Raw genomic sequence first — 460917 nt, 5'->3', positions numbered from 1 at the left:
TGTTAATCTTCAGCTGTGTCACGAATCGAACTCCCCAAAACCACTGCGTTATCTGCCCTCTTTCTTTGCTAGTCTGTCCTTTGCCCTGGAAGCGTCGTTGTGTCCACCGAGGAGACTCACAGTTAGGGATGGGGAAAGATTTCTTTGCAGACTGAACAAACTAAAGGGGTTCTGTTGCCTCATTTAGAAGAATAATAAGACCACAATTGTCTAGTGACAGTCATCTTTTAAAATAGACCTTCTCGGGGCACCTTGGTGGCTCAGTCATTAAGCGTCTGCCTTCGGCTCAGGTCATGATTCCAGGGTCCTGGGATTGAGCCCCACATCGGTCTCCTTGCTCAGCGGGAAACCTGCTTCTCCCTCTCCCACTCCCCCTGCTTGTGTTCCTGCTCTCGCTATCTCTCTCTCTGTCAAATAAATAAAATCTTTTAAAAATAAATTAATTAATTAAAATAAAATAGACCTCTCTAAGGAATAGGGGATTGTTTTGAGAAAGTAGCTTTTTGTGGTGTCAAGGGACAGTCACTGTTGGAGGGAAAATTTTATCTGATGTGTTTCAGCTGGGAAGGGTGCCCTAGAGCTTGTTAATTCCAGCAGTGTAAAAAGTACCCTTTTGCCCTACTATAGTAGGAAACATAGAGGTAGTGCTTACTAAAAATGAAGGTCACCTTTTTGTGACCTCATTCTTGTATTTAAGATCCCTTCTCACAGTTCTTTCTTTTATGAAAGCAAATAAACAGTTTGTGTATCCTCCACAGGATTTGTAGCTATAAGTAGAAGGATGCTGTCCTATCTTCCAAAAAGCAACTTATACGAGAAATCAGAAACCCAACCCTTTCTCAGATTTAATTTCATTTAAGTAAATTTTTGAGTTTGAATTTCACTTAAAATTTGCATTTTTTTCTTGCACACATGGTCGTCTAATAGTTAAATCCATATAGCCAGGCACCGTGCTATAGGGCTATAAGTAATCAAGACAAGCGCACTCTTTTCCCTTAGGAAATTTGCACCTAAATTACAAAGTCATCAATAAATAAAGACTAAATATATATCAAGTGAAGGTCTGTAATGGTACAAAACTGTAATCAACTTGAGTTTCAAACAAGAGGCCTTGGTTAAATAAATTATGGTATATATAAACAAGCCATTAAAAACGATGTATAGCAGACCTTGGAAAGGTTGAAACACTATAGTAAGTAAAAACAAAAAGATTCCAATGTAATATTCTCTGTGTAGTGTACCAGTACTAAAAGGAGGTATAAATAATTGTAGGTCCCCAGAGGTTATCTCCAAATGGTATGCAGTTTTCTTCTTCTTCCTTTTCCTTTTTGTAGTTTTTAGGTTTTTCATAATAAATGTGCATTATTTTGTAATTTGAGAAACTACTAACCATTACCCCTTAAGTGAAGGGAAATGCATCCTTAATGTTATTTATGATATGAAAATCTGACACTAATCAATTCTTTTCTTTAAGAATGTGTATACATGATTGCTTGTCTGTGCCTGAGCTATCTCTGGAAGGAGACTCAAGATTGCAATATTGGTTGCCCCCCCAGAAAGGGGAAATGAGTGGTTTGGAACACAGGCAAGAAGGATTTTTCACTGAACATTGTTTTCTGTGTTCTAATTTGTATACCATGAAAATGTGTAGCCTATTCAAAAAATTAATTTAAAGGGGCACCTGGGTGGCTCAGTCAGTTAAGTGTCTGCCTTTGGCTCAGATCATGATCTCAGGATCCAGGAATCGAGCCCTTTTATCGGGCTCCCTGCTCAGTGGGGAGCCTGCTTCTCCCTCTCCCTCTGCCCCTCTCCCTGCTTCTGCTCTCTCTCTCTCTCAAATAAATAAATAAAATCTTTAAAAATTTTTAATTTAAAGCTTGAAAATTAAAAAGTCAATCAGTATCAAGTGAAAGTTATCTTTGGCAGGCCTTCACCAATCATCACCTTAATGTCATTGGCAAGCCTTTGGTGTCTGAGATCTCAACCAACATATTTGGTCAAGGCTTTTCCTAGCTAACTCACTACGTGGAATGCCTAAGGAATCTGCACATCCCTAAAGCACTGTCATGGTTACTCTTTCCAGGAACCCGATTGTTGTGGGTGTAATATTTAATCGAATGTGCTCTGAAGTCATATATTTTTAAAGAAAATTAATAATGGAAATGAAAACACAAAATTAACACATTTTCATAGAGCATTCATGGATATCCATGCCATGTAAAGGCCAAATGACTGTTAAAGCTACCTCTATCAGCGAAGGTTTCACAACAGTTTGATAAAGACCAGAGGTGGGAAAATGGAGTCATCATGTCACATACAGTAACAGAGACTGCATTAGAAACAATCAGAGTGTATACTCATTGCAAGTTCAGGTGTGGGCTCAGCAGAATAGCAGCATATCCAATATGTCAACTTGAATTGTATTAGGGTTTTGGGCCTTTTTGTGTTTATTTTATAAATCTCTTCTGGTTTAAAATTTTTATAGGTGTTAAATGCATAAGGATTTTATTATTAGCTTTATGTTGGTGAATTTAAGAAATATTATAATAGGGGCACCTGGGTGGCTCAGTCACTTGAGCGTCAGACTCGTGATTTGGTCTCAGGTCATGATATAAGGGTGGTGGGATTGAGCCCCATGTTGGGCTCCATGCTCATGGGGAGTCTGCTGGAGACTATCTCCCTCTCCATTTGCCCCTCGCCCCACTCACTGTGCTCACATGGGTGCAAGTGCGCATGCTCTCTCTCGCTCTCTCAAATAACAAATCTTTTTTTAAAAAGAAATATTGTAATGAAAAATAATGTAAGACAACAGTGGCTATCTTCTTTTCCTTCAAGAAACTCCACATATTCCTCAAGATAAAGAAACCCTGGCTTTTAGGGATGCCTGGGTGGCTCAGTCAGTTGGGCATCTGCCTTCAGCTCAGGTCATGATCCCAGGGTCCTGGGATTGAGCCCCACATTGGCCTCCCTGCTCAGTGAGGGTCTGCCTCTTCCTCTCTGTGCTCTCTCTCTCTCTCTCAAGTAAATAAATAAAATCTTAAAAGAAAGAAAGAAACCCTGGCTTTTAAAAGTTTGTCTTTGGACTTATCTACTACATGCATTAAGGCTCTAAAAGTCAGAGACTCTATCTAGTTTGCTTGCTACATGTACCACCTACTACAGAATTTACCAAATGTCTAGGAGCGCCTGGATGGCACAGTCAGTTAAGTGACTGATTCTTGGTTTCAGATCAAGTCATGATCTCAGGGTTGTGGGATCGAGCCCCACAGATGCAGTGTGGAGTCTGCTTAGGTTTTCCCTCTCCCTCTACCCCCGCCATTCTCTCCTTCTCTCTCACACACAAATAAATCTTTAAAAGAGAAAGAACTTGCCGAATGTCTTTAACAATCAGTACTATAATTATGATAACAGATAAGTGCTATATTTATATTGCCCTTTCCCAACATTTTGGACACAACTGCAAGTTTAATGTTGATGTTTCTCAATGAACCCACCTTTAAGTCTCACCTCCTCAAAACAATTCCAAAGCCACATTATTCTTTGAAAAATTTATTGTGTTGGTTTAAAAAGCCTTAACTGGTGTCTTGGCCCTTAGTGATAATTACTACATACTCTCTGAGAAAAAATTTTGTGGCATATGGCCCACTGACAGACATGTGTATAGGCAGATGGGCCCATTCATCCCCTGTTCTCAGCACATGCATTATTTCAGTAAGGGAATCAAGTCATCCATTGCCTGCTGCCAGCCAGCACATGGTTCTGAGGCTGGCAACCCAATAGACAAAACCAAAGAAAAACCAAGTAATGGTTTAGGGAAAGAAGAAGAATAACCTAGGAAACTCCCTAAACAGATGTGTTAACTGGTCTTTTAATAGGTAATTATATTCCTCACCTTAGCAGGTAAAGAAAAGAATGTTCATGATTTTGATAAGAGTTTGATGATTTGATTGTATGTGATAGCTTAGAATATGTCTTCTTAGATGTTCTACTGCTCAAAGAGGTGTGGTCAAGGTGGTATTCTTTTGCACATAGCAATTTTCATCTCCTTCTTAGACTTGTCATTATCATTCTTGATGATATTATCATCACCATTACATAAGTATGGACTACAGGCTCATATGTTCTAAGTTCTAGCCAGATAGAAAAAAACATAACTCTTTACACTTTTCCTCAAGACAAGAAGGAGTATGCAGTTGAAATCTCCTGAATCTTAGATTCAGTACCATTTGGGATGGACCCAAGGAAAGGGGGATTACAATGAACACTTCTCATGTCCAAAAGAACTTATGTACATTTGCCCTCATCGCTAAAGTCTTGGAAAAGATAAGTGAGCTCCTAAAATTTCTCTATTTAGGCAATCTGGCTTACTTCTCTGTGTTTGTGTCTCTTCATCCAAAAAACTGTTATACTCAAGAAAGCTATAACTTAAGTAAAGCACTGAAAATTAAAACTAACTTGAAGCCATGTACGGTCAGCAAAGTTGTGTGAAAACATGGCAATATTAGATTTACAGGACCAGGATAAAACTTTAGAAATTATTGATTCTCCCAATCAAACTGGTACTTCAGAGTGGTATGGATTTTTAAGGTAGAGAAGTGACAGCTGAACAATCTTAGGAGAAGGAAACAGTTGGTACTATAGAGGTCATTTACAACATTTACTTACAACTGCCCTAGGGAGAACTTCTGGGGAGTCTAGAAGTTCAAAATTATGTTTATAATAATACTAAGATATTATTTGTCTTTTTCACTGTGTTGACATTTGTATTGATGTCACAAAGCAGTGGTAGGTAAAACTACTGGAATGTTATCATGGAGTCTTGTGGTGGCACCACACTGTACTGGTAGTCATCGTACTCTTCATTACATATGAAAGGAAAAAAGCAATTTCCCTTAAGAATGTCCTTGATGAGGGCGCCTGGGTGGCTCAGTTGGTTAAGCGACTGCCTTCGGCTCAGGTCATGATCCTGGAGTCCCAGGATCGAGTCCTGCATCGGGCTCCCTGCTCGGCAGGGAGTCTGCTTCTCCCTCTGACCCTCCTCCCTCTCATGCTCTCTGTCTCTCATTCTCTCTGTCTCAAATAAATAAATAAAATCTTAAAAAAAAAAAAAAAAGAATGTCCTTGATGAATCAGCAAATATACTAATTGTATTAAATATCAACTCTTGAGTTATTTTAAAATTAAAATTATTAATTTTATTAAATCTCAACCCTCTTTAAACATTTGCTGTGACAAAATGGGAAGTACACACTGTATACGAAAGTATATGGTTGTCTCAAGGATAACAGTTATGAGATTATTTGAGCTGTGAGCTGGACTAGCCACTTTTCTCATATAATAACATTTTTAGAAAGATTTATTTATTTTAGAGAGAGAGAAATTGCACACAGGGGAGGGGCAGAGAGAGAATATTAAGCAGACTCTGTGCTGAGCACGGAACCCAATGCAGAGCTTGATCTCACCACCCTGAGATCATGACCTGAGCTGAAACCAAGAGTCAGATGCTTAACCAACTGTGCCACCCAGATGCCCCTCATATAATATCATTTTTACTTGAAAGAATAACTAACAGACATATTATGATGGTTCAGAAAAAAATTTCAAAGAAATAATGGCTGAAAATGTCCCAAATTTTATTTTAAAAACGCATTAATCAACACATTCAGGAAGCCTGATGAACTCCAATTAGAACCACATACGCACAAAACCCACACCCAGGGCGCCTGGGTGGCTCAGTTGGTTAAGCGACTGCCTTCAGCTCAGGTCATGATCCTGGAGTCCCAGGATCCAGTCCCAGATCGGGCTCCCTGCTCGGCAGGGAGCTTGCTTCTCCCTCTGACCCTCCCCCCTCTCATATGCTCTCTGTCTCTCTCATTCTCTCTGTCTCAAATAAATAAATAAAATCTTAAAAAAAAAAAAAAAACAACCCACACCCAGACACATCATAGGAAAGATGCTAAAAGCCAAAGGAAAAAGAAAACCTTGAAAGCAGCAAGAGAAAAATGACTCATCACATAGAAAAGACCTCCAATAAGATTAACAGCTAACTTTTCATCAGAAAGAATGAAGGCCAGAAGGCAGTACAATGACATATTCAAAGTGCTAAAGGAAAAGTACTATCAACAAATAATCTTATATCCAGCAAAATAACTTTTAAAAATTAAGGCAAAATAAAGTCATTTCCAGATCGATAAACAATAAGAGAATCCAAGGCTAGTAGGTCCACCTTGTGAGAAAGATGAAGGGAAGTTCTTTGAGCTGAATGCAGGTGACTTCATTTGGAAATTCAAACACACATACACACACACATACACACACACAGCTCCAGTAGAGGTGATTAGGTATTGATAAAAGACAGTACAAATGTTGAAAGTGCAGTATAAATTAGTAACAGAAAGAAATTTATGAAATTCACAAATATGTGGAAAGGAAACAACACACTTTTAAAAAAACCAATGAGTCAAAAAAGACATTACAAGGGAAATTAGAAAATACTTTGAGATGAATAAAAGTGAAAATACCACTTAACAAAATTCCAGGATTCAGTGAAAGCATTGCTGAGAGGAAAATTTATAGCTCTAAACACCTATGTTAAAAAAAAGAAGAAATATCTAAAAATCAATAACCTAACTTTCCATCTTACTACACTGGGGGACAAAAAACAACAACAACAACAGCTAATCACCAAAGCAAGTGGAAGAAAGAAAATTATACATAGTAGAGTGAAAATTGATGACATAAATAATAGAAAAATAGGGGCATCTGGGTGGCTCAGTCAGTTAAGCATCTGCCTTCAGCTCAGGTTGTGATCTCAGGGTCCTGGGATCAAGTCCTGCATTGGTCTCCCTGCTCAGTGGGGAACCTGCTTCTCCCTCTCCCTCTGTCTGCTACTCTCCCTGCTTGTCCTCACTCTCTCTCTGTCAAATAAATAAAATCTTTAAAAAAAATAGAAAAATAATTAATGAAATTAAACTTGGTTCTTTGAAAAGGTCAACAAAATTGACAAACCTTTATGTAGATTAACCAAAGAAAGAGAGAAGACTAAAATAAATAATGAAAGAAGGGACATTACTACCAATCTTACAGAAATAAGGATTATAGTGCAGCATAAATCCTGACAGTTTTTTTTTCTTATTTGTAATGCAAGTACCTGATTTAAGCTTTGACTGCAAAGGCAACCACTTCAAAGATGGCTGTCTTGAATAAACACATTGCCAGACACACAAATAGATAAAGAGCCATTCAGACTCCTTTGTTTTAGAGATCCTTGTTGTTTCCCACTGTTATGTTTTAAATTCACTAATAAAGAGTAAGCCTGTGAAATCCTAGGCCCCCGCTGTTGACCCCAATAAAAGCAGAACCCCAGGCCCATGTGCTCACTCTCTCTCTCTTTCTCCCTACTCCCTACTTCTGTATGTGCCCCTCCTCCCCTGTGTGCTCTGTAATTTCCAGGTCTTGTAAGGAATAAACCTTTATTTTCCTAAAGTTTCCTGATGGTTATTGCTGAAGGGCTTCTTGCAATCATAATAAGAATCACAAGAGCTGGTCCAACCACAACACTGATGATCAGTAGGCTGAGACCAGCACACAACTATGAATAGCAGTAGGCCAACAAACTAGATAACTTAGATGAAATGGAAAAATTCCAAGAAGTACACAATCTATTGAAACTGACTTGAGAAGAACTAGAAGATCTGAATAGACCTATAACAATTAGAAATATTAAATTAGTAGTAAAAAACTACTGACAAAGACAAGTCCAGACCCAGAATGCTTCACGGGTGAATTCTAACATTTATAGAAGAACTCATACCAATTCTTTTTTTTTTTTAAAGATTTATTTATTCATTTGAGAGAGCGAGAATGAGAGAGAGTACATGAGAGGGGGGAGGGTCAGAGGGAGAAGCAGGCTCCCCGCCGAGCAGGGAGCCCGATGCGGGACTCGATCCCCGGACTCCAGGATCATGACCCGAGCCGAAGGCAGTTGCCCAACCAACTGAGCCACCCAGGCGCCCACTCATACCAATTCTTTACAAATTCTTCCAAAAAATTAATGAGAAGGAAAACCTTCACAACTTGTTATGAGGCCAGCATCATCTTGATATCTAAATTAAAAAAAAAAAACATCTCAAAGAAAACTGCAAACCAAGATCTGTTATGAATATAGATATAAAAATCATCAATAAAATATTAATAACCTGAATCTGGCAATGTATAAAAAGTATACACCATAATCAAGTGGGATTCATCCAGGGAATGCAATATTAGTTCAATGTAACTTATTAATAGAATAAAAGACAAAACCCACATGAATATCTCAATAGATGCAGAAAAGCATTTGACAAAATCTAACACCCTTTCATGATGAAAACACAACAAACTAGGAATAGAAAGGAATTTTCTCAACTTGATAAATGGTATCTATGAAAAACCCACAGCTAACATCAAACTTAACAGTAAAAGACTGGATACTTTCCCCCCAACATCAGGAATAAGACAAAAATACCTACTTTGGCACTTATATTCAACATTGTACTGGTAATTCTAGCCAGGTCAATTAGGCAAGAAAGTGAAATAAAAGGCATTCAGGTTCGCAAGGAAGAAGTAAAACTCCATTTTCAGATGACATGATCTTTTAAGAAAAATTAGAAATAAAAAAAAAACAAGTTCAGCTATAGTGCAGGGCTCAAGATCAGTACACAAAAATCATTTGCATTTTTGTATTTAGGACTAAAATTAAGAAAAGAAATGCAAAACTTGTAATTTGAAAATTACATAACATTGTTGAAAGAAATTAAAGAGCCCTAATTAAGTGCAAAGACATCCCTTATTCAAGGATTAGGAGACTTAAAATTAAGAGGGTAATAGTCCACAGATTGAGCTGTAGATTCAATGCAATCCCTATCAAAATTGTAGCTGGTTTTTGCAGATATTAACAAGCTGATCCTAAAATTCCTACAGAAATGCAAGGGACTGGGAATAGCCAAACAATGTTGAAAAAGAACAAAGTTGAAGGAATCACATGTTCTGATTTCAGACGTTGATACAAAACTACAATGATCAACCCAGTATGATACCGGCATAAGGATAAACATATAGAGCAATAAAATAGAATTGAGAGTACAGAAATAAGTCCTCACATTCACTGTCAATTGATTCTCATAAAGTGTGCCAAGACCACTCAGTGGGGAAAGAAAATTATTTCCAGAAAATGCTGTTGGGACAACTGAATATCATCATTCAAAAGAATGAAGTTGGGCTCCTTCCTCACGCTATACATAAAATTAATTCAAAATGGATCAAAAACCTAAATGCATGTGAATGCTATCAATGAAAAATCTCAGAAGAAAATATAGGCTTAAACTTCGTGACCCTGGATTAAACAATGGTTTCTTAGATTTGGCACCAAATATACAAGCAAATAAATAAATAAATAAATCATCATTAAAATTAAAAACTTTTGTGCTGAAAAGGATATAATCAGAAAAGTAAAATGGCAATTCACAGAATGAGAGAACATATTTGCAGATCATATATCTGAGAAAGGACTTGTATCTAGAAAATAAAGACCCTTACAATTCAACAACAACAAAATAACCCAATTAAAAATTGGACAAAGGATCTGAGTAGATATTCCTCCAAAGAAGATATACAAGCACATAAAAAGTTGTTTAACATCATAATCATTAGGGAAATATAAATCAAAACCATAATGAAATAATCCTTTACACTCACTAGGATAGCAAAAATTTTTTAAAAGATAATTAGAAGTGTTGGACAGGATGTGGAGAAATTGGAACCCCCCTATGCTGCTGGTGGTATATAAAATAGAGTGTGGAAAACAATCTGGCAGTTCCTCAAAATGTTAAACACAGAGTTACCATATGATCTAGCAATTTCACTCCTAAGCATACACCCAAGAGAAAAGAAAATACATGTCTATAAAAAACTTGTACACATGTCTAAATAAATCTTGAACCAGATGCAAACTTTAAAGCAGCATTATTCATAATAGTCAAAAAGTGAAAATATGGCCAAACATTTATCAACTGATAAATGGATAAACAAAATCTGGTATATACATACAATGGGATATCATTCAGCAGTAAAAATAAATGAATTATAAAACATGCTACAATGTCGATGAACCTTAAAAACACTATGCTAAGTGAAAAAAAAAAAACAGTCACAAAGGGCCACATACTGTTTAATTCCGTTTATATGAAACGTCCAGAATAAGCAAATCCATACAGACAGAAAATAGATTGGTGGTTGCCTAGAGCAAGACCATGGTGGCAGGGGTGGGGCAGGTATGCATAAGGGGAAATAAGGAGTGACTGATAATGGATACAAGGTTTCTTTGGGGAATAATAAAACTGTTCTAAAATTAATTGTGGTGATGGTTGCACAACTCTGTGAATATATTAAAAACCATTGAATTGTACACTTTAAATGAATGAATGGTATGGTATGTGAATTATATCCCAATAAAGCTGTTATTTTTGAAATTAGATAAGAGAATCTAGCTGTTCCCTATTCAGTCATTAAAAATATTAGCAAAAATATAAAACAATGCCACTCCTTCCCATTAAATTTTTTAGAAAATATACTTACTTTTCTTTAAAATATGTTGTTTATGTTAACACATAATGGGTTTGCTGGTATTTTTTAGTGAGCTAAATAGTTTTTGAAGTTTGTAGTTTTAACTTCTAATATGGTAAATATTGATAAATATAAATACATAAATTGTTATAAGAGATTATAAATGAGGACATGATACGAAAATATATAAAGGAAATGAAATGAATTGAATAAAAAAATACCAAGGTAAAAATATTTACCATTTACATACTAGTAGTAAATACTACCAAAAGAGAAAAGCACTGCTGAAAATTGTTTGGAACCTTATTTAAAAACAATAAATAAATGTCCTTTTATAGTATTATCTGAAGATGCATGATACTCTACTTTCAAAATTAAAAGTATACTTAGAATTACTATTGATTCATTTAAAAACAAATCCTAACAAAATGGATATGCCTATTTACATATTTCAAGGCTAAGTTGTATTCTCCAAAGGTATCTTTAAAATTATTCTCATCATGTAGAACTTTAGTTAGCTGGTGATATAATAATGGCCTTGCCATGGAGAAGGGCATAGATGATGTCAATTGGGCAATGCCAGATCCAACAAATGGTTGCTGTGAGGACAAATGGGGCCCAAGTGGACTGTGTCCAAGAGAATCAAGTTTCCAGTCATTCAATGGACATTTCAGTTTGTTTCTGTTTGCATTGAAAGCTAGCAACCACCTACAACAACACTCCAGGAATCACAAAGATTCCTGAACTTGTTCTACATTCTCCATGGTTATCAAAGCCTTGTTGCTAATGAAGCATGTGTGGCTAAAGTTTACAAAGTCAGAGTGCTGGGTGTTCTTCACACTTGCTGCTACCATACCTCCTTAACCCCTGACTCCCAGGCTCTCCTGGGAATCGATACAGCCACCTGCCCCTCTTTATTTGTGTTATGTATAAAGAGAATTTAATAGAGTTGGCTTTTCAAAGTCAAATAACAGTCTCCTGCACAGTAGGGGAGAGGATAATGAGAAGTGACTGCTAATGGGCGCAAGGTTTCTTTTTGGCATGGTGAAAATGTTCTGGAATTAGATGGTGGTGATGGTTGTATAATTCTATGACTATAATACAAACCACTTGATTGTGCACTTCAAATGAATGAATTTTATGGTATGTAAATTATATCTCCATCAGTAAATGGGAGCTAGTTCACTGGCTAAAATTAGCCCGGAAGCTGAGTAGTTTAGTAACATGAAGGGCTCGTTCACAGACATTTTGAGCAACAGCTTTTTCTTTAACTGAAAACTTAATTTGGGGGGCAGGACTAGACATTTTGAAGAAGGTGTTGTGTGAAAACAAAGGAGCTGCATAGTTTCCCTCTCTGGAATGGAGGAGAAGGTCGAAGACTATTTTTCTGACATTTGAAGATTAGATTACATGAGTGTAAATTTATGCAGGTCAATGTTTGACTTTGCATTGTGGTTTGGGAGAAATATTGAAAGATTGGATGGCTCTTATGAATTCTCTGGTATATTTAAGGAACAAAAAACATATATATGCACACAGACATACATACCTATTGAGAGCAGGAGTGTATTTTAAAGGGTGTGTGTGTGTGTGTGTGTACATATATATACATCATATATACATATTGGGAGCAGGAGTAGATTTTAGAATATATTTCTAGGCAAGAGGAGAGGGCAGAGGAAATGGAAAAAGGATCTTGGACATAGGGAGATTTGGAGCCAAACATGAAGGAAATAGGGACTTAAGATGGAAGCAGTGGAGCTACAAGCAATAAGATATCCCTGACCTGATTCTCAATCTTCCACCATCCTTTCCTTGAGCATCAAAACCAGGAAGGTAAGAAGTTCTAGGCCCAGAACACTTCTGCCTGAGAGCTCAAAGGGTCTTCTAAAACGGGGGTCTGAACTGGTACCCTAATATAGTTTGACTTCTTGGGTAAACAAGACTATTGTGTTGATAGAGAGGAGGGTCCCAATGCAGGTAAAACCCTGCCACTCCTGGGAAGTAGACAAGGTAGAACACTAGCAAACCCACTGGGTAGACTTGCATATGTCTGTGTGTAAAGGACTGAACTCTCCCTGGGAGGAAACTCATCCAAAGAAAGAGGGTGACAGAATTATGTGGAACCAGTATAGATTTTGCCAGTGAGTTTGGTTTCCGCCCAACCTTCCCTGGACTTCTGTTTGAATCCCAGGGAAAGAAGGGGCAATGTGTAAAGATGTAAGGAGATGGTTTCACTGCAAGTGTTTGTGAAATGGGGGCAGCTTAGTTGAGTTTAATACAAAAGGGGAGAGAGGCATTCTGTTTTCAACTAAGTGAAGCTAATCCCTAGGTCCAACAATTGTGCTACTATTTTGGGTATCTCTAGGCTCTGCCAGTTGGAAGTGGGTGGCTGCTATATATTTCCTTCCCCACAACCTAACAACCAGATGGCATGTAATAATCAGTGTTAGGCTCAGACCAGATTCTGCCACATGGAGTAGCCTTATTATCAACAAGGCCCTGAAAGTCACACAACCAGTTTTGTGACCTCAGTGAGGTTCCCACAGTTTCTTTATTAGGCACTTTGAAACATAGTGGACTCATTTCTTAGGGCTACACTAACAAAGCACCACAATCTTGGTAGTTTAAAACAACAGGAATCTATTCTCTCATAGTTCTAGAGGCTAGAAGTCTAAAAGCAGGGTGTCAGGAGGGCCTTGCTCCCTCTGAGACACTGAGTAGAATCACTCCTTCCCTCTCCCTCACTACTTGGTCTCCTTGCCTTGCAACTGCCTGGTTCCAATTTCTGCCTCTGTTGTCACATGCATTCTCCCTGTGTGTCTCATTCTCCCCGTGTGTCTCTTCTACTCTTCTCAAATGGACATCAGTCAAACTGGATTAGGTTCCAGCACACTCTGTTAAAAACAAGACAATAGGCCCAAAATGGAGTCACTTATGCTAAGTCCCACCTCACCAAACTGAATCTTAATACTTAATTACAATTTCAGACTTTCCCAGGAATGAAATATCAAACTGATCAATCTGGAATTATTGGGTCAACACTAGTCAGGAAATTAAAACTAGTTAGGTCAACACCAGCCAGGTAGACTCCTGCTGTCCCCTAAAGGAAGGTGATTTTGACACAACCAATCCACTTTTTGCTAGTATAATGTCTTTGTCCTGCTCCCTTCTACCTGTCAAAGTCTCTCATTTTGTACAACTCCTCAGAGCTCCTTTCTATCTGCTAGATGGGATATTGCCCGATTCCTGAATCACTGAATAAAGCCAAGAAGATCTTTAAAATTTTCTCAGTTGAATTTTGTTTTTTAATGGACCTCTTCTTAACTTGGTTATATCTGCAAAGACCCTATTTCCGAAAAGGTCACATTCACAAGTACCAGGGGTTAGGACCTCAACATATTATTCTGGAGGACACAGTTCAACTGATGGCATACACCTCACCAAAAAGTTACTCTAAAGCCAACACAGCAATATCCTAACCACAGGATCAGCCAACCTTCTGGTTGAGCCAGGTGAAAAGGTCCTTTGCAAAGTGAAGACCAAGTGGAGTCCAAGGTCTTGGTCCAGTTGGACCAAGCTGACCAAATGGTTAGCTGCCAGGTCTTCTTATTCTTGTGCCCCAGCTATGCAAGAGCCAGACTCATAACCTGAACAGCTCTGATGACATAGGAGAAAAATAATTTCTAACATCTCTTGTGTTAATTAATCCTCTAGAGCAGGGTTTCTTGAGCATTTTGTGCCACAACTTTGGCAGTCTAGGAAGCCCATCGACCCCTCCTTGGGGTGACAGAGGGTGGGGAGATTTTAAATAAATAAAATAAAATATATAGGATTGTAAAGGAAACCAAATATATTGAAATATAGTTCTCAAAATATTTTTTAAATTTGTGCTATAAAAATATATGTGTTTTTATTAACTTTAAATAACAAGATCTAGTGGCAAGTCTAATAATTATTATGATTCTAAAACAATAACGAGTAAAAATAACATTTGGAGATGTCTGCCACAACTGCAACATCCATGAAAATACCTGAGATTTCTTCTGTGGCAGAATCGTTAGTACTTTCCTTCTTAAACTGTGGTTTGCTGCCTACTTTCATAATGGAGGGAAATGCAATTTTTCAGTTTGCAGGATAGTGAAAACAGAGATGTAATTTTTTTCCCCATCCAAATGGACAGACTTCCTGAATTCTATTTTTAGCTTCCTGGGAGATCAACAGACTCCAGATGAAGAAGTCCTGCCACCAGTGGACACAGAGAGTGTACTCCGGCTCAGGTAATTTCAAAAGGTAACTAATGGCCCTGGAAGAAAGAAAAAGTTCATTCTGTTACACTGTCTGCACTGAATCACCTTGAAGTAGGTTATAGATCCTTTACCTGTAGAATTCTGGGAAGCCAGGGCAGCATGGAGGAGGCTGCAGATGCAGGGGTTCTGGCCAAAAAGGGAAGAGTGGCGGTCTTAGAGAAATAGTAGCACTATAAGCAGGAAGCTGGGCTGGAGTAGTCTTAAGAAACAGGAAATGGAGATAATGGAACTGTCCAGTAGACAGGGAAAGCACAGGGGAAATTAAACGGTAGAAATGGCCAACACCATTCGGTAATTGACTAGATGTGTTAGTAAGCACTTGGAAGGTACCCCTGGGCGCTCCTAGAAATTACCTGAGGACATTCCTGTATCATTTGCTAGGTAGCTAGAACCAATGAAACATATATTGTGTCAGAATATTTCAGATGGTTGTCATCTATAAGCAGCACAAGTTCAAAGCTTGCGAATCTATCATTTCACTATCTACTCATGGTTAAAAAATATCATCTTAAATTTCAGAATGTTTCAGCCTGCTTTAGTGACGATGCCCTCAAAGAAGTGGGGTGGGTTTTTTTGTTTGTTTGTTTTTTTAGCAGAAGAGAACTATTGGGTAACACATTTTCTAACACCTACTGTCTGAGAAATTCAGAAATGTTAAAAATGGCACTTCAGCACGTTATGTGTCATCTTCTGCTCTTATTCAAATATGATAAAGGTATAGTAGATGGTAATGCAGGCCCTGGTGGGGTTGCTGGGGGTGGGTGGGGAAGGATGCTCCATCTTGTCTCCAAACTTCTCTTTTTGTTTTTCAATTGTGTCTGGCCCACAGTTGATATATCCCGTGAGTCAACAGCCTGAAAAAGAAAAAGCAAAGCTCCCAACCTCTGTTTTAGAAAGGACATCTCTGTCCAATCCTTTGGGGCTGAATAAGCCACCTTCCTGGATCACTCTCTTGAACAGCCGTGCCTTGGAAGGGGGCCTAAGCTGGACACCAGGACCTGGTGCTGTCACAACCCTGCTGAGGATTAGTTGTCTGACCTTGCAAAGTCCTTTAATCTCTTGAGGCTTCAGTTTCTCCTCTACTAAAGCTCTGAGGAAATTTCCAGTTTGAAAATTATTCTATGACAGCATAATGCTTAAAGAAAAAGCATTCTTGTGGACTTCCAGAACTGTGTTTGATTATTATAATTAAAATATTATTTAAATATATAAACTTAGAGCTAGATCTAAATTTTTTGTGCAAATAATTTTAGAGACTTGAAACAAGCAAAACAATGGATCCAATAAAAATTGTAATCTGTACTTTATTCTTAAATTTCTATTACTTTTATTCATTAATAGTTGACATTATTAATTCAATGGGATGGATAATACTGGCTAGCAGCACCTAAATTGCTGCTCCCAACTGCAATCAAATTTTCCAGAGCTTTGTCTCTACCACTATGTTCTATCTGATGACAGTTCTCCCACTATCTTCTCCTTTTGAACTCTTGCGAAATTTTAGTCAAGCCATGGCATCATTTGGCCTTTACTTTGGAAGAATGCCTTGTTTACATATTATGTCCTCCTTTGCTTTTTTCTCCTGAGCCTGCAATTATTAAAGTAAAATTACATCACATTAAAAAGTGCTCCACATCGCTCAGCATCAGGGAAATCCAAATCAAAACCTCAATGAGATACCACCTCACACCAGTAAGAATGGCTAAAATTAACAAGTCAGGAAATGACAGATGTTGACGAGGATGCAGAGAAAGGGGAACCCTCCTACACTGTTGGTGAGAATGCAAACTGGTGCAGCCACTCTGGAAAACAGTATGGAGGTTCCTCAAAAAGTTGAAAATAGAGCTACCCTATGACCCAGCAATTGCACTACTGGGTATTTACACCAAAGATACAAATGTAGTGATCCAAAGTGGTATGTGCACCCCAATGTTTATAGCAGCAATGTCCACAATAGCCAAACTATGGAAAGAGCCAAGATGTCCATCAACAGATGAATGGATAAAGAAGATGTGGTATATATATACAATGGAATATTATGCAGCCATCAAAAAAAACCCCCGAAATCTTGCCATTTACAGCAACGTGGATGGAACTAGAGGGTATTATGCTAAGCGAAATAAGTCAATCAGAGAAAGACATGTATCATATAATCTCACTGATATGAGGAATTCTTAATCTCAGGAAACAAACTGAGGGTTGCTGGAGTGGTGGGAGGTGGGAGGGATGGGGTGGCTGGGTGATAGACATTGGGGAGGGTATGTGCTATGGTGAGCGCTGTGAATTGTGTGAGACTGATGAATCACAGACCTGTACCTCTGAAACAAATAATACATTACATGTTAAAAAAAGAGAGAGAGAGAGAGAAGATAGTAGGAAGGGAAAAATGAAGGGGGGGAATCAGAGGGGGAGACGAACCATGAGAGACTATGGACCCTGAGAAACAAACCCAGGGGTCTAGAGGGGAGGGCGGTAGGGGGATGGGTTAGCCTGGTGATGGGTATTAAAGAGAGAACATACTGAATGGAGCACTGGGTGTTATACACAATGAATCATGGAACACTACATCAAAAACTAATGATGTAATGTATGGTGATTAACATAACATAATAAAATAAAATTTTTAAAAAAGACAGACTCTGAAGGTACAGGAGTTTTATGAATATCTTATCAAAACAAAAAAAGTGAAATTACATGACACCAAATGACATTGCAATCAATGGCCATATCTTCATAAGGGTCATCCAGATGACCCCCAAAGTTTACATTAATATTTTTGTTAGGTTATCATTGTAATAAAAACACAAGAAATTTAAATTTCTCATAAATTGACAATTTCCTGGGATTTCAGTCTGAGAAATGCTATTTTATGACCTCACAATGGCCTTGGCAGAAACATCCGCTAGTGTCTGCATATAACACATACATTAGGTCCTCACTTCTTCTAGTGTTTTTGCAGATCAGAATGTAGAGCACAAGATCCAATATGTTTCCAAATGTCACAAAACACAAGGTGATGCCCAAAAAAGGAAAATCATGCTCTATCTTACGGAAATCCAATTCCCATTCCCTGCTTTCCAAGAGTTATTTAAATAAAGAAATAGGGGGCACCTGGGTGGCTCTGTTGTTAAGCATCTGCCTTTGGTTCAGGTCATGGTCCTGGGGTCCTGGGATTAAGCCCGGCATCGGGCTCCCTCCTTGGCAGGAAGTCTGCTTCTCCCTCTCCCACTCCCCCTGCTTGTGTTCCTGCTCCCGCTATCTCTCTTTCTCTCTCTCGTGTCAAATAAATAAATAAAATAAATAAAAAATAAATAAAGACATAGGTCTATAAGGTCCAAAGACCAAAAGGAATATTACTACAATGAAAAAAAAAACCCCACAGCCTGAGACTTCCTGGCTCAGATGTGTGGTCTATTTGATTTTATGCAGGCTACTGCTGAAGTAGCCTGATATTCAAAGGCACAAAGAGAAGTTCATGGTAGCTATTTTGAAGTTTGCTCCTAGGAGAGTGGATAGCCTTCATAACAGAGTTCAAGTTCTGTAATCTCTAGTAACATAAATGAGAAGCCTACCATACACAAGAAAGCCATCAGTACACATGAGACAAGGCTGACCTTCATACTGCGGCCCAAATCCTGACACCTCATGGTCAGAATATGCAAAGGTAGTGCTCTCATGATGACACACAGCAAGGTGAACTTGGCATAGAAATTGGTCATGACACAGAAGCCAACCACCAACAGGAAGCCCAGAGTCCACTGGTGGCCTGGCATTGTATAATGGATCCAGAATGAAACTGTCAGGTTCTGTGGGAGTTTGGCCACTGTCACAGAGAAGCAGAGAATGTTTTTCACCCTGAACTGGTGGAGGAGAACTGAGGCCCAGCCCATTCAGTGGCAAAGCAGCTGCCAAGCATCAGGGATAACACACACTGACAAGGTCTTGTAAACTCTCAAATTTTATGAGAGAGTTGAATACCTGGGAAGCATTCATTTTTACAAATATTAGATAATTTTTCTTATCAAGAATAGACTTCTTTTTTTAAGGTCTACTTCTTACCTCTTTCCTATCAAAATCCTGTCCAGGAAGGCACAGATCAATTATAGTAATTGCTGCAAAGGTGAAAAAAGGAAAAAAAAAAATCAAGGATAGTTAAAGCCTAGAATGGAGGATGATTAGAAAGCCTTTGGTGCATCTTTTCCTTTTTTAAATTAAACTTTTTTACTTTCAGATCATTGTAGATTCACATGCAGGTGTAAGAAATAAAATAGTCAGATCCCATGTCCCCATTACCCAGTTTCCCATCAAAAACGTCTTGTAAAACTATAGTATGATGTAAAAACTAGAATATTGACGTGGATACAGTCAAGATGCAGAACATCTCCATCACCACAAGGATCCTTCGTGTTGCACTTATATGGCCACACTTAACTTCCCTCCCACAGCCACTCACTCTTTAAGCCCAGGTCAACCACTATTTTGTTCTCCATGTCTAAATTTTGTCATTTCAAGAATGTTATATAAATGGAACGGTGCAGCTGGTAACCTTTTGGAATTGGCTTTTTTCACACAGCTAACTCCCTGAAGATTTATCCAAGTTGTTGAATGTATCCATGGTTTTTTCCTTCTTATTTTGGGGTAGAATTCCATGGATGTACCACAGTTTACTTAATCTTTCCTCTGTTGGAGGACATCTGGATTGTTTCCAGTTTGGGGCTACTATGAATAAAGTTGCTATAAACATGCCTGTACATACTTTTGTGTGAATGTAAGTTTTCATTCCCCTAGGAAAAATACCTATGATACAATTGCTAGGTTGCATGGTGGTTACGTGCTTAGCCTTTTAAGAAACTGCCACACTGTTTTTCTGCTATAATATTTTATATCCCTACCAGCAATATATGAGTGTTTATTCTAAAATGTATATGAAAGGAAAGGAACTGAGTACCTAAGACAATTTGAAAAAAGAATAAACTAGGAACATTTTGTAGTTTCAGTATACAAGTCCTGAACATGTCGTGTTGGATTTACACCTAAGTATTTCTTTTTTAAAATGATTTTCTTGGGGGGGGGAAGATGGTGGAGGAGTAGGGGACCCTATTTCAACTGGTCCCCAGAATTGAGCTGGATATCTACCAGACCACTCTGAGCACCCACGAAACCAGCCTCAGATGTAAGAAGATCTGGAACTCTACAAACAGAATATCACAGGAGGTTGGTTTTGATGTATGAAGCAGAGAGACGTGGTTCCGCGGGCAGATATCGGAGGATAAATGGCAGCGGGAGGGTGCCTGGCCGTGGGGATCCTACACCACCGGTGAGTGACAGCCTCACACGCTGTGGATGGGGCACAGACTCGCAGACCAGTAGCCTCGGGAAAGTACTTTAGGGCAGCCCCCGGAGTGGAGGGCCAGACTGGCAGGGTCGCGTGCACACGAACTGCCGCCCCCCCGGACAGAAACCCGGAGTGACGGTCGTGTGCACATGAACTGCAGCCTCCGAGGTAGAAACCGGGTGCGCCGGGTGCGCCGGTGAACTGCAACCCCGGGGGTGGAAACCCCGAGTGGCAGAGTCACACACATGCGAACTGCGGTCCCCGGGACAGGACCCCAAGTGGCAGAGTTGTGCACGCGAACTGGGAGCAGCTGGCAGTTTTAGAAGCACAAAGGGCAGAGACCTGCTGACCTGGAGGCAGGACTGGGGGCGCTGCGGAGGGGCACACAACTCAGGCCACTGCAGTTTATAGCAGCACGGACAGAAACAGAGACAGTGTGGCCGGGAGAGCTCACTGAAGAACAGACTGAGGTCTCTCTGCTCGGAGGCACAGGGTTAGGAACGGTCTCTTCTGCTCTGACTCACGGAAGAGACGCGGAAAGCCGCCAGGGAAAGGCGCCAGAGAACAAAAGCCCCAAACACTGATTCCCGCTGGGCCCATCCCCCACGACAGTGGCGCAGGGCAACTCCGCCCAAACAGGGTTGCCTGAGTAACAGCGCGGCAGGCCCCTCACGCAGAAGACAGGCTGGGAAAACAAGAGGCCAGCAACCCTAAGGTCCCAAGAAAACAGGTGTATCTTGCTTGGGTTCTGGTCAATAATTTGGACTCTATACATTCCCTCAAACACCCATCAACAGAATGACTAGGAGGAAGAGCCCCCAAAACAGAAAAGACTCAGAGATTATGACTTATGCTGCGGATTTACAAATGGATGCAGATATAACCAAGATGTCGGAGATGGAATTCAGGCTAGCAACTGTGAAGACAATGGCTAGAAGGGAGAAATCAATTAATGGCAACATAGAGTCTCTAAGGGCAGAAATGAAAACTGAATTGGCAGAACTTAAAAATGCTATCAATGAGATCCAATCCAATCTAGATAATCTAACAGCTAGGGTAACTGAGACAGAAGAGAAAATAAGCGATCTGGAAGACAATATAATAGATAAAAAGGGAAAAGAGGAGGCCAGGGAAAAACAACTCAGAATCCATGAAAATAGAATCAGAGAAATAAGTGACACCGTGAGGCGTTCCAATGTAAGAATCATTGGAATCCCGGAGGGAGTGGAGAGAGAGAGAGGACTAGAAGATGTATTTGAGCAAATCATAGCTGAGAACTTCCCTAATCTGGGGAATGAAACAAACATTCGAGTCCTAGAGGCAGAGAGGACCCCTCCCAAGATCAAGGAAAACAGGCCAATGCCCCGGCATGTAATAGTAAAACTTGCAAATCTTAGAACCAAGGAAACCATCTTAAGGGCAGTTAGGGGGAAAAGATTCCTTACGTACAGAGGGAGGAACATCAGAATAACGTCGGACCTATCCACAGAGACCTGGCAAGCAAGAAAGACCTGGCAAGACATATTCAGGGTACTAAATGAGAAGAACATGCAGCCAAGAATACTTTATCTGGCAAGGCTTTCATTTAGAATGGATGGAGAGATGCAGAGCTTCCACGACGGGCAGAAGTTGAAAGGATATGTGACCACTAAGCCGGCCCTGCAAGAAATATTAAGGGGGGTTCTATAAAAGGAGAAAGACCCCAAGAGTGATCTACAACAGAAATTTACAGGGACAATCTATAAAAACAATGTCTTCACAGGCAACATGATGACAATTAATTCATATCTTTCAATAATCACTCTCAATGTGAATGGCCTAAACGCTCCCATAAAACGGCACAGGGTTGCAGATTGGATAAAAAGACAGGACCCATCCATATGCTGTCTATAAGAGACTCATTTTGAACCTAAAGATACATCCAGACTGAAAGTGAAGGGATGGAGATCCATCTTCCATGCCAGCAGACCTCAAAAGAAAGCTGGGGTAGCAATTCTTATATAAGACAAATTAGATTTTAAACTAAAGTCTGTAATAAGAGACACAGAAGGACACTATATCATTCTTAAAGGGTCTATCCAACAAAAAGATCTAACATTTGTAAATATCTATGCCCCCAACATGGGAGCAGCCATCTATATAAGCCAACTGTTAACCAAAATAAAGAGTCATATTGATAACAATATGTTAATTGTAGGAGACCTCAGTACTCCACTCTCAGCAATGGACAGATCATCTAAGCAGAAAATCAACAAGGAAACAAGAGCTTTGAATGATACATTGGACCACATGGACCTCAGAGATATTTACAGAACATTCCACCCTAAAACAACAGAATACTCATTCTTCTCGAGCGCACATGGAACTTTCTCCAGAATAGACCACATACTGGGTCACAAATCAGGTCTCACCCGATACCAAAAGATTGAGATTATTCCCTGCATGTTCTCAGACCACAGTGCTCTAAAACTGGAACTCAATCACAAGAAAAAATTTGGCAGAAATTCAAACACTTGAAAGCTAAAGACCACTCTGCTCAAGAATGTTTGGGTCAACCAAGAAATCAAAGAAGAACTTCAACAATTCATGGAAATCAATGAGAATGAAAACACATCGGTCCAAAACCTATGGGATACTGCAAAGGCGTCCTAAGGGGCACATAGATAGCCATCCAAGCCTCACTCAAAAAAATAGAAAAATCCCAAATTCACCAACTAACTCTACACCTTAAAGAACTAGAGAAAAAGCAACAAACGACGCCTAAGCCATGCATTAAAAGAGAAATAATTAAAATTAGAGCAGAAATTAATGAATTAGAAACCAGAAACACAGTAGATCAGATCAATGAAACTGGAAGTTGGTTCTTTGAAAGAATTAATAAGATCGATAAACCACTGGCCAGACTTATCCAAAAGAAGAGAGAAAGGACCCAATTTAATAAAACTATGAATGAAAGGGGACAGATCATGACCAACACCAAGGAAATAGAAACAATTATTAGAAATTATTATCAACAACTATATGCCAAGAAACTGAGCAATCTGGATGAAATGGAGGCCTTCCTGGAAACCTATAAGCTGCCAAGACTGAAACAGGAAGAAATTGACAACCTGAATAGGCCAATAACCAGTAACAAGATTGAAGCAGTGATCAAAAACCTCCCAAAAAACAAGAGTCCAGGGCCTGATGGATTCCCTGGGGAATTCTACCAAACATTCAAAGAAGAAATAATACCTATTCTACTGAAGCTGTTTCAAAAAATAGAAACAGAAGGAAAACTTCCAAACTCATTGTATGAGACCAGCATTACCTTAATCCCCAAACCAGGCAAAGACCCCATCAAAAAGGAGAATTTCAGACTGATATCCCTGATGAATATGGATTCCAAAATCCTCAACAAAATCCTAGCTAATAGGATCCAACAATACATTAAAAGGATCATCCACCACGACAAGTGGGATTTATCCTTGGGATGCAAGGGTGTTTCAACATTCGCAAATCAATCAATGTGATAGAACACATTAATAAGAGGAGGGAGAAGAACCATATGGTCCTCTCAATTGATGCAGAAAAAGCATTTGACAAAACACAACATCCTTTCCTGATTAAAACTCTCCAGAGTATAGAGATAGAGCGAACATTCCTCAAGCTCATAAAATCCATGTATGAAAAACCCACAGCGAATATCATCCTCAATGGGGAAAAGCTGAGAGCCTTTCCCTTAAGATCAGGAACACGTTAAGGGTGCCCACTCTCACCACTGTTGTTCAACATAGTACTAGAAGTCCTAGCAACAGCAATCAGACAACAAAAAGAAATAAAAGGTATTCAAATTGGCAAAGAAGAAGTCAAACTCTCTCTTTTTGCAGACGACATGATACTTTATGTGGAAAACCCAAAAGACTCCACCCCCAAATTACTAGAACTCATACAGCAATTCAGTAATGTGGCAGGATACAAAATCAATGCACAGAAATCAGTTGCTTCCTTATACACTAATAACGCAACTGTTGAAAGAGAAATTAAAGAAACAATTCCATTTACAATAGCACCAAAAACCATAAGATACCTCGGAATAAACCTAACCAAAGAGGTAAAGGATCTATACTTTAGGAACTACAAAACACTCATGAAAGAAATTGAAGAAGACACAAAAAGATGGAAAAATATTCCATGCTCATGGATCGGAAGAATAAACATTGTTAAAATGTCTATGCTACCCAGAGCAATCTATACCTTCAATGACATCCCGATCAAAATTCCAATGATATTTTTCAAAATGCTGGAACAAACAATCCTAAAATTATGGAATCAGAAAAGACTCCAAATCACCAAGGAGATGTTGAAAAAGAAAAACAAAGCTGGGGGCATCACGTTGCCCGATTTCAAGCTATATTACAAAGCTGTGATCACCAAGACAGCATGGTCCTGGCACAAAAACAGACATACAGACCAATGGAACAGAATAGAGAACCCAGATATGGACCCTCAACTCTATGGTCAAATAATCTTTGACAAAGCAGGAAAAAAACATGCAATGGAAAAAAGACAGTCTCTTCAATAAATGGTGCTGGGAAAATTGGACAGCCACATGCAGAAGAATGAAACTCGACCATTCTCTAACACCATTCACAAAGATAAACTCAAAGTCGATGAAAGACCTCAGTGTGAGACAGGAATCCATCAAAATCCTAGAGGAGAACATAGGCAGCAACCTCTTTGACATCGGCCACAGCAACTTCTTTCAAGATACATCTCCAAAAGCTAGTGAAACAAAAGCAAAAATGAACTTTTGGGACTTCATCAAGATAAAAAGCTTCTGCACAGCAAAGGAAACAGTCAACAAAACTAAGAGGCAACCCACAGAATGGGAGAAGATATTTGCAAAGGACACTACAGATAAAGGGCTGGTATCCAAAATCTATAAAGAACTTCTCAAACTCAACACCCAAAAAACAAATAATCATGTCAAAAAGTGGGCAGAAGAGATGAACAGACACTTCTCTGAAGAAGACATACACATGAAAAAATGTTCATCGTCATTAGCCATCAGGGAAATCCAAATCAAAACCACACTGAGATGCCACCTTACACCAGTTAGAATGGCAAAAATGGACAGGGAAGGAAACAACAAATGTTGGAGAGGTTGTGGAGAAAGGGGAACCCTCTTACACTGTTGGTGGGAATGCAAGTTGGTACAGCCACTTTGGAAAACAGTGTGGAGGTTCCTCAAAAATTTAAAAATAGAGCTACCCTATGACCCAGCAGTTGCACTACTGGGTATCTACCCCAAAGACACAGATGTAGTGAAAAGAAGGGTCATATGCACCCCAATGTTCATAGCAGCAATGTCCGCAATAGCCAAACTGTGGAAAGAGCCAAGATGCCCTTCAACAGATGAATGGATAAAGAAGATGTGGTCCATATATCCAAGGGAATATTACTCAGCCATCAGAAAGGATGAATACCCAACTTTTACATCAGCATGGATGGGACTGGAGGAGATTATGCTAAGTGAAGTAATTCAAGCAGAGAAAGTCAATTATCATATGGTTTCACTTATTTGTGGAACATAAGGAATAGCATGGAGGACATTAGGAGAAGGAAGGGAAAAATAGGCAGGGGGGAATTGAAGGGAGAGATGAACCATGAGAGACTATGGACCTGAGAAACAAACAGGGTTTTAGAGGGGAGGGGGGAGGGGGGATTGGTTAGCCCAGTGATGGGTATTAAGGAGGGCACGTACTGCATGGAGCACTGGGTGTTATACGAAAACAGTGGATCGTGGATCACTACATCAAAAACTAATGATGTATTGTATGGTGACTAACATAACATAATAAAATTTTAAAAATAATAAAATAAAATAAATAATAATAAAAAAATAAAATGATTTTCTTTTTTTTTTTTTCTATTTTAATTTCATTGATTTCTGCTCTGATCTTTACTGTTTCTTTCCTTCTACTTGCTTAGGGTTTATTCTGTTCTTCTTTTTCTAGGTTCTTGAGGTAGGAGCTCAGACTGTTGATTTGAGGCATTTTATCTTTTCTAATGTTTGCATTTAGCACCATAAATTTCCCTCTCAGCATGGCTTTAGCTGTGTCCCACAAACTTTGAGTCGTATTTTCATTCAATCCAATGTACTTTTAAATTTATCTTGAGAGTTCCTTTTTAACCTATGGGTTATTCAAAAGCATGTTGTTAGGTTTCCAATTGTATTACCTATTATTAATTTCCAGTTTGATTCTATTGTTGAAGAACACACTCTCTATTGTTTTAATTCCCTTAAGTTTGTGAAGGTTTTTTCAAGCCAAGGATGTGGTCTATCTTGGTGTATGTATTGTGGGCACTTGAAAAGAATGTGTATTCTGCTGTTGTTCTGTGGGGTTTTCTATGAATGTTAATAAGATCTTCTTAGTTGATGGTGTTGAGTACTTCTAAATATTTGCTGATTTTCTATCTAGTTGCTCTATCAATTGTTGACTAGAAGTTATTAATGTTCCCAACTATAATTATGGATTTATTTATTTCTCCTTCATTTATGTCAGTTTTTCTTCACATATTTTGCAGCTTTGTTTTTTTGTTACAAACATACTTAAGATTAGTATGTCTTCTTGGTGAATTGACCCCTTTATGATACAATAAAGAGACTATAGACCTGAGAAACCTGTAGCCTCTGGTTCTGCTTGTGCTCGGCCCCACATGTGCTGCTTCTGTCTTAGAGTTGATTGTTACTGGGCCTGCTCAACCTTAGGACAGCACCCAGAGAGGCCCACCAGACATTGGGCTTCTTTTCTTGTGATAAGAGGTGCAAAATGCTAATAATTTTCTTTGCTCTCAAATCCCTTGGATTATAAATTCTAGATCTTTCTTCTCTTCTAATATATGCACTCAGTGCTATAAATTTCCTTCTAAACACTGCTTTTGCTACATACCACAAATTTTGATGAGTTGTATTTCATTTTTATTTAGTTCAAGGTATTTTTAAATTTCTCTTGAGACTTCTTCTCTAACCCATGTGTTATTTAGAAGTGTGTTGTTTATCTTCAAATATTTGGGGATTTTTCCAGTTATCTTTCTGTTGTTGATTTCTAATCTGGTTCCATTGTGATCTAAGACCATACTTTGTATATCTATTCTTTTATGTTTGTTAAGGCATGTTTTATAGCCCAGAATGTGGTCTATCTTAGTGAATGCTCTAACTGAGCTTCAGACAAATGTGTATTCTGTTGTTGCTGGATGAAGTATTCTATAAATGTCAAATAGATCCAGTTGATTGATGGTGTTGTTTGGTTCAACTCTATCCTTACTGATTTTCTGCCTGCTGGATCTGTCAGTTACTGACAGGGTACTGAAATCTCCAACTATAATAACGGATATGTCTCATTTTCCTTGCAGTTCTACCAATTTTGGCCTCACATATGTTTTTATTTTAATTCCAGTATAGTTAACACACAATGTTGTATTAGTTTCAGATGTACAATATAGCAATTGATTCATCAGTTCCATACATCACCTGGTGCTCATCACAAGTGCACTCCTTAATCCCCATAACCTATTTCACCAATCCCTCCATCCACTACCTCACATATTTTGAGGCTCCATTTTTAGGTGCATACCCATTAAGGATTGTTATGCCTTCTTGGAGAATGGACCCTTTTATCATTATGTAATGTTCCTCTTTATCCCTGATAATTTTCCTGGCTCTGTAGTTTGCTTTATCTGAAATTAATATGGATTGGAATTATTTTATTAAAATTAATATATTAATCATTGGATTTTATTTTATTGAAATTAATATATTAATTTTTATTGAAAATAATATTTTATTGAAATTAATATATTAATCATTGGATTAATATATCCAATGATATGGGTTGAATTGTGTCCCTCCCCCACCAAAATCATGTTGAAGTCCTAATCCCCAGTACCTCAGAATATGACCTTATTTGTAAATAGGGCTGTGGCAGATGTAATTAGGTAAGATGAAGTCATACTAGAGTAGGGTAGGACTCTAACCCAATATGACTGATGTCCATATAGAAAGGAGAAATTTAAAGACAGATATGTACATAAGGAAAACACCATATGAAGATTGGGTTATGCTGCTATGAACCAAGGACCTATTAGAAGCTAGGAGAGAGTCCTAGGATAGATTCTTCCCTTCACCTTCAGAGAGGGTGTGGCCCTTAATCTTGGACCTTTGGCCCCCAGAACTATAAGACAATAAATTCCTGTTGTTTAAGCCACCTACCTTATGGCATTTTGTTACAGTGGTCCTAGTTAACTAATTGATCCAGGTTTCTTTTGATTAGTGTTAGCATGTTATGTCTTAGGGCTTAAGTCTGCCATTTATTTTTTGTTTCCTGGATTTTTTTTCTGTTTTTCTTTTCTATGTTTTCATTTTTCCTGATTTCTTTTGGGTTACTTATACATTTTGTCAGAATTCTGTTTTATCTGTAGTGTTTTTGAGTGTATCTCTTTGTGTAGCTTTTTTTTTTTTAAGATTTTTATTTACTTGAGAGAGAGAGAGCAAGAGAGAGCATGAGCAGGGAGGATAGGGAGAAGCAGGCTCACCACTGAGCAGGGAGCCCGACACAGGGCTCAATCCCTGAACCCTGGGATCATGACCTGGGGCAGACACTTAACCGACCGAGCCACCCAGGCACCCCTTTGTGTAGCTTTTTCAGTGGTTGCTCTTAGTATTGCATTATATATAACATGAATTATCACAGTGTTCTGTCCTCATTTTACCAGTTGAGTGAGTGTAGAAATTTATTTTCCTTGATTGCCCTTTACTCTCTCCCACTAATACTATAATTTTCTTAAATATTGCCTCTACATACATTTAGAACGACATCAGATAGTGTTATAATTTTTGTTTCCGTCATCAAACACAGTTTGAGAAAATCAAGAGAATATATTGTATTTTTGCTGTGTTCTTTCTTCCTTCTTTTCCAAGGTTCCTTTTTTATCATTTCTATTCTGTTTAGAGAACTTCTTTTATTCACTTTTTAAAATTAGGTCTACTGGCAACAAATTGTTTATTTTTCCTTCATCTGAAAAATGTCTTGATCTCTTTTTTTTAAAAAAGATTTTTTTTTTTATTTATTTGAGAGAGAGAGAGCATGAGTGTGGGCGGGGGGGGGGGGGGCGCAGAGGGAGAGAGAGAAGCAGACTCTACTGAGCAGGAAGCCTGATCATGGGACTGGATCTCAGGACCCCAGAATCATTACCTGAGCCTAAGGCAGACACTTAACTGACTGAGACACCCAGGCACACCTGAAAATGTCTTGATTTCTTCTTCATTCCTTAAGAATATTTTCCTGGATATAGGATTCTGGGTTAACAGGCCTTTTCTTTCAGTACTTGAAAAATATTGTGCACTTTCTTCTGGTCTCCATGGTTTCTGATGAGAAATCTATCGTCATTCAGATTGCTTATTCCCCATAGATAAGATGTTATTTTTCTGGCTGCTTTCAAGTTTTTTTTATTTTTCTCTTTAGTTTTCAGACTTTGACTATAATGTGTATTGGTGTGGATTTCTTTGTATTAATTCTATTTGGGATTTACTAAACTTCTTCAATCTGTAGTTTTATATCTCTTGCCAAATTTGGGAAGTTTTTTAGCCATTACTTCTTTCAGGACTTTTTAAACCCTGCTCCCTTTCATTTCTTTCTCTTCATTCTGGATGAGTAGATAATAGATAAGTATTAAATATTTTGTTATAGTCAGTTTCCAGAGCCTCTGCTGATTTTTTCAGCCTATTCTCTCTCTGATGTCTAAATTGAGTAATTTCTATTATTCTATATTCAAGTTCACATATTCTTTCCTCCATACCATCCAATTTGCTGTTGAGTCTATTACATTTTTGCTTATTGTAATTTTCAATTGTAAAATTTCCATTGGTTCTTTCTTATATCTTATTTATTTGCTGAAACTATCTGCTGAGAATTTCTAGTTTTCCACTTGTTTCAAGCATATTCATAATTGCTCATGGAAGCATTTTTATCGTGGCTGCTTTAAAAAGCTTATCAGATGGGGATTAACATAAGAATAAAAAAATACAATAAAAAAATAAGGAAATGAAAAAAAAAGCTTATCAGATAACTCTAATGTCTGTCATCTTGGTGTTGGCATATGTTGTCTTTTTTCATTCATTTGAGATCTTTCTCGTTCTTGATAAGTGATTTTTTTTTTATTAAATCCTGGACATTTGGGTTATTATGTTATGAGACTCTGTATTTTATTTAAAACTTCTGTTTTGGTTGGCTTCTTTCGACACCACTTCAACAGAAGTGAGGTTGCCACCTTGTTACTGCCAGATGAGAAAGAGCTCAGGTTTCCCACTTGCCACCTTTAAACACTCAGGGGTGATGGGGCTCCTCATTATTACCAGGTAGGGGTGGAAATTCTGGCTCCCCACTAGCCTGTACCTCCTTTGGTGGGAGGAGTAAGAGTTTGTCATTTACTTATCCCCACAGGGCCTCCACTGATACCATTTGGGGTAGGTAGCCTTGTTATTGCTGGGCAATATGAACCTCCTGCTCTCCACTAGACTTCTCTAACATTGGCTGGAAAAAGGTATTGGGGCACTTCTTTACAACTGATGAAGGTGAAAATCTAGGCTTCCCACTCAGGTTTTGCTGGAATAGGTGGGAGTGGGGACATGTGTTTGTTTGTAGTATTTAGCTGGAGTATAGCAGTTATTATCTAAAAGATTCCTGTTATAGGCTGTCCCTTTTCTGGTCCTGTGGCTAGAAAGAACAGCCTTTGGCAAGGTTTTCTTTCTTTTTCTTTTCTTTCTTTCTTTCTTTTTTTTTTTTTTTTCTGTACCATTGGCATTTCCAGGTTTTCAGCTGCTTCTGCTCTAAGCCTGGAATGTATGAGGCAGAAAGAGAGAAAGAAGAAAGAAAAGAAAAAGAAAGAAAGAAAGAAAGAAAGAAAGAAAGAAAGAAAGAAAGAAAGAAAGAATCCAAAGAACTCACCACCATGTCATTCCTCAAATCCTAAATCCCAAGCTAGTCTGCCTTCTCTTCTCCATCTCTCAGTCTTCTTATGTTTGTTTTGTACATAATGTCAATGGTTTTTAGTTGTACTTAATGAGAAGAATAAGTAAAGTGCATATACTCTATCTTCCCAGAAGTCCCCTGGTATATCTTGAAGATTTACTTTGGAAGTTTATCTTTAGATGGAGAAAAGAAATAGAGCTCTAGCCTTTCCTACAGTAAGACCATGCTGCCTCAACAATGGTCTTTTCAAAGGTCATCCAATTAGAGCAGAGCAATCTCTGTCAGTCTGACGTTCAGTTCCCAGAAGTAGACCTGAGATGGAAATTTGGATGAAAGGGATCTATTAGGAAGTAAATAACCAATAGGCAAGTGAGGAAGTGAGACTGGAAAGTGAGAGAAGCCAAACTAGGGTACCTTATCAAAGAAAGTAACTTTGGCTTGAGCCTTCAGGGGACAGTGGAGACAGCACAAGTGTCCTCTCTGAGTTGTCCTGATCAGAAGCAAGGGCAGGGACAGCTTCATGGGAGTCTGCAGTCATACAAGACCTTTCATTCAGAAGGACCTGAGCTTGGTTTAGTGCTCTATTCTCAAAATTTTTAATAAGGACCCTACATTTTCATTTTCCACTGGCCCTACAAACTGTGTAGCTAGAGGGTACCTCCCTCCCTGAAAAGGAGTTGGAGGGATGTAAGTTCCTAGGCATTCTGGGTTCTTTTTTAGCTCAGGGGTACTGGATTGCACAGTACCCCCCCAAAATTCACATCTACTAGAACTTCAGAATGTAGCCTTTTTTGGAAATAGAGTCATTGCAGATAGATATAATCAGTTAAGATGAGGGTACTGGATTAGGGTGGGCCCTAATCCAATGATGGGTATCTTTATTAAGAAGAGAAAACACACACGCACACACACACACACACACACACACACGCTCAGGAGAATGCCATGTGAAGAGGCAGAAGTTGGAGTGAAACATGTACAAGCCAAGACAAGAATTACCAGCTGTCCACCAGAAGCTAGGAGAGGCATGGAACAGTTTCTCCCTCATAGCCTCCTAAAGGAACCAACCATACTGACACTTTGATTTTGGACTTCCAGCCTCCTTAACTGTAAGAAAATAAATTTCTGTTGTTTTAAGAGCCTCCCAGTTTACAACAGTCCCAACTAATGCACTAGGCCAGATAGACTCCAGGTACTGACTGTTGGGAATGAAGGCACACCTGGGCCAATGTGCAAAGGATTGACAAAGGAACTCAAGTGGAAAGGCAGAGTCCTGTTGGGGCCAGGCCCTCTTGTCTTGGCCTGCCACTTAACCAATCCAACTTCTCTTCTTTAAAATGAGGATGTGGACTAATGATCCAGCCAAGAGGGAGGTAGGTATTCAGACAATAAGGAAGGTGGGGCATCCAGTGAACAAGAGAGGCTGACCCCAGTTAATTGCATTTGCATTCAAGTAATAAAAAAAAAAAAAAGAAAAAAACAAGCAATGCCAACCCAACAAGTCCTGTCAGAGGGCCAAATTCAGCTTCTCGGCCTGGAAATTATATTTCTGGCTGGGAAGCTTTCCAGGTACTCAGCCAACTCATGCTGATCCTCATGTTACAGCTGTTCTCTGGGATAAAGGCTCTTCTACCCTAAAATCAGGCTGGCTTTATTCACAGTTCTGTTATTCAGTAGCCTCGGCTATTCACAGATCTCCACCACTGGCTCTAAGAGTTCTGAAATTCCTAGCTGACTTACTTCTTGGATTAAGACATTAAAGTTATCTGCTTAAATGCGAATATCATCAATGTCTATAGTCCACTAGAGAGGTGGAAATTTAGCTTAAATTACATCATCACATTATCTCTCTGAAGAATTTGCGGAGCCTTAAGCAGATGGGACACCAAACAGGTACATTTTGGTACGAATCAGGAGAATGTGAACCATAGGTCCCACCTGGGGAGTGCAGTCCAGGTAAAATAACACTGAATGAGATAGCAGGCAGCAGGGAAAAGAGTGTGGAATGAGTCCGAAGGAAGGTTATTTAAAAAAGGAGTCCTGGAAGATAAACATCATTGAGTCAAAATATTGCACATGGCTGGCACTGCCCACAAAAATGGCTTAAGGAATGTGGGCACAAAGAATTTTTCTCCCAATTTGAGGCATATTGCTTAATGCCAGAGACTCAAAATTTTAAAAACCATCAATTTAAACATACGTGTTTTCTTATTTTATTGGCCCTCACACCTCTGAAAAGAAGCTATTTACATGTCCACTGTGTAGATAAGGATAATGAGATTCATAAAAGTTAAGTGAGTTTTCCAAGGAGCTAGTAGGAAAGTCATTATCAGCCCAGCTCCTTTCTAGAACATTATGCTTGCCATTCAGGGGAGGGGCTCCTGGCACATTTGGGTGCAAATTCTACCAGTGAGAGGTTGGACAAAAGTGATAAAGGATGAATAGCAATCAAGACCATCTGCATAGACTCACAAACAGTATGTGACCACACAGGCCTAAGTGCTCAAAAGGGGGTTGCTTGGGGCTTAGTGCTCTGTGGTAGCCATCTTGAAATCTTTAATAATTTTATCTTTGGGGGGACCTGAGTGGCTCAGTCAGTTAAGCATCTCTGACTCTTGATTTTGGCTCAGGTCATGATCTCAGGGTCATAAAATCAAGCCCCATGTCAGGCTCCAGGCTTGGCACAGAGCCTGCTTGAGATTCTCTCTCCCATTCTCCCTGCCCCTCCCCCTGCATTCTCTCTCTCTTTCTCAAATAAATAAATAGAATCTTTAATAATAATAATTAGATCTTTGAATTTGTGTTTTGTAAGTGAAGTCTAATGGCAAAATGGAACATGCGCCAGAGGCTGGAACTTCAGCTCATGTGCAGTCCCACCTCCTGCTGCCTCCCAGCTACCCCAGCTCTGTTGTCCATTCCCCCACCCCTACCCAGCAGCCATTGCTGCTCTCCAGTCCTTCTGAGGGCTGGGCATTGGCTCAGGGAGGGTCAAGGTCGAGCATACTTGCCTTATGCAGCTAAATATGCGTTGGGGCCCTGGATGTCTGTGAGGGTTTGCACTTGCCCTATGAGAATCATTATGGTCAAAGGAGAACCACATTAAATATAAAATAAAAAATAAAAAATACCTTATCAGGTCAAGAGAGATGAAAACCAAAAAAACAATCAACCAAACAAATAAAAAAAACCTCAAAAAACAAAACAAAAACAAAAAGCCATTTTCCTCCTTTATAAACAAAAGGACCCATATTTTCATCTTGCACTGGGCCCTGCCAATGATGTAGCCAGTCATTAGAGCAGTGACCCAACATATAGTGTGTATATACAAGTAACTTATTAAACCAAGGAGTCCCTGTGCAATAGTGTATATATAAGTAACTTATTAAGCCAAGGAGCCCCTGTGAAACTTGTTTGCACACCTAACACAGTCCCAAAACAGACATATCTGTAATACTAAAAGTGGTGACCAGGGATGACCAGGTTGTCACACTGCTCTCACACTCCAGTCCTATGGCCTGATGTGCAGCTCAAAAAAATGCAAACCAGCTACAGACACCCTCAGCTCACCCTCTCCTGTGAAGAAGCTGTAACACATACTCTTAGATTTGTGATAGTCTGTGTATGAATGAATTATGTTTATTTTGTTCATTGCTAAATTCCATCAGTAGAGTCCTAGGGAAGCACATAAAAAGTAATCCTGAGCTCTTCCCTTAACTTTGGCTTTGTATGTAAGCATGGAGGAGAGAGAGGCTCAAGTTGTTTTCCACCCTCCTGCTTTTTACTTTTTATCCTTGATTTCCACAGACTATGGTTGCAGTGTTACCACATATTTCTGAATGTGCATCATCATTTTCAGATAAAACATAATTGTTGTCCAAAAAGGTGCTAATTTTTATTCCAAGTCTACCATGATCATTCCTGCGACCTCTCCACTTATTTGTGTTGCTCTTAGGATATTAAGTCCTAGTCTTGTCACTGCTTCCAGCAATAGACGACTAGCAGGATAGGCTCCTCCTGGTCCTGCTCCTGGACAACAGGTAGGAGCAGAGGGTATACACTTGAGTCCTCTCTAACAGCAGCCTGGGCACAGAAGAGAAGCAGATGGGCCAGGCAGGGGCAGCTGGAGTAAAGGACAGAGCTCAGGGCTCAGAGGGCAGCAGGATGCTCCTGAAAAAAATCATAGGCTTTCTTCTGCCCATCCATTTGAGGTCCATGGAGGAACATAGAGAATATGAGCCTGGGACTGTATTTGCAAAAAGAACTAAAGCATACAGAGGGGAAGATAGTGGCAGAATAGGAAGACCCTAGGCTCATCTCATCCCTCAAATACAACTAGATAACTATGAAATCATCCTAAATACCCCAGAAATTGACCCAAAGACTGGCAGAACAAACTCCACAACTAAAGGGAGAGAAGAGACCACATTGAAGAAGGTAAGAAGGGTGGGCACATGGCTTAGGAGAGAGGGAGCTGCAACTGTGGAGAAGTATCAGAGACAGATTACCACACAGAGGAGCCCACACAGGGAAAATGCAAGAGGGGCAGAATTTCATGAGTTATTGGAGCTTGGCATTTTAAAGGTCAGTGTGTTTGGCTCTGAGAGGGCTTAGAGGACATTGGAGCTGCTCTTGTACAGAAGGCAGGCAAACAGCCCAGGACTATACAGTGTGGAAACAGCAATCTGAAGAGTGCCTGGGGCACACAGAGGGGCAGTTAGTTGCTCATCTTGGAGTGTGTCCCAGAGAAGCAGTGTTCACAAACAGACCCCTCCAGAAACAAAGGAACTGGCCAGCACCATTTCTTTCCCTTGCCCCTCAGCATAAGCACAGGGCCATCTACGGGAAACAGCACAGCACTGACACTATCTAACTTGCTTACACTAAACCCCCCTCCCTATGCTCCAGTGGAACCACCCCTACCAGTTACACTTATGTCAGCCCCAGTGCTGCAGGCCCCCTCCTTCAGAAGAGCAGCCCAAACCCCTGTTAACACCTCATCTCCTGACTTGGGAGTTCTGTGAAGCCTCAGTTCCAGTGGTGGTGTCAACAGGTCTCATTTCACAAGCAGACTAGAACACACCTAGGCAAAACGTGCCACATGCAATAGGGAAAGAGCCTCTGCAGACAACTGGCCTGAAACATAAAGCAGCCAGGACAAAACAGCAGAGCACATGCAGCACACATTGGAGACACTCCCAGAAGCCTCTGGCTCTGGGGAACAGGTGACACCACACAGCAGGGTACTATAGGACCTCTTCTTCATATGCCATTACCCTCAAGAACAGGAGACATAGCTGACTTTTATAACAGAGAGAAACAGTCACAGAGACTTAGACAAAATGAGAAGACAGAGAAATTCATCCAAAATGAAAGAACAGGACAAGGCCACTGCCAGAGATCTAAGCAAAACAGATATAAGTGACATGCTTAATAGAGAATTGAAAGTAATGATCATAAGGATACTCACTGGCCTTGAGAAAAGTGGAAAACATGAGTGAGACCCTTAACACATGGATAATGAACAACTTAACAGAAATAAAGAGTTCAATAAACAAAATGAGAAACACACTTGTGGAATGAACAGCAGGATGGAAAAGCAGAGGAACAAATTAGTGACCTAGAGGACAGAGTAATGGAAATTAGTCAAGATGAACAAAAGAGAGAAAAAAGTATTATACAAAACAAGAATAGATTTAGGGAACTCAATGACTCCATCAAATGTAATAACATTCCTATTATAGGAGTCCCAGAAGAAGAAAAGAGAAAAGGGGGCAGAAAATTTGAGGCAATAATAATGGAAAACTTTCCTAATCTGAGAAAGGAAAGAGATGTCCAGATCCAGTAGGCACAGAGAACACCTATCAAAATCAACAAAAGCAGATCCACATAAAGACATATTTAATTAAATTAGCAAAATATAAAGAAAAAAATTTTTAAAGCAGCAAGACAAAAGAAGGCAGTAACTTACAAGGGAAAACCCATAAGACTAGGAGAGGATTTTTTTTTTTTTTGGTTCTCATTTTTTTTTTATTCTTATGTTAATCCCCATACATTACATCATTAGTTTTAGATGAAGTGTTCCATGATCCATTGTTTGTGCATAACACCCAGTGCTCCATGCAGAATGTGCCCTAGGAGAGGATTTTTTTTATCAAAAACTTTTCAAGCCAGAGGGAGTGGCATGATGTATTCAAAGTACTGAATGGGAAAAATCTGCAGCCAAGAATATCCAATCCAGAAAGGCTATCATTCAGAAGAGAAGGAGGGATAAAGGCTTTCCCCAACAAACAAAAACTAAAGGAATTTATGACCAATAAACCAGCCCTGCAAGAAATATTAAAGGGGATTCTGAGGGGAAAGGAGAAACCAAAAGTGGCAGTATAAAGGTAAGAAACACAAAAGCAATAAAAATGAATGTTTCTGTAAAAAAAAAAAAAAATCGGGGCGCCTGGGTGGCTCAGTCGTTGAGTGTCTGCCTTCGGCTCAGGTCATGATCCCAGGGTCCTGGGATCGAGCTCCGCATCGGGCTCCCTGCTCTGCCAGGAGCCGGCTTCTCCCTCTCCCACTCTCTCTGTGTGTCTCTCTCTGTCAAGTAAATGAATAAAATCTTAAAAAAAAAAAATCAATCAAGGAACTCACAAAATAAAAGGATGTAAAATATAGAAACATATACCTAAGACATGAGGAGGAGAGGAGTAAAGAATGGGTTCAAACCTAAATGACCATCAACTTAATATAGACTGCTATATGCAGAAGAGGTTATATACAAACCTAATGGTAACCATATGTAAAAAACCACTAATAAATATGCAAAGAATAAAGAGGAAGAAATCCAAATATAATGTCTAAGGAAAATCAGCAAACCATGAAAGGAGGACAAGGAAGGATCAGAGAAAATCTTCAGAAAAAAACACAAAACAAATACTAAATGACAATAACTACAAATCTATCAACAATTACTTTGAATGTAAACAGACTAAATGCTCCAAACAAAAGACATAAGGTGACAGAATAGATTAAAAAAAAAAACCCAAGACCAATCTATATGCTGCCAGAAGAGACTTATTTTATTTATTTTTATTTATTTGAGAGAGAGAGAGCATGAGTGGGTGTGGAGGGACAGAGGGAGGAGAAGCAGGCTCCCCACCAAGCAGGGAGCCTGACATGGGGCTTGGTCCCAGGACCCTGGGATCATGACCTGAGCTAAAGGCAGACATTTAACTGACTGAGCCACCCAGGTGCCCCAAGGGGCTCATTTTAGACCTAAAGACACCTGCAGAGCTAAAGTGAGGGGATGGAGAAACATTTATCATGCAAATGGATGTCAAAGAAAGCTAGAGTAGCAATATTTATATCAAAGAAAATAGACTTTTTTAAAAAAGACTGTAACAAGAGATAAAGAAGGACACTATAATAATAAAGGGGACAATCCAACAAGAATATTTATAAATATTTATGCAGCCAATGTGGGAGCACTGAAATACATAAAAGAGTTAATAACAAACATAAAGGAACTAATAGATAATAACACAATAATAGTAGGGAAATTTCACACCCCACTTACATCAATGGACAGATAATCTAAACAGAAAATCAACAAGAAACAATGGCTTTGAATGACACACTGGAGCATTCCATCTTAAAACAGCAGGATACACATTCTTTTCAAGTGCACATGGAACAGACTTCAGAATAGATCACATGTTAGCCCACAAAACAAGCCTCAACAAATTCAAGATTAAAGTCATACCATCTATATTTTCTGACCACAACACTATGCAACTAGAAGTCAACCACAAGAAAAAAATCTGAAAAGGCCACAAATACATGGAAGTTAAATAACATGCTACTAAACAATGAATGGGTCAGTAAGGAAACAAAAGAAGACATAAAGAAGTACAAGGAAACAAATGAAAAAGAAAACACAATGGTCCAAAACCTTTTGAATGCAGCAAAACTGGTTCTAAGAAGGAAGTTTCATAGCAATTATGTCCCAGCAATTCCACTCCTAGGTATATACTCAAGGGAATTGAGAACATATGTTCACAATATTTTCCAGACTAGATCACATGTTAGGCCACAAAATAATTGACAAATTCAAGAAGACTGAAATCATATGCATCTTTTCCAACCACAGTGGTATGAAAATAGAAATCGATCTCAAGAGAAAAATCTGCAAAGAACCAAATACATGGAGACAAAAATAACATGTTACTAAACAATAAGTGGGTCAGCCAAGAAATCAATGGGGAAATAAAAAAAACTACATGAGACAAATGAAAATGAAGACACAATGGTCCAAAATCTTTGGGATGCAGCAAAAGCTATTCTAAGAGGGAAGATTACAGCAATACAGGCCTGCCTCAAGAAGCAAGAAAAGTCTCAAATAAACAATCTAGCCTTACACCCAAAGGAACTAAAAAGGAACAACAAACAAAACCTAAAACCCACAGAAGGAAGGAAATAATAAAGATTAGAGCAGAAATAAATGATATAGAAACTTAAAAAAACAATAGAACAGATCAATGAAACCAGGAGCTGGTTCTATGGGAAAAAAAAATCAATAAAATTGATAAACCTCTAGCCAGACTTGTCAAGAAAAAAAAGAGAAAGGACTCAAATAAATAAAATCACAAATGAAAGAGGAGAAATAACAACCAACACCACAGAAACACAAATAATTATAAGAGAATATTATGAAAACCTATATGCCAATGAATTGGACAATCTAGAAGAAATGGGTAAGTTCCTAGAAACACATAATCTATCAAAACTGAAACAGAAAGAAATAGAAAAATTGAACAGACCAATTACCAGCAAAGAAATTGAATCAGTAACAAAAAACTCCCAATAAACAAGAGTCCAGGACCAGATGGCTTCATAAGCAAATTCTACAAAACATATAATAACATAATATAATAATAATAAAAAGAATTAACAACTATTCTTCTCAAATTATTCCAAAAAATAGAAAAGGAAGGAAAACTTCCAAATTCATTCTATGAGGCCTGCATGACCCTGCTACCACAACCAGATAAAGACACCATAAAAAAGGAGAACTGCAGGTCAATATCTCTGATGAACATAGATGCAAAAATCCTTGACAAAATACTAGCAAACCAAATCCAACAATACATTAAAAAAAATTAGTCACCACACTCAAGTGGAATTTATTCCTGGGCTGCAAGGGTGGTTGAATATTTGCAAATCCATCAACATGATACATCACATCAATAAGAGAAAGGATAAGAACCATATGATTATTTTGGATAGACACAGAAAAAGCATTTGACAAAGTACCACATCCATGCATGATAAAAACTCTCAACAAAATAAGTTTAGAGGAAACATACCTCACTATATAAAAGGCCATATATGAAAAACCCATGAATATCATCTTTAATGGGGTAAAACTGAGAGCTTTTCCCCTAAGGTCTAGAACAAGACAAGGATGTCCATTCTCACCATTTTTATTCAAGATAGTACTGGAAGTCTTAGCCACAGCAATCAGAAAACAGGAAGAAATAATAGGCATCTAAATCAGTAAAGAAGAAGTAAAACTTTCACTATTTGTAGATGACATGATACTATACATAGAAAACCCAAAAGACTCCCCCAAAATACTCCTAGAACTGATAAACAAATGCAGTAAAGTTGCAGGATACAAAATCAGTGTACAGAAATCTGTTGCATTTCTATACACCAATAATGAAGCAGCAGAAAGAGAAATTAAGAAAACAATCCCATTTACAATTGTACCAAAAATAATAAGATACCTAGGAATCAACCTAACCAAAGAGGTGAAAGACCTGTACTCTGAAAATTATAGAACACTGATGAAAGAAATTGAAGATGACACAAAGAAATGGAAAGAATTCCATGCTTGGGGCACCTGGGTGGCTCAGTCAGTTAAGCATCTACCTTCAGCTCAGGTCATGATCTCAGGGTCCTAGGATCGAGCCCTGTGTCGGGTTCCCTGCTCAATGGGGAGTCTGTTTTTCCCTCTCCATCTCTCTCCCCCTCTCCCTGCTTGTGTTCTGTGCTCTCTCTCTTGCTCGCTCTCTCTCAAATAAATAAATAAAATCTTAAAAAAAAAAAAAAAAAGAATTCCATGCTCATGGGTTGGGAGAACAAATATTGTTAAAATATCTATACTACTCAAAACAATCTACATATTTAATGCAATCCCTATCAAAATATCAACAACATTCTTCACAGAACTAGAACAAACAGTTCTAAAATTTGTATGGAATCACAGAAGACCCTGATCAACCAAAACAACTTGAAAAAGAAAAGCAAAGCTGGAGGTATCACAATTCCAGACTTCAAATTATATTACAAAGCTATAGTAATCAAAACAGTATTGTCCTGGGGCAAAAACAAACTGTAGATCAATAGAACAGAATAGAAAACCCAGAAATAAACCCACAACTATATGATCAATTAATCTTTGACAAAGCAGGAAAGAATATCCAATGGTAAAAGGAATATCTCTTCAACAAATGGTATTGGGAAAACTGGACGGCAACATGCAAAAGAGTGAAACTGGACCACTTTATTACACCATATGCAAAAATAAATTCAAGATGGATGAAAAACCTAAATGTGAGACATGAAACCATAAAAATCTTGGAGAAGAACACAGGCAGTAACCTCTTTGACATCAGTTGTGGCATATTTTTTCTAGATATGTCTCCTGAGGCAAGATAATAAAAGTAAAAATAAACCATTGGGACTATGTCAAAATAAAAAGCTTCTGCACGTTGAAGGAAACAATCAAGAAAACTAAAAAGCAACCTGGGGAATTGGGAGAAGATATTTGCAAATGACATATCCAATGACATATCTTTAGTATCCAATATCTATAAAGAATTTCTAAAACTCAACACCCCAAAAAATAAATAATCCAATTAAAAAATAGGCAGAAGACATGAACAGACATTTCCTCTAAGAAGACATCCAGATGGCTAACACACACATGAAAAGATGTTCAACATCACTCATCATCAGGGAAATGCAAAACAAAACTACAATGAGATATCACCTCACACCTGTCAGAATGGCTAAAATCAACACAAGAAACAAAAGGTGTTGGTGATGATGTAGAGAAAAGGAATCCTTGTGCACTGTTGGTAGGAATGCAAACTGGTGCAGCCAACTGTGGAAAACAGTATGGAGGCTCCTCAAAATTTAAATATAGATCTACCCTATGATCCAGCAATTGCACCCCTGTGTATCTACCCATAGAATACAAAAACACTAATTCAAAGGGATACATGCACTCTGATGTTTATAGCAGCATTATTTACAATAGCCAAGATATGGAAGCAACCCAAGTGCCCATTGATTAATGAATTGATAAATGGATAAAGAAAATGTGGTGTGTGTGTGTGTGTGTGTAATATTCTAATTCATATATACATTCATTACATATACATAATATATACATGTATATAAATTAGAATATTTTATATTATATATATGTAATGGGATATTATTCAGCCATAAAAAGAATGAAATCTTGCCATTTGCAATGACATGAATGGAGCTAAAGAGTATAACACTAATTGAAATAAGTCAGAGAAAGACAAACACCATATGATTTCACTCATATGTAGAGTTTAAGAAACAGAACAAACAAGACAAGGGGAAGAGAGCCAGAGAGGAAGAGACAAACCAAAAAAACAGACTCTTAACTATAGAGAACAAACTGAGGGTTACCAGAGCAGAGATGGGTGGGGCCATGGGTTAAATAGGTGATAGGGATTAAGGAATGCACTTGTAATGAGCATTGGGTTTTGTATTGAAGTATTAAATCACTATATTGTACACCTGAAACTAATATAACTTTGTATGTTAACTAACTGGAATTAAAATAAAAACTTAAAAAAAAAAAAAAAAAGCACAGATGAAGAGCTTTCCTCCAGGGGGCCCCTGAGACACCATTAGTGAGGCCACTCCCAAAGCCAAGCCTACTAAGGCTGAAGTTTTCTATGCAGTCTCTGGCAAATGCGCTCAGCCAACTTAAGGTACTCCTTTAGTCCACTTTCCGAAAAGTCACAATAAAATATATGCTCTAAGGCGGACTGACTGCAGATGGGTATGAGGGCTTCTACTGGGGTGCTGGAATTGTTCTAAAATTGGATTCTGGTGGTGACGGTACAACTCTATACACTTACTAAAAGTTATTGAATTACACCATTCCCGTGAGAATTCCTGTACACTCAGATCCTAGCTCCATATTGCATTTATGTTCTTGCTTTTAAATCAGTTTTACTGAGGTATAATTTACATATAAATAAAGGTATAGTTTGATGAGTTTTGACAAATGTATATATCAGTGTAACCACTGCCAGTCATGATACAGAACATTTCCATTCTCACAAAACGTCCCCCCACCCACAAATTCTCTGTACTCAGTTCTTTCCCAAACCCTGCCCCAGGCTACCACTGGTCTGCCTTTTGTCACTGTAGATTAGTTTTAAGTCTTCTACAATTTCATATAAATGTACTCTTTTGTGTCTGGCTTCTTTCGCTCGACATAATGTTTTTGAGATTCATCTTATGCCCCTCTTTAAAAATAAAACAAAGCAAACTTGTGTTGGTGGTTTCTCCAAAGTGAGAAAGCCATTTCTATGATAAGAACAAGTTCTCTGAACCAGAAACAGATTTTCTTCATTAGTCTAAGTCCCTGCCTGATAATATTTTTCTCAGCAATGAGTTTAGAAGAGGAAATTTTACTTCTAATGTAGACTGAATCTTTATATTATCTCTGCTAATTTTTTTTATTTTTTTATAAAGATTTTATTTATTTATTTGACAGAGAGACAGTGAGAGAGGGAACACAAGCAGGGGGAGTTGGAGAGAGAGAAGCAGGTATCCCGCTGAGCAAGGAGCCCGATGTGGGGCTCTATCCCAGGACCCTGGGATCATGACCTGAACCGAAAGCAGACACTTAACGACTGAGTCACCCAGGCGCCCCTCTGCTAAATTTTTTAAAAAGATAATAAAAGGGTTAGGTCGAGGTTAAAGAAACGCTGACAAAAATATTTTAAATGAAAACACTCAGAGATGTCACATATTTAAATTTTCTAAGCCAGATGACTAATTCCTTAGGAAAGTCAGAATATTTAATCTTAAGACATGTAGTAGACACTCAAGAAATTATTGAAAGATTGAATGAATTTGAAAGTACCTATTATACTCACAGAACAGACATTATCTCTCAACCTTGCCCAAAGTTCTATATGAAGCAGTCAGTGTGAAATCCGCCTTTAGTCATGGGCAAGTTTCGCTCACAAGATAGCAAGCAGTCACTTAGAAAGTGTGGAGTGACTTTTTAAAATAGCTAAACCAAATGGAACAAAATGTGGGTGTTTGCTAACAAAGAAGTATGCTAAGTCAAAAGTAGGGTCTGAGAGCCATTATTGAAGCCAAACAGTAGACTTCAAATGGTTTAAGCCACTTGAGCAAGAAGCTGAGAGCACAAGAATTAGCAGAGGAGGATTCCATGCAGAGCACGTAGGCACCAGTCTTTGCCTTCCACCATAGAAAAAAAAATTGTTCCATTAATACTTTCCAGGAAGGTTAGATGTTTCTCTGCACCATTCCCTGACAACACAACTCATCTCCAGAAGTTCCTAGGAGCACATTCCAGGAAATCTGTTTCCATAACTAGCATATACACAAACAACACAAAGTGTCTACTTGGGCTTCCTTTTTCCTGCCATTCTAACTGATTATATCACTTTTCAAGTATTTCAATTTAGAAGCATACACACACTAATTTCTTTTCATTCTTGTTTCCTGCTTGTCCCAGCTTCCATTAGGGATCATCTTCTTTATCTTTCTTTTTTTTTTAATTTATTTATTTGACAGAGAGATGCAGCGAGAGAGGGAACACAAGCAGGGGGAGTGGGAGAGGGAGAAGCAGGCTTCCCGCTGAGCAGGGAGCCCGATGTGGGGCTCGATCCCAGGACCCTGGGATCATGACCTGAGCCAAAGGCAGACGCTTAACGACTGAGCCACCCAGGCGCTCCGGGATCATCTTCTTTTTCACAGTCTAACAATTGTCTTTGATTCACTTTGTATCACCCAGATCCCACAGCCTCCTATCCCTTTTCCCATGATACCTTGGGGCTACCCACCCCACTGGCTCATCCCATGCCATCCCTAGGCAATCCCTGTTGGCAGCAGAGGAGAAATGTTTTATAACTACATGAGTTTATACATGTGCATTCTACCCAAGGACCCCTTACCCCATCCAGGGCCTCCCCTGTCCCTCCCCAGATGTTATGGATTGAATTATGTCCTTTCAAAAAAATTTGTTGAAGTCTTAACCCCCAGCACTTCAGAATGTGACTTTATTTGGAAATGGTGTCATTGCCAATGTAATTAATTAAGATGAGGTCATACTGAAGTAGCATGGGCTCCTAATCCAATATGACTGGTATCCTTATAAGAAAACAGTCATGAGATACACACAGGCAGAATTCCATGTTATGATGAAGGCAGCCTTCAGGGCTATTCAGCTATAAGCCAAGGAACACCAAAAATTTCCAGCAAACTACCAGAAGGTGGGAAGATATAAGGAAGAACTGACCACAAGCTTAGAGGGAGTATGGCCCTGCTGACACTTTCATTTTAGACGTCTAGCCTCTAGAACAGTGAGACAATAACTTTCTGTTCTCTTAGGCTATTCAATCTGTGGTACTTTGTTAGGACAGCCCTAGGAAACTAACACAATGGAGAATCCTCATTTGCATTTGGCTATCATCTGCTCCAGGAAGCTAGTCAGGGTTAGGAGCCACTCCTCCAAAGCCCTATTTTATCATCTATTTAACTCCCTGGTAAAATAAAATGTCTTAAATATTCATTCATTCATTCATTCATTCATTCATTCATTCATTCATTCATTCATCCATTCTGCTTTCCTGGTGTTTCCCCCAAGCAAATGATCAGGGATATGATATGGTAGGGGGAAGAAAAAAAAAAACCTTAAATACTCTTCCTGTTTTTTGGATTTCAAAGCTTGGGTCCCTAGGGTTTGTGGAGGACTGAAGCCTAAATACTATGTTTAGGAGAATCGCTCACTCCCATCCCTGCCAGTTAGAAAATCCACCCCTCCACCCCTTGGTGTGGAGGAAGGAGGATGGAGAGGAGATGAGATAGAGCAGAGGATTGGAGGAATTCAAAGAGAGAGTCTATAACTGACTTACTAGAAGAGTCCTGGATAATAGTGGGGGCAAGGGTAGGTGGTAAAGTAGATCCTGAACAGTTAGAAGCGGTTCAGAAGCATTTAATCCTTACAAATCCCCATGAGGTAAGGATTATTATTTTTTGTAAAGGAACAGAGGCTTAGAGAGATTAGGTAACTTGCATGAAGACATACCCCAAGTAAGTAGGTGTGCTAGGCCAGTCTCCAAGATGGCCTCCAGTGGGAGCCTGCTTCCTTCTAGTCCCAGCCTCCCACACTGAATCAGAATAGGTCTGTGGAACCAAGAGAATATGACAGAAATGTTGGCATATCATTTCCAAGTCTAGGTCATAAAAGATGTGTGGCTTCTGACTTTTCTCTCTTGGATTGCTTGCTCTTGGAGAAGTTAGCTGCCATGTCATGAGGACATCCAAGATGAAGAATTTCACATAACAAGGAATTCCTGCCAATAGCCATGTGGATGTAACATCTTAGAGGTGAACCCTTTAGCCCCAGTCAAACCTTTAGATGACTGCAGCTCTAACTGAATCTTGACTGCAAGTATGTGAGAGATTCTGAGCTGGAAACACCCATTTAAGTCACTCCCAAATTCCCACTTCACTGAAAGTGTGGAATAAGAAATACTTATTGCTTTTAGTCACTTTGGAATTATTGGTTATGTAGTAATAGATAACTAACATAGCAGGATTCAAACAGAAAATTGTCTGGCCCTGAGCCATGCCATCAATCCCTTCACAGGCCCTCCTGTCTTCTATCCTTTCTCTAATCAACAATAAAAGGAAAATACATTAACAATATTAAAAATGCAAATGTCATTAAATGCTCTGGCAGAAGTTTAAAGAAGAGAAAGGAAAGATTCTGATAGCCACAGAAGGCAAGCATGGCAAGAATGGAAGGCACAATTAGCACAAATTCAATGAGTACAAACTCTGGGTCAGGCATGGGCTTGACCTTGATGAGATACAAAACACAAAAAGGCCTAGTGCCTGTCCTCAGCAAGCTTATAGACTAGCTTGGGGAGTCTGGTGTGACTAATGGTTAAGTAAGTAGAAGCTGGAGAGGCAGGCAAGGAGACTGGGGGAGGCACACCTGGGAGGTACATCCAGAAAAAGTACATTCACCATTCCAATGGGACACCTTTGGTCCAAAAGTGTCAAGCTGTCAACATTTTCAAGCAGTGGGGACTTGAACCTGGATACATGTGGACAGTACCCCAAGATGTGTCCAATGCTGGGGCACAATGGTACCCAAGTCACCTTAAAGTGCCCATATTCAAACAACACTGAGTAAATATCCTCTGAGTTCTTCTGCATGCAGGCACTGTGCTTAGCATTGCAAGATCCACTCTCAAGGAGTCAAGAATGTGAGAGAAGCACTCAGAGAATTAAAATCCAAGAAAAATATTCAGTGTCCATGAAGTAGATGACATAACCCAAAGGCTAAAGACTAGCCAGTAATGTTCAGTGGGCAGCTGGGGGATGGTGCCCAGGGCAGCAGTGATGGCCACAGGAATGAAATGCTCTGGAAATTGGGAGCTTATTGACAGGCTTGTCAGTGCAATAATATCAAGGGAATTTATATATATTTTCAGCCAGGAGCTAGAAAAAACAAGACATAGTTGGGGACAGAATCTGAAAGTTCCAGCAAGAAAACAAGAAATATATAAGAACAAAGTTGAGAATCCCATTGAGCATGGAAATTTTGCTTAGACACAGGGAATCAGGGGAGCAGGAGTTTGAAGGCTGGTTTTAGAGACCATTTCCCAAAGGCAGAGGGATGAGTGTAGGTATCAGAGTAATAGTCCTTGCCTCCCTGGGGAGTAATACCTGGTCTGAAAAGATTTTGAAAAATGCAGTCAAGAGGAAAGCAAGTTCATATCTGGTTGGAGAATCAGGAAAGACCTGTTGGGATTTTGAAGGATAAGCAGGATTTTTATCAGCAGAGTTGATTATCTAGGAAAAGAAGAATTACAAATTGAGGAATCATGAGTAATGCATAGATATGGCAAAGTACAAGGCATGCCTGACACACCGGTCATATGTAGTAGGTAAGGAGGGGAGAGAATGCTGTCAAATAATAGAATTAAAGGTAACTATTTTCCTTCACAGTTGGGCTATTTGCTCTTGATTTGTAAATCCATTCTAACATTTCAACCTTTTCAAAAGTTGATGCTGCTCCATGGAAGGAACTCACCTTCCTCCTCAACCTGTTGGATTCTAACCATTATTCAGGTCTAGCTGAAATGACATAAACCATTTTTCCATATTTTTACATTTTTACCAGCTGTACCATTGTGATGGGGTTTTCACTGCCTGAAAATATGCATGTTTAGCCATGTGTGACAGTTTCTGATGATTTGATTGTCATTTCAATTGAGTTATTTTCATTGGTAGACCAGGCAAGATTGAATTGAAACTTGAATTTAGTTCTCTATCACCACTTAATATGACTCTTGAAAGATTATATGTGATGCAGAACTGAAACTAAAAATAATGTTGTATGCAAAAGACACCCTCGGGGTGAAACTTCTGATTTTAAAAAACATTGCAAAGAGGACAATTTCCCTCTTCTCTGAAAAATCAAAAAGTAAAAAGGAAAATAAGAAACAGGAACAAAACTCTACCTTAAAAGAAATTAAGTGACACCTATAACCCAGAACCAAAATAGATGAGGAAGGGCTTCCAAATGCAGTGAAGGTCAAGTAGTCACATGGGAAGATAATGAGAGAGGATATCCACAGTTGGAAACATCAGTCAAATGCAGGAAAGCCTAGTTCCTCAAAGTAAATGACACACCCTAAGGGACAAAAACAGAAATCTCTTTTTGGAACAATGGGCACAGTGTACAGGTTTGTAGCTGGAGATTCTGTAGAGTGGTTAAATCCAAAGTCTTGATAAATACGAAAGATGGAACTGAATGATTAAACAGGTGGTGGGGGGAAAAAAGCAAAAATGTTTACAGAAACAAAGACTAAATAAAATAGATGAAGCACACAAGAAGAGAGACTTAGTTGAAAACACAGTAAGATAAAAGGAAGAGAGAATTGAGAAAAGGAAGCAAATGAAATTAAAGTGACAAAAGAATTTTAAATGATTTAGACATCTCTCCAGTTATGAGGCAGTCGTTTGTATCAGATCAACCTTCCCTATGAGAACAACAGCAGATTAGACACAGAAGAGGGAATTAAGAAACTGGAAAATAGATGGGTTGGAAATATCCGAATTGAAATCCTGAAACAAAAAACAAAGGATAGCATATACAGAAAACAGCATTAGAGACATCTGGGACATGGTGAAAAAGTCTGATGTACGTAGAATTCAAGTACCAGAAATAGAGGAGAGTGAGAATGGGACAGCAGAGAATCTGGCTTATAATTTTCTAACCATGATGGTAAACATCAAGTCACAGATTGAAAAAGTTTAGTGGGATAAATACAAAGTAAACCACACCTAGGCACATCATCAAAGGCTGAAGACCAAAGGGAAAGGGAAGGTCTTAAAAGCATTTCTTAGTTAGAAAAAGAATAAAACACCTTACATTCAAAGATACAATAACACTTCTAGGATGACTTTCAACAGAAATTAGGGAAGCTCAAAGAAATTCATTGTTATCTTTCAAGTACTGAAACAATATAACTGCCAATCTAGAATTCTCTCTCCAGGGGAAATAGCATTCAAAAATGAAGAGGAAATAAAGTCATTTTCAAATCAAAAATAAAAAAAACTATAATATCCAAAAAACTTAGAGTCTGTATTTACCAGGAGACTACCTAATTGAGAACTAAGAGAAGTTTTTCCATCTACCTTTTACAAGCCAAATGGAAATTGATGTCAGCTGGAGGTGCAGGAAGGCATGAAGAAAACCAGAAAAGTAAAAATGAGGATAAATCTAAATCAATATTGGGCACCTGGGTGGCTCAGCTGGTTAAGCGACTGCCTTTGGCTCAGGTCATGATCCTGGAGTCCTGGGATAGAGTCCTATATTGGGCTCCCTGCTCAGCAGGGAGTCTGCTTCTCCCTCTGAACCTCCCACCTCTCATGCTTTCTGTCTCTCATTTTCTCTCTCTCAAATAAATAAATAAAATCTTTTAAAAAAAAATCTAAATCAATATTGAGTTGAAAAAAGTTTTTTTTTTCCTTGAGGAGTTTAAAATATATGTTTAATTAAAATACATGACAACAATAGTACAAAAGTTAAGTAGAAGGTAACAGAATGGAAGTGTCCTAAGGTCCTTGCACTGTCTGAGAAAGTGGTTAAAATATTAATTTAAGGGAGACTTGAAAAAGTCAAAGAAGTATGTTGCAATCTCTAAGGTAAACAAATAATAGAAGATGGTATAACTAAAAATAAAAGACAGGGCATGGAATGATATAACAAAAACAAAAACAAAAACAAAAAAGGTTGTTAATCTTGGGAAGCCAAGAAAGGATAAATATAAACAAACAAATAAAATATAGAAAAAATAAATACTAATTCAGTTGATTTAAAGCCAAGTACATCAGTAATTACATTAAATGTAAAGGGACTAAATACTTTCATTAAAAGATAAAAAGACTGCCAGGATTGACTAAAGTGAATCAAATTCTATACTGCTTAGAAGAGACATTTTAAAGATTTTATTTATTTATTTGAGAAAGAGAGAATGAGAGACAGAGAGCACGAGAGGGAAGAGGGTCAGAGGGAAAAGCAGACTCCCTGCTGAGCAGGGAGCCCGATGTGGGACTTGATCCCAGGACTCCAGGATCATGACCTGAGCTGTAGGCAGTCGTTTAACCAACTGAGCCACCCAGGCACCCTAAAAGAGACATTTTAAATATAGGGACCCAGAAAGATTAAATTATAAGGATAGAAAAAATATGATACAAACAGTAACCAAAGCAAGCTGTGGTAGCGATCCCAATATCAGAAAAGTAGAGTTTAAGACAAGAAATATTATTACAGTTAAAGAAGAACATTTCATAATAGTAAAAGGATCAGTTTAATAGGAAAATGTGATTATTCTAAAAAACCTAGAGGCCAAAGTAGAAATCACAATGGAAAATATGAAATATTTAAAATTAAAATTAAATGACAATGAAAATAAACAATGGGACACTCAGCTAAAACTGTGCTTAGAGGGAAATTTATAATTTTAAATCCATATATTATGAGAGAAAAAAAGGCTCAGAGTCAATTATGTAAGCATCCATTTTGTTAAATTAAATAAACAAGGAGGCCTTTAGATGGAGGTGCCTCTAATTCCTTAGCACCCTACTAAAGCAAACCAAAACCTTAAGCCTGGAACAGCCTCAATGTTGAGAAATCAAAGCCTACAAACAACCAATCACAAACAGCCACTAGGTTTTTCCAAACAAGGCAAATGCTTAAGCTATAGCCAATCAAAATTTCCTTGCCTGGCTTCTGACTCTGTTCTATGAAAGTCTTCCCTAACTCCTGTCAGTGAAGCACTTCTAACCACTTCAAGTTTGGCACAGTCTTATTGCAATCAATTTTTACTCAAACTCTTAAGATTTTCATATGCCCCAATGTATCTCCTAATAATTTCAAAAAATCTAGGAAAAGTTCGTCAAAATAAAAGGCACAGAAACAAGAAACTAATCAATATACTAAGACTAATTTACAATACAGGAAAAAAATTAAAAGCCTAAAATTAGTTTTTAGACTAATAAAATTAGTAATCTCCTATAAGGACTAATGAGAAAAAAATAGAGAAAAAGCATAAAAACACAAACATAAAGATTTTGTAGATGTTAAACAGATAATGAGAATATATTTTTAAAAAAATAATGAGAATCTATTAAAAATAACTTTACAACAATAAACTTAAACATGTAGATGAAATGGGAAAATTCTTTGAAAAACACAATTTTTCAAAACACAACTGTTTCAAGAAAGAATGGAAAATATAAATACTTCTTTAATAAATATATTTATTAAATAAACTATATTTAAATATTTACATATTAAAACATATTAAATATAACTAATATTATTAACATATTGCTATTAATTATTGAATTGATATTAATTAATATTTAATTTATTAAATAAACTTGGACATGCAATTAAAACTCTTTTCACAAAAATTCCAAGCTCTGATGGCTTCAATGGGAAATTTATCCAAGCACCAACACAAAAGCTTTTCCAGAGAAAAGACAAAAAGTTAAGAGGCCAGCATAGGGCGCCTGGGTGGCTCAGTTGGTTAAGCGACTGCCTTCGGCTCAGGTCATGATCCTGGAGTCCCTGGATCGAGTCCCACATCGGGCTCCCTGCTCGGCAGGGAGCCTGCTTCTCCCTCTGACCCTCCCCCCTCTCATGTGCTCTCTCTCTCTCATTCTCTCTGTCTCAAATAAATAAATAAAACCTTTAAAAAAAAAAAAAGAGGCCAGCATAAACTAGATCACAACATGACACTTCAATTAAAAAGTTTACTTTAGGGGCACCTGGGTGGCTCAGTCGTTAAGCGTCTGCCTTTGGCTCAGGTCATGATCCCAGGGTCCTGGGATCAAGCCCTGCATCCGGCTCCCTGCTCGGTAGGAAGCCTGCTTCTCCCCTCCCACTCCCCTTGCTTGTGTTCCTTCTCTCACTGTGTCTCTTTCTGTCAAATAAATACATAAAATCTTAAAAAAAAAAAAAGTTTACTTTAAAAAGAATCCACCAGGACAAAATATGTATCTTCTAATTATTTGAAACACACACATACACATAAAAACACACATAAAAAGTCAAACAGAATAGTGAAAGATTTTTATAAAGTGATTAAAACAAGAAGCATAGCCTAAAATGATGGAACTGAGGCTGAAGATATTAGTTGAATTAAAAAATATAGCACCTGGGTGGCTCAGTCAGTTGAACATCCAACTCTTGATTTTGGCTCAGGTAATGATCTCAGGGTGGTGAGATCAAGTCCCTTGTCAGGCTCCACACTGGGCATGGAGGCTCCTCTGCCCCTCCCCATGCCCCCGCTCATAAATAAATAAATAAATAAATAAATAAATAAATAAATAAATAAATAAATAAATATTATTAACACAAAACAATTAACACAAAAACAATATCAGATTATCAAAAAACCCATGGTTCTAATGTACAGAAGTACACCCACAGATAAGAGATACACTTAGAACAAAGTGCTCAGGAAGGTTAAAAATTAGGGGGAAAAAAATGTGCAAGGGCCACAGGCAAAGGTAAACAAACAAACAAACAAAAAAGCAAAAACAAAGGGATAACAATCTTTATAGGAGACAAGTTGAAAATTGAGGACAAAAAGCATTTACAAGGTAGAAAAATGTACTTCATGATAGCAAAATTGTGCAAATTTTCACAAACTGTTGTGAATATCTGTGCCTCAAATAATGTAATATAGTCAACCTTTCAAATTGACTCACTCAGCACAGTCTTAGTCAACTTCCAGCCCAAAAAGCTAGAAAGTATGTGGCTTAAGTTTTTTGTTTTGTTTTTGTTTTTTAACTAGACTCATCAGTAGAAAACTAGAACACAAAAGTGAACAGCATGAGGTGATCAAGCCTATACAGGGATTGGAATAAACTGGGAATCAGTAGTGGAGGCATTTGGTTCTTCAGGGACAGTATGGTGGACATCTGTATGGTCCCGGGCATCTTACACACTGAGTATCAAGGGGCAGCAGCTGTGGAGGTTAGGACAGTGGTACAGTTGGGCATGCTCCTGTCTGTCCTCTGCCTGTCCCATCACTGTATTTTGGAAGCAGACAACTTATTTTCTAGGTTTCACAGATCTACAGAGAGAGGGGAATTTCACCCCAGGATGGACCATACCCAGAGTCTCACTCATACTTGATTGAGAACTTTTAGAAGATAAAATTTCATGAGAATTGGGATGTAAAGTTAATACCAGAATGGGGTAAGACTTTGTGAGTCTTAGGATGGAATGAATGTATTTTGCATGTGGGGCCGACTTGAATTTTTAGGTGTCGGAGGGCAGACTATACTAGGTTGAATAGTGTCTCCCAAAATTCATGTTCATTTGGAACCTCAGAATGTGACCTTATTTGCAAATAGAGTGTTTGCAGATGACTCGGTTCACTTAAGATGAAGTCATACTGGATGGGCCCTAATCCAATGACTGGTGTCCTTATAAGAAGAGAGAACAGAGACACAGAAACAGACACACAGGGGAGAAGGCCACATGGAGGTGGAGGCAGAGACTGAGGTGATGCATCTATAAGCCAAGAGCACCAACGACTGCTGGCAACCACCAGAAGCTGGAAGAGACAAGGAAATTTCCTTGCTAGAGCCTTCAGAGAGAGCATGAGTTCAGCCTTCTGGCCTCCAGATAATTGTGAGAGAATAAGTCTCCATTGTTATAAGCCACTGAATTTGTGATCATTTGTTATAATAAGTCTAGGAAATGATTGTAGTGGCCCTCCAGTCCTTTGTCTATGCATGCATTATTCTTCTATAGTGTGTGTATTTGGGGGGGTGGGGGAGTAAAATTAGGGCGTGTACACACTGCTTTTAGATCCAAAGCATCTTCCTATGTGACAAAGTAAATCCTATGGCAGCATACTTAACAGCCATGTATGAATTTTATGAATCCCACAGAATTTATTTAACCTTTTCCCCATGGCTGGACATTAGTATGCTCCTTATTTTCCCCATAGGACAACCTTTTTAAAGTTCATTTGGCTCTGTGTGAGAGGAAGTAGATGAATGTTTTTAGATCTCAGAAACTGGAGCCAGACTGGGTTCAAATCTCAACTCTACCTCATACTAACCAGCCGCAAGTGAGTTATGTAACCCCTTTCTGCTTGCACTTTTCCCGTGTGAGATGGGAATGATGTTTATGCACTCCTCATGTTGTGAGGATTGCTTAGTTACATGGCAAGGCCTTAGAACAAACAGTGCTGGCAACACAGGACATGCTCACCAGTGCTCCTGCCCCTCCTCCGCCATAGTAAGGACCTCGCCTGCCTCCATGCAGAGCTTTCTATTGTGAATGAGTGAGAACGCCCATTGGGGCAGAAAATGTGTTGCATATCTCCAATGCCCTTAAGTTCTCAGGAGACTTGAAAACCCAAGCCCTCTCCTACTTCCTCTGAGCTGAGACTGGTGTCTGAAGGAGTGGGAATGACACTGTTCAGTGGAAACATCATCTGGGAAGGGCAGCAGGCAGGTAGCCAATATCTTCTCCAACTCCTCAAAGAGTTGCATTCAGGGGGGGCGGAGCAAGATGGCGGAGGAGTAGGAGACCTGGATTTCGTTTCCTCTCAGGAATTCAGCTGGATAGGGATCAAACCATTCTGAACACCTACAAACTCAACAGGAGATCAAAGAAAAGAATAGCAACAACTCTCTGAACAGAAAAGCAACCACTTTCTGGATGGTAGGACGTGCGGAGAAGTGAATCTGAGGCGATATTCGGGAGGATAGACGGCGGGGGAGGGGCCTCCGTCGGCGCTTCTGGCAAGTGATAGAGCCGCGGAGCACAAAATCGGAACTTTTAAAAGTCTGCTCCGCCGAGGGACGTCACTCGGGTGGCTAAGCGGGGGGTGGAACCCTCCGGGACAGTGTGGTCTCAGGACCCTCGGGGTCACAGAAAGACCAGGGGTGCCTGAGTGTGGCAGAGCTCCCAGGTAACGGAGCAGGGAAGCCGGCTGCAGAGACGGAGCCCAGGCGCGGGCTCTCAGCTCAGGGTGGCCATAAACCGTGATCCGTGGCACAGTGGGGCCCCTGCTCCTCCAGCAGGGACCCGACAAGCGGCAGATCCAGGGAGACTCACCTTCCTCCCCCGGGAGGAGCCGCGCGGGAGTGCACCGCAGGGATCTGCTGGGTTTGGAGACTCCACCCGGGGTCGAGTGCCGGAGATAGAAACGCGTGGTCACAGGCCGGGTGAGCACAGAGTGCGGCCGGAGACCGGGGAGACGGGAGTGACTGACGGCTTTTCTCTGGGGGCTCACTAAGGAGCAGGCCCGAGTTCTCGGCTCCTCTGGGGCAGAGATTGGGAGGCCGCCATTTTCACTCTCTGCCTCCAAAGCTGTACGGAAAGCTCGCAGGGAACAAAAGCTCCAGAGAGCAAACCCGAGCAGATCACTTAGCCAGAGGGGGCAAGGGCGGGGCAATTCCGCCTCCGGCAGAGACATTTGGAAACCACGGCAACAGGCCCCTCCCCAGAAGATCAGCGAGAACAGCCAGCCAAGACCAAGTTTACCGATCAATGAGAACGGCAGAACTCCAGCGCTAGGGGAACACTGCACATAGAATTCATGGCTTTTTTACCATGATTCTTTAGTCTTTCAAAGTTAATTTTTTTTAACTGTCTTTTTTTCTATTTTTTTCTTTTTGAACTTTTCATTTTCCCTTTTTAAACCAACATCTTATCAATCCCTTTTTAAAAAAAAAATTTTATTTTTCATTTTTAGAGTCATATTCTATCCCTTCATAGTAGTTACCCGTATTTTTGGCTTATATATATAAGTTGTTCTCTCTTTAAAATTTTGAGATAGTTTCTTCTAACAGATTAAAATATACCCTAAATCTCTAGTATATGGTGTTTTCTATTCCCCTGCCTGATCACATCCTCTCCCTTTTTTTTTTCTTTTTTCTTTTTTTATCCTCTTCTTTCTTTTTTTAAACAACTTCTTATCCTTTTATAAAATTGTTTATAATTTCCATCTTTACAGTCATATTCCATCCCTTCATCATATCAACCCTTATTTTTGTACATATATAAGTTTTTCTTTCTTTAAAATTTTGGGAGGCACTTTCTTCTAAAAGACCAAAATACACCCCAAATCTAGTGTGTGGCACTGATCTATATACCAGCCTGATCATATTTGATCACATTCTGTTCTTTTTGTTGTTGTTGTTGTTTTGTTTTGTTTTGTTTGTTTTTGTTTTTATCTTTATCTTTTTCTTTTTTTTCTTTCTCTTTTTTCTCTCTTTCCGTTTCTTGTTCCACTGCTTCAGGTCTTTTCTGAGTTGTTTAGAGTATATTTTCTGGGGACGTTGTTACTCTGCTAGCATTTTGTTCCCTCATTAATCTATTCTCCTCTGCACAAAATGACAAGACGGAAAAAATCACCTCAACAAAAAGAACAAGAGGTAGTACCGACTGCCAGGGACCTACTCAATACGGACATTAGTACAATGTCAGGTCTAGAGTTCAGAATCATCACTTTAAAGATACTAGCTGGGCTTGAAAAAAATATGGAAGTTATTAGAGAAACCCTTTCTGGAGAAGTAAAAGAACTAAAATCCAACCAAGTAGAAATCAAAAAGGCTATTAATGAGGTGCAGTCAAAAATGGGGGTGCTAACTGCTAGAATAAATGAGGCAGAAGAGAGAATCAGTAATATAGAAGATGAAATGATGGAAAATAAAGAAACTGAGAAAAAGAGAGATAAACAACTACTGGATCACGAGGGCAGAATTCGAGAGATAAGCGATACCATAAGACGAAACAACATTAGAATAATTGGGATCCCAGAAGAAGAAGAAAGAGAGAGAGGGGCAGAAGGTATAATGGAGCAAATTATAGCAGAGAACTTACCTAATTTGGGTAAGGAAACAGGCATCAAAATCCAGGAAGCACAGAGAACCCCTCTCAAAATCAATAAAAATAGGTCAACACCCCGACATCTAATAGTAAAACTTATGACTCTCATAGACAAAGAGAAAATCCTGAAAGCAGCTCAGGAGAAGAGATATGTAACCTACAAGGGTAGAAACATTAGATTGGCAACAGACCTATCCACAGAGACCTGGCAGGCCAGAAAGGACTGGCAGGATATATGCAGAGCACTAAATGAGAAAAATATGCAGCCAAGAATACTATATCCAGCTAGGCTGTCATTGAAAATTGAAGGAGAGATAAAAAACTTCCAGGACAAACAAAAACTAAAGGAATTTGCAAACACAAAACCAGCCCTACAGGAAATCTTGAAAGGGGTCCTCTAAGCAAAGAGAGAGCCTAAAAGCAACATAGACCAGAAAGGAAAACAGACCATATACAGTAACAGTCACCTTACAGGCAATACAATGTCACTAAATTCCTATCTTTCAATAGTTACCCTGAATATAAATGGGCTAAATGCCCCAATCAAAAGACACAGGCTATCAGACTGGATTAAAAAACAAGACCCATCGATATGCTGTCTGTAAGAGACTCATTTTAGAACCAAAGACACCCCCAGATTGAAAGTGAGGGGGTGGAAAACCATTTACCATGCTAATGGACACCAAAAGAAAGCTGGGGTGGCAAACCTTATATCAGACAAATTAGATTTTAAACCAAAGACTGTAATAAGAGATGAGGAAGGACATTATATCCTACTTAAAGGATCTATCCAACAAGAAGATCTAACAATTGTAAATATCTATGCCCCTAACATGGGACAGCCAATTATATAAGGCAATTAATAACAAAAGCAAAGAAACACATCAACAACAATACAATAATAGTGGGGGACTTTAACACCCCCCTCACTGAAATGGACAGATTGTCTAAGCAAAAGATCAACAAGGAAATAAAGACTTTAAATGACACACTGGACCAAATGGACTTCACAGACATATTCAGAACATTCCACCCCAAAGCAATGGAATACACATTCTTCTCTAGTGCCCATGGAACATTCTCCAGAATAGATCACATCCTAGGTCATAAATCAGGTCTCAACCGGTACCAAAAGATTGGGATCATTCCCTGCCTATTTTCAGACCACAATGCTTTGAAACTAGAACTCAATCACAGGAGGAAAGTCGGAAAGAACTCAAATACATGGAGGCTAAAGAGCATCCTACTGAAGAAGGAATGGGTCAACCAGGAAATTAAAGAAGAATTTAAAAAATTCATGGAAACCAATGAAAATGAAAACACAACTATTCAAAATCTTTGGGACGCAGCAAAGGCAGTCCTAAGAGGAAAGTATATAGCAATACAAGCCTTTCTCAAGAAACAAGAAAGGTCTCAAATACACAACCTAACCCTACACCTAAAGGAGCTGGAGAAAGAACAGCAAATAAAGCCTAAACCCAGCAGGAGAAGGGAAATAATAAAGATCAGAGCAGAAATCAATGAAATAGAAACTAAAAGAACAGTAGAACAGATCAACGAAACTAGGAGTTGGTTCTTTGAAAGAATTAAGAAGATTGATAAACCCCTGGCCAGACTTATCAAAAAGAGAAGAGAAATGACCCAAATCAACAAAATCATGAAAGAAAGAGGAGAGATCACAACCAACACCAAAGAAATACAAACAATTATAAGAACATATTATGAGCAACTCTATGGCAGCAAATTAGATAACCTGGAAGACATGGATGCATTCCTAGAGATGTATCAACTACCAAAACTGAACCAGGATGAAATAGAAAACCTGAACAGACCTATAACCACTAAGGAAATTGAAGCAGTCATCAAAAATCTCCCAAAAAACAAAAGCCCAGGGCCAGATGGCTTCCCAGGGGAATTCTACCAAACATTTCAAGAAGAATTAATACCTATTCTTCTGAAACTGTTCCAAAAAATAGAAACGGAAGGAAAACTTCCAAACTCATTTTATGAGGCCAGCATTACCTTGATCCCAAAACCAGACAAAGACCCCATCAAAAAGGAGAATTACAGACCAATATCCCTGATGAACATGGATGCAAAAATTCTCACCAAAATACTAGCCAATAGGATCCAACAGTACATTAAAAGGATTATTCACCATGACCAAGTGGGATTTATCCCTGGGCTGCAAGGTTGGTTCAACATCCGCAAATCAATCAATGTGATACAATACATTAACAAAAGAAAGAACAAGAATCATATGATCCTCTCAATAGATGCAGAAAAAGCTTTTGACATGGTACAGCATCCTTTCTTGATCAAAACTCTTCAGAGTATAGGGATAGAGGGTACATACCTCAATATCATAAAAGCCATCTATGAAAAACCTACAGCAAATATTATTCTCAATGGGGAAAAACTGAGAGCTTTCTCCCTAAGGTCAGGAACGTGGCAGGGATGTCCACTATCACCACTGCTATTCAACATAGTATTGGAAGTCTAGCCACAGCAATCAGACAACAAAAAGAAATCAAAGGCATCCAAATTGGCAAAGAAGAAGTCATACTCTCACTCTTTGCAGATGATATGATACTTTATGTGGAAAACCCAAAAGACTCCACCCCAAAACTGCTAGAACTCATACAGGAATTCAGTAAAGTGGCAGGATATAAAATCAATGCACAGAAGTCAGTGGCATTCCTATACACCAACGACAAGACAGAAGAAAGAGAAATTAAGGAGTCGATCCCATTTACAATTGCACCCAAAACCATAAGATACCTAGGAATAAATCTAACCAAAGAGACAAAGGATCTGTACTCAGAAAACTATAAAATACTCATGAAAGAAATTGAGGAAGACACAAAGAAATGGAAAAACGTTCCATGCTCATGGATTGGAAGAACAAATATTGTGAAGATGTCAATGCTACCTAGAGCAATCTACACATTCAATGCAATCCCTATCAAAATACCATCCACTTTTTTCAAAGAAATGGAACAAATAATCCTAAAATTTGTATGGAACCAGAAAAGACCCTGAATAGCCAGAGGAATGTTGAAAAAGAAAAGCAAAGCCGGCGGCATCACAATTCCGGACTTCCAGCTCTATTACAAAGCTGTCATCATCAAGACAGCATGGTACTGGCAGAAAAACAGACACATAGATCAATGGAACAGAATAGAGAGCCCAGAAATGGACCTTCAACTCAATGGTCAACTCATCTTTGACAAAGCAGGAAAGAATGTCCAATGGAAGAAAGACAGTCTCTTCAACAAATGGTGTTCGGAAAATTGGATAGCCACATGCAGAAGAATGAAACTGGACCATTTCCTTACACCACACACAAAAATAGACTCCAAATGGTTGAAAGACCTCAATGTGAGACAGGAGTCCATCCAAATCCTAAAGGAGAACACAGGCAGCAACCTCTTCGACCTCAGCCAAAGCAACTTCTTCCTAGAAACATCGCCAAAGGCAAGGGAAGCAAGGGCAAAAATGAACTATTGGGACTTCATCAAGATAAAAAGCTTTTGCAAAGCAAAGGAAACAGTCAACAAAACCAAAAGACAACCGACAGAATGGGAGAAGATATTTGCAAATGACATATCAGATAAAGGGCTAGTATCCAAAATCTATAAAGAACTCATCAAACTCAACACCCAAAGAACAAAGAATCCAATCAAGAAATGGGCAGAAGACATGAACAGACATTTTTCCAAAGAAGACATCCAAATGGCCAACAGACACATGAAAAAGTGCTCAATATCGCTCGGCATCAGGGAAATCCAAATCAAAACCTCAATGAGATACCACCTCACACCAGTCAGAATGGCTAAAATTAACAAGTCAGGAAACGACAGATGTTGGCAGGGTTGTGGAGAAAGGGGAACCCTCCTACACTGTTGGTGGGAATGCAAGCTGGTGCAGCCACTCTGGAAAACTGTATGGAGGTTCCTCAAAAAGTTGAAAATAGAGCTACCATATGATCCAGCATTTGCACTACTGGGTATTTACCCCAAAGATACAAAAGTAGGGATCCGAAGGGGTACGTGCACCCCGATGTTTATAGCAGCAATGTCCACAATAGCCAAAGTGTGGAAAGAGCCAAGATGTCCATCGACAGATGAATGGATAAAGAAGAGGTGGTATATACATACAATGGAATATTATGCAGCCATCAAAAGGAATGAGATCTTGCCATTTGCAAGGACGTGAATGGAACTGGAGGGTATTATGTTGAGTGAAATATGTCAAACAGAGAAAGACTTGTATCATATGATCTCACTGATATGAGGAATTCTTAATTGTAGGAAACAAACTGAGGGTTGCTGGAGTGGGGGGTGCGGTGGGAGGGATGGGGTGACTGGGTGATAGATACTGGGGAGGGTATGTGCTCTGGTAAGCGCTGTGAATTGTGCAAGACTGTTGAATCTCAGATCTGTACCTCTGAAACAAATAATGCAATATATGTTAAGAAAAAAAAAAAAGAAGAAGGTAGCGGGAAGGGAAGAATGAAGCGGGGGAAATCGGAGGGGTAAACGAACCATGAGAGACGATGGACTCTGAAAAACAAACAGGGTTCTAGAGGGGAGGGGGGTGGGAGGATGGGTTAGCCTGGTGGTGGGTATTGAGGAGGGCACATTCTGCATGGAGCACTGGGTGTTATGCACAAACAATGAATCATGGAACACTTCATCTAAAACTAATGATGTAATGTATGGGGATTAACATAAGAATATAAATAAATAAATAAATAAATAAATAAATAAATAAATAAATAAATAAATAAATAAAAGAGTTGCATTCAAAGAATACAACACTCAGATTGTGCAGATTACAATTCAGCAAAAATGTATGGGGGGCCCACTACATGCTAGGCCCTGAGCTGGGTGCTTTCACAGTTCAGGGCCTGGCATATTTCATCCTCACCGTAGTATCATGCTCACATAGCAAACAAATCTACCAAACTATACTAAGCTACAGAGGCTGAACGTTAGAGCCATAGGGAGTAAACCAGTTGTTCTCAAATTTAACCCGCAGCAGAACCACCTGGAGATTTGATTAGAGTTTCTGATCAAGTAGATCTGGGCTGGGGCCCAAAAACGTGTATTTCTAACAAGTTCCCAGGTGATGCCGACGCTGCTGGCCCCTGCAGAGCATATTTTGAGGGAATGATTTGTCCATCAGGGGGAATCTAGACTGTCCCTGCCCTGCCAGGGATGTTGTGGATGTCTTAAAGGGCAGGTGGTTTTTGTGCCTGCATATCTGTTTATGGATCTTCTTTCTATTTCTTCCCCCTTAGTCTGTCTCAGTCATATTTACAATTCAGTGTCCCTAAGAATTTCTGTATGGGGTTGTAAAAAGGAAACCAAGAATGCGTGTTCAATGGCAGATTTAAGAGAATTTTTTTTAAAGATTTTATTTATTTATTTGATAGAAAGAGAGAACAAGCAGGGGGAGTGGCAGGCAGAGAGAGAGGGAGAAGCAGACTCCTCGACGAGCAGGGAGCCTGAGATCATGACCTGAGCCGAAGCAGACACTTAACTGACTGAGCCACGCAGGCTCCCCAGATTTAAGAGAATTTCAAGGGCAGTTTTGGTTCTACTTGATTTTCGCTCTCTGTGCTAATTATAGAACATAATCTGCTCATAGATTCTGACGCCACTACATAATAACATACAGGATGTAATGTGAGAAGGAAGATTTCATACACACCCCCACACACACACTACTGAAGGGAGGGCATGGAGAGAAGGGATTTATGCAGGTGAAGGCATATACACTTATATTACAGCTGAAGAATGAATAAGACATCAGGAGTTCTTGTTGGGGTGGACATTCTAGGCAGAGGAACAGCATGTGCAAAAACATAGAGGCAGAAGGGTCCAGGCTTGTTTAGGGATTGGTGGGGAAATGTGTCCTGCCACTCATGTTGATCTCTTTGGTGAGGGAACATTAGCTCATGATCCTAACAGAGGGATACACTGCTTACATTTTCCTTTTTTTTCCAAGGCTAAAACTAGTTGGCATAGCTCTGATGGATTAGGAGTGCAATGGGAAAACACCAAAAGTTTCCCCAGGGGGCACTGGTTATGGGCTCCTTTAGACCAGCACTGTCCAGGAGAACTTTCTGTCATGATGGAAATGCTCTACAGCTGTGTTGTCCCATGTGGTAGTTGCTAGCCATATGTAGCTTATTAAGCACTTGAAATGAGACTAGTGGGACTGAGTTTTGCTTTTAATTAATTTAATTTTAGTTAATTTAAATTCAATTTTAAATTTCATAGACACACCTGGCCACATGTGATGGCAGCTCTGAGGCAGGCCTTCAGGAGTCCTAAATGCTCATGTTCCACCTACTGCTATGGCAAGTCCCGGAGGCAAAGTTCTGAATTAGGTGCTTGTAGAAATAAATGATGAAGTGATCCCTGTCCTTGAGAAGCCTACTGTCCAGAGAAAGAGACAGAATTAAACAGGCAACTGGAATTCCACAAGGTGAGTAGAGCAACAGAGGGAGACCAGGATTCTGAGGAGGACACGCGGAGAACCCTATAGTTCTGTCTGTTGCTCAGAGATGGTTTCTCAGAAGGGTGGAGGCTGGGCTGAGACTGGAGGGTGAGCTGGACTTAGTAATGGAGGCTGGGGAAGGGCCAAGTGGAGGAGGCAACACCCTGTGGTTGTCATAGCAACACGGAGTCCTTAGAAATCACAGCCTGCCCCTGTGATGCTATTTAACTAAGCCACCAAACTGTGGCAGGGAATTGCCATTCATTTAATTTATTTTTATACTTAATTTCATCCCAAAAAGAATTAAGGAAGATTGTAAGAACAAGTATAGGACACGACAGGATAAAAATAGAAAGCCCTCAGGCTGAAGGGAAAGTAAAAACAACTAGGAAGATGAGCCCGGAGGTCTGCTGGGTTGTCTCCATCCACGGTGAGCCATCAGATGCATTAGTTACATGGAGGAGCCCCTGCCTGCTGTGACATCTGGGATCTGAGGCACTTGATATCCTAACAGCAGAGTACTGGGCAGGCTTCCCCAGGTAGCACCCAACCAAACAAATGCCAAAGATGGAGGTGCTTTTGAGGAAGGCAGTACCATGGAGTCCTCCCAGCTCCATAAGTGCAGGAAACCTTGGACCTAACACCCTATTACGGATTGAATTATTTCCCCCACAAAAAAAGTTATGTTGAAGTCCTCACCCACAGTACCTCAGAATGTGACCTTATTTGGAAATAGGGTCTTTGCAGATGTGATCAAGTTAACATGTGGTCAGTAAGGTGGCCCTAATCCAATATGACTGGTGACCTTATAAAAGGGGGAAATTTCGACCCAGAGACAAACACAGAGGAAAGGGGATCATGTGAAGACAGAAGATTGAAGTAATGCACCTACAAGTCAAGAAACTAGATTGCCCACAAACCACCAGAAGCTTAGCAAGAGACAAGGAAGGATCCCTCCCCAACAGGTTCCAGAGGGAGCACAGTTCTGCCAACACCTTGATTTTGGACTTCCAGCCTCAAGAACTATGAGGCAATACATTTCTGTTGTTCTAAGCCACCCAGTTTGTGGTGCTTTGTTATGGCAGCCCTAGGATATGAGTACACACCTCAACTCAAAACATGCTACCTGAAAGGCTGTTGGAGTCAAAGCTAGCTTGGAGATGTGTGAGACGAGCAGCCTGTGCAGTAAAGGGGTAAGGTTCTCAGGGAAACTGTGGATCAAGAGCGCCTGGGTAGGAGGTTGAGTGCTCCAGTGACAATGATTGTCTGCAATTCTAGAAACGTGTACCATTAATTTAATCATTACTGTGCCACAGGAATGGGAGCAGACCACATACACACACGCATGTGTGCACACACACACACACACACACAATTCATACAGAATCTTAGAAAGACTTCCCACTCCTGATCAGTGCATTACTTGTTCCTATTTTCAGTCTTTTTTTTAATGCCTAATGTCTTTTATTAACCATTTTTCTACATAATCTACACCATTTTAAAATACAAATAGCCAATTATAACTAATGCACATTTCATCCCGTCAGCATTACAGTGTTACTTGTCACACCTGACAAAGAATTTAGACATGCCCCCTAAGTGACTAAAGTCACTGAAAATGAAAAATGATACAAAGGAATAATAAAAAATCTTTAAAAGTGGGGATAAGCCCAAATAGTTGGTTTGCCTTAATGTATAACAAAGCTTCAACATTCATTGTGCAATTTTTCATTTCTAAAATTTGATTTGGAGGCGCCTGGGTGGCTCAGTCACTGGGCGTCTGCCTTCAGCTCAGGTCACAATCCCAGGGTCCTGGGATCGATCCCCACGTCAGGCTCTCTGCTCAGTGAGGAGCCTGCTTCTCCCTCTCCCTCTGCCTGCCGCTCTGCCTACTTGTGCTCTCTCTGTGTCAAATAAATAAATAAAATCTTAAAAAAAATAAAAATTAAAAATAAAATAAAATTTGATTTGATTTGATAACAGCCTCCCAGTGTAAGTTGGCCTTTGATTTTTTGAGTGCTTTCTGTGCCTCAATTTCCTTATCTCTAACATATCAATGATGATAATAACACTACCTCCTGGGTTGTTGAAGGTTTCACAGTAAACTTGGAGCCATGCCTGGCAGACGGTTAGTGCTCCAGGCTGTCAGATTTAAAGGTCTTCCAGGCCCGGACCCTGCCCTCAAGGAGCTTACAGTCAACTTTGGGATACCAGCATGTGAGGCAATACTGGATTTTCCTCTCCTCTCCCGTACCTCCCGCTACCCCCTTCCTTGACCTGGGAGAAAGTCTTTTCTAGAAGGTTAAAAAAGAAGCTGTGATAGCAAGTAAGTGTTAAAAATGGGCTAGCATCTTTCATGCCTTTCCTTAGCTTATTCTGACTATAGTGTGAAGGGTCTATCAGTGGAAATCTATAGAGCAGCAGGGGGAAGGCAGAGACCCACAGGCTAAAAGACAGGCCAGATGTAACATGGCAGCCAGGAAGGAGAGGAGCACCAGAGGTGAGAAATGTTTGGGGGGCTACAGTTCCAAGTACCTGGTGACTGCTAGGGGCAGGAACAGGATAAATGAATCTATGGTGAGTCCCTATGAGCATTGCAATTGTAATGTCATCTGCTGAGGCAGAGAATCTAGGAGGAAGAGCAGGTTTGAGGAGAAGAGTGATGAATTCAGTTTTATCATCATTGCATAGGGCTGCCTGTGACACGGTCCATACTGGATGCTGAGTTATACATGAACCTCAGAGGCTACCTGGTCCAACTAACATGGGCATCTCCTCTACAGCATTCCTAACAGGTGACCACACTGCCAGTACTTGACATTCACCAATGATAATGCTCCAACTAGCTCCCAGGATAGCCCATCCCAGTCTGAACAGCTCAAATGTTAAAATGTTCTTCCTTACTCTAAGACTATGAAATTCCACTAACTGGAAGTTCCAAATTAAGAAAAGGTCAAAACATGAACAAGATTTGTACACAAAGATGTATCCTTACAAATGTTTTTACTAGTGGTGACTGAAACAGCTTAAATGCCCAAAATTTGAAGCTTGTGGAATACACCTATTGAAAAATTTTAATCTATTTTTTAACCTCACCCAGTAGAGCTACACACACACACACACACACACACACACACGAATGAATATAGAAATGGTGAAATCTGAATATTTCCTGGCTTCTGGCTTCAATAATACTAGTTATGCAAGACATTACCACTGGGGGAGACATGTAGATTCATGTAACTCCACCACAATCAAGATACAGAATTGCTCCATCGCCACAAAGTTCTCCCTCATGCTACCCTTTTATGATAACAAGCACCCTCATCTCCTTATTTCTTTCTGAACCCCTGGCAACCACAAATCTGTTCCCTATCACTATTATTTTGTCACTTCAAGAATAATTGTGTTAATGGAATGATATAACGTGTAGCCTTTTGAGGTTGGCTTTTTTCAATCAGCATGTTGCCCTTGAGGACCATTCAGGTTGTTACATGTATCAATAATTCATTCTTTCTAATAGCTGAGTAGTAGTATTCCATAGTATGGATGTACCACAGTTTGTTTAACCAGCTGAAGTACATCTGGGTTGATTCTAGTGTTGAATTATTACAAATAAAGCTGCTATGCACAGATTTTTGTGTAAATATAAGTTTTATTTCGCTAGACTACATATGTAATTGCTGGGTATATAGTAGTTGCGTGTTTCGTTTTATAAAAAATTGCCAAATTGTTTTCCAGAATGATTGTACCATTTTAGATTCCTACCAGCAATGTATTAATATCCACTTATCTGGGAATCCTTACCAGAATTTGATGTTGTCACTGTTTTTCATCTTAGCCATTCTGATAGGTAGGTGGTGGTATCCCATTATGGTTTTAATTTCCATTTCCATAGTGGCTAATGACATGGTTAGTTGCCACTGTGTGTCTTTTTTGGTGAAATGTCTCTTCATTCTTTTGTCCATATTCTAGTTGGGTTTTTGTTTGTTTGTTTGCTTTGGTTGATTTTGTTTTGTTTTTCCTGGTGAGTTTTGAGAGGTTTTTTTAATATATTCTAGATGCAAAGCTTTTGTTAGATATGTGGTTTGCAAATATTTCTCCTAGATTTTAATCCTCTTCTTATACTTATCCTGTTGAAGAGCAAAATGTTTAACTGTGATGAGGCCTAATGTATCCATTTTTCCTTTTATGGATCATATTTTTGGTGCTAAGCCTAAAAACTCTTCGTCAGGATCAAGGGCCTAAAGATTTTCTCTAGTGTTTTATTCTATAAATTTTGTAGCTTTAAGTCTGTGATCCATTTGGAGTTAATTTTTTAAAAGATTTTATTTATTTATTTGACAGAGAGAGAGAGAGAGAGAGCACGGAGCCCAACATGGGGCTCGATCCCAGGACCCTGGGATCATGACCTGACCCAAAGGCAGATTCTTAACTGACTGAGCTACCCAGACACTCCTGGAATTAATGTTTTTATAAGGTACAAGTTTTAAATCAAGATTTATTTTTTGGCCCATGGATGTCCAATTGCTCCAATACCATTTGTAGAAAAGATACTGAATTTCTCCACTAAATTTCTTTTGCAATTTTGTCAAAAAATCATTTGGGCATGTTGGTGTAGATCACTTTCTAGATTATCTATTTTATTCCATTAATCTATGTGTGCATCTTTCCATCAGTACCATATTGCCTTGATTAATATAGCTTTATAATATGTTAAACTAACTGGAATTTAAATTAAAACTTGAAGGAAAAAAATATAGGTATATAGTAAACCCTAATATCAGATAGAGCGATTTCTTCAACTTTACTCTTCTTTTTCAAAATTGATTTATCTATTCTAATTCCTTTACATTTTCATACAAATTTAATCAGTTTGTCTTAGAAAAAACCTTGCTGTGATTTTGATAGGAATTATGTTATATCTAAATCATTTGGGGAGAACTGACATCTTTACTATGTTGAGGATGACAATCTATGAATAAGGTGTATCTCTCCACTTACTTGTTTTTTTTGACCAGCATTTTGTAATTTTCAGCATGCAGTTTCTGTACATGCTTATTTGATTTATACCTAATTATTTAATCTTCTTTGGAATTATTATAAATGTGGCAAATTTTTTTCAAAAATTGGATTCCCACTGTTTTTGTTGGCATACAGAACTGCAACTGAATTATGTGTGTATTGATGTTGCATCCTGTGATCTTGCTAAAATTACTTATTAGTTCCAGAAATTATTTTATGGATCCCTTTGGATTTTCTAAGTAGATAATCATATCACCTGTAAATAGGGGCAGTTTTATTTCTTCTTTTACAACCTGTGCATATTTTAATTATTTTTCTTTACTTATTGCACTGGCTAGAACTTCCAGTGTTCTGTTGAATAAAAGTGGTAAGAGCAGACATCTTTGCCTTTTTCCCAGTTAGGAAACATTGAGGCTTTCATTATTAAGTATGATGTTAGTGGTAGGTTTCCTGTAGATGCTCCTTATCAAGTTTAGGAACTTCCTGTCTTTTCCTAGTCTGCTAAGAGTTTTTAGCAAAAATGGCTTTGAAACATCCAATGGAAAAAAAAAAAAAAACAGTCTCTTTAACAAATGGTGTTGGAAAATTAGACAGCTATATGGAGAAGAATGAAACTGGACAACTTCCTTACACCATACATAAAAATAAACTCTAAATGGAGGAGAGACCTAAATGTGAGAAAGGAATACATCAAAATCCTAGAGGAGAACAGAGGCAGCAACCTCTTTGACAGCAGGTGCAGCAACTTCTTCCTAGAAACATCACCAAAGGCAAGGGAAGCAAGGGCAAACATGAAATATTGGGACTTCATCAAGATAAAAAGCTTTTGCACAGCAAAAGAAACACTCAACGGAACCAAAAGACAACCAACAGAATGGGAGAAGATATTTGCAAATGACATATCAGATAAAGAGCTAGTATCCGAAATCTATAAAGAACTTCTCAAACTCAATACCCAGAGAACAAATGATCCAATCAAGAAATGGACAGAAGACATGAACAGACATTTTTCCAAAGAAGACATCCAAACGGCCAACAGACACATGAAAAAGTGCTCAAAATCGTTGGGCATCAGGGAAATCCAAATCAAAACCTCAATGAGATACCACCTCACACCAGTCAGAATGGCTAAAATTAACAAGTCAGGAAACGACAGATGTTGGCGGGGATGCAGAGAAAGGGGAACCGTCCTACACTGTTGGTGGGAATGCAAGCTGGTGCAGCCACTTTGGAAAACAGTATGGAGGTTCCTCAACAAGTTGAAAATAGAGCTACCATACGATCCAGCAATTGCACTACTGGGTATTTACACCAAAGATACAAATGCAGGGATCCGAAGGGGTACGTGCACCCCGATGTTTATAGCAGCAATGTCCACAATAGCCGAACTATGAAAAGAGCCAAGATGTCCATCGACAGATTAATGGATAAAGAAGAGGTGGTATATATACACGATGGAATATTATGCAGCCATCAAAAGGAATGAAATCTTGCCATTTGCAATGACATGGATAGAACTGGAGAGTGTTATGCTGAGCGAAATAAGTCAATCAGAGAAAGACATGTATCATATGACCTCATGGATATGAGAAATTGTTCATCTCAGGAAACAAACTGAGGGTTGCTGGAGTGGTGGGGGGTGGGAGGGATGGGGTGGCTGGGTGATAGACATTGGGGAGGGTATGTGCTATGGTGAGCACTGTGAATTGTGCAAGACTATTGAATCACAGATCTGTACCTCTGAAACAAATAATACATTATATGTTTAAAAAAAAAAAGAAGATAGCAGGAGGGGAAGAATGAAGAGGGGGAAATTGGAGGGGGAGATGAAGCATGAGAGACGATGGACTCTGGAAAACAAACTGAGGGTTCTAGAGGGGAGGGGGAATGGGAGGATGGGTTAGCCTGGTGATGGGAATTAAGGAGGGCACATTCTGCATGGAAAAATAAAAAAATAAAAAAAATAAAATCTCATAAATTCAAAATTTTTATGTAACATATCTGGAGCATCAACTATCATGACGAAAATTAAGTTTCTCATATGTAGCTGAAATTCTTCTTTGATAGTTAAAAATTCAAAAATATCTATTCCAATACCTTGATTCTTGCAGTCCATAAACTGAATCTGTAAATTTGGAAGTCTTTTGAGTAGAAAATATCCAAGAAATTAATTGGATGGTGCCTCTCATACTGTATGACTCACATAAAGTTAAAAAAAAGTATTTTGTGATTTTTTTCAAATTTTGAGTCAGTTGATATTTAATACTGCTATAAAGTTCTTAAATACCACAGGCAATTGCTTGGTGGCAATGAATATCTTTCATTTTTTATGAAAAAGTCCTTTTAATCTTCATAATTTTCTAACAAAATTTCCATAATTGAAATAATTGGGTTTTTGTTTTGTTTTGTTTTCACAATTTTCCCATCAAGGTGGTTTTCTTTTTTGTGCTAGAATCTAAGCCATTTTATAGCCATACAAAATTATAAGCTCAGAACCTGTTAAATATTATTTTAAAATTTTTACTGGACATTTAATTCTTATGTCAGCAACTAACCTCATTGATCTTTTGTTACTGTTGAGAGAAAACTACTTTTAAATTCACTGTGTATTTTCTGAGAATGTCTCTTAATGATGACCAATTTATTATATCTAAAAATCATTTTATGAAACAAACACCTTTTCCATTTTGCTCTGCCTTGACAAATTGTAATTGTCATTCATAATAAAATATGTAACATAAAAAAAACAAAATCTATTAAGAACTTATCAAACTCAACACCCAAGAACTAAAATATCCAGTCAAGAAATGGGCAGAAGACATGAACAGACATTTTTCCAGAGAAGCCATACAAATGGCTAACAGACACATGAAAAAGTGCTCAACATCGCTTGGCATCAGAGAAATCCAAATCAGAACCTCAATGAGATACCACCTCACACCAGTCAGAATGGCTAAAATTAACAAGTCAGGAAAAAACAGGTGTTGGCAAGGATGCAGAGAAAGGGGAACCCTCTTTCACTGCTAGTGGGAATGCAAACTGGTGCAGCCACTCTGGAAAACAGTATGGAAGTTCCTCAAAAAGTTAAAAATAGAACTACCCTATGAGCCAGCAATTGCACTACTAGGTATTTATCCAAAGGATACAAACATAGTGATTCAAAGGGGTACATGCACCCCAATGTTTATAGCAGCAATATCCACAATAGCCAAACTATGGAAAGAGCCTAGATGTCCATCAACAGATGAATGGATAAAGAAGATGTGGATAAAGAAGATTAGATATAGATATAGATATAGATATAGATATAGATATAGATATAGACATAGACATAGACATAGACATAGACATAGACATAGATATAGATATAGATAGATATAAAATGGAATATTAAGTATATGGAATATTATTCATCATATATGGAATATTACTCAGCCATCAAAAAGAATGAAATCTTGCCATTTGCAATGACATGGATGGAACTAGAGGGTATTATGCTAAATGAAGTAAGTCAGAGAAAGACAAATACCATATGATTTCACTCATATGTGAAATTTAAGAAACAAAACAGATGAACATAGGGGAAGAGAAGGAAAAATAAAATAAAAACCCAGAGGGAGGCAAACCATAAGAGACTCAACTATAGGGAACAAGCTGAGGGTTGCTGGAAGGACTATATGTTAACTAAATTGAATTTAAATTAAAAAATTTTAAAGAAAAGGGCGCCTGGGTGGCTCAGTTGGTTAAGCGACTGCCTTCGGCTCAGGTCATGATCCCGGAGTCCTGGGATCGAGTCCCGCATCAGGCTCCCTGCTCAGCGAGGAGCCTGCTTCTCCCTCTGACCCTCCCCCCTCTCATGTACTCTCTCTCTCTCTCATTCTCGCTCTCTCAAATAAATAAATCTTTAAAAAAAATTTTTAAAGAAAGAATGACTATGGGTTTTTTAATGCTTTTTCTCCATCAGTTGATATGATCATTTGATTTTTCTATTTGAGCCTGTTAGTGTATTTCATTTATTGACATTTTAGGTCCAAATGAGACTTGCATACCAAATGGAATAAATTCTATTTTATTGTATTGTATAATTTTTAAATATATTACTGGATTTTATTTGCCTAATATTTTATGAAGGATTTTTTTTTAAGATTTTAACTACTAATCCACTTTTGTTTCTATGGATTTGCCTATTCTGGACATTTCATATAAATAGAATTATACAATGTGTGTCCACTGCATCTGGTTTATTTCACTCAGTAGAATGTCTTTAAGTTCATCCATATTGTAGCATGAATCAGTACTTCATTCTCTTTTATAGTGGAATAATATTCCATTGTATGGATATGCCACGTTCTATTTATCCATTTGTTGGTTGATGGAAATTTGGATTGTTCTCACTTTTTGGTTATTGTAAATAATGCTACTATGAACATTCATGTGCACATTCGGTTTCAATTCTTTTGAATATATACCTAGAAGTGGAATTGCTGGGTCATATGGTAACTCTATATTTAAGTATTTAAGGAACTGTCAAATTGTTCTCCAAAGAGGTTGGATAATTTTACATTCCCACCACCGATGTATGAGAGTTCCAATTTCTCCACATCCTTGCCAACATTTGTTGTTGTTTGCCTTTTTTAAATTATAGATATTCTAGTGGGTATGAAAACTATCTCATTGTGCTTTTGATTTTCATTTCATCAATGACCAATGATGTGGAACACTTTTTTATGTGCTTCTTGGCCATTTGTACATATTCTTTGAGGAAATGTTTCTTCAAATCATTTGCCTATTTTAAAGTTGAGTTATTTGCCCTTTCTTGTTAAATTGTAATAGTTCTTTTTTTAGTATATGTGCTGCCGAAGCAAGCACTGTAATAGTTCTTTATATCTTCTGGATACTAGACCCTGATAATATAATGATTTGCAAGAATTTTCTCCCATTCAGCGGGTTGTCCTTTTACATATTTTCCCACAGCTTTTTTTGAAATAGAATCGACTTAGAGCTTTGTATAAGTTTGAGGTATACTACAAAATCATTTGACAGACATATATTGCAAAATAATTGCCACAATAAGTTTAGCTAGCATCCGTCTCCTCATATAATTACAAAGAAAAGATAAAAATTTCCTTGGTATAAGAACTTTTAAAATCCACTCTCTTAGCAACTTTCAAATATACCATATAATACTGTTAACTGTAGTCATCATGTTGTACATTACATCCTGAGTATTTATCTTATAAATGGAAGTTTATATCTTTTGACCGCTTTATCCAATCCCCCAACTCCTACCCACCCTGCCTTTGATAACCACAAATATGATCTTTTTTTCTGTGTATTTGGTTTTGGTTGTTGGGGCTTTTTTTCAGGTTCCATATGTAAGTGACACAATACAGTATTTGTCTTTCTTTGTCTGACATTTTAGTCAGCATGATGCCCTCAAGGCCATCCATGTTGTTGCAAATGAATGTTTCATGGTTCAGTAGTATTACATTATATAGATAGATACAGATATAGATATAGGTACATACTGATTTTATATATAGATATATATACTGATATATAGATATATATCATGTTTTCTTTTTTTTTCTTTTTTCCTTTTTATTTTTTATATTTAAAAAGCTAGTCTTTTTTTTTATTTTATTATGTTATGTTAATCATCATGCATTATATCATTAGTTTTTGATGTAGTGTTCCATGATTCATTGTTTGCGTATAACACCCAGTGCTCCATTCCATACGTGGCATCTTTAATACCCATCACCAGGCTAACCCATCCCCCCACCCCCCTCTCCTCCAGAACCCTCAGTTTGTTTCTCAGAGTCCATAGTCTCTCATGGTTTGTCTCCCCCTCCAACTCCCCCCCCCTTCATTTTTCCCATCCTGCTATTTTTTTTTAACATATAATGTATTATTTGTTTCAGAGGTACAGGTCTGTGATCCAACAGTCTTACACAATTCACAGCACTCACCAAAGCACATACCCTCCCCAATGTCCATCACCCACCCACCCCATCCCTCCCACCCCCCACCACTCCAGCATCCCTCCCACTCCCCACCACTCCAGCAACCCTTGTTTCCTGAGATTAAGAATTCCTCATATCAGTGACATCATATGATACATGTCTTTCTCTGATTGACTTATTTCACTCAGCATATACCCTTCAGTTCCATCCACTTCGTTGCAAATGGCAAGATTTCATTCCTTTTGATGGCTGCATAATATTCCATCGTGTATATATACCACCTCTTCTTTATCCATTAATCTGTCGATGGACATCTTGGCTCTTTCCATAGTTTGGCTATCGTGGACATTGCTGCTATAAACATCGGGGTGCACATACCCCTTCAGATCCCTGCATTTGTATCTTTGGGGTAAATACCCAGTAGTGCAATTGCTGGATCGTATGGTAGCTCTATTTTCAACTTGTTGAGGAACCTCCATACTGTTTTCCAAAGTGGCTGCACCAGCTTGCATTCCCAACAACAGTGTAGGAGGGTTCCCCTTTCTCTGCATCCCCGCCAACATCTGTCATTTCCTGACTTGTTAATTTTAGCCATTCTGACTGGTGTGAGGTGGTATCTCATTGAGGTTTTGATTTGGATTTCCCTGATGCCCAACGATTTTGAGCACTTTTTCATGTGTCTGTTGGCCGTTTGGATGTCTTCTTTGGAAAAATGTCTGTTCATGTCTTCTGTCCATTTCTTGATTGGATCATTTGTTCTCTGAGTGTTGAGTTTGAGAAGTTCTTTATAGATTTTGGATACTAGCTCTTTATCTGATATGTCATTTGCAAATATCTTCTCCCATTCTGTTGGTTGTCTTTTGGTTCCATTGAGTGTTTCTTTTGCTGTGCAAAAGCTTTTTATCTTGATGAAGTCCCAATATTTCATGTTTGCCCTTGCTTCCCTTGCCTTTGGCGATGTTTCTAGGAAGAAGTTGCTGCGCCTGCCGTCAAAGAGGTTGCTGCCTCTGTTCTCCTCTAGGATTTTGATGGACCCCTGTCTCACATTTAGGTCTTTGAACCATTTTTAGTCTATTTTTGTGTGTGGTGTAAGGAAATGGTCCAGTTTCATTCTTCTGCATGTGGCTGTCCAATTTTCCGAACACCATTTGTTGAAGAGACTGTCTTTTCTCCATTGGACATTCTTTCCTGCTTTGTCAAAGATTAGTTGACCATTGAGTTGAGGGTCCATTTCTGGGCTCTGTATTTTATTCTACTGATCCATGTGTCTGTTTTTGTGCCAAAACCCTACTGTCTTGATGATGACAGCTTTGTAATAGAGCTTGAAGTCCAGAATTGTGATGCCACCAGCTTTGCTTTTCTTTTTCAACATTCCTCTGGCTATTCGGGGTCTTTTCTGGTTCCATACAAATTTTAGGATTATTTGTTCCATTTCTTTGAAAAAAGTGGATGGTATTTTGATAGGGATTGCATTGAATGTGTAGATTGCTCTAGGTAGCATTGACATCTTCACAATATTTGTTCTTCCAATTCATGAGCATGGAATGATCTTCCTCAATTTCTTTCATGAGTATATTATAGGTTTCTGAGTACAAATTCTTTGCCTCTTTGGTTAGATTTATTCCTAGGTATCTTATGGTTTTGGGTGCAATTGTAAATGGGATCAACTCCCTCATTTCTCTTCATGTGTCTTGTTGTTGGTGTAAAGGAATGCCACTGACTTCTGTGCATTGATTTTATATCCTGCCACTTTACTAAATTCCTGTATGAGTTCTAGCAGTTTTGGGGTGGAGTCTTTTGGGTTTTCCACATAAAGTATCATATCACCTGCAAAGAGTGAAAGTTTGACTTCTTTGCCGATTTGGATGCCTTTTATTTCTTTTTGCTGTCTGATTGTTGTGGCTAGGACTTCTAGTACTATGTTGAATAGCAGTGGTGATAGTGGACATCCCTGCCATGTTCCTGACCTTAGGGGGAAAGCTCTGAGATTTTCCCCATTGAAAATGATATTCGCGGGTGCCTGGGTGGCTCAGTTGGTTAAGCGACTGCCTTTGGCTCAGGTCATGATCCTGGAGTCCCGGGATCGAGTCCCGCATCGGGCTCCCTGCTCGGCAGGGAGTCTGCTTCTCCCTCTGACCCTCCCCCCTCTCATGTGCTCTCTCTCTCATTCTGTCAAATAAATAAATAAATAAAATCTTTAAAAAAAAAAAAAAGAAAGAAAATGATATTCGCTGTGGGTTTTTCATAGATGGCTTTTATGATACTGAGGTATGTACCCTCTATCCCTTGATCAAGAAAGGACACTATACTTTGTCAAATGCTTTTTCTGCATCTATTGAGAGGATCATATGGCTCTTGTTCTTTCTTTTATTAATGTATTGTATCACATTGATTGATTTGTGGATGTTGAACCAACCTTGCAGCCCAGGGATAAATCCCACTTGGTCGTGGTGAATAATCCTTTTAATGTACTGTTGGATCCTGTTGGCTAGTATTTTGGTGAGAGTTTTTGCATCCATGTTGATCAGGGATATTGGTCTATACTTCTCCTTTTTGATGGAGTTTTTGTCTGGTTTGGGGATCAAGGTAATGGTGGCCTCATAAAATGAGTTTGGAAGTTTTCCTTCCATTTCTATTTATTGGAACAGTTTCAGAAGAATAGGTATTAATTCTTCTTGAAATGTTTGGTAGAATTCCCCTGGGAAACCATCTGGCCCTGGGCTTTTGTTTTTTGGGAGATTTTTGATGACTGTTTCAATTTCCTTAGTGGTTATAGGTCCATTCAGGTTTTCTATTTCTTCCTGGTTCAGTTTTGGTAGTTAATACATCTCTAGGAATGCATCCATTTCTTGCAGATTATCTGATTTGCTGGCATATAGTTGCTCATAGTATGTCCTTATAACTGTTTGTATTTCTTTGGTGTTGGTTGTGATCTCTCCTCTTTCACTCATGATTTTATTTATTTGGGTCATTTCTCTTTTCTTTGTGATAAGTCTGGCCAGGGGTTTATCAATCTTCTTAATTCTTTCAAAGAACCAACTCCTAGTTTTGTTGATCTGTTCTACTGTTCTTTTGGTTTCTATTTCATTGATTTCTGCTCTGATCTTTATTATTTCTCTTCTCCTACTGGGTTTAGGCTTTATTTGCTGTTCTTTCTCCAGCTCCTTTAGGTGTAGGGTTAGGTTGTGTATTTGAGACCTTTCTTGTTTCTTGAGAAAGGCTTGTATTGCTATATACTTTCCTCTTAGGACTGCCTTTGCTGCATCCCAAAGATTTTGAACAGTTGTGTATTCATTTTAATTTGTTTCCATGAATTTTTTAATCTTCTTTAATTTCCTGGTTGACCCATTCATTCTTTAGTAAAATGCTCTTTAGCCTCCATTTATTTGAGTTCTTTCCGACTTTCCTCTTGTGATTGAGTTCTAGTTTCAAAGCATTGTGGTCTGAAAATAGGCAGGGAATGATCCCAGTCTTTTGGTACCAGTTGAGACCTGATTTGTGACCTAGGATGTGATCTATTCTGGAGAATGTTCCATGGGCACTAGAGAAGAATGTGTATTCTGTTGCTTTGGGATGGAATGTTCTGAATATATCTGTGAAGTCCATTTGGTCCAGTGTGTCATTTAAAATCTCTATTTCCTTGTTCATCTTTTGCTTAGATGATCTGTCCATTTCAGTGAGGGGGGTGTTAAAGTCCCCCACTATTATTGTATTGTTGTTGATGTGTTTCTTTGCTTTTGTTATTAATTGGCTTATATACTTGCCTGCTCCCATGTTAGGGGCATTTACAATTGTTAGATCTTCTTGTTGGATAGACCCTTTAAGTAGGATATAGTGTCTATCCTCATCTCTTATTACAGTCTTTGGTTTAAAATCTAATTTGTCTGATATAAGGATTGCCACCCCAGCTTTCTTTTAGTGTCCATTAGCATGGTAAATGGTTTTCCACCCCTTCACTTTCAATCTGGGGGTGTCTTTGGTTCTTAAATGAGTTTCTTGCAGACAGCATATTGATGGGTCTTGTTTTTTAATCCAGTCTGATAGCCTGTGTCTTTTGATTGGGGCATTTAGCCCATTTACATTCAGGGTAACTATTGAAAGATAGGAATTTAGTGCCATTGTATTGCAGTATATTGTCTGTGTTCCTTTCTGGTCTATGTTGCTTTTAGGCTCTCTCTTTGCTTAGAGGACTCCTTTCAATATTTCTTGTAGGGCTGGTTTTGTGTTTGCAAATTCCTTTAGTTTTTTTGTCCTGGAAGCTTTTTATCTCTCCTTCTATTTTCAATGACAGCCTAGCTGGATATAGTATTCTTGGCTGCATTTTTTTTCTCATTTAGTGCTCTGAGTATATCATGCCCGTCCTTTCTGGCCTGCCAGGTCTCTGTGGATAGGTCTGTCGCCAATCTAATGTTTCTACCATTGTAGGTTACAAATCTCTTCTCTCTGAGCTGCTTTTACTATTAGATGTCAGGGTGTTGACCTATTTTTACTGATTTTGAGGGGGGTTCTCTGTGCCTCCTGGATTTTGATGCCTGCTTCCTTACCCAAATTAGGGAAGTTCTCTGCTATAATTTGCTCCAATATACCTTCTGCCCCTCTCTCTCTTTCTTCTTCTTCGGGATCCCAATTCTTCTAATACTGTTTCATCTTATGGTATCACTTATCTCTTGAATTCTGCCCTCATGATCCAGTAGTTATTTATCTCTCTTTTTCTCAGCTTCTTTATTTTCCATCATTTGGTCTTCTATATCACTAATTCTCTTTTCTGCCTCATTTATCCTAGCAGTTAGAGCCTCCATGTTTGATTGCACCTCATTAATAGCCTTTTTGATTTCGACTTGGTTAGATTTTAGTTCTTTTATTTCTCCAGAAAGGGTTTCTCTAGTATCTTCAATGCTTTTTTCAAGCCCAGCTAGTATCTTTAAAATCGTCATTCTGAACTCTAGTTCCAACATCTTACTAATGTCCGTATTGATTAGATGCCTGGCAGTCAGTACTGCCTCTTGTTCTTTTTTTTTGAGGTGATTTTTTCCATCTTGTCATTTTGTCCAGAGAAGAATAGATGAATGAGAGAACAAAATGCTAACAGGGTAACAACAACCCCAGAAAAATATACACTAAACAAATCAGAGGAGACCTGAAACCAGGGGAAAAGAAAGGGAAAGGAAGAAAAAGAAAAAGATTTAAAAAAAAAAAACAGAATATGATCAAATATGATCATGCTGGTGCATAGATAAGTGCCACACACTATATTTTGGGTGTATTTTGTTAGAAGAAAGTGCCTCCCAAAATTTTAAAGAAAGTAAAACTTATATATGTACAAAAATAAGGTTAAATACAATAATGGGATGGAATATGACTTTAAAGATGAAAATTATCAAAGATTTTATAAAAAGAATTGATAAGAAGTTGGTTGAAAAAAGGAAGAGGATAAAAAAAAGGAGAGAATGTGATCAGGCAGGAGACTAGAACAAAGCCATACACTAGAGATTTAGGGTACATTTTGGTCTGTTAGAAGAAACTGTATCCCAAAATTTTAAAGAGAGAACAACTTATATATATATACCAAAAATAAGGTTAACTACTATGAAGGGATAGAATATGACTCTAAAAATGAAAAATAAAAAAGAGTTTTTAAAAAAGGATTGATAAGATGTTGGTTGAAAAAAGGGAAAAAGAAAAATTAAAAAAAAAGGAAAAACAAAAACAAAAATTAAAAAAATTAGCTTTGAAAGACTAAAGAATCAGGGGGGAAAAGCCATGAATTCTATGTGCAGTATTCCCCAGTTGGAGTTCTGCCGCTCTCACTGATGGGTAAACTTGGTCTTGGCTGGCTGTTCTTGCTGATCTTCTTGGGGAGGGGCCTGTTGCCGTGGTTCCCAAATGTCTTTGTCGGAGGCGGAATTGCCCTGCCCTTGCTGGGTCTGGGCTAAGTAATCTGCTTGGGTTTGCTCTTGGGAGCCTTTGTTCCCTGCAAGCTTTCCGTACAGGTTCGGAGGAGGAGAGTGAAAATGGCAGCCTCCCAATCTCCGCCTCGGAGGAGCCAAGAACTCAGGGCCCTACTCCTCAGTGTGCCCCCAGAGAAAGGCAGTCAGTCACTCACATCTCCCCGGTCTCCAGCCGCACTCCATGCTCACCGGTCTGTGACCGAGCATTTCTATCTCTGGCACCCAACCCCGTGTGGAATCTCCAAACCCAGCAGATCCCTGTGGTGAGCTCTCGTGCCGCTTCTCCCAGGGGAGGAAGGGGAGTCTCCCCGGATCTACTGCTTCTTGGGTCCCTGCTGGAGGAGCAGTGGCCCGACTGTGCCCAAGATCATGGTTTATGGCAACCCCAAGCTGAGAGCCCGTACCTCGGCTCCGTCTCTGCAGCCGGCTTTCCCGCTCCAATACCTGGGAGCTCTGCCGCACTCAGGCACCCCCAGTCTTTCTGTGACCCCAAGGGTCCTGAGACCACACTGTCCTGGGAGGGTTCCACCCCCCACTTAGCCACTGGAGCGATGTCCCTCAGCGGAGCCGACTTCTAAAAGTTCCGATTTTGTGCTCTGCTGCTCTATCACTTACTGGTAGTGGCTGACGGAGGGCCCCTCCCCCACCCTCTATCCTCCCGAATATTGCCTCGGATTCACTTCTCAGCACATCCTACCTTCCAGAAAGTTGTCGCTTTTCTGTTCAGAGAGTTGCTGCTATTCTTTTCTTCAATCTCCTGTTGAGTTCGTAGGTGTTCATAATGGTTTGATTCCTATCCAGCTGAATTCCTGGGACCAGACAACATTTAGGTCTCCTACTCCTCCGCCATCTTGCTCCTCCTCCTATATCATGTTTTCTTTATGCATTCACCTGATAGTGTCTTTTGAGGAACCAAAATTTTTTATTTTGATTAAAGGCAATTTATTTGTTAATTCTTTGGTTGCTTGTACTTTTAGTGTCATAACTAAGAAACCATTCTTGAATCAAGTTTGCAAAGATATACTCATGTTTCCTTCTAAGAGTTTTATAGTTTTAGCCCTTAGATTTACGTCTTTGATCCTGTTTTGAGTTAATTTTTGTAAATAGGATGAAATAAGGGTCCAGTTTTATTCTTTTTTTTAAAAAAAAAAGACTATTTGAGAGAGCAAGAGAGAGGATGTGAGTTGGGGAGAGGAAGGGGAGAGGAGAGAGGTAGAAGGAGAAGCAGACACCCAATTGAGCAGGGGGCCTGATGTTGGGCTTGATCCCAGGACCCTGGGATCATGACCTGAACTGAAGGCAGATGCTTAACTAACTGAGCCACCCAGGAGCCCCCAGTTTTATTGTTTTTGAATGTGATTATCTAGTTGTTCTGGCACCACTTATTGAAAAGACTCTTCTTTCCACCTTTGAATTGTCTTGGCACTTTTGTCAAAAATCGATTGACCTTAGGTATATGGGTTTATTTCTGAACACTCAATGTTATTTTATGATCTACATGTTTATCTTTATGCCAGTGCTACACTGTCTTGATTATTGTAGCTTTGTAGTAAATCTTGAAAAAGGAAGTGTGAGTCCTCCAACTTCGTCCTTTTTCAAGATTTCATGTGAATTATATCTTTATATATTGTGTGCCTGTCAACACAGGTTTGCTATTATTGCTTTGTGTAATTATCTTTTAGTTCAAATAGGAGAAAAGAAGTGTTAAGAACAAAAAGTATGTTTATATTTTCTTTAAATTTACCTATGTAGTAAACTTTACTGGTGTTCTTCATATCTTTAAATGGATCAAGTTACTGTCTAGTGTCCTCTCATTTCTGTCTGAAGGACTTCTTTTAGTATTTCTTGTAAGGCAGGTTTGCAAGTGATGAATTTTATCAGTTTTTGTTTATGTGCGAGTGTCTTAGTTTCTCCTTCTTTTTTGAAAGACTTCACTGGATATAAGATTTCTGGTCAACAGTCTTTTTATTTCAGGGCTTTGAATGTTTCATCCTATTCATCCTATTACCTTCTAGCTCTATGGTTTCTGATAAGAAATCATCAGTTAATCTTATTGAAGATCTCATGTGTATGAGTTGCTTCTTTCTTGCTGCTTTCAAGATTCATTTTTTACGTTCAGCTATCAAGAGTTTGATCATGATGTTTCTAGGTGGAGATCTTTTGGACTTTATCCTACTTGAAATATATTGAGTTTCTTGGATGTATAAATGAATGGTTTTCATCAAATTTTGGAAGTTATGAGCCATGATTTCTTAAAATATTATTTCTGCACCTTTCTCTCTCTCTCCTCTTTTGGGATGCCAAAGGACTCTAGGAGTCTCTGTTCATTTTCCTTCATTCTTTTTTCTTTCTATACTTTAAGCTAGATAATTACATTTGACCTGTATTTAAGTTCACTGATTTTTTTCTTCTGCCTGCTCAAATTTGTTGAGCTCTTCTACTGAATTTTCATTTTAGTTTTTGTAGTTTTCTGTTTGGTTCTTTTCTTAGTTTCTGTCTCTTTATTAATATTCTTTATTGGTGGAACATCACTGTCATGCTTTTCTTTAGTTGTTTGGACATGGTTTCCTTGAGTTCTTTTTGAACATATTTAAAGTAGCTGATTTAAAATCATTATCTTCATGATTCTGGGTAGTTGATTTTCAAGGCTGCCACAGAGCTGGGGATAGGGTGTGGGAAAAAGGCAAGTTAAAATACTATCACTGATCATACTCTAATTCAGCTTTTTTTTTTTAATTGAGTAAACACTACCCCTGACTGCTAAAAGCCTTTAGTTTATGTCCAAAGTTCTGCAAAGCAATAATTCTGAAAAGTTTGCCATTTTTCTTATTGCTTTTATGGAGTTTTGCTGATCCTTACTCTTCCATTTTTGATGGAACTACTTAATTTCATTGATTTCTTGGCTTATTTTTATTCTTTCTCTTCTCAGCACTCCTTTAGATGCATCCCTCAAATATTGATATGCTATATTTTATTTTCATTCAGTTACATGTATCTTTTTTCCTTTGAGACTTCCTTTTTAGCCTGTGGATAATTTAAAATTCTGTTGTATTATATCCAAGTGTTTAGAGATTTTCCTATTGACTTTCTGTTATTGATTCCACCCTTGATTCCCTTATATTCAAGGAACTCACTTTGTATGATTTCAAGTCTTTTAAATGTGTTGATGTTTGTTTTATGACCCAGGATATGTATGGTCTTTGTGAATGTTCTGTGGGCACTTGAAAAGGATGTGTACTTTGCTGTTCTTGGTGTTCTATAAACGTCAATTAGATCTTGTTGATTGGTGTTCAGATCTTCTTTATCTTTGCTGATTTTCTGTCTAATAGTTCTATCAATTGCTAAGAATGAGGTGTTAACATCCCCAAGTATATTTGTGGATTTATACAGTCTCCTGTTAGTGACATTTAATTTTTAATTAAGTACCTTTTTATTGTGGTAAGAATACTTAACATGAGAACTACCCTCTAACAGATTTTTACATGTATAATGCTGTATTGTTATCTATAAGCATGCTGTATATCAGATCTCTAGGACTTATTCATCTTGCATAACTGAAATTTTGGAGCCATTGGTTAGCAATTCCTCCTCTCCTCTCTCACCAGCCCCTGGAAACCACTATTCTATTCTTTGTTTCTATGAGTTTGACTATTTTAGATACTTCATATAAGTGGAATCATGTAGTATTTGTCCTTCTGTGACTGGCTTATTTCACTTAGCATAATGTCCTCAAGGTTTATCTGTATTGTTGCATATTGCAGGATTTTCTTCTTTTTAAAGGCTGAATAATATTCCATTGTATGTATATACCACATTTTCTTTATCCATTCAAACATCAGTGAACATTTAGCCTGTTTTAACATCTTGACTATTGTGAATAGTGCTGTAATGAACATGAGAGTGCTAATATCTCTTCCAATCCTGATTTCAATTCTTTTGGATAAATACCCAGAAGTGGAATTGTTGGATCATATGTTAGTTCTATTTTTTTATTTTTTGAGGAACCTCCATATTGTTTTCTATAGCAACTGCATTATTTTGTACCCACCAACAGTGTACCAGGGTTCCGATTTCTCCACATCCTTGCCAACACCTATAACCATCCTAACAGATGTGAAGTGACATCTCATTATGGTTTGATTTCCATTTCCCTGATGATTGTAATGTTGAGCATCTTTTTATATACCTGTTGATCATTTGTATGTCTTCTTTGTTTTACCACTTTAAGCAAAGGGCAGAAATCTTTCTTCATTTATCCACTTTAAAAATATAATTCTTTGATATTTCCTCTACATAAATGGATTAAATCAGATACTGTTATGATTTTTCTTCAACTGTTGTATTTTATTTAAGAAACATGTGAGGAAAGAAAGAGTCTATTATATTTACACACACACTCCTTCTTTTTTTTTAAACCCATTTTATCATTCTTTCCCTTCTGTAGTTCCAAGCCTTATTCTGTGATCTTTTCCTTAGAAAATTTCCTTTGGCCTTTCTTTAAGGTTAGATCTGCCAGCAAAAAAGTTTTCTTAGTTTTCCTTTGTTTGAAAATGTCTTTATTTCACCCTCAATCTTTTCTTTTTTTTTTAAAGATTTTATTTATTTCACAGAGAGAGACACAGCGAGAGAGGGAATACAAGCAGGGGGAGTCGGAGAGGGAGAAGCAGGCTTCCCATGGAGCAGGGAGCCTGATGCAGGGCTCATCCCAGGACCCTGGAATCATGACCTGAGCCAAAGGCAGATGCTTAACGACTGAGCCACCCAGGCGCCCCTTTCCCCCTCAATATTAAAGGAGAGTTTTTCCAGATATAGAATTCATGGTTAACAGTTCTTATTCTCAACACTTAAAAAAATATTGTGCCACTTCCTTTTGGCCTCTTTGGTTCTTCATAAGAAATCTGCTGTCAATCAAATTGTTTTTCCCATATAGGTAAAATGTCATTTCATTCTGGTTGCTTCAAGATTTTTTAAAATCTGTCCTTAGGTTTAACTATGATGTGTCTTGTTGTGAATTCCTTTGGGTTTATCCTGTTTGAGGTTCACTCAGATTTTTGTATGTGTTGTTTTATATGTTTTGCCAAAGTTGGGAAATTGTCGGTCATTATTGTTTCAAATATTTTTCATCTCCACTTTCTTTCACCTCTCCTTCTAGGACTCTAATAATATAAATGTTCCATCTTTTTCATCATGGTTCCACAGGTCCCTGAAATTCTGTTCTTTTTCTTTTCCGTGTATTTTATTTCACTGTTCAGATTGTAGTTTCTATTGTTCTATTCTCAATATCATTGATTCATTTCTCTGTCACATTTTTCTCTGTCATTTGAGTCTACTCTGAGTTTTTTTGTGTTTGGGAGGGGAGTATTGTATTTTTAGTTTTATAATTTGATTTCCCTTTGGTTCTTTTAAAAATGTTTTTGACTTGTTTTCTAATACTGTCAATTTTTTTATGTGTTTCAAACATGTTTGTAATTTCTTGTTGAATTGTTTGTGTTGCTTGTTGAATGATGCTTTAAATTCCTCATCAGATACTTCCAACATCTGAGCCATCTCAGTGTTGACATCTGTTGGTTGTCTCACTCAAATTGTGATTTTCTTGTTCATTGGTATGATGAGTGATTTTTAGCTGTATTCTGAACATTTTGATTATTATATCATGAGACTGAATTCTGTTTAATATTTTTTTAGCAGACCATCACCCATTTTGGCATACAGATGTGGTATACAAGTCGTGGTGTTTTGGGCATTCAGCTCCCTTCTGGATCCCCACTGACACCATCCTGACAAAGGTTGAGCAGTTATTCATACAGCCTGTGACTGCAGATGAGTGGGGTGGAAACTCAGCAACCTTGTTAGCACTGACTCACGCTGTCCTATTGTCTCCAAGTTGGGTGTAAGCTCATATCCCTGCTAGGCCTAGTTGACACATCCATCCCTAGGTGGGGATGTGAAGGACTGACTAGCCCTACCACAAACTGCCTCCTTCAGTTTCATTGCTGTCAGGTGGGGATAGATGCTCCATTATCCACTGGACCTTACTCAGTACCAAAGCAGGAAACTCAGAGCACTGGCTGCTTCTGCTGGGTGGCAGGTAGAGGATTAGCTCCCTCTTCGACCCTGCCAACACCACTGGGTGGATAAATCAGAACTCCATTCCTGCTTCCTTGGGGCTGTAAGAGAAAATGGAAGGTTAGCTCTGCATTGGCATGGCAGAAACCTTAGGTGGGGATATTTGCCCATTGATGTTTGGCTGGACTAGGGCAGATATTATCAAAAAGGTTTTCTGTTCTTTTATGCATCTCTCTCTCTCTCTCTCTCTTTTTTTTTTTTTTTTTTTGTCCTTCATTAAGGGGGAATAGGATTTTCTTGGACATTTTTTCCCCTTTGCTGTGCTTATTGGTGGTTCCAGATTGCATGTTTTTCCAACAGTCCATTCAAGATACATGGGAAGCAGAAAGGAAACCCAGGAAACTGATCACCATATTGTTCCTCAAGTCGTTACATCCTTAAACAGTCTGCCTTTTTTCCACTTTTCAGAGTCTTCCTTTACTTGCTTGTTGTTTTATATCCAGGGTTTTATTTATTTGTAAGGGGAAAATCCTGGGAAGAATATAGCTATTTTATTTTGGTTGGAACCAGAATTCAAATTACTTTTTGTGAAAATCTGTAATGACATGGGAAATGCTTAATGTTAAGTTAAAAAAGATAGATAGAATTTACATATATTACATAGTCTTGACCATGTGGTGCATCTCAAAGCTGGATGGAAATATACCACTTTGTCAACAATGATTATGACTGAGTTGGGAGATTAAGTATAATTTTAATTATCTTCATGTTAATACTTTACTTGTGTATTCCAACTTTTCTACAGGGTATATACACAACTTTTACAATACAATACTTTTACTTTATATACTGAGCTATAATCTCCCTTCCTCTTTCTTTTTTCTATTGATCCTAGTTTTGCCCCCTGGAAATACACAGGATAAATAGAACCTCTTTCCCTTGGAGACTCTGTAAAATACAAAAAAAATCCAAATTCATTTAGAATAGGTAAATATGAGTCCCTCCCTCATTTTCCTCTCAAATCTTGGTCTTCAGTTTCTTCTTACCAATATTCTATTATTTATAGCTCCAAGAGCATTCTTCTTGAAAGATAAAATGGAAGCAAATTAGGAATTGGGTCATAGCACTTGTTCATCTTCCCAGGGTAAGTTAGCTGTCTGTCCTCTCTGCACTAGAGCAATCTGTTCATGGCTGTGAGGGCACTCACAACCTGGGTTGTCATTGTAGGTTCTGTTTCCACCCCAAACCAGAATGTGTTCTTTTTCTTTTCTTTCTTTTCTTTTCTTTTTTTTTTTTTAATTTTAGGTAGGCTCCATGCCCAATGTGGGGCTTGAACTCATGACCTGGAGATCAAGAGTCACATGTGCTATAGACTGAGCCAGCCAGCTGCCCCAGAATGAGTTATTTGAATGACTATCCTATTCTCTGTACCAGCCACACTTGGCATAGTGTAGGCACATAAGTAGGCACTCTAAATATTGAATTGGATTCGTGAGTGGATGAATAAATGGATGTAGGAGTAATTAACATTTGTTGGATAGATGGATGAATTAAATAACATCCTTAGTCAATGCCACACCACCTGATTCCCCCCAGTTTGATCACTTTCATGCTCCATGACTTCACATTTTCCACAAGCCTCTCATGTACACAACTATGGTCTCACTGAGGTTTACCTTACAAATTTTGAACACCCTTTGAAATGTCATTTTTGTAAGTCCTACTTTTAATCTTTTGTCTACTATTAAACAATAGGTAGTGAGATTTTAGGAACAGATTTTTTAATAAATTGGTTGGAATATTTCAGCCATTTTCCTGACTGATTAATTTGTCAAATGATTAATTTTTCCTACCCACCTAGAACAGCCTCATCACATTGAGGCATCTATTTATCCATCAAATTTCAATGAAGCAAGTGAGAATTAAAGAGACTTAGCTTGTAACACTCAGAACCATTGGCTGAGCAGTGGAAGACCTTAGCAACATCCAGGGGGTGGTCAGGAGGTCAGGTTTAGACCTTTGATATTATCACCAAATAAGGGTCTCTATACAGTCACAGAGATATTCCAAACAACATAATGACACCACATTGTATATTCTTGCTTTAAAAGCATTGATTTGTTAAATGGAAGCATGTAAAATATACCACAATTTTTGGTGGCCCTGTTGTGGAATTTCATCCTTTTTTAACATAACAGGAACTTAAAAAAATCAAAGTACCTAAGGACTTTCTTGATCTTTAAGAAGTTGTGGGAATTGGAACCAATATTCTTTGAGCAGCTGATCATGATGGCTTGGAATAATATGTCCACCACTATCATGGTTTGTTCTTCTGGAATAGTGAGCAAATGGAACAATCCCAGGTGAGAATTCATTCCAAAGAAGGTGTAAAAAAATTGCATTTGCTTCTTTGGCCCTACTTCTGTTTCAGGAGATGCTCTTTGGCCTTACATGAGCCCCAGTATATAGGGGGATCAACATATCTTGACAGATTTTCATCAGTTAATCTCTTCCGGTAAGGGTCATAGTTATTTGCTCATTTTATGTGAATGCAAATACAAAAGGCTTTTTTCCTCTACAGACATATTTTCTCATACTCCAGAGCAAACCTATGCGTAACAAACCTTCCATGTAATGAAGGCTTTTTAGGGCTCTGAATGCCATTGTTTCTGTTTAAGAAGTGGGGGAAATAGTTTCTTCTGGAAGACACAGATGGTGTAATAGCATTGTCCCAGGGTGCTGCATTTTTTTCTTATTTTTATATGTTCTTCTCTTTGGACTTTTATTAAAATTAACCTGTTAGGAGATAACAGGATAATTTTCCCACTATGAGATACATAGCAACCTACAAGTACTTTTGCATTGATGGCCTTTGTTTATGAGTCAACAAAATATTCAGATTTTTCCAATGTATTTGAAATTATGGTGCCTTTTTAAATCTTTCCTTATCACTATGAACTGCCTCACAAAAATTACATTAAAATACATTTATTGTAATTTATATAATTCATTCAACTTCATTTATTGAGAGTTTACTAAGTGCCACCCACTGTTTTAGGTGCCTGGGATATAACGATGAACAAAACAGACAAAGGTCCCTGTTCTTGTGGAGCTTACTTTAAGTGGGAAGGAAAAGTAAATGAAGAGATATAACATATGTCAGGCAGTGATAAATGCTATGAAGAAAATGAAGCACTGTAAGGCACTAGAGAATAACGAGTAGAATCTTACATAGGACAGTCAGGGAAGCCTTGTCTTAGTATATAATATAAGGAGTGAGGGAGTGAGCCCTGTGGGTGTTGGGAGGAAGAGCATTCTAGGAAGAGGAATCAGCAGATACAAAGGCTCTTTGACAGTAGCATGCCTGGCATATTCAAGAGACATCATCAAGAAGGTTAGTATAGCTGAAGAGCCATGATGGAGGGGGAGAAGAGGAAGAAGAGATATTCAGAGCTCAAAACAATGCAGGTTTTCTAGGTTATGGGAGGTATTTTGAATTTCATTCTAAGTGTGTTGAGAAGCCAGTGGAAGGGTTTGAGTAGGGGAATGACATGAGCTGACTTACATCTTAAGAGAGTCACTTTGGTTGCCAAATAAAAAATAGCCTGATGGGGCCAAGAAAGAAGCACAGACACCAGTTTTTGAGCTATTGCAATAGTGCAGGGGAAAGATGATGGTCATTTGATGTAAGATAGTATGTAGAGGTGGTGAAAAGTGATCAGATTCTGCATGTATTTTGAATATAGAACAACAGGATCTGCTGATGTAGTGAATGTAGGATATGAGAAAAGAACACAGTCTAGAATAACACCAGCACTAAGGATTTTGACCTGAGAAACTGAATGTGTGAAGTTACCATTTACTGAAATGGGGAATACTGGGGTAAGAGCAGGTATGGAAGAAAGTCTTTGAAAATTAAGACTTGCTTTAGACATTTAAAATTAAGAGGCCTATTGGACATCCAAATGGAGTTATAAAGCAAGCTGCTAGAATACATGAGTCCTTATTACTAAAAATGGGACTAACAATAGGAATAAACTTATCTCAGTATTTCTCAAAGTAAATTTTGCAGTTTGCCAGTCTTATGTGCTATTTAATAATATTATATTGGACTTCCATTTCTGACTATGGTAGGGTAAATGGTACCAGAGTAAACCTCATCCCCCATAAACAACTATGAAACTGGGCAAAATATATAGACAATTGTTTTAGGCAATGTACAAAAAGCAGCACAAGACTGTAATTCCTGAAAGAAAGGAAACTTATAAGGTGAAGGTCTTTATTGCCCAAATAAATCTTGGGGAAAGTTTTGGGGGTTTTTTGTTTGTTTTTTGGGTTTTTTGGGGAGGAGGTTTCTAACTGACCACAGCAGAGCATTGGAGTCTAAGCAGAACACTGGTCTATCTGAGCTGAGGAGGTAGAAATAATAGTTCAGGTCAGCTGAAATAACTGGAATCTGTGGTGTGGGACATAGCAGAGGAGGGAATTATAAAGAGAGGGGACCTTAGAAGCCCATATGGGGAACCCCCATGAATCCAATGATGAAGGATGAGCTGTCAATGTGCAGGGAAAGACCTCTTGAAGCTTAGAAGACAGCAAGTGCTATAATGTTGAGAATAGAATACTAGAGGCTGAACAGTACTTGAGGACATTGGAGGATAGCCCTGCCAGAGTAGAGATCTTGTTTATACCTCATTAACATCCCGTCATCCAGCTGAGACACTGGAAATCCTGAACTTAGGAGTAAGAATGTACTCCAAACCTAGTAGCAACATCTACTTCAAATTCACCCTAATCAATTTTAAAGCCAAGTCCCAAAAATGTTCACATGGGATAAGAAGAGATTGGAGGCTGAGTTCTGCCAAGTTAGAATGGGTTGGGAAACATCTTAACTTTCCACATATTGGCATTAACCAGGTATAAACCTAAGACTTTATAAGTTCCTAGTAATAATCCATTAATTAATCAACCTGTTAAAACAAGAATTAGTACCCTTCAGAGAAAGAGAACAGAAACCAGAGTCTCTAAAATGTGCTCTCAAAATGTCTAGTAAATAATCAAAAATTGCTAGACATTCAAAGAAACAAAATAATGTGATCCACAATAAACATTTTTTTTTAAGATTTTATTTATTTATTTGAGAGAGAGTGAGAGCGAGCATGAGAGGAGAGAGGGTCAGAGGGAGAAGCAGACTCCCCACCAAGCAGGGAGCCCGATGTGGGCCTCAATCCTAGGACTCTGGGATCATGACCTGAGCCAAAGGCAGTCGCTTAACCACCTGAGCCACCCAGGCACCCCACAATAAAAAACTTTTAAGGCAATCAGTTGAAACCAAATCTAAGATGGACCAAGTTTTAGAAATAGCAAAAAAGACTTTAAAGAAAATGTAAAACTTCTGTTCCAAGAATTAGAGAAAAATATGATCTGAGTGAGTGAACAGATAAAGAATCTCAAAAGAAAAAAGAAAACTATGTAAAATCAAAATTCTTGAAGAGAAAAGTAGAAATGCTATTTTGGGGCCAAAAAAAAGACTCAGTGGATGATTAAAATGGGAGAGTTTTGCAAAAGAGTTTGACAGGTTTGTTTATCGCAGTACTTCATAATGACTTTAATATGCTTGTATGCATTATGAATATCCAAAAGAAATTATAGGACGCAGCAGTTTCCAAACATATTTGACTGGTGAACTCATGTCACCTAGGAATATGGTCTGAAGAACATATTTGAAGATTACCCTTAGCTTTGTACTTCTATCTCCTCTAACTGTGCTCATTCCCTAAGCTGCCATGCACTCCCATGCCTCTATGCCCTTGAACACTACCTCCTTTGCTTTAAAACTATTCACACACCCATATGCCTATGATTAACTGTTCATCCTTTAAAAATTATTTTAAATATTCTCTTCTTAAGTCTTCCCAAACTCACTCTCATAGAATTAGCCACTCCATCTTCTGAGAATCCCTAGCACCTAGAAACATCCACTGAATTATCATTTGCCATATTGCATTATAATTGTGTGTTTGCATGACTCTCCTTCTTGTGACCTCCTTATGGGGATTGTCACCTTCTTGAGGGCAGTGATCAATCTGACTCATCTTGATATCCTCAGCATACAATATAAGGCTAGGGATTGGCAGCATCATAAGTATTTGTTGAGTGAGCAGTGTCTTACTTCATATTACAATCAATGGAAAACAATGATCAAGATAATGCATGCTCCAATTTTTAGTAGCATTAAGGCAAATCACTATAATCCTCTGAAGCATAGTATTTCCTAGTGATTAGAAACACAAACTCTGGGGCAAAACTGCTAGGGTTCAAATCTATACCACTTTCTACCTGTATAACCTAGGGCAACTTAATTAACTTCCTTTAGCCTCAGAAACTTCATCTGGAAAATGGGGATACTAGCACCCTCTACCTCATAGGGTATGTGAGGATTAAATGAGAAAATTCATATAACATAGTTATCACAAAGTCCTACATATAAGAAGTACTCAGTGAGCAGTGGCTATTTATATTATTACATTTTTCTGCTTGTCATCTGCCTGCCAACACCTCCCCTCCTAAGCATCAGTCAGTTATCAGTGTTTTCCTCTCCAGCTTCCTTACCCACCCAACACCCTGCCTTTTACTACCTCCCCCTACCAATGCCTATCTACCTACTTATACCCAAAGGACAGCATGAGCAGTCAGCATGTTCCAGAGTGCATTTATCCTCACATACACCTGCAGTGTTTTATGCACAGACCCAACTCAACCCTCAAGGCCAGAGTAGATCTGAGTCTGCCCATGAAGCTTTACCAACTCTTATTCTTTCCCTTCCCTTCTGCAGCATTTGTCTGGTCCACATGATTTGGCCTTTGGCTGTGTACTCCCTTTGTTTCATATATGCCAGTGCTCTTTCCTCAGAAACTCTGTGGTCCTTCCGGGCAGGGACCTAAGCTCATATTATTTCCTTCTGTGATGGCCTCCTTGACTCTAGACCCAGGAAAGGGCCATTGTAGGATATTTGGAGTGCAGCAGGGCATGAAACCATCTCTATCAATGTCCTTTGGTGTTGCAGTGATCATACCACAGAAGTCACAAGAACAAGTTGCCTTCAGAGTCCAGGCAGCAGGTTTGTGTGTGAGACACTTAATGTTTTAAATAACTGATCATTATAACTCAGTGATGTAATGTGTTACCTAAAAAGTCTTAATGGCCTTGAGCTGCATGAGTAGAAGACAGGTTAGGGACAAGAGCAAGAGCTCCATATTCTCTCAGCTGGTGAGACATTGTTCCATCCTTGCATGCTGAGGGATGGTAATGGCATTCCCAAGCACATATGAAGGAGGGAAGCAAGGACGTTTAGTAGTCTAGAAATGGCACCAGAGGGTAAAGGGCTGGAAGACTTGAAGATATTTAGTTAAGAAAACATTTGACTTAGGGGCGCCTGGGTGGCTCAGTTGGTTAAGCGACTGCCTTCGGCTTAGGTCATGATCCTGGAGTCCCTGGATTGAGTCCCGCATCAGGCTCCCTGCTTGGCAGGGAGTCTGCTTCGCCCTCTGACCCTATCCCCTCTCATGTGTTCTTTCTCTCTCATTCTCTCTCTCTCAAATAAATAAAATCTTTAAAAAAAAAAAAAAGCACTTTAAAAAATTTTTTTAAAAAAGAAAACATATGGCTTAGTGTGAGGTCCTTTGACAAAGACTGTTAGACTTCTTTCAAATCCTTAAAATCTAACCTTGATAGTGACATAGCTATAACAACTTAGCAAGAGGCTTTTTATTTCATTACTTCTATTAAGCCTGTAGACCAAGTGATTTGGAAAGATACTTTCTCCTTCATTTTCCCCATCCCAATCTTAATTATAGAAAAAGCAAACTACTCCTCAGAACATTCTCCTCAGATCAGGGCTTTAAAGTGACATAAACTATTTCATACAAAATGTGAGGTCTGGACATCAGTGAGAACAATACACTCTAAACTGACCATTCAAGGGCACCTGGGTGGCTCAGTTGGTTAGGCGTCTGCCTTCGGCTCAGGTCATGATCCCAGGGTCCTGGGATCGAGCCCCACATTGGGCTCCCTGCTCCGCGGGGAGCCTGCTTCTCCCTCTCCCACTTCCCCTGCTTGTGTTCCTGCTCTTGGTCTCTCTCTCTGTCAAATAAATAAATAAAATCTTTTTAAAAAAAATAAATAAACTGACTACTCATTGTAGGAAGACAGTGAGTATTACCTTGCAGTATTTGGATTATGTTACCACATATGTTAGGTTACTACATGTGTCCATAGAAAATCATAAGGAAGAGACTGAGCAGACACAACCAATGGTGGGATTTACACTCCAAGAACTAATGATAATAAAACAATCAGAGATTTAAAATATCCAAAAATATAAAAGAATGAATAAAGCCCATAAGGCAGGAAAAAAAGGAAGCAAAAAAATTTGGAAATGGAATATATAGTCATTAAAATTTTAAATACTCAATAGACAAGTTAAACAGACTAGATGAGTAGAGAGAGAACTATTGGTTTGGAAGATGGGTCAGAGGAAATCACACCAAAGTACAGAGAGGAAAGGACAGAAATTATTAAAGTAAAATCAGTACAATGTGGAGAATGGCAGAACCTCATAGAAATCTACTAGGAGATCTAAAGGAGGCGAGAATTAGGGAGATGCAACCTATTTCAGAGATAATGGCAGAGAATTTACCAGAATTGAAGGAGGATGAGTGCTCAAATGGAAAAAGCACAGTGGATTATGAGCAGGAGAGAAATAAATCCACCTACGGTCACATCATAGTGAAACTGGGGGCATCAAACACAAAGGCAAAATATTAAGATTCTCTTCAGAAAAGGAACTGAAGTAAGTTACTGAGAAGCCACATCCTGTCTTGCCTGGTGGTCTGGTGGTCTTCTTAAGCTTCCAGCCAGAAAAAAGGAGCAAGAACTGAGAAATAGCCGGTTATTCCCCAGGTAAAGGGTAGGAGATTTGAGAGAGGCACTAGGCCCAAAAGGTGAGAGTTTCATCAAAACCACTTTGCAGGGCCTTATTGTTAAGATTTATTGATAATATGGGCTTGGGCTTTCACCCATTAATTGTGTTTTGGGAAGTGGTGGTGTCAGGAGTCTTAAATTATTATGAGGTAAGAACTACGTCTTTTATGCTCACCCTGAGCCTAGGCACAAATTCAGCACTTTATAAATATTAATTGGATGAATGAAAGAACAGTGTTATTTTGCAGAAACAGATAGTGGGATGTGGACCAACTAGACTAACAGGTATTGAGGAGGCTAAGATGGCAAGTTTGCACTGTTCTTTTGAGAAAATTGATGGTAAAGGAGTATAATAAAGTAAGTTCTTGGAAAGGGGCTACAGGGTCAAAGCAACTTTTTTGTTTTACACTCTCTGGAGAGTGACATCCATGATGTGGATGAGTCCTAGGTCATCAGGCCTTCTCTATCCATGTCCTGAAGGAACGCAGCCAGTGAGGATATGTCAAGGGCCATCCCAAATGTCAGGTCATGTTAGGATGGACCCATCTATGACAGAGTTGCTAAGTCTCTCAACCAACTTCTAACCGTGGTTGTGTCCACTGCCCACCACCCACCCCTGTTGTAAACTCAGCCCCGCCCTGGGTAGGACTGCAAGACGTTTTCTTTTTAGACAACTGACTCTGGCAAAATGTAAATATGACCTCTGAGAACAGCTAACCTGAATACTTGAGGGTTGATCCCAGTAGGAACTAAGAATTTCTTCATAATTTTTGTTTACAGAATTATAAGGTCATGACAAAAGTTGAGTTTTGTGATGAGTTTTAAATATCACCACCCAGAAAAGCTTAGAGTCCCCGCCTATTGGAATATACTTGAGGAAACTGCTTCTTTCGTGTGTGTGAGTTTGGACAACCATTTTCCCAAACTTCCGTTTCTTCATCAGTAAAATAAATGAGGGAGCTGGATTACACTTTGGGCTTGCAATCAAGGATACACTCATGTTCAGACTTCACCTTGACCCTCAAAATCAGGGTGTTTGAGGGTGGAACCCAGGCCTCCAGAGTGGATTCTGCCATACACTGCTGGTTACTGGCTTAGATTCTTTGAATTCCTAACATTTGATACTAATACCCCCAGTTTTCTTAAAGTAAAACCTGTCTAATAATAGTGCTAAAATTTCCCTCATGAAATTTTGGTATTATGATTGCATTTAAATTGTTTTTTTAAGACACTTTATTCAGATGAATAATTCATTTATAATAAAAGAAACCCAAGTACTAATGCCTTATTAATCTATATAGCTGTAATATAATACCCATCATTTAAATGAAACTAAGTACTTGATTTAGGAAGAATGCCTACTGAAATAAATGAGATGTTTTAATTAGGAAATGTTCTATAACATTCATGATGAGAAAGGGCACTGTAGGAGTCTCCGGGCAAAATTACCTCATTTTATTACCAAACCTTTAGACTTGAGAATAAGAGAAAAAGTCTTATGCAGGGATGAGAACAAAGAACTAAAACTTACCATGGAATTGAGAACAGAAATTACGGGCATGGCTAAAAAGGAGAACATAGCTGGGAAATGACCTTCTTGTAACAGAGCCCAGGCGGTGAGTCAGAAATAGCCGGTGAAGGGGAAGTCCTGGTGAGATAGGCTCCGAACATGGATGGGTCTCCGTCTCTCCAGTCTACACAGACAGGCAGCAGTATGGTCTCAGCCATCTTCGGATGATGTCAACACGCTGCCCCATCACAGGGCAGAGGTGGGACAGGGCAGTGACTCTGCTGTTACTAAGTGCCTCCATCATGTCAACGTCAAGACTCAAAATAGGAATTGGGTTCAGTTATAGAAAAATAAAGTTGCTTTCCTTGCACTTCCAAGTTTGTGGGCCGGGATCCATCCCTGCCACAGAGTTGCTATTCTCATGACCTTTGTTATTGCTGTCCCTGCCTTCATTCTGAGAGCCCTTTCACCTCTGCCCTGTGGCTCAAGTGGAGGTCCCTGACATACCCCACATCCTTGCTGCTCAAGTTACCATCTGTCCTTCCATTTCTCCAGGGATAGACTGTCCCATCCCTCCCTCCATTACCAGTGGGAGAACTCACTCATTCTCTCCTGCATTTCATTCATTCATCCTAAAAATGTCATGTGTCAGAGACCACTTTAGGCAACAGAAATATAGCAGGGAACAGACAAGTTCCTTCTCTCCTGAAGATCGCGTTCTGAAGGTGACAGACAGACAGTAAACAAATAAATTTATCATGTGTCAAGTGGTGGCAAGTGCTCTGAAGATAAATATAGTAGGGTGAAGGAATGAAGAGAGACAGGAGGCAGATGCTATTTTAGAGGTGGTCAGGGAGGCCTCTCTGTAGAGCTGACATTTGAGCAGAGAGCTCTGTGAACCTATAAAAATGGTTTATACACATATAACCACAGATAATCAGCCAACTGGCACAGTAGGGGGACTGTTCCCTTGGCAGCATACCCAGAGCCATGTCACAATCTAAGGCTGTATCAAGTGACTTTTTAAAAACAGGTAAATGCTACCTGGATGCACATCTTCACTGATGAAGGAGAAACTGACCAAAAATAAAAACTGGCGGCAGCAGAAATGGGCTTCCATTCAAAACAATGTTCCTTTAAACATATATAAAATTATTTAGTGAAAGAGGAAGATTATGAAAAAATGTAAATACCTAAAACCATCCAGTTGGCATTTCCAAATAGTGTTTTCCCTTACCCTGTACTGGTTTGAAAATGTTGAGAGAAGGTTTAGAACTCCATGGTCTCAGTCACGTTCCAAGATTCCATAGGGAAACACATGCTATAGCCAACAAAAGATCTCCTCTCAACTGCATGTAAGAGGTAAGATGGTGTGGCTGGACTCAGTGAGGCTTTGGAATCAGGGAGGTGTTGGTTTGAACAGAAATTGAGACAGAGAAGTTAAGTAACTTGCCCAAGATCACACAGCCAGTAAGACATGAAGCCAGGATTAAAACCTGGGCAGATCTCAAGGGAATTCTGCTGAGGGGGAAAAGGTCAATCTCAAAAATGATCCCATTTGCATAACATTCTTGAAATAATAAAGTTATAGAGATAGAGAAACAGATTAATGGTCGCCAGAGCTTAGGGAGAGAGAGGACTGTAGCGATATAAGAGCAATATGGAAGATCCTTGTGATAGTGGAACAGAATCTTGATTGGGATGGTAATTATACATATCTTCACTTGATAAAATTGGATGGAACTACACACACACACACACACACACATGCACACATGAATGCATTAAAATGGGTGAAATCTGAAAAAACTGTGGATTGTCCCAGTGTCAATTTCCAAATTTTTGACAGTATACTATACTTGCGCAAGATGTTACTATTGGTGGAAACTGAGTGAAGGGTACACAGGATTTCTCCTGTTTTTATTTCTTACATTTGTATGTGAATACAATTATTTCAAAGTTAAAAAGTAAACAAACCAAAAAATGCTGGCAATCTGAGTCCTGAGCTGAGGCCTTAACCACGATGTAGGACCATTTTATCAAGGGATTCTTTAATTAAACAATATATTCTACAATATCTATTATTCTGAGATGTTTCGTTTACCTCTTTAACGGACAAGAAGAATAAATCAAATTTAAAATAGTTTTAGAATATATTTATTAAATATTTTAATTAAATCCTTACTCTCTCATGACAATAATCCACACAAAACATTCAAATTCAGTGTAGGGGGAAAAACAGATGCTAAAATATTTACAATCCTTCCACAAGTTCCCACTAAAATAAAAATTTCTAGAGATAGAAAAGTTATCAAGAGGCAAAAAAAAGCTTTTTTTTTTTTTTAAGATTTTATTTATTTATTTGACAGAGAGAGACACAGCGAGAGAGGAAACACAAGCAGGGGGAGTGGGAGAGGGAGAAGCAGGCTTCCCGCTGAGCAGGGAGCCCAATGCGGGGCTCGATCCCAGGACCCTGGGATCATGACCTGAGCCTAAGGCAGACGCTTACAGACTAAGCCACCCAGGTGCCCCAAGAGGCAAAAAAAAAAAGCTTTGAAATGATTCTCAATGTCTAGCAACATAGATTGAACTCCCTATGCTTGCTCTTGTTCTGTATTCCTGGAAGTTTGTAGGAAGAAAGGAAAACCTTTGCTCAGTATTCTGAGAGCTTCACTCCAAATCCATAGGAAATGTAACTTCCCTTTTGTTCCTTTAGCTGTTGGACTTATCTGAAATTTACATTATAGGCACTGCAGGGTACTGTATCACATTTTTTGTTTTCACTTTTATTGGTTAATAATCTACCCAAACAGTTATACTTAATTGTGGGGAAACGGATTTTTGAAAACTAGCTTTTAAAAAGCAGATTTGGGATAGCCCAAGATGAGGCTCTGCAGGGACCATGGGCATGGGGGCAGGGTGGGTCTGCTAGATTGTGTCTGGAAACTGCAAACCTGGGTCTGAGGAGCACGAAAGGAAATTCCCAGGAAAGCATCACAGCCTGAAGGAACCCGAGGGCAGGGAAAGGGTGAGCCTGACCTCAGAAATCACAGGAAGAGCTGAGCCCAGGTGAGGATCCTCTCTCTGCCGCTGAGCATGGCTGGCCTAGGAACATCATACCTGCGCTAGACTCCTACCACTGTGTAGCCTGTGTCCTTAGAAGGGCTGCACAGTGCTCCCCTGAAGACCTGCTTTTCCTTCACCTCCTCTGCCCGACTCTTCCCTCTTTCTATGATAGAAATGGTCTGTTTGAGAACAAATATAAAGGATTTTTTATAGTACACCATTAGTTTCTGATATAATGTTCAATGATTCATTAGTTGCATATAACACCCAGTGCTCATCACATCATGCGCCCTCCTTAATGCCCAGCAAAAAAAAAAAAAAAAAAAAGGATATTTTAATGGTAACTTTAAAAAATTATGGATTTCCAAGCCCAAGATTTTATTATTATTTTTAATCAATGAAAAACATTTTACTCGAGGGCGCCTGGGTGGCTCAGTCGTTAAGCGTCTGCCTCCGGCTCAGGTCATGATCCCAGCGTCCTGGGATGGAGCCCCACATCGGGCTCTCTGCTCCGCGGGAAGCCTGCTTCTCCCTCTCCCACTCCCCCTGCTTGTGTTCCCTCTCTCACTGTGTCTCTCTTTGTCAAATAAATAAAATCTTTAAAAAAAAAAAAATTTTACTCAAGCATTCTTACATGCCCTCGGAACCCTGGTGGCTGCAGGGTGTCAGTCCCAGGAGCTGGGCGCCAGGTGACAATGACAATCGCTTTGATGGTGGTAGCGTATCAGAGCACAGGAGAGGACACTAGAGCAAAGATCTGAGTCACAGCTAAATTACCTTTGCTGCTTTTAGCATTTGTCTTTGATTCCAGATTTTTCCATGAAGTTATGATGAACCCAAGTCAGGGCGTATGTCCATTATTTTACAGCCTCCGTCAATAAGTGCAAACACTATCACATTCCTACTTGTGCAACTTGGGGGAACTGGTATAATATTTGGGAGTATCAGCCCAACTTCTAGTGATCCTTTTACTGCCCCTCTTACCAGGAGTGGAGAGCCCCCCAGTAGCCTTGAATATCTTGAAATATTACACCTGCCCCCAACCCCACCCACCCAAACACATCTAATGGGCCCCACTTCTCCTTCCTGTGAATTGACAATTAGTCTGAAATTCTGGTTCTGTCTGTTCTGTGTTTTGAACAGACACTACAGCCTACATGTTTTATGCTATGGGAATGGAATGATAGAGAACACACATCTTCAGGGATAGGAATGAGACAGATGAGAGGTACATAGAGGGAAGTGTTCTCAGAGATGTTCTTTCTGAAACACTTTCTGAAACCTGCCCCTAGTCCTGTCCTTGGGAGTCTGGGAGACACTTTATTTTTTAATAATAATATCTACCTTTCTGGCTATCTGGCTTGTATCAGTTTATCTTACCTTCCATGGAAGTGTCCTAATGAATACTGATAGAGTCTACAAGGTCATAAACTGAGCTGATTGCTCGGCACTATGTCTTCAGTGCCCACCGCAGTGCCTGGAATGTAGTAGGGGCTCAATAATAGACATTGAATTAATGCATGAACAAGACCCTGGGCAAGTATACCATATATGGGAGGAAACAGTGGGAAAGAAGTGTGCCAGAAGAGAGTTCCCTGCTCAGCAGTTATGATGGTGGAGGTAGACAACAGAACGTCTTAGATGGGAAGCCTAATGTGTTGGGAACACATAATCCAAAGTTAAGGTATTCATCTGTTTTTTAGTGCCTATCCAAAATCTTTCAAATGCCCTCTCTATATTTTAATGATTTCCTAGAGTGTGAAGATACTTTCAGATATAGAAGCCAGATCCTATCTTTCCTAACCCACCTTTCCACTTGAGTATGGATATTTGACTGGATTCCATAAATCAGATGAAATCAGTGTGAGAGATCATTTGAAAGCCAACTGCAAGAGGAAACAGACAAGGCTCAGGGCATCGGTGTGGCTGGTGTGGTGGAGACAGGCAATGTGGTTCTGGGGTCAGGTCTCCCCTACTGGGTTGCTTCTGTGAAGAGGTTGTAAACAATGTCCCTAAAGTTTTATCCCTTCTAAGGACAGTGTGATTTTTCTAATACCTCTTAACAAGTTCTTCCAGTTTAAACTAATTAGAGTGGACACAGGATATAGAAGCTAAAGTCTTAGTCATGAGGACAGAGCTGAACGTCATGTCTAATAGTTAAGATGAGCTCTAAAATGAAAGAAAGAGTGAGTGAAGCAGGAGGCCAAGAGAATGATCCCTCAACAACCAATTTTTGGACAATTTGATTTTTCTCTATTGTTTGTCTATTTTCTATTTTATTAATTTTCACTCCTATTTTTATTATTTCTTTCTATTTATATGAGCTTAATTTTTTGGTTTTGTAAGCAGAAACTTACATCATTTATTTTAGACTTTCCTTTTTTTCTAGTGTAAGCATTACAGTTATCCTTTTCCCCCCATAAGCGATGCTTATGCTTCATCCCACACATTTTGTTATGTCAGGCCTTCTTTATCCTTGAGTCATAAATATGTTCTCATTTCTCCTGTGATTTCTTCTTTGACACGTGCATTATTTAAACTGTTTAACATCCAGGGGTGCCTGGATAGCTCAGTTGGTTAAGTGTCTGCCTTCAGCTCAGGTCATGATGCCTGCTTCTCCCTCTGCCTGCCGCTCCCCTTGCTTGTGCTCTCTCTCTCTGCCAAACAAATAAATAAAATATTTAAAATAAATAAATAAATAAAGTGTTTAATGTCCAAACATGAGGATTTTCCTTTTCTTGATATCTTTCTAATATTGATTTCTGTTTTAATTCCAGTGTGGTTAAAGAACATATTCAATGATTTGAGTCCTGATAAATTTATCAAGGATTGTTTCCCAGCCCAGCAGATGGTGTATCTTAATGAACTCACACACACTTGAAAAGATTGTGTGTTCTGCTCACAGGTGGAGTGTTCCATAAACACCAATTAGGTCAAATTGGTAGAAAGTGTTACATAAGTCCTCTCTTTATGATTTCTGTCTACCTTTTTTATTAAATACTGACAGAGGATTATTAAAATCAGCATTGTAATTCTGGGTTAGGCTAGTCCTCCTTTCATTTTCATCAGTTTTTTTAAGATTTCCTTTTTATTTTAAATTTTCATAATCCCTTGTATTAGTTACCTGTTGCTGTGTAACAAATTACCCCCAAACTAAGCAGCTTAAAACAACAAACATTTGTTATCAGTAATCTGGGGATAGCTTATCTGGGTTCTTTTGGCTCAGTTTCTCACAAGTCTATAATCAAAGTGTCAGTCGGGCCTGCAGTCTTGGTCATCACAAGGCTCCCAGTTATTCTCCAAGCGCATTCATGTGGCTGATGGCTGGCCTCAGGTCCCTGCTGGTTGTGGGTTATAGCCTTGCCTAGTGGGCTTTTCCATATGGATATTCACAGCAGAACTGCTCTCTTCCCCCAGAGGGAACAGAGAGATTTTTGTAACCTAATCTTAAAGTAAAATCACATCACTCTTGCCATATTCTATTCATTAGAAGTGTCATTAGATTCAGCCCACACTCCAGGTGGGGAGGGTGTGGTTTACAGAAAGCTGTGAATAACAATGTGGAGATAATTGGAGGCCATCTTAGAGCCTTCCCACCACACCCTCAAGGCACTCAACAAAGAAAGGGAACTTAGTCCTACATACAGACATATTTAGTGATACTGGATTATTTCATGGCATCCATGCAAATGCTAAGCAACCAGTCCTCTGGAGAGTAGGACTCAAGGCAGTTCTAAGGACTCTGCAGCAAAAGTTTGTAGATGGTCATGTGTAAGCTCTGCCATTTTCATAACTCAGAATTCACCCTCAATATTCATATCTCTTAGTAAAAAATTTCAAGAGAATCTGATTGGACCAGCCTGGATAGGAGTCCATAGCCAATCAACTCTGGCAGGGAAAGCAAGATCATGAAGAATAAATTCATGTGACAGAGATGCACAAACTGTGGGCAAGGGAGCAGTGCAGACAGAGAGGGAAGGTCCTATGTGCCAGGTGTCAGCCTGATGATGCTTACAACCAGCACCTCTATTAGGAACAAGGAGGCAGTGACTGGAGCTGAGAGTGGGCTGGCTCATGGGAGAAGAGCTTTGATGAAGTCCAGCGGCCTTAGGAAGCAGGGAGGAGCATTTATAGTAGCTCTGTCTGTTTGTGGCCCAGACTCATGTCCCACACATTTCTACATACCTCAGAGATATCAGTGGTCTCTCTGCACTGTGTTAATGATCAAAGAAACTTTAGTGTCCTGTCTTTACTTGAAGAGTAATCTGAGAAGAGGAGTTTAGCTCAGAGCTGGACTTGAGTCTTACATGTTGAACTGGACAAGCAACCATGGCATCAGGAGGCTCTGAGCACTCAGCTTCTTCAGTAGGCAAGAGTAGGTGGTTCTGAGGCCCTGCCAGATGCAGCAAGGTGTGGGCATTATCTGCTGCCACCTTGGGCCAAGTTTGGTTGTTTCAAATGTTTGGCAAGTGCACAAGTACTTTGGATGAAGCTTGATGATTTGATCTTCCAGGCCAGGCCCCACCAGCACCAGTGATGGTCTAGGGTCCCTTGTTAGCCGTATCTAGAGAAGCTAGCTCTGGTGCTGAAATAGCTGAGGCCTATTATTGCTTTTTTAAAACTTTTTATTATGGAAAATTCCAAGCATACCTAAAAGTAGAAAGACTGGCATAATGAACCTCCATGTACTGGTCGCCTGGCTTCAATAATAATCAACTCATGGCTAATATTCTTTCATCTGTAACCCTACCTTCTGCCCCCACTTATCCTGTAGAGTACTCACACCGATGTTTATGGCAACATTATCTACAATAGCCAAATTATGGAAAGAACCCAAATGTCCATCAACTGATGAAGGAATAAAGAAGATATAGTATATATAACCATGAAATATTACTCAGCCATAAAAAGAATGAAATCTTGCCATTTGCAATGATGTGGATGGAGCTAGAGAATATAATGCTAAGCAAAATGTCAGAGAAAAACAAATGCCATATGATTTCACTCTTATGTGGAATTTAAGAAACAAAACAAACAATCCTGGGGAAAAAAGAGAGAGGCAAACCAAAAACAGACTCTTAACTATAGAAAACAAACTGATGGTTACTGGAGGAGAGGTATGTGGGGGAATGGGAGAAATAGGGCACTTGTCATGATGAGCCCTGGTGGTGTATGGAAGTGTTGAGTCACTATATTGTACACCTAAAACTAATATTACACTATATTAATTGGAATTTAAGTAAAAACTTAAAAACATATTAAACCAACCAACAAAGTATAAATGTTAGAAAGTTAAGGCTAGTCTGTACAACTTTATAACTCATGAGAAATTGAAACCAGTTTCCACCATCTTTTCTCAGGCTGCTGTTTCTTATTTTCCAAGGAGAAGAGAAAATAATTTAAAGCCTGTGGTAGCCATTAGGGCTATTAAATTGTCCTGCCCTCTCTCCTTACAGCCATAGGCAGGATTACACTTCCCCGTCCTTTGAAGTGAGGTGCAGCCATATGACTTGCTTGGACCAATGTGTTGTGAGTAGACGGGAGGAAAATCAATTCCATCGGGTCATTTAATTGCCATCATCAGACCCTCAAGAGCATTCTTCACTCTGCTACAGAGACCCACTTTACTCCATCAGCTGTGGTCCTGGGCGCACACGTGTAGCGGAAGAGAGAAACAAGTCTGTTTTTTTAAGTCATTGAAATTTGGAGGTTGTTTGTTATCACAGCATAATCTGGCCTACCTTGGCTTGAATAAAGTGCTCAGGCTTGAGTTGGTAATTTCAGGGAAGTTCAAGCTCTGGCTTTTAAGGGAGAGTTTTCATAAAGGGAGAGCCCTCTTGAGGAATCATTTGATTTGCCTCTTATGATATTACTGGCTTGATCTGTGCGGTCACTTAGGTAGAGCAGTAGAGTTTTAATTCCTCAGCCTTTGGCATTATTATAAGATGAATACAAAAATTATAAGAACACTGCTAAATAAAACACTGTAGACATATAAAATATTAAATTAAATGGACCTAAAGATGAAACACAGAATGAAATTCTGCCATTATCTTGGACAGGCCCCTTCACTCCTGGGCCTCAGTTTTCTTTTCTGGAATGATAATCATTATTACAACAGGAACATTAGTGAGCACTTGCCAGGTGCAAGATAGCTCCAAGTTAGCTCATTCAATCCTTACAACTAGCCTTCAGCAGTTATTTTTTGCCATTTTTTAGAATATGAAACTGTGGAAACAGATTTAGAAAGGCTGAGTAATTTGCCAAACAATAGCTGGACGTGGAGGGGATACTTCCAAAGCCTTAACTAAATATTTATAGTCATTTCTTGTTCTAAAATCCTATGGATTTTTGGTGTGAGGCTATTCACAAGTGAAACCACATTGCTAAAAAGAAAACAGTATTTTCTCCAACAGCAACAAAAGTTCTTGTATTTTCCATTGTGTGACAAAACGCATATTTTATGAAGATCAAGGAGTCTGCTATTAATATCCCCTGGCCTGTGTACTATGAAAGGCATTCAAAGCATCAAACCTTAATGATAGAATACAGATGTTAACCATAATGTAGACTAACTCTGAAACACAAATATTACTCTTGAGAACTTGCACTATTTCTTTGATGACACTTTTCTTTTAAGAGTAATTCAGACTTGTTAATTTGTGGTCAGAAAAACATTTAACAGCCATGTTGCATGGTTTGAAAATACCAGACTTAAAATACAAAATTTAGGGGCATCTGGCTGGCTCAGTCAGTTAGGTGCCCGACTCTTGAATTCCGGCTCAGGTCAGGATCTCAGGGTGGTGGGATCGAGCCCCAAGTGGGGCTCTGCACTGCGCATGGAACCTGCTTAAGATTCTTTCTCCCTCCCCCTCCTCCCCTATCCCACCCCACCCTCCCCCTCCTCGTGTGTGCACTTTCTCTCTCTCTCTCAAAAAAAAAAATTTAACTTGTGGTTAAGATACCAGAAATTAACATAATGATGTTTAGAGAAAGTAGAATTCGCTTTAGAGAAAACACTGCACAAGCATGTGTGTGTTTTAGCTGCGATAACTGCTCTCAGACTGCTATTGCAGGATGCACACATAATGGCCAATTCTTAATTCCTCATTTGTGGAACTCACACTGGACTTGGCAGAGAAAATTGTGTCTTTCCTATAGCACATCTTAGCAGATGTCATTTTACTCTCATACATTATTAACGTCTTAATTCTGTTTTTCGCCATTTCTGATCTCCATCTGAGCATCTTGAATATGTTGGTCCTCGCCTTTACTGAACGTTCCTGGAAATTTTAGTTGCAAACAGTTAAATAATAGGGAGAGGTAGGAACAAAAAAATCCCTCAACACATTGTTCAGTGTCTTTTTTCCCCCTGAATGGTTTTCGAGGCTGCTAATTACCACCAAACGGTGACACCTTAAGCGTAATTGAATGATGGTTGAAGTAGGTCTTTTTAATAATGGTGTTTAGAGGGGCGCCTGGGTGGCTCAGTCGTTAAGCTTCTGCCTTCAGCTCAGGTCATGATCCCAGGTCCTGGGATCGAGCCCTGCATCAGGCTCCCTGCTTGGCGGGAAGCCTGCTTCTCCCTCTCCCACTCCCCCTGCTTGTATTCCCTCTCTCGCTGTGTTTCTCTCTGTCAAATAAATAAATAAAATCTTTAAAAATAATAATAATAATGGTGTTTAGGACAGTTCAGAAACTCAGGGCAGCCTAAAATCCTATTTCAAAGTACTTATTGAGGACCAGAGAGGACAATGGCAGGGGAGGTGGGAGGAAGAGGAAAAATACTGAGGCATCGTCTGTCCTCAAGAATATTATCTCCTTCCTTTTACTGGAAAGAACACCAAACCACATAAAACATTTCAAAAAGTCGTAAGATTAATGATAAGTCTTCTAGAAGAGAAAAAGGTAGATATCGGAGCATGTATGTGTGGAGAATTTGAATGGCAGGCTGAAAATTTTGGTTTATTTCGAATTAGGATGTTTACCACAAAAATATTTCTTACAAATGCTAGAAAGATGCGGGCGCCTGGGTGGCTCAGTTGGTTAAGCAACTGCCTTCGACAAATGCTAGAAAGATTACTATAGGCTTATAAAATGTGTCAGTCAGCTTGAAAGAAACATATTAAATAAAACTGTAGTAAATTCTAGCATTGAAATCAAGATGCTTATGAGCAGAGATATATATGTGGTAGCGGTTATTGTCTTTGATGAGGCCTTAGTTCACTTGAATTTGGAAACTGCAAAGGAATCGGGTCTTGAGGAACATACAGTAAAGAGCTTCAAATAGGATAGGGTCCACCTAGTGAGCTCAGCTCACCACCTCATAAACCACTATCCTCATCCTACAGCATAAACCTCTGTGTTTACTTGCCCTACCCTAGGCTGCAGCGATTTACATAGTAAGTGGAGCAGACTTAAACCTGGGGCTTTGTGAGTTGATTCTTTTTTAAAAGAACACCACCAAAAGAAACCTAACAAGGAATAAGACACACAGCAGACAAAATGAAGAGATCACTCTGTATATTGAAGAAGACTTTTTTTTTTTTTTTTTTAGATTTTATTTATTTGACAGAGAGAAACACAGCAAGAGAGGAAACAGAAGCAGGGGGAGTGGGAGAAGGAGAAGCAGGCTTCCCGCGAAGCAGGGAGCCCAAAGCGGGGCTCGATCCCAGGACTGTGGGATCATGACCTGAGCTGAAGGCAGACGCTTAATGACTGAGCCACCCAGGCACCCCTGAAGAAGACTCTTAATATGCTATCTTTCGGGGCGCCTGGGTGGCTCAGTTGGTTAAACGACTGCCTTCGGCTCAGGTCATGATCCCACAGTTCTGGGATCGAGTCCCACATCGGGCTCCCTGCTCAGCGGGGAGTCTGCTGCTCCCTCTGACCCTCTTCCCTCTCATGCTATCTCTCATTCCCTCTCACTCAAATAAATAAATGAAATCTTTAAAAAAATATATGTTATCTTTCTTCTTATTCACCTGATTGCTGTGGGCTTTATGCATATCTGAACTAGATGAAAGAGACATGCAACTGAAAACAAGGAAAAATCAGTTGAAGATGTTGAAAAGGTGGATACATAAAGGAATTGGCAGAACCCAGATTGCCGTCATATTCCCTCTCCTCTTCTCTCCTTTAGTTCCCTCCCACCTATTATAGTGTGTACATTTCGATCTTATCCACTGGATTTTAAGTTCCGTGGAGTGGAAGGAGTATGTCTTACTGCTCTTTATCTTTTGGTTCTATTCATTAATTATTTCATCCTTCCATCCACTCATTCATTCATTCACTCTATAAGTGTTAGTAAGTGCTTAGTACATTCTCGAAGCTTGGGATACACGAGTAAACAAAACAGATGGGGGTGAAAGGTAATGGCGATACATAATGAATAAATATATAGTATTAGGGAAAGTAATAAGTTTTATGGGAAAAAGAGAAAATGAGCAAAGAGTAAGGAGGATTGGACTTGGGAGTGGGCATACTGAACTGCAGTATTAACAATGGTTATCAGAGTATGCTTCACGGAGAAGGTGATAACTGAGTCAAGCCTGAAAAGAAGTGAGAGGGTGAGCCAAGCAGAGAAGTGGAGAAGAAAGCATTTCAGACAGAAGGAAGAGCTAGGGCATAGACCCTGGAGCAGAAGCGTCCGTGGTATGTTTGAGGAACAAAACGGTGGTGATTGAGCTGAAACAGACTAAGCCTGGAAGTCAAGGATCACAGGGAGCCAGATCACGTACAGCCATGTGGGTCATCATCATAAGAGATTTGGCTTTTACCCTGAGATGAGAGCCACTGCAGGAGGGATGAGATGCCTTATGTTTTAAATGGGTCATTCTGGCTGCTGTGTTGACAATAAGTGTGCAAATTTATGTCAAAATATCAAGCAAAGAGCACCAGAACTAAAAGAAAGAAAAATCAAAGCTGAGTCTATATACTTGTCAAGCAAGGAAATACACCAGTGAAAAAATTCACTGAGTAAATAATTCATGAAGTGGGAAAAGCCAGGGTTTTTTAAGTGTTAGAGAGAGGGAAAGGGGTTTGAGGTGGTTATGCTCATTAAGGATGGAAAACCAGGACTCTGGGTAGGAAAGAACAGCATTGGATAAAACAAGGCCCTTTGTTCACTGGACAGGAACAAGTCTTCAGTCAGGTCTAATAAGGGTCTGGTCTAGGGGTCACTTGAAGTTCACAGTCCTTTATCAGCTTCAGTTGGCTTGAACCCGTTGAAGTATAACACAGCATTCCATTAGGCAGGTGCTGTGAGTAAAAACTTTTCACTGTAAAAGTAGCTGGAAACGGGAAACTGTTAAGAAGTTCTTGCAGAATTCCTGGCAGAAGATGATGCGACTCATACCAGAGTGTGCCATGAAGGTGGTGAGAAATGGCTAGATTCTGGATATACACAGAGACGAGTAAAGAATAACTCTTAGGTTTATGGCCTATGCAACTGGATAGTCGGAGTTGCTCTGGAGATAGGAAAAGCTGTGGATAAAGCAAGCTGGGGGCGATTAGGAGTTCATGTGAGTTTCAGACATCTATGAGATGCTGGGGTGGGATCAGCAATAGACACAGCAAGGTCTGGCTAGTGACTTGAAGTTGGGACTTGAAAAAGCATAGTGTCCCACACCAGGAGACCACATGCAGTCAACTAGGGAGCCAGGGAGGTAGAGCCATGGGGCTTCCAACAGTGTTTTCTCCTCTTGGTCCCAAATTTTAATTCAAATGTATTTTTATTAAATGCAAGTATTCTTGTAAGCCTCTTCAAATATTTTGTGAGTGAAGTGGGAGTATAAATCAATCAATGATCTTTGAAACTGTCACTGTGCCTAATATGGTGTTTTGAAAAAATAAGTACTTAATAGCTACCTCTGACAATCTCCTACTATGTGCCAGACATAGCCTATACATTTACAAACATCTTGCTTCATCTTCCCAAATTTATTAGGTATCATTTTACATAAAAGGAAAGTGAGGCCAGAAAAGTTGAGCAATTTGCCTATCATCATATAGCTAATAAAGGCAGGGCTGGGATTTAAGCCCAAATTCATCTGAGTTCCTTTTAACTCTGCTTCTAATAGTAGTTTATTAATCTGGCTAGAGAGCAAAGCAAGTAGAAGATGAGAAGTCCCAACAACCTATAGTTCCTGGCTTATGTCAACAGTTTTCAAACTTGAGCATGTACTAGAATCACTCAGGTGGCTTGTTAAAACGGATTGCTGGATCTCAAGCTCCCAGGTGATGCCGACGCTGCTGGTCTAGCACTTTGAGAACCGCTGGTTTAGCAGGTTTTCCCTAATTTCCCAGCTGAAGAGCCTGCCTCCACCTGCCAAATGCCCAGGTCTCTCTAATTCCTCAAAGGGGAGAAGGGAGGTCTGGAGCTAATCAAGAACTTCAGAAGGGTCCTTGGTGATCGTTTCTTCTGTTTTAACTCCTAGTTCTCTCCTTCCCGAGGAACACAAGTGTTGGGGGAGAGGGGATAATGGGGTGATGGTGGCTCAACCCCGGGTGCTCAACACAGTTTACCAAGCTGTCTAGTAAGTCCTTCTTCTTTTATTATTATTCTCCCAGCAGTCTCCTTTTCCTTTCTGGGAAACAAACTTCCATTATCATCCCTCTGGCTCCCAATGTCCATTAGGTACAGGGAAGGTTCGGATACAGTGGGCTCTAAAAGCTTCTACAACTATTGCGGAGTGCCCATTAAGAACAAGATTAAAGCTTTATAAATACACAGTTAGGTGGAAGGCCTTGGAAGGAACTTATGCAGGAGAGGAGCCCTAAAACTTAAGCTTCACTAGCTTCATGGGAAATTGGCCTCTGATCAAACATGTCTGTATATGTCTAAGCTCCAATTATAGACATATGCAAGTTATTTCCCATGTGGCTCTTGAGCCTCAGGCTAATCAGGGGATGTAGTTGATTCCTGTGTAAGAGAACCTGAGCATTTCATAGTCGGAGAGACTTGTCTGCCCTGAACCTGGTAATGGGGGGAGGGTTGCCAACTCTTTGTGCTGCACATTGGAAAGTACTCTTTGCCCCAGCTAAGGCACATAGTTACTTTTCCTTGGGCTTGATTTCTTTAGTGAGTTAAAAGCCTTCTAGAAATCTCTTTCCTTACAAACACAAATACAGAAAATCCAACTTAGAGATAATTGTTCCTACATTACATCGAGAACAAAATCTGATTATTCAATTTTAACACTAATATTCAGGAAAAGAACATTGCTTTTCACAATCATTAGGGTAAGGCTATTATATTAATTTATAAATAAAAAACTTAAGTGCTTGCTTGACAAAGAAGACTACTGCATAGGGTAGCACTTTTGAGTTTCTTTCGTAAGCCTTTCTGAAGTCTTATTTTCCTTGGAAAGAGGCATGAGAAGGCTTCCTGAAGGATACTAAAGAAGGCGTTTGATTTGGGCCTTGCGGGAACTAGCTGTATAAAACGTCTTAAGAATTTCCAAGACGGACAAAGCCAGCACGGCCACTGGGCACTTTCTAAAGAACGATCTGCCCTCCCCGTCCAGGGTCACTGCTGCTTTATATACACACAGCAAAGGATTTTCCCGCAGCAAAGCAGGCACAATTCCAAGAGCAAGATGATTCCATCAAGCGCTTCTGGGAAGTGTGTCTTGAGGATATAACGATGAATGGAGTGGGTCCCTGTCCTCAAGGAAGCGCCAGGAACTGAACCAGGCCAGGAGTATTCTCAGGCGGCCCGAAAGGTGGAGGTGAGACGAGGAGTCACTGGAATGGATTTTCCGCGCTGGGCCTCGAGGTCCGGAGGCGCACCCAGTCCTCTGGAAGGCTCTCCCATTGCAGTACCAGAGATGCAAGGGATTAGTTCCCGCCTTGGAGCAGCGGGCGAACCTCCCCCAGTGCCCCGCAGTTCCCCCGGCCCCGCCCACACCCCAAGGCGGCTGCGCGGCAAGGCCTCCTTGTCTCCACGTGATTGCCGTCACTGCCTCCGCGAAGCGTGAACCGCCATCATAAGTCCTGGCGGCTGGGCCCGGGCCTGCCTCCATCCTCCTCCTCCTCCTCCTCCTCCTCCTCCTCCTCCTCCTCCTCCTCCGCGGGGCAGCGGTGACAGGTTGGGGTTGTACTGCCTGTGTCCTGTCCGGCCGTGAAGGCGTGGGCCTCCGAGACCGGGACAAGAAATTCGGAACCACGGACTCCGGGGCAGACAGACTGACCTGCTGGCCCCCTAGGTGACGGTACGGCGGGGCGGTGCCCAGGGCCGCGCCCCGCCCCTCGCAGGCCAGCGCCCAGAGCCCGCGGCCCGTGCCCGTTTCCAGTATGGCCGCCCGCCGTGTTTGACCCGTGGCCTCTCCGCTTCGACTCTTCGTAGGCGATGCCGAGGCCGAGGCCGTGACTGACACTCTTGCTCACACGCACGCACGGACCCGGACCCACGCCCGGAGCCCGAGCCCTGGGCCCGGAACCGCTCTCGCACCCGGCGCCGCGGCCAAAACCCGGACCACGGCTCCCGCGCCGCCGCTGCCGCCGCCTCGCCGAGAAGGGCCGCGCCGGACTTCGAGCGCGGCGGCCCCCGGCCGGCAGGGATGGGGAAGCGGGCTGGAGGAGGAGCAGCAGGAGCCGCCGCCGCCTCCACGTCCGCAGGGGCCGGTGTGGAGCCCGCGGCCAGCCGCGGCGGGGGCCCGCGGAGCGCGGCCGCCGGCCTACTGGGAGCGCTGCACCTGGTGATGACCCTCGTAGTGGCCGCGGCGCGGGCGGAGAAGGAAGGTGGGTGTCAGCCGGCCGGCAGCTCCCAGGCCCGGCCCCGCGGCTGTCAGCGCGCCCTCCCGGAGGCGGCCGCGGGGCTGCGAGCGGGGAGGAAGGGCTGCGGCTCGGGGCTCGGAGGGCGGCCGAGCGCGCAGCTCCGTCCGGCGCGAAGTTGCTCGGTCGAGTCCCGTCCCGAGCCGGGAACTTGCAGTTCCAGTGCCAGCTCGCGGCGTTGGCTGCACGGAGTTGTTCTTGTTCTCCGTGATTCCTTCCCCTTGTCTTTCCTCTGGACTGCTGTCACTGCCTTTTCAAAACTTCCTGAGTTCTCGTATCTTCTTGCCACTTGGCCCATTGTGTAGGAGGGGCATATTTTTAGACTTGATTGCTGTTAATACTCAAATTTTAGGACACTTTCCCCCCTTTGGTTGTGGTTTTGATAACGGCGTGCACATAGAAAATGTCGTAGTAAAAATAGCAAGACTGGTGGAAAGGGTTCAAAACATAGCTTACAAAATTTTACTTTGAATTTGTTCAAACATTTCTTGAAGAGGAATCTTGTTTTCTTCAGCTTCCCTCTCCTTTATCGCTTTGCAGTATTGGTTGTTTAGCTGGCAGTTCGGTATATATAATACAATTCTGTTTAGTTCTCTAGTAAGCTATTAGAAGTCTGTTTACATTTTTAATTTATTTTAAGATTGGGTGTCATCTTTAATGTGGCAGAGTTTAAAAACAAATATCGTTTCTAGTTTGCAAACCTTTATTGTAATTTAGTTAAGAACTGACCCCTATTTAAAAAAAAAAAAAAAACCCATTAGTATCGAATGATACTAATGTAAAACTGGTACTTCTACAGGGTTAAAAATTATTTTGTAACCTAGAGGACCAAATCTGTAGTTGTGTCGGCACTACCTTTTTTTGACCCTAGGGAAATGAGTGGTCACAGAGTTTTCACAAATAAATCACCAAAAGTGAATGGTTTTTAAAAAGCTAAGCAGAACTTGTTAGTTTAGCTTCCACTTTACACTAAACTGCCACTACAAGAAAATAATGTTTTGCCACAGTAACTTTCCAGTTGGTGTTCTGCTTTATGATTTAAGTCACTTGTTATCGTTATTGAAGGCAATAACTAGATGCAAACCAAATTAATGTTAAAGTACTAATGTGTTTCTACTGTTCAAAACATTCCATTCTCTCATTTAACTCTGTAAGCAACCTTAGTCTGGGTTAACATAGGTGGAAATTATTAAGAGAATTGCTATCTATTGAAAGAATTAATTGACAGAGGCAAGATTATTTCCAGAATAAAATATTGCTGCTTTAGGACTAGTCAGGCCTGTTACTGTCATAGTTCATTGATTGGTTACAGATCTGCAGTTAGATGATTGTTACTATTGTGTGTCCAGTACGGTCTGGCATGTAGTTGGTGTCCAATAAAGCTAAAACAGTACAATAATTTAATGGGCATGTCTCCTTTTGTTCCAAGTAGTCCTTGTGTCCTTGCTTCTCTGTTCTTTTGCTTACCTTATACAGTGCCAGGCACACAGTAAGGACTTAACATATGTTGAGTGAATGACTATCTTCATGGGCCATTAGCACAGGGAAATAAAATAATGATTGAGTCTCATAAAACATTAAGTTGTACTTAATTCTGCTGCTTTTCCCCCCACAGCCATATATATGCTAATTTTCTGTGTATAGTTAACAAATCCCTTGTTTGAGAAATGTCAGCCTAAATTATATTTGCTAATTTCCTGTTTGTTTAGTTTATAAGTTTGAGTGAATATCTCTAATACCCCTAAGTGTAAGGCTCAGATGAGAAGAATTTCTTGCCAGGGTGTAAAGTATGAAAAGATGTGGTTGATTCAGTCAGTGGTCCTGGCAGAATCAAACAGCTTTTGTGGCCCATGTTGTGTCTGTACGAACAGTTTGAATGTACAAACCAGCTAGTCAAGATACTGATGGTAATTATACTATTATAGAACATAAGCCTCTGCCCATCATAGATACAATCTGGTTCTAATCAAGTATTCTGTGAAGGTTGCTCCAAAAATGGCCTGTGCTTTCGGCCCCTTCTTGCTGATCAAACTATAGTATTGTTGTTTGAGTTAGTAGAAGAAAGGAGATTGATTTTTACATGATGGTGATACCATGAGTTTGGCATCTGATAGGTCACAAATACAGCATTTGCCCTAAAAAAGTGCTGTTGAGTTTTTTCAGGAAGCTGGGCAGATTTCTGAAGGTAGCTGAGTTCAGTTTGTCAATTCATACCCTGAGGATTTTTTGTGTTTATGCTAGTAGTATAAACTAGTGATTTTTCAAAGTTAAGATTTTCCTGCAATATTAATGATGGTTCTCTGGGTGTTTTGTATTTTCTATATTTTTCGTCAGTTGCAGCAGAATTTCACTAGAAAATGTTCACAACAAAATAAAACTCATTGTCTCTTGAAGAAAAACAGCAGAAATAGCTAAGTGCATTATCTAATGCAGTTTTTCATGTTTGGACTAGATGTTAATTTCCTTAAGTCAGAAGCATGAGCCATTCCTTGTCTTAACATCCTGGATGTTTTAACATTTCTGTATCTTAACATCCAATTTTACTGATCAGTGGGGGTGTATAATTATTTCAGAGAAAAGGGACCTTTCAGAATATTTTGGCTGTGCTCTACAGTTTGTAAGGATTTTGAAAGAGTTGGGAGAGGAAGAAGTTACTATGATTACTACAGATAACTCACTTATTCTGGATTGGTGTCAAAATTTTTCTTGAAGCTAAGATCTAGATATTGAGAATAGTGAAAATAGATATGTGTAGTAAAAATATAAAAATATGTATGAAAATATGTGTATGTATGTTAAACACATAACTTTTAGTAGTATTTTGATTTTTTAAAAAGTATTTTTATTTATTTATTTGAGAGAGAGAGAGAGAGAGGAGCTGAAGGAGAGGGGCAAGCAGACTCCACGCTGAGCACCGAACCCAGTGCGGGACTTGATTACACGACCCTGAGATCAAGACCTGAGCCAAAACCAAGAGTCGGATGTCTAACCGACTGAGCCACCCAGGCACCCCAGTAGTATTTTGATTTATTAATTTGCCCATTGTGGCCAGCAGATAGGAGCTTTTGAAAAGAGCATCTTATATCCGGTAATAAAGTTTCACTGTCAAGTGGGTTTTGGAAGGAATGGTTGTCTTTTAATTTATTATAAATAAAAAGCTACATTTTATGTATCTAGTAGATATAAACTTGGATAGATTTTCAGGAATATGGTTGTTTTAGTCTGTGACAAATTTCAATGTCACATGTATTATTAATTGGCTATTAATGGCAAGGCAAAGTTTGGTATTCTTTATTAAGGGTTTTAAACTTGTTTGCTGGGTACATTTTTTCTTTTAAGATTTTTTTGTTTTTTATTTGACAGAGAGTACAAGCAGGGGGAGTGGCAGGCAGAGGGAGAGGGAGAAGCAGGCTCCGCCGATGTGGGGGTCAATCCCAGGACCTCGGGATCATGACCTGAGCCGAAGGCAGATGCTTAACCATCTGAGCCACCCAGGATACTTTAGTTTTGTGTAGAAATTTTTGTTTTTAAGTTTGTATTTGTGACAGACACAGGAGGAGGGTCCAAAAATGTTTTATCTACAAAGCATATGAACAAAATACTTAGTAATAAAGGCCACAAGAAAAGAAATTAAAATGTAATTAGGGGATTTGTTTTAGGATGGTAGAATTGATTAGGAGTGGTATTTTTTTCTAATCAAATTATTACTTTATAATGTAAAAATATTTTTAGAAGTGATTTTCTTTTTTTTAAGATTTTATTTATTTGCGAGAGAGAGAATGAGAGACAGAGAGCATGACAGGGAGGAGGGTCAGAGGGAGAAGCAGACTCCCTGCTGAGCAGGGAGCCCGATGCGGGACTCGATCCCGGGACTCCAGGATCATGACCTGAGCCGAAGGCAGTTGCTTAACCAACTGAGCCACCCAGGCGCCCTAGAAGTGATTTTCTTAAGAGTGAGTTGTTTTAATCTTTTGTATGGTGGTAGAATGGCTACTCTTTAATTTGAGCCTAGTAAGTAGAACGTTACTTTGTTAAAACTGCTTCACTAATGAACTTTTGTTGGCTTACTTTTACTAAAAGCTGTTTGCTACTGCCAGAAACTTTGGAATCCTGTAGTTGGAAAAAGTGTGTCCTCTCTTTCTCTTGTTAATGACTATTTTCCTTCTCTTTATAATCCTTTCAGTGGGTCCTCATAGACTCTTGCCAAAAAAGATCAGCTTTGAGAGTAGATGTAAAATCATCTAATTTGTTATCATCCGGAGTAGTAATAAGCCAAACTACTCTTGGGGAAAAATTAAATCATTGCTGAGTGCTTGATATTTTAGAAACTCTTTTTCATTCTAAACGTGGCTTGAGCTTTCTGACCGGCCTTGGCAGATGGAGAGGCCTTTTTTTCTGGGGCTGAATTTTTCCTCACTATCTGTTTTAAGCAGCATCAGACACTGTTGATAGCTGCTTCTTGGAACTTTTCTCCTTTCATTTCCATGACTTTGTACTTCTTGTTTATCATACTGCCTTAGTCGTCAGTCACTGCTTTCTAGTCGCCCATGGGATGTCTTTCTTCACACGTGTGTGCAGACACCCCTACATGCACTGCGCATGTCCAGGTCAGAATTATCTCACACCATCCTGGTTTCCCAGTTTTTATTAATGCTGTGATTATTCTCTCTGCCACTTGGTCTTGTTTTTGACCCCTTAGCAAGTGGTGTCAGTGTCTGTTCCCCATCTTGGTCAGCTCTCCCACAGCCTCCAGCCCGGAGGCATTGCGGTGGGCTCTCCCCTCCGGACTTTCTCCATTTCTGTGTGCATTGTCTTTGTTACTCATTCTGACACATTTAGCAACTTAAAATTTTATGGGTGACATTTCTTCACCCAGACTGGAATTTTTGAACCTTGGTCAATAGCTATGTATGCACATAGCAGGCATTCAGTTTTAAATGAAGGTTTACCTAAAATGACCTTATCTTCCCCCTTATACCTGAGACTGGGCTGAGAGTCAAGAGTACAGGTGAAACTTGGACCTTGGTTGCTGGTGTCATTAGGAATTCTGCTATAATAAGACAAAGGGTGACACCACTTTTTTCTTTGCATGTTGCTTCTGCCTGTAACTGAGCGATATACACTTATGTAAACCACACTTCTGTAACTTTTGGATTTTAAGGTTTCAGATTCTATTATACACTAATGTATGGATCATGAAACAGGCACAGAGAAATTAAGTAGTATTCTGAAGGTAACAGAGTTGGTAGGTGGTTGAGCCATGTTCATCCCAAGCCGTCTGTTCCTAGAACCAACTATATAATCCTGGATGAGTACTTAACGGTAGTAGATTTTTATATATACCAGTTGGAGAAAGAGCAGGACTGCCAGTTCCTGCAGAGGCAGTATATTAAGTATTCCACTGAAGTGCACTTTTTTTTTTAACCAGCTGTAAACATCCATATCATCCATATCGTTAACCATTAAAATGATCACAGGCCATTCTGGATCATGTACATTCTTAACAGGAAACCAAGGAAACCCATGAATAAATAACCTAGGGAACAGATACTTGGTAATGAAAGCTGCTGACCCTGTTCTCAATGATTTAAGTACCTGATAGATTCTCAGGTCAAGATTAAGACTAAAATCTGTGAACATTCCTTAGTTCTAGATTGGTATGACAGGTTAGCCTAGACATGTGGAATATTCTCAGAAACTAGCCCTGATTAAAAGGAACTGGAGATAATCCAAAGGCTGGTAGTGGCATCAGCTTTTGACAATGGGGAAATCTCTCTGAGACTTTCATTAGAGGTCCAGGAGCTCCCAAAGAAGTTCATTTCTAATACTTTGTTCATTCTTATGAAGGCATTTTTGAGTTAGATGGTCATTAGTTTCATTCATAGTACTAGATGAGTTTTTCTTTCATTCCTGTGTGATTGCCTTAGAAAGATTCTTAGAAAGCCATAACTCTTTGTCTGATTCATTTTGTTACATAGAGCACTTAGAGCAACGGTCTGAAAAATGCCTAAAGTCTAAGAGGATCCTTGACATGTCTGTCACAATCAAGTGTCAAACCTGCTTTATTTGTTTGTTTCTATATAATTATAAAAAAAACACATAAAATTTACCATCTTAACCATCTTAAGAGTACTGTTCAGTAGTATTAAGTGTATTCACATTGTTGTGGAACAGATCTCCAGAACTTTTTCATATTGTACAACTGAAACTCTATCCATATCTATTGAACAACAACTCCCCATCTCTCTTCCCTGCTCCAGCCCCATCATTCTACTTTCCGTTTTTATGAATTTGAATATTTTAGATACCTCATATAAGTGGAATCATGCAGGGTCTTTTTGTGGCTGGCTTATTTCACTTAGCATAATGTCCTGAAGGTTCATCATATTGTAGCATGTGACAGGATTTCCTTCCTTTTTAAGGCTCAGTAATATTTTGCTGTATTTATATACCATTTTTTTCCATTTCATTTATCCATTTACTCACCAATGGACATTTGGATTGCTTTGACTTTTTGGCTGTTGTAAATAATTCTGCTATGGACATGGGTGTGCAAATGTCTCTTTGAGATCCTGCTTTTAATTCTTTTGGGATATATACCCACAAGTGGGATTACTGGGTCATATGGTAGTCCTATTTTATTTATTTATTTATTTATTTATTTATTTATTTATTTATTTATTTATTTATTTATTTATTAAGATTTTATCTATTTATTTGACAGAGAGAGACATAGCGAGAGAGGGAACACAAGCAGGGGGAGTGGGAGAGGGAGAAGCAGGCTTCCCGCAGAGCAGGGAGCCGACGCGGGGCTCAATCCCAGGACCCTGGGATCATGACCTGAGCCGAAGGCAGACGCTTAACGACTGAGCCACCCAGGCGCCCAGGTAGTCCTATTTTTATTTTTTATTTTTTTTTAAGATTTTATTTGACAGAGAGAGCACAAGCAGAGGGAGAGAGAGGGAGAAGCAGGTTCCCTGCTGAGCAAGGAGCCTGGGATCATGACCTGGGCCGAAGGCAGCCGCTTAACCGACTGAGCCACCAGGCGTCCCCTATTTTTAATTTTTTAAGCAACTGCCATACTATTTTCCATAGTAGCTGCACCATTTTGCAATTCTACCAACAGTTTACAAAGGTTCAGTTTCTCCACATTCTTGTTATCTTCTGTTGTTATCTTCTGTTTTTGTTTGTTTGTTTATGGTGGCTATCCTAATGAATGTAAGGTTATATCTCATTGTGGTTTTCATTTGTATTTTTGTAACTGATATTGAGCATCTTTTTATAGGCTTGTTGGCCATTCATATATATATATTTTATTTTTATTTTTTTGAGAAGTATCTATCAAGCCCTTTGACCACTTTTAAATTGGGTTATTTCTGTTGTTGAGTTGCAGGAGTTCTTTATATATACTGGTTATTAACTCCTCATCAGATGGATGATTTGCAGATACTTTTCTCCCATTCCATAGGTTGCCCTTTTACTCTTTTGATTGTAACCTTTGATACACAGAAGTTTTTAAGTCTGATATAGTCCCATTTGTCTGTTTTTTGCTTTTGTTGCCTGCACTTTTAATGTCCTACCTGAGAAAACATTGTCAAATCCGATGTCATGAAGCTTTTCCCCTGTTTTCTCTAGGAATTTTAGATTTAGATCTTTCATTTTATTCTTTGATCTGTTTACAGTTAATTTTTGTATGAGTGCCCACATTCATTCTTTTGCTTGTGAATACCCTGTTTCCCAGCACCATTTGTTGAAGAGATGTCCTTTCCCCAGTGAGTGGTCTTGGAACCCTTGTATGACGATCATGTGACCATATATGAGAATTTATTTCTGGGCTCTCTATTCCATTGGTCTGTTTGTCTCTTTATGCAAGGACCACACTTTCCGTTACTGTAGCTTTGTTACATGTTTCAAAATCAGGAAGTGTAAATCCTCATTTTGTTTTGGCTGTTTGGGGTCCCTTGAAATCCCATATGGATTTTAGGATGGTATTTTCTGTTTATGCAAAAAATGCTCTTGTCATTTTAATAGGGATTGCATGGAATCTGTAAATTGCTTTGGGTAGTTTGGACATCTAAACAGTATTGTCTTCCAGTTCCTGAACATGGGATGTCATTCCATTTATCTGTGTTGTCTTTAATTTCTTTCAGCAGTGTTTGTAGTTTTCAATATGTACAAGCCTTTCTCCTCTTGGTTATTATATTTATTCTTAGGTATTTTATTTTTTATGCTACTATAAATCAAACCTGCATTTTTTAACAAATTATCTCAATTATTGTATGAGTAAGTGTTGTGAACTTGTAGTGTTTGAGAAAAGAAACATGCTCTGTATTTGAAACAAAATATTCTACATGTTTAAAGTATTTCCTTAGATTGCTTACCTATAAACTGAAACATATTTTAAGTCTTCTTAAGTTCTAAGAAATTTGTGATTATTTTCTAAATCAGTTACGATTGCAAAATGTTATGACAGTCTAACTTTGTTTCTTAACTAATTCTGTTTTATATAGTTACAGTATTACATTTGGATCAAAACATGTGATAGTAAAAAACTGTCGCAGCAGTAAAGTTTGAGAAATAGCCCAAGACAACTCTACTGATAGAAATTAATTAGCAGTTTGTATTCATGGTATGGCAAGGGCCCTACCTGGGTATTCTTTTTTGGGGAATGATTAAATTGGAAGCAGAAGATTTTCTAAGGAATTATTTATAGTAGAAAGGTGTGTCTAGAACTTAAGCCTTATCTCAGAGCTCTTTATAAATAAAGTTTGTCATTCCAAAAGTTATTTGGTAGAGCAGTGCATAAGAGAGGGCAGTGTGCTTTTCAAACTGGATCACTTTAAGAAATGCTTGGTGAATTGGTGACTTCATGTGAAGTATTGCTTCTTGATTTGCAAATAGGGAATGAAGTAGTGGTTAGCACTACGAAGAGTCAATTTCTCTTTTCAGATCTTTCACATGTAGGGGAATTATTTCATATTTAAAGGTTTATCTCACCATACCGGGGGCTTCTCTTAGGTTCTGTCTGGATGTGAAAAAAGGTTACTTGAGACTCATGTTGACGAGAAGAAGATGCAAGAAAGAAGCAGGCTGGAGTTAGACTGAATTTTAATAGGATCTTAGACAGTCTTGTAAATAGAAAATTTCTGAATATTGTCAGTTCCTTCCCAACCGCATTTGGGTTTATTTGTGCTCGTATAGGAGCATGAGCTTTTGGAGGGTAAGGACTGGGTCATGTTCTTCCTGGACCAAGCATTTTAAGTGTTTGAATACCTTCAGTCCTGTCTTGGTAGAAGAAGCAGTGAACCATAACCAATTAAAGATGAACCAGAATGAAGAAAAGGTATTTCTGAAATGGTAGTATTTATACAAGTTTGATTTTTCACCATTTCGGGACTATAGTATGTTTGCAATTATTGCCTCTAATTGGTAATGCCTATAATTACTTAATGACGATGGTTAATGTTTATCACGTACTTTCTTTGTGCAAACACTGTGTTAATTGCTTTGCATACCTTATCTAATTTAATCCTTATATTAGCCCTATGTGGGGTGCCAGTCCTTCTTCCTTAACTCTTCAGATAAATTCTTGGTTACAATTCCTCTGTGGCTGTCAGTACTCCTGGGGGGGTGCTTGCTTGTGATAGTATAATACATGATTCTAATCTCCAGTAAAATGAGACAGTATAATATATAATAAGTCCTCCTATGCGTACAGTTTGGAGGTCAGTTTTGGAAAAACTTTTTTCACTTTCACAAAAAATTCATGTTGATTGTAAAAATGAAACAAGTTATAAAATATGGATGAGTAAATGGAGAACAGTTTCTATAATCTATCAAGTACAAAGAACGAGGGCACCTGAGTGGCTCAGTTGGTTAAGTGTCCGACTCTTGGTTTCGGCTCAGGTCCTGATATCGCGGTTGTGGGATCGAGCCTCGCATCAGGCTCTGTGCTCAGTGCGGAGTCAGCTTCAGTTTCTCTCTCTCCCTCTCACACACACTCTGGCTCTCTCTCTCAAATAGATAAATAAAATCTTAAAAAAAAAAAAAAAAACCAACATCAGTCATCAATTTTCTAGTCTCTGTTCCTTCTCTTGCTTTTTCTCCCCCTGCTCCCCATTTGAAAAATAGATATTTGCCACATGGCCTTTGAAAAAAACTATCAGTTCACATTTCAACAATATTTTGTGAGGGTGCCTGCTTTCCCTCATTAGCTGTTACTCTTCTTTTAAGTCCTCACCAATCTGGCAAGAAAAGTTGCCACTTTGTTTTAATTGACTTTTTAAAAATTGCTCCTGTTTCTTAACCACGGTTTTGTACCACTGAGTGATGAGACAGTCAGGTGTAAGAAGTACCTCAGGTTCAGAGAGGAGGGCTCAAGAGCTCTAGCTGGTATTCTGAGACTCATAACCTTGGGAGATTCTGAGTGATCCAAGTAGTATTCTGCATATGGACCTAAGTCAAAATGTGTGTCCACGAAGAAAGAATTCCGGACACCACCGTTCTGTGTATGGCAAGGAGTTGGAGGAGGAAGAACATATCAGAACTGCTTTGTGAGTTACCTCAGTCAGTGAGAGAACTCATGGCCTTGCCTAGGACTCTAAGAGGTAATATTGGGAAGTGGAAATAGTGACTCACAGTGTGGCTCTGGTCTCTGGCCATCTGCTTTCTGGCTGTGTGACTTTGGTAAGTATGACTGACCACTTTATGTCAAAGTTTCGTTATCCATAGAGTAGGGATAATAACAGCATCTTTCTCATTGAGTTGTTGCAAAGATTTACTGAGGTGGTGGGTAAAAAGCTCTCAACAGTGTCTGACACATTTAAAAAATTACTAGTAAGACTGAATACTGTTATACATTTGCTAGCCATTTGTATTTCTTTTGTATTGTTTGATTCTGTCTTTTGTCAATTTTTCTGTTGGGGTTTGGATTTTTCTTTTTGACTTAAGTGAACAATTAAGGATTTCACTTTTCCAAATTTCCATTTGCATTTCAATTTCTACATTTCAATTTTATGTTTATATCATTATTTTAAGACTTATTGGCCAAATCTGTCACTCTTTTCCTTTATGGTTTCTGCCTTTGTTGTTATGTGTAAAAAGCCCTATGCATGAAATATATTCAATATTTTTTTCTCTATGATTCTATTTGTAAATGAAAACCTTTAATTCATCAGTCTGTTGGTATCTGGTAGGGAATCTATTTTTCTCAAATGGTTAGTTGCCTTAACACCAGTTATTGAGTTATACACAATATTTCCTTTTCATGCAAATTCTCTCTCATACTTGGATGAGTTACTTGATTTTGCTTTTTTCCTAACTGATGTATATTTTTGTTTTAAATTTATTTTAAGTATTCCATCTTTGTCTTTATTTTATTCATTTGTCCATTTTATTAGCTGGCTTGGCAGGTCATTCCTTCCCCCTAAATTGCTGTTCTTCCAAAAATATTTTCTTGTCTGTCTTGTTTTTATTCTCTACAAACCCTAAAATCATTTTGAAGAAAATATAAAATTTTTTATTTGCTTTTTTTAAAAAAGATTTTATTTATTTGACAGAGAGCGAGCACAAGCAGCGGGAGGGGCTGAGGGAGAGGGAGAAGCGGACTCCCCACTGAGCAGGGAGCCTGATGCTGGGCTTGATCCCAGAACCCTGGGATTATGACCTGAGCCAAAGGCAGTCGCTTAACTGACTGTGCCATCCAGGCGCCCCTCTCTTTGCTTTTTGATTAGGATTACATTAAAATATTAGACAAATTTGGAACTTGTTGACATCTTTTTTAATATTTTCTATTTTCCTTTCACACACACACACACACACACATTAAATTGAGCCATTTGAAATTGCCGTTTTTGTAGGCCCCAAATGATTGAATAACAGCTTATTCAATAATATTAATATGTATGTTTATATGTATTGTCGCATTGGCTAGAGTATTAGAACACCGTTAAATAAAAATAGTGAAAAAGCAGGCCTTATCTTTTTTCATCTTTGTAGGGAAATACTTCTTCAGTGTCTCATTGTGAAGTATGATTGTGGCAGTTGGTTGAAATTAGATGTTTTTGATAATAGAAAATTTCTTACATTTTTAAGAGTCTTAGTCTTAAGAGTTATTAGGGGTAGATGTTAATGCTGTATCAAATGAAATTTTCTTATGGTTTTTACTTTAAGCTACTGATTTTGGCTGTTTGCATTACAGCAGCAATTATCTTAAAATCCTTCCACTGAACTCTCATGGTGAATTAACCCACATCTCTGTTCCCTCTAGAAAACCTGTCCATGATGCCCATTGAACTTAGGCTGCTAACTGCTAACAGGCTACTCTCACATTCACACATTTGCTCCCTCTAGATGATGTGTGCATTTCATTTATTGTTTTATTTTTTCTCTTTCTTTGTTTCCTCCTTTTTACCAAACTCTTTTAAAAGCTTTTGAAATAGGGGCGCCTGGGTGGCTCGGTTGGTTGGGCAACTGCCTTCGGCTCAGGTCATGATCCTGGAGTCCCTGGATCGAGTCCCACAGCGGGCTCCCTGCTCAGCGGGGAGTCTGCTTCTCCCTCTGACCCTCCCTCCTCTCATGTGCTCTCTCTCTCATTCTCTCTCTCTCAAATAAATAAATAAAATCTTAAAAAAAAAAAGCTTTTGAAATATTTCAGACATTGCCAAAAAGTTATCAATAGTAATAGCAACAACAGAAAATAGTTTGTTTGTTTGTTTTTTGGTGGTGTGCCTTTTTTTTTTTATGTTATGTTAATCACCATGCATTACATCATTAGTTTTTAATGTAGTGTTCCATGATTCATTGTTTGCATATAACACCCAGTGCTCCATGCAGAACGTGCCCTCTTTAATACCCATCCCCATGCTAACCCATCCTCCCACCCCCCTCCCCTCTAGAACCCTCAGTTTGTGTTTCAGAGTCCATCGTCTCTCATGGTTCATCTCCCCCTCCGATTTCCCCCCCTTCATTCTTCCCCTCCTCCTATCTTCTTTTTTTTTTTTTCTAAACATATAATGTATTATTTGCTTCAGATGTACAGATCTGTGATTCAACAGTCTTGCACACTTCACAGCGTTCACCATAGCACATACCCTCCCCAATGTCCATCACCCAGCCACCCCATCCCTCCCACCCCCCACCACTCCAGCAACCCTTAGCCTGTTTCCTGAGATTAAGAATTCCTCATATCCATGAGGTCATAGGATACATGTCTTTCTCTGATTGACTTATTTCGCTTAGCATAATACCCTCCAGTTCCATCCACTTCGTTGCAAATGGCAAGATTTCGTTCCTTTTGATGGCTGCATAATATTCCATCATATATCACATCTTTTTTATCCATTCATCTGTCAACGGACATCTTGGCTCTTTCCACAGTTTGGCTATTGTGGACATTGCTGCTATAAACATCGGGGTGCACGTACCCCTTCAGATCCCTGCATTTGTATCTTTGGGGTAAATACCCAGTAGTGCAATTGTTGGATCATATGGTAGCTCTATTTTTGACTTTTTGAAGAACCTCCATACTGTTTTCCAGAGTGGCTGCACCAGCTTGCATTCCCACCAATAGTGTAGGAGGGTTCCCCTTTCTCTACATCCCCGCCACCATCTGTCATTTCCTGACTTGTTAATTCTAGCCATTCTGACTGGTGTGAGGTGATACTCATTGAGGTTTTGATTTGGATTTCCCTGATGCCGCACGATGTTGAGCACTTTTTCATGTGTCTGTTGGCGGTTTGGATGTCTTCTTTGGAAAAATGTCTGTTCATGTCTTCTGCCCATTTCTTGATTGGATCATTTGTTTTTGGGTGTTGAGTTTAAGAAGTTCTTTATAGATTTTGGATACTAGCCTTTTAACAGCAGAAAGTAGTTTTAAGAATAACAAGAAATGTGCAGAATCTGAGGAAAACTTTAACACATTCTTGAAGCCAGAGAAGTACATTTGAATATTGGAAAGACATTCCTTGCACTTGGATAGGAGAACTCAACATCATAAAGATGTCAGTTCTCCCTATGTTAACATTAATTTGACACAGATGCAATTAAAAAATACCGACACAACTTGGATATAGTTAGAAAAGTTGATGTTAAAGTTCATATGGAAAAATATACATGTAGGAATGCTGGGAAAATGCTGAAAAAGAAAAGTTATGAGGTGTGAGTAGCACAAGCAGTTAGTTAAAACATGTACTGTAAAGCCATTATTTACTTGGAAAATGTAAGGTATTGGTATATACATAGATAAGTGGAATAGAATAGAAATTCTGTAAGTAGATCCTAAGTCCATGTGGTTTATGCTACATACCTGCTTTCCTTCAGGGAGTCTGGAATGTGCGAGGCAGAGAGTGCCTATATGGCCAGTCCCGCAATTAAAACCTTGCACCCTGTATTAATTTCCTATTGCTGCTGTAGCAGGTTACCATGATTTTAGTGTCCTAAAACTATGCAGATTTATTCTCTTATAGTTCTGAAGGCAGAATTCTAAAATCAAGATGTTGGCAGGTGTGTGTTCCTTCTAGATGCATAAGTGGAGAATTTTTTTCCTCTCCTTTATGGGCTTCTAGAGGCTGCCTGCATTCCTTGGCTCATGGCCCTTTCCTCATATCACTCTACTGTCTTGCTTCATTCATTCAAGCTTCTTTCTTTAATTGTCACATTGCCTTCTGATCCTCTGATCTGCTTCCCTCTTGTAAAGACCAATATGATTACACTGGACTCCTGTAGGTAATCCAAGATGATCCCCCCGTCACAAATCCTTAACTTAATCATATCCACAAAATTCCATTTGCCATATAAAGTAACATTCACAGATTCTGGGGATTGGGATGTGGACGTCTTGAGGAGCCGTTATTTAGCCTGTCAAAAATATTGAGTCTGTACTTTAGTTTCCCTGGTAGATAAGACACCAAAAGCACAAACAGTGAAAGAAAAAATAGATAAATTGGACGTCATCAAAATGAAAAAATTTTGTGTTTCGAAGGACAATGTCAAGAAAGGGAGGGCGCCTGGGTGGCTCAGTTGGTTGGGCGACTGCCTTCGGCTCAGGTCATGATCCTGGAGTCCCTGGATTGAGTCCCGCATCGGGCTCCCTGCTTGGCAGGGAGTCTGCTTCTCCCTCTGACCCTCCCCCCTCTCATGTACTCGCTCTCTCTCATTCTCTTTCTCTCAAATAAATAAATAAAATCTTTAAAAAAAAAAAAAGGGAATGGGCGAAAATTTTTGTAAATTACATACCTGATATGGAACATGTATCTAGAACATATAAAGAACTCTTACAACTCAATAGAAAAAGGAACCCAATTAAAAATGGACAAAGGATCTGAATGGGCATTTCTCCAAACAATATAAGCACATGAAAAGATGGCCAGTATCACTAGCCATCAGAGAAATACAAATCAAAACCAAAATGAGATACCATTTCACACCCACCGATACACTTGTAATAAAAATGACAGGTAGTAACAAGTATTGGTGAAGATGTAAAAAAATTAAAATGTCATACGTTGCTATTGAGAATATAAGATGGTACAGTTTCTTTGGAAAACAGGCTGGCAGTTCCTCAAAATGCTAAGTACAGAGTTACTGTATGTTCCAGCAGTTGTCTTGGGTCTATTCCCAAAAGAAATGAAAACATATGTGCACACAAAAACTCATATAGGAATGTTCATAGAAGTATTTTTCATAATAGCCAAAAAGTAGGAATAACTTAAATGTCCCATCAACTCATGAATGGATAATAAAATGAAATATTATTCAGCCATAAGAGAGAATAAAGTATGGATACAGACTATAAATACAAATAAACCTTGAAAATATGCTAAGTGAATGAAGCCAGTCACAAAAGACCATGTGTGACCACAAAAAAAAAAAAGTCCAAAATAGGCAAATCCTTAGAGCCAGAAAGTATATCAGTAGAGACAGAAAGCTTAGGACTAGGGGAGGAAGGAATTGGGAGTGCCTGCTAAAAGGTTTGGGGTTTCTTTTTTGGGCAGATGAAAATGTTCTGGAATTAGTGGTGGTGATTGAACAATTCTGTGAATACACTAAAAACTATGCATTGTGTATTTTAAATGGGAAATTCCATAGTATGTGAATTATATCTCCATAAAGCTGTTATTTAAAAATTAACAAATGTCCTTTTTGTCTAAGGAAAAAAAAACCAAATAAGCTACCACTTCTCGCTTATCTGACTGGCAAAAGTTTAAAAGCTTGATGAATACCTCTGGTGAGCCTGTGGGAAAGCACGACTTTGATGGTGGGAATGCAAAAAAAGGTACAGCCTTAGGGCACCTAGGTGGCTCAGTCCTTAAGCGTCTGCCTTCTGCTCAGGTCATGATCCCAGGGTGCTGGGATCGAGCCCCACATTGGGCTCCTTGCCTGCTTCTCCCTCTCCCACTCCCCCTACTTGTGCTCTCTCTCTCTCTCGCTGTCTCTCTCTGTCAAATAAATAAAAAATCTTTAAAAAAAAAATTGGTTAAAATAATGGTATTATTATTTCAGAACTCATCATTATTAATGTATTATCGCTTATAGTTACACTTGCTCAGGATTTTATTTCAACAAATGATCACTAACAACAACAAAAAAAGGTACAGCCTTAATGGTATGAAATTTGGCACATGATCTGACACAACTACATACATGTTTAGTGTTTTAACCCAGCAATCACAATCCTAGAAATTAGCCCAGAAGGTAAACTTCTGACCTACAAATACATATGCACAAGGTTATTCGTAACATTATTTGTAATTGAAAAATACTGGAAACTGCCTAAAGGTACATATGCAGTTGAATAAATTACATTACATACAGTAGTGCATTCTTATTATATACTTATAAAACAGAATGCAGAAGATCTCTGGAGTCTGATATTCATGATTACCTGATACACTGCAAAATGAAAGCAGAAGAAAACCAAAGAGAAAGGAAGGGAGGGAAAGAGGGATGGAGGGAATATGTCTGTGTTGTGTATGTGTGTGATGTTCTATAAATACATGTATAGATTTGTGTAACTCCCACCACAGGATACAGAACAGTTGCATTACCCCCCAAAACTCTCTTGTGCTTTGCCATTATAGTCACACCCTCTGTCCACACTTGTAAACCCTGGCAAGTGATGTGTTCTCCATCACTGTAGTTTTCTCTTTTTGAGAATGTCATGTAAATGAAATTATGGTATATATAGTTTTGAGACTATGATGTTGAGGTTGGCTTCTTTTTTTTTTTTTATTCTTATGTTAATCCCCATACATTACATCATTAGTTTTAGATGTAGTGTTCCATGATTCATTGTTTGTGCATAACACCCAGTGCTCCATGCAGAATGTGCCCTCCTCAATACCCACCACCAGGCTAACCCATCCTCCCACCCCCCTCCCCTCTAGAACCCTCAGTTTGTTTTTCAGAGTCCATCGTCTCTCATGGTTCGTCTACCCCTCCGATTTCCCCCGCTTCATTCTTCCCCTCCTGCTACCTTCTTCTTCTTTTTTTTTTTTTTTCTTAACATATATTGCATTATTTGTTTCAGAGGTACAGATCTGAGAGTCAACAGTCTTGCGCAATTCACAGCACTTACCAGAGCACATACCCTCCCCAGTCACCCCATCCCTCCCACCCCCCCCGCTCCAGCAACCCTCAGTTTGTTTCCTGCGATTAAGAATTCCTCATATCAGTGAGATCATAGGATACATGTCTATTCTCTGTTTGACTTATTTCGCTCAACATAATACCCTCCACTTCCATCCACGTCGTTGCAAATGGCAGGATCTCATTCCTTTTGATGGCTGCATAATATTCCATTGTATATATATACCACCTCTTCTTTATCCATTCATCTGTCGATGGACATCTTGGCTCTTTCCACAGTTTGGCTATTGTGGACATTGCTGCTATAAACATTGGGGTGCACGTACCCTTTCGGATCCCTACTTTTGTATCTTTGGGGTAAATACCCAGTAGTGCAATTGCTGGATCATATGGTAGCTCTATTTTCAACTTTTTGAGGAACGTCCATACTGTTTTCCAGAGTGGCTGCACCAGCTTGCATTCCCACCAACAGTGTAGGAGGGTTCCCCTTTCTCCGCATCCCCGCCAAAATCTGTCCTTTCCTAACTTGTTAATTTTAGCCATTCTGACTGGTGTGAGGTGGTATCTCATTGAGGTTTTGATTTGGATTTCCCTGATGCCGAGCGATATTGAGCACTTTTTCATGTGTCTGTTGGCCATTTGGATGTCTTCTTTGGAAAAATGTCTGTTCATGTCTTCTGCCCATTTCTTGATTGGATTCTTTGTTCTTTGGGTGTTGAGTTTGATGAGTTCTTTATAGATTTTGGATACTAGCCCTTTATCTGATATGTCATTTGCAAATATCTTCTCCCATTCTGTCGGTTGTCTTTTGGTTTTGTTGACTGTTTCCTTTGCTTTGCAAAAGCTTTTTATCTTGATGAAGTCCCAATAGTTCCTTTTTGCCCTTGCTTCCCTTGCCTTTGGCGATGTTTCTAGGAAGAAGTTGCTGCGGCTGAGGTCGAAGAGGTTGCTGCCTGTGTTCTCCTTTAGGATTTGGATGGACTCCTGTCTCACATTGAGGTCTTTCAACCATTTGGAGTCTATTTTTGTGTGTGGTGTAAGGAAATGGTCCAGTTTCATTCTTCTGCATGTGGCTATCCAATTTTCCCAACACCATTTGTTGAAGAGACTGTCTTTGTTCCATTGGACATTCTTTCCTTGCTTTGTCAAAGATGAGTTGACCATAGAGTTGAGGGTCCATTTCTGGGCTCTCTATTCTGTTCCATTGATCCATGTGCCTGTTTTTGTGCCAGTACCATACTGTCTTGATGATGACAGTTTGTAATAGAGCTGGAAGTCCGGAATTGTGAAGCCACCAGCTTTGCTTTTCTTTTTCAACATTCCTCTGGCTATTCGAGGTCTTTTCTGGTTCCATACAAATTTTAGGATTATTTGTTCCATTTCTTTGAAAAAAGTGGATGGTATTTTGATGGGGATTGCATTGAATGTGTAGATTGCTCTAGGTAGCATTGACATCTTCACAATATTTGTTCTTCCAATCCATGAGCATGGAACGTTTTTCCATTTCTTTGTGTCTTCCTCAATTTCTTTCATGAGTATTTTATAGTTTTCTGAGTACAGATCCTTTGTCTCTTTGGTTAGATTTATTCCTAGGTATCTTATGGTTTTGGGTGCAATTGTAAATGGGATCGACTCCTTAATTTCTCTTTCTTCTGTCTTGTTGTTGGTGTATAGGAATGCCACTGACTTCTGTGCATTGATTTTATATCCTGCCACTTTACTGAATTCCTGTATGAGTTCTAGCAGTTTTGGGGTGGAGTCTTTGGGTTTTCCACATAAAGTATCATATCATCTGCCAAGAGTGAGAGTTTGACTTCTTTGCCGATTTGGATGCCTTTGATTTCTTTTTGTTGTCTGATTGCTGTGACTAGGACTTCCAATACTATGTTCAATAGCAGTGGTGATAATGGGCATCCCTGCCACGTTCCTGACCTTAGGGGGAAAGCTCTCAGTTTTTCCCCATTGAGAATGATATTCGCTGTAGGTTTTTCATAGATGGCTTTTATGATATTGAGGTGTGTACCCTCTATGCCTATACTCTGAAGAGTTTTGATCAAGAAAGGATGCTGTACTTTGTCAAAAGCTTTTTCTGCATCTATTGAGAGGATCATATGATTCTTGTTCTTTCTTTTGTTAATGTATTGTATCACATTGATTGATTTGCGGATGTTGAACCAACCTTGCAGCCCAGGGATAAATCCCACTTGGTCGTGGTGAATAATCCTTTTAATGTACTGTTGTATCCTATTGGCTAGTATTTTGGTGAGAATTTTTGCATCCATGTTCATCAGGGATATTGGTCTGTAATTCTCCTTTTTGATGGGGTCTTTGTGTGGTTTGGGGATCAAGGTAATGCTGGCCTCATAAAATGAGTTTGGAAGTTTTCCTTCCATTTCTATTTTTTGGAACAGTTTCAAAAGAATAGGTATTAATTCTTCTTGAAATGTTTGGTAGAATTCCCCTGGGAAGCCATCTGGCCCTGGGCTTTTGTTTTTTGGGAGATTTTTGATGACTGCTTCAATTTCCTTAGTGGTTATAGGTCTGTTCAGGTTTTCTATTTCTTCCTGGTTCAGTTTTGGTAGTTGATACATCTCTAGGAATGCATCCATGTCTTCCAGGTTATCTAATTTGCTGGCATAGAGTTGCTCATATGTTCTTATAATTGTTTGTATTTCTTTGGTGTTGGTTGTGATCTCTCCTCTTTCATTCATGATTTTGTTGATTTGGGTCCTTTCTCTTTTCTTTGTGATAAGTCTGGCCAGGGGTTTATCAATCTTCTTAATTCTTTCAAAGAACCAGCTCCTAGTTTCGTTGATCTGTTCTACTGTTCTTTTACTTTCTATTTCATTGATTTCTGCTCTGATCTTTATTATTTCTCTTCTCCTGCTGGGCTTAGGCTTTATTTGCTGTTCTTTCTCCAGCTCCTTTAGGTGCAGGGTTAGGTTGTGTCCTTGAGACCTTTCTTGTTTCTTGAGAAAGGCTTGTATTGCTATATACTTTCCTCTTAGGACGGCCTTTGCTGCATCCCAAAGATTTTGAATAGTTGTGTTTTCATTTTCATTGGTTTCCATGTATTTTTTTAATTCTTCTTTAATTTCCTGGTTGACCCATTCCTTCTTCAGTAGGATGCTCTTTAGCCTCCATGTATTTGAGTTCTTTCCAACTTTCCTCTTGTGATTGAGTTCCAGTTTCAAAGCACTGTGGTCTGAAAATAGGCAGGGAATGATCCCAGTCTTTTGGTACCAGTTGAGACCTGATTTATGACCTAGGATGTGATCTGTTTTGGAGAATGTTCCATGGGCACTAGAGAAGATTGTGTATTCCGTTGCTTTGGGATGGAATGTTCTGAATATGTCTGTGAAATCCATTTGGTCCAGTGTGTCATTTAAAGTCTTTATTTCCTTGTTGATCTTTTGCTTAGACGATCTGTCCATTTCAGTGAGGGGGGTGTTAAAGTCCCCCACTATTATTGTATTGTTGTTGATGTGTTTCTTTGCTTTTGTTATTAATTGCCTTATATAATTGGCTGCTCCCATGTTAGGGGCATAGATATTTACAGTTGTTAGATCTTCTTGTTGGATAGACCCTTTAAGTAGGATATAATGTCCTTCCTCATCTCTTATTACAGTCTTTGGTTTAAAATCTAATTTGTCTGATATAAGGATTGCCACCCCAGCTTTCTTTTAGTGTCCATTAGCATGGTAAATGGTTTTTCACCCCCTCACTTTCAATTTGGGGGTGTCTTTGGTTCTTAAATGAGTTTCTTGCAGACAGCATATTGATGGGTCTTGTTTTTTAATCCAATCTGATAGCCTTTGTCTTTTGATTGGGGCATTTAGCCCATTTACATTCAGGGTAACTATTGAAAGATAGGAATTTAGTGCCATTGTATTGCCTGTAAGGTGACTGTTACCATATATTGTCTGTGTTCCTTTCTGGTCTATGTTGCTTTTAGGCTCTCTCTTTGCTTAGAGGACCCCTTTCAAGATTTCTTGTAGGGCTGGTTTCGTGTTTGCAAATTCCTTTAGTTTTTGTTTGTCCTGGAAGCTTTTTATCTCTCCTTCAATTTTCAATGACAGCCTAGCTGGTTAGAGTATTCTTGGCTGCATATTTTTCTCATTTAGTGCTCTGAATATATCCTGCCAGTCCTTTCTGGCCTGCCAGGTCCCTGTGGATAGGTCTGTTGCCAGTCTAATGTTTCTACCCTTGTAGGTTACATATCTCTTCTCCCGAGCTGCTTTCAGGATTTTCTCTTTGTCTATGAGACTCGTAAGTTTTACTATTAGATGTCGGGGTGTTGACCTATTTTTATTGATTTTGAGAGGGGTTCTCTGTGCTTTCTGGATTTTGATGCCTGTTTCCTTCCCCAAATTAGGGAAGTTCTCTGCTATAATTTGCTCCATTATACCTTCTGCCCCTCTCTCTCTTTCTTCTTCTTCTGGGATCCCAATTATTCTAATGTTGTTTCGTCTTATGGTATTGCTTATCTCTCAAATTCTGCCCTCATGATCCAGTAGTTGTTTATCTCTCTTTTTCTCAGCTTCTTTATTTTCCATCATTTGGTCTTCTATATTACTGATTCTCTCTTCTGCCTCTTTTATCCTAGCAGTTAGTTCCCCCATTTTTGATTGCACCTCATTAATAGCCTTTTTGATTTCTACTTGGTTGGATTTTAGCTCTTTTACTTCTCCAGAAAGGGTTTCTCTAATAACTTCCATATTTTTTTCAAGCCCAGCTAGTATCTTTAAAGTGATGATTCTGAACTCTAGATCTGACATCGTACTAATGTCCGTATTGAGTAGGTCCCTGGCAGTCGGTACTATCTCTTGTTCTTTTTGTTGCGGTGATTTTTTCCGTCTTGTCATTTTGTGCAGGGGAGAATAGATTAATGAGAAAACAAAATGCTAGCAGAGTAACAACGTCCCCAGAAAATATACTCTAAACAACTCAGAAAAGACCTGAAGCAGTGGAACAAGAAACGGAAAGAGAGAAAAAAGAAAAAGAAAAAAAAGAAAAAAAGATAAAGATAAAAACAAACAAAAACAAAACAAAACAACAACAACAAAAAAAACCAGAATGTGATCAAATATGATCAGGCTGGTATATAGATCAGTGCCACACACTAGATTTGGGGTGTATTTTGGTCTTTTAGAAGAAAGTGCCTCCCAAAATTTTAAAGAAAAACTTATATATGTACAAAAATAAGGGTTGATATGATGAAGGGATGGAATATGTCTGTAAAGATGGAAATTATAAAAAATTTTATAAAAGGAATTGATAAGTTTTTTGAAAAAAGAAAGAAGAGGATTTTAAAAAAGAAAAAAGGGAGAGAATGTGATCAGGCAGGGGAGTAGAAAAAACCATATACTAGAGATTTAAGGTATATTTTAATCTGTTAGAAGAAACTATCTCAAAATTTTAAAGAGAGAACAACTTATGTATATATGCCAAAAATAAGGGTAACTACTATGAAGGGATAGAATATGACTCTAAAAATGAAAAATAAAAATGTTTTTTTAAAACAAGGGATTGATAAGGGGTGCCTGGGTGGCTTAGTCGGTTGAGCGGCTGCCTTCAGCTCAGGTCCTGATCCCGGGGTCCTGGGGTCGAGCCCCGCATCGGGCTCCCTGCTCCACGGGAAGCCTGCTTCTCGCTCTGCCACTCCCCCTGCTTGTGTTCCCTCTCTCGCTGTGTCTCTCTCTGTCAAATAAATAAAATCTTAAAAAAAAAAAAAGGGATTGATAAGATGTTGGTTGAAAAAGGGAAAAAGAAAAATTCAAAAAAAAAAAAATAGAAAAAGACAGTTAAAAAAAAATTAACTTTGAAAGACTGAAGAATCATGGTAAAAAAGCCATGAATTCTATGTGCAGTATTCCCCTAGCGCTGGAGTTCTGTCGTTCTCATTGATTGGTAAACTTGGTCTTGGCCGGCTGTTCTCGCTGATCTTCTGGGGAGGGGCCTGTTGCCGTGGTTTCCAAATGTCTTTTCCGGAGGCAGATTGCCCCGCCCTTGCCCCCTCCCGGTTAAGTAATCTGCTCGGGTTTGCTCTCTGGGGCTTTTGTTCCTTGCGAGCTTTCCGTACAGCTTTGGAGGCGGAGAGCGAAAATGGCGGCCTCCCAATCTCCGCCCCAGAGGAGCCGAGAACTCGGGGCCCCGCTCCTCAGCGAGTCCCCAGAGAAAAGCTGTCAGTCACTCCCGTCTCCCCGGTCTCCGGCCGCACTCTGTGCTCACCCGGCCTGTGACCACGTGTTTCTATCTCCGGCACCCGACCCCAGGTGGAGTCCCCAAACCCAGCAGATCCCTGCGGTGCACTCCTGCGCGGCTCCTCCCCGGGGAGGAAGGTGAGTCTCCCCGGATCTGCCGCTTGTTGGGTCCCTGCTGGAGGAGCAGTGGCCTGACTGTGCTGTGGATCACGGTTTATGGCCACCCCGAGCTGAGAGCCCGCGCCTGGGCTCTGCCTCTGCAGCCGGCTTCCCTGCTCTGATACCTGGGAGCTCTGCCGCACTCAGGCACCCCCGGTCTTTCTGTGACCCTGACGGTCCTGAGACCACACTGTCCCACGAGGGTTCCACCTCCCACTTAGCCACCAGAGTGACGTCCCTCAGCGGAGCTGACTTTTAAAAGTTCCAATTTTGTGCTCCATGGTTCTATCACTTGCCAGAAGCGGCCGACGGAGGCCCCTCCCCCGCCGTCTATCCTCCTGAATATCGCCTCGGATTCACTTCTCTGCACGTCCTACCTTCCAGAAAGTGGTCGCTTTTCTGATGAGAGAGTTGTTGCTCTTCTTTTCTTCGATCTCCTGTTGAGTTTGTAAGTGTTCAGAATGGTTTGATCCCTATGCAGCTGAATTCCTGAGAGGAGACGAAATCCAGGTCTCCTACTCCTCCTCCATCTTGCTCCACCCCCGAGGTTCACTTCTTTTACTTACCACCATGCCTTTGAAATTCATGCAAGTTCTTGTGCATATCAATAGTGTATTCCTTTTAATTGCTGACTAGTATTCCATTGTGTGAATATACCATGATTTATCATATTTTAATGAAAATATGGGCTATTTCCAGTTTTTGGCTATTACAAATAAAGCTTCTATGAAATTCATGGACAAGTCTTTGTATGCACATGTTTCTTTTTCTCACCTGCCAGTGGAAAGTCTGGATCATATGGTGGGTGTATGTTCAACTTAAATGGCTAATTTGTTTTCCAAAGTAGTTATTGCTCAGTGAATAATGATAATGAGCATCTTTTCATGTGCTTATTTGACATCCATATATCTTTTTTGGTAAAGTGGCTCTAGGACATCTTTGCCCATGTCTATATTGCATTATTTGTTTTCTAATTGAGATTTGAGAATTCCTATATAGTCTGGCTCTAAGTCATCTGGAGATATATGTTTGCAAAGACTTCCTCCAGTCTGGCTCGTATTTTCATTCTCTTAACAGATGTCTTTTGAAGAGAAGTTCTTAAGTTCCAATTTATCAAGTTATTCTTTAATAGATCATGTTCTTGGTATTGCATCTAAATCTTTGCCTCATTTAAGGTATCAAATATTTTCTCCTATGTTCTCTTCTAAAAGTTTTATAGTTTTAAGTCTTCCATTTAGATCTATGCTCCATTTTGAGTTATTTTTACATATGGAACAAAGTATGTATCCAAGTTCTTTTTTTTTTTTTTTGCATGTGCATATCCAGTTCTAGTGCCATTTCTTTGAAAGGGCTGTTCTTTTCCTATTGCATCGTCAGTGCACTTGTTGAAAGTCAGTTGTCTATGCATGTATTGGTTTATATCAGGTCTCTTGTTCCAATAATCTCTTTGTTTATCTGGATGCCAGAACCACACTATCTTGACTACTGTAGCTTTGTAATAATTACTGAAACAGTGTTAGTCCTCCAACTTTGTTCTTATTCAGAGTTGTCTTGCCTGTTCTTGGTCCTTCACATTTCCTTAAGAATTTGCGAGTCCTATTATCAATTTCTGTAATGAAGACTGCTGGGATATTAATGGGATTGTGTTAAATATATAGATCAGTTGCGGGGAGAATGGACATATTAATATTTTGTCTTTTGAAGAGGGACATTTTCTCTATTTAGGTCTTTAAGTTCTTTTAGTAATATTTTGTAGTTTTCACTATAAAAATCTTTTATATCTTTTGTCAGATTTATCTCCAGTATTTCATATATTTTTTAAAGATTTTATCTATTTGAGAGAGAGAGAGTGCGAGCGAGAGAGCACAAGCAGGGGGAGCAGCAGAAGGAAAGGAAGAAGCAGACTCCCCACTGAGCAGGGAGCCAGATGTGGGGCTCCATCTCAGGATGCTGAGATCATAACCTGAGCCGAAGGCAGACGCTTAACCTACTGAGCCACCCACGTGCCCCCCGGCATTTCATATTTTTGATACTATTCTAAATGGTATTTTTTAAAAATTCAGTTGTTATTGTTCATTGCTAATATATAGAAATGAATTGATATTTGTATATTGGTCTTGTATTCTGTAATCTTCCTAAACTGGCTTACTAGTTCTAATAGTTTTTCTGTAAATTCCATTGTATTTTCTGTGTAGATAATTATGTTTGTAAATAAAGCCAGTTTTACTTCCCCTTTTCCAGTCTGGATGCATTTTATTTTTGTTGCCTGATTGTACTGGCTATAACCTCTAGGACAGTGTTTAACAGGAGTAGTTAAGAGTGAACATTCCTGTCTTGTTCATAATCTTAGGGGGAAAGCAGTGAGTCTTTCACTATTAAGTGTGATTTTAGCTATACATTTTTCATAGATACCCTTCCTCAGGTTGAGGAAGTTCTCTTTTACTTCTGGTTTGTTGAGGGTTTTTGACAGGAATAGATGTTGAATTTATTAAATGGTTTTTCTGTGTCTCTTGAGGGTTATTGTTGTTGTTGTTGTTTTAGGTTGTTAATATGGTGAGTTACCAACCTGGAGTTTCTTACTTGATCATGATGTATTATCCTTGTAATGTATTATTGGATTTTTTATTTTTGCTAAAATTTTGTTTAGAATTTTTATGTCTGTGGTCATGAGGGAGGGAGAGTGTTAAGTTTTCATATAATGTATTTGCTTTTGGTATTAGGGTAATACTGGCCTCGTAGAATCAGTTGAGGGGTATTTTTTCCTTTTTAATTTTTTGGAAGAGTCTATATAGAATTGGCATTATTTTTCCTGTAGTGTGTGATAAGAATTAAGAATTAAAGCCATTTGGGCCTGGAATTTCTTTGTGGGGAGATTTTTAACTACAATGTCAAGTTTTAAGATGCAAGGCTATTCAAGTTATCTCTTTCTGAGTGAGCTTTGGTAATTAAAGTCTTTCAGAGAATTCGTTCATTTAAGTTGTCAGATTTATTGACAAGAGTGTTCATAATGTTCTAGTATCTTTTGAATATTTGTAGATGTGTAGAGGTGACACCTCTCTTTCTTGATGTAATTTGTGTCTTCTCTTTTTTTTTTTTATCAATCTGTTCAAAGGTTTATCAGTTTTAATATTCTGTTCAAAAACAGCTTTTGGTTGTTGTTTTTTTTCTTCTTCTCCCATCTCTATTGATTTCCACTAAGATTTTTATTATTTCCTTTCTTCTGCTTACTTAGCGCTTAATTTGCTCTTCATTTTCTAGTTTCTGGTGGGAACTGCGCTCTTTGATTTTGAGGCCCTTGGGGATTTACCAAGGATCTTTTTATTATTGAGTTATAATTTAATGCCATTTGTCAGAGAGTGTTACTTTGTATGATTTGAATCCTTTTGAATTTAAGATTTGTTTTATGGCCTAGACTATGGGCTTATTTTGGTAAGTGTTCTACATGTGTGTGAGCAGAATGTGGATTCTGCTGTTGTTGGAGTTTTCTGTAAATATCAGTCAGACAGATTGGTCACTGGTGTTGTTCAAGTTTACCATTTCCTTGCTAACTTTCTGCCTACTTGTTCTAGCAAGTATTGAGAGAGGAGTAGTAATACCTCTGACCATATTGTGTATTTATCTATTTTTCCTTATGATTTAATCAGTTTTTGCTTCATGTATTTTGAGGCTCTCTTATTAGGTGTATAATGTTTAGAATTGTTTTTTTTTTTTTTTTGATTAATTAACCACTTTATCATTGTAAAATGACCTTCTTTATCCCTGATAATATTCTTTGCTCTGAAATCTACTAATTAATTTAGCCACTCCAGCATTCTCTGGACTAGTGTAAATATAGTATGTATTTTTTCATCTGTTTAATTTTAACCTAGTTGTGTCTTTTGTGTTTTTATATTTAAAATATGATGCTTATAGAGTTGTCTGGCTTTTACCCAGTATGATAATCTCTGCTTTTTAGTTGTCATCACTTATAATAGTTTACTTACATTTTTTTTCTCTTTGCTCCTTTATGCTGCTGTTATGTTTTTTATTTTATATGGTTTATGCCCCACAATACATCATTATGGTTTTTAAGTATTTACATTTAGGTTGTATAGTTAACATTTAGTTACCATTTCCAGGAATTTTCATTACTTTTTTTAATGCTCATAATTCTACTACCTAAGGATTTGCTTAAACATTTCTTGTAGTGTGTATGAATTCTTTCAGCTTTTATGTCTGAAAATGTATTTATTTTGTCTTTGCTTTTAAAAGCTATTTTTGCTGGGTATAGAATTACAGATTGACAAGTTTTTATTTATTTTAGTACTTTAAAAATGTTATTTCCACTGTCTTCTCCCTTGTATTGTTTCCCATGAGAAATTTGTTGTCATCTCTTTGTTTCTCTCTATGTAACATATCTTTTTTCCCTTGATGCTTTTAAGATTTTTCTTTGCCCCTTGTTTTGAGCAATTTGATATCTCCTGGTATAGTTTTCTCATGTTTCTTGTATTTAAGATTTATTGAGTTTCTTGGATCTGTGTATTTATAGCTTTCATTTGGTTTGGAAAATTTTCAGCTGTTATTTCTTTAAATATTTTCCCTGTCCTCCTCTCCCCAACCTCAGTTTTGGGACTCTAGTTATCCATGTATTAGGTAGCTTGAAGTTGATTCCACAACTCAGTATACTATTCAGTTTTTGCGGTTTTTTTCTGTGTATTGCATTTTGGATAGGTTCTGTTGCTGTGCTTTGAGTTCATTAGTTTTTTCTTTTGCAATGTCTAACTGCCTTTAATCCCATCCAGTGTATTTTTCATCTCACACATTGTGGTTTTCATCTCTAGAAGTGTAAGTTCAGTCTTATTTATATCTTTTTTAAGATTTTATTTATTTATTTGACAGAGAGAGACACAGTGAGAGAGGGAACTCAAGCAGGGGGAGTGGGAGAGGGAGAAGCAGGCTTCCCGCCGAGCAGGGAGCCCAATGCAGGGCTCGATCCCAGGACCCTGGGATCATGACCTGAGGAGAAGGCTTAACGACTGAGCCATCCAGGCACCCCTTATTTATATCTTTTATTTCTCTACTTTTAGAGCATATGGAACACATTTATAAAACCTTTTTTACTGTTAGCTAGTTCTAACTTTTGTGCCAATTCTAGGTTAGTTCCAACTGATTATTCTCCTGCTGTTGGTTCATGTTTTCTTATTTCATTGCTTAGTAATCTGTAATTGAATGCCAGATGTTGTGCATTTTACTTTGTTGGGTACTATATTTTTGAATTCCTAGGGCTTTTGAATTCTTGAGCTTTGTTCTAAGATGCAGTTAAGTTACTTAAAACAGTGTGATCTTTTTTGGGGTCTTGTTTTTAAGATTTGTTAGATGGATCTGGAGCAGTGCTAATTATTATCCACAGCTAAGGCAAGACCTAACTGAGTATCCAAAATCTCATGAATTTTGGGTTTTTCCAGTTTGTCTGGTGGGAACAGGCACTGTAAGTGGCTCTGTGTGAGAACCAGGCATTGGTCCTTCTAATCCTTTTGGATGTTTTTTTCCATCCTTAGGTATTTACTTCGTATGCATATGCTGATCAGGATTTTGCTGAGTACTCAGTGGAGACCCTCTGTGATTCTCCAGGGTTCTCTGTGCATTGCTTTTCTTTCTGGTACTCTGTCCTGTGGACTCTCACTACCTTGGTTTCCTTAGACTCTCAGCTCTGTTTCAACTACTAAGACAGTCCACCAGGCTCTATCACAGTTTCCTCTATCTGCACTGTGTCCTTACTCTCTCAAGGTAGTAAGTTGGGGCAATCATAAGGCTCACCCTGTTTGTTTCCCATCTCTTAGGGATTGTTGTTCATTGACTGATATGTAAGGTCTGAAAACGGTCATTTCATTTATTTTGTCTGATTGGTTGGTTGTTTCTGGTGGGGAGGGTACATATGGTCCCTGTTATTCCATCATGCCCAGAAGCAGAAGTCCAGACATCTGTATTAGTTATTATTCTCCAGTATAGCCAACATTGTTATTTTCAGGTGTTCCTGAACCATACAGAAAACATTTTTGTAATTATTATCAGATAGGATGGTGTATTAGTTTCCTGTTGCTAGTCTCATAAATAACCATAAGCTTAGTGGCTTAAAACAATACTAGTTTATCTTACACTTGTAGATATCAGAAGTCTGAAATGGATCCCATGGGCTAAAATCATGGTGTTGGTAGAGCTGTGTCCTTTTTGGAGGCCCTTGGGGAAAATCTATTTGCTTGACTTTTTAAGCTTCCAGAGGCCGCCCACATTCCTTGGCTTGTAGCCCCTTTCTCTGTCTTCAAAGCCAGCAACATTTGGCTAAGTCTTTCTTTCTTTCCTTTTTTTAATTTTAATTTTATTTTATCTTAATTCCAGTGTAGCTAACATACAGTGTTATGTTAGATTCAGGTGGCCAAGTGTTTCTTATGCTGCCATCTCTCTGGTCCTCCGTTTTCTGTTTCCTTATTCCACTTTTAAGGATATTGGGCCTACCTGGATAATCCAGAGTAATCTTGTTATTTTAAAGTCAGCTGATTGCAACCTTAATTCCATCTGCAACCTTAAGTAAATCGCCTTTGCCTTGTGACCTAACATATTCACAGGGACCTGAGATTAGGATGTCTGAAAATGGGAGAACGTTATTCTGCCTGCCACTGATAAATGGCTTTCAGCATCCTTCTCCTTTCAGTGAAGAAAAATTATATATTAAGGACTTTCTTCTCAACCTACACATATTAAAAATATTATTAGAAACAATGAAACTGTACATCTACCCTTTTTAAAAAGTGTTGTGTATAGTTTGTCATACAGAATATTTAGAGGTAGTTTAGTTTCAGATATAATTCAGATCCTAATTTTTATGGATTACTTCACAAGGTTGTAATTTGAGAATTTTTCAGACCATTGTATCTGGCAATCTATAGAAACTTCCCAAGTTGGTGAACTTGAATTGTTGCCACAAATGCAATTTTAAACCCATGTTAACCTACCTTGTATTTCAATATTTTCTTCTCTTAAAATCATATAATACCCCACCCCCTCCCATCACAGTTAACTTCTTGTGCTCTGTTGTAGTTTATCACGCAGAGCAGCTGGGAAGTCCTTGTGTGTGTTCTTTTCCTATTAGGCCTTTAGCAGTGTCATCTCCCGCATGTCAACAGTTTCAGTGCTCTTTGACAAATGTCAGTGTTCCAGACCCATGCTTTTCTCCCAAGGTTCTGTGGGTAGGGTTATGTATACTTAATATTGACAGAGTAATTTATGTACAGCAGCTCTGAGTGATTAAGTTTCACTTTTCCTTCCATAGCTGTCTTTGTGTTGTGGCTCCCATATTTCTTATAGGTCTAAATAATTATCGATGAAATTCTAAAATAGCTGTTTAATACAATATTTCTTTATAGTATTTAAGCCAGAAGTCAAGGCTCAAAACAAATAATAGTGCTGAATGGTAAAGCACATTTTAATCATGATTTATTACCCCCCTCCCCCATTAAAAACAAACTAGGCTTCTATGGCCGAGCACAGTTGAAGGTCAGTAGGGCCAGTTTTTAGACCACACAGTGAAGTCAGTCACATTTGTTTATGAAGCCTTCTGCTGCTGCTTTTTTCTGTTTTGCTTTGCTGCCACTGGCATGCCCCCAGGGGGAGGTGAGTTAGATGTACCCAGCATGGCAGACGAATAAGAAGTTGGCCAAAGAACTCAGCACTTTGTCCTTGTTGTGGGAGAAGACTCAGGTTGTCATCCTCTTCTGGCCACAGTTCTGGGGCCTATGGACCCAGATTGGCTGAGCACCACTTCTTCCATTGGTTTCTGACTGGGGTCTGGTGCCTGGTAAATAGACAAGGTCAAGGCTTTGCAGATGGCTGACTTTTCTTCGCATACTGGTTTATCATTTACTAGCTGTATGTGTCCATGGGACAAATTATTTAATTCTGGACTTTTCTCAGCTATAAAATGGGCATATACATGCTTAATAGAGTTATTAGGCACTTAACATAGGTACTCAAATGTTAGTTCTTGGTATCTTTAGAGAATACTTCCTACCTTTAAAAAAAAAAAGTGTTTCTTTTTCTGTGCTATTTGTTTTGGCCTGTGGCTCTGTTTACACCTTCCTGCCCCTTTCACCTGGGAGAAGAAACTGTGCCTGGAGCTTTTTCTCTTGCATCAGCTCTTAACACCCTCATGCTCCTTTCTAAGCAGTTCCTTGGGGGGCATAGTAAGTCTAAGGACAAAATCCAGAGAGGTAGCCATTTCTTTAAGGTTGTTACATTTTAGTTTAATCATATAGGCAAATTTTGCATCCCATTCCATGCTGATTTCAATAGAAGAACAATTTTTCCTAAGAGGATACTCCTGGAAGATGTCTCATGTTTCCTACCTCTAGTTCAAAGCAGCACGCTCCTGGAAACATTTCTTTACTGGCTAAAGCAGCACTATTAAAGCAATTCTCAGTCAACAATGAGAATGGAATGGAATGTTACCAGGGTCTTGGTTTGTGGAGGTAGACTACTAACCTGGGGTCCCTACACTGGTCAGCATCAGACAAGTTGTTGTGAAAGGCACTGAGTAAAACATAGAGAAGTAGATGATTCTGTATTACTTGCAGTTAACCGGGTTGTCCAGTGTTGTACTTTCGAGGTGAAAGCCCATGGTGGATACCAGCTGCTTGTGGGAGAAGGTGTTTGGCTTTGGCTTTCAGCTTAGTGGTTCTGTTCCTCTAGATTCTTAGTGCATCAGTTTTTTCTTTTTTAAACTGGAGCAGGTTGTATACAGTGATATATGGATAATCTTCACCAGATGGGTGTGTAGATAGGTTTCTCAATCTCTGCAGAAGGAGTGCTCCAAGATCTTGGGATAACAGCCTACGTTGAGGAACATCAGCACAGAAAGATACATTGGAAGATAAACAGAGAAGGCCTAAAAGTGTCATTAACTAGATTCTGAAAAGGAAAAGTTTTCGAAACATGAGGTAGGCATTGGGTGTCTGCAGACACAGTTAGGGCAGGAAAGAGGTAACACTAGCAGAGAGAAGTTTGGAAGGAGGTGTTGGGGGTAGGCTGAAAGACCTAAACAAGGGAGGTTGGCCTGGGGCCTGGAAGAAATTAGTGATAAAACAGTGGTCTGTCTAAGCCTCCACCCCACCACCCACCCCCAGTGTATCTTTAGGGGGCTTAAGATATGCACCACGTACAGGGTGATTTCTCTTCAGAGCAGTTGAAAGTAAAAGTCTTTATTTTTTTTTTTTAAGGTTTTATTCATCTGACTGAGAGATAGAGAGAGCGCAAGCAGGCAGAGTGGCAGGCAGAGGGAGAGGGAGAAGCAGACTCCCCGCTGAGCAGGGAGCCCGATGTGGGACTCGATCCCAGGACTCTGAGATCATGACCTGAGCCAAAGGCAGACGCTTAACGACTGAGCCACCCAGGCACCCTGAAAATAAAAGTCTTACACACGCTTGGTAGTTATAACATATCAACAAATTCTGCTTTAGTGAGTTAAGTCAACTACTTAACATAACTTGTCATATTCCTTCTTGTTCTGATGGGAAGGCTGTGCCTCCGAAAACTAGCTTGGGTGGTGAGTTGGAGAAGGGGTCCCCGTTATGATGGCAGCTGAGGAGCTTGCTATGGTCAGGTCTCTGTCTTTACCACACAGACAAGTAGAAGCTGTTGGAAGTCACTCTTGCTTTGTGCAGTCTTCCCTGTGGGCATATGCCAACATTGCTTGGCATACCTTCTGAAGATTTATGTTTTTATCTGAACATCTTCCTTCTGAGGGTGGAACTGGTTCTTAGAGGCCTCATTATAGAGAGATAGGAGCCCACTGTTATCTGCATTGTGCACGGTACACAGCAAGTGTTCAGAAAATCTTGACTCAGTTGAAAGTCTTCTGTTGAACTATATATACTTTGTGGGCTAGTTCCTAACCATCCCTATGTTTACCTCAGAACTTCATGCTGTTTTCTCAAAATGTTAATACTTAAAACATTAAAACACAACATTGTTTTGTTTTGTTTTGTTTTTTTAACACAGACGCTCTGAGCCCTTATCTGGTAGTCACACCTCAGTTCTTATTTGGTCACCAGGCTAGGCTGAGTACTGGCAAATTAATTCATTAACTTTTATTTAGTGGGTGCTATATCCTAGCCTATGTCTAAAAGATAAAGACACAGTTCTGGCCCTATAAAAGCCTCCAGAACAGTGGGCTGAGCAGGCCTGCAGACAGACACTTGAGTTACATACAGCAGGTTCTAAGTGGTTGCCCAAGACAGGTCAGTTGCTATGGGCAGGAATAAGTGGAGTCGGGTTATTGTGGGAGGCAGAAGACCTTACTTGGGAACCATGAGAAAAGACATTTCAGTGTGATCCAGTTTGCATGTTTCTTATCAGGACCATTTCTTCCTTATAAGCAAAAGATTTGGCTTTGAATAAAGCTTTTGGGCTCTATAAGTAAGCAAACACACTGTGAACTGATCTGCTTAGAATAGGTAACCCATTTTTGGGTCTTAGGCTTGACACTGTAGCTTTGTCATAATGTGTCTATGTCTCAAAGAGGGAGTTTGGGGTTTCCTTTTTCCTCTTCCCTTCCTCCCACCTTAAAAAAATAAAAAATTGTTTAAGACTTCTCATCAGGATGTTTTACGTGGGAAGACAGCATGGTTTGATGAAAAGCTTTGAGGCTCTAGTACTTACTAGCTGTGTGACCTTGGACGAGTTACTTGCTCTGAGTCTTTTTCTTCTTAGATTAAATTTAAAAAATTTCATGAAGTGTTGAGGAGTTTAAACTTTTGGTTTGAGGATGCTTAATAAATCTACCGTCACCGTCTCTTCTTCAGTATCAACCCTCTTGAAAAATCCCCCATTGTAAGCTTCAGATTAGTGAGTATATAATTTTTAATTGTAGATAACTTAATTATCTATTAAAATTCCTTATTTCCATGTGATCTTCATATTTTGATTTTTTATTCCCTTTCTTTCTGCCAGTTGGTCTGTACCCAGGGAATTTAAATAAATGGAACCCTCTCAAACATTCCATTCTGTAGTCACATGTGAATAAGTTTACACACTGTACTAAGTTAGTTACACTTCCTGTGCTCTATTACTTTGCCTTTCTCATGCAACCAGTATTTACTGAGTGTACATTGCTGGGCTCTGGGAATATGTTTATGAGTAAGACTTAGTCATTAGCTTCCAAGAATTTCTTGCTAGAGAGGCAGGCATAAACAAATAATTACAATGTGGAATTAAAGATATGTATCAAGGTTGTGTGCCCACAGGAAGGACTTAGGCTGATTGTATAAATAAAGTTATGTTGGTCAGTTTATATAATGCTAGAGAACAATACTAGTAAGGATGTTAGGTCTGGAGCCACGTAACCCAGTTTTACAATGAGTCAAAACACTGCTTCATAGTTCCATTCGACTCACCCCTGCCACCCATCTAACACGTGTGCCTTTTTTTTTGTTTCATGTAGTGAGTGGGTGTGGCTGAATTTAGACCTTTGAACACTCCTGGAAAACGTTTGGTCAGAGCAAGCTCGTGTCTTCCTGATAAATGATCAGTCTTGCATGGAGCTTGGCTTCCTATCTACCTCCCTGTAGAGACCAGATGTAAAGGTCACTTGGAATACCACTTCGATTGTGACCAGGAGGAGGTTATCTAGCCCTCATGCCTCAGCCTCCTCATATGTTTTGATGGGGATGGTAGGAGTACCTGCCTTCTAGGGTTGGTGTGAGAACTGAATGAGATCATCTTTAGGGCTTGGCATGTGAGAAGTGCTAGATGAGTGCTACCTCTTCTTGTCCTTACCTATTCATACTGTGTTTCAATCTGGACTGCTTGTGTAATACCAAGCTAGCCAGATTGCAGTTATTTTCAACTGGACCAGGCTGACTCCTTGGTCTGAAGGTATTCCATGTATTCAGCTCAGCAAACATTTATTGAAGGCCAAGTAGTATGTCAGACCCTGGGTTGGTCATTGAGGCCTCAGAGCTGAATAAGAGGTGATTCCTGTCCTGAAGTAGTTTGTATTTTTTATTTGTATTGTACTCTGCTTTCCGGGAGTACTTTTAAGATCAGGACATTTAAATAGTTAGCTTTGAAAAGTGGAAAAAATAAGAAAACTTAAAAAGGGTTCTCTGAAAGTTGCCCTTCTTAAGACCTTATTAACTACCCCCGAAAGACTGCAGCTGAGTTGAATGCCAGACACTGCACAGGCTTAGCATCTGCTGAATTATGTTGCAGTGAGCAACCACTCTACTTACTCTACCAGGTTTGCATGTTTGGTGTATGCATTGCGCCAGCCTTAGTAATCAGACAGTTTAACATATGAGATATCCATGGTAGAAACTTGTTTTATAACAAGGGAAAAAAATATAGCTAGCCCTGTTAAATTAATGATGGCAATTTAAATGTAAAAATTTGCTAGTCTCGGGGTGCCTGGGTGGCTCAGTTGGTTAAGCAGCTGTCTCTTGATTATGGCTCAGGTCATGATCTCAGGGTCCTGGGATCGAGCTCCACCTTGGGCTCCGCACTCAGCGGGGAGTCTGCTTATCCCTCTCCCTGCCCCTCCTCCTGCTTGCACGGGCGTGCACACTTGCTTATGCGCTCTCTCTCTAAAATAAATAAATAAAATCTTTAAAAAATTTGCTAGTCTCATATGTAAAATTTTTCTTTAATTTATAATTTTGCTTCTGATTAATTTTTTTCTTTAGGTTCTGCTTATTCTGTTACTTGATCATCCTTGTATTACCGTTCTTTCTCTACTCATTTACATTTTTAGATCTAGTTGAAAGAGCCACACCAGGAAACTTGGCCAGTGCCATCTTTTGCTACCTTTATGTGAATTTCAGAAGTAGATCATTTCTCCATGGTGGACTAAAGAAAGGTAGAAGCTAGCTTTCAAAGTTAGCCTGTCTAGGAGTAGACCAGTTTACAAATCAAAAGTCACTAAAGAATTTCTTTGTGTTTCTGGAAGCAGTAATTTTCATTACACTAGGGAATTTTTAAATAATCTGTGCTGTTTGGGAGATCATATGAGTTGGTACCCAGTCACAGGATTTGTCACACCAGCCACATTCATTATTCCTGGTTTCCATTTGGTGCATAGCTGAGTAGCCCCATAAATAATCTTGATAGTAGGTGCTTAGTAAGTGGTGGTTATTGTATGCCAGCTACTCTCCAGTACTGCCTGTTGTAACAGGAAATACATATGTATTTTATAGGTGAGGGGACTGGGGATTAAAGATGATGTGGAGGGCGCCTGGGTGGCTCAGTTGGTTGGGCGACTGCCTTCGGCTCAGGTCATGATCCTGGAGTCCCTGGATCGAGTCCCGCATTGGGCTTCCTGCTCGGCAGGGAGTCTGCTTCGTCCTCTGACCCTATCCCCTCTCAGGTGTTCTCTCTTTCTCAAATAAATAAAATCTTTAAAAAAAAAAAAAAAAAAGATTATGTGGAGTCAGTGTTTTCCCAAATTTTCCTGAGAGGAGTTAACAGTATATTTTTCATCTTAATCATTTGATAATGTCTCCCTATTTTAGAGATTAATATCTTCCTTCCCAGGATTTATTGGGATTAAATAAGAATAGTGCATGCAGATTGTCTAGTTCAGGGCTTAGTAGGTAGAAGGCATTCAGTAGATGTCGTTTTATTTTGATGTGTTTTTCTGTCTGGAAGTGAAGGTGTAGTATAAGGATAAAAGAACCTGATTGTAGTAGGATTGACTTTGTCAAGGACATTATATCTTTTTTTTTTTTTTTTAAGATTTTATTTATTTATTTGACAGAGAGAGACACAGCGAGAGAGGGAACACAAGCAGGGGGAGTGGGAGCAGGAGAAGCAGGCTTCCTGCGGAGCAGGGAGCCCGATGCTGAGCTCGAGCCCAGGACTCTGGGATCATGACCTGAGCTGAAGGCAGATGCTTAACGACTGAGCCACCCAGGCGCCCCAAGGACATTATATCTTAACTATGTATTTAACAAGCTCCATTCTCAGCTACATGTGATTTTTGCTTTCCTCAGCAAGAATTATTTGACTATTTTAAGGAAATTATGGAAAATATTAACTTCTTCCCTAACTATATTCCCCCAGACTGTAATTGTTTGCAGTAGGACTGAATTTACTCTAAAGGGGAGGTGTGTGACTTGCATACCAATTTCAGTAATAGAAAGTGACATGAGCATAATTGTGAAAGGTCAAAGGTCAGCCTTGAATAAACCCAGTAGAATGCCATAACAATTCTCCCAATTCCTGTCAGAGCAGTATTTTAGAACTTTTAGATGGTGGTCTCCTTTATTGTCTTTTGTCCAGGGACATAGGAGTTCTGATTGAAAAAGAGAGAGCTGTGTTTGCCTGAGCTGTGTTACAGTAATGGGTGTGTAGGGATTGCTACTGTCCTATTGGCAGAACATGCAGGAATGTGAAAGCTTGGTTTGCCAGTTTTCCTGGAGGTGGGTTACTTTTATGTACACCTGTAGGTCAGAAAACCAGATTGGGGAAAATATTGTTTATATTTGAAAAGATATTTGAAAAGATAACATTCTTTCAAATATTAGTTCATTCCATATCGAGGTATTTTGAACTTTTAACAGAAATTAACTATAATACATTTGCATAGATGTAAAACCTTTTTAAATACATGATGTAGGGGCGCCTGGGTGGCTCAGATGGTTAAGCATCTGCCTTCGGCTCAGGTCATGATCCCAGGGTCCTGGGATGGAGCCCCGCATCCGGCTCCTGGCTCAGCGGGGAGCCTGCTTCTCCTTCTCCCTCCGCCTCTCTCCCTGCTCATGCTCTCTCTCTCTGTATCTCAAATGAATAAATAAAATCTTAGAAAAAAAATACATGATGTAGTACAAACACTATTTGGTGTTTAAAGTGGAAAATCAAATTGTTCTAGCAATCTTGAAGAAATTTTTTTAATCTACTTCCGGAGACCTTGAAAAAAATTAGGCAACGTAATAACTCTTTTCCTCTCCCCTCACTACATAGGAGATAATAAGAGACAAAAACTAAGTGACAGTTGTATGCCTTAGGGGTATTTAGAGTATATATGGCTATAGAGCACTGTGTACCTAAAACATCCCTGTAAGATAAGTGAACTTTATTGAACTTGTGCCAACCTTTTTTTTTTTCCTGTTTTAACCCGCTTTATTAAAGTAATTTGCATACAATAAAATTCACCAGTTTTAAGTACTTTGATTAGTTTCACAAACATACCCAGTTACGAAACCACCACCATTGTAATACAGGACACTTTCATCATCTCAGAACATTCCATCGCGCCTCTTTGCAGTCAATGCCTTCCTCTCGTTCCTGGCCCCAGACAGCCACTGATCTGCTTCCTGTCACTATAGTTTTGCCTTCTATAGAACTCAAAATAAATGGAATCATAGTGGAATCATACTGCAGTCATTCGCTTGACTTGTTTGACTTTGCATAGTGATTTTAAGATTTGTTCATGTTGCATGTACAGTCGTTTACTTCTTTTTATTGCCTGGGAGTGATCCATTATATGGATGTACTACAACTTATTTATTCACCTATTAATGGGCATTTGGTCTAGTATGATTAAAGTTTTTATGAACATCCAAGTAAAAAAATTTTTTTTTAACAAGTATTTTCCTTTCTTGTAAGTAAATACCTTAGGAGTGGGATTGTTGAGTGTTTGGTAAGATTACTTTACCTTTGGAGGAAACCGCCAAACTGTCATCACCAGTAGTGCATGAGGTTTCCAGCTGTTCTTGCCATACGTCCTTGCCCACTTGGTGGTGTCAGTCATTTTAGTAAATGTGTGGTGGTATTTCATTATGGTTTTAATTAGCTTTTGCCTCAGAGCTAATGACACGATCATCTTTTCATGTGGTTCTAGGCTATTTATGGATCTCCTTTTATAAAGTTTCTAGTTAAATCTTTTACCTCATTTTTATTGAGTTGTCTTATTAACTTTGATAAATTCTTTAATATTCTACATGTGATTCTTTTATCAGATATACAGCTAATATTTTATTATTTATTTTATTTATTACTTATTATCATGTATTTAATTTCTTCCTGAGTGTATTATTTGCCTTTTCGTTTTTTAAGTTTTTTGAGAGCAAATATTTTAAGCTAAGTGAAGTCTAATATTTTTTCATGTGTCTGTTAGCCATTTGTATGTCTTCTTCAGAGAAGTGTCTGTTCATCTCTTCTGCCCACTTTTTGACTTGATTATTTGTTTTTTGGGTGTTGAGTTTGAGAAGTTCTTTATAGATCTTGGATACCAGCCCTTTATCTGTAGTGTCATTTGCAAATATCTTCTCCCATTCTGTGGGTTGACTCTGTTTTGTTGACTGTTTCCTTTGCTGTGCAGAAGCTTTTTATCTTAATGAAGTCCCAAAAGTTCATTTTTGCTTTTGTTTCACTAGCTTTTGGAGATGTATCTTGAAAGAAGTTGCTGTGGCTGATGTCAGAGAGGTTACTGCCTATGTTCTCCTCTAGGATTTTGATGGATTCCTGTCTCACATTGAGGTCTTTCATCCACTTTGAGTTTATCTTTGTGAATGGTGTTAGAGAGTGGTCGAGTTTCATTCTTCTGCATGTGGCCAATTTTCCCAGCACCATTTATTGAAGAGACTGTCTTTTTTCCATTGCATGTTTTTTCCTGCTTTGTCAAAGATTATTTGACCATAGAGTTGAGGGTCCATATCTGGGTTCTCTATTCTGTTCCATTGGTCTGTAAGTCTGTTTTTGTGCCAGGACCATGCTGTCTTGGTGATCACAGCTTTGTAATATAGCTTGAAATCGGGCAACGTGATGCCCCCAGCTTTGTTTTTCTTTTTCAACATCTCCTTGGCGATTCGGGGTCTTTTCTGATTCCATACAAATTTTAGGATTGTTTGTTCCAGCACTTTGAAAAATGTCATTGGAATTTTGATCGGGATGGCATTGAAGATATAGATTGCTCTGGGTAGCATAGACATTTTAACAATGTTTATTCTTCCGATCCATGAGCATGGAATATTTTTCCATCTTTTTGTGTCTTCTTCAGTTTCTTTCATGAGTGTTTTGTGGTTCCTAGAGTATAGATCCTTTACCTCTTTGGTTAGGTTTATTCCGAGGTATCTTATGGTTTTTGGTGCTATTGTAAATGGAATCATTTCTCTAATTTCTCTTTCTACAGTTGCATTGTTAGTGTATAAGAAAGCAACTGATTTCTGTGCACTGATTTTGTATCCTGCCACATTACTGAATTGCTGTATGAGTTCTAGTAATTTGGGGGTGGAGTCTTTTGGGTTTTCCACATAAAGTATCATGTCATCTGCGAAAAGAGAGAGTTTGACTTCTTCTTTGCCAATTTGAATATCTTTTATTTCTTTTTGTTGTCTGATTGCTGTTGCTAGGACTTCTAGTACTATGTTGAACAACAGTGGTGAGAGTGGGCATCCTTGACGTGTTCCTGATCTTAAGGGAAAGGCTCTCAGCTTTTCCCCATTGAGGATGATATTCGCTGTGGGTTTTTCATAGATGGATTTTATGAACTTGAGGAATGTTCCCTATATCCCTATACTCTGGAGAGCGTTAATCAGGAAAGGATGTTGTATTTTGTCAAATGCTTTTTCTGCATCAATTGAGAAGACCATATGGTTCTTCTCCCTCCTCTTATTAATGTGTTCTATCACATTGATTGATTTGTGAATGTTGAGCCACCCTTGCATCCCGGGGATAAATCCCACTTGGTCGTGGTGGATGATCCTTTTAATGTATTGTTGGATCCTATTAGCTAGGATTTTGTTGAGGATTTTGGAATCCATATTCATCAGGGATATCAATCTGAAGTTCTCCTTTTTGATGGGTTCTTTGCCTGGTTTGGGGATTAAGGTAATGCTGGCCTCATACAATGAGTTTGGAAGTTTTCCTTCTGTTTCTATTTTTTGAAACAGCTTCAGTAGAATAGGTATTATTTCTTCTTTGAATGTTTGGTAGAATTCCCCAGGGAATCCATCAGGCCCTGGACTCTTGTGTTTTGGGAGGTTTTTGATCACTGCTTCAATCTCGTTACTGGTTATTGGCCTATTCAGGTTGTCAATTTCTTCCTGTTTCAGTCTTGGCAGCTTATAGGTTTCCAGGAAGGCCTCCATTTCATCCAGATTGCTCAGTTTCTTGGCATATAGTTGTTGATAATAATTTCTAATAATTGTTTCTATTTCCTTGGTGTTAGTCGTGCTCTCTCTCCTTTCATTCATAATTTTATTAATTTGGGTCCTTTCTCTTTTCTTTTGGATAAGTCTGAGTGTGGCCAGCGGTTTATTGATCTTATTAATTCTTTCAAAGAACCAACTTCTAGTTTCGTTGATCTGATCTACTGTGTTTCTGGTTTCTAATTCATTGATTTTTGCTCTAATTTTAATTATTTCTCTTCTAATGCGTGGCTTGGGCATCGTTTGTTGCTTTTTCTCTAGTTCTTTAAGGTGTGAAGTTAGTTGGTGAATTCGGGATTTTTCTATTTTTTTGAGTGAGGCTTGGATGGCTATGTATTTCCCCCTTAGGACCGCCTTTGCAGTATCCCGTAGGTTTTGGACCGATTTGTTTTCGTTCTCATTGATTTCCATGAATTGTTGAAGTTCTTCTTTGATTTCCTGGTTGACCCAAACATTCTTGAGCAGAGTGACCTTTAGCTTCCAAGTGTTTGAATTTCTGCCAGATTTTTTCTTGTGATTGAGTTCCAGTTTTGGAGCCTATTGGTCTGAGAGTATGCAGGGAATAATCTCAATCTTTTGGTATCGGTTGAGACCTGATTTGTGACCCAGTATGTGGTCCTTTCTGGAGAAAGTTCTGTGTGCGCTCGAGAAGAATGAATATTCTGTTGTTTTAGGGTGGAATGTTCTGTAAATATCTCTGAGGTCCATCTGGTCCAATGTATCATTCAAAGCTCTTGTTTCCTTGTTGATTTTCTGCTTAGATGATCTGTCCATTGCTGAGAGTGGAGTATTGAGGTCTCATACAATTAACGTATTGTTATCAATATGACTATTTTGGTTAACAGTTGGCTTATATAGATGGCTGCTCCCATGTTGGGGGAATAGATATTTACAGTTGTTAGATTTTCTTGTTGGATAGACCCTTTAAGAATGAAATAGTGTCCTTCTGTGTCTCTTATTACAGACTTTAGTTTAAAATCTAATTTGTCTGATATAAGAATTGCTACCCCAGCTTTCTTTTGAGGTCCGCTGGCATGGAAGATGGATCTCCATCCCTTCACTTTCAGTCTGGATGTATCTTTAGGTTCAAAATGAGTCTCTTGTAGACAGCATATGGATGGGTCCTGTCTTTTTATCCAATCTGCAACCCTGTGCCGTTTTATGGGAGCGTTTAGGCCATTCACGTTGAGAGTGATTATTGAAAGATATGAATTAATTGTCATCATGTTTCCTGTGAAGACGTTGTTTTTATAGATTGTCCCTGTAAATTTCTGTTGTAGATCACTCTTGGGGTCTTTCTCCTTTTATAGAACCCCCTTAATATTTCTTGCAGGGCCGGCTTAGTGGTCACATATTCTTTCAACTTCTGCCCGTCCTGGAAGCTCTGCATCTCTCCATCCATTCTAAATGAAAGCCTTGCCACATAAAGTATTCTTGGCTGCCTTTTCTTCTCATTTAGTACCCTGAATATGTCTTGCCAGGCCTGTCTGGCTTGCCAGGTCTCTGTGGCTAGGTCTGACATTATTCTGATGTTCCTTCCTCTGTACGTAAGGAATCTCTTCCCCCAAACTGCCCTTAAGATGGTTTCCTTGGTTCTAAGATTTGCAAGTTTTACTATTACATGCTGGGGTGTTGGCCTGTTTTCCTTGATCTTGGGAGGGGTCCTCTCTGCCTCTAGGACTCGAATGTTTGTTTCATTCCCCAGATTAGGGAAGTTCTCAGCTACGATTTGCTCAAATACGTCTTCTAGTCCTCTCTCTCTCTCCACTCCCTCCGGGATTCCAATGATTCTGACATTGGAACGCCTCATGGTGTCACTTATTTCTTTGATTCTATTTTCATGGAATCTGAGTTGTTTTTCCCTGGCCTCCTCTTTTCCCTTTTTACCTATTATATTGTCTTTCAGGTCGCTTATTCATTCTTCTGCCTCACTTACCCTAGCTGTTAGATTATCTAGATTGGATTGGATCTCATTGATAGCATTTTTAAGTTCTGCCAATTCACCTTTTATTTCTGCCCTTAGAGACTCCATGTTGCCATTAATTGATTTCTACATTCTAGCCATTGTCTTCACAATTGCTAGCCTGAATTCCATCTCCGACATCTTGGTTATATCTGCATCCATTTGTAAATCCGCAGCATAAGTCATAATCTCTGAGTCTTTTCTGTTTTGGGGGCTCTTCCTCCTAGTCATTCTGTTGATGGGTGTTTGAGGGAATGTATAGAGTCCAAATTATTGACCAGAACCCAAGCAAGATGCACCTGTTTTCTTGGGACCTTAGGGTTGCTGGCCTCTTGTTTTCCCAGCCTGTCTTCTGCGTGAGGGGCCTGCCTCGCTGTTACTCAGGCAACCCTGTTTGGGCGGAGTTGCCCTGCCCCCCTGTGGCGGGGGATGGGTTCAGCGGGAATCAGTTTTGGGGGCTTTTTTTCTCTGGTGGCTTTCCCTGGTGGCTTTCCGTGTCTCTTCCGCGAGTCAGAGCAGAAGAGACCGTTTCCAACCCTCTGCCTCAGAGCAGAGAGACCACAGTCTGCTCTTCAGTGAGCTCTCCAGGCCACACTGTCTCTGTTTCTGTCTGTGCTGCTATAAACTGCAGCGTCCTGGGTTGTGCACCCCTCCGCAGCGCTCCCAGTCCTGCCTCCAGGTCAGCAGGTCTCTGCCCTTTGTGCTTCTAAAACTGCCAGTCGCTCCCAGTTCACCTGCGCGACCCCGGCACTCCGGGTTTCTGACCTGGGGGCTGCCCTAAAGTCCTTTCTCCGCCGCTACCAGTCTGCGAGTCTGTGTCCCATCCCCAGCGAGCGAGGCTGTCGCTCACCAGCGGTGTAGGATCCCCACGGCCAGGCACCCCCCCCGCTGCCATTTATCCTCCAATACCTGCCCGCAGAATCAGGGCTCCCCACTTTGTACCTCAAAACCAACCGCCTGTGATATTCTGTTTGTAGATCCAGATCTTCTTACATCTCAGGCTCATTTCGTGGGTGCTCAGAGTGGTCTGGTAGATATCCAGCTCAATTCCAGGGACCAGTTGAAATAGGGTCCCCTACTCCTCCACCATCTTTCCCCCCTCCTATAAAAATCTTTTAAGACTTTTAGAAGAGGCAGTGAAAGTTCTCCAACTTTGTTATTTTAAAAAATTGCTTTAGTTGTTTTAGTTTATTTGCATTTCTATATATATTTCAGACTTAAGTTGTCAATTTCCTAAAAAAAAGAAAAAAGGCTGTTGGGACTTTGAATCTTTGTGTCAGTTTGGAGAGAACTTACATCATAACCGTGTTCAATCTTCGGTCCTTGAACACGGTGCATCTCTGTTTATTTAGATCTTTAATTTCGTTAAGTGGTATTTTTCAGTGTACAACTATTGAATGTATTTTGTTAAATTTATTCCTCATTTATGTATTTGAATGCTATTGTAATAGGATTGTATTTTTATTTTTCATTTGTTCATTGTTAGTATATAGAGATGTAATTCATTTGTGTATGTTGACTTTGTATCCTACAGCCTTAATTAATTTACTTATTAATTCTAATAATGCCTTTCTTAGGGCAGATTCATATGTAGATTCATCTACTTTGGGTAGATTCATACGTGATCATGTCTGTGAATAAGAACAGTTTTACAGCTTACTTTCCAATCTATATGCCTTTTTCTTTTCTTTTCCTTTATTTATATATTTATTTTTTATTTATTTATTTTTAAAGATTTTATTTATTTATTTGACACACAGAGAACACTATTAGGGGGAGCAGCAGAAGGAGAGAGAGAAACAGGCTCCCCACTGAGCAGGGAGCCCGATGTGGGGCTCGGTCCCAGGACCCTGGGATCATGACCTGAGCTGAAGGCAGACACTTAACCAACTGAGCCACCCAGGCGTCCCCCCCTTTTTTTTTAATTTTAAGCAAGCTCCATGCTAGGCGTGGGCTTGAACTCATGACCCTGAAATCAAGACGTGAGCCAAGATCAAGAGTTGGATGCTTAACTGACCGAGCCACCCAGTCGCCCCAGATCTGTATTTTGCACTTTTTTGCTTCTTTTTTTTTTGCCTCAGTGCAATGGCTAAGACTTCCAGAACAGTGTTGAATAAAAGTGGCAAGAATGGACATCCTTGCCTTGTTCTCAGTTTTAGGGGGAAGGTGTTGTTCAGTCTTTCGCCATTGTGTATGTTAATAGCAGGTTTTTCATAGGTGCTCATAATCAGGTTGGAGAAGTTCCTTTCTATTCTTAGTTCATTGATAGTTTCCATTACAATTTGGTGAATTTGTCAAATGCCTTTTCCTTATCTGTTGAGATGATTATAGATAGGTCTTTTTTTAAGTATGTTATAATGTAACATTTTTTAAAAATGTTAAGCCAACATTGCATTCTTTGTATTATTCTCATTTGGTCCTTATGTTACTTATTTTTTAAATATTGCTGGACTCAACTTGGGAAAACACGGTTAAGCATTTTTGTATCAGTGTTAATGGGGGATATTGGTTTTAGTTTTTTGAAATATTTTTTGTCTATTTCTGATGGCAGGTTAATGTTGACCTCATAAAATTAATTAGGATATATTTCCCCTCTAATGTGGAAATATTTATATAGAATTGGTTTTTTCTTTCTTTCTTTTTTCTTTTTTTTTTGTAAAGCTGTTTCAGGAAACCATCCATAGCTCAGACAGGAAAACTACAAGGTGATCCTGCAACATTTTTTGTGTGTGTGCCAGCAAGCAAAGATGTGCTCAAGGACTAATGGGAACACATCATAAGGGCGTAAGAGCTGACTTGAAGGGACTCTACCTGACCAAATTTGGGACATTTTGAGCGTCAAAAAAGAATAATAACAATAATTATACTGGGAGAAAAATCCATGAGTCTATAGTGATACTCAGAAATGAAAAGGGTGGAGGGAAATGAAAATGGCATTACCAAAAAATGTCATGTAGCAAATGTACAAGGAATGATTGAACTAGAAAATCACCATTTTACAACCACCAGGGTAGTAATTGATTCAAGCAAGAATCATCAGTGGGTGCTAAAATCATTGGTGAAAGGTTATTGGTTAGATAGATGCCTTTTAGCTCAATGTTCTCCCTATGGATTACTTGTTTTTTTACAAAAGGAAAACAGCCTCTTTCTGATGGAAGGATCTGGTGGATACTATATTAACCAAATGATCCAGTTTAGCATTACCGGTAATATCAGACAAATCAATATTATCTGCCTGATGATGAGATGCACAGTGTCATCTATATAATGTTCAATCTGAATCTAATCATGAGGCGGGTAGGAAAGTAAATCAGGATTGCGGGATACTCTGTAAAACATTAGGTTTGGATTCTTTAAAAATATGTCGTCAAAGATAAAAAATATTTGAGACTGTTCTGATTGAAAGGAGACTAAAGAAACATTACAGCCATTTGTAATGCATAATCTTGATAGGATTCTGAACTGCAAAAATATCAGACACTTGGGTGGACAACTGAGGTAAACTGAAATATGTGATACATATTTTTTTATTGTTGGATCAACATGAAACTAGTTGTCTTGCTCTGCCACTCAGAAACCTGTCTCAAGACTTACTAGTGGTTTCCAATTGGCCATATCTGGTGGCTTGTTTTAGTCTTTGCTTCCCTTTCCTTCTATCCTCTCTGTATGATAGCTTTTGACATTGTTGAATCTTCCTCTCTTGGCCTCCGTGAAACATGCTCTGCTTTTCTGTTCCTCTTTCTCAGACACCTCTACTCTCAGTAACTCCACTGCTGCCTGAGGAAAGTTCTGCCCTGTATTGAACTATATAGGCTTGTCTATACTTATCCTGTATATGAGCTGTATAGATTAGGGTTCTCTGCCGTTTCTTCCTTGGGGACTTTTTAAAGCTTAGGAGCTTCAGTTTTCATCTGTTCCTGGAGTGTCTCCAGTTCTGACCTCTTTCCCCAAGTTCAAATACTGTCCTCGGATTGCCTGCATCAGCATTTTCACTTGCATATTCCATTGTCATCTCAAATCTTATAGTCTGAGGTTGAATTAAGCCTTTTCCTTTCTTCATACTCCTCTTCAAATCTGGTCATCCACCTAGCTTCAGTTGAAAAGGCCTTTAAATCACTAGTCTTCAAAGCTTATGTATATCATTGTAAAATGCAAAGTCCCAGGCTCAGTCCCAGAGAACAGGATTCAGTGGGTTTAGAAGTAGACCCAGAATCTCCATTTTACTGAGCACCAGAGGGATTTGATGCAGGGATCCAAAGACCCACCCTTTGAGAACTGCTGTTTTAATGATCAATTTAAGGGTTAGTTATTGTACTGGTTCACCATGGGATTCCTCTACTTTCAAGAAGCCAATGTTGAGACACCCCCTCCCTCTTAGTAAGGAATATCGTTGAGAGGCAGCCTGAGCTTGAATTTTGTCGAAAAACAGACCTGAGCTCTCATCCTGACCTTGCTGTTTACGTGCTGTGTGGCTTTGGGCAAGTTACTAGAAAAATGGGAAAAATAACACATAACTTCCAGGGCTTAGCATGGGGTGTGACTCAGCCTCTGCCTCCCTAGCCAGCTTTATCTCTAATTCCTCCAATGCTTCTTAAATTTCAGACCTAATAAATGTTATTTTCTGAGAGTACCATAATTGCTCATACCTCTGATTCCTTTGGCCTATTGTGCTTTTTGGAAGGAAAGCACAGCTATCTGACTCTCGCTTGTGTTTCACATTTAATCACTTCTTTGAGGCATCTGAAGACTTGTGGCTTAATTAGGTGATGGTGCACCGGGAGCCCCCAGTACTTGATTTACTTGTTTGGGTTTATCCATCTTAGTCTGGGAGCTCCTTGAAGACAGGCAATATCTAGCTGTAGCCCCTAGCCTCCGCGTAGTATCTCCCTGTCAAAAGTTTTCTTGTTTGCTTTTTAAAAATAAATTATCAGAGTACCTACTATGGCATTAACTAATTGTATCTTGGAGGCCTAATTATGAAATTTTCTTCCTTGTTTGTCAACATACTTGACAGCTGTGACAACAGGTAGGAAACTTTCCAGCACATTTTCAAAATGTCCTTTTGGAATAGAAATTTTAGCACTTGAACACATTTTTTCCCCTAATGTCTGAAGAGGTAACTTGTTTCTTTTTTTAATTTTAGGTTTGTAATTGACCCACCCCACAATGAGGTCATAAAGTAACCTTACCCCTTCCTATCCTGTGAGTTAGCTGGTACCTTCTGTTTATAGCCAGTGGTTAGTGCCAAAAATGGCATCCCTAGAGCTTTGAAGCAAACCGGGACAGACTAGAGGTAAATTAAGATTTGTGCCTCATTGCTAGAGGGGAAAAATATGTATAATGACACTTTTATATTCAGATAGTCACATGATAATATGAAAATATATGAATAAATTTTAAAAACAAGTAACAAAATTAGAATTCATAATATTGTTAAAATTTATATTTAATTAAAACATTAAGTACCTGGGGATAGTAGGATTTTTGTTTATTTTTTGTTGTTTTGGAACCTACCAAATTGGTGTCTTCAACTTTATTTTTCTCTTTGTAAAACATCTCACATTTGTTTAGACATCTGATTTCATTTTTAAGTTAATGCATTGAATAACTTTTTAAACTTAAAATTTATGTCAGAGGTGGGGAATAAGCTATTAAAGACTGAGAGTGAATAAAAATATTAAATAATGCATTTACAAAAATCATGTTTAATAAAAATCTAGCTTCCACTGCTTACTGAAAAAGGAAATATTCTTTTACTCTTTATTTCTAATTATAACACATTCTCATTTTGACATTTATCTGTTTCCCCCCATTTACCCCCCAAGAAAATTTTCCTAACTTTAAGTCTTTTATTCTTTTACCACTTGTGGAGTATGACTTGTCATTTATAAGAATTCCTTGAAAGGAACTTGAATTTAATTTGCACCCAAAACTAATCAGAGTATAGGAGATCAGCACCACATGAGTTAAAAAAGGAATGCAATTAAAAAAAGAGAGAGTGTGTTATCTGTATAATCAAGTTATCTGATGGGACATTGTAATTATTTTATAACTTTCACATTTCTGTTTAGCACAAGCAAAATAAATTGGTTCTAAGATACTGTTCATTTCTTATAGGTGTCCCAATTGCCATAGCACCATTTGTTGAAAAGGCTATCCTTCCTGTGAATTACTTCTGCATGCACCTTTGTGAGAATCATTAAGGATTTGTGTGGGTCTGTTTCTGGGTTCTGTGTGGTATCCCATTGATCTATGTGTATATCCCTCCAGTTCCACTCTGCCTTGAGTGCTTTTAGCTTTATAATAAGCCTTAATATTGGGTGGAGTAATTCCTTCCACTTTATTCTTATATCTCACGATTATTTTAGCTACTTTCAGGAATGTGCCTTTCTGTGTATATTTTAGAATAAGGTTGTCTGTGTCTATAAAATACCTTGCTGAGATACTGGTAGGAATTGCGTTAAATCCGTATACTAATTTGGGAGAATTGACAGTTATACTACATTGAAAACTCTAATCCATCAATACAGTATGTACGTTCATTTACTTAAGTCTTCTTAAAAAAAAGAAAAATAGGGGCACCTGGGTGGCTCAGTCGGTGACGCATTTGCCTTCGGCTCGGGTCATGATCCCAGGGTCCTGGGATTGAGTCCCACATCAGGCTCCCTGCTCGGCGGGAAGTCTGCTTCTCCCTCTCCCCTCTGCTCATGCTGTCTCTCTCGCTATCTCTTTCTCTCAAATAAACAAATAAAATCTTAAAAAAAAAATTAAATTTTTTTTTTGTTAAGTGTATACCTAAATATTTTTTTGGATTGATTGTAAATGGTGTTTTGTTTTTAATTTTGGTTTCCACATGTTCATTGTTATATATAGAAATGTTATTGATTTTGTGGTGTTATATCTTACTACCTTACTGAACTCACTTATTCTAGGAGTTTTGGTGTTTTTTATAGATGCCTTTGGATTTTCTACATAAACCATCATGCTCTCTGCAAATAGGGAGGTTTTTTTTCTTCCTTTCTTCTCCGTGCATTTTATTTATTTTTCTTACTGCAGCAGCTAGAATTTCTAATACTATGGTGAATAAGAGTTGTGAAAGCAATAGCCTCACCTTTTTCCCCGTTTTAGGGGGAAATCATTCTTTCACTATTAATGACGATGTTAGCAGATGCTCTTTTATTGAGTGAAGGAAATTCCATTTTGTTCTTTGTTGAGAATTTGTGTCATGAATGGGTGTTGGATTTTGTCAAAAGCTTTTTCTGCATCATTTGTTTAGATCATGCAGTTTTCTTATTTAACTGTCTATAGTAGATTTCATTGATTGATTTTCAAATATTTGAGCCGCTCTTTCATATGCTGAATAAATCCTAATGAGTCATGGTGTATAGTTCCTTTTATGCATTACTAGATTCAGTTTGCTAGTTTTTTGTTGAGGGTTTTTGTATCTAAGTTAGTGAGGCATATTGGCCTGTAGTTCTAAAAAAATTTTTGTCATGTTTTTGTCTGGCTTTGGTATCAGGGTAATAATTAGCTTCATAGAGTTGAGAAGTATTCCCATCTTCTGTTTTCTGGAATAGTTTAAGTAAAAGTGGTGCTGTTTCTTCTTTAAATGTTTGATAAAGATCTTCAGTTAAAGTCCTATGTGCCTAAGGATTTCTTTTGGGGGGAATCTTCCAAATTCAGTTTTTTAATGGCTATAAATGTATGCTGGCCATCTATTTCTTCTTGGTTGAGCTTTGGTATTTTGTGGCTTTCAGGAATTGGTGAGTTTTTTTAAGTTGTCAAATTTCTCAGGGTGAAGTTGTTCACTGTATTCTCTTATTAATCTTTCAATGGTTGTAGCAGTTATAGTGCTATTCCCTGCTTCATTCCTGGTATTGGTGATTTCTGTCTTTTCTTTTTAGTGTGTTAGTCTTGTTGGAGGTTTGTCAATTTTGTTGATTTTTTTATTTTCAAAGAACCAACTTTGGTGTTATTTTTGTTTTCAGTTTCAATTATTTTTGCTTTTATATTATTTCCTTTCTTCTACTTGCTTTGGTTTTATTTTGCTCTTTTTCAAAAGAATTCTTTTATTGTTGTTGTTAATACAGTTGTAATCCCTGTTTTGTGGGGTTTTTTTTAGATTTTTTATTCATTTGAGAGAAAGAACAAGCGAGAGCATGAGAGAGGGTAAGAGGGAGAGGGAGAAGGAGAAGCAGACTCCCTGCCAAGCAGGGAGTCCAATGCAGGGCTCAATCCCAGGACACCGGGATCATGACCTGAGCTGAAGGCAGACAATTAACCAACTGAGGCATTCAGGCACCACTAAAAGAATCCTTTTTAAAGGATTCCATCTTATTTTATTTATGTTGTTTTTGAGTGTACTGTTTTTGTATATTTTTCTTAGTAGTTGTGCTCATTACACTACCATTTGTAACTCATCACAGCCTACTCATATCAGTGTTTTACCATTTTGACTGTAGTATTAAAACCTTGCCTTCATTTTTTAAAATTTTATTTTAAATAGGCTCATGCCCAGTGTGGGGCTTGAACTCATGACCCTGAGATCAAGTTGCACACTGTACGACTGAGCCAGCGAGGCACCCCAAAACCTTGCTTTCATTAAGATTCCATTGCCCTCCTTACCTTTTAAAATATAATTTCTGCTGGCATCTGGGTGGCTCAGTTGGTTAAGCATCTGACTCTTGATCTCAGCTCAAGTCTTGATCTCAGGGTCATGAGTTCAAGCCCCGCATTGGGCTCCATGCTGGGCCTGGAGCCTACTCTAAATAAATAAATAGATAGATAGATAGATAGATAGATAGATAGATAGATAGATAGATAGATAGATATAATATAATGCAATATAATGTAATTTCTGAAGCATTTCCTCTCCATACATTGAACTCAACAGATGTCGTTATAATTTTGCCTCACCCATCAAGTATGATTTAAGAAACTCATGAGGAAGGGGCGCCTGGGTGGCTCAGTTGGTTAAGCGACTGCCTTCGGCTCAGGTCATGATCCCGGAGTCCCTGGATCGAGTCCCTGGATCGAGTCCCGCATCGGGCTCCCTGCTCGGCAGGGAGTCTGCTTCTCCCTCTGACCCTCCCCCCTCTCATGTGCTCTCTCTCATTCTCTCTCTCACAAATAAATAAATAAATAAAATCTTTAAAAAAAAAAAAAAGAAAAGAAACTCATGAGGAAGGATAGTCTATTATATTTATCCCTATTTTAAAAATCTCTCTTTATTCTTGTTTCCAAGTCTACTTTTATCATTTCCTTTCTTTTGGGGAGAGCTTTCCTTAGCCATCTTTAGGGGTAGGCATGGTAATGACAAAGTTTTTAGGTTCCTTTCATCTGATAATATTTTAATTTTTCCTCCTTTCCTGAAGGATGGTTTGCTGGATGTAGAATTCACAATTGACAGTTCTTACATTTCGGCACTTAAGAAATGTGCTACTTCCTTCAGGCCTTCATGGTTTCAGATGAGAAATCCACTGCCCTAGGAATTGCTGTTCTGCTGTAGGTAATATGTCATTTCTCTTAGGTTGCTTTTAAGACTTTTTGTCTAGTTTTTGGCAGTTTACTTTTGACATGTCCTGGCATGAGCTTCTTTGGGTTTATCCTGCCTGGGATTTGTTTTGTAGGTTTATATCTTTCACTAAATTTAGGGAGTTTTTGATCTTATAGAATTTTATTTTTAATTCCTTAATCTTCAGTTAAGAACCTTCAGTTCTGTAATTGACATATTTTTTGTAACTTATGTTTCTTTTTAAATTATTATTATTTAAATGCATTTAGCCAACATATAGCACATCTTTAGTTTCAGATGTAGTGTTCACTAATTCATCAGTTGGGTATAATACTCAGTGCTCATCACATCACGTGCCATACTTAATGCCCATCACCCAGTTACCCCATCCCCCATCTTATAACTTATGTTTCTTTTTTTCATTTTTCTCAAAGGAATTTGTAACTACTTATTGAAACAATATTATGCATCTTTATTTTTTTAATATTATGCAGCTTTAAAATCTTTGTCAGTTCCAACATTGGATTTATCTTGGCTTTGGCTTCAGTTGATTGTCTTTTCTCATTTACATTGTGTAGTCTTGTGTAATGAGTGATTTCCTCTTGTATTTGAACATGTTGTCTTTTAGGAAACTGGGTCAATTTAAATCTTTATTTTAACAAGCATTTACTTTTTTAGGTTTAGTGGGATGGCATAGGCTTACTTTTCCCTGTTCCTCACCTCTAAATTAAATATCTTGGAAACAACTTAATAGACAATCACTAAAAGATTCTGAAAGATGGAAAGAAGGTGGACTGGCTAGGGACTTCAGGACTTGAAGGATGACACTATGGAGGATTCCCTGTATTTTCTTTTTATTTCCCATATATCCCATAGTGGAGGAGCCTAAAATTTGGAATTGCCAACAGACGTAGACGAACAGAAAAACCTGCTGTCTCTGGCCAAAGGACCACAAAAGGTGGACCTAGCAGTGAGATATTTACCTAGTGGCATCGATGGGCCTGGTCTACCACAGCAATAGCCCCAGTAGAGAGAGAGTGGGGTGACCAAAAGAACAAGCCACAGTAAATGCTGTCCACCCATGGGCCTGGCATTCCTCCACCCAGTCATGTAATCATACCATGGGGCCGGAGGAAGTGCCTTCCACCCCTTTGTGTGGCCTCCGAAGGTATCCACTGAGAGCTCAGGCAGGGCTAGAAGAATGAAACAGATAAGCCATAGCATTACAAAGGCTTGTTACAAAAACAAATTGTCTTTGGAACTTTAGACCACAAAAGTAGACTAGAATCTACATGCCAAATTTAAATGAGACCATGTTTTTCTAACCACTTTAGATCAATTTCACATAATCAAAGGGAATTTTGCCATTTAAAATATGTTGGGTAGTGTTAATGTGAGTCTCCACCATCACTTGAGTTGTTGGTTTATTTGGATCTCTCTGGTTCCTTTTTTTTTTTTTTTAACTCTTTTTTTTTTAGATTTTATTTATTTATTAGAGAGCAAGAGCAGAGTGAGGGGCAGAGGGAGAAGTATACTCCCTGCTGAGCGGGGAGCCCAACAAGGGGCTTGATCCCAACACTCTAGGATCATGACCTGAGCCGAAGGCAGACACTTAACCAACTGATCCACCCAGGCGCTCCTCTTTGGTTCCATTCTTATTCATCAGTCATTTTAATTTTAAAATGGGCGACTCTGGTAAATCTTAAAACTATGTTTTCTAGGAAATTAGTTCCTCTTGGTTTGTTGGCTATGCCCAGCCTCACTGTATTTCCTCTACTGCAGATTTAGGCTGTTATATAGTGTCTCATAAAAGTTAATTCCCCTTTTTTAATTTATTTGCTCAAATTTTAGTCATCTTAGGTTGCAAGTTTACAACTGAGTAAATTTTAATTCCATTGTGTAAAAGTCTAGTTTGGAATCTTGAGCTCATAAATTAGGATGTAGATGTGTAAATGCTGGACTCTAGGAATCAGCAAACTGATGTCCTAGTACTGGCTCTGAACCCATTCGGCTTCTGTGTGATTTCTGAGGTACCCTTAATGTTTAAAAAAAAAAAACAAGTCAAAGCAGTATTTCTCTGAGGTTGCTGAGATTTACTGCCTCCCCAGTCTGTTACCACCTGAGGGAGAATATCCTGTAAAGAGGCCCTTCCTTAATGGTCTTTACTGGAATCTGGAGAGGAACCAAGAGGGATGGGTAGCTTATGCGGCTCAGAGCATACTGGAGAGAGGACTGGGGATACAAAGCCACAGAGACGTGTCTGAGATAAGTCACGGAGAGGGAAGGTAGCAAGGTCTATGAAATATAGAACTGGTACTCTCAAATTTGACTAATATTTTTTTATTGAAGCATAACGTATTCATTAAAGAATATACACCCTTAAGTATATGGCTTTTTACATTTTTATATATGTATATACTGTATAATTGCCATCCAGATGAAAATGTAGAATATAAAGCTTTGCCAATATTTTTCACTGGGAAATCCTTTTTCCCATTCGCTGCTTTATTTTGTTTAAGATTTATTTATTTATTAGAGCACACGCACACATGCAAGCTGGGGGAGGGGCAAAGGGGGAGAGGGAGAGAAAATCCCCACGCAGACTTCCTGCTGAGCAGGAGCCTGATGTGGAGGACCCTGAGGCCATGACCTGAGCCAAAATCAAGAGTCAGCCACTTAACCAACTGAGCCACCCAGGTGCCCCACCCATTCACTGCTTTAATGAGTGGTTAAATATTGGTTTGATAGGCATTTATTTGTCTCATTTGTGTTGAAATTTTGGATATTCTACAAGAAAGACTCTGTTTAGCTTAATGAGATTGATAGCCATCATCATCACATGACAGTTACATATTTCTGAGGGGAAATATTTCAATATAATAGGCCAGCTGAGTTATGCAGGTGCAAGGAGTAAGACAAGGAGAATGGTTGTACTTATGAAGAAAACCCTTCATATAGTTAACATGAGGTAGTGATTTGGAATCCTTCAAAAGCTATTGTTATAAAAAGAACCAAGAAACAAACCATGTATAAAATACAGAAAGGAATTGTGACTTTTTAAAACAAGGTCTGTTGCAGTATAATTGACGTATAATAAACCGTACACATTTAAAATGTGCAGTTTGAGTTTTGACCCATGGATATACAGGTGAAACTATCACCACACTAAAGATAATGAACATACACACCCTCCTGAAGTTTCTTTGTGACCCTTTGTAATCTACTTCCCACCCCTTTAGACCCAGACAACTTCCCCTTTGCTTTCTGTACCATAGATTAGTGTGCATATTCTAAAATGTATATATAAACAGAAACATATAGTATGTACTCTTTAGCTGTCTGCCTTCTTTCACTCAGCATAATGATATTTTATGTTTTGGTTTTTTTTAAAGATTTTATTTATTTGTTCATTTGACAGACACAGCAAGAAAGGGAACACAAGCAGGGGGAGTGGGAGAGGGAGAAGCAGGCTTCCCGCCAAGCAGGGAGCCCGATGCGGGGCTCCATCCCAGGACCCTGGGATCATGACCTAAGCCCAAGGCAGACGCTTAACGGCTGAGCTAGCCAGGCGCCCTGATATTTTATGTTTTAATAGTTTGTTTCTTTTTAATGCTGAATAGTATTCCATTATGTGGATATACTACAATTTGTTTATTCATTCACTCATTGATGGGAATTTGGGTAATTTCCTCTTTTGAGCTATCCCAGATAAGGCTTCATATGATGTTCATTCACAAATCTTTGTATGTACATGTGTTTCATTTTCTTTTGAGTAAATATCTAGGAGTAGAAGAATGTCTGGGGCATAATGCAACTTTAAGAAACTGCCAACCTGGGTACCTGAGTGGCTCAGTTGGTTAAGTGTCTGCCTTCGGCTCAGGTCATGATCTCAGGGTCCTGGGATCAAGTCCTGCATTAGGCTCCCTGCTGAGTGGGGAGTCCGCTTCTCTCTCTCCCCTTGCTCCTCCCTCCTGCTCATGCTGTCTCTCTTTCTGTTAAATAAATACATAAAATCTTTTAAAAAGAAAAAAAAAAAGAAACTGCTAACCTGTTTTCCAAAGTGGTTGCATCATTTTATATTCCCATCAGCAGTGTGTTAGAATTCTAGTCCCTCCACATCCTTGCCAACACTTGGTATGTTAAGAATTTTTAATTTTAGTCATTTCAGTGGGTTATATGTTGGTGTCTTCGTTGTGTTTCTAATTTGTATTTCTTGAATGAGGATTTTCACCATCTTTTCATATGCTTTTTCCCCCCCATGGGCCATTCATAGTATCTTTGCTTAGATGTTTAAATCTTTTGTGCATTTTAAAAAATTGCACTGTTTTCTTATTATTTAGTTTCAAGATATTTATTTCTAGTCTGTGTCTTCTATATTTACTTTTGTAACAGCATCTTTTTTTTTTTTTTTTAAGATTTTATTTATTTATTTGACAGAGAGAGACACAGCGAGAGAGGGAACACAAGCAGGAGGAGTGGGAGAGGGAGAAGCAGGCTTCCGGTGGAGCAGGGAGCCTGATGCGGGGCTCAGTCCCAGTTCCCTGGGATCATGACCTGAGCTGAAGGCAGATGCTTAACTGAGCCACTCAGGAGCTCCTGTAACCAAATCTTTTGAAGAAGAAAAGTTTTAAAACAAATTAAGTCAGATTTATCTTTTTATATTCATGTATAGTTATATATAGTTCATGATTTTTTTGTATCCTACTTAATTCTTTGCCAAACCCAAGGTCACTAAAATTTTCTATGTTGATCTCTAGTAGTTTTGGAGTTTTAGCTCTTACATTAAGTTCTATCATTCATTTCAGGTTGATTTTTTTAAGTGTTGAGGTATTGAAGGGTTTTTTTCCCCCTTTCCCATATGACTATCCAGTTGTACCACCATTGTTTAGAGAAATCAAATTGCCTTGATGCCTTTGTCAGAATCCGTTGACCATTTATGTGGGGATCTGTTTCTGAAATTTCTGTTCTGTTCGTTTATCTGCTGTCTTTGTATCAATATTCTACTGAGTTGATTACTGTGGCTTTAGGTCTTGAAATCAGGCGCTAAGTCCTCTGATGCTTATTTTCTTTTTCAAAGCTATCTTTACTTAAACTTTGGGTCGTTTGCTTTTCCTTATATATTTTAGAATCGTTTTGTGAATTTCTACAAAAAGGTCTGCTGAGATTTTCATTAGGATTGCACTGAATATCTCGATCAATCGGGAGAATTGATGTCTTAGCAATATTGAGTCTTTTGGGGCACCTGGGTGGCGCAGTCAGTTGAGCATCCGACTCTTGGTTTAGACTCAGGTTGTGATACTTGGGGTTGTGAGATCGAGCCCCGCATCAGGCTCTGTGCTCAGGGCAGAGTCAGCTTGGAATTCTCTCTCCTCCTCCCTCTGTCCCTCTCCTGTGCTCTTTCTCTAAAATAAATAAATAAATCTTAAAAAAAAAAAAATATTGAGTCTTTTGATTCACAAACATGGTACATTTTCCCACTTATTTAGGTGTTCTTTCATTTCTCCCAGCCATGTTTTGTCAAATATATGCCTTAATATTTCATATATTTTGATGATATTGTAAGTGGTTTTAATTTTAGCTTCTAACTGTTTGTAGCTATTATGAGAAATATAGTTGTTTTTGAATGTTGCCATCGTATCCTGCCACCTTGCTAATCTTATTCTGGTAGAATTTTTGTGGATTTTTGAGGATTTTCTACTTTGAAGATGATGATATCTGTATGTAAAGACAATTTCATTTTCTCTTTTCCACTCTACATCTATTTCTTTTTCTTCTTCCATTGGCTAAACTTTCAATATGTTGGATAGGAGTAGTGAGAGCTAACATCCTTACTTTGTTCTGATTTTAGAGGGAAAGTATTTTGTGTTTCACCATTGAGTATGTTGTTAGTTGTGACTTTGGTACATAACTTTTATTAGTGTAAGAAAGTTCTTTTGTTTCCTACATTGCCAAGATCTTTTTTTCATGGAAGGATGATGAATTATCATATGTCTTTCCTGCATCTTTTGAGATGCCTGTTTGTTTTTTTAGTCTTATAGGTTGGATTACAGTAGTAGTAGTAGTAATAGTAGTAGTAGTAGTAGTATCTTGGATGTTAAGCCAACATGGCATTTTGGGGATAAATTGTACATAGTCATGATGTATTGTATACTATTGGATTACATTTGCTGAAATTTTAGTAAGAGTTTTTGCATATATAATAATGAAGGATATTGTCTGTAGTTTTCCATTAAAGTGTCTGTTTTTGGTATCAGTAATTCTGGCTTCATAAAATGAGTTAGAAAGTTTCTCCTTTTCTATATTCTGGAGAGTTGGTGTTGAATTAGTATTTTTTTTTCTTAAATATTTGGGGAAATTCATCAGTTAATCTATCTGGGCCTAGAGATTTCTTTGTGAGATTTTTAACTGCAGAATAGTTCATTTAATACATCTAGGGCTATTCAAGTTAACTATTTTTTCTTGACTGATCTTTGGCATTTTGAATTTTTGAAAGAATTTGTCTATCTCATAATCTGAATTGTTAACTAAATTGACAAAATTATTAATGATATTCCTTTATTAGCCTTCTTTTGTCTATAGAAGGTATAGTTGTGTCCAATCTCTCATTTCTTTTGTTTCTAATATGTGACTTTTTACTGACTAGTCTGGCTAGAGGTTTATCAATTTTATTCATCTTTTCAGACATTTTAAAAAGCTTTTGATTTCTTTGATTTTTCTTTATTTTCTGCTATTTCATTGATTTGTATTCTTTATTATTTCCTTCTAATTTAGGCTTAATTTGCTCTTCATTTTCTAATTTCTTACACTGGTCATTTCTTTGGGCATGTGGGATAAAAACTATATTGTTAAGATATGGATGATTACTTATCTAATAGTTAAAATGTGATGTTATGTATTATGTATATATGGATGCATTGTAGATGTTATATACATATGCTCTCTGTCTTATAATATGTGATTGCATATTGGAAAAACATACAAGATAAAATCCCTGCACAGTAGCTGAGTTGGCATATTATTTTAACAGACAGTTTTAAGATGGCTATAATACCACTTGTAGTCACAGACACTTGAGCCGTTTATTATTGCCAAAGTTAATCTGTGCCAGCAGTAAATATTCCAAACACCTCTGTAACCACTATTTTCAACTGGACATTTACCATAACATGATATATGGCTTTTTAAAAGAGTGAATGTGTTTAAACATTCAAAATTTTATAAGTCTTGCATAAATGATTTTCTCTTCTTATTTGGAATATTTTCAAACTTCCAGAAAATTTCTAAGAATCAAAATAGAATAAAAAATACTTGCATACCTTTACTCAGATTCACCTGTTTAAATAACTGTCCAACTGTTTTTAAAAGTAGCTGCTCCATTTTTTTACTCCCACCAGCAACTTACTGGTTTCCAATTTCTCCACATCTTCGCCAGTGCTTATTATTGTATACCTTTTTGATTATAGCCATCCTAGAATGTGTGAAGTGGTATCTTATTTTGGCTTTGATTTGTATTTCTCTGAGGACTGATCTTGAGTGTCTTTTCATGTGTTTATTGGCTATTATCTTCTTCTGAAGAAATGTTTATTCACATTCCTTGTCCATTTTTTAGAGTTGGGATATTTGTCTTTTTTTAATTGAGTTGTGGGTGTTCTCTGTATGTAGTCTATATACATATCCTTAACAGATAAATCATTTGCAAAAATATCCCATTCTGTGGGTTATCTTTTCATTTTCTTAATTGTGCCCTTTGAAGCACAAAGGTTTTTATTCTGATGAGGTCCAGTGTGTCTGTATGTGTCTTTGATTGCTTAGCTCTCTTAGATGAAAAATATTGCCTAATCCAAGGTTGGGAAGATTTCACCTGTTATCTTCTAAGGGTTTTATAACTCTTACACTCAGGTCTTCGATCCATTTTGAGTTAATTTTTGCATGTAGTGTGAGGTAGAGTCCAGCTTCAGTTTTTTGCATGTAGTTAGTCAGTTTTCCCAGCATCATTTGTTGAAAAGACTGTCCTATCCTTGTTTGAATTGTCTTGGCACAATTTATGATCGATTGATCATAAATGTGATTGATCTTTCTGGACTCTCAGTTCTATTCCATTAATCTATACATTTATTTCTAGTACCACACTGTCTTGATTAGTGTAGCTTTGCAGTAAGTTTTGCAATCAAGAAATGTGAGTCCTCCACTATGTTCTTTTTCAAAGATGGTTTTGACTATTATGGGTCCCTTACATTTTCTTAAGAATTTTAGGGTGAAAATATCAATTTAGAAAAAAGCAGTTGGGGGGAGTATAGCAGTCTCAACATTATTAAGTTTTACAGAATATGAACACCAAATGTCTTCTCATTTATTTAGATTATCTTGTGCGTATGTTGGAGGATGTGGTTTGCTGCATTTTGTTGAGAACTCAATATCCATATTCATAAGGGATATTGGTCTGTAGTTTCTTTTCTTGTGATAACTTTATCTGATTTTGGTATCAGAGTATTAAGGCCTCATAGAATAAGTTGGGAACTGTTTCCTTCTCTGTTATAATGTGGAGGAGTTTGTGAAATACTGGTGTTAATTCTTTAAACATTTGGTAAAATTCATCAATGAAACTGTATGTCCCTAAGCTTTTCTTTGTAGGAAGATGTTTTGATTACTAATTCAACCTCTTGTTATAGATCCATTCACATTTTCGTTTATTCTTCAGTTAATTTCAGTAGTTTATATCTTTCTAGTTATTTATTTGTCCATTTCACCTGGGCTAAGTTGTTAGTGTGTAGTTGTTCCTAGTTATTCTCTTATACTCACTTCTCTGTAAGGTTCTTTTTTATTTCTGTTAGGTCATCAGTCATAGTCCCTGTTTCATTCATGAATTTTTTTTGTTGGTCAGCCTAAGCTAAAGATTTGTCAATTTTGTTGATGTTTTCAAAAGAACCATATTTTTGCTCCATTAATTTCTCTGTTCTCAATTTTATTTATTTTCACTCTAACTTGTACTGTTTTCTTCTTTCTACTTGTGTTGGGTTTGGTTTGCTCTTCTTTTTCTAGTTTCTTAAGATGGTAGGTTAGGCTATTTGAGATCTTTGTTTTATTTTAATATAGGCAAATAACAGCTATAAATTCTCTTCTAAGCACTGTTTTCCCTGCATTTCATAAGTTTTGGTATTCTGTGCCTTGGTTTTTATTTCAAAATATTTTCTGTTTTTCTTCTGATTTCTTATTTGACACATTGGTTATTTAGGATTTTTTTCTTCCAAGTATTTATTTAATTCCAGCTAGTTAACATACAGTGCAACATTAGTTTCAGTTGTAGAATTTAGTGATTTATCATTTACATACAACACCCAGTGCTCATCACAAGTGCCCTCCTTAATACCCATCACCTATTTAACCCATCCCCCTGCCCACCTCCCTTCTGTTAATCATCACTTCATTCTCTATAGTTAATAGTGTGTTTCTTGGTTTGCCTCCCTCTCTCTTTTTTCCTCTTTGTTCATTTGATTCCCCATATGAGTGAAATCATAGGGTATTTGTTTTTCTATTAATTATTTTGTTTAGCATAATACTCTCTATCTCCATCCATATTGTTGCAAATGGCAAGTCATTCTTTTTTATGGCCGAGTAATTCCACTGTGTGTGTGTGTGTGTGTGTGTATCACATCTTCTTTATCCACTCATAGGATTGTTTTTTGATTACCACATACTTTCTGAGTTGCCTAAACTACACCGCATTACTGATTTCTAATTTTATATTTTCCATTTGGTGAGACAACATTCGCATATTTTCCTTTAGTTGGTTTTTTTTTTTTTTTTTTTTTTTGCATGTGGTTTCCTTTATTTCTAACATACTTGCAGTAGTTTATGTAACATTTTTGCCTGGTAAGTCCTATGTCTGGACTTCCTCAGGGACAGTTTCTATCCACTGTATTTTTTTTCCTGTGTATAGGCCACATTTTACCCCCTTTTTTTTTTAATATTGCTTATAATGTTTTAGTATAAACTAGGGAATTTCAATTACTATACTTTTTAGTTTGATTTTTCTTACAGATTCTTTTTCCTTATTAATATTAAAGTTTTTTAGCCATGGTTTCCTTTAATTCTTTGAACATTTTTAATACAGCTAACCTAAGGTGTTTAATAATTCCAACATCTACAACTTTGCTAAATTTGCTTATTAGATCTAGGAGGTTTTTTATTTGTTTGCTTTTGAGTTGTTGGGATTTTTTACATAGACAGTTATGTAACCTGCAAATAGGGATAGTGTTATTTCTTTTCCAGTGTATAGGTTTTTCTTTTTCTTGCTTTGTTGTAGTGACTAGAACTTCTGGCACTATGTTAAAGAATGGCAAGAGCCACATTCCTGAAGTTCCCAGTCTTTCCTTCTTTAACCATTAAATAAGGTATTACCTGAAGGTTGAAGTAGTTCTGTTTTTCTCCAGTCTTGTTGAGAGTTTTTGTCATGAGTGGGTGTTGGGTTTTGTCAAGTACACTTTCAGTTTCAGTCAATATGATCAAGTAATTTTTCTTCTTTAGCCTGTTGATAGTGGTGAATTGCATTGATTGTTTTTAAATTTTAAGCCAGTCTTGTAGAACTTAAATAAATCTCATTGGTCATGATGTGTAATTTTTTATACATTGCTGGATTCAATTTGTTAATAGTTTGTTGTACTTTTTGTTTTTGGTCCAAGTTAATGAGATGTAGTGTGTAGTTTTGTTTTTTTTTTAATTGTCTGCAGGAATTTTTTGAAAAAAATTAGTAACGTCTATGTAACACAAAATTCACTATTATAAGTGTACACTAGAGTAGTATTAATTACATTCACTGTTGTGCCACCATTACCATTATCTATTCCAAAACTTTTTCATCATCCCAGACAGAGAGAGACTCAGTAACCATTAAGCAATAACTCCCACCACCCCCCTTACTTCAGCCCCTGGTAACCTCTGATGTACTTCCTATCTCAATGAATTTGCCTATATTAAATATTTCATTTAAGTGGAATCACAATATTAGTCCTTTTGGGTCTGATGTATTTCACTTAGCATAATGTTTTCAAGGTCCATCCATGTTTGTAGCATGTATGAGAACTTCATTCATTTTTATTGCTGAAGAACATTCCATTGTATTTATATACCTTGTTTTGTTGGTCCATTCATCTGTTGATGGACACTTGGGTTGATTCTATTATGTTTGGATACTATTTAAATTTTTTATTTTAGTAGGCAGTCAGCCTGTTTAGGTTTATCACAGAGATCCCTTTGTGTTTGTGAGCTATGGTTGCAGAACAGTTTAATTTTCAGAGCCTTTATATTGTTATTGTGATCTGCTTGTTTTTTTTTTTTTAAGATTTTTTATTTATTTATTTAACAGAGAGAAAGAGCGCACAAGTAAGCAGAGCAGCAGACAGAGGGAGAGGGAGAAGTAGGCTCTCCACCGAGCAGGGAGCCCGATGCGGGGCTTGATCCCAGGACCCTGGGATCATGACCTGAGCCGAAGGCAGCCGCTTAACCGACTGAGCCACCCAGGCGCCCCTGATCTGCTTGTTTTTTATAGTGCCTCTCGTGCTCCCCCTAATCCCTGCTTGTGCTGGGGAGGGAGCATAGTAGGATATATTTCAGTGTATTAGTGATTTTCTGCTTCTTTAGAGTAGTTGGTGGTTCTCAGATATTCATTTTAAAACTTAAGTTTACTGATCTTTTTATATAAATTAAGTACTTCAGGATAAAATGAAAATTAATTATGGTATTTTATGATAAACTATAAAATTAATTTTGAAAATATATGTGCCTCACCTCTTTGGGTGTATGGTGTATATCTGGCACATCTGAGTTGCATGAATCTATATTTTGAGTTGGAGTAAATAACATGGCCACAGCCTACTTAGGGGTTTGGTAATATTGAGTGGTCTTGGTAAAATTAGAATTTGACATATATGAATTCCTTTGCACTTTTAATGTGGGAAGAAGATAACTTAGGTGTATATTACATCTTTCAGATAAGAAAATTAATGAGGGGAGAAACAAGGTTTCAGTCAGAGTATCTTTACAGATAGAAGGGACTCACACAAATCGAGTCCAGAATGTTTAAAAATTTTTGTTAGTGATCGTTTGTTGAAATAAAATCCTGAGCAAGTGTAACTATAAGAGATAATACATTAATAATGATGAGTTCTGAAATAATAATACCATTATTTTAACCAATTTCTTTTTTTAAAGATTTTTTATTTATTTATTTGACAGAGAGAGACATAGCGAGGGAGAGAGCACAAGTAGGGGGAGTGGGAGAGGGAGAAGCAGGCTCCCCACTGAGCAGGAAGCCTTATGTGGGGCTCGATCCCAGCACCCAGGGACCATGACCCGAGCCAAAGGCAGACACTTAACGACTGAGCCACCCAGGCATCCCTTAACCAATTTTGTTGTCTGCCATTTTTCAGACTTTGAACTAGATGACAAGCAAACCAAGAACTAGTGATGAGTTTAGAATAGGGCAGATGATAGAGGATGACAGAGAGCTGCCTGGAGCAGTTACGGAAAACCTGGCTGAGGGATGGTGTTCAGGGTGAGACTTGAAGGAAGAGAAAACACTAGCCAGGAGAATATTCCAGGCAGGGTGGTTGTTCGACACAGGATTTGAGTGCCCTTCCAAGTCCTGCCTGTGTGGCCCTCTCTTTGCTTACTGGTTATTTAAAAAAAAAAAAAAAAAAAAGTCACTTATTTAACTAGCCCAACCTCTTCCCCTATGGGTGAGGAGACCTTGAAGGTTAGAAAGTAGAAAATCGATGGTGACAGCCTAGGATCCCAATGCCCGGTACACATACATATACACACACCCTTATGACACATATTTCTACTGCTTATTTACATTCGTTGTTTTCATCAATTATTTTAGAAGATGTATGAAAACAGGCAGATTGTAATGTTCAGGAAAAGAAGAAAGATTTGCCTTTAAAGCGAAGGTATTTTTCTTGTGTCATTCATTACTAAATGAAATAGGGAAGTAAACAAACTCAGTTTCTCAACTTCTGTTTTGAAAGTGAGTGATTAAAGACCGACACATGGAGATTTTTACACTGTATGGAAATGTCTTTGTTCCTCTCAGACATCACAGGGATGTGGATGGATACAGGGACCTTAAAGTACATCTTCTGGAGCCCAGCTTCACAGAGTTAATGCCTACAAAATCATAAAAGCCAGAAATATAAATCCCTTCCTTCTTTCCTTACTTGTTATTGGAACTATATGCCTAATTTTAGAAATTAGGTTGCTTCAAGGTGCCATTAAGCCTTAATGTCAAATTTACTTTGTAAGTAAATAGTGATGGGTTTAGAACCATAGATTCTGGGGTCCTTTGGCTGAAATTGATAGTCTCTCTCTAGCCACTTTTCTTGCTGAGTGACCTCATGCATAACCTCACTGTGCCTACTTATTTTTTAAAATGGAACCTATAATGTCTGTGTCATAGGATTAGCTTATTATCATTATTATTATTAATAATAATATAGTGATGATAATTATTGGATGTTATTTCTATAACATCTGGGTGCTGTTTGAACTGGGGAACATTGGGATAATTTGGGGTTCATTTAAAATATAAAATTAGGGGGAAAACTTCTTGGGAGAGGAAGTAGCTGTAAGTTGTGGCTTTAAATCCAGAAATGGGGGAATTTGACTTGCTTTGGTTAGTTTTTGTATTTTACAGCCTAACATTGTTAACGCATTAAATGATTAAGTACTTATCTAGTGTCAGTTTTATTTTTCTAGGCATAAAAGTTGAAGTTCTTATAACTGGCCATTTAAAGTGAAATATTCTTAACATTTATTTCATGCCTGAGTTGAGTCCTATTCATTTCTATATCTTTTAAGGGGAACTGATGATATATAACACAGTATTTTCCTTTTAGGACTTTATAAAACAGCAACTGTTACTAATTTTTTTCAAATAAGGTATTTCATGTTTTTTAAAAAGCTCCTAATTAATACAACCAAATTATGTAGTTGTCTTTATCTTTATATAGTTAAGTTCTCCTCATTTAGCTAAAGGTCTGATCTAGCTTGATTATGGGAAGTTAGGTGATAGTCATTATATCATAACTCTAATAGCAGCCTCCAAATAGATCATGTTTCTGGTACTTTCTTACTGCTGATTAGATGGAAAGCTTCGAACTAGGAGCTCCTACTTTTTATCTCTTCCATTGTGAGCATCTGGCTCTTCAGTTAATTCTTGTTAGTTCATTGTGTTCTTACATCAATAAATCTGTCTTCAACAGGAGTATAACAGAAAGATACTTTCTGGGTCATCTAAATTTCAGTTTATGTTAAAAGGTGGAGGAAAGGACGGAAATGGGCTGGGTGAGCTAGGCAGAGCCTTTTACCTTCACAATATGAATCTGAAACTAACTACAAGCTAGGACTAGATAACAAACCGGAAAGAGATCATTTGCATCAACAAATGCAAATATCAGCACTTACTTCTAAGCAAAAAAGGTGGGATTTCGCTCAGGCACTCAGTATTTATGGAGTGTTCTCTACATTGAGAACTGCTGGGGAATGAGCAGTGGGGCAGATTGACACAGGACTTTCCCAAAATAAAATCGGGATGTGATTACTAGAACAAGGGAAGAGTGATGCTTGGCAGTCAGGAAATACCATCCAGTTAGGTAACGTAATCTAATTAGCTGGTATCTTAACTTGCTGCTTGGCTTTCAGCTTTAGTCAGACTGGAAAAGCCAGGAATGTGTGGATGAGACAGTAAGCTGCTTCCCTGATGAATACTCAAAGACCAACAAAGAGGAGTCAGTGAATGTTGTATTAAGCCAAATGAAATACCATTGTTTCGTGTTTTTTAAAAGTCAACTTTTTATTTTATTTTTTAAAGTTTATTTATTTATTTTTTTTAGTAATCTCTACACCCACCCATGGTGCTCAAACTCACAACCCCAAGATCAGGGGTCACATGCTCTTCCGACTGAGCCAGCCAGGCATCCCCCCACATAAACTTTTTATTTTAAAACAGCTTTAGATTTATATAAACATTTTAAAGATAGCACAGAGTTCCCATCCTCCCCACACTTTCCCCTATTATTAACACCTTACATTAATGTGGTACCTTTTTTTTTTTGCAAGTAATAAACCAGTATTAATACATGATTATTAACTAAAGTCCATATTTTATTCACATTTCCTTAGTTTTTACCTAATTTCCTTTTTCTTTTCTAGGATTGCACCCATTCCCGCCCCGCCCCAAGATAACACATTAATTACATCTAGTAGTCCTGTCTGCTTAGGCTTCGCTGGTCTGTGACAGTCTCTTAGACTTTACTTCTTTTCGATGACCTTGATAGTTTTCAGGAGTACTCCTCAGATATTTTGTAGAATGTTTCTTGGTTGGGATTTGTCTGATGTTTTTCTTCTAATGAGACTGGGGTTATGTGATTTGGGGAGGAAGACCACAAAGATAAAATACCATTTTTATTATGTCATATGAAGGGTACATATGTCAGCATGACATTTCACTGAGGATGTTGACTTTGATCATCTGACTGGGGTAACATTTGTCAGATTTCTCCACTTTAAAATTACTCTTTTTTCCCCTCCTTTCCATACTGTTTTTGGAAGGAAGTCCCTATGTGCATCCCACACTTGTTAAAAGATGGGGAGTTATCCTCCAGCTTCTAGATACATAAATTATTTAGAATTCTGCCTGGGAGTCTCTTATCTTCTCCCCTGTTTATTTATTTATTCAATTACTTATTTATATCAGTATGGACTCATGGTATTTATTTTATATTTTGGGTTGTAATCCAACACTGTTATATTGCTCAAGTTGTTCCAGGTTTAACTCTTAATGTTAATTCTTAGATCCCTTTGACAAATTCTCATCCGTACAGGATTTTTTGGTTTTTTGGATGGTTAGCACTTGCTTACTTTCTGGCACCATTAGGTGCTCCAATTTCATGTTGTATATATCCTGCCTTGGTCCTAGATTGAGCCATTTTTCTAAGAAGCCCTGATTCCTTTTATTGAAGAATGGTATTAGAACCCAAGATCTGTGCTTTAGGTCTGCCCTATGCTACTGGGGTGTCATTATTCTAGGCCCTCTTAACTGACAGAGCAAGAAAATATATATGTGTATACTAACCCCTGCATATACACATATTTATAAATATTCCTAAATATAACTATATTAAACTAAATATGAATTCATACTGATGTTGCTAACTCAGTTCATTACCACATGGATCATTATAGCTTCTTCCCCTTGCTTTTGTGTAAACTCTTACTCCAGTAGTGAAAAGTCTGACTTTTACCATCTGTGTATTTAATTGTGCAGTTCCAGTAAACATGTATAGTGACATCAGAATTGTTAACTCAAGCTCCCATGGGAAATAACTTTATCAGTTAGGGTATAGTGCTTATGTACAGTTTCTTTTTCTTTTAGTCTTTTACCTTTAGTTTTACAGCTTCCACTCACGTTCACATTACTTTGTCAGCACCTCTTTCCACTCTGCCCCCCCCCCACTTCAGTAAGATGGTTTCATACATTTGCTATATAGTTAAATTATTTTGTCATCTTCTACATTTCATCCCAGGATCCCTTGGTTTCCCAAATGATTTTTTAAATTGCATACATTAGGTTCACTCTAAAGTTCCATTTTGATGAATGCATAATGCCGGGTATCTACCATTCCAGTGTCATACAGAATAGTTTTACTGCTCTGAAAAATTTCCTTTGCTTCACTTACATCATCTTTCCTCTCCCCAAACTTCTAGCAACCTCTTGCCTTTTTACCATCTCTGTTAGTATAGCCTTTTCCAGAATGTCATGTACTTGGAATCAAACAGTATGTAGCTTTTTATTTTACTTTTTATCACTGAATAATATTCCATTGTGTGGATGTACTATAGTTTGTCTATCTGCTCCTCTATTGAAGAATATCATCTTGTGTCCAGTTTGGAGTGATTATGAATAGAGTTGCTATACAGAATTGCTTGCAGATTTTTATATGGACATAAGTTTTCAAATCAGTTGGGTAAATACCCATGAGCACAGTCGCCAGATCATATGGTAAAAGTATGTGAGCTTTTTGAATATCTTGTCTTTGTGTTGTACACAGTTTCTTGGAATAGAATAATCGCTTGCCATTTTCCTTGTCCCTTCTCCCTCCAAGTTTCTTTTGACTGTTGATTCTAGGTCCTATCATCGCTGTAAAAGAGCAGATGATACAGAATTTTGGCTTATTTTTTTGGTAATAGAATTCTCTAATGATCTTTTGCATGTGCTTGTGATATTTTCAGTTGTCTGTCAGTGAAAGTAATCACCTGCATCTAGTTGAATTTGACTGTTTTGCACTTTCTGGAAGTATAGCAGGAATATATTTTGCGGGTGGCTTACACAGCCTATAGGTTGTTACAACTACTTTCTAATTCGGTTGTATTGTTTTATTTTAAAGCATTTCATAGTTGCTAAAAATCCTGCAGGATTGCATTTTCTTCTTTAACCATCACCTCAAGCAGTATGTTTTTTTAAATATGTAATTTATTAACTTTAAGGTAAAAGATATTTATTTAAATCAGATTTATGTTTCCGTAAAGTGATAGTATGTTTTGTTTCCTTCACAGCATTTATTCAGTCGGAGAGCATAATAGAAGTACTACGTTTTGATGATGGAGGGTTACTACAGGTAATTTTAAGCTGAAAAATTATCTCAGTGTCAAACCTTGAATAATATTGGATTGTTATTTATCTTTAAAAAATGTAACTAGTTGCTATGAGATATATTTTATGAGCTTTATATGCAGATTTTGTAATAACCTACTTAGCTATATGAATTATCTTTTAAATTAAATATTATTGGGGGTTTTGGGAGGTTTGGTGGGGAGAGTCAGGTCAGGGACAGTGGAATTGGTGGTTAGCTCTGTGAGTGTGGAGCCAGTGAGTGAAGCACTCAGTTCAGATGTCAGACCTCAGAATATTTATCTGGAAGAAGACTTCTCTAGAATATAAGTTCTGTAGATATACATCTATATCATCTTTCCACTTGCCATTCTAAGCCACATCTTTAAATATATTATACATAAAATTGGAAGGTATAATCTGGTGTCCTGCCTTTCACACCTAGCACAGATACCCCATGAAGCCTATTTTAGTCTTCCTAGCTAAAAATCAGTTCTAGAATTTCAGAGCTGAAAGACAGAGTAAAGGCTTCTTAACCATCCCTCTGATTTTTGTGACTGAGGTGTTTTCTGTGCTTGTTTTATACTACTTACCACTTTTGTAATTATAACATGTGTTTCCAAGTACCATCCATTTGGTAGCATGACTCACAGTTTTTCCAAGGTTTAGTTTAAGAAAGGTGCCAAAGATCCCATGACTTTGTGGTAATGGGGCTAGTATTAGAATTCTCATCTTCTTACTCCGGGTGTTGTCTTTCTCTTACATGGTGCTGCCTATGGTGTATTTATTTACTTAATTATAATTAAGTACATGACTTAAATAGTTCTGAAAAAAATATTCCCCATAGCTTGTAATAATGGCGGGAAACTAAAAGTTAGATTAAGGCAATAGAGAAAAAATAATTGTGCTAGAGACCTGAAGTAAGATTTCTGTTTGCATTTTCATAAATTTAGATTTCAGACAATAAACCAGACAAAGAGAACAAGAAAAAAAGTGATGGGTTTTAAGGTTCTTTTTCTCTGACAATAAAGCAAGTAACTGTTCTGAATGATAACTTTTTCCCTGCTTCCAAATTTTTAAATAAGCATATCCTTCATACCTTTACATAAGAGATGTTGAGAAACACAGCAGGCAGTGTCTGCATGGGACTTGCAGAAAAGTCTTTGTACAGCTTTTTATATTGAAAAACTGAATAAAAACTAAAGATATATAATCTCAAATTTTGTAAAGCCTCCTTTCCTAGAAAATGAGCTTAGTCTCTTTTTTTTAGTTCTTTAATCTGTTGCAAGGTGAGAACTTGAAGAACTGATAGGAATGACTATTTTATTTATTTATTTATTTTAAGATTTTATTTATTTATTTGAGAGAATGAGAGACAGAGAGCACGAGAGGGAAGAGGGTCAGAGGGAGAAGCAGACCCCCCGCTGAGCAGGGAGCCCGATGTGGGACTCGATCCCGGGACTCCAGGATCATGACCTGAGCCGAAGGCAGTCGCTTAACCAACTGAGCCACCCAGGCGCCCAAGAATGACTATTTTAAATATCTTCCTTTAGGTGGTTTGCAGGATCTGGATAACAGGCAAATCAGGACTGAATTTCTGGAAAATTCTCCTTTTATTAACTGAAGAAGGATCAATGTCCTTTATGAACTAAACATCTAGGTTGCAAGTGATAATTCATTTTGAAAATTCTGGAGCTTGATTTGTGTGTTTGTGGGGGGAGGCTGTCAGTCCCTGTCTACATGGACTTAGCTGTGAAAGAGCTTGTGGACTGGGATGTGACTTGCTCATCCTCTTTGAGTTTGCTGAAATGCTTGGACAAGAGCTTGGTTGAAACCTTGGTTAAGACCTCAGAGTTCTCTGGCAAAGGTAATTTTAGACAGGAACAATGTTGAGGGGTAGGTGGTACCAGTTGATTACCTCAGCCACAGTGAAACCTCACCAAGACCCCTAGAGTATGTCTAATGTCAAGATGCTATATATAGTGTATTATTTATCCCCAAGCAGCATACTATAAGACCCTTTTTGAATAGATACATGCAAAATTGTTGATTAATTGATGATAAGTCCATAAAAATTGCCAAAACTCATAAAAAATTTGCTAGAAACTTTGGACTTACCTTCCTTGTTTTTTAAAGATAAGGAAAATGAGGCTCATAGAAATTAAATAATTTGCTCAAAATTCAGTTACTAGAGCAGGAATCCGAGATTCAGTAGTAACCAGCCTTTCTGCTTTCAGAGTTCCTTCCACAGCACCATGCATGTGCAGTTCCTCCCAGTGCATTTCCTGGGTTACCACTAATAATAATAGGTTATGATTAGAAATCACAGTAATCCTCTTAGCCCATGTTTTCTGTAGTTGGTGCTTTGGCTACTGCCATTCCTGTTTGGCAAGGCTACTAAGATTTGGTATATAGAATATAGAAAGATGAAATATTTCCCAAGAGGAACAGACACTGAGGATTCTGCTTCTCAACAGAAGACTTATCACCATAGGGGGTACGGGTCAAGAAGTATCTTAAACTTACCATTCCAGTCCTAACTGATGTGAGTGGTTGGCTCTTCTTGATCCATTCCTTTGATAGATTATGAGATTGAATAACAAAAGGTATACTTAAAAGCCTTAATCCATTTCCTAATCTAACTTTCTTATAAACAAATGAAGATAAAGCCCAAGGAAAAAGGTTAGCTTTGTATTCTTTTTCTTCCTTCCTTTCTTTCTCTTTTTCTTTTCTTTCCCTTTCTTTCTTTCTTCCTTTCTTTCTTTCTTTCTTTCTTTCTTTCTTTCTTTCTTTCTTTCTTTCTTTCTTTCTTTCTTTCTTTCTTTCTTTCTTTCTTTCTTTCTTTCTTTCTTTCTTTCTTTCTTTCTTCTTCCTTTTTTTCTTACTTTTCTTTCTTTTCTTTCTTTCTTTCTTTCTTTCACTATTCTACCAGAACAATAAACAGAATTTTAAGATGTTGGAAGGCAAGCTCCATAATGTTCATGAGTTGAAAATACACGGAGAGTTTTGTTTTTTAAAGCTCATAACTATAGGAGTACATAATTTTGTTTTCTCACGTTGGTCAAGAAACAGGAATATTCTTTTCATTGTATGCTCATTGGTCATTCTCATAACCTATAGGCATCTGTTACCTCTACTTACTACCTGGCTTTCAGGTACCTAAGGCAGGGATAGTTAGAACTAGTATTTTTTAAGTACTTGCTAGAGTCTCAGCTAGTTCATTAATTGGCCCCAAATTTCAGTACTAATAAGGCGTACAAGAAGAATAAGAAGTAATTTTGATTCCAAAGCTCTTATACGTAATACTTTCCATTGCTCTGTTGCCTAAAGATTAAGTAACAAGGTTGCCTTAGAGGAAAGAGATAAATTCCTAATTGCTGTGCTTAGAAGACAGTTCAGGTCTAAGAGATCTTTTCATACACACATAATAGATAACAGCTTCCACTTCTATTGTGCCCCAGTATTTCAGCTGCAGAACTATTGTTAGTCAGCCAAAGTTGTTCATATTACAGAAATGACTCTTTTCCCACTCTTCTTAGGGGAAGGTTGGGGAAAAGACTGTAGAAAGTTTGTCTACTATTCTGTGTCAGGTTGGTCGGGAAGGGACTCTGGAGGCCTGCCTTAACTAGACAGTTACTTGCAACACACCGAAACTCTCAGGTGAATAAGTAAGGGAGCATATAGTTTGGCTGTCTAGTAGTTCTCTTGTTCTTGGATGAGCTTACATTTAAAAGATACTATTTTTTAAAGATAGCCGTAGTATAACTTAACAGGAGTTATAAGGAGGTTACTAGGGATAACTTGAGCTCCTAGACAAGTTTTTTTAGTTTCTATAACTAAAAGGAGTGGGAGCCATTGGAAGCTCTGCATTCTGGAAGATGAATCAGGTTCATTCTAGACATAGGCAAGTATAAGTGGTTCTAGCAGTCAGTTAGGGACCCTACATTGAGTCTTTTTCCAAGGAGTGTAAAGACATCTAAGAGTTTGATTAATTTCTTTTTCTTTAGTTAAGGTGTTTGTTGTGAGATATAATCCATATATACATGCATAAAATGTGGGCGGGTTTTGCAAAGCAAACATCTATAAATAACCACCACTCCAGTTAAAAACTAAAAACATGCCAACACTCTCATAAGTTCCCCCCCTAAAGCTCTCTCTCAGTCACTATCCCCAAGAGTTGGCCATAATCCTGAAATGTATGATAATTTCTTTCCCTAGAAGTCTTACCATCTGAGCATGTGTCTCTAAACACTATAGTTTCATCTGTTTTTTGAAGTTCATACTGTTTGTATTCTTTTTTTTTTTCCCAGCTTTTTCTTAGTGTTAAGTTTCTAAGATTCTCTGTGCTGTTGAGTGTGACTGTGGTTATTCATTTTCCTTGTTGAGTAGTATTGCATTATATGAATATGCCCCCAATTTATATATAATTTCTGCTGTTAATGGACATTTCACTTGTTTGCAGTTTTGGCTGCTATAAATAAATGCTGTCTCTTGGTGAACATATGCATTTCTGGTAGAGTTGAGTGCAACTGCTGGGACATAGGTTATGAATCTTCTATTTTAATACGTAATGCCATATGGTTTTCCAGAGTGCTTGTTCCAGTTTACAGTTCCATCATCAGGAATTGCTCTGTGATACTTCATATGTTTGTTTTTTTTAAAGCATTCTGAAGAGTGGGTAATGGTATCTTACTGTAGTTTTAATTTTCATTTCTCTGATTCCTAATAAGGTGGAGCAAGTTTTCATGTTATTTGACCATTTGGATATCTTTTATGAAATCTCAGTTAAATCTTTTGCTCTATTTAACTGTTGGGTTGCATGTCTTTTTCCCTCTTGTTTGATAGGAGTTCTTTATAAATCTGGATACAGTTCTGGTTATATATATTAGAAATATCTTCTACTTGGTGGATTACCCTTTCCACACATAATGGTGACTTTGATGAACAGAAATTCTTACTTTTAATTAATTTTAATTTTAATGTAGTTTAAGCTGTATTTTCCATTACAGTTTATATTTTTTGTGTACTGCTAAGGAAATATGTTCCTATCCAAGGTCATAAAAATGTTCTCCTATATTATTGTCTAAAAACCAGAAATTTATTGTTTTGCCTTTCATAATTATGGCTGTAATTCTTTTTTTTTTTTTTTTATGGCTGTAATTCTAACTGAAATTGACTTTGTTATTGGTGCGATGTCATAGTTTTATTTCTCATATATTCACATGTCCCAGTACCCTTTATTGACTATTCCCTTATATTTTCTTCCACCAGTATTCTTCAGTGACACTCTATTCATAAGTCAAGGATCCATGTATGCATGAATCTATTTCTGGGCTCTGTTGCACTTTTTGATCTATAAAAGTGGTAATTCATATGGCTCAACATAAAATGTAGAAATGCAATTGTTTTTTATATAGTGACTGTTACTGTGCAAACTAGCTAAATTGCTTATTGATTCTAATAACTTATCTGTAGATGCTCTGGACTAGGTCCATAAACTATAATAATCTCAGGTTAATAACATTGTATTTCTAACTTTCCAATCCTTTTAGTTTTTAATTCTTTTTCTTGCTTCACTTTACTGGCTACAAGCAGTATGATGTTGAATATAAGTATGATGTTGAATATAAGTATCTTTGACCCTACTTTAATACCTCATCTCAAAGATAACACCTTCAGCATTTCACTGTTAAGTGTGTTGTTTACTATAGTTTTTCTCCACCCCCCACCCCACAGATATTCTTTATCATATGTGTCAGTTGGGATTCTCAGCAAGATCTTGAGACAGAGTTAGAGGAGTACTAGGGATTTATTTGAGGGCTACTGCCTGTGAAAAATAAGGAGAAGGAAACAGGATTGGGCAGGGAGAGCCTCAGACAGTGATGCAGAATCTTGACCAACCCAGTGGAAAACTCTGGAGCAAAGACTGCTTTTTGGAAGCATCCCACATTGGACAGAGGTAGCCAGGCCCTGCTACACCTCCTGGGCCCATTCATTGGCTGGGAGTTGCTCAGAAAGAACTTAGCCTTACTTCAGTCACTACAGTTAATCCCAGCATTACCATAGTCAGGGGCTGATAGCTAGTAGCATTTTTTCATAGCTGGATGGCCAGTCCTTCTTTTTAGGGAGATTTGAACAGTATACAGTAAGACTATTGAAAATCAAAGGCAGATACATTCTAAAAGCAACCAGAGAAAAAAGAGAGAAGACTTTCAAAGAAGCTAGAATTGGCTGACACCTGACTTATAAACTGAAACAATAGGAGTCAAAAAATAATAAAATTTACTGAAAACTAATTAGAACTATAATTCTATACCCAATGAAAATATCCTTCATGTAAAGAAAAAATAAAGACATTTTCGAACAGACAAGAATGTAGAGAATTTGTCACCAGAAGATTTGCACCAAAGAAAATAATGGAGGATAATATTCTTCAGGCTGAAGGTAAATGATCTCAGAAACTCAGACACACAAAGGAAAAAGAGCATTAAAAATAAAAATATGTAGGGGCACCTGGGTGGCTCACTTGGTTAAGCATCCAACTCTTGATTTTGGCTCAGGTCATGATGTCGGGGTTGGGGGATCCAGCCCTGCATTGGACTCCTTGCTGAGCAGGGAGTTTCCTGGAGATTCTCTCTCTCTCTCCCTCTGCCCCTCCCCCAACATGTGTGCTTGTGCACATGCTCTTTCTCTCTAAGATAAATAAATCTTTTAAAAAATACGTTAAAAAAAATAAAAGATAAGTGGATAACTAAATGAATATATACTGAGTATAGCAATAATAATAGTATCTTGATGAATACAGCATGACAGTATTCTGGTACTATTAATACTTGGTCATAGGAAGCTTGGCAGCTTTTACCTGGGTCTCTTGGACCTCTAGAAATTGGGACATTTCTTTTGGGAGCCCATTTAATATGATGTGAGGATCCTAAGCCACATGGAGAGCCCCCATACAGCCCTACAGTCAGTGGTCCCAGCTGAGTGCCCACCTGCCAGCCATCATCACTTTCCTGCCACTGTGGGTGAGCAGCACCTTTAAACCTTCAGATGAATCAGCCATAACTCACATCTGACTGCAACCATTTGAGAAACATCAAGTGAGATCTAACCGAGTCCGGTCAGCCCAAAAGAACATGAAGGATAATAATAAAATGCCGTTTTAAGCTGTTAAACTTTGAAGTAATTTATTATGGACCACTAGATAGCCAGAACACTTAATATCATCTAATACCTGGTTGGTCTGTATCAATTTTCTTCCACCATTTCAAAAATTCTTTTTCATATTTGTTTTATTTAAATCAAAATCCAAGTAAGGTCTATACATTGCATTTTATTGATGTGTCTCTTAAATCTTTTTTAACCCACCTCCTCATGCCATTTTTTGTTGTTGAAGAAATTGGATCATTTGTCTATAGGATTTCCCACAACCTAGGCTGACCTAATATCGTTTTCTTGGTGTAATTTAATATACCTCTGTCTTGTGGATTTCCTATCAACTGTTAGCTAAATATAGAGTTTTGATCAGATTTAGATTAAATTTTCTTTTTTGGCAAGCATATTTCAAGGTAGTTTTTGTATAACAAAGAATATGGCTAGTCTCTATCTCTAGGGAGACTTCAAATCTTTGACTATCCTTAGTAATAAAAGTGTCTTTGTTATGCACGAGTCCTTGTATTACACCTGAGTTAATGCCTAATAAGATGACTTAAGATGGGGCTGGTCACCAGAAAAACCAATAATGTGGGTTTGGACTTTAAGCCATCCCAAATGCCTCCAAGAAGAAGAAGGGGGCTAGAAATTGAGTTCAATCACATAGGTGGCCATTGATTTAATAAATTGTACCTTTGTAATGAAACTCTAATAAAAATTCTGGACACTGAAGCTGTATAGAGCTTCCTGGTTAGTAAGCACACCTATGTTCCAGGAGAGTGATATGCCCTGATTCCACGGAGAGAGGGCTCAGAAGTTCTATGTTTGGGGGGCCTCCAAGACCTCACCCTAAGTGTTTCTTTAGAAGAAAACTAATTTGAATATAGTTCTAAGTCCTGAGCTTGAGGGGGAGGAATCATGGAAACCCCCCAGATTTGGAGTCAGTTGGTCAGAGTGCACATGGCCTAGAATCCCTAACTTGTGGTTGGTGTATGAAGTAAGGACTGTCTTGTTAGGGACTGTGCCCTTTAATCTGTAGATTCTAATGCTGACTTGAGGTGGTTAGCATCAGAATTCTATTACAGTATACCAGTAGTATTGTATATTTTTATTTGTTTTTCATCGGAAGACATGTCATTTCAGGTTGGTTGTCTTAGATTTTTAGGTCAAAGATTTTCATATGTAGGGATTTAATGGTCCTGGAAATAAAGTATTGTAACATTACTCTGGCTGCTCTTCTAAGCTGGAAGTTGGCAGACTTTATGTAAAGGGCCAGGTATTAAAAACCTTAGAGTTTCTGTGTGAAATGGTCTATGTCCCAACTACTCAAGTTCTGTCATTGTACTATGAAAGCAGCCATAGACATAAGGGATGGTCATAGAAGTTATATTTACCAAAACTGGTGCCAGGCAGAGGATTCTGGGAAGATGATGGAGTAGGAGACCGGAGGAATCTGTAGATAGCAGTGGTATTGGGAGAATCTGTCTAATTTCTTTTGAAGGCTTACAACTTCCAGGGGAAGGCTTGGGGTAAATTGAAGTAAATTGTACTCATTTCAGTTCTTAGTTCAGAAACAATTACCTACTCCCACCCTCCTGCCCTGTGGCAGGCAGCTCTGCACACATTCACTGAACAGCTTGACACAGCTTGCAGGAGCCGCGGTGGGCAAAAAAGGAGCTTATCCTCAAAATACTGGGAATCCATGCCCTGCTTGTTACTTCTGATCTCAAAGGTGTAGACAGAGAAGGTAGCTGTTGTTGCAGCCCCACCCATTATTAAAAGTTCTCCACTTGAAGTAACTCAGAAAATTTAAAGGGCTAACAACATTTTCCCCCTCTTTTATTTTTCTCTTTTTACCCTTTTGGGAGCCAGACATTAATGAGTAGGACATTCAAAACAATTGCATATTTGGGGGAAATTAGAAAATTACTACAAATGTTCAGGGAAAGCCTCAGGCTCATAAAAGACCCGAGAGGTCCTTAAGTTTTGGGATAGATGGAGCCTACAATAATCAAAAAAGCAAAAACAATAGAAACAAAAAAAAAACCCGCGAATCCTAGGAAAAGGAGAATCTGATGTCTAGAGTTACTACATTATTAGAGTCACATGTCCAGTTTTCAGCAGAAAAAATAACAATGCATACAAAGAAATGTGGAAGTGTGGCCCATTCATGGGGAGAAAAAAATCAACAGAGATAGAAACAATTAAAAAGAACCAAACAGGAATACTGAATTGAAAAAATTTATTTAGAGGGGTTCAAAAGTAGATTTTTTTCAAGCAGAAGAAACAATGAGCAAACATGAAGATGTGTTATTTGGAATTATCTAGGAAGAGGAGCAAAAGGAAAAAAGAATAAAAAAGAGTGAAGAAAGCCTATAGGAATTACGGGACTACATCAAGTGAACCAATATATGTTTTATTTATGTATAGTGGTTGTCCTGGGGTGTGGGGGGGTGGGTGGCTAGAAAGCCTATTTAAAGAAGTAATGACTGAAAAGTTCCCAAATCTTGGGAGGGAAATAGACATCCAGATTCATAAAGTCCACAGGATCCCAAGTAGGTTAAATTTAAAGAGATCTACACTGAAACACATTATAATCAAATCATCAAACGTCAAAGACAGAAAGTTTTGAAAGCAGCAAGAGAAAAGTGACTTGTCATGCCAGAGCTAAGATAGTCCGCTGATTTCTTAGCAGAAACCTTTCAGGTCAAGAGAGAAGGTGATGATGTGTTCAAAGTGCTGAAAGGAGAAAACTGACAAGAATACTATATCCGGCACAGCTGTCCTTCAGAAATGAAGGAGAAATAAACATTTTCTCAGACAAACAAAAGCTGAAGTTCATCACCACTAGACCTGTCTCAAAAAAAAAAAAAAAAAAAAAAACTAAGGGAGTTATTCAAGCTAAAATGAAAAGATACCAGCAACATGAAAATGTATGAATGTATAAGCTTTCAACTCTAACATAAATAAAATGCAAAAGTATGAAAAATAATTATAGCTGTAATAATTTGTTAATGGATACATAATATAAATGATGTAAATTGTGACATCAATTACATAAAATGGGGAAGAAGTAAAAATGTAATTTTCATATGTGATTGAAGCTCAATTGTTATTAGCTTAAAATAAAATGTTATAATTATAAGGTGTTGTATACACATCTCATGGTGGACACAAGTGAAAAACCTTGTAGCAGATACACCAAATAGAAAGATATCAAAGCATATACCACTACAAAAGAAAAATCATCAGATTACAAACGAGTGTCGAGAGAGGAAAAAGGAACAAAGGCACTACAGAACAATCAGAAAAATTGTTAACAAAATAGCAATAGTAAGTCCTCACTTATTAATAATTTCTTTAAATGTAAATGGATTAAATTCTCCAATCAAGAGACACAGAGTCACTGAATGGATTTAAAAAAAAAAAAATCCAACTATAATCCGCCTGTAGGAGACTCCCTTTAGCTTTAAGGACACACATATGCCAAAATACTTGGTAATAGATACTCCATGGAAACAGTAACTAGTAGCGCAGGAGTGGCTGTTATATCAGACAAAATGGACTTTAAGTCAGAAACTGTCACAAGAGACAAAAGAAGGTGATTATATAAAAGAAAGAGACGTTGCCATTTGCAAAAACATGGATTAACCTGGAGGACAAAACAAAGAAAAAAAGAACCAAACAAAACCCAGACTCTTAAATACAGAGAAAAAAACTGGTGGTGGCCAGATGTGAGGTGGGTGGGTGGGAATGGGTGAAATAAAGATTAAGATTACACTTTTCTTGATGAATCGGTGTACTTTGTCAAATGCTTTTTCTGCATCTCTTGAGATGATCATATGGTTTTTATATTTCTGCAAATATTGAACGACCCTTGCATCCCTGGAATAAATCCCCTTGATCATGATGAATGGGTTTTTTTTTTTTAATATATTGTTGGATTTGGTTTGCTAATATTTGGTTGAGGATTTATGTATCTATGTTCATCAGAGATACTGGCCTGTAGTTTTCCTTTTTGGTAGTGTCTTTATCTGGGTTTGGTATTGAGGTAATGCTGGCCTTGTAGAATGAATTTGGAAGCTTTCCTTCCTCCTATTTTTTTGGAATAATTTGAGAAGAATAGCTTTAACTCTTTGATTGTTTGGTAGAATTCACCTAGTGAATTCTCTGGTGAATTTTTCTAGTCCTGGACTTCTATTTGTTGGGAGTTTTTTGATTACTGATTCAATTTCATGGCTAGTAATCAGTCTGTTCAAATTTTCTCTTTCTTCCGGATTCAGTTTAGGGAGCTTATGTTTCTAGGAATAACAATTGAGCTTCAATCACATATGAAAATTACATTTTTACTTCTTCCCCATTTTATTCTAGGTTGACCAATTTGTTAGCATATAATTTTTCATAATACTCTGTTATAATCCTTTATATTTCTGTGGTTTCAGTTGTTATTTCTCCTTCATTTCTGAGTTTATTTATTTGAGTCTTCTCACTCTCTCTCTCTCTTTTGATGAGTCTTGGTAAAGTTTTATCATTTATGTTGATCTTTTCAAAGAACCAACCCCTGGTTTCATTGATCTGTTATATTGTTTTTTAGTCTCTCTTTCATTTATTTCTCCTCTAATCTTTGTTATTTCTTTCCTTCTGCTAGATTTGGGCTTTTTCTCTTCTTTTTCTAGCTTCTGTAAGTGTAAGGTTTTACTGCTTGTTTGAGACTTTTCTTGCTTCTTGACTAGGCTTCTATGGCTATAATCTGCCCTTTTAAAACAGTTTTTGCTACACTCCAAAGATTTTGGACCATTGTTTTCATTTTCATTTATCTCCATGTATTTTTTTATTTCTCATTTGATTTCTTGGTTGACTCATTCATTGTTTAGTAGAGTGTTCTTTAGCCTCCATGTGTTTGTGTTCTTTGCACATTTTTTTCTTGAGATTGATTTCTAGTTTCATACTGTTGTTGTCGGAAAAGATGCATGATATGATTTCAGTCTTTTTGAATTTATTGAGACTTGTTTGTGGCCTAACATGATCTATCTGGGAGAATATTCCTTGTGCACTTAAAAAGAATGTGTATTCTGCTGTTTTGGGATGGAATGTTCTGAATATATCTGTTAGGTCCTCTGGCCCAATGTGTCATTTAAAGCCGTTGTTTCTTTGTTGATTTTCTTTTTGGATGATTAATTCATTGAGGTAAGTGGAGTATTAAAGTCCCCTACTTTTACTGTAATACTATCAGTTTCTTTTTTCTTTACGTCTGTTAATAGTTGCTTTATATATTTAGGTGCTTTCATGTTTGGTGCATAAATACTTACAATTGTTATATTCTCTTGTTTGATTGTTTTATCATTATGTAGTGTCCTTCTTTGTCTCTAGTTAGTCTTTGTTTTAAAGTCCTTTTTTCATGATAAAAGTGTGCTACCCTATCTTTCTTTTAATTTCATTTTGCTTGGTACATATTTTAACTTCTCTTTACTTTCAATCTGCTGTGTCTTTAGGTATGAAATGAGTTTCCTGTAGGCCACATATAGATGGGTCTTGCTTTATCATCCATTCCATCACCCTGTGTCTTTTGATTGGAGCATTTAGTGCATTCATATTCCATTCATATTCAAAATAATTATTGATAGATATGTACTTATTGCCATTTTGTTAACTTGATTTATGGTTGTTTTTGTAGTTCTCTGTTCCTTTCTTCTCTTGCTCTTTTCCCTTGTTGTTTAATGGCTTTCTTTAGTGATATGCTTGGATTCCTTCCTTTTAATTTTTTGCATATCCATTACAGGTTTTTGATTTGTGGTTTCTACTAGGTTAAGATACATGCTTTCTGCAGATGGCAGTCAATATTAACTTGATGGTCACTTAAGTTTAAATTGATTCTAGAAGCACTAAATTTTTACTCCTCCATCTGTACATTCTATGTATATAATGCCATACTCTCCATCCTTTTATTTTGTGAATCTTTTGACTCATTTTTATGTATGTAGTTGATTTTACTGTTTTTGTGCTTTAATGTCTATACTGTTTATATAAGTGATGAATCTACTGCTTTTATTATATTTGCATTTACCTGTGAAATTTTTCTTTTCATAACTCTTACTCCTGATTATGGCCTTTTCTTTTCAGTCAAAGAATTACCTTTTCTGTTTCTTGTCAGACTGGTTTAGTGGTGATGAACTCCTTTAACTTTTTCTGGGGAAGCTCTTTCTCTCTCCTTCTGTTCAGAATGATAGCTTTGCTGGGTCGGGTATTTTCCATTGAAGGTTTTTTTCCCTTCAGCACTTTTAAAATATTATGCCATTCTCTTATGGCCTGTAAAGTTTCTGCTGAAAAATCAGCTGACAGCCTTATGGGGTTCCCCCCTGAATGTAACTGTTTTCTCTTTCTGCTCTTAAAACTCTCTCTTTAGGGGTGCCTGGGTAGCTCAGTCATTAAGCGTCTGCCTTCAGCTCAGGTCATGATCCCAGGGTCCTGGGATCGAGTCCCACCTCGGGCTCCCGGCTCTGCGGGAAGCCTGCTTCTCCCTCTCCCACTCCCCCTGCTTTTGTTCCTGCTCTCACTATCTCTCTCTCTCTCAAATAAATAAATAAAATCTTTTAAAAAATAAATAAATAAAATTCTCTCTTTATCACTGCTTTTTGCCATTTTAATTATGATGTGTCTTAGTGTGGACTTCCTTGGGTTGATTTTCTTGGGGATTCTCTGTGCCTCCTAGATCTGCATATCTGTTTTCTTCCCCAGAGTCAGAAATTTTTCAGCTATTATTTCTTCAGATAAATTTCTTGCCCCCTGTTCTCTTTCTTCTCCTCAGATCCCTGTAATGCAAATGTTATATGCTTAATGATGTCGCTGAGTTCCCCTAACCTATTCTCATTTTTTACTATTCTTTTCTTCTTTTTGCCATTTCAGCTTGTTTGCTTTCCATTACTCTGTCTTCAAGCTCACTGATCTGTTCTTCTGCCTCCTTTAATATGCTATTGATTCTAGTGTATTTTTAATTTCACTTACTGAGTTCTTCATCTCTGATTGGTTCTTTTTTATATTTTCTATCTCTTTGTTGAAGGTCTCACTGAGATCCTCCACTCTTTTCTCAAATCCAGTAAGTATCTTCATGACCATTACTTTGAATTCTTTATTATGTATATTGCTTATCTCCATTTCATGTAGCTTTTTGGTGTTTTTTGTCCTGTTCCTTCTTTTGGGACATATTCCTGTGTCCTCATTTTGTCTAACTCTGTGTTTATTTCTATGAGTTAGGAAAAATCAGCCCTGTTTCCTGATTTTGAAAATGGCCTTCAGAAGAAGAGTTCCTTTGGTGCCCTGTAGCACAATGACCCCTGTTTACCAGAACCAGGCACTTCAGGGTTATCTCCTGTGAAGGTTGCGTGTGCCCTACTGTTGTGGCTGAGCTATGTTTGCTTTCAATCCAGTCAGCTGCAATTGCCCACTTTACCTGTTTAGGCCACAGTTTGGTCCCTGTGCTGTTAAGGAGCCAGTCTGGGGCCACCTTGCACTTGTAGTTGGGTGGTATCTATTGGTCAGACCAGATGCCTGCCCACAGCCCATTTCCCCGGTCTACGGTTACATGGAACTGCAGTGCTGTCTCATGGTACCCCTTGAGAGGGTTTTGTTGGTGGACAGGGCTGGCAGTCAGATCAGGTGTCTACTCCCAGTTCACCTGCTGGGCCTGCAGTCAAACTGGTGTGTGTGGTTATCTTCCCCTTTTCCCAGAGCAGGGGTTACTTTGGAGTGGTACTGGTCCCTGCCAGGACTACTTGCTGGAAGTGACAGAGCAGGAGCCACTTTGAAGGGACTCTTAACAAGTAGGGCAGGTTGGATGGGGCAGATATGCAGGAAAATGCTGGTGTGTGGTGCACAGTCTTAGCAAGTAAGGTGTTTTTACTGGTCCCACAGGTGTCCAGCTATGTGGGAGGGTGGGGGATGGAAAGTTCTTTTGTTCTTAGAGAAATCTCCTAAAGATCCCTGCTCCTTCAGCACATGTTCTGATTTTAGTAAATAAATCACCTTCACGTATACCCCAGATGCTTTTCAAACTTCTACTTCTATGAAGTATCTCCATGGGATTGTCTCGTTTTCTCTTTAAAGGCAGGGACTCAGTTTCCTAAGGCCCTCTGGCTCTCCCAGAACTAAGCCCACTGGTTTTTAAAGTACCCAGAGTCAAGCTCCACTGATTGTAAAACTTGCAAACTTAAGCCCCACTGGTTTTCAAAGCCAAATGTTATGTGGTCTCATTTTCTTAGGGTAGGTCCCCATGTCTGAGATACCTGATGTGGAGTTTGCTCTTATCATTTCCATGTGCTTGTTGTATCTTTCCTCTTGTGATTAGCCTCGCTGGCAGATTGATTCCCGACCACCTTTCTGCCCCTGCTACCCTTTTCAATGTGGCTTCTTTACAATTAACTGTGACAAGTCTGTTCTTCCAGTCTTCACATTGTTTTCTTGGTTAGTTACACTGATGTAGCTGTTATCTAGGTGTGTCTGTGGGAAAGAGGTGAGGTTAGGATCCTCCTACTCTGCCATCTTCCCAGAAGTCCTCAATAGTTTTTATAAGATACATATCATACAGAGTATCATCTCCAGCCACAAGAAGATGAAATTAGAAATCAGTCACAGAAGGAAAACTGAAAATTTCTCAAATTTGTGGAAATTATGCAAGGGAAATTAGAAACTATATAATAGAGAGATGAATGAAAATGAAAACACAACATACCAAAAAACTGTGTGATACACCAAAAGCAGTGGTAAGGAGGAAATTTATAGCTGTAAATGCTTATGTTAAAAAAAAAAAGATCTCAAATCAGTAACCTAACTTTACAACTTAAGGAACTATAAAAATCAGAACAAGCTAAACCCAAAGCTAGCAAAAGGAAAGAAGTAATAAAGATTAGAGCAGACATAAATGAACTAGAAAATAGGAAAAATAGAGAAAATAAATGAAACCAAAAATTGGTTCTTTGAAAATACCAACAACGTTGACAAAGTCTTACCTATGTGGATTAAGAATGAAAGAAGGCCAAATTACTAAATTCAGAGATGAAAGTGGGCACATCACTGGGGATCATACAGAAATAAAAAGGATTATAGGAGAGTACTATGAACAGTTGTACACCAACAAATTGGATAGCCTCAATTAAATGGACAAATTCTAAGAAACATAATACCTACCAAGATTAAATCATAAAGAAATAGAAAATCTGAAGATACCTATATAACTGTAAGATTCAATCAGTTATTCAAAGTCTCCCAACAAAGAAAACCTGCACCTGATGGCTTCATTGGTGAATTCCACCAAACATTTGAAAAACTCCCAATACTTCCAAACTTTTCCAAAAAATTTAAGAGGAAGGGAACATTTCCTAATTGATTTTTTGATGCCAGCATTACTCTGATACCAAAGCCAATGATACAACAAGAAAATAAAAGTACAGACAGTATCCCCTATGAACATAGATGCAAAGTCCTCAACAAAAGACTAGCAAACTGAATGTAGCAGCATATAGAAAGGATGATATACTGTGTCAAAGCATGGAAGCAATTCAGGGGTCCATTGACAGGTATATGGATAAACAAAATAAAGTTTATACACAGAACACTTATCAACCTTAAAAAGGTAGGAAAGCCTGGCATACAATATAACATGAATGAATCTTAAGGACATACACTAAGTAAAATAAGTCAGTTACAAAAAGATAAATACTGTATGGTTCTACTTATATGAAGTACTTAGACTAGTCAAAATCGTAGAGACAGAAAATAGAATGGTGCTTGCCAGGCCTGGAAGGAGGAGGGAATGGAGAGTTGTTTAATGGGTACAGAGTTTCAAGTTTGCAAGATGAAAGATGTTCTAGAGACATGTGGTAGTGATGGTTGCACAACACTGCAAATGTATTTAATGCCACTGAACTGTACGATTAAAAATAGTTAAGATGGTAAGTTTTACATTATGTGTATTTTACTATAGTAAAAAGTGAAAAACAAAAACAAAAATTTGGTGGCAGGCTGGACTTGGCTTATGGACTGTAGATTATCAACCACTGTTCAAAATTTTCTTGGGAATGGCCTTACTATTTTCTTAAGATGAAGGGAAAGGGAGCTGTGATTTTGACATACACAGAATTATAAAAGTACTCATCTTTTTTTAAAAAGTGATTCTATTACAAAAGAAATATATGCTTGTAAAAAATATGGAAAATTTGGAAAAATAATAAATAACTATAAGTAGTTTATTTACTGGATATTGCCAAGTGCCAGGCCCTCTTTTAAATTCTCAAATACATGAGATAGTTATTAATTATATGATCATTGTTCGGGAGAGAGATTAAAGAATAGAGAGCTTAAGTAACTTAACCCAATAAGTGACTAGTAAGTGGTAAAGCTAGAATTCAAAACCAAGCTTTTGGACTCTAAAGCTTAAGTTCTGAACCAGTGTGCTCTAGAATGGGGACTTGGGAGTTATTCTTGTATCCCAATACCTAAATGTAATACAAGTTAATGCTTTGATTTATTTCTTTTCCATGATTTTTCTGCAGATATAGCTTTGATTCTCATTCTGCATAGTCAGTTTTACAATATAACAATTAATTTTATGCCCAGAGCAGCTATTTCTCCTCATGTCAAGTTAATTGCCTGTTGTTGGAGGGAGGTATGTGGGACACTAGAAGGCCCTCATCAGAGGCTAACATCTGTACAACTCTTCACAGTTGACAGAAAGCCTCCTCACTTATTTCCCAAAGTTACTTGGCTAGTGCGAGCAGAGCTGGTGTTTGAACACAGGTTCTTTGGTTTTGGTTTTGGTTTTTACTTCAAATTCTGAGTCTTCTCAGAGCTATCTGCTCTCCATCTCATGCCCATTTTTGACTCTGTTTCTCTTCACATTACCATTTCGTACCCTCTTATAAAAATAAATGGTACCAAAAAAAATTAAATAGCTGGCTCAAAAATAGCCTTAAAAACTAGGAACAAAGAACACTGAAAGATATTAAAATAGTATTAAAATATACAGACAGCTCTCATACGTTATACAAAAATTAGCTCATAAATGATTGTAGACTTAAATCTACAACTATACAAAAAATACATAAAACTGTAAACTTTTAGAAAAACACATTGGAGAAAAGCTTCAGGATATAGGCCTAGGCAGAGTTCTTGACACCAAAGACTGGATACCAGAAGTAGAATCCATAAAAGAGAAATTTGTAAATTAAAAGCTTGTTCTGCCAAAGACCATGTGAAGAAGATAAAAAGCCAGAATATAGACTAAGAGAAAATATTTGCAAACCATATATCTGACAAAGGACCTAGTTTTTAGAATTTATCAAGAACTCTCAAAACTCAGTAATAAAATCCAGTAAGGAATCAGCAAAGGACATGACCAGACATTTCACTGAAAAGGATGTACAGATGGCAAAAAGGACATTTGAAAACTGCTCAACCATATTATCCGCCCAGAAAATACAAATTAAAACCCACAGACTCACAAATCTTTTCATTATAAGATTATTAATGTTGTAAACCCTTATCTGTGTGCTTTTTCTCTTCCCTTTTTGGGGGTAGGGACGTTTACCCTGTCTGTTTTTGCCCATTGTTTGTCAACATTTCTGCATCATTTTGTATTAGGTATTTACAGTTTATAGTTGGGCTTTGGTTTTCTAACAGTCTTTTTAAAATAGATGAGTTTATCTCATTTAATCATACTCTATATGTATTTATTCCATCTAATTTTTATCTTTTCTCTTTTGTTTTCTCTTGATTTAGGAGCTTAATTTTCAGATGTACATTTAAAATATGTTTAAACCTTTATTTCTCAAATTACTTCAAAAACAAGATGGTGTCTATTGTGATCTTTCTATTTCAATACTTAAGGGTTTTTGTTGGCATGTGCTGAGATTTTTATTCTTGTTTATTATGATTAAATGATTTTTCTATTTTGTGGCTTACACTTTAAAAACAACATTTACTTTCTGCTTTTCAGATCGTATTTCCACAGTTTCTGTGCCGTGACCATCTGCCTATCTTTCACAAGACCGCTTCCTCATTTGCAATTCTTCATGAGTAATCTTGTTGGCCAGATTGTTTTCATGAAGAATTTTTTCCCCTTAAGAAAGTGTACATGGGTGATAAACTTTCTGAGTTCCCTTTCTGTCAACTTCACATGAGAACCAGAGTTTTGCATGTTCTAGAATTCTTAGGTTACGTTCTTTATTGAAGTATGAGTGACACACAATAAACTGTACATGTTTAAAGTGTACAGTTTGAAGAGTTTAAATATTTATACACTTGTGAAACCATCACTGCAATCAAGATAACATATCCATCACGCCCAAAAGTTTACTTGTGACCCTTGGTAATCCCTCCACCTTCACTCGCCATTTCTAGGCAATTGTAATCACTGATCTGCTGTCACTATCAGTTGAAATTGTAAACCATTTTATATAAATGCATTCACACAGAATGTACTTTGGTGGAGGGGGGGATGTCTGTCTCAGCATAATTATTTTGAGATTCATCTATATCATCAGTTTATTCTTTTTTCTGCTCAAATGTTATTTTCTGCTCTTCTAAAAATAATATTATTGTAAAATGATAAAGAAATGTTAAAAGAAAAAAGAAAGGTTCCCAGGCTTTATTGTTTTTTATTGAGTAGTATTCTATTGTGTAGATACACCACAATTCATTTATCCATTCACCTTTAACAGAAAATTGGGTTGTCCAGTATTGACCTGCTATAAACATAAAGCTGCTATAACCATTCATGTGCACGTGTTTTTCTTGTGTTTCTCTTGGGCAAGTATCTAGGAGTGGAGTGGTATCATCATATGATAGGGGTATGTTTAACTTTGTAAAGAATTGCCAAGCTTTTTCTAGAGTGGTGGTTCTATTTTACGTTCCCACCAACAATGTATGGAGGTTCTAGTTGTTCCACATTCTCTCCAACTCTTGGTGTATTTTCAGTTTTGGACATTATAATAGGAGTGTATATATCATTATAGTTTAAATTTGCTTTTCCTTAATAACACACTGAGCATCTTTTTGTGTGCTTAGCTGACATTTTTATAATTGCTTTTTTTAAAAAATGGTGTGGTTTTTAAATTCATAGGTCACAAGTTATATGTTCAGTATACAAGTCTTTCATCAAATATGTTATTTGCAAATAGTTTTATCTCAGTATACAGTTTGCCTTTTCATTTTCATAACAATGTCTTTTGGTGAGCATATTTTAAAATTTTTTATGAAGTCCAGTCTGTCAGTTTTTTCTTTTACAGTTAGTGGCTTTTGTCCTGTTCATGAAATCTCTGTTTCCAAGATTACGAAGATAATCTCCTAAGTTTTCTTGTTGAAGCTGTATAATTTTAGTTTTTATGCTAAAACTATGATATGTATAGAAGTAATTTGAGTACATGGTGTGACATAAGGATAAAGGCTCATTTTTCCCTTACATAAGTTTGTCCTGTAGTTCTAGCACCATTTGCTGAAAAGATACAAGGTTCTCCACTGAACTGCACTGATGCCTTTATTGAAAATCAGATGACCGTACAAGTCCATTTTTGGACTTTCTCTAGTTCTCTTGATCTATTTGTCTATCTTTATGCCAGTACCACACTGTCTTTACTACTATAGCTTTTTTAAAAATTGTAGTAAAATACATGTAACATAAAAATTACAGTTTTAGCCATTTTAATTGTATATAGTTCAGTGACACTGAATACATTCGTATTTGTTTTTGCATCACTACCATCCAGCTCCAGAACTTTTTCATTATCCCAAACTGAAACTGCTCTTTACTCGTTAAACAGCAACTCCTCATTCCCTTCACCTTAACCCTTGACAACCACCATTCTTCGTCCTATTCTAAGTACTTCATATAAATAGGATCGTGTAGTATTTGTCCTTTTGTGACCAGTTTATTTCACTTAGTATAGACTTCGTTTTCGAGGTTCATCCACGTTATAGCATATGTCAGAATTTTCTTCCTTTTTTTAAGGCCAAATAATGCTCTTTTGTACATATAAACCATTTTGTTTGTCCATTTATCCATTGGTAGACACTTGTATTACTTCCACACTTTATTGTGGACCATGCTGCTATGAACATGGATGTCCACGTATTTGAGTCCCTGCTTCCTGCTTTCAGTTCTTTTGGGTATATGCCCAGAAGTGGAATTGCTGGATCATGTGGTAATTCTATGTTTAATTCTTTGAGGAACCACCAAACCATTTTCCACCACAGCACCACATTTTACATTCCCATTCACAGTGCAGAAGGATAGCAGTTTCTCCACAACCTTATCAGAACTTGTTATTTTCTGGTTTTTTGATAGTAGCTATCCTGATGGGAGTGAGGTGGTTTGTCACTGTAGTTTTGCTTTGCATTTCCCTAATAATTAGTGATGTTGAACACCTTTTTCATGGGCCCATTGGCCATTTGAATATTCTTTGGAGAAATGCCTATCAAGGCGTCCACCCCCCCCTTTTTTTTAAAGATTTATTTATTTATTTTAGAGAGAGAACAAGCATGCGAGCAGGGGAAGGGCAGAAAGAGAGGGAGAGAGAATCTCTGGCAGACGCCACACTGAGCAGAGCACAACGTAGGTCTTGATATCAGGACACTGAGATCATGACCTGAGCCGAAACCAAGAGGCATTTAACCGACTAAGCTGCCCAGGCTGCCCCCCACCCATTTTTTAATCAGGTTTGTTTATTTGCTGTTTATCAATAGCAAGGTTGAATTATAGTGGTTCTTTATATATTTGTATATTAACCCTTTATCAGATATATAATTTGCAAACGTTTTCTCCCATAATAAAAGATTTGGGGAGCTCCTGGGGAGCTCAGTTGGTTAAGCATCTGCCTTCAGCTCAGGTCATGATCTCAGGGTCCTGGGATTGAGCCCTGTGTCCGGCTCCCTGCTCAGCCAGGAGCCTGCTTCTCCCTCTCCCTTTGCCCCTCCCACCTGTTTGTGCGTTCTCTCTCTCTTGCTCTCTCTCTCAAATAAATTCTTTAAAAAGTTTCTTCATAATGAAAAGTTAAACGTATTTTTAAGCACAGAAAATAAGAAGAGTTGAGAATGAATACCCATTTACCTACCACAGAGATAGATTAACATTTTGTCATATTTGCTTTATACACACACATACTTCCACACACATGCAAGCCATATTGCTAAAACATTTTAAAGAAAATTACAGACATCCTCACACTTCACCTTCACCCAAGTTTTCACTTTCAAACAATAAGGACATTTTTCCCACATCTGCCATATTTCTTCCATATACAGTCTCCAAAATACCATTGCAAAATAATATATTAATGGGAAAAATAATGCCACAACTCTACTGCTTTTTCTAATTACCACACAGAAGCTAACCTTTGGGATAAGTTCACTGATGGTATTCCTTAGAGTTTTGGCATTTTCTCACATATTGTTAAGAACTTATCTTCCTCAGTTGTAACCAATTTCTTGCTTTCTGTCTTGTTCTCCTCTCATCCATCCTCTCTACACTGCTACCAGAATAGTGTCTTTAAAATTAAATCAGACCATGTCTGTCTCTGTCTCTCTTACTCCTTCAGACACCTTGTATTGCATTTAGAGTAGAGCACATTCCAAATTTACCAGGGCTTCTTACCAGGACACAGCATAGTCTAGCCCCGCCCAGCACTCCAACCTCATTTTCTACTTTTCTTCCGCCATCCCTCTGAGCTCCATCCAAATAGACCTGTTTCTTGAATATCCAGGCTCTTTCCTGAAGTCAGACCTGTGTGCATGTTGTTTTTTCCACCACCACATAGCCCTGTTTCCACACACAGCTTTTTTACACTTGATCACATTCCACGTCGATGTGATCTCTTCACACAGGCCTTCCCTCCTGACATATTGAAGCACATCACCTATTTATTCTCTTTCACAGCACCTTTCCAACATTTTCATAGTTCTTTCATATTTATTTAGGTGGGGTTTTTTTTAAGATTTTATTTATTTGAGAGAAAGAGAGAGCACAGGGGGAGGGGGAGAGGGAGAAGCAGGCTCCCCGCTGAGCAGGGAGCCCAGTGCGGGGCTCGATGCGGGGCTCGATCCCAGGACCCCGGGATCATGACCTGAGCTGAAGGCAGATGCTTAACCGACTGAGCCACCCAGGTGCCCCTGTATTTCTTTAGTTTTAAAAGGCTGTCTCCCTCTTGCTCTGCCCCCACAACCTTGAGTTCCCTGGTGACAGGCACCGTTATACACCAGCACCTGCCACACAGTTGGTAAGCAGTGAGCAGTGAGAGGCACAACTAGCCTCACGAAGTGATTGTAGAGGACTCTTCTCACAGGATGTATTGGTTTGACAACCTTTTAAAAATCAATCACATTCCTTTGTATTCTTTTCATGTGTGTTTAAAATTTAATCCCAAATTATTCTCTCATTTGAATTACATAACGTGACAAAACATTTCCTATGATTTAAGGATTGGGTTTAACCTGAAAATCTAAGTGAGTATAAGATCAAAGTTGAAACTGCAGTATATTTTGGATGTTCTGTATGTCTCTAGTAGAAAGGTTTGTTTTCAGTATTTTCATTGTTTTCTTCCTTTCACAGACTGAGACAACACTTGGACTCAGTTCGTATCAACAGAAAAGGTAAGGAAGGAATATATATATTTTTTATAGCATATAAAATTTTATGTATTTAATAAGATACTAACATAATTTCAGTTCCTTTTGGGGGATTCCAGCAATGCTGTCCTTCCCTTGAAACAACTTTTTTGGTGAAGAGGGAAAAGCAAATTATAAATCACATTATATCATGCATTTCAAGTATGGAAAACCAGGTTGGATCTGAATTTGCATGTGATGTATTGTGTAGCCTTTCTCCCCATCATGTCCGGGGAGGATCAGCTTTGTAACTCCCCAGTAACTTTTCGTGGTTATTGCTGCCTTTTATGGACTAACTGTTCCTGCTCTCAGTTACTACAAGGTGTCTGTCTGCAGGCCCCTGGGGGAGGAATTCAGAGCAGTGAAACCCAGTCTTGTGACTGAAAGAGACCCCTTTTGAACACAGCTTCTCTGTGATAACAAACAAGGGAGTTGTTTTACCCTCAGGTATTATGAAAATATGTACAAGCATGTGAATTTGAAGATGTCTTCCTCACATCCAAATTCTTTGGTCTTTTGGTAGCTTCTCACATATAAAGGTAGACAATATAAAAGAAAGTTACTATCCTGATAACCTTTCCCTACCCAGTGAGGGTCTGCAGCTGGTATTTAAAGGAGAATGAGAGCTATGAATTAGATATCCTTGAATGTCCTCAGGCTATTGAAACGCAGATTGCATCAAGCAAAGAACTTTATTTTGAGAGAGAAGTAGCGCATATTCAGATGAAGACAATTAAAACTTAATATCTTAAAAAAGAACTTAAAACTTAATTCATAAATACAATAATGAAATTCCTTCAGTATTCACTGGTTTTGCTCTTTTCACTCTTTTGGATCTGCTGTAACATGGCCTTACTTCCCCATTTTTCTGTCTGCCTAATTTTATATGCTCTGTTGAGACCTGCTTTACCCATGAACCCTACCCAAAAGACACACCCCCTGCCAACAGTAAGATGTAGACTTCTCTGCTCTTGTATTATAAAGCATAATGCCACCCTTCCCAAATATTTTTTACACTGGGGTGGATTATTTCCAGAACACTACACGTCTAGCCTGATGCCACCTTGGCTAGACCATCTGAGAACCCTAGAACTCTGACTGCTCTAGAGCTAAGCTAGTGGGAAGAAAAGCACACCTGTTATCTTATGCTTCTTCCTTGTTGCTTTATTCCAGCAGTTAGGAAATCAGCTATGAAATTATATTGGCTACATTTATGAAGATGATGTTATTCATCCATGATCAAGATTTGGCTTTAAGTTATTTTCCTAGTATAATGAAGAATTTACATCAATACATAATTATATTCTGATCTCATGTCCCACTTATCTGTGATCCACATCTGCCTAACAAACTACCCCAGCTTACTGGCATAAAGCAATCATATTATTATGCCGTCAGACTCTGTAAGCCTGGAGTTTAGACAGAGCACAGCAGAGACAGCTTGTGATGATCGGGACCTCAGCTGGGGAGACTCCAGAGCTGGGGGCGTGTTCACTCGCATGCTGATGCGCTTGTTACCCGGAACTTCAGCTGGGCTGTCACCTAGAATGCCTACATGTGGGCCCTTCTGTGTGGTCTTTTCACAAAGGCTTGTTTGGGCTGCCTCACAGCGTGATAGCTGGATTTCAAGAGTGAACATCCCAAAGAGAACCAGTAGAAGCTGTATCACTTTTTTTGACCTTCCCTCTGAAGTTATGTAGTGTTACCTCTGTCAGCTGCTGCTGTTCAACCAGTCACTTAGGTTGGTCTTGAGTCAAGGCATGGGGGAGTGGGGAAGATGTGGGGATGGGGAATAGGGTGAGGGGAATGACCCCTACCTACCTATGGCAAAGTGTGGCAGATATGTTTTAAAGCCATCACACATGGGGCGCCTGGGTGGCTCAGTTGGTTGGGCGACTGCCTTCGGCTCAGGTCATGATCCTGGAGTCCCGGGATCGAGTCCCACATCGGGCTCCCTGCTCGACAGGGAGTCTGCTTCTCCCTCTGACCCTCCCCCCTCTCATGCTCTCTCTCTATCTCATTGTCTCTCAAATGAATAAATAAAATCTTTAAAAAAATAAAAATAAATCCATCACACTTTCCTTTTTTTTTTTCTTTTTTTTTTAATTTGACTAAGATCATGAATTCAGTAAACTGCTGGGTTCAAATTGGTATCCATACCCTATGGCTATGAGACTGGATTACGTACTAAACATATGTTTTAGCTCAGGCTGCTGTCACAAAATACCACATACACTGAGTGGCTTAAACAACATTTATTTTTCACAGTTTTGGAGGCCGGGAAGTCCAAGATCAAGGTGCCGGCAGATTGGTTCCCCAATGAAGGCTCTGTCCTTGGCTTGCAGATGGCTACTGTCTCCCTTTTATCCTCAGATGGCAAAGAGGGAGAATGGAAGCAAGCTCTTTGGTGTCATTTCTTTTAAAGGCACTAACACTATCATGAAGGCCTCATTCTTGTGACCTTCTCTAAACCGAATTACCTCTCAAAGCCTATCACATTGGGGGTTAGGGCATCAACATGTGACTTTGGGGGGATACAGTTCATTCCATAACAATATACAGGTCTAAATTTAGATTTTGAGCCTCATATCAACTAAAAAAACCCAAAGGACTATATTTGTGAATCACCCTTAATAGGTCTTTTTAAAACATGTGTGACATGGAAAAAGCAGATACAGCCTCCATACTTACCAACCACATGATCAGAACCTAGCTTGCACACATTTAGCTGGGTTTTTTTAATATGTGCACAAAGTAAACACTGCCCGAGCTCTCATTTGAGTTAAGAATAACTTTAATGAAAATGCATATGTAAAATAAAATGTGAATGAAAATATAAGTGTGCAGTTGTGTAAGAACAGAAATTGTAAATCAAATGTGTAGTTGTAGAACAACAGAAATTATAATTTTTTTTAGTTTAAAAACAAGCTGTTCTATAAAAACGTCAGCATTTGAGTTTAAACGGGCTTCAAAATTTGACTAAGATCAAAGTTACATGATTACAGAGGATTCTAAGTACAGGAGACCCTGATAGGTGGTCTTATTGAGCCCCGTGTTTGACACACAAGGAAGCTGAGACCCTTGGAACCAAGGAATATGCTCATGGTTAAAGTGGCAAAGTTTCAGCTAGAATTCATCATCTTCTGATTACCAGTCCTGTGTTGTGTTCACTCTGACTATTTGCATAGCAAGTATGCAGTTCTTCTGTATTCCCTGGATTTTCTTTTTTAGCCAGCATTCCATGAAGTTTCTGAAAGTATCTGCTCAGTGCTGGGACTGGGTGCATAGCCCCTGCCTTCAGGCGTCTTGAAGGGCAATGAAGACATCCCTTCTAATGAGGTTGTAAAAGTGAGGTGTTAAAGTGATAAAACACAGCCTACTTTGTGGAAGAAAGCAGCACACTTGAAAAGGATGTTATAAAGGGTTGTAGGGATCAAGGTACGTAAGACACAGGCATGCGCTTCACTCGCATCATCAAAATGACCCAAAAGGCCCAAGTCATAGCTGAGGTGAAGGCTGGCTTCTGACTCCAGAGCCTGGTCTCCACCTCTGGAGATTGCTGCCTCTACCAGTCTCTCTCCTTGGGGCGTGGCCAGTGTCCACTGAGCATTAGATTGCTGGGAGGGACGCTTTGTCTTTTGAACTTCTCTAGTCGTTTCTGCATCAATTTCTCACTGTTTGTGCTCCCAAGTTGTATAATCACATGCTGCCTGCCTCCTGGCTTTATTAGTAAGCCAGTAGATTCAGCCCCATCCTTTCTTAAAATTCCTGAACATGATCTCTTGGGTCAAAACTCTCACTCTGTAAGTGAAACTTAACCTGCCCCGGGAAATTTGTATCATGAAAAGTTCAGCTAATAGAATGATTCTGTAGCTAGTGGATTATATGGTAGTATAATGGTAGATACTAGCCTCTGGCTACCATTTCTTTCTCTCCTGCCTTTTCCTCCCTCTTCCCCCTCACCACCTACCCTTATCATCTGCATTAGTTTTGGGACAGGCTTGGCTCCAAGGGCTTTCAGGACACTCTGCAGGGGAGTGAACTGCTGCTTTCCTGACCTCAGAATTGTGGGAAGTAAAACCAGGGAAAACACAATTTTCCAGGATACTCTTTTTTTCTATTCCTCTCCTCTGTTCTGGCTCACCCCTTCTTATTTGTTTTAATATGGTTATCAATTACATGATAACATTTTGTTTAAAAATCATGTGTTGGCTCTATGGTAGAATGGTGGGGGATGGGCATATAGTGTTCCATCAGCGTTTTTATATTATTATATTATAATAAATAACCAGTACCGATTTAATATTTTGTGAGATGAGGTCATCTTTTATGGTTGACTTTTCCTAAGATTGTGGAGCCCTGTGTGGAAGATTAGGAATCAAAAGTCCTGAGTTGAGTTCTCTGTTTACCATCTGTGGGGCCTTGAAAGCAACTACTTAACTGCTCTGAGTATGACTTTCATTTGCAAACTGGGGAAGATTATTTCTCTGCCTGATATATATGATATAAGGTTATGCATTTATATAAGGTTGTGGTGAGGATCAAATGAAAAGATTTATTTGGGCAGCTCTAGTTTGCAAACTTTAAAATGTTACATGAATATAAGTTGTGGGTGTTTGATAATTTATTTGCTTAGTCATTCAGCAAACATTTGTTGGGATCTTCATATGGGCCGGGCTTTGTTGTAAGAACTGGTGACTTAGTAATTGTATTTGTTATCTCTGGTCATGTAATAAACTACCCCCAAACCTAGCAGCTTCAAACAGCAAACATGTATCATCTTCCTGTTTCTGGGAGTGAGGAATTTGGGAGCACCTCAGTGAAGTAGTTGTGGCCCAGGATCCCTCCTGAGATGGCAGTTCAGGTATAAACCCACATCTGAAGGCCTGGGCCTGCTAGATCCTCTTCAGGATGGCTCACTCATATAACTCTTGGCAAAAAGCCTTAGTTTTTGCTGGCTGTTGGCAAGAGGCCCTAGTCCTTCACCATGTCGAACCGTCCATAGGGCTGCTTTGAGTGTTGCCCCATCACGACAGCTGGTGACCCCAGAGCAGGTGATGCAAGAGAAACTAAGGAGGAAGCCACAGTGTCTTTTGTAATGGAGTCTTAGAGTCACACACCATCACTTCTGCCATATTCCATTCATAAAAAGTCACCCCCAAGGCTATGGGAATTAAGCTCCATCTCTTGAAGAGAGGAGTATCAGAGAATCTGTGCACATATTTTAAAACTGCTACTGTGCTGGATGGACAAGATAGTCTAAGACTCTTGCCCTGGTGTGGAACATCTGTTCGAATGGGGAAAACAGACAGTAAGCCACTAAATAAATATACTCAGCTAAAGAGTAGTCTGAAATAGACAGGATTCCATTGCTTCTTTAGACTGGATGTTAAGGAAGGTTTCTCTGAAATGGTTTTTAAGCTTAGCTGGTAAAAGTCTTAGGGAAGAGCATTTCAGACAGAGGAACAGCTAGTGCAGAGCTCTTGGGTTGGGAACAAAATGCTACTGTTATTGTTATAAGAGCTGAAAAAGTGTATACAGCTAGGTGAGAAGGATATATGTGTGTATCTGTGTGTGTATACGCTTAATGTTCATAAGAAGAACCAGATACTTCTAATTTTAAGTTTCCTGGTATCTCTGGGAAATAGGCCAAAAATATTGGGCTGGGAATTACTTTTCAAATTAAGATGGTATTGGGATTCTTTAATTGACTGTATAATTTGCTTATTATTAAGTACAACTATTTTGGTTGCCTTTAGTAGCCATAAGCATCTAGAAGATTGTAGTTAGATCCAAAACTTGGTAATATCTTAATGGAAGATAAAATCTGCTAATATTTACAGTTTCAATAATTACCTCTTTTAAATTTTGTGAAAAAGCTAAAGGAAATGTCCTTAAGCTGTTTTTTAAGATTTCGTTTTAGTTTGTACTTTGATTTATTTTCTAGCTCTGGAGATTGTAACTGCACATGAAGTGACAAATATGCAAAAAAAAAAAAAAAAGTACTTTGCAAAGATCTTGAAGACTGTATCAAGTTAATGATAGGAAGTCAACATACCAGAAGTGAGCATAAGTAAAGATAAGATTAACTTTGCATTAAACCACAGAAGCAGATGTTGGTAAGCTCCTTTGAGTAGGCCAGTTTGTTTCACTTATTTTTTTAAAGCATCACATTATTCTCACCTTAAATACAAGTGTGACAGAATTGAGATTTCTGAAATGATGATGTGAGGAGCTTGGGGACTTCTCCCCATAAGAAGCATTTGTTAGGATGATTAAAATTAGCAAAGACAGAGTATCTGGAGATTGTTCAAAGGACTTAAAATGAATTGAGAAATATTTATTCAACAAAATGTATACATGGTAAGAACAGTGTGGAAGGTCATAGCATTCAAAGCTAGAGACTATACCCATCACCCCCATAGTTCTGCCTTGCATAATAAAAACTATTTTGGTGGGCTTGGCAGACAAGTGGATGTTCCCATCTCCCCCAGCTCACTGGGATTGGACAGCTATTCCAGTTGGATGTGGCAGACAGAGAACATTGACAGATCTCATTTTCCATAGGCTCCATGCTGTATAGGCTTATTTTGAGTGGCTGATGGCAATCAGGTGATGTTTGTCTCCCCTCCTGCCACCCTTTCCAAGTATGGGCATCAGAATGGGCAGCTGGTGAAAAGAACAGTCCCCTTTTCCTACACAGCTCTGTGTCTTAGAGAGCTTTTTCAGTGTGCTCAGTGGCTGAGTGACAGGCCTCATATGCCCCAGCTTCCTAGGGAAAGGCTACTCTGGGTAGATTTGGCAGTCAGTGAACCTAGGGATAAGTCTAACTAAAGATGTGCAAGACCTGTACACTGAAATCTCCAAACATTACCAAGAGTAAGTAAAGAAAACCCAAATAAGTGGAGAGAGAATACTGTCTTCATGGATAAGAAGAATTAAGGTTCTCTCCAAATTGTTCTGTATATTTCAGTGCAATCCAAATTGATCTATATATTTAAATGCAATCCAAATCAAAATCCCCACAGTCTTTTTTTTGGTAGAAATTGCCTACAATCTAGCTAATTCTGAAATTCATATGGAAATGAAAGTAACTTAAAATAGTAATAATGTAATAGAAATAGTCTTTTTATTAAAGATTATTGAACATGTAGAGAACCAATAAATGGACCCATAACCAAAAAAAAAAATAGAAACATCTAGAAATGACAGATGATGGAAGTAGCACACAGGGAATTTAGTAAATCCATTATACATATTCAGTGATTTACAGGAAAACATGAATATAATGAAGGAAAAATGGACATTAAAAAAAAACAAAATGGAAGCTCTGGAGCTGAAAAATACAGTTTCTGAAGGGAAAATTTCACTGAGTAGGATTAATAACAACATTGACATTACAAAAGAAAAAGTGAATTTGAAGACATAGTGATGGAAGTAACCCAAACTGAAGCACAGGAAGAAAAAAAATGGAAAAAGAATAAACAAACCCTTGGTGACCTATGGTACAATGGCAAGCAATTTAACACAGGTGTAATTAAGTTCCAGGAATTGGGGGCGGGGAAGGGGTGTTGAAGAACTTCAGTAAACCCAGTGCACAAATAACACGAAGAAAACCACACCAAGTCACATAATATTCCAGTTGCTGAAAACCAGTGACAAATTGAAAAGCAGCCAGGAAGAAATAAATTACATGTAGGGATACAAAAGCTAAAAATGACTGCTGGTTCTTCATCAAAGACAGTGCAAACCCAAAATCAGCAAAATGGCATCTTTAAAATATCAAAAGAATAAACTGTCAACCCAGGTTATTATATCCAGCAGAAATATCCTCCACAAATACACTTCCAGACAAAAGCTAAGAACGTGTGTCACTATAAGAAATGCTAAGGCAGGGGGCACCTGGGTGGCTCAGTTGTTAAGCGTCTGCCTTTGGCTCAGGTCATGATCCCAGGGTCCTGGGATCGAGCCCCGCATCGGGCTCCCTGCTCGGCGGAAAGCCTGTTTCTCCCTCTCCCACTCCCCCCGCTTGTGTTCCCTCTCTCGCTGTCTCTCTCTCTGTCAAATAAATAAATAAAATCTTTAAAAAAAAAAAAATGCTAAGGCAGTTCCTTTAAATTCTGAAGATATAACCATTACAGATGAAAACACAGCTCTAGACACAATAATGAAGATCACCAAAAAGGTGAAAATATGTGGATAAATATAAAAGACATGTTTTCTCATTAAGTTTTTTTGAGATAATTCGCTTTTAAAAACAAAAATAATTACAATGTTTTATGGAATTGGTAACTTGTATACATTACATGTATGATGATAGCACAAAGGACAAGAGGAGGGAAAACTGAGTTGTAAAGTTCTTACATATATGTAAAGTGGTATAATATTATTTGGAGTTAGGCTGTGATAAGATGAAACAAATACTGGAAGATATATTAAAATCATTTAAAAAGAAAAACCCAAAGAGATCTAACAGATAAAGCAGTCATGGATATAAAGTGAAATACTAAAAGAATACTTGATCTGAAGGAAGGCAGATAAAGAAGACAAAAGGAATAAAAAGCAGATGGAAAAAATAGAAAACAAATAGCAAGATGGTAGACTGAAATCAACTATATCAAAAATTAGAATAAATGTGAACAGTTTCAAAACAGTTGTATTAGAAAAGAAAGATCCAAGCATATGCCGCTATAAGAAATGTACTTTAGTTTTCAAATTACATTTACTTTTTTTTACCTTTTGTTTTATAATAATTTTAGTTTAGAGAAAAAATGCAAAAATAGTACAAAGAATTCCCATATACCCTTGACCTATGTTCCATCCTTATTTACCATTTTGCATTTACTTTATCATCTTCCTCTCTACCTCTTCTCTCCTTCCTTTTTCTTCCCTCCCTTGTCCTATCTGTCCTATATATACATATAATGTATATGTAATTATTTTTCTGAATTTTTTGAGAATCAGTTATAGTTGCTCATTTACTCCTAAAAACTTCAGTGTATATTTCTCATAAAGAGGGACATAATTTTATAAAAGCAGAGAATACGTATCAAAATTAGTAAATTAACACTGACACGCATAGTATCATTTAATCTATAAACTTTATTTTAATTTGTCAGTTGTCCCATTATTGGGACAATTTTTATTTTTTTATTTTTATTTTTTAAAGATTTTATTTATTTGACAGAAAAAAAGCGCACACAAGCAGGGGTAGCAGCAGAGGGAGAGGGAGAAGCAGGCTCTCCACTGAGCAGGGAGCCCGATGTGGGGCTCAGTCCCAGGACGCTGGGATCATGACCTGAACCAAAGGCAGCTGCTTAACCGACTGAGCTACCCAGGCACCCCTAGGGACAATTTTTATTTTAAAAAAGAAAAGAAATTTTGGTCCAAGCCTCAAGCTGGTATCAGTCATATTTAATTTTCAGGCCTGTTTAGTCTCAACTTTAATGTGGAACAGTTGATTTGTCTTTTTTATGATCTTGACTTTTTTTTTTTTTTTTTTAAGTAGAGGCCTTTTTTTTTTTAAAAAAGATTTTATTTATTTATCTGACAGCGAGAGAGGGAACACAAGCAGGAGTAGTGGGAGAGGGAGAAGCAGGCTCCCCGCTGAGCAGGGAGCCCAATGGGGCTCGATCCCAGGACCCTGGGATTATGACCTGAGCCGAAGGCAGCCACTTAACGACTGAGCCACCCAGGTGCCCCGAGGCCATTTATTTTAAAAGGAGAGGCCAACATCCTAGTTTGGGTTTTCTCATTCTTCATTTTAGATTATGCATTTTTGGCAGGAGTATCACTTAAATTTGTGTCCTGCTCAGTTCATCTGATTATCAGGAGGCACAAGGTGTCTATTTATTCCACTTTTCCTTTGTAAATTCATAAATACCTTGCAAAGGAGTACCTTGAAACCATGTAAATATGCTCTTTGGCATCAGACTCACTAGTTACAGCATCCACTGGTGAGTCTGCCTGGAAATTACTGCTTTGGTGATTTTTTTTTTTAATTCTATCTTTTTTTCTGTTTTTTGTTTGTTGTTGACATTCTAATGCAAGGAAGCTGTAAGGTAAAGGTCAAAGTTCATTTTTATCTGTATAGATATTTCACCACCATTTGTTGCAAAAACTATCTTTTTCCAATTGAATTACCTTAGCACTGTCATTATAAATCAATTGACCATATGTTTGGGGCTATTCTGTATGATTTTCACATGTCCCCATTCATTGAACACTTCTTTACTTTCTGAAACATCAAGATGTTCCAGGCTTATTTCATAATATTCCTGCCACAGCCCTGGAACATCCCACTTCTTCAGACACTTGTGCTTCATTTTAGTGGAGGATATTTACAAGCTAAGATCTGTATGCTGTGTGTACTCATTGCTGCTGGGGAATCGTTGCAAATGAGGTGTCATTGTCTCTAGACCTTGTTAGAGTTAGGAAGAAATGTTTGTGCATACATTTCTGTATCTATGTATATTAAAAACCATGAGTTGTTACTGATAACTCCAGTTTTAATATAGCACCACAGTGGTGTTCTGCCCTTCCCCTTTTTGTTTCTGTATATTCTCCAGCAATGAGAAATCTGGCTCTAGTTATCCACAGAATATAGACTTGATTGCTCAATACTAGAATACAAATAAATTTGTTTAAGATTGGTTAACTCATACCACCATGAAAAACAAACCTACTAGTTGGAAGTACAGTGTTTAGAATTTATTATTTTGTTCAGCTTGAATGTATATGTTCAAAATATTTTACTCAAAATTTACATGTGTTGTGTTCTTCACCTTTCTCTCCATCCTTCTCCACGCCATCCTTCCTCCACCCCATCCTTCCTCCACCCTCATCTGCATTGTGGTTATGTTCATTCCAAAGAAAGTTTGGCTCTTTGGTTTCTGGTTTTGTTTTGTTTTTTCCCATTTGAGATTTTTTTTTACCTCTATTTTAAAGACTCACTCATTTTAAATATATTAAACAGTAGAATTCAAAAAGTCAAAACTATACAAAAGTGTCAAACACGTGGTTTTTTTATACCTCTCTTCTGCAAAAGGAAGCATAGTATAGGCTTTTTTATTCATTTGATCTACTTAAAAATATGTCCTGTAGAGACCTTTCTCATTATTTTTATGGACTGCAACATACCATATTATGTGGATGTGGATTATATATGAGCAATTTGTTTCTAGTATTTTGCAGTTGCAAACAGTGCTTCAAAGAATAGCCTTGTATATATGTATTTTCATATTTTTGAAAGTTACCTGCAGAACAGATTCCTACAAATAGGATTTCTGAGTCAAAAGATAAGTGCATATGTAATTTGTATTGTTTATTGTTGAAAGTACATGGTTAGGGTAAATTCCTAGACATGGGAGTGGTGAGTCAAAAGGTAAATGCATATGTAGTTTTGTTAGTGTTGCCAAATTCTCTTTCAAGAGCTGCGCCAATTTGCATACCCCTCATCAATGAATTAGAGTCACTATGTTCCTACAGAGTATGTTATACTTTTTAATTTTTGTCAATCTAATAGATCAGAAATTCTGTCATCATAGTTTTAGTTTGTCTTTCTCTAGTTATAAGTGAGGTTGTATATCTTTCTGCATATTTTATGCCATGTTTATATTTATCCTTTGATATTGTCTGTTTGTGTTTATTCTACATATTTTTCCATAGGACCTTTGATCTTTATTTCTTCCATTTTAAACCCTTTCTTATTAGAGGTAGTAGTCCTGAGTTGCCAATATTTTCTCCCTGTTGGTCAGGGAGATTTGATTTTGAAGAAATGCACTTTGAGTATAAAAATTCAAGTAAGTTAAAAGTAAAAAGATGGGGTGGGGAATAACACTATCAGACCAATTAGACTTTAGGACAGGGAATATTATCAGAGGTAAAGAGAGACACTTTATCATTATAAAAGAGAGAATTCATTATGAAGATGCAACAGTCCTAAGTCTCTATAAGCCTAGTATCAGAGCTCCCAAATGCATGAAGAAAAAATAAACAAATTCACAACTATAAATTCATAGTTATAGTTGGAGATTTCAACACTTATCTGTCAATAACTGACAAACAGAAAATCAGTAAGGGTATAAAGGACTTGAACAACACTGTCAACGAACTTAACCTTGTAGATATTTTTCTTTGTAGATATTTATTAAACACTGCACCCAGCAATCACAGATTATGTTCTTTGACATAGCAGAATTAGAAATCATTAACAATTTGAGAAATTGAAATGAAAGCATGTGACAGAATTCAACATCTATTCATGATTTAAAACACTCAGCAGACTAGATAGAAATAGAAAGAATTTCCTCAGTCTGATAAAGAGCATCTATGGAAAAAAAAAAAAAAGCCAGCATGATACTTATGGTAAAAAATTGAATGCTTTCTTTCTATTGAGCAAGACAGGGATGTCCACTTTCATCACTCCTACTCAGTATTGTACTGGATGTACTGGTCAGTACATTAAGTCAGTACAAAAAATAGAAATAAGAGGCATCGTTTGGGAAGGAAGAAGAGAAAGGTGTTTGTCTACAAATTGTAGAATATCCTAAAGAAATACCCCAAAGCTATGAGAATAAGTGAATTTAGTAAGATTGAAAAATATATGGTCAATATCAGAAATTCTATTTTTGTATTACAGGTGCAGAAGTAGGGCACCTGGGTGGCTTAGTTGGTTAAGTGTCTGCCTTCAGCTCAGGTCATGATCTGGAGTCCCGGGATTGAGACCCACATCGGGTTCCCTGCTCAGTGGGGAGTCTGCTTCTCCCTCTACCCCTCACTCCACTCTCATGCTCGCTCTCTCTCTCAAATAAATAAAAATCTTAAAAAAAAAAAAGTACAAAAGTAAAATGTTACAGAAAAATGCCATTTACAGTAGCCTCAAAAGATGTTACATACTTGAAGATAAATTTATGAAAAAAACTTTGAAATCCATACACTGAAAACTATAATTGACCCTTGAACCATGTGGGGGTTAGGGGCACCAACCCCCTGTGCACTTGAAAATCCACATATAATTTTGACTTTCTAAAAACTTAACTAGTGATAGCCTAATGTTGACCGGAAGCCTTACTGATAACATGAACAGTTAATTAACATATATGTTGTATGTTTTGTGTATTATGTGCTGTATTCTTACAATAAAGTAAGCTAGAAAAAATATTATTCAGAAAACCTTAAGGAAGAGAAAATACATTTAAAGTAGTATACTGTAAAAAATCCACATATAAGTGGACCCATGCAGTTCAAACCCATGTTGTTTAAGGATCAACTGTATATTGTTTCTCTTAAAGTTATTCCATAAATCCAGCATGCTTTCTTTTTCTCCTTCTGTTTTCTTTTGCTCCTCTTGTTGGATAATTTCAAATGACCTTTCAGTTCATTGATTCTTTCTTTTTTTTTTTTTTTTTAAGATTTTATTTATTTGAGAGCGAGAATGAGAGACAGCATGAGAGGGAGGAGGGTCAGAGGGAGAAGCAGACTCCCTGCCGAGCAGGGAGCCCGATGCGGGACTCGATCCCGGGACTCCAGGATCATGACCTGAGCCGAAGGCAGTTGCTTAACCAACTGAGCCACCCAGGCGCCCCTCATTGATTCTTTCTTTTGATTGGTCAGATCTGTTGTTGAAGCTCTGTATTGAATTCTTCAGTCCAGTCATTGTGTATTCTTCATATCTAGGATTTCTGTTCGATTGTTGTTTTACAAAACAACTGGTTGTTTTTATATATTAAATATAACTCATTTAATAGGAGTCCTCTTTCTTTGTTGAACTTTTCATTTCATTCATGCATTTTTAAAAATTTTGTTTAATTGTCTGTGTGTCCTTGCAGAGACAGTTCTTTAGTCAACTTAACTTGGGGTTCTTGATGAATCAGCTGATCGTGTCCATGGGCAAGTGGGGCTTACTCTCCAGGTCTCTGTTTGGCCAAGGATGTTAATGGACCTCTGATGTCAGCAGGGTTGCCACTGGCTGGGAACAGTTGGATAGGACTACTGACTTGGTTCCCTGTCCATGCACAACTGGAACATGGCCTCCACAGTGCCTGGATTTTCTGCTTATGCTTCTTAGTTGGGCAGGACTGGGTGCTATACTCAGCAGTTAGGCAAGACTATGAATTTTCTTCCCTGCCCAGATGGGGCCATAAAACAGGCTCCATAACCATTATGACTTGATGGCTGGGGACCTGAATCTAACAAAGCTGCCCACCAAGCTCCCTGGCCAGACGGGACCACCAGCTCAGCTCTGCAGGTGAGCTGAGCCACCTGGTTGAGTTCTCTGCTCAAGTGTCATTTTAAGCAGGGCTACAGGTTGAGTTATGCTTACTGGTTGGGTGGGGCTGGAGGTTATATTCAGTCCTAGGCAGGTCTTTTAATTTGCTTCCCAGCCCTGGTGAGGCTGTAGAACAGGCTTGTGGCTGGTACGGCTCATTGGGTGGGGACCCAAATCATGTGGCATTGTCCACTAAGATCCCTGGCCAGACAGGGCCACTAGCTTAACTTTGCAGATGGGCACAGCCACTGGCTAAGATCTCCACTTGGGTGGTGTTGCAAGGAGGAGGGTGGTCTGCCAAGTGCTGGTTGCTGTATATCCTGTCCTCCCCCGGATCCCAATATGATCTCCAGTGGTCAAGTCCCCTTTCTTGTGACAAGACCCAAGTGGGCCTTCTGGGAAGCAACCCATTACACTGAGGGAGCTGGTTATCCACTTTGGTCTCTTTCCCTCTGGAGACACTGTAGGCCCAGGAGACCCTTTTACTGTGGCTCTGTGCCTGCCTTGGAGAGGTGATGTGATCAGAGTGTAGCCACTCCTCTTACCTTTCTAATGCACTGTCCTTTTCAGTCTCTGTGGTCCAGGAGGGTTCTTCACCCTCACCCCTGTGTTCTGGAATTTTCACAACAGCTTCTTGTCCATGGATAGTTGCTAACTGATCTTCTTGTGAAGGGGACTGAAATTAGCAACAACCTATATCACCCTCTCAATGACATCACTCCGCAAAAGACACCATTTGTAATAGGAAAAGAGGGACAGGGAGAAGATATTCACAGTACATATATTTGATAAAGGACATGTATCTAGAATCTGTAAAGAACCCTTATAACTCAGTAAGACAAACATCCCAATATAAAAACTTTGAATAGACACTTTACAAAAGAAGATATCTAGTTGGACTATAAATAAATGATGTTCAACATTATTAGTCCTTAGAGAAATGCAAATTTAAGCTAATATGTATAATCTATATAATTTCTCTTAAGTCACTGTTATTTTTGGCTGTCTAATAAAAATCATATTTGAAACTATTTTAAACTATTGATGACTTTGAAAGTTTTATTTGTTAAGGTACTTTTGTCCCCTCTTATTTCTGCTTGCAGTGCTTATTGTGGATCAAGATGGCAAAAGTAGTTCTCGAATATGTGAAACACTGGTTTCTGGGCTTCAGACTAGATGTAAGGAATCGCATTATGGCGGTAGGGCCCTGGAATCTGCTTTTCTACAAGCGTTTCTATAGCTGATTAAGGTGTAGGTAGACCACAAAGCATCCTTTGAGAAATACTGGGCCAAAGAGTACCTTTTGCTTCGGTAGTAATTGCCTTTAGGAAAACATTTAAAATTTCCTAGTTTAAAAAAATTCCCGAACCTCCATGAAGCCTTTATTTGCTTTATTGGGGAGCTACCTGCTGAACTTTAACCTGACAGTCCACCAAGCACCATAGACCATGGCCCACAAGATTTCTTGTATCTTTCTAGTCGTTCCCTTGCTTGAAGTCAGGGAATAGTCTTTTTGCATCTCCTTATCCCCAAGTAAATAATAAGAATACAAATATTTGAGACTTTCAAACAAATACAATCACTGGAAAGCATAAAATCATTCGATATACTATTATAATGTCTCAGATTCTGTTTCTTTGAAATTGGCAGAGTACCATTTTTCACATTACTTCTGCCCCAGTTTCTTTTTCAACATTAAAGATTTGCAAACTTTGTTTCTGTTATTAAAGTGCTAAACAATGCCATCCCCTTTTAAAATAAGCATAGTAGCAAACATCTTAGCTGTGTATACATGATAGCTGTTATTGGATTTTTGTTGTTTTGTTTTTTAAATAAGTTTATACCTATGACAACTGGTGTTGTACCCACTGAAATACTAAACTGTTCCTTAGACATAAATCTGCTATTGTTTTGAAAATACACATTTATTTATGAGGGAATCATCTTTTATGCATTGGTCCTTCTCTCGTATTTTGTAAGAAATCTGTAAAGAACAATTGTGGGACACTGCTGGACGCTGCTTCTGTGGAGCATTTTTTGGGAGGTCTTAGCCCAAACAAGGCATAAAAAGTGAAAACAAGGTCTAAGGATTTAAAAAGAAGAAATACAATTGTTGTTACTTGCAGATGAATTTATCTACAGAGGTAACCCAAAGTATTGGTTATTTTGGCAGCACATATAGTGCCGGAAAAATCTAAAGGTATCTAGAGACAAACTGTTAGAATTAACTTGCCAGGGACACCTGGGTGGCTCAGTTGGTTAAGCGACTGCCTTCGGCTCAGGTCATGATCCTGGAGTCCCGGGATCGACTCCTGCATTGGGCTCCCTGCTCAGCAGGGAGTCTGCTTCTCCCTCTGACTGTCCCCTCTCTTGTGTGCACACTCTCTTTCTCTCTCTCATTCTCTCTCTCTCAAATAAATAAATCTTTTAAAAAAAAAGAATTAACTTGTCAAAGTGACTTGGGGTAGAAGATCAGTACACAAAAATCAGTAACTTTTTAATAGAAAGCAATACCCAGGTATATCCAGCTGCCTACTTGACATCGCATCTAGATAAGACATCTCAAATTTAAATGTTTAAAACAATAAATACACTTGAACATCTAACCCATCTATCCTTCCTCATCTCTAACCCACTTTTCCCATGTCATAACTCTGTATCCAATTTCTCAGGCCAAAATTTTAGAATTAAGTCATCCTTGGTTTCTCTCCTTTCTCTCACATTCCAAAATCAATCCATCAGCATGACCTGTTGCCTTTAGCTTCCACATATATTCAGAAAAGAGCCACTTCTCACCACCCTGCCTTGTAATCCCCCTAGACCATTGCTACCATCCCCTCTTGTCTGGACTGCTGCAGGACTTCCTACTTCTACTTTGGGGCTCCTACAATCTGTTCTTGACACACCATCCAGAATTAACCTTTTCAGATGTGTCAGATCATGTTACTCCCTTGTGGAAGACACTATAGAGGCTTTTTGTTACACTTAGAATAAAATCCAGATTCCTGCAAGGAGACTTGGCCTTTGTACTTCTCTGATCTCAGCCCCTCCCTTCCCCCTCCCTCCCGTCACTCTGGCCACTTCAGCCCTCTTGCTCCTCAGCATGCCAAGTAGATCTTTCTCTCCCCAGATCTCCACCATTCAGGTCTCAGCTCGAACGACCCTCCTCAGAGAGACCTTCTCTGTTCCTACGGTGTTTGGTTTGTCCTTATTTATCCCTTACTACCTACTATGTTCTACTTTTGTCTCCCCTATTGGGATGTTAGTGCCTTCAGAGCAGGCTCTTTGCTTTGTTTCCGTACCCCTGGCCATTAGACAGCCCCCTTGCATTCATTATATTTGTGTTGAATCAACACCATGTATATGGTTTTGTTTTATTTTTTTCTTACCTTGCCTGGCCACTTCAGACATTTCCATGTGCAATTTGAGGAATAAATTCTAAGTTCTGTGACAGGGAAAAAAAAAAACAAACTGTATCTTAATCTAATGCAGTCAGTTCAGTGTTTATATATATGAATTAATGACTTATACACATTTACTTTATGCATTACCCTTTACCCCCTTGATTGGATTAAGATTTTATTGTTTGGGTTTCACACCCTTGAAACTAATGAGCTAATCAGCATCTCTTATTTTAAAGGTGCCAGAGAGTGTCCTTGTTATATCATGCCTAAGAGCAGAAATCAAGAGGGAGTAGATTCTGTACCTCTTGCTGAGTGGCTCCTGTCTTGGGAGAACTGTGCCACCTTTGTCCCAGTGTCTTTAGATTTATGCTTTATTAAGTAGAATCTTACATTTGCTGTTTTCCTCCTTGTTTGTGTTTTTCCTTTTTTCTGTTCAGCATATGTAGAGGGATTATCAAGCTAAAAACATCTTAAGATCCTATTACTTTTAGTGCTTCGATTCTACTACTCAGACTATTTCATCTTTAAATAGTCTAAGCTAGGGGCACCTGGGTGGCTCAGTCGTTAAGCATCTGCCTTCAGCTCAGGTCATGGTCCCAGGGACCTGGGATCGAGCCCCTCATCAGGCTCCCTGCTCAGCGGGAAGCCTGCTTCTCCCTCTCCCACTCCCCCTGCTTGTGTTCCCTCTCTCGCTGTCTCTGTCAAATAAATAAATTTTAAAAATCTTTAATAAATACATAGTCTAAGCTATTTAAAGAACTGAGTTAAAGCTAAATTTCCTACATATTCTGAATGTCCTTGCCTGTTTCTAATGTATGTCCTGTATTTCCTGAATTAAATTACTATATCATTTGAAGCTGTGTTCTTCTGAATTATGTTGATGGAAGTAAAGTTTTACAGAATGGTTTTGCTCTAACATCATTTCTTAAAATATTATCTACTATTTAGAAACTTCAGTGGCTTGCTGAATTTCTGACTTTCTTAGTACTTAAACAGATGACCTGAGGCATGTGGACACCCCCATCCCCCCCAGGGTATTTCTGTGTCGCATCATTGTTAGGTCATGGCAAGGACTAGGCTTGCTGTTCAGAAATTGGTTTTAGTGAGAAGTTCTAGTATCAAGTGGGATAGTGAGAAATAATACTCAAATAGATCAGTGTGTTCTAAACTCTCAGATGAAAAAGATATTTCAGTTCTTAAAAGTTTCTGTCCCACAGAATTCATTTTTGTTAGTTCCTTTGCCACTCTAGTTAAAATGTGATTGTGGTTTTTGTTTGTATACTGTATTGTCTGCCAAGTATGTGTAGTTGTGTTGACTATTTATTGTTCATTGTGCGTGTATCAAAAAAGAAAATCTAAGTGAGCATATAAAGATACATTGTTATCACCTATTTCAACAAATTAATTTCAACATTGAGTCTACCTGAGCATTTTCTGTTTTCATATACCTTTGAATAGGAAAAATACTCTCTTTTTTTTTTTCATTTTTAAAAACACACATTTATTGATTTCCTCTATTAAGAAAAGTAATGCACATTCCCAATAGAAGATTAGACTACACTTAAAGATACTTTGTTGTGACAAAACTCAAGTGTCTGACTTCAGTTTTGGGGTATATATTTTTTAAAGAATTGTTTCTTATACTCTTTTCTTTTTACTTACAGTATATCTCTGTATCGGGGTAATTGCAGACCTATACGATTTGAGCCACCAATGCTGGATTTCCATGAACAGTAAGTTTAAAATATTCAGACCATAGTTTCCCATTAAAGTATAATGTGTATTTTATGCATTTATTTGTCTTGCTTTTTACCTGTGTTCTCTCTCTGAGAAAGTTAAATTTTCAAGTACAGGGAAACAATGTTGTTGAATGCAGTTTGAAATGGGAAATCCCCCTCCTTGTGTGCGCTCGCTCTCTCTGGCAAATAAATAAATAAAATCTTTAAAACAAAACAAAAAAAGAAAGAAAGAAAATGGGAAGCAAGTATCTATTATGAGTCTAACATATAATACTAACTTTTTTTTTTTTTTAAAGATTTTATTTATTCATTTGACAGAGACACTGCGAGAGCGGGAACACAAGCAGGGGGAGTGGGAGAGGGAGAAGCAGGCTTCCTGCTGAGCAGGGAGCCCGACGTGGGGCTCGATCCCAGGACCCTGGGATCATGACCTGAGCCGAAGGCAGACGCTTAACGACTGAGCCACCCAGGCGCCCCAGTACTAACTTTTGAAGTTTGAAAAATACCCACCTAATAAAGTCCCTGGTTCAAAGGATCCTATCTTCAGAAGCAGCATAAAACTTTTAGGTTACTTTTCTGATTAGTAATTCATTTCCACTTCTATTTAAAATTTTCCATGTGGATATAGAAAGATGTATTATTTATTTGTTTGCATGTGCTTTTAAAGTACAAACTTCTATTCGACACCAAATAAGTAGTATTATCACTAACCCAAAAGAGCAAACAAAAGAAAATCCTGCAGAAAGACGTGGTTCAACCACAGAATTGCTTCTTCAAACCATATTTCTGGCTTCCCTTCTACCTCTGAGCCTCAGGTTTTGCACATCTCAGATACACTGAGGAAAAGACAAGTCTTCACCTGTATTTGGTTCCAATCTAATTCAGCAAGTAGATAAAGAAAAACTCTTAGTGCTAGAGCACGTAACTGCTAGAGCAATGCCACTCTGGTAAACTAGCAGGAAAAAAAAAATTTAAAAGGGAAGTGGTGGAGAAACTGTATATAGATCTATTTGATTCAGTAAGTGAAAATTATAATTTTCTTTAATGTCAGAGTTGTAATTAACCATTTTTTACTAGTAAACACATGAAGTTTAATTTATTTACAATCTCAAACCTAGAATAATCAAATACACTAATTATATTTGTACAGAACCATGGTAGAGTAGCTAGCATAAAAAGCAAGATACCTGATAGCGACTCCCATCTTTTAAGACTATATTCCTACAGAGATCATGGATTTTAGGGGTAGCAGTGCAGAGAGAAGTTTGTATGGTTCTTTGTGCACTTCTAGATGGAATCAGTATTTTGGAATAGTCATTATGTAAGTAAAAGTGCTTCTGGGTGTTAGATTTAAAGATCATAATATTTAAATGGGAAACATATCACTATCATTTCTGTCTTACAAAAACGGTTTAGGGGGGCGCCTGGGTGGCTCAGTTGGTTAAGCGTCTGCCTTCGGCTCAGGTCGTGATCCCAGGGTATTGGTTTTGAGCCCCACATCGAGCTCCCTGCTCAGCGGGGAGCCTGCTTCTCCCTCTCCCTCTGCCGCTCCCCCTGCCTGTGCACACTCTCTCTCTCTGATAAGTAAATAAATAAAATCTTAAAAAAAACCCAAAAAACAGTTTAGGTATATAATGTCAAGATTGCAAGGAACATAAAGTAGAGGCCTTAAGCCAGTCACAATAATGTGTAACCCACAGTCTCCTTCTCTCAAATGCAAGATATTTAATGAAACATGGCACATATTTTGATCTCCATAAAAGTTCATTATTTTCTAACTATTAGTGAGTTTTCTGTCTACGGTAAAATTCTCTTAGAGTATGTTCGCTCACCCTAGAGGGGCGCAACAGAGACTAACAAACTCTGTTATGAGACTAGGGCATAAGCTGTATTTCTGGTGCTGCATGAGGGCTAGGAGAGGAGGCTGGCATACAACACCAAAATCATTAGTCTTAAACACAGAGTATTCTTACTTGGAAAGCTTAGCAGCAACCATTCTAGGGAGATCTTGTCAAAAGTTCTACCCAGCTGTTTTCTACTTCATAATTTGATTTTTGAGAGAGTTGTACACATTTTATATATCACTTGAGATAAAGACATTTTCAGCTGTACAAAATGCCTGAATTGAAATTGGGAATTTCTGTTCCAAATGACCTCTCCCTGGACTCTTTAAATAATGCCCCACCCTGGAAATAGGAGAAATTGAGGTAAGGTCATGCAAGATTCTGGACTGGTGGTTTTAACCTTTTTTTGATCATGGATCTCTTGAGGACTAGATGAAAGCTGTGAAACTCTTCACCTCTCCAAATGCACACAAAGGCACACAGCGCTGCACATACAGACAGCATTGTGCACACAGGTTAAGGGGTTTTCTAGACATCCCTCTCAAAGTCCATACTGGATTCTTGAGAGGTAGTGAAGAATTCCTGTTCTAGGCCATAGGTTATTAAGTCACCACTACAGAACTTACTGGGATTCTGCTTATTACACTAGCAGTGCATGTCCACTGTAGTAAACTTAGAAAATACTTACCAGGAGAAAGAAGAAAGTAAGAAATTACCAGTAGTCCAGACACGCAGAAACATTAACATTGAGCTTTTATCCTTCAAGTCCTTCTTCTATGCATCTGTATTTTTTTATTGAGTCACAAAAAACATGACTATTTTCTGAACATAAACTGTTGTATAACCTGCTTTCTAAACATAATACATTGTGCATTTTTTCTTTATTCCATTGAATTATCTGTTACTTTCTTTTATGGTATTAAAGAACATCAAATTGTATGGATATATTTGTTCAATTCATTTCTTGTTTTATATTGTTTTAAACTTTTTGTTGTTATAATCAGTGCCGAAACTAATGATTTAAACACAGCATGACTTTATCCTCAGGAGAGAGTCCTAAGAATGGAGTTGTGGGATGAAAGGATATGCAAAATTTAAAGGTTTTCAGTTAATATTTAGGCTAGAGAACAATTTGGTGTCATGAACAAAGAGAACTGATAGGAACCGAAATATCATGAGAGAAACTGGAAGTTTATTGAAGGTGTGCAGATGGACATGTGAACTCCAGTGCAAGCTGGGCTAGGGAATAACAGTGAAGAAAATTATTTGAAGCATAGCATGAGCTCTTAGTTACAGCACAGGAAAGGTATATAGTCGCTATACTGAACTATTCCGTAAGCCAGCAAATTTACAAGGTGCTCCAAAATAGTGGAAACAAAAGAAAAAGAAAATGATTCTCCCATTTTAAACTTCTCTGCGTCCAGTCTGAGAGCACTGAATGGAGCTGGTTTTATCTCACAAAGGTAGAAGTAGGAGTTGGAGGCGAATGTGAGCACATGTGTATTAGGGTTCAATCAGTCAGATTCTGTATGTGTGTGAGTGAGTCAGTGTATGTATACATGTATGTATATGTGTGCGGAGTTTTGTGTATTGGCTTATACAGTTGTGGGAGCTGGTTAAGCAAGCCCAAAGTGTACGGGGCAGGCAGTCAGGAAGGGAAGATCATGAGTAAGTGCTGAAGCTTGATGTCTGCAGGCAGGCTCTCAGGGAAGAGCCTGAGGAGGCAAAGCAGTGGCAGATCCATCTGTTGTTGGGAGCCTCTTAGCTCAGGCAAGGGCTAAGTTCTCTTTGAAAGGGCTTCCAACTATTTAAGACAAGCCTACCTAATCTCTCTTTTAATTAATTTAAAGTCAACTGATTAGGGACTTGAATTACATCTGCAGAATCCCTTCCCAGCCGCGCCTACGTCGGTGTTTGAGTGAATAACTGGGAGAAGTTACTGTATGCTACAGAACGGCGGCTGCCTCCCTTCCATGTTCCAGCTCTCAGGAGAGAGCATCCCACATAACCCACCCTAAGCAGAAATGTATGAGGGAGTTCTGCGGACTGTAGTTCAGCCCACTCAAGTCGGTAGACCACAGAGCCACCACGTGGATGTAAACAGAGAGGTTCCTAAATTTAGAACTTTGCCCCTAGAAGATCACAGGCAATGTGACTGGAAGAATTTGCCTTGCCATTTTAGAGCTACATTTCTTCTTATGAAAGTTGAAAGTAGAAATTCTGGTACAAAGGAAGTGAAGTTGTGCGTTTGCACTGCAGAAGGTAAATTATTGGTGGGTCAGGAAGTAACCAATTGCCAAAGGAAATCAGAGAGGTTTTAGGATACATCCTCCTTTAAAGTTATTCTGTGTTTGGCTTCCTTCCACTCTCAGAAGCATAAAGCTTACTTGATTGGAATTTTTTCCTGCATTGACCACTTGTCTTTCTGCCTCAAAAATCCTTGCTCTTTCTTAAATAAAGTATCATTATTTGGAAAAAATCAGAGTAGAATACGTTAGCACAGAGCAGCCCCTTACATGCCCATTAGTTACCTATTCAGCATCTCCCCTCACCTTTTTGTTAATACAACCCCAGGTTTTTCAGTTATCCAGCTCTTAGGACAAGTGACCCTGTCTCCAGCTCAGGAGTATTCCTGATTAATCTGAGTCAATTGTAATACTCCCATTCTTGTTTATGATCAGTTCAGGGGTGGACGTGTGACCCAGGTCTACCCAATAATATGAAGTCGGGTCTACTAAAGGATTTCTGGGAATAGGGTTTTTTTACCCCATTCTAAAAAAGAGACTTAAGAAAGAATTACCCCTCTTCCATGCTGGATATCGTCTGCATGCAATGCCTGGGGTACTATGGCAACCATCTTGCAATCCATCAGAGGTGCTAGGCTGAGGATAAAGCCAGCAAAATTTGTCTGAGAGTAGAAAAATGGAAAGAACTTGCGTCCTTGATAATAGTGTTAAACTGCAGAATTAATTGACCCTGGAACTGCCCTACCTTAGGTCTTTTTGTTAGGTAACCTTAATAATCTTGTCTTTCTTGGTCTCTTGTAGAGTACATGACACCACTGACTTCCTCCTCCTCAGATCTTTCTTGGCCTCTACCCTTGTGAACCACAGTGTTTTCTTCCTGTGTCTTAAAGCCATTTTTTCTTAGCTTCTTTCAGGGTTCTGTTCCCTGTCTATCCCCTAACTGTAGCTGCTTCTCTTTCCTCAGCCTCTTTCAGCCAACTCCACACTCTCTTATGGGGTGCTCTCTTCCACGCCCTTGACATATGCCTATGGTTTCCAAACGTGTGTCTCGTCCCTCTTCCCAAACACTACCATTTTTCTCCGACAACACCTGAAACTCAGTGTGCCCTGCTCTTGCTTCTGTATTTCCAATCTCCATGAATGGTATAAAGCAGTCACCAAAGCCAAAAATCCTCATGTTTCCTGGATTCTTTCCTTTACCTCAAAGCACTCCATCCCTTCCCCCTACCAAATCCATTACCAGAATTCTATGAACTTTTCATGTCTGCTCTTCTCTAACCTTTATTTCTTACCCTTCTCCTCTTAATTCGGGCCCTCATCATTTCTTATCTAGACTCTTACCATATGCCTTCCATTTTCCAATTTATGATCAACACTGTCAAAGATAGGAAATCTTTTTACTATCCAAATCATGTCATTTACTGTACTCTTTCCCACAAAAAAAAATCCTTTGATTGTTTCCAAATGTCTTTAGGATAGACGCTAAATTTCTCAACATAAAATCTGTCCTTTACCTTTCTTACCTGCGCCCTCACCCTAAGCCACCCCTTTGGAGAACTACTTACCGTTTCCTGAAGTAAGTGGTCTTTCTAAGCACTAGGCATGTTGTACATACTTTGAGTCTCCCCTCCAAAAAGAATTGTATGGATGCTTTCATATAATCAAAACAAAACAAAGGAGAAAGAACAGGTAATGAATGTACTCTTAACCTAAATTCAGTAATTAAGATTTTTGCATATTCATATTTTTGTCAATTTTAAATCATTTGAAAGCAGACATAGTAACATTTTATTCCTATACTCTTTGGCACACGTTTCCATATGTAAGGACTTTGTACATAACTACAGTACCACTATTCATATTGTAAGAAAATTAACAATAATTACAGAGTGCCTTTATTCCCTCAGTTTTGGTCAATGCTTCAGTTGTTTGGTTCTAAGTGATAGAAATCTGACTGAAACTAGAGGGAAAAATGGACATATATTGGAAGGAATACTGAACCAAGACTGATGACATCACATGCACACACATGAAGAGGGTGTGGGAAGATTTATTATACTCACATAATAAAGCATTCTGGGGAGAGCAGGGTGGGCTCCCAAGCAAGTCTGAAAAATGGCCTGAGTGAGCGGAGAAAGGAGACCGGCTTGACTTTTATTGTGGTTGGGGCTGAGGCTGGGGTGGACTCATAAAGTTTGAACTTCTCACTGCATCTAAGAGCGAGAGTACAGGCTTTCTTACTGGCTTGCCCATTTGTGGAATATAAGGTGAGGGGACATTATGGGGCTTGAAAACTCTCAGTAATCAAATATCAACAATGGAATCAGAGTCTTCATTACTCATTACATCTACTAAGTTCTGTCAGCACGCTGGTTATTGCTCTGTCTGTTTAGATGTCTGCTTCCCTTCTAGACCTGGCTTTGAAGATAATTTATTTATCTTTGTATCTCTGGCACATATTTCACACTTAACACTTACATACAGTACATTATCTTTAAGTCCAACAACATTGCCCGCTGATTTCTTTGTTTCAGTTAAATTAACTTTACATTCCCAAGTGTTTTTGCCAGACTGCATTGAACATTTGCTTTACCTTTTCTACTTGATCTGGCAGTGTACTGACTTAATGCCCATGCTATAAATGTTTCATTGACTTGATATGTATAGCAGTAATTTTAGGACTTGAGAAGAATATCCTTAACAGAACACTTTATAATATTTTTTTTCCAAAAATTGTAAGTAGAGTTATCATTGCTTACTACCTTGACTCATGCACTGAAGTTTTGCCTTATGTTTTCTGTGAATTATTTCTACACTGCTTGTGGTCTTTTTGCTAAACCAGAAGTCACTCATGATTTTAAAACACACTTTGCAGTATCTGAAAAACTTTAAATTGGATAGAACTTACCATACTGAGCTGCATCTGGTGGTCATCCAGGGCTTCCAGGAGGGCTTCAGGCCCTTTAGCGAGGATGCAGCTCTAGGACATACCCTGGCCGCCTTCCAGACCCCTCTGTACTGACAACTCTGACCATTCTTACTGCCCTCTAGAGCTTCTTTCACAGTAAATCAAGTTAACTTTCTTCGAAAATAGGCTTTCTTTGTTTTCACCCATTACATTTAAATTTATTCTTTAATTCTGTCTCTTTCCCCCTCTCCCTCCCTTCCCTGCTTTCTCTGTAACAATTAGTTGGAACAATCTAGGCATGTCCGCCTCCCCCCATCCCTCTGCACCCCTCTTAGTTATTTATGCCAATGCTGTTAAATATTTTTGTTTCCATAACAACTCCTTTTTTCAAACACTTATTGCAGACTGTGAAAGATGCTTTGGGTGGAAACTTGGTTTACTGAGTATTTTGGTTTATGTAATTATTAAGTGCAGAAAATCTTGGTTTCAAATCTAAAGCTTAAAATGGAGACCTAATTAATGTCTTAAAAAATGGAAGTTATTGAATAGTCTGTTGCTAAAAACAGAGGTCTTTATTTTCAAGTTAAATTCAGTTCATGAAAGGTGTTTCTTCTAATCACTTTTTCATATTCCAATAAAATCAAGTAGGTTCTCTTTTCTAAAGGGATGTTTGGTTCCTTTCTGCTTTTTCAGTTATTGACTGTTCCACCAGCAGGCCCCTCAGCCACCAATCTCAAATGTGTATAAGAAGATGCTCGGATTTTGTGTTAATTGAGTGGTACAAAGTACTGCATATTGATTCGGCCCAGTTACCTGCCAAAAGCTGTGTTTAGTAGAGTGCTGTGTCACTGTCATTCATAGGGTTTGTCTGAGGGTAGTTGCTCAGCCATTTCTTCAGCTGTTTCCTGGCACTGTGTTGCCTTTCTGTGGCACGGGAAACTGGCCACTGACCACAGAATTACAGCTTACTTTCCAAGCTGGTGTCTAGTTCATAGCTGCTTCTTCCTAATTCTTTTGCACTTCAGACTCTTCCGGAGTATGGACAGTCAGTAGCTGTGCACAAACAGCACAGAGAACAGCCATATATTTGATTCTGCTTGGTTTATCTATAAATAATTCACTCTCCGCTTTGGTCCTCCTTCTGTCTTTGGAGTAGCTGACGGTAGAAACAAACAGAACCAGCGCTGCAGGCATTTGAAAATCTTTGTTTTATTTTTAAATCTTACCTATCTAGCCACGCAGTCACACATGCTGCTTATGGCAAGCGGAATTCTAAGATGGTCCCCCAAATTCCTCGCCTCCGAGATGCACACACATCTCCCAATCAAACACTAATCTAGATGTTGCTGTAAAGGATTTTGGAAATGTAATTAAGGTCCCAAATCAGTTGACCTGTAAGATAGGGAGATAATCTGGGGCCCTGAGCTGATGTCATGAGCCCTCAACATTTGGCTATAGCAGTCATAGACAGAAATGCCGTGTTTTCAAGCATGAGAAGTGTTGGATGCAAGGGAGTTTCTTGTGCCGGTTTTGGAAATGGAGAGGGCCATATGGCAAGAGACTGGGAGCAACCTAAATATCACCAATAACCTGCATGAGCCTAGAAGAGGACTTTGAGCTTGAGTGAGTGAGACCCCTGAGCACATCACCCAGTCACGCTGGGCCTGGACTTTGGACTTACAGACTTGTAAGATAATAAATGGGTATTGCTTTCAGCCTCTAAGTTTCTGGTAATTTGTTATGTTGCAGAAAACTAATGCACTGCTTATTTATTCACAAGTAAGCATGCATTAGTACTTGGCCAAAGTTTTCCGTGGTTTAGTGTGACTTCTAAGTCTCCCACTTTATCATGGATTCTGTTCACATCCCCAGAGAAACTGAGGAGAGGGAGGGTTAGGGGAAGCTGTTTATATGAGGTATGTTCGAGGAGGACTCCCTCTGCTTCTTGTGGTGTGGACCGCCCAGAGCTGCAGGAAGCCTGCTCTGTCGGAGCCTGCCTAACTAGAGTAGCCTACTGACACCCTTCCTGAGATCTTTCCTCTCTTCCTCTTACTCCAAACCTCTTTGAACAACATAAGTAGATGACTGTTCTCCTCTGAGCAAAGGTTCATTTCTGTAGGGTGTGGCCAGGGCCTTTCCTCTTTGATCCCTCGAAAGAAGAGCAAGGCCAGCCTCAGCAGCATTGCACACCAAGCATTCCGATCCACTCCCTGCTGCCCGGCCGCAAAGCCATCCAAGCTCGCTTCCTTACCCCATAGTCCTCTCCTGCAGCCATCTTCTGTCCTGTCTTCTTGAAGGATCCCCCAGACTACCTGTCCATCTTATACTCTGTCTTCTTTATCATAACTGAGATTGATTACACTGAGGCCACAGGAGGGAAAACATTAAGTAAATCAAATTCATAGGGAGGTGAATGACTGGTTGCCACTTAGCCTACAGAACACTTGAATTGTGAAAGAGCATATTTATTGAAGAAAGCATGTTAGTGGTAAACTTTCAGGATGTAAGGCCATTTTTATTTCTGTGTACTATTGTTCTATTTATATGTCTATATGAAGCTTGAGGAAAAAGAATTTTATCTTCCATACTGTCTTTATACAGCTTCTCCCTGCAACAACATGCCCAAAATTTGAGGCCCCCGCTGGATCTGTACCTACTTCCCTACTTTCATGGTCCTGTGACCCCCCCACCTGGATTGACGAGCCTGTTGGTTAAGGGGTCTAGCTCCTTTTACCAGAGGCAAGAGGAATTCCACTAAGCTTGAAGAGCTTGTGAGGGTAATCAGCTTCCTACTTCCTAACCCTAAATGTGTTGTTATAAGCCTCCCTGTGGATACCCCTCTCTGTCCCTGCCTCAGGACCAAGTCCTGGTTCCACCTTTGGGTTTTTTCCTCGTGGCTGGACTATTAAGCCACAGAAATATTTTGGACCTCATGGTGGCTGGGCTGTAAGCCATGGAATGATTTTGGACCAGGTTTTTGGTTCCACATCCTTCCCGCTTGTGGCAAGAGGTGGTAGCATCTACATTGATGAGCTCTCAGAAGGGGAATAAGACTGGGTGTTCAGCCCTTGGAGGCACCAGAAAACATTAACCACAACAACAAAGCTTCGTGTCATCATTATAAAGAAATTGTCAAATGACGTGTAAAATAAACCACAGCGCAGACCATTATCAAAACCATTAAAATGTGTTAAATGTTACAAAAGACAGTGAATAATTCTTATTTACATAATTGGTGAACCTTACGCAGACAAACCTGACTTTTCTGTGTGATGTGGAAGAGGAGACTGTTATTCCATTCTAGAAATGATGAAATGTTTAAAATAATCCAAGATTAAACTGTAGATAAAGCTGCAGAAGAACTGAATAAAGTGGTAAATTAGATTTTGATGTTGATTTAGATGATACAGAATATGAAAATCAAGTGAAAAAATGTGACTATATTAAGTCACTTTGAACATGTAATTCTGACCAACTTCTGACTTTAAGGATTAAAAAAAAAAAAAAGACTGTGAAGTCCCAGTGAGGAAGTTAGACAAAAACCTATAAGGAAACAGACTAAAATTTCTTTTTTTTTTTTTTTTTAAGGTTTTATGTATTTATCTGACAGAGAGAGATAGCACACAAGCAAGGGGAGCGGCAGGTACAGAGAGAGAGAGAAACAGGCTCCCCGCGGAGCAGGGAGCCCGATGCGGGGCTCAATCCCAGGACCCTGGGATCGTGACCTGAGCCGAAGGCAGACGCTTAACGACTGAGCCACCCAGGCGCCCCCAGACTAAAATTTCTACTTGGACAATAAAATGACCTTTGAGTTTATTTTTTGTAATGTTTAATTATAATACTTCCTACCCTGAGTTCTGTAATACTCTATTTTATGTAGCATTTGTTAAACTACTTTTAAAATTGAATTCTTGAGGGATATTTAATATATGGGGCTCACTGTCTGACTAAATAGGATTGAGCATTATACAGTTACATAAGAATCAACTATAACGCATGGGTTTGGATTTATGGCAGGCTTGTCCCCCTGGGCCTCTCACAGTGCTCCGAGCCAGAGCAAACTGTGGCCCCGAACCATTGCCTGGCCTCTGTGCCATAGGCTGCAGGCACTGAAGCAGGTCACATGGTAAAAAGAAAAAAAAAAAAAACTATAAAAATAAGCCAGCATCATTATAAAGCTGGCTCAAATATAGGCCTTCAGCGAATACCTTTTGATTCACTGACCTCAAGTAAATAGTTCACATAGCAAAACCATCTTGACTGGTGAGGTCACTCTAAACAAACAAACAAAAAACCTTTAAATGCTTTATTCTAGTTTTATATGATGATGCTTAATGATTGTAGAGTAGTGTTACTTTCCAGCGTATTCTCATTACTTTACCATAACACTGTCTTTACCTTTTTTCATGAAATATACACACAGAAAAATGCATAAGATATATATGTAGTTTTACCTCTGCCACCCATATAGGTATTATATATTTTTAGTTTATGTGATTATATCTTAGTATACAAATATTGTGATATAGCTCATTCTGGGTTTTTTTTTTTTTTCTTTATTGAGATATAATTTACATGTGACATTCTATAGGTTTAAGGTACACAACATGTTGATTTGATATACTTATATATTGCTGAATGATTACCACTGTAGGGTTAGCTAACACCATCACATCACATAATTACCACGTCTCTTTTGTGGTGAGAACATTTAAGGTTTTGGCAACTTTCAAGTATATAATACAGTATTAATAACTATAATTGCTATGCTGGACATTAAATCCCTGGAACTTACTCATCTTCTCACCAGGAGTTTGTACTCTTTGACCAACATCTCCCTCTTTCTGCATTCCTCGACCCCTGGTAACCACCATTCTAAGTCTCTGTTTCTATGAGTTCAGCTTTTTTAGATTACACATATAAGTGATATAGAGTGTTTGTCTGACTTCATTTAGCATAATGCCCTCAAGGACCACCATGTTATTACAAGTGGCAGGATGTCCTTTCTCATGGCTGAATAATATTTCTCTGTATATATATACATACCATATCTTCTTTATCCATTTATCCGCTGACAGACACTTTGATTATTTCCATATTTTGGCTCTTGTGAATAATGCTGCAATGAACATGGGGGTGCAGATATCTCTTCGAGATCCTGTTTTCATTTCCTTTGGATATGGGAAGAAGTGAGATCGCTGGATCATATGGTAGTTCTGTTTTTAATTTTTGAGGAACCTCCATATTGTTTTCCTTAGTGGCTGCATAGTTCATTCTATTTCTTACCTTTTTAAAGGTCCATTTTTGTTAGATGTCCATCTGTTCTCTTATTTCTAACCATAACAAAGTATCCACATTTTATCCATAACTCTTTCTTCAGTGGCTATACATATTGCCTCTAGTAACCCTACCACCACAAACAGCCCTGCGTGAAATCCTCTTACAGGTTCAGTATGGACTGTCATGCAAATTTCTTTGGAATATAAGCCCAGGAGTGGAATGCATAGGTCATAGAGTGTGAGTACACTTCACTATCTAGGTATTGCCTGATTGCTTTTGTGAGTATCTGTGCCACTTTATGCTCCTCTAATAGCAGTGCATGTGTAGTTCCACATCCACATATTTGCATTAACCCTTAACATTAGCCAACTTTCTAATTTTGCTAGTTAAATAGGGATAATGTGATACTTCATTGTTAATTTTGTATTTCTCTGATTGCTATTAACTTAGAGTATCCATCTCTTTATATTTTCCCAGTGGAAGCCTGGTTAAGCTGATTCCTATCTTTTTTTGATATGTCCCATTAACCTTTGAACATTTCTTTGCTTTCTGATTCAATAAGACATTCTAGACTTCCTTCTCTTTTCCTTGTCCTAGACCTAGAATTAGCCAAAAGTACAAGAAGTCCTGGTTTCTTTTGATGGGGAGTGACATTTCAAACCCATATCTGGGCACCAAGTGTGCTTATTGCTCTGGACGTCATTGCTTCTAGGCTTGTGTGAACAGATCTGTGGAGAAACATGTGCATATATATATACTTTTAAAGATCTTATTTATTTATTTGACAGACACAGAGAGGGAACACAAGCAGGGGGAGTGGGAGAGGGAGAAGCACGCTCCCCGCTGAGCAGGGAGCCCGATGCGGGGCTTGATCCCAGGACCCTGGGATCATGACCTGAGCTGAAGGCAGACGCTTAACGATTGAGCTACCCGGGCACCCCAAAACATATGCATATATATAAATGCATATATATTGAGGTACCTGGGTAGCTCAGTCGGTTAAGCATCTGACTCTTTTTTTTTTTTTTTTAAGATTTTATTTATTTATTTGAGAGAGAGAGAGAGAGAGAGCACATGAGAAGGGGGAGGGTCAGAGGGAGAGGCAGACTCCCCGCTGAGCAGGGAGCCCGATGCGGGACTCGATCCTGGGACTCCAGGATCATGACCTGAGCCGAAGGCAGTCGCTTAACCAACTGAGCCACCCAGGCGCCCCAGCATCTGACTCTTGATTTCAGCTCAGGTCATGATCTCAGGGTCGTGAGATCAAGCCCTCTCTCTAAAAAAAATTTAAAAAATAAATGGATATATGTAAATCATGTCTCATACTAATAATTCTAATTCATGTTTTCCCAACTCAGATCTAGAATCATAGAGTTCTTTCTCATTTTTCCCCATTTTGTACCTGCATTTCACTCCCCCCCCCCAATTAATTGGTAAAATATTACCTTTAAATATGTGGTAAAATTTGCCAGTAGAGAGTACTCCTGGGCTGGAATTTTCTTTGTGGTAAGGTTTTAAATTATGAATTTAATTTCTTTAATAGTTTTTTGTTTTATTTTAAGTGTTGAGCCCAGTGTGGGGCTTGAACTTAAAACCCTGAGATCAAGACGTGAGCTGATATCAAGAGTTGGGCACTTAACCAACTGTGCCACCAGGTGTCCCTTTAGTAGTTTTATTTTTTGTAATGCTTACATATATTTTTTTAATTTACCAGTTTTGGTAAGCTGTGTTTTTCTAGGAGTTTGGCAATTTCAGGATAATTTTCAAATTTACTAACATAAAGTTGCTAATATCATTCTATGATTGTTTTACTGTTTGTAGCATCTGTAGCTGTAACTCCTTTTATCATTGCTGATACTGATATTTTGTGCCATCTATTTTTTCTTTCTCAGTTTTGTCAGGTAGTTATCAACTTACTAGTTTTTTACCCCCAAGACCTGTGAACTTCTGACTTCATAGATCATCTCTATTTTACATGTTTTATTCCATTGATTTCCATTCTTATTTTAACATTTCTTTCTTTGTACTTCCTTTAGATTTAATTTGCTGTTCTTTTTCTAATGACATGGATGCTTAACTCATTAACTTTTAGGCTTTTTTCTTTTCAAATATGTAGATTTAAATTCATGAATTTTTCTGTAAGCACAGAATGAGCTGTATTATACAAGCTTTTAGTGAGTTCAGTTTTTCATTTTCATTCAGTTCCAGATAGTTCTTAATTTTTATTCAGATTTTGTCTTTGATCCATGGGTTACTTACGCATGCATTGATCTATTTACATATTTATAGGGAATCGAGTTATCTTTTTGTTATTGATTTCTAGTTTAATTGGGCCAGGACTAGAAAATTATGCATATAAGGGGCACCTGGGTGGCTCAGTCGTTAAGCCTCTGCCTTCAGCTCAGGTCATGGTCCCAGAGTCCTGGGATTGAGCCCTGCATCGGGCTCCCTGCTCAGCGGGAAGCCTGCTTCTCCCTCTCCCACTCCCCCTGCTTGTGTTCCCTCTCTCTCTGTGTCTCTCTCTGTCAAATAAATAAAAAATCTTAAAAAAAAAAAAAAAGAAAATTATGCATATGAAAGAGTTATAAACAAAGAAGAGATAGAATAGAAAATAACGAGCAAGATGGTACTTTAACCATATCAATAATTACATTAAATATAAATAGTTTAAACACACCAATTAAGAGACCAAGATTTTCAGATTAAAAAAGCAAGACTCAACTAACAATAGAAACCCAAAGTATAGGAAGCAAAACTGACAGAACTGAAGGGAAAAACAGACAATTCAGCATTAATAGAGTCTTTAGTACTCTACTTTCAATAATGGATAGACTATCTAAACAAGAGATAACAAAAGAAACAGAAGTCCTGAAAACAGTACAGAGCTCCTAGGCCCAGTAGACATCTATAGAACATTCCACTCAACAACAGAGTACTTACACTATTCACACACACATAGAACATTCTCCAGGATAGACCATAATGCAAGCCCCAGTAAGTTTTGAAGTCATACAAAGTATCTTTTCTGTTAACTTCATTTTCTAATTAAGTAAACTGGAAAACAATACAGGAAAAAAACGAATCTTGAGATATTAAGCAACATATTCTTTAATAACCAATGAATCAAAGAAGAAAATCAAGAGAGGAATTAGAAAATGCTTTCAGATGAGTGAAATGAAAATATAACATACCAGAACTTATGGGATGCAGCAAAACCATTGCCCAGGAAGAAACTTACAGCTGTAAATGTCTTAATCAGCAAAGAAAACAAATCTCAAGTCAGAAACCTAACCTTCCACCTTAAGAAACTAGAAAAAGAAAAATAAGGTAAAAAATAATTAGAAAGAAATAATTAAGACTAGAGTAAAAACAAATGAAATACAGATAAAAATAATAGGGAACATTAATAGAAATTGGTTCTTTGAAAAGAGCAACAAAATGGACAAACCCTTAGCTAGACTGACCAAGCAATAAAGAGAAAAGACTCTCAAATTACTAAAATCGGGAATGAAAGAGGTGACATTACTATTAACCTTATAGAAATTTAAAAAAGGATTATAAGGGGATACCATGAACAATTACATGCTAACAAATTCATTAACAGTTGAAATGGACAAATTCCTGAAGACACAAATTACCAAAACTGACCTAAGAAGAAATAGAAAGTCTGAATAGACTTATAAAGAGTTTGAATTAGTAATCAAAAAACTTCCCAGAATGAAAGCTCAGATGCACAGAAAGCCTTATTGATTAATTCTACCAAAAATTCAAAGAAGAATTAATACCAATCCACTACGAACTCTTCCAAACAATAGAAGAGGGAACATTTCCCAACTCAGGATGTTAGGCCTGCATTACCATTTTACCAAAACCTCACAAAGACACTACAAGAAAACGACAGACCAATACCCCTCTTGTTAAAATTCATCCACAAAATAATAAAAACCAAAATCAGCAACACATAAAAATGATTATATACCGGGGTGCCTGGGTGGCTCAGTCGGTTAAGCAACTGACTCTTGATCTCAGCTCAGGTCTTAATCTCAGGATCGTGAATTCAAGCCCACATCTGAAATTCAATTAATATAATATACACCATGTTAATACAATAAAGGGGAGAAAAACATGATCATGTCAGTAAACACACACACAAAAAGGATTTGAAAATACATCCTTTCAGGGTAATAACACTCAAAAAAACTAAGACTAGAAGAGAATTTCCCTAGCCTGATAAAGAACACCTATGAAAGTCCCACAGCTAACATCATATTTAATGGTGAAAGACTGAAAGATTTCTCCCTGCATCAAGAACCAGGGCAGTTATGCAAGAAAAAGAAGCAAAAGGCACCCAGATTGGAAAGGAAAAAGTAAAACCATCTCTATTTTTGGATGTTATACTCTTGTATATGGAAAATCGTAAGTAATCCACTTAAAAAAAATAGAATGAGTTCAGCAAGGTTACAGGATATAAGATCAGTATGTAAAATAAATTATATTTCTATACACTGGCAATGAGCAATTAAAAATTAAGAAAACAATTCCATTTATAATAACTCAAAAAGAGTAAAATACTTAGATATAAATTTAACAAAAGTAATATAAGACCTGTGTGCTAAAAACAGCAGACCATTGTCAAAAGAAATTAAAGAATTAAATAAATGGAAGCCATTTCATATTCATAGATCAGAATAAAGATGGCGATACTCCCTAAATTGATCTATGAATTCAGCACAATCCCCATCAAAATCCCAACTGACATTTTTGTAGAAATGGACAGCCTGACCTTAAAATTCACGTGAAATAAGAGGGATCCAGAATAGCCATTCTTTTAAAAGGAGACCAATAGAGAACTTTCAGTGCCCAATATTAGAAACTTCACATAAGCTTTAGTCAAGACACTGTGACACTGCCATAAGGAAAGACATAAATAAATGGAAAAGGATTTAGATCCCAGAAATAGAACTTTACATTTATTGCCAGTTGATTTTGACAAGGGTGCCAAAACAAATAGATAAAGAATAGTCTTTGCAACAAATGGTGCTGGGACAACTGGGTATCCACATATGAAGGAGTTAAGTTGGATCCCTGCCTCACACAAAATTAATTCAAAGTGTACCATAGAGCTAGATGTAAATGTAATAAAGCTAAACTATAAAACCTTTAGAAGAAAATATTGGAATAGATCTCTGTTATGCAGTGGTTTCTTAGATATGACTCCAGAAGCACCAGTGATAAAAGACAAAATATACAAATTGAATTACATAAAAAATTAAAAACTTTTGTATTGCAAATGATACCATCAGGAAAGTGAAAAGACTCCACACAATGGGAGAAAATACTTGCAAAAATCTCATAAGACAATTTAATCCACATTGTATAAAGAACTCTTAAATTTTATTCTTTTAAGTACAGGGTTTCCTTATCTCTCCTTGTTGACACTTCATAAACTCTTTCAGTTAAGAACTAGTTTATATTTGAGGTGCCTGGGTGGCACAGTCGGTTAAGCCTCCCACTCTTGGTTTCGTCTCAGGTCACGATCTCAGGGTCATGAGATCAAGCCCCGGGTTGGGCTCCTCACTGAGTGCAGTCTGTTAAAGTTTCTCTCCCCTTCTCCCTCTGCTCTTTCCGTCCTCCTTACGTCCCTTCCCCCAACGTATGTGCATGCACTCTCGCTCAAATAAGTAAATCTTTAAAGAAAAAGAATTAGTTTGTCATTTTTTTTAAAGTTTGGATTTTACCCATTAATTTTGTCCATACTCTTTAAATATTCCTACAGTCCATCTTCTAAACATTACCATTTCTAGTTATGCCCTACATATTTGCTTCTCTTTTGTTTCTTTTAGCTCTTTTAAAATAGTCTATATATTTTTTTCTTGCTGAATTCTGAACTAAATTGTCAGTCTGATCTTCCAACTCACTAACAGATTTTTATCCACCTTTATACATTATATTTTTATACTAATATTTTCTTTTTCTATTGGATTTCTTACTTTGTTTTACTAATGTCTTGCCATATCTCCTTAAATATATCCTATTGTGCTTATTTTTAGTTCTTGGTTCAACTTTTCCAACTTCAGGTGTGTATATTATGCAGAACTTACCAAGTTAAATATACTGTGACCACAACCAGCCCCAAAATCTTAGTGGGATGTAGACTGAAATCAGCACTCCTATCTGAGAAATGGCATTTCTTGGAACAATGTACAAGAGGAAAGAGTAAAAGATGACTTTTAAAAAACTTAATGTTATATGTCACTTTTACTCACATTTCATTGGCCAAAGAAAATCTTATGGCCAAGCCTAATGTTAATGAAGAGGAGAAGTATAATCCTCTCACAGGTTCTGTCAGCAGATTAGGAACACTACAGTTTACCACAACATGGTATGTTTTCTAACTGATTATACTCCTCACAGATCATGTTATTTTGATGTGTGAACTTAAGAGCTCCTGTCTTGTAATGCATATTGAGGTAAGGCAGAATACCAAGCCTTTTTGGTTCTTGTCTCTTGTGAATTTAAGAGGGGAGATTTTTTTTTTTTTTGAAGATTTTATTTATTTATTTGACAGAGAGAGAGATAGCGAGAGCAGGAACACAAGCAGGGGGAGTGGGAGAGGGAGAAGCAGGCTTCCCGCTGAGCAGGGAACCCGATGTGGGACTCAATCCCAAAGACCCTGGGATCATGACCTGAGCCGAAGGCAGACGCTTAACGACTGAGCCACCCAGGCGCCCTAAGAGGGGAGATTATCCCCAAGGAAGAAAGATCCAGTTCCACACTCACATATGTGTAAAAACTGGTAATTGTCCTATGTTGGCCACCACTCTATCTGATAGTGCTTAAGCAGAATCATCTGGATGGAGGGGTCTTCCTAAATTGTAATCAAACAGCTCTTGGTCTTTGGAGGACCAAAGAGAGGAGTTAGAGGTGGGTATGCTCCAGGGTAGTTGATTATCAGATTTTTACCTCTCTAAGCCCCTCTGCTGTTCTAGTTTGAGGGGGCAGGCTCTTGATTGTCCCAAGGCAAGCAGGGAAGGAAATGGAGAAGAATAAAGTTTTGAAGACTTCCTCTACCCTAGCCTCTCCTTGCCAGCTTAGGCTATTCTTTGTCCCTCACTTTTCCCCGCCTTCCAGTTCAAGGCAACCTTCTGTTCCCCCAAGGGTTTCTTGCTGTTTTTTAGTTAATCCTTGGGATCAGTACCTTTCTCTAGCTTCTACATTTTTCCAGCATTGTTGTTTGTGTATGTATGGGGGTGGAGTGTTCAAGGAGAGCAGTAGCATGAAAAAAATGAAAATGTGGACCAGAATAGTTGCCTGAGGAGAGAACCTTGTGAAAGAAATTGTATTTGAATTAGAAAATGAGGATTTGGATTGGCATAGAGGATAGGGAGGAAAACGCAGAACAAAGAGATTGGTAAAGGCATGGGGGGCTATGCCCATGAAACCAGCCTGAGCCAGGTTGGAAGGCTGTGAAAACATAGGGAGTTAGTTACTTGTTTAGGTTGAGTGATGTCAGGTTACGGAGGACCTTAATTTCCACTGGGGAGGGGTGTGGAGGGGAGCAAGCTCACCCATGCACACTCTTACCAAGTGCCTGTGCTAGATAACGTGGAGACTGCACGGTGCATATATAATGTAACCTTTGTCCGAACTGGTGCTGATAATCTTGTTGAGGAAGTAAGACTGGTGCCAATTAAATGATTAGAGAGCATTAAGAAGAAATGTAATTTATATGCAGAATTCTCTGATGCTGTAGGAATCAGGAGGCCTGTACAACTAAGATTAGCTGTGTACGTACTCAATGGACTACATAACTGAGGAGATTTCACTTTTAAGACAAACTATAATGTGGATGCCAAGGAGAACATTAAAATGCATCTGTGGGTATCAGATCACTGAGTGTGTGTTTTATGTTGTTACTTTGAGAGCAGAGTTTAGTATAATCAGTTAGAACATGGACTAAAGCCAGATGGTCTGGATTCTAATTTAGATTCCAAGTATGACTTTGGACAAATTAAGTAACTTTTCTGTGCCTCAGTATCCTCATCTATAAAATGAGGACAATAATTGCCCCTAACTCATAAGGCAGATCGGCTCACATAACTTTTGCCACTCAGTTTTTCCTAAATTGAAGAGCATGTATCAGTGGAATTTGGGGAGAAAAGGACATGAACATTTAAAAGAAAAAAAAAAAAAAAGAATTAGTAGGAAAGCAGGGTGGTATTACAGAAAGCAGTGCAAGCATCTGACCACTTTGTTCCCTGCCTGCTTCCTCACTTGACTGTAAGCTTCCTCCAAGCAGAGACTTGCTTCATCATATACCAGCCCCTGGCTCAGTGTGTGACATAAAATTGGCACTCATCATATATTTGTTGAATGCATTTTCGTGTGTAATTTTAAATATAAACCAATTTATAATAGTTTTAGATGTTTGGATATGTATTTGTCCAATAGTTTTGATATTTAATTTTTTTAACAACTAGAAATGATCTTTGAAATATTTCTGACAGGTTTTTGTTTTGTTTTTTTTTACAGGCCAGTTGGAATGCCAAAAATGGAAAAAGTTTACTTACATAATCCTAGTTCTGAAGAAACTATTACTTTAGTATCAATATCTGCTACAACATCACATTTTCATGCATCATTTTTTCAAAATAGGGTAAGTATTTCTACTAAAAATGTTTCCCTTGAGTTTGAAATTGAAATATCTAGATTTTTTTATGTATAATTTCATTTTGCTATAATTGAAATCCAATGTGAATGTTCCGTATTTGTTCTGGGTTTCAGTTTGCCCCATTTCCTAAGAATTATCACTTCTACTCTTAACACACATTGTTTTTCTCAACATGAAACAACTTAATAATTCCACTTTGAACCTAGGCACTCTGAAAAATGTAGCAGTCAGATCTTTAGTTGATTTTTTTTTCCTTTTTAATAATAATTCCTCAGCACTGTGTTAGTTTTCTATTGTTCCATAATAAACTACTACAAACGTGATAGCTTAAAATAACACCCACTTATTAGCACATAGTTTTTTTTATAAGCTGTAAGTCCAGTGGGCTCTTTGCTCAGAGTATCATAAGGCTGTAATTAAGATGTCAGTTGGACTGAGTCCTTGACTGGAGATTCAGGGAAAATCCACTTCCAACCTCATTTAAATTGTCCACAGAATTCAGTTCCTTATGCTTATAGAATTGAGGTCTCCATTTCATTGCTGGCTCTTGGCCAGGGACCCATCTCAGTTCCCTAGGGCACCCACATTGCTTGTCACCATCTTTAAGCCCACAGTAATGTGTCATATCTCCCTCGTGCTTCAGGTCTCTTTGGCTTCCTCTTCTGCCAGCAGTGGAGAAAATTCTGCCTTAATCATGTCATCAGGTCAGGACTACCTGGATAGTCTCCTTTTTGATGAACTGCGTCAACTAACTAATGACCTCAGTGACATTTGCAAAATCCCTTTTATTGTGTAATATAAATAACCATAGGTGTGGTATCTTCTCCTAGTCACAATCTCAGAGATTAGGGCAGGAAATTTGGGGGCCTGTTTTAGAGTTCTATCTACCACAAGTATCCTCTAAAATTTAACTTTATAATCATTTTTGTAGATAGTATGCAAACTTGTAATTTAAAAAAATTATCTGACCAAAAACTGCGGTCTTCAGAAATTTTGAATTTGAGACAATACATACATTAAGCTTTAATACATAGGCTGCTAAAATAACTAATAAATGAGCTTCCAAGAAAGCTAAGTAGCAAGTATCAGAGGAAGGTAAATGAGTGGAACTAAATTTCATCTTCCTGGAGTTTCCACTGACTCCTTTGAAGAGTTATGACCAAATAAAAAGGATCTTTTTTTAAAGCAGCTAAAATTATATAAATTATTGAGATTTTACATTCCTCCTTTCAAAAATCCTATTTCATCATATGCTGTCCTTAGCTAGCAACTTCTGGAGTAAAAAATAAAATGACATAATTTTGGCTTTTTTAAATTTAAAAGTATTTTGGGGCGCCTGGGTGGCTCAGTAGTTAAGCGTCTGCCTTCAGCTCAGGTCATGATCCCAGGGTCCTGGGATCAAGTCCCACATCGGGCTCCCTGCTCGGCAGGAAGCCTGCTTCTCCCTCTCCCACTCCCCCTGCTTGTGTTCCTGCTCTCGCTCTCTCTCTCTGTGTCAAATAAATAAAATCTTAAATAAATAAATAAATTTAAAAGTATTTTATTAGCAAAGAACTGATGAGTTAGCATGTTACTTTCAGTAATAAAAATTTTATTTTTGTGATACCCATGGAAAATGCCCCTTTTCTAAAGTATGTCTTAAAATAAATTTTCCTGGAGTTATTTTTTGTTGTTACCTAAGGGATGTTTTCAGAGCTTTTATAAACATGCTGATGTTCTCAAATAATAGAATGCCTGTGCTGGGGAGAGACTTATGTATTCATCTAGTCCAGTACCCTCATTATACAAATGAACAAAGAGCTCAACTCCAGAAGGGTTTGCCCCTGTCATGCAGTTAATGACAAGAGCCAAGTTGAGGGTCTAGGTGCTCTATTGGCCTACCCAGTGATTTGTATCTTATTAAGCTATGGTGTGGGACATATATGTTACCACCTGCATATAGAGGTGCACTTATGTGTAAATGCAACCACCCAGCTTCCAGGCATGGCCAATGTGCAGAGACATGTTGGGTTAAAGAGCAAAATAGTGAAGTGAGAATGGAAAGAGTTTAAAAATAGTTCGCAACTGCATTACAGATTTTATTTTTAACTCATTAACGTTCTTTGCTAATTCGAGCAATGTTTTGTTGTTTTTAAACGCCTAAGCTTCACCCTTGTTAAAGGCCAGGGTTTCACTTTTTTCATGTTTTGATCATAAGACAAAGACTAGACCAAAAACAGATGGTTAACAGGGACCATATAAATAATGTAAATGAGAGAAGCAGGCCACATGGAATGACCTGGGGAGCACGTGGCTGGTCCAAAGGGATCAGTCTGCACTTGGCTCCAGCCGGTGGTTACCATGTGGGAATGTAAGCCCATGCCCGGTTCTTCTCATGTTCCAAGAAGAATCAGAAATAGGAATTTTTATATGATAACTTCCAGTTTTTACACATTGAAAATAAATTCAGTTTTAGAAAGACAGATGGTGTAGACCAAACAAAACAAGCTAACGGCCACTAGCTTGACATTTCCGAACTAGACTCTCCCAGGGACTTATTTCTACACATGAACTTTATGCAAAGAGAAGAGTTTTTCCGAAAATTCTTCAAAAGATAAACTAAATGTATATGTTAGTCGAAGGATAAGTTAAAAATCAATATGTGTTTTCCATTGTCAGGAGATGGAATTAAACAATAAAAATAATCTATACCTACAGTTGAGTCACCTAGATTTAGCTTCAGAAGAAGATAGCCACGGTCTGTGCTGTCTTCTCTTACTTTCTTCTTCTTCTTGGTTTCCATCTTAATTTCCTGCAGTAAGGTGTGGACTCCAGCAGCTCAAGAAGTGGAGGGGAGAAATGGAATGAACTCTTGGGGGAAGAAATAACCTTGTTTCCCCTCCACTTCAATTTTATGCCTACGTTAAGAGCCTTTGGTGAAAGATGAAAAGAGTCTTCTCGTGTCCAGGAGAGCAGACCTTTTCTGTAATTTTATTTTAATTCTTTGTCACCTTCAGAATGCCTGGTCAGATCTTATTTCCTTGAGAATAGAACATTTTCTGTAACTCACTTAAGTTTTCGGTTATTTACCAATATCATCTCTATATTAACTAACCAGTAGGAAATAGAGAAAAGAGTAGTTATTTTTTTAAAAGACCAAGTTTTATATAACCATGTCATAACCCACAGGCAAATAACCCCCTTAGTAAGGTCTTGTTTTAACCTGAAAATCAAGAATAATAAGGGTAATAAGGAATGTGGTTGTGTGACAGTTTGTTTTTCTATATATGACTTCTAATAATTATCTGTTATTTGTAATTACCTGTTAATTAACTATAATTGTCTAGTTAATTATACTTACAATTTAAAATTCCATAATATTAAGATTGCAAATTAGACCTATTCATCTTTCATGACTGTATTGTATATTGGCCATAAAATATGTAATATATGTTTTGTATCAAAGAATACGGATTTTTTTAATACTCTATTGTAATAGTCAAATTTTTATTATGGTAGAATTATAAAAATGTAGTGCCTTACAGACACAGGTAAGCAGACAAATTATTGTTTCCTTGATTGTTTAGAACTTTTTGATTGATTAAATTTTCATATAATCTGAAGATTAACTAGGAAAACATTGTTTCAATCTGTGACTAACATTAAAATGTTTTAGCCCACATATTTTACTATGCTTAATATAATATCTCTTCTCATGGGTTGAAGGTCATTAACGAATATTAATGATTATTTTTAATTAGATGTAGAACCCTGGACGTTATTTATTCTATTTCAAGTTAAACTCTGATATCCATGCATGTTAATGGGAATTGAACAAAATGTGATCTAGTAGTAGTATGGAAAATTATTATGTGGATAATAAAAAGAATGAACTGTATTGAGGAGGGCACATTCTGCATGGAGCACTGGGTGTTATGCATAGACAATGAATCATGGAACACTTCATCTAAAACTAATGATGTAATGTATGGGGGTTAACATAAGAATAAAAAAAAAAAAGAATGAACTGATCCATATCTGTTGATATATAATATTATGATATATGTGTTAATGTGTAAGAAAAGCACATTGTAGACTAGAATATGATGCCATTTTTATAAAAAGTAGAAAATATGTACATATATGGACATATTAATAAGAGCCAAAGTAAGGTACAGATAGGTTAACTGGGTAAGCTGAAAAGGATGAGAATGGGGGAAGGTTTGTTGTATTAACTGTTTCTTCATACATCTTGGCACTGTATCCCCAAGTAAAATAAGCACTTAATTACTTTTGCAATTTAAAACATGTAAGAGGGGCGTCTGGGCGGCTCAGTTGTTAAGCGTCTGCCTTCAGCTCAGGTCATGGTCCCAGGGTCTTGGGATCGAGCCCCACATCAGGTTCCCTGCTCCGCGGGAAGCCTGCTTCTCCCTCTCCCACTCCTCCTGCTTGTGTTCCTTCTCTCACTGTGTCTCTCTCTGTCAAATAAATAAATAAAATCTTTAAAAAAAAAAAAAGTAAAACATGTAAGAAAGTTTAAATTAGAAAATATTTTACCATCTGTGTGGAAATAAGGAATTAATTAATTTAACAAATATTTCTTAAACGCCTACTACGTGCCAGGCACTAAGGATTTATCCCTGAACAACAAAGATTCTTCACTTATACTTCTGGGGGGTTTGGGTGACAGCAGCAGCAGAGGGGAGGCAAGAGAAATAAATAAATTATATAAAATAGTAGATGATGAGCAGATGATTAGATGATGAGCAGAGAAAAAGAGTAGGATAAAGGGATTAGGAGTGCAGTGGGAGGTGTGGTCCAGTTTTTTCTTTTTTAAAAAAATTGTGATGCAATTGACATTTAACATTTTGTGAGTTTGAGGTGTACAGTTGACATATAACATTGTGAAAGTTTAAGATGTACAGTGTGTTGATTTGATACATATATATATTGCAATATGATTACCACTGTAGGGTTAGCTAACACCTCTGTCATGTCACATAATTATCATTTCTCTTTTCTGGTGGGAACTATTAAGATCTAGTTTCTTAGGAACTTTGAAGTTTATAATATTATGTTATTGTCTATGGTCACTATGCTCTGCATTAGATCTCTAGAACTTCTTTTTCTTCTACATTTGTACCCTTCAACAACATATCACCAATTCCCCCATCATCCAGTCCCTGGTAACCACCATTCTGTTCTCTGTTTTTACAAGTTTGGCTTTTTTAGATTCCATATAAGTGACAGCAGAAAGTATTTGTCTTTTCCTGTTTGGCTTATCTCATTAAGTATAATGCCCTCAGGGTCCATCCATGTTGTTACAAATGGCAGGATCTCCTTTTTTTTCTTATGGCTGAATAATATTCCACAGGGTGTGTGTTTGTGTGTGTGTATACCATATCTTTTTTACCTATTCACCTGTTGATAGACACTTGGGTTGTTTTGATATCCTGGCTATTGTGAATAACGCTCCAGTGAACATGGGAGTGCATATATCTCTTCAATATCCTGTTTTCATGTCCTTTGGATAAGTACCCAGAGGTAGGATTGCCAGATCTTATTGTTGCTTGGTTTTTAATTTTTTGAGGAACCTCCATACTGTTTTGAACCAATTTACATTCCCACCAATAGTGTACAGGATTCCCTTATCTCCACATCTCATCAACACTTGTTTTCTCTTCTCTTCTTAATCATAGCCATTCTAACAGTTATGAAGTGATATCTCATTGTGGTTTTGAGTTGCATTTCCCTGATGATTAGAATTGTTGAGCATCTTTTTGTATACCTGTTGGCTATGCCTTCTTTGGGAAAATATCTGTTTATTGATCTGCCCATTTTTAAATCAGATTTTGTTATTAAGTTGTATGAGTTCCTTATATATTTTAGATATTAACCCCGTATCTGACATATGATTTACAAATATCTTCTCCCATATTATAGGTTTCCTTTTTGTTTTGTTGATCTTCTATTTTGCCATGCAGAAGTTTTTTAGTTTGATATAGTCCCACTCATTGCTTTTTGTTTTTGTTGCTTGTGCCTTTGGTGTCATACTCAAAAAATCATGGCCCATGCTAATATTAGTGTTTTCTTCTGGAGGTTTATTGTATCAGGTCTTATGTTTAAGCCTTTAATCCATTTTTAATTAATTTTGGTGAGTGTTGGAAGATACAGATCCAATTTCATTTTTTCTGCACATAGTTATCCAGTTTTCCTGACACCATTTGTTGACCAGATTATCTTTTCCCATTGAGTGTTCTTGGCTTCCTTGTCAAATATTAGTTGACTGCATATGCAGAGATTTATTTCTGGGCACTCTATTCCATTGGTCTAAATGTCAGTACCATACTGTTTTAATTACTGCAGCTTCATAGTATAGTTTGAAAGCAGGAAATATGATGCCTTAAGCTTTGTTCTTCTTTCTCATGATTGCGTTGGCTACTTGGAGTCTTGATGGTTCCATACAAATTTTAGGATTGTTTTATCTATTTCTGTAAAAAATGTCTTTGGGATATTGCTAGGGATTGCCTTGACTCTCTAGATGACTTTAGGTAGTATGGACATTTTAACAGTTATCAGTATATTAATTCTTCAAATCAGTGAACATGGGATATCTTCCCATTTGTTTGTGTCTTCTTCAGTTTCTTTCATCAAGGTTTTGTAGTTTTCATAACACAGGCATACCTCAGATATTATGGGTTTGGTTCCAGACCACCACAGTAAAATGAATATAACAATAAAGGGAATATCACAATGAAATGATTTTTTTTTTAGTTTTCCAGGGCACATAAAATTTATGTTTACACTGTATTGTAGTCTGTTAAGCACACAGTATCATTATGTCTTTAAAAAAACAGTGTATATACTTCAATTTTAAAATACTTTATTACTAAAAAATGCTAACCATTATGTGAGCTTTCAGTGAGTCATAATCATTAATCACATATCACCATAACAAATATAGCAATAATGAAAAAGTTGGAAATATTGCAGGAATTACCAAAATGTGACACAGAGACACAAAGTGAGCAAATGCTATTGAAAAGAAATTACACCCATAGACTTGCTCAGCACAGGGTTGCCACACACCCTTCAATTTGTAAAAACAAAATAAAACAAAACACAGTATCTGTGAAGTACAATAAGGTGGAGCACAGTAAAATGAGGTACACCTGTACATCTGTACATCGTTCACCTCCTTGGTTAAATTTATTCCCAAGTATTTTTTTATGCCTACTATGAACAGGATAGTTTTACTTATTTCTTTTTCAGATGTTTCATTGTTCGTTTATACCAACATAACTGATTTCTATATGTTGATTTTATATCCGGCAAATACACTGAACTTGTTGATTAATTCCAACAGTTTTTTGGTTGAGTCTTTATTTAGGATTTTCTCTATATAAAATCAAATCATCTGCAAATATGACAATTTTACTTCTTCCTTTCTGATTCAGATGCCTTTTATTTCTTTGTCTTGCCTAATTGGTCTAACTAGGCCATCCATTATTACTCTGATTAAGTGTGGTGAGAGTGGGCGCCCTCATCTTGTTCCTGATCCTGGAGGAAAAGCTTTCATTTTTGTTGTTGTTGTTGAGTATGGTGTGAGCTATGGATTTTTCATATGTGGACTTTATTATATAGAATTGTGTCCAATCTGTACCCAGTCTGTTGAGGGTTTTTATCATGAAAATGTGTTGTATTTTGTCAAATGCTTTTCTACATTGAGATGATCATTTGATTTTTATCTTTCATTCTGTTAAATGTGTATCACATTTATTGATTTGCATTTTTGAACCATCCTTCCCTCCCAAGAAGAAATCCTACTTGGTCATGGCGTATAGAACTTTCAATGTCTGTTGAATTCAGTTTGCTAATATTTTTTGAGAATTTTTGCATCCATTCATCGAGGGTATTGGTCTGGAATTTTTTTGTTTGTCCTTGTCTGGCTTTGGGTTATGCTGGCTTCATAAAATGAATTTTGACGTGTTCTGTCCCTTCAATTTTTTAGAAGAGTTTGAGAAAGATGGCATTAATTCTTCTTTAAATGTTTGGTAGAATTCATTAATGAAACCAGCTTATCCTGGGGTTTTCTATGTTGGGAGGTTTTTGGTTAGTGATTCAATCTCCTTATTCACTGGTCTATTCAGATTTTCTATTTCTTCCTGATTCAGTCTTGGTAGGTTGTATGTTTCTGAGAATTTATCCATTTCTTCTAGGTTATCCAATGTGTTGGCATATAATTGTTCATACTAGTCTCTTATGATCTGTGTATTTCTGTAGTATCATTTGCAATGTCTCCTCTTTCATTTCTGACTTTGAATATTGTCTTCTTTCATGGTTTGTATAGCTAAAGGTTTGCCGATTTGTTTTATCTTTTTGAAACCAGCTCTTAGTTTCACTGTTTTTTTCCTTTTTTGTTTTTCTGGTCTCTGTTTTATTTATTTCTGCTCTGATTTTTACTTCTTCCCTTCTGCTAATTTTGGACTTGGGTTTTTTCTTCTGTTTCTAGTTCCTTGAGGTGTAAAGTTAGGTTGTTTATTTGAGATGTGTCTATTTTCTTAACATATGCATTTATAACTATAAAGTCCCTCTTAGAACTGCTTTTGCAGCATAGCATAAGTTTTGATATGTTGTGTCGCCATTTTCATTTGTTTCAATATCTTTTTTGGTTTCCCTTTTGATTTCTTTTTTGACCCCTTCGTTGTTCAGGGTTATGTTGTTTAATTTCACACATTTGTAGATTTTCCAGCTTCCGTTTTGCTGATTTCTAGTTTCATACAATTATGGTATGAAAATGTTATGGTCTGAAAATATACTTGGTATTATTTCAGTCTTCGTAAATTTGCCGTTAAGACTTGTTCTGTGTACTGTCATATGGTCTGCCTTGAAGAATGTTTTGTGTGCACTTGAGAAGAACATGTATTTGCTGCTGTAGGATGGAATGATCTGTAAATGTCTGTTAGGTCTATTTGATCTAATGTATGGTTCAAGTCCAACATTTCCTTACTGATGTTCTGTCTGAATGATCTATCCATTGGTGAAAGTGGGGTATTGAAGTCCCCTGCTATTATTGTATTGTCAATTTCTCCTTTCAGATCTGCCAGTATTTGTTAATATATTTAGGTGCTCTGATGTTGGGTACATAAATATTTAAAATTGTTATATCCTCTTGATGCATTGACCCCTTATTATTATATTATGACCTTCTTTGTCTCTTGTTAACCATTCTTGGCTTTTAAAGTCTGTTTCATCTGATACAAGCATAGCCATCCCCCCTCTCTTTTGGTTTCCACTTGCACTGAATGTCTTTTTCCATCCCTTCACTTTGAGCCAATGTGTGTCCTTAAAGCTGAAGTTTGCTTTCTGTAGCAGTACAGAGTTGAGTCTCATTTCTTTATCTAGTCCCTGTGTGCCTTTTGATTAGTGTATTCGATTCATTTACATTTAGAGTTATTCTTGATACGTAAGGACCTACAATGTAGTCTTCTTAATGGCTTTCTGGTTGTTCTGAGTTTCCACTGATTCTTTTTCCCTCTTTTTCTGCCTGCCTTTATAGACTTGTGATTTTTTTCCCCAGTCTATTTCCCCCTTATTTAACTTACGTGAATCTGGTTTTGTTTCTTGGTACCATGAAGCTTACATAAAACATCTTATAAAGCTGCTCATTTTAAGCTGATGGCAGCTTCAGTTGTGTAAAAGCTTCACCTTTTTCACTTCCACTTTTATATGCTTGGTGTCATTATTGACCTCTTTTTATATTGTGTGTTCATTAACACATTACAGTAACTATATTTTTAATACTCTTCTTCTTTAGCCTTTCTAACACAATTAAGTGGTTAACACACCATCCTCTTACAGAATTAGGATTTTCTATGTCTGACTTGTATTTACCTTTACCCAGTGTGTTCTATACTTTCATATGTTTTTGTATCACTATTAACATCTTTTCATTTCAGCTAGAAGAACTCCTTTCAACATTTCTTACAAAGCAAGTCTAGTGTTGATAAACTCCCTCAGAATTCACCAGTGAATTGTTAGTCCAAGAAAGTCATTATTTCTCCTTTGCATCTGAAGAATAACTTTGTTAGATAAGAGTATTCTTGGCTAGCAGTTTTTTCTTTCAATACTTCGAGTATGTCATCCCACTCTGTCCTGGCCTGTAGGGTTTCTGCTGAGAAATCACTGATAGCCTCATGGAGTTCCTTTATAGATTACAATCTGTTTTTTCCCTGGGTGCTTTTAGGATTCTCTCTTTGTCTTTGATTTTTGACAGTTTCATTATACCATGTGTTGGAAAAGGTCTTTTGCATTAAGATAATAGGGTGATCTGTTAGCTTCATGAACATAGATGTCCAAGCCTCTCCCTAAGTTTGGGAAGTTCTCAACTATTATTTCTTTAAATAAACTTTCTGCCCCCTTCTCCCTCTCTTCTCTGGAACTCCAATTGTTGTATTTGTTCTTTGATGGACTCCCATAGATTCAGTAGGCTTTCTTCACTCTTTTTAATTCTTTTTGCTTTGTTCTGTTCTAACTGAATAACTCAAAATTTCTAGATCACTTATTCTGTCTTCTCTTTGCTTTACTCTGCCATACATGCTCTCTATTGCATTTTTTTCATTTCAATCATTGAAACTTAAGCTCCAGAATTTTGGTGTGGTTCTTCTTTATTATTTCTTCTCTTTGTTAAATATCTCATTTTGTTTGTGTATTGTTTCCTTATTTCATTGAATTGTCCTTCTGAGTTTTTTTGGACATCGCTGAGTTTGTTCAAAAGAACTACTTTGAGGGGTGCCTGGATGGCTCAGTTGGTTAAGTGTCTGCCTCCTGCTCAGATCATGATCCCAGGGTTCTGGGATTGAGCCCCACACCAGGCTGTCTGCTGGGTGGGGAGCCTGCTTCTCCCTCTGCCTGCTGCTCCCCCTGCTTGTGCTCTCTCTCTCTCTCTCTCTCAGATAAATAAATAAAATCTTAAAGGATTCAAAGTTGTTCCTTTTTTTTTTTTAGCAGCTAGATTGCAGAAATCTGTGCTTTTGGTTGTTGGAGAATTACTATTCTTTTGGTGATCATGTTTTTTTGATTTTTCATGTTTCTTGTAGTTTTGCATTTCTACTTTTGTGTTTTAAGTAGCAGGCCCCTTCCTAAATCTTTACTGGTTGTCTTCAGATGGGGTATATTATTTGTTGGTGCTATTATATTTGGATTTTCTCCACGTTATAGATTTTCCAGAAGGTGGTGCTCAAGTTTGTGGTTTCTCCCTTGCCCACACATACTGCTGTTTTCCTGATAACAGTCCATTTACTGGATTTGCTCTCACCACTGCACTTGGGAGTGAGCATGAGGAGCCAACTGCAGAGTGAGAAGAGATGTGGGTTCAGCACTCAGGGCATTGGGGTGCCTATAGACCCAGTGGGGGTATCCTCGGGCGAAGTATTCCCAGAGGTTCATGGGCAGACTTTCTGCTGAAGTCCTGAGCACAGTCACCAGCAACTGTGTATCTTTAATGCCCCTTGATATTCTTATCTATCTCTTTCCTGCTCTTTTCCCTTCCCCAGTTTTGGGGGTCCTGCCTCAGTACTCTGGGTGCTGCTGAAAAGGAACAGGTTTCTCCTGCCATGCCCTGCACAACTGGGGTAGTCAGGTACTCACTCACTGCTCTCCTTTTCCCTTGTTGTAAAGGTCTCTACTGCTAGATAATTCATTCCCATGGATTGTTGCTTTGGTGGAATAGGGGAAAGGGGAATGGCACTGGGAAAATGCCTCTTACAGTTTCCACTGTGACCAAACTTTTTTTTGGCGGGGGGGGAGCTTCAGTGGCATAGTGGAATGTGTCCCCAGCAAGGCTAGACTTTTACGTCTGTCTTGTATGGGCATCTGCCTAGGTCAGCACTCTCTGGGTTTGTTCCTCACCATGGCAAGAGTGGCTGGGGCAAGTGCACTGATTCTGCAGCCCATACTGAAGTCTGCCCACCTACTACCAGATGCACAGGTGGTCGAGACAACTCCCATGTCCCCTGGCATATGGTACTGAATCCCACAATTCCCACAACAGCACTTCTGTTTGTGGATGGATTTCTAATCCGTAGCTTAAAAAGGGGGACAAAAAGGAGGAACGTCTTATGCTGACAGTCTTATGCTGCCATCACTCCCCCAGTTTTAAATAGGAGAGTCAGGACAGGCTTCATTTAGAAGGTGACATTTGAACAGACTTGAAGGAGGTGAGAGAGAGTACTGAATGGAAGGAAGTGGGATATATGGAAGAAGAACATTCCAGACAGAGGGTCCAGGCAGCACAAAGGCTCCGATGTGAAAGCATGCCTGTGTGCAAAGACGACAGTGTGGCTAGACCAGAGGGACCAGGGTGAGAGAAGTGAAAGGGGATAGGAGGGGACAAACTGTGAAGGCCCTTACAAGCTATGATGCGGACTTTGGCTTTTATCCTGATTGCAATTGGAAGCCTTCATGGATTTGATCTGAGAAATGAAATGATAGCTTATGTTTTATAAGGATCACTGTTTATCAAAAAGAGACTGCAGGAGAGCAAGGAGAGAATCAGGGACACCAGTTATGTGAGCTATTGCAGTACCCCATAGTAAGAAGACAGTTACTCTGACAAGAGTGAGGAAGTGAAGAAAGCTGTTGGATTTGGGATATATTTTGAAGACATAGCCAACAGGATTTCCTGATGTGAGACCAAGAGAAAGAGAAGAGTCAAGAGTGACTCTATAGTTTTTGTCCCAAACTACTAAAGGACAGAGTTGCCATCAACTGGGATGAAGAAGGCTGAGGGTAGAGCAGATTTTGGGAGCATAATCAGTAGTTCAGTTTTTGACGTGTTAGATTTGAGATGTCTCTTAGACATCCAGGTACAAGTGCCAAGTGACAGTTGGTGTCTGAGGTTAGATTATAAGAGAAAAGACCAGATATGAAATGGAAGTTTAAGAGTCCTTGGTGAAGTCGTGGACCTGGATGAGCTTACCGAGGGAGCCGGCAAGGAACTAAGCAGTGGTACAAAGGTGAAATACTTAGCCGCAGATAATGTTAAGTTAAAACTAACAACCTTGTTTGTTCTTCATTACTTTTTATAATGTTTTCTAATTTTTTATCCTGCCAAATTCATCTAATTTAGAAAGTGTACAGGAAAGGGGACAAAAGGATAAATAGTAGCAAATTTGATGAATTCTTATGGGAAGATTATGTTCCTGAGCCTGCTGTTCTGTTCTGTTACATCCTTAAGTGTCACTTGGAATTAGATTTTCCCTGTTATTAGAGGAGGGAGGGGGAGGGAGGAGGGAGGGGAAGAGGGGAAGGCTGAGGAGAAGGAGGGAAATACTTGTTCTATCCCAGCATCTTCTTAAAGTACTAAAATAATAGTGGAGTCAAGTCTTGATAGAGACTGAGAACTATCAAAGAGAACTTGTACTCTCATTTCTAGACTCTTCCCTGCCCCTCCTCAGATATAAATGACATCATGAAGCAAAGCCTCGTCTTCCACAGGAATTAAGCAGTGAGATTGGTCATGTTTATGGTTTCTTTAATAATTAGGATCTCAGAGATCATCTAATAAAACTGGCTCATTTTGAATTTAGGAGAAATTGAAACTTACAGAGGTTAAATGACTTGCCAAAAATCACAGTTTCTTAGTAACAGAACTAGAAACTCGGGTCTCCAGTGCATCACCTACTTAACTCAAGACCAGATATCCAGTTCTGGTAGTAGCAGAAGGTTATATTAAGAATTAAATGTTCCATGATCATTTTCCTTCCTCTTTGAATTTAGATGGACTTTTGAAAGATATTATTTAAATATATATGTTAAGTTCTCATAAATATTTTAAAGGAAACCAGTTTTTCTCTGGCTGGATAAATTTCCCTGTAGAGAACTCAGGCCTTATGAATATCTTCATTGACATTAGAACTGCTGTCAAACAGGAATACCGTACTCATTGATTCTAAAACAGTTTTCAACATTTTTATGTCTCTGAACTTGGAACACATCTTATGGTGAAGGGCATGGTACTGTCACCATTAGCTTGCATTGAAGTTGCGTTTTCCCCAGAGTGACAGCACCAGTGATCTTAGCACTACCAACTAAAGATTACATTTACTGCTTGAGGTTTCTGAGGGACCACCAATATGTAATCAGATTATAAACCTGCATGAGTCCTGAGTTATAGTTGAAATTCTAAGAGTAAATTAGTTTTCCTCCCTCAATGCAGTGCCCAGAATGAGTCATACAAATTTCTTCACTGCCCCTTCCTGTGAGGTTTCTGTTATCCTCACTCCTTGCTTTAAAATATGGAAGTTTCTGATTAGCTCTGCATTTTTTAGTGTGGTTTTTTCCCCCTTTTTTTTCTTGGTGTGTTATAAAATTAAGTGTCTGTATTACAAGCACAGGCATCTTAGATGGGAAAAATGACATTCTTTTCTCAGATAGTCTTAAGGCTCCTCTCTGTACCCCTAGGTGTCAGCAATGAGTCCTTTAACTGTCAGAGAAGTAATGAAGGTGGTAAGTAGGTGGCCAGCAATATGACCCCTTACAGTTAAATTCACAACAGTGGGAAGTGTGGGCAGACTGCATGTGCTCAGTGAAAATATCCATATTGTTTAGCGATTTTTGTTGTCTTAAAGTAGATTTGAGTTTACTCTTGCCTACCAATAGTTAAACCTAAACATTCAATTAGTTGTCCTTGCTCCAGGAAACTGAAGACCCTTATAAAAACTGAGACCCTTATAAAAAAAGGTCCAGGCTAAAATACAGTCTTGAGTGAATGTGCAAATATATACATATATGTATGTATATTTATTATGGTATACTTTCAGTAAAATTCACCCATTTTAATGTATAGTTCTGAGTTTTGACCAATTCATAGTCATGTAATTGATAACTCAGTCAACTCAAGCCTCTGAGTGTACCCTGTTCCAGAGGTTATATAAATGGAACCATGCAGTAATAGCTTTTTGAGTCTGACTTCTTTCATTTAGCATAATGCATTTCATGTTATCCATGTAGTTGGATGTATCTGTTCTTTGTACGACTTTATTGCTCAGTCATACTTCATTGGATGACAGTATTACAGTCTGTTTATCTATTCACCAGTTAAAGACATTTACATTCCTCCCAGTTTAGAGTTATTATAAATAAAACCACTATAAATGTTCACATATAGATTTTTGTGTGGACATAAATTTTCTTTTCCTCATTTCCCTTATATAAATACTTAGGAGTGGAATTGCTTGGTCTTACACTAAGGATATACTTAATGGTTTCTCATAGTGACTGTGCCTTTTGCATTCCCACCAGGAATGAATGTATGCTCCAGTTGTTCAGCATCTTTGTTAGTACTCAGTATTGTGAGGATGGGTTTTGTTTGCTTGTTTTTAATTTTAGTCACTCAAATAGTTATAGTGTTCATTTTTATTTTAATTTATATTCATCACTGACTAACGATGGTGAACATCTTTTCAGTTGCTTATTTGCCGTCCATATATTTTCTTCAGTGAAATGTCTGCTCAATTCTTTCACCTGTTTTTTAATTGGGTTGTTTTCTTAACTGAGTTCTTTAGAGTTCTTTATATATTCTCGATATTAGTCCTTATCACATATGTGATTTGCACATTTTTTCTCCCTGTCTGCAGCATGTCTTTTCATTCTCTTTACAGAATGTTTCCAAGGACAAGTTTTTAATTTCCATGAAGTCCATTTTATCAAGGTTTTTTTTATGGGTCATACTTTTTGAACTTCTAGGTAAGAACTCTTTGCCCAAACCAAGGTCACAAAATTTTTCTCCAATTTTTCTTCCAGCAGTTTAATAGTTTTAGATTTTACATTTAGGTCTGTGATCCATTTTGAGTTAATGTTTGTTTATGGTATGAGCTCTGACTCAAGCTGGTTTTGTATTGCATATGAATATACAGTTCCTACACCATTGGTTGAAAAGATTACCCTTTCTCATTGAAATCCCTCTGCATTTTTGTCAAAAATCCGTTGACCTTGTAAGTGTGGGTCTGTTTCTTGGACTCTCCATTATGTTCTAATATGTGTCTAATAGACTCTAAAGTGTCTACCCTTTCACCAATATCACACTTTCTTGTTTACTGTAGCTTTTTTTTTTTTAAGATTTTATTTATTTATTTGACAGAGAGATAGAGAGCACAAGTAGGCAGAGTGGCAGGCAGAGGGAGATGGAGAAGCAGGCTCTCTGCTGAGCAGGGAGCCAGACATGGGGCTCAATCCCAGGACCCCAGGATCATGACCTGAGCCGAAGGCAGCCGCTTAACCGACTGAGCCACCCAGGCACCCCTACTGTAGCTTTTAAATAATTCTTAGATATTGTGAGCCCTCCAGTTTTCTCCTTTTTCAAAATTGTTTTGCTTTTTTTTTTTTTAAGATTTTTTCTAAAAGACTTTATTTATTTATTTATTTATTTATTTATTTATTTATTTGAGAAAAAGAGAGCATGAACGGCGGGGTGAGTGGGCAGAGGGAGAGGGAGAAGCAGGCTCCACACAGGGCTCAATCCCAGGACCTGGAGATCATGACCTGAGCCAAAGGCAGACACTTAACCAACCGAGTTACCCAGGTGCCCCTGTTTTGCTCTTTTTATTCCCTTTTCTTGCCATCTAAATTTTGGGATCAGCTTGTCAATTTCTTTTGTTTTAAATCTTGCTGAGATTTTTTTATTATGTTATTTTGAAGTACTCTTAAATGTATAAAAAAGTAAGTATAGATAGTCCCCTTGTATCCCTCACCCCAGTTTTTCCTAGTGCTAACATCTTATATAATCATAGTACAATTATCATAACAAGGAAATTAACATTGGTACAGTATTACTAAAAAACTTATATGAGGGGCGCCTGGGTGGCTCAGTGGTGAAGCGTCTGCCTTCGACTCGGGTCATGAGCCCAGGGTCCTCAGATGGAGCCCCGCATCTGACTCCTTGCTCAGCAGGGAGCCTGCTTCTCCCACTCTCTCTGCCCCTCCCCCCATTCTTCAGGCTCTCTCTCTCGCTCCATTGCTCTCTCACCTCTCTCTCAAATAAATAAATAAAATCTTAAAAAAAAACTTACATGAATTTCATCAGTTTTCTTATCAGCAGTGTACTTTTTTTGCTGTAGGATATTATCTCACGTTGCATACAACCTTTTCTCCTTATACTGAAATTTTTATTGCAGTTGCATTGGATATGTAAATCAGTTTGGGAAGAATTAACATCTTAACAATATTGAGTCTTCTGATCCATGAACACAGTATGTCTCCCATTTTTTTTTAAAGGCTTCTTTTGATTTCTTTTAACAATATTTTGTAGTTTTCATCTTACAGAATTTTCACATTAATAGATTTACACCTCAACGTTTTTGTGTGTGTGATTGTGAATGATGCTTTTTTAAAAATTAGAATTCTAGTGTTCGTGGCTAGTATATGGAAATACAAAAATGATCGTTATACATTGACCTTGATACCTGTGATTTGTTTAAACTCTTTTATTCTGGGAGGATTTTTGAAGATATTTTTGGAGTTCTTCATGTAGACAGCTATGTTGTTTGTTAATAAAGACAGATTGTTCTTACTTTCTAATGTGTATGCCTCTTGTTTCTTTTTCTTGCCTCATTGCGCTGACCAATACTTCCAATATAATGTTGATCAGCTGTCATGAGAGGACATCCTTGCCTTGTTCCACATTTCAGCAGGAAAACATTCAGTCATTCACCATGAAATATGGTAGTTCTAAGGGTTTTTAGATGCTGTTTATCAGGTTAAGGAATTTCTCTTCTGACCAGTTTACTGAGATTTCTAATCATGAGTGGATATTGAATTTTGTCAACTCGTTTTATGTACCTTTTGAAATGACCATCTGACTTTTCTTCTTTAGTAAGTTGATAATATCAATTACATTGATTTGACTTTTACATGTTGAACTAGAGTTGCATTGTCAAGATAAAAACCACTTAGTCGTATGGTGTATTACTACTTTTTATATATTGACTGGATTTAATTTGCCAATATTGTATGTTGATTGTATGTCTACATTCATGAGGCATATTGACTTGTAGTTTTCTTTTCTCATCAAGTCTTTGGCCTTGGTATCAGGGTGATGCTGAACCAATAAAACAAGGTGGGGAATGTTCTTTCCTTTTCTGTATGTTGTAAAGTACGTAAGATAGATATTAATTCCTTCTTCAATAGATGGTAGAGAATTCTACCATTCTGCCAATGAAACCATCTGGGCTTGGGCTTTTCTTTGTGGGAAGGTCTTAAACTACAAATTAAACTTCTTTAATGGGTGTAGGTCTGTCCTGATCATCTATTTCATTTTGAATGAGCTTTGGCAGATTATGTTTTTCAAAGAATGTGTCCATTTCTTGTAGTTATTAAATTTATGGTCATAGTTGTTTGTAATATTCTTTAATCATCCTTTTATGTGTAAAAGGTATAAATTAATGTCCACATTTCAGTTTCTTATATTTTTGTCTTCTTCCTTTTTAATCTTAGTTTATTTTGTCTAGGGTTTTATGGATCTTTTTGAGCATTATCTTTGGTTTTATTGACCTTTTGCTATTTTCTGTTTTCTGTTTTATTCCTTTCTGCTTTTGTCTGTTATTTTCTTCCTTTTGTATATTTTGGGTTTAATCTACTCTTTTGTTTTAGTTTCTCAAGGTAGAAACATAGATTATTGATTTGAAGCATTTCTTCTCAAAATTAGCATGTAATACTGTACATTTCCCTCCAAATGTTGCTTTAGCTGCAGCCAACAAATTTTGATATGTTGTTTTTTAATTTTCAGTTGATTCAGAATATTTTAATTTCCCTGTGACTGCTTTTTTCATCAGTGGGTTATTTAGAAGTGTGTTAATTTCAAGCTACTTAGAGATTTAGCAAGTATCTTCCTGTTACTGACTTTGGTTCAAGTGTTACCTCCATGTAGTGTCTGCAGCTTCTAGTGGTTGTATACTCTCCTTTTAGCCTGCTATCAGCTTTTAGCAGAGTATAAAAATTTTAGCTGAATGCATTTTACCCTCTTATATGGTAGCCTCATCTTCCTGTTCTCTGCCATGGGTGAGCCAATACATTCCATCTCTTTGGAGGTGCTTGTCTTTCCTTAAATTTTGGGCTACCTGTTACACAAATTCTGTGATAGGTTCAAGAAAAGTTATGATTTCGTAGATCATTCTTTTGGTTGTTGATAAGCTAAGCTACGATCTGGGGAGCGTTTTAGAGTTCGAGCCATAGAGGCAGAAAGAGAGAGGTTGATGACTCTGCATTGTAGAGCTTCATTGCAGACAGAACTGCAGTCAAAGTCCCTTGAAGTCCATGGAGTAGTGTAATTGTTTTGTTGTAATAAAGTTTTATTTCACTAACTACAGTGACATCCTCAATCTGCACATAATAACGGGAGTGAGTTTCTGCACATAACTGCCACCCCTGCCTTCTTTCCTGATTTAAGTTGTGGGCCCATACAGTGCCTTGTGTGAATGGGTGACGGAGGTCAAGGGGTTGAAGCCTGGGGTTATTTCTTCTTTGGAATAGTACAAGTTGCTGCTTAATAGTAGAGTAGTACATCTATATAAGAAGCTCAGCTTTGGCTAAACTCCTGCCTGATTATGTGGTGAGGGAGCAGCCTATAATTAGGCACTTCATTCCAGCCTAGTGATTGTTGAATGAACGGAATCTAAGGAAACCATCTGCTGTACAGCGTTTTAGGCTGGTAATTGACAAAGCTATATGACTGTAGACATCAATATGAAGACATCTTTTTTATTATTTTCCATAGCAGAATAATTGAGCTAATTTAAAGCTTAAACCATCATGGGGGAGAAGCTAGTTCATGGAAATGATTCTAAGATGATTGTTTTAGAGAACTTCAACTATTTAATTGTGGTCAGCATAATCAGATTTTTTAGTTATTAATTTAACTTTATTTATTGCTGTTCTTTTTCAGAAAATACTTCCAGGAGGAAATACATCATTTGATGTAGTTTTTCTTGCAAGAGTAGTGGGAAATGTAGAAAATACTTTATTTATTAACACATCCAATCATGGGGTATTTACTTACCAGGTAAGAACCAGGATGAAAACTTTCATTTATTTTATAAAATATAGTCCTCATCTCTGATGTATCATATGACAGCCTATCAAGAAGTCTCTTTAAAAACTCGGGGATAATAAGAAATGTAAGAGTTTGGACTTAGAGCATTTTTATTTACTGCTGTGTCTGTGACTATCCCTGTGCAAATCAAACTGAACAATCTTTTAAAGCTACAGCTAAAGCATTAATGTAAGATTGGTTAGCAAAATAATAGTAAAAAATATTTTATACTGACTTAATTTTTTTAAAATTTTACTTTGCACATTTATGAAGCATACTTGATAATAATTTCAAGATTAAAACATACATGCCTGCTTTTCTTTAGTAAATGTTTAAAATTTGTTCTTTTTATGTGTAATTATTGTTTAGGTTATTAAAGTGTGTTAATGTTTTATGAATCAAAATTTTTGTATATCAAGGTTATCAAGATTATTAAGAAGAATTGCTTATATGGCACTATACTACATACCTTACATGCATTTCTGCCTGTGTTATAGATACCGTTAGCCTTTTTTTTTTTTTTTTAGATAAGGAAGGTGAAGTTTAGAAAGGTTAAATAATTGGTTCAAATTAATGCTGCTAGTAGGTTATTGAGCAGGGATTCAAACCCATGTCTTTGTACCTACAAAGACCATCCTATTAACCACTGTGTTATACTGCGCTTGGAACACATTGGTTTACCTCCTTACTTACTAGCTAATGTCTTACTTGACAGATTTTATGATTTTGTTTTCAACATTCTTCTACAGGACCCAGAGCATACCATGTATCTTGAAAATTGGTGTCAGAGTAAACTGATTAGTCAGGCACTTGGGTTTATGTATGGTAAATAAGTCTTTAGTGGTTGTTTAGTAGGCAGCCTGCACAGATGAGTAACTTTCAAGTATTGTATAGATGACACTCATTTAACAAGCACCTGTTGAGTAAGTGAAGACCATCGTAAGAATATTAAGACCTTTGCTCCACAGAGGCACCCCCAGTTGCCTGGGTGGTTGTGACCAAGCTGGACTACTTGCGGGTAGTCCATTCTCAAGGAGAGCCTCAGTGACCAGCTATCTTTCTTCACCTCTCCACATCTAGTCTCTCACAAAGTCCGCCTCCTAAATATATCTTGAGTCTGTCTACCTCTCTCCTCTTCACTGCCACTGCTCTCTTCTAAGCCACTATTGCCTCTTGCTGGATGACACAGTAGCCTCCAACAGGCCCTCCATACCTCTCCAGGCCCTACCATAGGCCATCATTCACTGTAGTCAGAGTGACCTTCTGTGATCATAAACCACATCTAGTCAACTTGCCCATGGAAATCCTAATATTGTCCCATTGCTCTTAGAGCAAAATGTAAACTTCTGACCAAGGCCAGCAGGCCTCTGAGGTTCTGACTCCCATATAGCCCTCCTACTTCATCCCATTTGATCCTGCTTCTCATCTTATTCCTGGTCTTCAAACAAGTCAACCCCTTTCCTGCCTCATGCCCTTTGTATACTTCCCCTCGCCTGAATACACTCTCATTACTGGATTTTTCTCATCTTGCTGGTGACATCAGCTCACATCACTTCCTCAAAGAAGATTGCCCTGACCATGCTCTCTAAAAGAGCATTCCCAGCCTCACCCTATTCAGTTATTCTATATCACATTACCTGTTTTTTAGAACTTTTTTTATTGTTCTCTAGTCTGTCCCTCATACTAGAATATAAGCTTTATGACAGCAGGCATATTACCTTTCTTATTCACTATTAAATCATTCACTATGTATATATTTGTGCCTAGCACATCATAAGCACTTATTAAATATTTGTCATTTGAATGACTGGCTCACCCTGTTTACTCAGTCAGCAAAGGGCCTTGCCTTCCCATGTGGGTATGACCTGGAGCTGGGCTTGATATTTGGGAAATTGCTTGGGCCCTAGATCCATCTCCTTATGGTTGGAGTAAGGAAATCATTTGATTCCCTATTTTCTTCTTTTGTCTATTCTATGAGCTCATGAAGGACTGCTATCATTTTAATTTCTAATATATTGTAGAAATAATTCCGAATACACATATATATGTAGCAAATCAAATATGTAGCCAAATCAAGTACAGAAATTACATGTGTGATCTTTTTAAAGGTGGTTAAGATTTTTCCCATCTAAATAGACTCGCTAGTTTGCCCTAGATCAATCAGTTATAACTATAAAAATGTTAGTTATGAAAGCAACTCAAAGTGCATTTTTTTCATCTTTGAAATAGGTATTTGGTGTTGGGGTTCCAAACCCATATCGATTGAGGCCATTCCTTGGGGCCAGAGTCCCTGTGAACAGCAGTTTCTCACCTATAATAAATATACACAATCCTCACAGTGAGCCTTTACAGGTGAGTTTATGATGATGATTTTGAATGAGTTTCATTTTGGCAAAAATTAATGCTTAGCATGAAATTTCAGTTTGTTAGGGTTTTCAAGACTACTTAAAATAATGGGCTTTTATGGATGTATCAGAGTAGGGGTATTCTTTTAGTGCAGCTTGCTGTGGTTGGAATTTTGGGTTACAGTAGTCCAGGTATTGAGTTTTTGGAACCACTTCTCAAACTGTGGTTTCTCTGGTGTTAGAGTTTAATAGCGCTGCCTTTAACTTAAGAGTTTTCAGCCACACAAGGCCACTGCTTTTCTAGCATAACGTAAATTTTTTAAAACACAGTTCATACTTATTTTTTGGTAATAAAAAGTTTTTGGTGATGGCAGCCTAGAAATTAAAGTCCAAGGGAAGGGTAATATAGAATCCTGGTTAAAAGCAAACTTTTTTTTTTTTTAAAGTCCAGCTCCTGATCTTACTCAGTCTGTTAGTACTGACTGTTTTCAAGTTTGAAATCTCCTCACTAGTTCCTTGTCTCTTGCACAGTGGGAGGGGCTAATGTTGCTCCTTCATGTACTTCCTAAAATCCCCACCCTGTATTCCCAGTGACTTCCAACTATGTGACATTTGCTACCACTGTAGCTTCTCATTGTGTTATCTGGTTGGAAGGAGATGTGGATACTTTCCACAATAGTCCATAATATCCACTCCCAGAGTTGTTTACGACCAGGCCTTAACAGTAGCTTGAACATGACCAGTGGAGGGAAAACACAACATGTTGTGGTAAACTGCAGAGCTTTCACAACCAAAATGGTTCTTGTCATCCCAGAACCCCCTGGTAGAAATGTTCATAAACAGAGAAAGTGAGAAAGAGTATAGTGAGATTTTTAGAGCATGAATTGTGAAATTATATGCTAAATTAGCAAGAAATGGGTTTCTCCCCGACACTTGGCTAACATTCGGAGAGCATGGCTACTAATAAGAATATTCTGCCCGAATTTTAATTATTTTTAGCTAGATCTCTTCATTACAAAAGAAGAAAATGCTTTTCTGTCCTGTTTTTACAAGTGAAAAGTGTTTCCTCTTCATCATCACTTGAGCATTTATATCCTTTTGGCTAACTTTAGGTAATGTTGTATTTTCCCTGATGGAATTCTTATGACAGATTATACAGAAATCTCATAAATTCCTGCTGCTTTCTTTCCTTGACTGTTTTCAGTCAACTGATTTTTGTTGTTGTTAATCTAGGCTTTTTCCAGTTATTACATTTTATTTTTTTTTAATTTTTATTGTTATGTTAATCACCATACATTACATCATTAGTTTTTGATGTAGTGTTCCATGATTCATTGTTTGTGCATAACACCCAGTGCTCCATGCAGAATGTGCCCTCTTTAATACCCATCACCAGGCTAACCCATCCTCCCATCCCGCTCCCCTCTAGAACCCTCAGTTTGTTTTTCAGAGTACATCGTCTCTCATGGTTCCTCTCCCCCTCCGATTTCCCCCCCTTCATTCTTCCCCTCCTGCCCAGTTATTACATTTTAATGAATATATACCACACTGGACTTTTTATCAGCATACAGGAGAGCAAATGGAAAAAACCAAAGCTGCCCTCTTAGAACCAGTATAGATTATTTATCTGGGAGGCACTCTTAACCTGATGGTTCTATGTTATACTGAGTCATTAGTCTTATCCTTAATTTTAAGAAAGTACTGTAAATAAGAAGTTGCATCTGATTTGTTTATTATGTATAAAACACAACATGAGTATGTTTTCATTGAAAAAAAAGGTGAATTCAAACATGTGAAGCAAAAGTCCTCTTGAATTTCTACTTTTTAATCCAATGCTATCCAATAGAACTTTCTTCGATGCTGTATCTGTATCTGCTCAGTCCAGTACAGCAGCCACCAGCTACATGTGGCTAATGAGCAGTTGAATTTGTGGCTAGGGTGGCTGAGAAACTGAACATTTCATTTTATTTTAATTATTTTAAATTTAAATAACTACGTATAGCTGATAACTGTTGTATTAGCACAGCTCTAGTCCCAAACCCCTCCTCATATATACTATCCTGTCAGATCGTGGTGTGTCTTGTCTCCCTTTTCAGTGCATTTGCATGTATACATGTGGACACACAAAAATAAACATTCTTTGTGCAAATTTTTTTAACATAAATTATATTCTCTATATATTTTTGGCTTTTTTTCTATATGTTGTTAAATTAGAATAAATAACACTGGACTTAAAATGAGCAATATGTCGCATTCCTAGTTTTAATGTGATCTTTCCTTTGAATTTTATAATGGAGTCTTTTTCTGTCCCCGTTTCCTTATTTCTTTCCCTATAATCAGTAGTCTACCTTTTAATCTTCTGTTTCCACACATTGTTATGCTTATTTCCTTAATGCCTTGGAAGATTAAACAAAATAATATATGATGTCTTCTGGTTTTTCAGAAAAGGTTCTACAGTCACTCCATCAGTTAAGGTGGTATCACTATTAATACAACTGGGACTATAGGGGAACACTGTAATAAATCAGAAGGCAGGTAATAATACTCAGAGAAAATCTTAGCTCATTAGTCTTTGCTAAATGTGTTACGTTAACAACAACATACACCAAAAACCTTTAAGTTTATACTAAAGTATTGCTGTTTTTCTTGCTTTGTCTTTTTTTTATGTACCCCTGAAAGACTTACGTGATAAAACAAGTGAAGGTCTTCCACCCATTCTTTTACTTCACCCCAAATTTGTATTTAAGTATATTCTTGGGGTGTCTGGGTGGCTCAGTCAGTTAAGTGGCCGACTCTTGATTTCAGCTCCGGTCACAATCTCAGGGTCATGGGACCAAGACCCACGGTGGGCTCAGCGTGAAGTCTGCTTGTCCCTCTCCCTCCAGTCCTTCCCCCACACACATGTGTGCGCTCTCTGTCTCTATCCCTATCTCTGTCTCTAAAATAAATAAATAAAATATTTTTTAATTTTTAAAATAAAAAATTATCTTCTTTTTTTTTTTTTTAAGATTTTATTTATTTTTTTGAGAGAGAGAGCACGAGAGAGGGGAGGGTCAGAGGGAGAAGCAGACTCCCTGCTGAGCAGGGAGCCCCATGCGGTACTCAGTTCTGGGACTCTAGCATCATGACCTGAGCCGAAGGCAGTCACTTAACCAACTGAGCCACCCAGATGCCCTTCTTTCTTTTTAAGAGATAGGGTTACCTGCCCTTAAAGGAAAGTCTCCTGCCATGTGGCCCATTCTATCCCTAGGTATTTACCAAAGAGCAAAGAAAGCAGATGTTCACACAAAGACTTATACAAATGCAGTATTCATAGTAGCTTTATCTGTAATGACCAAAAACTGGAAGCAACCCAAATGTCCATCATTAGGTGAATGGATCAAAAATTGTGACATAGCCATAAAATTGAAAAGAAATGAACTATTAATACATAAACAACGTGATGGATCTCAAAATAATTAACACTGAGTAAAAGCAGCCAGGAACAAGAGTGCATACTGTATGATTCCATTTATATAAAGCTCTATTTTTTTTAAGACTTTATTTATTTATTTGACAGAGAGAGACACAGCGAGAGAGGGAACAGAAGCAGGGGGAGTGGGAGCAGGAGAAGCAGGCTTCCCACTGAGCAGGGAGCCCGATGGGGGGCTCTTTCCCAGGACCCTGGGATCATGACCTGAGCCGAAGGCAGACGCTTAACGACTGAGCCACCCAGGCGCCGCATTTATATGAAGCTCTAGAAAATACAAACTAATCTTGAGTGGCCAGGCACAGCTCATTGGTTGCCTCAGGGGTGTGAGGGGGCGGAGAGTGACAGTTAGATTGCAAAGGGCATGAAGAAAATTTAGACATAATGGGTATATTTAATGTCTTAATTGCAGTGGTAGCTTCACGCCTGTATATGTATGTCAAGAATTTATCAAGTTGTGCACTTGAAATGTGGGTAGTTTATTGTACATCAGTTATATCTCAGCAAAATCATGAATGTAGGTACAAGCCACAGAGGTATTATTAACAGTTCTTGTGATTTTTGCCACCAAGAGAAACCAAATACTGTCATACTGCATTAAAAATGTTACATATATCCCAGAATGACGCATTCTTCACTATTTCACAATTATAGTAGTTGTTAGATCTGCTGCTAAATCTTGTTATAAATGTGTGACTAGGGGCTCCTGGGTGGCTCAATCATTAAGCGTCTGCCTTCGGCTCAGGTCATGATCCCAGGGTCCTGGGATCGAGCCCCGCATCAGGCTCCCTGCTCGGCAGGAAGCCTGCCTCTCCCTCTCCCACTCCCCCGCTTGTGTTCCCTCTCCAACTGTGTCTCTCTCTGTCAAATAAATAAATAAAATCTTTAAAAAGAAAAAAATTAAAAAAAATAAATGTGTAACTAAAGAAGCACTGTGTTACTATAAGAAGTACAAAAATTGTATTTCCATAAACCGTTTTGCCTTTGGAGAAAATAAAAGGTGTTCTATGGATGGATTTTCTTTAATCCAGTGTCTGATATAATTATACTGTTTCTAAGTTTAATATATGAAAATTACCTTGTTTTAGTTAAAAATAACCACCATTGGTCACACATATGAAGCACTGACTCCAGTGATAAGACACGATACTTTACTTTTATATCTGCACATGTTTTTAAATTTTTCTAAGACACGGGGTTGTCAGACTTATTTCTGTTTAACAGCAAATCACTTGCATTGAGAATATGGTTTCGAACTTAACCATCACATGCTCTTTTGTCACAGGTTGTAGAAATGTACTCTAGTGGAGGAGATCTTCACCTAGAACTTCCAACAGGCCAACAAGGAGGCACCAGAAAACTGTGGGTGAGTGCTGGCGTATTTGTCTCTCATGTGTGGTCACTTGGAACCAATTATGTTCTTAAATACACCAGAAATTATATACCACATTTATCAGCTGTATAAATGTGGGTGACTTTCCCTTAATTATATCTTAATTTTATTTTTTTTTTAAAGATTTTATTTATTTATTTGAGAGAGAGAGAGAATGAGAGACAGAGAGCATGAGAGGGAGGAGGGTCAGAGGGAGAAGCAGACTCCCCGCCGAGCAGGGAGCCCGATGCGGGACTCGATCCCGGGACTCCAGGATCATGACCTGAGCCGAAGGCAGTCGCCCAACCAACTGAGCCACCTAGGCGCCCCTTATATCTTAATTTTAAATTTACATCAGATAGGGGCTCCTGGGTGGCTCAGTCGTTAAGCGTCTGCCTTCGGCTCAGGTCATGATCCCAGGGTCCTGGGATCAAGCCCCGCATCGGGCTCCCTGCTCCGCAGGAAGTCTGCTTCTCCCTCTCCCACTCCCCCTGCTTGTGTTCCCTCTCTCGCTGTCTCTCTCTCTGCCAAATAAATAAAATTAAAAAAAAAAAAATTTACATCAGATATATATGAAAATTGGATGATACATGGAGAGAAAAGTATAAGTAGTAATTTTTGGAAAGAGCAGTGAACAAAATTGGTGGGAGCTTTAACCCACTGTGTGGAAAGGAAGAGGTTTCAACTATTCTTTCACAGAATTATATTGGTAAAGTTGTCTCTGAATCTAATCATTTATAATGTGCTTTATACTGAGATTAAAAAAGAAAAAACAAACCCTGTGGGAAGGATCCATTATATGTTTGACGTAGAGAATTGACTGTGCAGACTTGTTGTTGATAGAGATGACATTTTCAGAGGGAACGTAGTCAAGCCCTCGTGACAGCTTAGAAAATGATAAATTCTTAGGTGATCTACATTCACCTTTAATATTGTTGAATATTTAACACTAGTTTGTGTCAGTGCTTAGAGAACCACTTTTTCTTAGAGAATACTGGCAAATATTAGCCAAATCAGTGAATATGTAGCAACTACCTTATTTGTAAAGTTCCCTGCCATAGGAGGGTTTTTCTCTAAATGTTATCTACCATGCCTTAATCAAAGAGGGGAAAGGCATAGTAAGTGTCCTTCTTGTACCAAGGGCACTCAGATCGCTCCTCATCCATAATTGAACAGACTTTACTGCTATGAATAAGTTCTGAATATCAAATTTATTTATTAATCGCTCTATTAAACACACATAGCCTCTTGTTCTGTCTTCTGACCAGTCTCGACCAAGGAAGGGATGCAAAAGGGACATTTTTAGGATGTTGACTTGAGCAATTAGAAGCAAATTTGTCAGGGATTTGGTTAACTCGTCAGATACAGGAACAAATTAGCAGGTAGAAATATGTAATGGATGGCTCATTTATATTCTTTCACAAAAAATATTTTATCTTGAAATTATGTTATTGTTTGAAAAGCCTTTGCGAGTAATAGTATATAAAACAATGCTTCAGAGAATTAACTATAAGCTATTCAATTTATATTCTAATTCTAGATAGAAGAACTAAGAATTTAGTGTGAAATATAATTGGTATCTAATAAACATAAGAGAATTCAGATTTCTAATTAGTTAAGAACTATAACCAATGGTAGCAGAGATGGCATAATGTTTTAATACTCCCAGTGGCTACAAGGAAAGTTATTCTTATTCCTACAAACCTAGAGTAAGAAAAAAATCAGTTGGCCTTGACCTCACCCTCAGCCCATTTACAGTGTACATAAGAAAAGCCCAGAGACAAGTCAGCTCCCTAGAGATGGGGAAGTGGATGGTGCATCTGTAGTAGACCCAGGAGGGTTCCAAACACTTCTTTCCTACTTTGAGGCTAAAAAGTTTAAAAGAATAGAGAAGTAAGTGAAGACCAATAAATCCTGTATCACAGGGATCTCCTCAAATATGCCAAAAAGTGTGTGCAGAGAAATTCTGATGGTCCCAAGGAGGCCAGATTTTGTAAAACTAGGAAAGAATTACATTTCAAAAAAAAAAAATTTTTTTTTCCCCGATGAATCTTCCTTCTAGTGTATATTTGAGTGTTCTCTCATTACAGGCCTGAAAATGTTTACGATCTTACTTGCTAAGAGCCTTACGGAAAGCAGTTAGTGAACTGTAGATTTGCCTGGGAAGTTTTGCTGTGTTCGGTTTTAAATGAAAGGACAGACGGGTCTAAGCTCTCTAGGTTAAAGAGATTCCTGTAGACTTCTGGAAAAGCATTTCCCTCCAATGGTGATATGGCTGTTTGTTAGAGAATTTTAGGACCGAATTATATGCCCAAGCATCACGTTAAAGAATAAATGATTTTATAGATTAATTCTGTCTTTTAATGATAACTTTGCAACTGACAGTTTGTTTTCAGATAATTTTATTTCTTTCATTTGCTCAATATTACATACCATGCTTCATGAATTCTAAGATGCACTTTTTTTTTACATTTAATGTTCTTCAAAATTGGAGTGTGTTGTAATCTGTGGAATATATTTGTTTAAGTGGCAATGTATTTTTTTTCTTAGTAGGTATATAAAATAATAATGCATCTTTCAGTCATTGTCATCTTACTCATTAAACTAAAGTGGTTTTGCAACATGACAAAAGCTGTGCTACATTATGGTCTGTTAACTTGTCAGGAGATTCCTCCTTATGAAACCAAGGGAGTGATGAGAGCCAGCTTTTCATCCAGAGAAGCAGATAATCATACAGCCTTCATCAGAATAAAGACTAATGCTTCAGACAGCACAGAGTTTATCATTCTTCCTGTTGAGGTAGAAGTTACAACAGGTTAGTAGAAAATTGAAGGAGCTGCAAATGTATGTTTGTTTGGTTTTCAATACATCTTACTCTGGGCAAAGTAATATCTAATGGTTTACTTTTCTCTTTTCCAAGCCCCTGGAATTTATTCCTCAACCGAAATGTTAGATTTTGGTACACTACGAACACAAGGTAAAGAAAAGAGACAGTATTTTTCTAAGTCTTAAAAAAAAAAAAAAAAACAACCTCTGTTCAGTGCTGAATGGCTGGCTGTACTTTAACTCCTTGGTAACTCAGCTTTGAAAGTTACCTTTCAGTAGGTTACATGATCTCATAGAAACCTACTGTTGGGAACTCAGAGCCCTCATGGGTTCATACCCCATTCCTCTGAGGGACACCATTGCTTACCAGGTGGGAAAGCAAGGTCATGAGATAAGTGAAGTCTTCTAAACAGAAGACTGAGGCAGAAGGTATAGTTTCTGAGTTTTTTAATCTAGTTTGTCACATATTCAGTTATGCTGAATCTTTTTTTTAATAGTAAAATAAAGGAAATAAAAAGCTTTATTTCTGGATTCTTTCTTAGTAATGGATTATTCCATTATATTATTAATTTTATTAATATTTTATTAATATTATTAATTATTCAGTTATATTACAATAACGTTAGATTTTGCCCCAGATGGTCAAAGAAAGTATTCGAATTCTAAAACTGAGATCACTCAAATTAAAGGATTTATTAGGGAAAAAATAGAAATACTTACAATTTGGGATTTCTGTGGGCCATGTGTAATTAGAATTTGGTTGTTTAGGATTGAAGACCCCTTTTTGAAAATTAGATTCGGTTTTAATGTGATAATTTCACATTGCACATTATTAATTTGCTTCCTTATGCTTTGCTGGAAAACGAAAGATTAGTAATGTCTAATTCCACTAAAAAATTATGTTTTGTTTTGTTTTTCTGGTTATTTAGGAGGGGGCAGTTCTTGTAATACACAGTATCCTTATGAGTAAGGTGACTGCTATCTATGAGTTAGGTAGAATCACATTCTTTTTATTAATGTGATTGTAGTTCTTTTTCATGTTCTAGAATAGATTCAGTCTGGTATCTAATAAGGTAAAAATTATAACTTGCTGTAAAGCACACCTGTTAAAGAAATATTTCTTTTCTTCAATTTTAACAGATCTACCAAAAGTTTTAAACCTTCATTTATTAAATTCAGGAACAAAAGATGTACCAATAACAGTAAGTTTTTACCTCTTTTCTCCTAATTTATATATTCTTTGTTTTTGAACTTATGACAAAGTTAAAAATAATTAAACCTCTAAAGGATTCTGTTTTATGGTGGCCTACTGACACTTGGGTTCAAAGTGTGATGTGAGAAACCTATTCTGCCTCTAACCACTAGATTTTAAAGATGAGAAGGAAAGTACGTGATCTTCCCCAAGCTAAGTCTGAACCAAAGTCCCTGAGGTTCTTCTTTAGGCAGAGTCATATAAGAGACGTGTGGATTCTGATAAATCCTAGGATGTGTGCCATGTGCAAAGAAAAACGGGTTATAAGGATTCCATCAGGTTTAGTTGTTAGACATAAGGTATGGGTAAGTAAAAAGAGAGGGGGGAAAAAAGGGTTCAGATGAGTTGGGAAGAGAAATAATAATAAAGCACAGAGACATGGTAGGTAATGTGAGAATGCTATTAATATTTGTCCAAGGTACCCTTCTAACCGGCAGCTACTACAGCATAGTAGATAGCAGACTACAAACCAGGGTCCTCTCTTCCCCTCACACATGCACATAGAACGAGTGACTTTTAGGCCTTACAGTAGAGTTGGGGAGCCATTACACAATTTTAGGGGAAAAAACAACCTTACCTCCTGGTGAAGTCCCCAAGATACATATGTAGGGAATAATGGAAAAAGAAAGCAGTACATTTTTATTATAGCCTGTGCTAATGTCAGAAGCCTAAATTCAGAGAATTCTGATAAAATGAGATACATCAAACGGGCATGAAACTTAAGGGACCTTTGTCCATCCATGGCCAAACCCAGAATGTATAGCCAGCTGGTAGAGTAGACCAAAGAGAGGAGAGCTTACAAACCCTAAGTGAGGGAGTGAGAGACGGTCATCTCAGGCAACCATATTTTTTTTTTAAGATTTTGTTTATTTATTTGACGGAGACACAGCGAGAGAGGGAACACAAGCAGGGGGAGTGGGAGAGGGAGAAGCAGGCTTCCCGCGGAGCAGGGAGCCCAATGCGGGGCTCGATCCCAGGACCCTGGGATCATGACCTGAGCCGAAGGCAGATGCTTAACGACTGAGCCACCCAGGCACCCCTGGGCAACCATGATTTAATGCACAGTAACTATGCTCACTGATCATAGTCCAGGCAGTGTCCTGCTGTCTGACCTAGTATTTCTTCCTGCTAAGTAGAAGAACTAGGGGAATGGGGTCTGGTAGAGAGCTTCCCCCACTCTACAGTGGGCTGAAACTGCCCTACTTGGGAGTTCCTGCCTGTCCACTGTTGGCAGGCTGAGAGAGACCTGTGATGCAATTGCTTGGGTCTGATGTTATTCACACCTGTCCTCCTCGGGGGTCCTCAAGAGACTCTACCACAGATGACAAGGAACAGCTTTTTTTGACCATTGAAACAAAACACAAAAGCATGAGCAACAGCATTATATCTCATTTTTGTTATTTTTCTTCTTAAATAGCAGCTTTAGTGCATATATTTTTATATGCTTGCTTTTAAAAATATATTCTTTTTTTTTGATTCAGTGACTTTCTTGATTTTTGATTCAGTTTTTGAAAAGATTGTCATCAAAGTCTCTATGGAATGAAACTATCAGCACATTCTCCAGTAATGACCTTTTACATAAGAAAATATTACAGTGAATGTTTCTGTTGTATGATTTCTTTGTAATTCCTATTTAAAGCAAGAATTAATTACATTTTCCTGAATACATAGTGCTGATTGTTATATATTGAGGGGTTAGGGACTGGTTTTGTCTCTTTTCACTATATTGACATTTGCACAAGTCTATGGAAAAATGAGCAAAATAAGAACAGTGTAATGTTTATAAAAATGTGAGCTGTATGTATGTTAATATGAACACCCTTCTGGACAAGGACTGTTCTGTAATAATACACTTTTTTCTTTGTTCTACATTAAAATATCTGTTGTCCTATAAAGGTGGTAGATAGCTGTGTTGTTGTCGTTGTTGTTTTCCAGTAGAATGAGTTGGGAAGTATTCTCTCCTCTTCTATTTTTGGGAAGAGTTTGTGAAGGACTGGTGTTAAATTCCTCTTAAATGTTTGGTAGAATTCACCAATGAAGTCCTCTGGGTCTGGGCTTCTCTTTGTGGGAAGTTTTAAAATTCAGTCTCTTTAGGCCTATTCAGATTTTCTGTTTCTTCTTGCCTCACTTTCAGTGGCTTATGTCTTCCTAGAGATTTTGTCATTGTGTCTCAAGTTTCTAATTGGTTGGTGTACCAGTGTTCATAGTATTCCCTTATGATTCTTTTGTCCCTGTGAAGTAGGTAGTAACATCCCATTTTTCATTCTTGATTTTATTTATTTTTTTTTTTAAAGATTTTATTTATTTGACAGAGAGAGACACAGCGATAGAAGAAACACAAGCAGGGGGAGTGGGAGAGGGAGAAGCAGGCTTCCCGCCAAGCAGGGAGCCTGATGCAGGACTCAATCCCAGGACCCCGGGATCATGACCTGAGCCGAAGGCAGATGCTTAACGACTGAGCCACCCAGGCGCCCCTCATTCTTGATTTTAGTAATTTAGTCTTCTCAATAGTATTTAAAAAGTGGTTTTGGTCAGTCTAGGTAAAGGTTTGTCACTTTTGTTGATCCTTTGAAAGAGGGCACCTGGGTGGCTCAGTCAGTTAAGCGTCTGCCTTCGACGCAGGTCATGATCCTGGGATCCTGGGATCAAGTCCTACATTGGGCTCCCTCCTTGGCAGGGAGTCTGCTGTGCATGCTCACACTCTGTCTCTCAAATAAATAAAATCTTTAAAAGAACTAATTTTTGGTTTTGTTAATTTTCTCTATTTTTCTTTGCCATTAAAACATCCTTTATCTGATGAATAAAGATGGTAGAGAGTAGGAGATACCCTTTGTTCCCTTGCCATCATCATCCCCACATTTGCAAACGAAAAATTAGAAAATCTGTTAGATTTCCCTCCCCAACCATAAACACACACACACACATTTTAGGTTTTACCAGTCAGTGAAATGCAAAGGCCTCGGTATCACTGCTCTGTGTCAACATTTTAAAATCTTTCTTTACCCAGAATTGTGATTCTTTTTGTTCAAAATTCTCTGAGTTAGTTTATCCGAGTTTCTTCAGTAATAGAGTATAATTCCTTCTGCTGGATTTGTTTAGATTGCTTTGGCTACAACCTACTTATCTTCTTTGAACTTTTTGATACTGATTTCTCCTTTAGCCCAGTTGGCTACGTAGAGCACACTTACTGTATCCATGGTAGTATATGCACCTCTGCTCCCAGCCCTTTTTCTCTCTGCTAAGCTCAAGTGCTTTCTCCACTGGGAAAGCATCTCCTAGCACAGCTTCCTGGCAGCACATTTAGAGATCCCTCTTTTGCTGCAGAAGGCAGCTCTTCACCTGTAGGGCAGACATTGGCTGTCATTGATGGATCACCTGGCTATTGCCTCGGTTCAAGATGTCAGATCATTTTTATTTTTGTGTGTTCTCCATGCTGTTTGTCCATGACTGGTTTCTTCTCTGTGGGACACCACTGCACAGAGCAGGGTCGTTATGAGAACTTTCATGTTGGGCAGACTTCACGCCTGCAGTCACTTCTCCAAATGTGATGGGAAAATGCCTTTACTTAGGCCAAGCAATCTTGTGTAACTTTTTTACATACAATGAACAGGCCAAAACAGACGTCTTTTTGGGGATGCCTGGGTGGCTCAGTCAGTTAAGCATCTGTCTTCAGCTCAGGTCATGATCCTGGGATCCTGAGATCAAGTCCTGCATCAGGCTTCCTGCTCAGCAGGGAGTCTGCTTCTCCCTCTGCCCACCACTCCCCCTGTTTGTGTTCTCTCTCTCTCTGACAAATAAATAAATAAAATCTTTTTTTTAAATGTCTTTTTCAATAAACATTTTCTTTAAAAATGAAATTATCAATTAATTGTAAGAATATGAATGGAAAAATACCATAGTATTCAATTCAGTTATAACAGAGAAGGAAAGAGGCTAATGTTCCTCCTTTCTCTTAGGGAGTTTTAGGATACATTATAAGTCAACATTTTTGTTCTTACTATGGCTCAGGCACTATGCTAGGTCCTTTACATGGATTACCTTATTTAATACAACAGTCCTATAACATACACAGGTTCTAGTTTTCCAAAGAAGGAAAATGAATCAGAGCTTTTTTTTTTAAAGCAACTTTTTCAACCATAAAAACTCAAAAGTTACTTGAAAGTATGTTAGTATATAATGACACCCATCAAGTCTTTACAAATATATCGTTTTAATTTCATATTTGGTATTTCTACTAAAAATCTATTGATCTATAATATCTGTCTGTATATCTGCATCTGTAGCTCCCTGTGTAGTATTTTTTCTAATATCCAGAGCCTAAACTCTGCCAGTGTTTTGGTAGTTTTGTCTTACTTCCTCATTCATTCTTCCTTATTCACCCAGTAAATATTTAATGAGCGTCAACTATATGCCAGCTTCTGTGCTAGGTACGGAGAACACAGCAGTAAATCAGACAACCAAGGTTTCCACCCCTATTGAGCTCACTTTTTATCTGGGAGACTGATGACAAGTATACAACATAATTGTAAATCGGACCAAGTTCTAACAAAAAAAGAAACAGAATGGCATATAAGTGGGGGGAGGGAGGTGGTTTAGATAGGGTTGTCTCTGAGGAGCTGACATTTGAGGTAAAAACTGAAGAGTAAGAAGTTGGCACCTGTAAGAGAAGCTGGCAGACAAACGTTCCCATCAAAGCGAACAGCAAGTGCAAAAGCCTGAGGCAGGAACAGCTTTGGATGTCATGGGAAACAGGGAAGGGTTGAATGTAAAAGGTGAGGGCTGGAGAGTTAATCGTGGCTTTCTGGGCTTTGATTATTTTAAGTGCAACAGCAAATTACAGAATTTTAAGCAAGGGAGTGACATCTGATTTATGTGTTGTAAAGGTGGAGAATGCACTGCAAAGAGTTAGTAATCTGTTGCACTGGTCCACTTGAGATGATGTTAGCTTAGACTTCTTACTTATCAGCCAGGGGACAAGCCCATCTACCATGCAAACTGAGTTTTCAGAGAGCTTCCTAAGGTTTTTTCCTCTATTTTTCTGCATAATATGCCAGACATAGAGACTGACACATTTTTAAGTGTCCTTACCTCTGGATGAACTCTGTCCATTTCACAAATATATAACATCTTAGGATGAGCTAGGCATTACCAGAAGCTGGAGGGTTTTTTAATTCCCCTTCAAGGAACTCAGAGTCTCTTCATCTTTCTAGATATGGGACTCCTGAAGCAAATGTCTCAAAATAAAAATTTCTTACCTACAAGTGGTCAAGATGCCCAGGTTCAAGCCTACCTGACATTGTCTATAATGCAACTCTGAGAATATGATTTTCCTCAACACTTAAAAAACATTAGTGTGGTATAAATGATGGAATGAATTTGCTTGAGATATCTTAAGAGGAACATTTGCATAAAGTTTCCTTACTGATAATGAATAAGAAACACAGATATATTTGTCAGTTTTACCACTGTCAGCTTGATATGAGCTTTAGTGAACTTGTGTACCTGTTGTTAAAAATACAGTTGTTACATTCTGGAAGGTTATTTTCCTTACTTGCTCAAATGTTTTTGTAAGTAGTTTTAGAGTGTCCTGGGCCTTTGAATCTCACTTGAGAGTTACTGAGCTTTAGTTGGGTATGAATATCGTGAGAAAAGGATAGAATTATATTTAGAACATATGCAAGCTGCCTTTCCTGGGAATTTTGCCATATTTTTTCCACTTCTCAATTATCTTTAGTAAGCAACAGTTAGTGACTGATACTAAAACAGATTGTTAGTTGGTTTTACCAGTCAGTGAAATGCAAAGGGTTATCTCTGAGGAGCTGACATCCTTCAGGGTAAATACTAGTAGTGCAGTTGCTGGGTCTCATAGGGTAGCTCTATTTTTAACTTTTTGAGGAACCTCCATACTGTTTTCCAGAGTGACTGCACCAGTTGGCATTCCCACCAACAACTTGCAGTGACTATATTTTAATAAATACCATTGCTTAGCTATTTCTGGTAAGGTTTTGTGCAGGCTGATAACACTCAAAAAGTGTTTTGGTTGTTACTACTGAACTGCCACCTTAAGCGTGTTTGAAAACGGTCAAGGTTTCATTGCAGCTCTGTCACGTTCAGTAGAGCATGTGGAAGTCCTGCAAACTACAGAGCTTTATCTGATCATCCCTCTAACAAATCTTGACCTCAGGATAAAGGTGCCTCATTTGAAAAAAAAAAACAAAAAACAAAATTAATAGAATCACAAAACTTTGTAGATAGATGGAATCTGAGAAAATACCTAATCCAATCCTAGTGTTTTACAAGCAGGAAAAATAAGGCCCCGAGTAGATGGGCAGCTTACTCAAACTGACACTTCTAGTGAAATAGTTAATATCTTTTGTTGCATAAGCCAGTCATTATGGGACTGTCACATATACTCTGTACTGCTTTCCTTTCTTTTGGAAGAAGTATTAGTGTAGTAGTATAGTATATGAAACCTTTCCATTTCGTAGTTTATCTCACAGGTCAAACTGTTTTGTTTTATTCTTAAAAATAACACACCCATGCTCACACAACCTTCAAGGAAGGAAGAGATTCTCATTTTAAATGATTGCTACTAACAGCAAGCTTATTGATGATCAATATATCAATATGAACAAATCCACTTGAAGCCCCAATTAGAGATTCAAAAACAAATGAGAAATTCAGAAGAAAGATAAAATACTGAGAAAGCCTGAGGCCAAGAGCTCAGGCTATTAAGATTTCCAGCTCAGAGGTGCTCGCTTCGGCAGCACATATACTAAGATTTCCAGCTCAGAGAACTGCAGAACCACCCTTAGGGCCATCATTTCAGGCCCAATAAAGACGAACCAGCAGTGAGAAGGGAGATGCCCTGCCATCTGGTGTAAAAGCAGTATTTGTGATCATTATGTGTATAACCAGCTTTGTTCCCTATGATCTCGGACACAAGGCAAAAGGAGAAGTTTTTTGGGTTTTTTTGTTTTTTGTTTTTTAATTTTTTTAATTAACATATAATGTATTATTTGTTTCAGGGGTACAGGTCTGTGATTCATCAGTCTTACACAATTCGCAGTGCTCACCATAGTACTTACCCTCCCCAATGTCCATCACCCAGCCACCCCATCCCTCTCACCCCCCTCCACTCGAGCAACCCTCAGTTTGTTTCCTGAGATTAAGAGTCTCTTATGGTTTGTCTCCCTCTCTGGTTTCATCTTGTTTCATTTTTTCCTCCCTTCCCCTATGATCCTCTGTCTTGTTCCTCAAATTCCTCGTATCAGTGAGACCATATGATACTTGTCTTTCTCTGATTGACTTATTTCTTTTAGCATAATACCCTCTAGTTCCATCCACGTCGTTGCAAATGGCAAGATTTCATTTTTTTGATAGCTGAGTAATATTCCATTGTATATATATATACCATATCTTCTTTATCCATTCATCTGTTGATGGACATCTGGGTTCTTTCCATAGTTTGGCTATTATGGACATTGCTGCTATAAACATTGGGGTGCACATACCCCTTCGGATCACTACATTTGTATCTTTGGGGCAAATACCCAGTAGTGCAATTGCTGGGTCTTAGGGTAGCTCTATTTTCAACTTTTTGAGGAACCTTCATACTGTTTTCCAGAGTGGCTGCACCAGTTTGCATTCCCACCAACACTGTAGGAGGGTTCCCCAAAAGGAGCAGTTTTTCTTCATACTCTTCTCAGGCGCTTCTTGTGCCTTCATGCAACTGCCCTTCATTCAGTTTTGTCAGATTCCACTTTTATGGATCAACTGAAAGGGTGGGTAGGGAGCCAGGGGGAAGAACTTGGTGACGTGCAAGGATCTGACCGAGCCCGTGTTAGCAGGTGCACCTGGTGAGTGTCACAGAAGAGAACTGTGTTCTTTCTATGGGAAGCATCAGGCTTTGACAACACGTTTATAAAGCCCCTGAAAATTCAGCCAAAACCAAAATTCAGACCCAAGTAAGATTCTAATTGAATTCTAAAGGAAGATTATTGATCAAGATTTGTGTACAATACCATGACTTCATTGACACATGTTTAGGCAATAGGATGCCAAGTAAAGGGCCCAGGGCCTGGACCAAGTCAGGACACCTGGTTTCCAGCCCCACCTCTTGATGCCTAGCTATTGAAACATCACTCCATATTGCAAGGTTCTCTTCATCTATAAAACAGGGAAGCAGGTTGGGATCTTTAAGATTCCTTCCAATGAAAAATGCTTTGTGTCAGTAAGGATAATAAAAAAGTAACTGGGGCACCTGGGTTGTTCAGTCAGTTAAGTGTCTGCCTTCAGCTCAGATCATGATCCCGGGGTCCTGGGATCCAGCCCCACATCGGGCTCTCTGCTCAGCGGGGAATCTGCTTCTCCCTCTGCCCATTCCCCTGCTTGTGCTCGCTCTCTTGCTCTCTCTCTCTCAAATAAATAAATAAAATCTTTAAAAAAAAAAAGTAACTGCATCTTAAAATGTAAAATGCATTTATTTTTCTAGCTTGCTCCAAAAGTGCAAGCTTTTACTGTGTTTGTTATTATAGGTTTAGTTGTTGGCTAGGAAGATCTTATTTTTTAAATTTAAACTGTTCTGACCTCTCCAAGCTACACAGCTCTTCAGTCTGCCCCACTGCTCAGGCCGGCAGCTGGGAGCGCAGCCCTGCCCGGTGACAGCGGCCTGCCTCACTTGCACAGCTGCACCTAGAGACATAGAGAAAGTACCACCAAAAGTGGGATCTGCAAAACTACTTTCACAGAGGGGTACCGGCTCCCAAATTCATATTCATTCTTCATATAGTCAGGATATTACATTTGGTATTGTGGAGTTTTGAAGAGGGACCCTATCATAAATCTTCACGTCTCCTCTCTTATATTAATTGGGCACTTGTTTAGAAAATAAATGCCTTTCTTTTCTGTTTTATGTATTCATACCTAGTGTACTAGTTTGTCTCTAGATTTTTACACTCACTGACCTATCATATACTTTTCCTCTGGCCATCATTTTATTTCATGAAGATAGTCTAGTGAAATTCATGTGAACTTGTGTCATTTTGGCCTACTCTATTTAAAGGGAACATGTAAAGTTAAACTTTTCCAATTTTGATTCTGCTTCACTTTTCAGTACACTCTCCAGTATAATGTAACTGGGGAACCATTGGACTAAAATAACGTTATATATATTTCTGTTTGCAGAGTGTTCGACCTACACCACAAAATGATGCTGTAACGGTACACTTTAAACCAATTACATTGAAAGCTTCAGAAAGTAAATATACCAAAGTTGCAACTATTAGTTTTGATGGTAAGTATTCATCTTTCTCTAATGAAGTGATCTTGTTTTGATAAACCAGAAGGCATGTATATTGACATCTTAATGTAGAAACATTGACCATTTTATAGTCAGATTATATATTACTGCTGAGGTTTGTTTATCTTATAAACCATCACAAACTCTTATTTGATTGCTTCATGAAAGAAAATGCAAGTTCATAAACTGAAATTCATATTAGCAAATACATTAGGATTGGAATTAAATTTTTGTAATCTGGGTTTTCACATATATACCTAGTAAGCTTTGCCTTAATTATGAAGTCATTATTTTTTGTAATTGAGTGATAATGTATTTGAATTTCAGAAGCATGTTTGAATTTGAGAATAGAAATATTCTCCGTAACAGTTTCATATATTGACTTTTTAAACAAGGCAGACAGTTCTGCCTAACCTAAAATAATAGCCTTTATGATAGCAATGTCAAATTAGAGAACTATTATTTCAGATATGTATATTATATATTTTGACATTTGAAATGTTAACCCAGACTTTAACATATTTTAAAAGCATGTTTTTATTCAGCTTTGTCCACTTTACTAGAACATTTATTTAGTTTGCTGTCACAAAATTTTTTTAAATAATGATTTAATGGCTGCTTAACTGTACTTAATGAGAACTGACACTCAAATGGGACTTTTCTCGTAAGGGCTCTTGCAAGTAAGGAGCCCTGAAGCTTACACTTCGGCTTTATGATGAAGCCACCTCTGCTCATAGCCCAGATTTCACAGCTACACTCCTCATCAGAAGAGAGCATTTGATCACTGTGCCCTACTGAGTGCAGCAGAATACTGGAAGACTCCGCAGTGTTTGTGAGAGCATCTGTGCTTACTCCTTGTACATGAAGAGCTCTGGGAAGGATCTGGAGCAGTGCACAGGCTGGGTGCCAAGCTTTAGTGTTCATCCTATGAGCTCAGAGAAAACTCCCGAAGAAATCAAGATTAAATATGTGACATACTTTCATAACGCAGCTATCAGAAAAGAGTATTGTAGAAGGTTTTGATGCCCCAGTTACTTCCAAATCTGTGATAAACTGTCTTCTCTGTTGCTGGGATACCACAGTCATGTCTACCAGTATCCGCATCAACAAGTGCATTCTCTTCTCTCACCGAGGAGAGCAGCCAGTAATAATCCCTGACCTTGAGAACTTTTCGGATCCATCCTTCTGATAAATTCAAGCAGTGGGGGAGTGTGCCCCAGGAGCAGGTGTGCTATATAGTTATCCCAAGCTCTTCTTCTCCAGCTCCTGAACCGACAACGCAGTGAATGTTTCCCTTTGTGTGATAAATGAATGTCAGTAATGTTGGTTCTTCTGAGATCACAGACTCTAAAAAAAGTATTTCTTAAATTATGTAACATTAATAAAAGGAAAAGCATCTTTTAAAGTAAATGCTACATTTCTTAAAAGTGGTTTTTATTATCATGGGAAAATCCTTCCACCTTTCACCTCCCACCTCCCCTTCTACCACCCCAGTGCATAGTAGGAATATTGTACAGCCTCCTAAAATAATAAGCCCAGTAATGGCTACACAGCAAGCAGAAAGAAATGAAGGTTAATGGGAGTTTTAAAAATCTGAGGGCGCCTGGGTGGCTCAGTTGGTTAAGTGACTGCCTTCAGCTCAAGTCATGATCCCAGAGTCCTGGGATCGAGTCCCACATTGGGCTCCCAGCTCAGCGGGGAGCCTGCTTCTTCCTCTGACCCTCTCCCCTCTCATGCTGTTTCTCGGTCACTCGCTCTCTAATAAATAAATAAATAAAATCTTTAAAAAAATAATAAAAATCTGAAATCACTGTACATAGCTATATACTAGATGTCATACCATTTTTTTATTTGTCTTTTTTTGTGCTAAAGTTGGATAACACACATTTGCAGAACTCACATAAGTTCTTCTCCTAACTAGAAGTGTACCTTAAACGGGATAAACAGCTTCTTTATTTACTTTGAAAGGAACATCTAATGGGTACCCAGAATGGATCCAACTGAATCTATTTCTGTAATTCCAGATGGAATTATTCATAACTGCTACAAAATTGAAAGATTTTACTTCATCTCTGAGGACAATATGATGGCAGGGAGAGTCTTATACTAGGAGTTAGGGTTGGCAAATACAGGAAGTCAGAGCTCACAGCACCTGACACTTCTCGTACCATGCTACTTGACTGATACTTATAACAAGACTCTGGCATACAAGGAATGTTATTCCTTAATACAGCTGTAAACCAGTGGTTCTCAATGGGAGCCAGTTTTGCCTCCCAGGCCAGGGAACATTTGGCAGTGGCCACAGACATTGTTGGTTGTCTCATCTGGGGGGCTGCTACTGCTGTCTAGCACGCAGAGGCCTGGGATGCTGCTGAGCATCCTCCAGTGCACAGGACAGACAGCCCCTGCACCCCAGAAAGAACTGACCTGGCCTAAAATGTTAATAGTGCCCAGGGTGAGAAGTCCTGGTGTAAGGAAAGCCACAGCTTAGGGCTCTAGGGAAGTAGCTCAAATACAGTGTTTTTCCTCCTAGATTGTGTTCACTTGCTAATTCCTTATCTGTTTAATCCTATTACAGGAAAATTAAAATAGTTTTCCCTTTTTTGGATTAAAATGTGATATTTAATGTAAAATGTTGTAAAAGTCTCCTGTTTGCCAATCTGAAAGCTCAGCTATGCTTTTAAAAGATTGTGTCAGTCTACATCAAGTCACTCTCCTCCTCTGTAGAAACTCTAGTAGCAAAAGGTGCAGAGATAATTTTTTATGTTTCCTTTTAGCATCAAAGGCAAAAAAACCATCTCAGTTTTCTGGGAAAATAACTGTTAAAGCAAAGGAAAAGAGTTACTCTAAACTCGAAATACCATATCAAGCAGAAGTTTTAGATGGGTGAGTTTCTCTTTAAAATAAGCTTTATAACTTTTCACTAATCAGTAAATTCTGTTTTCCTACTAATTGACCTTAGCAAAAGTAGTAACCAAATTTACATAAGCTCTATGGAACTTTTGTTGAAAAGATCAACTTCCACTTTATTGTTTTTACTTTTTTAGAAGAAAAAGATAAATGGGATGATATGATTTGGGCTTAAGTGAAGTCTTAGTGATTCAGTAATATAATAGAAAAAGGAATCTATGATTTTTAAATAACATTTACATCATTGGAGCTATTTCCTTTCTGTAATTGGTTTTGTAACATACAAGTGGTTGTGGCTTGTTATTAAAGTATATTGTCACTTGAAACAAAATCATTTATCTTCCTTTATAAACTTGTAAACAGTGTTCTAGAATTACAACTTTTTATAAATGGGTAACAATATATGTAGTTCATTTTGGATTATACTTGAAACAATAATAGTTTAATATCCAACTTGGTAGGAACTCATTTAACAAAGCTGGTTGCAATTAAATGATAAACATGATTTTTTTTAAGTAGCTTAAAACTTTCTGTTAATACATTCTTGATTTTAATTGTTTGATTGCATATAATTCAATAGAGAATAGTTCTTTATATTACATGTCGATATTTTGCAATCTAAGTTTTGTTTTAAATCATGTGCTCATGCTCTAAAATATTCATAGTTCTAATTCTCAAGTAACAGTCCTTAATGTTAAATGTAAAATTATTACAACAGAAGAACTTGGATTTTAAATTAATGCATAGAGATAAAAATGATTTATTTTATGTTTTTTTCAAATAGTTATTTGGGATTTGATCATGCTGCCACATTATTTCACATCCGAGACAGTCCTGCTGACCCTGTGGAAAGGCCAATTTACCTGACTAACACTTTCAGCTTTGCAATCCTCATTCATGATGTGTTGCTACCAGAAGAAGCCAAAACAATGTTTAAAGTATGTCTGGGAACCTTCATTTTTCATTTTACTGATCTACCAACTAGATGATGCTGACCCATTGTTTTTTTTCTCTCCCCTCATTTCCTAGGTTCACAACTTCAGCAAACCAGTCTTAATTCTTCCAAATGAATCAGGATACATTTTTACACTGTTTTTTATGCCCTCCACATCATCCATGCACATAGATAACAATATTTTACTTATTACCAATGCTTCTAAATTTCATTTACCTGTGCGGGTATATACAGGCTTTTTAGATGTAAGTATGTTGTACCTTTAAAATTTAAGTTCCCAGCCCTCTTTTGTGTGTTCAGGTATTATTAGGCAATCATTTTGTACATGCTTCTGTACATGAGCTCTATAAGTTGCTCTAATCCCTCCTCTCAGTACTTTCAAGATAACTGGTTTTCATCCTTCCCAGTAGCCATCTCTTGTCGTGACACAGATGAATCCTTTTGTTACAGTTGGCACTTAGGTCTTTTCCATGTTGTGCTTTCTCTTGGTTTTACTTTTAAACTGTTACAATCATGGGGAAACTGAAAACAAACACTAAGTGGAGGAAAATAATAAGCAGGAAAAAATAATACAAGGAGGGCAAAGAAGAAACTAAGGAGGTGGTGACCCAAACCAGGAAATACAGCGTAAAGAAAAGAACCAAATAATAAAGAAGAGAGTCAGGTGGTAAAAACACACAGTTGGAATAGCAGGAAAGAATAAAGGTCTTTCTAATATAGAAAATAAGCCAGGAGGAAAAAAAAAAAAATCCAAACTAAGCTATCCTTAGGATAATCAGTGAAAGAATTTTAGATAAAAAATAAAACTGATGAGAGATATGAAAGATAAAAAGAAAATTAGAACATATGGAGATGTAGTTCCCCAAAAAGCCAACATCAATAAGAATTTCAGAGCTGGAGGGACTTTTCAATATTATCCCACTCCTTCTTCATTTGTTTTGCTTGAGTGATTATGTATTTTTGGCTGCTCTCATGAATACATAATGTTTACTGAGACCAAGGATTTTTTGCCTAATCCTCTGGGGTTTTACTTACCCTTCCCTAGTACTTTAGCTTCCTGCTTCTTTTATGTGCCTTCAGAGGAGAAATAGTTATTCCATAGAGACTATGAATGTCTTCATTTCTGATTACTGAAAATACTTCATGTACAGAATTCTTAATTATATTTTATATATGTGTATATTGACATAAAATATAGAAACCTTAGTATGTCCATACAGCTAATTTCTCTTGATACCCTGCTTTTATATAAGTGTGATTTAATGTTTAATCTAGTTCTTTTATATCTTTTCAGTACTTTGTATTACCCCCCAAAATAGAGGAACGTTTCATAGATTTTGGCATATTGAGTGCTACAGAAGCAAGCAATATTTTATTTGCAATTATAAACAGCAATCCAATTGAGGTAAAAAAAAAAAATCTGTTTTTATTCTAAATCACGTTTAAGTGTTTTATGCTAGTGCTACAATAATCCCTTTCATACCTTTTTCTTTTTTTTAAGTTGGCTATAAAAAGTTGGCACATAATAGGAGACGGTTTATCAATAGAACTCGTAGCTACTGAAAGAGGCAACAGAACTACAATAATTGCAAGCCTTCCAGAATTAGAAAAATCCTCTTTATCAGACCAGTCATCAGTAAGTAAACTTTCTTATTGTTTCCTTAAACTTAGTTGTATGTCTAAACCCCAAATAAAAGTCTATTCCTACGACACATACTTGAACTAATATTTTTATGAGATTCATAATAGCATCAGTTATTTAATATTAAAAGGTTCTTGTGGGCAATCTACTTCAACTCCCTCCTTTTATGATGAGGGCACTTGAAACCCAAAGGAGTTAAGTTCTACCCTGTCATAAAAGGTTCTGTAACAAAGAAAATTTAAATAATCTTTTTGTAACACAAGTGTCATTACAAGAGAAATTCCCACTGGTGCTAAACTAACCCTATGTTCATTGAATTTACTTGGCAAAAGAGATAGCCCTGCCCATTGGTAGGAAGTTTTCAATTATACAGAATATTTCTGGCCAGGTTTCTGTGAGACAAACCTTGTTTGATCCCTTTGTAGATATGCCCATGTACTTTTACTCTGTCTTATAAATACGTACATTTGGTCATAAAAGAGCATGAAATAAGAGAAAACAGATATATCAGTCAAAGCCCTTACCACTACTGGAAGTGGAACTTGGAATTTATACCAATTCAGAACAGAACTAGTAGAATTACCTTGTGTGAGAAGGGGCATAACATATCTCATCTGTAAGTTAAGGATAGAACTTCTTGTGGCAGTCTTACAAAAGAAGGAGAAAATGTCCTTATGCACAGAGATGGTTGACAGATACGCTTCCATGGACTGCCATAAGCTATAAAAATTTATTTAAATAGTTTGTGCCAGAAGAACCCTCCAGAATAATTTTGGAGGGCATTTTGGCAATATGTATCACTCCTGGGAATTCTTCCCATGGAAGTAATTTAAAGAGCTAAAAGCTCACTGGTAGAAAACTGTGCTGCCCAAGACAGTAGGAACTAATTAACATGTGGCTACTGAGCCCTTGAAATGTGGCTAGTCTCAGTTAAGATGTCTTGTGTCAAATACACACCAGATTTGAAGACTTAGTTTGGGACTGTAAGCTGTTAATAATAATATTAAAATATTGATAATGTTTTAATATTGATGACCTGTTGAAATGTTACTAATTTGGATATATTAGGATAAATAAAAAGTATTAAAAATTTTTAAAAAGAGCTAAGAGCTGTGAAAATGAAGATGTTTATAATAGTGTTATTAATAATTTCAAATACCTGGAAACAGTCAAATACAAAAAGTAAATCATGATTTTATGATTGAATATGAAGCAAATAAAAAATAAATATGATTGTGTATAGAAACTTGGAAGATTTATGAAAAAGTAGAAAACAGTACTAAATAAGGTATATTCTAACTGCAGCTATGTAGCATTCAAGCTACATAATCAGATATTTGTGAACGGTGGTAATTTATGGCTGTTTATTTTAATAATTTATAATGTTTTAAATTTGATTAAATAAAGCCTCCTTTTAAAACAAGTATATATCCTTGAGAAGTAGTATTTGTCATTCCAGCTGAGGTTTTATTTTTAATAAAAATAGAATGCTGAAAAAGGGTAATAATTAAGCCTGCCATTAATGTATTCCTTTCAACAGTAAAGTTAGAGTAAAATCGTATGTATATCTACTCCCAGCTGTTTGAATTTTATTGTTTCCTAGTAAGACATTATAAATCTAATAATTCTAGAAATCTGGATCATTTCCTAGCAATAAATAGCACATGTTAACATATTACTATTTAAATTTCAGAGGTCCATTTAATAACATAAAGTCTGTTTGACAATTTAGGGTTCTAGAATTAGCTTTTATATAAAACTATAAATTTAAAAACAAGGGACAGAAAGAAGAGATCATTGTTACGAACTCTTAAAATAGGAAGTTGTAGTGAGGTACCAACTTCAAAATAGCAACTCCACAAAATGAATTTTTTTAAGCTTAAAACTCTTAAACTTTGAACTGTTTTCCCAAAACCCAAAGCTATGAACTACATTATTGTCCTGTTCCTTATGAAACACACATTGCCAGCAATTCTGTGTTCTTGAGACCAGTGTTCTGATTTGGGCAGTCTACACAGTAGAGTAGAAAGTCTTAGGATTGCACAAAACCAACACAGAAAATGCTTTTTAAAAGGAGAAAGTATGTTTGGTGTATCAACATTTATATTTTAAGGTAACTACAAATTCTAAATAAAATATAACTAATTATTAAAGTACACCTTCACAAAATGAATTACTTTTTGGGGGGAATTTCACAACTGAAAAGTGCTGACAGAAGAGTGGACAACCACTGTCACACACCACACACAAAAATCACTCAAAATGGATGAAAGACTTAAATTTAAGACCTGAACCCATAAAATCCCCTAGAAATAGGGGTAAGTCCCTTGACATCAGTCTTGGTGATGATTTTTTTGGGTCTGACTCCCTTTGCTCCAGCCCTCACCCTCTCTGTCGGTGCAGGTACATGCATGATGTGTGAGGACCATACCCCTTTCCACCTTGGCAGATGGGACTCTGTTCCTGAGCCGGTTTTCTTGGTGGTCCATGGAATAAGTGTAGAATAAGCATCTAAGAATGGGCATTATTTTAAGATATTTGTACAAGATGGTATGGTAATTCAGTGTCATACAGTATATATTAGAATTTGGAGGTCAGGTCATCACAAATAGTGTTCTTTACCATTTTAGTAGGAAACTGCAACTAGCAAGGCTAATGAATGATGTCATTTCTACCACATACAGGTAATATTAGCTTCAGGCTATTTTGCAGTGTTCAGAGTCAAACTTACTGCAAAAAAACTGGAAGGGATTCATGATGGAGCCATACAGATCACCACAGACTATGAGGTAAAGACTATGAGGATTCATGTCAATGAGGTTTTTCTGATAATTCAGTCTCTTTTTTGTTGTTTTTATAGAAACAACTAAGTTTACTGATAAAGTTATAGTTGTCTTATACCTTAAAAACTGAACTTTTGAGAATAGTTTACAAAATCTTGGTGTTCATTAGCTCCTAGTTTTCTCATAAAATCCAAAACCTCTTAACTAAAAACAACTTCAGAAAAATGGCTTTGACAGCAATCAGACAACAAAAAGAAATAAAAGGCATCTGAATCAGCAAAGAAGAAGTCAAACTCTCACTCTTTGCAGATGATATGATACTTTATGTGGAAAACCCAAAAGACTCTACCCCAAAACTGCTAGAACTCATATAGGAATTCAGTAAAGTGGCAGGATATAAAATCAATGCACAGAAATCAGTGGCATTCCTATACACCACCAACAAGACAGAAGAAAGAGAAATTAAGGAGTCAATCCCATTTACAATTGCACCCAAAACCATAAGATACCTAGGAATAAATCTAACCAAAGAGACAAAAAATCTGTACTCAGAAAACTATAAGATACTCATGAAAGAAATTGAGGAAGACACAAAGAAATGGAAAAACGTTCCATGCTCATGGATTGGAAGAACAAATATTGTGAAGATGTCAATGCTGCCTAGAGCAATCTACACATTTAATGCAACCCCTATCAAAATACCATCCACTTTTTTCAAAGAAATGGAACAAATAATCTTAAAATTTGTATGGAACCAGAAAAGACCCCGAATGGCCAGAGGAATGTTGAAAAAGAAAAGCAAATGGCATCACAATTCCGGACTTCAAGCTCTATTACAAAGCTGTAGTCATCAAGACAGGATGGTACTGGCACAAAAACAGACACATAGATCAATGGAACAGAATAGAGAGCCCAGAAATGGACCTTCAACTCTATGGTCAACTCATCTTCGACAAAGCAGGAAAGAATGTCCAATGGAAAAAAGACAGTCTCTTCAACAAATGGTGTTCGGAAAATTGGACAGCCACATGCAGAAGAATGAAACTGGACCATTTCCTTACACCACACACAAAAACAGACTCAGAATTGGTTGAAAGACCTAAATGTGAGACAGGAATCCATCAAAATCCTAGAGGAGAACACAGGCAGCAACCTCTTTGACGGCAGGCGCAGCAACTTCTTCCTAGAAACATCGCCAAAGGCAAGGGAAACAAGGGCAAAAAGGAACTATTGGGACTTCATCAAGATAAAAAGCTTTTGCACAGCAAAGGAAACAGTCAACAAAACCAAAAGACAACTGACAGAATGGGAGAAGATATTTGCAAATGACATATCAGATAAAGGGCTAGTATCCAAAATCTATAAAGAACTTATCAAACTCAACACCCAAAGAACAGATAATCCAATCAAGAAATGGGCAGAAGACATGAACAGACATCTTTCCAAAGAAGACATCTAAATGGCCAACAGACACATGAAAAAGTGCTCAACATCGTGCGGCATCAGAGAAATCCAAATCAAAACCTCAATGAGATACCACCTCACACCAGTCAGAATGGCTAAAATTAACAAGTCAGGAAACGACAGATGTTGGCAAGGATGTGGAGAAAGGGAACCCCCTCCTACACTGTTGTTGGGAATGCAAGCTGGTGCAGCCACTCTGGAGAACAGTATGGAGGTTCCTCAAAAAGTTTAAAATAGAGCCACCGTACGACCCAGCAATTGCACTACTGGGTATTTACCCCAAAGATACAAATGTAGTGATCCGAAGGGGTACGTGCACCCCAATGTTTATAGCAGTAATGTCCACAATAGCCAAACTGTGGAAAGAGCCCAGATGTCCATCAACAGATGAATGGATAAAGAAGATGTGTGTGTGTGTATATATATAGTGGAATATTATGCAGCCATCAAAAAATGAAATCTTGCCATTTCCAACGACGTGGATGGAACTAGAGGGTATTATGCTAAGTGAAATAAGTCAATCAGAGAAAGACGTATCATATGATCTCACTGATACGAGAAATTCTTAATCTCAGGAAACAAACTGAGGGTTGCTGGAGTGGTGGGGGGTTGGAGGGATGGGGTGGCTGGGTGATAGACATTGGAGAGGGTATGTGCTATGGTGAGCGCTGTGAATTGTGTAAGACTGATGAATCACAGACCTGTACCTCTGAAACAAATAATACATTATGTGTTAAAAAAAAAAAAAAAAGATAGTAGGAAGGGGAAAATGAAGGGGGGGAATCAGAGGGGGAGACAAACCATGAGAGACTATGGACTCAGAAACAAACTGAGGGTTCTGGGCGGGGAATGGGTTAGCCTGGTGATGAGTATTAAAGAGGGCATGTGTTGAATGGTTCACAGGGTGTTATACGCAAACAATGAATCATGGAACACTACATCAAAAACTAATGATGTAATGTATGGTGATTAACATAACATAATAAAATAAAATTTAAAAAAAAAGAATGGCTTTGGCACATTTATAATTGCTCTGTTAGAAACCTGCTTACACATAGTTATAGCATTGCACAGATCCTGACTGAAATTCCTGAATGAGATCACTGATTCTTCTGCAATCATTAATATACTCCTGTGTAATATTTCCAAAAAGGAAGATACAATCAGGAAATCACATCTTAATTTGAGTTCTTATGATTGTATTTACATGAGTCATTCTAGTTCAAGGGCAGAGTGAAGATCATTGAGCTTTTGAAAGACTCTTTGTGGTGTTTAACATGTTGCATTCAATGAGATTTTTGAACGGATATATTTCTACCACACTTAAGTGTTTTAATTTAATATTTACAAGTTGCTTCCACTGGTCTCCTGTTTTCAGCACATACAACCCCCACATGAAAGAAAGCTAATTCAGAATAAACAGAACTGATCATTTAATAATAATAATGTATGTAAATAATATATAATAATAATAGATTTGTTAGGAGTGTGTCAAATTAATTACCTTCAAAAGTGAAAAATTCATGTTGATCACTCATGAGAAAAATAAGTACATTTCATAGCTAAGACAAATTTTTGTTAGTATGGATAAAAATGAGAATTAGGAAAAAATATCTTGAGTATCTTTGTGAGTTACAGACAGAGTGAGTTGATATTCAACATCTATAATGTTCAACTCATTTTTTAAATTAAGTTGATGTTAATTTATTGCTGCATACAAAAAATACAGAACTGTATAACTCTAGAAAATGTGAAGTGTCACATACATTGTTTTAGGAGTACAAATAGACTTTCTTTGTTAAATTAATAGTCTTACAAAATAACCTATGTTATGAAAAATCTATTCTTCATTCCTTCCCCATTGTTTTGTCTTACCATGTTTTCAATGAATCACTGAAAAATACATGGAAATGTATTTTAGAGCATTTTATGGAGTACATTGATTAAACAGTTTTCATGGGTAATTTTAATATTGTTTTTGAGATAGTTATTGCTAATATAAGTTCCAAGATGACTTTTTTTACATCCTCAAAAATAATGCAGTAATGGTCAAAATCAGTCTCAGACTTAAACACTTATTTCTGTGGTCTGCTTCTTCACTCCACAGATCCTAACGATTCCTGTGAAGGCTGTAATTGCAGTGGGTTCGCTGACTTGCTTCCCAAAACATATGGTTCTTCCACCTTCCTTTCCAGTAAGAGATTTAATTTATAGATTTTTTTTATAATTTTTTTTCCTTTGCCTTTACCTCTGTGTTCCTAGAATCCAACAGTAAAGTCAGTTATTCTTTATTCGTAGCTTATTTTAAGGTAAGACATTGAACCAGGTTCCATAGGAGGTATAAAGAGGAATAAGAAATAGTCCCTTCTTTCAAAAAGTTTTCTATCTAGATTGGGAAATGAGCCAGTGATTCATAAATGAAAAGCAGAATGTAGAAATTGCCCTAAAAGGTGTAAAAATGAAGTGCTGTGAGTGAAATACACATGTAGTTGATGAAGGTGCATGTGAGCTGCCTTAGAATTTCTTTTGGCAAGATAGATAGGGATGGTAAGAACTTGCATCAGGTCCCTGGTACCAACCTGAAGGCACAGAGGCAGTAAAGTCTGAGGTGGCTTTACATGGCAGTGAGTTGCCCAGTTTGACAAGAATAGAGGGAAATTTTAAGAGAAGGTGAAATGACATGTTGGAGTGATAGCGTGAAAAAAACAATTAATGCATTTAGTCCATGAAAATCTAAAGTTTTTAAGCAGAGCCTTGACATCATTAGAGCTGAGCTTTAAACATTGTTTCTCCGGCAGAAGTAAATATAGGGTGCACAAGGAAGTGATAGTAGAGTGCCTGAGGCCAATTCAGGGACTCTGTTCATACTCCATATGAGTAGTGTCAAGAGGACGTTTGAGCTTAGGGCACTGGCAAAGGCAGTAAAGCCCTTTCATACCTCTAAGCCTTGGCTGTTAGTCTGTCTTGAATGCCCTTCTTCTTCCCCTACTGTCAAAGAACTACACATCTTCCAAGATTCAATTCCATGTCATCTCCTCTCTGAAGATTTCTTGACTCCACTGGACAGTTACTAAATGTTACATGTGTGATCTTGGAATGATTTTTTTTTTTTTTGAAGATTATTTATTTGACACAGAGACAGAGAGAGACAGACAGAGAGCACAAGCAGGGGGAGCAGCAGAGGGAGAGAGAGAAGCAGGCTCTCCGCTGAGCAGGGAGCCTGATGCGGGGCTTGATCCCAGGACCTCGAGATCATGACCTGAGCCAAAGGCAGACGCTTAACCGACTGAGCCACCCACGCACCCCTTGGAATGATTTTAAATTACTCTCTTGTAGCAGGCTTCACATGTGCTTTAAATATTGCCTTATGTGGTGGTCTTCCCAGTGAGACTGAGATCCTCTAGGAAAGGGATAAGGGATCTTTTATCCCCAAGCAGGCAGTTAGTAGGTAATGAGAGCTTAGGCAAGAGACATTACAGATTTGAACTGTGCTTGAATATCCTGACAAGGTCCTACTAATTCTTTATTCGTAGCTTATTTTAAGGTAAGACATTGAACCAGGTTCCATAGGAGGTATAAAGAGGAATAAGAAATAGTCCCTTCTTTCAAAAAGTTTTCTATCTAGATTGGGAAATGAGCCAATGATTCATAAGTGAAAAGCAGGATGTAGAAATTGGTATGTAGAAGCAGGTATGGGTAGGGTAGAGTCAAAAATATGACTTAGAGTTTGAACCTAGAGAATAAAGAGAAAAGAAATGGGGAAACCAAGAGACCACCACAGCCTTTTGCAGGAAGGTGTTGTGGTCAGTTCAGGAGACTTGGGGGCAAATGTAGAAGTGTCCCTTACTCTGTAGAAGGAGATGTGGTGGTTTATGAGAAAACAGTACGTTGTAAAAATCTTAATGCTATATACAATAAAACCTAAATTTAGAATTTAGTACCTTAAAAAGATCAATTTTGAGTTCATAGGTTCAGCATATTTGATTAATTAAATCTTTGTCTTGTCATTCCACTTTGCACTGACTGTATAGAACTCAACTTCATTATTTATCCAAAAAGACCTTGTTCCTTTCTTCAACTGCCTTTTCAATCAGTGACCTCCTTAAACAAAGCATAAATACTGGAAGGGAATAATTGAGTAGATGACACAGTGAAAGGCCCATGAATGGTAAATCAGAAAGCATCTGTATAAAAAAAAGGTGTTGATTTTGAACAAAGTAGGATCAAACTTTTAGATATCCTCAGATGGCTTACATTACCAGATTATTTACTTAGAATCACAAATTAACTTGATGTTACTACCTTAGTCCGGCTGTTATAACAAATTACCATAGCCTGGGTGGCTTAAACAACAAACATTTATTTCTCACAGTTCTGAATGCGGGGAAGCCCAAGATCAAAGCACCGGGCAGATCCAGTGTATGGGTGTTATCAGTGAGGGCATTCTTCCTGGTTTTGCAAATGGCTGTCTTCTCACTATAGCCTCACATAACCGGAAGAGCAGGGAGGCAAGGCAAGCGCTTTTGTCTCTCCTTTTAAGGTCATTAATCCCATTCATTAGGGCTTCACCCTTATGACCTAATCACCTCCCAAAAGCCCCACCTCTAATACTATTACGGTGAGGGTTAGAATTTCAACATATGAATGAGGGGAGGGGAGGGGTTCACATTCATTCCATAACAGTCACCTGATTCTGTAAAATCTCTTGTCCAGTGGAGTATACTAGCGCCAACTGAAGCATACAGTACATCCAAATTAGCATTTCAAGTACTTGTGGTGTAATACTTAATATTTGAATACCATTGTAAAATGAACTTTTGTATCTGTTACCTATTTTGACCCACCCACCCGGCCACACACACGCACACGCACACACACGCACACACACACACACTCCTGAGAGACAAGGCATGGACTTGAGCAAAATGATTATTACCGGTGCATGCCATGAAGACACAGCTGGTTAGATGCCAGGCTTGGGCTATCAAAGGCCTTGTGCTTCCTGCTCCTGTGTTCTCCCCGTCACAGCAGCGTGCCCGACCTCTGATGCCTTTCTGCTATGTTTCCCTCTAGCTGGGCTGCAAATGATGAGTGTTACTTTTTTTTTTTTTTTTTTTAAGATTTATTTATTTATTTATTTGACAGAGAGAGACACAGCAAGAGAGGGAGCACAAGCAGGGGGAGTGGGAGAGGGAGAAGCAGGCTTCCCACTGAGCAGGGAGTCCGATGCAGGACTCGAACCCAGGACCCTGAGATCATGACCTGAGCCGAAGGCAGATGCTTAATGACTGAGGCACCCAGACACCCCGATGAGTGTTACTTTTAACCTCACTCTCCTTCAACTCTTTTTTCTGTGCACTCTCTTAACTTCTGTGTCTTCTAATACCAGATATTAGCCCAGTGGGTATGGTCATTTTCGAGACTTCTTCAAATGACTAGGAATCAGATTATAAGATAAAATTCTGTACTCAAAGGAAAGTAAAGATTATAATATAATTCTTATTGTGGATCATTTAAATCATTTAATTTTTTACTTAAAATTTGATACGCTATCATAGAGAGAAGCATGCAGCTGATAAGAGCAATCATTGTTCATCTGGTGATTTAATCTGTCTGCTGTGTTAATGAGATATTTGATAACCTGTATTTTTAGAAGATGTCTGATTTCTTTTTGGCACAAATGATATTTTTCTTTTAAAAAGAAAATACTTCTAAGTAAAATAAATATGATTTTTTTTTTTTGTCTTGTCTTGTTTGGCTTTTGATTTTAGAACTAAATTATTTCATCCTGAATTTGGATACTTTGAGGGCAGTCTGGCCTTGGCGTAAACAAAACTTGCTTAACAAACTGACAATGACCATTTCCTTTATTCAAAGCTATCTCTGTTTGTTACCTTTGTTGGTAGCCTCTTTCTTTTAACATCAAACATGAATGTTTTTCTTACTTTCTTATTTCATTTTCACAAGATTACAGAGATTTGTCCTGCTAATTTTTGTATAACAGGCCGTGAAAACAACAAATATACACACACACACACACACACATAAGTATAGATATATTTGGGAGGGCTCTGATTACAAAATTAGAGATTATCAAGTGATAAAAATTCTAAGTGTCTTTTGGGGTTTGGTTTCTGAAAAATATGTCAGCTCTAAATTGTGTGTTCTTAAGAAAATCCAACCATATACTAATGAGTTTGTTTGTTTGTTTTCTTCAGGGGAAAATAGTTCATCAAAGCTTAAATATTATGAATTCCTTCTCACAGAAGGTAAAGATACAACAAATACGATCTTTGTCAGAAGATGTGCGATTTTACTACAAACGATTACGGGGCAATAAGGAAGACTTGGAGCCAGGAAAAAAGTCAAAGGTTTGAGAACATTGTATTTGAGGATTCCCATCTGTTAGTATTGTGTTACTGTGACCTTCTGTGGATTTGGGATTCATGGTTCTCCTGTGCCTCTTTGTAGATTGCAAACATTTATTTTGATCCTGGACTGCAGTGTGGGGATCATTGCTATGTTGGCTTGCCTTTTCTATCCAAATGTAAGTTAACTTGCTGTTCTCTCTCATCCCCTTCACTCCACCCAAAATATTCTTTGATGAAAGGCTGCCACTTTCAAAGTCCATCTCTATCCCTTGGTACTATGGAAATCATCTGAGGGGAAATTGACAAGTGGATATAGATTATAGGGCTGAATTTGTCATAATGTATGTTTCCTTGTTTTAGCTGAACCCAAAGTACAGCCTGGTATAGCCATGCAGGAAGACACTTGGGATGCTGACTGGGATTTGCATCAAAGCCTATTCAAAGGATGGATGGGAATAAAGGAAAATTCAGGTCATAGGTGGGTGGTTTTACTTTAAGTATGTTTAGCTATCTTTACAAGTTTGAAATGTCTCTGTTGATACTACTTTCTAAATGTTACTCTTAAATTAGGTTCTTTTACTTCTGTATAGCTAAGAAAATAACGCCTCATCTTCAGAAAATTATTAATAAGGCATCTTGAATTGCCATTTTAATTGCATGTTGCTCAGAAATATACACACTACCATTTTTCTCTTTTCTCCCGTGCTCTAGATACTTCCTTAAAATCAAAGAACTATTTGAAGTTATCTTTATAGAGGATGCATACACTGTTCACCTTAGATACAGCCATTTGCGTAAGAAAGTTTTTACCTACCACTGACCTCTGGTAAAAGCAAAGAAAACATTTCCTAGGTTTAAGTCTACAGTGGAGACCAAGTGTCCATTTGCTCATTGTGAAAAGAACTGCCTCCTCCCTTTCCAAGTGCTGAGCCCTTAGGGGGCACCCAGAGCCCAGTTCACTAAGGCTCAACCATATGTCATTGGCAGGCAGAAAACATGCTAATGACAAATCACTACCATACCTGGATTCAAAAGCAGAAACACACTTCCTCAGCACTGTAGAAGTACGATCTTTCTTGTGCTCCAGAAGAGAATTTGATTAGAATATTGATAATATAATAACTGATAAAACTGATCGTCTTCACTTGGCTATTTTGGATGTATTTATCAGTATCAAAATAATTTATAGTACTATAAATTTTTCAAACCATTAGTGATTGAATCTGAGGGTTTCATTTATCTGAACTATCTACTATCAGAAGTTTTCTTAAGGCAAAAGAGTTAAATTTCTACTTTAAAGTGGTGAAAATAAGTAGAGAGGGACCTCTAATGAACTCACTAGTTCTTCGTCCCCTACATTTCCATCACAGACCTTACAATGTATAGACAGTCTCCACATGTTAACATTATGAATAGATAACTTGGAGCGTTGCTGAGGAACCTCTTCACCTCCCACCCACCAAAACCTGTACCTTCCTCCTTGTGTGCCCACCACTCCACAGCCAAGAAGCTGGGCTTTCCGTCTGCCCCATAGCATCATGTCCCAGGTGCACAGTGACTGTGGCATTCTCCCTGCTCCTGCCTTTGTGTTACCTTGTCACTGTGCGTGTTAAAGAGAATTTCTGTTCCTGCCTTATAAAACCTGTACTCTTACCAATACTAGAGTATCACAATTCAGTAGTGTTGTGGGTTAAAGTAGGCTTCAGTGTTTGGGCCCAGGGACCTTAGCCCTGTGTGTAATATTGTTTCCTTAGGGAATATGTTCTTGAGTTCTAAACATCTGGCTTATGAATACTGGTAAGTAGGGAAATATTCAAATGAGGTCCTGAATATTGCTGATAACTTTACATACATCTGCACAAAACCCTCATATGTATTACCACTTCAGCTGACATCTTCATTGCATATCAAGATTGTCCTTCTTTTTTTTTTTTACCTCATGGGGAAAAAGCCATATGCACTGCCTTCTCATAAGTTCTACTGATGAATATTCATCAGGGCCCTTTCTAGGTCTTTCCACTAGCCTGCAAGATCCTTTAGGATCCCTTAACACCATATGTTATCTGTCCTTCACATATTCAGTACAAAAATAACACAGGTGATGAGTGATAGAGACTTTGGCAACTCCTTGTGCCAAAACAGAGACATCTTTATACATGTCTATTAAAAGCATAATAAAATGTCAAAACAAATAAACCTGTACTTAATCAGGGCCAGAATAAAATTTCTCAAGTATACAAGCCTAATAGAATTTCTTATATTCAGAAAACTCAAATATTTCATTTTGATATAGTAACTAACAAATTATTTTTTTCTAGATTGAGTGCTTTATTTGAAGTAAATACAGACCTTCAAAAAAATATACTATCAAAAATCACTGCTGAGCTCTCCTGGCCTTCTATAATTAGCTCACCCCGACACTTGAAATTTCCACTTACTAATACAAACTGCTCCTCAGTAAGTATTCAGAGTGACATTGATTTTTGGAAATTCATAATAGTGCTATAAAGTATCTACTCTTACTTTTAACTGTGGAAACCTTTCATTTACTGTTTTGTTAACTTTGTTTAAGGAAGAAGAGATTACTTTAGAAAATCCTGCAGATGTTCCTGTCTATATTCAATTTATTCCTCTGGCTTTGTATTCGAATCCTTCAGTCTTTGTAGATAAGTTAATATCAAGGTAAGCACTGCTTTAAATAATCAAAATGTTCTATATTAGCATTGAATTCTTATTTTACATATTTAAAACTTTATTGAAGCTTATACAGTAATAGATTGGGCTTAGAGAAATTCTAGATCCGTAATTAAAATTAAGAGGACGTTCTGGAGAAAGATACTGATAATGCGTTAAGTATCTAAAAGAGTTTTCAGTTTAAGACAAGAAAAAGTAATGTTGAACTCCTTTCTAAAGAAAAATATAAAAAAGTGAAAGATTATAAAGAGAAAGCAAGTGGAACCTTTTAAATATTTTAGTTTTAAAAAATGAACAAGGGGTGCCTGGGTGGCTCAGTCGTTAAGCATCTGCCTTCGGCTCAGGTCATGATCCCAGGGTCCTGGGATCGAGCCTCCACATCAGGCTCCCTACTCCACGGGAAGCCTGCTTCTCCCTCTCCCACTCCCCCGCTTGTGTTCCCTCTCTCGCTGTGTCTCTATCTCTGTCAAATAAATAAATAAAATCTTTTTTAAAAAGTTTTTTTAAATTTTTTTAAATAAAAATAAAAAATGAACAAAATATTAACTATAAGTTGTGGCCTCTAATTTTTGGAAGGCTATTCATCTGATAATATTGACCTCAGAATCTGCCAAAAGGTAATTTGCAAATAAAGTACAAACTTGATAATTACTCTAATTACCCTTTAATTATGATGCTGTTTATGAAGAAATATATGTACTTTTTTTTATTTTAGGTTTAATTTGAGTAAGGTGGCAAAGATTGATTTAAGAACACTAGAATTCCAAGTCTTCAGAAACAGTGTAAGTATGCAAGCTTCATACTATCCCAAAGAAATAACTCTATGATATGATCAGTGCAAATGTGGAGGAAAACTATTGACTTATCCTTAAATTTGTCTGAAGGGCAAGTTACTGAAGAAGCCAGGGCAGTCCAATAATTATTTTAGAGGCCAAAAAAAACCCAGGAGGAATGGATGGGATTTAGATCAACATGAGGCACACTGGGTAGAAGGTTCCTGTTTGCAGGCATCACTTCTTGAGTCCATAAAGGTTTATAATAATGGCTACCAGAAACCCTGAGAATATATAAATGAGGTATATATTAACATAATTTATTTTGATTAAGCTTCAAAATTTTGAGCTTGATCATTTAAATGTTTATTTTGAATACTTCCAAATAAAATTGTAAGCTCCGTTAATGCCAGACCCATAGTTGTTGAACAGATTAAACAAACTCATGGGAAGCCCTTCAAATGGTTCCTTGGTGTGTAGGAAGACTGTGGTGAATGTTGACTAGATAAGTCAGTCTGTGGCTAAGTAGTTCAGGAAAGAAAAGCAGTGGGAAGGTTTTCAGTATTTGGGGGCTGTATTGAAGAATGCTTCCCAGTATTGCATGAGCATCCAGTATGTGTCAGCATTACACCAGGTACATTCACATTTATAATTTCATGTAATCATTACAAGCAGCCAGGCTGAGCAGTTACTAACTATCCCAAGGGGAAAAACAAGGCTCAGGAAAAGGAAGGAACTTGCCCAAGTTCATACCTGTGATAACTGGCAGGGCCAAATTCAGGTCTAGTTCTCTCAGATCCCAGAGCCCTCGCCCATACTGTCATGCCACATGGTCATTGCTGATTAGGGATCCCTAATTAGCCTGTCAAACCAGATATTCTGTAGTTCTTGAAATACTTGTGTTCTTTCCCATAGTTTTGTGTTTTAGTCTGTAAGGCATGTATTAGCTAAACCTTCGTAGAATAGTAGGTTTTTATACTGTCTGTAAGTCAATTTTGTATAAGAAAGTAATTTTCAATATATCTTTTTTCTGCCAAATAATGGAACACCAGACTGAAATGTAGACAGTCATGTATTCTAGTCTCATGCCCTTCTCTTGGAATCTTTTCACGGTCGGTTTTTTCCATGCATAAAATGACAACCTAATAAGCTCAAGGATTTCTAGATTCCAAATCATTAGAAAGCTCAATAATCAGAAATTCCTTTTGCTCTGCTTTTATAAGGGAGGAAATACACATAAGTAAATGAGCTAATATTTACCTTTTTTCTTATCAAGTACAAGTTCTTTAGTGTTATTTACAAGATATAAAACACTGAAGTGTAGGCACTATGAGAGGAGGAAGATGAATAAGAATACTCTAGATCTGGGGCACCTGGGTGGCTCGGTCATGATCCCAGGGTCCTGGGATCGAGCCTCGCATCGGGCTCCCTGCTCCACGGGAAGCCTGCTTCTCCCTCTCCCACTCCCCCTGCTTATGTTCCCTCTCTCTCTGTCAAATAAATAAAATCTTTAAAAAAAAAAAAAAAAAAAGAATAATCTAGATCTCAGACATGTATTTTAAATATAAAATTCTAGGTCTTAGGGTAAAGTTAGGATAAATTTTATCACAGTTATCTGTAGTGGTTTTAAAACCTATGGTTTTCAATGGATCATGGATCACCACATCAAAAACCAGTGGTGTATTGTATAGTGACTAACATAACATAATAAAATTTAAAAAAATAAATAAAAAAAATAAAACCTATGATTTTCAAAGTATTTGGACTCAGGACTCCTTTACAGTCTTAAAATTATTCATGACTCTGAAGAGGTTTTTTGTTCATGTGGGTTACATCTATCAGTATTTACCATATTAATTAAAACAGAGATCTTTTCTACAAAAGGTATATGAAAAGATGTTCAACATCACTAGTCATTAGGGAAATGCAAATGAAAACCACTATAAGATACCATCTGACACCTGTTAGAATGGCTATTATCAAAAAGACCAGATATAACAAATGCTGGTGTGGATGTGGAAAGAAGAGTAGGAATATAAATTGGTACAACCACTATGGAAAACAGCATAGAGGATCCTCAAAAAATTAAAAATAGAACTACTATATGAGCCAGCAGTTCCACTTCTGGGAATATATCCAAAGGAAACAAAAACACTAACTCAAGATATCCATACCCCCGTGCTCATTGCAGCATTATTTATAATAGCCAAGGCATGGAAAAAGTCTAAGTGTCCATCAATGAGTGAATGGATAAAGAACTTGTGGTGTGTGTGTGTGTGTGTATGTGTGTGTGTGTGTGTGTATACACAATGGAATGTTATTCAGCCAAAAAAACAAGGAAATCCTACCATTTATGACAACATGGAGGACCTTACCTCATAATACCATGAAGGTATTATGCCAAGTAAAATAAGCAGAGAAAGGCAGTACTATATCTCACTTATATGTGGAATCTAAAAAAGAAAAAAACCCAAACTCCTAGAAAAAGAGATCAGACTTGCGGTTACAGAGGTAGAGGGGTGAGGGGAGAGGGAATTGGAGAGAAGTGGTCAAAAGGTATAAACTTCCAGGTACAAGACGAGTAAGTGCTAAGGATTTGATGTACAACGTGTTGACTAGAGCACTGCTATATAATAGATAGTTGTTAAGAGAGTAATCCTAAGAGTTCTCATCACAACAAGAAAATTTTTTTTCCTTTTATTCTTTTTTCATTCTTTTCACTGTATCTGTATGAGAAGGTGGATGCTGGCTGAACCTGTTGTAGTAATCATTTTACAATATATGTAAATGAGACTGTTGTGTCTTAAACTTACACAGCGATGTATGTCAATTATTTCTCAAAACTGGGAAAAAACAGAGATCTTTAAAATATTGATTTGATTCATATAAAGTAATAATAAACTCATTCCATTTAACATCGATAACATAAAAATTTTAAATAGCTGTATTTTCCCAAAAAGACTTTTTGCAAGAAGAGCAGATTGTTTTACATTTTTACAGATCTCTTTAGTGGCTCTCAGACCTAATAGATAGATTTCCACTGCTTCTACATTTAGTTTTTCATGATATATTTTTTTGGTTGAAGTATATGACAAATATCTGACCTGACCTGGCACAGAAATGTAGTTACAAAAAAAGAGTATCTTAATTGCCTTTTTAATTAATTCTAACAGCATGCATCAGTCATTCGGAAAATATTCGTTCACCAAGATATGCAGAGCTTCCAAATGTTGACATGATTCATTCTGCAAAATCCCAAAAAATCATATTCAGTAGTTTTTCCTTAATTGGACAGATGCACTTCATTTTTGTGAAAATGTCTACCAAATACCCAAGTCTGAACAACCACAGATTGACTGTCAATCATTCTTTCAACTATACATGGTTTTCCATGAGAAAAACAGCTATAATTCAGTTTGCATCTCAAATGGTAGCTTTTCAAGACAACATGGTGCTTCAGTAAGCAGCAGGAGTGCTTTATGCATACTTCCCATTTTATCAAACAATACTAAAAGTGCACATGCCCAAAGATTGAGATTTATTAAGATTAATATCATTAACTGCTTAATCAGTAAGAATTTTTTTTTTACAAGTATATGTCAGTGAAGTAGACAGTAGCTATAGGGAAGTTAGATACCACTGCCTTACTTTAAGCTGAAGGGTCAGTTGTTTTACCCGCCATTGATTTGCTGACCGCTGGTGCAAATGTCAACACAGTGGAAAAGGCAGATAGCATCTGTCAGTGTTATGAAGGTAATTTTGACATCATGGATATCCTGAAAAGATTCTGAGATCCCTGAGGGTCCCATTGGTCACTCTGTAAAGAGCCACTACTACAGAATTATTGAGAATTAATTGAGGCCTTAATGATATCCGTGAGGCATCACAACATCCTCAAATGTTTGCCAAGTCATGAGTTTAACTTAGGTAGTGTTTATTGGGAATATATGTATAGTATATAATGTGTCCATCAATTACTCAGAATAGTTTATCTTAAAGAGAACTTATTGACCAACCACTTTGGAGGAGTCAGGATATTCTGTTATACTAGTAGACATTGACAGAGAAGAATGTTAGATGCAGAAGAAAGTGTTTTGCCTCAGAAGCATGAGTTAAAAAGTAGTGGCTTCATTAAGTCTACTGACTGTAAGTTATGTTTGTAGAATCATGCTAACACAGGTAGATAGATTATATGTTTTAAACCTAACTATGCCAAGTAGAGCTGAAAGTCATGCAAACCTCACTCCCCTTCCACATGTTAGCAGAGCTGTGAAGAGCAGTGGACATTTGTAGCCAAGTGTTGCCAACCCTTCCCCCCAAAAAAGTTTAAACTTAATGTTGCTTAAAAATCAGAACAGTGTATCCTTAAGTGTGAACTATGATATTTTTAATAAAAAATGAATACTTAAATCTTACCTGTAACTGGCTGTCAAGAAGCCATCTTTGGTTATTAAACTAAGCTCTTATTTAAACTTTCAGTCACAAAGTGTTAAACAGTAATTATGTGCTGAGCTTCCAAAATAAAATTCAAAGATAGATTGATATGAGTTGGAAATATTTTTACAAATAAAAAAAATCTGAGACACCCTGAAGACCCTTCAGCTGATACCCATCAGAGGGGGAAGGAGCAGGAAAACTGGCTGAAAGTGGGAACAGCAACCATAGGACTTCGGGGTGCTGGGTGCTGGTTGCACACCTGTTTGCTTTGTGCTAAAACATTTGAGCTATGCTTCTTAGCTTTGTGTCCTTTTTATATACGTGTATTACATTTCAAAATTTTTTAATGTTAAAAGTAAAAAGACTTCTATACAAAAACAAATGCTAGTACAAATAATGGGGACTTTGGTGATGTGGGGATCAAAGCCCTTTTGGGGACTTAATGCACAATGAGAAGGGTCATCACTGGTTGCCCACTTCTGTTTGCAAGCTAACTAATATCTAAATCATGAGGGGTGAAATTGTTCACACATTTAATCAATTCAGGAAACTAGTACTGGACTGTGGGTGGGGTAAACTATAAAACTTCTATCCAGAGAATATAGTAGTAACTTCTCTTGTTTACCCAATGATTCAAGGCTCATCCACTGCAGAGTTCAACAGGATTTACAGAAGGCCTCTCTCGACATTCAATTTTAAACCTAATTTTAAAACCTGGAGAAAAGAAATCTGTCAAAGTAAAGTTTACTCCAATTCACAACAGAACTGTTTCTTCACTAATCATAATCAGGTAGTTTCTGTAATTTAAGTGTGCATTGATTTTTATTACTTTTTCAGAAGTCCTTACTTGATTTGTTTTAATATGTGTTTGTGTGTCTAATTTATTTAATAGGGTATTCACTTTGTCCAAAACACGCACACAATATACCACACCTGATGAAATGTACCTCTGTGATTACGTTTATAACTTGAAAACCTGAATAGTGTTCTTACTGTACCATGTGTGACTCTTAAAAATGAAAAACTTGTGCATCTCTCCGTGTAAAGATTTTTAAATTCTTAAAGTGTAAATGTTTCACTCTGAAGTTTAGTATATTCATTTCTACATGGTTTATAAAAAAAAAAAAGTAAAAAATATAGATCAATTATCTATAATTTATTTATGTGAATTTGTAATTTATCATGCAAATTTAATGGGAGAAAATCCTGTATTTCTTGCATAGAAATAACCTGACTGTGGTGGATGCTGTGATGGTCCAAGGACAAGGAACAACTGAGAACTTAAGGGTGGCAGGCAAGCTTCCAGGTCCAGGGAGTTCCTTACGCTTTAAAATCACAGAAGCATTATTGAAAGATTGTACAGATAGTAAGTATTCCTAACAGTTTCAAGGGCACAACTTTCAGTGTTCGCTTCCAAAAGTATAATTTCCCAAAAACGAACAGTATTTCTGTACATGCACATGTATATATTAGTGATGAATACTTAAGATTTTTAATGAAATTTCCTGACTTGCTTTCAGAGTTGTTTGATTTGGATCTTCAAAGATTTAAAGGTTCAATGTTCGTTGCATGTCTTAGATGATTTACTCTGAGTATGAAAAATAAAGCATAATTAGGGGCGCCTGGGTGGCTCAGTCAGTTAAGTATCTGCCTTCAGCTCAGGTCATGATCCCAGCGTCCTGGGATTGAGCCCCATGTCAGGCTCCCTGCTCAGTGAGGAGTCTGCTTCTCCCTCTCCCACTCCCCCTGCTTGTATTCCCTCTCTCACTCTCTCAAATAAATAAAATCTTTTAAAAAATAAAATAAAAAAATAAAGAATAATTAAATTTTTGCTGTCTAAAATGACACAACAAAGTGGAGTACTTCCTGATAAAGTCTGGGTGCTAGCTAACCTCTTTGGTGTGAGGACGTGGCTCATAATGTTCCGCATATATTTATGGTGAATGTGATAATCCTTTGGACCTGCAGCACATGCCAGCAAGATTTATATTCACTCTTGATTTTCTTTCCTTTAGGTTTGAAACTAAGAGAACCAAATTTCACATTGAAAAGAACATTTAAAGTAGAGAATACGGGGCAACTTCAGATTCACATAGAAACCATTGAAGTCAGTGGGTACTCATGTGAGGGATATGGCTTTAAAGTTGTTAATTGTCAAGAGTTTGCACTAAGCGCCAACGCCTCTAAAGACATAATCATACTGTAAGTATTTTCTTATGAGGTGTAATGAATCACTGGCTTCTCATCAACCTCAAATACTACAGTTGTTCAGACTGTGCAGAGATATGTTTTCATACTCACAAAAAAGGTCTTTATCCACAAATATGCTCATATGATTTGTTTCTATTTTATCTTCAGTTATTTCTTCATATCTTTGTTTACAAAATTATGAAACTTCCTGTATATCCAAAGTGGATCAGATAATCTTAGAAACCGGTTTCAAAATTATTTCCAGGGTTGTGTTAAAGCATAAGGTTGTTGGTAGGAAATTGATTATAAATTCAGTCTCAGTAACAGAGCAGTCCCCGCATCACACATGTGCAGTTTTTCCATGTTCTACAGTGGAGGAATGTGTAATGTTTTGGTCAGAAGACAGTGTTAATGCCTGTATCAGGAATAGCTGTAGCCTAGTTTAACAATTAATTGATAACTTGTTAGATTATAGGCTTTATGTAATAAAATGTAACCTCTGTCCCCTTAATTGATAATTTCATGATCTTCAATGGACATTCAGTACATAATGATAATACTCATGTAAGGCTTAGTGCTTGGTACCTAAAGGTACAGTAGAGAATAAAACACCTTTCTTCAAGGTGCCAATCATCTGGTTGGAGAACATACAGTTAACAAAAAATAAAGATAAAATAATTAGGGCAGAAAGCAGTACTACAGGAGATGAAGAGAAGATCACCAGGGCTAGGATGGTTTTGGTTGTGTGTATGTGTGTGTGTGTGTGTGTGTGTGTGTGTTTTTAAGGCATTATTGGGAATATATCCTGAGAGAAAAGAGTGAATTCAGATAAAGGAGAAAAGAAGAGGGAGGGAGAGAAGCTCAGAGAATGCTTCCTGAATTAATAATTATTCTATTGTTCTTTTTCATGCAATTTCTCTAGTTACCAACAGAATATAGTTGTATTTGTTATTAACCTCGTAGTAGGAAAATGCTTTCTCCATCTTAAAATGAGGAAGTTGAATAGAAATACCAAACTCTAGGGGGAAAAGATGGTGGAGGAGTAGGGGACCCTATTTCAACTGGTCCCCGGAATTGAGCTGGATATCTACCAGACAACTCTGAGCACCCACAAAACCAGCCTGAGATGTAAGAAGGTCTGGATCTCTACAAACAGAATATCGCAGGCAGTTGGTTTTGAGGTACGAAGCGGAGAGCCGTGATTCTGCGGGCAGATATCGGGGGATAAACGGCAGCGGGAGGGTGCCTGGCCGTGGGGATCCTACACCGCTGGTGAGCGACAGCCTCGCGCGCTGTGGACGGGGCACAGACTCGCAGACCGGTGGCGTCGGGAAAGAACTTTAGGGCAGCCCCCGGGGTGGAAAACCAGACCGGCGGGGTCACGCGCACGCAAACCGCAGCCCCCCGGACAGAAACCCGGAGCGACAGTCATGCGCACTCGAACTGCAGCCTCCGAGACAGAAACCCGGTGGGCCGGGGTCGCACCGGTGAACTGCAACCCCCAGGGGTGGAAACCCAAGCGGCCGCGGAGTTGCGCACGCGCGACCTGGAGCGGCTAGCAGCTTTAGAAGCACAAAGGGCAGAGACTTGCCCCGACCTGGAGGCAGGACTGGGAGTGCTGTGGAGGGGCGCACAACCCAGGCTGCTGCAGTTTATAGCAGCACGGACAGAAACGGAGACGGTGTGACCTGGAGAGCTCACTGAAGAACAGACTGAGGTCTCTCTGCTCTGAGGCACAGGGTTGGAAACGGTCTCTTCTGCTCTGACTCGCGGAAGAGACACGGAAAGCTGCCAGGGAAAGGCGCCAGAGAACAAAAGCCCCAAAGACTGATTCCCACTGAGCCCATCCCCCACCACAGGGGCGCAGGGCAACTCCGCCCAAACAGGGTTGCCTGAGTAACAGCACGGCAGGCCCCTCCCCCAGAAGACAGGCTGGGAAAACAAGAGGCCAGCAACCCTAAGGTCCCAAGAAAACAGGTGCATCTTGCTTGGGTTCTGGTCAATAATTTGGACTCTATACATTCCCTCAAACACCCATCAACAGAATGACTAGGAGGAAGAGCCCCCAAAACAGAAAAGACTCAGAGATTATGACTTATGCTGCAGATTTACAAATGGATGCAGATATAACCAAGATGTCGGAGATGGAATTCAGGCTAGCAACTGTGAAGACAATGGCTAGAAGGGAGAAATCAATTAATGGCAACATAGAGTCTCTAAGGGCAGAAATAAAAGGTGAATTGGCAGAACTTAAAAATGCTATCAATGAGATCCAATCCAATCTAGATAATCTAACAGCTAGGGTAACTGAGACAGAAGAGAGAATAAGTGATCTGGAAGACAGTATAATAGATAAAAAGAGAAAAGAGGAGGCCAGGGAAAAACAACTCAGAATCCATGAAAATAGAATCAGAGAAATAAGTGACACCATGAGGCGTTCCAATGTCAGAATCATTGGAATCCCGGAGGGAATGGAGAGAGAGAGAGGACTAGAAGATGTATTTGAGCAAATCATAGCTGAGAACTTCCCTAATCTGGGGAATGAAACAAACATTCGAGTCCTAGAGGCAGAGAGGACCCCTCCTAAGATCAAGGAAAACAGGCCAGCGCCCTGGCATGTAATGGTAAAACTTGCAAATCTTAGAACCAGAGAAACCATCTTAAGGGCAGTTAGGGGGAAGAGATTCCTTACATACAGAGGGAGGAACATCAGAATAACATCAGACCTATCCACAGAGACCTGGCAAGCCAGAAAGGCCTGGCAAGACATATTCAGGGTACTAAATGAGAAGAACATGCAGCCAAGAATACTTTATCCGGCAAGGCTTTCATTTAGAATGGATGGAGAGATGCAGAGCTTCCACGACCGGCAGAAGTTAGACCATATACTGGGTCACAAATCAGGTCTCAACCAATACCAAAAGATTGAGATTATTCCCTGCATATTCTCAGACCACAATGCTCTAAAACCGGAACTCAATCACAAAAAAAAATTTGGCTGAAATTCAAACACTTGGAAGCTAAAGACCACTCTGCTCAAGAATGTTTGGGTCAACCAAAAAATCAAAGAAGAACTTAAACAATTCATGGAAATCAATGAGAATGAAAACACATCGGTCCAAAACCTATGGGATACTGCAAAGGTGGTCCTAAGGGGGAAATAATACCCAGCCAAGCCTCACTCAAAAAAATAGAAAAATCCCGAATTCACCAACTAACTCTACACCTTAAAGAACTAAAGAAAAAGCAACAAACGACGCCTAAGCCACGCATTAGAAGAGAAATAATTAAAATTAGAGCAGAAATCAATGAATCAGAAACCAGAAACACAGTAGATCAGATCAATGAAACTAGAAGTTGGTTCTTTGAAAGAATAAGATTGATAAATCACTAGCCAGACTTATCCAAAAGAAGAGAGAAAGGACCCAAATTAATAAAATTATGAATGAAAGGGGAGAGATCACAACTAACACCAAGGAAATAGAAACAATTATTAGAAATTATTATCAACGGGCGCCTGGGTGGCTCAGTTGGTTAAGCCACTGTCTTCAGCTCAGGTCATGATCCTGGAGTCCCGGGATCGAGTTCCGCTTCGGGCTCCCTGCTTGGGGAGTCTGCTTCTCCCTCTGACCCTCCCCCTTCTCATGCTCTGCCTCTCTATCTCATTCTCTCTCTCAAATAAATAAATAAAATCTTTAAAAAAATAATAAATAAAAAGAAATTATTATCAACAACTATATGCCAAGAAACTGAGCAATCTGGATGAAATGGAGGCCTTCCTGGAAACCTATAAGCTGCCAAGACTGAAACAGGAAGAAATTGACAACCTGAATAGGCCAATAACCAGTAACAAAATTGAAGCAGTGATGAAAAACCTCCCAAAAAACAAAAGTCCAGGGCCTGATGGATTCCCTGGGGAATTCTACCAAACATTCAAAGAAGAAATAATACCTATTCTACTGAAGCTGTTTCAAAAAATAGAAACAGAAGGAAAACTTCCAAACTCTTTCTATGAGGCCAGCATTACCTTAATCCCCAAACCAGGCAAAGACCCCGTCAAAAAGGAGAATTTCAGACCGATATCCCTGATGAATATGGATTCCAAAATCCTCAACAAAATCCTAGCTAATAGGATCCAACAGTACATTAAAAGGATCATCCACCACGACCAAGTGGGATTTATCCCCGGGATGCAAGGGTGGTTCAACATTCACAAATCAATCAATGTGATAGAACACATTAATAAGAGGAGGGAGAAGAACCATATGGTCTTCTCAATTGATGCAGAAAAAGCATTTGACAAAATACAACATCCTTTCCTGATTAAAACTCTCCAGAGTATAGGGATAGAGGGAACATTCCTCAAGCTCATAAAATCCATCTATGAAAAACCCACAGCGAATATCATCCTCAATGGGGAAAAGCTGAGAGCCTTTCCCTTAAGATCAGGAACACGTCAAGGGTGCCCACTCTCACCACTGTTGTTCAACATAGTACTAGAAGTCCTAGCAACAGCAATCAGACAACAAAAAGAAATAAAAGGTATTCAAATTGGCAAAGAAGAAGTCAAACTCTCTCTTTTCGCAGACGATATGATGCTTTATGTGGAAAAGCCAAAAGACTCCACCCCCAAATTACTAGAACTCATCCAACAATTTGGTAGTGTGGCAGGATACAAAATCAATGCACAGAAATCAGTTGCTTTCTTATACACTAACAACGCAACTGTAGAAAGAGAAATTAAGAGAAACGATTCCATTTACAATAGCACCAAAAACCATAAGATACCTCGGAATAAACCTAACCAAAGAGGTAAAGGATCTATACTCTAGGAACTACAAAACACTCATGAAAGAAATTGAAGAAGACACAAAAAGATGGAAAAATATTCCATGCTCATGGATCGGAAGAATAAACATTGTTAAAATGTCTATGCTACCCAGAGCAATCTATACCTTCAATGCCATCCTGATCAAAATTCCAGTGACATTTTTCAAAGTGCTGGAACAAACAATCCTAAAATTTGTATGGAATCAGAAAAGACCCCGAATCACCAAGGAGATGTTGAAAAAGAAGAACAAAGCTGGGGGCACCACATTGCCCGATTTCAAGCTATATTACAAAGCTGTGATCACCAAGACAGCATGGTACTGGCACAAAAACAGACTTACAGACCAATGGAACAGAATAGAGAACCCAGATATGGACCCTCAACTCTATGGTCAAATAATCTTTGACAAAGCAGGAAAAAAACATGCAATGGAAAAAAGACAGTCTCTTCAATAAATAGTGCTGGGAAAATGGAACAGCCACATGCAGAAGAATGAAACTCGACCAGTCTCTAACACCATTCACAAAGATAAACTCAAAGTGGATGAAAGACCTCAATGTGAGACAGGAATCCATCAAAATCCTAGAGGAGAACATAGGCAGTAACCTCTCTGACATTGGCCACAGCAACTTCTTTCAAGATACATCTCTAAAAGCTAGTGAAACAGAAGCAAAAATGAACTTTTGGGACCTCATTAAGATAAAAGGCTTCTGCACAAAAAGGAAACAGTCAACAAAACAAAGAGGCAACCCACAGAATGGGAGAAGATATTTGCAAATGACACTACCGATAAAGGGCTGGTATCCAAGATCTATAAAGAACTTCTCAAACTCAACACCCAAAAAACAAATAATCAAGTCAAAAAGTGGGCAGAAGAGATGAACAGACACTTCTCCGAAGAAGACATACAAATGGCTAACAGACACATGAAAAAATGTTCATCATCATTAGCCATCAGGGAAATTCAAATCAAAACCACACTGAGATACCACCTTACACCAGTTAGAAACAACAAAGTTTGGAGAGGTTGTGGAGAAAGGGGAACCCTCTTACCCTGTTGGTGGGAATGCAAGTTGGTACAGCCACTTTGGAAAACAGTGTGGAGGTTCCTCAAAAATTTAAAAATAGAGCTACCCTATGACCCAGCAATTGCACTACTGGGTATCTACCCCAAAGACACAGATGTAGTGAAAAGAAGGGCCATATGCACCCCAATGTTCGTAGCAGCAATGTCCACAATAGCCAAACTGTGGAAAGAGCCGAGATGCCCTTCAACAGATGAATGGATAAAGAAGATGTGGTCCATATATACAGTGAATATTACTCAGCCATCAGAAAGGATGAATACCCAACTTCTACATCAACATGGATGGGACTGGAGGAGATTATGCTAAGTGAAATAAGTCAAGCAGAGAAAGTCAATTATCATATGGTTTCACTTATTTGTGGAACATAAGGAATAGCATGGAGGACATTAGGAGAAGGAAGGGAAAAATGGGCGGGGGGAATTGGAGGGAGAGATGAACCATGAGAGACTATGGACCTGAGAAACAAACAGGGTTTTAGGGGGGAGGGGGGATTGGTTAGCCCGGTGATGGGTATTAAGGAGGGCACGTACTACATGGAGCACTGGGTGTTATACGAAAACAATGGATCGTGGATCACTACATCAAAAACTAATGATGTATTGTATGGTGACTAACATAACATAATAAAATTAAAAACTAAAAAAAAAAAAAAAAAAAGTACCAAACTCTAAAATTCTCTGTTAGGTTTCAAAGGTGTGTGGGACTGATATTATATGTAAACTACTGTGGTGTATTTTTAAAACTAGTCTAACTGCCACTGTTCTGTTTCAGGTTTACTCCTGATTTCACAGCTTCTAGAGTTATTCGTGAACTGAAGTTTATAACAACCAGTGGCTCTGAATTTGTATTTGTGTTGAATGCATCCCTTCCATACCATATGTTAGCAACCTGTGCGGAAGCCCTACCCAGACCCAACTGGGAGCTGGCTCTGTACATCATCATCTCAGGAATCATGAGGTATTTGTGTCTTCTTTTGAGGTTGGTATTCAGGCATCACTTGACACTGTTCCTTGCATGCCCATGTGCCAGTCACTGTTGTGAATGCTGGTAATCTATCAGCAAACAGAACAGACCTTTTTGCCTTGATCAAGCCTGCATCTACTAGTGGGAGCAGTCAGAACTGAACCCCACTTGAGTGGCATATACAATAAGCAAAAGTCTTCTACCTTTAAAATTTCTTATACAAATTAAGTACGTGTTAATTTCTTAAAGGGAAAAAAACACTCATAATTTGCCAGGTAACGTTGCTTGATTTGGGCATAGGTAACTTACTCAATATTATATGATACTTTTTTTTAAACAGACCTAAGCAGCATGAAATGTGAGGAATATTTTTTGAATCCTCGGCAACCTTATCTTTTTTTCAGTATATTTATATGTTTGGAGAATCTGATACACTTGCCTCTAAATTTACATGGTTACCCCACACATCCTTTAAGGGAAAAAGAGTTGGTCTGGAGAGTTAAAACCGCAAGGTAAAAGCTTCTTCTTGGTAAGAGGAAAAGTATCCTCCAGGTGTCTGTCCTGATACAAGTAATTATTTCCTCTATATAAGCCTCCATGTAAGTTGGCATTCCATAAAAATGAGCATGCAGGCATCCCTGTTTTTTATATCGTGTTGTACTTTACCAAGAAACTGTCTTTAATATCAGATTTTGTTACTCTTACACTAACAAATGAATCCCAACTCTCCACCTTCTGTGCCCCTACAGTGCACTGTTTCTCTTGGTAATTGGAACAGCCTATTTAGAAGCTCAAGGAATTTGGGAGCCATTTCGAAGGCGACTATCCTTTGAGGCCTCGAACCCACCCTTTGATGTGGGAAGACCATTTGATCTCAGGAGAATCGTTGGTATTTCATCTGAAGGAAAGTATGTTCACATGCTGGAAATAAAGTCTCTAGTATACATAAATGTGGCTGATGTAGTTAAAAGAAAAAATAAGTTTTTCTTTTCATCTTTGCTCAAGGGGGAAGAAATCTTAATTCTAACTGCTTCATAATCTCTTGTGTATAGCTCTCTTCTCTGCTAGAACTCACAGCAGATCCCATGTTTTTATTGTGTTGGTGAGGGTTGAAATATTCTTAGTTAGATCACTGACTTGATTCCTAAATTTTCAGATAGAATAGACCCTATAAAATTGTGGAAAGTATCCCTATTTCTTGCTGGGGTTTTTTTTTTTTTTCCTTAGAGTACATATCTCTCTTGTGGCTATCTTGATGAGATAAAAATTTTTTCATCTTAGATTTTGTAAGTTGCTCTTTACTGATCTGCGGTTGGTCCTTTTTGCAGCTTGAACACACTCAGCTGTGACCCCGGTCACAGTAGGGGGTTCTGTGGAGCAGGCGGCTCGTCGTCCCGACCCAGTGGAGGGAGTCACAAGCAGTGTGGCCCACCGGTGCACCCACACAGCGGCCACAGCAATAGAAACTCAGCTGACGTGGAAAACGTCAGAGCGAAAAACAGCTCCAGCACCTCTGGCAGGACTTCTGCGCAGTCTGCTAGCAAAGCCAGCCCCCTTGTCTTAGATTCAAACACAGTGGCCCAAGGTCATGCCGCGGGCAGAAAGTCCAGAGGAGCCAAGCAGAGCCAGCACGGCAGTCAGCACCATGCCCACAGCCCGCTGGAGCAGCCCTCCCCGCCGCCGCCGCCGCCGCCGCCGCCGGGGCCTCAGCACCAGGAACCGCAGCTCGGGAGGCTGTCGCCCGCCCCGCTCTCGCACCCTTCCCACCCAGAACGGGCCGGCAGCACAAGGCACAGCTCGGAGGACTCGGACATCACCAGTCTCATAGAAGCCATGGACAAAGACTTCGACCACCAAGACTCCCCACCCCTAGAAGTGTTTACAGAGCAGCCGCCGTCACCGTTGTCGAAAAGCAAAGGTAATCCTCCGTTCTCACCGTCAGAAAAGCGTGATGTATGCGGGGAAGGCGGGTGCATAATTAAGGAGCTGTGGTAGAAGCAGCTGATGTAGTAAGTGTTCTTCTGGCTCAAATTCACCTCCAGTTTGGACTTACGCTTTTCCGTATCTGATGCAAATAGAGCGGTATCCATTTATCATAAAAAATATTTGAACTTCTTAGGTTATTTATCAAATTTAGAAATTTATTGGGCATCTCTTTCCATTTTTCAACTGTCTGTGATTATTGTGTTGTGATAGGTTGAGCTTTTTTTTTTAATTGTTAAACTAATTTTTAATACAGTGGTGAAATGGAGACCCATCCATTTTAACTCAAAAATAATATTTCCGGGGCGCCTGGGTGGCTCAGTCGTTAAGCGTCTGCCTTGGGCTCGGATCACAATCCCAGGGTCCTGGGATAGAGCCCCGCGTCGGGCTCCCTGCTCAGCAGGAAAGTCTGCCTCTCCCTCTCCATCTGCCTCTCCCCCTGCTCATGCTCTCTCTCACTCTTTCAAATAAATAAAATCTTTAAAAAATAATATTTCCACAGAACCTGTACTTTAGAGCAGGGGCTGGCAAACTACAGCCAGAGAGCCAAATCACCACGTGTTTTCATAAATAAAGTTTTATTGGAACATAGACATGCTGATTCATTTCCATATTGTCTATGGCTAGTTTCATGCTATAACAACAAAGTTGAATAGCTGCAAGAGACCATAATGGCCACAAACCTGAAAATATTTACTATCTATGTCTTTACGGAAAAAGTTTGCTGATCCCTGCTTTGGAGTTCTGTGTGCTGGATTAGCTACCTATTTCTCAGTAACAAATTATCCCAAAACGTCGTCACTTAAAATGCCCACACTTACTATCTCAGAGTTGCTGTGGGTCAGGCATCTGGGTGCAGCTTAGCTGGGTTCTCTGGGTTGCAAGACTGCAGTCAAGGTGTTGCCTGGGCTGAAGTCATCTTAAGGTTCAACTGGAGGAGGATCTGCTTCCAAGCTCACTCAGGTAGTTGATGGCACGATTCAGTTTTTCATAGATTGTTGAACTGAGGATCTCAGTTCCTTGCTGGCTATGGCCACCGGCCTCATGGGTCCTCTCCATAGGGCACTTTAAAGCAGTTGGCTTCACCGGAGCAAGGAAGCTTAGAGGCAAGAGAGAGAACAAGCTAGCAGGACAGAAGTCACAGTCCCTAACGACCTAATCTTGGAAGTGACATCACATCACTTTTGTAGTGTTCTCATCAGAAATGTGGTCTGGCCCATACTCCAGGAAAGAGAATTCCACAGAGCATAAACACCAGGAGGGAGGGGGGTTGCACTGGGATTTATCTTAGACATGACATACACATACACAGAGGTAGGCTATTTGGTAACTTCCAAAATCAAAATATAAAAACCAGTAAACAGCCTGTAGCTCTATTTCAATTTAATCCCTTTACAGCCTGAACTTTTTGCATCTTCCTCTCTCTCCCATAGCAGTCCTGCCACTACGCATTATTCCAAGCCTGTTTCAGGAACCCCCTCACTGGTGTACCAGGGAGGTTTTTTGCCTTTCGTTTACACAGGGCACAGGGAAGTTGGCCGTCCTGAGGGACCAGAAGAAACCCAATGTTCCCAGAGTCCAGGAGTTTTCTGTTAGAGAATTTCCTAGTCCCTGATATGAAAACTAGTTACATAGAGTCCTCTTAGAATTACATGCATTTGGATTTGCAAAATAGTAAAATGTCTTGAATATTATTTAACTTTTTCCAGAGAAATGTATTTTTTGCTAACTCATTATTAATAGAGCTTATTTATTTTAGGGTAATTTTCATAAGTAATATTAAATGAATCTTTAAAGTTCTATTTATTAGATCAAGTTACATAATCAGTTTTTCCTATATTGAGGGCATGAATAAAATAAATGTATATTATCATTTCCAGAAAGAATTTGGCAATCAAAACTGAATACCTGACTGCCTGTGCCTAAGATAGTCCACTAAAATCAGTGTGATAGGTCCATTTTTATTTTCAGGGTCATTTATCTGGAACATAAATATTAAAATTTTAAAAATGATTTTAATTATCACAGTGGTCCTAGAGTCAACCTACTGAAAGATATTTAATGATGGAGTATGGGTACCACCACATCATTAGTGATTCTTGAACCCATGAGGACACAGTGATTCCAGGCATCACATGAGTGGCCGTTCTACTTGTTATAAGGATAACTGCTGCTGTTTGGAAAGAAGGAAGGAAACAAAATCTTTAATTTTTTTTTTTTAGCAAGTATTTTTATTGAAGTATAACATACATATGGAAAACTAGCCTCTTAAATGAACTTTAAAAGGTGGGCATTGATCTCCAGGTTGCAAAATAGTGGTATGTCATAAAACCATAGGATTTTAGCTGGGCAGAACCTTTATAAGCTCTTAAAGCTTACCCCAGGCCCCTGTAGATAGTCATGTTCATGTTAAATATGAACCTTCTGTTTTCAGAAGCACCCTGTTCCTCCTGACCGTACCCAGTATCTCAGACAAAAAATCTACCTTATAATGAGCTTATGTAATTCCTGGCTTTTGGAGACTGCTCAGAGTGACTTCTCTTCAAATAAATATGATCTCCCGAGATCTTGCCTAGATTGTAGGCCATCAAGCCATTTCCCTAGTCATTCCTCCTGTCACTGCTCCTCGTGGAAGATGGCACCCAGAAATGCCCTCTGTTCACAGCTGGCCTGAGCAGGGCCTCGTAAAGCTGGGCAGTCATTAGACTCTATACTTGTTTGGTTTCTTCCCCTGCAATACAGACTCCTAGGGACTGGACAGAGGCCATTGTCGGATTGAGGGTTAAAACCCAAGGAAGCTCTGAACCTAGTGCAGTCACTCATCAGTATCTGCATTAACTGAAGACATGGTGGAATCTGCAGCCATGCTCATTTCTGGCTTTGGTAGCGTGAGGGGCAGCTTTATCTAGGGTTGGGAGATGCAGAGTGGCACACGGTCATGAGGTGAGGCTCAGCCATAAGGCAGGCCCGGATTGAATCATGGCTCTGCCCCTTCCTAACTGTGTGACTGTGTGAAATTTACTTCTGTGATCCCCCATTTGTTCTCTTTCAAGTGGAGAAGATAGCTACTACCTACACTGTGGGATGTAGCTCCTGCTAGGAGCCACACCATCTTCAGCCTGCTGAGTTGAAGGGAGCTGTGGAACACCCTGGCACTAATGTCTGCCTAGAACATAGTCTTAAGGGTGAGAAGTGGGACAAACGGGGCTAAAGACAGAATCCTGAGAGCAGGGCCAGCAAGGAGAAGGCCAGCAGACAGTGTGATGGAAAGCAGGTAGAAGATGTGGTCGCTGTATCCCAGCAAGGCCAGAAGAAGCAGAGGTAGAACAGAGCTGCACAGAGTCTGGCAGCTAGGACATTACTTGACCTTGGCCAGATAGTTGCTGTGAAGTGATAGGACTAGAAACCAGGTTACAGTGATGTGAGTACTTTTTCACATCAGACTGTTAATAGTGGCCACTTCTCAGGGTATGCGTTTGGGGGCAAGTGAAAGGGGGCATTTACTCTTTACTCTGTAGTTTCCATGCTCTTTAACTTTTAACCAAAAAAAAAAAAAAAAGTGGGGGATGAATATATTTTTTTATAGATTTTAGTTATTTATCTGAGAGAGAGAGAACGAGCAGTGGGGAGGGGCAGAGGGAGTGAGAGAGTGAGAGAAGCAGACTCACCGCTGAGCAAGAAGCCCAATGTGGGGCTCAATCCCAGAACCCAGAGATCATGATCTGGGCCGAAGGCGGACACTTAATCAACTCAGCCACCCAGGTGCCCCGGGATGAATATATTGTGTGGTAGTATTTTTAATGAAAAAAATGGGGAGCACGGTGTTTGGAAATATCTATGAGTGAAGGACAAAAAGCCAGTAGAGCTGAGAACAATGATGGTGGTCAACACTAACGTTCCAGGCCTGACTGCACATGCCTCGTGCACCCTAGTGATTGGCATCGCTGTGACCCTGTGTCTCCAGTTAGAAGCCCAGTTCAGAAAGAAAGGTTGCAGCGGGCAGATATGGGAGGCCATGCCCAGGCCTGATTCTAAGCCCTCAGCTTGTAACTACACTGTCCTGCCACCTCCAAAAAGAAGAGAAGCAAATGCCCAAGGAGGTAGGTGGGGTGCGACCCAATTCAGTAGAGTATAAAAGATAGGACACTCATTCCACAGGCATGTGGATGCAGATGAATGGGTAGAGCCGAAGAGGGGTACAGGGAGTCCGAGGAGCTTCTGTTGGAGGCGAAGTCACAGCTGCTGGGACTGAGGGGTGAAGTGGGAGGGTAGAAACAGGAAACAGTTTGGAGTAGTCTGGTTCCACTGAACTCACATTTCTGTGGACTGGGAGTCCATGGGACATGTGAGCTGGATGTGCAGAGCAGCCCCTCAGGTAGCATGGGGACCCCGCCGAGGGTCGCGGTGGCACTCCGCACACTTTTGCCCTCTTTCTCCATGCTCCACTGCAGCCCAAGGGTGAGGAGTGCAAGCTGGGGAGTTGGATTACAGCACTGTCGGACTTCTGCAGGGCGGGGGTGGCAAAAAGACCAGGGGTGAGAATGCCACGGGGGTTGCTGGCAGGACAGAGATGCATATGCCAGACGGTGCAGAACTTGCAGGATAGAGAAGGACCTCAGGCCAGAAGGAGCCCCACAAACAGGGAGAACATGGACAGTCAAGGGGTGGGAGATCCAACACATCCAGCTGCAGGGATGGTGGAAGCAAGGGAAGGACAGGAGACTGGTCTGCAAGTGCGACCTGAGACTGCAAGGCTTCAGAGGAAAGGCGATTCTGGGTGGTGACAGGTTCTTAAGTGCAGCCTTGGAAATGGGGTGTGAAAGTAAAGCCCATTAGCAACAGTGAGGCCACAGAGCTATAGGTCTGCAGTCCCTTACACAACCCTCTGGAAGCCTCACATGTTTGGGAATTCAGATTCTGGAAAGGCATGCAGTGCGTGTACCGTATGAGTCATAAGACTAACTTCATTTCAGCAGCTTAAGTTGTACCACCAAGAGTTGAGGCATCAAGTTTTGTTTCTAAATGAGGGAGAAAAACTAGGAGAGCTTTTTGGATTTCAGAGGTCCTGATGAGAGATGACTGACCTGACCCATACAAGACCTGGAGCCCAGGTGATAGGACGTTGAGGGTCAGAGGAAGTCCATGAGGCTGGTGTCAGGCTCCTCAGGGAGGACTGGGAGACCTGCAGGGTACAGTGGTGAGGCCAGGCAGTGTGTAGGAATGTAGTGTGTACGCAGTTGTCACAGACGTAGAGGGTTCTGGGTGCATGGATCTGATCTGCCTTCCAGGCTATCTGCAAGGAAACAGACTAGATTCAGAGCTAGCATTATAAAATCTACTCTAAACTCGCCTCCCTCCAAAAGCAGGGCATCTGCCAAGTATTGGTGAAGCCTGAGGCTTGGTTGATAAGCTTTCCACTCCCTCCTCCACTACTATATATTGTCCCAAAGGCAAAGGTAACCAGTCCTTGGAGAAATCTAACCTGATTTGCCCAATGGGGCGGAGAAGTGGACCTGAGTGAGCCGAGAGAAGGGCTAGTATCAGCACAAGGGGAGCAATATTGGTAGTATTTGCTACCCAAAGTTGTGGCTCAGGGACCAGCAATAGTTACATCACCTGGGGGCCTTTAGAAATGTAGAATTGTGGACCCCAACCCAGAATGCTGAATCAGACTCTGCATTCAACAAGGTCCACAGATGATTGGGATAACATGTGTGTTAAGCCACTAGTGAATGTAACCAGGGAATGTCCTTGGGAGGCGGGCACTGGTCCTTCTAGTGGTTTTTGGGCAGACAAGGAGTTGCCCTTAAAGGGAGTGGATGGAAATGCCTAGATAGGACAGAAGCTATCCTCTCCCAATATTAAATTGTAGTTGTGTGCTTTTGAATATTGGTGATACTTGGTTTCTAGAATAAACAAATCCAAAATGAGTGTAATAATTTTATGAAACCCCTACATAATTGAATTCTGTGTACTATAAAGTTTTGGTGGTGCAGGCCTTTTTTCCTAGTCCTGGGTACCTTACTGGTTCTGCTTAGTACCACAGATGGTATATAAAACCTTATAAAGGTACCAGAAAAGCTACAACAAAAAGAGTACGGGTGTTCTTACAAACTCATTATTAATTCCTTCCCTGTGTTAGAAGTAAAATTATCTCACTTAATAGGACTTCTTTTCTAACTTGCATTGAGCTAAACAAGTCATCTTCACAATCTAAGCACAGAACTTAATCAGAAAGAATAATATGATTGCTGTGAAATTTTGAAAACAATATTTGCTTTAGCTTAAAGAACTCCTGAAGAGTTTTTTCCATATGCATTTTTTGGTATGTTTTCATTTAACATGCTCATACAAAGTTATTATGTGGGGAAGTAAATTTGCGTGACAAGTACTGACCTAGTAAATTGGCCTCATTTAGACCATTTTAGCAGCCAAAACATGAGGAGGAAGACAACTTCTGCCAGAATTCATGCTTCTCTAGAGAGTCTAGTCAGATGTTACAGCTGATGTGACATGGCCTACCTTGGGCCCACTGCAGCCAGGAACTGCACATATTCAGAGAAACCATTTGCTCAAAGCTAATGGAAACTTTCCTGAAGCAATTCTTTTGGATAGAAGTTAATACAATGACCTAAAAGTGGGAGAGAGACAGCCAAAGCAGCTTGCGCAGACAAGTTGATTACAAATTCATTTATCCACTCCTTAGTGAAGACAAAAAGTAAATGAATAGGATGTATGCTTTAAATTTATAATTTATACTTTGCCTCCTTAAAATAATTGGTGGTGGTTTAAATTATTAAAGCCTGTGTAAAACAGTGAATAAAAGACAAAAAAGGAGTTTTTGGTGTTTTATCTGTTTGTTTTTAATTATGGTGCTCTCTCATCAGAAACCTAGAAAAAACTGAGTTGTTACCGTTAAGTGTTCAATTGAGCAGCATAGTTCCTCGCACGAGGACCAAAGTAAAACATTGTTCTATAGTTCTCGTGCAGGAAGAGGAAGCCTGAAAGTGCATCTGAAAAAAAAAACAGACTTTGCTAGCATTGAATTCCAGCTTCAATCTGAGGACACCGATTAATTGAATGGGCATTTTGTCTTTATTGGAGAGAATACGGGAATGTTCTTCATATAGATGTACGCTCAGCCTCACCCATGTGTGCAGCGCTCATGGTGACTAAAGTATGTATATAGTGCTCATAGTTGGATTATTGGATGAGGCTTAGGACTTTACTGTTGACTAAAGATGCTAGATCTGTAAGATGCAGATGGTACCCTGTCACAAATATTTAGCAGCCTGCCTTATGTTCCTGTACACACAGGTCAGCCCCAAGGTACCCTGCGGATAAAGACAAGTGGCTTTTGCCAATAAAGAGTTTTGTATCTAATCAATTATTAGAAAAAATACACTTAATTGGGTTCTAAAGCAATGAAAAACTGTTTCATTCTGACCACTTTTATGAGCAAGCGTAGCAACCACCAACTGGACATAACTTAGTCAACCGTACAATATCACAACCAGGATTCAGGCATGCCTCATCTTACTGTGCCTGACTTTATTGCCCTTCGCAGATAACTGCGTTTTCTTACGGCTTGTGGCAGTCCTACACTGAACAAGTCTATGGCAGCATTTTTCCAGTAGCATTTGCTCACTTCATGTCTCTGTGTCCCATTTTGGCAATCCTCACAATATTTTGAACTTTTTCATTATTATTAAATTTGTTTGGTGATCTGTGATCAGTGATTACAACTCACTGAAAGCTCAGATGATGGTTAGCATTTTTTAGTAATAATTAAGATATGGACGTTGTGGGTTTTTTTTTTTTAGATATAATACTGTTACACACTTAATAGGTGACAGTATAGTGTAAAGATAACTTTCATATGCACTAGGAAACCACAAAATTAATTTGACTCACTTTATTGTGGTGGTCTGGAACCAAACCTGCAATATCTCCAGGTTACACCTGTTACTGATCTAGTCAAGATACAGAACATTTATATCACCATAATGATCCTTGTGTGTCCTTTTCTAGCCACACCCACTTCCCTCCGACTCCTCTCCCTTCCTTAACCCCTGGCAACGATTAATCTCCATTCCTATAATATGTCATTTCAAGAATGTGCTATAAATGGAATCACAGTTTGCGATGAAGACCGACTTTGGATTCAAACCTTGATATGTTACTCGTGAAAGAGTGAGATATGGGATAAGCTTCCAGACTTGGGGCGGCAAGTCTCAGAGCAGGTCACACTGTAGGAGTATTTCAGGGTTTACAAAGGCACAAAACCAACTTGTACAGCTTGGCAGACACTGGCTGAGCACTTGCCATGTGCTGGGCACCATGCAAGGCGCTGAGGATGGAGAGATCAGTAAGGCTGAGAATTCTGGGGGCTCATGGCGCCAGAGCCATACAGGCTCCTTCCCATTTGCCATGGCAGAAAGGAGCTCCAGGCAGTCAGGGTGGATTGGAAGCTGTTATAATTAAACCACTGGCCAGTCTCCTGCTAAAACAAAGGCTTCTCAATTTTTGAGACTTAATGTCCCAGTTGTGGTTTCAAGTTTATTACCTCCTGGAATCAGTGTGAAAGTAAATGACAAAATGACATTCCTAAAATCCAGTCAGAGTTTTACCTGTTCTTTTTCTAGATCAGGCCCAGCAAAGGTTTTCTGTAAAGGGCCAGACAGTAAATAGGTGAGGCGTGGTCTGTCTCTGTCATGTATTCTTCTTTGTTTCTTTTTTTCGATCACTAAAAAACAAAAAAATCATTCTCGCCTCACAAGCCAAACAAAACAGGCCACAGGGCAGATTTCATCCATGGGCCACAGTTTGCCAACCCCTGTTTAGATGCCAAAGTTTGATTTTCTGGCAATAATTAACAGTGGCCAGGAAACGTTAGGATTTAAACAACTTGTTTAAGCTCCCATTATCAAAAGGATGTATTTTTAAATGGCGTATAGAGAATAGGTTCGACTGCGGCTTATGTGGCTTCTGCAGCTTTACCCTGCCTGCCCGCCCAGGTGATTGCACAGGTGCTGAAATCCAGGGATTTCTCTGCTGTTGCCTAATGCAGCTAGAATGGAAGCTCGGTGAGGGCAAGGGTTATGTCGTCGGTGCTACTGCTGAATTCCCAGGACATGGAATGCTGCCTGGGAAGTAGTGGGCACTCAGATATGTTGTGGGTTGGTTTCTCATTTGTCTTGGGAGCATCCACATCTTTTAAAATAGTAGGCTTTCTAGAGCTCTGTCTCACTCTGTCCATATAGAACATTCCGTGGTGTTTATGTGCCGGCCACAGCTCTGAAGGCTTTATGCAATTCCTTATTACAACCCTATGAGGTGTTGTCTCTCCTAGCTTACAGATGGGAGGCCAAGAATGTGCACCTGGTTAGGGAGAGCCAGGATTTGGACTCAGCCATCATGGCTCTGCCCCCAGGCCTCTGAGCACCCCTTGGGTGATGTACAAGGGCTTCTCATCCTGTGTCACCTTCAGGCTTCCATCTCCAAACAGATTTGAAAGGATGTCTGGTTTTCTCTTGTGTGATTTTTCAAAGCTACATCATCCTTGGGGGTATCAAAAAGTATTCTAAGACAGACGTAGATTTGTCAAAACTACTAAGTTTGCCCAAAATCATTGAACTGTACACTTAAAATGGGTTTATCTTACTGTACATAAATTATGCCTCAACAAAATTGATTTTTACAAATATTCTCATCAAAAAGTCAAACATGTGGCTGGGTGATGGACACTGGGGAGGGTATATGTGGTGGTGAGCGCTGTGAATTGTGTAAGACTGATGAATCACAGACCTGTACCCCTGAAACAAATACTACATTATATGTTAATAATAAAAGAAAGTCAAACATGATTTGGAAAGTTTTAATTAGAGAAGAAATAAAGTAGAGAAAGAAACCTTCACTAATGAGAAAGAGTCCAGCCTCTTGGAGAAAAGCTATAATGGCTGTGTTTTCTGAGCTATTTAAAACATCAAGAAGTTACTTTACTTTGATTTCCATCCCCAGGGAAAGGAAAACCTCTTCAGCGCAAGGTGAAACCACCTAAGAAGCAAGAAGAAAAGGAGAAGAAGGGAAAGGGAAAGCCACAGGAAGATGATCTGAAAGACTCCCTGGCTGATGACGACAGCTCCTCCACCACCACAGAGACCTCCAACCCTGACACAGAGCCTCTCCTCAAGGAGGTATGATGGGCTCCCATAGACAGACAAGAGAAGCAAGTGCCCCCTGCAGCTCACAAGAGACTCTCTCCTAGATCGGGCTTTTCTCTCTTACGTAGGCGCATGCTCTGGGGAGTCCTTCCCCGTGTGCACAGGCATGCCTGAACAGTCACAGCCCCCAGGATGGGGGTCTTCATATCCCCCAGGCAACAACACCGGCAAGCATGTTGGTAAAGTGAAGTAGTTAGAAATTGGAAACACAGCTTGAAACTTAGGGACTCTCTGGAATAGTAACTACTCTGGCTCATGAAATTTATTTCAAATTTTAAGTCTTAAAAGAGGATGAGAAGGACCTAGACCGTTTTCATTATATGGGACTTTTCCTGTCTTATTGCTGCTGGTACAGCAGCCTTCAGTAGCTGCTCACTCCTCCCACAGTTTGGGCAGTGACTGTCCTGGAGGGGAAGGTGGCCCAGGGAAACACGCCACACATCAGTGGTCACTCAGAACTGGGGACCCAGCTCAGCACACATTACATCAAGAAAGCCGCCTCGCTTCTCAAAGTCCTCCGCTCTCAGGGTAGTCACCAGTGTCAAATAATACTGCAGAATGCCCGCTACTTAGTGGCATTAGGTAAATGGAAGGTAAAGTTACCGTTGTGAGCAGGTCTGAGAGTGTGAGTTACAAGTGCTATGCAGAAAAGTGAGGGCATAGTTCTATTTTGGCATTTTTATTTTGAGATAACTGTATTCCAAATTTAATATGATCCTAATATAGCCTTTAATAATCTAGGCCCGAATTTCTTTTTCAGTTCTAATCTAGTGACCTAAGGAACCATTTCTTAAAGATATCTAACAGCATCATCTGCATATGTTAATTTTTTAATGAAATTTACATGTGACTTATTTTTCTTGTCAGCTCCCTTCCCCTTCACGTCCTTCACATTTGGTGGGGTGCTCTGTACGCCCTCAGTACAGTGCATAGTACTGGACTTCTGTACTGTATTATATCCTTTCTAACAGATTCCTTCAGAGAAGCAGAATGCCATCTTCGGTTTTGAGTGGAATCCCAGCAGTTTCAATGATATGAATAAGCATTTGGAAAGCATTTTCAGGGCAGGCTTTCTTCACGTTTCCTCACTTCTTTTCCTGCCCTTCCGGCTTTTCTCCTAACGCTTCTCTCCAGCTGACCCCATCTGCCACCATTCTCTGTGCACCCCCTGGCATCATTCTCCCCTCTCCGTTCGCTTCCTCCTGCTCCTTCCATCTCCTTCCCCACCATTTGTTTCTTACAGACACAGCACAGACTCCATGCGGCCTTCATGCCCGCTCTCCTCCCTTCTGATCAGTGTTTAGTCGTCGTCCTCAGTGCTCTTGCATATAGTTTGTGTGCTTTTATTTCTTGGTGACTGATTTGTTTGCCAGTTGTGTGTGTTTTCTTCCTAACTAGATAACAGACTTGACAGGTCACTATCCCATAGATGGCTTTTCCAACCTTCTTCTACCCATTCATTCAAAAAGGAAGGCTTGAGTGGAATACTACACGGCCATTAAAAAGGGATGAACTCTTGCTGTTTGTGATAGGATGGATGGAGGAGGTTATGCCAGGTGAAAAAAGTCAGACTGAGAAAGACAAATACCACCTGCTTTCACACATGTGTAGAATCTAAAACACAAAACAAACAAAAAGCAGAATCAGACCCACAAATACAGAGAACAAACTGGTGGTGGCCAGAGGGGAGGTGGGTAGGGGGAATGGGCAAAATGGGTGAAGGGGAGTGAGAGATACAGGCTTCCACTTGTGCACTGAGTAAGTCCCAGGGATAAAGGGCACAGCATAGGGAATGTAGGCAATGATACCGCAGTAGCGTTGTATGGTGACCAATGGGAGCTACACTTGTGATGAGCACAGCATAACATATAGAGGTGTTGAATCACTATGCTGTACACTTGAACCTTATGTAATATTTGCATCAGCTGTACTCAAAATCTTTTTAAGGCAACTTAAAATAAAAAAAAAATTAGGTACTGAGCACCTGAGTGCCAGACCTTGTGCTTGGGAAACAACAGAAGACAAAAAGACCATCTCCTTGTCCTCAAAGAGCTCATGGTATACAAAGTCCTTGATGAGTCAAGTGTTCGAGAAGTACTTCCTGAATAACTCAGTCTTAAAAGGTGGGCAGGAGTGTGGGTTAGCCCTTTCTCTGGTTATTCACTCCTGACAATTAAATAGATTGACCTGATGTGACCTGTTAAAACCCAAGTTGCCTTAATGTCCATAAATAGTGAAGCTGGGTAGCGTCTCATTTACCTTGTGCCAGTAACTCCTCCCATACCCACAGCTGTGCCGTTCTGCTGAGCATGTCCTTCCCCTGTCCGTACCCCTGATTAGCCTCAGTGCATCATTGCACATGGTGCTGCTCCAGCCATGTGTGATGAAGAACCAGTGTGTTTTTTCTTTCCAATCTGTCGTATAGGTGGTCCTACCACACATAAGTAGTACACACCCATTCCACATGCAACTCCCCAGCGAGTTCAGTGAGACCTGAACAGATCTATGCCCTGTTTGGGAGACAAGTGCACTGGTCTCGTGCCTGGATGCCACAACAGTGTGGACTTGCTGTAAACGTGCCTAAGTGCGGCTTCCGTACTTACCCAGTCAGGGACCGGAAGAAACCAGAGTGGACAGACCAGCGACATAGCACAGCTCTAAGGTGCAGCTTAAGTGTGACCTCAGTGCAGGCTCCACACTCAGGCCAGGTAAGACAGTCCTTCTCTGCTCTGGTCAGAGCCCGTGAATAGTTCTCCACCAGGGTACAAGTTCACCTCCAGCCGTCGTATGCATCTGCCTCCTGCTAGACTTCACAGTCCTCGGGGAAAGGGCTGGGGCCCTGTGGGCCTGCACTGCCTAGCACCAAGTGGGTGACCAGTAAGTGTCAGTTGAGTGAGTGAATGAATAACGAAGCCCCTCTCGTTGACGGTGAATGGATAGCGTTAAACCCACCGTAACACTTTCACAGTCACAGTGTCGCTCGGGAACACTTCGGGAACAGGTGTGAACACTTACTGCTGCCTGCGCTGCTTTCTTGCCCTGGATTTTACCTGTACTTAGGATGAGCAACATTGCCAGAAGGATAGGACTTTATATTGTACTCCAAGCTGACTTTTCTTGTAAAAGAGCAAGGTTTTCTCACCCGGTGCTTAAAAATGAGAAGCTACCAATTTGCTGCTGCCGCTGCCACCACCCACCCCAGGCAGGACGTCAGGATAAATAAAACAACACTCTTTATAACCCGGGCTCGCCCAAACATAATTATAATAAATCAAAGGCTAAAAAATTGGCAGAACTACAGTAAAGATCGAAAGGAGTTTATTGTTTTTAAACATACAACGTGTTGTATCTGCTACATCTTTGGTTTTGTGTCTCTGCCTTCATCTAGGACTGTATCACTCATTTTTATGAGTCCTTCTCAGCAATTAAGTGTACATTTTTTTACAGGATACAGAAAAGCAAAAGGGAAAACAAGCCATGCCTGAAAAACATGAAAATGAAATGTCTCAAGTGAAGCAAAAAAGCAAAAAACTCTTAAAGAAAGAAATCCCAACAGATGTGAAACCCAGGTAAGAAAAATAAATGTATGCAGAGAAATCAGGTATCCATGAGAAATGACTGGTGAAATCAGGTCATGTTTTTGTGGTGAGTTGGTTACTATGGGATTTCTGCAGCAAAAGCCATGACTGCATTGTGTTCCTCTCGGGTCTTTTCTGATGCCTGGTGTTGATTGGGGACCACATGCTGCTGCTGTCAGACATGGAAAAGGCAGAGTTAATGACTTGTTATGAAAATTTAGGATGAAATTTTAGGTTGGTAATTTGTTCCCAGGCAGAGAGCCATTCCAGTTCTGTACAAATGGTTTAACCACAGGTAGGAGCATAACTTTTCTCAAAAAGAGCTCTGACTCTGTTCACTAACCTAGAGCTGCAATTGGGTTCTAGACTTTTGTGCCATAAAACTTGAAAAAATTTATTCTTACCTGAAAAATGCACAGGGCAGAGGCACCTGGGTGGCTCAGTCAGTCAAGCATCCAATTCTTGGTGTCAAGCGTCCAGTTCTTGGTGTCAGCTCAGGTCATGATCTCAGGGTCCTGGGATCAAGCCCGGAGTCGGGCTCTGCGCTCAGCGGAGAGTCTGCTGGAGATTCTTTCCCTCTCTCTCCCTACGCCCCTCCCCTTCTTCCTTTCTCACTCTCTCATTAAAAAAAAAAAAAAAAACTCAGGGCAGATATCCTCTATCAACAAGAATTAACTAGGAAATAACTCCATTCCAGTCACTATGGAACAGGATTCTGGTGGGCCCCACAGGGAAGGCTTGCTGCAGAATGTTTCCTCAAGTAAATGAAGGAGTTGAACTGTTAGGTCATTAACTAAGGTTACTTTCATTAAACCTTAGATCTACCAAATAAGCTAATTTTAGTTTTAGCATTGTCCATGCCCTTCATAGTTGGTCGTATAAAATGGCCATCAGCATGTAAGCTGATATTTACCTTCTTGTGTGATAAGTGCACATTGACCTAGGAAGTTGAAGGAATTGGGTATAAATTACTAAAGGAAAGCATTGTTATCATTCGAATTGGCCTTACATTTTTGGAAGATCAGTTTTACTCTGATTCTGGAACTAATACGTGAGCTTTCCAGAAATACCAATAAACTGGAGTCTTTCCCTAGACGGCTTAACTCAGGCACAGGCAGTGTCTTCCATAGAACCAACAGCTCCTGAGAAATTAGGTGTTAACTATAGTGAAATGAAACCTCGTCCCTGAATTTATGAAATAATACAGCATATGGCAGTCATTAATTACTAATGGAATATTTATACCTAAAATTCACTCTTATGTGCAAATTTTTATGAGATCCAATCCCACAGTTTGTTGCGAACAATCTGACCCAGCTAGAATCAATGTCAAGTGGAGTAATGGTTGATACACTTGGATCTCTCCTGAGAGAAATCAACCTGAGGCACTAATTAGTGCTAACAACATTCTGGCACCCCAGGACTGGAATAATACTCTAGTGATTAGGGATTATTCTTCTAGGTCTTTTTCAGGCTTAGGTGATTAATCAGATATTCTTAAGTAAATGGGGCTAAAAAACACAAATTATGAAAAACCGTAGTTTTCATGGAGATCTTGTGAGAATAGACAATCATGCTGTAATTCTTATCACAAATTTAAAAACCAACCTTCTAAGAATTATCATAACAAAACTGTTCTGTAGGTGACTTTTGCCAAATCTGTATGATTAGCCTTGATGCCCGAGCTGTCAGACATAATTTTTTAAAACAGATAGTACATGTTAATTCTTACCTTCATCTCTTTTCCACTGACTTCTGTTATATTCCAAATTTTTTTTCTTTTTTTTTCTTTTTTTTTTTTTAAAGATTTTATTTTTATTTATTTATTTGAGAGAGAGAGAATGAGAGAGAGCATGAGAGGGAGGAGGGTCAGAGGGAGAAGCAGACTCCCTGCCGAGCAGGGAGCCCGATGTGGGACTCGATCCCAGGACTCCAGGATCATGACCTGAGCCGAAGGCAGTCGCTTAACCAACTGAGCCACCCAGGCGCCCCTATTCCAAATTTTTATGAAATAAACTGACCATTAGCAGAATTACCATAGCAAAACCATTCCACAGAGGACTTTTACCCATTCTGCACTGTGTATTAGCCTCGATGCCTGAGCTCAGAGACATACTATTTCTTATACAAATACTACATGTTCATTTTTACCCTCATCCCTTTTCCTCTTCTACAGTATTCTGATTTTTTTTTATAAAATAAGTTGACCATTAGCGGATTTGATTTTGAACATTTTATAAAAGATTTCTTTGAATGCCACCAACTGTACGGATTTTGAGTTCTCTGGTTAACAGAAAGCTACAGGAGCCCATTCTCTACTGGCTGTCTGTCAAGGGACAGTTATAAGGATAATCATGTCCTTTGGTACATAGTTAAGAGAAAAAATCGTTACCAGCAAGACGGTGTAAGTAGTGTCCTCTCAATTGTCTTTTAAAATTGTCTTTTGTAACTGGAGAAATCCGTATGCAACCTTACTCTTCTGATCTCCTTAATCTAATCTCTTTAAACTCACCAATCTTGTTTTGTGTTTTCCCAAACTCAGTTGGATAAAAGTATTAAAAGAGTCAGAATTCATTAGTACATCACTCAAATATGGAGTTAAAGACTTTTTTGTTTTTGTTTTTGTTTTCACAAGTAGACCATATATTCTCTTATTTTTTTATTTAAATTCAGTTAATTAACATATAATGTATTATTAGTTTCAGAGGTAGAGTTCAGTGATTCATCAGTCTCATGTAATACCCAGTGCCCTCCTTAATGTCCATCACCCAGTTACCCTATTCCCCCTACCAGCAACCCTCAGTTTGTTTACTAAGAGTCTCTTACGGTTTGTCTCCCTCTCTGATTTTGTTTTGTTTTATTTTTCCCTCTCTTCCCCTGTGATCCTCTGTTTTGTTTCTTAAATTCCATGTATCAGGGAGATCATACAAAGACTGGCTTTTTTAATAACCAGAAACGTGACCTCTCTGAATAGAGCCACTCTCTGTCTACACTGAGTTATGGCAGTCTGTCACTCAGGTAAAATCACTGCCAGTCCTAATATTAGTGGTACCCAAAACTCCTGTCACCTCAGAAATGCTGTGTGTTACTCTTTGGTTTTACAATCTGAAGGGTATAGATACACTCTTAAAAAGAGATACCACTAATAAGGCATATATGTATTATCATCTTCTTTTGAAAGCTTTATGTGATTGGGAATAAATGTCTGTTCCATATATCAGTAAGCCAAAACACTGATATTCTAAGATTAATAAAATCTGTGGGCTTAGTTCACATTTGCTTTATCAAAAATTAGTCTTTAAATATTGTCAATATTATTGGGATGTTATGTTATCTCTGGGCTACAAGACCCAATCCTGAAATGTTGAGGAACCTGTTTTCTTATAAATAGGTGTTGATAAAGCCAGAGCAGTGTCTCAGTCATGGTCTCTGCCTGTGCAGCCACATCCTACCATACTCCCACAAGTTCATTTCAAAAAATCATTTCCTGGGAGTGTGGAGCAGTGTTGTAATGGCAGAGACCTGGTCGATCCATCTTGGTCAGCTTCGACACCATAGAAGTTGTCCGTTTATTCATCAACACTTTACATGACTTACATGACTTGAATGTAATAATTAAAATGAGGGGGGGGAAAGGTCTTCATAGAATAACTGTACTCTCTACTACTCTGCTCTAACAGCACACTCAGCTCAGGGCCGTGAGCACCACATTTCACACCCTGGCCTCCAGACCCGAGAGCACTGGGAAAGCCCTCATCTTGGCTTCAGCTCTCTGCCTTCCCCCTTCCCCAGACAGGGGCATAGACTGTATTACATGAGCAAAAATAAAGCCTGGCATCTGAACCACCAGATCTGAAAAACCAAAGGTTTTTCCCTTCTAGAAAGAATCATTTAAATTAAGTAGGCTCTTACCTATTTTACTCAGAAGGCTTTAAAAAAGGTTTCTTGATAAAGATCATCCAGCTTAATTTTGGACAGTATGAATCAGCAAAAATAAAATAGTTGTCTGACACCTTTTTTCTTAAAAAACCAACTAATTTTACAGTGGCACAGAGTTATGCTTTGTATAAATAGCCCCCACCCCCTATACTTATAAATGACTTAAAAATAACTGCACACCCACCTCTGCCACCACCCCCAGAGGGCTGGGTGTCTGTTTCATGGGAGCCTTTGTTGTTGTTTTTTCTTAAATACAGGGGTTTTTTTTAAGATTTTATTTATTTATTTGACAGAGAGAGACACAGCGAGAGAGGGAACACAAGCAGGGGGAGTGGGAGAGGGAGAAGCAAGCTTCCTGCTGAGCAGGGAGCCCGATGCGGGGCTCGATCCCAGGACCCTGGGATCATGACCTGAGCCAAGGGCAGATGCTTAACGACTGAGCCACCCAGGCGCCCCTTAAATGGAGTTTTTAAATAATACTGTCAATCAGAAGTAGAAGGACATGGAAGATTTATAAAACTGTAGCATTAATACTCTTGCCCGTATACAGTGAATTCTTTCATGTTGGTTTGTTAACCTGCCAAAAATTCTACTTATTTGGGTTAACAGAGCCCTTTGGGTTTTTGGTTAGCTCTTTTACTAATTCTGAATATAATATCTATTTATTATAGAAAATATGTGAAATAGAAACAAAAGAAAAGAAAATGACCTTTAACCAACTACCATATAAATATTTGTAAATAGCCTATGTTAAAATGTGTTTATTTATATCATTAATAATATTTATGTATTATTCTGTCATCTGGAAGGTTTGAACCCTTCTGACCTTTGAGATCTGGTGTGAATTAGTACAGTGGGCTGTCCCTGTCCCAGAACCTAGCAGAAATTGGCTGCCTTCTAGGAGTGAGAAGTTGGAGTAGCAACAGAAGGAAGATGATGTGGTGCATAACAAATAACCTGAAGGATAGGCTCGGGGAGGCCAGAGTGGTGTGTTGGAGACACACCCATTTTAGAACATCTACGTCAGCCAGTAAACTTTGTCAGATTTTTAATGAAAAGCAAGCTGTCTGCTCAGCCTTGAACCGACAGCTTTCTGGCCATCACCAGGAGAATGGTGGAGATCACTGATGATTTTTGGAAGAATTCTCGCAAGGGACCACCAGTTTCTGTCAGCTATGTCTCAGCCTTCACCGGAAAATGCCCTTCTTGGACCAAGTTAGCTTAGCTCCTGTCAGAGGCCTTCCCAAGCCTACTACTTGATCTTGGTGGCCATTACAGAAGCAAATTTGTAAAGAATGTCCTTATGGCCCAGATAGTTACGTTGCTCACACTGCCACCTTCTATAGGTCATCTGTCCATTTCTCTGAGAAATTGCTTCTCTCCCAGCAAATTTTAATGTTCTCTTCATCAGGCTGTGGAAACTTAGCCCAGCATGCCTCCCATTTTGCCTTGGACAGGAAGTTCAGAGCTAATTAGTTCTTCTTATACATGTTTATTATGTTAAGCTTACCTCTAAATCTATTAGAACACATATACACTCTAAATAAAAATAATACTTAAATTTTTGCCCAGGGTTAACCTTGAGTTTAAGAATAAAGAAGAAGATTCATCTCATCTTACTCACCCTAGAGCTTAGGCAAATCGCTCAGTCCTGCTGCCCTGCAGTGGGCTAGTGGATTTTCAAAAGCAACCCAGGAACTTAGCCCTGGTTCATTTCATGGTTTCTATGAGACAAATGTGCAGACCCTTGGACATTTTAAGTCTGAGACCTTTCAGAATCTCCACATTCAAGAATCCCACTAGTAGTTCAGACGCTGGAAAAGACTCATTCACAAGCAAAATAACTGCATTCAGCAGCCCCCAAAGCAGCATGTTTGTGCTAAAGGCTTTATACATACTCTGTGAGGTAGGTGCTCTAACCCATTCCATAGTATCCAGTAATGGACCTCAGTTCGTTGTCAGCACTCAGAATAGCAAAGCATAAATCTGCAAGTGCTGAGTGTCTCCTGAACAGTCTTGGAAACATTTGGAAAGCAGTCAGTGTTGTTAGGACCATGACTACATAGTGTCTGAGGAAGCCAGATTAGAAAAACATACGCAGTGGAGATTATAGCATGATCAGTGACTTCTACTCTCTGCTCCAAAACAAAGGCATAAATTTGAATTTTCCATCCATGATTGTCTTTCAGTTCTTTAGAGCTCCCTTATACCCCCCCATTGGAAAGTAAACAACGCAGAAATCTCCCAACCAAGATTCCTCTTCCAACTGCATTGACAAGTGGATCCAAAACACGAAATTCCCAGAAAACAAAAGGTATTTTCATTTCACCATATGGATATTTTCATGATTCATTGTATTAGTAATTATTGAGAGTTACCAGTAATTGATTAGTAGTTATCAGCCCTATAAAAGGCTACGGTGGTGTTCTCATCCTCATTAGAAGGTTCATTGAAACAGACCTGAAAGAAAGGAATTATCCTCCATTAATGATTTTTTTTTCCTGATTTTTGTGTAGGTACAAATAAGTTAGTGGAAAACAGGCCACCTGCCCTAGCAAAATTCCTCCCAAATAGTCAAGAACTAGGCAACACCAGTAGCTCAGAAGGTGAAAAAGACTCTCCACCACCAGAATGGGATTCCGTGCCAGTTCACAAACCCGGCAGCTGTAAGTATGGGAATTTAGAAACCATGGTGCCCCACTCTGGGCAGGAAGACTCCACGGGGCATATTGCTTTAAAAGCAGTCCTGGCATCTGTGGTCTGCTGGAGCCCACTTGTACCAGCCAGCCAAAGCCCATTGTTCAATAGTCTGCCTTTGGTGAAAGTGTCGTAGCTCGTTTGGCTCGTGGGGGGAGTGTTTACACCAGAGAAACCAGGAGACAGTTCACATGAGGACTCTTCTTCCAGAGCTGGTAGACCACACCACTTCCCAGTGTACAAAATGGGAAGATCTGTCCGGAGCGGTGAATCATCCGAAGAAATACTTCTATATGAAATCATTAACTCTGCCATTTTTTAGCTGACTAGTTCCCCATGCATTTACAGTGTAATAATCATTTTTGTAAAAATTCAGTCTTCCTTCAATTTGACCCACATCTTTTACATAAACAACCTGCGTGAAGGTTTCATTATTTTACTCACTAGCTTCTTTACCTTGTTTGTCAGACTTGGCCCTACAGTAAATCATGACAGTAGCACAGGCTATAAAATAAGATCGAGGTCCTCACCATAGATACTCAGGACCCAAAATAGAAGACAATGGAGACAAGCCAAGGAGGGGCCCAATTATAGGGATTTGGGGTCGAGAGAGGACCAGCTCGAGGACTGATTCATCTACAGTGTTAGAGCGAACTCACACTTAGACAGTTTGTGCCAAAGGGAAAATCACAGTTGAACAAAAGATTGTTTGGGGCAAAGCGGGATTTAACTGAAGAGTGGGTGACTGAAGCCCCCAGTAAGATGAATGAGGAAGAGAACTTGGGAATCCAGGTGCGGTGCATGGCGCCTTTTACATTTTCACTGGAAAAAGATGCTTTCTTTGTTAAAACCTGTAGGCCCCCTATTTGCCATGAGACCTTCTGGCCCTTTTTAATACTATATTTTGCCTGGGATGAGATACAAACCTAAATCCCTGGTCATTCAAGATATCTTGAATGAATCTCTCAGTAGTCCTGATTTTTGTTCCTTAGGCTGAATGCTTTTTGTTCCTTAGATTCCCTTCTCGGGTTTCAGCTGGACACTGGTCCTTGGCTTCTTTGTGATTTGGGCCATTCTATATTAAACAAACATCACCTCCGCCACAGAGGGAGGTTTTCAGCTTTGGGAGACAGGGTTCCCAGGGAGCCAGTTTCATAGGGTTGTCTGCAGCCCAGTAAAGTCAGCATAAGCTCTGCTGCTGTGAGTAACAACACGTGGTACAGGAAAGAGGGGACATAAACTGGACACAGCCTTCAGGGCCAGATAGCTGGCTGTGACAGCGTTACCACAAAGTGGCACCTGAGGAATGTGCTGGCATCAGTCCTTTGGGATGGAGGAGAAAAAGCCCAGATCCAACCCCATGTGAGTTTGGCTCCACACCTCAGGAGGGGAGGAATGTGAGAAATGCCAGGCAAATGGTCTGGAGAAGAAAATGTTTGGAAAGCAGAATGCTGCAGGCCTCTGTTTCCTCCGCAGGCCCATCCAAGAAGGCCAGCCGATGTCTCCAAGAGCTCAGTGCCTCAGGGCAGAGCTCCCTGTCATACAGCTAGATGGCTTTGCCACTGGGAAAAGTGTGTACTCGCTCCAAGGCCCACATCTGCGTAATTATTTTGTGCTTTTCCAGCCAAGGAATATCTTACCCTGGTCCCACATCCTGTAACCTCTCTGCTCTCTCCACCAGCCTTACTAGAAAGTTCTACAGGGCTCCACTAGATACACAAAATTGCTACATGAAACCATTAAGAATCAGTCTAATACACTTCCTCTACCCCTGCTTTCTTATCTTTTCTCCCTTCTCCACCCTTTGCTGATAATTGATCTGGCTGAGACCTCTAGCCTCCAAACCCTCTGTTAGCAGTGCTTCACTTCCTAGGCTTCCCACTGGGCTAAAGCATCTTTCACTCAGGGCTTTGCGAGCCCGCTCCTCGCTGGGAACCCATGTGGAGAGATCGCTCTACCCCCAGGCAGCACCCCTTATAGCATGGTGCCCTGTGCCCATAGGAGATGCTGAGAAAATTGTCTTGGAATAATGTCATGACTTTAAAAGACAACAAATCCAAGGGGTTATTGAAAGGCAAATAGAAAAGTTCTCTAATTACACATGCCCTATGCTATTCTTGGTCACCTCCTGCCTTCCCCCCCATCTTCTCTTCTTACTTCAAGCATTAGTCCATGAGGTCTTTTTCTGACTTTTCTTGACTTCCCGTGTTGCATTCCAACATTTACTAAGTGCTTCTGCAGCTACTGGGCCCAGTGAAACACATCCCACTAAAGGAGAGCCACCAAGGGATGCAGCGCATGCTCCCCCAGGACAGGCACCTGGGCGAGCAAGCACCACAAGGCAGAGTGTGGCCGCCCCACTGTGGACAGCTCCCAGCTCACTTCTTGGGAGTGGGGGGAGAGTCAGAGAAGGTGTAATACAAGGGGTGGCTAGGGAAGGATCAGGACAGTTGTACAAATAATGGCCCTACCATGTAGAGGTGATATCAGACACACTGTGCTGTAGGGGCTTCCGAGGCAGGCCAAAAGGTGGAGAGCTTGGAGATGGGCCCTGAACATGGGCATCACGTCAGCAGACTACAGAGCATATAAGAAAGGGATTAGCCACATGCTCAAGGGTGAGAGCTGGTGGAGCGGAGACAAGGACGGGGAATAAGGGGCCAGCACCACTGAGGAATGTCAGAATCCTGGGATAGGTGCAAAGTGGCACTGGAGATGGGGAATGCAGGGCATTGCGGAGTGCAGGGCAGGGTCAAGCTATAGTCTCAGGATGGTTCCGCCTGCCGCCCTGCACCTGCTGCAGGTGTGAGCCTGGGTGGAAGTACCGGGACTGTTTCCCGTCCCAAACACTGATTTTCCCTGCCCGTCCCTGAAGGACAAGGAAGAGCCACCTTCCCAGCGTGAGGTGGGAGAACCTGCCCAGGAGGGTGCAGCAGAGCACCAAGGAGAGAGGAGTCATGCCAGTGAATCGGAAAGCCTCATGCTGCACAGAGACACAGGACTTCCTTTTTTCCTTTCAAACCTTTAAACAACACATGTAAAAACTTTCTTACAGAAGCACTTGAGTTCTGCATTCTATCAAAACATCAAAAGTAATTTCAAGAGTAAAAAAACACTACATTAATGAGACCTTTTATTTTTCATTTCCAGCTACCGATAGCCTTTATAAACTTTCTCTGCAAACCCTCAACGCAGACATTTTCTTAAAACAACGCCAGACCTCACCGACGCCTGCCTCTCCGTCCCCCCCCGCTGCACCTTGCCCGTTCTCGACCCGGGGCAGCTACAGCAGCGTCGTCAACAGCTCCAGCAGGTGGGTCCCTGGCCGCCCCCCACTCTTCAGATAACTAAGTTCTGTAGATGCTTGCGCCCTTCGAGTGCAGACGCTCGGTGGCCACAGCCTGCTGTCCTGTCCCACCTCTCCTGTCTGTTCTTTACAAGCTTCTGCCCTGTCCCGGGGTCGCTGCCCCCACGTCGGGGCCCGGCAGTAAGCATCCTGAGTATTACATGAAGATCTACAGCTGCCCTGGGTGTTGAGGAAGCGGCTTTACAGCACGTTTATTTTGACCTCACGGCAGCGGAGCTGAGCAGTTACAAGGGCAGGCCCTGGCCCGCGGCCGGCCGCCGGGAGGTGCTGCAGGACGTGCTGTGCGCAGAGGCGGCGGCCTCCTGACGGGCAGGCGGGACGCCCTGACCCGGAGCCCCGCCGTGTTCGGCTTCATGTAACAGGAACCCCGGTGAGAGTGAGGAGCCCAGAACGAGTTCTTGGCGTGTGCCAGCATATACCGTCAGCACCACACGCCCTCCCTGGCAAGCCCGCCTCAGTGCTGTCACCACCCAGCCTGAACCTACAGCCGACCTGCCTGGTTTTTCTCTCCTGCCAAAGAGCCAGGGGGCAAGGTGCCCCGCCTGGGGCCCTTGCCGAACCGGGCCCCTTACCAGGTCCTGACGGGGGCTGGAGACTGGAACCTGCCGCATAGTATTGCCCAGCAGTGAGCCCTTGTTCTCCTCCTTGGCCCACGACCCGGTGGCTCCATATCTAGTGTTCTTTAAAATGGGATTGCAGCCTTTCCACCCCTAAATGCTCATCCCTGCCCTGGTCTCTTTTCTAGGGACCTTCTGTTTTCACACCTCTCCCTGAAGTCCCATCGGACAGCAGTCTTAGGTCTGGGAGCATTTTATGTGAGGCCAGGCCGTGCTCTGGGGCCTGCCCTGGACTATTTCCAGGTCCCTGTCGAAACCTGGGCCCAGCCTCAGTGAGGGCACTGCATGGGCTCAGTCCCGGGGCAGCCACACCGCCCAAGGCAAGTGCCCCCAATGGGCCTCCACCCTGGACTAATGAGGAATGACCCCTCTCTTTGCTTCTTCCTTCAAGTGACCCTAAAACCAAGCAGCCAAATGGAAGCAAACACAAATTGACAAAAGCAGCCTCACTCCCTGGCAGGAACGGCAACCCCACTTTTGCTGCAGTCACCGCCGGGTACGACAAGAGTCCAGGTGAGTGGCTTGGTGTCCTGCCTGTCACACATGGGCTTCGGGCACGGTGGAATTGCCTTTGATTGATTCAGAGTCCATTGTTACAGGCGGGAATGGCTTTGCTAAAGTTTCTTCAAACAAAACAGATTTTTCCAGCAGCCTTGGCATTTCACACACTCCTGTCGACAGCGATGGCTCAGACAGGTACGGTAGACCATTCTTAATCAAAAGAAAGATAAAAGTCAAGGTTAGCTTCTTCTGTCCGTACGTGTGTTCCCCCGAGATTCGAAGTAGGCCATCACAGCAGTCAGGCACCTCTAGGAGCTCTCGCCTGTTGGGTGGAAGCAGAAAGCCCGGGTGCTATGCTTCTCCTGGTGACTGCCCCCACCCCCCGACAGCGGGGCAGGTGTGTGTTCATCCTTCTTCCCCGTCCGCGGTCTGTCATACGAAAGGATGTGAGCTGATAGAGATAGGAGAAGGAAACTGGAGTTCGTACTAGACAGTGTGTAGTAAATTACTGGAGATGCCACTCTCCTGACCCAGAGCAACCCCCCTGGTCACCATGACCTGCACCGATTGCCTTGGTTCATTTTCCCAGATAAATAACAGTAAAGACTGTCGGTACAGCCCCAGTTTTACCTACGTCGTACTAAAAGGGAGGAGTCCTAGATCTGAAATTTTTTAAATAAATCTTCCATTACCAAAAAAGCAAACATAAGGGAAAAAAAACACCTGTTCTCTCTGCAGAACACTTGCTTTGAACTAGGCTCACAGCTTCCGGTAGCCTAGGAGCTCAGAACCTCTCTGTGCTGGAATCCTTTGTGGCGTAGAAGCCTGTGCCTTTCATATCTGAGTGCCCCCAGGTGAAGCAGCGCCCGCTGTGTCTGAAGCCGTGTGTAACAGGCCTGTTCCCACTAACCGTTATACATCTCTGTGTTGCGTTTTCCTCCTGTAACATCCAGCTCGGGTTTGTGGAGTCCTGCCAGCAACCCCAGCAGCCCTGACTTCACACCCCTCAATTCGTTCTCGGCCTTTGGAAATTCTTTTAACCTAACTGGTGGTGAGTGTTTAACACTAGATCTGTAACTGATAAGCCTGTGGACAGAGAAGAAAGGAAGATGAGGTCTAGTTTTATGTGTGGAGAAACACACTGAACTAGGAAAGCCTGTCATTTTTTTTTTTAAGATTTATTTGAGAGAGAGAAAGTGAGAGAACAAGCCAGCACAAGTGGTGGGGGCAGAGGAGGAAGCAGACTCCCCACTAAACACAGAGCCCGACGCGGGGCTCGATCCCGGGACCCCGAGATCACGACCTGAGCCAGAGACAGATGCTCAACTGACTGAGTCACCCAGGCACCCCAAGCCTGTCATTTAGTAGGCATTTCTAAGAGGTGTGTTTCTTCGTGTAGAAGATATGCGGGCTGACTTGAGGGCAGCAGGGCTCTCCCAGGTAGGTGCTCGGGAGCCCGGGCCTACTCAGGCCCTGGGACAGCGGCCCACAAAGAGGGAGGCCCCGCAAGAAGCTTGCAAAAGGGTCTCCTCTTCTGCCCCCTCCCCCAACCAGCCCAAAGGTCTGGTGGAGCCAGCTCAGTGCCCTGAGTGCCCATCAGTTTGTGTTCCCCAGCATTTATTTAAGAACTTCGAGAAAGGATTGTGTGTCTGAAAGATGACTCCTGGCCATGCTGGGCTCCTTACTTGGTGTCCAGAAGTAGAGGCAGCAATGTGCGCTTTGCATCAGTGGCGGTCATGTTAGTGATGGGATGTTTGCACTTGATGTCACCCAGTGATGGGTGCGGGGAAAGAGCTCAGATCGTGGGCCATGTGCATAAGTTCTGGGGATTGCCCCCTGTGCCCTGTTCTCCCCAGGGTATGGTGGGAGCTGGCAGAACAGGTGGGGGGCTCTGAGTGAGCAGGTGGGGGGACATGTGCCTCTGAGTGAATGCCCCATCTTATCCTAGGTGAGTGAGCGTGGCACAATAATACAGACTTGACTTCCTCCTTATTTGCAGAAGTTTTCAGCAGACTCGGGTTATCTCGGTCATGCAATCAAGCCTCCCAGAGAGGCTGGAACGAGTTTAGTAGTGGCCCTTCATACCTTTGGGACTCTCCAGCAACGGATCCCAGCCCTTCCTGGCCAGCCAGTTCCAGTTCCCCGACCCACACGGCCACAGTGAGTATTTGGGGCTTGGCCTCACCTGCTCCCTCATCATTACTGCTCTTACTGTCACTGTTACTCATGCGGCACTGACGCCCTTATAAAAGGCCAGATAGCATGGAAGGGACAGGTTAGTTCTTCTACGGCCTCCATTGCTGTGTCTTCATATTCTGCCAGAGTGACCCATCCATAGTCTTCAGCGATTAGTCAGGAAATTATAGGAAGCACAAGTTAGCACCTGTGGGGTAGGTCTCCGAGTTGAGCAAAGTCAGTCCAGCCTCTTCCCAAGCCGTAAATCAGCCTGCAGGTGTGGCTGAGGGCCAGACAGTGGCAGGGGGTGGCTGTAGCCCCGCGGGCCCCCAGGAGCAGGCTGCTGGAAAGTTGCATTGATTTTGCTTCTGGGGGGCACCTCTGTCTTTAGCTTGAGCTTTTCCAGTGTACAGTTGCTGGTTTTTCAGCTAAATGTTTCTGTCAAGAACATGCTCCAAAAAAGTATTCTTACCAAGATAATTACTGGTTTCAGCTTTCACAAAAGTATGACAGAAAAATGTCCCACTGTGACTCCTTCATTCTCAGAAAAACTAGACAAGCAGGGTTGAAAGTAGATATTTTACCTTCCTAGATTTCAGAGCTTGTCTTTACTTGTAAATCATTCTGGCTTCAGTTTTAAAGAATGGTTATTAAAACAGGCATCAGCAGCTATTTTGGGCTTCGCAGGCCATCCTGCTTCTGTGCATCTGGTCACCTGTGCCCCCTCCACCAGCAGGTGCAGCCGTGTTCCAGCAGACCTTTCACTTCAGAAACAGGGCTGGGGGTGGCCCACTGACTGTAGTTTGCCAGCCCTTCTTTAAAATAGCAGACCCGTCTGCTCAGACTCTGAGATGGCTATATGTATGAAACATTTGTTTCAAAATAAAGAAGGTGAAAGAAGCTATGGCCCAGCCCCGATTTTTAGCATAAGCTTCACCAATGTACCACCTGCGTGCCTGTCAGTCCTGATGCTCCATGCTGCGTGTTTTCTGTCTTGTCAGTCGATCCTTGGCAACACCAGCGGCCTGTGGTCCACCACTCCATTCAGCAACTCGATCTGGTCCAGCAACCTGAACAGTACCCTGCCCTTCACCACTCCAGCCAATACGCTGCCAAGCATTGGCCTCATGGGCACTGAAAACTCCTCTGCTCCTCATGCTCCCTCCACCTCCAGCCCAGCCGATGACTTGGGGCAGACGTACAACCCGTGGCGGATATGGAGCCCCACAATCGGAAGAAGAAGCTCTGACCCTTGGTCTAACTCACACTTCCCTCATGAGAATTGAAATTAGGCGACAACAACAAAAACTGGGGCCCCTCGTCTAGACCATAATATGCCAGTTTGTGAGACATCTTCTTAAGGCTGTTACTGCTGTGGCTTCCCACTGCCCACCCTCCTCGTCTTTGCAAAACAGACTCAAGCAGGGCAGGCTTGTACCACTCGCTTCTTTCAGATCTTTCTTGCAATTATGATAATATGAGATTTGCTGTTGTGCTTTTAGGGAAAAAAGTCTGGACTCAGCCACAAACTCTAATAAGACCTGTACATCTGAAAACCTTAACTGCTATCAAGTTTCCACCACCTGTCTTCTTCCATCCTTTATTTATCTGTATGAACACAAATTTGACATTTACAGCTAAGGAAATAATTTGAGTTGATTCAGAAGTCCTGGCATGTGACAATTTTATTAAATTACCAAGTTTGGTTTTTAATAATTTCACAATATTATGCACCAAGATCTAATTTTAAAAATGTATGAGGACTTTGTGCTGAAAAATAGAGTATTTTTTTAAAATAAGGCTGTCTTGGTTTAAAAGCAGATTACAGAAATGTAAGTCAACTTTAAGAACAGTGAATGAATGTAAAAACATTCGGTTGAGACCATATGCATTTTCTGTGCTGTTTGTACTTGAGGTATGTACCATTTGTATACCTGAATTTATTTTAAAGATAAACTGAAATGCACATAGCCAGGTCTTGGGATACAAGATTGAATGTGTATTTCTTAAAAATACAACTTTGTGTTGTACTTTGAAATAAATGATGCTTTTTTCAAAAGCCTTGAATTGCTGTGTGTCTCTTCTTTACAGCAAGATGTATTTATTTGGATTCTCTCACCCCGAAGTAGACCATTCGGTCATTGCCTTATTCTGTGCAGTTTGATTTATCGTGGCTGGAACCCTCTGTGGTCTAATTAAATTCTGTGTCTTTCCATGGTGGTCACTGAAGGTCCTTGAGAGAAAATAATTGACACATCTAAAATTTATTCTTCCTTTTAAATAGAAGCATGTTGACCCTTTTCCAATGTTAAAATTCCCACAAATCCTCCAAATGGTACGTGTAGAAACAACACATCCCAGGCAAGCTGCATATGCCGCAGCGCGTCAGCCTCGTTTACTCTTTCACAAAAGAAGGTCTTGCCTGCTCCAGCTGCTTCTCTCAGGCGCTTATTTCCAGTCTGTTTTAAAGCTCAGCCTTGCTGGGTAACAAGGAGATGCTCAACACAAACTTTCTGTTTGAGGTCAGTTACATCAGGAAGAAATCCAACCATCCCCGAGGTCAGAGTGGTTTCGGGGAAACGTACAAGATGAATTTGAGTCCGACCTCTTCTCCGTGTTACACTAAGGCTCAGGGGAACCAGCCACATCGCTTTTCCAACCTGTGATTCGTCCCAGATTCCTGTACAATCCGAGCCCTGGTGCTCTGGGCCCTTGGCAGACGTGGCCCTCGTACAGTCTCACTAGTGGGAGCGCCTGTGTGCCCTTGCAAAACGGGGACACATTTAAGGCTGGAGATTCTCTTTCTCCACCAAAGCAAATAAGGTGTTACAGAGCAATGAAAACAGGTGAGCTTCAGATTAACCCCCTGGTTCCAAACTTCACCTCAGTAAAGGTATCTCATTAGGGCTCCTGAACTTCTTCCTAAGAATCACCTGACACTCCCAAATGCCTATCTCTTTTAAGTTCTAATCTCACCGCATGCGGCTCTCAGCCCCAGGCCTGAGAAACACCATTCACATGAAATGAGGAAAAAAATACAAGACCTTCTGCTGTTACTTTGTTACTTCCAAATAACTCTCCCAGGAGGTGTTTGCCTGGCAACATACCCACCCAACCTGAACTCTTGACAGGATTCAATCTAACTGTTTTAAGTAAAAGCTGGGGATGCCTGGGTGGCTCAGTCAGTTAAGCATCTGCCTTGGGCTCAGGTCACAATCCCAGGGTCCTGGGATCGAGCCCCTCATTGGGCTCCTTGCTCACCAGGGAGTCTGCTTCCCCCTCTACCTGCCACTCCCCCTGCTCCTTCTCTCTCTCATCCTAATAAATAAATAAAAATCTTTAAAAAATAAAGTAAAAGCTCTGGGGCATCTGGATGGCTCAGTCATCCGTGAGAAGTCAGCTTGGGATTCTCTTCCTCTCCCTCTGACCCTCCCCCTGCTCATGCTTGCTCACTCCCTGTCTCTCTCAAAATAATAAATCTTTAAAAAAAAATAAAATATAGGGGCGCCTGGGTGGTTCAGTCATTAAGCGTCTGCCTTCAGTTCAGGTCATGATCCCGGGGTCCTGAGATTGAGCCCCGCATCGGGCTCCCTGCTCTGCGGGAAGCCTGCTTCTCCCTCTCACACTCCCCCTGCTTGTGTTCCCTCTCTCGCTATGTATCTGTCAAATAAAATCTTTAAATATATATATAAATGGACTAAATGCTCCAATCAAAAGACATAGGGTATCAGAATGGATAGAAAAACAAGACCCATCAATGTGCTGCTTGTAAGAGACTCATTTTAGACACAAAGACACCTCCAGATTGAAAGGGGGGTGTGGAGAACCATTTATCATGCTAATGGACATCAAAAGAAAGCTGGGGTAGCAGTCCTTATATCAAACTAGTAGTAAGGGATGAAGAGGGACACTATATCATAATAAAAGGGTCTATCCAATAAGATCTAACAACTCTATTTATGCCCCTAACACAGGAGCAGCCAAATATATAAACCAATTAATAACAAAATTAAACACATTGATAATAATAAAATAATAGTAAGGGACTTTAACACCCCACTCACAGCAATGGACATATCATCTAAGCAGAAGACCAACAAGGAAACAAGGGTTTTAAATGACACACTGGATCAGATGGAATACACAGATATATTCGGAGCATTTCATCTTAACAGAACACACATTCTTCTCAAGTGCACATGTAATATTCTCCAGAATAGATCACATACCAGGTCACAAATCAGGTCTCAACCAGTAAAAAAAAAAAAAAAAAAAAAAAAAAATGATACTATTCCATGCATATTTTCAGACCACAATGCTTTAAAACTTGAAGTCAACTAAAGAAAAAATTTGGAAGTAACACAAATACATGGAATTTAAAGAGCGTCCTACTAAAGAATGAATGGGTCAACCAGGAAATTAAAGAGGAATTTAAAAAATACATGGAAGCAAATGAAAATGAAAACAAGACAATTCAGAACCTTTGGGATGCAGCAAAGGCCATCCTAAGAGGGAAGTATATAGCAATACAGGCCTTTCTTGAGAAACAACAGAAGTCTCAAATACACAACCTAACCCTACACCTAAAGGAGCTGAAAAAAGAACAGCAAACAAAGCCTATAAATCAATGATACAGAAATCAAAGGAATGGTAGGACAGAAAAACAAAACTAGGAACTGGTTTCTTTGGGGGCTTGGGGGTTTTTTTGTTTTTGTTTTTTTAAAGATTTTATTTACTTATTTGAGAGAGAGTGAGAGAGCGCACAAGCAGGGGGAGTGGCAGGCAGAGAGAGAAGCAGACTCCCTGCTGAGCAGGGAACCCAAGATTCAGGGCTCAATCCCAGGACTCTCGTAAGTAACCTGAGCCAAAGGCAGATGCTTAACTGACTGAGACACCCAGGTGCCCCAGGAGCTGGTTCTTTGAAAGAATAAGAATGATAAGCCCCTAGTCAGACTTATCAAAAAGAAAAGAGAGCCCAAATAAAATCATGAATGAAAGAGAAGAGATCACAACCAACACCGAAGAAATACAAAGAATTAGAATATTATAGGCAATTATATGCCAACAAATTAGGCAATCTGGAAGAAATGGATGCATTCCTAGAAACATATAAACTACCAAAACTGAAACAGGAAGAAATAGACAACCTGAATGGACCCATAATCTGCAAAGAAATTGAATCAGTAATCAAAAATCTCCCAAAAAGCAAGAGTCCAGGTCCAGATTGCCTCCCAGCAGAATTCTACCAAACATTTAAAGAAGAATGAATACCTATTTTTCTGAAACTGTTTCAAGAAACAGAAATGGAAGGAAAACTTCCAAATTCATTCTATGAGGCCAGCATTACCTTGATCCCAAAACCAGACAAAGCCTCCACCAAAAAGGAGAATTACAACCAATATCCCTGATGAAAAAGGATGCAAAAATTCTTACCAAGATCCTAGCCAATAGGATCCAACAGGACATTAAAAGGATTACTCACAGGGCACCTCGGTGGCTCAGTTGGTTAAGCATCTGCCTTCAGCTCAGGTCATGCTCCTGGAGTCCTTGGATGGAACCCCATGTTGGGCTCCCTGCTCAGCGGAGAGTCTGCTTCTCCCTGTGCCTCTCCCCCCTGGCTTGTGTTCTCTCTCTCTCTCTCTCTCTCTCTCTCTCAAATAAATAAAACCTTTAAAAAAGTTAAAAAAATAAAAGGATTATTCACCATGACCAGCTGGGATATATTCCCAGTGGTTCAAGAGTGGTTCAACATCCATAAATCAACTAATGCGATACACCACATTAATAAAAGAAAGGACAAGAACCATATGATCCTCTCAATAGATGCAGAAAAAGCATTTGACAAAATACAGCATCCTTTCTTGATAAAAACTCCACCATGTAGGGATAGAGGGAACATACCTCAATATCATAAAAGCCGTATACGAAAAACCCACAGCAAATATCATCCTCAACGGGAAAGAACTGAGAGCTTTTCCCCTAAGGTCAGGAACATGACAAGGATGTCCTCTGTCAGCACCGTTGTTCAACATAGTACTGTAAGTCCTAGCCTCAGCAATCAGACAACAAAAAGAAAGAAAATGCATCTAAATAGGCTAAGAGGTCAAACTTTCACACTTCACAGACCACATAATACTATATGTAGAAAACCCAAAAGACTCCACCAAAAAATTGCTAGAACTGATACAGGAGTTCAGCAAAGTGTCAGGATATAAAATCAGTGCACAGAAGTCAGTTGCATTTCTATACACTAACAATGAGGCAAAAGAAAGAGAAATCAAGGAATCCATCCCATTTCCAATTGCACCAAAAACCGTAAGATACCTAGGAATAAACCTAAGAGATAAAGGATCTATACTCTGAAAACCGTAGAAGACCTATGAAAGAAATTGAGGAAGACACAGGAAATGAGAAAACTATGCGTCATGGATTGGAAGAAAAAATATTGTTAAAATGTCTATGCTACCCAAAGCAATCTACACATCCAGTGAAATCCCTATCAAAATACCACCAACTTTTTTAACAGAGCTGGAACAAACAATCCCAAAATTTGTATGAAACCAGAAAAGACCCTGAATAGCCAAAGGAATCTTGAAAAAAGAAAACCAAAGCTGGTGGCATCACAGTTCTGGACTTCAAGCTCTATCACAAAGCTGTAATCAGCAAAACAGTAGGCTACTGGCACAAAAACAGATATATAACCAATGGAACAGAATAGAGCCCAGAAATGGACCCTCAACTCTATGGTCAACTCATCTTCGACAAAGCAGGAAAGAATATCCAATGGAAAAAGGACTTTTATTTTATTCAATAAATGGTGCTGGGAAAATTGGACAGCCACATGTAGAAGAATGAAACTGGACCATTTTCTTACACCATACACAAAAATAAACTCAAAATAGATGAAAGACCTAAATGTGAGACAGGAATCCATCAAAATCCTAGAGGAGAATGCAGGCAGCAACCTCTTTGACCTCAGCTGCAGCAACTTCTTGGTTTTTCTCCAAAGGCAAGGGAAACAAAAGCAAAAATGAACTATTGGAACTTCATCAAGATAAAAAGCTTTTGCACAGCAAAGGAAACAAAACTAAAAGGCAGGCTACAGAATGGGAGAAGATATTCACAAATGTCTTATCAGATAAAGGGCTAGTACCCAAAATCTATAAAGAACTTATCAATTCAACACCCAAAAAACAAAAAATCCAGTCAAGAAATGGGCAGAAGACATGAACAAATATTTCTCCACAGAATACATACAAATGGCCAGCAGACACATGAAAAAGTGTTCAACATCGCTCGGCATCAGGGAAATCCAAATCAAAACCACAATGAGATACCACCTCACACCAGTCAGAATGGCTAAAATGAACAACTCAGGAAATAACAGATGTTGGTGAGGATGCGGAGAAAGGAGAACACTCTTACACTATTGGTGGGAATGAAAAACTGGTGCAGTCCTTCTGGAAAACAGTATGGAGGTTCCTCAAAAAGTTAAAAATAGAGCTACCCTACAATCCAGCAATTGCACTACTGGGTATTTATCCAAAGGATACAAAAATACTGATTTGAAGGGGCACATGCACCCCAGTGTTTATAGCAGCAATGTTCACAAAAGCCAAAATATGGAAAGAGCCCAGATACCCATCAACAGATGAATGGATAAAGAAGGTGTGGTGTATATATATAATGGAATATTACTCAGCCATCAAAAAGAATGAAATCTTGCCATTTGCAACGACGTGGATGGAACTGAAGGGTATTATGCTAAGCGAAATAAGTCAGAGAAAGACAAATACCATAGGATTTTACTCACATGTGGAATTTAAGATACAAAACAGATGAGCCTAGGGGAAGGGGAAGAAAAATAAGAGGAAAACAGGGAAGCAAACCATAAGAGACTCTTAACTGTAGGAAACAGAGGGGAGGTGGGTGGGGGGACGGGGTAACTGGGTGATGGGCATTAAGGAGGGACTTGAACTCATGAGCACTGGATGTTGTATGCAACTGATGAATCACTGAATTCTACCTCTGACACTAATAATACAATATATGTTAATTAAAGTGAATTTTAAAAATTTAAAAAATTTAAAAAGTGTATATACAGTATATATATGTGTGTACATATATTGCATTTAAATATCTTTTTAAATAGCTTAATTTTATAAAATTCTTAAAATACTACAATTCATGAGGACTTAATATGTTATTGAAATTTTAATGTCCAGATTGGCAACTAACTTTAAAAATTTGGACCTTAATTTATAAGCAATATTTAGAGTTGTACATTTTATGGAAAGAAATGGATACGAAAAGAATTTTAATTTACCCTTTCTTAAGTTAACAAAATATGCAAATACTTTTAGATGATGATATACATTTGACCCTTGAACAACATGAGTTTTAGCTGTGCAGGTCCACTTATATGTGGATTATTTTCGACAAATGTGTCTTATATTGTGACTGGAAAGTAAGAAGTTGCCAAATGACTAGAAGCAAAGGGAAGGTGGAGGAAATGTGCTAGAAAGGCTGCAATTGCAGGATTCTGGCCTGCTCCTGGCACTCCTCACCCCCCTAGCTGTGCGGAGTTGGGTTCACTGAGGCCTTGACTCAAAGAGGCAAAGGAACCAGCCCTGGAGATGGATTTTTGCAGAAGTGGTGGGGCCAATCACTGACCAGAGCTGGCCAAGGACCACAGAATGATAATTTGATTCTCCCCACTCCCTGCCCCAAGGTAAAGGGTCTGGGAGAACACAGGGTTGGGAGTCAGGAAATAGCAGCAAGAACCTGGACCACAGAACAGATTGGGGTGCTGTCCGCGGTGCTGAAAGTTCTAAAAAGCAGTTTCAGAAAGTATTAGAAAGTTCTAATACCCCCTGGGAGCTGGTGGCTCACCACTTGTCACCATTTCCCACAAGCAGAAACTGCATTAGAGAGGCACCTGGGTAGCTCAGTCGATTGGGCGTCTGCCTTTGACCCAGTTGTTGATCCCAGAGTCCTGGGATTGAGTCCCGCATTGGGCTCCCTACTCAGCAGAGAGCCTGCTTCTCTCTCTCCCTCTGCTGCTCCCCCTGTTTGTGCTCTCTCTCTTGCTCTAATATATAATATCTTTTTAAAAAATCAACTGCATTAGAACCATATAAAAGAAGTCAGGTGGAGCAAGTGACCTAGAGAGACAGATAAAATTCTCTGTCTTCCCCTGGACTCCACTTGGAAGGAGGCTTTGCTAATTCCTGAGTGAGAGATCAAGGAGTGGTGTCACTCCAGGATCCAGGTTTGCTAACTTCTGGTGAGGACAATGATACGTATGATGCCTTGTTCTATTATTGTACTGTACATGGTTACATTTGGGGGATTCTGACTGCTTTTGACACAAAGAGTCTTTTAAAGATCTTGACAAAAGCCTATAAAAGTTGAGTGATGAAGATTTTTTTAGGATTTATTTATTTGAGAGAGAGAGAGAGTTGGGGGAGGGACAAAGGGAGAGGGAGAGAAGCAAGACTCCCTGCTGAGCATGGGGCCTGAGGCAGGGCTCGATCTCACAACCCTGAGATCATGACCTGAGCCAAAATCAAGAGTCAGTTGCCTAACCAACTGAGCCACCCAGGCGCCCCACAAAGACATTTTATATGCTTTACTACCATCTAAGAAAATAGCTATAATAACAATAAATATTAAAACACAAAGACCCAGACACTAACAGTAATTCTTGGGCTGACCATTATTCTAAAGAAACAAGGTTAACCTAGAGAAATACTTGTGTAATCTCACTGGTAACAAAAGTTGGAGAAATTCAGAGAAGTTATTATTAACTGTCAGAACAAGTCCCTGATTAGGAAAAAAGGAAATAGGGAAAGTTATGATATGCATTACATTTTAGGATTACCAGCTTATATCACCAAGAAAAAAAAAAAAAAACAAACTTAGGAGTCTAACAAAATTCTTGGTATTACCCATATTTGCAGAGATAAATTGCCAATGATATTAAATGGGATAATGTTAGAGATACTGTCAGGGATGTCTCATCTCCAGAGGCCTCAGAAGATGGACACTATCTTCATGCTTTCCCTCTGCCATACTCCAGATTGCCAGTGTCTCCAGGAAGGGAGCTTGTACATGTGTCTGGTGTTCTGGCTTTCATGCCTGCCACCCAGGGGATGTCCCTTGTTCACCTGACTCTGGTGGCCAGGGGGCCTTGTTTCATGGGTCCCATGGGACTATAACAAACAGACAGTTCTTGGTTGGTCACCACCCCAGGGCAGAGCAAGGATAGCACATGCCCAGTCTTTCTGTGAAAGAAGCTTATTTGCTTGTCTTAGAGCTTTGTCCTGAGGGGCAGGCCTCTGGTGTGAACACATCTAGGGGCCTATGAAGTTGCTCTCAGGGAACATAAGCCAGGGAACACCATCTTTGCATTCTCCTCTACCTTGCTTCTAGTCAGCAGTATCTGTGAAAGAAGCCTATTAGTTTATCTTCATAGCTGTGGCCGGAAGGGCAGGCTTCTAATTAAACACACATCTAGGGGGTGACTCTCTGTAGAGAGTTGGAGGCTGACAGGCACATATTCATGCTCTCCCAATGCCCTGTTTTTGTGTCTGCCACCCAGAAAATACTTGCCTTGGTAGTCTGGCTCCAGTGGCCAACGGGGCTTATGTTCACAGGCTCAACAGGATAGCAGCAAGGAAACAGTTCTTAATTGGCTATTATATCACAGCTCAGTGCAGAGGGAGCCAACACTCACTCAGCTCCCAGTCTTCCCATGAAAGAAGTATATTTGCATACTTTAAAAGTGGCTGACTGGCCTCCAATCAGACTAACTCTAGGTGCTAATTTCCTCCCCTTTAGAACACTGACAGGTCTTGGCATACCCTCAACTACTGGAAACCACTAAAAGTAAAGTTGACTGGTTGGAAATCACAAAGGTTTGAGAGACAGCCAAGAGCTAAAGAAGGTTGAACAATAAGGTCCATCTCTTAATGAGGCCATGCTTTAAGACTGGGAAAGGTGACTGTTTTATCTAACACATAAAAAACAACACAAAGAGACAAGGAAAATGAAGAAAAAGAATAATATGTTCCAACTGAAAGAACAAGGTAAACCCTCAGAAAAAACACTGTAATGAGGGAAAGATGGTGGAGGAGTAGGGGACCCTATTTCAACTGGTCCCTGGAATTGAGCTGGATATCTACCAGACCACTCTGAGCACCCATGAAATCAGCCTGAAATGTAAGAAGATCTGGATCTCTACAAACAGAATATCGCAGGTGGTTGGTTTTGAGGTACGAGGTGGGGAGCCCTGATTCCGCGGGCAGATATCGGAGGATAAACAGCAGCGGAAGGGAGCCTGGCCGTGGGGACCCTACACCGCCAGTGAGCGAAAGCCTCCCGTGCTGGGAACAGGGCGCAGACTCGCAGACCGGTAGCAGCGGGGAAAGGACTTTAGGGCAGCCCCGGGGGTGGAAACCTGGAGCGGTGGGGTCGTGTGGGTGAACTGGGAACGGCTGGTGGTTTTAGAAGCACAAAGGGCAGAGACGTGCCCTGACCTGGAGGCAGGACTAGGAGCACTGCGGAGGGGCGCACAACCCAGAATGCTGCAGTTTATAGCAGCACGGAAAGAAACAGAGACAGTGGGGCCTGGAGAGCTCATTGAAGAACAGACTGTGATCTCTCTGCTCTGAGGCAGAGGGTTGGAAACGGTCTCTTCTGCTCTGACTCGCGGAAGAGACGTGGAAGGCTGCCAGGGAAAGCTGCCAGAGAACAAAAGCCCCCAAAACTATTCCCGCTGAACCCATCCCCCACCAAAGAGGGGCAGGGCAACTCCACCCGAACAGGGTTGCCTGAGTAACAGCGCAGCAGGCCCCTCCCCCAGACGACAGGCTGGGAAAACGAGAGTCCAGCAACCCTAAGGTCCAAAAGAAAACAGGTGCATCTTGCTTGGGTTGTGGTCAATAATTTGGACTCTATACATTCCCTCAAATACCCATCAACAGAATGACTAGGAGGAGGAACCCCCAAAATAGAAGAGACTCAGAGATTATGACTTATGCTGCGGATTTACAAATGGATGCAGATATAAACAAGATGTCAGAGATGGAATTCAGGCCAGCAATTGTGAAGACAATGGCTAGAATGGAGAAATCAATTAATGGCAACATAGAGTCTCTAAGGGCAGAAATGAAAACTGAATGGCAGAACTTAAAAATGCTATCAATGAGATCCAATCCAATCTAGATAATCTAACAGCTAGGGTAAGTGAGGCAGCAGAACAAATAAGCGACCTGGAAGACAATATAATAGATAAAAAGGGAATAGAGGAGGCCAGGGAAAAACAACTCAGAATCCATGAAAATAGAATCAGAGAGATAAGTGACACCATGAAGCGTTCCAATGTCAGAATCATTGGAATCCCAGAGGGAGTGGAGAGAGAGAGAGGACTAGAAGATGTATTTGAGCAAATCGTAGCTGAGAACTTCCCTAATCTGGGGAATGAAACAAACATTCGAGTCCTAGAGGCAGAGAGGACCCCTCCTAAGATCAAGGAAAACAGGCCAACACCCCAGCACGTAATAGTAAAACTTGCAAATCTTAGAACCAAGGAAACCATCTTAAGGGCAGTTTGGGGGAAGAGATTCCTTACGTACAGAGGGAGGAACATCAGAATAATGTCAGACCTAGCCACAGAGACCTGGCAAGCCAGACAGGCCTGGCAAGACATATTCAGGGTACTAAATGAGAAGAAAAGGCAGCCAAGAATACTTTATGTGGCAAGGCTGTCATTTAGAATGGATGGATGGAGAGATGCAGAGCTTCCACGACCGGCAGAAACTGAAAGAATATGTGACTAAGCCGGCCCTGCAAGAAATATTAAGGGGGGTTCTATAAAAGGAGAAAGACCCCAAGAGTGATCTACAACAGAAATTTACAGGGACAATCTATAAAAACTACGTCTTCACAGGCAACATGACAATTAATTCATATCTTTCAATAATCACTCTCAACGTGAATGGCCTAAACGCTCCCATAAAACGGCACAGGGTTGCAGATTGGGTAAAAAGACAGGACTCATCCATATGCTGACTACAAGTGACTCATTTTGAACCTAAAGATACATCCAGACTGAAAGTGAAGGGATGGAGATCCATCTTCCATGCCAGCGGACCTCAAAAGAAAGCTGGGGTAGCAATTCTTATATCAGACAAATTAGATTTTAAACTAAAGTCTGTAATGAGAGACACAGAAGGACACTATATCATTTTTTTAAATTTTTTATTGTTATGTTAATAATCCCCATACATTACATCATTAGTTTTAGATGTAGTGTTCCATGATTCATTGTTTGTGCATAACACCTAGTGCTCCATGCAGAATGTGCCCTCTTTAATACCCATCACCAGGCTAACCCCTCTCCCACCCCCCTCTCCTCTAGAACCTTCAGTTTGTTTTTCAGAGTCCATCGTCTCTCATGTTTCATCTACCCCTCCGATTTCCCCCCCTTCATTCTTCCCCTCTTGCTATCTTCTTCTTCTTCTTCTCTTTTTTTCTTAACATATATTGCATTATTTGTTTCAGAGGTACAGACCTGAGATTCAACAGTCTTGCACAATTCATAGCGCTTACCAGAGCATATACCCTCCCCAGTGTCTATCACCCAGTCACCCCCCCTCCCATCCCACCCCCCACTCCAGCAACCCTCAGTTTGTTTCCTGAGATTAAGAATTCCTCATATCACTATATCATTCTTAAAGGGTCTATCCAACAAGAAGATCTAACAAATGTTAATATCTATGCCCCCAACATGGGAGCAGCCATCTACATAAGCCAACTGCTAACCGAAATAAAGAATCATATTGATAACAATACGTTAATTGTAGGAGACCTAAATACTCCACTCTCAGCAATGGACAGATCATCTAAGCAAAAAATCAACAAGGAAACAAGAGCTTTGAATGATACACTGGACCAAATGGACCTCATAGATATTTACAGAACATTCCACCCTAAAACAACAGAAAACTCATTCTTCTCGAGCACACATGGAACTTTCTCCAGAATAGACCACATATTGGGTCACGAATCAGGTCTCAACCAATACCAAAAGATTGAGATTATTCCCTGCATATTCTCAGACCAATATGCTTTAAAACTGGAACTTAACCACAAGAAAAAATTTGGCAGAAATTCAAACACTTGGAAGCTAAAGACCACTCTGCTCAAGAATGTTTGGGTCAACCAAGAAACCAAAGAAGAACTTAAACAATTCATGGAAATCAATGAGAACGATAACACATCGGTCCAAAACCTATGGGATACTGCAAAGACGGTCCTAAGGGGGACATACATAGCCATCCAAGCCTCACTCAAAAAAAATATATAAATCCCGAATTCACCAACTAACTCTACACCTTAAAGAACTAGAGAAAAAGCAACAAATGCCTAAGCCACGCATTAGAAGAGAAATAATTAAAATTAGAGCAGAGATCAATGAATTGGAGACCAGAAACACAGTAGAGCAGATCAATGAAACTAGAAGTTGGTTCTTTGAAAGAATTAATAAGATCAATAAACCACTGGCCAGACTTATCCAAAAGAAAAGAGAAAGGACCCAAATTAATAAAATGATGAATGAAAGGGGACAGATCACGACTAACACCAAGGAAATAGAAACAATTATTAGAAATTATTATGAACAACTATATGCCAAGAAACTGAGCAATCTGGATGAAATGGAGGCCTTCCTGGAAACCTATAAGCTGCCAAGACTGAAACAGGAAGAAATTGACAACCTGAATAGGCCAATAATCACTAACGAGATTGAAGCAGTGATCAAAAACCTCCCAAAACACAAGAGTCCAGGGCCTGATGGATTCCCTGGGGAATTCTACCAAACATTCAAAGAAGAAATAATACCTATTCTACTGAAGCTGTTTCAAAAAATAGAAACAGAAGGAAAGCTCCCAGATTCATTCTGAGGCCAGCATTACCTTAATCCCCAAACCAGGCAAAGACCCTATCAAAAAGGAGAATTTCAGACTGATATCCCTAATGAATATGGATTCCAAAATCCTCAACAAAATCCTAGCTAATAGGATCAAACGATACATTAAAAGGATCATCCACCACGACTAAGTGGGATTTATCGCCGGATGCAAGGGTGGTTCAACATTCACAAATCAATCAATGTGATAGAACATTAATAAGAGGAGGGAGAAGAACCATATGGTCCTCTCAATTGATGCAGAAAAAGCATTTGGAAAAATACAACATCCTTTCCTGATTAAAACTCTTCAGAGTATAGGGATAGAGGGAACATTCCTCAAGTTCATAAAATCCATCTATGAAAAACCCACAGCGAATATCATCCTCAATGGGGAGAGCCCTTCCCTTAAGATCAGGAACATGTCAAGGATGCCCACTCTCACCACTATTGTTCAACATAGTACTAGAAGTCCTAGCAACAGCAATCAGACAACAAAAAGAAATAAAAGTATTCAAATTGGCAAAGAAGAAGTCAAACTCTCTCTTTTCACAGATGACGTGATACTTTATTGCAAAATCGAAAAGACTCCACTACCAAATTACTAGAACTCATACAGCAATTCAGTAATGTGGCAGGATACAAAATCAGTGCACAGAAATCAGTTGCTTTCTTATACACTAACAATGCAACTGTAGAAAGAGAAACGATTCCATTTACAATAACACCAAAAATCATAAGATACCTCAGAATAAACCTAACCAAAGAGGTAAAGGATCTATACTCTAGGAACTACAGAACACTCATGAAAGAAATTGAAGAACACACAAAAAGATGGAAAAATATTCCATGCTCATGGATCGGAAGAATAAACATTGTTAAAATATCTATGTACCCAGAGCAATCTATACCTTCAATGCCATCCTGATCAAAATTCCAATGACATTTTTCAAAGTGCTGGAACAAACAATCCTAAAAATTGTATGGAATCAGAAAAGACCCCAAATCGCCAAGGAAATGTTGAAAAAGAAAAAGTTGGGGGCATCACATTGCCCTATTTCAAGCTATATTACAAAGCTGTGATCCCCAAGACAGCATGGTACTGGCACAAAAACAGACATATAGACCAACGGAACAGAATAGAGAGCCCAGATATGGACCCTCAACTCTATGGTCAAATAATCTTTGACAAAGCAGGAAAAAACATGCAATGGAAAAAAGACAGTCTCTTCAATAAATGGTGCTGGGAAAATTGAACAGCCACATGCAGAAGAATGAAACTCGACCATTCTCTAACACCATTCACAAAGATAAACTCAAAGTGGATGAAAGACCTCAATGTGAGACAGGAATCCATCAAAATCCTAGAGGAGAACATAGGCAGTAACCTCTCTGACATCAGCCACAGCAACTTCTTTCAAGATACATCTCCAAAAGCTAGTGAAACAGAAGCAAAAATGAACTTTTGGGACTTCATCAAGATAAAAAGCTTCTGCACAACAAAGGAAAGAGTCAACAAAACAAAGAAGCAACCCACAGAATGGGAGAAGATATTTGCAAATGACACTACAGATAAAGGGCTGGTATCCAAAATCTATAAAGAACTTCTCAAACTCAACACTCAAAAAACAAATAATCAAGTCAAAAAATGGGCAGAAGACATGAACAGACACTTCTCTGAAGAAGACATACAAATGGCTAACAGAAACATGAAAAAATGTTCATCATCATTAGCCATCAGGGAAATTCAAATCAAAACCACATTGAGATACCACCTTACACCAGTTAGAATGGCAAAAATGGACAGAGAAAGAAACAACAAATGTTGGAGAGGTTGTGGAGAAAGGGGAACCCTCTTACACTATTGGTGGGAATGCAAGTTGGTACAGCCACTTTGGAAAACTGTGGAAGTGCCTCAAAAATTTAAAAATAGAGCTACCTTATGACCCAGCAATTACACTTCTGGGTATTTACCCCAAAAACACAGATGTAGTGAAAAGAAGGGCCATATGCACCCCAATGTTTGTAGCAGCAATGTCCGCAATAGCCAAACTGTGGAAAGAGCCAAGATGCCCTTCAACAGATGAGTGGATAAAGAAGATGTGGTCTGTATATACAATGGAATGTTACTCAGACATCAGAAAGGATGAATACCCAACTTTTACATCAACATGGATGGGACTGGAGGAGATTATGCTAAGTGAAATAAGTCAAGCAGAGAAAGTCAATTATCATGTGGTTTCACTTATTTGTGGAACATAAGGAATAGCATGGAGGACACTAGGAGAAGGAAGGGAAAAATGAGGGGGGGCGGGAATTGGAGGTAGAGATGAACAATGAGAGACTGTGGACTCTGAGAGACAAACGGGGTTTTAGAGGGGAGGGGGGACTGGTTAGCCCGGTGATGGGTATTAAGGAGGGCACGTACTGCATGGAGCACTGGATGTTATACGAAAACAATGGATTGTGGATCACCACATCAAAAACTAATGATGTATTGTATGGTGACTAACATAACATAATAAAATTAAAAAAAAAAAAAAACACTGTAATGAAACAGAGATAATGACATACCTGATGAAAAGGTCAAAATAATGGTCATAAAGTGGCTCACTGAGCTCAGGAGAAGAATGAATGAACACAGGAAGAGTTTCAACAAAGATAGAAATATAAGAAAGTACCCAATAGAAGTCACAGAACTGAAGAATACAGTAATTGAACTAGAAATACAATAGAGGTGTTCAACAGCAGACTAGAAGAGGCAGAAGAAAAGGTCACTGAATCTGAACACAGGGCAATGGAACTTACCAATCAATCAGAGAAGTAAAATTTTAAAAGAATGAAAAAGAGTGAAGATAGCTTAAGGGACACATAGGACAACATCAAGCGGACCAACATTTACATTATAGGAGTCCCCAAAGAAGGAGAGAGAGAAGGGAGCAGTAAAATTATTTGAGGAAATAATGGTTGAAACATTCTTAATCTGGGGATGGACACAAAAATCCAGATCTAGGAAGCCCAGAAAATTCCAAATAAGATTAACCCAAGAGATCCAAAACAAGACACATGTAATTAGTCTCAAATGTTAAAGACAAGGAGAGAATCTTAAAAGCAACAAGAGAAAAATGACTTGCTAAATATAAGGAAACACCCATTAGACTATCAGATTTCTCAGCACAAACTTTGCAGGACAGAAGAAAGCAGCACAATATATTAAGAGTGTTAAAGGGGAAAAAAAAACCTGCCAACCAAGAATACACTTCCCAGCAAAGTTGTCCTTTAGAATTGAAAGAAAGATAAGGAGTTTTACAGACAAGTGAAAGCTAAAAGAGTTCATCACCACTACACAGGCCTTATAAGAAATGTTCAATGTTTCTGTAAGAAAAAACAAATGGCACTGATTAGTAACAGGAAAACATAAAGTATAAACTTCACTGGTAAATGTAAATATATTGTAGAATTCAAAATAATCTAATATTGTAGAATTGGTGGGTTAATCACTTATAAAGCTAGCATGAAGGCTAAAAAACAAAAGGTAGAAATAACTAAAAACTGCAATAATTTGTTAATGGATACATAAGATAAAAACTGTAAATGGTGGAATCAAAAACACAAATTGTGAGGAGGGGGAATAAAAACGTAGAGTTTTTTAATATGTTCACACTAAAGGTATTTCAACTTAAAGTAGACAGTTATAAGTAGTTTTATGTAATCCTCAAAATAATGACAAAGGAAAAACCTTATGGAAAATACACAAGAGAGAAAGATCTATTCTGGAGAATGTTCCATGTGCACTCAAGAAGAATGTGTATTTTGCTGCTTTAGGATGGAATGCTCTGAATATATCTGTGAAGTCCATCTGGTCCAGTGTGCCATTCAAAGTCCTTCTTTCTTTGTTGATCTTCTGCTTAGATGATCTGTCCATTGCTGTGAGTGGGGTGTTAAAGTCCCCTACTATTATTGTCTTATTATCAATGTGTTTCTTTAATTTTGCTATTAATTGGTTTATATATTTGGCTGCTCCCAGGTTAGGGGCATAAATATTTACAATTGTTAGATCTTCTTGTTGGATAGACCCTTTAAGTATGATATAGTGTCCTTCCTCATCTCTTATTACAGTCTTTGGTTTAAAGTCTAATTTGTCTGCTTTAACAATTGCTACCCCACCTTTCTTTTGATGTCCTTTAGCATTGACAAATGGTTCTCTACCCCCTTGCTCTCAATCCGAGGTGTCTTTGGGTCTAAAATGAGTCTCTTGTAGACAGCATATTGATGGGTCTTGCTTTTTCATCCAATCTGATACCCTGTGTCTTTTGATTGGGACATTTAGCCCATTTACATTCAGAGTAACTATTGAAAGATATGAATTTAGTGCCATTGTATTACTCTAAAGTCACTGTTTTTGTATATTGTCTCTGTTCCTTTCTGGTCTGTGTTACTTTTGGGCTGTCTCCTAGCTTAAAGAATCCCCCCCTTTTTTTTTAAGATTTTATTTATTTATTTGACAGAGAGAGACACAGTGAGAGAGGGAACACGAGCAGGGGGAGTGGGAGAGGGAGAAGCAGGCTTCCTGCGGAGCAGGGAGCCCGATGCGGGGCTCGATCCCAGGACCCTGGGATCATGACCTGAGCCGAAGGCAGACGCTTAACCAGCTGAGCCACCCAGGAGCCCAAGAATCCCCTTTAATATCTCTTGCAGGGCTGGTTTAGTGATCACAAATTCTTTTAGTTTCTATTTGTCCCGGAAGCTCTGTATCTCTCCTTCCATTCTGAATGACAGCCAAGACATGAACAGACATTTCTCCAAAGACAACACACAAATGGTCAATAGACATATGAAAAAATGCTCAACATCACTCGGGAAATAGAAATCAAAACCACAATGAGATACCACCCACACCAGTCAGAATGGCTAAAATTAACAAGTCAGGAAACAAACATTGGCGAGGATGCAGAGAAAGGGGAACCCTCTTACACTGTTGGTGGGAATGCAAGCTGGTGCAACCACTCTGGAAAACAGTATGGAGGTTCTTCAAAAAGTTGAAAATAGAACTCCCCTATGACCCAGCAATTGCACTACTAGGCCTTTACCCCAAAGATACAAATGTAATGATCCAAAGGGGCACCTGTGCCCCAATGTTTATAGCAGCAATGTCCACAATAGCCAAACTATGGAAAGAGCCCATATGTCCATTGACAGAGGAATAGATAAAGAAGATGTGGTACACACACACACACACAAAATGGATATTAGCCATCAAAAAAAGATGAAATCTTACCATTTACATCAACATGGTTGGAACTGGAGGGTATTATGCTAAGTGAAATAAGTCAGAGAAAGACAATTACATGGTTTCATTCACGTGGAATTTAAGAAACAAAACAGAGGATCATAGGGGAAAAGAGGGAAAAATAAAATAAGACAAAATCAGAGAGGGAAACAAACCATAAGATACTCTTAACTATAGGAAACAAACTGAGGGTTGCTGGAGGGGAGGTGGGGGGGCGGATGGAGTAATTGGGTGATGGTCATTGAGGGCATGTGATGTAATGAGCACTGGGTATTATATGCAACTGATGAATTACTGAACTCTACATCTAAAACTAATGATACACTATGTTAACTAATTGAATTAAATAAGTTAACAAAAAGAAATCTAGGCATAAACCTACAGAAAATCATCAAATCAAAAAAGAAGTGAACAAGAAGTACAAAGTAATCACCAAAAACCTAAAGAAAAGCAATTAACAAAATGGAAATAAGTACATACCTATCAATAATTGGAAAAGTGTCTAACATGGCAATGTAGGAAGACCCTGAACTCATCCCCACCATAGACACACCAAATCTACACCTATTTATAGAGCAATTCCTCCTGAAGAAAAACTGGGGGCTTCTAGACAACAAAAGATAGAGACCACATAGAGAACAGCATGAGAGATAGAGACATAGTAATGAAGGTAATCCCCACTCCCAATGCTGTGAATTTTACTGGGAAGGATGGTACTGAGGAACACTGAGCAGATTGGTGGGGCACAGAAAAGAGCCTAGGAGGATCCTAGGCTCACCTCATCCCATGGGCACACCTAGATAATATCCACAACTTTGAACTGGCCCAGAAAATGGCCCAAAGACTGACAGAACAAACTTTCTACAGTTAATCATAGAAAGGACACATCAAAAAGGGTAAGAGGGGTGGAGACATGGTTTGGAAACAAACTCGCAGCAAGACTAACCACAAATGGGAGGGAACCAGAAGTACAGAGAAGGGAGGAGAGTGGACCCCACATCAGGCATCCCTGACACATGGGACCTGCACTGGGAGGACAAGCCCCCATAACATTTGGCTTTGAAAGCCAGTGGGACTTAACTTCGCAAGTATTTACCAACAGCAGGGCTTACCTCTGGTACTTTAAAAATCCATGGGCTTAGCTCTGGAAGAGTCAGAGGGCAATAGTCACAGAATCCCCACCCTTAAAGAGAGCATAACAAACAACCCAGCGGAGATCAGTATTAAAGCAACAGTTTGAAAAACGCCTGGGGTACACATGAAGGAGATTTATTTACTAATCTCCAAACATACACTGAAGGGGCAGGGATCTTTAGGAGACTTATCCAAGAACAAAAGAGCTGGCAGGCACCATTACACCACACATACACACACACACACACACACAAACCTAGATAGCCAGACACTTAAAGGAACCCTCGAGAACACTCTGTGCCTACCTTGCTAACAACATCCACCCTGCCCCCAAGTTCTTCTGCAGATCTGCCCCATCTAACCTGCCCCCTCCAAAGGCATCCCTCCAAAGTAGTTTCTGTTGCAACACACCCTGCAAGCAGCCTGGGAAGGGGCTGGTATCACTCCAAAGTGACTCCTGCCCTGGGAAGAGGGGAAGATAACCACACACACCAGTTCAACTACAGCCCCAGCAGATGGACTGAGGACAGACATCTGGTCTGCCTGCTGGCCCCACCCACCAACAAAAATCTCTTAGGAGCAGCACATGGAGAGACATCTGCAGTTCAGGGTCACTGCAGGCCCAGCAGGTGGATTGGGGGAAAGCATCTGGTTTAACTGCAGGCCCTGCTCACCAGAAAAATCCTCTCAGGTGACAATGGAGGAAGAGTACCTTGCAGTCCAGTGTAACTACTGCCACAGGATACAGGCTGAGGGCAGGCATCTGGTCTCACTGCTGAACCTGCCCAACTATAAGCCCACAGCAGATCCAGATTGTCCCTTAAGAGCATAAGGACCAAATCATGCCCACAACAGGCAAAGTGGGCCATTGCAGCCAACTGGATTGAAAGAAAACGCAGCCTAGCCACAAGAGTAGGGTGCATGCAACCTAAATAGGAGACACTGCTGAAGCACCTGGTTCTAGTGAACAGAGGACTTTGCACTACAGGACACAACAGGACCTCTTCTTCTTAAGGCCACTACTGTCCGGAGTGTAACTGTCAGGAGATGTAACTGATTTTTCTAATACATAGAAACAAACACAAAGAGTTAGAAACATGAGACAGGGAAATATGTCCTGAATAAAAGAACAAGACAAAATCAGAGCAAAAAAGCTAAATGAAACAAAGATAAGCAATATACTTAATAAAGAATTCAAAATAAGGGTCATAAAAATACTTACTGGACTTCAGAAAAGAGTGAAGGGTCTTAGTGAGACATTCAACAAAGAGATATAAAATATTTTTAAGAAGAACCAATAAGAGATGGAAAACTCAACTGAAATTTAAAATGCCCTAGAACAGAATCAATAACATTAGAAAAAGCAGAAGAATGGACCAGTGAGTGGGAAGACAGTGATGGAAGGCAACTAAACCAAACAGCAAAAAGAAAAAAGAAGAAAAAATGAGATTAGTTTAAGGGAACTCAATGACATCATCAAGCATAACATTATCATTATAGGAATCCCAGAAGGAGAAGAGAGAAAAAAGGGGACATAAAATTTATTTGAAAAAATAATAGCTGAAAAAGTTCCTAATCTTGGGAAGAAACAGACATTGAGACCTAGGAGGCACAGAGAGCCCCAACAAAATCTACCCAAGGAGGTCCACACCAATATACATAATAATTAAAATGGAGAGAACAAACTGAGGGTTGATAGAGGGAGGTGGATGAGGGATGGGCTAGATGGGTGATGGGTATTATGAAGGACACTTGTTATGATGAGCACTGGGTGTCATAAGTGATGAATCACTGAATTCTACTCCTAAAACCAATATTGCACTGTATGATAACTAACTAGAATTTAAATAAAAATTTGAAAATAAAAAAAGTAGTGATAGAGAATTTTTAAACCAATAAGAGAAAACAGTTACATAAAAGCATAAAGCAATCAGCTCATTATTCAGCATAAATTTTGCAACCAGAAGGGAGTGACATGATATATTCAAAGTACTGAAAGGAAAAAACCTGCAACCAAAAAATACAGTACCAGCAAGGGTATCATTCAGAATAGAAGAGAGGATGTTTCCCAGACAAGTTTAGGAGTTTACAAAGTTAAAGGAGTTCATCACCACTAAACCAGCCTTACAATAAATGTTAAAGGGAATTCTTTAGGTGGAAAGAAAAGACTGTAATCAGTTAAAAAAAAATTATGAAAGGAAAAATATTCATAGGTAAATGCAAACATAATAAAAGTAGCAGATTAACCATTTGTAAAACCAATACAGAGGTTAAAGCACAAAAGCAGTAAAAGTTATATCTATAAGTCAAGGGATTCACAAGAGGGATTCACAAGAGAATATAAAGTATGATATTATATACAAAAAACACGGATTAAGGGAATAAAAATTAGTGCTTTTAGAACAGATTCAAACTTAACCATCAACTTTATATAGACTGCTATATGCATAAGATGATATATATGAACCTAAAGGTAACCACAAATCAAAAACCTGTGATACAAAAAAAATAAAAAATAAAGAAAAAAGGAATCCAAGCATAATACTAAAGAAAGCCATCAAACCACAAAGAAGAAAGAGAAGGAACAAAGAAGAACTACAAAAACAATTGTAAAACAGGTAATAAAATGTCAATACATAACTATCAATAATTACTTTGAATATAAAGGCCTAAATGTTCCAGTCAAAAGACACAGAGTGACTGAGTGAATAAAAAAGGAAAACCCATCTATATGCTTCCTTCAGACCAAAAGACACATGCAGATTAAAGTGAAAAGATGGAAAAACAATTACCATGCAAACGATGTGAAAAGAAAGCTGGGTAACAATAATTATATCAGAGAAAATAGACTCTAAAACAAAAACTGTAACAAAAGACAAAGAAGAACACTATGTAACAATAAAGGAAATAATCTAACACGAAGATACAACAATTAAAAATATTTATGCACCCACTATGGAAGCACCCAAATACATAAAGCAACTATTAACAGACATAAAGGAAGAAATTGACAATAATACAATAATAGAAGACTTTAACACCCCACTTACATCAATGGATAGATCATCCAGACAAAGTCAACAAGGAAACAGTGGCTTGGAATGACACATTGGACCAAATAGACCTGACAGATATATTCAGAACATTCCACCCAAAAACAGTGGAATACACATTCTTTTCATGTGCACATGGTACCTCAGAATAGATCATATGTTAGGACACAAAACAAGTCTCAATAAATTCATAAAGACTATATCAAATATCATGCACCTTTTCTGACCACAATGGTACAAAATTAGAAATCAATCACAAAAAAATACCTAGAAAGAACACAAATACATGGAAGCTAAATAACATGCTACTAAACAGTGAATGAGTCAACTAAGAAATCAAAGAGGAAATCAAAAAAATACATGGAGACAAATGAAAATGAAAACAATGGCTCAAAATCTTTGGAATGTAGCAAAAGCTTTTCTATGAGGGAAGATTATAACAATATGGCCCTACCTCAAGAAGCAAGGAAATTGTAAAAAAAAAAAAAAACTAACATTACACCTAAAGGAGGTAGAAAATAGTAGTACAAAGCCCAAAGCCAGTAGAGGGAAGAAAATAATAAATATTAGAGCAGAAATAAATGAAAGAGAATTAAAAAAAAAAATAGAACAGATCAATGAAATGAGAAGATGGTTCTTTGAAAAATATCAACAAAATTGATAAACCTATAGCTGGACTCATGGTGGAGAGGGGAGGAGGGAGGACTCAGAATCAGAAAAGGAGAAATAACAACTGACACCACAAAAACACAAATGAGGATAAGACAATATTATGAAAAATATGCCGACAAATTGGACAACCTAGAAAAAATGGATGAATTCCTAGAAACATATAACCTTCCAAAACTCAATCAGGAAGAAATAGAAAATTTGAACAGATGATTCTAGCAATAAATTTGAATCAGTAATGAAAAAATTCCCAAAGAATATAAGTCCTGGACCAGAGAGCTTCACAGGTGAATTCTACCAAACATTTAAAAAAGAGTTAATACTTATTCCTCTCAAACTACTCCAAACAATAGAAAAGGAAGCTTCCAAATTCATTCTACAGTATCAGTATGACCCTGATACCAAAGCCAAATAAAGACACTACACAGGAAAAGAACTATAGACCAATATCTGATGAACATAGATGCAAAGATCTTCAACAAAATATGAGCAAACTATATCCAACAATACATTTAAAAAATCATTCACCATGATCAAGTGGGATTTATCCCAGGGATGCAAACGTGGTCCAATATTCACAAATCAACCAATGTGATATGTCACATTTACAAGAGAAAGGATAAAAACCATACGATCATCTTGACAGATGCAGAAAAAGCACTTAACAAAGTACAACATCCATTCATGATAAAAACTCTCAACAAAGTAGGTTTAGAGGGAACATACCTCAACTTAATAAAGGCCAGATATGAAAAACCCTCAGCTAACATCATACTCAATGGCGAAAAAATTGCAAGCTTTTCCCCAAGATCAGGAATAAGACAAGAATGTCCACTCTCGCCACTTTTATTCAAGATATACTGAAAGTCCTAGCCACAAAAATTAGACCAAAAAAAGGGATAAAAGACACCCAAATTGGTAAGAAAGTAAAACTTTCACTATTTGCAGATGACATGATACTATATAGAGAAAACCTGAAAGACTCCACCAAAAAACTACTAGAACTGATAAATGAATTCAGTAAAGTTGCAGGATACAAAATTAATATACAGAAATCCCTTGCATTTCAATACACTGATAATGAAGTAGCAGAAAGAGAAATTAAGAAAGCAATCCTATTTACAATAGCACCAAAAAAAAATAAAAATGCCTAGGAATAAATTTAACTAAGGAGGTGAAAGACCTATACTCCAAAAACTATAAAACACTGATGAAAGAAATCCAAGATGATACAAACAAATGGAAAGACATACCATGCTCATGGATTGGAGGAAAGAATATTGTATAAATATCCATACTGCCCAAAGCAAACTACAAATTTAATGCAATCCCTATCAAAATACCAATAGTTTTCACAGAACTAGACAAACAATCCTAAAATTTGTATGGAACCACAAAAGACCCCAAATAGCCAAAGTAATCTTGAGAAATAACAACAAAGCTGGAGGTATCACAATCCCAGATTTCAATACATACTACAAAGCTGTAGTAAATAAAAGTGTAGCACTGGCACATAGATCAATGGAATAGACTAGAGAGTCCAGAAACAAACCCACACTTATAAGGTTAATTAATCGATAACAAAGGAAGCAATAATATGCAATGGGGAAGAGTCTCTTCAATAAATGGTGTTGGGAAAACTGGACAACTACATACAAAAAAATGAAACTGGACCATTTTCTTATGTTGTACACAAAAACAAATTCAAAATGGATTAAAGACCTAAATCCAAGACCTGAGACCATAAAATTCCTAGAATAAAACACAGGCAGTAATTTTTTTACATCAACCATAGAAACATTTTTCTAGATATGTCTCCTCAGGCAAGGGAAATAAAAGCAAAATTAAACTACTGGGACTACACCAAAATAAAAAGCTTTTGCTCAGTGAAGGAAACAAACAACAAAACTAAAAGGCAACCTATGGAATGGGAGAAGATATTTGCAAATGACATACTGATAAGAGGTTAGTATCCAAAATATATAAAGAACTTACACAACTCAACACCAAAAAAACCAAATAATCTAATTTTAAAGTAGGCAGAAGACATGAACATTTTTCTAAAGAAGACATTACACATGGCCAACAGACACATGAAAAGATGTTCACCATCACTAAGCATCAAGCAAATACAAAATAAAACCACAATACATATTATATCACTTTACACCTGTCAGAATGGGTAAAATAAAAAACATAGGAAATAATAAGTATTGGCAAGGATGTGGATAAAAGGGAACCCTCATGCCCTGTTGGTGGGGATATAAATTGTGGGGAAAATTAAAAATAGAATTACCATATGGATCCAGTAATTCTACTACTAGGTATTTACCCAAAGAAAGGGAAAACATTAATTCAAAAAGCTATATGCACTGCTATGTTTATTGCAGCATTATTTATAATACCCAAGATATGAAAGCAATCCTAGTGTCCATTAATAGATGAATGGATAAAGAAGATGTAATATATATTATATACACACACACAATGGAATATTACTCAGCCATAAAAAGAAGGAAATCTTGCCATTTGCAACAACATGGATGGATGGATGGATGGATGGATGGATGGATGGATGGATGGATGGATGGACGGACGGACGGATGGACATAGAAGGTATAATACTAACAGAAGTCAGTCAGAGAAAGACAAATTCCACATGATTTCACTCATATGTGGAATTTAAGAAACAAAACAAAGAAAAAAGAGACAAAAAGGAAGACAGTCTCTTAAATATGGAGAAAACACTGGTGGTTGCCAGAGGGGAGGTTGGAGTCAGGATAAGTGATATAAAGGAGATTAAGAGTATACTTATTGGTGAGCACTGAGAAATGTATAGAACTGTTAAATCCTTATTTTTTACCTGAAACTAATATGTTAATTATACTTGAGGAAAAATAATTTTTAAAAATTTTAAATAAAGGAAAAAATCAAACTCATAGATACAGAGAATCAATTGGTGTTTGGGGATGGAAGGTGAAATGGATGAAGCGGGTCATGGGATGTGACATACAACATGGTGACTATAGTAAATAATACTGTAGTATATATCTGAAAGTGGCTGAGAGCACAAATCTTAAAAGTTCACATTATAAGATGAAAACAATGTTTTAACTATCTGGTGATGGATATTAACTAGACTTACTGTGATCATTGTGTAATATATACAAATATCAAAACATTATGTTGTATACCTGAAACTAATAAGTTTTATGTCAATTATATCTCAACAACATTTTTCAAAATAAATGTGTAAATGGCAGCATTTCCTATTCTTATTGGTCACTGTGATAAATTATTCCAAGGGCATGTCAAGTGCTAAGCCTTTGAAATGCAAACCTTCCCAGGTGATTAAACTCATATTGGCAGGGGGAATGGACCACAGACCTGGGGCACCCTGAGCTCTTTGCCACATCACTTGGCCCTGCCCCCTGCACTTGCCCACCCTTCACCACACACCTGGGTTGACAGCAGACACTGGATGGCCCTTGCCATAGTCCCTGTCAGAACACCCTGTGACAGCACACCCAGGGCAAGTTTCTTAGAGGAACTGGGTTTGGATAGAATGTCTACCATAGCCTGAAGGATCCTCCTGGCCCATACCCTTCTTCCCCCACCCCACCACTCCCCCACCCCCACCCCCACCCCCCGGAGAGAAGAGGCTGCATCAGCTTTCTAAGCCCACAAACTTCCACCTTTTCCAGTTAGCCAGTATGGTGTGGGCTTGCAAATTTTAACACACCCAGTATCCTTTGGTGACTTAATTCTTCTACCCTAAGTCACCCTCTCACTTCCGAACTTGTGCTTGCAGGCATGCCTTTACTGCCGATACTGGAAACATCCGCAGACCTGAGCTCTTGACAGTGCATTGCCCACCCAGAACCCCAGGGCAGCATGGTTTGCTGCTGGTGAGAAAGACCCACTGTCTTTTATCATCCCCTTCTCCTTGACCCATAACTATCCCTTTGAGAAAAGCACCTCCCCACCTCCACCCTAACTTCATCCCCCTTTCCCCACCCCACCCCCAAAGGCGGGCTACTGCACATTCTCCTCTAGCCTCCTGCATTTAACAGGAAGTGTACAGTCACCATAAGCAATACTTCCTCTACAAATGTACTCCCCAACTAAACCATCAGAGACATATCAGTCACCATAACAAGAACAAATGAGATCACGATCAGTGTATTCTCATGGTCTCCTGGATGTAGGGGGGATGAGAATCTGTGGTTCTATTTTCAGGAGAAATGTTGTATGAAGCAATTCATAGAAAATAAAATCTGGCCTTACAGTCCTTTTTTTTTTTTTTTTAAGATTTTATTTATTTATTTGAGGGAGCACAAACGGGGAGAGGCAGAGGGAGAGGGAGAAGCACTCTCCGCTGAGCAGGGAGCCCGACATGGGGCTTGATCCCAGGACCCTGAGCTCATGACCTGAGTGGAAGACGGATGCTCAACCGACTGAGCCACCTAGGCACCCCTGGCCTTACAGTTCTACAGATCTGTACATTTTATAAAATTGGAATCAAACATTCATTTTAGAAGTGTCATGAACTTGGGAGAGAACATACTGGATATTGAAAATATCTTCATGAGGAAATCCCTTGCCATAGTCCCTGTCTGTCAGAACACCCTGTGACAGCAAACCCAGGGCATGAGGAAATCCCACTGAACTAGTTGATAGAAACGGACAGAGCTGGGAGAACCAGCCATAAGAACCTATAGAATGTCTTTGTGTCAGACACAGAGGCCACCAGGGGTCAGTACACTGGGCTCAGATGTACTCTAATGTAATCATCAATGAGAAAAAGACCCTGGTATTTCTGCTGCATAAACAGTACCCAGGCAGTTTGCTAGACCAGCTCATTGGCAGGGTGGAAAAACACAACTGACTTTTTATGATCACAGTCATGTTTTCTTAGTTCTTTTCCTCTTTCCTCTGTATCTGAGGAAAATCAAAACAAGAAATTAGAAAAGGAAGAAGAAAGTGTCATGATGTTTTTTTAATTTTTTATTGAAGTATAGTTAACAGTGTTATATTAGTTTCACATGTAAAATATAATAATTTAACAAGTCTATACATTGCTCAGTGCTCATCACAATAAGTGTACTCTTAATCCCCTTCACCTATTTCACCCATCCCCCCACCTCCCCTCTGGCAATCACCAGCTTATTCACTGTATTTAAGAGTCTGATGTTCATTTGTCTCTTTTATTTTTTCTTTGTTCATTTGCTTTGTTTCTTAAATTCCACATGAGTGAAATCATATGGTATTTGTCTTTCTCTGATTTATTTCACTTAGCATTATACCTTCTAGATCCATCCATGTTGTTGCAAATGGCAAGATCTCATTCTTTTTTATGACTTTTAAAAAAAATAAGCCTCTCCTGATCAAATAAAACCTGCCTTAAATTTGCCAAACAGTAGGAGTTTTTCATCAATTATTACAAATACTGCAGTAACACATCAATTATAAGGAACTGGTTCCCCATCATGACTGAGGTAGGATTAGCACCATCATGAATCTCATGAACAAATATTCCTCACATAGCCATTGCCCTGTACTAATACCATCAAAAGGTAAGACATCTGAGCCCAGTGTACATTATTTTACACCATGTGAAAGTGGAGAGTTGAGGAGAGACCACATACCTATTGCTTTCTCTCTCCAAATGGATCAGCAACTGGCTACCCATAAATTGGAAATTTCTCCCAGTGTTTTCCATACCTGGGTTTCTAAATGTAGGCCCTTGGCTTCAAGATCCACTGTAAAAACTAATAGTGGTATCCAAATTGGTAAGAAGTAATACTTTCACTACTTGTAGATGACATGAGATTATATATAGAAAACCCTAAAGACTATACTAAAAAAGCTACTAGAACTGATAAACAATTTGAGTAAAGTCACAGGATACAAAATCAATATACAGAAATCTGTTGCATTTCTATACACTAAGAGTAAAGTAGCTGAAAGAGAAATTAAGAAACAATCCTATTTACAATTGCACCAAAAATAATAAAATACCTAGAAATAAACTTAACCAAGGAAATGAATGACCTATACTCTGAAAACTCTAAAACACTGATGAAAGAAAACAGAGACAACACAAGCAAATGGAAAAATATTCCATGCTTTTGGATTTGAAGAACTAATATTGTTAAAATGTCCATACTATCTAAAGCAATCTATAGATTTAATGCAATCCCTATCAAAATACCAAGGGCATTTTTCACAGAACTAGAACAAATAATCCTAAAATTTGGATAGAACCACAAAATAGCCAAAGCAATCTTGAGAAAGAAAAACAAAGCTGGGAGTATCATAATCCCAGATTTCAAGATATACTACAAAGCTGTAGTGGTCAAAACAGTATGGTTCTGGGGAATATGACAGAGTACAAGGACACTAAGATCACCTTGTCCCATGGATACAATGAGATAAACACTCACTTCAGTGTAAATAACCCAGACAACAACCCAAAGACTGGCAGAACAAACTCCACAATTGAGTAGAGATGTAAAAAGGCCACATCGAAGAGGGTAGGCAAAGTGGAAGTAGAGTCAGGAGCTAAATGGACCTGCAGACCATCCCCAGGAGGGAGAGACACTGTAGGCATGGAGAAGGGAGAGAAACAGACCCTCACACTGGGAGCCTGCATGGGGAAGATGAATCCCAATAACACTTGGCTTTGAAAACCAGAGGGGCCATGATTCATGAGTTTTTACAAGTTTCTACAAGATTCATGAGTTTTTACACCAGCTGGACTTAAAACCTGGAATTTTAAAAATCAGCAGGCTCAACTCTGGGAGAACCAGAAGGGCAAGAGGAAACAGAGTTCCCACCCTTAAAGAGGCAGCACAACAGTGTCATGGAGATACAGTGTAGAAGCAGCAGTTTAAAAAATGCCTAGGGCATACAGTAGGGAGAGTTACTTAATAATCTCAGAGCATGTACTGGAGGGAGAGAGATGACTGGGAGTTGTCTCCAGGAATGAAGAAGCTAGCAGGCGCCATTTCCCTCCCTACCCAGCCCCCAGCATAAACATATGTCTACCTGTGGGAACCAGCAATGTGCCAACACTTGCTACCTAACTGGCTAACACAGCTTCCTGCCACTCCATCCCTCCAGGTCACACTTTGACAGATCCACCCCCACCAGACAGACTTGCCTCAGTCCTGGTGCTGCAAGGCCACTCCCACAGAGAAGCCGTGGCATGCAAAGTTTGCTAATGCCATGGCCCACCACACCACCCCCCACCCCCCAAATATCATGGATCTGCTCGCTCCAAAATGCTCTGGGCCAGAGCCCATCCAAAGCAGTGCCACAAGCCTGGAAGTGTGGAAGCAGCCTTAAAGGGGCCAGCACCACCACTCCAAAGTGACTCCTGTCCCAGAAAGAGAGAAAGATAACCACACACACCAGTCAGACTGTGGTCCCAGCAGTGTGCTGGAGGCAGTCAACTGGTCTGACTGCAGGCCCCACCCACCAGTGAAAGCTTCTCAGGGGACAAAACAGAGAAAGTGCCCTGCAGTTTGGTGCTACTGCATCTCTGGAAAATGCCTGGTCTGACTCAACTCAAGCCCAAGACATCCCCAGAGGGGCCCATTAACACCAGAGGGACCAAACACTGCCCACAACTGGCAGAAAGAGCCACTGCAGATGACTGGACTGAAGGAGAAAGTGGCTCAGCTATAACAGCAGGGTACATGCATCACACAGAGGAGACATCCTTCAAGTTCCAGGTTCTGGTGAACAGGGACACTGCACTTCAGGGCACTACAGGACCTCTTCTTCATAAAGACATTATTTTCAAGAACAGGTGATGTAGATGACATTCCTAACACAGAGAAACAAACACAGAGAGTTAGACACAAAATGAGGAGACAGAGGACTATGTCCCAAATGAAAAAAACAGGACAAAATCACAGCAAGAGACCTAAGTAAAATGGAAATCAGCACTATGCCTGATAGAGAATTTAAAGTAGTGATCATAAAAATACTCACTGGACTTGAGAAGAGTGGCAGACATAGTGATACCCTTAACAAAGAGATAAAAAAGAACTAATCAGAGATGAAGAACACAATAAATGAAATTAGAAGTATACTAGATGGGGCGCCTGGGTGGCTCAGTTGGTTAAGCGACTGCCTCCGGCTCAGGTCATGATCCTGGAGTCCCTGGATCGAGTCCCGCATCGGGCTCCCTGCTCGGCGGGGAGCCTGCTTTTCCCTCTGACCCTCCCCCCTCTCATGTGCTCTCTGTCTCTCATTCTCTCTGTCTCAAATAAATAAATAAAATCTTTTTTTTTAAAAAAAGTATACTAGATGGAATAAATAGTAGGCTAGAGGAAGCAGAAGAATGAAGCAGCAACCTAGAGGGCAGACTAATGGAAAGTAATCAAGCTGAGCAGATGAGAGGGAAAAAAATTATGCAAGATGAGAATACACTTAGTGAACTTGGCAACACCATCAAGTGTAATAACATTCATAATATAGGGATCCCAGAAGGAGGAGAGAAAAAAAGGGGGGAGGGTCAGAAAATTTATATGAAGAAATAATAGCTGAAAACTTCCCAAATCTGAGGAGGAAACAGAAATCCGGATCCAGAAGGCACAGAGATCCCCCCAAAAATCAACCCAAGGAGGTCCACAGCAAAATATATAGTAATTAAAATGGCAAAAAGTAGTGATAAAGAGAGGAATTTTAAAAGCAATAAGAGAAAAGAAGACAGTTACATACAAGCGAAACCCCATGAGGCTATCAGCGGATTTTCATCAGAAACTTTACAGGCCAGAAGGGAGTACATGGTATATTCAAAGTGCTGAAAGGAAAAATATATATATACAGCCAAGAATACTCTATCCAGCAAAGCTATCATTCAGAATATTCAGAATAGAAGGAGAGATAAAGATTTTCCCAGATAAACAAAAATTAAAGGAATTCATGACCACCAAACCAGCCCTGCAAGAAATGTTAAAAGGGACTCTTTGGATGGAAAGGAGAGACCATAAACAAAAGTAAGGAAATTAAATAGCCCAAAAGCAGTAAAAAATAAGTATACCTATAAAAATCAGTCAAAAAACTCACAAAATAAAGGTTTGTAAGTATGACACCATATACCTAAAACATGGGGGGAGATGAGTAAAAATGGGTTCAAACTTAAGTGACCATCAACTTACTATAGACTACTATAAGGAGAAGACATTATATACAAACAAAATGGTAACCACAAATCAAAAAACAGTAATATATATGCAAAAATTAAAGAAAAAGGAATCCAAGTATATCTCTAAAGAAAGCCAACTAATCATGAGACAAGAGAGCAACAGAAGAGAGGAACAGAAAAAAAAAAACTACAAAATAACCAAAAAACAAGGAACAAAATGGCAGTAAGTACATACCTATCAATAATTACCTTGAATATAAATGGACTAAATGCTCCAACCAAAAGACATAGGGTGACGAAATGGATATAAAAAATAAGACCCATCTATATGCTGTCTACAAGAGACTCATTTCAAGACATAAAGATGCATGCAAATTGAAAGTGAAGGGATAGAGAAGGTTTATCACGCAAATGGGTGTGAAAAGAAAGCCAGGGTAGCAATACTCATATCAGACAAATAGACTTGAAAACAAAGATGGTAACAGGAGACAAAGAAGGACACTACATAATCATAAACAGAACAATCCAACAAGAAGATATAAAAATTGTAAATATTAATGGACCCAACATGGGAACACCCAAATACTTAAAGCAGTTAATAACATAAAGGAAGTAATCAATAATAATACAATAATAGGAGACTCTAATACCCCACTTACATCAATGGACATATCATCCAAACAGAAAATCAACTGGACTAGATAGATTTAACAGATAAATTCAGAACATTCCATCATCAAACAGCAGAATACACATTCTTTTCAAGTGCACATGGAACATTCTCCAGAATAGATCCACCCATGTGGAATTTAAGAAACAAAACAAACAAAGGAAAAAAGACACAAATAAAAAACCAGACTCTTAAATATAGAGAACACACTGGTGGTTACCAGAGTGGAGGTGGGTGGGGTGATGGGTGAAATAGGTGAAGAGGATTAAGAGTAGACTTATTATGATGAGCAATGAGTAACATACAGAATTGCTGAATCACTATATCATAACACTGAAAAAAAAAAAAAGTCATTTTGTTCCTCCCAATTATCTGCACTAGTGTTGGCAGGTACAACATGTCCAGAGTCTTAAATGCTACAGAGCAGACACTGTCACAACAGATGGCTCAACAAGTCATCCAATGGCCAAAGGGGAAAAAAGTAACCAGGTTGCAAGTGCAGACTATGTTCAATAGACAGTCTTCAGACATCATTTCTTTTTTTAGATAAAATTCACATAAAATAAAATTCACAATTTTAACCATCTTAAAGTGTACAATTCAGTGATTTCTAGTATATTCACATTGTGATTCAATCATCATCACTATCTAATTCCAGAAAATTTCAATAAATAAGTCATAAGGAATATAATCAATAATATAGTCAGTTTGTATGGTAATAGATGGTAACCACACTTATCATAGTTAGCATTTCATAATGTATATAATTATCAAATCACTATGTTGTGCACCTGAAACTAACATATTATATGTCAATTATACTGCAATTTTAAAAAGCATTTATAATTCCAGAACATTTCATCATCACTCTCCCCTGCCAAAAAAAAACATTCTCATTTGCTGTCACTTCCTACCCCCAGCCCTGAGCAGCCACTAATCTACTTTGTTTCTACAGATCTGCCTACATTTGATATATTATATAAATAGAATCATACAATATAAAGCCTTTTGTGTCTGGCTTCTTTCACATAGAATAATGTTTACAAGGTTAATAGACGTTGTAACACATATCAGTGCTTCATTACTCCTTATGGCTGAATAATATTCCATTGTATGGATATTCCACATTTTTTCATTCATCAGTGGTTGGACATTTGGGTTGTTTCTACTTTTTGGCTATTATGAATAATGCTGCTGTGCACATAATATATTTATGTGTTTTGTTAAACATATGTTTCTAATTCTCTTGGGTATTATCTAGGAGTAGAATTGCTGAGTCATATGTAAATGTGTTTAACTTTTTAAGGAACTACCAAATTGTCTTTGCAAAGCAGTTGTACCATTTGACATCCCCACCAGCAATATATAACTGTTCCAATTTCCCCATATCTTCTCCAACATTTGTTATTGTTTTTCTTTTTCTTTTTCTTTTTCTTTTTGAAGTGTTATCTCATTGTGGTTTTAATTTGCCTATCCCTAATGATCAATGATGTTGAACATCTTTTCATGTGCTTATTGGCCACTTGTATGTCTTTGGGATATGAATGGACCTAATGGGTGTTATGCCAAGTGAAATAAGTCAGAGAAATAAAAATATATTGTTTCACTTATATATGGAATCTAAAAAACAAATGAACAAACAAACAAAAAATAGAAATGCACTCCATTAATACAGAGAACTGGTGGTTGCCAGAGGGGAAGGGGCTGGGGGTGGGAGAAATAGGTAAAGTGAATTAAGAGGGACAAATTTGCAGTTATAAAATAAAGAAGTCAAGGAGATGGAAAGTACAGAATAGGAAATATAAAATGTTGTATTAATGTTGTATGGTGATCACACTTATCATGGTGTCGTATATTGAACTGTTGAATCACTATGCCATACACTGAAATTAATATAACATTGTATGTCAATTATATGTCAAACAAACTTTTAAAAATTAACCAATCAGAAATCCTGGAGCTAAAAATACAATAATTAAATTGAAAATTTCATTAGAGGAGGTCAAGGAGACTCAAGAAGACTTAAACAGGCAGAAGAAAAAATCAGCATACTTGAAGACAGGTTATTTGCAATTATTGAATCTGAAGAACAAAAAGAAAAAGAATCAAGAGAACAGAGCCTAAGGAACTTAAGAGAAACCATCAAGCAGATCAATATATATACATTATGAAAGCCCCAGAAGAAGAGAGAACAAAAGGGACAAAGAAATTATTTGAAGAAATAATGGCTGGACATTTCCCAAATTTGAGGAAAGAAATGGATATAAAAATCCAAAAAGCTGGGGCACCTGCATGACTCAGTCTGTTAAGCATCCAACTCTTGATGTTGGCTCAGGTCATGATCTCAGGGTTGTGAGATCAAGCCTTGTGTCAGACTCAGTGAGGAGTCTGCTTGAGATTCTCTCTCCCTCTCCCTCTGCCCCTCTCCCCTCTAAATTAATCTTTTTTTTAATCCAAACACTGAAAGAATTCCAAGAAGGATTAACCCAAAGAAACCCACACCAAGACACATTATAATCAAACTGTCAAAAGACATAGAATCCTGAGAGCAGTAAGAGAAAAGTGACTCCTTATATACAAGAAGTCCCCAAGAGGACAACGACGAGCAGATTTCTCAGCAACCACCTTGGAGTCCAGAAGGCAATGGGATGATACATTTAAAGTGTTGAGAGAAAAATAACTGGCAACTGAGAATTCTATATCCAACAAAATGGTCCTTCAAATATGAGAGAGGATACAAGATGATGGCATAGGAAGACTCTGAATTCACCTCCTTTCATGGGTACATTGAATCTATACCTACATGAAGAGTAATTTCTCCTGAATAAGAACTGAGGGCTTATTGAACAGCCAATACACAACAAGGAGAGTGGAACTACATAGAGAATGGCTAGAGAGACAGAGAACCAGTAACAATGGGAACCCCACCCACAATGCTATAAACTATAATAGAAGAGGATAGGACCAAGGGACCTTGCACAGATTTGCCTGACTTGGGGCCCAGCTAAAAAATAGTGGTTTAAGTGGCAACTAGACTTTAAGTGAAGGAAAAACATTTACTAACCCTAGAGCAACTGCCAAACAGTAGGGAACTACTGAAACTCTCTCTGGGTTCAAAGTGCTGGTGAGTACCATTATTTACATTCCCCCTTCACCTTGATGGTATAGATGAGAGCAAAGTCTGCACGCTTTAGCTGGCTTGCCACCTCAGCAAGCCCAAGGCCTTTACACCACACCAGCTCTATATGTTCCCCCAAGGCAGGCACCCCATCAGTGCCTGCACCAACTCCTTCTGTCCCACCAAAGCTACCTGGTGCAGCACACATCAGGAAACCCTGGCTTACACCAACTTCAGCTCTAGCTGTCCCACCAGGGCACCCCTTGCAGAGGACCCTCTGGCCTGCACCCACCTGAGCTCTAGCCATCCCACCAGAACAACCCTGCTGTGGCTTGCCCCAGGAACCCTTGTCCTGTGCCTGCTTCAGTCCCAGCTGTCCTGCCATGGTGGCCATAACACAGGGTGCCTAGAACCACCTGAACCATACCTACTGCAGCTCCAGCCATCCAACCAGGGTACTATCCACAGAGGGTACTCCAAGCCACACCTGCTTCAGCTTCAGCCACTTTGCCAGGGCAGCCCCAATGTGAGTTCTATTTAGTATTTTATATCCCTTTGTTGTTCTCACAAAGGGTTTATCCATTCTTTTCTCAAGTCCAGCTAGCGTCTTTATAACCAATACTTTTAACAGTAACAAATGAAAAATAGACTAGAGGGATTCAGTAGTAGATTAACAGATGAAGAACAGATCAATGATCTGGAAGACAGGGATATGGAAAGCACCCAAGCTAGAGAGAGGGGAAGATAAGGAGGGACGTAAAGAGAAATAAAGAAAAGAAATGACAATAGGGTAAGGAATCTCTTGGATAACATTAAGCAATCATTCTCATTATAGGGATCTTGGAGGAAAAAGGAGAAAGAATGAAGACAGAAAACTTATTTCAAGAAATAATAGCTGAAAATTTCCCTAACCTGAGAAAGGAAACAGATGTCCAGGTTCAAGAGCCACAGAGAGTTCCAAACAAGATGAACCAAAGCAGGTCTACACCATGACACATAATAATTAAAACGTCAAAGCTTAAAGATAAAGATAGAATTTTGAAATCAGCAAGAGAGAAGCAAACAACTACATACAAGGGAAACACCATGAGGCTATCAGCTGGTTTTTCAGCAGAAACTGTGCAGGCCAAAGAGAGTGAATGAGGTATTCAAAGTGCTAAAAGGAAGAAACCTTCAACCAAGAATACTCTACCTGGCAAGATTATCATTCAAAACTGAAGGAGAAATAGTTTCCCAAACAAAAGTTAAGGCAGTTCATCACACCAAACCAGGATTATGGGAAATGCTAAAGTGATTTCTTTAAGTGGAAAAGACAATAACAAAAAGAAAATTATGAAAGGAAAAAATTTAATGGGCAAAGGCATACACATAGTAAAAGTAATAGATCAATCACTTATAAAGCTAATATGAAGGATAAAACACAAAGTAGTAAAATTATATCTGTGAAAATTAGTTAAGGGATTCACAAAATAAAAAGATGTAAAATATGACATCATATACCCACAACATGAAGGGAGAGGAGTAAAAATGTGCTTTTAGAATGTGTTTGAACCTAAGTGAACATCAACTTAATATAGATTGCTACACATTTAAAGTGTTATACATGAACCTCATGGTAAAACTAAAACCTATAATAAATACACAAAAAATAAATAGAAAGTAATACAAGCATTATACCTAAGAAAATCATCAATCCTAAGGGAAAAGAAGAGAAGAAGAGCAGAGAAGACTACAAAACCAACCAGAAAACAATTAACAAACTAGCAATAAGTAAATACATATCAATTATTACTTTTATGTAAATGATCTAAATGCTCCACTCAAAAGATATGGGATGATTGAATGGATGAAAACACAACACTCACCTATATATTGCCTATAAGAGACTCACTTCAGACCTAAAGACACATACAGACTCAGACGAAAGGGGCAGGAAAAGATATTCCATGCAAATGGAAGTTAAAAAAAAAAAAGCTGCGTAGCAATACTTACGTCACACAAAATAGACTTTAGGACAAAGACTGTTGATGGGAATGCAAGCTGTGGAGAACAGTATGGAGATTCCTCAAAAACCTAAAAATGGAAATACCATATGATCTAGTAAGTCCCCTACTGGGTATTTACATAAAGAAAATAAAAACACTATTTCAAAAAGACATATGCACTCATATGTTTATTTCAGTATTATTTACAATATCCAAGATATGGAAGCACTCTAGGTGCCCATCGATAGCTGAATAATGATGTGGTGTATCTATATATATGCAATGGAATATTACTCAGCTGTAAAAAAAAAAACAAAAAACAAAACATTAGATTTTGCCATTTGCAACAACATGGATGGACCTAGTGGGTATTATGTTAAGTGAAATAAGCCAGAAAGAGAAAGACAAATGCCATATGATTTTGCCTACAGGTAGAATCTAAAATAAGACTAATGAAAAACAAACAAAAACAACAACAAAAAAAAAAAACAGAAACAGACCTATAAGTACCAAGAATGAACACATGGTTGCCAGAAGGGAAGAGAGTAGGGGGATGGAAAAAACAGGTAAACGGAATTGGGAGGTACAAGCTTCCACTTATAGAAAGAGTAAGTCATGGGAATGAAAGGTACAGTGTAAGGGATATAGTCAGTGATATTGTAATACCATTGTATGGTGACAGATGGTAGCTACCCTTTGTTTGAGCACAGACTAACATTCAGAGTTGCTGAATCACTATGTTTTATACCTGAAACACTGTATGTCAACTATACTTCAATATAAATAAATAATAAATAATAAAAGAGGAAGAAGTAAGACATTCTCATACAGACAAAAGTGAAAGGAGTTCTACACCATTAGCCTGCCCTATAAGAGTCAAGGGAATCCTTCAAGTTGAAATGAAAGGATGCTAGACAGTAACTTGAAGTCATATAAAAACATAAAGCCCTCCAGTAAAGGTAAATACATGGACAAATATTTTTTTAAGATTTATTTTTTATTTTATTTTATATTTTATTTTATTTATTTGAGAGAGAGAGAGAGCAGAGCAGGCAGAGGGACAGAGCGAGAGGGAGAAACAGACTCACTGCTAAGCAGGGAGCCCAACGCTCCATCCCAGGACCCCAGGATCATGACCTGAGCTGAAGGCAGACACTTAACCAACCGAGGCACTTAGGCACCCCTACATAGACAAATATAATGAAACAATATTATTATAACTTTGTTTTATACTCTTTTTATTTTCCACAATATTTAAAAGACAACTGCACAAAAATAAGTATAAATCTGTTAATGTGTACACAATATGTAAAAATGTAATATGTGACATCAATAACAGAGAGAGGGAGAGAGGCTGAGTTGTAATGGGGTAGCTTTTTGTGAGCAAGTGAAGTTAGGTTGGCATCAATTTAAGATAGATTACCATAACTTTAGGATGTTACATATAATGCCCATTGTAACCACAAAGAAAATATATGTAGCATATACACAAAAGGAAATAAGGGGTTCAGAATGTGTTACTACAAAAATCAACCAAGTAGAAAGGAAGGCAGTAATGAAGGAAATGAGAGCCAAAAAAGCTGTAAGACATACAGAAAACAAGTACCAAAATGGCAAATATTCATACTTCCCTATCAGTAGTTATTTTAAATTAAACTCCTCAATCAAAAGATATAAATTTGTAGAATGGATATTTAAAAAAAAACAGGATCCAACTATATGCTGTCTACAAGAGACTCATTTTAGATCTAAGGACATACATAAGTTGAAAATGAAAGGATGTTATCAGACAAAGGTAACCAAAAGATATCAGGGGTGACTATATCAGAAAAATTAGACTTTAAGTCAGAACTGTTAGAAAGACAAAAAGGACATTATATAGTAACAAAAGGGTCAATTCACTAAGAATATATAATAACTATAAATATATATGCACCAAGCAATCTAAGTGTCCATTGATGGATGGATAAAGAAAATGTGAGATTTATCACACACAGACGTGCACACTCACACGAAATGGAATATTATTCAGTCAAACAAAGAAAGGAAATCTTGACATTTGTGACAATATGGTTGAAATTTGAGGGCATTATGCTAAGTGAAATAAGTCAGAGAAAGAAAAATACCACATGATCTCACAAGTGAAATCTAAAAAGACTAAAATAAAGTAAATAAAAAACAAAGAGAAATAAACTCATACAGATAATAGATTGGTGTTTGTCCAGGGATGTGGGTGATAAAATGGATGAAGGGAGTCAAAAGTTACAAATTTAGTTATAAAATTAAAAAGCCATGGAATGGAATGTACAACATGGTGACTATTGTTAATAATATTGCATTCTATATTCACAAGTTGCTATGAGACTAAATTTTAAAAGTTCTCAACACGGCCCTGTTGCTGTTGCCGCCGACGCCGGCTGCTACCGCTGGACACCCACCATGGAAGAGACTCTAGAAGATCCCCCCACATCAGCTGTCTTGCTGGATCATTGTCATTTCTCTCAGGTCATCTTTAACAGCGTGGAGAAGTTCTATGTCCCTGGAGGGGATGTCACATGCTATTATACACTCACCCAGCATTTCATTCCCCGCCGAAAGGATTGGATTGGCATCTTTAGAGTGGGATGGAAGACAACCCGTGAGTATTACACCTTCATGTGGGTCACTTTGCCCATTGACCTAAACAGCGAATCAGCCAAACAGCAGGAAGTCCAGTTCAAAGCTTTTTTTTTTTTTTTTTAAGATTTTATTTATTTATTTGACAGAGAGAGACACAGCGAGAGAGGGAACACAAGCAGGGGGAGTGGGAGAGAGAGAAGCAGGCTTCCCGCAGAGCAGGGAGCCCGATGCGGGGCTTGATCCCGGGACCCTGGGATCATGACCTGAGCCACCCAGGCGCCCCGAGTTCAAAGCTTATTACCTGCCCAAGGATGATGAGTACTACCAGTTCTGCTATGTGGATCAGGATGGTGTGGTCCGGGGAGCAAGTATCCCTTTCCAGTTCCATCCAGAAAATGAGGAGGACATCCTGGTGGTTACCACTCAGGGTGAGGTGGAAGCAATTGAGCAGCACAATAAGGAGCTTTGCAAAGAAAACCAGGAGCTGAAGGACAGCTGTGTCAGCCTCCAGAAGCAGAACTCAGACATGCAGGCTGAGCTCCACAAGAAGGAGGAGGAGCTAGAAACTTTAAAGAGCACCAATAAGAAATTGGAACAGCAAGTGAAGGCGCAGAAGGACCGCTGGGAGGCGGAGCTGCTTCAACTGAAGGAACAAAACCAAAAGATGTCCTCAGAAAATGCGAAGATGGGAGTGCGAGTGGATCAGCTCCAGGCCCAGCTGTCAACTCAAGAGAAAGAAATGGAGAAGCTTGTGCGGGGAGATCAAGATAAGACAGAACAGTTGGAGCGTCTGAAAAAGGAAAATAGCCAGCTCCTTCTCACTTTAACTCAACAGGGGGAGTACCAGAAGAAGCTGGAGCAAACAGTAGAGCAGATGAAGGAGGAAGAAATGACGGCCATGACGCAGCAACAGGAGTTAACGGATGAGAACTCTGGCCTGTCAAAAACGCTGAATGAGAACAAGATTATATGTAATGTTCTGCAGAGAGAGAAAGAGAGATTGGAAAGAGAAAATGATCTTTTGAAGAGGGAGAACAGCAGATTGCTGAGTTACATGGGTCTGGATTTTGACTCTTTGCCCTATCAAGTGCCTACTTCAGATCAAGGAGGTGCCGGACAAAACCCAGGACTTGTCTATGGAAACCCATATTCTGGTATCCAGGAAAGTTCGGCCCCGAGCCTGCTCGCCATGAGGAGATGCCCCACCTGCAAATCAGACTTTGCTGAAGGCATTTTCGATCACACCTTGGAGCAGAAGCACATGCAGACCCTTTGTTTGAATTGTCCAGTTTGTGACAAGACCTTCCCAGCAAAAGTGAAGCAGATCTTTGAAGACCATGTGTTCTGCCACATTCTCTAAGTGCCCCAGCCTCCTGGATCTATACTGTACATAGATTTTTATAGAGTAGAACCTATAGCTTCTACTTAGAGCTATGACCCACGATCCTGCCTAACATGAAATTACTAGGGATTTAGTCAGTCCTGTTGCCCTAAGGATGGAGTCCTATCGATTATCTGCAGAATAGTGGTGAGAGCTGTTACTTCCATCCTTGTGGGTTACTGTCTTTTAAATCACATAACTAGCTGTATCATCCTCACCTCTGGTGCCCATTCTTCTGAGGGTCTCCAGTACAAGGGCCCTGGGCTGCAACTGAGCTGGCCTTTCATTCACAACAGGCTTGACTTGAGTACTAAGTGATTCGTTTTCCCAGTTGTCTCAGTGCCATTCAAGGTCAGGCCTTGAGTGTATTCGCAGTCGGTTCTCAGTCCTAACGCTGCGGCTGGTGATTGAATAGAGGTTGAGAATTTCTTCCTCCTCCTCCTCAGGTCTCTTTCTCCCACTGTTTGCATTAAACTAGCCACAGATACCGCAGAGAATGCCGACATCCAGTTGGGATGCCAAAGGTTTCTCATCTTGATTTCTCAGCTCCCAGCAGAAGCATCTTATTCCTGAACCATGGACACAAAATATTTCAGCCACAGAAAGCCTTCTTTCTCTCTGGATACCTCTATTTGTCATTTTCTACTCTTTGATCTTTCCTATGCACATAACCTTTACTGGAAGTCCTTTCTTAATGATTAGTAGGACTTGTTAGAAACTGCCTGCAACTTTCTGAGCAGGTGAGTTTGAATATGGATAAGTCAGAATAATGAGAACTATTGTTAATCTCTTTAATACTGAAAATAAAGCGTCCTATTTCGGGGACACTGGTCATTTAAAAAAATAAAAAAATAAAAATAAATAAAAAAATAAAAGTTCTCAACACAAGAAAAAATTGTAACTATGTATGATGATGGATGATGTTAACAAGACTTACTGTGGTGATCATTTTGCAATATATACAAATATGGAATCATTATGTTGTACACCTAAAACTAATGTACCATGTCAATTATAACTCAAAAAACTACATACACACCAAACATCAGCACTCCTAAATATACGAAACATTGACAGAATTGAAGGGAGAAATAGATAGCTGTACAATCATAGTATAGATTTCAATATTCCACTTTCTTTTTTTTTTTAGATTTTATTTATTTATTTGACAGAGACAGAGAGAGCAAGCAGCAGAAGGAGAGGGAGAAGCAGACTCCCTGCTGAGCAGGGAGCCCAATGTGGGACTCAATCCCACAAACCTAGGATCACAACCAAAGGTGAAGGCAGATGTCCAACTGACTGAGCCACTCGGGTACCCCCAATATCCCACTTTCAATAATAGAAAGACCAGGGGCGCCTGGGTGGCTCAGTTGGTTAAGTGACTGCCTTCGGCTCAGGTCATGATCCTGGAGTCCCGGGATCAAGTCCCGCATCGGGCTCCCTGCTCGGTAGGGAGTCTGCTTCTCCCTCTGACCCTCCTCCCTCTCATGCTCTCTGTCTCTCATTAAAAAGAAAAAAAATAATAATAATAATAGAAAGACCAGGCAAAGAGCATATCAATAAGAAAGTAGAGAACTTGAACAACCCTGTAGAGCAATTTAACCTAACAGAGAGATACAGAACACTCCAATGAACAGCAACAATAGCAGAATACATTTCTCTCAAGTACACATGGAACATTCTCTGGGTTAGACCATATGTAGGCACAAAGCAAGTCTTAATAAACATAAAAAGATTGAAATCATGCAAAGAATTTTTTTTTTTTTGGTCACAAGGGAATGCAACTAGAAATCAACAGCAGAAAAATAACTGGAAAATTCATTAATATGTGAGAATTTAAAAACACACTCTTAAACAACAAATGGGTCCAAAAGGAAATTACAAAATATCTTGAGATAAACAAAAATGAAAATAAGCTCCAGTCACTAAGCCACCACTGAGGACAGCAGCCTCTCCCTTTTGCCCCCTGGCTTCTGGACACTCCATACCCCGAATCCACCTTCCCCCACCGCCTCCTTCCACAGGCCATTTCTACTGAAGAAAAGGAATCATATTATGTCTGCTATCCAGAACCTCCACTCTTTCAACCCCTTTGTTGATGCAAGTAAAGATGATGATCTGCTTCCTGCTGGCACTGAGGATTTTATCCGTATAAGAATGCAACAGAGAAATGGCAGGAAGACCCATACTACTTTCCAAGGGATCACTGATGATTATGATAAAAAAAGAAACAAGTGAAAGCATTTAAGAAGGAAGTTGCCTGCAATGTTATTTTTATTTTATTTTATTTTATTTTAATTATGTTATGTTAGTCACCATGCATCATTAGTTTTTGATGTGGTGATCCACAATTCACTGTTTTTGTATAACACCCAGTGCTCCATGCAGTACGTGCCCTCCTTAATACCCATCACTGGGCTAACATGTCCCCCCATGCCCCTCCCCTCTAGAACCCTCAGTTTCTTTCACAGATTCCATAGTCTCTCGTGGTTCAACTCTCCCTCTGATCTCCCCCCCTTCCTTCTCCTAATGTCCTCCATGCTATTCCTTATGTTCCACAAATAAGTGAAACCATATGATAATTGACTTTCTCTGCTTGACTTATTTCACTTAGCATAATCTCCTCCAGTCCCATCCATGTTGATGTAAAAGTTGGGTATTCATCCTTTCTGATGGCTGAGTAATATTCCATTGTATATACGGACCACATCTTCTTTATCCATTCATCTGTTGAAGGGCATCTCAGCTCTTTCCACAGTTTGGCTATTGCGGACATTGCTGCTATGAACATTGGGGTGCATATGGCCCTTCTTTTCACTACATCTGTGTCTTTGGGGTAAATACCCAGAAGTGCAATTGCTGGGTCATAGGGTAGCTCTATATTTAATTTTCTTTTTTTTTTAAGATTTTATTTATTTATTTGACAGAGAGAGAGATAGCAAGAGCAGGAACACAAGCAGGGGGAGTGGGAGAGGGAGAAGCAGGCTTCCCACCGAGCAGGGAGCCCGATGTGGGACTCGATCCCAGGACCCTGGGATCATGACCTGAGCCAAAGGCAGACACTTAATGACTGAGCCACCCAGGCGCCCTCTATATTTAATTTTCTGAGGCACCTCCACACTGTTTGCCAAAGTCGCTGCACCAACTTGCATTCCCACCAACAGTGTAAGAGGGTTCCCCTTTCTCCACAACCTTTCCAACATTTGTTGTTTCTTGCCCTGTCCTTTTTTGCCATTCTAACTGGTATAAGGTGGTATCTCATTGTGGTTTTGATTTGAATTTCCCTGATGGCCAATGATGATGAATATTTTTTCATGTGTCTATTAGCCATTTGTATGTCTTCTTCAGAGAAGTGTCTGTTCATGTCTTCTGCCCATTTTTTGACTTGATTGTTTGTTGGGTGTTGAGTTTGAGAAGTTCTTTATAGATCTTGGATACCAGCCCTTTATCTGTAGTGTCATTTGCAAATATCTTCTCCCATTCTGTGGGTTGCCTCTTTGTTTTGTTGACTGTTTCCTTTGTTGTGCAGAAGACTTTTATCTTAATGAGGTCCCAAAAGTTCATTTTTGCTTCTGTTTCACTAGCTTTTGGAGATGTATCTTGAAAGAAGTTGCTGTGGGCGATGTCACGGAAGTTACTGCCTATGCTCTCCTCTAGGATTTTGATGGATTCCTGTCTCACATTGAGGTCTTTCATCCATTTTGAGTTTATCTTTCTGTATGGTGTTAGAGAATGGTCGAGTTTCATTCTTCTGCATGTGGCTGTCCAATTTTCCCAGCACCATTTATTGAAGAGACTGTCTTTTTTCCATTGCATGCTTTTTCCTGCTTTGTCAAAGATTATTTGACCATAGAGTTGAGGGTCCATATCTGGGCTCTCTATTCTGTTCTGTTGGTCTATATGTCTGTTTTTGTGCCAGTACCATGCTGTCTTGGGGATCACTGCTTTGTAATATAGCTTGAAATCAGGCAATGTGATGCCCCAACTTTGTTTTTCTTTTTCATCATTTCCTTGGCAATTCGGGGTCTTTTCTGATTCCATACAATATTTAGGATTGTTTGTTCCAGCACTTTGAAAAATGTCATTGGAATTTTGATCGGGATGGCTTTGAAGGTATAGATTGCTCTGGGTAGCATAGACATTTTAACAATGTTTATTCTTCCGATCCATGAGCATGGAATGTTTTTCCATCTTTTTGTGTGTTTTTCAGTTTCTTTCATGTGTGTTCTGTAATTCCTAGAGTATAGATCTTTCACCTCTTTGGTTAGGTTTATTCTGAGGTATCTATGGTTTTTGGTGTTATTGTAAGTGGAATCATTTCTCTAATTTCTCTTTCTACAGTTGCATTGTTAGTGTATAAGAAAGCAACTGATTTCTGTGCATTGATTTTGTATCCTGCCACATTACTGAATTCCTGTATGAGTTCTAGTAATTTGGTGGTGGAGTCTTTTGGGTTTTCCACATAAAATATCATGTCATCTGTGAAAAGAGAGAGTTTGACTTCTTCTTTGCCAATTTGAATGCCTTTTATTTGTCTGATTGTTGTTGCTAGGACTTCTAGTACTATGTTGAACAATAGTGGCAAGAGTGGGCATTCTTGACGTGTTCCTGATCTTAAGGGAAAGGCTCTCAGCTTTTCCCCATTGAGGATGATATTCGCTGTGGGTTTTTCATAGATGGATTTTATGAACTTGAGGAATGTTCCCTCTATCCCTATACTCTGAAGAGTTTTAATCAGGAAAGGATGCTGTATTTGTCAAATGCTTTTTCTGCATCAATTGAGAGGACCATATGGTTATTCTCTCTCCTCTTATTAATGTGTTCTATCACATTGATTGATTTGCGAATGTTGAACCACCCTTGCATCCCGGGGATAAATCCCACTTGGTCGTGGTGGATGATTCTCTTAATGTATTGTTGGATCCTATTATCTAGGATTTTGTTGAGGATTTTGGAATCCATATTCATCAGGGATATCGGTCTGAAATTCTCCTTTTTGATGGGGTCTTTGCCTGGTTTGGGGATTAAGGTAATGCTGGCCTCATAGAATGAATCTGTGAGCTTTCCTTCTGTTTCTATTTTTTGAAACAGCTTCAGTAGAATAGGTATTATTTCTTCTTTGAATGTTTGGTAGAATTCCCCAGGGAATCCATCAGGCCCTGGACTCTTGTTTTTTGGGAGGTTTTTGATCACTGCTTCAATCTCGTTAGTGATTATTGGCCTATTCACGTTGTCAATTTCTTCCTGTTTCAGTCTTGGCAGCTTATAGGTTTCCAGGAAGGCCTCCATTTCATCCAGATTGCTCAGTTTATTGGCATATAGTTGTTGATAATAATTTCTAATAATTGTTTCTATTTCCTTGGTGTTAGTCGTGATCTCTCCCCTTTCATTCATCATTTTATTAATTTGGGTCCTTTCTCTCTTCTTTTGGATAAGTCTGGCCAGTGGTTTATCGATCTTATTAATTCTTTCAAAGAACCAACTTCTGGTTTCATTTCTACTGTGTTTCTGGTTTCTAATTCATTGATCTCTGCTCTAATCTTAATTATTTCTCTTCTAATGCATGGCTTAGGCATCGTTTGTTGCTTTTTCTCTAGTTCTTTAAGGTGTAGAGTTAGCTGGTGAATTCGGGATTTTTCTGTTTTTTGAGCAAGGCTTGGATGGCTATGTATTTTTCCCTTAGGACAGCCTTGGCAGTATCCCATAGGTTTTGGACCAATGTGTTTTTGTTCTCATTGGTTTCCCATGAATTGTTTAAGTTCTTCTTTGATTTCCTGGTTGACCCAAACACTCTTGAGCAGAGTGGTCTTTACCAAGTGTTTGAATTTCTTCTAAAGTTTTTCTTTTGGTTGAGTTCCAGTTTTAAATCATTATGGTCTGAGAGTATGCAGGGAATAATCTCAATCTTTTGGTATCGGTTGAGACCTGATTTGTGATCCAGTATGTAGTCTATTCTGAAGAAAGTTCCATGTGTGCTCAAGAAGAATGAGTTTTCTGTTGTTTTAGGGTGGAATGTTCTGTATATATCTATGAGGACCATCTGGTCCAGTGTGTTATTCAAAGCTCTTGTTTCTTTGTTGATTTTCTGCTTAGATGATCTGTCTATTGCTGAGAGTGAAGTATTGAGGTCCCCTACAATTAATGTATTGTTATCAATAGGACTACTTTGGTTAATAGTTGGCTTATGTAGATGGCTGCTCCCATGTTGGGGGCGTAAATGTTTACAATTGTTAGATCGTCTTGTTGGATGACCCTTTAAGAATGATACAGTGTCCTTCTGTGCCTCTAACTACAGTCTTTAGTTTAAAATCTAATTTGTCTGATATAAGAATTGCTACCCCAGCTTTCTTTTGAGGTCCATTGGCATGGAAGATGGATCTCCATCCCTTCACTTTCAGTCTGGTTGTATTTTTAAGTTCAAAATGAGTCTCTTGTAGACAGCATATGGATGGGTCCTGTCTTTTTACCCAATCTGCAACCCTGTGCCATTTTATGGGAGCATTTAAGCCATTCACATTGAGAGTGATTATTGAAAGATATGAATTTATTGTCATCTTGTTGCCTGTGAAGACTTTGTTTTTATAGACTGTCCCTGTAAATTTCTGTTGTATATCACTTTTGGGGTCTTTCTCCTTTTGTAGAACCCCCCTTAATATTTCTTGCAGGGCCGGCTTAGTGGTCACATATTCCTTCAGCTTCTGCCAGTCTTGGAAGCTCTGCATCTCTCCATCCATCCATTCTAAATGAGAGCCTTGCCAGATAAAGTATTCTTGGCTGCATGTTCTTCTCGTTTAGTACCCTGAATATGTCTTGCGAGACCTTTCTGGCTTGCCAGGTCTCTGTGGATAGGTCTGACATTATTCTGATGTTCCTTGCTCTGTACATAAGGAATCTCTTCCCCCTAACTGTCCTTAAGATGATTTCCTTGGTTCTAAGATTTGCGAGTTTTACTATTACATGCCGGGGTGTTGGCCTGTTTTCCTTGATCTTAGGAGGGGTCCTCTCTGCCTCTAGGACGTGAATGTTTGTTTCATTCCCCAGATTAGGGAAATTCTCAGCTACAATTTGCTCAGATATATCTTCCAGTCCTCTCTCTGCACCCCTTCTGGGATTCCAATAATTCTGACATTGGAACGCTTCATGGTGTCACTTATTTCTCTGATTCTATTTTCATGGATTCTGAGATGTTTTTCCCTGGACTCCTCTTTTCCCTTTTTATGTATTAAATTGTCTTCCAGGTCACTAATTTGTTCTTCTGCCTCACTTACCCTAGCTGTTCAATTATCTAGATTAGATTGGATCTCATTGATAGCATTTTTAAGTTCTGCCAACTCAGCTTTCATTTCTGCCCTTAGAGACTCTATGTTGCCATTAATTGATTTCTAGCTATTGTCTTCACAATTGCTAGCCCGAATTCCATCTCCGACATCTTGGTTATATCTGCATCCATTTGTAAATCTGCAGCATAAGTCATAATCTCTGAGTCTTTCCTATTTTGGGGGTTCCTCCTCCTAGTCATTCTGTTGAGGGGTGTTTGAGGGAATGTATAGAGTCCAAATTATTGACCACAACCCAAGCAAGGTGCACCTGTTTTCTTGGGGCCTTAGGGTTGCTGGCCTCTTGTTCTCCCAGCTTCTCTTCTGGGGGAGGGGCCTGCCACGTTGTTACTCAGGCAACCCTGTTTGGGCAGAGTTGCCCTGCACCCCTGTGGCGGGGGATGGGCTCAGTGAAAGCCGGTTTTTTGGGGCTTTTTTCCTCTGTTGGCTTTCCATGTCTCTTCCGAGAGTCAGAGCAGAAGAGACCATTTCTACCCCTCTGTCTCAGAGCGGAGAGATCACAGTCTATTCTTCAGTGAGTTCTCCAGGCTACACCATCATTGTTTCTGTCCGTGCTGCTATAAACTGCAGTGTCCTGGGTTGTGCGCCCCTCCTCAATGCTCCCAGTCCTGCCTCCAGGTCGGGGCACGTCTCTGCTCTTTGTGCTTCTAAAACCGCCAGCTGCTCCCACTTCACACGCATGACCCCCACCGCTCCGGGTTTCCATCAGGGGGCTGCCCTAAAGTTCTTTCCCCACTGCTACTGGTCTGCGAGTCTGTGCCCCATCCCCAGCGTGTGAGGCTGTGGCTCACTGGCGGTATAGGATCCCCACGGCCAGGCACCCTTCCACTGCCATTTATCCTCTGATATCTGCCCGTGGAATCATGGCTCCCCGCTTCATACCTCAAAACCAACCACCTGTGATATTCTATTTGTAGAGATCCAGACCTTCTTACATCTCAGGCTGATTTTGTGGGTGCTCAGAGTGGTCTGGTAGATATCCAGCTCAATTCTGGGGACTGGGTGGAATAGGGTCCCCTACTCCTCTGCCATCTTTTCCCCCCTCCTGCAATGGTATTGTAATTGAGCACCCAGAATATAAAGAAGTAGTTCAGCTACAAGGTGACCGGCATGAGGACACATGCCAGTTCCTCCTAGAGAATGGACCAGCTAAGGATGACCAGCTGAAGGTTCACGGGTTTTAAGAGCTTCTGGCTCACAGAAGCTTAAGTGAGAATTTCTTTGCAATGAGTAGAATTTCCCTTCTGTCCCTTGTCACAAGTTTAAAAACCTCACAGCTTATAGGTTTGTAACCATTTGGGTTACAAATGGTTACCATTTGGGCAGCCCCCTAAAGTTTTTAACTTGGACTAGTGTAACTCCTTGTACCAAACCATTAGGGCAGCCCCCTAAAGTTTTTAACTTGGACTAGTGTAACTCCTTCCTGCAATAAGCTGAAAAGAACCTGAAGTCCCTCTTTTATTTTTTTTAAGATTTTATTTATTTATTTAATTGACAGAGAGAGAGAGACGGCATGAGAGGGAACACAAGCAGGGGGCGTGGGAGAGGTAGAAGCAGGCTTCCAGCCAAGCAGGGAGCCCAATGTGGGGCTCGATCCCAGGACCCTGGGATCATGACCTGAGCCGAAGGCAGTCACTTAACCAACTGAGCCACCCATGCGCCCCTAAAGTCTCTCTTTTAAACAGGGGTCAAGCATTAGATACCTGGCAGTGTCCAACCTGAAACCAAGCAGTAATGTGATGTTTAGGCCAAGCCCACAGCCCCAAGATCACAGACAGCTATGTCTGGTCAGAAGCTCCTTGGCTCTCCCTCAGTTCAAAATGTTACCACCTGAACAGCCCATGGTGAAGCTGAGAGGATAGGATGGGGTAAGACCACAATGGGAGCTGTGCTGCTAGAAGGAGTCATTGGTAGTCAAAGACAGATCCCTGGTGTCTCCAACCTGACCAGCTAGGCAGAACTTAGAACAGCCACCTTTCCTCTAGTGAGGTGTGGTAATGCATCTGGCTTGCCACCAAGGGTCTTTTTGACCAGACATACCCTAGCTAATCGATGTCCAAACACCAGAATGTGAGGCCAAACTTCTACCAGAGTTAAACTTTTGACAAGGGAACAAACTTCAAACTGATGTAACAGTCATGTATCTAGCTGCAGAGCTTGCAATTTACTAGCAACAACTGCCCAATTCCATGAGAATATGCCAAAAACTTATGGGATGCAGTGAGAGCAATGGTAATGGAAATTTATTGGTGGAAATGCTTACATTAAAAAAGAGGAAAGGTTTCAAATCAATAACCTAAATTTGTACTTTAACTAGAAAACAAGAATGAAATAAAACAAAATCTAGCAGGAGTAAGGAAATACTAAAGACTAGAACAGAGATAAATAGACTGACAAAGAAAACAGAGGGAAGAACCAAATTAACTACCACAAAAATAAAAGAGGAAATGTTACTCCCAATTTTACAGAAATAAAAAGGACTGTAAGAGAGTATCATAAATACTTGTATGCCAATAAATTGGATAGAATGGACAAATTTCTAGAAATACAAAGTCTACCAGGATAGAATCATGAGGAAATAGAAAATCTGAATAGACCTATAATTAGTCAGGAGAGTGAATAAGTAATCAAAAATCTCCCAAAAAGAAAACCCAGGGCCAGATGGCTTCCCTGGTAAATTCTACCAAACATTTACAGAATAATTAACACCAAACCTTTTCAAATTTTTCCAAAGCATTGAAGAGGAACAGTTGCTAACTCATTCTGAGACCAGCATTACTTGGATACCAAAGCCAAACACAGACACTACAAGAAAACTATAAACCAATATCCGAATGATATTGATGCAAAATCCTCAACAAAATACTAGGAAATTGAATTCAACAGCGTATTAAAAGGATTATGCACCACGACTGGACTGAAAGATGGTTTAACATATAAAAATCAATCAATGTAATACACTACATTAACAGAATGAAGAACATCACATGATCATCTCAATTGATGCTGAAAAAGCATTTAACAGGGCGCCTGGGTGGCTGAGTCACTTGGGTGTCCAGCTCTTGGTTTCGGCTCAGGTCATGATCTCAGGGTTGGGAAATCGAGCCCCATGTCAGGCTCCATGCTCAGTGTGGAGTCAGCTTGGGATTCTCTCTCTCTCTGCCCCTCCTCACTGCTCGCTCTCTCCCTCTCTCATAAATAAATAAATAAATAAATAAATAAATAAATAAATAAATAAATAAATAAAATCTTTTAAAGAAAAAGAAAAAGCAGATGCCTGGGTGGCTCAGTCAGTTAAGCATCCAACTCTTGATCTTGGCTCAGGTCTTGATCTCAGGGTTGTAATTTCAAGCATTGGGCTCCACAATGGGTATCAAGCCTGCTTTTTTAAAGAATGCATCCAATTTGGAAAGGAAGACATAAAATTAGTTTTGTTCACAGATGATATGATCTTACATGCAGAAAATCCTGAAGATTAAAAAAAAACCAAAACCCTGTTAGAACTAATATATGAATTCAGAAAAATAGCAGGATACAAAGTCAAAACACAAAATTCGGTTGCATTTTTATACACTAACAATGAACAATATGAAAAGGAAATTACAAAAACAATTCCATTTATAGTAACATCAAAAGGAGTACAATACTGAGAATTAACTCAACCAAGGAAGTGAAATGCTTGTACATTGAAAACTACGAAGCATTGCCAAAAGAAATTAAAGACATATACATGAAAATACATCCCATGTTCATGGGTTGGAAGACTTAATATTATTAATATATCAATAACACCACAGTAATTTACAGTTTCAACACAATCCCTATCAAAATCCTAAGTTTGCAGAACTAGAAAATCTGTCCTAAAATTCATATGAAATCTCAAGGGACCCTGAATAGCCAAAAACAACCTTGAAAAAGAAAAACAAGATTTGAGGCCTCACATTCCTGATTTCAAAACATATTATGGGGCACCTGGGTGGCTTAGTCGGTTAAGCGTCTGCCTTCGGCTCAGGTCATGATCCCAGGGTCCTGGGATCGAGTCCCACATCGGGCTCCCTGCTCGGCGGGGAGTCTGCTTCTTCCTCTCCCGCTCCCCCTGCTTGTGTTCCCTCTCTCACTGTCTCTCTGTCAAATAAATAAATAAAATCTTTAAAAAAAAATATTACAAAGTTATAGTAATTGAAACAGTATGGTAATGGCATAAATACAGACATCTAGGCCAAAGGAATAGGATAAAGAGACCAGAAATAAACCCCCTTGTATATGGTTAAATGACTTTTGACAAAGGTGCCAAGATAATTCAATGGGAAAATGACAGTCTTTTCAATAAGTGGTGTTTAGAAAACTGGATATCCACATGCAAAAGAACAAAACAGGGCCCTTACCTTACACCATATACAAAAATTACTCAAAATAGCTCAAGACTTAAACATAAGAGCTAAAACTACAAAACTATTGGAAGAAAACACAGAGGAATTTATGACATTGGATTTGGTAATGATATTTGAAATATAACACCAGAAGCAAAGTCAACAAAAGAAAAAATAAATTGGGCTTCATTAAAGTGAAAGCTCTTATGCCTCAAAGATACTAACAACAGAGTGAAAATGCAACCCATGGAGCAGGAGAATATATTTGCAAGCCATATATCAGATAAGGAATTAATATCTAGAATATATAAATAATTAGCACAACTCAACAACACACACACACAAAACCTCAATCGCAAAATGAGCAAAGGATGTGAATAGACATTTTTCTGAAGAAGATATGCAAATACTAATAAGAACATGACCAGATGCTCAATATCATTAGTCATAACAGAAATGCAAATCAAAACCACAGTGAGATACTATTTCACACCCATCAGGGTGGCTATGATTAAAATAAAAATGAAATGAAATGAAATCATAAAATACCCAGAAAATAGCAAGTCTCAGAATGTAGAGAAATTGGAACCCTTGCCAGTGGGAATGTAAAATAGTGCAGCTTCTATGGAAAACAATACAATGGTTCCTCAAAAAATTAAACATAAAATTACTATATGATCCAGCAATTCCACTTCTGGGTATTTATCCAAAAGAATTGAAGGCAGGGACTTGAACAGATACTTTTGTTCCCATGTTCATTACAGCACTAGTCACAGTAGCCAAAAAGTAGAAACAATCTAAGTGTTCATCAGCAGATGAATGGATTTAAAAAATACGGTCAATACATGCAAAGGAATAGTATTTTGCCTTTAAAAGGAAGGAAATTCTGATTCATGCTACAATATGATAAAATTCAGAGGAATTATGCTAGATGAAATAAGCTGAAAGGACAAATACTGTATTGTTTCACTAATATGAAATATCCAGAATAAGCAAATTTTAAAAGACAGAAAGTAGAAGGGTGGTCTCCAGGGGCTGGAGGGTGGGAGGAGAATGGAGAGTTTTTGTTTAATGGATATAGAGTTTCAGTTTGGAAAGATGAAAAAGCTCTGAAAACGGATGGCAATGGTTGCAGAACAATGTAGATGTACTTAATGGCACAGAGCTGTACACTTAAAAATGGTTAAAATAGTAAATTTTATGTTACATACACTTCACCACAATAAAAAATATTTTTTTAATTCTTCACCAAATCCAAAGTCATCTAGATTTTCCGTTTCCTTCTAGAACTTTTATACTTTTGTGTTTTACATTTAAGCCTGTGATCTATTTTGAGTTAATTTTCATGATAGGTACGAGGTGTGTGTTTAGGTTCTTTTTTTGCATATGGACATCTAATTGTGACAGCGCCATTTGTTGAAAAGACAGTTATTTCTCCATTGAATTGTCAGCCCTTTCTTTTTTATAAAAGATCAGTTGACTACATTTGATTGTATCTATTTCTGGGCTGTCTGTTCTGTTCCCCTGATTTATGCATCTATTCTTTTGACACTATCTTTTGCTATCTTGATTATTGTAGTTTTATAGTTAGTCCTGAAATTGGGTATTGAGTCCTCCAACTTTGTTCTTATTTAGTATTATATTGGCTATTCTAGGTCTTCTGCCTTTCCATGTAGATTTTAGAATCAGTTTGTTGATATCTACAAAATAGCTTATTGGGGTTTTGATTGGGATAGCATTGAATGTATAAATTGACATACATATTGACATCTTAACAATATTGCATCTTCCAATCCATGAACATGGAATATATATTTATTTAGATCTTCTTTTATTCCATCAAAATTGTGAAGTTTTCCTTATATAGATCTTTTTTATTTCAAGTTTTTATTTAAATTCTAGCTAACATATAGGGTAAAATTGGTTTCAGGTGTAGAATTTAGTGCTTCATCACTTATGTATAATACCCAGTGCTCATCACAAGTGCCCTTTATTTTTTATTTTTTATTTTTTTAAGATTTTATTTATTTATTTGACAGGGAGACACAGCGAGAGAGGGAACACAAGCAAGGGGAGTGGGAGAAGGAGAAGCAGGCTTCCTGCAGAGCAAGGAGCCCGATGCGGGGCTCGATCCCAGCACCCTGGGATCATGACCTGAGCCGAAGGTAGACGCTTAACCTACTGAGCCACCCAGACGCCCCACACAAGTGCCCTTCTTAATACCCATCACCCATTTAGCCCACCCCCCCACCTCCATCCATCAACCCTGGGTTTGTTCTCTATCATAAAGAATCTCTAATGGTTTGCTTCCCTCTCTTTTTCCATTCCCCTATGTTCAACTGTTTTGTTTCTTAAATTCCACATGAGTGAAATCATATGGTGTTTGTCTTTCTCTGACTTACTTTGCTCAGCATAACACTCTCTAGCTCCATCCATGTCATTGCAAATGGCAAGAATTCATTCTTTTTGATGGCTGAATAATATTCCATTATATATATATATATGCATACACACACATACACACACACACCACATCCTCTTTATCCATTTATCAGTCTACGGACACTTTCTCTTTCCATAGTTTGGCTATTGTTGATAATGCTGCTATAAACATTGGGGTGCATGTGCCCATTCAAATCAGTATTTTTGTATCCTTTGGATAAATACCTAATAGTGCAATTGCTGGGTCATAGGGTAGTTCTATGTTTAACTTTTTAAGGAACCTCCATACTGTTTTCCAAAGTGGCTTCACCAGTTTGCATTCCCACCAACAGTGTAAGAGGGTTCACCTTTCTCCACATCCTCACCAACATCTGTTGTTTCGGGGGGCGGAGCAAGATGGCGGAGGAGTAGGAGACCTGGATTTCGTCTCCTCCAGGAATTCAGCCAGATAGGGATCAAACCATTCTGAACACCTACAAACTCAACAGGAGATTGAAGAAAAGAAGAGCAACAACTCTCTCATCAGAAAAGCGACCACTTTCTGGAAGGTAGGACGTGCGGAGAAGTGAATCCGCGGCGATATTCAGGAGGATAGACGGCGGGGGAGGGGCCTCCGTTGGCCGCTTCTGGCAAGAGATAGAACCACGGAGCACAAAATCGGAACTTTTAAAAGTCTGCTCCGCTGAGGGACATCACTCTGGTGGCTAAGCGGGGGGTGGAACCCTCTGGGACAGTGTGGTCTCAGGACACTCGGGGTCACAGAAAGACCGGGGGTGCCTGAGTGTGGCAGAGCTCCCAGCTATCGGAGCAGGGAAGCCGGCTGCTGAGGCGGAGCCCAGGCGCGGGCTCTCAGCTCGGGGCTGCCATAAACCGTGATCCGCGGCACAGTTGGGCCCCTGCTCCTCCAGCAGGGACCCAACAAGCGGCAGATCTGGGGAGACTCACCTTCCTCTCCCGGGAGGAGCCGCGCGGGAGGGCACCGCAGGGATCTGCTGGGTTTGGAGACTCCACCCGGGGTCGGGTGCCAGAGATAGAGGCGCGCGGTCGCAGGCCGGGTGAGCACGGAGTGCAGCCGGAGACCGGGGAGACGGGAGTGACTGACAGCTTTTCTCTGGGGACTCACTAAGGAGCAGGCCCGAGTTCTCGGCTCCTCCGGGGCGGAGATTGGGAGGCCGCCATTTTCGCTCTCCGCCTCCAAAGCTGTACGGAAAGCTGGCAGGGAACAAACGCTCCGGAGAGCAAACCCGAGCAGATTACTTAGCCGGGAGGGGGCAAGGGCGGGGCAATTCCGCCTCCGGCAGAGACATTTGGAAACCATGGCAACAGGCCCCTCCCCAGAAGATCAGCGAGAACAGCCGGCCAAGACCAAGTTTACCGATCAATGAGAATGGCAGAACTCCAGCACTAGGGGACTACTGCACATAGAATTCACGGCTTTTTTACCATGATTCTTTAGTCTTTTAAAGTTAATTTTTTTTAACTGTCTTTTTTGTCTTTTTATTTCTTTTTGAATTTTTCTTTTTCCCTTTTTCAACCAACATCTTATCAATCCCTTTTTAAAAAAAAAAAACATTTTTATTTTTCATTTTTAGAGTCATATTCTATCCCTTCATAGTAGTTACCCATATTTTTAGCTTATATATATGTTGTTCTCTCTTTAAAATTTTGAGATAGTTTCTTCTAACAGATTAAAATATACCCTAAATCTCTAGTATATGGGGTTTTCTATTCCCCTGCCTGATCACATCCTCTCCCTTTTTTTTCTCTCTTTTTCTTTTTTCTTTTTTTAAATCCTCTTCTTTCTTTTTTCAAACAACTTCTTATCAATTCCTTTTATAAAATTTTTTATAATTTCCATTTTTACAGTCATATTCCATCCCTTCATCATATCAACCCTTATTTTTGTACATATATGTTTTTCTTTCTTTAAAATTTTGGGAGGCACTTTCTTGTAAAAGACTAAAATACACCCCAAATCTAGTGTGTGGCACTGATCTATATACCATATAGATCATATTTGATCACATTCTGGTTTTTCTTTTGTTGTTGTTGTTTTGTTTTGTTTGTTTTTGTTTTTATCTTTATCTTTTTCTTTTTTTTTCTTTTTCTTTTTTCTCTCTTTCCCTTTCTTATCCCACTGCTTCAGGTCTTTTCTGATTTGTTTAAAGTATATTTTCTGGGGACGTGGTTACTCTGCTAGCATTTTGTTCTCTCATTAATCTATTCTCCTCTGCACAAAATGACAAGACGGAAAAAATCACCTCAACAAAAAGAACAAGAGGTAGTACTGACTGCCAGGGACCTACTCAATACGGACATTAGTACGATGTCAGATCTAGAGTTCAGAATCATCACTTTAAAGATACTAGCTGGGCTTGAAAAAAATATGGAAGTTATTAGAGAAACCCTTTCTGGAGAAGTAAAAGAGCTAAAATCCAACCAAGTAGAAATCAAAAAGGCTATTAATGAGGTGCAATCAAAAATGGGGGCGCTAAGTGCTAGAATAAATGAGGCAGAAGAGAGAATCAGTGATACAGAAGACCAAATGATGGAAAATAAAGAAGCTGAGAAAAAGAGAGATAAACAACTACTGGATCACGAGGGCAGAATTCGAGAGATAAGCGATACCATAAGATGAAACAACATTAGAATAATTGGGATCCCAGAAGAAGAAGAAAGAGAGAGAGGGCCAGAAGGTATAATGGAGCAAATTATAGCAGAGAACTTCCCTAATTTGGGGAAAGAAACAGGCATGAAAATCCAGGAAGCACAGAGAACCCCTCTCAAAATCAATAAAAATAGGTCAACTCCCCGACATCTAATAGTAAAACTTACAAGTCTCATAGACAAAGAGAAAATCCTGAAAGCAGCTCGGGAGAAGAAATATGTAACCTACAAGGGTAGAAACATTAGATTGGCAACAGACCTATCCACAGAGACCTGGCAGGCCAGAAAGGACTGGCAGGATATATTCAGAGCACTAAATGAGAAAAATATGCAGCCAAGAATACTATATCCAGCTAGGCTGTCATTGAAAATTGAAGGAGAGATAAAAAGCTTCCAGGACAAACAAAAACTAAAGGAATTTGCAAACACAAAACAGGAAATCTTGAAAGGGGTTCTCTGAGCACAGAGAGACTAAAAGCAACATACACCAGAAAGGAACACAGACAATATACGGTAACAGCCACCTTACAGGCAAAACAATGGCACTAAATTCCTATCTTTCAATAGTTACCCTGAATGTAAATGGGCTAAATGCCCCAATCAAAAGACACAGGCTAACAGACTGGATTAAAAAACAAGACCCATCAATATGCTGTCTGCAAGAGACTCATTTTAGAACCAAAGACACCCCCAGATTGAAAGTGAGGGGGTGGAAAACCATTTACCATGCTAATGGACACCAAAAGAAAGCTGGGGTGGCAATCCTTATATCAGACAAATTAGATTTTAAACCAAAGACTGTAATAAGAGATGAGGAAGGACACTTTATCATACTTAAAGGATCTATCCAACGAGAAGATTTAACAATTGTAAATATCTATGCCCCTAACATGGGAGCAGCCAGTTATATAAGGCAATTAATAACAAAAACAAAGAAACACATTGACAACAATACAATAATAGTGGGGGACTTTAACACCCCCCTCACTGAAATGGACAGATCGTCTAAGCAAAAGATCAACAAGGAAATAAAGACTTTAAATGACACACTGGACCAAATGGACTTCACAGACATATTCAGAACATTCCACCCCAAAGCAACAGAATACACATTCTTCTCTAGTGCCCATGGAACATTCTCCAGAATAGATCACATCCTAGGTCATAAATCAGGTCTCAACCGGTACCAAAAGATTGGGATCATTCCCTGCCTATTTTCAGATCACAATGCTTTGAAACTAGAACTCAATCACAAGAGGAAAGTTGGAAAGAACTCAAATACATGGAGACTAAAGAGCATCCTACCGAAGAATGAATGGGTCAACCAGGAAATTAAAGAAGAATTAAAAAAATCATGGAAACAAATGAAAATGAAAGCACAACTGTTCAAAATCGTTGGGCTGCAGCAAAGGCGGTCCTAAGAGGAATGTATATAGCAATACAAGCCTTTCTCAAGAAACAAGAAAGGTCTCAAGTACACAACCAAACCCTACACCTAAAGGAGCTGGAGAAAGAACAGCAAATAAAGCCTAAACCCAGCAGGAGAAGAGAAATCATAAAGATCAGAGCAGAAATCAATGAAATAGAAAGTAAAAGAACAGTAGAACAGATCAACGAAACTAGGAGCTGGTTCTTTGAAAGAATTAACAAGATTGATAAACCCCTGGCCAGACTTATCAAAAAGAGAAGAGAAATGACCCAAATCAACAAAATCATGAATGAAAGAGGAGAGATCACAACCAACACCAAAGAAATACAAACAATTATAAGAACATATTATGAGCAACTCTATGGCAGCAAATTAGATAACCTGGAAGAGATGGATGCATTCCTAGAGATGTATCAACTACCAAAACTGAACCAGGATGAAATAGAAAACCTGAACAGACCTATAACCACTAAGGAAATTGAAGCAGTCATCAAAAATCTCCCAAAAAACAAAAGCCCAGGGCCAGATGGCTTCCCAGAGGAATTCTACCAAACATTTCAAGAAGAATTAATACCTATTCTTCTGAAACTGTTCCAAAAAATAGAAACGGAAGGAAAACTTCCAAACTCATTTTATGAGGCCAGCATTACCTTGATCCCAAAACCAGACAAAGACCCCATCAAAAAGGAGAATTACAGACCAATATCCCTGATGAACATGGATGCAAAAATTCTCACCAAAATACTAGCCAATAGGATCCAACAGTACATTAAAAGGATTATTCACCATGACCAAGTGGGATTTATCCCTGGGCTGCAAGGTTGGTTCAACATCCGCAAATCAATCAATGTGATACAATACATTAACAAAAGAAAGAACAAGAATCATATGATCCTCTCAATAGATGCAGAAAAAGCTTTTGACAAAGTACAGCATCCTTTCTTGATCAAAACTCTTCAGAGTATAGGGATAGAGGGTACATACCTCAATATCATAGAAGCCATCTATGAAAAACCTACAGCAAATATTATTCTCAATGGGGAAAAACTGAGAGCTTTCCCCCTAAGGTCAGGAATGCGGCAGGGATGTCCACTATCACCACTGCTATTCAACATAGTATTGGAAGTCCTAGCCACAGCAATCAGACAACAAAAAGAAATCAAAGGCATCCAAATTGGCAAAGAAGAAGTCAAACTCTCACTCTTTGCAGATGATATGATACTTTATGTGGAAAACCCAAAAGACTCCACCCCAAAACTGCTAGAACTCATACAGGAATTCAGTAAAGTGGCAGGATATAAAATCAATGCACAGAAGTCAGTGGCATTCCTATACACCAACAACAAGACAGAAGAAAGAGAAATTAAGGAGTCGATCCCATTTACAATTGCACCCAAAACCATAAGATACCTAGGAATAAATCTAACCAAAGAGACAAAGGATCTGTACTCAGAAAACTATAAAATACTCATGAAAGAAATTGAGGAAGACACAAAGAAATGGAAAAACGTTCCATGCTCATGGATTGGAAGAACAAATATTGTGAAGATGTCAATGCTACCTAGAGCAATCTACACATTCAATGCAATCCCCATCAAAATACCATCCACTTTTTTCAAAGAAATGGAACAAATAATCCTAAAATTTGTATGGAACCAGAAAAGACCCCGCATAGCCAGAGGAATATTGAAAAAGAAAAGCAAAGCCGGTGACATCACAATTCCGGACTTCACGCTCTATTACAAAGCTGTCATCATCAAGACAGCATGGTACTGGCACAAAAACAGACACATAGATCAATGGAACAGAATAGAGAGCCCAGAAATGGACCCTCAACTCTATGGTCAACTAATCTTCGACAAAGCAGGAAAGAATGTCCAATGGAACAAAGACAGTCTCTTCAACAAATGGTGTTGGGAAAATTGGATAGCCACATGCAGAAGAATGAAACTGGACCATTTCCTTATACCACACACAAAAATAGACTCCAAATGGTTGAAAGACCTCAATGTGAGACAGGAGTCCATCAAAATCCTAAAGGAGAACACAGGCAGCAACCTCTTTGACCTCAGCCGAAGCAACTTCTTCCTAGAAACATCGCCAAAGGCAAGGGAAGCAAGGGCAAAAAGGAACTATTGGGACTTCATCAAGATAAAAAGCTTTTGCAAAGCAAAGGAAACAGTCAACAAAACCAAAAGACAACCGACAGAATGGGAGAAGATATTTGCAAATGACATATCAGATAAAGGGCTAGTCTCCAAAATCTATAAAGAACTCATCAAACTCAACACCCAAAGAACAAAGAATCCAATTAAGAAATGGGCAGAAGACATGAACAGACATTTTTCCAAAGAAGACATCCAAATGGCCAACAGACACATGAAAAAGTGCTCAATATCGCTCAGCATCAGGGAAATCCAAATCAAAACCTCAATGAGATACCACCTCACACCAGTCAGAATGGCTAAAATTAACAAGTCAGGAAATGACAGATGTTGGGGGGGATGCGGAGAAAGGGGAACCCTCCTCCACTGTTGGTGGGAATGCAAGCTGGTGCAGCCACTCTGGAAAACTGTATGGAGATTCCTCAAAAAGTTGAAAATAGAGCTACCATATGATCCAGCAATTGCACTACTGAGTATTTACCCCAAAGATACAAAAGTAGGGATCTGAAGGGGTACGTGCACCCCGATGTTTATAGCAGCAATGTCCACAATAGCCAAACTGTGGAAAGAGCCAAGATGTCCATCGACAGATGAATGGATAAAGAAGAAGTGGTATATATATACAATGGAATATTATGCAGTCATCAAAAGGAATGAGATCTTGCCATTTGCAACGACGTGGATGGAACTGGAGGGTGTTATGTTGAGTGAAATAAGTCAAACAGAGAAAGACATGTATCATATGATCTCACTGATAGGAGGAATTCTTAATCGCAGGAAACAAACTGAGTGTTGTTGGAGTGGGGGGTGGGTTGGGAGGGATGGGGGTGACTGGGTGATGGACACTGGGGAGGGTATGTGCTCTGGTAAGCGCTGTGAATTGTGCAAGACTGTTGAATCTCAGATCTGTACCTCTGAAACAAATAATGCAATATATGTTAAGAAAAAAAAAAAAGAAGAAGAAGAAGGTAGCGGGAGGGGAAGAATGAAGCAGGGGAAATCGGAGGGGTGGACGAACCATGAGAGACGATGGACTCTGAAAAACAAACTGAGAGTTCTAGAGGGGAGGGGGTGTGAGGATGGGTTAGCCTGGTGGTGGGTATTGAGGAGGGCACATTCTGCATGGAGCACTGGGTGTTGTGCACAAACAATGAATCATGGAACACTTCATCTAAAACTAATGATGTAATGTATGGGGATTAACATAAGAATAAAATTTAAAAAAAAAGAAAGAAAGTAAAAAAAAAAATCTGTTGTTTCCTGTATTGTTAATTTTAGCAATTCTGACAGGTGTGAGATGGAATCTGTGGTTTTGATTTGTATTTCCCTGATGATGAGTGATATTGAGCATCTTTTCATGTGTCAGCAATCTGTATGTCTTCTTTAGGAAAATGTTTGTTCATGTCTTCTGCCCATTTCTTAACTGGATTATTTATTTTGGAGGTGTTGAGTTTGATAAGTTCTTTATAGATTTTGGATACTAATCCTTTATCAGATATGTCATTTGCAAATATCTTCTCCCATTCTGCAGATGACATGATACTCTATGTAGAAAACCTGAAAGACTCCATCAAAAAATTGCTAGAACTGATACACAATTTCAGCAAAGTCACAAGATATAAAATCAACATACTGGGGCACCAGGGTAGCTCAGTCCATTAAATGTCTGCCTTCGGCTCAGGTCATGATTCCAGGCTCTGAGATCAAGCCCCACATCAGGCTTCCTGCTCAGCAGGGAGTCTGCTTCTCCCTCTCCCTCTACCTCTCCCCCCAGCTTGTGCTCTTTCTCTCACTAATTCACTCTCTCTCAAATAAATAAATAAAACCTTTAAAAAAATAAAATCAACATGCAGAAATCTGTTGCATTTCTATACACCAATAATGAAGCAGCAGAAAGAGAAATCAAGCAATCAATCCATTTATAATTGCACCCAAAACTGTATGATACCTAGGAATAAACCTAACCAAAGAGGTAAAAGATCTGTATTCTGAAAACCATAGAACACTTATGAAAGAAATTAATGAGGACACAAAGAAATAGAAAAACATTCCATGCTCATGGATTGGAAGAACAAACATTGTTAAAATGTCTATACTTCCCAAACCAATCCACACATTTAATGCAATCCCTATCAAAATACTACCTATATAGATCTTAATTTTATCAGATATCAATTTTTGTATGCTACTTTAAATGGCATTGCTTTTTTATTAAATTTCAAATTCCCAGTGTTTATTGCTAGTATATAGGAAAGCAACTGACTTTTGTATACTAACCTTGTATCTTGAAACCTTGCTATACCTGTTTATTAGTTCCAGGAGTTTTATTGGGGGGGGGGTTGGTTGGTTGATTCTTTGGGATTTTCTACACAATCATTTCTGTGGAAAAAAATTGTTTCTTCCTTTTCAATCTGTATATACTGGATTTCCAGTATAATGGGAATGTAAATGCTAAAAGACAACAGTCTTACCTTGTTCTCCTCTTAGGAGGAAAGTGTCCAGATTTTCACCATTAACCTTTGATGCTAACTGTAGTGTTTGTTTAATAAGTCTTTAGAGTAGTTTTAGTTTCACAATGAAATTGAAGGGAAGGTATAGAGATTTCCCATATATTCCCCGCCCCAACACATGGATAGCCTCCATCATTATCAACATTCCCAACCAGAATGGTACCTTTTTAATAATTGATGAGCCTACATTGACACATCATGATCACCCAAATTCCATAGTTTACATTATGGTTCACTCTTGGTGTTGTACATCTACAGATTTGGACAAAAGTGTAATGACATGTATCCATCCCTATAATATCATAGAGTATTTTCACTGCCCTGAAAATTCTGTGTGATCCACCTATTCATCCCTTCCTATCCCCAACCCCTGGCAACCACTAAAATTTTTACTGTCTCCATAGTTTTGCCCTTCCCAGAATTTTAGCTGGAATCATACAATATGCCATTTTTTGGTTGGCTTCTTTTACTTAATAATATGTATTTAAGGTTTCTCCATATCTTTTCATAGCTTGATGGCTCATTTGTTTTTAACACTGAATAATATTCCATTGTCTGGATGTACCACAATTTATCTATTCACCTACTGAAAGAAATCTGGGTTACTTCCAAGTTTTGTCAATTATAAATAAAGCTGCTTGAAATATCATATGCAGGTTTTTGTTTTCAACTCCTATGGGTTAAATACCAAGGAGGACAATTGCTGGATGATATGGTAAGAGTCTGTTAGTTTTGTGAGAAACCACCAAACTGTCTTTCAAAGTGGCTGTACCATTTTGCATTCCCATCAGCAATAAAGGATAGTTCCTGTTACTCCACATCCTCAGCTCCACATCCACCAGCATTTGGTGTTGTCAGTGTTCCAGATTTTGGCCATTCTAATGAGTGTGTAGCAATATTTCGTTGTTGTTTTAATTTGCATCTTCCTGATGATACATGATGTGGAGCATCTTTTCATATGCTTTTCATTTACCATCTATATATCTTCTTTAGTGAGGTATCTGTTAAGATCTTTGTCCCATTTTTTAATCCAGTTATTTATTATTGTTGAGTTTTAAGAGTTCTTGTGTATTTTGGATAACAGTCCTTCATAAATGTGTCTTTTACAAATATGTTCTCCCGGTCTGTGGCTTGTCTTCTAATCATCTTGACATTATCTTTCACAAAGCAGAAGTTTTTAATTTCAATGCAGTCCAGCTTATCAATTATTTATTTCATGGATTGTGACTTTGGTGGTATATATAAAAGAAAATCACAATACCCAAGATCACCTAGGTTTTCGCCTAGGTTATCTTCTAGGAATTTAAGTTTTGCATTTTATATGTAGGTCTGTGATCCATTTATGTTAATTTTTATGAAGGGTGTAAGGTCTATGTCTAGATTCTTTTTTTTTTTTTGCATGTGGATGTCCAGGACCATTTGTTGAAGACTTTAGGTTTATTTCTGAGCTCTCTATTCTGTTCCATCATCTATTTGTCTATGATTTCACCAACACCACACTGTCTTAGTTACTGTAGCTTTGTAGTAAGTCTTGAAGTCAGGTTGTGTCAGTCCTCCAACTTCGTTCTTCTTAAATATTGTGTTGGCCATTCTGGGTCTTTTGTCTCTTCCCATATAAACTTAAAATTGTTGATATTTACAAAATAACTTGCTGGGATTCTAATTGGAATTGCATGGACTCTATAGATCAAGTTGGGAAGAACTGACCTCTTTTGTTTGTTTGTTTGTTTTATTTAAATTCAAGTTAGTTGATAAATAGTGTATTATTAATTTCAGGGTAGAATTTACTGATTCATCTGTTGCTTATAACACCCAGTGCTCATTACATCAAATGCCCTCCTTAATGCTCATCATCAGTTACCCCATCCCCCCACCCACCTCCCCTCCAGCAACCCTCAGTTTGTTTCCTATTGTTCAGCATCTCTTATGGTTTGTCTCCATCTCTATTTTTATCTTATTTTATTTTTCCTTCCTTTCTCCTATGTTCATCAGTTTTGTTTCCTGAATTCCACATATGAGTGAAATCATATGGTATGTCTTTCTCTGACTGATTTATTTTGCTTAGCATAATACACCCTAGTTCTATCCATGTCATTGCAAATGATTTCATTCTTTTTGATGGCTGAGTTATATTCCATTGTATATATACACCACATCTTTATCCATTCATCTGTTGATGGATATCTGGACTCTTTCCATATTTTGGTTATTGTGGACATTGCTGCTATAAACATCAGGGTGCATGTGCCCCTTCAAATCACTATTTTTGTATCCTTTGGGTAAATTCCTAGTAGTGCAATTGCTGGGTCATAGGGTGGTTCTATTTTTAACTTTGTGAGGAATCTCCATACTATTTTCCAGAGTGGTTGCACTAGTGTGCATTCTTACCAACAGTGTAAGAAGCAAGTTGGGAAGAACCGACATCTTGACAATACTGAGTCTTCCTATCCATGAATATGCAGTATCTCTTCATTTACTTAGGATATGCATCAGTTTTTTGTTTTTTGTTTGTTTGTTCTTTTTTAAGTGGGCTCCATGCTGGGCATGGAGCCCCGTGTGGGGCTTGAACTCACAACCCTGAGATCAAGACCTGAGCTGAGATCAAGAGTTGGACACTTAATCAACAGAGCCAACCAGGCACCCCTGATGTGCATCAGTTTTGCGATTTTCCTCATATAGATCTTATACATCTTCCTTTAGATTTATACCTAAGTATTTCATTTTGGGCAGTACTATGTAAATGGTAATGTGTTTTTAATTTCAAATTGTACTTGTTCAGTTCCAGTATACAGGAAAGCAATTGATTTTTTAACCTTGTGCCCTGCAACTCTGCCATAATTGCTTATTAGTTCCAGGATTCTGTTGTTGATTCTTTTGGATTCTCTACATAGACAGTCACATCAGCTACAGACAATGACATTTTTTCCCAATATGCAGTACCTTTTTTAAAAATATTTTATTTATTTGTTTGTCAGAGAAAGGGAGCACGTGCCTACACAAGCAGGGGGAGTGGCAGGCAGAAGGAGAAGCAGGCTCCACACTGAGCAACGAGCCCAATGTGGGACTCAGTCCCAGCACCCTGGGATCATGACCTGAGCCAAAGGCAGACGCTTAACTGACTGAGCCACCCAGGCGTCCCAGACAATGATATTATTATTTCTTCCTTCCCAATCTATCTTTTGTTTCCTTGTGTTGTCTTATTGCACTAACTAGAACCTCCAGTGCACTGTTGAAAAGGAATAATGAGAGGAGTCATCCTTGCCTTGTTCCTGTCTTAGTGGGAAAGCTTCAAGTTTCTCACTTGATGTTAACTTTAAGGGCTTTTTAAAAAATATATGTAGATATTCTTTATCAAGTTGAAGACATTCTCCTCTGTTCCTAGTTTCCCAAGAGTTTTTATCATGAGTGGGTGTTGGGCTATAGGTTTTATGTATGTCCTTCACCAAGTTAGAAAATTCCCCTCTGTTACCAGTTTGCTGGGTTTTTATCATGAATAGGTATCGGATTTTTGTCAAATGCTTTTTCTCCATCAATTGATATGGCTCTGATTTTTATTCTTTTATTCTTTATAGTATGGAGGTTCCTCACAAAGTTAAAAATAGAACCACCCTACGACCCAGCAATTGCACTACTAGGAATTTACCCAAGGGATACAAAAATAGTGATTTGAAGGGGCACATGCACCCTGATGTTGGTGGATTAATTAATTAAAAAGTTGAATCAGGGGGCGCCTGGGTGGCTCAGTGGTTAAGCGTCTGCCTTTGGCTCAGGTCATGATCCCAGGGTCCTGGGATCGAGCCCCGCATCAGGCTCCCTGCTTGGCAGGAAGCCTGCTTCTCCCTCTCCCACTCCCCCTGCTTGTGTTCCCTCTCTCATTGTGTCTCTCTCTGTCAAATAAATATTTTTTTTAAAAAGTTGAATCAGCCTAATATAGCTGGAATAAGTCCCACTTGGTTGTGGTGTATAACTCACTGTTGAATCAATTTGCATCTATGCTCATGAGAGATACTGCTCTATAGTTTTGGGGGTTTTTTTTATCTTGTTTTAGTATTAGGGTAGTGTTGGCCTCACAGAATGAGTCAAAAATTGCTTCCTCTGCTTCTATTTTCTGGAAGAGATTGTGGAGAATTGGTATCATTTCTTCCTTAAATGTTTGGTAGAACTCACCAGTGAAACCATCTTGGTCTGGTGCTTTCTTTCCTTCTTTTGAAACGTTATTTATTATTGCTTCAATTTCTTTAATTGTATAAGCAATTCAGATTACCTATTTTTCTGTGAGAGTTTTTGTAGTTTGTGTCCTTCAATGGATAGTCCCTTTCATCTAAGGTATCAAATTGTAAGCACAGAGGTGTTAGTAGTGTTCCTTTGTTACCTTTTTAATCACTAGTGATGACCTTTCTTTCATTACTGATATTACAGATTGGTATGTCTTTTTTTTTTTCTTAGTTTGGCTAAAGCTTTATCAATTTTATTGACATGTTCACAAGCTTTTGGCTTTGGTGATTTTTCTCTATTGTTTTCAGTTTTATTGATTTCTGCTCTAATTTCTATTATTTCTTTTCTTCTGCTTGCTTTGGCCTTCAACTCTTCTTTTTCTAGCTCCCTGAGGTGGACACTTAGATTATTGATTTTAGATATTTTTTCTTTTCTAAAATATGCATTTAATGCTACTAAATTCTCTCTAAATACTGCTTTTGTTCCCTCCCCCAATTTTTGATGTTTTAAGTTCATTCAACTCCAAGTGTTGTTTTTTTTTTTTCATTTCTTGTGATTTCTTAAACCGACGGGTTATTTAGAAGTGTGTTGGTTTCCAAATATTGGGGGATTTTCCCTTCTTTATATTTTAGAAATTAAGCATTGGCCTTAAAGTGCTACAAAGCTATACTTTTTATCAAATAAGAACCAGAAATTACTTTTAGAGTGGCATGGATTTGGAGCACTCATACTGTACAACTTTTCCTTTGAAAACTTTCTAAGAAGGGGCGCCTGGGTGGCTCAGTTGGTTAAGCGACTGCCTTCGGCTCAGGTCATGATCCCGGACTCCCGGGATCGAGTCCCGCATCGGGCTCCCTGCTCGGCGGGGAGTCTGCTTCTCCCTCTGACCCTCCCCCCTCTCATGCTCTCTCTCTATCTCATTCTCCCTTAAATAAATAAATAAAATCTTTAAAAAAATAAAAATAAATAAAAAAAGAAAACTTTCTAAGAAAATGCCACTTAACTACTTCATACCAGACAACAAAGCAGAAGAAAAATGCCTATAAGACCCCAGAACACCTTCTACATGCCACATACAGCCCAGAGTGCTGTGGTCACAAAGGGGCCAGTCCAATATAATCATTAATTTTGAAAGATTGATATTTCTACTTCATAGACAATAACATCCTTGCAGTTCAGCCAACCAGGCCTAGGCCAAGGTGAAGAAAAATCAGATTATTCATGGCTTATTTTCTTAAGTGAATTCCACTTTCCTTCTTACTACAGGAAATTCCAAACAATAAGAAAAGCCAAAGTAAAGAAATTAGGGAAAGGAAGAAGAAATAGTTATGACCTAATAAAAAACAACAACAAAATGAGTATCATCTTAATTACTTAAAACCTGCTTTAAACTTTCTGAGCAGGCTGAGCTTTTTAGTCTTTAATTACAAGTACTGTACCAACACAGCAATTACAAGGAACTGCCTTCCCATGTCATGGCAGCATTGGGTGTAAGTCCCATCATCAACATCATAAATAATTATTTCCTTACTACTGCTTTCTCCCCTATCCTTATGAATTAGTAATAGGCATTTCTATGAATTTGAAAATTTCACTCCCAATCTTGGATGCTACTTTATTATAAATATAATTAATTAATAAGGAATTCAGATGCCACTTCAGCTTTATCGCAACACATACAAACTACATTCCCAAATCACCTACCTCCACACGATCTCTGGTACTGTTAACAACTGACACGTCAATTTGATTTCAAAGTATTTATGCTTAGATTCTTATTTCCCAGACCAAAAAATATTCATCACCTTCTCTGGGATACTGGACATCCATTCCTTCTGGAAATCTTAAACTGAGGAGTTTATGGAATCTTCTAGAAACTACTAACTTATGATTCTTCAATACAATTTTTGGTCCCCAACCCCTAAAATGACTAATTTAAAAAAAATATATGTGTTTACTGGGTCATACTCTAAATTGTATTTCATACCGTGAGTAATAGTAAAAATAAATGTGGAAGCCACTGACCTAATCTGACCCCATACTTTGCCTATCTCCAACTACCAGGACACTTCCATTTTGGTTCAACAGCAGCAGCAAAATGCTCTTAACTTCCTCTGAATGTTCTGTTCACCTCTTGCTCAAAGTGAAACCTAAAAACACAGGTTTCATAAACATAATTGTGGCAAAGTAGACGTCATTAGATGTCCTCTAAGCAGGAAACATTCTGCTTTATCTTGACCCTCATTGGACTTACATAAAGCAACTATGTGTTCATTTTTTGAAAACATATGAGTCTTTAAAGTTTGTCATATATGTAACACAAAATTTGCCGTTTTAACCATTTTTAGATGTATAGTTCAGTGTCATTAATTACACTCACAATGTTGTGCTATTACCACTATGTCTAAAATTTTTCCATTACCCTAAATTAAAACTCTGTACTCATTAACCAACAATTCCTCACTCCCCATTTTACTCAGGCCCTGGGAACCTCTAAGTAATCTATTTTCTCTCTCTATGAATTTATCCATTCTAGATATTTCATGTAAGTGGAACCATACAATATTTCTTTTGTGTCTGGCTTATCTCAATATGTTTTCAAGGTTTGTCCATATTGTAGCTTCTGTCAGGACTTCATTCTTTTTTTGTGGCTGAGAAATATTCCATCATATGTACACACCATATATTGCTTATCTATTCAGCTGTTGATAGATATTTGGGTTATTTCTACCTTTTGGCTATTGAATAATACTGCAGTGAACACTGGTGTACAAGTAGCAGTGTGAGTTCCTGCTTTCAATTATTTGGGGTATATACCCAGAAGTGGAATTGCTCAATCATATGGCAATTCTATGTTTAGCTTTGTGAGGAACCATGAAATTATTTTCCACTATACTGCACCATTTAACATTCCCACAAGCAATTTATGAGGGTTCCAATTTTTCCACATCCTCACCAACACTTGTTATTTTCTGGGGGTTTTTTTATCTAAAAATTTTTTTTTATTCTAGCCATCTTAGTGGGCATGAAATGGTATCTCATTACGGTTTTGATTTGCATTCTTATATCTTCTTTGGAGAAATGTCTATTCAAGTCATTTGCCCAGTTTTTAATTGGGTTGTCTTTTTGTTATAAAATGTAGTTGTTCTTTATATATTCTGAATGTTAGATCCTTATCAAATATATGGTTTGCAAAGTGTTCCCCATCTGCGGGGTTTTTTTTCACTTTTGTAATAATGTCCTTTGATGCACAAAAGTTTAATATTGTTGAAAGCCAATTTATCTATTTTTCTTTGTTATTTATGGTTTTAGTATCATATCTAAGAATCCATTGCCAAATCCAAGATCATTAAGATTTACTTCTATGTTCTCTTCTAAGAGTTTTTGGAGTTTGGTTTTGTTGTTATTGTTGTTGTTGTTGTTGTTTGCTTTTGGGGGGTTTTTGGTTTTGGTTTGTTGGGGGTTTTTTTGGCTTTTATATCTAGGTCTTTGAGCCATTTTCAGTTAATTTTTATATATGATGTGAGGTAGAAGTATGACTTCATTCTTTTGCATCTGGGAATCCAGTTGTCCCAGCACCATTTGTTGAAGAGACTATTCCTTCCCGATAAACAGACTTAGCTCCCTTGTCAAACATCAATTGGCCATAGTTGTATGGATTTATTGCTGGACTCTGTTTGGTCCCCTTAGGTGGCTGGGAACTCATTCCCTCTAAAGTCAACTCCTTCCAGATTGGTTAAGTTCACATAGTTTTTCTAAAATGGAGCTAAAATCTGTCTTCCCTGGGTCTTTCCCTCATATTTTTGTTCTTTCTTTGAGTCCATGGAGAATCTCTTCCCACTTGGTTTCCAAAGCTCTGATGGATTTGCTGAATCAACTGTCACATTCTTACATTCCCATTAGCCCCCAGTCTGCTTTCCTCACTGGAAGTAATGTTTATGAAGCACCTACTATGAACCAACCTTGTGCATTTTCTCACTTCACACTCATCTAGCAAGAGAGATAAGTATGATTATTGACCCTATTTTATAGATGAGAAAACTGAGACTCAAAGAGGCTAAGTAACCTGCCTGAGGTCATATACCCAGACTCCAGATCCCACACCTTCTCTAATATACCAGGTTAAACCTTGTCATATTTTTTCATTTCTGCCAAGGACACAGTGTTGAGTTTGTCTTGTATATCTGAGGGATAGAGATACTGATAGCTGTTACTCCCCAGCTAACAGAATTTTTAAAAACTGGCCAAGGAACACATAGCTAGCAATGAGTCAAAGCTGAGATTAGCACCCAGGCTGCTAGATGCAGGGGAATGGAGAGGGTTTAGCCAGATTATAATTCTCCTTCCTACGTGTGTGTTCTTGGGCAAGTCAGGCCACCTCTATGAGCTTCCATTTCATCTGTGATGTTTATAAATTGGAGTTCCATTCAAGATAGCAAACCAAGTACACACTGAAACTACCCATCTCACTCCAAACCTTAGAAATAACAGGGAAACATGAACATGAACAAGAGACAACAACAGAGGTGCCCAATGACAGGACTGAAGCCCCCACACACACCAGTGGGAGGCTAGGACAGTGTAGGAGCCACTAATATACAAAGTCAAGAGTGTGTGCTCTCATAACGCCCTAACCAGGTGTACCTGGGAGAAATATCCTAAAGTGATGGATTCACAACCACCTCTTCAGGTTCCCACAAACTCCCCAACTGCAAGAATTTACCTCTGAAAAAGTAGAGAATAGGAGCAATCTAAAAAGGACTTAACAACGAATATATTAAATGATTCAAAGGAAGGAATAACCACCATAAAACAAGAACAAGAGACTATGAAGCAAAAACAGGTGAACAGAAAAGAGCTCAGAATTAGAGCTCAAATATAAAAAGTACAGTTACTAGAATAAAAATTCAATATATGGGGAAATAGAGACCCAGAACTGAGAAGGAATTTAGCAAAGTCACATCAGATTTTAGTGACAGACATGGAACTGGAACCAAGGCCAAACTCAAGAGTTAGGTTCTCTGAGGAGAATGGATGTTCTGTTTTTCTCTACCTTTCTCATTTCTCTCTTCTTTCTCTGAAGTATAAGCCTAATGCTGAGCTAAATTCCACAACTCCCTCCTAAATGAGAGACAAGACTTCTATTCCTTGACTGTGCAGAGTGAGGCAATAGGTTTCTCTTCAAAATGGAGAGTTAGCAGCCTCTCTCCTCTGGAACTTAAACAGAATCTTGATGTCTGAAGATGATTTGGTTAAGTGAAGACTAGAAAAGCAGCCAAAGGAATTGCCTCTTACATATTTGTCCTGAGATGCTGGGTTTGTGTCTTAACATCTCTAAGCCTCTGTTTCTTCATCTGTGAGATGTATTTAAGGGTCCCCACCATAGGCAGATGTTTTAAAAATTAAATGGGAAAATTTTTTAAAGACTTTATTTACTTTAGAGGGGGGGAGCACGTGCATGAGTTGGGGGAGGGGAAGAGGAGAGGGAAAGAGAATCTCAAGCAGACTCCATACTCAGCATGGAGCCCAACAGAGGGCTCAATCTCACAACCCTAAGATCATAAACTGAAACCGAGTCAGATGCTTAACCAACTGAGCCATCCAGGTGCCCCAAGAATTAAATGGGAAATTTATGTAGCACATCAGAATTTTCTCACATGGAACAACTTCCTGGGACTTCACAGCCCTGTCCTTTGATCTCAAAGACACCCTAGATAAGGACAAAACAATAAGCACGTGAGGCCCCAGCCAACAGAGAAGAGAAATTTAAAACTGTGAAGGGACTTAAAAGGAGAGGAAAAAAAGATAAATCAAAGGAGAATAGGAATATTGCCACATCACTTCCCCACCCACATGGCCAGAGAGCAGAGCTTTTCTTTTGTTCCGGAGATAATGCACATTCTCGTGGGCGAGAGGCCTCATAATACCCACAGGCATATTTGAAAACATTGTTCAACCATGCCACTTACAAGAGAAATGTTAATTTGTCCATTTACACAATAAAATGTTTAAATGATAAAACCCAGTGCTAGGGGTTTCTGGTCCAAGATGGCAATATAGGAAGAATCTGAACTCATCTCCTCCACAGAACACACTAAATTACACCTATTTATAGAATGTTCCTCCTAAAGAACTGGGGGTCACTGAACATCTTTTGCACAACCAAAATTAGAGAGAACACATAGAGAACAGCAAGAGAAATGAAGACATGGTAATGAAGGGAACCTCACTCCCAACACTTCAAACTGCAATGTGGAGCGATGGTACTGAGGGACCAGGAACAGATATCTCTGTCCTTGGGGACAGAAAAAAAGCTGTGGTTTACAAGAGCAATTGGCATATAAAAAAGCCAGCTTGATCTCCACCAAATGGTGGGGGGGAGATGCTGCAATGTTCTCCAGGTGGGAGGGGGTGACAAATATGATCTACACTCTCCCCCACCTTGAAAGCAGACTAGTGCACAGCCTGGCCAGTCTAACTAGTGCACAGCCTGGCCAGCCTCAGTGAACACTGGGCTCATAGCTCACACCAGCCCCAGCTGTCCCACCAAGGTGGCCACAGGGCAATACACACCAGGACACCCCTGGTTAACATTTATTGCAACCCAAGCCTATGCGCCAAGGTGATACAGGTGCCAAGCACCCTGGAACATTCCAAGCCTACACTACTTTGGCTTCAGATAGCTTGCTAGGGCACCTCCAGTGCAGAGTGCTCTGGAACCTCTCTGTTGACATCTGCTTCATATCCAGCTGCTCTGTCAGGTGCCCACCATGCGAAGCACCCTGGAACACCCACACCAGCCTCAGCTCCAGTCACCGTGCCAAAACACCCACTGTGCTAAACACCTTGGGGCACCGTGATTTGCACCCAATTCAGCTTCAGCTGTCCTGCTAGGGCACATTTTGTGCAGAGAGCCCAGGGACCAAACCAGCCCACACTTATTTTAGCTTTAGCTGTCCTACAGTGTACCCCCTGTGCATAGAGTACTAAGACGTCCCAACTTATACCCTGCCTCATCTCCAGGCACCTTTCCAAAGAACCCTTTGTGCCAAGACCCTGGAACATCTCAGTTTACATCTATTTCAGCTTCAGCTATCTTGCCAAGGTGCCGTTTGTGCACAGAGCCCCATATCCCCCCAGCATGCACCCACCTTAGTTTTAGCTATCCTGCCAGGATACCCTCTGCACAGAAAGCTCAGAGACTTCCTGGTCCACACATCACCTCAGCTCCAGCCATCTTGCCAGGGCATCCTAGGATGCCCCAGGTTGCACTCATTTCAGCTTCAGCTACCTACAAGGGTGCCCTCAACACATAGAAATCTGGGACATGCTGGCCTGCATCCACTTCACCTTTAGCTGTCTTGACAGGGTGTCCACTGTGTGGAAAACCCCAGGATCCCCATCCCACAGTAGCCACAGCTCCAGTCAGCCAGCAAAGTCACCAACTACACACAGTATACATAGGGGACAACCATACACAAGACCATCACTTCAAGTTTAAAAGAAGTAACTCTTCCACCTAATCCATAGAAACAAACATAGAAAGTCAAGCAAAATGGGGAGACAAAGGAATATTCACTAAAAGAAATAACAATAACAACTCAGAAAAACTAAGTGAAACAGAGATAAGCAATATGCCTGATAAAGAATTTAAAGTAATGACCATTAAGATACTCACTGGGCTAGAGGGAATACTGGAAGAACTCAGTGAGACTTTCAATAAAGAGATAGAAAATATAAAAAAGAACCAATCAGAGTTGAAGAATATGAAACTGAAATAAAAAACACACTAGAGGGCGGGCACCTGGATGGCTCAGTTGGTTAAGTGTCTGCCTTTGGCTCAGGTCATGATCCCAGGGTCCTGGGATCGAGTCCTGCCCTATGTTGGGCTCCCTGTTCCATGGGGAGTCTGTTTCTACCTCTCCCTCTCCCCCTCCGCCTGCTCATTCATTCTCTCTCTCGCTCACTCTAATAAATAAATTTTTAAAAATCTTTAATTAAAAAAAAAACGCACTAGAGGGAATCAACAGTCCACTAGTGGATGCAAAAGAATGAATGAATCAGCAATCTGGAAGACAGGGTAATGGAAAGCACCCAAGCTGAACAGAGAAAGAAAGATGGAAAGATGGACAGACAGAGGAAAGGAGAGGAGAAGAGAGGAAAGGAGAGAAGGAGGGAGGAAGGAAGAAAAAGGAAGGAAGGAAGGAAGGAAGGAAGGAAGGAAGGAAGGAAGGAAGGAAGGAAGGAAGGGAAAAAAAGAAAGGAAAGAAAGAAAGAAAGGGGGGATGGAGGGAAAGGGAAGGGAGGGAAGGGAAAATTTTTTAAATGAGAATACATTAAGGGATCTCTTGGACAACATCAAGTGAATAAACATTCACATTATAGGGGTCCCAGAAGAAGAGAGAAAGGGGACAGAAAACTTATTTGCAGAAATAATAGCTGAAAGCTTCCCTAAATAGAGGAGATAAACATCCAGTTCCAAGAAGCACAGAGAGTTCCAAACAAGATGAACCCAAGGAGGTCCACACCATGACACATAATAATTAAAACAGCAAAGTTTAAAGGTAGAGATTATTTTAAAAGCAGTAATAGAGAAGCAAAAGATTACTTACAAGGGAAAACCTATAAGACTATCAGCTGATTTTTCAGCAGAAATATTGTAAGCCAGAGAAGAGAATGGCATGATATACTCAAAATGCTAAAAGGAAAACACCTACATCCAGGATTATTCTACCCAGCAAAATTATCATTCAGATTTGAAGGGGAGATAAAGAGTTTCCCAGACAAACAAAAGATAGAGTTTATCACCACTAAACTGACCCTACAAGAAATGTTAAAGGGACTTCTTTAAGTGGAAAAGAAATGGCCATAGTTAGGTGTAAGAAAATTATGAATAGGGGCGCCTGGGTGGCTCAGTTGGTTAAGCGACTGCCTTCGGCTCAGGTCATGATCCTGGAGTCCCGGGATCGAGTCCCGCATCGGGCTCCCTCCTCGGCGGGGAGTCTGCTTCTCCCTCTGACCCTTCTCCCTCTCATGCTCTCTGTCTCTCAGTCTCTCTCTCTCAAATAAATAAATAAAATCTTAAAAAAAAAAAAAGAAAATTATGAATAAAAATATGTAAAATATGACAGTATATACATAAACATGGAGGGAGTAAAAAAAAAGTCTTTTTTTTTTTTTAGAATGTGTTTGAATTTAAATGACCATCAAATTAATATAGACTGTCACATACTTAGGATGCTATATAAGAACTTCATGGTAACCACAAATCCAAACCTCTAACAGATAAAGAAAGCCAAACATAACACTACAGAAGCTCATTAATCCAAAGAAAGAGAGCAAAAGAAGAAAGGAACAGAGAACTACAAAGACGACCAGAAAACAAATAGCAAAATAGTAATAAGTACATACTTATCAATAATTACTTTAAGTGCAAATGGCCTAAATATTCCAATCAAAAGACACAAAGTAGCAGAAGGGATTTAAAAAAAAAAAAAACAAGACCCAGGGGCAACTGTGTGGCTCAGTCCATTGAGCATCTGACCCTTGATTTTGGCTCAGGTCATGATCTCAGGGTCATGAGATCAAGCTCTGTGTCAGGTTCCACACTCAGTGTGGGATCTGCTTGTCCCTCTCCCTCTGCTCCTCCTCCCCTCACTCATGCATGCTCTCTCTCTCTCAAATAAATTAAATCTTAAAAAAAAAAAAAAAAAAAAAACAAGACCCAGATATATTCTGCCTATAAGAGACTTACCTCAGACCTAAAAATCCTAATGGAATGGATGGAAAAATGTTTACCATGAAAATGGAAATGGAAAAAAGAGTCAGAGTAGAAATACTTGTATCTGACAAAATAGACTTTAAAACAAAGACTGTAACAAGAGACAAAGAAAGGCATTACATAATGATAAAGTGATCAATCCAACAAGAGGATATAACAATTATAAATATCTATGCACCTAAGTACATAAAGCAAATATTAATGGACATAAAGAGAGAAATTGATGGTAATAAAATAAAAGTAGGGAACTTTAACACCCCACTTACATCAATGGTTAGATCATCCATGCAGAAAAATCGATAAACAGTGTCTTTGAATGACAGATCAGATGGACATAACGGGTATTTAAAGAACATTCCATTCCAAACCAGCAGAATACACATCCCTTTCAAGTGTGCATGGAACATTCTCCAAGATAGATCACTTGGTAAGCCACAAGACAAGCCTCAATAAATTTAAGAAGACTGAAATCATACCATGCATCTTTTCTGACCACAGCAGTATGAAACTAGACTTCAGAAGAAAAAAATTGAAAAAGACACAAACATGTAGAAGCTAAACAGCATAATACTAAATAACCAATGGGTCAATGAAACAATCAGAGAAGAAATTAAAAATACATAGAGACAAGGAAAATAAAAACATAATGACCCAAATTCTTTGGGACTCAGCAAAAGTAGTTCTGAAGGAAATACATAATGATACAGGCCTACCTCCAGGAACAAGAAAAAGCTCAAATAAACATCCTAAACCTACACCTAAACAAAGTAGAAAAATAAGAACAAACTCCAAGGTGAGTCGAAGGAAGAAAATAATAAGGATCAGAGCAGAAATAAATGACGTAGAGACTAAAAAACAATTTAAAAAGATCAACAAAACCAAGAGCTGGTTCTTTGAAAAGTTAAACAAAATTGATAAACTCTTAGCCAGACTCATCAAGAAAAAAAAGAGAGAATCCAAATAAATAAAATCAGAAATGAGAGGGAAGAAGTAGGGGCGCCTGGGTGGCTCAGTTGGTTGGGCGACTGCCTTCGGCTCAGGTCATGATCCTGGAGTCCTGGGATCGAGTCCCACATCGGGCTCCCTGCTCGGCAGGGAGTCTGCTTCTCCCTCTGACCTTCCTCCCTCTCATGCTCTCTGTCTCTCATTCTCTCTCAAATAAATAAATAAAATCTTAAAAAAAAAAAAAAAGAGAGGGAAGAAGTAACAACTGACATCACAGAAACAGAAAGGATTATAAGAGAATACTACAAAAAAATTATATGCCAACTAATGGAACAAACTAGAAACAGATAAATTCCTAGAAGCATACAATCTTCCAAAACTGAATTAGGAAGAAATAGAAAATTTGAACAGATTGATTACTAGCAATTAAATTGTGTCAGTAATCAAAAAATAAAGTAAAAGTCCAGGACCAGATGTCTCCACAAATTCTACCAAACTGTTTCAAAAAATAGAAGAGGAAGTAAAGCTTCCAAATACATTCTATGAGTCCAGTATTACTGTGATACCAAAACCAGACAAAAACACTACAAAAAAGAAAACTACAGGCTAATAGCCCTGATAAACATGGATGCAAAAATCCTTAACAAAATATTAGCAAATCACATTCAACAATACATTAAAAGGATCATTCACCACAATAAAGTGGGATTTTTTTCTGAAGATGCAAGAATGAACAAATATTTACAAATCAATCAATGTGATACAAAATGAAGGATAAAAATCATATGATCATCTTAACAGATGCAGAAAAAGAATTTGACAAAATTCATCATTTGTTCATGATAAAACTCTTAACAAAGTGGGTTTAGGAGGAATATACCTCACCAAAATAAAGGCCATATGTGAAAAACCCACAGCAAACATCTTACTCAGTGAAAAAATGAGAGATTTTCCTCTAAGATCAGCAACAAGACAAAGAGGTCTACCCTTGCCACTTGTATTCAACATAGTACTGGAAGTCCTAGCCACAGCAATTAGACAAGAAAAATAAATTAGAGGCATCCATATTGGTAAAGAAGAAGTTAATTTGTACTATTACTACTTGTCACTTTTTGTAAATGACATACTATATATAGAAAATCCTAAAGACACATAAGACATGAATAGACATTTTTCCAAAGAAGACATACAGATGGCTAACAAACACATGAAAACATGCTCAACATCACTGATCATCAGAGAAATACAAATCAAAACCACAATGAGATATCACCTCACACCAGTCAGAATGGCTAAAATTAACAACACAGGTTGTTGAGGATGTGGAGAAAGGGGAACACAATGGAGTGTGTGTATACACACATACAATGGAATATTACTCAGCCATCAAAAAGAATGAAATCTTGCCATTTGCAACAACATGGATGGAACTAGAGAGTATTATGCTAAGCAAAATAAGTCAGTCAGAGAAAGACAAATGCCATATGATTTCACTCATATTCATACCATATGAATTTAAGAAACAAAACATAAACATGGAGGGGGAAGAGGGGCAAACCGGGAAACAGACTCTTAACCATAGAGAACAAATTGAGGGTTACTGGAGAGGAGGAGAGTAGGGAGATGGATTAAATAGGTGATGTGTAAAGGAGGAGACTTGTGTTGAGTACTAGGTGTTGTATATAAGTGATGATGCACTAAATTCTATACCTGAAACTAATATTACACTGTATATTAACTAACTGGAATTTAAATAAAAACTTGAGAAAAAACATACAAAAAACCCCGAAAGACATCTCCAAAAAACTACTAAAATAAATGAATTCAGTAAAATTGTAGGATACAAAATTAATACCCCGAAATCAGTAGCATTTCTATACACTGATAATGAAGTAGCAAAAGAGAAATTGAGAAAACAACTCTATTTACAATTGCACCAAAAAGAGTAAAATACCTAGGAATAAACTTAATCAAAGAGGTAAAAGACCTGTACTCTAAAAACTATAACACATCCGTAAAAGAAATAGAAGAAGACACAAAGGAAAAGATATTCCATGCTCATGTATTGGTAGAAGGGTAGAAGTAATATTGTTAGAATGTCCGTATTACCCCAAGCAATCTACAGATTCAATGCAATCTCTATCAAAAATACCAACTGCATTTTTCACAAAACTAGAACAAATAATACTAAAATTTGTATGGAACCACAAAAGACCCCAAATAGCCAAAGCAGTCTTGAGAAAGAAAAACAAAGCAGAAGGTATCACAATTCCAGATTTCAAGACATATCACAAAGCTGTAGTAATCCAAATAGTACGATAATGGCACAAGAATAGATGCATAGAAGGGCACCTGCGTGGTTCAGTTGGCTAAGGGTCTGCCTTAGGCTCAGTTCATGATCCCAGGGGTCCTGGGATTGAGCCCTGAATCGGGCTCCCTACTCAGCAAGGAGCCTGCTTCTCCCTCTCCCCCGCTTGTGCTCTCTTTCATGCTCTTTCAAGTAAATAAATGAAATGTTTTAAAAAAAAAAAAAAGAATAGATGCACAGATCAATAGAACAGAACAGATAGCCTGGAAATAAGCCCATGCTTATATGATCAATTAATCTATGACAAAAGAGACAAGAATATACAATGAGAAAAAGACAATCTCTTCAATAAATGGTGCAGGGAAACTGGACAGCTACGTGTAAAAGAATGAAACTGGACCACTTTCTAACACCATACACAAAAATAAACTCAAGATAGATTAAAGACCTACTACATGTGAGATCTGAGACCATAAACTTCCTAGAAGAGAATACAGTAATTTCTGACATTGGCCATAGCAACATTTTTCTAGATATGTCTCCTCTGGCAAGAAAAACAAAAGCAAAATTAAATTATTGAGACTACACCAGAATGAAAAGGTTTTGCACAGTGAAGGAAACCATGAACAAAACAAAAAGGCAACCTAGTAAATAGGAGAAGATATTTGCAAATGACATAGGCAATAAGGGATTAATATCCAAAATATATAAAGAACTTAGACTACTCAACACCAAAAAAAAACCCACACAAATAATCTGATTTTAAAACAGGCAGAGGATTATCCTACCTGACGATGAAAAACAAACTGAGGGTTCTAGAGGGGAGAGGGGTGGGAGGATGGGTTAGCCTGGTGATGGGTATTAAAGAGGGGACGTTCTGCATGGAGCACTGGGTGTTATATGCAAACAATGAATCATGGAACACTACCTCAAAAACTAATGATGTAATGTATGGTGATTAACATAACATAATAAAGAAAAAATAAGACAGTAAAATGGGCAGAGGACCTGAACAGACATTTTTCCAAAGAAGACATACAGATGACTAATAGACACATGAAAAGATGCTCATCATCACTCATCATCAGAGAACTATAAATCAAAACAATGAGATATCTCACCTTACACCTGTCAAAATGGCTAAAATCAAAATGACAAGAAATAACTAGTGTTGGTGAGGATGTGAAGAAAAGGGAGCCCTCATACACTGTTGGTGGGAATGTAAATTGGTATGCTACTGTGGAAAACAGTATGGAGGTTTCTCCCCAAAATTAAAAATAGAAATGCCATAAGATCCAATAATTCCACTACTGGGTATTTACCCAAAGAAAACGAAAACACTAATTCAAAAAAATAGATAGATGCACTCCTGTGTTTACTGCAGCATTATTTAAAATAAACAAGATATGGAAGCAGCCAAAGTGTCCATCAATAGAAAAATGGATAAGAAAGATGTGACACACACACACACACCAGAATATTACACAGTCATAGAAAAGGATGAGATCATGCCATTCGTGACAGCATGGATGGACCTGGAGGGTATAATGTTAAGCTAAATAAGTCAGGCTGAGAAAGACAAACACCATATGATTTCACTTATATGTGGAATCTTTAAAAAAAATAAACAACAAAAGCAAAATCAGACCTGTAAACACAGAGAACAAACTAATGGTTGCCAGAGGGGATGGGGCAGGGAGATGGGAAAAGATAGGATGAGGGGGAGTGGGAGATACAGGCTTCCAATTATGGAATGAATAAGTCACAGGAATAAAAGTCACAGCATAAGGAATATAGTCAATGATATTGTAATAGTGTTGTATGGTGACAGATGGTAGCTACACTCATGATGAACAGAGCATAATGTATAAACTTGTCGAATCACCACTCCATACACCTGAAACTAATGTAACGTCGTGTGTCAACTATACTTAAATTTTAAAAACTTAAAAAAAACAAAACCCTATGCGAGGAAGGATGCAGCCACGTACCTGGACCCAGGGGCTGGGGTTGTGGGTAGGGTAAATAGTATGAATTACTTCCTAGCAAGCCACTAGGAAATACAAAAGGGTGCCACTTGTCTCCCACGGGGGTCACTGCTCCAGGGTTATCCCTTTACTGGCCTCAGCAGCCCCATTCAAATACAACGTTCTAGTCACTCTTTTGGTTTCCAAAACATGTTCTCTCACCTCCACATGCTGTTCCTTCTGCCTGGAACACTTTCTTCACCTCTTCCCCAGCCAAATCTCACTCACCCTGCAGGGGACTCAGCTTACACATTACCTCCTACAGGAAGCCCACCAAACTGACCCCTTCTCAACTAGGTCAAGAGCCTCCTCTGCCCTCAGAGCCCTGTGGGCTTCCACCATCACAGCAGCGGTTACTCTGGGTCTGTGTTCCCCCATGACACACATTTCCAGAATAAGCACATTGCAGCATTATATAGGAGGAGTGAAATCTCTTTTTGGAGAAAGAGGTGAGTTCTATGTAGTCTTGGGACCTTGAAGAGAGGGATAGAGATCCAGTTTGGGGTCAGCATTTGAAAGAACATTCTAGGGGCGCCCAGGTGGCTCAGTCGTTAAGCGTCTGCCTTTGGCTCAGATCATGATCTCAGGGTCCTGGGATCAAGCCCAGCATTGGGCTCCCTGTTCAGTGGGAAGCCTGCTTCTCCCTCTCCCACTCCCCCTGCTTGTGTTCCCTCTCTCTCTGTGTCTCTCTCTGTCAAATAAATAAATAAAATCTTTTTAAAAAAGAAAAAAGAACATTCTAAGAATTCTGCCTCACTAACCAACCTGAGCTAGGACCAGATTTGAGGAACTGAGCGACCTTGGCTTGGAGAACAGCGCCACCTGGTGGTACCCATGTGAAATAGCACCTTCCTTCATTGGTTCATTCAACATTTATTGCCAACACATGTAGTGTTCACGGTGTATTTGACAGAGGGGATCATTTTTAATACCTCCTTCCTATAAAAAATATTTTCAGCGATAATCATAAAACAAATAATAATGATGACCATAAAAGAAATGCAGACAGTGAAAATGTACTTCCCTTCTGATAGAAAACTCTATGTAATAATGTAAATGATTGTCCAGTCACTAACAAGCGAATTGTAATAAAACTGAAATAACTGCAAACACAATTCAGGAAGCCACAAAATCTTGCCATTGATGTAATGTTTTTTCCTTGATTTGTTCGTTAGTTTTAAAACAATTTAAAAACAATGCTTGCATCTTAATGGTGTTATTCAAATTCAGTAATATAGTTCGCATATGAACTAATATGCACATTTACCAACTAAAAGTCTTACAGGTCATGTTTTTCCAGACTTCACTGTTTTATTTATTTATTTTTTTTTTTAAGATTTTATTTATTTATTTGTGAGAGAGAGAATGAGAGAGAGCACATGAGAAGGGGGAGGGTCAGAGGGAGAAGCAGACTCCCTGCCGAGCAGGGAGCCCGATGCGGGACTCGATCCAGTGACTCCGGGATCATGACCTGCGCCGAAGGCAGTCGCTTAACCAACTGAGCCACCCAGGCGCCCAGACTTCACTGTTTTAAATATTAAGCACAAAATCTCCAAATGGTCACCCAGAATGACAAAATGGAAGTAATATGAGCTTGTGTGTTTCATCTTTACAATCAGTGTTTGTCCCTTTTGAATCTAAATGTAGGAAGAGACTGTCTCCCAGGACGTGGAGACCCTCAGACAATTCCAAACCATTATAAATTTACTCTCCAAATGAATGCCATAGCCAAGAGTCTTGGTGTGTCTGGAGTTGAGGGTACAACTGGGGGTTCTCTGAATTAATTTTCATATAGAGTACAAAGTGCATCCAAGAATATGCTAATATGAGGCTTACACATAAATTATTAAAACTCAACAGTAAATGGTGAAATCAGAGTAAGGTCTGTACCTAATAATCCCAATGTAAAGTTCCTAGCTCTGGGGTCTTCTCACCAGCGTCACCCACCTGGGCCTCATGCTCCCACTCCACACAAGAGAAAAAGCCCCCGTCCTTCCCCCATAGTTCCACAAAACAGCCACAGAATTTCTAAACCTCCACAAACAAAAAGAAAGAAAACTTGCCTTCCCAGAAGCTGCAGAAAATCTCTTTGCCTTTCCCTGGCTCGGAGTGGGTTTCACGGCTGCCCTTGAGCCAGTTGCTCTAGAGAATGAGACAATGGCTGGGAACTGGGGATGGGGCCACTCACAGCTGAGGAACGGGGAGCAAGTTCAGAAAAGAAACACAGGAGCCTGCCTCTATTTCACTCGACCTGTTGGGTTCTATGCTCCAACATCCAATTTTCCATGTGGGGAGTGCTCGCTTTGGCAGCACATACACCAATTTTCCACGTGGGAAAACTGAGGCAGCAAGAGGTTGGGGATAGGACTTCTCAGTAGGACTGAGCCAGCACTTGGGACACCAGGTAATGAAGATCCCATCTGTGGCTGTCTGTGTCCAGGGAGGAAGGTGGGGCAGCTGAGTAGGGTTCTGGGTGATAGAATCACCTGAAGACACTTTAAGACACATCAGTGTTGGGGCGTGGGGTGGGAGGATGGGTTGGCGTTTGTTTAAACCTCTCCAGGTGATGGGATGCCTGGGTGGCTCAGTCGTTGGGTGTCTGCCTTCGGCTCAGGTCATGATCTCAGGGTCCTGGAATCAGCTCCACCTCAGGTTCCCTGCTCGGCAGGAAGCCTGCTTCTCCTTCTCCCACTCCCCCTGCTTGTGTTCCCTCTCTCTCTCCCTGTGTCTCTCTCTGTCAAATAAATAAATAAATCTTAAAAAAAAAAAAAAAAAAAAACCTCTCCAGGTGATGCTAACAAGCAACCAGCATGGAAAGCACCCACTTCACTCAATCCACAGACAGGGAAGCGGAGGCCCAGCGGCGCACCTGCCTCAGTTCCCAACTCTGCCATAGCTCCTCACTTGTACAAAAATGTCCTCAGGGCAGAGAAGTGGGAAGACCAGACCCCAAGGCCCTAGGAACCACATCCAGGCCCACCAAGAAAAGCTGTTTTCAGGCACTTCTCACTGACCCCTTCCAATGACCCAGCCCCTTTCCTGGTCCCCCTTCACCCCAGAAAAGATGAGGGACTCAAACAAGAGAGAAGCTGAGTTTATTACAAATGATTGAGGTCTTGCCACTTGAGAGTTCCCGGAGTCTTCCCCTTCAGGGCCCAGAGGAAGGAGGGTCCTTATTGTAAGCAATGCACCCTCAGCTCAGGGCTGCCCAGTAGATACCAGCCCAGGAGCAGGTTATACAATCCCACCCTCCCAGGGCCTTCCCTCCTCCCCCAGCCAAAGAGGACCGGTGACCAGGTGGGGAACACTAGATCAGTATGAGCCTGAGGTTTCAGCTGCCTGCCCTACCACAGCCCAGCTGGTTTGGGAAGAGGAGCTAAGCTGACTTCAGCCAAACTGGAGGTCCTAGGATGGGGCTGAAGCTGGGGCATCGCAGCTTGCAGGCCCCAAGGCTGGCTGGAGCTCAGACAGAAGCAGCCTCAGTCCCCTTTCCACACCCTGGGGGGCCTTCAGACTTGCTTGCCACGCTGTAGTAGTAGGCCCGCATGCGCTGCTCCACGGCCTGGAAGTCTGGGCGGTCCTCCCACCTGTGGGGGTTAGGTAGATCCAGGCCACTGACTACATCCCCACAACCCAGCTTCGGCTGGAGAATAGACACAAAGGGGGCTCAGAAAATCAGTGGGTTGTCAGGGTGTGGAGTTTGGGGTAATGGAGAGGTTTCTTGAGTATAAGAGGACTAGAATTCAGGTGTTGCCGTACCATGTAATAGAAGAGCTGCCGACATGCAGGATGTTGGGGGAACAATCTGTTGAGTGTTAACTGATGAAGATTAGGGAACTGGACTGATTAGGGAATCGAATTCATTGAGTGTCGGGGTAACAACTATCAACCAAGGGGAGCTGGGATATTGAATGCTGAAGTACTGCACATGTGCCAATGGCCAGTATATTGGGTGCTAGGTGCAGGCTTATATGGGTGCAAGGACGCTGCCCCTCATCTAGCAGAACATTGGAGCACTGACAGTGGGTTCAGCTAGTGGGGAGTTAGGCTATTAAAAATGCTAGCCTCTTTCAGTATTGGGGTGTTGGTGTACTGAGTATGTCCCAATGGGGGCCAGGTTAACACATGTTGGATGGACTGACCATTTATTATTTATCATAAATAGGGTGTCTATTTAATCAGGTGGCTTAGGTGTTTGGGTGTCAATGTCATAGGTGTTGGCCAGTGGAATAATGGATGCTGGGATAGGAAAGGTATCAAATGTTAGAATATCCATGCATTGCATGGCTCAGTGTAGGACAATAGCTTTTTTGGGTGCATGTTGCCTATCTTCTGATGGGAAGTTGAAATACTGACGATTTTAGGAGTTGGGGTGTTCAAGTGTTGACTTTGAACACCAGACAGGGGTGGAGGTTTTGAATATATTGAGTGTTTGGGTGCTGTAGAGGTTGCCTGTGAGAGTAAATAGGTGTTGGATGTTGGATGGTGGGGGACTGAGGAATTAGACTGGAGTATTATCCCATGCCCTGACCACTGGTACCATATTTTGGGTAAAAGAGTACTGACTTGTTTGAGAATGTGTTGAGTGTTGGCTGGTGGGGGACAGACGTTTTAGATGCTGGAGCACTAGGTGTCTATAGGAGGTGGTGCGGTGTGGGTCCATCAGAGCACCCTAGGGTCAGTGTGTTGAGGCACTGAGTGTAGGTGCAGAAAGTAAAGGTACCGAGGGTTGGAAAGGCTGTGAACTGGGCGAGTCTTGGGTGGGATGAGTTTTGGACTATTGGGCACCATGACCTCCACCCCAGGTCTAGGTGTCAGCTCAGCTGGGTACGCTTCCCACCCACTGGCACTCACTTGTAGGTCCAGCAGTCACTCATGAGTGTATACATTTCAGGCGGACACTCTGCCGGGCACTCCATCCGCTTGCCCTGATCGATGAATGCTATGACCTCGGGGCCCTTCATCTTCTGCTCGAGCCAGAGCCAAGTGCAATGTGAGTAACGGGGGCCACCTCACTCTCACACCCCTTCCCACCCACCTACCCGCCTCTGCCCACACCTGCCTTGTAGGGCTTCTGGCCATAGGAGAAGGCTTCCCACATGGTGACCCCATAACTCCAGACGTCACTGCGGCTGGAGAACTTGCGGAAGTTGAAGCACTCGGGCGCATACCACTTGAGCGGCCACTTCCCTGCCGAGCGGGCCTGAGAATGGGGAGATGCTGCCAGGGCAGGGCTCAGGGACCCTCCACCCACCAACCTCATCCACCTGGGTGCCAAAGGGGTGGGGGCTCACAGTGTAGTAGCTGTCGTCGGCACCCAGTGCCTTGGAGAGACCAAAGTCACTGATCTTGGCGTAGTGCCGGTTGACCAGCAAGACATTGCGGGCTGCTAGGTCACGGTGCACAAAGTTTTTCTCTTCCAGGTACTTCATCCCCATGGACACCTGGTGCAGCAGCTCCGCCACATTGCTGACGGGGATCTCCTCTCTGGGGTACAGGGGAAGGCAGGGTCAGCTGGGAGGGGACAGCCCAAGTTCCCAAGGGGGCAAAGCCCACTTCTCTGACCCAGCTGAGCATGTGTTCATCAGGTGCTTGTTGGACATCTGCTGTGTGCCAGGCACGGGCTGGGGATATGGTGGGGAGGTGAACAAAAAAAGGCAGAAACCTCTGTCCATGTCTAGTCTCAAGGTTCTACATTTCTCCCACATACTAGGATTCCCAAACGTACACTTTGACCTGCATCCTCTATATGCCCTTAGGGGAGATGTCTCACGGGCATCTCGAAAATAATAAAGACAAAGCTAGGGGCGCCTGGGTGGCTCAGTCGTTAAGTGTCTGCCTTCGGCTCAGGTTATGATCCCAGGGTCCTGGGATTGAGCCCCGCATCGGGATCCCTGCTCAGTGGGAAGCCTGCTTCTCCCTCTGCCCCTCCCCCCGCTTGTGTTCCCTCTCTCGCTGTGTCTCTGTCAAATAAATAAAATCTTTTTAAAAAATCTATTAAAAAAAAAAAGACAAAGCTAAGTTCCTGATTGTTCACACACACATGCACACACAACCGGCTCTCCCCACTGTCCCCTTTCTCCGCCAGCAGCTACATCCTTTCATTTACTTGGGCCAGAGCACTAGCCTTTCCATCAGCTCCTCTGTCTCACACCCAGCTTCCAATCTGTCAGCACACCCTGGCAGCCCTGCCTTCAGAATCCCTTCGGAATCCTCCTACTTCTCTCCACCTCTGCTTCTGCCACCAGGGCCCAGCCCTCATCATCGTTAGCCTGGACCAAAAGAACAGTCACCTCTGCCCTAACCCCCCATGGTCTGTCCCCACACAGAAGTCAGGTCTGGCCGCTCCTCTGCTCAGAGCCTCCCAGGGCTCCCACCTCGCTTGGGGTGAAAGTCCAAGGTCTCCCCATGGCCCACAAGGCCCTGCGTGATCTGCCCAAGCACCTCCCTACCCACATCAGCTCCCCCTCTCCTCCTCACGTACTCTGCTGCAGGCACAGGGCCTTCCTCACAGTTCCTCCGCTGCCCCTGGCACAAGCACACCTCAGGGCCTTTGCACTGGCTGTGCCCCCAGCCTGGACCGCTCTTCCCCCACAGCTACACTTGGCTGCCTCCTTCAGTTTACACAGGCCTCAGCTTCTCACTTTTCATCTCCCACCCTGACACTCCTAATCGTCTTTCTTATAGGACTTACTGTCCAACATACTCTCTGTTGTATTATAATTATTCTTGAAAACCTCTCTTCCCCAGCCAGAACACAGGACAGAGATCTTTGCCTCTTTTGTTCACTGATGAATCCCAAGGGCTGGTAATAGTCCCGATTACAGAGAAATTGCACAGTAAACACCTGTGGAAGAACTGACCGTGTGAGCCAGGTTACACCACAAACACCTGTGCACCAGTGGGGACGGGAGGTGATGGGCCCACGCCTCGGTGAGTGTAAAAGATCGTGTCTGTGAGGGTAAGAGTTGGAGGCATGAGGAAGCCTTGCTGTTAACGGCTCTGCCTTGTGGGTGTGAGTGTGGGCGGCGGGGTGTGCGGGGGGGGGGGGGGCAGGAGTCAGTGAAAACAAGTGTGTGCTCATGGACAGATGAGCCTGCGAGGCTCCAAGCCCCACGTGCCCAGCCCGCCCCAGGGCTCACTTCTTTCCGAGCAGGAACTTGTGCAGGGGCCCGCCGCCCGCCATCTCCATGACGAGCATGAGGGCCTCGGCCTGGCAGACGCCAATGAGCCGCACGATGTAGGGGTTGTCTAGCTGGTGCATGATCTGTGCCTCGCGCATCATCTCGTCCTTGTCTGTCTTCTCCGTGCTGTGCTTCAGCACCTTGATGGCCACGTCGATCTGCTTCCTGCCGTGGCATGCACCTGAGTCAGCCCGGGCCCTGCTCAGCCCCTCGTGCCCACCCGACCGGCCTCTCTCCCCTCCAGACACGTTTGCCACCGGGTTCTCCCTTCAGGGCCCAGGCACACACTTCCTCAGCTGCCAGGGGCAGCTCACAGCCAAGCTCCTCACTGAGAACTACCCCTCACTGAACAAAACACCTCAACATTACACCCTCCCCAGGGGCTGCCTGTAGCCGGGGAGCGGTCAGCTCAAGGGTACAAGGGGGGCGTCTCTGCAGCTGCCCTGCGATGGGCGAGGCCTCTGTTGCAACTGCAGCTCGGCCCACCTCTCCCTGTCCCCGGCCTGCCTCTCCCACACTCTCAGGTGCTATCCCTGAGCCCTCCCAGTACTCCCCTAGCATGCAGTCTCCTGGCCCAGGGTCTGTCTCCCAGGAAAACTGACGTTGCATCCTGGCTCCAGCCCCCAAGGCCTGGGGAGGCCACTCCCGTCCTCTGCCCCCCCCCCCCAGCGCTTCCCCAAACCACGGCAGGGGCGGCCATACTTGCGCATGCGGTAGACGCCCTGGCGTACTGAACCAAAGTTGCCACAGCCAAGTTCGATGTCAGCCATGAGGAGGTTCTCCCGCTTCAGGAAGAGCTTCTTGTCCTTAAGCTCCTCAGGGTCGCTGTAGGGGCTCTCATACACACTCGTGTCCATGGGCATTGACTGTGCTTTCTCTGAGGACACTAGGCGTGCTGGGCACACACACACACAAGCATGCACTCCCAAGTCAGGATGAAGGAGTGGGATGGGGGGACAAGGAGGGCACGGCAACCCTGACAGCCACACAGCACATGCCCCAGACAGCGGTGCACCACCCAGAGCATGCCCAGGCACATGGGTACATGCGTGTGTTCATGTGCACGCGCGCACTCGTGTGTGCTCCTGGTCCCATCTGTGGGTGAGCTGGGAAGCCACATCCAAGTGGACTCTAAAGGCGTGTGGGTCTATGTGCACGTGTAACCACATGTGCCCCCGTGTGCTCACGCATATGCACGCACGGGTACTTTCACCCACATTCTGTGCATGATGAGGCCCAAAGGCATGTCTACATGAGTAACTGTTAGTGTGCCGGCTAGAGAACACACATCTGTGCGTGTGTGCCCACTGGCATGTCTGACCCTGCCCGGGTCTGTGGGTGTACCACATAGCCCATGTTTACCAGGGCTCCAGGATGGGGCTCTGCGTGCACATGCAACCATGTATGTTCTCTGCACGCACACATGGACAGGCTTGCATCTACACGTCAAACACATGAGCATCTGCAGCAAGGCATTTCAGGAACACGGGCTCTAAAGCCCACCTGCCCGGGCTCAAATCTCGGCTCCATTACTGCCGAACTGCAGGACCTCATTAAGTTACTTGCCTTCCTTTCTCATCTGTAAAATGAGAATAATTGCCATGACCACATCATCTGGCATATCAGAAACATTCCAGAAGTGCAGACATGCGTGAGCGTGAAGCATGACTGGCACATAGTAGGTGCTGGACAAATGTGTGTCTGTGGCCCAGGCGGTACTCCCCAGCATGTCCGCATGCCCCCCACGTATTGTCCAACATATGTAATGTACGTGCATACAGGCAGGCGTGATGGACACGCACCCACGCGGACGTCTATAGGCACAGTGTATGCACGGGGCAAACCAAGTCAGGCCTGGCCCATATCCCTCCCCTGCCCCAGCCCAGATCCCAGCCAGGGACCTTGACCACAGCCTGGCATGAACCCCACACGCACACCTCCAGCTCACCTGGCTCAGGGGTATACCCGTCTGAGCTGGCGTCAATCCGTCTGGGAACCTAAAGGTCATGAGGTCAGCAAGGGTCAGCAGGACCCTGAGCTGGGGGCACCCAGCCCCTGGGACTCACATCCTCTGAGCAGTGCTGGGGGCGTCCCACTCTCCACCCCAGCCTCGCCTTGGGAACAGGACCCATCACCCACCTGCCTGGCTCCACCCCTCAGGACCCAACCCTGGGGTGCCCGCTAACTCACATGGGTCAATGTGGATGGGTGGACTGGGAGTGTGGGTGCAGCAGGCTCTGGGGGAGCAGAAGGGACAGTGAGGGGTGGGGCACGGGGCCTCCCACTCACCCCCCGGCCCCCACAACCCCCCTCACCTGCACTGGCACTGGTGTTGGGGCAGGCGTCCTTCAGGCAGTAGATGAGCCCATCCGCCTTCAGCTTCAGGTACTCCACCAGCTGTAGGGAGGTGGGCTCAGGGCCAGGGCTCCTCTCTTCCCCAGGCCCCTAAGCAACCCCCCAGCCACAAGGTGGCTGGGCAAGCTTACCTGCCAGAGAGTGTCAAACTTAGTCCCCTCAGGGATACAGTATTTGCCCGCCTTGTCCTGGCTGATGAGGTAGTGGTACACAGATTTCCCATAGATCAGGGACAGTGCGTAAGTGCCCTGCTCCTTCCGGGGCCTCAACCTGGCAGGGGGAAGGAGGGGATATCACCCCTATAATCACCTGGGCCTTTCCTGGGGTGACCCCCTGCTGGGCCCCACTTTCCACACACACACACATGCACACGCACACACACACACCCATGGGCGCTGCTCCTGATAGTCTCATAGAGAAGTGGCAGGGACTAGGGGCCCCAAGGTCAGGCCCCACTCAATGTCCAGACTTCTTGGTAACAGGCTGGTGGGGTGGGGTGAGGAAGGGGAATGAGAGGAGAATGGCAGGGTCCACAGGGAGACTTGTTCTGATTTGTGCAAAGGTGCCCTGGGACCTAGCCATGGAGTTGTGCTTACCTTTGTTGTTCTTCGTGTAAAACAGAAAGGAAAGCACTTCAATAACTAGACTGGTGGGCTAGCCTGGAGGTTATAGTCTCTAATTACTCAGACTTCAAAACCTGAAGTTCTGAACGGACAGCAGAAACTCAACAGCCAGTGCTCACTGGCAAACTCTCTTTGGAAAGAGATATGTGAGTTCATGAAAGAAGAGCTACCAATTCCCCCATAATAACCACATAGGCAAAGACATGGGTGTGGTCACCATATATATTTCCATGCCACAAATTCTACTTTATTTACCAAAATAGGTGGTATTTATTTACCAAAATACCAGTAGGTGGTACCAGTTCTTTGTCCTTGCTGTTCAAACTTGAACTTAAGCTAGAAGTACCAGCTAGGAAATCCATGTGGATCTCTACTTCCGAATATAGGGAACTTGATAATAGTGACAAAAAGAAGAGCTACCATTTATTGAGATACTGGTTCTAAATTCTTCACACAGTTGTCACTTAATCTTGACAGCATCCCCCACAAGGTAAGTCCTATTAATGTGCCCATTTTGCAGATGAAGAAACTGAGGCATATGATTACATCTCCTGCACAGTTGGTTAGCAGTAGAGCCAGGATTCAAATCCATTTCTGACTCAGTTAATTGCTAATAGGACCGACAGCCAGCTCTGTCACATGATCATCTGTGCCACCCCGAGCAAGTCACTGATCCTCTGTCTCAGTCTCCTCATATGTAAAAAGAGACAACTGAACTACGTCAGAGGTTCTTAACCTGAAAAGGGCTCCAAGGATGAGGATCGGGTTCAACTAGGATCTCCTATAGCTGTACGCAAAATCTCTGGGATAAACATGGTTTGGGTTGAGAAAGGAGTTCAGGGATGTCTGGGTGGCTCAGTCAGTTAAGCATCTGCCTTTGGCTCAGGTCATGATCCCAGGGTCCTGGGATCGAGTCCCACATCGGGCTCCCTGATCAGTGGGAGTCTGCTTCTCCCTCTGCCTGCCACTCCACCTGCTTGTGCCCTCTCTCTCTCTTTCTCTGACAAATAAATAAGATCTTTTTAAAAAAGAGAGAGAAAAAAAGGGGTTCAGCTTCAGAAAGATTCCCAAAGGGGTCTGTGATCCAGAAGAAGTTAGGAAACACTTAACAACATCCTGTTAAAGGCCCTTTGCAGGGGTCAGGTTTCTTTTCAAGTTGAATCAACCAGTACCACAAATCCTGCAATTACGCAGAAAGCTGTGATAGCAAACAGCATGCGGTAAAATTCCAACCATTCTTCAGCAGCTCTGAACTGTGGTCAAGAACAAGCATGGCCCTGGTCTTAATTCCAGGCCTGAGTGGCATGCATCTTTCTATCACACCCTACACCCTTATCTCAGAACTGGACCCGTTCTGGCTTGTGACAAGCATCAGGATCCACCAGGGGTATTTCCCTCCCCCCTGCCCCATGCAAGGTTCTATGCCTACAGCTTTGACCTTTAGCCCCCTAACTATCTCCATACTGAGAAAGCAATTCTTGACTAGAGGAACCACAAGAAGAATCTACAACAGCCTCTGTCCAAAGCATGCCTTGCCTAATTTTCCAATAGTCTGGCTCAAAGTAGCTGCTTCTGGTCTCTTGACATTGGCCAGCGTGAGTCACTGTCCCTAATAATGTCACTGCTCCAACTGCCTCTGAACCTCAATGTCAGCTCAGTCTCTACACTGTACCTGATCCTAGCTCCCTCAGCCTCAGCCTCCTGTGGCTCTTGCTGGCCCTACCTGCCTCTGTGACTTCAAGCTTGACATCCAAGGCACCCACAGCTAGTCAAAGCCCTTGGCCCTGGCTCTCCTGACTCCCCTCTTACCTCAGTAGACCAGTTAACTGTCATAAACTCTACAAAAAGTTTGCACAATTTTCCTTGGGGCACGGAATCTTCCATGGAAGCTTAAGACATAAAAGAGGTCAAAGCTGCGGTAGGAGGGGGACAGCTGCTGGTAAGTAGCAGAGCCTGGATTCCCACCCAGGCTCTATTTCATTGATTCATCACTTTTGTCCTCCTGCTCCACAAGGACAGAGATTTGTGTCTGTTTTGTTCACTGCCATGTCCTCAGTGCCTGAAACAGTGCCTGGCACATAGTAAGTGTTCAGTAATATTTGTTGAATGGAGAGAGGACATTGAAGCAGGCAGAAGTTCAGCTACTTGCCCAGCATCCCCAACTGGGAAGTAGCAGAGCCTGGATTGCCACCCAGGCAGCCCAGCTCTGGAGTCCTAACCACTGCAGATCCCTTCCCATATAATGTCCCTTCGCACACTCAGAAACACACTACCGCCTTGCACATGTTAGCACAGATGCACCCCCTCATGGCCCACCTGCACGCTGAGGTCTGCCCCAGCCTCCAGGATTCCGGGCAACAAGCCCCAGCCTCACCACCCCAAAGCCCCAAGCCTCAAGCCCCACATACAGGAACTTGCCGTCGGTCTGCGAGCCCGAATAGAGTTTGCGCTCTGCCTCCTCGCGCGTCAGGCTGCTGTGGTACCAGGGCATCCGCTCGTGAGCTGTTGTGGCAATGAGCTTCTCCACCTGGGGAGCCTGGCTGATGATGGCCTGCTCCAGCGCCTCGCCCTAAAGAAGGGAGGATCGAGGAGACTTGTAACTGTCACCAAGTGTCACCAAGGGGCCAAGTGCGCAGCCAGAGGAAGCCTCTTTCATCTCCCGGGCCTTCCTAATTGCCACCGTCCCCGTGAAACCCTTCACCCTAGGCGCACCTAGGGTGAGTCCTTCAGGCAGCTGAGGACAGCCTCCCCCCCTCCCATCTCCATGATCCCTCTCCCATCCTCCACCCATCCAGAGCCACGCCCCAGGCCCCTCCTTACAGGCGGCCCCAAGCTCATCTCCAGCTTGACGATCTGACACTGGTGGTCGTGTATTGCAGGCTGTGGAAGACCACCACCCACCACCCCCGCTGGCAGTGCCCCCAGCATCCTCTCAGGCCCGGCCCCCCGCCCCCGCCCAGCGCGACCTCCACCGGCCGGACCGGCATAGACGTGCCCCAAGGCATCGCTCAGGCCCCTCCCTCCGAAGCCTCCGACTACGTCCCGCCCCCACCCACCCCTCCAGCGTCCAAATCTGGCGTGGCACAGCAAAGCCCGGGCTGGCGAAGACGACCGTTCTCCCCTGCCCGCGCACCCAGGCTCTCCAGGCTCGGGGAGGCCAGCTCTCCCCAGGCCCCTCCGCAGGCCCCGGCCCCGGCCCCGAGGGCTCCGCGCTCGCACCTCCAGCTTCCAGGTCTGGCGCACGTAGTCGCGCACCATGGCGTCGCGCAGGCAGTCGAACACCCCCGGCTGCGGCTCGAGTCCCGACGGCCGGTTGCATGGCTTGCGCAGGTTGCAGGGCAGCCCGTCCGGGTCGCGCGAGTAGAACTCGCAGAGCTCGGCGGGGCCGCAGTGCGCCTTACCGCCGGCGATGGCGTAAGTGCCGTTGAGCTGGCGCTCGATGGGGAAGTGGTGGAAGCGCACATCGTGCACGAGCGAGAGCACGTATCCGCCCAGCGAGCGCAGGCACTGGCGCAGCAGGAAGAGCCCGTCGGCCATGCCCGCCAGCTTCAGGTGCTCCTCGGCCTCGGCGCGCGAGATGCTGCCGTAGAAGAAGGGCAGGTGCGCCGCGGGGTCCGGCATCGCCGCCGCCGCCCCTGTGCCTCGCCAGCCCCTGCGCGTTCAGAGCGAGATGGAGGGCACGTCAGGGTCTCGGCTTGCCTTCTTAAACAACGTCCGTTGGGCCCAGAGATAGTGGGAGCGAGGCCGCATTGAGGGGCATCCGTGCCAATCGTGCAGAGCCTGCTTTATGCCAGAATCACCTTGGAGAGGAGTTCCAGCCTGCTGGGCTCAGATCGGAGAGTCCCCAGCCCTCCCCTGACTTTTCAGAGACTTTGTGCGAAGCGCCCAGACACCCCCACTGGCCCCCACACACCAGCACCTGGAACCATTCATTCATTTCCCAAACACGTGTTGAATTACTGTGTTTCAGGCTGGTGCTGGAGATAAGAGTGAATAAGACAGACATGGTCCTGCCCTCCTGAAGACAACAGTCCGGGGGACATATTAAACAAGAAATAATTACAGGCTGAGGTCCATGTCATAAAGGAAATAAATAGAGTGATACTAAGAGAGAGAAGAGGCCACTGTCACCTTCTCTGAGGAGGTAGCATTTGAACTGAGATCTGAAGGATGAGGAGGAGCCAGCTTTTCAAAAATCAGGGAAGGGAGCACATCACGCAGAGGGAACAGCAACAACAAAGGCTCTGAAGCTGGAACAAGCTTTGTTCTTCAAAAGAACCTTACTCTATTAACCTTCCCATGGAGTCCGCTTGGCCTTAGAAATTCCCCTTTGCCCTGCCCCCTCTGCCTTCACGGACAAATTTCTAGAAAGCATAAACTACTCTGAATATCCATCAGTAAGAGATTGGCTAAATACATTAGGGTTTAATTCCAATGTGAACTTTAATACCGCCACTAAATAAAATGAGATGTGCAATTGAAAATTATGATCCGGAGTGCCTGGGTGGCTCAGTCTTTAAGCGTCTGCCTCCTTGCTCAGGGGAGACCTGCTTCTCCCTCTCCCGCTCCCCCTGCTTGTGTTCCTGCTCTCGCTATCAAACTGTCTGTCAAATAAATAAATAAAATATTTTTTTTTAAAGAAAGAAAAGTATGATCCAATGTGGAGAGGAGAAGGAATTAAAGATATTTAGATAAACATCTAGTAAGGCAGATAACCTAAAATTATCTGTTTTTAACTTTCTGGGGTTATAGTATAATGACAGATATCTTTTTTTTTAATAGATTTTATTTATTTATTTGACAGAGATATAGAAAGAGAGCACAAGTAGGCAGAGTGGCAGGCAGAGGGAGAGGGAGAAGCAGGCTCTCCTCTGAGCAGGGAGCCAGACATGGGGCTCGATCCCAGGACCGCAGGATCATGACCCGAGCTGAAGGCAGCCACTTAACCAACTGAGCCACCCAGGCGCCCCATAATGACAGATATCTTGATAAGCATTGGATTATACAGGTGTCTGAATTTCTCAAAGAATGTACTAAAATTTGTTCATTTCAGTGTATTTGGACCCTTTGGTTAAAAAAAGAAGAAGAAGAACCATAAAATATTGAATGCTAGTTAACAATCTATATGCAGAAATATCTAGATCTGGTGGATACTGATGATTGTATTTTACTTTGAAAAGCATCCAAAAAATAACATCAACTGATGGGTGGACAGATAGGTAGACAGATACAGTCAAGTCTTACTGTTCAGAGTAGTTCTGTAAAGTTATTGCAAACACTGAATTAGCAGATACTAAATGATTGCTCCTAGAGGAAATCCAAGGTTAGGTTCCTCACGTCTCTGGTCACAGCATTTTCATCACCTACCTGATCAGTATATAACCCTGTTTCTGCTTAAAGACACAATTTGATATATATTGATTCATTGACACTGACTGTTGAGCCAACAGCACTACAACTCTAAGATTGTCTGACACATACTTTTCCTAGAAGACACATCACAGCCTTCTTGCACTTAGGAACACAAGAAAGCACATCAGCACTACACTGCCATTTGAGGACACTTGTTTACAGTGTGAGAAAAGGCAGAGGAGTGTCCCCTTGTTTGACCTCAGTGGGAATGTGCACGTCAGTTGACTCAAATTTCTTGCTTCTCTGCATGTGTTCCTGAATGACTATGAAAGGGCCTCAAGTATTTGGGGGTTACAAGTAAATATTAGCAAGTAGGCTAAATACAGAATCTGCTAATATTAGGATCAACTGCTTGTGACAAAGTGAATATAACAATATTAATTGTAGAATCTACAGGGTGGTTAACGGGTATACAACTAATTCTTCCCATTTTGCTGTATATTTACAAGTTTTTATATAATATTGAAAAAACTTACCTCCCCATAACAACTTCCAGACATTTCTCTAAGGTGGGCCCAGCAAGACCACCCAGGCATAGGTTGTGTTCAGGGGATGATCCTTGGGTGCCTTTCTTAGTTAAGCAAACGTAAGCAGGGCGTTCAAAGAAGGCTTTTGTGGCTTGAGAAAGGCTGCATTTCCCTCTGGGTGTCCAGGGACAGGCTAGGATGGGCACAGGGACTGAGAGGAAGATACTGGAATGGGAATCAGGTGAGGTCTGGGTTGGGGTAGCCAGAGGAGGAGCAAGAATCTGCATTCTAACCCGATTGCTCCTGACATTGGGGTTGGGAAGGCCAGGCTTAAGGGGATTCCTGGATGTCCTAACAGTTACAGGCAAGTGATTAATCAGGGACTACATTTGTGTCTCCACCTGGAGATGCAGGTCACCATTCCATCAGAGTGTTGAAGAGTCAAAAATGTTCCTAGGTATTTACCCTAGAGAAATGGAAACTTGCATTCACAGAAAAACCTACACAGGAAATGTTTATAGCCGCTCTGTTCACAACTGTCAAATTTTGGAAACAAATCTGCCTCCGCAGATGAATAGATAAACTGTGGTGCCTCCCTACCATGGGATACCACTCAGCAATAAAATGGAAGGAAATGCTAATACCCACAACACATGGGTGAATCTCAAAGGCATCACGCTGAGTGAAAGAAGCCAAACTCAAAAGGCCACAAACTATAATTCCATTCAAAACCGTATCAGTGGAAAACAATGCATCAGTGGTTGCCAAAGGCTGGGGGCCAAGGGGAAGGATTGACTAGGAGGGACATGAGGGGATTGGGGAGAATAGTCAATATTTTGATGGAGATGGTAGTTTCTCAGCTGTATGCATGTGTCAAATCTCACAGAAGTTTTCACTAAAATGGGTGAATTTTCCTGTATGTAAATTATACCATCATTTTTTAACGAAAGGAACTGGAAAGTATAAACAAACCAGACACTAGAAATAACTGACATAGGAAAGAAAATGCTGTCTATGCTCCTGCTCTACTTTCTTGACTCCCACCCCCTCACCAGCCTCACAGCCTCACCCACCAGGATGCTCTCTAGGCTAGAGAGGAAGCACTGATATCACCACCTGGTGGGCACGAGGCAAGCACCTAATGCCCTCCTCAACACTGGGTCTCCTGAGTGAGGGACATTGGTGACCCCTCCCTCCTGCTTGAGCCTCTTGGCTCTCCCCAGTCCTTCCCTGACGTGTCTCCTCCCTCTCTGATGGTTCCTGCTCTGTCTCCTTCCCCAGCCCTGGTCCCCTTACTTGGGATGTTCTGCCTATGGCTATAATCGTGCCACCATGCCCACCTGTCTAGTCTAGATCTCTCTCCTGAGGTCTGATTGTGTGGTATCACCTCCTTTGATCTCCACCTGCTGTATCTATTAATAAAACCTGAGATCCAGATCTAACTCGCATGGTGTTTGTGGTTGGCTAAACCCCACAGTTTGTTTCCCATGAGCTGAGCTCCAGGGTCTGCAAGTTGCTTCTCGGCAATTTTTCCCCAAGGCCTCCCTTGCTCAAGAACTTACTGTGGCTCCCTCTGCCCACTTCATTGAATCTAACTAAACTCTTCAACCTTCCCTCTGCTCCAGCTGGGCTGTGCTATTCGCCCTTCTTTCAAGTGCACTTCCATACTTTTATCCATGCAGTGCCCTCTACTGAGTACACCCTCCCTACTCTTCTCCATCTTCCCAAATCCAGCCATCCCTGCCTCACAGACTTGTATAACTGCTCCCTATACACAGGACACAGGACCAGGCAGCAAGATGGGGGCTTGTCCAGGGGCTGTGGGGAGGGGTGGAGGTAGTGAAGCTGGTCTCTGGGGCAGGAAGCTGTGGCAGGAAATTGTCAACAACACAGTTTGAGAAGCTCCTCCCCACAGTGGCCACAGGTGCAACCTGGGTAGCCAGAGACGGGGTTAGTGCAGAAGGGGGGGTGGGGAGAAACTGGCCCTTGGGGCCCAGTTCAGGGCCATAAGCCATGATTGGCCATCTCAGATCAAAGGCCAAAGCATCCAAGAGGCAGGAGCCTTTCCCATGCATTCTGAGCTTTATCACAACCACCCTGTCTCACTGCCAATAACAACAACGGTAATAATAACACGACACTGCCCGGTTGGTGGGTCCTGGGCTTAGCCAGCCCCGTGTCTGCTTTTGCCTTCCTGTGCCCTTCTAGGCTGTCCTCACTAGTAAGCAGGGGGGTGAGAGCTGGAGTGACCAACTTTCCAGTTCCCAGAGATGCTGAGGAGGCCAGAGGAAGTAGACAAGAGGAGGCAGAAGATGAAGAGCCAGGGGGACAAGAGGCTGGAACATCTGTCCATGCAGCACTGCTTCAGGCCAGGCCAGCATGGACCCTTTCCTTTCAGAGGAGCTGGGCCAGTGTGCAGCCTCCTGATGGGACTAGATGTGGTTGGGAAGATCCCATGTTTCTATCCTGAGTCATGTCCCTATAGACTCCATGGCTTTCCGAGGAGATAAGCCCACCATGAGACCCTCCTACCCCATTCCTGCCTGGACTGACCCCATCCAGCCTCCCCATGAGCTTTGAGTTCAAAGATCCTAATTTGGCCTTCTCTGAGTTCACAGCTCCACTGAGAGATGAGGGGACACCACGCTTGTTTTCACAGCCCAGGCCCTGGGAAGAGAAGGAAGAAACCTGTGGTTCTTGGTCAGAAGGATCTACCTGAATTTCCACCATTCAAGCATCCTCCTTGAGTAAAGGTAGGGTTCAGTTATATCTATTCCAGAGAGACTTGATACTCCAAACATACTTCAAAGGAAAAAAGGCTCAGGTGGTCAAACACATTTTCAAAAGCTATGGAAAGCATATTAGCATATTAAAGGCTCTGAGAGGCACCTGGGTGTCCCACTCTTGGTTCCTGCTCAGGTCATGATCTCAGGGTTGTGAGATTGAGCCCTGCGTTGGGGCTCTGTGCTCAACATGGAGTCTGCTGGAGATTTTTTCTCTCCCCCTCCCTCTACCCCTCACCCTCCATGCCCCCCTCTAAAATAAATAAATAAAATCTTAAAATAAATAAATAAATAAAGGCTCAGGGCGCCTGGGTGGCTCAGTCAGTTAAGCGTCTGCCTTCAGCTCAGGTCGATCTCAGGGCCCTGGGATCAGCTTTGTCAGGCTCCCTGCTCATTGGGAAGTCTGCTTCTCCCTCTCCCTCTGCCCCTTCCGCCCCCACTTGTGCTCTCTCCCTCTCTCTCTCTCTCTCTCAAATAAATAAAAATCTTGTTTTAAAAAATATAAAAATAAAAGCTCTGAGAAGACCTGCATGGAAGGACTGTTTTAGCTTTGTTTTATCCCCACTCCTATGTAGCAGAGCCTTGAGAGTCTACTATTCTACAGAACATACTCTGAGCATCAAAAGCCCCAATTAGATGTCCATTGTGAGAGCCCAGAGGGGAGACTGAGGCAATCAGGCTGCAAAGGGAATGAGCCCATCCAACTGGACTCGGTGGGAGGGGGTGGGATTTGCACCAGCCAGGCCTGGAGGCTCCATGAGCTGCCCTCAGCCAATGACCGCACCAAAGGCACTGCTGGAATGGGGGCCCAGCCCTCTCTGCCCATCCTTCCTCTCACTGATCCCCAATCTCCTGCCTGAGACCCAAAATCCCCCCTAAAGCCACACTTCCTGCTCTCTAGTCCACAATCATGGTGGGCCCCCCCTCTGCCCACAAATAGAGCAGCACAAGCAATTTCAGCCAATAAAATGCCACCTTGGTTACATTCTAAGTCACAGTGACATCAGTTGGCATTGGGCCATGGGTGGCGATTGGGTCCTTCATATTTTTTTCCTGACACCAGGGGATCAGATTTCAACCACAGAATCAGGGATCTAGTATGCAGTAGTGGTGGGGTCCTGGGCAGTGAGTTAAGCTCAGCAGACCCCACCTAGAAAATGGTGCAAGCAACAGTGCCTGGCACTGGGAGATTCCGGGGATTCCATGGGATAAGACTCACCAAGCACCAAGCACAGCACTGGCCTGCCATTGTGTTATCATGTCCTTCGCTGCTCTCAGCCCTCCAGGACTCCCACCTCACACAGGGGTAAAGCCCAAGTCCTCACAGTAGCCCCCAAGTCCTTATGCAATCTGCCCAATCCCTTCTTTGTCCTCATTCACGCCCCACCAGCCCCATGGGCCTCCTTATGTCACTTGTTCAGGTCACTTGATCAAATCAGGTTTGGTCCAACCTCAGGGCCTTTGCCCTGTCTGTTCCCTCTGCCTGGACCCTCTTCCCTCAAAACCCCTCACTTTAATCAAGTCTCTGCTTAAATATCACCTCCTCCTCCAAGAGTTCTTCTCTGACCTCCCTCTCTAAAATCACCTCCCCTTCTTCAGGATAGAGATATCCCTGACCCAGCTTTATGATTCTTCACCACCAAAAATGTGATTTATCCACCAACTTGTTGACATAGGACCTTTGTCCCCTGCTAGAATGTAAGCACCATGAGAGTGGAGATTTTGTCTCATTCCCCAACCCTGACCAGCAAGGCACATAGTAGGTGCCCACACCCTTCTTCTGGCCATATGCTTCAGTCCTCTGTGTTGTCCCCTCCTCCTAGAAGTGTTCCATGATTTCCACCCCTCCCTCCCCAAGCTAAGTCAGGCACCTCCTCTCTTGTCCCAGGGCCCGTCCTCCCCACATCACAGCCCTGATGGCCGTGTATGACCACTGTCTGTTGACTCCTCTGTCTGTGACCAGGCTGAGCTCCCCGAGGCAGAGCCTACAGCTGCCTTGTTTTCTACTGGAGCTCCTGCTTCCTCCCAATAAGCACGTGTCAAACAGGTAACAACAACAGCAGCTTCTGTGCCGGGGACTTTACTATGAGCATCATCCACTTAATCTAAACCTTGCCTCAACTCCCGTTAAATGGGAACTGTTAGCCCCATTCCTCAGCTAAAGCAACTGAAGCTCAGGGAGGTTAATGTCATGTTCAAAATCATGTGGCAGTCAGGATTTGAATGCAGGTGTCTGACCCAGCAGACTGCTCTCACCACTCTGGAGAATGAATGTCCTTTAGGGGACAGAATCCCTTGTTCTGAGCTGGATCCCTTGGGGCTTGAACCCTAGGCTGGCAGGTGTCCCTGCACTCTGAGCTTCCTTTGACCATCACGGCCCAGAGTGCTGGGCTGTTGTGGGGTTGGGATAGGTCCTTGCACCCAGCAGACTTGCTAAGTGTCCGCTGATCCACTGGGCAATGCTGTGAGAGCAGTCCCCCCACCCCAACCCCTGCCGCCTTGGTTTAAGGGCCGTGTGAGCTCAACAAGGAGCTTCCCTTTGGAAGCCTGGGTGTCAGGCTCTGTGACTGTAAAAGGGAGATGAGGAGAGGCTTAGGGGGTGGGAAAGGTGGGATGATGAGTCGGGGGGACAGTAGGGTGTTGTCCTGTGCATTGTGGGGTGTTTAGCATCATTTCTGGCCTATATCTACTAGATGCCAACAAGACCCCCTAAGTCATGACCAAAAATGTCTCCAGACATTATCAAATGTCCC

At 39.5% G+C, this 460917-nt stretch overlaps 3 protein-coding genes, 1 non-coding gene and 1 pseudogene across 8 annotated transcripts in view; 4 read left to right on the top strand and 1 right to left on the bottom strand.

Moving 5' to 3' along the window:
• The first annotated feature begins 114141 nt into the window (after positions 1-114141).
• On the top strand, positions 114142-355161 carry TMEM131 (transmembrane protein 131). 5 transcript variants are annotated; one of them, XM_064572578.1, is made up of 41 exons: positions 114146-114827; positions 186069-186130; positions 209867-209907; positions 229260-229328; positions 250145-250268; positions 270202-270318; positions 272578-272700; positions 277448-277528; positions 280199-280349; positions 280455-280511; positions 281501-281562; positions 290799-290907; positions 293691-293799; positions 294608-294761; positions 294853-295023; positions 296073-296183; positions 296280-296414; positions 299105-299209; positions 302775-302861; positions 306886-307038; positions 307139-307214; positions 307399-307516; positions 309357-309495; positions 309611-309720; positions 310448-310514; positions 315581-315732; positions 316166-316308; positions 316958-317144; positions 323823-324008; positions 324764-324922; positions 325343-325932; positions 336018-336193; positions 339668-339789; positions 345927-346051; positions 346254-346403; positions 349585-349747; positions 350810-350931; positions 351018-351114; positions 351873-351970; positions 352922-353079; positions 354096-355161. In XM_064572578.1, exons 1-41 carry the CDS (start codon positions 114647-114649, stop codon positions 354378-354380), a joined length of 5625 nt encoding a protein of 1874 aa, XP_064428648.1. In that variant the 5' UTR covers positions 114146-114646; the 3' UTR covers positions 354381-355161. The 5 variants fall into 5 exon arrangements, with proteins under 5 accessions (XP_064428649.1, XP_064428648.1, XP_064428647.1 ...); XM_064572577.1 differs by having other exon boundaries at positions 352919-353079; XM_064572579.1 differs by lacking the exons at positions 352922-353079; positions 354096-355161 and adding an exon at positions 352096-352893 and having other exon boundaries at positions 114142-114827.
• Positions 240327-240461, top strand: LOC123852215 (small nucleolar RNA SNORA42/SNORA80 family). The gene has a single exon (XR_006792823.1). It is a non-coding gene; the product is annotated as a small nucleolar RNA SNORA42/SNORA80 family (small nucleolar RNA).
• A 40374-nt stretch (positions 355162-395535) lies between the features above and the next one.
• On the top strand, positions 395536-397998 carry LOC123850525 (calcium-binding and coiled-coil domain-containing protein 2). The gene is made up of 2 exons (XM_054509915.2): positions 395536-395858; positions 396040-397998. The coding sequence occupies exons 1-2, from the start codon at positions 395584-395586 to the stop codon at positions 397121-397123; spliced, it is 1359 nt and encodes a 452-aa protein (XP_054365890.2). The 5' UTR covers positions 395536-395583; the 3' UTR covers positions 397124-397998.
• Positions 397999-399199: 1201 nt separating this feature from the next.
• Positions 399200-405670, top strand: LOC135361679 (eukaryotic translation initiation factor 1-like; annotated as a pseudogene).
• Positions 405671-442418: 36748 nt separating this feature from the next.
• Positions 442419-460917, bottom strand: part of LOC123851389 (tyrosine-protein kinase ZAP-70) — a 20424-nt gene continuing 1925 nt past the window's right edge. The window contains exons 2-13 of the mRNA XM_045885136.3: positions 452722-453154; positions 451911-452071; positions 449011-449149; positions 448840-448921; positions 448715-448761; positions 448473-448521; positions 447227-447419; positions 446483-446689; positions 444635-444827; positions 444403-444543; positions 444195-444307; positions 442419-442927 (exon numbers count right to left, since the gene is read on the bottom strand). Of these exons, the coding sequence (XP_045741092.1) occupies positions 442804-442927; positions 444195-444307; positions 444403-444543; positions 444635-444827; positions 446483-446689; positions 447227-447419; positions 448473-448521; positions 448715-448761; positions 448840-448921; positions 449011-449149; positions 451911-452071; positions 452722-453123 (1851 nt within the window). The 5' untranslated portion in view covers positions 453124-453154 and the 3' untranslated portion in view covers positions 442419-442803. The remainder of the gene's footprint in view (positions 442928-444194; positions 444308-444402; positions 444544-444634; positions 444828-446482; positions 446690-447226; positions 447420-448472; positions 448522-448714; positions 448762-448839; positions 448922-449010; positions 449150-451910; positions 452072-452721; positions 453155-460917) is intronic.

The sequence above is a fragment of the Mirounga angustirostris genome, unplaced genomic scaffold (assembly GCF_029215605.1).
Source record: "Mirounga angustirostris isolate CCGP_5_RB_7025 unplaced genomic scaffold, mMirAng1.0.hap1 SCAF_10, whole genome shotgun sequence".
In the NCBI taxonomy this organism is placed as follows: Eukaryota; Metazoa; Chordata; class Mammalia; order Carnivora; family Phocidae; genus Mirounga; species Mirounga angustirostris.
Note: the sequence above shows the minus strand (reverse complement) of the source record. Positions and strands in the feature narration are given on the sequence as shown.

Coding starts and splice junctions, on each gene's coding strand:
- LOC123850525 (XM_054509915.2), top strand. CDS start 395,584: ATGGAAGAGACTCTAGAAGATCCCCCCACATCAGCTGTCTTGCTGGAT. Junction 395,859..396,039: donor GCCAAACAGCAGGAAGTCCA/GTTCAAAGCTTT, acceptor TGAGCCACCCAG/GCGCCCCGAGTTCAAAGCTT.
- TMEM131 (XM_064572577.1), top strand. CDS start 114,647: ATGGGGAAGCGGGCTGGAGGAGGAGCAGCAGGAGCCGCCGCCGCCTCC. Junction 307,517..309,356: donor AAGGAAAATTCAGGTCATAG/GTGGGTGGTTTT, acceptor ATTTTTTTCTAG/ATTGAGTGCTTTATTTGAAG. Junction 317,145..323,822: donor TCTAAAGACATAATCATACT/GTAAGTATTTTC, acceptor GTTCTGTTTCAG/GTTTACTCCTGATTTCACAG.